The sequence below is a fragment of the Chiloscyllium plagiosum genome, unplaced genomic scaffold (assembly GCF_037043375.1).
Source record: "Chiloscyllium plagiosum isolate Xiang-an unplaced genomic scaffold, Cpla_swu_hap1 HiC_scaffold_15, whole genome shotgun sequence".
In the NCBI taxonomy this organism is placed as follows: Eukaryota; Metazoa; Chordata; class Chondrichthyes; order Orectolobiformes; family Hemiscylliidae; genus Chiloscyllium; species Chiloscyllium plagiosum.
In genome coordinates this window covers 3,412,711-3,974,400 of record NW_028270153.1, presented here as the reverse complement: position 1 = coordinate 3,974,400, position 561,690 = coordinate 3,412,711, and the positions used below count along the sequence as shown (strand labels likewise).

Below are 561,690 nucleotides of genomic sequence, written 5' to 3'. Positions count from 1 at the left end.
TCCCACCCCCCCACATCTCCTCCCACCCCCCCACATCTCCTCCCACCCCCCCACATCTCCTCCCACCCCCCCACATCTCCTCCCACCCCCCCACATCTCCTCCCACCCCCCCACATCTCCTCCCACCCCCCCACATCTCCTCCCACCCCCCCACATCTCCTTCCACCCCCCCACATCTCCTTCCCCCCCCCACATCTCCTTCCCCCCCCCACATCTCCTCCCCCCCCCCCCATCTTCTCCCCCCCCATCTTCTCCCCCCCCCACATCTCCTCCCACCCCCCCACATCTCCTCCCACCCCCCCACATCTCCTCCCACCCCCCCACATCTCCTCCCCCCCCCCCACATCTCCTCCCCCCCCCCCACATCTCCTCCCACCCCCCCACATCTCCTCCCACCCCCCCACATCTCCTCCCACCCCCCCACATCTCCTCCCACCCCCCCACATCTCCTCCCACCCCCCCACATCTCCTCCCACCCCCCCACATCTCCTCCCACCCCCCCACATCTCCTCCCACCCCCCCACATCTCCTCCCACCCCCCCACATCTCCTCCCCCCCCCCCACATCTCCTCCCCCCCCCCCACATCTCCTCCCCCCCCCCCCACATCTCCTCCCACCCCCCCACATCTCCTCCCCCCCCCACATCTCCTCCCCCCCCCACATCTCCTCCCCCCCCCCACATCTCCTCCCCCCCCCCCACATCTCCTCCCCCCCCCCCACATCTCCTCCCCCCCCCCCACATCTCCTCCCCCCCCCCCACATCTCCTCCCCCCCCCCCACATCTCCTCCCCCCCCCCCACATCTCCTCCCCCCCCCCCACATCTCCTCCCCCCCCCACATCTCCTCCCCCCCCCCACATCTCCTTCCCCCCCCCCCACATCTCCTTCCCCCCCCATCTCCTCCCACCCCCCCCACATCTCCTCCCACCCCCCCACATCTCCTCCCACCCCCCCACATCTCCTCCCACCCCCCCACATCTCCTCCCCCCCCCACATCTCCTCCCCCCCCCCCCCCACATCTCCTCCTCCCCCCCCCCCCCCACATCTCCTCCTCCCCCCCCCCCCCCCACATCTCCTCCCCACCCCACACCCACCCCCACCCCACAGGTGACCCCCATACTCTATAGGACACATGCATAGGGGACCCCCCACACCCTATCGCCGACCCCCACAGTGGACACCCTCCCCCCATTAGATGACCCCCACAGGATTCAATAAGAGGCCCTGATCCCTCCATTCCCACCATAACCCCTCCAACACCCCTTCCCTCTCCTCTGCACACAACCCCCACCCCCCCAGGGGAGACCCTTCCAAGTCAGAGAGAGGCACCCCGTAACTCCCAATCCCAGAGGGAAACCTCCCTTAACCCCAGCCAAGACACCACCTTAACCTAGCCCCAACACCCATCCCCCATTGGAATCCTCTGACCCGCATCCAAGACACACTGACAAACCCCCTCCCAGTGCTCCCTGCACCTCTCCCATCCCATTCCCAGTTGAGATGTCCTGATCCACACCCCAAACCTTTGAATCCACACCTCCCCACCCCACAGATCAGCTCCCTGGCCCACACTTGCATCCCACATGATACCAGCCCAGAGTTTCTTCCCTTCCCCTGAGACATTCCCTCTGGCCATTACCATCTCCTCCACCCTCTGGGCCAGTACACCCTCAGGCCATTCCTCCCTGGGCCATTCCCCATTTGACATCCCTGTCCTGAATCAGTGATGTTACTGACTCCTGCCCCCTGTCTCCTGAGTCACTGCTGCCTGACACCCCCCTCCTTCGTCCAATAGGTTTACTACCCTCTGACCCACCCACCTGCTCTGCCCGAGACACATGCACAGCTGGGACCCACTTCCTGACCTTCAGCCCCTGTTTATAGGGGAGTATTTAGGGAAATCTCCACCCCCCCAGTTTTGTCCCGGATGCAGATGGATTGAAAGTGGAGTGACTTTGTCACTGAGGCACCGGTGAGCCAAGCAATCTCTGTCAATTCTCAGCTCCTCCTTGCTTTTATTTTTTGTGTTCTTTTCCCTGTCCCGTTCTCACTGTGAAAGTCTCCCTCAGTGATGTCTGTTCCAGAATCGACTTCAAAACTTGCTATCTATTTTGTGAACTAGAACATTCACCTCAGTGACGCAATACCAAGTTGGCTCAATTCCAGACAAAGGCCAGATTCTGGTCATTTATTTCCCCCTCTGCCTCTCTTCCTTGCTCCCCTACAACCAAATCATTTACCCCCCCCCACCCCACACTTCTGTCCAGCTTTACAGAGACACGAAACCCTGACTCCAAATAGTACAGTTCACACAAGACCTTTATCGAGTTACTTGCCGCTGCACTTAAATACAACAAGTTAGTGACAAGCCGTCTCTATCAGTCACAGATTAAGTTGTTCCAAAATTATCAGTCAGCTCACAGCCTCCACTAGCATTTTAGATCACAGTCTATGAATAATTTGAGAGAGAGAGAGTGTGTGTGTGTGTGTGTGTGTGTGTGTGTGTGTGGTGAATATAATGTGCTCAGGAGCAGTTAGGTGGCTTTGGACTGATGGTTCCTGACATTCTCAGTGACTGGGAGCCTCCCTCACCTGGCATGTGTGCCTGTTATACATTAAGCACCATAATTAGTCAACAGCAGAACTGCATTCATATAGTGCCCCTTAATCAAGGCAATTCACAGATGTGTTTTGAAACAAAATTTCACACTGAGCCACGTTAGTTGTTGAACTTGAGTGAACGCTGGCCCAAGGTTTTAAGGTGTCTCTGAAAGCAGGAGAGAGGGACGTGTGAAGGTTTGGAGAAGGAACTTCCCAATGCTTGGTCCAGGCAGCTGAAAGCACGGCTGCTGGTAGAAATCGGGTGGGGAGATGCGATGCTGTAGACGCTCAAGTTAGAGGGAGCCCTGTAGGTTGTGGGGCAGGAGGTCATCATTATTAATAACCGCATTATTGTTATTTTAATTCCCCACTTGAAAGCTATAACTCAAAATATCCAAATTGAATGAACGATTTCCAGATAAAGAAATAGTCAACAGGATTTCACAGGTTCAGCACAGGCTTAAACTAATCAATTAGTAAATGATATTTCACCTGGAAATGTAAATTTCACTTCAAATAACACACAACAAAAATACACCTGCTCCCATGGGGCAGTGGTGGGATGGTGGTCGTGTCTGTAATCTAGAAGCTGACGATCTGGTTGCGAGGGTTTGAATCCAACTTCAGCAGATGGTGAAATTCTGATTTAGTGTAAAAAAAAACCTGGAATTTAAAATGCTAGCCTAGCAGTGACCATGTTATCACTGTTGTGAATATCCACCCAGGTCACTAACATCCTTTTCAGGAAGGAAATCTGCCATCCTTACCTAGTTTAGAAGTTCATAAGAAACAGGTGCAGAATTAGGCCATTCGGCCCATTGAGTCTGCTCCCCCATTCGATCGTGATTGATACACTCGTCCCCCGCCCCGCCCCGCCCCCCCCCCATTTTTCTGTTTTCTCTCCATAACCCTTCAACCCAATACCGATTAAAACCTGTCTAACTCCTCCTCAAATTTACTCACCGTCCCAGCATCCACCACACTTTGGGGTAGCGGATTCCACAGAGTCGCAACCCTTTGGGAGAAGTAGTTTTTCCTCAACTCTGTTTTAAATTTGCTGTCCCTTACGCTAAAACTGTGACCTCTTGTCCTAGAATGCCCCAGAAGGTGAAATGCCTGCCACGCGTCTATTCTATCCCTACCTTTTATCATCTTGAATTCCTCAGTTTGATCTCCCCTCATTCTTCTAAAGTCTGGCCTATACACAACTCCAAGCCCATAACAATGTGGATTGACTTTTTAACCAGTTTTATATCAGTTGGAAATTTTTTTGATTAGATTATATTAGATTCCCTACAGTGTGCAAACAGGCCCTTCAGCCCAACAAGTCCACACCGCCCCACCAAAGAGTACCCACCCAGACCCATTCCCCAACCCAATATTTACCCCTGATGTGGCAATTTAGTATGGCCAATTCACCTGAGATATACATCCTTTGGACTGTGGGAGGAAACCGGAGCACCCGGAGGGAACCCCCACAGGCACGGGGAGAATGGGCAACTGTCTGTGTGAAGTTTGCCCAAAGTGGGAATCGAACCCGAGTCCCTGGTGCTGTGAGGCAGCAGTGTTAACTACTGAGCCACCGTGCTGGCAATAGATGTTGGCTCAGTCAGTGACACCCACATACCATCAACAAATTTATAGAAAACATTCCCTTCAGCGTAGAGTCATAGAGATGTACAGCATTGAAACACTCTTACATGCCAACCAGATATCCTAAATTAATCTAGTCCCATTTGCCAACCTTTGGCCCATATCCCCCTAAACCCTTCCTATTCCTGTTTAATGTTATTTACTCGTGGGATGAGGGCATTGCTGGTTGGGTATATCCCTCGTTGCCCTTGAGAAGATGGTGAGCACCATTCCACAATTGGCTGGTCTTTATTCCCAGCTGTCAGGCAGTTGCTCTGACCCTTTGAGCTCCATGGCTGTGATTATCATCAGGAAGTAACATCTCACCGGGCTCGCTATACCTGGCTCACATCTATCCTGATGGTGCAGCTTTCCTTTTTAACCAATCAATGTGTAATATCTACAGTCCGTACAGTGTGGAAGCAGGCCATTCGGCCCATCAAGTTCATGTCAACCCTCTGAAGAGCAATCCCACCCACACCCAACCCATCTCTAACCCTGCATTTCCCATGGCTAAACCCTCTAGCTTGCACACCCCTGAACACTATGGAACAATTTCCCATGGTCAATCCACCTAACCTGCACATTTCTGAACTGTGGAAGGAAACCGGAGCAGCCGGAGGAAACCCACGCGGACACTGGAAGAACTTGCCAACTCCACATAGACAGTCGCCTGAAGCAGGAATTGAACCCAGGTCCCTGGTGCTGTGAGGTAGCAGTGCTAACCACTGAGCCACTATGCTGCCCTTTATCCCAATAAGTGGTTTGACCATTCTGGAAAACGTTCAGCTCTTCGGCATCTCTGAACTATATTATCCAGCTTTTAGACCATTGTAGGCAGCTCACACAGTGCTTCCAAGGGAACCTGTCTCCTTTGATGCTCATCAGAAAAATGGACCTCCTCCTGACATGGATTTCCTGTTTCTCAAGTACGTGTGTGTTTCACCTTCTGTCCCTGTCTGCTTTCTCTTTTGAGCCCACCTTTGTATCCTGACCAACTTCACCATTTGGCTCCTCTGCTCTTCGCTTTCCTTTGTATCTGCCAATTACACAGCAAGTGTCTCAGCTTCCTTGCTGTTGGCACTGCTTCTAGGTCAAGGATCACCAGATCACATGGGCCAGTATTTATTACTAAGGAAAATTACAATTGATCCCTTTATAATTGATGGAAAGTCTTAAAAGCATTTTAATTATTCTAGAAGGTGATTGCAAATTCCACAGATGTTTTAAAGGCTTTACCAATTTTTATTACTGTGCTGTTGGGTAAAAATAATCGCAGCAACACTTGACATCAAGATGGCAATAGCTAAACTATAATGACCCTTGGTCTAGGAGTCAAGCTAATGGTGGAGCAATGGAATGTATTTTCCTACATTACTAATACTTGTCCATTTTCTATCATTTGGTACAGTATCCTCCGTCTCAACCCCACCCTGTGGTAAAAGATTCCACACTCCACAACACACTGTCGAGGATATTTCCCTAACCTCACTCTATCATTATTTAAAATTAGTGGTCTTGAAATCTTCAATTTCCTCTGAACCTTCCTTACTCTATTGGATAAATCCTAAGTATCTTGGCTTTCTTCTGATCAGTCAGCCCTGGCACCATTGTGTTCCAACTACACTTTATTTTTACATTGACTTTTACTCCATTGGAACAGGCCGTTTGGCCCCTATGATCCAACATGAGCCTGCTCCCATCTCCCTAACCATTATTATTGATAAAGGTGTTCCTAAAAAAAGCTCTCACTCTGTAGACCTAGATCTTATTAACTCTCAACTCTGGTACTTTGAGCTAATACATGAACCTCAAAGTGCTATTCATTCCTTCTTTGGCTATCATGTTAAGGACATTTTTTTAACTCTGGGATTACGATTAGCTCATTCCTGAACCAATGTGTTGAACATAACAAACCTCAAACTCCTCCTCCCCTATCCTCGCTGCTTGTCCCCACACCCCCACCCCCACCCCCCACCTTCTTCCAGCCAGCCTGTTACTCTCCATGAAGGTAGGTGAGGGGGCAAAGCTGTGGGAAGTGGAATATAGATGTACATATACAATGTACCAAAATATAAGTTCATTGACTATGATCAGGTCAGGTATAGAAGTTGTTAAATTCACTCATAGGATGTGGGCACTGCTGGCTGGGCCAGTATTAACTGCCCGTCCCTAGTTGGACCTTTGAGTAGGTCAGAGTGAGCAGCCTTTTTGAACCACTGCAGTCCATGTTTGGTAGGTTTACCCACAATGCTGTTGGGGAAGGAATTCCAGGGTTCTGACCCACCGACACTGGAGGAACAGTGATTTAGAATGTTGTAAACGCTTTTGAAAAGCATTTACTAGGGAGGGTTTACCAGGATGTTACCCGGGATGAGGGACTCCGGTCTTGATGAGACGCTACTTGGAGGGTAGTCAAGATTTGTAAAGATTGACTTGAAAAGCTACTGGAAACTGATTCTTTAACAAATTGGACAGATTCTCGGCAATGCCACTACTTTGTCACAAACAAAGAGCAGTGCTGAGGCACCAGGGGTGATCTGTCTCTTTTTATCTGTCTCTCTCTGTCAATCAGTAGAGGCCCGATGGGCTGAATGCTCTCCTGTGTGATAATTCTCAATGATCCTGAGGTGTTTGTGAGGCAGCTCATGACAGCCCGTCTCCAGCCATGGTTCAGGCAGTAATGAGGCAACATTAATTTAAAGGTCATTATCAAACAAGTCAGAACAAAGGGTCAGGGCCAATGTTTTTAAGAGGGCGGTTGGAATGTAGAATTCTTTTTATGTTTTGCTCTCGGAATGTGGCTGCTGCTGACAAGGCAGGTATTTATTACCCATTGCCCGGGTTCCCTCAGGTGTGGGACTAGAGAGAGGAGAAGGTCAAAGTTCCCTTCCCTGCAGGACTTTTAAGAACTGGTTGAGTTGTCCAATAATCAAACACGTTCTCCTTCCTCATATTAGTTGAGTAGAGCTGTAAATTCATCCTCAGTTGTTGGTAAATTGGGTTGGTGCATGTTCACCTGCCAAGCTGATAGATGTGGGAATCAGTAGCACTCAACACATTATCCAGGCAGACGTTCACCGTGCGGTACTGTAGGAGTGCTGCACTGTCGGGGGTGCCCCCTTATTGAGAAGATGTCTGCCCTCTCGGATGAAGGTGAAATATCCTACAGGTACTGTCTCTATGGAAGTATTGGGAAAAGTGCTGTGTCCCAGCCAATGTTTATCTCTCGAGCAGGAGTCCCGAAGTAAACCATTGTCATTGTTGGCCGTGGAACGTGACTGGGCACAAGCAGGTGGCCAGGTATGGAGATCAATGTGAGATCCCGCATTCACCCCTCCCACCCCCCCAATCTGTCCTGTTAAGGCTCAGCACTGGGCAGGCTGGAGATGGAGGGACAGGAGGGTCAGATACAGGGAGAGAGGGGGTCGGTGATACGGGGGGAGGCTGGGGTCAGTGATACAAGGGAGGGGGGTCAGTGATGCGGGGGGGATGTCGGTGATGCGGGGGGGGTGTGGGGGTTAGTGATAGGTGGGTCAGGTGGGGATGTTGGAGTGTATTTTGAGCTGACAATCGATTTCAAAGCTGGTTATGAACAGGCCGGTCACTGTAGCATCATTACGGTCCCAGTTACACACTCAGTGGAGAATGTGTGGAGGTTATTGTTGAATCAGAGATAATTGAGGCCTCTCATCTCTGTGCCATCCTGTCCATCCACCTCTGCCAAGCTCACCCATTGACCAGGAAATGTGGGATCCCGTGTGCCCTCTTGATCAGATTCCACCCTGATTCAGAAGCTTGCTTGGAGACTGAGGGGACCTGCTTTCCTCCTGTCGCCATAGTAACACTTATTTTTCAGACTTTATGGTCACCATGACGACAGTGGGATGGAGACACGGACTGTCGCTGCCTTAGATGGTCATGAGCTTTTGTTCCTCTGATAGTTGTAAAAAGAGGAATTTCTCCATAAACAGGCTGTCAGATTTGTGTGTGTTTTACCAGCTTTGAAGCCAAATGCGTGGTTTAATTTTCAGTTGCTGTCATTTGGAACAGTTTCATAGTGTCTCCTCCCCACCCCCTCTCAATCCAGGCCAGTTACACAGGAATGTGTTGGTCACAACGCTGACTGGGGGAAACATCGGAAAATTAGTCCTTTTTTTTTTAATTACCCTTCCTCGGGATGTGGGCATTGCCAATTGGGCCAGCAATGTGCCCTGGAGGAGGTGGTGAGGGCTGCAGTTTGGGGGAAATGGAAGGAAGTTTCAAGGACAAAGAGAGAGAGTGCCACATGAGTGTTTGAACAGCCTCCAGTAGTAAGTTCTGTCATTAGGTTTAAGAGTAAATAGTGCGAGGATCTTGTGAAATTTGAGTGACTGTGGGAGGCTGTGATCTGAAGGTATTGGGTTTAGTGTCTGGATGTGAACAGCCGCCAGGGATCCTGTGTGACACAGAGCAGCTGCTTAACCAGTATCGGCAGCACTTTATGCAGCCATCGCTCAGCTCCTGGCAATGTTCACACTGGGTGGAGCCAGCTTCCAACACCACAACCCTTACCACTGCCTGACTGATTATCCTTCAGTCTCGAAGTAGAGCGATAGAGGCTCTGACAGAGATTGGTTAGCCAATGTTGCGTTGTGTTGTTTTAAACTCTGTCGCCCGTGGAGTTTAGAGTTCCTTGCGTAATGTGTCTGTAATCGGTTTCACAATGTATACACATTCCCTGCACAGAATATCTCTCCTGGATGGTTGCCCAGCATGTTCTCTGATATCATTCACATTCTGAACATTGCTGCCAGTGTAACTACCAGCATGATGTTAACCCTTTCCATTCATCTGCCTCAAGACCTTCCCAAACATTCCCACCCCTCCTGATCCACTGGCTGACAGGGCAGCCCTTACATCAGATAGCCAGGCCATTCAGTCCAGCCTGTCTGTGTAGGTTTTGTGCGCCACTGCAGCCTCCGCCAAATCTATCCTGGTAGCTCCCTGCTCATAAAAAACACAGACAAGAGGAACAGGCCCCAAGTGCTATATCCAACCCCTTCAAATCAGGCAATAGTTTGGCCTCAACCACTGTCTGTGGCAGCGAATTCAATTAAATTGAATTGAATTTATTGTCACGTGTCACGAGGCACAGTGAAAAGCTTGTCTTGCGAGCAATACAGACAGATCACAGAGTTAAATAACATAGCTAAGTAAATAATAGGTAAATAGTGGCAAAAACAAAACACAGGTACAGGTGAATGTTAAGAGTTTGTGAGGCCATTCCGCATTCTAACAACAGTTGGGTAGAAACTGTTATGAAACCGACTGGTGCATGTGTTCAGGCTTCTGTATCTTCTCCCCGATGGTAGAGGTTGTAGAAAAACATTGCCAGGGTGGGATGGATCTTTGAGAATGCTGGGGGCCTTTCCTTGACAGTGGGCCTGGTAGATGGATTCTGTAGATGGGAGGTTGACCTTTGTGATTGTCCGGGCTGAGTTCACCACGTCTCTGATCTTGAATGGTACAGTTGCCGTACCAGATCCAGACAGAATGCTCTCGATGGCGCACCTATAAAAGTTGGCAAGGGTATTTGCCATCATGCAAAATTTCCTCAGCTGCCCGAGCAAGAAGAGACGTTGTTGGGCCTTTGTATCCAGTGCATCCACCGGCTCCCCACTCTGGGTGAAGACATTTCTCCTCATCCTAGTCCTAAATGGTTTACCCTGCATCCTTAGACTGTGACCCCTGGATCTGGAGTGTGGTGCTGGAAAAGCGCAGCAGGTCAGGCAGCATCCAAGGAGCAGGAAAATCGACATTTCAGGCATAAGCCCTTCAGGAATGTGTGATAGCAAGGGATAGTACTGTGAAATTCCTGATGAAGGGCTTATGCCTGAACCGTTGACTCTCCTGCTGCTTGGAAGCTGCCTGACCTGCTGTGCTTTACCAGCACCACCCTTTTTGACTCTGATTCTCTAGCATCTACAGTCGTCATTTTCTCTCACCCCTGGTTCTGGAGTCCCTTGTCATCAGGAATGTCCTTCCTGTATTTACCCTGCTTAGGTCTGTCTCTGATTCCTATGAGACCCCCTCATTCTTCCAAATCCTACCATCCTTGCAGGTCAGTCATACCATCCCAGGAATCAATCTGGTAAACCTTCATAGCATTCCCTCCATCACCAGAATATCCTTCCTCAGAGACTGAGACCAAAACTGCCCACAATACTCTGGGTGCAGCCTCACCAAGACCCTTCGCTGTCATAGTTTAGATCAGAGTGGTGCTGGAAAAGCACAGCAGGTCAGGCAGCATCTGAGGAGCAGGAGAATCGACATTTCAGCAAAAAGAGGCTCCATTCCTGATGAAGGGCTTTTGCCCGAAACGTAGATTTTCCTGCTCCTCGGATGCTGCCTGACCTGCTGGGCTTTTCCAGCACCACTCTGATCTAAACTCTGGTTTCCAGCATCTGCAGTCCTCACTTTTGCCTTCTCTGTCATAGCCTGCCCGCCCTCCCATTCCCTCCAGGTCCCTCTTTAGGTCAGGCTTCTTTCTTCAATAATCAGCCTGTCGGACCTTTCCCATTATGAATGACCACCCAGCTCTGTGTCCTCCATCTCCTCTGTACTGGACAGATTTTGTTTTGGAGATTGGGGATGTGTATGTAGTTGAAGCATCAGATTTATCGCAGGGTCAGAGTTGGAAATGCAAACAAAAGCAGGAAGTGCTGGAGAAGCTCAGCAGGTGTGTCAGTGTCTGTGGAGAGAGAAAAAGTTAATTTTTCAGAATGGTTGGACTGCTGTACTGGTCTGGTTTGACAAGCTTTAGTTATGTCAGTGGCTGGTTTGAGTTTGTTACCTGGTAAACGCTGACAGTGATCCATGATCCTGACCGCACATACCTGGTGTCTTGGACACACGCTGCGCGTTGCTGTGGGCACACTCTTACTGAGCAAGCTGTCTCTCAAACTTGTATTTTCAAAGTTCAGTGACTCCATTCGGGGAAAGTGAATTAAACAGAATTACTGTAATGATTATTTCCTTTAAAGAATACCATAACATACTTGCCACATTGTGTGATCAATGCAACCCGTAGGTCAATTCGAGGATGTGACCATTCAGCCCCTCGGACTTGGTCTGTCACTGAATTTGATCTTTGACCTGTTCCACATCTTTGTCTGCCCCCACCCCAGAAGGAGGGAGAGCAGGAGTTAGCAGTTTGAGGGCTGTTCCATAATCGTCTGCATTACTTTGTCTTCCTGCGGTAGCCATATATTTCTGGACTCCGAGGGCTGAATCTTACCATGTTTTGGCAAAGTGTCAGTTCTGTCGAGTTTCGTGGTGGTTTCTCCCTGTGAGGGTCTCATGTGATTTCTCGCTGTATCATCACTACCTACCAAACCCCGCCCGCCATCATACCCCTCCTGTTCGATTCTATCGGGAATTTGCCATCTCACTGTTTCCAGAGGCAGTCATCACTGCCAGGATATTCCAGGATAAACCAGTATCTCCTGGTGCCGTGTCTCATGGTTTCAGGTTAAACACGGGCAAGGAAAGCTCCTGCTGATTACCATGTACCATCCTGCCTCAGCTGATGAATCGGTACACCTCTATGTTGAACAACACTTAGAGAAAACACTGAGGATGACAAGGACACAGAACGTACTCTGGCTGGGAGATTTCAGTGTCCACCACCAAGAGTGGCTTGGCAGCAGGACCACTGATCGAGCTGGTCAGGTCCTAAAGGACAGAGCTGCTAGACTGGGTCTGCGGCAGGTGGGGAGGGAACCAACACGAGGGAGAAACATTCCTGACCCCATCCTTACCAATCTGCCGGCTACAGATGTATCTGTCCATGACAGTATCAGTAAGAGTAACCACCGCACAGTCCTTGTGGAGACAAAGTCCCACCTTCACACTGAGAATACCCTCTATCGTGTTGTGTGGCACTATCACCGTGGCAAATGGGACAGACTTCAAACAGATCTAGTAGCTCAAAACGAGACATCCATGAGGCATTGTGGACCATCAACAGCAGCAAGGGTGTACTCCAGCATAATCTGTAACCTCATGGCCCAGCATATCCCCCACTCAACCATTACCATCAGGCCAGGGGATCAACCCTGGTTCAATGGAGTGTGCAGGGGGACATGCCAGGAGCAGCACCAGGTAGACCTGAAGATGAGGTGTCACTGTGGCGCAGCCACCAAACGGGACTACTTGCATGTCAAACAGCATAAGCAACAAGTGATAGGCAGAGCTAAATGATCCCAGAACCAACGGATCAGATCTAATCTCTGCCGTCCTGCCACACTCAGTCGGGAATGGTGGTGGACAATTAAACAACTCACTAGAGGAGGCTCCACAAATCTCCCCCTCCTCAATTATGGAGGAGCCCAGCACATCAGAGCAAAAGATAAGGCTGAAGCTTTTGCAGCAATCTTCAGCCAGAAATACCGAGTGGATGACCCATCTTGGCCTCCTCCAGTGGTCCCCAGTGTCACAGATACCAGCCAATTCGATTCGCTCCATGTAATATCAAGAAACAGTTGGAGGGACTGGATTCTGCAAAGGCTATGGGCCCGGACAATATTCCTGCAATAGTACTGAAGACCTATGCTCCAGAACTTGCCGCTCCCCGAGCCAAGCTGTTCCAGTACAGTTACAACACCAGCATCTATCCGACAATGTGGAAAACTGCCCAGGTATGTCCTGTGCATAAAAAACTGGACAATTCCAACCTGGCCAATTACCATCCCAGCAGTCTACTCTCGATCATCAGTAAAGTGATGGAAGGTGGCATCAACAGGGGTATCAAGCAGCACCTGCTCAGCAATAACCTGCTCAGTGACGCCCAGTTTGGGTTCCCCCAGGGCCACTCAGCTCCTGACCTCATCACAGCCTTGGTTCAAACATGGACAAAAAGCTGAATTCCAGAGGGGAGGGGAGAGTGACAGCCCTTGATGTCAAGGCTGCATTTGACTGAGGGTGGTGTCAAGGAGTCCTGACATAACATGGTTGTGGTTGTTGGAGGTCAGTCATCTCAACTCCAGGACATTGCTGCAGGAGTTTCACAGGGTAGTGTCCTATCCCTAACCATCTTCAGCTGCTTCAATGACCTTCCCTTTAACATAATGTTCTCTCTATCATAAGGTCAGAAGTGAGGATGTTCACCAATGATTGCACAATGTTCAGCACCATTCACAACTCCTCAGATACTGAAACAATGCATATTCAAATGCGATAAGATCTCGACAATATCCAGGCTTCGGCTGACAAATGGCAAGTAATATTCACGCCACACGACTGCCAGGCAATGACCATCATCAATAAAAGACAACCTAACCACTGCCCTTTGACATTCAATGATGTTACCATCACCAAATCCCATACAGTCAGCATCTTTGGGGGTTACCACTGACCACAAACTCAATGGGACTCCCCACATAAACACAGTGGCTACAAGAGCAAGTCAGAGGCTGGGAATACTGCGGTGAGTAGTATTCCCCAAAGCCTGACTACCAGCTCCGAGTACAAGTCAGGAGTGTGATGGAATACACTCCAACAACACTCAAAGCTCGATACCATCCAGGACAAAGCAGCTGCTTGATTGGCACCACATCCACAAATATCCACTCCCTCCACCACCGATGCTAAGTTGCAGCAGTGTGTACCATCTACAAGATGTACAGCAGAAAATTACCAAAGATCCTCAGACAGCACCTTCCAATCCCACTTCCATTTAGATGGACAAGGGCAGTATGAATGTGGGAATACCAACCCCTGCAAACTTCCCTCCAAGTCACTCACCAGCCTGACTTGGAAATACATTGCCATTCCTTCACTGTCACTGGGTCAAAATCCTGGAATTCCCTCCCGAAGAGTATTGTGGGACAACTGACAGCACATGGATGCAGCAGTTCAAGAAGGCAGCTCACCCCCACTTTTTTTTTAGATTACTTAGTGTAGAAACAGGCCCTTCGGCCCAACAAGTCCACACCGACCCTCTGAAGAGCAACCCACCCAGACCCATTCCCCTACATTTACCCCTTCACCTAACACTACAGGCAATTTAGTATGGCCAGTTCACCTGACCTGCACATTTTTGGACTGTGGGAGGAAACCGGAGCACCCGGAGGAAACCAACGCAGACACGGGGAGAATGTGCAAACTCTACATAATCAGTCGCCTGAGGCAGGAATTGAACCCGGGTCTCTGGCGCTGTGAGGCAGCAGTGCTAACCACTGTGCCGCCGCCTTAGGGTGCAACTTGGGACGGGCAATAAATACTGACCCAGCCAGTAGTGCCCATGCCCCATGAGTGAATTTTTAAAATAATTATTGATTTAGGCACCTTCCCCTCACCTGTAGCGTCAGTAACAGCTGTGCCAGGCACTTCCATCTCTCTCAATCCCTCTCGGTCTCTCATTCCAGGAGTAACCAGCCCACAGTGGGGCAGAAGGAATCGAGGCGGATGAAGGGCCACCTGCCTATTTGCTCCTCACCTTGTGACCCTGTCTGTCTGCCCCCATTGGCTGGCTGGCTAGCTGGCTGACTGTGGCCAAGTCTATGGACTGAGACCGTCCTGTGCTGGGGACCTCTGACTGAAGCCTGTCTCCCCTGACGTTACTGACCTCTGCAGCCAAACACTAAACAGCGCAATAATACTACAGAACCGCGAGGTTGGTCTAAAGAAGGATCACTGGAGAAGCTCTGGGCATATGGAGCTGTCCTGCATGGTGAGAGATTTGCCCCCTTTCAGGGCAGAGAGAGGGGGAAGTGGTGCAATGCTTTATGGACAGGAACCTGATAAAGGGACTGGAGCCAACATGTTAACTCTGCTTTCTGTCCACAGAGTTTCTCCAACAATTCCTGCTTTTGTTACAGATTTGCAGCATCTGCAGCTTTTTATTTTTATGTGAGTCTGGTATCTCTGGCAGGGAGAGAAGACCTCTGCCAGTTGATCTGCGCATGCTCTGAGTGCATGGCCTGGTTTTCCATCTGGTCCCATTGCTTTCCTTGGATTCACAGGAAGGAAAGCTGATCTGCCCTCTGATGCAGTGACTATTGGGATAAGTTTGTCAGGACCTGTCAGAGTAGGTGTTACCTCTCCGCCGAAATTCTGCTCAAAGCGAGCATAGAAGGCATTGAGGCAATCTGGTAGGGATATGTCATCGTCTGCTGTCTTGCACTGAAGGCAGAGGGAGATAGATTCTGGAGTACTCAAGGGAGGAAGGATTATCAGGGAAAAACAGGAATTAGAATTGGGAAGAGGGAGAGGGGGCAATGGCAGGGAAAGCGAGAGGGAGCAGGGAAGGGGACAGGCAGAGGGAGAAGTGGTGGGGGCAGGAAGGCGAGAGCGCGAGGGCAGCTCTGAGTTCTAGCCTGGTCCAGTTCAGAAGCTGGATGCGTGGGCCTTTGCAGCAACCTTTTCAATGCTGATTGCCCACGTGTCCTTTTGTACAGCTCTACATTGCAGCTATATCCACTAGGTGGATCGGAGCATTAGCAATGGCACCAGGGTCCTGCGGGGTCTGATGCCAGTGTCTGGAGAAGGAGAGTGAGTATGGCAGGTGCCTGGGGACCATGCCCTAAGATGTTCCTGCCCAGTGTGTTCTTAGATGGCGATCCAGGTGAGCAAGTGATGACCTGCAGTTGTTGGTAGCCACTGTAATATCCATGTGGGGTGTTCTCAATGCTTTGTTTCCTTGTGGTGGGTTGTAGGCTAGCAGGTTGCATGTTATTGAGGTGTGGTTTGCAGTTAATGAGGCCCATCACCCCATCAATGGAATCTTTTTGCTACCCACCGAGAATCTCAGCTCAGTGTCTGGGACTCTGTGTGATAATGGCGCAAGGTGTTCCCAACATCGAGAGTGGCCTCACTGGATTTCTCTCTCAATTCTACCAGGTTTTCCGCCACACCCCACGTTGTTCAGATCCATTGTGATCAAAAACCTATCGATCTCTACCTTCTCAGTGTGTCTCGGACCAGACAGTATAACCTCACACTGAGGGGTCACCCAATTAGGACAGAGATGAGGAGGAATTTCTTCTCTAATGGTGAATCTGTAGAATTCTTTAACACACAGAGCTATTGAAGCAGGACCATTAAATATATTCCACGACAGAAAGATTTATAATCAGTAAGAGTATCAAGGATTATGGGGAAACACTGGAAAGTGGAGTTTGGGATGATCTCAATGAATGGTTAAACAGACTCAATGGGCTGAATGGCCACCTTCTGCTATTCTGTGGTATGGTGGACTCACGGACTGAGTATCCACAGCTCCCTGAGCTAGACAGTGCCACTGGGAAGATTAGGAAGAATTCCTTTCACTCCATGTTCCTCATCTCAGTCTGAAATAGATGACCATCTTTCTGGGACAGTAATTTCCTTCCTGTAGCAGGGTGACCAGAACTGCACACCGTATCCAAAAGTGGCCTCACCAACATCCTGAACAACTACAACGTGACATTCCCAACTCAACGGTTTTGAGGGTGAGAAAGGAAAATTTAATTTTGACCAAAATGCAAATGTCTGACTGCAGCACCAGCAGGAGGTGTTTGAGGTGGGACCTTTACATGGAGCAGAGAGAAGCTGAGACACATGCAGATTTCTCAGCTGCTCCGGGAGAGTTTGAAAAGAACGTTTCAAATTGAGCCAGACTCAGCTGCACAGACTGTGGAGTGTTCCGGCTCAGGATGGAGCATTGTAGAAACTGTAACAAACAGCTGCCCATTCCTTTATTCCATAGAGTACTTCACTTGTGTAAAAATAGACCAGTCAGCAACAAACTGTTCTATTCATCGATGACTTGGAGCACGTAATCCTGGCTCTAGTGAATCTCTCGCAGCATTCCATGTACAAAGAACAACATTCATTGAGCAAGATGCTCTCCACAGCAAGAGTTGAGTTTTTGGTTAATCAGCACTTTTCAAGGAGATGAGCAGTGATAGCCGGGCGGTAGGGGCTTCTCATCAGCACTGCTTTGCACATCCATTCTCATCGAAGGTTTTCTGCAGAATGCCCTGACACACCAAACAACACCTTTCATTCCAAGCTGGGGGTGTTTTCCTTAAGCTAAAGACAAACCAGTATCTTCTGTCAGAAATCGTGATGGGCAGTTGTTTACCCTGCTCAGTTGTAATGTAAATAAAATCCCATTAGTTCTGAAACTACTCCCTTGAAATGTTTGACAAGAAATCACCAGGGCTACAGAAATATTTATAGTTCTGCTTGCTGACCCTGTTGACTCCCAATCCACCAACACCTCAACTTTTGAATTTCCTTTGTGTTAAGTGTTTGCCACCAATGCCCCATCACTGCCTGTCTCTAATGTCTTCTAGACTCAAACTCTCCCAGATCTCTTTGGGTCAAAGACAGGAATGTGAACTTCGTTCTCAAGCCAACCCTCGATCCCTGAATGCCAGGAGAGCTGGTGCTAGGGCTCCCGAGTGACTCTGTCCATCCCTCTGTCCCTGGTGGTGATCTCTGTGCAGCTCTAATCCTAGCCTGCTGCGTGCTCCTCATTGACATCACTCCTCAGTTGGTGGCTGTGCCTTCAGCTGCCTTGGCCAAATGCCTCGCTGAACCTACCTCTTCCTGCTCTTTCTCTCTCACCCTCCTTCACTTGCTGTCTCTCATTCTCTCACTATCATCCCTCTCCATCCTTGCTCAGTCGTGTGTGCGCTCTCTCTCTCCCCCCCCCCCCGTCTCCCTCACGCATTCTTCTCCCGCACTCCCTCCCCCCCCCTCACTCTTTTTCTCCTCTTTCTCACTCTCCTCTGTCTCATTCCCTCTGTCTTTTGAGATGCTCCTTAGAACCTACCTCTGTGACCCTTGGTTGACTTCATACCTTCTGATCTCGATCACTGTCTAACCTTATTCCCGGGAAGTGCATGGGGAAATTAATAACTCTGTAAAAGTTGTCATGTAAATACAGCTTGTTACTGATTAACGCGGGTCCCTCTGATTGATTGGGTGAACACTGGATGGTGAGCTGCCTCTTCACAGTGAGCCTGTCATGTTGGGCTTTGCTATGTGTTTGCTATGTACTCTTTTCCTGGGTGTCTGACTGGATTGGTTCAGTGCAGGCTTCACTGAATGTCCAAAAATCACAGGAATTGAAAACTATGTTCAGTTTTGGTCACCTTGTTATTGGAAGGATATTATTAAACTGGAAAGAGTACAGAAGAAACTTACAAGGATGTTGCCTGGACTCAGTGGTCTGAATTATAGAGAGAGGTTGGACAAGCTAGGACTGTTTTCTTTAGAGCGTAGGAGACTGAGGGAGGAATCTTATAGAGGTGTATAAGATCATGAAAGGCATGGATAGGGTGAATGCACTCAGTCTTTTTCTCAGGGTTGGGGAATCGAGGACTAGAGGGCATCAGTTTATGGTGAGAGGGGAAAGAATAAAAGGGAACCACGGCAGGAAAGATCGTGTCTGTGTACCCTATCCACATCTCTCATGATTATAGAAACCTCTATAAGGTCACCCCTCCGCCTCCCAATGCTCCAGGGAAAACAACCCCAGCCTGTTCAGCATCTCCCTATAGCTCAAACCCTCCAACCCTAGCAACATCCTTGTAAATCTTTTGAACCCTTTCAAGTTTCACAACATCCTTCCTGTAGCAGGGAGACCAGAATTGCACAGAGTATTCCAAAAGTGGCCTAACCAATGTCCTGTACAGCTGCCACATGACCTCCCAACTGCTGTACTCAATACTCTGACTGATGAAGGAAAGTATAGCAAGTCAAACCCCGTAAGAATCCAAATTGTTTCAATAAGCTCTCTGCTTCTCATTCTCCTCAACTCCATCTGGACTGTGAGGCAGGGAGCTCTCTCCTGCCCTGCTTTCTCTCCCAGCGTGTATGTTCTGGAGCTAATGACAGGTTAAGGATTTATTTTGAATGTTGAGCTAAGTCACTGGGGAGTGGGAGGAGGAGGGAACTGAGCTCAGTTTCCTGTTGTTCTGTTGGTCAGCACAGTGTCATTGTTTTGGCATGGCTCATCAGTTTATAAAGTATTGGCCTGGGTTTCGGACAAAATGCAGATTTGAGAGATTACTGGCGATGAAAGTGTTGAATAATGAGCATTAGTTGTCCAAAATCCGTTAGTGTTTCGAAGATTGGTGATGTAATGATGGCTATCGATGGCTTTGTATCTATAGAATAGTACCTCCCAGTGTGGTGTAAATGGGTCCACCGTGTGGGGGCCTCAAAGAACTTAGGAATAGTGTAACAGGAGTAGACCATTCAGCTCCTGCAGCCTGTCCCACCATTCAATGAGATCATGGCTGTTCTGTGGCCTAACTCCTGCCTTTATCCCATTTTCTTTAAGTGGAACAATTTATTGTCTCAGGTAATATATGTGAACATTTGACCATTGACAGGTTTGAGTTGCAGTTTGGATCTTTTGATCTTGCTCATTGCTTTGACTTCAGAGAGCATACGGGGTTTATCCCAATGTCTTGGGCAACAGTTCTCCCTCAGCCAACTTCATCGATTATGACGTTGCTTGAAAAGCACAAGAGGTCAGGCAGCACCTGTGAAGAAAAATCAGAATTAACATTTCGGGTCTGGTGAACTCAGAATTCTGAGGAAGGGTCACTGTACCCAAAACATTAACACTGATTTCTTTTCACAGATGCTGCGTGACCCGCTGAGCTTTTCCAGCAACTTGTGTTTTTGTTTCTGATTTACAACATACACAGTTCTTTTCATTTTCATCGATTATGAGCTTGTTGGCTGTTACATTTCTTCCATTCCTATACTCACCATCCTGACTTGGAGATCCTTCACTGTCACTGAATCAGAATCCTGGAATTCCCTCCCTAACGGCATTCTGGGTCAACTATAGCATGTGGACTGCAGTGGTTCAAGAAGGTCCTCATCCCCTCCTTCTCAAGGGGCGACTAGGGACTGGTAATAAATGCCCAGCCAGTGACACCCACACCCCAGGAATGGATAAAAATAATATAATAGTAACTACATGTCAAGGTATTTATTTGGATTTGAAATGTTTGATCTTTTTGATGCTATTTGAATGCAATTTTAAGCAGGTTCAAGTTGCTCCTAAAACTGAGGATGTTCTGCACCTTCTGGGACACAGTTTTCAAACCAATGTCATAGAAACTTAGGACCAGAGAAAATAGGAGTAGGAGTAGGCCATTTGGCCCTTCAAGCCTTCTCTGCCAATCACCATGATCAATTTATCTCTTAGCTTCCCCCCACCCCCGGCCCACCAGCCTCATTCCTGATGAAGGGATTACGTTCGTTGGATGCTGCCTAACCTGCTATGCTTTTCCAGTGCCACACTCTTGACACCAACATCCAATTTTAATGCCTGTTCATGTCCCCCCCCCGCCCATACCGTGAGACCTCTTTAGATCCAAGTGCTACATCTAACTCCTCATTAAAAACATTCAATGATTTCGACTCATACCCTTTCTGTGGCAGAAAATTCCCCAGGCTCCCCACTCTCTGGGTGAGGACATTTCTCCTCATCTTGTCCCACATGGTCTACCCCATTTCTTCAGACTGGGACATTTGATTCTGGACTCCCCTGTCACTGGGAACACTCCCTCCTCCCCACCGTCATTGGGAACACTCCACCCCCCCCCCCCCCCCCCCCCCCCCCTACCCCTCCCAATGGGAATATTCCTCCCTGTTGAGTGGGTTTCTATAAGACTCCCCCTTCATTTTTTCTGAACTCCTGTGAATCTAGTCCTAACTGATCCAACCTCTCCCCATCCATCAGTCCTGCCATCCCAGGAATCAGTCTGGTAAACCTTTACTGCATTCCCTCCACAACTGGAATATCCTTCCCGGATACGGAGACCAAAACTGTACACAATATTCCAAACGTGGTCCCACCAAAATCCTGTATCATTGCAGCAAGGCATGCCCCAGTTGGAGTACAGTGTGCCGTTCTGGTCTCCTCACTATGGGAAGGATGTGGTTGTAGTGAAGAGGAGATAATGAGAGATTGGCTTCCATAGCAATACACCATTTCCCTTCTTCACCCCCTGCTGCACCTACACACTTACCTTCAGTGACTGGTGTACACAAACACCCAGGTCCCATTACTCCTCCCCCTCTCTCAATCCATCCCCATTCAGAAAATCCATTTTTCTGCTTTTGCTTCCAAACTGGATACCCTCATAATTATCTACATTATCCTGCATCTGCCATGCAAATGCCCTCTCCTTCCGCCCTGTCCCTGTCCAATTCACACTGCACCGTCTCTGCATCCTGCTCACAGCTCACCCTCTCACCCAGCTTTGTCTAATCTGCAAACCTGGTGAGATTACATCTAGTCATTAAAGCATAGGTTTAGGTGAGAGGGGGAATTATTAAAAGGGACCTGAGGCGTAACTTTTTCACACAGAGGGTGTGTGTGTATGGAGTGAGCTGCCGGAGGAGGCTGGTGCAATTACAACATTTAAAAGGCATCTGGATGGATATATGAATAGGAAGGGTTTAGACCAATATGGGCAACTGGCAACTGGGACTAGTTCAGTTTAAGAAACCTGGTTGGCATGGATGAGTTGGGCTGAAAGGCCTGTTTTTGTGCTGTATGACTCTATAAAATACATTGGAAATAGCTGGGGTCTGAGCACTGATCTCACCACTGTCTGACCCATGCCCCTTTCCCTGACCCCTGACCCCCTGCCATGCAGAAAAAGATCCATTTGTTCTACTCTTTATTTCCTGTCTGCCAACCTGTTGTCTATTCCTCTCCATGTGCTACCCCAATCCTGTGTGCCTTAACCTTACACACTAATCTCTTGTGTGGGGCTTTCTCAAAATCCTTCTGTAAATCCAAATGAACCACATTTACTGCCGACACTTTATTAACTCTAGTTCCATCCTTGAAAACTTCCAGTAGGTTTGACAAGCATGATTTCCCTTTCGTTAATCCATGCTAACTGTCTGATCATGCCACTGTTTTCCACAGGCTCAGCTATTAAATATTATACACGGGATTTTACATGTTCTCTGATATCAATGTCAGGTTGACTGGTCCACAATTCCTAGCTTTCTCACCCCCTCCATTCTTAAACGGAAGGGGTTACATTAGCTACCCTCCAATCTGTCGGAACTGTTCTAGAGTGTGTCGAACATTGGAAGATGTCCATTTAACTTGTTCTTAAAGAAAAGAACAAAAAAGAACACCTTGGCACTTTACGTTGCCTGGTCAGCCAGTCTCCTTGGGCCAGGGCTCCTTTCCCAACGTTTACCAGCAAGGAATAATTGTGGACTGGGTCATTCATCTCCTAGCTATCCATGGGACCTAGCCATGCACAACACTAATCATTACACTCCCAGGTTATTCATTACACAGTGTGCCTTAAGGTGTTTGAGAGAGGCACAATGAGGTATTGTTTAAAAAGGCGAAACTTGAATTTCCGTAGTGACTTCAATGACTCAAGACATTGCAATACATTCAACGATTAAATATGATGATAGACACCTTCAATAATTTATACACATTCATCCCAAGCTCCTGCACCCTTTTAGAATTGTCCCTTTTAGAATTGTCCCTTTTATTGTCTCTGTGTTCTTCTCATTAAAATGAATTACTGCACACTCCTCTGTATTAAATTCCACTTGCATAACATCCTCCTCCCAGTTCACAACGCTTCCAGGTTTTATTAGCTACATGTTCTGAAATTGTGCCCAGTTCAGCCAAGCCTAGATCGTTAAAATATATCAGAAAGAGCCAGGGTCCCACAGGCAGCCCCTGGTGAAGCCCACTATTAGCCCTCCCCCACTCTAATCATTCACCAGTACTCAGGTATACACTCCTACACCCCCAACCCCGACACATACACACAGACATCCCCAAACACGCATACACACTCCTGGATTCCCAAACCCACCCCTGCATGCACGCACACACATACACAAACACTCCCATATCCCAAACACACACCTATACACATCCACACATCCCCAAACACACACACACACACCCAGATTTCCAAACCCACCCCTGCATGCACCCACGCATCCCCAAACGCAGACACACATACACAAACACTCCCATATCCCAAACACACACCTATACACACCCACACATCCCCAAACACACACATACACAAACATTCCCATATCCCAAACACACCTCTATACACACCCACGCATCCCCAAACACGCACGCATACACAAACACTCCCATATCCCAAATCCACCCCTATACGCACCCACACATCCCCAAACCCACCCCTATACACACCCACACCCAGACTCCCAAATCTACCCCTGCCCACACCCAGAAATCCCCACACATATACACATGCACAGTTCCTGTCAATAAGCCAACTCTGTATCCACGCTGCCAGTGTCCCACTGGATGTCAGTGTTGCTGCTAAGTCTATCATGTAACACTATCAAATACATTTGAAAGTTTGCTTGCGCCACTTCACTGACCCTCCGTGTTGGTTCAATCTGAAATTCGGTCATGTTTGGTAAACATAGTTTGCCCTTCCCGCGTCTGCAAGCTTACCTTAATTAATCCAGACTTTTTGAAATAACTAATCTTCCTGATGAATGTTTCTTAAAGCTTCCCCACTGCCGAGGTTAAACTGACCGTTCTGAAGTTGTTGAAATTTATTTTTGTTTTTTGATTTGAGATATGATTTGAGACCACAAAGAAGTGATTTAATGGAATGGTTCAAGGATTGAGAGTCATCAGGGTAGCCAGGGAAAGGGTTAACCCACTCGAGGGCAAAGAAGGGAATCTATCTATGGAGCCAGAAGATGTAGGTGAGGGTTCTAAAAGAATACTCTGTCTCGGTATTCACCAAAGAGAGGGAGTTGCTGGAGGATGATTTTGGGGAAGGGAGTGTCAAACCTCTAAGCCAAGTTTCTATTAAAAAGGAAGAGGTGTTATGGATCTTAAAAAATATTAAGGTAGTTAAGTCCCCAGGTCCTGATGGGATCAATCCCAGAATATTGAGGGAGGCAAGAGAACAAATTGCTGGAGCATTGACAGACACCTTTATATCCTGTTTGGCCACAGGTGAGGTCCCAGAGGACAGGAGAAAAGCTACTGTTGTCCCATTGTTTAAGAACGGAATAATCCTGGAAATTACAGGCCTGTGAGTCTCACGTCGGTGGGAGGGAAATTATTGGAAAAGATTCTCAGGAACAAGATCTACACGCATTAGAAACAAATGGACTGATTAATAATAGACAGCGTGGTTTTGTGCGGTGGGGTGGGAGGTCACGCCTCACTAACTTGATTGAGCTTTCTGAGGTGTTGACAAAGATGATTGCTGAGGGAAAAGTGGTTGATGTTGTCTACATGGACTTCAGTAAAACCTTTGACAAGGTCCTTCATGGCAGACTGATACAAAAGGTGAAGTCACATAGTATCAGGGGTGAGCTGGCAAGTTGGTACAGAACTGGCTCCGTCATAGCAGACAGAGGGTAGCGGTGGAAGGATGCTTTTCAGAATGGAGGGTTGTGACTAGTGGTGTCCCACAGGGATCAGTGCTGGGACCTCTGCTGTTTGTGATCCACATAAATGTTTTGGAGGAAAATGTAGCTGCGATAATTAGTACGTTTGTGGATGATACAAAGATTGGTGGAGTTGCAGATAGTAAGGGGGATTGTCAGAGGATACAGCAGGATATTGATCAGTTGGAGGCTTGGGCAGAAAAAAAGCAGATGGAGTTTAATCCAGACAAATGTGAGGTGATGCAATTTGGAAGATCAAGTACAGATAGAAATTGTACAGTGAATGGCAAAACCTTTAGGGGTATTGACATGTAGAGGGATCTGGGTGTGCAGGTCCACAGATCACTGAAGGTGGAAGTGCAGGTAGATAAGTAAAAAAGGCCTATGGCATGCTTACCTTCATTGGAAGGGGCATTGAGTGTAAGGATAGACAAGTTATGCTGTAAGGATAGACAGTTAGGCCGCACTTGGAATATTGTGTACAGTTCTGGTCACCACACTACCAGATGGATCTGGATGCTTTGGAGAGGTTTACCAGGATGCTGCCTGGTCTGGGGGATTTTAGCTATGGAGAAAGGTTGGGTAGACTGGGTTTGTTTTCACTGGAATGCAGAAGGTTGAGGGCAACCTGATAGAAGGTTATAAGATTGTGAATGGCATGGATAGAGTGGAAAGTAAGGTTTTTCCCCAGGGTGGAGGGGTCAATTACTAGGGGACACAGGTTCAAGGTGCCGAGGGGGCAAGTTTAAAAGTGATGTGTAAGGGAACTTTTTCACACAAAGAGTGGTAAGTGCTGGAACGCGTTGCCAGAGGAGGGGGTGGAAGCAGACACAATAGTAGCATTCAAGAAACCCCTGGACAAACACATGAATAGAAAGAGAATAGAGGGATATGGATCCTGTAAGTGAAGACAGTTTTAGAATGGAAGGGAAAAATGTGTTAGCACAGGCTTGGAGGACCGAAGGGCCTGTTCCTGTACTGAATTGTTGTTTGTTTTGTCAGTGATGAGGATAGATTGAAGAAGTTGGGACCATTCTCCTTGGAGAGAAGAAGGGAGATTTGATCGAGGTTTTCAAAGTTATGAATGGCTGGAGAGAGTAGATAAGTTCCAGCTCATGAAAAAAAGCCAGAATGAGAGGGGCGTAGATTTAAAGTGATGTGGAAAAGAAGCAAAGGTGATGTGTGAAAATACATTCTCACCCAATGAGCAGTTAGGGTCTGGAATGTACTGGCTGGAAGTTGCTGGAGGCACATTCAATTGAAGCATTCAAGAGGGCATTGGATAGAGATATTGTGTAAAGGTGTGGGGAAATGGCTAGAGATTGTATCCAGGGAATGATGTTCATTTGAAGGCATGAAGCAGGCACGATGGGCCAAATAACCTTCTGTCCTGTAACATTTTTGAGATTCTGTGATATTCACAGCTTTCCAGTCCTCTGGCCCCATCTTCAATCTACAGGGGACTGGAGTTGATGCCTGTGTCTCCACAATGTCCACCCTTACAACCCTCAGCATCTTCAAATGTATCTGATCCAGTCCTGGTGGTGGTAACTGTAGTCAGACTTTGTACTAATGTAGCTGAAAATGTGTTGCTGGAAAAGCGCAGTAGGTCAGGCAGCATCCAAGAAGCAGGAGAATCGATGTTTTGGGCATGAGCCCTTCTTCAGGAAGAAGGGCTCATGCCAGAAACGTTGATTCTCCTGTTCCTTGGATGCTGCCTGACCTGCTACGCTTTTCCAGCAACACATTTTCAGCTCTGATCTCCAGCATCTGTAGTCCTCACTTTCTCCTTTGTACTAATGTAGCTTTACCAATCTTTAAAAAGATGCTAGGCGGTATTTATTGCCCATTCCTAATTGCCTGGAGGGCAGTTGGGAGTCAATTACATTGCTGTTGGTCTGGAGTCACATATAGGCCAGATCAGGTAAAGATGGCAGATTTCTTTCCCTAAAGGATATGAGTGAACTAAATGTGTCTTTAAAACAATCAGTAATGGCTATACAGCCTTTAGGATAGCTTTTATTTAATTCAATTTATTTATTTTTAATTCATATTTGACATCTACCATGATGGGACTTGAACCCACATCTCGGAACTTTACTACAATCTCACTGCCTTCCCCTAGTCCATTGAGTGTCTCAACCATGTCCTTTTTCACCATGGCAACATCTTGGTTATGACAGAAGGTGAGGATCTGGATCCTATTATTCTCATTTTTAATTTTCATCACCCCCCATTTCTGCTTTATCTTACTCTTTATCTCTTTGATTGTCCAGGGAGCTCTGAATTCATTTATCCCCTTGTGGGGGATGTACCTCGACTTTAACTGAATATACTCCTCTATAGAGGCAGTTTGTTGTTCAGAGAAATCATTACCTGTCAATCCTGATTCCAGTTTTCCTGTTCTGGATCCATTCTCTCAGAATTTGGCCCCTCCAGTGAATGATTTTTGCTCCTCATAGTCTAAATTTTCTGATACAATTCATAGAATCCCTGCAGTGTGGAAGTAGGCCATTTGATGCATCAGGTCCACACTGACCCTTCAACAATAGCCCATTCAGACCCACCATCCTACCCTATTCCCGTAACCCTGCAATTCCTTTGGCCAATCCACCCTAAACTTCATAGACTGTGAGGAAATGGGAGCACCCAGAGAAAACCCACACAGACACTAAGAGAATATGCAAACTCTACATAGACAGTCGCCTGAGGCTGGAATTGGACCCAAGTCCTTTGTGAGGCAGCAGCACTAACCACTGAGCCACCATGCCACCCACTGATACCAGATCCATTTGACCTGCCTCCTGCCCAGAACCAGATCCATTAATGCCTCCATCCCACTGGGTCAGGAACATTCTGAAACTGAAAACTCAGTGGAGTGCACTTCAGCAACTCTTCCTCTTCTCTGTCCTTGATGCCGTTATTATATGAGGATTTTAGGAGTCCCCATTATCATTACTGTGTCCTGCTGATCAGTGCTTCCCAAACTGTTTTCCAACATAGTCTACTTTCAACCCTTGAAAATTAATGGGACTCAGATGTCACCCAAAATAAAACAGCAGTGAAGCAGCTGAACAACAGCCAGTATATAGTTATAATGTATATTATTGCATCATTATATGAACAGCTGTGCTTTTTAAAAGAACTGTATTAAAAATGTTATTACCCCACCCTAATGATTTTGCTCTGTTAGTCAGTTTGCAAACCATATATCTCAAATATTAATCATCAGATTTCAGTGAAACTTGATCAGCAGAGTGGCACACAAGAAGAGCTGATTACTTTTTCTGAAGACCCAGAGGGTGGGGTGATTCTGAAATTCCCTGCCTGTGAGGGTGGGAGAGGCAGAAACCCTCATCCCACTGAAGGACTGTTTTGATGTGCACTTGCAATGCCAAGGTATACAAGGCTATGGGCCAAATGCTGGGAAATGGGGTTAGAGCAGTGAGCTGTTTGTTCTTGACCAGCACAGACTTGTTGGGCTGAAGGGCCTATTTCTGTGCTCTAGATCCCCATGACTTCACTTTTAAAAGAGCTGTTAACTTTGGGGAAGGTTCTGATGAAGAATCTTATCGGCCTCGAGACGTTAACTCAGTTTCCCCCCACAGACGCTGCCACACTTGCTGAGTTTTTCCAGAACTCTCTCTGTGTTCAATAACTTAGTGAAGCAGGACAAAGGGCAAATGGAGATTTTTAAAGGAAGTCGCTGCTTTAGCATTTTGTGGACTGTCTCAACTGTTGTGAAATTTGTCAGACCTTCCAAATGTGAGCAGAGTTTTCAGAGCAAGTTGTTGAATGTGCACCGGACTCAGGTTGCCCCTGTCCGATGCGAGCTCTTAATGGAAGAAATTTTTTTCCCAGTTTTGTCGTGACAGAGCATCAACAAGGCAAGGTTCAGCCTGAAGGCAATGCTATCTAATTGTAACAGTGTTCAGCTCATAGTGTGTCAGGGGCATGAACTGTACTGTGTGCACTGTTCAGTTGTACATTGATGCACTCACTCGTCCATTACTTTATCTGAGCTGCCACCACTCGTAACCTTTGGTGTAGAAGCAGCGATTCTACTGACGTGCGCATTTGCATCCAACATTCCAAACCTTCAGCAATGTCACATTGAGATTCTCTGCAAGCTGTCACTGTGCATTGTTTTTAATAGGAAATAAGGCAAAGGAACTTTTAGTTTTGCAGCTGAGAGTTTCAATAACATAAGGTGGTCTTTGTTGTCCCAGAGACTGCACTTTCAAAGTGATTTCTGCTGCACACAATGCAGCATAAAAATAAAATGTGATTGATTCACAAGGTAAGTAAATTTCCAAATGTGTTCCTCCCAGCCTCGGGCTGACCATTCTCCCGGGGAAGTGGAATGTCTCTGAACAGTCGCATGTGGCATCCAGTGCTCTTGGAGGTTTCACACTAGCCCCTTGTATTCCTGTGTGATAGATGGTTCAGTGAACTTGCTCTCCCCAAATTCTCCAACCCTACTGTAATAATTCCCTTCTCCAGACCCCATTCCCCACAGGCACATCCATAACTGTGACGAAAGCAAAATACTGCAGATGCTGGAAATCTGGAACACGGCAAGTACTTGAGAAACTCAGCAGGTCTGGCAGTGTCTGTGGAGTGAGAAACAGAGTTAATATTTGGAGTCCAATATGAATCTTCGTCAGAACCCAGTAGGGTAATGGCCCATCTATTGTTTCTTAGTTCTAAACTTTGAGCAGGTGGTGACACTTTGTGGTGTTACCACTGGGTGGTTAATTCAGAGACCCAGGTAACATCTGGGGACCTGGATTCAAATCCCACCGTGGCAGATGGAGGAATCTGAATTTTTAAAAAGTTAAGAGTCTTGTGATAACGATGAAGCCATTGTAAAGCTCATCTGGTTCACTGCTGTCCAGAAGTATGAGCAATGATAAAGTCAGGATGGTATGGGACTCTGAGGAAAACTCTGCAGTTAGTGGTCACAAGGGTTTGGAAGGTGCTGTCAGAGGAATCTGAGTGAGTTGTTAAAGTGTATCTTTTGACAGCACATACCCAGTGCTTCTCTGGTGTATTGTGGGGAGGGCGCACATGTTCAAGGTGGTAGTAACGATAGGAATCCGAGGAACAGTAAACCTGCAGTCCAAACAGAATCCCCAAATAAACAACAGACTGACAACTTGTAATGTTACCCTCGATAAAATAAATCCCTGAATTTGATATGATTTATTTAATGTATTTGAGGATAAATTTAAATGGCATGGTGCTTTCAAACAGCAGGATTGACTTTAACTTTATTTAAAACTCCTTCCTGCTGAGCTTTGGATCTCAATGTCCTGGTCTCTGTTCCCTCCCTCTCCCTCTCCCTGTCTGTCTCAGTTTATCTCTCTCTCTCTCTCACACTTTCTGTCTGTCTCATTCTGTCTGTCTTCATCTCCATCACTGTCTCTGTCTCTCCCCCCTCCCCACCATCTGTCTTTCCCTCTCTCTCTCACTCTCTCTCCTTCTTTCCCTCTCTTTCCCCTTTCTCCCTCCCCTTCTCTTCTCTCCCTCTCCTTCTCTTCTGTCTTCTCGCCCGTGTGTTGGTCTCCCTCTCGCTATCTCTCCCTCCCTCTTCCCCCCACACCCCCAGCCTCTCCCTCTCTTTCTCTCTGTCTGCCTCTGTCTCTCCCCCCTCCCCTCCCCCTCCTTCCCCCTTCTCCAACTTTCCCTCTCCTTCTCTCTGTCTCCTCCCCCCTGCCCTGTGCCTTGCCTCTTCCTCCCCTCCCGCCCCGTCTCTCTCTCTCTCTCTCTCTCTCTCTCTCTCTGTCTCTCCTTCCCTGCCTCTATACTTCCTACCTCCTCTCTTTCTCTGACTCCCCATTCTCTCATTCTCGGTCTCTTTCTCCCCCCCCCCGAAGGTTCTGGTCTGTATGGGAGGTGGCTGCCTGGGTGACTGTATCCTGTACTCAGTCACTGTCACTGACTGATTCAATTGTACCTTATGCAAAGTGGTGAGGGTTTTGATTCCAAATAGTTTTTCTCAAAGTCAAATTCCACATTTAATCCCGAGCAATGAGGACATGAACGACCCTGTCCTTGCTGGCTTTTGTGGTTTAGATGTTACCCTCTGGGTTTCTCAGCTCCGTGAGTGCCAGGAGCTCTGTGAACATTCCATGGCTGGCCCCTCTCTGCTGTGTCACTCTGTGATTCATAGCAAGCTATTTGACTGTGGAAAGCATCACAGCTCTTGGCCAGTATTTATCCTTACACACCAAAGATGCATAAAGCCATTTGGCCCAATTTCGTGCTACTGTCCCCTCAGGAAAATATAATCATTCACACTTATCCCCATAATGACTTTTCATTTGTCTAACACCCATTGCCCAGTCTCCTCCGGAGTGTTGAATTGGATTTCTCCAGCAGCCAGTGAACCTGTAGCCTCTGTAGTTACTGAGGGAGGATACTGATCTTGTCGTCTGTTCTAAATCTGTGACAGTTAATCCACTGTTTGTGGCAGATCATTCTCGACCTGTAGCCCTGTCCTGGTCTTTCATTGCTAAACTCTTCCATCGTATTGCCCTGTAATTTTAGCAGAGGTCACGGAGATGGAGATCAGGATTTTAGTTTTGGATCCCATCGACATTTTGTTTTGAGAAGAGTGGGGAGGGGAGTTGGTTTCATTATCCCCGCAGTCCCAGCCACAATCCCTGGAATCTCTCTTAAAAATAACAGGGAGTCTCAGTTGAGAGCAACAGGATCAGTGCAGCAGATGGGGAGCTTGGAGAAAGCAATTAAAGGCTCCATCCAATTTAGGCCACAAAAGTTTATGTCTGACCAAGTTCCAAGCAGTTCTGTTGCTGCCCTGGGCTCCAGTGAAAGATGAAAGTCTGTGGGGTTTTTTGAGATTTTTAAGAAAATTAACTCATCGGATGTGGGTGTCGCTGGCTGTGCCCAGCATTTATTGCCCATCCCTAGTTGCCCTTGAGAAGGTGGGGTTGAGCTCCCTTCTCGAACTGCTGCAGTCCACAGGATGTAGATACACCCTCAATGTGCTTAGGGAGGAAATTCCAGGAATTTGACCCAGTGACAGTGAGGGAGCAGCGATATATTTCTAAGTCAGGATGATAAGTGGTTTGGAAGGGAATTTGTAGATGGTGGTTTTCCCATATATCTGCTGCCCTTGTCCCTCAATGTGAAGTGGTCATGGGTTTAGAAGGTGCTGTCTGAGGATCTTTCTGCAGTGAACCTTGTAGATAGCACATACTGCTGCTACTGAGCACCGGTGTTGGAGGGAGTGCTTATTTGATGTTTTTCCAATCAAGTAGGCTGCTTTGTCCTCTACAACATGGCTCCTTGAGTGTTTTTGGAACTGCCCCCATCCAGGCAAGTATTCCATCACGCTCCTGACTTGAACCTTGTAGATAGTGGACAGGCTTTGGGGAGTCAGGAGGTGAGGTACTCGCTGCAGGATTTATTGCCTCTGACCTGCTCTTGTAGCTGCTTTGTTTATGTGGCAAGTCCAGTTCGGTTTCTGGTCAATGTTAACCCCCAGGATGTTGATTGTCAGGGGTTCAATGATAGTAATGCCATTGACTATCAAAAGGCGGTGATTAGGTCGTCTCTTATTGGTGATGGTCATTATCTGGCATTTGTGTAGCCACGTCTCAGCCCAAGGAGAGAGTGAGGACAGCAGGTGCTGGAGATCAGAGTCGAGAGTGTGGTGCTGGAAAAGCACAGCTGGCCAGGCAGCATCCGAGGAGCAGGAGAATCGACATTTCGAGCATAAGCACTTCATCAGGAAGGGCTTCATCATTCCTGATGAAGGGCTTACGCTTGAAATGTTGATTCTCCTGCTCCTCGGATGCTGCCTGGCATGCTGTGCTTTTCCAGCACCACACTCTTCAACACTTATCAGCCCAAGCCTGGATATTTAGAGTCATAGAGCTGTTCAGCATGGAAAGTGATCCTTTGGTCCAATCTGTCCATGCTGCCTATATTTCACACACCTCTTGGCTCCTGCTTCTAATCGCAGCTAGTTGGAGTTCTGAACTGGGAGCCAAATAAACCTGGATTGAGCTGGGTTGGCACGCAGGGTGGGGAAGTTGAATGGCACAGCACCAACCCATTCTTTGGAGGTAACCAGCCCCAAGTTACTTTGGGAAATACAAACTGAGTATCCTCAACATTGATCTCTTGACTTCAGTTAGCAGACTTGGAGTCGTTCTCCTGAATCCTGGGTTATTCCTCCTCAGAGTCTTTATCCTGAGCTGTGGGACCCAGCACCAATTTTACTTATTCCAAATAAATACACAAGATGTGTGTGAAGGAAACAAGAGTTACAAGTCTGTAATGACTTCTTCAGTGTCATACCCAGACCAGAAGCTAACCCTGTTTCTCTCTGTACAGATATTTTGCTGAGTTTCTCTGGCACTCTGTTCTTATTTCACATTTCCATTATCTGCAGTATTTTGCTTCTGTTTACGCTTTTTGATTTAGATTAGATTCCCTACAGTGTGGAAACAGGCCCTTCGGCCCAATGTGTCCACACCGACCCTCCGAAAACTAACCCGCCCAGACCCATTCCCCTACCCTACATTTACCCATGACTAATGCACCTTACACCTTGGGCAATTTAGCATGGCCAGTTCACCTGAACTGTACACCATTGGATTGTGGGAGGAAACCGGAGGAACCCCACGCAGACACGGGGAGAATGTGCAAACTCCACACAGTCAGTCACCCGAGGCAGCAATCGAACCCAGATCCCTGGCGCTGAGAGGCAACAGTGCTAACCGCTGAGCCACTGTGTTACCCATAACAAACACATACCCTGCGATTGTGAACTCATGACTTGTAAATCTCAACAACAGACTCGGTCAGTGTGGGGATTGAACCCGCAACCTTGGTGTTATTAGCACCGCACTCTAACCACTCCTGCTAATCAACCTACTTATTCCCTGATAGTGCCTTAATGCCCTGAAAACACAAGCATCACTGCCAATTATTTAAGATAAAACACTGTGCTTGACCTGTTTGATATTTTTTAAACAATCCATTGCTTTCTTTGAGATACGTTTTGCAAATGCGATGAGTTTAAGCTTCTGTTTTGTTGACCTCCAGTGAAGTACCTGAAGGAAGTGTCTTCGTATTTCAAGAACACCTCAGTGGGCTCTGCCCAGAGCTGGGATTCCTCGTCCCCCCCGGGGAGTGGGGGTAACTCTCCAGCTGGTCTGTATTCCCCCCCACACGGGGACCTGGAGCAGGAGAAGACCATCCCCTTGAAAATGTGTTATCTCCGTAGGAAAGTCCGAGCTCCGGACCAAGAGAAGAGGTGAGAAGGGGAGATGTGACCAGCACCTCGGTTAGTTCACAGTCAGAGCCACCATCTTAGCCCAGGGCCCAGCGCATGGAGCATGTACTCTCTGAGATACTGCGTTTCAGTCCCACCCAAAAGTGTTCAGCACAAATTCAAATGCAGGCTAGCACTTAGGTCAGAATCAAGGGGAGAGGGAGGAGCGTGTCAGTATTTACAGGGGGGTCCCCGGGATTGGGGGGGAATATGTCGGTATTTACAGGGTGTCCCTGGGGAGAGGGGTGGCTGTGTCAGTATTTACAATATTTACGCAGGGAGGGCGGGTGGTAGTGAATTCTGTCCCTTCCTCGCCCCAGGTGCTGCCTGATCTGCGGAGGCCCTGCCGCACTCTGTGTTGCTCTGTCTCTGGGTCGTTGTGTGTGTGTGTGAATGATTGTATCAGTCTCAGTGTCCCTGTGTCTCTCTCCCTCTGTCCTGCTTTAGGTACATTGACCTCTCGTCTGCTGACGGAAAGTCCTCTGTGTCTCTGCGGCTGAAGGATAGTGCCACTGCCCAGTCATGGTTCAGTGCCCTTCACGGTAATGCCGGTGCCCTCCTGCCCATGGTCAAAGCTGAGATGAGAACCCTGGCTGGGAACTCGGGTGTAGCTGGCAGTAAAGAAATTAAACACGTGGGCTGGCTGACCGAGCAGGTAAATTCCCTTTGTCTCCCATCATTGTGATCAGAGTTTGGAATAAAAACCAACGCACTGTCGGCTGTACTCACAGTCACCATCAATTTCCTGACAAATCAGGAGTAGGCCATTCAGCCCCTTGAGCCTGCTACACCTTTCATGTCTGATCTGATTAGTCTGCCTCCCTGCCTAATCCCATGACCCTTCACCTCCCCTCTCCCCTTTCCTTGTAAAGAATCTCCCCACCTCCCTCTCAAAACAAAATCAAGCATTTGGCAGCCAGCACCTTTTGACACTCACCATCTCCTTATCTCTGCTTTCAATGGACAACAGTGAGCCCGCTTCTAGATTCTCCCACAAGAGGAACTATCCTTTCCACATCCACCCAGTCAAGTCCCCTCAGGATCCTAGATGTTTCAGTCAAGTCACCTCTTTCTCTCCTAAACTTCAGCAGATATCAGCCCAGACTGTCCACCATTCTTGATGTGATCCCATAGTTTCCCATAAGTTCCTTAGATAACACCATTAATGGCATTGAAGACTTTACAGGATATTTCACAAACTAAATGTAACCCCAAGATCCAAGTGATATCAGGACAGGTGACCAAAGCTGATTCTCTGACCAACGCTTGGTTTCCTGGTCAAATACCTCCGTCCATGTGCCAGGGACAGCTAACACATTCCGTGCAAAAGTGAGAACTGCAGATGCTGGAAATCAGAGTCAAGATTAGAGCGGTGCTGGAAAAGCACAGCAGGTCAGGCAGCATCCGAGGAGCAGTAAAATCGACATTTCGGGCAAAAGCCCTTCATCAGGAACCCCTTTGCCTGAAACGTCGATTTTCCTGCTCCTTAGATGCTGCCTGACCTGCTGTGCTTTGCCAGCTCCACTCTAATCTAGACTTTGATTTCCAGCATCTGCAGTCCTCACTTTTGCCTAGTTGATTTTAACCTTACTGCGAATCCTCCTGCAAGGATGCCTACCTTGAAGAGGTCCTACTTCTCTCTCCACATCCTGTGCAGCAGACGGATGATGTTTTATTCAGTTACATAGAAATATAAGCTGAGTAAATCCATAAACTGTATGAAAATACAAGCTGCACAAATTTACATACTGGATAAAGCTAAAGAGTTGCTGAAACCAGTGCTGTGTTAAAGATCCTAAAGGATCATTCATGTTCATGTTGAGATGGTGACACAGTAATATTGTCACTGCTTGGAAATGCTGGGATCAAATCCCATCCTAGTAATTGGTGGAATTAAATCCATGTGAAATATGAAGCAGTGATACTGATAACTGTCATCGATTGTAGTAATATTTTAACGTTGTTTAGATAAGAAATCTGCCATGCTTTCCTGGTCTGGCCTACGTGTGACGCTATCCAACACTCTATTCGAGGGCAGTTAGAGACGGACAACACATTTCTGGTTTTACCAGAGGCACCTGCATCCCATTGGATAATAAAGACCACAGCTTTACCCTGTGGTCACACGTCACGTGAAGGAAGTTTATCTACTGGTTAATGTTCAGATTCTTGTTATTGATCTATTGCTGGTGAGAGCAGTAATTGTTGCTCATCCCCACTTGTCTTTAAGAGTCACATTGTTGGACTGGAGTTATGTGTAGGTCAGACTTGGAAAGATATTAAGACCAGGTGGGTTTTTACACCCAAACACTGATCATTTCAAGGTCAGCGAAATGTTAGCTTTCAATTGCACGTTTATTAACTCCATCAATTTAAACCTCACCATCTGCCCACACCCATATTCCCAGAACATTCGCTTCAGAATTACAATCCAATACACATTATGCCTTTGCCCCCTTTCTCCCTCTCTGTCCCACATCTCTTCCTTTTGAACATTTTCTGTATGTCTTTCTCCCTCTGTCTCTCTCCTTCTCAGTTTTCATTCTCTGTCTCTCTCTCTCAGTGTCACTCTCTGATTCTGTCTCTGATTCTCTGTCTCGCTCTCTCACTGCCTCTCTCACTCTATCCCTCTTGCTTTCTCTCACTCCATCTGTTTTTCTCTCTCTCTCTCTGTCTCTATCTCTCTTGCCCTATCTGTCTTGCTGTCTCTCTTTCTGTCTCTCTCTCTTTCTTTCTCTCTGTCCTGCTCTCTGTCTCTCCTCCTTTTCCTCTCTGTCTGTCTGTCTGTCTCTCTCTCTCTCTCTGTCCTGCAGTCTCTCTCTCTCTCTCTCTCTCTCTCGATCATGCTCTGTGACTCTCTCGGTTTCTCCCCCACCCCCCCTAGTTACTCTGTGATAGTTGGTTGGGCTCCTACTGCATGTTGACCCAGATCCCCTGTCTCTCCTGCCCCTGGTCTGACTCCCTCCTCTGGTCTCTCCTGCCCCTGGTCTGACTCCCTCCTCTGGTCTCTCCTGCCCCTGGTCTGACTCCCTCCTCTGGTCTCTCCTGCCCCTGGTCTGACTCCCACCTCTGGTCTCTCCTGCCCCTGGTCTGACTCCCTCCTCTGGTCTCTCCTGCCCCTGGTCTGACTCCCTCCTCTGGTCTCTCCTGCCCCTGGTCTGACTCCCACCTCTGGTCTCTCCTGCCCCTCGTCTGACTCCCTCCTCTGGTCTCTCCTTCCCCCTGTTCTGTCTCCATCCTCCACTCTCTCCTGCTCCCTGTCTCTCCTATGCCAGCACCCACCACCTCTCCTGCCTCCACTCTGATCTCACCGGCTTCTCCCTGCCCCTCCTGGTCTGTCTTCTGAACTCCCCATTCTCTCCTGTGCCTGTGGTCGGTCCCACATCGCTCTGAGCTGTCTTGTGTCTGGTTTCCTGCAGGTATCTGGTGATGTGGAGAAACCTATCCTGGCCATTCTCACTGAGAAGGACTTGCTGCTGTACAACACTTTACCACAGACTAGAGAGAGTCTGAACAGCCCCAGCTCCAGGCACCCCCTCATAGCAACCAGGTCAGCCATAACACTGCCTCCTTCTGGCTCCCATTTGTAACTGCAGACTGAGTGTAATTCCAGACATGAGGTTGGTTTGGAAAAAGTGGGAAATAGTTGAGGAGCCATGTGATCAGTGCAATGGAGTGGCTTGTTACACCCTTCACAGACGGTTAGGAAAGCAACCACATTGCTGTGGGTCAGGAGTCACATGTAGGCCAGACCAGGTAAGGATGGCACTTCCTTCCCTAAAGGACATTAGTGACCCAGATGGGAGTTTACTGTCAACCAGCAATTTCATGGTCAGTTTTACAAACGTCAGATATCACTGCCATGCTTGGGAATTCAGTTCAAATTCTCAACAGCTGCAAGGGGATTTGATCTCAATCCTTCCACTTGCTATTGACCAGTAATACTGGACCAGTAACCTTCCCACACTGATCGAGACAGGGAGGTGATGGATCTCCAATGACAGCAGATTCCATATTATTCCCAATTGGAGCTTCTCACTATATCTAATATTCCTCCTGGAAGGACCTTAGTGAAGCAGCAGAGGCTTTTTGGAGCTTTATGTAGATGTTGGACTGAGGGAAAGCTGTCGGGTTAGTTTTGGTTTGCAAGCAGCAGCAGAGACACCTAAGACAAATTCTGCAGAGTAACAGGTAAGTAAAATGGAGAAAGCCGTTGGTCTAAGGATTGAGAGTAAGAGGACTCTCTCACTTGAAAAGCAATGGCAACTTGAAGAAGAAGCTTTTCTCTGCCGTCTAGCATGGGCATGATGGGTGAAAGGGACTTGGCGAGAGGTGGGAGATAGGTGACAGGGTTTTGACTGAGCTCGAGGTCAAGGAGAGATGGATGTTGGGAGAGCAATGGATAGTCAAGTGTAAAGGTGATAAAGTTGCGGATAACAGCTTCAGCAACAGACCGGCTGAGGCAGGGGAAGAGTCTGCTGATCTTTTGATGGTGCCATGAGTATTTGGTCCAAGGCAATTCCCTGGAAACTGGAGTTCCCATGTTCTGTTCCAGGGAATCTCCTCCCTCTGAATTCTGTACTCATCATTGAAATGTGTCAATATCTACCACCTCGATATTCTCGAAACATCATGCAGACCCCGTTCCCCCCCCCCCCCCCCCTGCTGTGTGTGTTTTTGCTTTCAGTTGATGCTGGAAGGTCAGTGCATGCCGTGTGGGATCAGTTTGGGATTGAACACAAGGTCAGTTTATCACCGGTTAGTCAGAGAGGGTTAAGGTGGTTGCTGTTCTGTCTTTCAGGTTGGTTCACTCGGGTCCTGCCAAGGGCTCCCTGTTGGCAGACTCCTCCGAGCTGTCCTTTGTTCTGAGAGCGGGCACCCCACTTGGCGTGGAGACCCACCTGTTCTGTGCAGAGCTCCAGTCGGACCTGTCCGTGTGGACACGCCTGCTGGTCGATGGCTGTCACAGCGCTGCAGAGCTCATCCAGGAGGTAGTCACAGGTGAGGCGGTCTTCCCTCATAGCGACTGTGTGGGGAGGTGGAGAGAAACAACCTATCTGACCGTAAGTCCTAAGGTCAGAACCAGGCCATTCAGCCCATTGAGTTTGCTCTGCCATTCAACGAGGTCATGGCTGATCTGATCATGTTCAACTCCAGAGTTTCCTGCCTTTTCCCCATAACCCTCAATCCCCCTTCCTGATTAAACACCTCTCTCTCTCTCAGCCTTGAATATACTGAATGACCCACTTGCTGTGGCTACAGGCTAAAGTCCTGCATTCCAGGTAAAGTTCAGCCAAGTCTCTCTGAACACCAGTATTTATACATTTCTTCTCTTTTAGAGAATATTTTGTTTTCCCTTTTCTTGTGATCAAAGTGAATTGGTTTGCACTTCTCCACATTACATTCCATCTGTCAGGCAGAAACATAGCCAGTAGGAGCAGGAAGAGGCCATTCAGCCCTTTGGAGCTGCTGCACCATTCAGTCTGATCATGGCTGATCATCCAACTCTATCCACAAAAACCATACTGAATGGAGGGGCAGGATTGCGCAGCCATGGGCCCTACTGCTCTCCTAGGTCTTGGCTTATTCTTGTGTTGATTTGAGTTCAGAATACAGAGAGAGAAGCAAACCTGTCCCAAATTGCCTCCAATTTCTCTTTGCCCTCCAAGCCAAACTCTTAAGGGATAGCATCTCATAGAGTCATAGCCTTTGGCCACACTAAGATACAGCAGCAGAATTAGGCTATTCAGCCCATCGAGTCTGCTCTGCCAATGGATCATGGCTGATTTGTTTCTTAACCCTTAACCATTGAACTCCTTACCAATTAAGAGCCTTTCTATCTCTGTCTGCACCAGTGATCAAACTGCTTTCCACTCTACTCCCTGTTTCAGCACTCAGCCTGTAGACTTGTTGCTATGGGGTTTTAAGTGTTCACCTAAATAATTGTTCAGTCTTGCAGGGTTTTGTACCTCTACCACCCTTTGAGACAGATTCCAGATTGCCAATCTCCCTCTGACTGGAAATCCCCTCAAACCCTCTTGCTCCTTACCTTAAACTGTGCCCCTGAGTTACTGAACACCTGCACAAAAAAGAGGCATTTCTCCCTGTATACTCGGTCTATGCCCCTCAGAACATTGTACATCGCATCCAGATCCCCCTTCAACCTCCCCTGCTGTAATAACAACAGGAGTAGGCCATTCAGCCCATTGAACCATTCAATAACATGGCTGGTCTTTTTGTGGCCTCAGCTCCACTTACCTGTGTACTCACCAGCAGGAAATGAAAACAGCCCCAGCCTATCTAAACTCTCTTTATTGCTGAATCAGTGCAGCCCAGGAGCATCCTGGTGAATCTCTCTGCCCACCCTCTCCAGTACTATTACATCCCTCCGATCGCGACATGGCCAGAGCTCTAGTCACCAAGGTTCTGTACAGATCCAACATAACCTCCCTGCTCTTGTATTCAGTAACCTTTATACCTCCCTAACCACCTTATCTACCTGACCTGCTGTGGACACACACAGCAAGGTCCCTCAGATCCTGTATACTTCCTCAGGTCCCACCATTCAACACATACTCCCCTTGCCATCTTAGACTCCTCCCCTAAAAATAAATCACCTCATACTTTTCATTTGTCATTTTTCAGCCCATATGTATCACCAAGTAGTCTAAGGCTTCCCTCCTCTTGCTTCCTGTTGTGCTGTGATTGACAGAGTCCGGGGTTTAATGCTCTCGGTATTTCTCCCCCCTTCTTCAGCATGTACCTGGAATGGCCAGAGCTGTAAACTCACTGTGCACTTGGACAAAGGCTTCACCATCTACCAGGACGCTGCTGAGGTGGGCAGACCCAAGGTTCTCCTCAGCCAACCCTTTGAGAAACTTCGCATGTCATCTGATGATGGGGTCAAAGTGCTGTTCCTGGACTTTGGGGGCCCTGAGGGGGAGATTGTGAGTATTTCCACCAGGTTTTATCCTGCACAGAAGCTGCTAATTGAAATGGTGGGAATGGTTTGTGTTAATGTTTCTATTACTGCACTCTAATTCCAGAGAATGTAAGTTCACATTCAAATAGTCATTTGGCAGGACAGAATTTGAGTATTGCAGAAAAAAGATTGATTTCCAGGGGAAAAAGCCAACATTCATTCTGCTTGAGAGGAGAATGCAATTGGTTGGCAAGTGGTCTCTTGATTGGTAATGGCATTGCTATAGAGAATGCAGCAGTCATTAAGGATTGACAGCTAACTGCCAAACTTTGTTTAGATTTCAAACAAGGCAGGTTCACTCTGATTGGTGCCAACACCTTTCAAAAGTGTTAAATCGACTTCCACCAAAAGGATGCCACTCTGTTCCACTGCTCTTCAAGTTACATTTAAAAAAACAAAATATCTGTAGACCTTATACAACCAATCAGCATGCTGCTCTAATCCAGTATGAATGTTGTTTTCCCCTTGAATTGGTTTTCTTGTGAAATGTCCTGATGATGCGCTGGCACAGTAGCTCAGTGGTTAGCACTTCTGCCTCAGCAGCAGGGACCTGGGTTTGATTCCACTCTCGTGTTACTGTCTGTGTGAAGTTTGTACATTCTCCCTATGTCTGCGTGGTTGGAGGGTCAGTGCTGAGGGAGTGCCACACTGTCGGACAGTCAGCACTAAGACAGCGGCACTGTCGGGTCAGCACTGAGGGAGTGGGCAGTGTGGGAGAGTCAGTGCTGAGGGAATGTTGCACTGTCCGAGGGTCAGTGCTGAGGGAGTGCCACACTGTCGGAAGGTTAGTGCTGATGGAGCGCTGCACTGTCGTTAATCAGCACTGAGGGAATGCAGCACTATCGGAGAGTCAGCGCTGAGGGAGCACCGCACTGTTCGAGGGTCAGTGCTGAGGGAGTGGACACTGTCAGAGGGTCAGTGCTGAGGGAGTGCCACACTATCAGATGGTCAGTGCTGAGAGAGCAGGCTCTGTGCTGAGGCAGTGCTGCACTGTTGGAGGGTCAGTGCTGAGAGAATGCCGCACTGTTGGACAGTCAACACTAAGGGATCAGGCACTGTTGGAGGGTCAGCATTGAGGGAGTAGGCACTGTGGGAGGGTCAGTGCTGAGGGAGTGCCACACTGTTGGATAGTCAGTGCTGAGGGAGCACCGTACTGTTGGAGGGTTAGTGCTGAGGGAGCGGACACTGACAGAGGGTCAGGGCTGAGGGAGTACCGCACTGTCAGAGGGTCAGTGTTCAGGGAGCAGTGCAGAGTCGGAGGGTCAGTGCTGAGGGAGTGAGCACTGTTGAAGGGTCAGTGCTGAGCGAACGCCGCACTGTCAGAGGGTCAGTGCTGAAGAAGTGACGCACTTGTCATATTGCTGTATCTGGGATCTTACTGCCTGCAAATTGGCTCCTGTGTTTGTTACATAACAATGATGAGTGTGCTTCTTCAGCATTTAATTGGCTGTCCTGAGGCAGTGTGAGGGCACTATACAAATGCCCGATTTTGGACCCATGCACCGACCATGTTTGAGGTTTTGATGGGGAGGGGGCTATATCGCAGAATCTGCCCACAGGGAATTAAATGGGAGAGTACGTGACGGATGAAGTTAAATGTTGGTTGGGCCATTTGAGGTTCCAATCACAAGTCTTTGTCTTACACCGAAATCCTCGATCCGGAGATCTCCATGAAATTGCAAACATCTGGCATTAGGTGACTGTCATGACTCTCGGTTGGATCCCTGAGTGATCCTGTTCTCTCGAATGTGTTTAGATCAGTCATTGTGACCTTTCTGTTTTACAGCAACTCAACCTACAGTCGTGCCCGAAAACCATTGTCTTTATCATCCACTCATTCCTGTCAGCAAAGGTGACTCGCCTTGGTCTCCTGGCCTGAGGATGAACTCTGACGATAGATTGTGAGGACGAGTCGGGTGGATGGAATGGAGATTCAATTGGATCAACTGACCAACAATGCACGCAATGAACGCAAATTAATACTTCATTGGAAGTTGTGTTTTTAATCTGTGACAGAAGTTACATTTCCCTTTTGCATATGCTGATTTACAAAGTTCCTGTTACTAAACTTCATCCCTTCAGCAGTTCCCAGTCATATTATGTTGGTAATTAGATTCAGGGCATCTAAGTAGGACACTGACTGAAGTAATCCAGAGTTTGCATCCACTGCACCTAATCTGAGAATTTTTAAAAACCTAGTAGTGGAACACTGGGGACTCAATAACTAAGTGACATTGCAGCTGTTAGTGTGTCGTATTGCCAGTTGGTTCACTGGTCTCCTTCAGGAAAGGACATCTGCTGTTCTTACCTGGTTTGACCTGGCCCCATGTTACTCCAGACCCACAGCAATGGCGCTGTCTCCTAACCAGCCTCTGAAAAGACCCGAATGAGCCCCTCAATCAGATCAAAGCTGCAATCAAGAATAACCAAAGTCTGCCATGCTTTGTCAAAACAAATCTTCAGATTTTTCACACTTCACATAACAAAAGAATCCGTCGAGATCACATTGTGCAAATAAAATGTTTCTCTGTGAATTTCTCAGGCAGGAGATTTAGATTAGAGCAAAGAGAAATCCTGCAGAGTACCACTGTTTGCACCCTTTATCTATTCCCCATCAATTATTGTTACTTAGTTGGGGTTTAGCTCTGGGGAATGACAAAATATTCCAGGTTTACACCAAAGGAGCTCTTTATGTCTAATCTTTCTCAACCTGGTTTCTTGCGGAGGCTAATCATGATGTGAGCTTGATAGCGGTCATGGGTACTCGGTACTGGACGGGTATTAATCCCCTCCCACACCTATCCCCTCCCACTTTCTGAATTCCTATTACTTGGGCACCCGAACTCCCCTCGAGCCTTCAGTATGTCTCTCAGATCAGCGTATGTCAGGTAGGCTGAGCTATAATGTTCCCTGACTCAATGCTTTTGCTGTATGTGTTGTTAGCTGAGTGTCACAGCCCCAGTCCAGTTGTTATGCCTCCTCCCAGGTCTAGGCCCCAGTGTATTTGCTGCACATAGCTTGGTAAGCTGGAGACCTTGGTGTGGGTCCATTGCTTTGGCTGCTTTCTGAAACATCAGCTCATTGTTTGGCTGTGATCATTGTGAAGTTATGATTCAGCCAGAGGCCAGGCTGCCCTTGCTGTTCTTCAGGCCTTTGATCGTTTTTTCCAGTTTCTCTGATAGATTATATACAATGCCTTTGTTAATGTGCCAAGCTTACAGACTCCTCAATGTTGAAAGAACATTTCCTTTTATAAACACTAATTCTTCCCTCCGTCAAATGAGCACTCGCAGTATTAGACTTGATGCCTTGGTGATATTCTTTTTATGTTATGAACTTTTAAAAACTATTTCTGCCCATATCAGGCTGTAGGGGTCAGAACGAGGTGTTACCATGACCATGGCAACACTCCACCCCCACTCTCCAAGAATTTCTGGGAGTTGGAGATCAGTCTCACTGGATGGAGATCCCAGTGGTCTGATCAATTCTCAAATCATTGTGACATTCTTCATTTAACTGGCCAATTAACTCCAAATGTTTGTTAAGGACGTTGTTTTAATCAGTGACAGAGTATGATATTTCCTCTCTTTCTTAGAGCCCCCCTGTCACTTTTTCTCTTCCTTTGCATCATCTCTCTCTCTCTCTCTCTCTCTCTCTCTCTGCTTAATCCCTCTTCATCTCTCTACCTGTTTCTTCTCCTCTTCTTTCACTTCCCCCTCCTTCCTTTCTCTCCTCCCTCTTGCTGTCTCTCTCTGGCACATGGTTTATGCCCACCCCCTCCCCTCCCCCAGACCACTATCCTCCAGTAAAGGTCCCTTGATTGATACGTCGCCCGATCAGCTCAGAGCACCTAACCATCTTGATATTCAGTGATCAGAGGGACACAGGTTGAAGGAGATGAGCCAGAGAGGGAGACGAGAATTGGCTTTAGTACAGCAAATACTTGAGGTTTGGAAACTGCAGCCTGAAGGAGCATTGGGCTGAGATCCAGGAGGGAAAGGGATAAATACTTCGAAAGGAATAAATAAAAAGGGAGGAGCTTGGGACAGTTTGGATGATTATTTCAAAGAGCTGTCCTGAGATTAGATTACTTACAGTGTGGAAACAGGCCCTTCGGCCCAACAAGTCCACACCGACCCGCCGAAGCGCAACCCACCCAGACCCCTACATGTACCCCTTTTTACCTAACACTACGGGCAATTTAGCATGGCCAATTCACCTGACCTGCACATCTTTGGACTGTGGGAGGAAACCGGAGCACCCGGAGGAAACCCACGCAGACACGGGGAGAATGTGCAAACTCCACACAGTCAGTCGCCTGAGTTGGGAATTGAACCCGGGTCTCTGGCGCTGTGAGGCAGCAGTGCTAACCACTGTGCCACCGTGCCGCCCACTGAGGACGATGGGAGGAATGGCCTGCTTCTGTTCTGTAGAATTTGAAATGAGAAACTCCTGACAGCTCTACAGTCAGTCATCCTGGGACCAGCTCTAACATCAGCTAAGCTCTGTCACTTCCCGAGTGTGTACCATTTCCTAATTCACAGCCAATTAATGACGACATCATTTCAAACAGTTACAATCAAACAGGAACTTATCTTTTTACCTTTGCTTCTAAGAGTTTATATCTCACAGCAATGTTTGCAGAGAAGCTTTGTATATTACATCATTATTAATTTAAGAATGAGCTTTGCTGGTTTCATTGTATATACCTTGGATGTGGAATTAAAATCAAAACATTTATAATCTGTGGGAAACTTGGCCCCTCCGTAGATTTTACTGCAACTCTTTCTCATCTCATTGGCTGCAAGTGGGAAGAGGGAATTGGATGCTGTGGCATCGGTTCCTGGGGTTTTCAGAACAGAATCACTTCAGCTTCCCTCAGTTAATCATTTATACCAGAGAGGAACCTCAAAAGATGGACTTCCCACAGCTAACACACTGGGAAATACGCACACAGCAACAAAGATCGCTAGATAAGGAATGTGCATTCAATCCCAACATCTCCAACATATCTCGTCCAAATTTAACTCAACTGTCGGAGGGTCAGTGCTGAGGGAGTGCCGCACTGTTGGAGGGTCAGTGCTGAGGGAGTGCTGCACTGTCGGAGGGTCAGTGCTGAGGGAGTGCTGCACTGTCAGAGGGTCAGTGCTGAGGGAGTGCCGCACTGTCGGAGGGTCAGTGCTGAGGGAGTGCCGCACTGTCGGAGGGTCACTGCTGAGGGAGTGCCGCACTGTCGGAGGGTCAGTGCTGAGGGAGTGCTGCACTGTCGGAGGGTCAGTACTGAGGGAGTGCCGCACTGTTGGAGGGTCAGTAATGAGGGAGTGCCGCACTGTGGGAGGGTCAGTGTTGAGGGAGTGCCGCACTGTCGGAGGGTCAGTGCTGAGGGAGTGCTGCACTGTTGGAGGGTCAGTACTGAGGGAGTGCCGCATTGTCGGAGGGTCAGTGCTGAGGGAGTGCCGCACTGTCACAGGGTTAGTGCTGAAGGAGTGCCGCACTGTCGGAGGGTCAGTGCTGAGGGAGTGAGCACTGTTGGAGGATCAGTGCTGAGTGAGTGCCGCACTGTCGGAGGGTCAGTGCTGAGGGAGTGCCGCACTATCGGAGGGTCAGTGCTGAGGGAGTGCCGCACTATCGGAGGGTCAGTGCTGAGGGAGTGGGCACTGTCGGAGGGTCAGTGCTGAGGATTGGGCACTGTTGGAAGGTCAGTGCTGAGGGAGTGCCACACTGTCGGAGGGTCAGTGCTGAGGGAGTGCCACACTGTTGGAGGGTCAGTGCTGAGGGAGTGTCGCACTATTGGAGGGTCAGTGCTGAGGGAGTGAGCACTGTCGGAGGGTCAGTGCTGAGGATTGGGCACTATTGGAGGGTCAGTGCTGAGGGAGTGCTGCACTGTCGGAGGGTCAGTGCTGAGGGAGTGCCGCACTGTCAGAGGGTCAGTGCTTGAGGGAGTGCCGCACTGTCGGAGGGTCAGTGCTGAGGGATGCTGCACTGTCGGAGGGTCAGTGCTGAGGGAGTGCCGCACTATCGGAGGGTCAGTGCGGAGGGATGCCGCACTGTCGGAGGGTCAGTGCTGAGGGATGCCGCACTGTTGGAGGGTCAGTGCTGAGGGAGTGCCGCACTGTCGGAGGGTCAGTGCTGAGGGAGTGCCGCACTGTAGGAGTGTCAGTGCTGAGGGAGTGCCGCACTGTAGGAGTGTCAGTGCTGAGGCAGTGGGCACTGTTGGAGAGTCAGTGCTGAGGGAGTGCCACACTGTCGGATGGTCAGCGCTGAGGGAGTGCCACACTGTCGGATGGTTAGCGCTGAGGGAGTGCCACACTGTCGGATGGTCAGTGCTGAGGGAGTGCCACACTGTCGGAGGGTCAGTGCTGAGGGAGTGCCACACTGTCGGAGGGTCAGTGCTGAGGGAGTGCCGCACTGTCGGAGGGTCAGTGCTGGGGGAGTGGACACTGTTGGAGATGATTTTAGTTGAGGTTCTGTCTGGGGTTTTGTGGACATTTCAAAGATGCCATCAGATTAAGGAGCTTCACAAGAATTGTCCCAGGAATGAAAAGCTTAACATTTGAGGACTCTGGGTTTATACTCGATGGAGTTTAGAAGGATGAGGGGTGATCTAATTGAAACTTACAGAATACTGAATGGCCTGGACAGAGTGGATGTTGGGAAGATGCTGCCATTAACAGGAGAGACTAGGCCCCAAGGGCATAGCCTTAGAGTAAAGGGAAGACCCTTTAGAACGGAGATAAGGAGAAACTTCTTCAGGCAGAGAATGGGGAATCTATGAAATTCATTGCCACAGAGGCTGTGGAGGTCAAGTCATTTAGTATATTTAAGATGGAGATGGATAGATTAGATTAGATTACTTACAGTGTGGAAACAGGCCCTTCGGCCCAACAAGTCCTCACCACCCCGCCGAAGCGCAACCCACCCATACCCCTACATTTACCCCTTACCTAACACTACGGGCAATTTAGCATGGCCAATTCACCTGACCTGCACATCTTTGGACTGTGGGAGGAAACCGGAGCACCCGGAGGAAACCCACGCAGACAGGGGGAGAATGTGCAAACTCCACACAGATTGTCACCTGAGGCTGGAATCGAATCAGAGTCCCTGGCACTGTGAGGCAGCAGTGCTAACCACTTTGCCACCGTGCCACCCACCTATAGTTCCCTGGCTTGTCTTTACCGCTCTTCTTAAACAGTGGCACCACGTTTGCCAACCTCCAGTCTTCCGGCACCTCACCTGTGACTATCGATGATACAAATATCTCAGCAAGAGGCCCAGCAATCACTTCTCTAGCTTCCCACAGAGTTCTTGGGTACCCCTGATCAGGTCCTGGGGATTTATCCACCTTTAACCATTTCAAGACATCCAGCACTTCCTCCTCTGTAATCTGGACATTTTGCAAGATGTCACCATCTATTTCCTTACAGTCTATATCTTCCATATCCTTTTCCACAGTAAATACTGATGCAAAATATTTATTTAGCATCTCCCCCATTTTCTGTGGCTCCACACAAAGGCCGCCTTGCTGATCTTTGAGGGGCCCTATTCTCTCCCTAGTTACCCTTTTGTCCTTAATATATTTGTAAAAACCCTTTGGATTCTCCTTAATTCTATTTGCCAAAGCTATCTCATGCCCCCGTTTTGCCCTCCTGATTTCCCTCTTAAGTATACTCCTACTTTCTTTATACTCTTCTAAAGGGTTTTGAGGAATATGGACTGATGCTAGGTGGCTGGAGTTGATACACAGATTAACCATGATCTGACTGAGTGCTTTAACAGAGGGGAGGGGCCGAACAGCCTCCGTGTATTTAATTTGAGAGCACCTTCTGCTGAATCAGGTCTCTTAGTCACAGCTGATGAAATTTTCTCAAACTCTTCAGCAACAGAAAAAGTTGTGTACACAAAACAGCGAATGTAACAAAGATTATCCCAAAATCCTTCATTCAGGTAAGGGTGGATACAGACAGTATCATCCCAACATCCTTCATTCAGGTAAGAGTGGATACTCCCAGCACCTTCCCCTGCAACCGCAAGAAATGCAAAACTTACGCCCACACCTCCACCCTTACTTCCCTCCAAGGCCCCAAGGGATCCTTCCATATCCATCACAAATTCACCTGCACCTCCACCCATATCATTTACTGCATCTGCTGCACCTGATGTGGCCTCCTCTATATTGGGGAGACAGGCCGCCTACTTGCGGAATATTTCAGAGAACACCTCTGGGACACCTGCACCAACCAACCCAACCACCCCGTGGCTGGACACTTCAACTCCCCCTCCCACTCCACCAAGGACATGCAGGTCCTCGGACTCCTCCATCGCCAGACCATGGCAACACGACGGCTGGAGGAAGAGCGCCTCATCCTCCGCCTAGGAACCCTCCAACCACAAGGGATGAATGCAGATTTCTCCAGCTTCCTCATTTCCTCTCCCCCACCTTATCTCAGTCCCAACCCTCGGACTCAGCACCGCCTTCTTGACCTGCAATCTTCTTCCCGACCTCTCTGCCCCCACCCCCTCTCCGGCCTATCACCCTCACCTTAACCTCCTTCCACCTATCGCATTCCCAACGCCCCTCCCCCAAGTCCCTCCTCCCTACCTTTTATCTTAGCCTGCTTGGCACACCTTCCTCATTCCTGAAGAAGGGCTTATACCCGAAACGTCGATTCCCCTGCTCCTTTGATGCTGCCTGACCTGCTGCGCTTTTCCAGCATCACATTTTTCAGCTCTGATCTCCAGCATCTGCAGTCCTCACTTTCTCCTAAGGGTGGATACAGACAGTATCCTCCCAACATCCTTCACTCAGGTAAGGGTGGATACAGTGAACCGCACACCACAGGAACTGACCCTTTGGCCCACCAAGCCTGCACTGACACACGATGCCTTTCTAAACTAAAAACCTTTTCCTCTATGTGATCCCTCTATTCCCTGCCTATTCCTGTATCTATCAAAATGCCTCTTAAATGTTGCTATTGTATTCTCCTCTTCTGGCAGCTCAATCCCAGGCACTTACCACTCTCTGTGAAAAAAACCCACCTCTCATATCTCCTTTAAACTCTTCCCCTTTTACCTTAAATCTATATTTCCCCCAGTAATTGACATTTCTACCCTTTGACTATCCATTCTGTCCATGCTTCTCATAATTTTATAAACTTCGATCAGGTCATCCCTCATTCTTCAACATTCAAATGAAAACAAACCAAATTTATCCAATCTCTCCTCATAGCTAATAACCTTCAGTCAAGGCAAAATCCTGGTAAACCATTCCTGTACTCTTTCCAAAGCCTCCGCATCCTTCTGGTAATGTGGTGAAATATTCAAAATGTGGCCTAACTAAAGTTTCATACAGCCACAACGTGACATGCTAATGTTTATACTCTATGCCGGATGAAGGTAACCATACAAACACCTTCTTGACCACCTTTACCTTGTGTTTCCACGTTCAGGGAACTGTGGATCTGTACGCCTAGATCCCTCTGTATATTGATACTCCTAACGGTTATGCCATTTACTGGATATTTTTCTGCATTAGGCCTTCCAACATGCATCACCTCGCATTTGTCTGGATTAAACTCCATCTGCCATTTCACTGCCCAAGTCTCCAGCCTATCTATATCCTGCTGTTTCCTCTGGCAATCCTCCACAAAAATTCCACAGCTCCCCCAAACGTTGTGCCGCCCACAAACTTACTAATCAGGCAACCTGCATTCTATTCCAAACCATAATATCACAGATAACAGGAGTCCCAGCACTGATCCCTGCAGAACACCACTAGTCACAGATCTCTATTCTGAAAAGCACCCTTCCACCACACTGTCTTCTATGAGGAGGCCAGTTCTGTATCCGTCACACCAGCTCACCACAGATCCTATGTTACTTCAGATTCTATATCAGCCCTGAGGGACCTTATCAAAGGCCTTGCTAAAGTCTACATTGACATCATCTACCGTCCTATCCTCATCCATCATCTCTGTCACTTCCTCAAAAAACCCAATCAACTTTGTGACACACGACCTTCCCTGCGCAGAGTCATGCTGCCTAGCGCTAATAAGTCCATATTTTTCCAGATGTGTGTAAACTCCATCCCTGAGAATTTTCTCCAATAATTTCCCTACCACTGACGCAATGTGCACTCACCGTCTACCGCCCACTGTCCTTTCCTTGCTGAGAACAAATGCAAAATATTTGTTTAAGACCTCACCCACATCCTCCAACTCCATGAATAAATTCCCTCCTTTGTCATTGAGTAGATCTATCTTTTCCTTAGCTATCCTCTTGCTCGTTATAAAATGCCTTGAGATTTTCTTTAATCCTTACCTGCTTTCCTAAACCTTATTTATACCCCGTTTTCCTTTTTGACTAAGCTCACAATTTCTCTTGTCATCCAAAGTTCCTGAATCTTGCCATCCTTATCCTTCACCTTCACAGGAACATGCTGGTCCTAAACTCTAATCAAATGGTCTTTAAAAGATTCCCAAATGCCAGATGTAGATTTACCCCCCAACATCCGCTCCTCCCCCAATCTCAATTCCCAGTCCTGCCTAATAGTGTGGTAGTTAGTCTTTCCCCAATTCCACCCAAGAATTCCTTTTATCCTTCCATAATTAACTTCAAACTTACCGGATTATGGTCATTGTTCCTAAAATGCTCCCCCACTGAATCTTCGATCTCCTGGCCGGGCTCATTCCCCAGTACCAGGTCTCGTATGGCCATTCCCTTGTTGAGAATTTGAATATCATGATGTTATCAGATGAGACACAAGCCAGTTACTTGGATATTGTGACAGTGTCGGGTGTTATATCAGGATGGTTTCTGTCTACTCCCAGCCTCAGGTGGTGAGTTCCAGGGTCCCCAGCATCCTCTCAGTGAAAAGAGTTGTCCTTCTGCCAATGATCATGAATCACTCTCCCTGCGTTACTGATCTCCATGCTGAGAGAAATGGATTGTCCCTATCCACTCAGAACATTATAGACCTCAACCAGATCTCCCCTCAACATTTTCTGTTCTAAAGAGAACAGCTGTGTGTCTTGTATACCTTGGCATTACAAAGTGCACATCTAAATACTTCTTCAATGTTATGAGGGTTTCTCTCACCATACCCCCTGGTCACTGATCCCTCCACTAAGGGGAACAGTTTCTTCTGTGTACCCTGTCTAACTCCCTTATAATTTTATACAACTCAATCTTGTCCCCTGTCAATCTCCAATGCTCAAAGGGAAACAACCCTAGTCTATCCAATCTTAATTCATAACTGAAACTCTCCAGACAAGGCAACATCCTGGTAAATCTCTCTGTGCCCTCTCACATCCCTCCTTCATGTAGATTTCAAAGCTGCACACAATACTTCAGCTGTGGTCTAAACATCATCTTATACAGTCCCAGCATCACCTCCCTGCTCTTAACCCCGCACCTTGGCAAATGAAGGCAAGTATCCCATATTCCTTAACCACTTTATCCAACTTAAGGAACAGGTCCTTACAATCCTCAGAGTTTCCCCAGGACCCTACCATGTGTCATGTGCTCCCTTGCCTTGTTTGTTCTCAAAGTGTTTGAAAGCCAATGAAATATATTTGAAGGGTAGTAAAGGAATCAAAGTAACCCATTTGCACACAACAAGAAATAAACTGAGGGACACAAACTGTCAAAGACACTTGCTCAAGTTCCAAAAAAAGTCTTACTGACCTTGAAATGTTAACTCTACGGACCTGCTGAGTTTCTCCAGCATTTGGGTGAAGAAGATGATCTTATCGAAATATGTGAAACCTCGAGGGACTGGGCAGGAAGAGCTCCGGACCTTGTTTCCAATCGTGGGTGAGATTGGATCCAGGGGAGATAGTTTTTTTTAAAGACAGAGATGAGGAGAATGTTTTTTTTCTCTCAAAGGGCCAGTAAAGTGGGCAGTTCTCTTTCCCAGAGAGCAGTGGGGCTGAGTCACTGAACTTGGTCAACGACAGAGACAGGAACTCGGCAGGTCTGGCAGCATCCGTGGCGAGAGAGACAGAGTTAACGTTTCAGATCCAGTGACCCTTCCTCAGAATTGCTTTCTCTGCTTTCTCTCCTCAGATGCTGCCAGACTTGCTGACTTTTTCCAGCATTTTCTGACTTTGTTTCTGATTTCTAACATCCGCAGTTCTTTGTCATTTTGAAATGTAGCTCTGTTGGACAGTTTATTGATGAACAAGAGAGTGAAGGATTTTCTGGGCAGACAACAGAATACAAGCCAATCAGCCCAAATACATCGAGCTGCAGATCAGATTTCAGGGTCTAATGGCCTACTCCACTGTTAGCTCTTACATTCCTTGGCTGTCTCTTTCCATTTATTTCTCTCTGCTTTGTGTTTTTAGAAATTAGAGTCATTGAGTTGTGGAAACAGACCCTTCGGTCCATCTCATCCATGCTGACAATGCTAAACTGATCTCGTCCCTTATTCCAGCACTTGGCCCACATCCCCCAAACCCTTCCTATTCATGTCCCTATCCATGTGCCTTTTTAATGCTGTAGTTGTATCAGCCTCCATCACTTCGTCTGGCAGCTCATTCCATACACGCACCACCCTCTGCCTGAAAATGTTACCCCTTTTTAACTCTTTCCCCTCTCACTCTAAACGTATACCCCTCTAGTTTTGGACTCTCCCACCCTAGGGAGAAGACCTTGGCTATTCACTTTATCCCCTTCCCAGAAAAAGTCCTGGTGAATCTACCCTGCATCCCCTCCAGAGTAGTCACATCCTTCTAGATGGAAGTCCACATGTGTTTGGAAAGTGCTCAGAGAATAAACTGGGGTCATATCCATTTTCTCCCACGGTACTATTCCAAAAAAGACCAGCTGAGCTTCCCTCTCCACTTGGTTCAATATTTTCTCCTCGATGAAGGAAAAAACAAAGACATTCTTGAACCCTTTTGATTTATTTGATTCGTTATTGTCACATGTACCAAGATACAGTGAAAAATATTGTTTTGTGTGCTATCCCATGAAAATGTACCTTACATAAGTACATCAGGGTAATAGAACAGAATACAGAACATAGTGTTACTGCTACAGAGAAGGTGCAGAGAAAGATCAACTCTAATATGTGAGATGTCCATCATTGGTCTGAAAGCAGCGGGGAAGAAACGGTTCTTAAATCTGTTAGTACGTGTTTTCAAACTTTCATGTCTTCTGTCCCAATGAAAGAGACTAGACTAATAAATAAATAAATAAATGAGAGATTAGACTCACTACATTATGGAAACAGGCCATTCAGCCCAACAAGTCCACACCAACTCTCTGAAGAGCAACCCACCAAGACTCATTGCCCTACCCTACATTTACCCCTGACTAATATACCTAACACTACAGGCAATTTAGCATGGCCAATTCACCTGGCCTGCACATCTTTGGATTGTGGGAGGAAACCTGTGCAGACATGGGGAGAATATGCCAACTCCAGTTAACGAGTCGCCCGAGGCAGGAACCGAGCCTGGGTCCCTGGCGCTATGAGGTGTCAGTGCTAACAACTAAGCCACTGCACCACCAATAGGGGAGAGGGTAGAAGAGAATGTAACCGGGGTGGGAGGGGTCTTTGATTATGTTGGCTACTTTCCCGAGGTAGCGGGAAGTATAGAGTCAATGGATGGAAGACTGGTCTGTGTGATGGACTCTGTAATTTCTTGCGGTCTTGGAAAAAAGCAGCTGCCATACCAAGCTATGATACACCTTGGTGGCTGGTGGGATGTAAATTGGCAGCTATGTTTCCTACATTGTGACATGGACTGCATTTCCCAACTACTTCTTCAGCTGCAGAAAGGTCCTGATTGCCCTGAAGTCATGAAATATATAAATGAAAACCTTTTGTCCTTCGATTCTGCCTGGATGTGTAATGTGGAGCTACTGCCAGCAGGTGGGGCTCCTGCCTCAGGAGTGACGCAATGTGGGGAGAGTTAAAAATCACACAACACCAGGTTATAGTCCAACAGGTTTAATTGGAAGCACTAGCTTTCGGAGTGACGCTCCTTCGTCAGGAGGTGAAGGAGCAGCGCTCCGAAAGCTAGTGTGCTTCCAATTAAACCTGTTGGACTATAACCTGGTGTTGTGTGATTTTTAACTTTGTACACCCCAGTCCAACACTGACATCTCCAAATAATGTGGGGAGAGCCGTATTGAGAAGGTTAACTCCAAATGGATCTCCATCTTCAGCAACTGTGACAGGATCTAAGGAATGGGAATATTCAGTATCACTGCAACAAGGTCCTGAGCTCTGAAAACAAACTTACGGCTGGCAATGGTTGGGGATTACAAAATACACAAGGCAGACATCAGAATAAAGCCATTCTCTGAATCTCAGGTTTAACTATTATAAAGTAAGGTCAAAAGTCACATGACACCAGGTTACAGTCCAACAGGTGAACTTGAAATCACAAGCTTTCAGAGCGCTGCTCATTTGTCAGGCATGATTTTTGACCTTGTCCACCCCAATCCAACTCCAGCATCTCCACATCATATTTTAAGAAAATGAGGGGAATCCAATTTGCAAATTTGTAGGTTTCCTGCTGTGGTTTACAAATAAGGTCTATTAAGACAAAGATGCAGAAACATGTCTTTTTCTCAGAGGGTTTTTGGAACTCCCCTCATCAAAAGGCAATGCATGAAGAATCTTTAAATATTTTGCAATGAATTGAATTGAATTTATTGTCATGTGTCCCGAGGCACAGTGAAAACCTTTGTCTTGTGAGCAATACAGACAGATCACACAGTTAAGTAGCATAGATAGTAAATAATAGGTACACAGCGGCAAAAACAAAAACTCAGGTACAGGTTAATGTTAAGTGTTTGTGAGTTCATTTATTATTCTAACAACAATAGGGTAGAAACTGTTATGAAACCGGCTGGTGCGTGTGTTCAGGCCTCTGTACCTTCTCCCCGATGGTAGAGGTTGTAGAAAAACATTGCCAGGATGGGATGGATCTTTGAGAATGCTGGGGGCCTTTCCTTGACAGTGGGCCTGGTAGATGGATTCTATAGATGTGGAGGTTGGCCTTTGTGACTGTCCGGGCCGATTTCCCCACTCTCTGTAACCGTCTCTGATCTTGAATGGTACAGTTGCCATACCAGGTAGTGATACATCCAGACAGAATGCTCTCGATGGCACACCTATAAAAGTTGGCAAGGGTATTCGCCATCATGGCAAATTTCCTCAGCTGCCTGAGGAAGAAGAGACGTTGTTGGGCCTTTGTAACCAGTGTGTCCACGTGAAGAGTCCAAGAAAGCTTGTTGTGGATGACCACTCCCAGGAGCTTGACAACTCTCCACTCATTCCACCTCTGTGCTGTTAATGTGTAGGGGGGGAAATGAGTAACATCCCACCGAAATAATGAATTCCTTGGTTCTGTCGGCAGTGAGAGCTGGGTTGTTCTCAGTGCACCATTTTTCCAGGTCTTCCACCTCCCGTCTGTCGTCTGTCTCATTACCATCTGAGATTCGACCGACTATGGTGGTGTCATCAGCGAATGTGTAAATGGCATTAGTCTGGTGTTTGGTGACGCAGTCATGGGTATATAGTGAGTACAGTAGGAGGCTGAGTATGCATCCCTGGGGGGCTCCAGTGTTGAGTGTTAGTGAGGATGAAATATTGTCCCGAATCTTCACTGATTGTGGCCTGTGGGTCAGGAAACTGAGGATCCAGTTGCAGAGAGTGGGGCTTAGTCCGAGATCACTAAGTTTTGTAATCAGTCTCGAGGGGATAATAGTGTTGGAGGCTGAACTGTAGTCAATGGGTAGGATTCTTACGTAGCTGTTCTTGGTGTCAAGATGTTCTAGGGAGGAGTGAAGGGCAAATGGTATGGCATCTGACGTGGATCTGTTGGTCCGATAGGCAATTTGGAGTGGGTCAAGAGTAGTGGGGAGGCTGGAGGTGATTAATGCCATGACCAGCCTTTCAAAGCAATTCATGCCCACCGAGGTTAGGGTCACTGGGCGGTAGTCATTGTGACATGCTGCATGAGCCTCCTTAGGCACAGGGATGATGTTGGCCCTCTTGAAACAGGCCGGGACAGTGGCCTGCTGCAGGGAGAGGTTAAGGATGTCCGAGAAGATCTCTGCCAGTTGATCTGCACATGCTCTGAGTGCACGGCCTGGTACTCCGTCTGGTTCCATCGCTCTCCTTGGATTCACACGAAGGAAAACTGACCTGATCTCTGATGTAGTGACTGCTGGATCAGTTCGTCAGGACTTGTCAGAGTAGGTGTTACCTCTCCGCCGAAATTCTGCTCAAAGCGAGCATAGAAGGCGTTGAGGCAATCTGGTGGGGATATGTCATCGTCTGCTGTCTTGCACTGAAGGCAGAGGGAGATAGATTCTGGAGTACTCAAGGGAGGAAGGATTATCAGGGAAATACAGGAATTAGAATAGATGTTACAATCAGATCAGTCACAATCTTATTGAATCACAGAGTAGGGCTTGTGGGGTCAAGTTGCTTTCTCTCATTGCTTGTTCATGCTTTCATAATCGAGTGAACAGCAAAATCTACAACCAGTAAGAGTCAGTCTGGAGAGTTGGTTCTGAACTGAGGAGAATGATCCAATACAGAGGGAGGTCATTCAACCCATTGTGCAAGTACTGACTCTTTAACAAAACAGTCCCAATCCTCCTGCTCTTTCTCCATGAACTTGGAAATTTAAATAATTGGCCCGTTAATTGCACATTAGTGGAATTCAAGATTGAATCTACTTTCAATGTACTTTCAGGTCACTGAGCTAAAATAAACTCCTCACTCACTCTCTGGTTCTTTTGACAATTATCTTTAATTTTTTTTTAACAAATGAACCACCAATTGTTCTTTCTGGATAACTTTGCACTTTTGAAGAAGTAATGAAGAGCAATGATGAGGGTAGAGTGGTGGAGATGATCTATATGGACCAGTAAGGTATTCGACAAGGTTCCCCATGGGAGACTGATTAGCAAGGTTAGATCTCATGGAATACAGGGAGAACTCGCCATTTGGATACAGAACTGGCTCAAAGGTAGAAGACAGAGGGTGGTGGTGGAGGGTTGTTTTTCAGACTGGAGGCCTGTGACCAGTGGAGTGCCACAAGGATTGGTGCTGGGTCCACTACTTTTCATCATTTATATAAATAATTTCAACGTGAGCATAAGAGGTATAGTTTATAAGTTTGCAGATGACAACAAAATTGGAGGTGTAGTGGACAGCAAAGAAGGTTACCTCAACTTACAACAGGATCTTGATCAGATGGGCCGATGGGCTGAGGAGTGGAAGATGGAGTTTAATTTAGATAAATGTGAGGTGCTGCATTTTGGAAAGGCAAATTTGGGTCGGAATTATACACTTAAATAGGTCCTGGGGAGTGTTACTGAACAAAGAGACCTTGGAGTGCAGGTTCATAGCTCCTTGAAAGTGGAGTCACAGGTAGATAGGATAGTGAAGAAGGCGTTTGGTATGTTTTCCTTTATTGGTCAGAGTATTGAGTACAGGAGTTGGGAGGTCATGTTGTGGCTGTACAGGACCTTGCAGTTTAATTTATCAGTCCTATATTGCTCTCTGCTTTGTTCGAGCCTCCCTTGACTGTTTGACTTGTTCCTTTCCCAACTGTACCAGTCTCAGACTGATCCCTTTCTCCTCTATCTACCTGGGCCCCCCATGCCCCAAGCAGCTCTAGTAAATCTCCCTGCCAGTATATTAGTCCCCTTCTAATTCAGGTGCAATCCGTCCTTCTTGTACAGGTCACTTCCACTCCAGAAGAGATTCCAATGATCTAAAACTGTGAATCCTTCTCCCATACACCAGCTCCTCAGCTATGCATTCACCTGCTCTATCCTCCTATTCCTGCCCTCACTAGCTCGTAGCACCGGGCGTAATCCAGATATCACTACTCTCGAGGACCTCCTTTTTAAATCCCTACCTAACTCTCTATATTCTCTCCTCAGAATCTCATCCTTTTGCCTTCTTATGTCATTGGTTCCAATGTGTACAATGACCTCCTGCTGGTCCCTCTCCCCTTTCAGAACATTCTGCACCCTCTCTGAGATATCTTTAATCCTGGCACCAGGGAGGCAACACACCATTCTGATTTCTTGTTGTTGGATGCAGTAACATCTGTCTGTGCCTCTGACTAGAGTGTTCCCTATCACAATCAATCGCTTGGAACCTGATGTGCCCCTCGTTACATTAGAGCCAGTCGCAATACCAGAAACTTGGCTGTTTGTGCTACATTCCCCTGAGAGTCCATCACCCTCTACATTTTCCAAAACAGCATACCTGTTTGAAATGAGGATAGCCACAGAAGACTCCTACACTAACACCCCCCCCCCCCCTTACCTTTCCTGGAGGTAACCCATTTATCTGATTGTATCTGTGGTTTTCTCCCTTCCTATGACTACCATCCATCACACCCCTAGCTCCTGTAAATTCCTCATTGTTTCTAACTGCTGCTCCAAGTGATCCATGCATTTTGATAGGATCTGCAACCAAAGACACTTCCTGCAGACATAATCATCAGTAACATGGAAACTCTCCCTAATCTCCCACATCCGTAGGCGGCACGGTGGCACAGTGGTTAGCATTGCTGCCTCACAGCGCCTGAGAGACCTGGGTTCAATTCCTGCCTCAGGCGACTGACTGTGTGGAGTTTGCACATTCTCCCCGTGTCTGCAAGGGTTTCCTCCGGGTGCTCTGATTTCCTCCCACAGTCCGAAGATGTGCAGGTCAGGTGAATTGGCCATGCTAAATTGCCCCTAGTGTTAGATAAGGGGTAAATGTAGGGGCATGAGTGGGTTGCGCTTCGGCGGGTCGGTGTGGACTTGTTGGGCCAAAGGGCCTGTTTGCACGCTGTAATGTAATCTAAAAAAAAATCTAAAAAAGAGCACAGCACTGTACTATAGGCCATCTCTCCACCTTAACAATCTCCAGAAAATACCACACTCTTACTGCTCTTCGAAACACTACTAGCCTAGGTTAGTACCTTTGTTTTATATTTTTAAAGTTTAATCAAGAGACAGATCTCAGTAAAACATATAATCAAAAAAGACCCCACTCTACTCAGTATTGTACCTTTTAAAAATAGTAAAGTTACACTTTAAAAAGCCATTTAGCTGCTCTCCTGCTGTGAGCTTTCCCACACTGGGTTTTTCCAAAGTCAGCTGTGAATTTGTTGTTTGTTAGTTTTTCTTAGACATACTCCGATGTCCAGAGATATTTAAATCCAGTAGCAGAGGCAGCAGCTGTGCAGATTAACTGCTGGGTCAGACAGCTGTGCAGGTTTGTTCCTGTTTGATTCACTTCCCATGTGGTCACTGCCTTTGTCTTGGAGACAGTGAGGACTATAGATGCTGGAGAGCCAGAATGGATGAAGAGTGGAGCTAGAAAAAGCACAGCAGGTCAAGCAGCATCAGAGGAGAGGGGGAGTCGACCTTTCAGAACCTAAGGAAAGGTTCCGTCCTGAAATGTGGACTTTCCTTTCCTCTGATGCTGCTTGACCTGCTGTGTGTTTTCCAGCTCCACACTATATTCACACAGCCTTGGTCTGTCTTCCTCCTTTTTAAAGTGCTGTTGCTTTGATCTTTTTTCCCCAAAGTTCCAAAACAATGCCACAGCATCTACTGCTTCTAGATTTTGAGGAAATCAGCTCCAAGACTGAAAATGCCTCAAAAAGGAGCAGCTCTTAGGGCCACAAACTTCTCCTGTCCTCCATCTTAGATGATCCAGAGTCCTAAACTTGAAAGGGTTCAGAAAAGATTTACAAGGATGTTGCCAGGGTTGGAGGGTTTGAGCTACAGGGAGAGGCTGAACAGGCTGGGGCTGTTTTCCCTGGAGCGTCGGAGGCTGAGGGGTGACCTTTTAGAGGTTTACAAAATCATGAGGGGCATGGATAGGATAATTAGGCAAAGTCTTTTCCATGGAACGGGGGAGCCCAAAGCTAGAGGGCATAGGTTTAGGGTGAGAGGGGAAAGATATAAAAGAGACCTCAGGGGCAACCTTTTCATGCAGAGGGTGGTACGTGTATGGAATGAGCTGCCAGGGGAAGTGGTGGAGGCTGGTACAATTGCAACATTTAAGAGGCATTTGGATGGGTATATGAATAGGAAGGGTTTGGAGGGATACGGGCCAAATGGGTTTAGATTAAATTAGGAAATCTGGTCGGCATGGATGAGTTGGGCCGAAGGGTCTGTTTCCGTGCTGTACATCTCTACGACTCTATGTCTTTGCATATTTATTTCACACTGACTTTGACACATCTAAAACAAAAATCAAAAGTCTTTTCTGTGATGAATATAGAAACAATTTCTCTGCTTTTTCTTAAATAAACCGGTACACAAAGGAAATTGACAAACAACAAAATCAAACCAGTGGAAAATGTGAAGAGAAACACCCAGTAAAACTGCCGTTTCTGTATTGTCCAGAAATATTTACAGAGAAACAATCAGCACCTATTTGTGAACAGATTTTTCATAGTTTTAATTGATAATATTTTAGTTGAACAATAATTTTTAACCATTAAAATACAAACATTCTGTGACTAACATTGCAAACAAGAAGCTAAACTCTGTCCCACTCATATCCATGAATTTAGGTTGAACCAAAGATGGTTTATTATGATTTGCAATATAATTACTCTTTGCAAAGCACATTGGATCTTCCACATTGAATTCCAAGAATTATTTCCTTGTTTCATTCCGACAGGATCATATCACTGGCAATATCCTTTGGAATGTGTTGGGGACTCGGGCCGGGTGGCTCACGAGCTTCAGATTCTTCACAAATGACAATCGTCCCAGATAGGAAGATTTACATTTATATATTTCCCTCCACTGATCGTGACAGTGCGGCACTCCCTCAGCACTGACCCTCTGACAGTGCGGCACTCCCTCAGCACTGACGCTCCAACAGTGTGGCACTCCCTCAGCACTGACCCACCGACAGTGTGGCATTCCCTCAGCACTGACCCTCCGACAGTGCGGCACTCCCTCAGCACTGACCCTCCGACAGTGTGGCACTCCCTCAGCACTGACCCTCCAACAGTGCGGCAATCCCTCAGCACTGACGCTCCAACAGTGTGGCATTCCCTCAGCACTGACCCTCCGACAGTGCGGCACACCCTCAGCACTGACCCTCCGACAGTGCGGCACTCCCTCAGCACTGACCCACCAACAGTGTGGCATTCCCTCAGCACTGACCCTCCGACAGTGCGGCACTCCCTCAGCACTGACACTCCGACAGTGCGGCACTCCCTCAGCACTGACCCTCCAACAGTGCGGCATTCCCTCAGCACTGGCCCTCCAACAGTGCGGGACTCCCTCAGTACTGACCCTCCAACAGTGTGGCACTCCCTCAGCACTGGCCCTCCAACAGTGCGGGACTCCCTCAGTACTGACCCTCCGACAGTGCGGCACACCCTCAGCACTGACACTCCGACAGTGCGGGACTCCCTCAGTACTGACCCTCCAACAGTGCGGCACTCCCTCAGCACTGACCCTCCGACAGTGCGGGACTCCTCAGCACTGACCCTCCGACAGTGCGACACTCCCTCAGCACTGACCCTCCGACAGTGCGGCACTCCCTCAGCACTGACCCTCCGACAATGCGGCCCTCCCTGAGCACTGACCCTCCGACAGTGCGGCACTCCCTCAGCACTGACCCTCCGACAGTGCAGCACTCCCTCAACACTGACCCTCCGACAGTGTGGCACTCCCTCAGCACTGACCCTCCGACAGTGCGGCACTCCCTCAGCACTGACCCTCCGACAGTGCGGGACTCCCTCAGCACTGACCCTCTGACAGTGCGGCACTCCCTCAGCACTGACCCTCTGACAGTGCGGCACTCCCTCAGCACTGACCCTCCGACAGTGCGGCACTCCCTCAGCACTGACCCTCCGACAGTGCGGCACTCCCTCAGCACTGACCCTCTGACAGTGCGGCACTCCCTCAGCACTGACTCTCCGATAGTGTGGCGTTCCCTCAGCATTAACCCTCTGACAGTGCGGCACACCCTCAGCACTGACGCTCCGACCGTGCGGCACTCCCTCAGCACTGACCCTCCGACAGTGCGCCACTCCCTCAGCACTGACCCTCCGACAGTGCGGCACTCCCTCAGCACTGACTCTCCGATAGTGTGGCGTTCCCTCAGCATTAACCCTCTGACAGTGCGGCACTCCCTCAGCACTGACGCTCCGACCGTGCGGCACTCCCTCAGCACTGACCCTCCGACAGTGCGCCACTCCCTCAGCACTGACCCTCCGACAGTGCGGCCCTCCCTCAGCACTGACCCTCTGACAGTGCGGCACTCCCTCAACACTGACCCTCCGACAGTGCGGCACTCCCTCAGCACTGACCCTCCGACAGTGCGGCACTCCCTCAGCACTGACCCTCCGACAGTGCGGCCCTCCCTCAGCACTGACCCTCCGACAGTGCCCACTCCCTCAGCACTGACCCTCCGACAGTGTGGCACTCCCTCAGCACTGACACTCCGACAGTGCCCACTCCCTCAGCACTGACCCACCGATAGTGTGGCACTCCCTCAGCACTGACCCTCCGACAGTGTGGCACTCCCTCAGCACTGACCCTCCGACAGTGCGGCACTCCCTCAGCACTGACCCTCCGACAGTGCGCCACTCCCTCAGCACTGACCCTCCGACAGTGCGGCCCTCCCTCAGCACTGACCCTCTGACAGTGCGGCACTCCCTCAACACTGACCCTCCGACAGTGCGGCACTCCCTCAGCACTGACCCTCCGACAGTGCGGCACTCCCTCAGCACTGACCCTCCGACAGTGCGGCCCTCCCTCAGCACTGACCCTCCGACAGTGCCCACTCCCTCAGCACTGACCCTCCGACAGTGTGGCACTCCCTCAGCACTGACACTCCGACAGTGCGGCACTCCCTCAGCACTGACCCTCCGACAGTGCGGCACTCCCTCAGCACTGACCCTCCGACAGTGTGGCACTCCCTCAGCACTGACCCTCCAACAGTGCGGCAATCCCTCAGCACTGACGCTCCAACAGTGTGGCATTCCCTCAGCACTGACCCTCCGACAGTGCGGCACACCCTCAGCACTGACCCTCCGACAGTGCGGCACTCCCTCAGCACTGACCCACCAACAGTGTGGCATTCCCTCAGCACTGACCCTCCGACAGTGCGGCACTCCCTCAGCACTGACACTCCGACAGTGCGGCACTCCCTCAGCACTGACCCTCCAACAGTGCGGCATTCCCTCAGCACTGGCCCTCCAACAGTGCGGGACTCCCTCAGTACTGACCCTCCAACAGTGTGGCACTCCCTCAGCACTGGCCCTCCAACAGTGCGGGACTCCCTCAGTACTGACCCTCCGACAGTGCGGCACTCCCTCAGCACTGACACTCCGACAGTGCGGGACTCCCTCAGTACTGACCCTCCAACAGTGCGGCACTCCCTCAGCACTGACCCTCCGACAGTGCGGGACTCCTCAGCACTGACCCTCCGACAGTGCGACACTCCCTCAGCACTGACCCTCCGACAGTGCGGCACTCCCTCAGCACTGACCCTCCGACAATGCGGCCCTCCCTGAGCACTGACCCTCCGACAGTGTGGCACTCCCTCAGCACTGACCCTCCGACAGTGCGGCACTCCCTCAGCACTGACCCTCCGACAGTGCGGGACTCCCTCAGCACTGACCCTCTGACAGTGCGGCACTCCCTCAGCACTGACCCTCTGACAGTGCGGCACTCCCTCAGCACTGACCCTCCGACAGTGCGGCACTCCCTCAGCACTGACCCTCCGACAGTGCGGCACTCCCTCAGCACTGACCCTCTGACAGTGCGGCACTCCCTCAGCACTGACTCTCCGATAGTGTGGCGTTCCCTCAGCATTAACCCTCTGACAGTGCGGCACTCCCTCAGCACTGACGCTCCGACCGTGCGGCACTCCCTCAGCACTGACCCTCCGACAGTGCGCCACTCCCTCAGCACTGACCCTCCGACAGTGCGGCCCTCCCTCAGCACTGACCCTCTGACAGTGCGGCACTCCCTCAACACTGACCCTCCGACAGTGCGGCACTCCCTCAGCACTGACCCTCCGACAGTGCGGCACTCCCTCAGCACTGACCCTCCGACAGTGCGGCCCTCCCTCAGCACTGACCCTCCGACAGTGCCCACTCCCTCAGCACTGACCCTCCGACAGTGTGGCACTCCCTCAGCACTGACACTCCGACAGTGCCCACTCCCTCAGCACTGACCCTCCGATAGTGTGGCACTCCCTCAGCACTGACCCTCCGACAGTGTGGCACTCCCTCAGCACTGACCCTCCGACAGTGCGGCACTCCCTCAGCACTGACCCTCCGACAGTGCGGCACTCCCTCAGCACTGACCCTCCGACAGTGCGGCACTCCCTCAGCACTGACCCTCTGACAGTGCGGCACTCCCTCAGCACTGACCCTCCGACAGTGTGGCACTCCCTCAGCACTGACCCTCTGACAGTGCGGCTCTCCCTCAGCACTGACCCTCCGACAGTGCGGCACTCCCTCAGCACTGACCCTCTGACAGTGCGGCACTCCCTCAGCACTGACCCTCTGACAGTGCAGCACTCCCTCAGCACTGACCCTCTGACAGTGCGGCTCTCCCTCAGCACTGACCCTCCGACAGTGCGGCACTCCCTCAGCACTGACCCTCCGACAGTGCGGCACTCCCTCAGCACTGACCATCCGACAGTGCGGGACTCCCTCAGCACTGACCCTCCGACAGTGCGGGACTCCTCAGCACTGACCCTCCGACAGTGCGACACTCCCTCAGCACTGACCCTCCGACAGTGCGGCACTCCCTCAGCACTGACCCTCCGACAATGCGGCCCTCCCTGAGCACTGACCCTCCGACAGTGCGGCACTCCCTCAGCACTGACCCTCCGACAGTGCAGCACTCCCTCAACACTGACCCTCCGACAGTGTGGCACTCCCTCAGCACTGACCCTCCGACAGTGCGGCACTCCCTCAGCACTGACCCTCCGACAGTGCGGGACTCCCTCAGCACTGACCCTCTGACAGTGCGGCACTCCCTCAGCACTGACCCTCTGACAGTGCGGCACTCCCTCAGCACTGACCCTCTGACAGTGCGGCACTCCCTCAGCACTGACCCTCCGACAGTGCGGCACTCCCTCAGCACTGACCCTCCGATAGTGTGGCGTTCCCTCAGCATTAACCCTCTGACAGTGCGGCACTCCCTCAGCACTGACGCTCCGACCGTGCGGCACTCCCTCAGCACTGACCCTCCGACAGTGCGCCACTCCCTCAGCACTGACCCTCCGACAGTGCGGCCCTCCCTCAGCACTGACCCTCTGACAGTGCGGCACTCCCTCAACACTGACCCTCCGACAGTGCGGCACTCCCTCAGCACTGACCCTCTGACAGTGCGGCACTCCCTCAGCACTGACTCTCCGATAGTGTGGCGTTCCCTCAGCATTAACCCTCTGACAGTGCGGCACTCCATCAGCACTGACGCTCCGACCGTGCGGCACTCCCTCAGCACTGACCCTCCGACAGTGCGCCACTCCCTCAGCACTGACCCTCCGATAGTGTGGCGTTCCCTCAGCATTAACCCTCTGACAGTGCGGCACTCCCTCAGCACTGACGCTCCGACCGTGCGGCACTCCCTCAGCACTGACCCTCCGACAGTGCGCCACTCCCTCAGCACTGACCCTCCGACAGTGCGGCCCTCCCTCAGCACTGACCCTCTGACAGTGCGGCACTCCCTCAACACTGACCCTCCGACAGTGCGGCACTCCCTCAGCACTGACCCTCCGACAGTGCGGCACTCCCTCAGCACTGACCCTCCGACAGTGCGGCCCTCCCTCAGCACTGACCCTCCGACAGTGCCCACTCCCTCAGCACTGACCCTCCGACAGTGTGGCACTCCCTCAGCACTGACACTCCGACAGTGCCCACTCCCTCAGCACTGACCCTCCGATAGTGTGGCACTCCCTCAGCACTGACCCTCCGACAGTGTGGCACTCCCTCAGCACTGACCCTCCGACAGTGCGGCACTCCCTCAGCACTGACCCTCCGACAGTGCGGCACTCCCTCAGCACTGACCCTCCGACAGTGCGGCACTCCCTCAGCACTGACCCTCTGACAGTGCGGCACTCCCTCAGCACTGACCCTCCGACAGTGTGGCACTCCCTCAGCACTGACCCTCTGACAGTGCGGCTCTCCCTCAGCACTGACCCTCCGACAGTGCGGCACTCCCTCAGCACTGACCCTCTGACAGTGCGGCACTCCCTCAGCACTGACCCTCTGACAGTGCAGCACTCCCTCAGCACTGACCCTCTGACAGTGCGGCTCTCCCTCAGCACTGACCCTCCGATAGTGCGGCACTCCCTCAGCACTGACCCTCCGACAGTGCGGCACTCCCTCAGCACTGACCATCCGACAGTGCGGGACTCCCTCAGCACTGACCCTCCGACAGTGCGGGACTCCTCAGCACTGACCCTCCGACAGTGCGACACTCCCTCAGCACTGACCCTCCGACAGTGCGGCACTCCCTCAGCACTGACCCTCCGACAATGCGGCCCTCCCTGAGCACTGACCCTCCGACAGTGCGGCACTCCCTCAGCACTGACCCTCCGACAGTGCAGCACTCCCTCAACACTGACCCTCCGACAGTGTGGCACTCCCTCAGCACTGACCCTCCGACAGTGCGGCACTCCCTCAGCACTGACCCTCCGACAGTGCGGGACTCCCTCAGCACTGACCCTCCGACAGTGCAGCACTCCCTCAACACTGACCCTCCGACAGTGTGGCACTCCCTCAGCACTGACCCTCCGACAGTGCGGCACTCCCTCAGCACTGACCCTCCGACAGTGCGGGACTCCCTCAGCACTGACCCTCCGACAGTGTGGCACTCCCTCAGCACTGACCCTCTGACAGTGCGGCTCTCCCTCAGCACTGACCCTCCGACAGTGCGGCACTCCCTCAGCACTGACCCTCTGACAGTGCGGCACTCCCTCAGCACTGACCCTCTGACAGTGCAGCACTCCCTCAGCACTGACCCTCTGACAGTGCGGCTCTCCCTCAGCACTGACCCTCCGACAGTGCGGCACTCCCTCAGCACTGACCCTCCGACAGTGCGGCACTCCCTCAGCACTGACCATCCGACAGTGCGGGACTCCCTCAGCACTGACCCTCCGACAGTGCGGGACTCCTCAGCACTGACCCTCCGACAGTGCGACACTCCCTCAGCACTGACCCTCCGACAGTGCGGCACTCCCTCAGCACTGACCCTCCGACAATGCGGCCCTCCCTGAGCACTGACCCTCCGACAGTGCGGCACTCCCTCAGCACTGACCCTCCGACAGTGCAGCACTCCCTCAACACTGACCCTCCGACAGTGTGGCACTCCCTCAGCACTGACCCTCCGACAGTGCGGCACTCCCTCAGCACTGACCCTCCGACAGTGCGGGACTCCCTCAGCACTGACCCTCTGACAGTGCGGCACTCCCTCAGCACTGACCCTCTGACAGTGCGGCACTCCCTCAGCACTGACCCTCTGACAGTGCGGCACTCCCTCAGCACTGACCCTCCGACAGTGCGGCACTCCCTCAGCACTGACCCTCCGATAGTGTGGCGTTCCCTCAGCATTAACCCTCTGACAGTGCGGCACTCCCGCAGCACTGACGCTCCGACCGTGCGGCACTCCCTCAGCACTGACCCTCCGACAGTGCGCCACTCCCTCAGCACTGACCCTCCGACAGTGCGGCCCTCCCTCAGCACTGACCCTCTGACAGTGCGGCACTCCCTCAACACTGACCCTCCGACAGTGCGGCACTCCCTCAGCACTGACCCTCCGACAGTGCGGCACTCCCTCAGCACTGACCCTCCGACAGTGCGGCCCTCCCTCAGCACTGACCCTCCGACAGTGCCCACTCCCTCAGCACTGACCCTCCGACAGTGTGGCACTCCCTCAGCACTGACACTCCGACAGTGCCCACTCCCTCAGCACTGACCCTCCGATAGTGTGGCACTCCCTCAGCACTGACCCTCCGACAGTGTGGCACTCCCTCAGCACTGACCCTCCGACAGTGCGGCACTCCCTCAGCACTGACCCTCCGACAGTGCGGCACTCCCTCAGCACTGACCCTCCGACAGTGCGGCACTCCCTCAGCACTGACCCTCTGACAGTGCGGCACTCCCTCAGCACTGACCCTCCGACAGTGTGGCACTCCCTCAGCACTGACCCTCTGACAGTGCGGCTCTCCCTCAGCACTGACCCTCCGACAGTGCGGCACTCCCTCAGCACTGACCCTCCGACAGTGCGGCACTCCCTCAGCACTGACCCTCCGACAATGCGGCCCTCCCTGAGCACTGACCCTCCGACAGTGCGGCACTCCCTCAGCACTGACCCTCCGACAGTGCAGCACTCCCTCAACACTGACCCTCCGACAGTGTGGCACTCCCTCAGCACTGACCCTCCGACAGTGCGGCACTCCCTCAGCACTGACCCTCCGACAGTGCGGGACTCCCTCAGCACTGACCCTCTGACAGTGCGGCACTCCCTCAGCACTGACCCTCTGACAGTGCGGCACTCCCTCAGCACTGACCCTCTGACAGTGCGGCACTCCCTCAGCACTGACCCTCCGACAGTGCGGCACTCCCTCAGCACTGACCCTCCGATAGTGTGGCGTTCCCTCAGCATTAACCCTCTGACAGTGCGGCACTCCCTCAGCACTGACGCTCCGACCGTGCGGCACTCCCTCAGCACTGACCCTCCGACAGTGCGCCACTCCCTCAGCACTGACCCTCCGACAGTGCGGCCCTCCCTCAGCACTGACCCTCTGACAGTGCGGCACTCCCTCAACACTGACCCTCCGACAGTGCGGCACTCCCTCAGCACTGACCCTCTGACAGTGCGGCACTCCCTCAGCACTGACTCTCCGATAGTGTGGCGTTCCCTCAGCATTAACCCTCTGACAGTGCGGCACTCCCTCAGCACTGACGCTCCGACCGTGCGGCACTCCCTCAGCACTGACCCTCCGACAGTGCGCCACTCCCTCAGCACTGACCCTCCGATAGTGTGGCGTTCCCTCAGCATTAACCCTCTGACAGTGCGGCACTCCCTCAGCACTGACGCTCCGACCGTGCGGCACTCCCTCAGCACTGACCCTCCGACAGTGCGCCACTCCCTCAGCACTGACCCTCCGACAGTGCGGCCCTCCCTCAGCACTGACCCTCTGACAGTGCGGCACTCCCTCAACACTGACCCTCCGACAGTGCGGCACTCCCTCAGCACTGACCCTCCGACAGTGCGGCACTCCCTCAGCACTGACCCTCCGACAGTGCGGCCGTCCCTCAGCACTGACCCTCCGACAGTGCCCACTCCCTCAGCACTGACCCTCCGACAGTGTGGCACTCCCTCAGCACTGACACTCCGACAGTGCCCACTCCCTCAGCACTGACCCTCCGATAGTGTGGCACTCCCTCAGCACTGACCCTCTGACAGTGTGGCACTCCCTCAGCACTGACCCTCCGACAGTGCGGCACTCCCTCAGCACTGACCCTCCGACAGTGCGGCACTCCCTCAGCACTGACCCTCCGACAGTGCGGCACTCCCTCAGCACTGACCCTCTGACAGTGCGGCACTCCCTCAGCACTGACCCTCCGACAGTGTGGCACTCCCTCAGCACTGACCCTCTGACAGTGCGGCTCTCCCTCAGCACTGACCCTCCGACAGTGCGGGACTCCTCAGCACTGACCCTCCGACAGTGCGACACTCCCTCAGCACTGACCCTCCGACAGTGCGGCACTCCCTCAGCACTGACCCTCCGACAATGCGGCCCTCCCTGAGCACTGACCCTCCGACAGTGCGGCACTCCCTCAGCACTGACCCTCCGACAGTGCAGCACTCCCTCAACACTGACCCTCCGACAGTGTGGCACTCCCTCAGCACTGACCCTCCGACAGTGCGGCACTCCCTCAGCACTGACCCTCCGACAGTGCGGGACTCCCTCAGCACTGACCCTCCGACAGTGTGGCACTCCCTCAGCACTGACCCTCTGACAGTGCGGCTCTCCCTCAGCACTGACCCTCCGACAGTGCGGCACTCCCTCAGCACTGACCCTCTGACAGTGCGGCACTCCCTCAGCACTGACCCTCTGACAGTGCAGCACTCCCTCAGCACTGACCCTCTGACAGTGCGGCTCTCCCTCAGCACTGACCCTCCGACAGTGCGGCACTCCCTCAGCACTGACCCTCCGACAGTGCGGCACTCCCTCAGCACTGACCATCCGACAGTGCGGGACTCCCTCAGCACTGACCCTCCGACAGTGCGGGACTCCTCAGCACTGACCCTCCGACAGTGCGACACTCCCTCAGCACTGACCCTCCGACAGTGCGGCACTCCCTCAGCACTGACCCTCCGACAATGCGGCCCTCCCTGAGCACTGACCCTCCGACAGTGCGGCACTCCCTCAGCACTGACCCTCCGACAGTGCAGCACTCCCTCAACACTGACCCTCCGACAGTGTGGCACTCCCTCAGCACTGACCCTCCGACAGTGCGGCACTCCCTCAGCACTGACCCTCCGACAGTGCGGGACTCCCTCAGCACTGACCCTCTGACAGTGCGGCACTCCCTCAGCACTGACCCTCTGACAGTGCGGCACTCCCTCAGCACTGACCCTCTGACAGTGCGGCACTCCCTCAGCACTGACCCTCCGACAGTGCGGCACTCCCTCAGCACTGACCCTCCGATAGTGTGGCGTTCCCTCAGCATTAACCCTCTGACAGTGCGGCACTCCCGCAGCACTGACGCTCCGACCGTGCGGCACTCCCTCAGCACTGACCCTCCGACAGTGCGCCACTCCCTCAGCACTGACCCTCCGACAGTGCGGCCCTCCCTCAGCACTGACCCTCTGACAGTGCGGCACTCCCTCAACACTGACCCTCCGACAGTGCGGCACTCCCTCAGCACTGACCCTCCGACAGTGCGGCACTCCCTCAGCACTGACCCTCCGACAGTGCGGCCCTCCCTCAGCACTGACCCTCCGACAGTGCCCACTCCCTCAGCACTGACCCTCCGACAGTGTGGCACTCCCTCAGCACTGACACTCCGACAGTGCCCACTCCCTCAGCACTGACCCTCCGATAGTGTGGCACTCCCACAGCACTGACCCTCCGACAGTGTGGCACTCCCTCAGCACTGACCCTCCGACAGTGCGGCACTCCCTCAGCACTGACCCTCCGACAGTGCGCCACTCCCTCAGCACTGACCCTCCGACAGTGCGGCACTCCCTCAGCACTGACCCTCTGACAGTGCGGCACTCCCTCAGCACTGACCCTCCGACAGTGTGGCACTCCCTCAGCACTGACCCTCTGACAGTGCGGCTCTCCCTCAGCACTGACCCTCCGACAGTGCGGCACTCCCTCAGCACTGACCCTCTGACAGTGCGGCACTCCCTCAGCACTGACCCTCTGACAGTGCTGCACTCCCTCAGCACTGACCCTCTGACAGTGCGGCTCTCCCTCAGCACTGACCCTCCGATAGTGCGGCACTCCCTCAGCACTGACCCTCCGACAGTGCGGCACTCCCTCAGCACTGACCATCCGACAGTGCGGGACTCCCTCAGCACTGACCCTCTGACAGTGCGGCTCTCCCTCAGCACTGACCCTCCGACAGTGCGACACTCCCTCAGCACTGACCCTCTGACAGTGCGGCACTCCCTCAGCACTGACCCTCTGACAGTGCGGCACTCCCTCAGCACTGACCCTCTGACAGTGCGGCACTCCCTCAGCACTGACCCTCCGACAATGCGGCACTCCCTCTGTACTGACCCTCCGACAGTGCGGCACTCCCTCTGCACTGACCCTCTGACAGTGCGGCACTCCCTCAGCACTGACCCTCCGACAGTGCGGCACTCCCTCAGCACTGACCCTCCGACAGTGCGGCACTCCCCCAGCACTGACTCTCTGACAGTGCGGCACTCCCTCAGCACTGACCCTCTGACAGTGCGGCACTCCCTCAGCACTGACCCTCCGACAGTGCGGCACTCCCTTAGCACTGACTCTCTGACAGTGCGGCACTCCCTCAGCACTGACCCTCCGACAGTGCGACACACCCTCAGCACTGACCCTCCGACAGTGCGGCACTCCCTCAGCACTGACCCTCTGACAGTGCGGCACTCCCTCAGCACTGACCCTCCGACAGTGCGGCACTCCCTCAGCACTGACCCTCTGACAGTGCGGCACTCCCTCAGTACTTCCAGGGAGGTGTTGGCCTCGTGATGTTATCACAAAATGATTAATTCAGAAAGGTAGCTGTTGTCCTGGTGAACCAGGCTCAGCTCCCACCATGGTCCTTCAATTAAAACAAACTCTGATGATTATGAACCCATTGCCAAATGTCAGAAAAACCCATCTGGGTCACTAATGTCCTTTACGGAAGGCATCTGCCCTCCTTACCTGTTCTGGCCCACATGTGACTCCAGATCCACCAACCAAATGTGGTTGACTCTTGACTACTCTCTGGTCAATTAGGGATGGACAATAAATTGTCCTCAGAACTGGCCTAGGAAAAAGATGCCTACAATTAACTCTATCTGTACCTCTCATTATTTTATAAACTCCCGCATCCACTGCTCTACCTTCATCAATATGTTAAAGAACAAAGAAGATTTACAGCGCAGGAACAGGCCCTTCGGCCCTCCAAGCCTGAGCCGATCTAAATCCACTGTCTAAACACGTCGGTCATTTCCTAAGCATCTGCATCCCTCTGCTCCCCACCTACTCATGCATCTGTCCAGACGCATCTTAAATGAATCTACCGTGCCTGCCTCTACCACCTCTGCTGGCAATGTGTTCCAAACGCCCACCACCCTCTGTGTGAGGTACTTGCCGTGTGTATCCCCCTTAAACTTTCCACCTCTCACCTTGAAAGCATGATCTCTCGTTATTGAATCCCTCACCCTGGGGAAAAAGCTTGTCTCTATCCACCCTGTCTATACCCTTCATTATTTTGTAAACCTCAATCAGGTCCCCCTTCATTCTCCATTTTTCTAATGAAAATAAACCTAACCTACTCAACCTCTCTTCATAGCTAGCACTTTCCATACCAGGCAACATCCTCGTAAATCTTCTCTGCACCCTCTCCAGAGTGTCCACATCCTTTTGGTAATGTGGCAACCAGAACTGTACACAGTATTCTAAATGCGGCCGAACCAATGTCTTGTACAATTTTAACATGACTTGCCAGCTCTTATACTCAATACCCCGTCCAGTGAAGGCAAGCATACTATATGCCTTCTTGACCACTCTATCCACCTTTGCAGCAACCTTCAGGGTACAATGGACCTGCACTCCCAGATCTCTCTGCTCATCAATTTTTCCCAAGGCTCCTCCATTCATTGTATAATTTGCTCTTGAATTAGACTTACCTAAATGCATCACCTCACATTTGTCTGAATTGAAAGCCATCTGCCACTTTTCCGCCCAACTCTCCAGTCTATCTATATCCTCCTGTATTCTTTGACAGTCCCTTATGCTTTCTGCTGCTCCACCAATCTTTGTGTCATCTGCAAACTTGCTGATCATACCAACAGTGCCCTCTTCCAGATCATTTATGTATATCACAAACAACAGTGGCCCCAGCACTGACCCCTGTGGAACATCACTGGTCACCTTTCTCCATTTCGAGAAACTCCCTTCAACTACTACTCTCTGTCTCCTGTTGCTCAACCAGTTCTTTATCCACCTGCTAGAACACCCTGCACACCATGTGACTTCACTTTCTCCATTAGTCTACAATGGGGAACCTTATCAAACGTCTTACTAAAGTCCATGTGTATGACATCAACAGCCCTTCCTTCATCTATCAACTTGGTCACTTCCTCGAAGAACTCTATTAAGTTGGTAAGGCACGATCTCCCCTGCACAAAACCATGTTCCTATCACTGATAAGCTCATTCTTTTCTAAATATAAATAGACCCTATCCCTTAGTACCCTGTTTTGTCACATCCTCAAACAATTCAATAAGGTTTGTGAGACATGACCTGCCCCTCACAAAGCCATGATGACTGTAGGCAAGGAGGGCTTCAGACATGTGGATCATTGGGATACCTTCTCGGGAAGAGGGGACCTGTACAGGAAGGATGGGTTGCACCTGAACGGTAGGGGCACCAACATCCTGGGTGGGAGGTTTGCTTGAGCTCTTTGGGAGGGTTTAAACTAGATTGGCAGGAGGGTGGGAACCGGAGCTACGGATCAGATGATGGAGTAGGAAATGAACAGCAAGACACAGTGTGCAGAGAGTCTGTGAGGAGGGATAGACACTTGATAGGACAAAGGTGCAGTCAGTGTTGAAGTGTGTCAATTTTATTGCAAGAAGTATCAGGAATAAGGGTGATGAACTTGGAGCATGGATCAATACTTGGAGCTGTGATGTTGTGGCCATTATGGAGACTTGGATATCACAGGCGCAGGAATGGTTGTTAAAGATTCCAGGGTTTAGATGTTTCAGAAGGAATGTGGGAAATTAAAAGAGGTGGAAGAGGGTTTGTCTCGTGAGTCAGTATGGGTGGATGTCAGAAATAGGAAAGGAACAGAGACACGGAGGAGCAGATCAGGAGGCAGATTTTGGAAATGTGCAGAAGTAACAGGGTTGTTGTCATGGGTAACTTTAACTTCCCTCATTATGATTGGAACCTCCTTAGTTCACATAACTTGGATGGATCAGCTTTGTCAGGTGTGTCCAGGAAGGGCTCTTGACTCAATATGTAGATAGGCTGACTAGAGGGGAGGCCATATTGGATTTGGTGCTTGGCAATGAACCAGGTCAGGTGTCAGATCTCTTGGTTGGAGAGTATTTCGGTGATAGTGATCACAACTCCCTGACCTTTACTATACTCATGGAGAAGGTTGGGAGCAGACAATATGGGAAAATATTTAATTGGGGGAGGGGGAATTACAATGCTATTAGGCAGGAAATGGGACCTAGATTGGGAACAGATGGTCTCAGGGAAATGCACAACAGATTGTGGAGGTTGTTTAGGGAGCACTTGTTGATTGTGTTGGACAGGTTTGCCACTGAGACAAGGAAGGGATGGTAGGTTGAAAGAACCTTGGTGACATGGGATGTGGAACATCTAGTCAAGAGGAAGAAGGAAGCTTACTTAAGGTTGAGGAAGCAAGGATCAGACAGGGCTTTAGAGGGTTAACAGGTAGCCAGGAAGGAACTGAAGAATGGACGTAAGAGAGCTAGAAGGGGACATGAAAAAGCTTTAGCGGATAGGATTAAGGAAAGTCCTAAGGCATTCTACACTTATGAGAGGAACAACAGGATGGTCAGAGTGAGGGGAGTGCTGATCAGGGATAGTGGAGGGAACTTGCACGTGAAATCAGAGGAGGTAGGGGACATCCTTAATGAATACTTTGATTCAGTATTCACTACTGAGAGGAACATTGATGTTTTTGAGGGCTGTGTGAAACAGGCTGATATGCTAGAACAGGTTGATGTTAGGGAGGAGGATGCGCTGAAAATTTTGAAAAACGAAAGGATAGATAAATCCCCTGGGATATATCCCCGGTTACTAAAGGAAATGAGAGAAGAGTTACTGCGCCTTTGGCGATGATCTTTGCGTCCTCACTATCCATTGGAGTAGTGCTAGATAATTGAAGAGTAGCAAATATTATTCCCTTGTTCAGGGGTGACAGAGCTATGTAGAAGTCCAAGTATTTTTAGAAAATTATTCAAATGTTGGTTCAGCATCAAAAATGTTTCATTGTTGGTGCAGATGATGTTGGACCCAAACAGATGCAACATTTCTGGATATCATAGAACATAGAACATAGTAAAGTACAGCACAGAACAGGCCCTGAGGCCCACGATGTTGTGCTGAGAATTATTCCTAATCTAAAATAAAATAACCTATTCACCCCTCATTTCACTGCTGTCCAGTGTGTTAAGGTTGCTGTGCTGATGGGCAGAAAGACCAGGATGCACAAAGCCATCTGAGGCCACCTGCAAAATAATCCTGCTCTGGCAACCCCTCTGCCACATCTCCCCGGAAACGCTGGTTTTGGATTCACCAGGGTGGATTTGTGTGAAGACCATAACCTGACCAAGGTGCCAGTTGCTGCATGTGTCGGTGTGATTGCTCCTCACAGGGCTCACTGTACCAAGGCAAAGGCTTGAGGCCCTGAGAAGACCACCTTCTTCCAGGATTTGGGCATCACCATGAAGATCTCCCGAGATACCAGTCATGTCACTGACAAGGCAGGAGTCAGTGAAGCTGCCTGCTGAACAACATAAATATCTCTCCCTTCTTCCATGGGTTAGCAATCATTCACCTTTATCACAGTGGCATTGTGTACAAGCCTCAGGTCCTGGATATTGCTGTAGAATGCCATGTTTCTTCTCCCGGCTTACAGGCCAAAGGTCAAGCAGGAGACCCCCCCTCACAGATACAGGTCCAGTGCTGGTCGGAGGAGGCAGAGGATCAACTCCGGGGCTGTCTGGAATCGGCTGATTGGGCCATCACCGTCACAGACGTGATCAGTAAGTGTGTGGAGGGCTGCACACCGAGGAAGTCAATCTAGGTGTTCCCCAACAGGAAACCCTGGAGGAATCAGGACATACAGAACCTGCTAAAAACCAGGCGTGAGGCCTTCAGACCAGGAGACCCACTCAGATATGAGGAATCCAAGTATGGCCTTCACAGAGCCATTAAGACAGCCAAGGACCAATACTGATCCAAACTAGACCCAGCAACTGTGGCAAGGACTGAATGACATCACAGGTTCTAAACAGAGACAGTGCAAGACAGCAGATGATGACACATCCCTCCCAGATCGTCTCAATGCCTTCTATGCTCACTTTGAGCAGAATTTCGGTGGAGAGGTAACACCTACTCTGACAGGTCCTGATGAACCCATCCCAACAGTCACTGCATCAGAGTCAGGTCAGTTTTCCGTTGTGTGAATCCAAGGAAAGCGATGGGACCAGACGGAGTACCAGGCCGTGCACTCAGAGCATGTGCAGATCAACTGGCAGATGTCTTCTCGGACTCTTCAACCTCTCCCTGCAGCAGGCCACTGTCCCGGCCTGTTCCAAGAGGCCGACATCATCCCTGTGCCTAAGGAGGCTCATGCAGCATGTCTCAATGACTACCGCCCAGTGGCCCTAACCTCGGTGGGCATGAAGTGCTTTGAAAGGCTGATCATGGCATTAATCAACTCCAACCTCCCCACTACTCTTGACCCACTCCAATTTGCCTATCGGACCAACAGATCCACGTCAGATGCCATATCACTTGCCCTTCACTCCTCCCCAGAACATCTTGACACCAAGAACAGCTACGTAAGGATCCTACTCATTGACTACGTTTCAGCCTCCAACACTATTATCCCCTCGAGACTGATGACTAAACTTAGTGATCTCGGACTAAGCCCCACTCCCTGCAACTGGATCCTCAGTTTCCTGACCCACAGGCCACAATCAGTGAAGATTGGGGACAATATTTCATCCTCACTAATACTCAACATTGGAGCTCCCCCAGGGGTATGTACGCAGCCCCCTACTGTACTCACTGTATACCCTTGATTGAGTTGCCAAATACCAGACTAATGCCACTTACAAAATTGCTGATGACACCACCATAGTCGGTCGAATCTCTGACGGCGATGAAACAGACTATAGACAGGAGGTGGAAGACCTGGAAAAACGGTGCACTGAGAACAACCTAGCTCTCACTGCCAGCAAAACCAAAGAACTTATTATTGACTTTCAGTGGGATGTTACTCATGCCCCCCCTACACATTAACAGCACAGAGGTGGAATGAGTGGAGAGTGTCAAGCTCCTGGGAGTGGTCATCCACATCAAGCTTTCTTGGACTCTTCATGTGGATGCACTGGTTACAAAGGCCCAACAACGTCTCTTCTTCCTCAGGCAGCTGAGGAAATTTGGCATGACGGCGAATACCCTTGCCAACTTTTATAGGTGCCCCATCGAGAGCATTCTGTCTGGATGTATCACTACCTGGTATGGCAGCTGTACCATTCAAGATCAGAGACGGTTACGGAGAGGTGAACTCGGCCCAGACAATCACAAAAGCCAACCTCCCATCTACAGAATCCATCTACCAGGCCCACTGTCAAGAAAAGGCCCCCAGCATTCTCAAAGATCCATTCCACCCTGGCAATGTTTTTCTACACCCTCTACCATCGGGGAGAAGGTACAGAAGCCTGACCACATGCACCAGCCGGTTTCGTAACAGTTTCTACCCAACTGTTGTTAGAGTGCGGAATGGCCTCACAAACTCTTAACATTCACCTGTACCTGTGTTTTTGTTTTTGCTGCTGTTTCCCTATTATTTACTATCTATGCTACTTAACTCTGTGATCTGCCTGTATTGCTCGCAAGACAAAGCTTTTCACTGTGCCTCGGTACATGGGACAATAAATTCAATTCAATTTAATTAAATTCAAGAAACGCTGCAGAAATGTTTCCTTAATGCAGTTTGCGCCATGGCCAGTGTGTCCCTGCTGATTGGTTATCCAACTATTACCTCTGTCTCACTCTCCATTGTCAGTCAAGGGGGCTGGTTGTTGCTGTGGAGACAGATTACTTTTCCCCATTAGCTCAATAGGTGAAGGCTTCCCTGGCTGATCTGTCAGCTTTTGTGGCCCTTGTGCTTGAAGTTGTTCCAGCTGCTGTCAAAGAGAAAATGAAGGAGGTGAAGAAGGAAGAGTCTGAGTAATCAGATGATAATATGGGCTCTGGTTTGTCTGATTAAAACCCAGTTGGTCATGGCTAAATAAATCTTCCCAAAATAAAGGAATGTATTATTAGGACAAGAACAACACAAAATCTGGTCTGGCAGCACTATTTTAATGACTTAGTTCTTAATTTGATTTTTAAAAAAATTGATATTGATGTTTTAGTTTGCAGTCTGTAAAAGTTTTCCCTATTTACAGGACAACCTCAGTTATCCAAATATTGATTATCCGAATTTCGGATTATCCGATCAAGATCGCAAGGTCCCGATGCTTGGATAAACAGTGTTATCCAAACATTCGACTATCTGAACAAAATACTCCCTGCCCGTGTCGTTCAGAAAATGGAAGTTGCCCTGTATACCTTCAGCCTGAAAGTAACCAATAATTGACAGTGAAATTAGTAGTGTCACCAACCAATGAACTTCTGGTTTACCTGCGATGTCACTCTTCTTTCTTGGACCCCTGATCCTGAGCTTTGATTTATCCTGGTTTAAACAAAAAAAAACTTACGAACTATGAGTTAAAAAGGATCAAGCAAAAGCAACTTTTACCCTCTGCGCCGAATTTCCACGTTGCCATCAATATTCCACGAACGATATATTTACCCAGACTGTGTCTCACCCCAGACAGGATCTCTCCTTCCTGACTGTGTGAAGTTTCCTGAACCTGATGAAGCTACCAAACAGGACGACTTGCATATCAAACAGCATAAGCAGCAAGTTATAGACAGAGCTAAGCGATCCCAGAACCAATGGATCAGATCTAAGCTCTCCAGTCCTTCCACATCCAGTCTGGAATGGTGGTGGACAATTAAACAATTCACTGGAGGAGGAGCTTTCACAAACATGGCGAAAGTGAGGACTGCAGATGCTGGAGATCAGAGTCAAGATTAGAGTGGTGCTGGAAAAGCACAGCAGGTCAGGCAGCGTCCGAGGAGCAGGAAAATCAACATTTCGGGCAGGAGCCCTTTATTGGGAAGGATTCGAGTCAACTGATCATGTGATGCTGACGCAGAGTCCAGTTCTCCGCCCACCGCAACACCTTGTGGTGGAGATGAGAATTCCTCCGACCTTCATATCAGCAAACGGGGGTTCACTTTGTAAAAAAAAAAATGGTTGGCAAATCACGAATCATGTTGTAGACAAATCGCGTTTAATAAACACATTATAGGAAAACCACCTGTGTGATTTAAATGGCAGCGCCTCCAAAAAAGTGCAGTGCAGAGGGAGCTGGGTGTTTTTGTGTGTGAAGCTAAAAGGTCAGCCTATCACTAAGAACACAAATGGAAATTTGGCCTTTATTCTAGGGGTTGGAATTGAAAAACGCATGAAGCCTTATCACAGTTTTACAGATACTAGGAAGACTGCAGATTGAGGACTGTGTACAGTTTTGATTCTCATATTGAACTAAGACATGGGCAACATTTCACAAGAGATTTACTAGGGCTGGTCCCTGGGACAAAGAGGCTGACTTGTTCACCCAGAGGATGATATAAATACAGAACATGCTGCCTGAGAGGGTAGTGGGAGCAGGTACTCTCACAGCATTTAAGGAACACCTGTATGCACACTTAAAATACCAGACCCCAGCAGGTAAAGGACCAAGTGCAGGTTAATGAGATTAGTGTAGTTTGGTGTTCGCTAGTCAGCATAGACGTGGTGGGCGGAATGGCCTGTTTCTATGCTGTGCGTCTCTATGAATTACCAAGAATAGTTAGACAGGTTAGGCCTTTATTCATCAGAGTTTAGAAGAATGAGGGGTGATCCTATTGAGACATACAAGATTCTGAGATGGGATTGACAAGGTCAATGTTGAGAAGATGTTTCCACCAATGGGGGAATCTGGAACTAAGCGACTGAGTTACGGAATCAGGGAACACTCCATTAAAACTGAGATGGGAAGGAATTCCTTCTCTCAGAAGGTTGTGAATGTCTGGAATGCTCTACTCAAGAGGGTTGTGAAGGCTAGGCATCTGAATTGGTACATGAATAGGAAGAAGGGTTTAAGGGGATGTGGACTAAGTGCTGGCAGGTGGGACTAGATTAATTTAGGATACCTGGTTGGCATGGACAAGTTGGACCGAAGGGTCTGTGTTCATGCTGTATGTCCCCATGACTCTACAACTCACTGAAAGTATTTAAAGAGGAAATGGATAGATTTTGGAAATATCAGGGTGTTGATGGAGATGCTGTATTGTTATGGAAGAGGAATCCAGACTTAGGGCAAGTCAGCCATTGATCACATTAAATGGTGATGCAAGCTTGAGGGACTGAACAGCATACTCCTGCTCTACTTCTTATGTTGGGTGTTTGTATAGATTTGAACTGTATTTCATGATCACCATTCGATGGCTGAAGAATGATGCTAGATAATAACGACATACCAATGACAGATGACATACTTCAACCCATTATTGTACCAGACAGCACACTGTGGAGTGAGGCGACCGTCTCATCATGAAGACTATTTAAGGACTAGCTTAGGATGTACTGTACATCCACTAAAATGTCATCTAAAAGAAACTCAACAGGTCTGACACTATCTGAAACAGAGAAACAGAGGTAACATTTCCAGCCTGACATGGGTCTTCTCTGAGTTATCTCTTGCATTATCTAACCCAACAGAGACACTCCACCTTTATGTATCCTTGTGTATTTTATTAGATAAAAACTCCCATTCTTTAAAGGGGAAAGTTGCATTATGTCAGAGATTGCAGGCACTGAGAATGATATAAGGCACCGCAACATTTAACAGTTCAGTATAAAAGTTCCCACCTCATCTTCATGGAGTCAGTTTAATGCTTTCAGTTATGTATTTTTAATGTATTGTAATAATCAGTAAGCTCAAAACCTAGACTATATGTATATATATCATATACTATATATATAATAGGCCTGTGTTATTATAGCAATTTAAATGGGTAGTGATGTTACTAAACTTCATGACATCTGTTTCATTAAGTACTTGAAACTTGTGGTATATCTTACATGGGCTGACATATAGGACAGCACTCAGACTATATCACACTGGGAATAATGTTCAACCCAAGAAACCATATCATGAGGGCATGCCGTGAACGCACTGTGAGTCACACATTGACGAAAGATGAATGGTGTGAGGACATGAGATATATCTTTATCCCCAGCTCAAGGAGAGTATTTTAGCACCATCTCAATGAAGTCTCATATCCACAGTGCATTATAAGAATACGTGAGTTAGGGATTGGAGCAGACTGTTCACTGAAGAGAAGGCTGAGAGGAGATTTGATGGATGTTTTCTAAAGCACGAATGGGTTGGGTAGAGTAGATAGGGAGAAGCAGTTCCCGCTCATAAAAGCAAGAAGAAAGAGAGGGAATTGATTTAAAGCAATTTGCAAAAGAAGCAAGAGTGATGTGAGAAAATACATTGTCACTATGAGTCTGGAATGCATTGCCTGAAGGCAGGCTCAACTGAGGCATTCAAGAGAGCACAGGATGGTTTCTTGGATTGAAGTAGTATGTAGGGATTTGGGGAAAGGGCAGGAGATTGGCACGAGGTAATGGAACCAGTGCAGGTATGTTGGTTGTTCCATGATGTGATAGTACTGTGATTCAACCACTTCAGGCAGCTCCCCCACCATTGTCCCAGAGTACCATAGGACCTGCTGTGATACTGGAGACTGATGTCTGGTAGTGAATTAAACCTGAGGGTTAGCACACCTCAGGTAAGGAATAAGAGGATAAATCCTTCAGGGTGACTTCAGCCAGGATAAGGATTGAAGCCACTCTGTCGGTGTCACCCAGCTTTACAAAGCCGCCATCCAAATGAAATAACCGGGAGTTGAGGGGGGGGGATGCGAGGGCATGAGCAGGCAAGAACATGGTGGGCAGAATTACTTAGGGACCCAGGCATCTGATGAAAAGGCCATCAATGGTGGAGAAATTCTGGTTGCCCTTCTGTCGGAAAGATGCTGTTAAATTTGAGAGGGAGGAGAAAAGATTTCCAACAATGTTGCCAGGGCTGGAGGGTTGGAGCTATAGGGAGAAGTTGGATAGGGTGGGGCTGGTTTCCCTGAAGTGTCGGAGGCCAAGGTATAACATAATAGAGGTTTATAAAATCATGAGGGGCTTGGTTAGGATAAATAGACAAGATATTTTTTCCCAGGATAGGAGAGTCCAAAACTAGAGGGCATAGATTTAAGGTGAGAGGGGGAAGATTTTAAAAAGAATCAAAGGGACAGCTTTTTCACACGGAGGGTGGTGTGTGTGTGTGGAATGAGCTGCCAGAGCAAGTGGTGGAGGCTGGTACAATTGCAACATTTAAAAGGCATCTGGATGGGTATATGAATAGGAAGGGTTTAGAGGGATATGAACAAAATCCTGACAAATGGGATTAGGTCAGTTTGAGATATCTGGTCAGCATGGATGAGTTGGACCGAAGGGTCTGCTTCCATGTTATATGACTCTATGACTCTAAATGAAAGTGGGACCTGGACAAGAAGGAAACATCTAGAATGGTGAAGTCTCTAACAGGTAACCTGTGATCATTTCAATTCTTGTTGAAGAGAGACCCTACTTCAAGAGAATAAGATATCTGGCAGCTTATTGCTGAAGGTTGGCTGGCTGCCCTTTAGTGAACATTCTTTGTCTGTGCACATATTTAATTCTGAGTGTGAGATAGCTCCTCATTCGAGTTGTGAACCTTTTTAAATGCTGGTGGAACATTTTTGTAACCACCCACTGATTTCCTGCTTGAGTTCTCACCACAACGTTTGCAATAAACTGCCACGTAGTCATTCAGATTTTACAAATATAGCAGTGCATCAAGTTGCAAGAAAGATTGTGATGACCTATAGATCACATGTGGTTAGAGAATGGTGTTGGTTTATCGCTGCTGCCTCCACCAAGCTGTGTTTTGTAACCGGATCTCGGTGGTTGGTTATTGCATAACCACGACCAAAAACAAAGGTATTTACAATAAACCCTTTCATTGATTGTTTACTGTAAGAATGAGTATTTTGCACGTTAAACCACACACTAACCCAAAGGAAAGTACACATGGAAACCTACCTTACTTTCAGATTCAGCATGAGCTCCCTTTGTAATGAAGAAGGGCTTTGTACCAGGGTATAGCTGGGGCCACAGTTAGAACTGTATGTGACATTAAGGGCAGTCCATTTGCAGAGGGAAAATGGAAAGGTTCAATGTCAACTGATGGGTGATACCCAAGGAGGGGGGAAGAACCTCTCATCAAACTTCAATCAGAGGAGATGAAGAAGAAAGGAGCAAAGGGTAAATGCTGAAGAGGACATTTCTAACGGTTTGCTGAATTGATTCCATGGACAAATACACACTGAATAACTTTAGAGAAGAAGAAAAGGGAACATTTTATTGCAAAGGGTTGGGGTTACTGATGTCCATTGCCATTGAGTGCTCCTGCAGATGATCTTTCTGAATGGCAATTAAAGGAACTTAAGAACAGGAGGAGGCCATTCAGCCCTTGACCCCCATCCCAGAATTCAATGAGGGCATGCTGACTGTGATCCAACTTGCCTTCACCCCCATATCCCTTAACACCATTGAATAAAAAAATCTACCAATCTCTGATTCAATGAACAATTGATCTTGCATGGATTGACATTTGTAAAGAGTTCCAAACCTCTCAGTTTGTGTGTCAAAATGTTTCCTAATTTCACTCCTGAAAGGTCTGCCTTGATATATTTGCCTATGCCTCTACCTTTAGACTCATAACCTACAGAAATACCTTCCTACCTCCTGTTTGGGATATTCTTTCTTTGTAGATCTTTGAAAGGCTAGAGACAGGGGTCAAGGGCTGAATGGCCTCCTCCTGTTCTTTGGCGGCATGGTGGAACAGTGGTTAGCACTGCTGCCTCACAGCGCCAGAGACCCGGGTTCAATTCCTGTCTCAGGCGACTGTCTGTTGTTTTCACATTCTCCCTGTGTCTGTGTGGGTTTCCTCCGGTTTACTCCCACAGTCCAAAGATGTGCAGGTTAGGTGAATTGGCCATGCTAAATTGCCCGTAGTGTTAGGTGAATGGGTAAATGGAGGGGAATGGATCTGGGTGGGTTGCTCTTCGGAGGGTCAATGTGGACTTGTTGGGCTGAAGGGCCTGTTTCCACATTGTAAGTAACCTAATCTAGATGGGTCGCATTTGGGGAACTGAGACAGCTCTCTCTCCAAGATCAGTCTTTCCTTCTTGAGTGTGGGCCCAGAGCCTACTCTGATTCCAGGGTGTGGCCTAACCAGGGCTTTGTATCACTGCAGTAGGATTTCTACTCCCTTGTCTTCTAGGCTTCCAGCCAAAGGCTAACATTCCAGTTACCTTTTCAATTATTTTCTGTAACTGTTTCTGACTTTTTAATGATCCACTCAATGGTGGACTCAACAACACAACCAGTTCTGGGGAGCGGTCACTTGACCCGAAACGTTAACTCTGATTTCTCTTCACAGATGCAGAGTTTTTCCAGCAATTTCTGTTTCTACAGTTGAGCTTTTCCAGTACTTTGAAACTCCACTGCCTCTAGCCTTTTATCTTTAGAGAATAGATTGATCCATTATTGAAGCTTCAACATAAAAACCTCCCATTTGCTGATATGTAAATCCATTTGCCAATGTTTGCCTTTTTAATTTCAGATACCTTCATCTTAATATCTCTGTATCTTTCCATCTACATTTCCTGTATGCTAAAATAGGCAAGTAAAGCCTTGAGGTTTTCTCCTCCATCCTCTGAAACATTAATAAACATGAGGAATAGTTGAGGCTCCAACACAGATCCTTGTGGGACACCACACACAGGTTCAGCCAATTTGAAAATGTAGGAGACAGTGAGGTCTGCAGATGCTGGAGACCAGAGTTGAGAGTGTGGTGCTGGAAAAACACAGTAGGTCAGGCAGCATCTGAGGAGCAGGAAAATTGATGTTTCAGGACTGGAGCCCTTCATCAGGAATGAGGAGAATTTGAGAAGGTGCCCATTCTACCCCATCTACCACCCCCTGAGAAAAAGAACAGGAAGTGACTTTACCACAGGAAATGACATCACCAACCCAAATAATACCAAACATATAAATAGAAAGCAGGAATTTTCAGCATTGTTTCGCATGAGGTCCACTGAAGATGTTACCTAGTCAGGTAACGAAACATCTGGAAATGAACCTTTCAGCTCAGCGAACAAACCTACATCCAAAACCTCAACCTGAGTTACAAATCTTCTCAAAATTTGCTGTGCCCATTTTGCCTCTGTTTCTGTAACTCAGCCCCATTTCCAAACCTGCTCAACACGTCACCTTCAATCCCATGAGGAGAGAGTTGGGGTTGGAATGGAGAGTTCCTGTTGGGACAGAAGGAGGCAGTTAGAAATGTAGTTAATGTTTTTGTAAGAATCAGGAGTTGGAGAGTTTGAAATCCTCTCAGTTTGTGCACTATACTGGTAATAGGGTCTGCAGAGATCAGGCACAGGATAAGGCTGAGTTTATCCTGTTGAGATCCAGCTTCAACAATGTCTCTGTCAATTTTCCACATATCATCCATTTCTCACATCATCAGTCCTTTAGTTTTTCCCTTTATTTTGGCAAGATACCTGTGGTTGACTTAAGGCTATAGGGATCATTTTAGATATTTGTTCAGACATGCTCTGACACATTTCTGGAGCAGGTGGGACTTGAACCCACATCTTCTGGCTCAGAGGTAGGGACACTATAACTGTGCCACAGAGTTCTTTCTTTGGACCTTTTAAAAAAACTATTCTTCTAATCAACCTGTTCAATGATGTTATTACACACCTCTGGAGCAGCTGGGACTTGAACCCAGGAGTAGGCCGTCCACCATTGCACCACAAGAGCCTCACCTTGCCATCTGTCTGAGTGAATGGACCCATTAGTACGAACTAATCTCTCATGACTAGAGGTTCTGTTCTTTGTTCTGACATCTGTTGGGGCCATGGCCCTAAACCTGGCACAACTCATTTCATTTGTAACAGAGGGTGTTACCTTCAGGTCTTCTGTCTGGGGGATCAGGAGCCAAGTCCCACAGTGAAGACAGTATTTACAGTGACTACAGAAAGCGTAACATTGAGTTTTGTTTTGTAACGTTGTGTAGAACACATGGTGACAGAAATGTTCAGAGATTGTCTTGACAGAACAAAGGCCATGGGCTGAAGCTGCAGCAACAGATTTCTGATGGATTTTACAAATAATCCAAGATTCATTTTAAATGCTGCACTTTCCTGAACATCCCAAATGGATCAGATCACACTGCTCATGTTTTCTCCAGATTCCCATTTTATATCAAGCTCTCTATTTTAAAATTATCAGCGTACTTTCAAATCATAACAACATAGGAACTAGGAGCAGGAGGAGGCCATTCAACCCCTCAAGCCTGCCCCTATTTAATACAATCATTGCCTCATTTCGGCCTCAGCTCCACTACTCTCCATTATCCTCCAACCCATGAGTGATTAAAAATCTGTCCAGCTCCTCCTTAAATTTACTCAATGGCTTAGCATTCATCGCACTCTGGGAGAGTGAATTCCACAGATTCACGACCCTTTGAGAGTAGTAATTTTTCCTCATCATGGTTTGAAATCTGCTGCCCGTTATCCTAAAACTGTGACTTCTTGATTACCCCCCATGAGGAAACGTCCTCCCCATGTCTACTTTGTCAAACCCCTTTAGCAGCTTATTTACCTGTAAATCCCTCCAAAACCTCACCCTTCCCTATCTTTGTAATATCCGCCAAATTTGTATCTTCCCTTTATCCACCTTCTCTCTCTCTCTCTCCCTCTCTCACACTCCTTGTCTGTCCTTGTTCAGCAAGCAACTGTCAGTCACATTTTGAACATTTTTAATTGAGCTGGGTTTTCAGGGTGTGATAGCTCAGAGTATTCCTGAGGTCAAATTGTACCATAGCAAATGGGGAATGCAAATTCGATTTGTAAAATAATTAAATCTTTAGTAATAGTGATCACCAGATGATTATTAGAAAACAAAATATACATAGTTCACGAATGTCCTTCGGGGAAGGAAATCTGCCATCCTTACCTGGTCTGGCCTACATGTGAGTCTAGACCCATAGCAATGGGACTGATTCTGGAATGGGAAAACACACCTTTCAGTTGCACCAGTTCCTTCCTGAGGGCAGTTCAGGGCGGGTAATAATGCCAATCCTTCACACAATGCACACAACCTATGAATAAATCTTTTAAAACTCTATTGCTTTGTGGGATGAACCATTTCCTAAGTTTTTCCCTCAATGGCCTGTCTCTGATAATCAGACGATAAATCCTTAACCTAATCTCTTCATTACTGGAGGAAGTTCCCCTCTACTACCTCATCAGTTCCTTCAAAAATCCATAAAACCTCAATCAGCTCAGTGTCCATATTCAGGAAAAAAAGGTCCAGCCTTTGTAATCTGTCAAACCAAACCCTTAGATACTCACCGAATTTCAACACCGTCCCTCAATATCTTCCACTGCCTTTTTGCGGTCAAATTGCACATTTCAAATAAATGCAAGAAGTAATGGCTGTTGTTGAAATTAGTACTATTATTACAATGAGCAATTGAGAGAATGAGATGTGTCAACAATTTCAAGATTGTCAGAAAGAGAGCTAGGAATGTGAGATGAAGACAAACTTCAGTACTCAGAGAATTGATTGGATTTGGAATGCACTGCCTGGGAGAGTGGTGGAGGCAGATTCCATCGCAGGTTTCAGAAGAGAGCTGGAGATATATTTGAAAGGGATTAAATTAGAGGGTTACAGAGATAGGACTGGAGAGTGGGACTAGGTGGAAGTGGGTACTGCAAATGCTGGATATTAAGAGTCAAGATCAGAGTGGTGCTGGAAAAGCACAGCAGGTCAGGCAGCATCCTAGGAGCAGGAAAATTAATGTTTCTGGCCTTTCATCAGGAATAAGGCTGGGGGCCTCAGGGGTGGAGAAATAAATGGGAGGGGGGTGGGGCTGGGGGAAGGTAGCTGAGAGTGTGATAGGTGGATGGAGGTGGGGGTGAAGGTGATAGGTCAGAGAGGAGGGTGGAGCAGATAAGTGGGAAGGGAGATTGGCAGGTAGGACAAATCATGGAGACAGTGCTGAGCTGGAAGTTTGGAACTGGGGTAAGGTGGGGGGAGGGGAAATGAGGAAACTAGTGAAGTCCACATTGATGCCCTGGGGTTGAAGTGTTCTGAGGCGGAAAATGAGGTGTTCTTCCTCCAAGCGTCGAGTGGTGAGGGAGCGGCGGTGGAGGAGGCCCAGGACCTCCATGTCCTCGGCAGTGTGGGAGGGGGAGTTGAAATGTTGGGCCACGGGCGGTGTGGTTGATTGGTGCGGGTGTCCTGGAGATGTTCCCTAAAGTGCTCTGCTAGGAGGCGCCCAGTCTCCCCAATGTAGAGGAGACCGCATCGGGAGCAACGGATACAATAAATGATATTGGTGGATGTGCAAGTAAAACTTTGATGGATGTGGAAGGCTCCTTTAGGGCCTTGGATGGAGGTGAGGGAGGAGGTGTGGGCACAGGTTTTACAGTTCCTGCGGTGGCAGGGGAAGGTGCCAGGATGGGAAGGTGGGTTGAAGGGGGGGGCGTGGACCTGACCAGGTAGTCACGGAGGGAACAGTCTTTGTGGAAGGCGGAAAGGGGTGGGGAGGGAAATATATCCCTGGTGGTGGGGTCTGTTTGGACGTGGTGGAAATGGCGGAGGATGATGCGATTTATGCGGAGGTCGGTAGGGTGGAAGGTGAGCACCAGGGGCGTTCTGTCCTTGTTGCAATTGGAGGAGTGGGATTCGAGGGCGGAGGTGCAGGACATGGATGAGATGCATTAGAGGGCATCTTCAACCACGTGGGAAAGGAAATTGTGGTCTTTAAAGAAGGAGGTTATCTGGTGTGTTCTGTGGTGGAACTGGTTCTCCTGGGAGCAGACGCAGTGGAGGCGGAGGAATTGGCAATAAGGGATAGCATTTTTGCAGAAGGCAGTGTAGGAGGAGGTGTAATCCAGGTAGCTGTGGGAGTCGGGTTTGTAGAAGATGTCAGTGTTGAGTCGGTCACATAGTTCACGAATGTCCTTCAGGGAAGGAAATCTGCCATCCTTACCTGGTCTGGCCTACACGTAACTCCAGATCCATAGCAATGTGGTTAACTCTTAACTGCCCTTTGGGCGATTAGGGATGGGCAATAAATGCTGGTCCAGCCTGTGATGCCACATCCCAAATCCCATCGAATTTAAAAAGCTCATTGGCCACAATTTTACATCAAGCTCTCTATTTTAAAGTTCTCTTCCTTGCTTTCCTCCTGTCTATTTTCCATCATTGCTGTGTAACTGCTGCGGCTAACATTGAGGGCACTGGTTGGAGACCTGAGCCACTTTCTTTTAAACTGAGTTTGACATTCTGCCATGTAATGATTGCTACCCCCCTGGAGGATTCTCCGGGAGCTCTTTATACCTGCCCTCGTTACCCATCACTAGGTCAGAAGTAGACTGGGTATTGGGTGCTTGTGCAATGTATTGTTCTCAGAAACAATCTCTGATGTACTGTAGAAATTTCTTCTCCATGTTACCCTTGCCCATTTGATTTTTCTTCCAATATGCAAATTATTCATGACAATGTTAGTCCCGTTCTTACTTGCCTCCATTATTTCCTGATTTATATTTTGTCCTAGGCTGAAGCTACTCTTCAGAGACCTTTAGGTAATTCCCACACCTGTATTCTTTCCCTTGCTATTCCCTTATCCACCCAAGCTGACTTCACCTCAATCTATGACCCAACATCAGCTCCCACTACTCATTACCAGCACCTGTGACCCAACACCAGCTCCCATTAACCAAATCCGATTACCCAACACCAGCTCCCATTACCCAACACCAGCTCTGATTACCTAACACAAACTCCCATTACCCAATGCCAGCTCCCATTATCCAACGCCAGCTCCCATTACCCATCACCAACTCCCATTACCCAACACCAGCTCCCATTACCCAACACCAGCTCCCATTACCCATCACCAACTCCCATTACCCAACGCCAGCTCCCATTACCGATCACCAACTCCCATTACCCAACACCAGCTCCCATTACCCATCACCAGCTCTATTACCCAACACCAACTCCCATTTCCCAACACCAACTCTGATTACCTAACACAAACTCCCATTACCCATCACCAGCTCCCATCATTCATTACCAGCTCCCATTACCCAACACCAGCTCCCTTTACCCAACACCAGCTCGCATTAGCATTACCTGTTCCCATTACCCAACATCAACTCCAATTACCCATCACCAGCTCCCATTACCCAACACCAACTCCCATTACCCAACACCAGCTCCCATCACCCATCACCAACTCCCATTACCCAACACCAACTCCCATTACCCATCACCCATCACCAACTCCCATCATTAATAAAGCTTTTCCATCTTCCTTTCCTTTGTGTCTGCTCTTTGGAAATATTGAATATTGCGTTCCCAGTCTTGGTGACCTAGCAACCACATCACTGTAATAGCTCTCAAGTGATATTCATTTATTTCTACTTGTGTTGTCAAATCATCAATCCTGTGGCAAATGCTGCATGCCCTCAGGGGAAGAGCTTTAAGCTTTGAGCTTTGCAGATGGCATGGTGGCTCAGTAGTTAGCACAGGTTCAATTCCATCTTCAGGCGATTGTTTGTGTGAAGTTTGCATGTTGTCTACCTGAGTTTCCTCCCACAGTCCAAAGATTGTCGGCATGGACATGTTGGGCCAAAGGCTGTGTTTCCGTGCTGTACATCTCTGTGATTCGACATGCAGGTTGGGTGGATTGGCCATGCTAAGTTAGGCAGGGATCTTCAAGCTCAGTGGATTAGCCATGGGGAAAAAACAGGGTTACAGGGATAGAGTAGGTGCCAACTTGATGGACTGAATGGCCTGCTTGCATACCGTAGGGATTCTCGGTTTAATTTCTGCTGCACTCTTCTGTTTATATGTTCTGCTCCTTCCTGTCACACTTTGATTTCATTTGCCACTTTGGTATCCTGCATTTCTGATCTCACGTCTTTTTGATTTAAACAAAAAATTACCCTCAGTTGAATCCTCACTCCCCCACTGATCTGTTATCCATCTATTCATTTAAAGTTCTACCTATAACCGTACCTGTACAATTTGCCAAAACTGGTCCCATCATAGTTCAAATTGCCGATCTCTTCAGAACCTTTCAAATTCATCATTACAGGAAATACAAAAGAGAATTGAGTTTTGATCAGTTCCAATAAAGTTATCTGATTACACCTATTGTTAGAATTCTTTAGCTAACAAGTTGTGTCTCAATGATTTCATTCAGTCCACATTCTAATGTCTGTTAATTTCTGTATTAATTCCTTCTGTAATGATCAGGAAGCTGCGTTTACTGTCTGAAAGTGATTTAAATCTTTTCCTCTAGTGCATTTAGTGATTTTTTTTAATATATGTGGATCTATGACTACTTCAGGATCTATATCCATGATTAGCTGAAGAACCCTAACTAAAACCTATTGTAAATATTATAACAGATTGATTAAATACTTCAAGAGAAACAACTAATTAGTGTGAAATGCTTTTATCATGTCTTATGAGTAAGCAACTGCAGCTGCACATTCTGTCTTGGCCAGTAACCTTGGGTCTACAGAGCTGCTGCTGTTCTACTTGTGAAGAAGTAAATATTTTCCCAAGTGCTCTATCTGCAGTCAGCCATGTTCTGCCTCATTAGCCATGGGCAGCACCAGCCATTTTGTGCCACTAAGTCATGCGCAGCTCTAACACTGATTTTGAAACTCTCTGCCTCAGAGATAGTGGAGGCAGGGTCATTGAATATTTTTAAGTTAGTGATAGTTAAATGATTGTAAGGCAGAGGAATAGAGGCCTATTGGGGGTGGTTGGAAATGTGGAATTCACAGCCCAGTGAAACAGATTCAAGTGGACAAATGTCCTTCACCTGTTCCATGTTTGTTTGTTTGTGTGTTTAATGATTTGTTACAGTAAAGATCATAAAATATGAAATCTTGCCACATCATCCTTTTAAACTGTTAATTGGAAGCTTAAAGTTCTTTTGTAATGTTATTAGTCTCTAAAGGGATTGTAAGTACTGAGTGAGATTGCTGGTTCAGGTCACCTGAGGGTAAAGGATAAACTGTGGGCAGGTATTTGCCAGCAACTGCATCGAGACCTCTTCAAAATGATGTCACGCTGCATTCTGACAGGCCCACAACTGAGGAGACAGTCTCTAATCGAACTGACACTAAGGAGCTGAAACAATAGTGTACTGACCATTCTCTGCCATAGAAACTAGGGGCAGCAGTAGGTCATTCAGCCCTTCAAGCCTGCTCGGCCATTCAATGTGATCATGGCTGATCATCTAACTCAGTATCCTGTTCCTGATTTCTCCCTTAGATCCTTTGATCCCTTTAGCTGTAAGAACTATATCTATCTCCTTCTTGTAAATATTCCACATTTTACCCTGAACCACTTTCTGGGGAAGAGAATTCCACAGGGGGAAGACATTTCTCCTCATCTCAGTCCTAACAGAACTACCCCATACCCTTATACTGTGAGCCCTGGTTCTGGAAACTCCCCCCACACACTGGTCATTGGGACCACCCTCCCAGTGTTTACCCTGTCTAGTCCTGTGCGAATTCTTCTCCAGTGAGTATGGTCCTGATAGATCCAGCCCTCTTCATATGTCAGTCCCACTATCCCAGGGTGGGATGGGGTCCCAGTCTGACTGACCAATTCTCCAAAGAAAACAATGAGAATACCACAAACAACATGAACAATCAGTGCCTGATCTTGTAAAGTGTGTATTGCTCCCCTTTGCAAATGCCTCATCATAGCATAACATTTCTGTTCTTTTTAAGTTTAAATGGAGCTAAGAAAGCATTCCAGTGAATTAGTCTCGGGGGACAAATGTTCTTAACACAGGACAAAACATACAAAGTACCTTTAAGCTAATCGAGTGCAAGTGTTGATAGGAAGAAGTGACCTTTACACATTCAATGAGTATAAAATTATTATTTTTATTTACTGACGGGGAAAATATAAAAATCAGACAAGAAACATAAGAACATAAAATCTGACAGTTGGTGCTAAACCTGATGGAAAAATACCTCCACAAGGTCACCAACCTATTAGGAACATACTGATGTGTCCTTTTTTAAATAGACTAAACATTGTCAGTCAAAAAATATTAAATAATTGAGCACATGGCAGAAAATTAATATTAAAAGCTACAGAATGCAACTATAAAAGGCCCCAGTCAGTGGTCTTTAAGGAAAACAAATACATTTGGCATTTTATACACAAATGTTACCTTCCCAGCTAAACAGTGATCCAAGTGTGCTACAATAAAATCAGAGACAAAAAAAGCTCTCTTTTCTATAAAGTAAATCACAGAAAAATCTTCCAACACACAAAGCTTCTGTAATTATCAATACATCTAGAACATTTAATAAAACTACAGAAAACAATATCCTAAATATACGCTTTCTTCAACCAACTGTTTCACATTTAATATTTTATGTACTCAGCATTTCAATTTATCAGGACTCTGGTGGTAGGAAAGGCATCTTGATCGTATTTAAGGATCCACTTTGTGGCAGGACCAATGTGGACTGTGTATTCAGTCTGCCTGCCTGCAGAGTCATCTTAATTATTGTAATAATGTCCCACACACATTAGGCCAAGGGTCCTACATTAACCACAAAAGCAGTTTTACTACAGTAGAGGGCCAGGCTTGGGGCAAGCAAAAAATATTTCCTTGATAGGATCCAGTTAAATTGCCCCCCTTTACTTTAATTTAAACTTTTTTTTTTGGAAAGAAAGAGGGTGAGAATTGGATGATAACGTGAGGGAGCTCACAGGCTGGTGTTGTGTCAATGATTCCAAGTCCTTGGCAATTGGCTCAGCTAAAGTCCTCACTGCTACTGATGTGGGTGTTTGAGGGGTCGGGCATCTTTTGGGCTGGTGACTCCCTTGGGAAAGTCCAAGTACAGGAGGTCGTGTGGGCTCAGGTGAGGTAGAGTGGCTTGTCCCTTGGTAACATGCTTCATCAAAAGAAGAAAAAGAAAGTGTTAGTTTCAGTGAATCTGAACAAAACCCAACAGAGATCTGTACCTCATGACCATACTGTGTTACCGTATGAACATTTCATTAGATAGGAACAGGAAGAGGCCTTTCAGCCCCTTTGAGCCTGCTTTCTCATTCAAATAGATCATGGCTGATCTTCAATCTCAACTGTTCTCCTTCACTACCCCTGTATCCCATGATGTTTTTAATTTGTAAAATTCTATCAATCTCAGTCTTGAACATACTCAATGACAGAACATCCACAGCTTCTGGCTCAGGGAACTTCAAACTTGCACCCCGATCTGATTGAAGAATTTCCTCCTCATCTCACCCGTGATCCTCATTCCGAGATGGTCTTTCCTGGCTTTAGACCACTTCCTCACCCCACCCAGGGAGAACACCTTGCTGATATTTACCCCACCATACACTGTACGAATTTTGTTCGTTTGAATGGGATCACCTCTCTTTCTTCGAAATTCCGGAGAGGATAGGACCAATCTCCTCAATCTTTCCTCATTGCAGAATTCCTCAATCCCAGCAATTATCATGCGAGTGTTCAGTTGCCCCTTTGTTGATATTTTAACAGAGGTTTTAATGCAATTATAAAATGCAGCAAAGATGAATTGACCACAGCCAGGAAGAAAGTAAGGCTAATTGTTGCACTTTGTTGAAACAGCAGACTGTGTGAATTAGATTGGGAACGCAGTAAGTGCTCTTAGGATCAAGTTACAGACCAGCAGTTCCAGTCCATACTGTTAACCATTTCTACATTTTGGAGAGTTTTATTACATTAAATTTGTCACCACCTTCTGGTCATAAATATTACTCAGTGGATATCACAAAGAAAATATCTGGAAAATTGCAAATGAGTTCCTTATTTCCTTTAACAGTTAGTCTTTCTTGAAGATTTTCATCTTGCATTCAGCAGGTTAATCTTCAAGAACGCCATTGAGGTGGGAAATGAACCATTTGTATGGCAAGTGGATTCTGATTGGTAGAGTTGCTGTGGGGAATGCACCCAGTAATGAAGATTGACAGTTAACAGCATGGTTTTGTTTAAGTTTTGAATCAGGTAAGTTGACTGTGATTGGTCAGGCAGCATCCTGGGGAATCTCCTCTGCACTCCCTCATGTGCAATCACGTCCGTCCTATAGCACGGGGACTGAAACTGCCCACAGTTTTCCAGCTGTGGCCTGACCAAAGTCCCATACAGCTCTAACATAAACTCCCTGCTCTTATAATCCAAGGCACAGCTGATAGGCAAGTGACCTGTATACCTTCTTAACCACCCTATTACTCTATCCTTCAGAGATCTGTGGACAAGTATCCCAAGATCTCACTGTTCCTCTGTTCCCCTTGTCTAAGTCATTAATATAAATTGCAAAAAGGTTGATTGGATGACTCAGTCACTATTTACTGTCATTTACCTGCAGTGGTTAATGACACACTCATTGTTGCAGTATTCAGTCTCCCACTCGCTGCTCTGTACGTTCGCATTCGAAACACTCGGACCAGGAGACTGGGCACTAACCGTGTTCTGAAATTCCGACTGCATGTGAGCATATCCCTGTAAGAGAACAAGAGGAATTTCAGAGACGTCATCGTTTGTATTTTTGGAATTCCTAGTCATTGATACTTGATGGAGCTTTGAGTAAGAAGAAAGGAGATCTTTGAGTCACTTGTTTTTGCTTGAGAAACCTTTAAAATGTGTTTCAGTTGATGAATTGCATGCCTGGGGCTCTAAATCCATGCAATCTTCCATGGTGAACAAATCCTGACACTTGCCTAACATTGAAGAAGGCTCCTGCCCGAAACATCGATTTTCCTGCTCCTCGGATGCTTCCCGACCAGCTGTGCTTTTCCAGCACCCCTCTAATCTAGACTCTGATCTCCAGCATCTGCAGTCCTCACTTTCACCCAATAATAGTGTACAGCAGGTCAGAGAGTGGGTCTCCTGTTGAAGGGAGTTTCCCAGTCACTGGGCTGCAGCTGATGAAGGATATTCTCATAGCTCTCTCTCTATCATCCACCGAACCTCACCTGCTGGCCTGCTGGAGAGTGAAGCTGCGATTGGACTTGCAATGGCATCTGGTGAGAGATGATTGGCTGGCTCTGCACTGACTGCATGGAGATGGGCTGCTGGAGGACGTTAGCCTGTTGCTGCTGTCCCTGATGGTGATGGTGCTGGAGGGAGAGCTGCTGGTGCAAGGGGGGGCTGATCTGCAGCGAGGGGGGTGGAGAGCCACTCAGGGGCATCTGTGACATGACCGACTTGGAGCTGAGGGTCCGAGAAAGGCCATGATGGGAGGGGCCCGAGTAAGTTTGCAACTCAGACTGAGGGAGGAAGGAATTTGGTCCAATGTAAGGCGCTGAGGTGTGGGGGGGCAGGCTATAGAGAGGCTGCTTAGGGGGAATCATGTGCGATTGTTGAGATGTCTGGCCATTCTTTGTTTCCACTTGGTCACCATAGCTCTGCAGAAGGGAGACAAATGAGAAAGGTTGTTAGATTACTGTGTCTGCTCAACAGGAAAACCTGTGGGTTACAGTGGACAATGATAATTCAATTCCTGTCAGGAGTTAGCCTGATGCTCTCCTCGATCATAGAATGTTCCGGTACAGAGAATGATTCATATCCGACATGGCAATGGTGTCATCACATCATCGAGTCATACAGCACAGAAACAGGCCCTTCGGCCCAACTCGTCCATGCTGACCAGGTTTCCTAAACTGAACTAGTCCCATTTGCCTGCAGTTAGCCCATATCTCTCTAAGCCCTTCCTATTGATGTACCTGCCCAGATGCCTTTTAAATGCTGTAATTGTACCAGCCTCCACTACTTCATCTGGCAGCTCATTCCATATACGCACCACCCTCTGTGTGAAAAAGTTGCCCCTTACGTCCCTTTTAAATCTTTTCCCTCTCACCCTAAACCTATGCCCTCGTTTTGGACTCCCCCACCTCAGGGTAAAAAAATCTTGCAATTCACCTTATTCATGCCCCTCATGATGTTATAAACTTGTATATGGTCTCCTTATATCGCAAATCTTCCAGTCTCGCTAATATACTTATAAATCTTTTTTGCACTCTTTCCAGTTTAATAACATCCTTCCTACAGCAGGGTGACCAGAAATGTATGCAGTACTACAAATGTGGCCTCACCAGTGTCTTGTACAGCTGTAACATGACCTCCTAACTCCTGGCCTCAACACTCTGACTGATGAAGGCAAGCGTGCCAACACCTTCTTCACCACTCTGCCTACCTGTGACACCACTTTCAAGGAACTATGTACTTGCACCCCTAAGTCTTTCTGTTGAGCAACACTCCCCAGGGCCCTACCATTAACTGCACAAATTGTGACCTGGTTTGTCTTCAGTGAACATTTATAATCAGCTCAAGGCAATGTTTCCATTGGCTAGTCAACCTTGGCATTTCTGCTTGTTCCACAGGTGAAAAGACAAATTGTGTTGATTCACCTTCAACTGTAAAATACAACAAAGAGCTGTGGATGCTGGAAAAACTCAGCAGCTCTGGCAGCATTTGTGGAGAGAGAATCAGAGTTAATCTTTCAATTCCAATGACCCTTCTTCAGAAAGGGGTCATACCAATCTCAAAACGTTACCTATTTCTCTCTCTCACAGATGCTGCCGGAGCTGTTGCGTTTCTCCAGCAATTTCTGTTTTTGTTTCAACTTCATCTTTTTAATTAAAAGGCATCATGTTGAAAGGACATTTCTTCAGAAAACTTAGTGCCTTTGAGTCTGGCGTAAATACTTTCCCATTGAGGTTATAGCCTAGAGGCATTGTCAGGGGACCAGAGACCAAACAAATATTCTGGGGCCCTGGGTTCAAATTCTGGTGAAATCTAAGTTCAATTTAAAATAAACTGGAAAAACAAATCTCATGTTGACCATGAAACAGCTGTCATATAAACATATCTAGTTCACTAATGTCCTCTGGGGAAGGGAATCTGCCATCCTTACCTGGTCTGGCCTTCATGTGACTCCAGACCCACAACAATATAGCTGACTCATAACTGTCCTCTGAAATGGACTATAAAACAAATTGAAATTGCTCTCTGGAGTTCCTGATTGTATTTATTAGTGACTGTCTTGTGTTCATGGTCCTGAGTTTTGACTCAGTGTGAGGTTTCTGCTGAAACTTGAGGCTGTAGGAAAGCGGGGTTTTTTTCTGGCGAGTGACTCCTGTCTGTAATCTTGTTGAACTAGCTGCCATTACTTACCTTGGACACTAAACTGGCTCTATAGGCAGCAAGTGCTTTCAAGTATTCCTTTTTCGCAGCCTCAGTTTTTCTCTTGTATGCCTGTAAAAACAACATAGAGTTCCATCGTCATCATTTTAGTTTCTACTGAGAAAACCATGACTCACAAGAGACTGAGTTCAGTCTCACACAGTTTTTGGATGAATTGAGTTTTAATTAACTGGGAACAGGGAGGCCTGAGAAAGGAAGGACACTCCAGCATTTTAACTTTAGGGAAGACAAACGGAAGAGAGGAACCAAAGGGAATAAGTTGGATAAAACAGTGGAGAAAAATTAATTAAGATAAGACGGAGCATGAGCGAGTAGGCAGAGTAAAACTATTAGAAGAGTATAAAGGCAGTAGGAGTATACTTAAGAGGGAAATCAGGAGGGCAAAACGGGACATGAGGTAGCTTTGGCAAATAGAATTAAGGAGAATCCAAAGGGTTTTTACAAATATATTAAGGACAAAAGGGTAACTAGGGAGAGAATAGGGCCCCTCAAAGATCAGCAAGGCGGCCTTTGTGTGGAGCCACAGAAAATGGGGGAGATACTAAATGAATATTTTGCATCAGTATTTACTGTGGAAAAGGATATGGAAGATATAGACTGTAGGGAAATAGATGGTGACATCTTGCAAAATGTCCAGATTACAGAGGAGGAAGTGCTGGATGTCTTGAAATGGTTAAAGGTGTATAAATCCCCAGAACCTGATCAGGTGTACCCAAGAACTCTGTGGGAAGCTAGAGAAGTGATTGCTGAGCCTCTTGCTGAGATATTTGTATCATCGATAGTCACAGGTGAGGTGCCGGAAGACTGGAGGTTGGCAAACGTGGTGCCACTATTTAAGAAGGGTGGTAAAGACAAGCCAGGGAACAATAGACCGGTGAGCCTGACCTCAGTGGTGGGCAAGTTGTTGGAGGGAATCCTGAGGGATAGGATGTGCATGTATTTGGAAAGGCAAGGACTGATTAGGGATAGTCAACATGGCTTTGTGCATGGGAAATCGTGTCTCACAAACTTTAGATTAATTTACTTACTTACAGTGTGGAAACAGGCCCTTCGGCCAACAAGTCCACACCGAACTGCCACTCACCCAGACCCATTCCCCTACATTTATCCTTCACCTAACACTACGGGCAGTTTAGCAAAGCCAATTCACCTAAACTGCACATTTTTGGACTGTGGGAGGAAACCGGAGCACCCGGAGGAAACCCACACAGACAGGGGGAGAACGTGCAAACTCCACACAGTCAATCGCCTGAGGTGGGAATTGAACCTGGGTCTCTGGCGCTGTGAGGCAGCAGTGCTAACCACTGTGCCACTGTGCTGCCCACAAACTTGATTGAGTTTTTTGAAGAGGTAACAAAGAGGTTTTTTGATGAGGGCAGAGCAGTAGATGTGATCTATATGGACTTCAGTAAGGCGTTCGACAAGGTTCCCCATGGGAAACTGATCAGCAAGGTTAGATCTCACGGAATACAGGGAGAACTAGCCATTTGGATATAGAACTGGCTCAAAGGTAGAAGACAGAGGGTGGTGGTGGAGGGTTGTTTTTCAGACTGGAGGCCTGTAACCAGTGGAGTGCCACAAGGATCGGTGCTGGGTCCTCTACTTTTTGTCATTTACATAAATGATTTGGATGTGAGCGTAAGAGGTATAGTTAGTAAGTTTGCAGATGACACCAAAATTGGAGGTGTAGTGGACAGCGAAGAGGGTTACCTCAGATTACAACAGGATCTAGACCAGATGGGCCAGTGGGCTGAGAAGTGACAGATGGAGTTTAATTCAGATAAATGCGAGGTGCTGCATCTTGGGAAAGCAAATCTTAGCAGGATTTATACACTCAATAGTAAGGTCCTAGGGAGTGTAGCCGAACAAAGACACATTGCAGTGCAGGTTCATAGCTCCTTGAAAGTGGAGTCGCAGGTAGATAGGATAGTGAAGAAGGCGTTTGGTATGCTTTCCTTTACTGGTCAGAGTATTGAGTACAGGAGTTCGAAGGTCATGTTGGGGCTGAACAGGACATTGGTGAGGCCACTGTTGAAATATTGCATGCAATTCTGGTCTCCTTCCAGATATTGTGAAACTTGAAAGGGTTCAGAAAAGATTTACAAGGATGTTGCCAGGGTTGGAGGAATTGAGCTACAGGGCGATGCTGAACAGGCTGGGGCTGTTTTCCCTGGAGCGTTGGAGGCTGAGGGGGTGACCTTATAGTGGTTTACAAAATTATGAGGGGCATGGATAGGATAAGTAGGCAAAGTCTTTTCCCTGGGGTCGGGGAATCCAGAACTAGAGGGCATAGGTTTAGGGTGAGAGGGGAAAGATATAAAAGAGACCTAAGTGGCAACTTTTTCACACAGAGAGTGGTACGTGTATGGAATGAGCTGCCAGAGGATGTGGTGGAGGCTGGTACAATTGCAACATTTAAGAGGCATTTGGATGGGTATATGAATAGGAAGGGTTTGGAGGGATATGGGCCAGTGCTGGCAGGTGGGACTAGATTGGGTTGGGACGTCTGGTTGGCATGGATGGGTTGGACCAAAGGGTCTGTTTCCATGCTGTTCATCTCTATGACACTATGACTCTATCAGCTCACTGATTGGTTAATGTTCTCAGTGTCTGTCATTCACACATGCCCAATCACATCCAAACATACACCCATTCACACACAGACACACACCCACCCACTCACACATACCCACCCACTCAAACACACCACACACAACCACTCACACACACACACAACCACTCACACCCACTCACACACACATACCCACCCACTCACACACACCCACTCACACTCACACCCACCCACTTACACTCACACCCACCCACAAATACTCTCACACACCCACCCACTCACACTCACACCCACCCACTCACATACACTCACACACACATACCCACTCACACCCACCCACTCACATACACTCACACACACATACCCACTCACACTCACACCCACCCACTCACATACACACACACACATACCCACTCATACTCACACCCACCAACTCACACTCACACCCACCCACTCACAAATACTCTCACACACCCACCCACTCACATTCACACCCACCCACACACACACACTCATACACAGATGCACACACACAGCCCCCTCCTACACTCTCACATATCCCCACAAACACTCCGCACAGACTCATTATTCTGAAGAAAACTATACCATTGAGTCCATCCAGGCTATGTTTATTGTAAAATTACAACAAAATTCACCCTATACATCCCAACAGTGGCTCTCCAATGATACTGCTCTGCCTAGAGGCTCTGAAGGCAGTGTGGAGCTCTGTAAGGTTTCTACAAGTTTTATCTCACTCTCTGCCTCCCCAGGAATGCTGCAAAGTGATGTAACACCAGGAATGATCTATTATTCCAATTCCTCAGCTAGCACATGGCTTCATTCATTATTACAGGCCATGTATATATGATAAGGAGTGCCAGAGGTTCCCAATGGTGTTAATAAGCAGTGCATTGAAGTATCTGTAATTGAGTGTGACATTTACTCTAAAATAAAGCAAAGAACTGCAGATGCCAAAGATCTGAAACAAAAACAGAAAGTGCTGGAGAAACTCAGTAGATCTGGCATTGTTTGAGGAGAGAGAATCAGAGTTAATGTTCTGAGTCTGGTGACTTTTCCTCAGAAACTTTCTGAAGTTGAGTTTCTCCAGCACTTTCTGTGACATTGAAGCAGCTCACTCTGGCTGGAGAAACCATCTCACAGCAGCAGAGAATGGGAGCTTTATATTGAAGAACTAAGATTCTATGTTAACTTTAGACTATTGGAGAGCTAATTACTGAAAATCATTTTCTGCTCTTAAATCCTTTCCAGAATGTTCTTTTGCTGCGTGGCACAGCAATAATGAGTATAGAACTAGAAAGAGTTCTCGAGGTATGGTATCAGATGCAGCAGAAACCTGAAGACCCTTTGCCACAGCATGAAACCCCTTGGGATTTGCTTGAAAGCCAATACTCTCAAAATCTGGTCTATGTGAGGGATGGGCTGAATTGGGACAAACATGCCACCATGTGGAGACCACTCCAGTCCTGAGTGACAGGTCTACAATTCAATGAGATCATGGCTCATCTCTGGACTAACTCCATTTACCAACTGTAGCCTCGCATCTTCTTAAAACCATTAGTTGACAAGAATCTATCAATTAGCAATTGCTTTAACGTCAATTGCCAATCATGAAAGTGGGTTCCAAACCCCTACCACCAATAATAAGAATGACCTCTTTTCATTTTGGAAAGGACTGGGTCTAATTTTTAGACTGTCCACCCCATAGTGCTGGGTGTACCAAGGTAAAGTAGTCTTCTCTAGACCTACCTGAGGCAGGAAACCTCACAGCCTTCAGAAAGTCCTTGGATGAACACTTGAAATGTCATAACATTTTCAAGGCTATGGAGCTGGAGTGGGAAAGTGGGACCAGTGTAGATGGTAGTGTACTTTTGGCAGTACAGTCTTAATGGACCGAAAGGTCTCTTCTGTACTTTATTCGGAACACAATCTATTCAATGGCATGCCCTGTGACTCATCACAGGAGGGTCCTGGATGGCTGTTGAGAAGTTAATCTCACATAAGCCATCTGTCACATGAGTGACACAGAGGCTGTGGATTTGGATGAGCAAAGACCCACCCCCAGAGGTGGCCCTGATGGTGAGTGTGGGTACCTGCTATTGTAGGAGAAAGTGAGTGCTGCAGATGCTGGAGATCAGAGCTGGAAATGTGTTGCTGGAAAAGCGCAGCAGGTCAGACAGCATCCAGGGAACAGGAGAATCGACGTTTCGGGCATATTCCTGAAGAAGGGCTTATGCCCGAAACGTCGATTCTCCTGTTCCCTGGATGCTGTCTGACCTGCTGCGCTTTTCCAGCAACACATTTCCTACCTGCTATTGTAGGTGACTCCTGGCTTGCTGGCAATCTGGTTATATCTCTTTAGTCCCAGAATGAACATTACTCACATTTAGAAAGTGCTTGGTCACACTGAACCATCTCACATCACTTTCCACAACCATCTCCTTGCTGTCCTTTGGTTTCCTCCTATTGAGCAGATGTGGATGGTGAACACACACAGGGATAGTGTGCACTCAGAAACTTCACACCACAATGATCCAGCACTCCCATCATAACACACAGGGAACAGAAGCAAAGGAAAAGCTGACCAAATCAGGTTGAGTTAGAGCTCACTAACAAACAACCACGGGGTGGGGCACACCATCTCCTGAGTAGGGACTCTGCCCATTGGAATAGAGAAGAATGAAAGGTGACCCTATTGCAATGCACAAGATTCTTAGGGAGCTTTAAAGGGTAGATGTGGGGAGGTTGTTTTCCCTTGTGACTAGAGGGCATCATCTCAGACATTGAAGACAGAGATGAGGCGGAATATCTTCTCTCAGCGGGGAGTGAATCTGTGGAACCTGAGACTGGGTCATTAAGTATATTCAGGGCTGAGATAGGAAGGGGAATCGATGGTTCTGAGGAAAAGGCAGGAAAATGGAGTTCAGGATGATCAGATCAGCCATGACCTCATTGAATGGCAGAGCAGGGCTCGATGGGCTGAATGGTCTGGTTCTGCTCCCATATCCTATGGTCTGGAGAACTTGTTGAGATCCATACTGCACCTCATGTGCTGGGATAGAGAGTGCCTGATCCACAATTAGTTTGAATGTAAGGATCTCCATCTCTCCAGCTGCCGAATGGACAGGACATTTTGTGATAGTGGTCATTTCCTGGCCACCATCATGCCCGACAACCCCACACAGCCACACTATCCCCGAGGGTATACTGGTGCCTTCTGTCACCATCAACAGGGAGTCAGTGTCTGCTGAGGGTGACAGGTGGAAATCAAAGCTAATCAATTCGGAGGAGAAAGTGAGGTCTGCAGATGCTGGAGATCAGAGCTGAAAATGTGTTGCTGGAAAAGCGCAGCAGGTCAGGCAGCATCCAAGGAACAGGAGAATCGACATTTCGGGCATAAGCCCTTCTGAGCCCAATGTGGCCCATACACACAGCATCTGATTGGGCTTATTATGTCCCTTCAACTTCTCTTCTCTGAGGGAACTATCTCCAATCTACCAAAGTCTCTGGAACCACATTTGTAAATTTTTTTCTACATCCTCTCTGAAGTCTTCCCTTGAGGGGTGGCAAGGTGGCTCAGTGGTTAGCACTGCTGCCTCACAGTGCCAGGGACCCAGGTTCGATCCCACTCTCAGGTGACTGTCTGTGTGGAGTTTGCACATTCTCCCTGGGTCTGCATAGGTTTCCTCCCACAATCCAAAGATGTGCAGGTCAGGTGAATTGGTTATGCTAAATTGCCCATAGCGTTAGTCAGGGAGGAATATAAGACTGGGTGGGTTATTGTTTGGAGGATCAGTGTGGACTTGTTGGGCCGAAGGGCCTGTTTCCATACTGTAGGGAATCTAATCTAATTCCTAAATATTTCTCAGAATGCATTCTACGACATGCAAGCGAGGCAAAGCTCACATAAACTGATAAACTCCACTCATCAAACTGTGATCCAGATAGAGAACTGTCATCTGGCTGGTCAGGGGATGGATGATTGAATCTTTACCATCAATGGATTCTATTTTATCCAAAAGGACACTGAACCAAAATGAATAAATCGTGTTGCTACATTTGCAGACCAACAGGTCATTGTGGATGAGATTTGGGCACAGGTAATGAGTCCATGGATTGTGGGAGTGGGACAGACTGAACAGTGAAATTCTCCACATAGCCCCGCACAGTGCAGCAGTGGGAATAGTAGACGGTTTCCCATCCCATAACTGTTAGGAAATAAACACCAGCTCAATAAAACTGACATAAACTGAACACGTTTTAATTCCGAAATTGCACGGTGTAACTAATGAGATTCAGAATGACAGAATGTTCCTATAAATGATCGTGCCTGATGGTTTCTAATTAGAATGAAGCAATGCAAATCATCACAAGGAGCTCCACCACCAAAGGGTCACTGAGTACAGGGTAAAACACAGCTGAACTGAGCATATGCTGGGGTCACGTTGCTGATCTGATAAAGTCTCCATAGAATTACCTGTTAATTAGAATTTAATGAAATGTTCTTGTTTTATGATATATTAATTAAACAGACAGTGTTTCTGGATCTGAAATAAAAGGTACATGACTTTGTGTGATGTGCTGCTGTCTGAAGTGGAGATTTAACATGCAGCAAGTCACCCTGTGCTTACAGGGCATATCCAGTGAACGCAAAAGACAACTTACTAACTCTAAGATCAGACAACACGTGTGGAACCCCCTACATCTGAACTGAAGTCTTCAACCACTCTATTCTGTTATTCCTTCAAACTGACTCAGTCCCAGGACTCATCAAATTATGATTAACTTTACAATCTTTGGTCTAGTTCTCCAGAAGGAACACGTGTAGTTAACAGCATGAGGGACCTGGGCTCAGAGCTGACAGCAGATGTACCGAGCTGCAATCACTTTCGTGGGGACTGAAGCCTCAATGATCCCTTGGCTTGGCTTTGAGATGGACCAGGTGTGGGACAGAGACAGCAGAGGGCTCACTGCTCTCAGTATTAGGGAGGATTTTAACTTCTGGGTGAGCATTTGTAAAGTGTGTAGAATGACATTCCCCTATATCTGCTGTCCTTGTTTATCGAAGTGATACAGGCTACAAGATTGGAATGTGTTTTCAGAGAAGCCTCAGTGAGTTGTTGCAGTGCATCTTGTAAGCAGCACACAGTGTGGTCACAGTGCATGGCGAGGGGTCTGGGGTGAATGTTGAAGGTAGTGGATGGAGTGCCAATCAAGTGGGTGGCTTTCATTTTGAATACTCTCAGTTTCTTGAGGAATGAGGAATTTCTTCCCTCAGGGGGGAAGTGAATCTATGGAATTCTTTACTTCAGAGAGATACAGATGGGTCCAGAAGTGTATGTAACGCTGAGATAGACAGATTTAATCAGGAAGGGAATCAAAGGCTACATGGAAAAGGCAGGAAAGTGCCAGATTATTGAATGGTGGAGCAGACTAGATGGGCTGAATGGCCTATTACTGCTCAAATATCTTTAATGGTCTTATAGTCTAAAGGATATATTTGGTAAAGGATTGAATCTTTCATTTTGCTGTTTATGATAAGATCTTGCAAAATTATAATATATATGTGTGCATATATGGATAACTTTGTATTTATCTTTTATTTTGAGCAATAAACTTATGTTTTTTCTTGACAAAAGTACATTGGCAGCCTCTTGTGTTCAGTGATTGAGCACCACCATAATGAAATTGCAAAAATAAAAATTCTAATCTATCTGGCCAGGTTTCACTCTGGGATCAACATGTTCAATGTGATCATCTGCTGGGAACATCACAGGTTAGAAAAAGACCGAGGAGCAAGTGTCTCAGAAGGAAAAGTCAAAGAAAGATCAGAGCACAAGGAATATTCGACAATAGAGACATGAGACAGTTACCAAGCTTCAGGTCCAAGCAGCTGAAGGCAGGCAGAGTGATTAAAAATGCAACAACGGCAGGTTGCTCCAGAGAGAGTGAGATTCAGGAAGCTACCATACGCCATTCTCCAGGGATGAAGATAAGGATAATGGAGCTCACACACAAACACACGACAGTCTCATTTACAGATCATCACTCTGACTATTAGCTTCAGCGATCAATATAACCAGCCTGACTGAAGGTCCAAATATTGTCAGTACATCTGCATCTCTGAGAGACGATGGACTTGGAGTAAACCCATTGATTAGAGGGAGCTTTGTAATGTTGGCAAACACTCACTGATCAAAGCCAAAATGGATCCTTCAGAGGCAGCCTGGACCAATACTGCTGCCCTTGAGCTAACACTGTTGGTGGTGAGGACTGAAGCCACACTGCAACCTATTCTCACCATTGAGCTAACTGAGCTAACCATCACTAGGAGCTGACTGAACTAACCATCACTAGGAGCTAACTGAGCTAACCATCACTAGGAGCTGACTGAGCTAACCATAACTAGGAGGTGACTGAGCTAACCATAACTAGGAGGTGACTGAACTAACCATCACTGGGAGCTGACTGAGCTAACCATCACTAGGAGGTGACTGAGCTAACCATAACTAGGAGGTGACTGAACTAACCATCACTGGGAGCTGACTGAGCTAACCATCACTGGGAGCTGACTGAGCTAACCATAACTAGGAGGTGACTGAACTAACCATCACTGGGAGCTAACTGAACTGCACAGGCCTGAAATGGTTAAAAAGCTGCAGAGTGTAATTTCCAGAACAGGTGTCCTTGAAGAGAATGGAAGGGCAGGCAAATTGCTAATCCCGTATTCCTGAGCATGAATCAAATCACTAGGCAACAGCACAAATAAAAACCAGTGAATGAGGACATTAGCAGAGTCTCTCAGGACAAACTTGAATCTTTGGTGAGAAAGATTTGGCAAGCTGGACTATAAGTGAACAATGCATGGACGTGACTGTGCAAATCTACCCTGTGTAAACACAGCAGTTAATGAGGGGCAATGGACAATGTAGACAGACAGAAAAACAGAACACGCAGACTGGCCTCATTCTGCTCTCGAACAAAGACAGGTAAACATTAAATAGACACACTCAGTACCCAGCAGGCACTGGGAAAGTGGTTTTTGTGACTAAGACACATCATCACACAGGGGCTGTGTACCTGCTAAACTAACTGGAAAATTCAAACAGAAATTGCTGGAGAAACTTAGCAGGATCGGCAGCATTGGTGGAGAGGGTTAATGTTTTGAGTCCAGTGACTCTTGTTCAGAAAATTAATCTCTTCATTATGCGCTGGTTTCTCAAATGTGTGACTGAATCAACAAGGAAGGACTCAAAATCATACCAAGACAATAGTGTGCTGATCACTGGGACCTGTGAGGCTTATCCAGTCAAACCCAGCTTCATACTGCTGACCTGGGAGATGGAAGCAACTGCCTCAGGAGTGGGACAGCTCAGGAATTGTGGGATTGTTGGGTTTCAGGGTGACAGTGAGCTGTATAACCAATGCTGGAGTTAGAGGTGGAGGCCAAACCCATAGATAATGTGTTGGTGGAACAGAGCTAATGAGAAGAGAGAGTGTGATTGGACTGATTGCATATTGACCTGGTTTCTGTTCTGTTTTGGTCAGGTTCAGTTGGCATTTTGTGTCTGTTCAGTTACTCTCAGAGATATTCCACGGGGAAAAAGGCAGGAGCACCTAAATGCTTCAAACAGCTGTTTCAAAATAGTTTGAATAGTCTTCACTCCAGCTGGGGGAATAAGCTCAGTTCCTGCAGCCAGAGATCACCTCAGTCAGTGAGATTGCTGCTTCTCGTGATAGGCTCCTGTTATGGAATTAATCCTCAAACACATTTATGAAGATTATACAATGATGTTTCCTGTATCTGTCTCATTCATTCAACAGATGTAAGTGCTCATAATTTTGTAACCAATCCCTCTTATTGATTATTAAACACTTACACTCAAACAGATTCAATCACCACAGAGAGTATTGGTTGTACAATTGACTGGACTAATCCTTAGTAGACTCAGTGCACTATCCAGTCAGATCTCCTCATGCTTCAATCTTTCCAAACCTTCATTCCTGTACTATCTGTTGAGTTGATGTATCAGGTTAATTTGATTAATGTGGACATTGGTTAATCATTGATTTTGATATTTCCAGCATTGAAATACTCCAAGCACTGAAAACTCCTTTCTGTTTTCCTGTACCATAGGCCAGCTTGAATATTTCTGAGTGAGTGCATTTGTTTTGCATCTCTTCACACCCTTTCTACTGCCTGGAGCACAGTAACTAGTGTGCAGACTGATCGATGACCCACATTCTGTGGCCAATAAGGGAACCTCAAATCCAGAGTCTCCTGCCTCAGAGAGCATAATCACATCGAACAGAGCAACTCAGAGACACTGGTGTCCATGTCCGAGGCTGACTGAGGGCAATGGGTGCAATGGCATTGAGCTTTTACTCTCCCAGTACCTGTTTTTAATACCTTTCCGTTTCCTGTTTTGCACAGATCTATAATAAGCGGAACCCAGAACAGAGGCTTAAGCATTCCTTCTTTTCTTTCCCTACCTGTTTTTGCTCCTCTCCAAGACCATCCCACATTGAGGCGACAATTTTAGAAACATCTCCGAAGGTGGCGTTGGGATTTTGTCCTTTAATTGCTGCTTGTGTATCTCGGAAGAAGAGAGCGTAGGCAGAGACTGGCTTCTGTGGCTCATTTGGATCCTTCTTCTTCTTCTTTTTCTGTGTCTTCATCTTCTTCCCGATGTCCATGGACGGTCTCTTCTCTCCAGTAATCTGTAAGGGAAGGAGTTGATCAATTTTGACCTGATCCCTTTCACTGTGATAGCTCTCAGTGGATGGGTTAGTGTATAATGCTGAGGTGGCCTTGCTTTCCACTGAGACACCAACCTCCAACTTCCCTTCCACCCTCAATGTTCCCACTATTGGTCCATTTCAACCCTGTCGAACTCCTAAAACCCACAGAAAAGTGAAGACGTTCTTCATAAGTTGAAGGTCTAGGAGACTCCTTCCCTGGATAGGAGCACAGTCCTGTGAGGGGAGATCAGCTAACTTGGATCTGTAACCCCTGGAATTTTGAGGAATGAGCGGTGATCTCAATGACAGCTACAAAATATAGAAAGGGATCGACAGGCCTGATACAGGTCAGAGGTTTACCGTTACCCTGGTCGAGGGCTTGAGAAGCAGGGGGCCCAAGATAAAAACAAGGAGATGCCACTTCAGATTGAAATGAGAAAGGTTTTTACTCAGAGAGTTGTGACACTTTGAAATGGTCTACCACAGAGAGTGTGGAAGCTCAGACCCTGAGGTATATGTAACCTTATGGTTAAAGAACAGATTGATAGATTCCTGACTATGGGAATAAACTGATAGATTCCTGACTAATGGAATGGTGTGGGTAAGAGATATGTTTGATCAGCCATGGTCATGTTCTATGACATTGCATGCCCAAGGGGCCGAATGGTCTACTGCTGTTACTTTGTTCATAAATTGATTGCTAATTGACTCTGCACTATGGAGGGGAATCCACGAGTATATGGGATAGCTCTGTCACCCTCATCCCCTCCCATAAACCAATCACCCGTAACCCCACCCTCATCAGCTCCCAACCTCAACCCATCACCACCATCCCCAATACATCACCCCACTAGCCTATCACCCGCTTCCTCAACTCCACCCCTCATCACACCCATCACTCCTCAGCCACATCAACCCACACCCCCACTCACACCCACCGCCCCCTCACCCATCAAAACCCACCCCATCATCCCACTTACCCAAAATCTCCTCACCCATCACCCACCTCACCCATCCCCCGTCACCCATCACTCCACCACCCATCATCCCCTCACCCATCACCCCCTCACCCCATCATCCACCTCACCCATCACCCCACCCACCCCATCTTCCTCACCCAGTACCCCCTCACCCAACACCCCTGCAACTCACCACCCCGCCCACACAACATCCCCCTCAACCATCATCCCCCCCAACCCCTGGCAATTCTTAGAAACCCCTGGCCATTCTGAGAGGGCTGGCCACATTGATTGCATTTTAATCCCAGAAAAGGCAGGCCTTTCAAAACTGTGTCTCTGTTTCCACAGGTAGTGACCACCCAGCCTCCAGGTTGCTGACATGTCAGGTTGGCACTGTCTTCCTCTGGTGTACCTAATGCTTCATCTTCATTGCTCCTGAGCCAGTAGCTGAGCTGAATCAATCGCACATGCGGAGGATTTATGGTCTACTTTAATTTATCCTGCTCTTCCCCCATTCATCATGTGCTTTCCTCACTGTGGTCGGTGCTTTCTTATCCTCGTTTCTTGCTCCATGTACACTCCCCAACTTCAATTCACCCTGTCACCCTCAATCAGACCCATTACACAGAAGGCCAAATCTGATCACTTCCTTCTCCCAGTCTCTGCCCACATGGTGCAGGTGGGTGGCAGGTGAGGGTCAATGCAGAGAATCATGAGGTGATGAGGTTTATAAAACAATGAGAGGTATGAATCAGGTGACATTCGGCCCGTCAGGTCCGCACTGACCTTTTGAAGAGCATCCCACCTAGGAGCTGCCCCCCTACCCCATCCCTGTAACCCTGCATTTTCTGTGACTAACCCATCTAACCTGCACATCCCTGGACGCTATGGACAATTTCCCATGGTCAATCCATTCTGACCTGCACATCTTTGGACTGTGGGAGGAAACTGGAGCACCTGGAGGAAACCCACGCAGACACGGGGAGAATGTGCAAACTCCACAGAGACAGTCGCCCAAGGCTGGAATCGAACCCAGGTCCTTGGTGCTACGAAACAGCAGTGCTAACCACCCTATGAGTGTTTGGACAAAGTCATAGCAAATGGAGAGTGTAAACTGGGAAAATGTGAAATTGTCCATGTAGGCAGAAAGAATGAAAAAATATATTATCGAAATGGTGAGATTGCAAAGCACTGAGTTACAGAGTGATCTGAGTGAACTAATGCATGAATTACAAAATGGTTAGTACGCTGATGCAGCAAGTAATTAGAAAGCTAAAGGAATATTATCACTTATTGCAAGGGGAATTGAAGAATAGAGATTCTGCTTCAGTTATACAGGACATTAGTGAGACTGGGTACCCTACTGGTCTCATTGAGGGAAGGACGTGAACATGTTGCAGGCAGCTCAGAGAAGGATCACCAGCCTAATATCTGGAGAGGGCGAGTTTTATGAGTAATGGCTGGACAGACTGGGCTTGAGTAAGAGTGACTAAGGGCCCTTAACCAGGCAGATGTGGAAAGGATGCTTTCTCTTTTGATGGAATTCAGAACTAGGAATTAGAGTTTAAAAATAAGGTGCCGTCCATTTAAAACAGAGATTACTCTGGCTAGTGTGCTAAAATACAAATATTCATCTAAAAAGTAAGACTAATTTATTGAATTTGACAAAAAAATGCTCTATTTGCTACTTGCATAAATGAAGCTTATAGATTAGAAAATTCTCTCTGAGCAGCAGAAAATAATTTGTAACTGGAGAAAAGAGACACAATTTTTTAAAATGTCTAACAAAGAAAACGAAAACACTAGCCTCTCCCTTTCCCCTCCTCTCTCTTTCCATCACTGGATCCCTTTCCTACTCTAATGATGTTGTCAGAGCTCCCCTCCAATAGGACATTCCTGCTCTGAGTGACTGCAGCTCGTGACTTGCAGCTCCTGTGAGATCCAGGTCAGGTGAGGGCTGACAGGAGAGACCGCAGTAATCGACATCTGAAAGCCTGATGATTATGACACCAAAGCAAGAATTGTGAGAAAAGCTCAGTAGGTCTGGCTGCATCTGTGGAGAGAATCAGAGTTCACATTTTGGATCGAGAGAACTCTGAGGAAGGGTCACTGGACCCGAAACGGTAACTCTGCTTTCTCTCCACAAATGAGGCCAGACCTGCTGAGCTTTTCCACCAATTTCTGTGTTTGATTCTGGTTTCCAGCATCTGTAGTTCTTTCGGTCAGAGTTGGTGGATCTAATCAGCTGAAGAGTTAGCCCAGCAGTACTCACTACCAGCACCAAATGGGAACTATTCCAACCTGTGACATTAACCTCTGGCATCTTACTCAGTATAAATTAGACACAACATAAAAAAAATCTCTTTTATTCAAATAATGTGTCAAAGAACAAAGAACAAAGAGATGCCCAGCACAGAAACAGGCCCTTCGGCCCTCCAAGCCTGTGCCAATCATCATGCCCAAACTAAACTGGGAAACAAACCTTCTGCCCTTGTTCAGTCCATACCCCTCTATTCCCTCCCTATTCATGTAACCATCCAGATGCCTCTTAGATGTAGCCAACGTGCCAGCTTCCACCATCTCTTCGAGCAGTGTGTTCCAGGCTCCTATCACTCTCTCCGTGAAAACCTTCCCTCGCACATCTCCCGTAAACCTTCCCCTCCTCACCTTGAACCTGTGTCCCCTTGTAATTGAAACTACAACCTGTTCTACTTTAGGAATTTAGACCCTAATGTATTATGAATATTTATAGCACTTTATTTCTGAGAAGGGATTGACATTCTACACTCACGATGTTTACAAAGGATTCAGAAATGACTGAACTCGATGATGGAGTGAGCTCGAATAGCAGGCCTTGTCCATGCCATATCCTCAGCATGGTGATGTTAGGACAGGTATGCACACAGTGGCTAAGGAACAAAGGAATGAGGCAGGTAGAAGCAAAGATTGAGTTGTACCTTGGACAGATGGTCAGACTCCTCTTCATGTGCTGAGCTTGAGGGCGAGGGAGTGGCAGAGTTGCTTCCAGGGGGCGAGGGAGAGCCGTGAGTCAGAACGCTCCTAGCTACATTCAGACTGACCTGTGCATTCAGTTGTGAATGGCTAATGGCAGACATGTGACTAGGCGGCATGATTCCTGACCGACTGACCAATGGGTGTGGAGGTCCTGAATCGTATTGAGGACCCTCTGGATGACCCATTCCATGCATCTGGAGAATAAAGATGAATTTTTAACAGCACATTAGTTGCGTGGGCTAGGAACTAGTTTCTACATGCTTCTGAAAAAAAAATCATTATCGCAAAAAGTTCACAGCGATAAATTGATATTGAAAATGATCACTAGCTCAATCCCAGAGTTGTCTGAGGCCAGGTCGCTATCTGAACGATGGCTGAGGGATTACAGTACTCTCTCTCAGGCTTCGGGATGGTTCAATCGATTGAAATTACCTTGGAGTTTTCAGGCTGCTATGACAATAGGTTCTGAAGAGGTTTCCAGAATTGGCTATTTTGCCTTCGCAGTATGTGTTTGCAATTGGGATAAGCATTTGAGAAACATCTGACAGGATCTCGTGCCCAGTGTGAAACTTAACTGTTCAAAACTATTCATCGATAGTCAATTGGTCGATTTTTAAAAATGTTTTGGAAGCAGTTGGAAGAATGGTTTTAGGAAAAACATTTTGGACAATTAGCCTTTCCTAGATCTACCCCACACTACCTGTCCCTTCATCAGTTCCCTCATTTCTTTCTCACACCTGAATACACTGACTCTCAGTGATACCTGCACCATCTAATTCCAACCTTTCGAGCAGCTCCTTATTATAACGATCGAGCTATTCATGGCCCTGCCTTCACTATCTCTGTCCTAAGCACAAGACCTCAGTCCCTAAATCTCTCTAGCTCCTTAAGAGCTAGCTCATTGTTTAAGCTTATTGCTCACTGTCCTAAATGAATATAATTTGTTGTTACTTCACTGAGCTGCCCTGAGACCTGGATCATTAATGCTGTAGCCCTTCATATAAATGACAATTTTCAGGCTCTACTCTCTCCAGTCTGACTCCGCAATGTTGGGTTTGTGTTGTGGTCTTTCATCCCTTACCTCGGGAAACAGGTTCCTGGATTCGCTTCAGTATCTCCCCTGTTGGTGGTGAAAATGGCCCTAACAACACCTTGACATCTGCTCTTTATTGGCGTCTGCAGACTGAACACCTTTAGAAGCAGCTCATGACAGCCGATTCCTGCCTTTGATGTCCAGCTGAATACCTGACCTCTGTAAGCTCTCAAGGACCATCCTGTGATGAAGTGGTCAGAACTATGTACAACATTCCAGCCCAGGCTCTGATCCAAGCCTGAAGCATTATCAATGCAAACGGTTCTGATGTAACACTCTCTCGGTCCATAACCCAGCTGTTATACAGCTCAGTGACAATCACCTTCCTAACTGACAACATCAATCACTGCTCTGATTCCCTCTTCTTTCAGAATATTACACTCAGAAGTCAAAGCAGATGCATCTGTTGTTATCTTGCTTGCATTAGTGTGCCTACAATTGGCACAGTACAGGCAGACCCCATGTTATGAAAGGGATGTGCTCCTGTGTACGTGTGTAAGTGGGTTTGTACACAAGTTGGAACACTATACAGTAAACGATAAAATTGCCATTTGTAAATAACCGGAGAGCAGTTGCATATTGGATCTTTAAAATTAATAATAATACACCCTTTATGGGATCTTGTTCTTAAAAATGAGAGTTCTTAAGTAGGACGATTGTAAATCAGGGATCTCCTGTACACTGTAACAGAGGATTCATTAACAAACTGATGGTTTTTCAAATTTCTCCAAATGTAATCTCTCAACCTCTCCTCTATAACTGCTTCACTGAACACAAAACTGCTGCTTACCTCATTGTCTTTCCGTTTGTAAATCTGCAGGGATATAATGTTTCTTCTTCAAAGTATAAATTGTCATTAGATTTGATTTGCTCGGATTTATTGGTGAATTATTGGTAAGGGGAGTGATGTATATACATTGGGTCATCAATCTGAGTTTCAAGTTAAGGGTCAAAGACAATGTGGTCTTGTGAAAGGGGAATCATGTTTGAGGATGCAATAAGCAGAGTGGGAAAAGGGAAACTGGTAGAGGTAGTACATTTGGATTTCCCAAAGGTTATTACACTAATTCAGAACTCAGGGTGCTGGGGGAATTTATATTGGCATGGATAGAGAATTCGTTAACTAACAGGAAACAGAGTTAGGATAAATGGGTAATTTTCAGGTCAGCAAACTGTAATTAGATTAGATTCCCTACAGTGTGGAAACAGGCCCTTCAGCCCAACCAGTCCACATCCCGTCCGAAGAGTAACCCACCAAGACCCATTTCCCTCTGACTATTAATTAATGGTAACAGCAAAGATATCAGAGCTGCAATTACTTACAGTCTGCATCAATGACTTGGATGAAAGGCACAGCTCTACTTTATTCTTTCATGGGATATAGATTAGATTAGATTCCCTACAGTATGGAAACAGGCCCTTAGGCCCAACAAGTCCACACAGACCCTCCGAAGAATAACCCACCCAGACCCATTCCCTTATCCTATATTTACCCCTGACGAATACACCTAACACTATGGGCAATTTAGCATGGCCAATTCACCTGACCTGCACATCTTTGGGTTGTGGGAGGAAACCAGAGCACCTGGAGGAAACCCACGCAGACATGAGGAAAATGAGCAAACTCCTATCTGGGTCAGCAGCATTTATTCCCCATCTCCCATTGCCCTTGAGAAGTTGGGGGTGAGCTGCCTTCCTGAACTGCTGCAGTCCACCTGCTGTGGGTTGACCCACAATGGCCTTAGGGAGGGAATGCCAGGATTTTTGACCCAGTGACACTGAAGGAACAGTGATACATTTTCAAGTCAGGACGGTGAGTGGCTTGGATGGGAACTTGAAGGTGGTGGTGTTCCCATGCATCTGCTGCCCTTGATCTTCGAGATGGAAGTGGGATAGGAAGTATTTAGATGAGCATTTGAAACACCACAGCATTCAAGATTACAGCAAAGAGCTGAAAATGGAACTGGAGCAGACAGGTGCTCAATGATCAGCATAAACATGACAGAGTCTCTTTCCATTCAGTAGCACTCTTGCTGCTGGTGAGTGTGGAACCCGGGGTCACTGTCTCAATCATTTTTGACTGAGATGAGAAGGAATTTTGTTTTTGTAAATCTTAGGCATTCTCTCCCCAGAAAGCTGGATGCCTGGCCGTGGAATTTGATCAAGCCTGAGCCTGGTAACTGTGAGGAAACTGGCAGAATCAGTGGGTATGGGAAAAGGAGGTTGTCTGGAAGATCAGTCACAGTCTGACTGAGTCTAGATTAGAGTGGTGCTGGAAAAGCACAGCAGGTCAGGCAGTATCCGAGGAGCAGGAAAATCGACGTTTCGGGCAAAGGCCCTTCATCAGGAATGAGGCTGGGAGCTTCCAGGGTGGAGAGATAAATGGGAGGGGGTGGGGCTGGGGGTAAGGTAGCTGAGAGTGTGATAGGTGGATGGAGGTGGGGGTAAAGGTGATAGGTCAGAGGGAGGGTGGAGTGGATAAGTGGGAAGGAAGATAGGCAGGGGTAGGACAGGTCATAAGGGCGGTGCTGAGCTGGAAGGTTGGAACTGGGGTAAGGTGGGGGGGGAGGGGAAATGAGGAAACCGTTGAAGTCCACATTAATGCCCGGGGGTTGAAGTGTTCTGAGGTGGAAGATAAGGCGTTCTTCCTCCAGGCGTCGGGTGGTGAGGGAGCAGCGGTGGAGGAGGCCCAGGACCTCCATGTCCTCGGCAGAGTGGCAGAGTGGGAGGGGGAATTGAAATGTTGGGCCACAGGGTGGTGGGGTTGATTGGTGCAGGTTTCCCGGAGATGTTCCCTAAAGCGCTCTGCTAGGAGGTGTCCAGTCTCCCCAATGTAGAGGAGACCGCATCGGGAGCAACAGATACAATAAATGACATTGGTGGATGTACAGATGAAACTTTGATGGATGTGGAAGGCTCTTTAGGGCCTTAGATAGAGGTGAGGGGGGTAGTGTGGGCACAGGTTTTGCAATTCCTGCGGTGGCAGGGGAGGGTGCCAGGCTGGGAGGGTGGGTTGTAGGGGGGCGTGGACCTGACCAGGTAGTCACGGAGGGAACGGTCTTTGCGGAAAGCGGAAAGGGGTGGGGAGGGAAATATATCCCTGGTGGTGGGGTCACCCCTCCAACCTCAACAAGGACAGAATACACTGGTCCTCACCTTCCACCCTATCAATCTCTGCATAAACTGTATCATCCGCCAACATTTCTGCCACCTACAAATGGACCACACCGCCAGGGATATATTTTGCCAGCTCAGCACCGCCCCCGTGACCTGTCCTACCTGCCTATCTTCCTTCCCACCTATCTGCTCCACCCTCCTCTCTGACCTATAACCTGCACCCCCACTTCTATCCACCTATCACACTCTCAGCTACCTTCTCCCCAGCCCCACCCCCTCCCATTTATCTCTCCACCCTGGAGGCTCCCTGCCTCATTCCTGATGAAGGGCTTTAGCCCAAAACGTTGATTTTCCTGCTCCTCGGATACTGCCTGACCCGCTGTGCTTTTCCAGCACCACTCTGATCTTGACTCTAACCTCCAGCATCTGCAGTACCCACCTTCACACAGTCTGACTGTACTGAGCAGCAGGCTTGAGGGGCTGAATGGCCAATTCATTCTGTGTCTTTGTTTCACACGATCCACCCATTAAATCTCCCACCTTTTTGTTGAGATAATTCAACGCATGGAATGCGTTGCCAGCGGTGGTGGTGGAAGCAGAGTCATTAGGGATATTTAAGCAACTGCGGGGCACAGGTTAAGTTATTGTATTTTACATTCGGATTAAACCTCGACACAACATCATGGGCCAAAGGGCCTGTTTTATGTTCTAACGAGGTGAGTGAATGAGACTGGAGAATAATGTTCTCACGCAACACTCTCTAACCTGCTCAATCTGTACTGATAATGACCTCACTCTCTGATTCATTCCAATTGGAAAGTGTTTCAGTATTTTCCTTACAGTCTTTAAAACAATCAGCATGGTGCCTAATTACTGTTAAAAATATTGTCTAGGAGCTGGTGTTGGACTGGGGTGGACAAAGTTAAAAATCACACAACACCAGGTTATAGTCCAACAGGTTTAATTGGAAGTACAAGCCCCGGAAGCTAGTGCTTCTAAGTAAACCTGTTGGACTATAACCTGGTGTTGTGTGATCTTTAACACAGTTAAAAATGTTAACCTTGTTATAACATGTTGCCCATGGATGGGAGAAACCACTGGTACTTGGTATTACTGGGCAATATCCCCAAATATCTCAGGAGGGGAACTCCCTCAAGCAGCTTCCCAAGTTTTTAATTCCAAACAAGACAGGGCACAGCAAATCAGAATTGGGAATGAAGCAGCCTTGGAATGTCGGGCATCACAGAGGTCACCCTTTTCAATGCTGATGCACCCAGAATCTGGCTAAACCACATCTGGCTTCTTACTGAGCAGAACCAATCACACATCTACACACAACTCCTCAGATACTGAACCAATCACATGTTTTCACACAGCTCCTCAGATAGTGAACCAATCATATGCCTTCACGCGCTCCTCAGATACTGAACCAATCACATGCGTTCACACATCTCCTCAGATACAGAAGCATGCAATGTCCAAATGCTGGACAATATCTAGGTTTGGACTGTCCAGTGGTAAGTAACATTCGCGCCACACAAATACCAGGCAATAACCATCTCCAATAAGAGGCAATCTAACCACCACTCCTTGACATTCAAAGGTGCTACCATCACTGAATTCCCCACTATCAACATATTGGGGATTACCAATGACCAGAAACTCAACTTGACCAGCCGTATATATAGTGTGGTTTCATGAACAGGTCAGAGGTTAGGAATATTGTGGTGAGCAACTAACCTCCTGAGTCCCCAAAGCGTGTCCACCATCTACACGACACAAGTCAGGAGTGTGATGGAATACTTCCCACTTGCCTGGTTGGGGGCAGCTCCAACAACACTCAAGAATTTTAGAAGATTTGTAGCTCAGGTTGAGATTCTGGATGTAGGTTTGCTCGCTGAGCTGGAAGGTTCATTTCCAGGTTCGTCACCCTACTAGGTAATATCTTCAGTGGGCCTCTGGGTGAAACACTGTTGATAATTCCTGATTTCTATTTAAATGTGTGGGTTTCTTTGGGTTGGTGATATCATTTCCTGTTCTTTTTCTCAGGGGGTGGTAGATGGGGTCTAACTCGATGTGTTTGTTGGTAGAGTCCTGGTTGGAATGCCAGGCTTCTAGGGATTCTTGTGCATGTCTCTGTTTGGCTTGTCCGAGGATGGACGAATTGTCCAAATCGAAGTGGTGTCGTTCCTCATCTGTGTGTAAGGATACTAGTGAGAGAGGATCATGTCGTTTTGTGGCTAGTTGATGTTCATGTATCCTGGTGGCTAGGACAAACAGGCAGAAAACTAGCCACCAGAATATATGAACATCAACTAGCCACAAAACGACATGATCCTCTCTCACTAGTATCCTTACATACAGATGAGGAAGGACACCACTTTGATTTGGACAATACATCCATCCTAGGACAAGCAAAACAGAGACATGCACGAGAATTCCTAGAAACATGGCATTCCAACCAGAACTCTATCAACAAACACATCGAGTTAGACCCCATCTACCACCCCCTGAGAAAAAGAACAGGAAATGACATCACCACAGGAAATGACATCACCAACCCAAAGAAACCCAAACATATAAATAGAAAGCAAGAATTATCAATAGTGCTTCACCCGGAGGCCCACTGAAGATGTTACCTAGTAGGGTGATGAAATGTCTGGAAATGAACCTTCCAGCTCAGTGAGCAAACCTACATCCAGAACACTCAAGGAGCTTGATACCATCCAAGACAAAGCAGCCACTTGATTGGCATCACATCCACAAACATTCACAAGCATCCAATCCCTCCACCAATATATAATGGCCACAGTAACCTCCAAGTTGCATCAACTTGTACACATCAAGATACAAGACATACTCCAGCACCTGACCAAGGCTCCTTAAACAGTAAACCTGTAAGCTCGACCACAGAAGGACAAGGGAATGAGATACATCAGAACACCACAACCTCACGTTTCCATCTAAGTCATTCCCCATCCTGACTGTGGATTGTATCGCTATTCCCTCATTATTGGTGAATCATAATCCTGGAATGTTCTCCCGAACAGCATTGTGGTGTTCCTATACTACATGGAATGGGAGTTCAGACAGGCAGTTTGGCGACTAACTATCAGCCATCATTAACCCATTCATTTTGAGCTGCAATCCCTCTAACAGTCAGTGGGCATTTTCCAACAATTCAGTTCTGTCCTCTTGTGCAGTGTGAATGCTGCTTTCCTGTTAATTTGGTATTTCTAGCCAATCATCCTGATGAGTACAAGGTGGAAAATATAGACAAAATGTACCTTTCTTTCAGTAATACTCAGGTTCTGCACAAACAAGTGACTATCTGAATTTTCACTTAATACACTGTGTAAAGGGTAAAGCCCCATCAGGCTGTTCTCATGTTAGAGAGAGGGGTAGGGGACTGGTTTAACCTGGGGGTCAGCATGCCTCAGGTGAGGGGAGAGGTTGAGGGTGAGGTAACCTCAGCCAGTGCAGGAATAGAACCCACACTCTGTATCAGAGACCAGCTGTCCAAGTGACCAGCAGTGGCTGAGGGATTGGCCAATCAAAATAAACTGCAATTTGCCCCAAACTAGTTTTTTTAAAAACTAAAACAATGTCAACAATGGTCTTTATCAAATGATGAGGTTGCAGGGTTTTAAATATTTATTTTATGGGGAGGTGTAATATTGAGTGTCCACCATCAGAGGGCAATGTTGTTGTAGATTGTCTAAAGAAGCTCCTCATGAATCTTCTGAGTTTTCAGGGGAGCCCAGTAGAGAAACCCTTCCCCCCCCCCCCAACCCCGTCCCAGTGAAAAAAGGAAGTGGGAAAATATATTAAACTAACACTGAACCTTAGTTACATCTCACCAGGCGCACATTTATTGTTTCAGTACCATATTTTAAAATGTACAGAGGCACAGGGGGAGTAGACTTACAAGAGTGAACTGAGAGAGAGCAGGGTTTCTCTAGCAAATATTAAGGTTGAGGTTTGGAGATGTCGGTGTTAGACTGGGATGTACAAAGTTAAAAATCACACAACACCAGGTTATAGTCCAACAGGTTTAATTGGAAGCACTAGCTTTCGGAGCGACGCTCCTTCATCAGGTGATAGTGGAGGGCTCAATCTTTTTTTTCAATGTATAATTTCAGTTACACCACACGTAAATTTTTGCTATAAATTCTGTGTTATGATCGAGCCCTCCACTATCACCTGATGAAGGAGAGTCGCTCTGAAAGCTAGTGTGCTTCCAATTAAACCTGTTGGACTATAACCTGGTGTTGTGTGATTTTTAAGGTTGAGGAGTGACCTTATGGAGGTCTTTAATGCAATGAATCTGTTTGACAGGTAGATGAGGAGAGGATCTTCCCATTTATGGGAGTGACCCTAATAAATCAAACAGGGAATTCAGGATAAATCCCCCCCACCCCCACCGCGGTGGGGTAATGAGTAACAAGTTTCCCCAGGGAATGGGTGAGGTGAATACTATGGATACATGTTAGGGAAAAGCTGGATAAATACATGTGGAAGGGAGGGACAGAAGGGATAGGGTGAGGTGAGGAGTGGGTGGGAGAAAGTACAGGAGAATGGAGCAATGGAGCAGAATGTGTTGTTTCTCTATAAAACAGAATAACCTGAATTGAGAAGCCCAATCCACTGAACCCCGCCCCACAGCCTGAATCAGTCAGGATTATATTCACTGGAGTTCAGAAGATTGGGGGGTGGGGGCACTGATAGAAACCTAGAATATTCTGACAGGATTAGACAGGATAAACACAGAAAGGATTGATGAATTGATTTATTCCCATGTGTACCAAAGTATAGTGAGAAGCTTGGTTTGTGATAGATCATGGGAAGCAAGGATATACAGATCTGAGAGATTTAGATATGTAGGGTACATTGCACAGGCTGCAGAGGAGAGATGAACATTTGCAAGATAAGCATTATTGGAGGCTAGAGAGTCCATTCAATAGTCTAATAACGGCAGGGAAGGAGCTGTTCCTGAACCTGCTGGTGTGTCCATTCAGGTTCCTGATGGCCAGAACCAGGGGTCAGAGTTTACAGAAATGAGGTAGGCTGTTTAGGACCGAGATAAGGAGATATGTCTTCACCCAGTGCGTGGGGAGCCTGTGGAATTCTCTGCCACAGAAACGGTTTGAGGCCCAAGTCACCGAATATATTCAAGAAGGAACCAGATAACAGTTCTTTGGCCTAAAGAGATCAAAGGGTATGGGGGAGAAAGCAGGAAACAGGGGTCTGGGTTGGATGATCAGCCACAATCATATCGAATGGGGGAGCAGGCTCGAAGGACCGAATGGCCTACTCCTGCTTGGATTTTCTATGTTTTTATCTAGCGTCAAATCATTGAGCTTTGTCCAGGATTGCCGTGGATGGGAAATGGCCTGTCTCCTCATTCTGAAATAAGATGCTGAGTGAAGTGATGGGGGGTTAGACAAAGCTAAGCTGAACTTGGGCCATGTGAGAGGTCATTAACCCTCCTGGAGATACATTATACATTCAGGTATATAGTATATCTTACCACAGATTTCTTTCTGAAACTCTGCTGTGTGTTCCCTGGAGGTTTTTCTAACAGTATTACATGGCTACAGTAGTTTAATTAATCATCTGGTGGGCTAACAACAGTCTCCAATAATTAAAACTGATATCTCATGAATATGGAAATCATAAAATGAAGGCTAATTGCAAATGTACCTTAAAAAAATGTAACATGCGGCGACTTCCTAAGTCTGGACTCTTGGGAAGATGGGAATGTTGTTGGAGTGGAGAGCTGGGGAACTGCCGTCTCACCTCGGAGAATGTGCTGGCTGCAAGTGAGGCTCAAACTGAGACGGCTGCAGCTTTAAAGGGGAAATTGGATCAATATCTGATGTACGCAGAAATGCAAAGATATAGAGGGGCGAGGCAATGGTGGAGTGGTTATGTCACTGCACTAGTGATCCAGAACCCCAGGGTAATGCCCTGGTAACATGGGGGTTTGATAGTTAAAACTTGAATTCAATTTAAATATAGAGAGCTGATCTAGTTGTCCGCGAAAAGTGAATCAAAGCTTAAGGGGAGAATGTAGTGAGGGAACATGAGGAATGCCAGACCAGCTTTGATCATATGGAATGGCATAGCAGACTCAAGGGACTGAATGACCTACTCCTGCTTTGATGTCTAATGATGACTGTGAATCCATTGCTGATTGTCATAAAAACCTATCTGGGTCACTAATGTCCTTTAGGGAAGGAAACTGCCATCCTTACCTGGTCTGGCCTACATGTGACTCCAGACCCACAGCAATGTGGTTGGCATTTAACTGCCTCTGGGTAATTAGGGATGGGAAATAAATGCTGGGCCTAGCCAGTGACACCCTCATTCTGTGTATTAATTGAAAAGAAAAGAGATTGCAGGACAGCTTACTCCTTTGGAATGCTTCTGTAAGGAGATAGTATTGACACAATGGGATGAAGGGCCATCTTGAGTGCTTTGGACCTCTGTAGTTTTGTTCTGGATGACTTTAGACCATTTCAACCATTGCCCATGTCTAAACAAAGTCAGTGATCTTCGGCAGGTCAGCCAATCAGAGCAGCATCACGAATGGTGCCCAATCCTTTGCTTTGCCTGTGGGGAATGTAAGCACCACAGTGTGCTTCCTGACACTTGCAAGGGAGAGACACTGAGACTCTGTGCAGCAGACTGAATATTCAAATAATCCAGAGATTTATCTTTGCACCAGTCCCACTCAGTCACTGAGACCAGCCACGCCCACCCCATAGTAAAGCCTGAAGCTGTCCTATCTCCATTTGCTGTATGAACACTCAGGCCTGCCTTTGGGATATCTGGACTCCATGCTTTTCTGATAGGCCTGCCCTTCTTGTCTCTGTAAAAATCCAATGCTCTTCTGACCATTATTTTCACCAGATCCTTTTTGTCCATCACCCTGGGTCCACTCCTTGCTGACCAACATTGGCTGCCAATGCACCAGTGCTTCCAATCTGAAATTCCCACTCTCATGTTCAAACAACTCCCCACTCTTGTACCTGTGTCCGATGCTGCAGCTGTCTGGAGTTCTGACATTCCTCTATCTGTAGTCTTACATACATCCTCCACTCCATCGTTAGTGTCAATGTTTCCAGCTGCCTGGGACCCCTGGAATTCTAGAATTCCCTGACAAAGCCTCTTAGTCTCTCTACCTTGCTCAACCTCTTCAAAATATTTCTTAAAATTGGACTAACACTTGGAATGGGCTGGTTGTCTGCAAAAGATCAACATGACTTGGTTTATATCGATTGGGGTTTTGAGGAGTTGAAGGTGACTTGATTGAAACATAGAAGGTCCTGAGGGATCTCACAGCAAATCTAGAACTTAGGGTCACTGTTTAAAAACAAAGGGTAATTCATTTATGACAGAGATGGGGATGATCGTTTCTCTCAGATGGTTGTGGATCTTTGCAACTCTCCATGAAAACACGGGAAGCAAATTCCTGGAAGACGTTTAAGGTAGAGGTGACTAGCTTATGGTTAAACAAGAGGGTTGAAGGGAGTGGGGCCAGCCAGGGACGTGAATTTGAGTTTACAATCAGACCACCCACAATCCTGTAGAATGGAAGCAATGGCATAATGATACCATCACTAGGTCCCCTGGTCTGGATAATATCCAGGATTCACATCCTACCATGTCAGATTGTGAATTCAATTTTTTTAACAAGTCTAGTATTAAGTGTCTAATGGTGACCATGAAGGAATCATTATTAAAGAAACTATCGCTGATTTTGTAAAAACCCATCTGTTCACTAACATCCCTGAGGGAAGGAAATCTGCCGACCTCACCAAGTCCGGCCTACATGTGACTCCAGACCCATAGCAATGTGGTTGACTGTTAACTGCCCTCTGGGTGATTAGGGATGGGCAATAAATACTGGCCTGGCCAGAGGTGCCTACATCTCGTGTATGGATAAAATAATGAATTGCCAACTCCTGCTCCCAACTTGTACAATTTTATCTGCCCTTTTGACCAAGTTTTTAATCACCCTTCCTAATGTCTCCTCCCAGCCTTTTGTCAAATTTTGTTTGCGAATATTTCTATTGGATTGTTTTCCAACATTAAAGATGCTCTATAAAAGTAAATAGCATGTATTGCATTATTTGTAGTAGAGTGTGTGCGTGTGTACGTGGGCATGTGTGTGTGTAAGTGCACAGGAGAGACATCCATTTTCCTAATCAGAATGATCACTGTCCTCTGTTGTTGCCCATGGTAACAAGAAAAAAATATTAATGTTGGCTTTTATAAGCAGACCCTTACTAACAAAGCAATAAAATGGAGAATATTAGCACTTAACCTAAATGTTCAGGACTCAGAGACTGCACACAGTCCTCTCTCTGTATTGGTAAATGATTTATTGGAGTGATGCTTCATTTACAATAAAGAGGAGCTGGAAACGAGAAAAGGTACATTACCCTGAGGACTGGGCTCCAATAAATGGATTCAAGGCAGAAAAAGGCTGTTACAGTGATGGAATATGTGTAGAAATCAGTTCATCCAGCTCCCCTTCCATTCTGTTGTCTTAACTGTTGCTGGTCTCCAAAAGGTTGCTTTATTTTACATATAATTTGCATGAAACTTAAAACTGGGCCGTGTCCCTGTGTCGATGAAACTGGGGGGGTGTGGGGAATGGGGAAAGGAGTGAATCACAGACTTGAGGGGAGCTCCCAAGCTTGGTTCATCAAACCAGAAATCGACTCACCTAAAAATGTCTTTTCATTCAGCATTTCAAATGAGGAATTATTACAGAAATATGTTATCTGACCTGACTTGTTTTCAGAAGTGGGTTTGAATTAAATAGTCAACATCCTATCAAGGGTCGACAGAATGTAACAAGATCATATTTGCGGGGACATAGGAAATGGGAAATGAGAGCAGGACCAAATTACCCAACCCCTCAAAGCCTATTTCATATTCAATTTAATCATCGCTGAACTCTGAACTCAACTTTGCAGGATTGTGCACGTACCGTCGGTATGGTACTGTTTCCAGGTAGGACTGTGCATATATTCATAGCACAGTTCAGGCCCTTCGGCCCACAATGTTGTGCTGAGCATTTATCTTAATTTAAGATCAACCTAACCTACACACCCTGCAACTTACTGCTGTCTTTGTACTTGTCCAGCAGCTGCTTAAATGTCCCTAATGTCTCTGACTCTACTACCACCGCTGGCAGTGCATTCCATACCCACCACTTTCTGTATAAAAGAACCCACCTCTGACATCTCCCCAAACCTTCCTGCAATCACCTTAAAATTCTGATCTGTTGTGACAGCCATTTTTGCCTTGGGGAAACGTCTCTGGCTATCTACTCTATCTCTGCCTCTCAATAACTTGTACCTCCCTATCAAGTTGCCTCTCACTCTTCTTCACTCCAATGAGAAAAGCCCAAGCTCCCTCAACTTTTCTTCATAAGATATGCCCTCCAGTCCAGGCAGCATCCTGGGAAATTTCCTTTGCACTCTCTCTAAAGCTTCCACATCCTTCCTATAATGAGGCGTCCAGAACTGGACACAATATTCCAAATGTGGTCGAACCAGAGTTTTATAGAGCTGCAGCAAAACCTCACGGCTCTTAAACTTAATCCTCCTGTTAATGAAAGCCAAAACACCATACGCCTTCTTAATAACCCTATCAACCTGGGTGGCAACTTTGAGGGATCTATAGAGATGGACCCCAAGATCCCTCTGTTCCTCCACACTGCCAAGAATCCTGTCTTTAATCCTGTATTCAGCATTCAAATTTGAACTTCCAAAATGAATCACTTGGCATTTATCCAGGTTGAGCTCCATGCTTGAAATCAATGTTTGAAATATTTCACACAAGCTTCCAAGAGAGATCCCACCAGCCCATCCCTCCTGCCCGCTATGTCCTATGAAAGGATTGACACTGACCATAGGTAGTTGGTTTGACAGCGGGTGGCCATCCTGGCCCAGCATGTTGGATACCATGACTGCTGGGAGGTCGATGCCCTGGTAAGGGTACTGAGGAAGCAGCCCATTGGGAGGTACTGAATGACACAGTGAATGGTAACCCACATGAGGATCCATCAGGTGAAGAAAAGATGGGTCTCCCAGGTTTGGAGGAGTGATTGGTGGAATCTCGTAGTCTTCATCACCAAGTCCCTGGCCAGCAAAGGACTACAAGAAGGAAAAAGAAAAGAAGTGACGATTTATAATAGAGCATATATCTGGAAATATCTTCACTAAGACAAAATTGTTTCAAATACAGGATTCCATAATTGAATTAAATTTAAAATTGTTCAATGTTTAAAAATATCTAAAGGAATAGAACTTTAATTTATTTTAAAAATCCATTAATGAGATGAAGATGTCGCTGGCTGGGTTATCCTTAGCTGCCACTTGACTTGAGTGACTTGCCCGGCCATTTCAGAGGGCACTTAACAGGCAATCACATTGCTGTGGGTCTGGAGTCACGCATAGGCCAGATCAGGTAAGGAGGGCAAAGTATTAGAATCTCTATCCCTGAAGCAGAAAGACTAAGTTCAAGTCTCACCCATGCAAGAGGTGTTCCATAACACGTTGATCATTTGAAATTTCATACGAAGAAAAAGAATGTTTTTGTTTCTTTGAAATTTTCATTGAGTAAAAAATGTAAAAACTGAAAGAACTGCAGATGCTGTACATCAGAGACAAGAATAGAAATTGCTGGAAAAGCAGGTCTGGCAGTATCTGTGGAGAGAAATCAGAGTTAATATTTCAGGTCGAGTGACCCTTCCCCAGAATGTCCCAAGGAAGGGCAACTCAGCCCAAAACATTAACTCTGTTTTCTCTCCAAAGATGCTGCCAGACCTGCTGAGCTTTTCCAGCAATTTTTGTTTTGAATAAAACATGTACCAGTGCAAGATTTCTTATTCCATAACATTGCACACAGGAAATCAGAAATAAGCATACAAATCAGGTGAAATGGATTCCAAATGTTGGATAATCATTGGACCCGATATACATTGTTAATCAGGTGTCATTTTTACCACTTTGTTCTTTGTGTTAATATATTCCCATTAGAAATGTCTATAAACAGCCTCTGTAAATGCACCAGTACCTTGATCAGGGGAAGGTTGCAATCTCAGGGTGACAAATATATTCAGGTAATTCCCATTATAAATCTAGACTTAAGAATTTAAAATGAATCACAACAGAAGCATACAAAATAAGATAGTTAATACAGGAATATTAGGAGGAGAAGTCATGCTCCAGCCATTCAAAGTTACATGCACATAGTTCTGGGCGCTGCAACATTGCAAGTACAGACTGGTCTTGAGCAGAGTGCAGTGTAAATTGGCCAGAATGATACCTGAGTGCAGTGTTAAATCACAAACAGAACACACAAACTAGGGGTGTATTTGCTGGAATTTTAGAAAGTTAAAGAGTGATTGGGTTGAAGATTTTTAAGATCTTAAGGCCAGTTGATAGTGTAAATCAGGAGAAGTTGCTTAGGAAGCCACGGATGAAGAGACTGTCCAAATTTTGGAGACTGTCTTTCAGGAGTGAAATTAAAAACATTTGTGCACACAGAGGGGATAGTTTAAATAATTCACAAATATCAGTTGATATTAGATGAATAGAGTTTTGTTAGTCAAAGATATTAAGGGACATTGAACAAAGGTGTGTAAATGAAAGTTGGCACACAGATCAGTTATTACCTAAACAGCCTCCACTATTCCAACGTTCCTAATGTTATTGCAAATCAGCCTTATTCATGGCAATACATTGAGAATATTTTTTATCATCCCTTGTGGGTGCACCACAGTTGTTTTTTTTTATTGTAAAACATTGAGGGAATAACTTGCTGAGAAAACTGTGGTACAAACTGGTGAAATGATGTGTGTGGCTGTACAGGAATTAAAACCACTTCCGGACTGTGAGGCTGTGTAACTGCCCGAGGTCGTGGTCTGAGGTTATTTCTTAAATTGATATTTCCTCAGAAACCCCACAATGATTCACATTCGATCTGCAGATTCCAGATTATAATCAGCAATCTAATCCTTCTCAAATCATTCCTTTCCAATTTCTGTGCCTGCCTTCAATGGTGTGTTATTATTGTGAAATGGACAGGCAAATGAATTGTGTTGAATCTCTGCTTGTGGAAGGGCACTTGGGATTCACATCTTTTGTGCTTGACAGATTGAGGGGCACTACATGAGAATGAAAATCTTTCACTCCTTATGTGCACATGTTCCAACAGACAGTTCTTGGGCAATTAGGAGAGAAATGACAAGTTAGCACTTACAGAGAAGGGACTGAAAAAGTGCCCGGCTACAGGCAACGTCGATGAGCGAGATGGACACATGGGAAAGAGTAATGAAACACCTGGGCAGTGCTTCGGTTTTGTTTTAGACTGAGACTTTTCCTCAGAAGGATACATGCTGTAACTGAGCACCATTTTCAGCAGCAGCATGAGGGAGGGTGCTCTAATGTCAAATACTCTTGACCTGACGAGACAAAATATCATCTGAATGGTGTTGCTCAAGTGTGAATCTATCAGTGAGGGCCTTGTGTTCCTGATCACAGACAACCCACATCTATACAATGCCTGATTTTCTGGTGTTGCTCACTGACCGCTGCTCTGGAGCAGGGGATTCTAGTCGATTCCCATCCTTTGGCCCCAGGAGACAACAGGGTTTACTGACAACAGGAATCAAGGAATAAGCCTAACCCCTCCTTTTGTCTGAGACTCAGGACAGAGTTTTCCTATTTTGCAGTTAGAGAGTTTTTGTCGAATCAGCTTCACGAAAGGTCCACCAGGCTCAGAGCGACTCCCTCTCATTATCTGCTACTCATCACCTCCACGATAATCAGCCAGGCCCTGGGTACCACTCTTCAGAGAATCGTGTGGGGGGGAGGGGAGGTGGGTATACTCACCTTCCTGGTACCTTCCAGCGTTCACACCTCTGGCACCATCTCGATAGCCCAGCTGGGGAACACATCAAACACTGCGCTGCAGGAACAACCCCTCCCTCTGTTCCAACCAAGGAGATGTCCCAGGGAAAGGGAAGCTCAGAGCCTGCTCCATGGACAGGGACCTGGAGGTTGGGATGGACAGCTGCTGGAGAAGAGGCCAGGACCTTTTCCTGCGGAGCACCACAGGAGGCCAGAGCCTCTGAGCCAGGCAGCTTGGATCCAGACTCCAACCTGGGTCGGTTCCCTGCTGAGACCCAGGACAATCAGGACAAGTAGCAGGCCAGGAGAAAGGTCACTGACCTTCCACACTCAGTAAGGGGAAGGGTCACCACCATCTCTCTCTCTCTGTCGCTTTGTCTTTCTCTCTCTCTCTGCTCGCTCCCACTCCTTCACTGGGACATCACTCACTGATACCCCCTCCTCACACCTCTCCCTAATCCTCCCTCACTCCCCCTTTCACTATGGTATGTTCACTCAATGGCTCTCGCTCACTATGTCACAACGAAGGGGAGATTGGGGTGTCATGGTAATGTTTCTGGGTTGAGTAATCCAGTACCACATGTACTGCCAACATGGGTTCACATCCCACCAGGCAGGTTGGTACAATTTGAACTCAGTAATGAGCTGGCTTAATGGTAGTCATGTAACTACAGTCAACTGTCATCGAAGCTTCTCTAATGCCTTTTCAGAGAGATTCATGTCCTTTAGAGAAGGACCTCTTGCCCTTGCATGGTCAGCTGTCCCCACTGTCACAAGGTGCCCATGTTAAATACGTAATACCAGCTGCAGAGTCTCAGTGATTACCCAATAAGATTTTAGATTTAGACTTTATTGTTGCCTGTACTCAAGTACAAGTGAAAAGTTCACATTGTTGCCACACACGGCGTCATTTTAGGTACAAGTACCTTGGTACAAAAACTTAAGAACAAGGTAGAAAGAAATAAGGAACAACGTTAAAGGTTAAACATTGCATTTAACAAGGACCACAGTGGGTCAAGAAGATACCATGAGTCAGCTTCACACAGTCAGGAAGGAGAGATCCCACCCAGAGTGAGGATACAGATTGGGGAATTTGGAGGCAGCGTGGGAATTCAGCGCAGAGTGGAATGAGGAGCTTTAACGGTTTTTTGCTTCATAGTTTGTAAGGTTTTTCTTTAAACGGGATAAACTGAAGCCGAGGAGCAGGGGCCCAGCACTGACATCACAGATAAGCTGTAAATTCATCAGTTAGTGTTAGCAACTAACTTGACTATCTATGATAGGTCACTTTCAGATTGAAGGTAAATAGGGGAAATATTTACAGAACAGTACTACAAATTTATTTTAAAATCAAATTAGGAACTAAGTAATTAAAACAGGGAGGCCAGATCAGGCAACGTGTCGTACCCTGCATGATGTGAGAGATGGTGAACCCCGTTGGGGTTGAGAGTGACCACATCTGGAATAAGTGCTGAGTGCCTGAGGAACTCTGGCTCCAAGTGCATGAGCTGCAGTCTAAGCATCGAACTCTGCCACACATCAGGGAGGGGGAAGAGTTACTTGGATGCTGTGTTTCAGGAGGCAGTTACATCCCTTACATTAACTACCTCAAATCCAGTCAGTGATCAGGGACAGGAGGCTGCGACTACCAGCCAAGCAGGTAGAGGTATCCGGGAGGTAATGCCGAAGGAGCCTCAGCTCTTGAGCTTGTCTGACAGGTTTGAGATTCTTGCCCCGTGTGGGTGAGAGTAGGGGCTGCAGGGAGGATGAACAAACTGACCGTAGCAACAACATACAGGGAGTGTCATTCAAGAGATGGGAGAAAAGAGAAATGATTTTGTGATCAGGGAGAGTATAGTCAGGGGAATAGGCACTGTTCACTGTGGCCAGCATCGAGAGTCCCAAACGCTGTGCTGCCTACTTAGTGCCCGGGTTCAGGATATCTGATCTGGGCTGCAGAGGATCTTGGAGTGGGAGGGGGAAGATCTAGTTGTGGACCATGTAGGTACCAATGATATTGGCAGGAAGAGGAAAAAGATTCTGCTGAGGGAATATGAGCAGCTCAGACTAAATTAAAAATCGAACCAGAAAGATAATTGTTGCTGGGTTACTACCTGCACCACAAACAAATTGGCGAATTTTAGGGAACTTAAGCAGTAGAGGTGGAGAAGTTGTTTCCCCTTTTGGGAGAGTCTTTGACCAGAGGGTATAAACTCAGTGTGAGGGGTGACCCATTTAAGACAGAGATGAAGAAGAATTTCCTCTCTCAGAGCGGAGTGAATCTGTGGAATTCTTTCCCACAGAGGGCTGTCGAGGCTGGGTCATTCAGTATATTCAAAGCTGAGAGACAGATGTTTGGGAATCAAGGGTTATGGGGAAAAGGCAGGAAACTGGAGTTGAGGATTATTTAGTGTTGATTTACACTGTCTCTTTGTTTTGGATTTCCTTTCCTAGATAGCCTGTAATCCACCTCTTATTCTTCTCTAGTCCGATGAGTACAAGCCCAAACTACTCAAGCCCACCTCACCAGACATGTCCTCCAGCCCTGGGGTAGGCTGTGTGCACCTTCTCTGGATTAGTGTTCTCTCAATTAATATTCATGTCTCACGTTAGTGAGGCAGAAGGAGGGGTCATTCCCCACCAGGATAGCCCAAATATGGGGCAGAGTTATATTTTAAGTCTTTTTAAAATTCACTCTTGGGATGTGGGTAATGCTGGCTGGTCCAGCATTTATTGCCCGCCCCTAGTTGCCCCTTGAGAAGGTGGGGTGAGCTGCCTTCTTGACCCACTGCAGTCCATGTGCTGTGGATTGACCCACAATGCCCTTGGGGAGGGAATTCCAGGAGTTTGACCCAACAACAGTGAAGGAACGATGATATATTTCCAAGTCAGGAAGGTGAGTGGCTTGGAGGGGAACTTGCAGGGGGTGGGGTTCCCATGTATCTGCTGCCCTCTTCTAGGTGGAAGTGGCCGTGGGTTTGGAAGGTGCTGTCTGAGGATCGTTGGTGAATTTCTGCAGTGCATCTTGTAGATGGTACACACTGCTGCTACTGGGTGTCGGTGTGGAGGGGGTGGATGTTTGTGGATGTGGTGCCGATCAAGCGGCTGCTTTGACCTGGATGGTGTCGAGCTTCTTGAGTGTTGTTGGAGCTGCTCCCATCCAGGGGCAAGTGGGGAGTATTCCATCACACTCCTGATTTGCTGTGGTTTTATTTTCATTGAAAGCGTACAGGGCAGGAACTAAATGAGTCATTGCTAGCATTGTAACTCACACGTTGGATTGAGGGACGTGAGTTCCAAAAATGACAGAATTCTAAAGTTATTTTTGTTGGTATGTGCCAAATGTTCCCTGCATGAGCAGAGCTTCAAATTGCTGACAACAAAAAGGGAAAAGCCTTGGTTTGTAATTCCACCAAGTTAATTCTTGAATCCTATTGAAGTACGTATTAAAATGTCCAAATTTAAACTAAGGATGTTAAGAAGCTAGCACAGGTAAATTATTCAACAGCATCAACACGTTGGCTTTTAAAGAAGTTAAAACAGATTAAAAATTCTGGAAAACTAAAAACAATGACGCAAAACATTTCAGCATTTAGCTAATCTGAACCTTCCAGATCAAATGAAAATGCATTAAAATTGTGGAGAAGTCAAAAACTTCAAAGAATTATCATGAATCCAATTAATTCAGAGATACAGGGGTTAGCTTTTAAAAAGGTGTTCTAAAAATGTTAGAACTTAAAACTATAGTGAACAATTATTATAATTACAGCAAATTCTATCCGGAACAGCTGAAACTGAAGTGAATCTGTTCAGATTCAGCTCCAGGCATTCTGAGCAGGTTCTGCTCCTCACGAGACTTCAGGAAATTATTTTGGAGCTGGTCAATCAAGGATTACACATTTTAAAAAGTATATAATTTGCCATGAAGCTGTCGAGTTTAATGTTTAGTGTACAGTACTGTCTCAGTATATCAAACTACCAAAATTATCTTTATTGATTTAAAATCAGGTTACTCGCAGGTCAAGAACAGAATATGAGTTTAAATGCTTATTTTTTTGTGGTAAACCTATTTCCAGTTTCACTAATAAAGCCAAAGCAGGTTACTAATCTTAAATACATTAAGGAGATCGGTTTAGTGCAAATAACAAAACAGGAGTTGGGAGGTCATGTTGCGGCTGTACAGGACATTGGTAAGGCCACTGTTGGAACATTGCGTGCAATTCTGGTCTCCTTCCTATCGGAAAGATGTTGTGAAACTTGAAAGGGTTCAGAAAAGATTTACAAGGATGTTGCCAGGGTTGGAGGATCTGAGCTACAGGGAGAGGCTGAACAGGCTGGGGCTGTTTTCCCTGGAGCATCGGAGGCTGAGGGGCGACCTTTATAGAGGTTTACAAAATTATGAGGGGCATGGATAGGATAAATAGGCAAAGTCTTTTCCCTGAGGTCGGGGAGTCCAGAACCAGAGGGCATAGGTTTAGGGTGAGAGGGGAAAGATATAAGAGACCTAAGGGGCAACTCTTTCACGCAGAGGGTGGTACGTGTATGGATTGAGCTGCCAGAGGAAGTGGTGGAGGCTGGTACAATTACAACATTTAAAAGGCATTTGGATGGGTATATGAATAGGAAGGGTTTGGAGGGATATGGGCAGAGTGCTGGCAGGTGGGACTAGATTGGGTTGGGATATCTGGTCAGCATGGACGGGTTGGACCGAAGGGTCTGTTTCCATGCTGTTCATCTCTATGACTCTATGTTCCTGTTGTGCTGAGAGAGCGCAATGGCTTATGGAAGATTTTAGGTTCGTGTTTTTGCTAATGGATTTTCCAATTCTGAAGCTCAGCGTCACTTTTTTCTGGCTGTTCACAGAACTTGGCTGTTGTTGGCTAGGTCAGCATTTAATCTCCGTCCCTAGTTGCCTCTTGAGAAGGTGGGGGTGAGCTGCCTTCTTGAACCACTGCAGTCCATGTGCTGTGAGTTGACCCACAATGCCCTTGGGGAGGGAATTCTAGGATTTTGACCCAGTATCACCAAGAAAACGGTAATATATTTCCAAGTCAGGATATAGGTTAAAAACAAGGACTGCAGATGCTGGAAGCCAGATTCTAGATTAGAGTGATGCTGTGCTTTTCCAGCACTACCCAAGTCAGGATGTATGTTAGTTTGATGTTAGAGCAAGATAAAAGGTTGGCACAATAGCAAGGGCTGAAGGGCCTGTGCTGTGTTGTACTGTTCTATGTTCTATGTGAGTGGTTTGGAGGGGAACTTTCAGGGGGTGATGTTCTTGTGTATCTGCTGCTTGTCCTTCTGGATGGAAGGTGCTGGATGCTATTGTGATCTGTATTGGCCAGTCTCATTTTACATCCCTGGGCTCCAGGGTCTGAGAACAAAATAATTGAGATGAAATTCAGAATCTGTCCTACGACAACACTAGCAGCTGGTCAAAGGGATACTGAACACATATGTTAGCTTCAAGGTTTAGTATCGAACTGGGCCTTTCTAAAGACTGTGTAAATACAGTTAGATTGAACACATCTTGCAGGGCTGCAGTGCTCAGGGAGATCTCAAAACCACTGCCTGTCACTCTCCAGTGACCGAAATGGAAAGATAGAGGCTGCAAAATGTTAACCACAGCTCCCTGTAACTACGAGGCCACAAGGAGATCAGATCCCAGTTTGAAACCTGAGTACAGACTGCCTGAAAGAAGGAAACATTCTGGCTTTTATTGTGAATATTTCTTTACTCTGTGTTCTGTCTCAATATCTGTACTCACTAAAGGGAGAGCTGTTTATCCTCTCTTGGTTGTGAATATCGTTTTGTTATCTATTGTTTTGAGACACTGTTGGTGTTGTTGTGTGTTTGTAGGTACAGCACCATTGGAGCTCCTTGCTTTGTTGGCCGTGCCTCTCTGACAGAGGTGCTGCAGTGTTGGTGTTGTCAGCTGTCCTCAGACACCAGTGTACCTCAGTGTTAAAGACCCTATTTCAGAGAGTCATGGGACAGACTCTGCATTGAGCTCTCACCAACTCTTCAACCGACTCGCAGCTGGGGAGCACCTGACTCTCAGCAATTTGCTTTTCACATTACGGTGGCTCAGTGGTTAGCACTGCTGCCTCACAGCGCCAGGGACCCGGGTGCAATTCCAGCCTCGGGTGACTGTCTGTGTGGAGTTTGCACATTCTCCCTGTGTCTGCGTGGGTTTCCTCTGGGTGCTCTGGTTTCTTCCCACAGTCCAAAGATGTCCAGGTTAGGGTGGATTGGCCATACTAAATTGCCTGTAGTGTCCAGGGATGTGCAGGCTAGGTGAGTTAGCCATGGGAAATGCAGGGTTACAGGAATAACGTTGGAGGGGTGGTTCTGGGTTGGATGGTCCTTAAAGGGTCAGTGTGACTCGATGGTCTGAAAGGTGACCTCCACACTGTGGGGATTCTATGATATAATGATCTGCCACAACCATGCAATTCATTGGGAACCCTTTCACTGCCAATTCAACCGGTTTGAATCTTCAATTTACAATGGCCCTCTGCCAGCCCTTCCTCATCCCAATATTTATTTTTTCCTTTAATTGAGTGTTTATTCTAAAGGTCCATTATTACAATGGACGATACACTATCACACAGTGGCGCATGTGCAGGTTTGTACGGTACTAAGATCTAGAATGCTGAGGTGTACGGTGCACGGTGCTGAGGTATACATTGCTGAGGTGTATATTGCTGAGGTGTACAGTGCTGAGGTGTACAGTGCTGAGGTGTATATTGCTGAGGTGTACAGTGCTGAGGTGTACAGTGCTGAGGTGCACAGTGCTGAGGTGTACAGTGCTGAGGTGTATATTGCTGAGGTGTACAGTGCTGAGGTGTACAGTGCTGAGGTGCACAGTGCTGAGGTGTACAGTGCTGAGGTGTATGGTGCTGAGGTATACAGTGCTGAGGTATACAGTGCTGAGGTGTACAGTGCTGAGGTGTACATTGCTGTGGTGTACGGTGCTGAGGTATACAGTGCTGAGGTGTACAGTGCTGAGGTATACAGTGCTGAGGTGTACAGTGCTGAAGTGTACATTGCTGAGGTGCACAGTGCTGAGGTGTACAGTGCTGAGGTGTATATTGCTGAGGTGTACGGTGCTGAGGTGTACATTGCTGTGGTGTACGGTGCTGAGGTATATGGTGCTGAGGTGTACATTGTTGAGGTGTACAGTGCTGAGGTGTACAGTGCTGAGGTGTACAGTGCTGAGGTGTACATTGCTGAGGTGTACAGTGCTGAGGTGTACAGTGCTGAGGTGTACATTGCTGAGGTGTACAGTGCTGAGGTGTACAGTGCTGAGGTGTACATTGCTGAGGTGTACAGTGCTGAGGTGTACATTGCTGAGGTGTACAGTGCTGAGGTGTACAGTGCTGAGGTGTACATTGCTGAGGTGTACATTGTTGAGGTGTACAGTGCTGAGGTGTACATTGCTGAGGTGTACATTGCTGAGAAACCAGGCTCTTCACCTTTCAATCCAGCTGTGTGGAATGTAATGGCTGTTGCTTAATTATTTATGTGCATTTGACATGGATTAGATTAGATTAGATTCCCTACAGTGTGGAAACAGGCCCTTCAGCCCAACTAGTCCACACTGACACTCCAAAGAGTAACCCATACAGTCCCATTCCCCTTAATTAATGCACCTAACACTACGGGCAATTTAGCATGACCCATTTGCCTGACCTGCACATCTTTGGACGGTGGGAGGCAACCAGAGCACCCGGAGTAAACCCATGCAGACACGGGGAGAATGTGCAAACTCCACACAGACAGTCGCCCGAGGCAGGAATTGAACCTAGGACCCTGGAGCTGTGAGGCAGCAGTGCTAACCACTGTGCCACCGTGCTGTCCCTGACAAAAGCAAGAAACAAATAAGAATAAACGAGAAAAGGGATTGACTTGCGGGAACGAAATTTACCATCCACCTAAGGAAGGGAGTTCAAAGCAATATATTGTGAGCCCAAACATTAAGTACGAGGAAGATCTCTAAGTCACATGAAGGGATGTATCAATATTGTTAAGTAAGAAAGGAAGTGAGACCATTCAGCCCATCGAGTCTGCTCTGCCATTCAGTGAGGTCTTGGTGATCTGATCATCCTCATCTCTACTTTCCTGCTTTTTTCCCCTAACCTTCGATCCCCTTCCTGATTAAAAACCTGTCTCTTTCAGCCTTAAATAGACTGAATGACCCAGCCTCGACAGCTCACTGTGGAAAAGCATTCTACAATTTGGGGTTTTCTGTACTATGCTGGGTACAGGTGACTCACTGTAGGGAATGTCCATTGATTTCGAATGTAAGGCTGCAGAGAATCCAGTGAACTCTGAGCCAACAGAATGAAGTGAAGTCATTGTTTCCTTGCTTTTCCCACCTCCCCTCCATGTCAGTCACCCTGTCACCCTTCCTGAGAGTTTGGTCTTTATGGTTTCACTTGGAATGTCCTGGGTCAGTTAATAGCTGATCTGTACTCCCTCCTGTTTCTCACAACAGCATGGACCAGCTTTGTGTCATTGGAAGTTGGATAATGATCAAGTGCAGGAACATGAGAACATAAAAACAAGGAGCAGGAAGAGGCCATTCAGCCTCTTGAACCTCCTCCATTTTAATGCAATCATGGCTGATCTCATCTCAGCCTCAACTCCACTTTCCTGCCCGTTCCCCTTAGCCCGTCACTAATTAAAAATCTGTTTATCGCCTCCTTAAATTTACTCAATGTCCCAGCATCCACTGCACTCTAGGGTGGTAAATTCCATCGATTCACAACCCTCTGGGAGAGGTAATTTGAGAGAACCCAGGTTGATATTGAAATTGACTCTTCACGGGCTTTTGAGGATTAGATATAGTGGACAGTGAGGGCCTTTTTCCTTGGATGGTGATGGCGAGCACAAGGGGGCATAGGGATAGATATAGGACAGATGTCAGAGGTAGTTTCTTTACTCAGAGACTAGTAGGAGCGTGGAACACACTGCCTGCAACAGTAGTAGACTCGCCAACTTTAATGGCATTTAAATGGTCATTGGATAAACATATGGATGAAAATGCAATAGGGTAGGATAGGCAGGCTTCAGATTTGTTCCACAGGTCGGCACAACATTGAGGGCCGAAGGGCCTGTACTGCGCTGTAATATGCTATGTTCTGTGCTCTATGATTTCCTGTCACCCTGTATTTATACATGAACAGTCCCTGGCGATAGTCCTGCCTCACTCAGAGTCACAGACACAAAGGTGTCAGAATTTCTGACTGTCAACCTTTTTATGTGTTAGCCAGGGCTCCCTGATTGGACCAGATAAATGCCCAATCAGGGAATGGCCAGCTGGCTGACCTTGTTACAACCATCATGCCTATTCCTAACTTTACTCAGGGTCACTGATCCCAGACTGTCCGCGTTACCATAGGCACTGTATACTGGCTGCTTTTGATTCTGTTATAGCCAAGTGTCTGCAGAGGTCGTTTCAGGTGGAGATTTGATCGTTTTGGGATGTTAGATTGTTTTTCTCCTTTCTCAAAAACACTGCTGCTGGCACTTTCTCAGAAGTTTCTGAGTAAGTGGATTCTACACTTTGCATCCACACTATCTGTGGACACAAGTCAAGGCCCACAATAACCAATTGCAGGAAAAAGCTGTTGGCTTTAAGAAGCCGTTGAATTGTGGAGTGGAATCAGCGGTTGCCATAGTGATTTCAGGCACTTGATGCAGTGTGTGGACGTAATTGGAAAAGCAAAGCGAATGGGGGAGGTGCAGAGAAAAACAACAAAAAACCCCCAAACAGAACAGACATTCGGAGAGAGTCGGGAGTGAGGGCCCTCCCCAGTACAGGCTTAAACAACAAGAACTAAATTGGTGGAAAATTGTCATCAAATGGAAAATTTAATTCTGTTAACACAGATTAATTCTCTGCTACATTGTCCGTTCCAATTGTGAACAATCCTCAAAATATGTATGCAAATTGGAGGCTCATTTGTGCATATATCAGGGCGCGGTTAAGATTTCGAATAATTCCCTGGGTTTTTCAGGAAAGACAGATGAATACAAAGAAGTCATTTTGTCGGTAACAATCTGACTCTTAATATTGGCTCGGTCACATAGATCACCAGCAATGAATTCTCTGCTCACTCATTCAAGTGTTTTTTAATAGAGTTTTTTCAATTCAGCCCACGCAGATTGGGAATTGCTGTGTATCACTGCAGAGCACATATCATTTCGATTGTGCCATCTTGTAGATGCCTGATATTGTTTTTCATTTTCGTTCCCAGATTATTTATATTTAGCCAGGCAGCTTTGATGTGCTCACTTGCCATTTAAGTAAATATGAATCGTAAATTTTAAAATCTTCAATTTAAGATTTAACCTTTTTGTTTGAAGGTCAGAGCTCTCCAGGGAGCTGAATCCGTTCTCTTTGCCCAGTGTAAGGCTTCCCGGTGCTGCCCTGCTTGCTGTTTTAAACGCTTTGCTCTCATTGTGCAGGAAACAATCTTTTCCCATTGTGTATCTCAATAGAGATCCTGATGTTGGGAACCGAGAGGCTTGTGCAGGAGATAGCGGGAGTTAGAGAGGGATGGTTTTTTTCATTTTTCAAACTCATCTCAAATTTGTTAAATTTGAAAATGAAACCAAACCAGGAGTACACTGGAAATGACCAGAAGAGTTCAGCGATGATAGAATACAGAGGGAGGTAGGGAATTGGAGGGAGAATGGCAGGTGGAATTTAGAGGGAGGAGTAAGCCATTTGACTGCTTGAGCTGACTGCAGCATTCAATAAGGTCATGACCTGGTTGCAGGGCAAGTGTGGGTCCAGTGCTAAAGAGTTAGTGACTGATGTGAGGCAACTCCTACATTGGGGGGGGGAAGGGGGGGGGGGGGTCAGGCACTGGGGTGTGGGTGGGGGCTGGGGGAAGCAGGCAGTGGGGGTTTCCCTTCGGGCTGGGTGCTGGCACAGACAGGCTGCGAAAGACTGATATTCTGAACTTCTTCTTTATTTTTCTAATTTATTCTTATGACCTAAAATGCTGGGCTATTTATTTCTTTAATTCTCTAATTTGTTTATGTTTCCCAGGAATTTAATCTTAAGTATCTGCAGCTAGGTACCTTTGTACCTAAGATGGTGCTATAATGCGACCTGTTCACTGTTCTCATCTGAGTACATGTGACAATAAAGTTAATTCTATTCAATTTGACTGATCTGATTGTGTCCTTAACTCCACATTCCTGTCAGTTCTCCATTGTCCTTGACTCCCTACTCGGTCAAAATTCTGTCTCACTCAAAATTACACATTTAGAGATGACGGTGGTATTGTCCCTAGACAAGTAATCCAGAGGCCTAGCTTAATGTTCTGGCGTCAATGGTCTGAATCACACCACAATCACTGGAAGTATTTGTTCACATAAATTATTTATATAAATTCAGTTAATAAATCTAGAATATCCCTGGGGGAAGAAACAGTAACATTTGTGAATGATGTGTACAGATCCAAATTACACTACATTCCTCAAAATGGAGGCCCAGTTTGACCAGTACATTCATTTCCAAGTTTTATCTTCATTTTTAAATCGGCTTTTTCCCTTGAGTATAAAAAAGCAGCTAGCCTCCACAATGATGATCATAAAGATAAGTTATTTCAAAAAAAAGCCCATCTAGTTCACTAATGTCCACTACGGAAGGAAATCTCCATCCTTACCTGGTCTGGCCTACGTATAATTTCAGACCCACAGCAATGTGGTTGACTGTTAATAGTTCCTTGGAATGGTTGAGCAAACCCACTCCATTCAAGGAGCAATTAGGAATGGGCAACAAACGCTGGTCTTGCCAACGATACCCACATCCCATGAAAGAATAAAAATTTCTGTGATCTTAGCCCCCATTGCTCTCTGTGGAAGAGAGTTCCAGAGAGTAATGACACTCAGAGGAACTTTCTGCTGGGAGGACACTTATTCAGAAACTGTGCCCAGTTCAAGATACCCTCATGAGGAGCAAACAGCCCCTCAGGGCTGGCTGAATTGTTTCAGCACAAAAAGACTCCATTCAGCCCCATTCAGGGCTATCTCACTTAGTGCCATGATCCTGTGCATTGTACAAATCCTAGATGACATCCTTTAATGGCTTAATTGAACTGCCTCTCCCACACTCTCAAGACCTGAACCACTCACTGTGGGAGAAAGGGTTTCCACATATCACTTTAACTTCTTTGATTATTTCCTTTAAATCAGTGAAAAAATCTTAAATCTTCACTTTTTAAAGGTTCGTCATAACTTGCTTGTATTTGCACTCTGAGCCTTTAACAAGATGAGATGCCACACACGAGGCTGCTGAGTAAGGTAAGGGCCCATGGTGTTAGAGGCAAGGTGCGAGCATGGATAGAGGCTTGGTTGTCTGGTAGAATGCAGAGAGTGGAGATAAAAGGGTCTTTCTCAGGATGGCAGCATGTGGTGTTCCACAAGGCTGTGTTGGGTCCACAACTTTTCACTTTAGACATTAATGATCTGGATGAAGGAACTGAGGCCATTCTGGCTACATTTGCAGATGATACAAAGATAGGTGGAGGGACAGGTAGCATTGAGGAGGCAGGGAGGCTGCAGAAGGATTTGGACAGGTTAGGAGAATCAACAGTGGCAGATGGAGTACAATGTGGGAAAGTGTGAGGGCATGGATGAGTTGGAACATAGAACATAGAAGAATACAGCGCAGTACAGGCCCTTTGGCCCTCGATGTTGCGCCGATCCAAGCCCACCTAACCTACACTAGCCCACTATCCTTCATATGCCTATCCAATGCCCGTTTAAATGCCCATAAAGAGGGAGAGTCCACTACTGCTACTGGCAGGGCATTCCATGAACTCACGACTCGCTGAGTAAAGAATCTACCCCTAACATCTGTCCTATACCTACCACCCCTTAATTTAAAGCTATGCCCCCTTGTAATAGCTGACTCCATACATGGAAAAAGGTTCTCACGGTCAACCCTATCTAAACCCCTAATCATCTTGTACACCTCTATCAAGTCACCCCTAAACCTTCTTTTCTCCAATGAAAACAACCCCAAGTGCCTCAGCCTTTCCTCATACAATCTTCCTACCATACCAGGCAACATCCTGGTAAACCTCCTCTGCACCCGTTCCAGTGCCTCCACATCCTTCCTATAGTATGGCGACCAAAACTGCACACAATACTCCAGATGCGGCCGCACCAGAGTCTTATACAACTGCAACATGACCTCAGGGCTCCGGAACTCAATTCCTCTACCAATAAAAGCCAGTACGCCATATGCCTTCTTCACTGCACTATTTACCTGGGTGGCAACTTTCAAAGATCTTGTGTACGTGGACACCAAGATCCCTCTGCTCATCCACACTACCAAGTATCCGACCATTAGTCCAGTACCCTATCTTTTTGTTACCCAGGGAAAGGATTTTGTCTATTTATCCTATTCATGTCCCTCATGATTTTATAAACCTGTATAAGGTCACCCCTCAACCTCCGACACTCCAGGGAAAACAGCCCCAGCCTGTTCAGCCTCTCCCTATAGCTCAAATCCTCCAACTCTGGCAACATCCTTGTAAATCTTTTCTGAACCCTTTCAATTTTCACAACATCTTTCCGATAGGAAGGAGACCAGAACTGCACGCAATATTCCAACAGTGGCCTATCCAACGTCCTGCACAGCCACTTACCTGTTTCTGTGCTGTAACCTCTCCCAAACAGGTTCCTCCAAGATTAGTTGTGAATTTTACTGTTTGTTAATTTTCTAGGTGCACTCTAATGTCCAGTGATACATGAATTCAAACTGTGCAGGTTCACTGCTTTGTCAGTTAGCAGTGTGGGTTTCTCTCTCTCTCTCTCTCTCTCTCTCCTCTGCACTGTCCTCACCATGTGCTTCCTTTGTCTGTTCTTCTCTCTTTTAAACTGCTGTTGTTTTGACTTTTTTTTCCAAAGTTCCAAAACGATGCAACAGCATATAAAACAGTAACTGGTGCTCCTGGAATTCGAGGAAATCACCTCCAATACCTAAAATACCTCAAAAAAGGAGCAACTGTTACAGCCAGAAATTTTTCCCATCCTCCATCTTGGATTACCCAGAATCTCTTGGACAGAAAGGAGGAGATTTCACACAAAAGCCAACATTTCCAGAGACACCGATTTCTCTGCACAGATGCTGCCAGACCTGCGGAGCTTTTCCAACAACCTCTGGTTTTATTTTCCAGAAAGCTGCAGTGTTGCAGAGCCATATGCCCAGCACACTGGGGATTTTTGATGTATATCGATGCGAACTTTTGACTTATGACTTACGTCAGGTTTTTGTTGAATTTCCACGCTAATATTTTGAAATCTTCACTGTAACCTTTGAGAACACAATTTCATTTTGGTGCAACTTGCAAGTTTCACCATTTTAGGAAATTCCTAGCCAGGGTGTGAAATCATAGCACAGAGACAAAATCCTGAATTCATACCAGGATCTAGTCGATGTTACAATGGAGCACAGATTGGGATCTCATGAATAATACAGGCCATATGGCATTCATAATCTCTGTGCCTTATAAAGTCTGGGGCATAGTGAAAGAAAGAGACATTTATGCTGCTCCGAAAATTCACTTTCAAATAGAATATAGCAGGAAACAGAATTACCTTGTTGCTTGTTTAAGTTTCTAACAGAGAGGGCTACAGCACAGAAAACGACCCTTCAGACCAACCAGCCTCCACTAGTCAAAAAACAAGCAGTTACAGATAATGTGTGTTCATTGTTACTTAATTAAAGTAGGCCATCCTCAAGTAACCTTTCTTACAAAACTGATGTTTATGAGATGGACCAAATTCTTCACGGCAGTTTCAAACTGGTGAAGTTTCAGACTTTCATCCAAACTCAGTGAGTCACTTCCCATGTCCTCAATCTGAATACGTTTCCAGTTTAATCAGCAGATTCTGTGCAAACACTTGCAGAGAGAGATTCCAGCTTTCAGCTGAAGAAAGATTGGCAAAGTGATGAGAATGTTTGCATATAACAGTGAGGTTATAATTCCGCTATAAAATGTCTTGGAACCGTGAAGGGCAGAGTCAGGCATATTGTGTCATTTCCAGTTTGCTGCTGGTTTTTGATTAGTAAATTGGAAATGACACTAAGTGGGCTTTACCACAATGCATCATTGTGAAGGGTTCAGCAAGTGGCCATTTTGCTCACAAATATTCCCCTCTAAAACTCTCTCTCCTTGCTGTTTCCTAGTGCTCTCTGCTGTATTGTATTGGTCCTAATTTGTTTTTGTTCATTCATAGGATGCAGGTATTGATGGCTGGGCCCAGTTTTTATTGCGCGTCCCTAGTTGCCCCTTGAGAAGGTGTGGGTGAGTTGCCTTCTTGAACCACTGCAGTCCATATGCTGTAGGTGGATCCAGAATGCCCTGAGGGAGAGAATTCCAGGATTCTGATCCAGTGACAGTGAAGGAATGGCGATATATTTCCAAAGTTAAAAATCACACAACACCAGGTTATAGTCCAACAGGTTTAATTGGAAGCCCACTAGCTTTCGGAGCGCTGCTCCTTCATCAGGTGCTCCGAAAGCTTGTGCTTCCAATTAAACCTGTTGGACTATAACCTGGTGTTGTGTGATTTTTAACTTTGTACACCCCAGTCCACCACCGGCACCTCCAAATCATGATATATTTCCGAGTCAGGAAGGAGAGTGGCTTGGATGGAACTTGCAGGGGGTGGTGTTCCCATGTATCTGCTGCCCTTGTCCTTCTAGATGGAAGCGATGGTAGCATTGGAAAGTGCTGTCTAAGGAACCTGGGTGAATTACTTAATTAATTGCTTCACTAATACCTTCACAAACAGAATGTTGCTAAGGATTAAATAATTTATGCCCCAGTGTATATTAAACATATCATAGAGTATTTACTTCCAAACCCAACATTGGTCATGATGTTTTGGTTAAGCAGTAAATATTTCCTGAGAATTGAAACATGATATCACAAAAGAAATGTTGGGATTAGTTTGACAGAGTTAGTTATTCCCACTCCACCCACTCCACATGTCCACTGGTACTTGAAAAACTTGAAAGTTTTACATATAAAGGCATCAAAGTGTATAAGGAGATAGTGGGAACGGAGACTGAGTTGGATGATCAGGCATGATCCTGTTGAAGGGACGAGCAGGCTTGAAAGGCCGATGGCCTACTTCTACTCCTACTTTCTCTGTTTCGAAGACATTGAGAAAGTGGAGCTCATCAAAATGCTTTCAGAACTTTTCAAACCTGAAGTCAGAGGTTGACCTCTCTCTGACTATCCATCGTTCATCCAAAAAACCCTCCCCCAACACACTGCCTCCCCTCCCCCACCACCAGGCCTCCCCTCCCCCAACACCCTGCCACCCCTCCCCCAACACCCTGCCAACCCTCCCCCAACACCCTGCCACCCCTCCCCCAACACCCTGCCTCCCTTTCCCCATTCACCCTGCCACCCCTCCCCCAACACCCTGCCACCCCTCCCCCAGCACACGAGCTCCCCTCCTGCAGCACCCTGCCTCCCCTCCTGCAGCACCCTGCCACCCCTCCTCCAATACCCTCCCACCTCTCCCCCAGCACACGAGCTCCCCTCCCCCAACACCCTGCCTCCCCTCCTCCAGCACACAGCCACCCATACCCTGCACTATCACACTCCCAGTTAACCCCAATGGCACTGGATATGGTTCACTTTCTCACCCTTAAATCTATTCACAAAGTACAAAAGCATAGGGAGAAGCTGATGTAAAATTTATATTTTGTATTCTGTGAAAAGACTCCTTGGCATATGAAGGTGAATTTCTCAGAAACGATTCAGTGACATCCTGGTAATCAGTCAGTGATTGTGAGGTGGGAGTCACTCAGAGGTTGCTTAGTCAATAGGCTCAGAGACGGTCAACGCTAGCAAGTCACATGACTGCAATTGTTGACGTCTTCTGTCAGTGAAGATGGATCTACATTAATGTGTCACTGCTGTCAATCACAAACACTGTCTCCATGGCAACATGCAAGCAATTTAGTTTTGGATGCGTATGAATGTCAGAAATAAAACACTCCAATGGTCCAGTGAGCTCCTGATCAATGTCACAATGGAACAACTGCTGAACCTTCTCGAACTGAAATTTGCTCTTCAAAGTTGAATTTAAAGATAAACATTTCATAAAATGTCCTTCCTCAGAACACTGGCTAGAATTTATTATCCATCATTAATTGCTCAGAGGACAGCTAAGAGTTAACCACATTGCTGTAGGTCTGGAGTCACATGTAGGCCAGACCAGGGAAGGATGGCATTTTCCTTCCCTCAATAACATTAGTGAACCAGGTGGATTCATGGTCATCATTAGATTCTTAATTCCAGATTTCAAAGTCCACTATCTGCCCTTGTTGGATTCGATCTCCAGTTGTCAGAAGATTACCTGGGTCTCCGGATTAAGATCTAATGAGAATATCACTAGACCATCACCTCCCCATAAGGAACTGTGTTTATCTTTCCATGTTAGGCAGACTCCGTGAATAGTGTAGTGCTGTAGGGGTTAGTGTTGTTGTTAATGTGTAGCCCCCAGGAAACATTCAGCCTGGGGGAGGGGGTGGGAGGATGGGAGTGGGTGCAAAGGCCAAGACATTTCTGTTGAGGCTATTACTGAGAGTTGAGTAACTTTGAGTGGTTAGAGAGATTGGAGGTTGGCTAACGTGGTGCCACTGTTTAAGAAGGGTGGTAAGGACAAGCCAGGGAACTATAGACCAGTGAGCCTGACATCAGTGGTGGGCAAGTTGTTGGAGGGAAACCTGAGGGACAGGATGTACATGTATTTGGAAAGGCAAGGACTGAATAGGGATAGTTAACATGGCTTTGTGCATGGGAAATCATGTCTCACAAACTTGACTGGATTTTATGAAGAAGTAACAAAGAGGATTGATGAGGGCAGAGCAGTGGACATGATCTATATGGACTTCAGTAAGGCGTTTGACAAGGTTTCTCATGGGAGACTGGTTAACAAGGTTAGATCTCATGGAATAAAGGGAGAACTAACCATTTGGATACAGAACTGGCTTGAAGGTAGAAGACAGAGGGTTGTGGTGAAGGGTTGTTTTTCAGACTAGAGGCCTGTGACCAGTGGAGTGCCACAAGGATCGGTGCTGGGTCCTCTACTTTTTGTTATATATGTAAATGATCTGGATGTGAACATAGGAAGTAATGTTGGTAAGTTTGCAGATGACACCAAAATTGGCAGTGTAGTGGACAGCAAAGAAGTTTACCTCACCTTACAATGGGATCTGGACCAGATGGGCAAATGCACTAAGGAGTGGCAGATGGAGTTTAATTTAGATAAATGCGAGGTGCTGCATTTTGGAAAGGCAAATCAGAGCAGGACTTATACACTTAATGGTAAGGTCCTAGGGAGTGTTGCTGAATAAAGAGACCTTGAAGTGCAGGTTCATAGCACCTTGAAAGTAGAGTCGCAGGTAAATAGGATAGTGAAGAAGGCGTTTGGTATGCTTTTCTTTATTGATCAGAGTATTGAGTACAGGAATTAGGAAGTCATGTTGCTGCTGTACAGGTCATTGGTTAGGCCACTTTTGAAATATTGTGTGCAATTCTGGTCTCCTGCCTATCGGGAAGATGTTTGAAACTTGAAAGGGTTCAGAAAAGATGTTGCCATGGTGGGAGGATTTGAGCTATACGGAGAGGCTGAATAGGCTGGGGCTGTTTTCCCTGGAGCGTCAGAGGCTGAGGGGTGACCTTAAGAGGTTTATAAAATCATAAGGGGCATGTATAGGGTAAATAGACAAGGTCTTTTCCCTGGGGTCAGGGAGTCCAGAACTAAAGGGCATTAGTTTAGGGTGAGAGGGGAAATACATAAAATGGACCTAAGGGGCAATGTTTTCACACAGAGGGTGGTGCGTGTATGGAATGAACTGCCAGAGGAAGTGGTGGAGGCTGGTACAATTGCAACATTTAAAAGGTACTTGGATAGGTATATGAATAGGAAGGGTTTCGAGGAATATGGGTCAAATGCTGGCTTAGGTACTAGATTAGGTTGGGATATCTGGTTGGCATGGACGGGTTGGACTTAAGTGTCTGTTTCTATGCTGTACATCTCTGATTCTATGACTGGAGTAACCTCTCCAGCCTTTAAGGCTTTTAGGGGTTTGTTTCTGTTGTAATTAACCAATAGATTTCCTCATTAAACAGATATTAATGAGGGATTGGCATAACTGACAATGAGACAGTCACTCAATTTAAACTGTCCAGTTTCTGCCAGGCTAGAGAATCGATATCAATATCTCATCTTGGATCAGCACTGAATAGGAACACACTGTCCGCACACCCATCAGCATTGAATGAAAATTACCTGCAGAACCATCATTCTCTGCTGAACAAATCCCAAACATATCCCTCTCTCCCCATAGCCCTGTATCAATTCCAAACTAATCTCTCTGTCCCCACTCTCAGTATGGCCATGCACCATCCTCTGGCACACACATCTAGACAGATTTCTCTTTATGGTCTCTGCCCCAACTAGTTCCTCTGGCCTTACACACACAACATGCTTTTGATTGTCAGTGTCTGTTCATTGAGACTTTGCATTTGCAATTTCAGATCTCGAAGTGTGTTTGAATATTGAGGTCAAACACGAACCAAGCACTGTCCCCAGTCTGTGCTACACAGTCTGACAGTCCTGTGGAAACTAACACACAGACACTTGGTTTCTTTGGCGAGAGAAATGGAGTTAACGTTTCAAAACTTGTTCTGAAGACGGGATCATATTAGACTCGAAATGTTAACTCTGTTTCTCTCCACCAATGTTGCCAGACTAGCTGAATTTCTCCACCCCTTGCTGTGTTTGTTTTTGATATCTGGCATTCTCAGTATTTTGCCTTTATTACTTTGTTTCTTGTTCATCAAGTCATTTCTATACTCTTGATTAGAATTTTTATGTCTATCTACATTTATCTAAATAGCCTCTATTGAGATATCTCCCGAGATGCCATCTAAAATTTAATGTGTTCCATTCTGATGTCTGATAATTTCCTCGATCAACCTGATTACTTGTTTCTATGAAAGTGCTGTTAACACTTGTGAAGGTTTATGTATCTCCACTCCAAGCTAGCTGCTCATCCCCACGTTTTATTTCAATTTTATTATCTAGAGTCTGCAAAACGCAGCAAGATTGACACAATTCCCTTTCTTATTTCTGAACACTATCTGGATAAACCCTGCTTTAATTCTGCACTCGAGCACAATGTGACATATAAACCCCATGAAGAAAGCCTTTACCAACATCGACTTCCTCCTTTGTGCTCCAACCTGGACACGGTGGCACAGTGGTTAGCACTGCTACCTCACAGCGCCAGAGACCTGGGTTTGATTCCCACCTCAGGTGAATCTCTGGGTGGAGTTTGCACATTCTCCCCGTGTCTGCGTGGGATTCCTCCGGGTGCTCCGGTTTCCTCCCACAATCCAAAAAAAAATGCAGGTTAGGTGAATGGGCCATGCTAAATTGCCCGTAGTGTTAGGTGAAGGAGTAAATGTAGGGGAATGGTCTGAGTGGGTTATTCTTCAGAGGGTAGGTGTGGACTTGTTGGGCCGAAGGGCCTGTTTCCACACTGTAAGTAATCTAATGTAATCTAAATCTGTCCAAACCAGAGCCCTAAGGTTTGGTTAAAGCCGCATGGAATGGAGTGCGCTTGAATGTATTAAAATCTCTCATACACTCTCCATTGTGATACCACCCCAGGGTTAGTATCGCCTGCACCTCTGCAGGTTTCATTTGTGTATTCATGCACAGAACTACTCAATCCTGACATCAATTCCTTGGAACATTGACTCCAGTTGTCTTCCTGTTGTTTTAATATTCATTGCCCCTTACTGCAAAAACTTTAAATAAAATCTCTTAGCATTCCCTCAGACCCTCTTTCTTCTTTTTCTTTATTTCCAGCTCATTCTCCTGCTTCTATCTCTCCAATATTATGAGCCCTGCTCCCCCTTTTGAGTCTGAGACTTTCTCCATCTCACGCTCCATCATTTAAATCCTCTCCACAGCTAGTTTTTGTTGGACTATTGTAAGAACATCTGAGTCAATGTTGCCAGCCTCCTCAGTGGAAGTGGAGCTTTGAATCTGGGCATGTGATTCATTCGGAAATCATGAACTCTCAAATCACATCGGGTTGGGTTCACTTCTCTGGTCCATGCACCATTTGTGATGTACCCTATCGCGAGAGGTGGCTGAGAGCAATTTCATCTTTTCTCTAATCATTGTTTGGGATCAGGGAAGCACTAAAGCTTGGCCCATGCTTTGTCCAGGGAAGGTGAAAATGGCCCATCTTCCCAAACAGTTAAAGTTTGCGTGTGCCATCAGGGACAAAGGTCTGGTTTTGGAAACGGACTGGACCAGTGTGAGACAGCACTCTGTGAGTGCTGGATTGTTGCATTGATGGAGAGCTCAAGTTATTGGATTAATAACCCAGAGGCATGTCGTAATGATCTGGAAATCCTACTGTTGGATAAAATATGGATGAAAATGAAATAGTGTAGGGTAGGTAGGCTTCAGATTGGTTCCACAGGTTGGCGCAACATTGAGGGCTGAAGGGCCTGTACTGCACTGCATTGTTCTATGTTCTATGTAAGTTCCCCTCCAAGCCACTCACCATCCTGACTTGGAAATATATTGCCATTCCTTCACTGTTGCTGGGTTTAAATCCTGGAATTCCCTCCCTCAGGGCATTGTGGGTCAACCAAGCACATGACTGCAATGGTTCAAGAAGGCAGTTCACCCCCACCAAGAGACGGACAATGAAAACTGGGCCCAGCCAGAGATACCTTCATCTCATGAATGATTGAAGAAAAAAGAATATGAATTGGAATGTGCCAATTAGTCACATGAAAGAGTTAATGGCAATAATGAAACTTAAAACTGCAACCAAACAAGAGGCAGGAAGTAAATCCTTTCACTTTATTCCCTGTCACATTGTCTGGAAGATATTTGAAGTCTCTCTCAGTAAAGTGGTTAACGTTGCTGTCGGACAGAAACCATTGTTTCATCTAATCCTGGAGAAAACAACATTTCCTGAGATTGAATTTTTCTCATAATTCTTGGAAGGAAATAGAGCATGCCTCTTATGAGCACTTCCTGAAGAGCTTGTAGTGCCTCAGGTTCCATTTGGCAGCTCTGAGGTCTTTGTCTCTGCGGAGGGGAGCAGTTGGTCTCCCTGGAACTGGGGTCTCAGTGAGTTACAATCTCTCAGAGTGATTTCTGAACGAACTGAAGTATCTGGGGTGGATCCCTATCCCCAGCAGAAAGGTGGAGAATGGAGCTTCGATCTGTGCCCAGAGACGATGGGCTCTCTAAAACAGAAGCGAGGCTCATTGGCAAATTCTCATGTCAATTCTGAATATCCTGAGCTGACATTTTGATTTCTGAGCCTCTGAAATATTTGCGATGTTGGACATTCCACAGGGTTTGTTTGATAATCAGAGCCACATTAAAATTCAAACTTGGCATGTGAATGTCAAAGTCAAGGCTGTTCCTTATGCCCAAAACATTGACACTCCTGTTCCTCAGATGCTGCCTGACCTGCTGTATTCTTCAATGCCACACTTTTCGACTCTGACTCTCAAGCACCTGCAGTCCTGGCTTCCTGTTTGGAAATGTATCGGACATTCCTTCACTGTCACTGGGACAAAATCCTAGAATTCCTTCCCTAGGGGCATTGTGGGTCTACCAAGAGCATACGGAAGGCAGCAGTTCCAGATGTCAGTGCATCACCACCTTCTTGAGGGGCAACTAGGGATGGGCAATAAATACTGGCCCAGCCACAACACCTACATCTCCGTGAATGAATTTTTAAAAACTACAAGATTTGTTTTTTTGTCTCAGTCCCTGAAGCTGTCCCGCTGTTCTGCTCCATGGCCAGGCAATTTTTAAAAAATGTCTCCTGACTTGGACAATAATAATTAAAGTCTTGTGATGTGTAGAAGATTAGATTGTTTCATGTTTGTTTTGAAAAACATGATCTCAGCTGAATGAGAAATGGATATTGTCTTTTGAACTGACATTTGACATTTCAAAGACTGATTTGCTGAAAATATCAGAGTCCCTCTGGGCAGGAACAGTGCTTTGTTTAACCCTGAAACCAGATCCGAGATGGAATGGAACTCCCAACTCAATATCCCATTTTCTGCTCACTCTGCTTGTCCTGTCACAATCTTGTCATCCCTGAAACATAGACTCTGATATCTCCCCACAGATGCTGCCAGACCTGCCGAGTTTCTCCAGCAATTTCTGTTTCTGTCCCTTATCTACCATGTTAATCTCATCCTCAAATTATTCAGTGAGGTTCATCTGGCTTAATTCATCCTTTACAAATCTGTGCTGATTCCAATCAGCCCCTACTTGTTCAAGTTTTCATTCACTATGTCCTAGAACAGTTACTGGACTAAAAGGTCTATCAATTCCTGGTTTATCTTTCCCACCTCCTTATGCACGGGGACTGAGGAGTTCTGAACACAATGGTATAGAAGGAACAACTGAACAGTGAAATACAAGTGGCACAGAATTGGTAACATCAACAGAGATAAAACCTCCTTTTATTTGGATTGATTGGGATGGATACAGGGTAAGCTTCCATGATTGACATTGTTGTCATAGCAACCCTGCTCCAGCCTCAGATGCACTTTAATGGCTATGGGTATCTTGGGGAGAGTGGGGTTAAAAGTTCACCTTAATTTGATCAGATGTCACTTCTGATACTATCAAGAGAGATTCTTTCTCAAACTGTCATATCTGATTTTACGAGTCAGTCAATTCAGAGACCCAAGGTTCACAAAGCCTTAATTGGGTTACTCGAGATGATATCATTGCCATTTAATCCTAGGATTGGTCGAGAAATAATCTTACAGTTCCTATTGTTTTGTGAGACAAACAGTGTTGTTCTCCATGTTAAGGTGACCATTCAACACAAACATGCTCTGGTGGAATAGTGGCAGTGTCCTTACCTCTCAGCCAGGTGGTCTTGGCTCACTTTACAATACCTCTGAACAGGGTGGTTTGGAAATATGCTTTTGGAAGGGCAACATTTTAATTAATTCCATTGTCTTACGAAGAGGGATTGAGCAGTTTAGGCCAATACTCTCTGGAGTTTAAACAATAAGAGGAGATCAAATTGAGAAAAAGGGGACGGTAAAGACAAAGTAGGTGCAGAGAGGATGGTTCCTCATGTGGGACAATCAGAACAAGAGGTCATTGCTTTAGGATAAGGGGCAGCAGATTTCAAACCGAGATGGGGAGGAATTACTTCTCTCAAACGAGAGTGAATCTGTTTTAATTCATTACCCAGAGTATGGTGGATGCCGGGAGATTGAGTAAATTTAAGAGAAGATAGATCTTTAATTAGAAATGGGTTAAAGGGTAATGGGAAGCAGGCTAGAAGGTGGAGTTGAGACTGAGATGAGATCAGCCATGATCATATCAAATGATGGAACAGGCTTGAGGGGCTGAATGGCCTAACCCTTCTCCCAGCTCAGCAAAAGCTGGTCTTCCCTGCATTAACTAAAGATGGTGTTCACTCTGTATGTGTGAGGCTGGGCTGTGATGTTCTCGGAGTGGACACGTCAACACCAACGTCATTCCCGATCACATCCACAGATACATGATGGTGTATTGATGAAGGTGAGGATTGCACCAAGGATGGATCTGGGGCTGATCAACACGTGTGCACGGGAGCTGATACCACCAGCAGGAGGCAGCAGTTAGTCCCAAACCAGGCCTACCACACCATGGAGAGAGACTGTGCGTGGGTTTCAATCTGGGTATGAGGGCAGGAGCATGGCTGATCAAAAAGACAGCATATTCATAAGATGCAAGAGCAGAAGTAGGCCATTCAGCCCATCGAGTCTGCTCTAGCATTCACTGAGATTGTGGATGATCTGATAATCCTTATGCCCACTCTCCTGCCTTTTCCCCATAACCCTCAATTCCCCTTCCTGATTAAACATCTGTCCATCTCAGCCTTAAATATATTTAATGATCTAGCCTTGACAGTGCTCTGCAGCAAAGACTTCAACAGATTCACTCCCCTCTGAGAGATAGAAAATGTGCGGAGATTTGTTAGCTTTTGTATGTAACTTATCATTAACCTGTTCAGATGCATGATGACAAAGATCTGGGGCAGGTGGGATTTGTACTTAGACCTTCGTCATAACAGAACACTACCATTGAGCACAAGATCCCTTTTGATTTCTCCTTTGATTGTAATTCGTAGTGTTAGCTAGTTTTGAAAAGATTTGTAGTAAAGATTGAGGTTCTGGATGTAGGTTTGCTCGCTGAGCTGGAAGTTTCATTTTCAGATGTTTCGTCACGATACTAGGTAACATCTTCAGTGAGCCTCCGGATGAAGCACTGGTGGTATGGCCTGCTTTCCATTTACATGTTTGAACTGATGTTGGTGATGTCATTTCCTGTGGTGACATCATTTCCTATGGTGATGTTATTTCCAGTTCTTTTTCTCAAGGAATGGTACTTGGGATCTAAGTCAATGTGTTTGTTGATAGAGTTCCTGTTGAAATGCTATGCTTCTAGGAATTCTCGTGTGTGTCTCTGTTTGGCTTGTCCTAGGATGAATGTGTTGTCCCAGTTGAAGTGGTGTCTTTCCTCATCCGTATGTGAGGATACTTGTGAGAGAGGGTCATGTCTTTTGGTGGCTAGTTGATGTTCATGTATCCTGGTGGCTAGTTTTCTGTCTGTTTGTCCAATGTAGTGTTTGTTACAGTTCTTGCAAGGTATTTTGTAAATGACATTAGTTTTGCTTGTTGTCTGTAAAGGGTCTTTCAAGTTCATTAGCTGCTGTTTTAGTGTGTTGGTGGGTTTATGGGCTATCATGATGGCAAGGGGTCTGAGTAGTCTGGCAGTCATTTCTGAGATATCTTTGATGTAGGGGAGATTGGCTAGGGTTTCTGGACGTGTTTTGGCTGCTTGTTTGGGTTTGTTGCTGCGAAATTGGCGGACTGTATTCATTGGGTACCCGTTCTTTTTGAATACACCGTATAGGTGATTTTCCTCTGCTCTTTGTAGTTCCTCTGTGTTGCAGTGTGTGTCGGCTCGTTGAAATAATGTTCCAATGCAGCTTTGTTTGTGGGTGTTGGGATGATTGCTTCAGTAGTTCAGTACTTGGTCCATACGTGTTGTTTTCCGGTAGATGCTGGTTTGAAGTTCCCCATTGGTTGTTTGTTCTACTGCGACATCTAGGAATGGCAGTTTATTGTTGTTTTCCTCCTCTTTAGTGAATTTTATGCCAGTAAGGGTATTATTGATGGTCTTGAAGATTTCCTCAAATTTGTTTCATTTAGTGATAACAAAGACGTCATCCACCTAGTGGACCCAAAGTTTGGGTTGGATGGTTGGTAGAGCTGTTTGTTCGAGTCTCTGCATTACTGCCTCTGCTATAGGCAGTGTATCTCCTCAAAACAGCTCAGCTCACAAACCCTAAAACAAGCTGTCTGCTGTTAGAGATGGTTCCATGACTGAGAACATTTGCCAAGTAATCCTAAATGCACTAAGAGCTACATTAACAACCAATTAAATATCTTTCGTCAAGCTCATTAACGTGTTCAAAGTGATTTCTTTCAAACGTAGACACTCATTCTCTGAAAACAAAAAGGAAAATGGCCAAGCTGTGCACTTATATAAAAAGTTACCCTGGAGTTTGGGGAGTCCATAGATCCCCATTACTTTCGCCATAGTAACACCTTGGCCAATTAGAGCTGACCTGGCAACCACTCCGCATCCTTTTCTCTGGTATTATAACTTATAATGATGGTCTGAAATTTGGCATTCTTGTATTTGTCCTGATGAATGTAAGACAATTATTTTTGACAAGATGTCCCTCTTTTCAGTGAGCTCCAGTACATTTCTTAAAAAGGGATTCAAAGGGGGAAAGGTTTGCAGTGGGAGGGAACCAGGAAAGGAGGACTCATTGGTGAGTTCCTTCAAAGGGCCAGCACTGACATAATGGACCAAATGGCTTCCATCGCCTATAATATTAATGGGAGCAGGCGATGACAGTGTCTTGGAGCTGGGCGGGAGAGCAGGGTGGGCCTCATGAAACAAAAAGTCAAAAAGAATGAAGAGGAATGGCGAGCCCTCAGTCTCTGCTGGATGTTTTACACCAGGAGATTGTTGTTGCAAGAATAAACGTTTGGAACTGTTCCTACTTCCCAGCAAAAAGGTCGATCCTTTTGGTTGAATTGCTTAAAGGAGAGAGAAAAGACCGCAGCAAGGTCATAGAAATAATTAATAAGTCTCAGTGGGTTGCAGTTTACTGAGATTTAATCACCCATTTTCCACAAGGTGGAGTTGAAGGTACATTAATGTCCCTTTCTGTCCCAGGAGAGAACAGGGAGTGGACCAGGAGGGGGGCTCTGTAGCACACTCTGGGTCTGCTTTATCCAAAGGAATTGCTATGATTTTTTTCAGCAGGTAAGCAGAGTGACTGTTCCTATTTATTAACAATATCAATCTGATCATTTCTCACGTTTTCCTGCCAATTTTTAAACCTGTGGACTGCCTGTATCTTTCGAAGTTGAGTGAAGTTTGAAAGGTTGAATTGTGAGTCCAGGTAGTATTTGGAGATTGGGTGCCCAGGTCAGACATAGAAACAAAGGGTCAGCTCCAGGGGGAGGAAGGGCAAGACTTTGTTTGATCCTCCAATGTTGTACTCAGTTTGCGCCAGATTCAAAGCAAGGCAAGGTACGATCCCCAGCATGCCCTCTTCATTGTCTGACAAGTGCTGGTGAGGTTACCTCCAATCAGGCTGCCTGCCCAATCATCACCCTGTCTCATTATCCTTCTTATCCTGTTTCCCCCATTCTACACCCTTGTGTTGAAGGAACTATGCAAATGCAGTTTGTACATTTGCCAACACAGGACCCTAGCAACATCGACTCCCGACTACGCAAGCTCCTGGTCTGGCTGTGTGTGGGTGGGGCTCTGGGGTTTGTGGGGAGGGTAGTGTGGGGTGATGGTGGTGGTTGGGAGTGGTGGAGGGGAGCGAGGGAATGCAGTCTCATTGGCCCAGAAACTCTGGCAGCCTAGTGGTGAGTGCCAGGACTGCAGGCAGGCTCAGGAGACAATGGCCCCATGGATTCAGATCCATCGGGCCCTTTGGCCGGGGCTTGTTTTAGTATGTTGGGGAGGGAGGAAGGGGGCAGGGGCAAGTATGGAGGCTGCTGGATGGAAGGAAGGGTTACCCTTCTGGGGAAGGGCCATTCTTCAGTGATAGTACCCCAACTCATCTCATTGTTTTACAGTTTGAAATTAGTGGGCATGGATTTAAGGTAATGTGCAAAGGAAGCAAGGGAGATGTGGAATAAACACTTTCACGCAATGAGTGGTTAGGAAATACACTGCCTGGAAATATGGTGGAGGCAGCGAAAAAGGCAATGGATGGCTATTTGGATAGAAACAGTGAGCAGGAGCATGGAGAAAAGGCAGGAAATTGGTACAAGGTAACGATGCTAGTTTGAAGAGCCAGTACAGGCACAATAGGACAATAGATCTCCACCTGGGCCACAAGATGACTGCGATTCGGATGGACTATTGTTCAGATAGAACTGATGTTTAATCTTCAACACCAACAACAATCTTTATGAATATGCTTGTATTATTATTAAGTTGACAACATGTCATAGAGTCATAGAGATGTACAGCACGGGAATAGACCCTTCGATCCAACCCGTCCATGCCGACCAGATATCCCAACCCAATCTAGTCCCACCTGCCAGCACTTGGCCCATGTCCCTCCAAACCCTTCCTATTTATATACCTATCCAAATCCTTTTAAATGCTGTAATTGTGCCAGCCTCCACCACTTCCTCTGGCAGCTCATTCCATACATGTACCACCCTCTGTGTGAAGATGTTGCCCCTCAGGTCCCTTTTATATCTTCCCCTTCTCACCCTAAACCTATGCCCTCTAGTTCTGGACTCCCCCACCCCAGGGAAAAGACTTTGGCTATTTATCTTGCCGACGTACAACAGTGTACATTTGTTTTGGGATTTTTTTAATTTTTGGAAAATGGGAGAAGTGTTATATCTCACAGTCAGCATAACCAGTATATAGTTAAGAGACATGTTCATGATAACATTACTATATCTCAGCATGTGAACTGAGCATGTTAAAGGTCTCATTCTCCACCTTACCTCAGATCACTTGAAACACGGAAAGTTGAGATTTTTTCAACAGCTGAGAAATTAGTTGAGAAGCTAACAAAATCTCAGACTAAAGCTTCAAGAAATTTGCACACATTTCCAGCCAATGTCAAAACAATTCAGAAATTACAACCAGTTAAGGAGCCGTTACTCTATCTGGAATCTATTATTTTTTTGTTCATTCATGGGGCATGGGTGTTGCTGGCTAGGCCCAGAAGTTATTGCCCGTCCCTAGTTGCCCCCTTGCGAAGCTGGTGGTGAGATGCCTTCTTGAGCCACTGCAGTCCACTTACTAAACCATTGTGCAACCAGTCAAAAATCAATACAGCTTTCCAAGGGGAGAATTATGTTAACTAAATTTATTAGCCTTTTGTTAAGGACGTAATAAGATGGTTAGATAAGGTGGGAACCAGTTGATGTAGTACACTTAGAAATCCCAAAAGGTAATGGGTAAGGTGCCACAAAAGATTAATTCACAAGATATAGGTTCATGGACAAAACCAGAAATTGCTGGAAAAGCTCAGCAGGTCCGACAGCATTTGTGGAGAGAAATTAGAATTAATGTCTGAGTCAACTGTGAGCTGAAACGTTAACTCTGATTTCTCTTCACAAATGCTGCCAGACCTGCTGAGCTTTTCCAGCAATTTCTGTTTTAGTTTCTGATTTACAGCATCCTCAGTGCTTTCGGTTTTTATTAAAGGTTCATGGAGTTGGTGGTGGGGTGATATATGAGCAAGACTAAGAGGATTGGTTAATGGGCAGGAATCAAAGAGCATAATAAATGGGCAGTTTCAGGTTTATAGGATGTGACTAGTTGAGTGCCTCAGGGAACAGAGCTGCAGTCTGAGATACTGTTTGACGATAATAATGACACTGATGAAGCAGACACGCGTAATGCACCAGGTTTACTGGAAGACAAAGCCGTTAAGTACACACCTGTAAGGAGGCTGCAAAAAAAGATATCAGCAACTTAAATGAATGTGCAAAGTGAGTCGCCAGTAGAGAATAGTATGGGGAAATATGACTTGATTCACTTAGGCCATAAAAATAGAAACGTAGATGTGGACTATTTTTCAAAGCTATGAATCTTCTAAATGTTGCTGTTCATATACAGGTACATATAAGCAATACTGCAAATTTGCAAGCAATTACAGAAATAATCAGGAACACAAACATCAGGTTTCTAAAGGATTTGAGTACAGATCATTCTGCTATAATGCGTGTTTCGTTAACATGAATTCACTGTAACACGATTGACGAATTGGGGACTCCGTTTCTAAAGTGTGAACGTTTAAAATGCACGCTGGCTGTAAGACAATTACTTTGCGCTGTTTCTAAAGTGTGATTTTTCTATATCGCGTTATAGAAGAACAGAGTGTATGAGAAAAAGGAGGTCTTCCGACAATTATACAGGGTTATGAGCAGTCCTTGGCTTTCTAATCTTCAGGCTTGGCAGAGTGGGCAGTTAACACTGTGATCAATCAATTGAACCCCCATGATTGGCACCACATTCACAAACCTAAGGGAAGACAGCCGGCCAGGCACCCACTGTTACATGCTCCCCTGTCCCTTGTCAAAATCACAGCTGACAACAGCATGGGGTATGCAGCCTGTCATCACAGTCAGATTCTGGCAGATGAATTCTCCAGGGTACTGCCAGATACAGGATGTGACTGCATGGATGTAATGTTTGGGTATCCCTGTATAATCTATGCCGTTGTGGAACCTGTCATTCTCCCTCATTGGAGACAGAGGGAGAGAGGGACTCAGAACAGAAATCACTGTGTGGATGGGAACAGGTTCAATCCACATGAGGGACTGAATAAACTATCATCTCGACTCAAACTTGCAAAAATGCCATGTTTTTAAAGCCAAAGTCCATAAAGTCATAGAGATATACAGCATGGAAACGGACCCTTCAGTCCAACCCGTCCATGCCGACCAGATATCCCAACCCAATCTCGTCCCACCTGCCAGCACCCAGCCCATATCCCTCCGAACCCTTCCTATTCATATACCCATCCAGATGCCTTTTAAATGTTGCAATTGTACCAGCCTCCATCACTTTCTCTGGCAGCTCATTCCATACACGTACCACCCTCTGTGTGAAAAAGTTGCCCCTTAGGTCTCTTTTATATATTTCCCCTCTCACCCTAAACCTATGCCCTCTAGTTCTGGACTCCCCTACCCCAGGGAAAAGACTTTGTCTACTTATACTATCCATGCCCCTCATGATTTTATAAACCTCTATAAGGTCACCCCTCAGCCTCCGACGCTCCAAGGAAAACAGCCCCAGCCTGTTCAGCCTCTCCCTATAGCTCAAATCCTCCAACCCTGGCAACATCCTTGTAAATCTTTTCTGAACTCTTTCAAGTTTCACAACATTTTTCTGATAGGAAGGAGACCAGAATTGCAATATTTTAAAAGTGGCCTAACCAGTGTCCTGTACAGCCGCAACATGACCTCCCAACTCCTGTCCTCAATGCTCTGACCAATAAACGAAAGCATATCAAACCCCTTCTTCACTATCCTATCTACCTCCAACTCCACTTTCAAGGAGCTATGAACCTGCACTCCAAGGTCTCTCTGTTCAGCAACACTCCCTAGGACTTTACCATTAAGTGTATAAATCCTGCTAAGATTCATTTTCCCAAAATGCAGCACCTCGCATTTATCTGAATTAAACTCCATCTGCCACTTCTCAGCCCATTGGCCCATCTGATCAAGATCCTGTTGTAATCTGAGGTAACCCTCTTCGCTGTCCACTACACCTCCAATTTTGGTGTCATCTGCAAACTTACTAACTATATCTCCTATGTTCATATCCAAATAATTTATGTAAATGATGAAAAGTAGTGGACCCAGAACTGATCCTTGTGGCACTCCACTGGTCACAGGCCTCCAGTCTGAAAAACAACCCTCCACCACCACCCTCTGTCTTCTACCTTTGAGCCAGTTCTGTATCCAAGTGGCTAGTTCTCCCTGTATTCCATGAGATCTAACCTTCCAACTTTTCCAAATCTAAGATCTAAGTCTTAGATCTGAGTCTTAAATCTAAGATCTGAGATCTAAGTCTTCCAAATAAACTTTCTTAAGTGCAGAGGAGTACAGACAGCTCCCTGAAGGCAGTGTGTAAGCACAGAGAAGACGACCCAGAAATTGACATGGATTTTAAATTACCGATGATGTTAGTTGTTTGCACTAATCCCTAGAGGTGCACACTCCCCACTAGTGACCCCACCGCCTCCCCCCTAACACCCCCGACACTGCCCCTCCAGCCATCAGTCACGCACGTCCCTTCCCTGGACATTGGAAACCAAGCCGACTGATTGGAAATCTTGTACTTTGGAGACAAGCGAGCTTTATTGGGTTGCCAGTTTATTTATAACCACAAGCCAAAACTGTTTGGCGAAAAAAAGATGCCAGTTTCTTTAGTGCCTGATCTATGGTTTTCTTCACTATGTTTGTGGTTCCTGCAATGTATCTTTAATTTCTGGAGACTCCAGGGCAGTTCTGGAGAGTTAACACCCTGATTAAGGAGAGAAAACCTGCAAACCTTGGTTCTGGAGGCTGGATTGATGAGCAAGTGCTGGAGACGATTCAGCTGGGATACTGATCGAGATTGGTCCTTTTGTTTTGCACAGATCAGGCCCTGTACCTGTCTGGCCCTCACACAGCCCCTTTCAGAGTGAGTTAGCTGAGCCGGTTCTTGGCTGGGTATGGACAGTAATTGTGGAGCGAGGTAACAGAGGGTCACTCGTGTGCAGCAATTTGCTGCACATTATCAAAGTGCTTTGAAGTTGCTTTTCTTTAAGGATGCAAAGCCCCTGATCTTTAGGAACCTGCAGATTAATCTAAAAACAAGATGCATGAGTCGCAGCAGCTGGACTTGCTCCCAGTTGGACTGAATGTGGTGTGTCCCGCTGTGAAACTGATCCACACTCCAACCAGACAGGAAACAGGAACTCCTCGGAATTTACACAATGTGGATTCTACACGAGGGAAGGAAAGAAGACTTGGGAAGGATGGGAATGATGAGCTTCTGTTCACTCACCTGATTGGCAGGAAGGTAATCCTGGTTTGCATCAGTCAGACTCATGTACATATTGTCCCCATCAAACTGAAATTAGAATAGAAACAAAAAGATTTCAGCATTTGAGGAACCACAAACACATCATGTTTCAGAGAATGAACATCATTAAAATTTTCCGGCTCCACTGAGTGACTGAGAACCACAAACAGCAGTTCACATGCAACTAACCCAGTGAATCATTATTCTCTCTGTAATATTCTCACTAAACACTTAGACAGATTACCTAATGTTAAATAACTGTGAATCAATAATTGGAGTTCATTAAACAGCCATGTAATTACAAGCTTACAGAGCAACAATGAACAACTTCCCTGCAAGCAATTATCCACAGTGAGTGGGTAAGGTTGAGTCACAATTTGCAAGGATTCCCATTGCAAGTTTCTGAATCATGACAGGGGAATGAAGAAATACCTCTCACACAACAGAGAGGAACAAATCACAGGTATCAGGAGGAAGAGTGCGATCATAACATCACAGCAATCCCAACCAGGTGTCACACACACAGTCTCTCTCACACACACACACACACATAAACACACTCTCTCTCTCACACACATACATAAACACACACTCTCTCTCTCACACACATACATAAACACACACTCTCTCTCACACACACATACATAAACACACACTCTCTCTCTCACACACACACATAAACACACTCTCTTTCTCACACACACATACATAAACACACACTCTCTCTCTCACACACATACATAAACACACACTCTCTCTCTCACACACACATACATAAACACACACTCTCTCTCACACATACATAAACACTCTCTCTCTCACACACATACATAAACACACTCTCTCACACACACAGACATAAACACATTCTCTCTCTCTTTCACACACAAGCACACACACACATGCATGTACAAAACCCTCACACCCTTACTCACCCACACATTCTCTTAGCCACACTCTCACACTCACATACACACACTTTTAAATATATACACACACACACACTCATACACTCACACACACACACACACACTCACACAGGATGGAGCAGAAATTTTGGATCGACCTGTGCATGCTGGAAATATGAAATCAAAACAGAACAATTCTGACTGGCTCATTATTTCCAGACTGTTTCATTTTTAACGTCACTACCTTGAAAGCAGCCTGACAGGGAAGCCTGGTACTGTTTCTAGACTTTGACAGCTGTTTGGTTTGGGCCTTGTTTTCAGTTGTATTAGTGGACAATAACTAGAGATAGTCCCTCTGGTAAAGCAGCCATGTTCTGTGTAGTTTGTGGTTTGGCAAACATGCTGATTGTGTGGTGCCTGAGCTTGAACGATAATGAGAGATTTTACCTCCATGTTGGAATTCCCTTCCTACATTCTCATTCTCGCCACACACTAACTCCCTCTTTGAGAAGATTTGATAAAACCTAAGCTCTTTAACCACACTTTTGGTCACCTCTCCTAATTTTTAAAAATTCATTCACAGGATAAGGGTGCCACTGGCTATGCCAACATTTATTAGGCAAAAGTGAGGATGAAGGGAATTTTGCCCGAAACATCGATTTTCCTGCTCCTCGGATGCTGCCTGACCTGCTGTGCCTTTCCAGCACCACTCTGATCTAAGCTCTGATGCCAACATTTATTGCCCAGCTAGAGGGTGGTTAAGAGAGAACCACATTGCTGTGAGTCTGGAGTCACATGTAGGCCCCACCAGGTGAGTCTGGAGTCACATGTAGGCCCCACCAGGTGAGTCTGGAGTCACATGTAGGCCCCACCAGGTGAGAATGGAGTCACATGTAGGCCCCACCAGGTGAGTCTGGAGTCACATGTAGGCCCCACCAGGTGAGAATGGAGTCACATGTAGGCCCCACCAGGTGAGTCTGGAGTCACATGTAGGCCCCACCAGGTGAGAATGGAGTCACATGTAGGCCCCACCAGGTGAGTCTGGAGTCACATGTAGGCCCCACCAGGTGAGTCTGGAGTCACATGTAGGCCCCACCAGGTGAGAATGGAATCACATGTAGGCCCCACCAGGTGAGTCTGGAGTCACATGTAGGCCCCACCAGGTGAGAATGGAGTCACATGTAGGCCCCACCAGGTGAGTCTGGAGTCACATGTAGGCCCCACCAGGTGAGTCTGGAGTCACATGTAGGCCCCACCAGGTGAGAATGGAGTCACATGTAGGCCCCACCAGGTGAGTCTGGAGTCACATGTAGGCCCCACCAGGTGAGTCTGGAGTCACATGTAGGCCCCACCAGGTGAGTCTGGAGTCACATGTAGGCCCCACCAGGTGAGAATGGAGTCACATGTAGGCCCCACCAGGTGAGTCTGGAGTCACATGTAGGCCCCACCAGGTGAGTCTGGAGTCACATGTAGGCCCCACCAGGTGAGTCTGGAGTCACATGTAGGCCCCACCAGGTGAGAATGGAGTCACATGTAGGCCCCACCAGGTGAGTCTGGAGTCACATGTAGGCCCCACCAGGTGAGAATGGAGTCACATGTAGGCCCCACCAGGTGAGAATGGAGTCACATGTAGGCCCCATCAGGTGAGTCTGGAGTCACATGTAGGCCCCACCAGGTGAGAATGGAGTCACATGTAGGCCCCACCAGGTGAGAATGGAGTCACATGTAGGCCCCACCAGGTGAGAATGGAGTCACATGTAGGCCCCACCAGGTGAGGATGGAGTCACATGTAGGCCCCACCAGGTGAGAATGGAGTCACATGTAGGCCCCACCAGGTGAGGATGGAGTCACATGTAGGCCCCACCAGGTGAGAATGGCAGGTTTTCTTCCCTAAAGGACATTAGTGAACCAGATGAGGTTTTTCCTGACAATTGATAATGGATTCATAGTCATTGTTAAGACTCTTCATTCCTGAATTATTTTTATTGAATTCAAATTCCATCAACTACCATTGTAGGCTTTGAATCCATATTCCCAGAACATTCCTTCCATGTCTGGTTAACAGTCCAGTGATTATACCACTACACCATCTCCTCCCCAGTATGCTTTTATCTATGACATTATATCATTGTTTGATTCTTAATGTTTTATGAAACACTTTGGGATGTTTCCTTGTAATAAAACTGCAATATTAATATATTGTTGTTGGTTTTAAGGATTAAACATCAGTCCTATCTGAACAGTAACTTATTCACATAGATGTGACTCACAAAAAGTGAGAAGGTTTAATTCCTGGAAATTGGAAACCCAGTGGGATGCAGGTCAGTGATTGACCTGTGAAGAGTTTCTAAGATCTCATTATTATAAGATTGTATTTTGAGTTTGTGAACAATGGTAAGGGTGAACAATGCCAGGGAGGCAAACAGATTTGTCCACCCCCTTCAGATACATCTCTCTCCCCCTCTCTCCCACCCCTGGCTCGATGACAGTATATTTTGGGATACACTCAGACATTAAGGGGTAGCAGGAATCTGCCTCATGAGGCTTCATCAATCAGTCACTTTTTACTAGAATGGCAGTCCAAACAGAATCTATTGACCTGCCAGGCTTGCCCTGCCCATTTTACCTTGTTGTGCTGCTGATCATTCATAGAGAAATGCTGTGTGAGAAACTTGCAACTTGCGTGTGAAACTCATCGCAGAATGATAATATACAGTATGGTGGCAGCAGATCCAACACTACCTTCCAAAGTACTAAGTACTTCAAGAGAAAGAATTCCCAGGGTAATTGAGAGAGAGCAGTGGGAGTGGGATAATTGGATGCCTCTTTCAAAGTGCTGGCACAGACACAAAGGGCTGAATGGTCACATGCCGTGCTGTAAGGTTCTTTGATGGAATATAAAATTTTGTTGAGGTTCCTGCAACCTTGCAGAGTTGGCTCACAACCAGATGAGCAAGCAAACACCCACGGAGTTGTGGGTTGGGTGAGCGGTAAACACTGATGGGTGCAGTACAATGTAGGAACATGTGGAGTGTTCACTTTGTCCGGAAGAATAAGAAAGTATTACTTAAACAGAGAAAGACTGTGAAATTCTGAGGTGCAGAGGGACCTGGATAATAGACAATAGACAATAGGTGCAGGAGTAGGCCATTCTGCCATTCGAGCCAGCACCACCATTCAATATGATCATGGCTAATCATCAGATTCGACGTTTCGGGCAGAGGCCCTTCTTCATTCCTGAAGAAGGGCCTGTGCCCGAAACGTCGAATCTCCTGTTCCCTGGATGCTGCCTGACCTGCTGTGCTGTTCCAGCAATAAAGTTTCAACTTTGATCTCCAGCATCTGCAGAGCTCACTTTCTCCATGGCTAATCATCCTTAATCAGTATCCTGTTCCTGCCTTATCTCCATAACCCTTGATTCCACAATTCTTGAGAGCTCTATCCAACTCTTTCTTAAATGAATCCAGAGACTGGGCCTCCACTGCCCTCTGGGGCAGAGCATTCCACACAGCCACCACCCTCTGGGTGAAGAATTTTCTCCTCATCTCTGTCCTAAATGGTATACCCCGTATTTTTAAGCTGTGTCCTCTGGTTCGGCACTCACCCATCAGCGGAAACATGTTTCCTGCCTCCAGAGTGTCCAAACCTTTAATAATCTTATATGTCTCAATCAGATCCCCTCTCAGTCTTCTAAACTCAAGGGTATACAAGCCCAGTCGCTCCAGTCTTTCAGTGTAAGGTAATCCCGCCATTCCAGGAATTGACCTCGTGAACCTACGCTGCACTCCCTCAATAGCCAGCATGTCTTTCCTCAAATTTGGAGACCAGAACTGCACACAGTACTCCAGGTGTGGTCTCACCAGGGCCCTGTACAGCTGCAGAAGAACCTCTTTGCTTCTATACTCAATCCCTCTTGTTATGAAGGCCAGCATGCTATTAGCCTTCTTCACTACCTGCTGTACCTGCATGCTTACCTTCATTGACTGGTGTACAAGAACACCCAGATCTCTCTGTACTGCCCCTTTACCTAAATTGATTCCATTTAGGTAGTAATCTGCCTTCCTGTTCTTGCCACCAAAGTGGATAACCATACATTTATCCACATTAAACTGCATCTGCCATGCACCTGTGATGCCCTAGTGCATGCATCACAGAAGGTTAGTGTTTGGATGCAATCAGGCAGACTACTGGAATACTACCCTTTAATAACAGAGGAATTGAACATAAATGTGAGGATGTTACACTTCAGATATACAGGACATACGTGAGGCCATATCTCCAATACTGTGTGCTGTACAGTTTCCCTGTTTAAGGAAAGGTGTAGATGTGTTGGAGCTGGTTCGGAGAAGGTTTACGGGATTGGTCCCTGGAGGCTGTCTGATGAGGAAAGGTTGGACAGACTGGGCTTGTTTCCCCTGGAGATTTGAAACATCTGAACCGTGGAAACATCTGGAAATATCCTGGTATTCTCACATCCTTCCTAAAGAGTGGAGACCCGAGCAGACACAGTATTTCAATTGTGGTATCACCAGGGATTTCTGGATTCAAGCATTACCAAGTCAGTGATGAACGTTATTTAAGAATATACACTGAGTTCATTCAAAGTATCTCCAGACTGTTTTTTGTCATTTAAAAATTGGTAAAATGTTATTGTTGTCACATATTTCGGAACATGTCCTTCCCAGTCCACAGGAACCAGCAGTCCAATTAAATGTTGATGTGGAGGTGCCGGTGTTGGACTGGGGTGGACAAGGTCAGAAGTCACACAATGATGGAAATGTGTTGCTGGAAAAGCGCAGCAGGTCAGGCAGCATCTAGGGAACAGGAGAATCGACGTTTCGGGCATTAGCCCTTCTTCAGGAAATCCAGGAAGGATTCTTTTCCTGAAGAAGGGCTAATGCCCGAAACGTCAATTCTCCTGTTCCCTAGATGCTGCCTGACCTGCTGCGCTTTTCCAGCAACACATTTCCATCTCTGATCTCCAGCATCTGCAGACCTCACTTTCTCCTCAGAAGTCACACAATACCAGGTTATCGCCCAACAGGTTTATTTAAAATCACAAGCTTTTAATATCTCTCCAAACTGTTCGAATTCATGAACTTATCCAAATGTCTTTAAAAATAGCACCTGTACCCACATTCACCAGTTCCTGTGGAAGGATAGTCCACACACAAACCACCCTCTGTGTAAAATGTTTGCCCCTCAAGTCTTTTTTAAATCTCTCCCCTCTCACCTTAAAAATGTGACCCCTGGTCTTGAAATATCCCACTGTATGGAAAAGACCCCTGCCATTCACCCTATCAAAACCCCTACCTGTTCCCACAGTGCGCAGAAGTGAGAATTTTAAGGATTTGGACATGTCAGTAATGAAGGGCTGGCATTGCATATGTGACCAGAGGGAGATAATGTGTGACTGGGAAGGGAATGTGGGTTGTGGTTGTTTCCACGTGGCTGGTATACTGGGAGGCCGGAAACATGATGGGATTGGGAGATGCTGCCACAGATTCCACACTAGTCTGTACAACCATTCCCATTGCCTGGAGATAAGCGTGAGGGGACCAGCTGATTTAGACTGGGCTCTGTGTGAATTCCCCATGGTCTGAACTGCACGCTGGTTTCACAGTCAATGTAGTTTGGTGAGATTTACACCATTGCAACATGCTCTAGAAAGCAAACAAAATCCCTAGCACTGACTGCTTCCAATGCATTTTGTCATATTTAACCAGAAATTAGTAGAACCTGTCCTCCCAGGTATTAGAAACTATCAAGTAGTGAGCCACAGGTACAATGACTGCATTCTCTATAAAACTTTATTTTCACACAGAGTTTGAAGTTTTTTTCAATTCTTTGTTCGATTGTGTGGAGTGGGGGTGACGAGTCATGCAGCTAGGTTTGTGGTCATACTCAACCGTGTTTTTTTGCAGGTATGCAGCAGCACCAATGAAGCATGAAAGCTTCTCTCATATTCATATTGCTTTCTACATGACTCAAGGTAACAAAGCCCTCAATGAGAGAGAGATTTTCACTTTTATGTCACCCCTCAGCTTTTTCCCCACTTCATCTGAAGTCAGTTACCCTTTGGTCCATTGTGCTGGTGACAGCTCTCTGAAAAAGCTCTCCAGTCAGACGTGTGTAGCTCTGCTCTTGCCTCAGAAACCTTCAAACATTTTTTTTTTCTAAACCCCCACGGCAATCAGCGGCTTCAAGGCACTGATATTTGGGCATCACGTTAGGCAGAGAGAGCTACTGAAAGTGATTCTGCAAAACTCTCAGCCCAACTCCAACCTCTGCTGACAGATCTTTACTTTGCCATAGTGACAACCAGCTGGAAATATTCTGTCCAGCCACAAGCTGAGGCAATCGGAGTTTGGAACAACACGATGCAGAATGGTATTGCTGAACGCTGAAATTAATCAAGTGTTTCTTTTGAGAGTCTCACCATTAATCAGCACTAAAGCCCCAGAGGTGCAATATGCTGCTCTACAAAGTTACATCTCCCTGAATATTGCAGAATAACGGGCTTTCTATTTATTTCAGCCACTATGTTATATGTGTAAAAGTGAGTGTTTATCTATAAGGATTCCATGTGTTGTGAGTATACAATGTTGAGACTCTGCCTGGCAGGTAGTCTAAGAGAGGTGTGTAATCTGCCGGAAGAGACAAGTTGGTTTTCTGTAACGTCCGCTTCACAACCTTACAATGTGTTTTACTGTTTCAAATAAACTAATGCACAGACTTAATCAATCCCTAATGAGCAATTGGTTATGAGCCCGTTATCACTAACCTGATAAATATAGGGTAGGTAATGTATCATACAAACTGTCAATGCATTTGCATTTATGTTGTACCTTTTGTATCCTTAGGACAATCTAAAATGCATCAAAACCAATGGATTACTTTAGAAGTGTAATCACTGCTGTCTTTCAGGAAATAATTAAGAGATGTTTCTAAAAGGTAATTGTGTTCCTGAAACAGGAGTTTGATTGCAGGAAAGCCAATTGCCTCCAATATCATTTCGTGTTCAACTTTGCTGAGTGCCTGTTTTGGATTCAGGTCTGTGGTCTGTGATTAAGTTTATGATGACAAGGTAAATGGCCGGAAGAGTAATTTTCTCACATTTAAATTATAAGTTAGTAAATAAAATAGCATTGCACACAGCGTGAATTGCTATGTGATAATTGGTTGTGGCGAACCACAGCTAAAAAAAATCCTAAAACACCACGAACGACAGGCTGGTAAAACAGTCTGTTCCTGGAAAATACGTTAGAAGATGGAAAAGTCTGACTTTCTACCAAGAAACCAAGAGTGATAATTATGTTTTTGCTTCTTTATTCATGACAGAGGCACCCAATGCATGAAGAAAGTATGAATGTTTTTAATCAGCTTCCTTCCTCCCCTGAGTGGGTTGTGGTTGTTGGGTGTCGGTCCCATGGTCTGAGGCCATTCTATAGTGTCTAGTTAGAGGAAATAATTACTGCTGAGTGCATCGCTAGACAGGTTTCCAGCAACAGGTATCCAACCAGGGGGCTGGAATGGGACTGTCTTCAGTTATTTGTGCCTGTTTCTCTGAAACTACAACAATATCAACCAGCCCTGTCAAGCCCAGCCAGAATCTCCTGATAGATTACAATAAATCCATGCAGTTTGGGTGTTTGTGAGGGGAGGGGATAAATTCCAGTAACTGGAAAATTCCCAATTATAAGCTGAAATTCCATCAGTTTGTTCACTCCCTTGACAATGGCTGCTCACGTCCACATTACTATCAACCTGATTAACAAACACTGGAATATAACAATGTATGGAAGAATGAGTATATACAGAATTGAATTTATTGTAGGTCTGCAGAGATCAATGTGAGCAAGCAGAAATTTGTGCAAATCATTGGGAAACCAGTGTGAGGAATTGGAAATCAGCGAGTAACTGAGAACTGTGAGAATAATTTTAAAAAGCAGTGTGTATAATTGACAGTTAGTTTGAAAACTTAAAAAAGTGAATAATAGGAAATCAGTGTGAACAAGCGGAAATAATGAAAAAATAAAGCACTGAAATTAGTGTGCTCAAATAGAAACTGCTGAACCCATATGCTTTCTTCCTTCAATTGGAGACTGCCGATTAAAGCCATTCTTCATTCACATTAGGCACTATGTTCACAAAAATGTACAATTTATGACACGTTTTCCCTCACTGTAACCCAAACCTTTTCTGAAGGGTCACATTCATAGAAACAGAAAGTTCTGAGTCTCTGTGAGAATCATTCTTTCTGAAATGCTTTAAATAGTAGCAATAAAATACCACAAGAATGTTTCAGTCTGTGTTATGATCTCTGCACTGATATCTGCACCTTTACAGCTAGTTCCCTGGAGGCAGAGTTCCTTGACCCCAGGTGTAATCAGGGGCAGGTCAACAGACAGGGGTCAAGGTGTAAACAGGAGATCTATCAGGCCGTAATAACAGGTGTAACTCACTTCCACCTGAATTTCCTTCATCTATAAATCACACGACACCAGGTTATAGTCCAACAGGTTTATTTCAAATCACAAGCTTTCGGAGCCCTGCTTCACCTGACAAAGGGGTAGTGCATCGAAGGCTTGTGATTTCAAATAAACCTGTTGTCATGTGTTTTCTGACTTGGTCTACCCCATTTCAACACCAGCACCTCCACATCATCCTTAATCCATGACATTGAGTATCTGCTTTACTTATGGATATCTCTGCAGGAGTCCCTCAGGGTAGTGTCCTAGGCCCAACCATCTCCGGCTGCTTCATCAATGACCTTCCTCCAGCATAAGGTCAGAAGTGAGGATGTTTGACAATGATTGCACAATGTTCAGCACCATTTGTGACTCCTCAGATACTGAAACATTCCATGTTCTAATGTAACAAGATCTGGACAATATCCAGGCTGACAAGTGATAAGTAACATTCATGCCACACAAATGCCAGGCTATTGTCTTCACGAATAAGAAACAATCTAACCACTGCGCATTGACAATAGATGGCATTACTATCACTGAAATCCTCCACTATCAACATCCTGGGGTTTAGTATTGATAGTGAGAACACTGTGGTCCAGGTCAATAGGCTGGTTAACATCCTGGGGTTACCATTGACCAGACACTCAACAGGACTCACCACATAAACACAGCGACTACAAGAGCAGGTCAGAGGCTGGGAATACTGCGGTGAGTAACTCACCTCCTGACTCCCCAAAGCGTGTCGACTACCTACAAGTTACAAGTCAGGAGTGTGATGGAATATTCCCCACTTGCCTGGATAGGGGCTGCTCCTAACATTTTCTTATTTAAAGGGAGACGTGAAGTGGTATGTTTCCAATGCAATGCGACTGGTCAATCCACTCGACGTTAAACCAAACACAACTTATTTAAACCCTATTGTTAAAATACAAAGAAAAAAGAGGAATTTAGAATAACTTAACTATTGGAAAACCTGATCAAATAATAGATACTGTACTTATTACTAATTAATTGCATGCAATATTCCAGGTGTGGCCTTAGCAGTGTCTTGTACAGCTGAAGCATGACCTCGAGGCTCTGAAACTCAATCCCCCTACCAATAAACGCCAACACACCATATGTCTTCTTAACAACCCCATCAACCTGGGTGGCAGCTTTCAGGGATTCATGCACCTGGTCAACAAGATCTTTCTGTTCATCTACACCACCAAGAATTTTACCATCAGCCCAGTACTCTGCATTCCTGTTATTTATTCTGACGTGAACTACCTCACACTTTTCTGCATTAAACTCCATTTGCCACTTCTCAGCCCAGCTCTGCATCTTATCTGTCTTCCTCTGTAACCCACAATCTCCTTCAGCACTATCCACAACTCTGCCTATCTTAGTGTCATCTGCAAATTTACTAACCCATCCTTCTACACCCTCATCCAGATTATTTATAAAAATGACAAACAGCAGTGGCCCGAAAACAGACCTTGCAGTACACCACTGGTAACTGTGCTCCAGGATGAACATTTCCCATCAACCACCACCCTCTGTAGGCATGACCTACCCTTTGCAAAACCGTGTTGGCTATCCCTAATCTAATTATTCCTTTCCAGATGATTATAAATCCTATCTCTGATAACCTTTTCCAACACCTTACCCATAACCGAAGTAAGGCTCACTGGTCTATAATTACTAGGGTTATTTCTACTCCCCTTCTTGAACAAGAGAACAACATTTGCCATTGTCCAGTCTTCTGGCACTATTCCTGTCGACAATGGTGACATAAAGATCAAAGCCAAAGGCTAAGCAATCTCTCCCTGGCTTCCCAGAGAATCCTGGGATAAATCCCACCAGGCCCCAGGGTCTTATCTATTTTCAGATCTTCCCAAATTGCTAAAACCTCCTCTTTGTCAACCACAATCCCATCTAATCTTGTAGCCTATACCTCTGTATTCTCACTAACATTGCCCTTTTCCGATGTGAATACTGACGAAAGGTATTCATTAAGCGCTTCCTCTATGTCCTCAGATCCTACACACAATACCCACAACTGTCTTTGATTGGCCATAATCTTACTCTAGTCAATCGTTTATTCCTCACATAGCTATAGAAGGCCTTAGGGTTTTCCTTAATCCTATCTGCCAACAACTTCTCATGTCCCTCTTGGCTCTTAGTGCTCTGTTTAGATCTTTTCTGGCAAACTTATAACCTTCAAGCCCCCTAACGGAGCCTTCATGCCTTATCCTCATATAAGCCTTCTTCTTTCTCTTGACAAGAGCTTCAACTTCTTTAGTAAACCAAGGCTTCTTCTCGACACCTACCTCCTTGCCCGATAGGTATATACTTATCAAGGACCCGCAGTAGCTGCTACTTGAATAAGCTCCACATTTCAAGTGTGTCCATCCCCTGCAATTTCCTTCCTCATCCTATGCATCCTAAATCTTGCCTAATTGCACCATAATTATAGTCATCCATGATCAGTGGATTATCTTGTTAACTGCCCTCATTATGTCTTGATTTATTCTCTGTCCCCTTGTATAGTTACTGTTAGGGGCCTATAGGCTATTCCCTTTATACTTCTCACCTCCAACCATATGGATTCTACATCATCTGAAGCAAGATCATTTCTTGCTGTTGTACTTATACCATCCTGTACCAACAATGCTACCCCTTTCACTTTTTCCCTCCTGCCTCTCCTTTCAAGAAATTACATGGACCTGAATATTTATGTAAAGGCCAAGAGTGGGTCAAGTCAACAGGTTTCCTTCCATAATGAAAGTTAATGAGCAAGTTAGGTTTTAGCAATATTCTGGGAGATTGGGGAGGGGGGGCAGGGTTGGTGGGGGTTGGGGGTTTGGGGCTGACTGGTGTCCAATTGCAGGGAAGCATTGGCAGCAGAAAACTCCAACTTTTTACAGCACTGAGAGAGAAAGAGTGAGTTGCAAATTCACTGAAAAGTCAATCAAGTTGTTTCCCTGATGAGGGAAAAGTGTATGGTATTCATTATTTCAGTTTTAATTATGCAAAACAAGGTGTTCAAATTGAACCAAGTCACTGCCGTTGTAGTTGTAAAGTAAAACAGAACCATTCTGTGTGAGTCACCTTCACAGAGAGGAAGAGGGACATTCAAAAGACACTTAGCATCCAGTCCCGAATCCAGGCGGGCCTTTTTGTTAAACCCCCATGTCACACAGTTGCACAAGACAGTGTGTGCCAAATCCCATAAAAGTCAGCTCCAGACTGTTTAAAGGAAAGCTTAATGTCACCAGGTGAGTGCAGAAACCTCTCTGTGGGAGTTTGCATTTGTAACAAAAAGTGTGACAAGTTAGCAATGAAAATATCAATCCGATTCCAGCCAAGCATAACATTTCAAAAGTGCCTCGTCTGGTTAACTTTGGCCAAAAAGTTAATGAAAACAGTTGGGTTAATTCTATTCTGTTGAAAATCTAGTTCCAGTGTTTGATGAAAATCTCCAGCCATGAAGACGTCATAAATCATTGGTAATTTTGGCACTTGTCAGTTATCCGGTCGCTCCCTCTTGTGACATTTATCTATTTAACTTCTGACCATGGCACATGCTCTGTATCAGCCTCATGACTGAGCCATTGCTGTCCTGGTCAGACAGAGACCACTAGTCAGGGCCAGGCAGGGGCTGTGCTGATGAGGCATTATTCTGCTGCTTTCAGAATCCTTCAAAGTCAGCATCAATTTGTCAGGATTCAGCAGAAACCTGTGATTCTTTTCTGGAAAGGCCTCTCTGAAATGGTTTGTGCCATCACGGTTTGGCTTTGCTATGAGTCTAGGGTTTGCTTCCACTTTGTCAGCAACGGCCCACTCCTACCAGCCCTCCCTCGTCATACAAGGTGACACTGTGCCCTCTTGCTACTTTCACACGGGCAGTGGTCTCATGGCAGAAGGTGCCTTTCAGTGCTAATTACCCCCCTTACATCCCGAAGGGCAAAAGGAGAGAATTCTTCACCAAAGAAAGGGGGGAGCCTTTGGAATTCTCTACCATAGAAAGCAGCTGAGGCCAAAATATTGAATGTTGTTACAGAAGGAGGTAAATACATTTCAAAGGAATCAAAGAAAAAGTGGTAACTGGCTACTGAATTGGATGATAACCAAAGTTCCTTAGATTGCAGCTTTCAAACCTAAGTTCATTTGAAAGGACAATTGCAGCAGACATATGGGAACACCACTCAAATTCCCCTACAATTCATTCACCAGCCTGACTTAGAAATATTTCGCCGTTCCTTCAATTTCACTGGGTCAAAATCCTGGAATTCTCCAACTGTCTCCAACACTCAAGAAGCTCGACACCGTCCAGGACAAAGCAGCCCACTTGATCAGCACCACATCCACAAGCATCCACCCCCTCCACCACTGACGCTCAGTAACAGCAGTGTGTACCATCTGCAAGACGCACTGCAGAAACTCACCAATGATCCTCAGGCAGCACCTTCCAATCCCAAGACCACTTTCATTTAGAAGGACAAGGGCAGCAGATGAACACCACCCCCTGCGAGTTCCCCTCCAAACCACCCACTATTCTGACTTGGAAATATATCACCATTCCTTCAGTGTCACTGGGTCAAAATCCTGGAATTCCCTCCCTTAGTGCAGTGTCTACCAATAGCAGGTAGATTGCAGCAGTTCAAGAAGGCAGCTCACCTCCACCTTCTCAAGGGGTAACTAGGAATGGGCAATAAATGCTGGACCAGCCAGAGACACCCACACCCCATGACCATATTGAATGGCAGGCCAGACTCAGAGGGCTGAATGGCCTACTCGTGCTCCAAGTTCCTGTTTCCATGGCTTTTAAAATGGCTGCTGTCCAATCAAAATCCAAGACTGCCAGCTTGAAATCACAGACACAACTAACTTTCAGAGTTTTACTCTTTCTCATGAAGGCCATTTGAAAGTTCAGATATTCTCAACCATTCTCTCCCCTGAATGTCCAAGCTAACAGACCCAACAGCCTAACTGCACTGGTACTGTCTCCACGCTTAATCTGCCATGATTTTATAAGGACTGACTTTTCAGTTGGACATTGTGTTGATCAGCTGGGGAGTAGCGCTGAATTTCACAAAACCCCTTCAGAGTGAAAGCTGCTTCAAGGTGATGCTGGATTGGGAAATGAGGCAGGAATTGAATGTAAAGCAATGCAGAGGGGTTACTACAGGCTGAAGGATGTGATACACTTTATCTGCATCACATGGACAGGATGGTGTTTGGTTTGAAAGTGACAAGAGTGAGTCATTCTGCAAATCAAATCACTAAATTCAGAACTGAATTTAAAAAAAAAATCTGATGGATAGATTTCAAACCCATTTTACACATAGAAACATTTCACAGCCACACAAACACACTCACAGACACATACTCACACTCTCACAGCAACATACACATACTGCACAAACACACACACAGACCCACACTCACAGACACACAAACACACTCACAGACACATACTCACACTCTCACAGCAACATACACATACTGCACAAACACACTCACAGACCCACACTCACAGACACACACACACACTCACAGACACATACTCACACTCTCACAGCAACATACACATACTGCACAAACACACTCACAGACCCACACTCACAGACACACACACACACTCACAGACACATACTCACACTCTCACAGCAACATACACATACTGCACAAACACACTCACAGACCCACACTCACAGACACACACACACAGTCACACATGCACTCACTCACAGACAGATACATACACACACAGACACAGACAGATTTCCTGTCAACTTTTTCCACTTTCCGTTCCAACCTTTGCATTTATAATGGATATTGCTATGTAAATATGTCACAGTGCAATTACATCTTCCTGCCAGTGTGGTCACCACAGCATCATTATGACATAAACTGGGAATTACAACTCACAATCTAACACTGATGATTTCCACACACACAGGAATTCATATTTTAAACCAGACCTGGGCATTTTACGGCCCACGGGCCATATCCGGCCCTTTGGTCTTTCCTATCCGGCCCGCATGAGGTCAATCTTAAATTAGAACATAAATGAAAAAGTATTTACGCCATGCACACAATACAACTGTGTTGCTTTCGTTTTGAAAAGGATGCTTTTTTTATTTATGTATGGACACACATGCGCGTGTATGTGCGTGCGTGAACAGCTAAAAGTGATGCTTGCTGGCTAGCCCTCAAAATGTCAGCTCACGCCAAGACAAGTTATGTCATATCCAACAAAATTGCCAGAAACAGTAAACTGTTTTCTGATGGAGAGTTTATTCAGGAGTGCTTGTTGGACTCTGCAGAACTAATATACCCAGAGAAAAAGGAGGCATTTGAGAATGTGCCCCTCTCCTGACGCACTGTAATGAGAAGGATTGGGGACATTGCGAGAAATCTGGAGCTTCAGCTGCAGCACAGAACGGTCAACTTTGACTTTTTTTCCTTGGCTTTGGATGAGAGCTGCGACGTACATGACACAGCCCAGCTACTCATCTTCGTACGTGGGATAACTATGGATTTTAAAATCACGGAGGAGCTGGCAGCCATGCAGCCAATGAAAGGAACAACAACTGGTAATGATTTGTTCCCGGAGGTAAATGCATATTTGGACACGTTGGGACTAAAATGGGACAAGCTGGCGGGTGTGACAACGGATAGTTGTCCAAATCTAACGGGAAAAAATGTTGGACTCTTAAAGAGAATGCGGGATAACGTGACAGAAATTGACCCTGAACAGAAATTGGTATTTTTGCATTGTATTATACATCAGGAAGTGTTGTGTAAGTCAGTGTTAAAAATTAACCATGTGGTTGATGTTGTTACTAAAATAGTTAACTTCATCAGGGCAAGAGCTTTGAATCACAGGCAGTTTGTTGCACTTTTGGAGGAAAATGAGACTGAACATCGTGACATAGGCTACCACACAGCTCTCAGGTGGCTCAGCCTGGGCAAAGTGCTGAAAAGTGTACGGGACCTGAGAGAAGAGATTCAAGATTTCTGTGTGAAGAAAGGGAACGGCATTCCACAGCTTTCAGATGCAGACTGGATTGCAGACCTTGGTTTTGTTGTTGATGTGACTGCACTTATGAATGAACTCAATGTGAAACTGCAGCGAAAGGGCCTTTTTGTGCATGAAATGTACAACTTGGCGAAGGCTTTTATGAGAAAGTTGCAGCTTCTCTCAAGCCAAATGGAGGACAACATTCTCACCCACTTTCCAACACTGAAGGAAGCTGCACCTTCAGCTGATCGCCTCCACAGGTACGTATCTATGTTAGAAGCACTGCATGGTGAATTTTCAAGGCGATTTCAAGACTTTAAAACGGTTAAGAATGAAATGCACATGACTTTTTCCCCATTTACATGCAATGTGGAGAATGTACCTAATGATGTTCAGCTTGAACTCATTGAGCTGCAGTCTGACACACTTCTGGCAGAGTACTTTAGGTCAGTCTCACTGCTTGATTTTTACTCTTCCCTCAAAGAGGAGAACTTTCCACACATGAGGAGGCATGCTCAGAAGATTCTAATCCTCTTTGGATCTGCCTATATATGCGAACAGACATTCTCAGTGATGCAGTTCAACAAATCCAAATACAGATCCTCTTTCACTGATGATCACCTCTCAGCTGTCCTTCGCATATCCACCTCAGACATTCAGTGCACTTGTTCAAGCCCAAAACAGACTGGATTTTTCTCACTAAACAAGTAAAATGAACTGAAAAATGTCAAAAGCACTTATTGCTTTTTGTATAGAGTTGTTTGTTGTTTGTAATACTGAACAATAATGAAATAACTTTTCAATATTGATTTGTGAGATTAACATGATAAAAATAAAATGAAATACTGAAATTATTGTTTTTACTATTTATTTCTTCTATATTTGACCTACTCCACAATTTCATATCTTTATTGTAACAGAATATCCTTATTCTTTTGATTATAAGTTTCAGTGCAAAACGATATAATTTAGTACTTTTTACAATGGGAGAAAATTAATACTGAGCAAAGTTATGTTTAACTTATTGTTGTTTCGGCTCCCCAACACAACTCAGGTTTCTCATGTGGCCCCTTGGAAGAATTAATTGCCCACCCCTGTTCTAAACTAAGGTAACAAAGTAAGACTTTAAACTAAGGCCTGGAATTTATCCACACATCCTGGAGCAATTATTCCCCCACTTCTTCAATCTTGCTTTACCTGATTGGCTGCTACAGGAGTCAGACTGGGTTCCAATCTATCTCCTGAAGGTCAGGCAGAGAGAATGGAGCAGCAGACCAGTTGAGTTACATTGCTCTAAGATACAATCTGTCAGTATCCATTCAGATGGTGCAGGTTGAATTCATCACAGCCCAATGTTCAGACACACACACACATACAGGCGCACACACACAGACACACACACACATACAGGTGCACGCGCACACATACAGGCACACGCGCACAGACACACACACACACATACAGGCGTGCGCACGCACACCACACACAAAAAACACACCACACACATACAGGCGCGCAATCACACATACAGGCGCACACACACACATACAGGCGCACACGCACACAGGCGCACACGCACAGACACACACACACACATACAGGCGTGCGCGCACACCACACACACAGCAAACACACCACACACATACAGACGCGCGCGCGCACACATACAGGCGCACACACACACATACACACACACCACAGCATCAGGCATTCAGAGAAAATCAAATGAGACTCAGGTTGAAAGGGATGGTGTAAGATGCAAAAGCTGAGAATCAACATCTTCAGCACAGGTTCAGGCAAAGACACAAACAGCTATCCCCCATTGTTCGCAACCGTAAAATGAACAAGGATGTTATAAGTACAGGTTGTACTGGTGTAACGCATGTGTTGTCAAAGCAAATTGGCTTTAATACGATTCACAAATTGTGGACACTTTGGAATAATGCAAACTTCCTGCTGAAAAAGTATCACAATTTTCTACAGCGGGGTTTTTACAGCGGGGTTTTTACAACACAGTTTTTAGAGCACGTTTTTACAGCGGGGTTTTTACAACACGGTTTTTACAGCACAGTTATTACAGCGGGGTTTGTACAGAGTGGTTTTTACAGCATAGTTATTACAGCGGGGTTTGTACAGAGTGGCTTTTACAGCACAGTTATTACAGCGGGGTTTGTACAGAGTGGCTTTTACAGCACAGTTATTACAGCGGGGTTTGTACAGAGTGGTTTTTAGAGCAGGTTTTTTTACAGCGGGGTTTTTACAGCTCGTGCTTAATAGCACGGTTTTTACAGCAGTGATTTTACAATGGGGTTTATACAGCACTGTTTTTACAGCATCATTTTTACAGTGGGGTGTTTACAGCACGGTTTTTACAGTGGGGTTTTTGCAGCACAGTTTTTACGACACGAGTGTTACAGTGGGGTTTTTATGGAAAGGTTTTTACAGCACGGCTTTTACAGGGGGGTTTTTACAGCACGTATTTTGCAACGGTATTTTTACAGCGGTGTTTTTACAGTGGGGTTTTCACAGCTCGTGTTTAATAACGGGGTTTTTACAACAGTGTTTTTACAGTGGGGTTTTTAACAGCACGGTTTTTATAGTACGGTTTTAAAGCGGGGTTTTTACAGTGGGGTTTTTGCAACACAGTTTTTACGACACAAGTGTTACAGTGGGGTTTTTACAGCACGGTTTTTACAACAAGGTTTTTACAGCACGGTTTTTACAACAAGGTTTTTACAGCACGGTTTTTACAGCACGGGTATTATAGCGCGATTTTTGCAACGGGGTTTATACAGTGGGGTTTTTACGACATGGTTTTTACAGTGGGGTTTTTGCAACACAGTTTTTACGACACGAGTTTTTACAACAGTGTTTTTACAGCACGGTTTTTACAGGGGGGTTTTTATAGCATGGTTTTTACAGGACTGTTTTTACAGCGGGGTTTGTACAGCAGGGTTTTTATAGGATAGGCATTATAGCAGGATTTTTACAACAGGATTTATACAGTGGGGTTTTTACAACACGGTTTTTACAGCGGGGTTTTTACAGCCGGATTTTTTCAGCAAGGTTTTTACAGCAGGGTTTTTATAGTACGTGTATTATAACGTGATTTTTACAACAGGGTTTATACAGCGGTGTTTTTACAGCACGGTTTTTGCAGCACAGTTTTTACATCACGGTTTTTACAGTGGGGGTTTTGCAGCACAGTTTTTACGACACGAGTGTTACAGCGGGGTTTTTACAGTGGGGGTTTTGCAGCACAGTTTTTACGACACGAGTGTTACAGCGGGGTTTTTACAGCATGGTTTTTACATCACGGTTTTTACAGTGGGGGTTTTGCAGCACAGTTTTTACGACACGAGTGTTACAGCGGGGTTTTTACAGTGGGGGTTTTGCAGCACAGTTTTTACGACACGAGTGTTACAGCGGGGTTTTTACAGCATGGTTTTTACATCACGGTTTTTACAGTGGGGGTTTTGCAGCACAGTTTTTACGACACGAGTGTTACAGTGGGGTTTTTACAGCATGGTTTTTACAACACGGTTTTTAACAGCATGGTTTTTACAGGACTGTTTTTACAGAGGGGTTTTTACAGCAAGGTCTGTACAGTGGGGATATTATAGCACGGTTTACAACGGTGTTTTTACAGCACGGTTTTTATAGCACGGTTTTTACAGGGGGGTTTTCACAGCACGGTTTTTACGACACAAGTTTTTACAACAGTGTTTTTACAGCACAGTTTTTACAGTTGGGTTTTTACATGGAGGTTTTTACATCATGGTTTTTACAGGACTGTTTTTACAGCGGGGTTTCTACAGCACGGTTTTTATAGCATAGGCATTATAGCAGGATTTTTACAACGGGATTTATACAGTGGGGCTTTTACAGCACGGTTTTTACAGCCGGATTTTTTCAGCACGGTTCTTTCAGCACGGTTTTTATAGTATGTGTATTATAGCGCGATTTTTACAACGGGGTTTATACAGCGGTGTTTTTACAGCTCGGTTTTTACAGCACTGTTTTTACGGCATGGTTTTTACAGTAGGGTTTTTACAGCACCGTTTGTACACGGGAGTTTTTACAGCATGGTTTTAAAGCGGGGTTTTTACAGCACAGTTTTTACAACACGCTTTTTACAGCATGGATTTTACAGTGGGGTTTTTACAGCACTGTTTTAAAGCGGGGTTTTTACAGTGGGGTTTTTGCAGCACAGTTTTTACGACACGAGTGTTATAGCGGGGTTTTTACAGTACGGTTTTTACAACAAGGGTTTTAAAGCACAGTTTTTACAGAAGGGTTTTCAACAGCATGGTTTTACAGCGGGGTTTTTACAGCATGGTTTCTACAGCACAGTTTTTATAGCCCGGGCATTAGAGCGGGGTTTTTACAGCTCGTGTTTAATAGCAGGGTTTTGACAACAGTGTTTTTACAGCGGGGCTGTTACAGCACAGTTTTTACATCAGCGTTTTTACAGCACGGTTTTTACAGCAAGGTTTGTACAGTGGGGATATTACAGCACCGTTTACAACGGTGTTTTTACAGCGGGGTTTTTACAGCGGGGTTTTTATAGCACGGTTTTTACAACACGCTTTTTACAGCATGGTTTTTACAGTGCTGTTTTTACAGTGGGGTTTTTGCAGCACAGTTTTTACGACACGAGTGTTACAGCGGGATTTTTACAACACGGTTTTTACAGCAAGGGTTTTAAAGCACAGTTTTTACAGGGGGGTTTTTACAGCATGGTTTTAAAGCAGTGTTTATAATAGCATGGTTTTTGCAGGGCTGTTTTTACAGCGGGGTTTTTACAGCACAGTTTTTACAGTAGGGTTTTTATAGCACGGTTTTTACAGCAAGGTTTGTACAGTGGGGATATTACAGCACGGTTTACAGCGGTGTTTTTACAGCGGGGTTTGTACAGCACGGTTTTTACAGTAGGATTTTTATAGCACGGTTTTTACAGCAAGGTTTGTACAGTGGGGATATTACAGCACGGTTTACAGCGGTGTTTTTACAGCGGGGTTTGTACAGCACGGTTTTTACAACACGGTTTTTACAACACGGTTTTTACAGCACGGTTTTTACAACACGGTTTTTACAACACGGTTTTTACAGCACGGTTTTTACAACATGGTTTTTACAGCACGGTTTTTACAGCTGGGTTTTTACAGCACGGTTTTTACAGCACGGTTTTTACGGCACGGTTTTTACAGCACGGTTTTAACGGCACGGTTTTTACAGCACGGTTTACAGCACGGTTTTTGCGGCACAGTTTTTACAGCACGGTATTTACGGCACGGTTTTTACAGCACGGTTTTTACAGCTGGGTTTTTACAGTGGGGTTTTTACAGCACGGTTTGTACAGCACGGTTTTTACAGTGGGGTTTTTACAACATGGTTTTTACAGCACGGTTTTTACTGCAAGGTTTTTACAACACGGTTTTTACAGCACGGTTTTTACAACATGGTTTTTACAGCACGGTTTTTACAGCACGGTTTTTACAACACGGATTTTACAACACGGTTTTTACAGCACGGTTTTTACAGGACGGTTTTTACAACATGGTTTTTACAGCACGGTTTTTACAACACGGTTTTTACAACACGGTTTTTACAGCACGGTTTTTACAACACGGTTTTTACAACACGGTTTTTACAGCACGGTTTTTACAACATGGTTTTTACAGCACGGTTTTTACAGCTGGGTTTTTACAGCACGGTTTTTACAGCACGGTTTTTACGGCACGGTTTTTACAGCACGGTTTTAACGGCACGGTTTTTACAGCACGGTTTACAGCACGGTTTTTGCGGCACAGTTTTTACAGCACGGTATTTACGGCACGGTTTTTACAGCACGGTTTTTACAGCTGGGTTTTTACAGTGGGGTTTTTACAGCACGGTTTGTACAGCACGGTTTTTACAGTGGGGTTTTTACAGCACGGTTTGTACAGCACGGTTTTTACAGTGGGGTTTTTACAGCACGGTTTGTACAGCACGGTTTTTGCAGCACATTTTTTACAGCACGGTTTTTACGGCACGGTTTTTACAGCTGGGTTTTTACAGTGGGGTTTTTACAGCACGGTTTTTACAGCACGGTTTTTACAGCGGGGTTTTTACAGCACGGTTTTTACAGCAGGGTTTTTACAGCACGGTTTTTACAACACGGTTTTTACTGCACGGTTATTACAGCACGGTTTTTACAGCACGGTTTTTACAACACGGTTTTTACAGCACGGTTTTTACAGCACGGTTTTTACAGCGGGGTTTTTACAGCAAGGTTTTTACATCGGGGTTTTTACAGCAAGGTTTTTACAGCTGGGTTTTTACAGCAAGGTTTTTACAGCTGGGTTTTTACAGCAAGGTTTTTACAGCTGGGTTTTTACAGCAAGGTTTTTACAACACGGTTTTTACAACACGGTTTTTACAGCACGGTTTTTACAGCACGGTTTTTACAGCACGGTTTTTACAACGGTGTTTTTACAGCACGGTTTTTACAGCACGGTTTTTACAGCTGGGTTTTTACAGCGGGGTTTTTACAGCACGGTTTTTACAGCGGGGCTTTTACAGCGGGGTTTTTACTGCACGGTTTTTACAGCACGGTTTTTACAGCACGGTTTTTACAGCACGGTTTTTACAGCGGGGTTTTTACAGCGGGGCTTTTACAGCGGGGTTTTTACTGCACGGTTTTTACAGCACGGTTTTTACAGCACGGTTTTTACAGCACGGTTTTTACAACACGGTTTTTACAGCACGGTTTTTACAGCGGGGTTTTTACAGCGGGGTTTTACAGCGGGGTTTTTACAGCGGGGTTTTTACAGCACGGTTTTTACAGCACGGTTTTTACAGCGGGGTTTTTACAGCACGGTTTTTACAGCACGGTTTTTACAGCTGGGTTTTTACAGCACGGTTTTTACAGCGGGGTTTTTACAGCACGGTTTTTACAGCGGGATTTTTACAGCAAGGTTTTTACAGCGGGGTTTTTACTGCACGGTTTTTACAGCACGGTTTTTACAGCACGGTTTTTACAGCACGGTTTTTACAACACGGTTTTTACAGCGGGGTTTTTACAGCGGGGTTTTTACAGCGGGGTTTTTACAGCACGGTTTTTACAGCGGGGTTTTTACAGCACGGTTTTTACAGCGGGGTTTTTACAGCAAGGTTTTTACAGCACGGTTTTTACAACACGGTTTTTACAGCGGGGTTTTTACAGCACGGTTTTTACAGCAAGGTTTTTACAGCACGGTTTTTACAGCACGGTTTTTACAGCGGGGTTTTTACTGCACGGTTTTTACAGCAAGGTTTTTACTGCACGGTTTTTACAGCGGGGTTTTTACTGCACGGTTTTTACAGCAAGGTTTTTACAGCACGGTTTTTACAGCGGGGTTTTTACAGCGGGGTTTTTACAGCACGGTTTTTACAGCAAGGTTTTTACAGCACGGTTTTTACAGCACGGTTTTTACAGCGGGGTTTTTACTGCACGGTTTTTACAGCACGGTTTTTACAGCACGGTTTTTACAGCACGGTTTTTACAGCGGGGTTTTTACAGCGGGGCTTTTACAGCACGGTTTTTACAGCGGGGTTTTTACAGCAGGGTTTTTACAGCGGGGCTTTTACAGCACGGTTTTTACAGCGGGGTTTTTACAGCAGGGTTTTTACTGCACGGTTTTTACAGCACGGTTTTTACAGCACGGTTTTTACAACACGGTTTTTACAGCGGGGTTTTTACAGCGGGGTTTTACAGCGGGGTTTTTACAGCGGGGTTTTTACAGCACGGTTTTTACAGCACGGTTTTTACAGCGGGGTTTTTACAGCGGGGTTTTACAGCGGGGTTTTTACAGCGGGGTTTTTACAGCACGGTTTTTACAGCACGGTTTTTACAGCGGGGTTTTTACAGCACGGTTTTTACAGCACGGTTTTTACAGCACGGTCTTTACAGCACGGTCTTTACAGCACGGTCTTTACAGCACGGTTTTTACAGCGGGGTTTTTACAGCGGGGTTTTTACAGCACGGTTTTTACAGCACGGTTTTTACAGCAAGGTTTTTACAGCACGGTTTTTACAGCAAGGTTTTTACTGCACGGTTTTTTCAGCACGGTTTTTACAGCGGGGTTTTTACTGCACGGTTTTTTCAGCACGGTTTTTACAGCGGGGTTTTTACTGCACGGTTTTTTCAGCACGGTTTTTACAGCGGGGTTTTTACTGCACGGTTTTTTCAGCACGGTTTTTACAGCGGGGTTTTTACTGCACAGTTTTTACAGCACGGTTTTTACAGCACGGTTTTTACAGCACGGTTTTTGCAGCAAGGTTTTTACAGCGGGGTTTTTACAGCACGGTTTTTTCAGCACGGTTTTTACAGCGGGGTTTTTACTGCACAGTTTTTTCAGCACGGTTTTTACAGTGGGGTTTTTACAGCACGGTTTTTACAGCAGGGTTTTTACAGCACGGTTTTTACAACACGGTTTTTACTGCACGGTTTTTACAACACGGTTTTTACAGCACGGTTTTTACAACACGGTTTTTACAGCACGGTTTTTACAGCACGGTTTTTACAACACGGTTTTTACAGCACGGTTTTTACAGCACGGTTTTTACAGCACGGTTTTTACAACACGGTTTTTACTGCACGGTTTTTACAACACGGTTTTTACAGCACGGTTTTTACAGCACGGTTTTTACAGCAGGGTTTTTACAGCACGGTTTTTACAACACGGTTTTTACTGCACGGTTTTTACAACACGGTTTTTACAGCACGGTTTTTACAGCACGGTTTTTACAGCGGGGTTTTTACAGCAAGGTTTTTACATCGGGGTTTTTACAGCAAGGTTTTTACAGCTGGGTTTTTACAGCAAGGTTTTTACAGCTGGGTTTTTACAGCAAGGTTTTTACAGCTGGGTTTTTACAGCAAGGTTTTTACAACACGGTTTTTACAACACGGTTTTTACAGCACGGTTTTTACAGCACGGTTTTTACAGCACGGTTTTTACAGCACGGTTTTTACAACGGTGTTTTTACAGCACGGTTTTTACAGCACGGTTTTTACAGCTGGGTTTTTACAGCGGGGTTTTTACAGCACGGTTTTTACAGCGGGGCTTTTACAGCGGGGTTTTTACTGCACGGTTTTTACAGCACGGTTTTTACAGCACGGTTTTTACAGCACGGTTTTTACAGCGGGGTTTTTACAGCGGGGCTTTTACAGCGGGGTTTTTACTGCACGGTTTTTACAGCACGGTTTTTACAGCACGGTTTTTACAGCACGGTTTTTACAACACGGTTTTTACAGCACGGTTTTTACAGCGGGGTTTTTACAGCGGGGTTTTACAGCGGGGTTTTTACAGCACGGTTTTTACAGCACGGTTTTTACAGCGGGGTTTTTACAGCACGGTTTTTACAGCGGGGTTTTTACAGCACGGTTTTTACAGCACGGTTTTTACAGCTGGGTTTTTACAGCACGGTTTTTACAGCGGGGTTTTTACAGCACGGTTTTTACAGCGGGATTTTTACAGCAAGGTTTTTACAGCGGGGTTTTTACTGCACGGTTTTTACAGCACGGTTTTTACAGCACGGTTTTTACAGCACGGTTTTTACAACACGGTTTTTACAGCGGGGTTTTTACAGCGGGGTTTTTACAGCGGGGTTTTTACAGCACGGTTTTTACAGCGGGGTTTTTACAGCACGGTTTTTACAGCGGGGTTTTTACAGCAAGGTTTTTACAGCACGGTTTTTACAGTGGGGTTTTTACAGCACGGTTTGTACAGCACGGTTTTTGCAGCACATTTTTTACAGCACGGTTTTTACGGCACGGTTTTTACAGCTGGGTTTTTACAGTGGGGTTTTTACAGCACGGTTTTTACAGCACGGTTTTTACAGTGGGGTTTTTACAGCACGGTTTTTACAGCAGGGTTTTTACAGCACGGTTTTTACAACACGGTTTTTACTGCACGGTTATTACAGCACGGTTTTTACAGCACGGTTTTTACAACACGGTTTTTACAGCACGGTTTTTACAGCACGGTTTTTACAGCGGGGTTTTTACAGCAAGGTTTTTACATCGGGGTTTTTACAGCAAGGTTTTTACAGCTGGGTTTTTACAGCAAGGTTTTTACAGCTGGGTTTTTACAGCAAGGTTTTTACAGCTGGGTTTTTACAGCAAGGTTTTTACAACACGGTTTTTACAACACGGTTTTTACAGCACGGTTTTTACAGCACGGTTTTTACAGCACGGTTTTTACAGCACGGTTTTTACAACGGTGTTTTTACAGCACGGTTTTTACAGCACGGTTTTTACAGCTGGGTTTTTACAGCGGGGTTTTTACAGCACGGTTTTTACAGCGGGGCTTTTACAGCGGGGTTTTTACTGCACGGTTTTTACAGCACGGTTTTTACAGCACGGTTTTTACAGCACGGTTTTTACAGCGGGGTTTTTACAGCGGGGCTTTTACAGCGGGGTTTTTACTGCACGGTTTTTACAGCACGGTTTTTACAGCACGGTTTTTACAGCACGGTTTTTACAACACGGTTTTTACAGCACGGTTTTTACAGCGGGGTTTTTACAGCGGGGTTTTACAGCGGGGTTTTTACAGCGGGGTTTTTACAGCACGGTTTTTACAGCACGGTTTTTACAGCGGGGTTTTTACAGCACGGTTTTTACAGCACGGTTTTTACAGCTGGGTTTTTACAGCACGGTTTTTACAGCGGGGTTTTTACAGCACGGTTTTTACAGCGGGATTTTTACAGCAAGGTTTTTACAGCGGGGTTTTTACTGCACGGTTTTTACAGCACGGTTTTTACAGCACGGTTTTTACAGCACGGTTTTTACAACACGGTTTTTACAGCGGGGTTTTTACAGCGGGGTTTTTACAGCGGGGTTTTTACAGCACGGTTTTTACAGCGGGGTTTTTACAGCACGGTTTTTACAGCGGGGTTTTTACAGCAAGGTTTTTACAGCACGGTTTTTACAACACGGTTTTTACAGCGGGGTTTTTACAGCACGGTTTTTACAGCAAGGTTTTTACAGCACGGTTTTTACAGCACGGTTTTTACAGCGGGGTTTTTACTGCACGGTTTTTACAGCAAGGTTTTTACTGCACGGTTTTTACAGCGGGGTTTTTACTGCACGGTTTTTACAGCAAGGTTTTTACAGCACGGTTTTTACAGCGGGGTTTTTACAGCGGGGTTTTTACAGCACGGTTTTTACAGCAAGGTTTTTACAGCACGGTTTTTACAGCACGGTTTTTACAGCGGGGTTTTTACTGCACGGTTTTTACAGCACGGTTTTTACAGCACGGTTTTTACAGCACGGTTTTTACAGCGGGGTTTTTACAGCGGGGCTTTTACAGCACGGTTTTTACAGCGGGGTTTTTACAGCAGGGTTTTTACAGCGGGGCTTTTACAGCACGGTTTTTACAGCGGGGTTTTTACAGCAGGGTTTTTACTGCACGGTTTTTACAGCACGGTTTTTACAGCACGGTTTTTACAACACGGTTTTTACAGCACGGTTTTTACAGCGGGGTTTTTACAGCGGGGTTTTACAGCGGGGTTTTTACAGCGGGGTTTTTACAGCACGGTTTTTACAGCACGGTTTTTACAGCGGGGTTTTTACAGCACGGTTTTTACAGCACGGTTTTTACAGCACGGTCTTTACAGCACGGTCTTTACAGCACGGTCTTTACAGCACGGTTTTTACAGCGGGGTTTTTACAGCGGGGTTTTTACAGCACGGTTTTTACAGCACGGTTTTTACAGCAAGGTTTTTACAGCACGGTTTTTACAGCAAGGTTTTTACTGCACGGTTTTTTCAGCACGGTTTTTACAGCGGGGTTTTTACTGCACGGTTTTTTCAGCACGGTTTTTACAGCGGGGTTTTTACTGCACGGTTTTTTCAGCACGGTTTTTACAGCGGGGTTTTTACTGCACGGTTTTTTCAGCACGGTTTTTACAGCGGGGTTTTTACTGCACAGTTTTTACAGCACGGTTTTTACAGCACGGTTTTTACAGCACGGTTTTTGCAGCAAGGTTTTTACAGCGGGGTTTTTACAGCACGGTTTTTTCAGCACGGTTTTTACAGCGGGGTTTTTACTGCACAGTTTTTTCAGCACGGTTTTTACAGTGGGGTTTTTACAGCACGGTTTTTACAGCAGGGTTTTTACAGCACGGTTTTTACAACACGGTTTTTACTGCACGGTTTTTACAACACGGTTTTTACAGCACGGTTTTTACAGCACGGTTTTTACAGCACGGTTTTTACAGCACGGTTTTTACAGCACGGTTTTTACAACACGGTTTTTACTGCACGGTTTTTACAACACGGTTTTTACAGCACGGTTTTTACAGCACGGTTTTTACAGCAGGGTTTTTACAGCACGGTTTTTACAACACGGTTTTTACTGCACGGTTTTTACAACACGGTTTTTACAGCACGGTTTTTACAGCACGGTTTTTACAGCGGGGTTTTTACAGCAAGGTTTTTACATCGGGGTTTTTACAGCAAGGTTTTTACAGCTGGGTTTTTACAGCAAGGTTTTTACAGCTGGGTTTTTACAGCAAGGTTTTTACAACACGGTTTTTACAACACGGTTTTTACAGCACGGTTTTTACAGCACGGTTTTTACAGCACGGTTTTTACAGCACGGTTTTTACAACGGTGTTTTTACAGCACGGTTTTTACAGCACGGTTTTTACAGCTGGGTTTTTACAGCGGGGTTTTTACAGCACGGTTTTTACAGCGGGGCTTTTACAGCGGGGTTTTTACTGCACGGTTTTTACAGCACGGTTTTTACAGCACGGTTTTTACAGCACGGTTTTTACAGCGGGGTTTTTACAGCGGGGCTTTTACAGCGGGGTTTTTACTGCACGGTTTTTACAGCACGGTTTTTACAGCACGGTTTTTACAGCACGGTTTTTACAACACGGTTTTTACAGCACGGTTTTTACAGCGGGGTTTTTACAGCGGGGTTTTACAGCGGGGTTTTTACAGCACGGTTTTTACAGCACGGTTTTTACAGCGGGGTTTTTACAGCACGGTTTTTACAGCGGGGTTTTTACAGCACGGTTTTTACAGCACGGTTTTTACAGCACGGTTTTTACAGCACGGTTTTTACAGCGGGGTTTTTACAGCACGGTTTTTACAGCGGGATTTTTACAGCAAGGTTTTTACAGCGGGGTTTTTACTGCACGGTTTTTACAGCACGGTTTTTACAGCACGGTTTTTACAGCACGGTTTTTACAGCACGGTTTTTACAACACGGTTTTTACAGCGGGGTTTTTACAGCGGGGTTTTTACAGCGGGGTTTTTACAGCACGGTTTTTACAGCGGGGTTTTTACAGCACGGTTTTTACAGCGGGGTTTTTACAGCAAGGTTTTTACAGCACGGTTTTTACAACACGGTTTTTACAGCGGGGTTTTTACAGCACGGTTTTTACAGCAAGGTTTTTACAGCACGGTTTTTACAGCACGGTTTTTACAGCGGGGTTTTTACTGCACGGTTTTTACAGCAAGGTTTTTACTGCACGGTTTTTACAGCGGGGTTTTTACTGCACGGTTTTTACAGCAAGGTTTTTACTGCACGGTTTTTACAGCGGGGTTTTTACTGCACGGTTTTTACAGCAAGGTTTTTACAGCACGGTTTTTACAGCGGGGTTTTTACAGCGGGGTTTTTACAGCACGGTTTTTACAGCAAGGTTTTTACAGCACGGTTTTTACAGCACGGTTTTTACAGCGGGGTTTTTACTGCACGGTTTTTACAGCACGGTTTTTACAGCACGGTTTTTACAGCACGGTTTTTACAGCACGGTTTTTACAGCGGGGTTTTTACAGCGGGGCTTTTACAGCACGGTTTTTACAGCACGGTTTTTACAGCGGGGTTTTTACAGCAGGGTTTTTACTGCACGGTTTTTACAGCACGGTTTTTACAGCACGGTTTTTACAACACGGTTTTTACAGCACGGTTTTTACAGCGGGGTTTTTACAGCGGGGTTTTACAGCGGGGTTTTTACAGCGGGGTTTTTACAGCGGGGTTTTTACAGCGGGGTTTTACAGCGGGGTTTTTACAGCGGGGTTTTTACAGCACGGTTTTTACAGCACGGTTTTTACAGCGGGGTTTTTACAGCACGGTTTTTACAGCACGGTTTTTACAGCACGGTCTTTACAGCACGGTCTTTACAGCACGGTCTTTACAGCACGGTTTTTACAGCGGGGTTTTTACAGCGGGGTTTTTACAGCACGGTTTTTACAGCACGGTTTTTACAGCAAGGTTTTTACAGCACGGTTTTTACAGCAAGGTTTTTACTGCACGGTTTTTTCAGCACGGTTTTTACAGCGGGGTTTTTACTGCACGGTTTTTTCAGCACGGTTTTTACAGCGGGGTTTTTACTGCACGGTTTTTTCAGCACGGTTTTTACAGCGGGGTTTTTACTGCACGGTTTTTTCAGCACGGTTTTTACAGCGGGGTTTTTACTGCACAGTTTTTTCAGCACGGTTTTTACAGCGGGGTTTTTACTGCACGGTTTTTTCAGCACGGTTTTTACAGCGGGGTTTTTACTGCACGGTTTTTACAGCACGGTTTTTACAGCGGGGTTTTTACAGCACGGTTTTTGCAGCAAGGTTTTTACAGCGGGGTTTTTACAGCACGGTTTTTACAGCACGGTTTTTACAGCGGGGTTTTTACAACACGGTTTTTACAGCACGGTTTTTACAGCGGGGTTTTTACAACACGGTTTTTACAGCACGGTTTTTACAGAACGGTTTTTACAGAACGGTTTTTACAGCTGAGTTTTTACACCACGGTTTTTACAGCTGGGTTTTTACAACACGGTTTTTACGGCACGGTTTTTACAGCACGGTTTTTACAGCTGGGTTTTTACAGCACGGTTTTTACAGCACGGTTTTTACAGCAGCATTTTTACAGCACGGTTTTTACAGCGGGGTTTTTACAGCATGGTTTTTACAACACGGTTTTTACAGCACGGTTTTTACAGCTGGGTTTTTACAGCACGGTTTTTACAGCACGGTTTTTACAGCAGCATTTTTACAGCACGGTTTTTACAGCGGGGTTTTTACAGCATGGTTTTTACAACACGGTTTTTACAACACGGTTTTTACAACACGGTTTTTACAACACGGTTTTTACAGCACGGTTTTTACAACACGGTTTTTACAACACGGTTTTTACAACACGGTTTTTACAGCACGGTTTTTACTACACGGTTTTTACAACACGGTTTTTACAGCACGGTTTTTACAGCACGGTTTTTACAGCACGGTTTTTACAGCACGGTTTTTACAACACGGTTTTTACTGCACGGTTTTTACAGGAGGGTTTTTAGAGCACGGTTTTTACAGCACGGTTTTTACAACACGGTTTTTACAACACGGTTTTTACACCACGGTTTTTACACCACGGTTTTTACAACACGGTTTTTACAGCACGGTTTTTACAACACGGTTTTTACAGCACGGTTTTTACAACACGGTTTTTTCAACACGGTTTTTACAGCACGGTTTTTACAACACGGTTTTTACAACACGGTTTTTACAACACGGTTTTTACAGCACGGTTTTTACAACACGGTTTTTACAGCACGGTTTTTACAGCACGGTTTTTACAGCACGGTTTTTACAGGAGGGTTTTTACAGCACGGTTTTTACAGCACGGTTTTTACAGCACGGTTTTTACAGGAGGGTTTTTACAGCACGGTTTTTACAGCACGGTTTTTACAGGAGGGTTTTTAGAGCACGGTTTGTACAACACGGTTTTTACAACACGGTTTTTTCAGCAGAGTTTTTATTGCAGGATTTTTACAGCATGGTATTTGCAGCATGGTGTTTTTACAATGAGGTTTCTACAGCGGGGTGTTTACAGTGAGGTGTTTACAACGGAGTGTTTACAGCGGTGTGTTTACAGCGGTGTGTTTACAGCGGTGTGTTTACAGCGGGGTGTTTACAGCGGTGTGTTTCCAGCGGTGTGTTTACAGGGGGGTGTTTACAGGGGAGCGTTTACAGTGGGGTGTTTACAGCGGTGTGTTTCCAGCGGTGTGTTAACAGTGGTGTGTTTACAGCGTTGTGTTTACAGCGGGGAGTTTACAGCGGGGTGTTTACAGCGGTGTGTTTACAGTGGGGTGTTTACAGGGGGGTGTTTAAAGTGGGGTGTTTACAGCGGGGTGTTTACAGCGGGGTGTTTACAGGGGAGTGTTTACAGGGGAGTGTTTACAGCGGTGTGTTTACAGCGGTGTGTTTACAGTGGGGTGTTTACAGCGGTGTGTTTACAGCGGGGTGTTTACAGCGGGGTGTTTACAGTGGGGTGTTTACAGCGGGGTATTTACAGCGGTGTGTTTCCAGCGGTGTGTTTACAGCGGGGTATTTACAGCGGTGTGTTTACAGCGGGGTGTTTACAGCGGGGTGTTTACAGCGGTGTGTTTACAGTGGGGTGTTTACAGCGGTGTGTTTACAGCGGGGTGTTTACAGCGGTGTGTTTACAGCGGGGTGTTTACAGCGGGGTGTTTACAGCGGTGTGTTTACAGCGGGGTGTTTACAGCGGGGTGTTTACAGTGGTGTGTTTACAGCGGTGTGTTTACAGCGGTGTGTTTACAGCGGTGTGTTTACAGTGGTGTGTTTACAGTGGGGTGTTTACAGTGGGGTGTTTACAGTGGTGTGTTTACAGCGGTGTGTTTACAGCGGTGTGTTTACAGCGGGGTATTTACAGCGGTGTGTTTCCAGCGGGGTGTTTACAGCGGGGTGTTTACAGCGGGGTGTTTACAGTGGTGTGTTTACAGCGGTGTGTTTACAGCGGTGTGTTTACAGCGGGGTATTTACAGCGGTGTGTTTCCAGCGGGGTGTTTACAGCGGGGTGTTTACAGCGGTGTGTTTACAGTGGGGTGTTTACAGCGGTGTGTTTCCAGCGGTGTGTTTACAGTGGGGTGTTTACAGCGGTGTGTTTCCAGCGGTGTGTTTACAGCGGTGTGTTTACAGCGGTGTGTTTACAGCGGGGTGTTTACAGCGGTGTGTTTCCAGCGGTGTGTTTACAGCGGTGTGTTTACAGCGGTGTGTTTACAGCGGTGTGTTTACAGCGGGGTGTTTACAGCGGTGTGTTTACAGCGGTGTGTTTACAGCGGGGTGTTTACAGTGGGGTGTTTACAGCGGGGTGTTTACAGTGGAGTGTTTACAGCGGTGTGTTTACAGCGGGGTGTTTACAGCGGGGTGTTTACAGTGGAGTGTTTACAGCGGTGTGTTTACAGTGGGGTGTTTACAGCGGTGTGTTTACAGTGGAGTGTTTACAGCGGTGTGTTTACAGCGGGGTGTTTACAGCGGTGTGTTTACAGCGGGGTGTTTACAGTGGGGTGTTTACAGCGGGGTGTTTACAGTGGAGTGTTTACAGTGGTGTGTTTACAGCGGGGTGTTTACAGCGATGTGTTTACAGTGGGGTGTTTACAGTGGGGTGTTTACAGCGGTGTGTTTACAGCGGGGTGTTTACAGTGGAGTGTTTACAGTGGTGTGTTTACAGCGGGGTGTTTACAGCGATGTGTTTACAGTGGGGTGTTTACAGTGGGGTGTTTACAGCGGGGTGTTTACAGCGATGTGTTTACAGTGGGGTGTTTACAGTGGGGTGTTTACAGCGGGGTGTTTACAGCGGTGTGTTTACAGTGGGGTGTTTACAGCGGGGTGTTTACAGCGGTGTGTTTACAGCGGTGTGTTTACAGCGGGGTGTTTACAGCGGGGTGTTTACAGCGGGGTGTTTACAGTGGGGTGTTTACAGCGGTGTGTTTACAGCGGTGTGTTTACAGTGGGGTGTTTAAAGTGGGGTGTTTACAGTGGGGTGTTTACAGCGGTGTGTTTACAGCGGTGTGTTTACAGCGGGGTGTTTACAGCGGGGTGTTTACAGCGGGGTGTTTACAGCGGGGTGTTTACAGCGATGTGTTTACAGTGGGGTGTTTACAGCGGGGTGTTTACAGCGGGGTGTTTACAGCGGGGTGTTTACAGCGGGGTGTTTACAGCGGGGTGTTTACAGCGATGTGTTTACAGTGGGGTGTTTACAGCGGGGTGTTTACAGCGGTGTGTTTACAGCGGGGTGTTTACAGCGGGGTGTTTACAGCGGTGTGTTTACAGCGGTGTGTTTACAGTGGGGTGTTTAAAGTGGGGTGTTTACAGTGGGGTGTTTACAGCGGTGTGTTTACAGCGGGGTGTTTAAAGTGGGGCGTTTACAGTGGGGTGTTTACAGCGGGGTGTTTACAGCGGGGTGTTTACAGTGGGGTGTTTACAGTGGGGTGTTTACAGCGGTGTGTTTACAGTGGGGTGTTTAAAGTGGGGTGTTTACAGTGGGGTGTTTACAGCGGTGTGTTTACAGTGGGGTGTTTACAGTGGGGTGTTTACAGCGGTGTGTTTACAGTGGGGTGTTTAAAGTGGTGTGTTTACAACGATGTGTTTACGGCGGGGTGTTTACAGGGGAGTGTTTACAGGGGAGTGTTTACAGGGGAGTGTTTACAGGGGAGTGTTTACAGTGGGGTGTTTACAGCGGGGTGTTTACAGGGGAGTGTTTACAGGTGGGTGTTTACAGCGGCGTGTTTACAGGGGAGTGTTTACAGGTGGGTGTTTACAGCGGGGTGTTTACAGTGGGGTGTTTACAGTGGGGTGTTTACAGTGGGGTGTTTACAGTGGGGTGTTTACAGTGGTGTGTTTACAGTGGGGTGTTTACAGCGGGGTGTTTACAGTGGTGTGTTTACAGTGGGGTGTTTACAGCGGGGTGTTTACAGCGGGGTGTTTACAGCGGTGTGTTTACAGTGGGGTGTTTACAGCGGTGTGTTTACAGCGGTGTGTTTACAGCGGTGTGTTTACAGCGGTGTGTTTACAGTGGGGTGTTTACAGTGGTGTGTTTACAGTGGGGTGTTTACAGCGGGGTGTTTACAGTGGTGTGTTTACAGTGGGGTGTTTACAGCGGGGTGTTTACAGCGGGGTGTTTACAGCGGTGTGTTTACAGTGGGGTGTTTACAGCGGTGTGTTTACAGCGGTGTGTTTACAGCGGGGTGTTTACAGCGCTGTGTTTACAGCGGTGTGTTTACAGCGGGGTGTTTACAGCGGGGTGTTTACAGAGGGGTGTTTACAGTGGGCTGTTTACAGCGGGGTGTTTACAGCGGGGTGTTTACAGGGGAGTGTTTACAGGTGGGTGTTTACAGCGGCGTGTTTACAGGGGAGTGTTTACAGGTGGGTGTTTACAGTGGTGTGTTTACAGCGGGGTGTTTACAGTGGGGTGTTTACAGTGGGGTGTTTACAGTGGGGTGTTTACAGTGGTGTGTTTACAGTGGGGTGTTTACAGCGGGGTGTTTACAGTGGTGTGTTTACAGTGGGGTGTTTACAGCGGGGTGTTTACAGCGGGGTGTTTACAGCGGTGTGTTTACAGTGGGGTGTTTACAGCGGTGTGTTTACAGCGGTGTGTTTACAGCGGGGTGTTTACAGTGGTGTGTTTACAGTGGGGTGTTTACAGCGGGGTGTTTACAGCGGGGTGTTTACAGCGGGGTGTTTACAGCGGGGTGTTTACAGTGAGGTGTTTACAGCGGTGTGTTTACAGCGGTGTGTTTACAACGGGGTGTTTACAGTGAGGTGTTTACAGTTGTGTGTTTACAGCAGGGTGTTTACAGCGGTGTGTTTACAGTAGTGTGTTTACAGTAGTGTGTTTACAGTGGGGTGTTTACAGTAGTGTGTTTACAGTGGGATGTTTACAGTGGGGTGTTTACAGTGGGGTGTTTACAGCGGTGTGTTTACAGTAGTGTGTTTACAGTGGGATGTTTACAGTGGGGTGTTTACAGTGGGGTGTTTACAGCGGTGTGTTTACAGTAGTGTGTTTACAGTAGTGTGTTTACAGTGGGATGTTTACAGCGGGGTGTTTACAGCGGGTGTTTACAGCGGTGTTTTTACAGTAGTGTGTTTACAGTGGGATGTTTACAGTGGGGTGTTTACAGCGGGGTGTTTACAGCGGGGTGTTTACAGCGGGTGTTTACAGCGGTGTTTTTACAGTAGTGTGTTTACAGTGGGATGTTTACAGTGGGGTGTTTACAGCGGGGTGTTTACAGTAGTGTGTTTACAGTGAGGTGTTTACAGTGGGGTGTTTACAGCGGTGTGTTTACTGCGAGGAGTGTACAGTGGCGTGTTTACAGCGGTGTGTTTACAACGGGGTGTTTACAATGTGGTGTTTACAGCGGTGGGTTTACAGCAGTGTGTTTACAGCGGTGTGTTTATAATGGGGTGTTTACAGCGGTGTGTTTACAGTGGTGTGTTTACAGTGGGGTGTTTACAGTGGGGTGTTTACAGTGGTGTGTTTACAGTGGGGTGTTTACAGTGGGGTGTTTCCAGTGGTGTGTTTAGAGTGGAGTGTTTACAGTGGGGTGTTTACAGTGGGGTGTTTATAGTGGTGTGTTTAGAGCGGTGTGTTTACAGTGGGGTGTTTACAGTGGGGTGTTTACAGAGGTGTGTTTAGAGCGGTGTGTTTACAGCGGTGTGTTTACAGTGGGGTGTTTACAGTGGTGTGTTTACAACGGTGTGTTTACAGTGGGGTGTTTACAGCGGGGTGTTTACAGCGGGGTGTTTACAGTGGGGTGTTTACAGCGGGGTGTTTACAGCGGGGTATTTACAGTGGGGTGTTTACAGCTGTGTGTTTACAGTGGGGTGTTTACAGTGGGGTGTTTACAGTGGGGTGTTTACAGCGGGATATTTACAGTGGGGTGTTTACAGTGGGGTGCTTACAGCGTGGTATTTACAGTGGGGTGTTTACAGCTGTGTGTTTACAGTGGAATGTTTACAGTGGGGTGTTTACAGTGGGGTGCTTACAGTGTTGTGTTTACAGTGAGGTGTTTACAGTGGGGTGTTTACAGCGGGGTGTTTACAGTGGTGTGATAAAAAGGGTGTTTACAGTGGGGTGTTTACAGCGATGTGTTTACAGCGATGTGTTTACAGTGGGGTGTTTACAGTGGTGTGATAAAAAGGGTGTTTACAGTGGGGTGTTTACAGTGGGGTGGTTACAGGCGTGTGTTTACAGAGTGCGGTTTACAATGGTTTGTTTACAACAGTGTGTTTACAGTGGGGTGTTTACAGCGGGGTGTTTACAGCGGAGTGTTTACAGAGGGGTGTTTACAGAGGGGTGTTTACAGTGGGGTATTTACAGCGGTGTGTTTACAGTGGGGTGTTTACAGCGATGTGTTTACAGCGATGTGTTTACAGTGGGGTGTTTACAGTGGTGTGATAAAAAGGGTGTTTACAGTGGGGTGTTTACAGCAGGGTGTTTACAGCGGTGTGTTTACAGTGGTGTGTTTACAGTGGGGTGTTTACAACAGTGTGTTTACAGTGGTGTATTTACAGTGGGATGTTTACAGTGGGGTATTTACAGCGGTGTGTTTACAGTGGGGTGTTTACAGCGGGGTTTTTACAGCGGGTGTTTACAGCGGTGTTTTTACAGTAGTGTGTTTACAGTGGGATGTTTACAGTGGGGTGTTTACAGCGGGGTGTTTACAGTAGTGTGTTTACAGTGAGGTGTTTACAGTGGGGTATTTACAGCGGTGTGTTTACAGCGAGGAGTGTACAGTGGTGTGTTTACAGCGGTGTGTTTACAACGGGGTGTTTACAATGTGGTGTTTACAGCGGTGGGTTTACAGCAGTGTGTTTACAGCGGTGAGTTTATAATGGGGTGTTTACAGCGATGTGTTTACAGTGGGGTGTTTACAGCGGTGTGTTTACAGTGGTGTGTTTACAGTGGGGTGTTTACAGTGGGGTGTTTACAGTGGTGTGTTTACAGTGGTGTGTTTACAGTGGGGTGTTTACAGTGGGGTGTTTCCAGTGGTGTGTTTAGAGTGGGGTGTTTACAGTGGGGTGTTTATAGTGGTGTGTTTAGAGCGGTGTGTTTACAGTGGGGTGTTTACAGTGGTGTGTTTATAGTGGTGTGTTTTCAGTGGGGTGTTTACAGTGGTGTGTTTAGAGCGGTGTGTTTACAGCGGTGTGTTTACAGTGGGGTGTTTACAGTGGTGTGTTTACAACGGTGTGTTTACAGTGGGGTGTTTACAGCGGGGTGTTTACAGCGGGGTGTTTACAGCGGTGTGTTTACAGCGGGGTATTTACAGTGGGGTGTTTACAGCGGTGTGTTTACAGTGGTGTGTTTACAGTGGGGTGTTTACAGTGGTGTGTTTACAGTGGGGTGTTTACAGCGGGGTGTTTACAGTGGGGTGTTTACAGTGGGGTGTTTACAGTGGGGTGTTTACAGTGGGGTGTTTACAGCGGGGTGTTTACAGCGGGGTATTTACAGTGGGGTGTTTACAGCTGTGTGTTTACAGTGGGGTGTTTACAGTGGGGTGTTTACAGTGGGGTGCTTACAGTGTTGTGTTTACAGTGGGGTGCTTACAGCGTGGTATTTACAGTGGGGTGTTTACAGCGGGGTATTTACAGTGGAATGTTTACAGTGGGGTGTTTACAGTGGGGTGCTTACAGTGTTGTGTTTACAGCGGTGTGTTTACAGTGGGGTGTTTACAGCAGTGTGTTTACAGCGGTGTGTTTACAGTGGGGTGTTTACACTGGGGTGTTTACAGTGGTGTGTTTTACAGTGGGGTGTTTACAGTGGGCTGCTTACAGTGTTGTGTTTACAGTGAGGTGTTTACAGTGGGGTGTTTACAGCGGGGTGTTTACAGTGGTGTGATAAAAAGGGTGTTTACAGTGGGGTGTTTACACTGGGGTGTTTACAGTGGTGTGTTTTACAGTGGGGTGTTTACAGTGGGCTGCTTACAGTGTTGTGTTTACAGTGTTGTGTTTACAGTGGGGTGTTTACAGCGATGTGTTTACAGCGATGTGTTTACAGTGGGGTGTTTACAGTGGTGTGATAAAAAGGGTGTTTACAACGGGGTGTTTACAGTGGTTTGATAAAAAGGGTGTTTACAGTGGGGTGTTTACAGTGGGGTGGTTACAGGCGTGTGTTTACAGAGTGCGGTTTACAATGGTTTGTTTACAACAGTGTGTTTACAGTGGGGTGTTTACAGCGGGGTGTTTACAGCGGAGTGTTTACAGAGGGGTGTTTACAGAGGGGTATTTACAGCGGTGTGTTTACAGTGGGGTGTTTACAGCGATGTGTTTACAGTGATGTGTTTACAGTGGGGTGTTTACAGTGGTGTGATAAAAAGGGTGTTTACAGTGGGATGTTTACAGCGGGGTGTTTACAACAGTGTGTTTACAGTGGTGTATTTACAGTGGGATGTTTACAGTGGGGTATTTACAGCGGTGTGTTTACAGTGGGGTGTTTACAGCGGGGTGTTTACAGAGGGGTGTTTACAGCGGTGTGTTTACAGCGGTGTATTTACAGTGGGATGTTTACAGTGGGGTATTTACAGTGGTGTGTTTACAGTGGGGTGTTTACAGCTGGGTATTTACTGCGATCTGTTTGCAGCGGGGAGTTTGCAGTGAGGTGCATTGGGGTATTTATAGTGGGGTGTTTACAGCGGGGTGTTTACAGTGTTGTGTTTACAGTGTTGTGTTTACAGTGGTGTGTTTACAGTGGTGTGTTTACAGCGGTGTGTTTACAGTGGGGTGTTTACAGCGGCGCATTTTCAGCAGTGTGTTTACAGCGGGGTGTTTACAGCGGGGTGTTTACAGCAGTCTGTTTACAGCGGTCTGTTTACAGCGGTGTGTTTACAGTGGGGTAATTACAATGGGGTAATTACAGTGGGGTGTTTACAGCGGGATGTTTACAGCGGGGTGTTTACAGTTTGGTGTTTACAGCGGTGTGTTTACAGTGGGGTGTTTACAGTGGTGTGTTTACAGTGGTGTGTTTACAGCGGTGTGTTTACAGCGGGGTGTTTACAGTGGGGTGTTTACAGAGGGGTGTTTACAAGGGGTGTTTACAGTGGGGTGTTTACAGTACGGTGTTTACAGTGGGGTGTTTACAGCGGTGTGTTTACAGTGGGGTGTTTACAGCGGCGCATTTTCAGCAGTGTGTTTACAGTGGGGTGTTTACAGCGGTGTGTTTACAGCGGTGTGTTTACAGCGGGGTGTTTACAGTGGTGTGTTTACAGCGGTGCGTTTACAGCGGGGTGTTTACACCGGGGTGTTTACAGTGGTGTGTTTACAGCGGTGCGTTTACAGCGGGGTGTTTACAGTTTGGTGTTTACAGTGGGGTGTTTACAGTGGGGTGTTTACAGTGGGGTGTTTACCGCAGCGTGTTTACAGTGGGGTGTTTACAGTGGTGTGTTTACAGTGGGGTGTTTACAGCAGGGTGTTTACAGTGGGGTGTTTACAGTGGGGTGTTTACAGCGGGGTGTCTATAGCGGTGTGTTTACAGCGGGGTGTTTACACTGGGGATTTTACAGTGGTGTGTTTACAGCGGGGTGTTTACACTGGGGATTTTACAGTGGTGTGTTTACAGCGGTGTGTTTACACTGGGGATTTTACAGTGGTGTGTTTACAGCGGTGTGTTTACACTGGGGATTTTACAAACGTGTGTTTACAGTGGGGTGTTTACTGTGGGGTGATTACAGTGGTGTGTTTACAGCGGTGTGTTTACAGCGGTGTGTTTACAGTGGGGTGTTTACAGTGGGGTGTTTACAGCGGTCTGTTTACAGTGGGGAGTTTACAGTGGTGTGTTTACAGTGGGGTGTTTACAGTGGGGTGTTTCCATTGGAGTATTTACAGTGGTGTGTTTACAGTGGGGTATTTACAACAGGGTGTTTACAGTGGGGAGTTTACAGTGGTGTGTTTACAGTGGGGTATTTACAGCGGGGTGTTTACAGTGGGGAGTTTACAGTGGGGAGTTTACAGTGGTGTGTTTACAGCGGGGTGTTTACAGCGGGGTGTTTACAGCGGGGTGTTTACAGTGGGGAGTTTACAGTGGTGTGTTTACAGTGGTGTGTTTACAGCGGTGTGTTTACAGCGGGGTGTTTACCGCGGGGTGTTTACAGTGGTGTGTTTACAGCGGTGTGTTTACAGCGGGGTGTTTACCGCGGTGTGTTTACAGCGGGGTGTTTACCGCGGTGTGTATACAGCGGGGTGATTACAGTGGGGTGTTTACAATGGGGTGTTTACATTGGGGTATTTACAGCGGGGTGTTTACAGTGTGTCTTTACAGTGTGTGTTTACAGCGGAGTGTTTACAGCGGGGTGTTTACAGCGGGGTGTTTACCGCGGTGTGTATACAGCGGGGTGTTTACAGCGGGGTGTTTACCGCGGTGTGTTTACAGCGGGGTGTTTACAGCGGGGTGTTTACCGCGGTGTGTATACAGCGGGGTGTTTACCGCGGTGTGTATACAGCGGGGTGTTTACCGCGGTGTGTTTACAGTTTGGTGTTTACAGCGGGGTGTTTACAGTGGTGTGTTTACAGCGGAGTGTTTACAGTTTGGTGTTTACAGTGGGGTGTTTACCGCGGGGTGTTTACAGCGGGGTGTTTACAGCGGTGTGTTTACAGCGGTGTGTTTACAGCGGGGTGTTTACCGTGGTGTGTTTACAGTGGGGTGTTTACAGTGGGGTGTTTACAGCACGGTGTTTACAGCGGTGTGTTTACAGTGGGGTGTTTACAGAGGGGTGTTTACAGTGGGGTGTTTACAGAGGGGTGTTTACAGCTGTGTGTATACAGTGGGGTGTTTACAATGGGGTGTTTACAGTGGGGTATTTACAGTGAGGTGTTTACAGTCGAGTGTTTACAGTGGGGTGTTTACAGCGGGGTGTTTACAGCGGGGTGTTTACAGTGAGGTATTTACAGCGGGGTGTTTACAGTGGGGTGTTTACAGTGTGTGTTTACAGTGTGTGTTTACAGTGGGGTATTTACTGCGGTGTGTTTACAGTGGGATGTTTACAGTGGGGTGTTTACAGAGGGGTGTTTACAGAGGGGTGTTTACAGCTGTGTATTTACAGTGGGGTGTTCACAGCACGGTGTTTACAGTGGTTTGTTTACAGTGGGGTGTTTACAGCGGGATGTTTACAGAGGGGTGTTTACAACTGTGTGTTTACAGTGGGGTGTTTACAGTGGGGTGTTTACAGTGGGGTGTTTACAGTGGGGTGATTACAGTGAGGTGTTTACAGTGGAGTGTTTACAGTGGGGTATTTACAGCGGGGTGTTTACAGAGGGGTGTTTCCAGAGGGGAGTTTCCAGAGGGGTGTTTACAGCGGGGTGTTTACAGAGGGGTGTTTCCAGAGGGGAGTTTCCAGAGGGGTGTTTACAGCGGGGTGTTTACAGCCATTTGTTTACAGTGGGGTGTTTACAGTGAGGTATTTACAGTGGGGTGTTTACAGCAGGGTGTTTCCAGCGGTGTGTTTACAGGGATGTGTTTACAGTGATGTGTTTACAGCGGGGTGTTTACAGCGGGGTGTTTACAGTGGGGTGTTTACAGCGGTGTGTTTATAGTGGGGTTTTTACAGTGGGGTGTTTACAGCAGTGTGTTTACAGCAGGGTGTTTACAGTGGGGTGTTTACAGTGGGGGGTTTACAGTGGGGTGTTTACAGCGGGGTGTTTACAGTGGGGTGTTTACAGTGGGGTGTTTACAGCGGGGTGTTTACAGTGGGGTGTTTACAGCGGTGTGTTTACAGTGGGGTGTTTACAGTGGGGGGTTTACAGTGGGGTGTTTACAGCGGTGTGTTTACAGTGGGGTGTTTACAGTGGGGGGTTTACAGTGGGGTGTTTACAGCAGGGTGTTTACAGTGGGGTGTATACAGTGGGGTGTTTACAGCGGGGTGTTTACAGCAGGGTGTTTACAGTGGGGTGTATACAGCGGTGTGTTTACAGCGGGGTGTTTACAGTGGGGTGTATACAGTGGTGTGTTTACAGCGGGGTGTTTACAGCAGGGTGTTTACAGTGGGGTGTATACAGCGGTGTGTTTACAGTGGGGTGTTTACAGCATTATGTTTACAGCGGTGTATTTACCGTGGGGTGTTTACTGCGGTGTGTTTACAGAGGGGTGTTTACAGTGGTGTGTTTACAGCGGTGTGTTTACAGTGGTGTGTTTACAGTGGGGTGTTTACACTTGTGTGTTTACAGTGGGGTATTTACAGCGGTGTGTTTACAGTGGGGTGTTTACTGCGGTGTGTTTACAGTGGGGAGTTTGCAGTGGGGTGTTTTCAGCGGGGTATTTATAGTGGGGTGTTTACTTTGGGGTGTGTACAGCGGGGTGTTTTCAGTGTTGTGTTTACAGTGTTGTGTTTACAGTGGTGTGTTTACAGTGGTGTGTTTACAGTGGTGTGTTTACAGCGGTGTGTTTACAGTGGGGTGTTTACATCAGCGCCTTTTCAGTGAGGTGTTTACAGTGGTGTGTTTACAGTGGGATGTTTACAGTGGGGTGTTTACAGTGTTGTGTTTACAGAGGGGTGTTTACAGTGGGGTATTTACAGTGGGGTATTTACAGTGGGGTGATTACAGTGGGGTGATTACAGTGAGGTGTTTACAGTGGAGTGTTTACAGTGGGGTGTTTACAGTGGGGTGTTTACAGTGGGGTATTTACAGTGGGGTATTTACAGTGGGGTGATTACAGTGGGGTGATTACAGTGAGGTGTTTACAGTGGAGTGTTTAGAGTGGGGTGTTTACAGCGGGGTGTTTACAGAGGGGTGTTTACAGAGGGGTGTTTACAGAGGGGTGTTTACAGTGGGGTGTTTACAGTGGGGTGTTTACAGCGGTTTGTTTACAGCGGTGTGTTTACAGTGGGGTGTTTACAGTGGGGTGTTTACAGTGGGGTGTTTACAGTGGGGTGTTTACAGTGGGGTATTTACAGTGGGGTATTTACAGTGGGGTGATTACAGTGGGGTGATTACAGTGAGGTGTTTACAGTGGAGTGTTTAGAGTGGGGTGTTTACAGCGGGGTGTTTACAGAGGGGTGTTTACAGAGGGGTGTTTACAGAGGGGTGTTTACAGTGGGGTGTTTACAGTGGGGTGTTTACAGCGGTTTGTTTACAGCGGTGTGTTTACAGTGGGGTGTTTACAGTGAGGTATTTACAGTGGGGTATTTACATCGGGGTGTTTACAGTGTGTGTTTACAGTGGGGTGTTTACAATGGGGTGTTTACAGTGGGGTATTTACTGCGGTGTGTTTACAGCGGGATGTTTACAGCGGGGTGTTTCCAGCGGTGTGTTTACAGGGATGTGTTTACAGTGATGTATTTACAGTGATGTGTTTACAGCGGGGTGTTTATAGTGGGCTGTTTACAGTGGGGTGTTTACAGTGGGGTGTTTACAGTGGGGTGTTTACAGTGGGGGGTTTACAGCGGGGTGTTTATAGTGGTGTGTTTACAGTGGGGTGTATACAGCGGGGTGTTTACAGCGGTGTGTTTACAGTGGGATGTTTACAGCGGTGTGTTTACAGTGGGGTTTTTACAGCAGTGTGTTTACAGTGGGGTGTTTACAGTGTGTGTTTACAGTGGAGTGTTTACAGCGGGGTGTTTACAGCGGGGTGTTTACAGCGGGGTGTTTACAGCGGTGTGTTTACAGAGGGGTGTTTACAGTGGGGTGTTTACAGCGGTGTGTTTACAGTGGGGTGTATACAGTGGGGTGTATACAGTGGGGTGTTTACAGCGGTGTGTTTACAGTGGGGTGTTTACAGTGGGGTGTTTACAGTGGGGGGTTTACAGTGGGGTGTTTACAGCGGGGTGTATACAGTGGGGTGTTTACAGCGGTGTGTTTACAGTGAGGTTTTTACAGCAGTGTGTTTAAAGTGGGGTGTTTACAGTGGGGTATTTACAGCGGTGTATTTACCGTGGGGTGTTTACAGCAGTATGTTTACAGCGGTGTATTTACAGTGGGGTGTTTACTGCGGTGTGTTTACAGAGGGGTGTTTACAGTGGTGTGTTTATAGCGGTGTGTTTACAGTGGGGTGTTTACACTTGTGTGTTTACAGTGGGGTATTTACAGCGGTGTGTTTACAGTGGGGTGTTTACTGCGGTGTGTTTACAGTGGGGAGTTTGCAGTGGGGTGTTTACAGTGGGGTATTTATAGTAGGGTGTTTACTTTGGGGTGTGTACAGCGGGGTGTTTACAGTGTTGTGTTTACAGTGGGGTGTTTACATCAGCGCGTTGTCAGTGAGGTGTTTACAATGGTGTGTTTACAGTGGGATGTTTACAGTGGGATGTTTACAGTGGGGTGTTTACAGTGGGGTATTTACAGTGCGGTGTTTACAGCGGGGTGTTTACAGTGGGGTTTTTACAGCGGGGTGTTTACAGTGGTGTGTTTACAGTGGGGTGTTTACAGTGGGGTGTTTACAGTTGTGTGTTTACAGTGGTGTGTTTACAGCGGGGTGTTTACAGTGGGGTTTTTACAGTGGGGTGTTTACAGTTGTGTGTTTACAGTGGGGTGTTTACAGTGGGGTGTTTACAGCTGGGTATTTACTGCGATGTGTTTGCAGTGGGGAGTTTGCAGTGGGGGGTTTACAGCGGGGGATTTTATAGTGGTGGGGTGTTTACCGCGGGTGGTTTACAGCGGGGTGTTTACAGTGTTGTGTTTACAGTGGGGTGTTTACAGTGGGGTGTTTACAGTGGGGTGTTTACAGCAGTGTGTTTACAGTGGGGTGTTTACAGTGGGGTGTTTACAGTGGGGTGTTTACAGCGGGGTATTTACAGCGGGGTATTTACAGCAGGGTGTTTACAGTGCGGTGTTTACAGTGGGGTGTTTACAGCGGTGTGTTTACAGTGGTGTGTTTACAGTGGGGTGTTTACAGCGGGGTGTTTACAGTGATGTGTTTACAGTGTTGTGTTTACAGCGGTGTGTTTACAGCGGGGTGTTTACAGCGGTGTGTTTACAGCGGGGTGTTTACAGCGGTGTGTTTACAGCGGGGTGTTTACAGCGGGGTGTTTACAGTGGGGTGTTTACAGTGATGTGTTTACAGTGTTGTGTTTACAGCGGTGTGTTTACAGCGGGGTATTTACAGCAGGGTGTTTACAGTGCGGTGTTTGCAGTGGGGTGTTTACAGCGGGGTGTTTACCGTGGGGTGTTTACAGTGGGGTGTTTACAGCGGTGTGTTTACAGTGGTGTGTTTACAGTGGGGTGTTTACAGCGGGGTGTTTACAGTGGGGTGTTTACAGTGATGTGTTTACAGTGTTGTGTTTACAGCGGTGTGTTTACAGCGGGGTGTTTACAGCGGGGTGTTTACAGTGGTGTGTTTACAGTGGGGTGTTTACAGTGGGGTGTTTACAGTGTTGTGTTTACAGCGGTGTGTTTACAGCGGGGTGTTTACAGTGTTGTGTTTACAGCGGTGTGTTTACAGCGGGGTGTTTACAGTGGTGTGTTTACAGTGGGGTGTTTACAGTGGGGTGTTTACAGTGTTGTGTTTACAGCGGTGTGTTTACAGCGGGGTGTTTACAGTGGTGTGTTTACAGTGGTGTGTTTACAGGGGAGTGTTTACAGCGGGGTGTTTGCAGTGGTGTGTTTACAGTGGGGTGTTTACAGTGGGGTGTTTACAGCGGTGTGTTTACAGCGGGGTATTTACAGTGTTGTGTTTACAGCGGTGTGTTTACAGCGGGGTGTTTACATCGGGGTGTTTACAGCGGGGTGTTTACAGCGGGGTGTTTACAGTGGGGTGTTTACAGCTGGGTATTTACTGCGATGTGTTTGCAGTGGGGTGTTTACCGCGGGTGGTTTACAGCGGGGTGTTTACAGTGTTGTGTTTACAGTGGGGTGTTTACAGTGGGGTGTTTACAGTGGGGTGTTTACAGCGGAGTGTTTACAGCGGGGTGTTTACAGCGGGGTGTTTACAATGTTGTGTTTACAGCGGGGTGTTTACAGTGGGGTGTTTACAGCGGGGAGTTTACAGCGGGGAGTTTACAGTGTTGTGTTTACAGTGGGGTGTTTACAGTGGGGTGTTTACAGTGGGGTGTTTACAGTGGGGTGTTTACAGTGGGGTGTTTACAGCGGGGTGTTTATAGCGGGGTGTTTATAGCGGGGTGTTTACAGTGTTGTGTTTACAGCGGTGTGTTTAGAGTGGGGTGTTTACAGCGGGGTGTTTACAGCGGGGTGTTTACAGTGGGGTGTTTACAGTGGGGTGTTTACAGTGGGGTGTTTACACCGGGGTGATTACAGCAGGGTGTTTACAGTGGGGCGTTTACAGTGGTGTGTTTACAGCAGTGTGTTTACAGCGGGGAGTTTACAGCGGTGTGTTTACAGCGGTGTGTTTACAGCGGGGTGCTTACAGTGGTGTGTTTACAGCGAGGTGTTTACAGCGGGGTGTTTACAGCGGGGTGTTTACAGCGGGGTGTTTACAGTGGTGTGTTTACAACGGGGTGTTTACAGCGGGGTGTTTACAGCGGGGTGTTTACAGCGGTGTGTTTACATCGGGGTGATTACAGCCTTGTGTGTACAGCGGGGTGTTTACAGCGGGGTGTTTACAGCGAGGTGTTTACAGTGGGGTGTTTACAGTGGGGTGTTTACATCGGGGTGATTACAGCCTTGTGTTTACAGCGGTGTGTTTACAGCGGGGTGTTTACAGCGGGGTGTTTACAGTGGGGTGTTTACAGCCGGGTGTCGAGAGCGGTGTGTTTACATCGGGGTGATTACAGCCTTGTGTTTACAGCGGGGTGTTTACAGCGGGGTGATTACAGTGGGGTGTTTACATCGGGGTGATTACAGACTTGTGTTTACAGCCTTGTGTTTACAGCGGGGTGTTTACAGCGGGGTGATTACAGCCTTGTGTTTACAGCCTTGTGTTTACAGCGGGGTGTTTACAGCGGGGTGATTACAGTGGGGTGTTTACAGTGGGGTGTTTACAGTGGGGTGTTTACATCGGGGTGATTACAGACTTGTGTTTACAGCCTTGTGTTTACAGCGGGGTGTTTACAGCGGGGTGTTTACAGCGGGGTGATTATAGCCTAGTGTTTACAGCCTTGTGTTTACAGCGGGGTGTTTACAGCGGGGTGTTTACAGCGGGGTGATTACAGCGGGGTGATTACAGTCGGGTGATTACAGTGGGGTGTTTACAGTGGGGTGTTTACAGCGGGGTGTTTACAGCGGGGTGTTTACATCGGGGTGATTACAGTGGGGTGTTTGCAGCGGTGTGTTTACAGTGGGGTGTTTACAGTGGTGTGTTTACAGTGGGGTGTTTACAGTCGGGTGTTTGCAGCGGGGTGTTTACAGTGGGGTGTTTACAGCGGTGTGTTTACAGTGGGGTGTTTACAGTGGGGTGTTTACAGCGGTGTGTTTACAGTGGGGTGTTTACAGTGGGGTGTTTGCAGCGGGGTGTTTACAGTGGGGTGTTTACAGCAGTGTGTTTACAGTGGGGTGTTTACAGCGGTGTGTTTACAGCGGTGTGCTTACAGTGGGGTGTTTACAGCAGTGTGTTTACAGTGGGGTGTTTACAGCAGTGTGTTTACAGTGGGGTGTTTACAGTGGGGTGTTTACAGCGGTGTGCTTACAGTGGGGTGTTTACAGCAGTGTGTTTACAGTGGGGTGTTTACAGCGGTGTGTTTACAGTGGGGTGTTTACAGTGGGGTGTTTACAGCGGTGTGCTTACAGTGAGGTGTTTACAGTGTTGTGTTTACAGTGGGGTGTTTACAGTGTTGTGTTTACAGCGGTGTGTTTACAGTGGGGTGTTTACAGTGTTGTGTTTACAGCGGTGTGTTTACAGCGGTGTGTTTACAGTGGGGTGTTTACAGCGGGGTGTTTACAGTGGTGTGTTTACAGCGGTGTGTTTACAGTGGGGTGTTTACAGTGTTGTGTTTACAGTGGGGTGTTTACAGCGGTGTGCTTACAGTGAGGTGTTTACAGTGTTGTGTTTACAGTGGGGTGTTTACAGCGGTGTGTTTACAGCGGTGTGCTTACAGTGGGGTGTTTACAGTGTTGTGTTTACAGCGGTGTGTTTACAGCGGTGTGTTTACAGTGGGGTGTTTACAGCGGTGTGTTTACAGCGGTGTGCTTACAGTGGGGTGTTTACAGTGTTGTGTTTACAGCGGTGTGTTTACAGTGGGGTGTTTACAGCGGGGTGTTTACAGTGGTGTGTTTACAGCGGTGTGCTTACAGTGGGGTGTTTACAGTGTTGTGTTTACAGTGGGGTGTTTACAGCGGGGTGTTTACAGTGGTGTGTTTACAGCGGTGTGTTTACAGCGGTGTTTTTACAGTGGGGTGTTTACAGTGGTGTGTTTACAGCGGTGTGTTTACAGTGGGGTGTTTACAGCGGTGTGTTTACAGTGGGGTGTTTACAGCGGGTTGTTTACAGTGTTGTGTTTACAGTGGGGTGTTTACAGTGTTGTGTTTACAGCGGTGTGTTTACAGCGGTGTGTTTACAGTGGGGTGTTTACAGCGGTGTGTTTACAGCGGTGTGCTTACAGTGGGGTGTTTACAGTGTTGTGTTTACAGCGGTGTGTTTACAGTGGGGTGTTTACAGCGGGGTGTTTACAGTGGTGTGTTTACAGCGGTGTGCTTACAGTGGGGTGTTTACAGTGTTGTGTTTACAGTGGGGTGTTTACAGCGGGGTGTTTACAGTGGTGTGTTTACAGCGGTGTGTTTACAGCGGTGTTTTTACAGTGGGGTGTTTACAGTGGTGTGTTTACAGCGGTGTGTTTACAGTGGGGTGTTTACAGCGGTGTGTTTACAGCGGTGTGTTTACAGCGGGTTGTTTACAGTGTTGTGTTTACAGTGGGGTGTTTACAGTGTTGTGTTTACAGCGGTGTGTTTACAGCGGGGTGTTTACAGTGTTGTGTTTACAGCGGTGTGCTTACAGTGGGGTGTTTACAGCGGTGTGTTTACAGCGGTGTGTTTACAGCGGGGTGTTTACACTGGGGTGTTTACAGTGGGGTGTTTACAGCGGGGTGATTACAGCGGGGTGTTTACAGCGGGGTGTTTACAGTGGGGTGTTTACAGCGGGGTGTTTACAGTGGGGTGTTTACAGACTTGTGTTTACAGCCTTGTGTTTACAGCGGGATGTTTACAGCGGGGTGATTACACCCTTGTGTTTACAGCCTTGTGTTTACAGCCTTGTGTTTACAGCGGTGTGTTTACAGCGGGGTGATTACAGTGGGGTGTTTACATTGGGGTGATTACAGCCTTGTGTTTACAGCCTTGTGTTTACAGCGGGGCGTTTACAGTGGGGTGATTACAGCCTTGTGTTTACAGCGGAGTGTTTACAGCGGGGTGATTACAGTGGGATGTTTACAGTGGGCTGTTTACAGTGGGCTGTTTACATCGGGGTGATTACAGCCTTGTGTTTACAGTGGGGTGTTTACAGTGGGGTGTTTACAGCGGTGTGTTAACAGTGGGGTGTTTACAGTGGGGTGTTTACAGTGGTGTGTTTACAGCGGTGTGTTTACAGTGGGGTGGTTACAGTGGGGTGTTAACAGTGGGGTGTTTACAGCGGGGTATTTACATCGGGGTGATTACAGCGGTGTGTTTACAGCGGGGTATTTACAGCGGGGTGTTTACAGCGGAGTGTTTACAGCGGGGTGTTTACAGCGGGGTGTTTACAGCGGGGTGTTTACAGCGGGATGTTTACAGCGGGGTGTTTACACTGGGGTGTTTACAGTGGAGTGTTTACAGCGGGTTGTTTACAGCGGGGTGTTTACATCGGGGTGTTTACAGCGGGGTGTTTACAGCGGGGTGTTTACAGTGGGGTGTTTACAGCGGTGTGTTTACAGTGGGGTGTTTACACTGGGGTGTTTACAGTGGAGTGTTTACAGCGGGTTGTTTACAGCGGGGTGTTTACATCGGGGTGTTTACAGCGGGGTGTTTACAGCGGGGTGTTTACAGTGGGGTGTTTACAGTGGGGTGTGTACAGTGGAGTGTTTACAGCGGGGTGTTTACAGCGGGGTGTTTACAGTGGTGTGTTTACAGTGGTGTGTTTACAGCGGGGTGTTTACAGCGGGGTGTTTACAGTGGTGTGTTTATAGCGGGGTGTTTACAGCGGGGTGTTTACAGTGGAGTGTTTACAGCGGGGTGTTTACAGCGGGGTGTTTACAGTGGTGTGTTTACAGCGAAGTGTTTACAGCGGTGTGTTTACAGTGGGGTGTTTACAGTGGGGTGTTTACATCGCGGTGATTACAGCCTTGTGTTTACAGCGGTGTGTTTACAGCGGGGTGTTTACAGCGGGGTGTTTACAGCGGGGTGTTTACAGCGGGGTGTTTACAGCGGGGTGTTTACAGTGGTGTGTTTACAGCGGGGTGTTTACAGCGGGGTGTTTACAGCGGGGTGTTTACAGTGGGGTGTTTACAGCGGTGTGTTTACAGCGGGGTGTTTACAGCGGGGTGTTTACAGCGGGGTGTTTACAGCGTGGTGTTTACAGCGGTGTGTTTACAGCGGGGTGTTTACAGCGGGGTGTTTACAGTGGAGTGTTTACAGCGGGGTGTTTACAGCGGGGTGTTTACAGTGGTGTGTTTACAGCGATGTGTTTACAGCGGTGTGTTTACAGTGGGGTGTTTAAAGTGGGGTGTTTACATCGCGGTGATTACAGCCTTGTGTTTACAGCGGTGTGTTTACAGTGGGGTGTTTACAGCGGGGTGTTTACAGCGGGGTGTTTACAGCGGGGTGTTTACAGTGGGGTGTTTACAGCCTTGTGTTTACAGCCTTTGTTTACAGCGGGGTGATTACAGTGGGGTGTTTACATTGGGGTGATTACAGACTTGTGTTTACAGCCTTGTGTTTACAGCGGGGTGATTACAGTGGGGTCTTTACATTGGGGTGATTACAGACTTGTGTTTACAGCCTTGTGTTTACAGCGGGGTGTTTACAGCGGGGTGTTTACAGTGGTGTGTTTACAGTGGTGTGTTTACAGCGGGGTGTTTACAGTGGTGTGTTTACAGTGGTGTGTTTACAGCGGGGTGTTTACAGCGGGGTGTTTACAGTGGAGTGTTTACAGCGGGGTGTTTACAGTGGTGTGTTTACAGTGGGGTGTTTACAGCGGGGTGTTTACAGTGGTGTGTTTACAGTGGTGTGTTTACAGCGGGGTGTTTACAGCGGCGTGTTTACAGTGGAGTGTTTACAGCGGGGTGTTTACAGCGGGGTGTTTACAGTGGAGTGTTTACAGTGGTGTGTTTACAGTGGTGTGTTTACAGCGGGGTGTTTACAGCGGGGTGTTTACAGTGGTGTGTTTACAGTGGTGTGTTTACAGCGGGGTGTTTACAGCGGGGTGTTTACAGTGGAGTGTTTACAGCGGTGTGTTTACAGAGGTGTGTTAACAGCTGTGTGTTTACAGCGGGGTGTTTACAGCGGTGTGTTTACAGTGGGGTGTTTACAGCGGGGTGTTTACAGAGGTGTGTTTACAGTGGTGTGTTTACAGCAGGGTGTTTACAGCAGGGTGTTTACAGTGTGGTGTTTACAGCGGTGTGTTTACAGCGGTGTGTTTACAGTGGGGTGTTTACAGCGGTGTGGTTACAGTGGTGTGTTTTCGGTGGGGTGTTTACAGGGGTGTGTTTACAGCGGTGTGTTTACCGTGGGGTGTTTACAGCGGGGTGTTTACAGTGGTGTGTTTACAGCGGGGTGTTTACAGCGGTGTGTTTACAGTGGTGTGTTTTCAATGGTGTGTTTACAGTGGGGTGTTTACAGTGGGGTGTTTACAGCGGTGTGTTTACAGTGGGATGTTTACAGTGGTGTGTTTACAGCGGGGTGTTTACAGCGGGGTGTTTACAGTGGGGTATTTACAGCGGGGTGTTTACAGTTTGGTGTTTACAGTGGTGTGTTTACAGCGGGGTGTTTACAGTGGTGTGTTTACAGCGGTGTGTTTACAGTGGTGTGTTTTCAATGGTGTGTTTACAGTGGGGTGTTTACAGTGGGGTGTTTACAGCGGGGTGTTTACAGTGGGATGTTTACAGTGGTGTGTTTACAGCGGGGTGTTTACAGCGGGGTGTTTACAGTGGGGTATTTACAGCGGGGTGTTTACAGTTTGGTGTTTACAGTGGTGTGTTTACAGCGGTGTGTTTTCAGTGGGGTGTTTACAGCGGGGTGTTTACTGCGGTGTGTTTACTGCGGTGTGTTTACAGTGGGTTGTTTACAGCGGGGTGTTTACAGCGGGGTGTGTTTACAGCGGGGTGTTTACAGTTTGGTGTTTACAGTGGGGTGTTTACAGCGGGGTGTTTACAGCTGTGTGTTTTCAGTGGGGTGTTTACAGCGGGGTGTTTACAGCGGGGTGTTTACAATGGTGTGTTTACAGTGGTATGTTTACAGCTGGGTGTTTACAATGGTGTGTTTACAGTGGTATGTTTACAGCTGGGTGTTTACAGTGGTGTGTTTACAGCGGGGTGTTTACAGCGGTGTGTTTACAGTGGGGTGTTTACAGTGGTGTGTTTACAGCGGGGTGTTTACAGCGGTGTGTTTACAGTGGGGTGTTTACAGTGGGGTGTTTACAGCGGTGTGTTTACAGTGGGGTGTTTACAGCGGTGTGTTTACAGCGGTGTGTTTACAGTGGGGTGTTTACAGCGGTGTGTTAACAGCTGGGTGTTTACAGTGGGGTGTTTACAGCGGTGTGTTTACAGCGGGGTGTTTACAGTGGAGTGTTTACAGCGGTGTGTTTACAGCGGGGTGTTTACAGCGGGGTATTTACAGAGGTGTGTTTACAGTGGAGTGTTTACAGCGGGGTATTTATAGTGGGGTGTTTACAGCGGGGTATTTACAGTGGAGTGTTTACAGCGGGGTGTTTACAGCGGGGTGTTTACAGTGGTGTGTTTACAGTGGCGTATTTACAGTGGGGTGTTTACAGCGTGGTGTTTACAGCAGTGTGTTTACAGCGATGTGTTTACAGTGGTATGTTTACAGCGGTGTGTTTACAATGGTGTGTTTACAGCGGGGTGTTTACAGCGGGGTGTTTACAGAGGTGTGTTTACAGAGGTGTGTTTACAGTGGTGTGTTTACAGCAGGGTGTTTACAGCAGGGTGTTTACAGTGTGGTGTGTTTACAGCGGTGTGTTTACAGCGGTGTGTTTACAGTGGGGTGTTTACAATGGTGTGTTTACAGCGGTATGTTGACAGTGGGGTGTTTACAGCGGTGTGTTTACAGCGGGGTGTTTACAGAGGTGTGTTTACAGAGGTGTGTTTACAGTGGTGTGTTTACAGCAGGGTGTTTACAGCAGGGTGTTTACAGCGGTGTGTTTACAGCGGTGTGTTTACAGCGGTGTGTTTACAGTGGGGTGTTTACAATGGTGTGTTTACAGCGGTATGTTGACAGTGGGGTGTTTACAGCGGTGTGTTTACAGCGGGGTGTTTACAGCGGTGTGTTTACAGTGGTATGTTTACAGCGGTATGTTTACAGCGGTGTGTTTACAGTGGTATGTTTACAGCGGTATGTTTACAGTGGGGTGTTTACAGCGGTGTGTTTACAGCGGGGTGTTTACAGCGGTGTGTTTACAGCGGGGTGTTTACAGCGGGGTGTTTACAGCGGGTGTTTACAGTGGGGTGTTTCCAATGGGGTGTTTACAGCGGGGTGTTTACAGTGGGGTGTTTACAGTGGGGTGTTTACAGTGGGGTGTTTACAGCAGGGTGTTTATCGTGGGGTGTTTACAGCGGTGTATTTACAGCGGGGTGTTTACAGTGTTGTGTTTACAGAGGGGTGTTTACAGCGATGTGTTTCCAGTGGGGTGTTTACAGTGGGGTGTTTCCAGTGAGGTGTTTACAGTGGGGTGTTTACAGCGGTGTGTTTACAGTGGTATGTTTACAGCGGTGTGTTTACAGCGGGGTGTTTACAGCGGGGTGTTTACAGTGGGGTGTTTACAGTGGTGTGTTTACAGCGGGGTGTTTACAGCGGTGTGTTTACAGTGGGGTGTTTACAGCGGGGTGTTTACAGCGGGGTGTTTACAGCGGGGTGTTTACAGCGGGGTGTTTACAGTGGTGTGTTTACAGACGGGTGTTTACAGCGGTGTGTTTACAGTGGTGTGTTTACAGTGGGGTGTTTACAGTGGGGTGTTTACAGCGGTGTGTTTACAGTGGGGTGTTTACAGCGGGGTGTTTACAGCGGGGTGTTTACAGCGGGGTGTTTACAGCGGTGTGTTTACAGTGGGGTGTTTACAGTGGGGTGTTTACAGCGGGGTGTTTACAGCGGGGTGTTTACAGTGGGGTGTTTACAGTTTGGTGTTTAGTGGTGTGTTTACAGCGGGGTGTTTACAGTGGTGTGTTTACAGCGGGGTGTTTACAGCGGTGTGTTTTCAGTGGGGTGTTTACAGCGGGGTGTTTACTGCGGTGTGTTTACTGCGGTGTGTTTACAGCGGGGTGTTTTTACAGCGTGGTGTTTACAGTTTGGTGTTTACTGTGGGGTGTTTACAGCGGGATGTTTACAGCGGTGTGTTTTCAGTGGGGTGTTTACAGCGGGGTGTTTACAGCGGGGTGTTTACAGTGGGGTGTTTACAGTGGTGTGTTTACTGCGGTGTGTTTACAGCGGGGTGTTTACAGCGGGGTGTTTACAGCGGTGTGTTTACAGCGGGGTGTTTACAGCGGGCTGTTTACAGCGGGGTGTGTTTACAGCGGGGTGTTTACAGCGGCGTGTTTACAGTGGGGTGTTTACAGTGGGGTGTTTACAGTGGTGTGTTTACAGCGGTGTGTTTTCAATGGGGTGTTTACAGCGGGGTGTTTACAGCGGAGTGTTTACAGTGGGGTGTTTACAGTGGTGTGTTTACAGCGGTGTGTTTTTAGTGGGGTGTTTACAGTGGGATGTTTACAGCGTGGTGTTTACAGCGGGGTGTTTACAGCGGGGTGTTTACAGCGGGGTGTTTACAGCGGGGTGTTTACAGCGGGGTGTTTACAGTGGTGTGTTTACAGCGGTGTGTTTTTAGTGGGGTGTTTACAGTGGGATGTTTACAGCGGGGTGTTTACGGTGGTGTGTTTACAGCGAGGTGTTTACAGCGGGGTGTTTACAGCGGGGTGTTTACAGTGGGGTGTTTACAGTGGAGTGTTTACAGCGATGTGTTTACAGCGGGGTGTTTACAGCGGGGTGTTTACAGTGGGGTGTTTACAGTGGGGTGTTTACAGTGGGGTGTTTACAGTGGGGTGTTTACAGCGGTGTGTTTACAGCGGTGTGTTTACAGCGGGGTGTTTACAGTGGGGTGTTTACAGCGGGGTGTTTACTGCGGTGTGTTTACTGCGGTGTGTTTACAGCGTGCGTTTACAGCGGGGTGTTTACAGCGGTGTGTTTACAGCGAGGTGTTTACAGCGGGGTGTTTACAGCGGGGTGTTTACAGTGGGGTGTTTACAGTGGAGTGTTTACAGCGATGTGTTTACAGCGGGGTGTTTACAGCGGGGTGTTTACAGTGGGGTGTTTACAGTGGGGTGTTTACAGTGGGGTGTTTACAGCGGTGTGTTTACAGCGGGGTGTTTACAGTGGGGTGTTTATCGCAGAATGTTTACAATGAAGTGTTTACAGCGGTGTGTTTACAGCGGGGTGTTTACAGCGGGGTGTTTACAGCGGAGTGTTTACAGTTTGGTGTTTACAGTGGTGTGTTTACAGCGGGGTGTTTACAGCGGTGTGTTTTCAGTGGGGTGTTTACAGCGGGGTGTTTACTGCGGTGTGTTTACTGCGGTGTGTTTACAGCGTGCGTTTACAGCGGGGTGTTTACAGCGGGGTGTTTACAGTGGGGTGTTTACAGCGGTGTGTTTACAGTGGGGTGTTTACAGTGGGGTGTTTACAGCGGTGTGATTTCAGTGGGGTGTTTACAGTGGTGTGTTTACAGCGGTGTGTTTACAGTGGTGTGTTTACAGCGGTGTGATTTCAGTGGGGTGTTTACAGTGGTGTGTTTACAGCGGGGTGTTTACATCGGTGTGTTTACAGTGGTGCGTTTACAGCGGGGTGTTTACAGTACGATATGTACAGTGGTGTGTTTACACTGGGGTTTTTACAGCGGGGCGTTTACAGCGGGTTGGTTACAGCAGGGTGTTTACAGCGGTGTGTTTACAGCGGGGTGTTTTCAGCGGGGTGTTTACAGCAGTGTGTTTTCAGTGGGTGTGTAAAGCGAGGTGTTTACAGTGGTGCGTTTACAGCGGTGTGTTTACAGTAGGGTGTTTACAGTGGTGTGGTTACAGCGGTGTGTTTATCGTGGTGTGTTTACAGCGGGGTGTTTATAGTGGTGTGTTTACAGTGGGTTGTTTACAGCGGGGTGTTTACAGTGGGGTGTTTACAGCGGTGTGTTTACAGCAGTGTGTTTACAGCAGTGTGTTTACAGCAGTGTGTTTACAGTGGGGTGTTTACAGTGGGGTGTTTACAGTAGGGTGTTTACAGCAGTGTGTTTTCAGTGGGTGTGTATAGCAAGGTGTTTACAGTGGTGCGTTTACAGCGGTGTGTTTACAGTAGGGTGTTTACAGTGGTGTGGTTACAGCGGTGTGTTTATCGTGGTGTGTTTACAGCGGGGTGTTTATAGTGGTGTGTTTACAGTGGGTTGTTTACAGCGGGGTGTTTACAGCAGGGTGTTTACAGTCGTGTGTTTGTAGTGGGGTGTTTGGAGCGGAGTGTTTACAGCGGGGTGTTTACAGTGGGGTGTTTACAGCAGGGTGTTTACAGTGGGGTGTTTACAGCGGTGTGTTTACAGCAGTGTGTTTACAGCAGTGTGTTTACAGCAGTGTGTTTACAGTGGGGTGTTTACAGTGGGGTGTTTACAGTAGGGTGTTTACAGCAGTGTGTTTTCAGTGGGTGTGTATAGCAAGGTGTTTACAGTGGTGCGTTTACAGCGGTGTGTTTACAGTAGGGTGTTTACAGTGGTGTGGTTACAGCGGTGTGTTTATCGTGGTGTGTTTACAGCGGGGTGTTTATAGTGGTGTGTTTACAGTGGGTTGTTTACAGCGGGGTGTTTACAGCAGGGTGTTTACAGTCGTGTGTTTGTAGTGGGGTGTTTGGAGCGGAGTGTTTACAGCGGGGTGTTTACAGTGGGGTGTTTACAGCAGGGTGTTTACAGTGGGGTGTTTACAGTGGGGTGTTTAGAGTGGTGTGTTTACAGTGGGGTGTTTACAGTGGGGTGTTTCAGTGCGGTGTTTACAGTGGGGTGTTTACAGTGGGGTGTTTACAGCGGGGTGTTTACAGCGGGGTGTTTACAGTGGGGTGTTTACAGCGGGGTGTTTACAGTGGGGTGTTTACAGTGGGGTGTTTACAGTGGGGTGTTTACAGTGGTGTGGTTACAGCGGTGTGTTTATCGTGGTGTGTTTACAGCGGGGTGTTTATAGTGGTGTGTTTACAGTGGGTTGTTTACAGCGGGGTGTTTACAGCAGGGTGTTTACAGTCGGGTGTTTGTAGTGGGGTGTTTGGAGCAGAGTGTTTACAGCGGGGTGTTTACAGTGGGGTGTTTACAGTGGGGTGTTTACAGTGGGGTGTTTACAGTGGGGTGTTTAGAGTGGGGTGTTTACAGCGGGGTGTTTACAGTGGGGTGTTTACAGTGGGGTGTTTCAAGTGGGGTGTTTCAAGTGGGGTGTTTACAGCAGGGTGTTTACAGCGGGGTGTTTAAAGCGGGGTGTTTACAGTGGGGTGTTTACAGTGCGGTGTTTACAGCGGGGTGTTTAAAGCGGGGTGTTTACAGCGGGGTGTTTACAGTGGGGTGTTTACAGTGGGGTGTTTACAGTGGGGTGTTTCAAGTGGGGTGTTTCAAGTGGGGTGTTTACAGCAGGGTGTTTACAGTGGGGTGTTTACAGTGGGGTGTTTACAGCGGGGTGTTTAAAGCGGGGTGTTTACAGTGCGGTGTTTACAGCGGGGTGTTTAAAGCGGGGTGTTTACATTCGGGTGTTTGCAGTGGTGTGTTTACAGTGGGGTGTTTACAGTGGGGTGTTTACAGTGGTGTGTTTACAGTGGGGTGTTTACAGTGCGGTGTTTACAGTGGGGTGTTTACAGTGGTGTGGTTACAGCGGTGTGTTTATCGTGGTGTGTTTACAGCGGGGTGTTTATAGTGGTGTGTTTACAGTGGGTTGTTTACAGCGGGGTGTTTACAGCAGGGTGTTTACAGTCGGGTGTTTGTAGTGGGGTGTTTACAGTGCGGTGTTTACAGTGCGGTATTGACAGTGGTGTGTTTACAGCGGGGTGTTTACAGTGCGGTGTTTACAGTGGTGTGTTTACAGCGGTGTGTTTACAGGGAGGTGTTTACAGGGCGGTGTTTACAGTAGGGTGTTTACTGTGGTGTATTTACAGTGGGGTGTTTGCAGTGCGCTGTTTACAGCGGGGTGTTTACAGCGGGGTGTTTACAGTGGGGTTTTTACAGTGGTGTGTTTACAGCGGTATGTTTACAGAGGGGTGTTTACAGCGGGGTGTTTACAGCGGGGTGTTTACAGCGGGGTGTTTACAGTGGGGTTTTTACAGCGGTGTGTTTACAGCGGGGTGTTTACAGCGGGGTGTTTACAGCGGGGTTTTTACAGCGGTGTGTTTACAGGGGGGTGTTTACAAGGCGATGTTTACAGTGGTGTGTTTACAGCGGTGTATTTACAGTGGGGTGTTTACAGTGCGATGTTTACTGTGGTGTGTTTACAGCGGGGTGTTTACACCGAGGTGTTTACAGCGGGGTGTTTACAGCGGGGTGTTTACAGTGCAGTGTTTACAGTGGTGTGATTACAGCGGTGTGTTTACAGTGGGGTGTTTACAGTGCGGTGTTTACAGTGGACTGTTTACAGCGGTGTGTTTACAGTGGGGTGTTTACAGTGGTGTGTTTACAGTGGTGTGTTTACAGCGGGGTGTTTACAGCGGGGTGTTTACACCGAGGTGTTTACAGTGGGGTGTTTACAGTGGAGTGTTTACAGTGGGGTGTTTACAGTGGGGTATTTCCAGTGGAGTATTTCCAGTGGGGTGTTTACAGTGGGGTGTTTACAGCGGTGTGTTTACAGCGCTGTGTTTACAGTGGGGTGTTTACAGTGGAGTGTTTACAGTGGGGTGTTTACAGTGGGGTATTTCCAGTGGAGTATTTCCAGTGGGGTGTTTACAGTGGGGTGTTTACAGCGGGGTGTTTACAGCGGGGTGTTTACAGTGGGGTGTTTACGGCTGGGTGTTTACAGGGGGTGTTTAGATTAGATTAGATTACTTACAGTGTGGAAACAGGCCCTTCGGCCCAACAAGTCCACACCGACCCGCCGAGGCGCAACCCACCCATACCCCTACATTTACCCCTTTAACCTAACACTACGGTCAATTTAGCATAGCCAATTCACCTGACCTGCACATCTTTGGACTGTGGGAGGAAACCGGAGCACCCGGAGGAAACCCACGCAGACACGGGGAGAATGTGCAAACTCCACACAGTCAGTCGCCTGAGTCGGGAATTGAACCCGGGTCTCTGGCGCTGTGAGGCAGCAGTGCTAACCACTGTGCCACCGTGCCGCCCACCAAGTGTTTACAGTGTTTACACTGGGGTGTTTACAGTGGGGTATTTCCAGTAGGGTGTTTACAGCGGGGTGTTTACAGTGGGTTGTTTACAGTGGGGTGTTTACAGCGTGGTGTTTACAGCGGGGTGTTTACAGTGGGGTATTTACAGTGGGGTGTTTACAGCGTGGTGTTTACAGCGGGGTATTTACAGTGGGGCATTTACAGCGGGGTGTTTACAGTGGGGTATTTCCAGTAGGGTGTTTACAGCGGGGTGTTTACAGAGGGGTGTTTACAGCGGGGTGTTTACAGTGGGGTATTTACAGTGGGGTATTTACAGTGGGGTATTTACAGTGGGGTATTTCCAGTGGGGTGTTTACAGCGAGGTGTTTACAGTGGGGTGTTTACAGTGTGGTGTTCACAGTGGGGTGTTCACAGTGGGGTGTTTACAGTGGGATGTTCACAGTGGGGTGTTTACAGTGGGGTGTTTATAGTGGGTTATTTCCAGTGCGGTGTTTACAGCGGGGTGTTTACAGTGTGGTGTTTACAGCGGGGTGTTTACAGTGGGGTGTTCACAGTGGGGTGTTCACAGTGAGGTGTTCACAGCGGGGTATTTACAGTGAGGTGTTTACAGCGGGGTGTTTGCAGCGAGGTGTTTACCGCGGGGTGTTTACAGTGAGGTGTTCACAGTGGGGTGTTTACAGCGGGGTGTTTACAGCGGGGTATTTACAGTGAGGTGTTTACAGCGGGGTGTTTGCAGTGAGGTGTTTACCGCGGGGTGTTTACAGTGAGGTGTTTACAGCGGGGTGTTCACAGAGGGGTGTTTATAGTGGGTTATTTCCAGTGCGGTGTTTACAGCGGTGTATTTACAGTGGAGTGTTTACAGCGGGGTTTTTACAGTGAGGTGTTTACAGCGGGGTGTTTACCGCGGGGTGTTTACAGTTGGGTATTTACAGCGGGGTATTTACAGCGGGGTGTTCACAGTGGGGTGTTCACAGTGGGGTGTTTACAGTGGGGTGTTTACAGTGAGGTGTTTACAGCGGGGTGTTCACAGTGGGGTGTTCACAGTGGGGTGTTTACAGTGGGGTGTTTACAGTGAGGTGTTTACAGCGGGGTGTTCACAGTGGGGTGTTCACAGTGGGGTGTTTACAGTGGGGTGTTTACAGTGAGGTGTTTACAGCGGTGTGTTTACAGCGGGGTGTTTACAGTGAGGTGTTTACAGCGGGGTGTTTACAGCGGGGTGTTTACAGCGGGGGGTTTACAGTGGGATGTTCACAGTGGGGTGTTTACAGTGAGGTGTTTACAGCGGGGTGTTTACAGCGGGGTGTTCACAGTGGGGTGTTCACAGTGGGGTGTTTACAGTGGGGTGTTTATAGTGGGGTGTTTACAGCGGGGGGTTTACAGTGGGATGTTTACAGTGGGGTATTTACAGTGGGGTATTTACAGCGGGGTGTTTACACTGGGGTATTTACAGCGGGGTGTTTACCGCGGGGTGTTTACACTGGGGTATTTACAGCGGGGTGTTTACAGCGGGGTGTTTACACTGGGGTATTTACAGCGGGGTGTTTACAGCCGGGTGTTTACACTGGGGTATTTACAGCGGGGTGTTTACACTGGGGTATTTACAGCGGGGTGTTTACAGCCGGGTGTTTACACTGGGGTATTTACAGTGGGGTGTTTACAGCCGGGTGTTTACACTGGGGTATTTACAGCGGGGTGTTTACAGCGGGGTGTTTACACTGGGGTATTTACAGCGGGGTGTTTACAGCGGGGTGTTTACAGTGGGGTATTTCCAGTGGGGTGTTTACAGCGGGGTGTTTACAGCGGGGTCTTTATAGTGGGGTTTTTACAGCGGGGTGTTTCCAGCGGCGTGTTTACAGCGGGGTGTTTACAGAGGGGTATTTACAGCGGGGTGTTTCCAGCGGGGTGTTTACACTGGGGTGTTTACAGTGTGGTGTTTACAGTGGGGTGTTTACAGTGCGGTGTTTACAGTGCGGTGTTTACAGTGCGGTGTTTACAGCGGGGTGTTTACAGTGCGGTGTTTACAGTGGTGTGTTTACAGCGGTGTGTTTACAGGGAGGTGTTTACAGCGTTGTGTTTACAGGGAGGTGTTTACAATAGGGTGTTTACTGTGGTGTATTTACAGTGGGGTGTTTGCAGTGCGGTGTTTACAGCGGGGTGTTTACAGTGGTGCGTTTACAGCGGGGTGTTTACAGTACGATATGTACAGTGGTGTGTTTACACTGGGGTGATTACAGCGGGGCGTTTACAGCGGGGTGTTTTCAGCGGGGTGTTTTCAGCGGGGTGTTTCCAGCGGGGTATTTACACTGGGGTGTTTACAGTGTGGTGTTTACAGTGGGGTGTTTACAGTGCGGTGTTTACAGTGCGGTGTTTACAGTGGTGTGTTTACAGCGGGGTGTTTACAGTGCGGTGTTTACAGTGCGGTGTTTACAGTGGTGTGTTTACAGCGGTGTGTTTACAGGGAGGTGTTTACAGGGCGGTGTTTACAGTAGGGTGTTTACTGTGGTGTATTTACAGTGGGGTGTTTGCAGTGCGGTGTTTACAACGGGGTGTTTACAGCGGGGTGTTTACAGTGGTGTGTTTACAGCGGGGTGTTTACAGCGGTGTGTTTACAGTGGTGCGTTTACAGCGGGGTGTTTACAGTACGATATGTACAGTGGTGTGTTTACACTGGGGTGTTTACATCGGGTTGGTTACAGCAGGGTGTTTACAGCGGTGTGTTTACAGCGGGGTGTTTTCAGCGGATTGTTTACAGTGGTGTGTTTACAGCAGTGTGTTTACAGCAGTGTGTTTACAGTGGGGTGTTTACAGTGGGGTGTTTACAGTGGGGTGTTTACAGTGGGGTGTTTACAGCAGTGTGTTTTCAGTGGGTGTGTACAGCGAGGTGTTTACAGTGGTGCGTTTACAGCGGTGTGTTTACAGTAGGGTGTTTACAGTGGTGTGGTTACAGCGGTGTGTTTATCGTGGTGTGTTTACAGCGGGGTGTTTATAGTGGTGTGTTTACAGTGGGTTGTTTACAGCGGTGTGTTTACAGTGTGTGTTTACAGTGGGGTGTTTACAGCGGGGTGTTTACAGCGGGGTGTTTACAGCGGGGTGTTTACAGCGGGGTGATAACAGTGGGGTGTTTACAGTGGGGTGTTTACAGCAGGGTGTTTACAGTCGGGTGTTTGCAGTGGGGTGTTTGGAGCGGAGTGTTTACAGCGGGGTGTTTAAAGCAGGGTGTTTACAGTGGGGTGTTTACAGCAGGGTGTTTACAGTCGGGTGTTTGCAGTGGGGTGTTTACAGTGGGGCGTTTAGAGTGGTGTGTTTACAGTGGGGTGTTTACAGTGCGGTGTTTACTGTGGTGTGTTTACAGTGGGATGTTTGCAGTGCGGTGTTTACAGCGGGGTGTTTACAGCGGGGTGTTTACAGCGGGGTGTTTACAGCGGGGTGTTTACAGTGGGGTGTTTACAGTGGGGTGTTTAAAGCGGGGTGTTTACAGTGGTGTGTTTACAGCGGGGTGTTTACAGCGGGGTGTTTACAGCGGGGTGTTTACAGTGTGGTGTTTACAGCGGGGTGTTTACAGCGGGGTGTTTAAAGCGGGGTGTTTACAGCGGTGTGTTTACAGCGGGGTGTTTACAGTGGTGTGTTTACAGAGGGGTGTTTACAGCGGGGTGTTTACAGTGGGGTGTTTACAGCGGGGTGTTTACAGCGGGGTGTTTACAGTGGGGTGTTTACAGCGGTGTGTTTACATTGGGGTGTTTACAGTGGTGTGTTTACAGCGGGGTGTTTACAGAGGGGTGTTTACAGCGGGGTGTTTACAGCGGGGTGTTTACAGTGGGGTGTTTACAGCGGTGTGTTTACATTGGGGTGTTTACAGTGGTGTGTTTACAGCGGGGTGTTTACAGAGGGGTGTTTACAGCGGGGTGTTTAAAGCAGGGTGTTTACAGTGGGGTGTTTACAGCAGGGTGTTTACAGTCGGGTGTTTGCAGTGGGGTGTTTACAGTGGGGCGTTTAGAGTGGTGTGTTTACAGTGGGGTGTTTACAGTGCGGTGTTTACTGTGGTGTGTTTACAGTGGGATGTTTGCAGTGCGGTGTTTACAGCGGGGTGTTTACAGCGGGGTGTTTACAGCGGGGTGTTTACAGCGGGGTGTTTACAGTGGGGTGTTTACAGTGGGGTGTTTAAAGCGGGGTGTTTACAGTGGTGTGTTTACAGCGGGGTGTTTACAGCGGGGTGTTTACAGCGGGGTGTTTACAGTGTGGTGTTTACAGCGGGGTGTTTACAGCGGGGTGTTTAAAGCGGGGTGTTTACAGCGGTGTGTTTACAGCGGGGTGTTTACAGCGGGGTGTTTACTGTGGTGTGTTTACAGAGGGGTGTTTACAGCGGGGTGTTTACAGTGGGGTGTTTACAGCGGGGTGTTTACAGCGGGGTGTTTAAAGCGGGGTGTTTACAGCGGTGTGTTTACAGCGGGGTGTTTACAGCGGGGTGTTTACAGCGGTGTGTTTACAGTGGGGTGTTTACAGCGGTGTGTTTACATTGGGGTGTTTACAGTGGTGTGTTTACAGCGGGGTGTTTACAGAGGGGTGTTTACAGCGGGGTGTTTACAGCGGGGTGTTTACAGTGGGGTGTTTACAGCGGTGCGTTTACATTGGGGTGTTTACAGTGGTGTGTTTACAGCGGGGTGTTTACAGAGGGGTGTTTACAGCGGGGTGTTTACAGAGGGGTGTTTACAGCGGTGTGTTTACAGTGGGGTGTTTAAAGTGGGGTGTTTAAAGCGGGGTGTTTACAGAGGGGTGTTTACAGCGGGGTGTTTACAGCGGTGTGTTTACAGTGGGGTGTTTACAGCGGTGTGTTTACAGTGGTGTGTTTACAGTGGGCTGTTTACAGCGGGGTGTTTACAGCGGGGTGTTTACAGCGGGGCGTTTACAGCGGTGTGTTTACAGTGGGGTGTTTAAAGCGGGGTGTTTACAGTGGTGTGTTTACAGTGGGGTGTTTACAGTGGGGCGTTTACAGTGGGGCGTTTACAGCGGGGTGTTTACAGTGGGGTGTTTACAGCGGGGTGTTTACAGCGGGGTGTTTACAGAGGGGTGTTTACAGCGGGGTGTTTACAGTGGGGTATTTACAGTGGGGTGTTTACAGTGGAGTATTTCCAGTGGGGTGTTTACAGCGGGGTGTTTACAGTGGGGTGTTTACAGCGGGGTGTTTACAGTGGGGTATTTACAGTGGGGTGTTTACAGTGGGGTATTTCCAGTGGGGTGTTTACAGCGGGGTGTTTACAGCGGGGTGTTTACAGTGGGGTGTTCACAGTGGAGTGTTCACAGTGGGGTGTTTACAGTGAGGTGTTTACAGTGGGGTGTTTACAGTGGGGTGTTCACAGTGGGGTGTTTACAGTGGGGTGTTCACAGTGTGGTGTTTACAGTGGGCTGTTTACAGTGGGCTGTTTACAGTGGGGTGTTTACAGCGGGGTGTTCACAGTGGGGTGTTTACAGTGGGGTGTTTATAGTGGGGTATTTACAGCGGGGTGTTTACAGTGGGGTGTTTACAGCGGGGTGTTTACAGTGGGGTGTTTACAGTGGGGTGTTCACAGTGGGGTGTTTACAGTGAGGTGTTTACAGCGGGGTGTTTACAGTGAGGTGTTCACAGTGGGGTGTTTACAGTGGGGGGTTTACAGTGGGGTGTTTACAGCGGGGTGTTTACAGCGGTGTGTTTACAGCGGTGTGTTTACAGTGGGGTGTTTACAGTGGGGTGTTTACAGCGGTGTGTTTACAGCAGTGTGTTTACAGCGGGGTGTTTACAGCGGGGTGTTTACAGCCGTGTGTTTACAGTGGGGTGTTTACAGTGGGATGTTTACAGCGGTGTGTTTACAGCGGTGTGTTTACAGCGGGGTGTTTACAGCGGTGTGTTTACAGTGGGGTGTTTACAGTGGGATGTTTACAGTGGGATGTTTACAGCAGTGTGTTTACAGCGGGGTGTTTACAGTGGGGTGTTTACAGCGGTGTGTTTACAGCGGTGTGTTTACAGTGGGGTGTTTACAGCGGGGTGTTTACAGTGGGGTGTTTACAGTGGGGTGTTTACAGCGGTGTGTTTACAGCGGTGTGTTTACAGTGGGGTGTTTACAGCGGTGTGTTTACAGCGGTGTGTTTACAGTGGGGTGTTTACAGCGGTGTGTTTACAGCGGGGTGTTTACAGCGGGGTGTTTACAGTGGGGTGTTTACAGCGGGGTGTTTACAGCGGTGTGTTTACAGCGGTGTGTTTACAGCGGGGTGTTTACAGCGGTGTGTTTACAGCGGGGTGTTTACAGCGGGGTGTTTACAGTGGTGTGTTTACAGCGGTGTGTTTACAGCGGTGTGTTTACAGCGGGGTGTTTACAGCGGTGTGTTTACAGCGGGGTGTTTACAGCAGTGTGTTTACAGCGGGGTGTTTACAGCGGGGTGTTTACAGTGGGGTGTTTACAGTGGGGTGTTTACAGCGGGGTGTTTACAGCGGTGTGTTTACAACGGGGTGTTTACAGTGGGGTGTTTACAGCGGGGTGTTTACAGCAGTGTGTTTACAGCGGGGTGTTTACAGCGGGGTGTTTACAGTGGGGTGTTTACAGTGGGGTGTTTACAGCGGGGTGTTTACAGCGGTGTGTTTACAGCGGGGTGTTTACAGTGGGGTGTTTACAGCGGGGTGTTTACAGCGGGGTGTTTACAGCGGGGTGTTTACAGCGGGGTGTTTACAGCGGTGTGTTTACAGTGGGGTGTTTACAGTGGGGTGTTTACAGCGGGGTGTTTACAGCGGGGTGTTTACAGTGGGGTGTTTACAGCGGGGTGTTTACAGCGGTGTGTTTACAGTGGGGTGTTTACAGCGGGGTGTTTACAGCGGGGTGTTTACAGTGGGGTGTTTACAGCGGGGTGTTTACAGCGGTGTGTTTACAGCGGGGTGTTTACAGCGGTGTGTTTACAGTGGGGTGTTTACAGCGGGGTGTTTACAGCGGTGTGTTTACAGTGGGGTGTTTACAGTGGGGTGTTTACAGCGGGGTGTTTACAGCGGTGTGTTTACAGCGGTGTGTTTACAGCGGGGTGTTTACAGCGGTGTGTTTACAGCGGTGTGTTTACAGCGGTGTGTTTACAGCGGGGTGTTTACAGTGGGGTGTTTACAGCGGGGTGTTTACAGCGGTGTGTTTACAGTGGGGTGTTTACAGTGGGGTGTTTACAGCGGGGTGTTTACAGCGGTGTGTTTACAGTGGGGTGTTTACAGTGGGGTGTTTACAGCGGGGTGTTTACAGTGGGGTGTTTACAGCGGGGTGTTTACAGCGGTGTGTTTACAGTGGGGTGTTTACAGTGGGGTGTTTACAGCGGGGTGTTTACAGCGGTGTGTTTACAGCGGTGTGTTTACAGCGGGGTGTTTACAGCGGTGTGTTTACAGCGGGGTGTTTACAGCGGGGTGTTTACAGCGGGGTGTTTACAGTGGGGTGTTTACAGCGGTGTGTTTACATTGGGGTGTTTACAGTGGTGTGTTTACAGCGGGGTGTTTACAGAGGGGTGTTTACAGCGGGGTGTTTACAGCGGGGTGTTTACAGTGGGGTGTTTACAGCGGTGTGTTTACATTGGGGTGTTTACAGTGGTGTGTTTACAGCGGGGTGTTTACAGAGGGGTGTTTACAGCGGGGTGTTTAAAGCAGGGTGTTTACAGTGGGGTGTTTACAGCAGGGTGTTTACAGTCGGGTGTTTGCAGTGGGGTGTTTACAGTGGGGCGTTTAGAGTGGTGTGTTTACAGTGGGGTGTTTACAGTGCGGTGTTTACTGTGGTGTGTTTACAGTGGGATGTTTGCAGTGCGGTGTTTACAGCGGGGTGTTTACAGCGGGGTGTTTACAGCGGGGTGTTTACAGTGGGGTGTTTAAAGCGGGGTGTTTACAGTGGTGTGTTTACAGCGGGGTGTTTACAGCGGGGTGTTTACAGCGGGGTGTTTACAGTGTGGTGTTTACAGCGGGGTGTTTACAGCGGGGTGTTTAAAGCGGGGTGTTTACAGCGGTGTGTTTACAGCGGGGTGTTTACAGCGGGGTGTTTACTGTGGTGTGTTTACAGAGGGGTGTTTACAGCGGGGTGTTTACAGTGGGGTGTTTACAGCGGGGTGTTTACAGCGGGGTGTTTAAAGCGGGGTGTTTACAGCGGTGTGTTTACAGCGGGGTGTTTACAGCGGGGTGTTTACAGTGGGGTGTTTACAGCGGTGTGTTTACATTGGGGTGTTTACAGTGGTGTGTTTACAGCGGGGTGTTTACAGAGGGGTGTTTACAGCGGGGTGTTTACAGCGGGGTGTTTACAGTGGGGTGTTTACAGCGGTGCGTTTACATTGGGGTGTTTACAGTGGTGTGTTTACAGCGGGGTGTTTACAGAGGGGTGTTTACAGCGGGGTGTTTACAGAGGGGTGTTTACAGCGGTGTGTTTACAGTGGGGTGTTTAAAGTGGGGTGTTTAAAGCGGGGTGTTTACAGAGGGGTGTTTACAGCGGGGTGTTTACAGCGGTGTGTTTACAGTGGGGTGTTTACAGCGGTGTGTTTACATTGGGGTGTTTACAGTGGTGTGTTTACAGCGGGGTGTTTACAGAGGGGTGTTTACAGCGGGGCGTTTACAGCGGTGTGTTTACAGCGGGGCGTTTACAGCGGTGTGTTTACAGTGGGGTGTTTAAAGCGGGGTGTTTACAGTGGTGTGTTTACAGTGGGCTGTTTACAGCGGGGTGTTTACAGCGGGGTGTTTACAGCGGGGCGTTTACAGCGGTGTGTTTACAGTGGGGTGTTTAAAGCGGGGTGTTTACAGTGGTGTGTTTACAGTGGGGTGTTTACAGTGGGGCGTTTACAGTGGGGCGTTTACAGCGGGGTGTTTACAGTGGGGTGTTTACAGCGGGGTGTTTACAGCGGGGTGTTTACAGAGGGGTGTTTACAGCGGGGTGTTTACAGTGGGGTATTTACAGTGGGGTGTTTACAGTGGAGTATTTCCAGTGGGGTGTTTACAGCGGGGTGTTTACAGTGGGGTGTTTACAGCGGGGTGTTTACAGTGGGGTATTTACAGTGGGGTGTTTACAGTGGGGTATTTCCAGTGGGGTGTTTACAGCGGGGTGTTTACAGCGGGGTGTTTACAGTGGGGTGTTCACAGTGGAGTGTTCACAGTGGGGTGTTTACAGTGAGGTGTTTACAGTGGGGTGTTTACAGTGGGGTGTTCACAGTGGGGTGTTTACAGTGGGGTGTTCACAGTGTGGTGTTTACAGTGGGCTGTTTACAGTGGGCTGTTTACAGTGGGGTGTTTACAGCGGGGTGTTCACAGTGGGGTGTTTACAGTGGGGTGTTTATAGTGGGGTATTTACAGCGGGGTGTTTACAGTGGGGTGTTTACAGCGGGGTGTTTACAGTGGGGTGTTTACAGTGGGGTGTTCACAGTGGGGTGTTTACAGTGAGGTGTTTACAGCGGGGTGTTTACAGTGAGGTGTTCACAGTGGGGTGTTTACAGTGGGGGGTTTACAGTGGGGTGTTTACAGCGGGGTGTTTACAGCGGTGTGTTTACAGCGGTGTGTTTACAGTGGGGTGTTTACAGTGGGGTGTTTACAGCGGTGTGTTTACAGCAGTGTGTTTACAGCGGGGTGTTTACAGCGGGGTGTTTACAGCCGTGTGTTTACAGTGGGGTGTTTACAGTGGGATGTTTACAGCGGTGTGTTTACAGCGGTGTGTTTACAGCGGGGTGTTTACAGCGGTGTGTTTACAGTGGGGTGTTTACAGTGGGATGTTTACAGTGGGATGTTTACAGCAGTGTGTTTACAGCGGGGTGTTTACAGTGGGGTGTTTACAGCGGTGTGTTTACAGCGGTGTGTTTACAGTGGGGTGTTTACAGCGGGGTGTTTACAGTGGGGTGTTTACAGTGGGGTGTTTACAGCGGTGTGTTTACAGCGGTGTGTTTACAGTGGGGTGTTTACAGCGGTGTGTTTACAGCGGTGTGTTTACAGTGGGGTGTTTACAGCGGTGTGTTTACAGCGGGGTGTTTACAGCGGGGTGTTTACAGTGGGGTGTTTACAGCGGGGTGTTTACAGCGGTGTGTTTACAGCGGTGTGTTTACAGCGGGGTGTTTACAGCGGTGTGTTTACAGCGGGGTGTTTACAGCGGGGTGTTTACAGTGGTGTGTTTACAGCGGTGTGTTTACAGCGGTGTGTTTACAGCGGGGTGTTTACAGCGGTGTGTTTACAGCGGTGTGTTTACAGCGGGGTGTTTACAGCAGTGTGTTTACAGCGGGGTGTTTACAGCGGGGTGTTTACAGTGGGGTGTTTACAGTGGGGTGTTTACAGCGGGGTGTTTACAGCGGTGTGTTTACAGCGGGGTGTTTACAGTGGGGTGTTTACAGCGGGGTGTTTACAGCGGGGTGTTTACAGCGGGGTGTTTACAGCGGTGTGTTTACAGTGGGGTGTTTACAGTGGGGTGTTTACAGCGGGGTGTTTACAGCGGGGTGTTTACAGTGGGGTGTTTACAGCGGGGTGTTTACAGCGGTGTGTTTACAGTGGGGTGTTTACAGCGGGGTGTTTACAGCGGGGTGTTTACAGTGGGGTGTTTACAGCGGGGTGTTTACAGCGGTGTGTTTACAGCGGGGTGTTTACAGCGGTGTGTTTACAGTGGGGTGTTTACAGCGGGGTGTTTACAGCGGTGTGTTTACAGTGGGGTGTTTACAGTGGGGTGTTTACAGCGGGGTGTTTACAGCGGTGTGTTTACAGCGGTGTGTTTACAGCGGGGTGTTTACAGCGGTGTGTTTACAGCGGTGTGTTTACAGTGGGGTGTTTACAGCGGGGTGTTTACAGTGGTGTGTTTACAGCGGTGTGTTTACAGCGGGGTGTTTACAGCAGTGTGTTTACAGCGGGGTGTTTACAGCGGGGTGTTTACAGTGGGGTGTTTACAGTGGGGTGTTTACAGCGGGGTGTTTACAGCGGTGTGTTTACAGCGGGGTGTTTACAGTGGGGTGTTTACAGCGGGGTGTTTACAGCGGGGTGTTTACAGCGGGGTGTTTACAGCGGTGTGTTTACAGTGGGGTGTTTACAGTGGGGTGTTTACAGCGGGGTGTTTACAGCGGGGTGTTTACAGTGGGGTGTTTACAGCGGGGTGTTTACAGCGGTGTGTTTACAGTGGGGTGTTTACAGCGGGGTGTTTACAGCGGGGTGTTTACAGTGGGGTGTTTACAGCGGGGTGTTTACAGCGGTGTGTTTACAGCGGGGTGTTTACAGCGGTGTGTTTACAGTGGGGTGTTTACAGCGGGGTGTTTACAGCGGTGTGTTTACAGTGGGGTGTTTACAGTGGGGTGTTTACAGCGGGGTGTTTACAGCGGTGTGTTTACAGCGGTGTGTTTACAGCGGGGTGTTTACAGCGGTGTGTTTACAGCGGTGTGTTTACAGTGGGGTGTTTACAGCGGGGTGTTTACAGTGGTGTGTTTACAGCGGTGTGTTTACAGCGGGGTGTTTACAGCGGGGTGTTTACAGCGGGGTGTTTACAGCGGGGTGTTTACAGCGGGGTGTTTACAGTGGGGTATTTACAGCGGGGTGTTTACAGTGGGGTGTTTACAGTGGGGTGTTCACAGTGGGGTGTTTACAGTGGGGTGTTCACAGCGGTGTGTTTACAGCGGGGTGTTTACAGCGGGGTGTTTACAGTGGTGTGTTTACAGTGGAGTGTTTACAGTGGGGTGTTTACAGCGGTGTGTTTACTGTGGGGTGTTGACAGTGGTGTGTTTACAGTGGTGTGTTTACAGTGGGTTGGTTACAGTGGGGTGTTTACAGTGGGGTGTTCACAGTGGGGTGTTTACAGCGGGGTGTTTACAGTGGGGTGTTTACAGTGGGGTGTTTACAGCGGGGTGTTTACAGCGGGGTGTTTACAGTGGGTTGGTTACAGTGTTGTGTTTACTGTGCGGTGTTGACAGTGGTGTGTTTACAGTGGTGTGTTTACAGTGGGGTATTTACAGTGGGGTGTTTACAGTCTTGTGTTTAAGGTGGGGTATTTACACTGGGGTATTTACAGCGGGGCATTTACACTGGGGTATTTACAGCGGGGTGTTTACAGCGGGGTGTTTACACTGGGGTATTTACAGTGGGGTGTTTACACTGGGGTATTTACAGCGGGGTGTGTACAGCGGGGTGTTTACACTGGGGTGTTTACAGTGGGGTATTTCGAGTGGGGTGTTTACATCGGGGTGTTTACAGCGGGGTCTTTATAGTGGGGTTTTTACAGCGGGGTGTTTACGGCGGTGTGTTTACAGCGGTGTGTTTACAGCGGGGTGTTTACAGCGGGGTGTTTACAGCGGGGTGTTTACGGCGGGGTGTTTACGGCGGTGTGTTTACAGTGGGGTGTTTACAGCGGGGTGTTTACAGCGGGGTGTTTACAGCGGGGTGTTTACAGTGGGGTGTTTACAGTGGGGTGTTTACAGCGGGGTGTTTACAGCGGGGTGTTTACAGCGGGGTGTTTACAGTGGGGTGTTCACAGTGGGTTGGTTACAGTGGGGTGTTTACAGTGGGGTGTTTACAGCGGGGTGTTTACAGTGGGGTGTTTACAGTGGAGTGTTTACAGTGGGGTGTTTACAGCGGTGTGTTTACTGTGGGGTGTTGACAGTGGTGTGTTTACAGTGGTGTGTTTACAGTGGGTTGGTTACAGTGGTGTGTTTACAGTGGGGTGTTTACAGTGGGGTGTTTACAGTGGGGTGTTCACAGTGGGTTGGTTACAGTGGGGTGTTTACAGTGGGGTGTTCACAGTGGGGTGTTTACAGCGGGGTGTTTACAGTGGGGTGTTTACAGTGGAGTGTTTACAGCGGGGTGTTTACAGCGGGGTGTTTACAGTGGGGTGTTCACAGTGGGTTGGTTACAGTGGGGTGTTTACAGTGGGGTGTTTACAGTGGGGTGTTTACAGTGGGGTGTTTACAGTGGTGAGTTTACAGTGGGGTGTTTACAGTGGGGTGTTTACAGTGGGGTGTTCACAGTGGGTTGGTTACAGTGGGGTGTTTACAGTGGGGTGTTCACAGTGGGGTGTTTACAGCGGGGTGTTTACAGTGGTGTGTTTACAGTGGAGTGTTTACAGTGGGGTGTTTACAGCGGTGTGTTTACTGTGGGGTGTTGACAGTGGTGTGTTTACAGTGGTGTGTTTACAGTGGGTTGGTTACAGTGGGGTGTTTACAGTGGGGTGTTCACAGTGGGGTGTTTACAGCGGGGTGTTTACAGTGGGGTGTTTACAGCAGGGTGTTTACAGCGGGGTGTTTACAGTGGGTTGGTTACAGTGTTGTGTTTACTGTGCGGTGTTGACAGTGGTGTGTTTACAGTGGTGTGTTTACAGTGGGGTATTTACAGTGGGGTGTTTACAGTCTTGTGTTTAAGGTGGGGTATTTACACTGGGGTATTTACAGCGGGGCATTTACACTGGGGTATTTACAGCGGGGTGTTTACAGTGGGGTGTTTACACTGGGGTATTTACAGCGGGGTGTGTACAGCGGGGTGTTTACACTGGGGTGTTTACAGTGGGGTATTTCCAGTGGGGTGTTTACATCGGGGTGTTTACAGCGGGGTCTTTATAGTGGGGTTTTTACAGCGGGGTGTTTCCAGCGGCGTGTTTACGGCGGTGTGTTTACAGCGGGGTGTTTACAGCGGGGTGTTTACAGCGGGGTGTTTACAGTGGGGTGTTTACAGCGGGGTGTTTACAGTGGGGTGTTTACAGCGGTGTGTTTACTGTGGGGTGTTGACAGTGGTGTGTTTACAGTGGTGTGTTTACAGTGGGTTGGTTACAGTGGGGTGTTTACAGTGGGGTGTTTACAGCGGGGTGTTTACAGTGGGGTGTTTACAGCGGTGTGTTTACTGTGGGGTGTTGACAGTGGTGTGTTTACAGTGGTGTGTTTACAGTGGGTTGGTTACAGTGGTGTGTTTACAGTGGGGTGTTTACAGTGGGGTGTTTACAGTGGGGTGTTCACAGTGGGTTGGTTACAGTGGGGTGTTTACAGTGGGGTGTTCACAGTGGGGTGTTTACAGCGGGGTGTTTACAGTGGTGTGTTTACAGTGGAGTGTTTACAGTGGGGTGTTTACAGCGGTGTGTTTACTGTGGGGTGTTGACAGTGGTGTGTTTACAGTGGTGTGTTTACAGTGGGGTGTTTACAGTGGGGTGTTTACAGTGGGGTGTTTACAGTGGGGTGTTCACAGTGGGTTGGTTACAGTGGGGTGTTTACAGCGGGGTGTTTACAGTGGGGTGTTTACAGCGGGGTGTTTACAGCGGGGTGTTTACAGTGGGTTGGTTACAGTGTTGTGTTTACTGTGCGGTGTTGACAGTGGTGTGTTTACAGTGGGGTGTTTACACTGGGGTGTTTACACTGGGGTGTTTACAGTGTGGTGTTCACAGTGGGGTGTTTACAGTGAGGTGTTTACAGGGGGTGTTTACAGGGGGGTGTTCACAGTGGGGTGTTTACAGTGAGGTGTTTACAGAGGGGTGTTTACAGCGGTGTGTTTACAGCGGTGTGTTTACAGCGGGGTGTTTACAGCGGTGTGTTTACAGCGGTGTGTTTACAGCGGGGTGTTTACAGCGGGGTGTTTACAGCGGGGTGTTTACAGTGGGTTGGTTACAGCGGGGTGTTTACAGCGGAGTGTTTACAGTGGGGTGTTTACAGTGGGTTGGTTACAGTGGGTTGGTTACAGTGGGATGTTTACAGTGGGGTGTTTACAGTGGGTTGGTTACAGTGGGTTGGTTACAGCAGGGTGTTTACAGCGGGGTGTTTACAGCGGGGTGTTTACAGTGGGGTGTTTACAGTGGGGTGTTTACAGTGGTGTGTTTACAGCGGTGTGTTTACAGTGGGTTGGTTACAGTGGGGTGTTTACAGTGGGGTGTTTACAGTGGGGTGTTTACAGGGGAGTGTTTACAGCGGTGTGTTTACAGTGGGGTGTTTACAGCGGGGTGTTTACAGCGTTGTGTTTACAGTGGGGTGTTTACCGTGGGGTGTTTACCGTGGGGTGTTTACAGCGGGGTGTTTACAGCGTTGTGTTTACAGCGTTGTGTTTACAGCGGGGTGTTTACAGTGGGTTGGTTACAGTGGGTTGGTTACAGTGGGTTGGTTACAGTGGGGTGTTTACAGTGGGGTGTTTACAGTGGGGTGTTTACAGCGGTGTGTTTACTGTGGGGAGTTGACAGTGGTGTGTTTACAGCGGGGTGTTTACAGCGGTGTGTTTCCAGTGGGTTGGTTACAGTGGGGTGTTTACAGCGGGGTGTTTACAGCGGTGTGTTTACAGCGGGTTGGTTACAGCGGGGTGTTTACAGCGGGGTGTTTACAGTGGGGTGTTTACAGTGGGGTGTTTACAGTGGGGTGTTTACAGCGGGTTGTTTACAGTGGGGTGTTTACAGCGGTTTGGTTACAGCGGTGTGTTTACAGCGGGTTGGTTACAGCGGGGTGTTTACAGCGGGGTGTTTACAGTGGGGTGTTTACAGTGGGGTGTTTACAGTGGGGTGTTTACAGCGGGTTGGTTACAGCGGGGTGTTTACAGCGGGGTGTTTACAGTGGGGTGTTTACAGCGGGGTGTTTACAGTGGGGTGTTTACAGCGGTTTGGTTACAGCGGTGTGTTTACAGCGGGGTGTTTACAGTGGGGTGTTTACAGCGGGGTGTTTACAGTGGGGTGTTTACAGTGGGGTGTTTACAGTGGGGTGTTTACAGCGGTGTGTTTACTGCGGGTTGGTTACAGCGGGGTGTTTACAGTGGTGTGTTTACAGCGGGTTGGTTACAGCGGGGTGTTTACAGCGGGGTGTTTACAGTGGGGTGTTTACAGCGGGTTGGTTACAGCGGGGTGTTTACAGTGGTGTGTTTACAGTGGGGTGTTTACAGTGGGGTGTTTACAGTGGGGTGTTTACAGTGGGGTGTTTACAGCGGGTTGGTTACAGCGGGGTGTTTACAGTGGGGTGTTTACAGCGGGTTGGTTACAGCGGTGTGTTTACAGTGGGGTGTTTACAGTGGGGTGTTTACAGCGGGTTGGTTACAGCGGGGTGTTTACAGTGGTGTGTTTACAGTGGGGTGTTTACAGTGGGGTGTTTACAGTGGGGTGTTTACAGCGGTTTGGTTACAGCGGTGTGTTTACAGCGGGGTGTTTACAGTGGGGTGTTTACAGCGGGGTGTTTACAGCGGGGTGTTTACAGTGGGGTGTTTACAGTGGGGTGTTTACAGCGGGTTGTTTACAGTGGGGTGTTTACAGCGGTTTGGTTACAGCGGTGTGTTTACAGCGGGTTGGTTACAGTGGTGTGTTTACAGCGGGTTGTTTACAGTGGGGTGTTTACAGCGGTTTGGTTACAGCGGTGTGTTTACAGCGGGTTGGTTACAGTGGTGTGTTTACAGCGGGGTGTTTACAGTGGGGTGTTTACAGCGGGGTGTTTACAGCGGGTTGGTTACAGTGGTGTGTTTACAGCGGGGTGTTTACAGTGGGGTGTTTACAGCGGTTTGGTTACAGCGGTGTGTTTACAGCGGGTTGGTTACAGTGGTGTGTTTACAGCGGGGTGTTTACAGTGGGGTGTTTACAGCGGGGTGTTTACAGCGGGGTGTTTACAGCGGTTTGGTTACAGCGGTGTGTTTACAGTGGGGTGTTTACAGCGGGGTGTTTACAGCGGGGTGTTTACAATGGTGAGTTTACTGCAGAGTGTTTACAGTGGTGTGTTTACAGTGGTGTGTTTACAGCGGGGTGTTTACAGTGGTGTGTTTACAGCGGTGTGTTTACAGCGGTGTGTTTACAGCGGTGTGTTTACAGCGGGGTGTTTACAGTGGGGTGTTTACAGTGGTGTGTTTACAGTGGTGTGTTTACCGTTGGGTATTTACAGCGGGGTGTTTACAGCGGTGTGTTTACAGTGCCTTGTTTATAGTGGTGTGTGTACTGTGGGGAGTTGACAGCGGTGTGTTTACAGTGGGGTGTTTACAGCGGTTTGTTTACAGTGCGTTGTTTACAGTGGTGTGTTTACTGTGGGGAGTTGACAGCGGTGTGTTTACAGCGGGGTGTTTACAGCGGGGTGTTTACAGCAGTGTGTTTACAGCGGGGTGTTTACAGTGGGGTGTTTACAGCTGGGTGTTTACAGCTGGGTGTTTACAGGGGTGTGTTTACAGTGGGGTGTTTATAGTGGCGTGTTTACAGTGGGGTATTTACAGCGGGATGTTTACAGTGGGATGTTTTCAGCGGGGTGTTTACAGCGGGGTGTTTACAGCGGGGTATTTACAGTGGGGTGTTTACAGCAGTGTGTTTACAGCGGGATATTTAGAGTGGGGTGTTTACAGTGGTGTGTTTACAGTGGGATGTTTACAGCGGGGTGTTTACAGCGGGGTGTTTACAGCTGGGTGTTTACAGGGGTGTGTTTACAGTGGCGTGTTTATAGTGGCGTGTTTACAGTGGGGTATTTACAGCGGGATGTTTACAGTGGGATGTTTTCAGCGGGGTGTTTACAGCGGGGTGTTTACAGCGGGGTATTTACAGTGGGGTGTTTACAGCAGTGTGTTTACAGCGGGATATTTAGAGTGGGGTGTTTACAGTGGTGTGTTTACAGTGGGATGTTTACAGCGGGGTGTTTACAGCGTTGTGTTTACAGCGGGGTGTTTACAGCGGGGTGTTTACAGCGTTGTGTTTACAGCGGGGTGTTTACAGCGGGTTGTTTACAGCGGGGTGTTTACAGCGTTGTGTTTACAGCGGGGTGTTTACAGCGGGGTGTTCACAGCGGGGTGTTTACAGCGTTGTGTTTACAGTGGAGTATTTAGAGTGGGGTGTTTACCGCGGTGCGTTTACAGTGGGATGTTTACAGCGGTGCGTTTACAGTGGGGTGTTTACAGCGGGGTGTTTACAGCGGCGTGTTTACAGCGGGGTGTTTACAGCGTTGTGTTTACAGTTGAGTATTTAGAGTGGGGTGTTTACAGCGGTACGTTTACAGTGGGGTGTTTACAGCGGGTGTTTACAGTGGGGTGTTTACAGTGGGGTGTTTACAGCGGGGTGTTTTTACAGTGGGGTGTTTACAACAGTGTGTTTACAGCGGGAAATTTACAGCGGGGTGTTTACAGCGGGATGTTTACAGCGGTGTGTTTGCAGCGGGGTGTTTACAGCGGTGTGTTTACAGTTGGGTATTTAAAGCGGTGTGTTTACAGCGGTGTGTTTACAGTGGGGTGTTTACAGTGGGATGTTTACAGTGGGGTATTTACAGTGGGGTGTTTACAGTGGGGTGTTTACAGCGGTGTGTTTACAGCGGGGTGTTTTTACAGTGGGGTGTTTACAGCAGTGTGTTTACAGCAGGAAATTTACAGCTGGGTGTTTACAGCGGGGTGTTTACAGCGGGGTGTTTACAGCGGGGTGTTTACAGCAGTGTGTTTACAGTGGGGTATTTACAGTGGGGTGTTTACAGCTGTGTGTTTACAGTGGAATGTTTACAGTGGGGTGTTTACTGCGGTGTGTTTACAGTGGGGTGTTTTTACAGCGGGGTGTTTACAGCGGGATGTTTACAGCGGGGTGTTTACAGCGGGGTGTTTACAGCGGGGTGTTTACAGCGGGGTGTTTACAGCGGTGTGTTTACAGCGGGGTGTTTACAGCGGGGTGTTTACAGCAGTGTCTTTACAGCGGGGTGTTTACAGTGGGGTGTTTACAGTGGGGTGTTTACAGCGGTGTGTTTACAGTGGAATGTTTACAGTGGGGTGTTTACAGCGGGGTGTTTATATCGGTGTGTTTATATCGGTGTGTTTACAGTGGGGTGTTTACAGTGGGGTGTTTACAGCTGGGTGTTTACAGCGGGGAGTTTACAGTGGGGTGTTTACAGTGGGGTATTTACAGTGGGGTATTTACAGTGGGGTATTTACAGTGGGGTATTTACAGCGGGGTGTTTACAGTGGGGTATTTACAGCGGGGTGTTTACAGTGGGGTATTTACAGTGGGGTATTTACAGCGGTGTGTTTACAGCGGGGTATTTACAGCGGGGTATTTACAGTGGGGTATTTACAGCGGTGTGTTTACAGTGGGGTGTTTACAGTGGGGTGTTTACAGCAGGGTGTTTACAGCGGGGTGTTTACAGCAGGGTATTTACAGTGGGGTATTTGCAGTGGGGTGTTTACAGTGGGGTGTTTACAGTGGGGTGTTTACAGTGGGGTGTTTACACTGGTGTGTTTTCAGTGGGGTGTTTACAGTAGGGTGTTTACAGCGGGGTGTTTACAGTGGGGTATTTACAGCAGGGTGTTTACAGCGGGGTGTTTATAGTGGGGCGTTTACAGCGGGGTGTTTACAGCGGGGTATTTACAGCGGGGTGTTTACAGCGGGGTGTTTACAGTGGGGTGTTTACAGCGGGGTGTTAACAGTGATGTGTTTACAGTGGGGTGTTTACAGTGGTGTGTTTACAGTGGTGTGTTTACAGTGGAGTGTTTACAGCGGGGTGTTTACAGCGGGTGTTTACAGCAGTGTGTTTACAGCGGGGTGTTTACAGTGGGGTGTTTGCAACGGGGTGTTTACAGTGGGGTGTTTACAGTGGGGTGTTTACAGTGGTGTGTTTACAACGGTGTGTTTACAGCGGGGTGTTTACAGTGAGGTGTTTACAGTGAGGTGTTTACAGCGGTGTGTTTACAGCGGGGTGTTTACAGTGGGGTGTTTACAGTGGGGTGTTTACAGTGGGGTGTTTACAGTGGTGTATTTACAGTGGTGTATTTACAGTGGGGTGTTTACAGCGGGGTGTTTACAGCGGGGTGTTTACAGCGGGGTGTTTACAGCGGTGTGTTTACAGTGGGGCGTTTACAGTGGGGCGTTTACAGTGGGGTGTTTACACTGGTGTGTTTACAGTGGGGTGTTTACAGCGGTGTGTTTACAGCTGGGTGTTTATAGTGGGGTATTTACAGTGGGGTGTTTACAGTCGTGTGTTTACAGTGGGGTGTTTACAATGGGGTGTTTACAATGGGGTGTTTACAGCGATGTGTTACAGCAGTGTGTTTACAGCGGGGTGTTTACACCGGTGTGTTTACAGTGGGGTGTTTACAGTGGGGTGTTTACAGCGGTGCGTTTACAGCGGTGTGTTTACAGCGGTGTGTTTACAGCGGTGTGTTTACAGCGGTGTGTTTACATTGGGGTGTTAACAGCGGGGTGTTTACAGTGCGGTGTTTACAGTGGGGTGTTTACAGCCATGTGTTTACAGCGGTGTGTTTACAGCAGGGTGTTTACAGCGGGGTGTTTACAGCAGGGTGTTTACAGTGAGGTGTTTACAGCGGGGTGTTTACAGCGGGTGTTTACAGCGGGGTGTTTACAGTGGGGTGTTTACAGCGGGGTGTTTACAGCGGGTGTTTACAGTGGGGTGTTTCCAATGGGGTGTTTACAGCGGGGTGTTTACAGTGGGGTGTTTACAGTGGGGTGTTTACAGTGGGGTGTTTACAGCAGGGTGTTTATCGTGGGGTGTTTACAGCGGTGTATTTACAGCGGGGTGTTTACAGTGTTGTGTTTACAGAGGGGTGTTTACAGCGATGTGTTTCCAGTGGGGTGTTTACAGTGGGGTGTTTCCAGTGAGGTGTTTACAGTGGGGTGTTTACAGCGAGGTGTTTACAGTGGGGTGTTTACAGTGGGGTGTTTACAGTGGGGTGTTTACAGCGGTGTGTTTACAGCGGTGTGTTTACAGTGGGGTGTTTACAGCGGGGTGTTTACAGCGGGGTGTTTACAGTGGTGTGTTTACAGTGGAGTGTTTACAGCGGGGTGTTTACAGCGGTGTTTTTACAGTGGGGTGTTTACAGCGGGGTGTTTACAGCGGGGTGTTTACAGTGGTGTGTTTACAGTGGGGTGTTTACATCAGTGTGTTTACAGCTGGGTGTTTACAGTGGGGTGTTTACAGTGGGGTGTTTACAGCGGGGTGTTTACAGCGGGGTGTTTACAGTGGGGTGTTTACAACGGGGTGTTTACAGCGGGGTATTTACAGCGGGGTGTTTACAGCAGGGTGTTTATACTGGGGTGTTTACAGTGAGGTGTTTACAGCGGGGTGTATACAGTGGTATGTTTACAGCGGTGTGTTTACAATGGTGTGTTTACAGCGGGGTGTTTACAGCGGGTGTTTACAGTGGGGTGTTGACAGTGGGGTGTTTACAGCGGGGTGTTTACAGCGGAGTGTTTACAGTGGGGTGTTGACAGTGGGGTGTTTACAGCGGGGTGTTTACAGCGGAGTGTTTACAGTGGGGTGTTCACAGCGGGGTGTTTACAGTGGGGTGTTTACAGTGGTGTGTTTACAGCGGTGTGTTTACAGCGGTGTGTTTACAGCGGTGTTTTTACAGTGGGGTGTTTACAGCGGGGTGTTTACAGCGGGGTGTTTACAGTGGTGTGTTTACAGTGGAGTGTTTACAGCGGTGTGTTTACAGCGGGGTGTTTACAGTGGGGTGTTTACAGCGGTGTGCTTACAGCGGGGTGTTTACAGCGGTGTGTTTCCAGCTGGGTCTTTATAGTGGGGTACTTACAGCGGGGTGTTTAAAGTCGTGTGTTTACAGTGGGGTGTTTACAGTGGGGTGTTTACAGTGGGGTGTTTACAGCGGGGTGTTTACAGCGGGGTGTTTACAGCGGGGTGGTTACAATGGGGTGTTTACAGTGGGGTGTTTACAGTGGGGTGTTTACAGCGGTGTGTTTACAGTGGTGTGTTTACAGTGCGGTGTTTACAGTGGGGTGTTTACAGCGATGTGTTTCAGCAATGTGTTCACAGTGGGGTGTTTACAGTGGGGCGTTTACAGTGGGGTGTTTACAGCGGTGTGTTTACAGTGGTGTGTTTACAGTGGGGTGTTTACAGTGGGGTGTTTACAGCGGTGTGTTTACAGCTGGGTGTTTATAGTGGGGTATTTACAGTGGGGTGTTTAAAGTCGTGTGTTTACAGTGGGGTGTTTACAGTGGGGTGTTTTCAGCGGGGTGTTTACAGCGGGGTGTTTACAGCGGGGTGTTTACAGCGGTGTGTTTACAGCGGTGTATTTACAGTGGGGTGTTTACAGTGGTGTGTTTACAGTGGGGTGTTTACAGTGGGGTGTTTACAGCGGGGTGTTTACAGCGGGGTGTTTACAGCGGGGTGGTTACAGTGGGGTGTTTACAGTGGGGTGTTTACAGTGGTGTGTTTACAGTGGGGTGTTTACAGTGGGGTGTTTACAGCGATGTGTTTCAGCAGTGTGTTCACAGTGGGGTGTTTACAGTGGGGCGTTTACAGTGGGGTGTTTACAGCGGTGTGTTTACAGTGGTGTGTTTACAGTGGGGTGTTTACAGTGGGGTGTTTACAGCGGTGTGTTTACAGCTGGGTGTTTATAGTGGGGTATTTACAGTGGGGTGTTTAAAGTCGTGTGTTTACAGTGGGGTGTTTACAGTGGGGTGTTTTCAGCGGGGTGTTTACAGCGGGGTGTTTACAGCGGTGTGTTTACAGCGGTGTGTTTACAGTGGGGTGTTTACAGCGGGGTGTTTTCAGCGGGGTGTTTACAGCGGGGTGTTTACAGCGGGGTGTTTACAGCGGTGTGTTTACAGTGAGGTGTTTACAGTGGGGTATTTACAGCAGTGTGTTTTCAGTGGGGTGTTTACAGTGGGGTGTTTACAGTGGGGTGTTTACAGCGGGGTGTTTACAGTGGTGTGTTTACAGCGGTGTGTTTACAGCCGTGTGTTTACAGCGGTGTGTTTACAGTGGGGTGTTTACAGCGGGGTGTTTACAGCGGGGTGTTTACAGTGGGGTGTTTACAACGGGGTGTTTACAGCGGGGTATTTACAGCGGGGTGTTTACAGCAGGGTGTTTATACTGGGGTGTTTACAGTGAGGTGTTTACAGCGGGGTGTATACAGTGGTATGTTTACAGCGGGGTGTTTACAGCGGGGTGTTTACAGCGGGGTGTTTACAGTGGGGTGTTTACAGCGGGGTGTTTACAGTGGGGTGTTTACAGCGGGGTGTTTACAGCGGGGTGTTTACAGTGGGGTGTTTACAGCGGGGTGTTTACAGCGGGGTGTTTACAGCGGGGTGTTTACAGTGGGGTGTTTACAGTGGGGTGTTTACAGCGGGGTGTTTACAGCGGGGTGTTTACAGTTGGGTGTTTACAGCGATGTGTTTCAGCAGTGTGTTCACAGTGGGGTGTTTACAGTGGGGCGTTTACAGTGGGGTGTTTACAGCAGTGTGTTTACAGTGGTGTGTTTACAGTGGGGTGTTTACAGTGGGGTGTTTACAGCGGTGTGTTTACAGCTGGGTGTTTATAGTGGGGTATTTACAGTGGGGTGTTTAAAGTCGTGTGTTTACAGTGGGGTGTTTACAGTGGGGTGTTTTCAGCGGGGTGTTTACAGCGGGGTGTTTACAGCGGGGTGTTTACAGTGGGGTGTTTACAGCGGTGTGTGTACAGCGGTGTGTTTCCAGTGGGGTGTTTACAGTGAGGTGTTTACAGTGGGGTGTTTACAGTGGGGTATTTACAGCAGTGTGTTTACAGCCGTGTGTTTACAGTGGTGTGTTTACAGTGGGGTGTTTACAGTGGGGTGTTTACAGTTGGGTATTTACAGTGGGGTGTTTACATTGGGGTGTTAACAGTGGGGTATTTACAGCGGTGTGTTTACAGCGGTGTGTTTACAGCGGTGTGTTTACAGTGGGATGTTTACAGTGGGATGTTTACAGCAGTGTGTTTACAGTGGGGTGTTTACAGCGGGGTGTTTACAGCGGGGTGCTTACATTGTGGTGTTTACAGTGGGGTATTTACAGCAGTGTGTGTACAGCGGTGTGTTTACAGCGGTGTGTTTACAGCGGTGTGTTTACAGTGGGATGTTTACAGCAGTGTGTTTACAGTGGGGTGTTTACAGCGGGGTGTTTACAGTGGGGTGTTTACAGCGGGGTGTTTACAGCGTGGTGTTTACAGCGGTGTGTTTACAGCGGGGTGTTTACAGCGGGGTGTTTACAGCGGGGTGTTTACAGCGGGTTGGTTACAGTGTTGTGTTTACTGTGCGGTGTTGACAGTGGTGTGTTTACAGCTGGGTGTTTATAGTGGGGTAATTACAGTGGGGTGTTTAAAGTCGTGTGTTTACAGTGGGGTGTTTACAGTGGGGTGTTTTCAGCGGGGTGTTTACAGCGGGGTGTTTACAGTGGGGTGTTTACAGCGGTGTGTTTACAGCGGTGTGTTTACAGCGGGGTGTTTACAGTGGTGTGTTTACAGTGGGGTGTTTACAGCGGGTTGGTTTCAGTGTTGTGTTTACTGTGCGGTGTTGACAGTGGTGTGTTTACAGCTGGGTGTTTATAGTGGGGTATTTACAGTGGGGTGTTTAAAGTCGTGTGTTTACAGTGGGGTGTTTACAGTGGGGTGTTTTCAGCGGGGTGTTTACAGCGGGGTGTTTACAGCGGGGTGTTTACAGTGGGGTGTTTACAGCGGTGTGTTTACAGCGGTGTGTTTACAGTGGGGTGTTTACAGCGGTGTGTTTACAGTGGGGTGTTTACAGTGGTGTGTTTACAGTGGGGTGGTTACAGTGGGGTGTTTACAGTGGGGTGTTTACAGCGGTGTGTTTACAGTGGGGTGTTTACAGTGGGGTGTTTACAGCGATGTGTTTCAGCAGTGTGTTCACAGTGGGGTGTTTACAGTGGGGCGTTTACAGTGGGGTGTTTACAGCGGTGTGTTTACAGTGGTGTGTTTACAGTGGGGTGTTTACAGTGGGGTGTTTACAGCGGTGTGTTTACAGCTGGGTGTTTATAGTGGGGTATTTACAGTGGGGTGTTTAAAGTCGTGTGTTTACAGTGGGGTATTTACAGTGGGGTGTTTTCAGCGGGGTGTTTACAGCGGGGTGTTTACAGTGGGGTGTTTACAGCGGTGTGTTTACAGCGGTGTGTTTACAGTGGGGTGTTTACAGTGAGGTGTTTACAGTGGGGTGTTTACAGTGGGGTATTTACAGCAGTGTGTTTACAGTGGGATGTTTACAGTGGGGTGTTAACAGTGGGGTATTTACAGCGGTGTGTTTACAGCGGTGTGTTTACAGCGGTGTGTTTAAAGTGGGATGTTTACAGTGGGGTGTTTACATTGTGGTGTTTACAGTGGGGTATTTACAGCAGTGTGTTTACAGCGGTGTGTTTACAGCGGTGTGTTTACAGCGGTGTGTTTACAGTGGGATGTTTACAGCAGTGTGTTTACAGTGGGGTGTTTACAGTGGGGTGTTTACAGCGGGGTGTTTACAGTGGGATGTTTACAGTGGGATGTTTACAGCAGTGTGTTTACAGTGGGGTGTTTACAGCGGGGTGTTTACAGCGGGGTGCTTACATTGTGGTGTTTACAGTGGGGTATTTACAGCAGTGTGTTTACAGCGGTGTGTTTACAGCGGTGTGTTTACAGCGGTGTGTTTACAGTGGGATGTTTACAGCAGTGTGTTTACAGTGGGGTGTTTACAGTGGGGTGTTTACAGCGGGGTGTTTACAGTGGGGTGTTTACAGCGGTGCATTTACATTGGGGTGTTTACGGTGGGGTGTTTACAGTGGGGTGTTTACAGTGGGGTGTTTCCAGTGGGATGTTTACAGCAGTGTGTTTACAGCGGTGTGTTTACAGCGGGGTGTTTACAGTGGGGTGTTTACAGCGGTGTGTTTACAGCGGTGCATTTACAGTGGGGTGTTTACAGCGGGGTGTTTACAGTGGGGTGTTTACAGCGGGGTGTTTACAGCGGAGTGTTTCTAGCGGTGTGTTTACAGTGGGGTGTTTACAGTGGGGTGTTTACAGTGGGGTGTTTACAGCGGGGTGTTTACAGCGGAGTGTTTCTAGCGGTGTGTTTACAGTGGGGTGTTTACAGTGGGTTGTTTACAGCGGGGTGTTTACAGTGGGGTGTTTACAGTGGGGTGTTGACAGCAGTGTGTTTACAGCGGTGTGTTTCCAGTGGGGTGTTGACAGCGGTGTGTTTACAGCGGTGTGTTTACAGTGGGGTGTTTACAGCGGGGTGTTTACAGCGGTGTGTTTACAGTGGGGTGTTTACAGTGGGGTGTTTACAGCGGGGTGTTTACAGCGGGGTGTTTACAGCGGTGTGTTTACAGTGGGGTGTTGACAGCGGTGTGTTTACAGCGGTGTGTTTACAGTGGGGTGTTTACAGCGGTGTGTTTACAGTGGGGTGTTTACAGTGGGGTGTTTACAGCGGGGTGTTTACAGCGGGGTGTTTACAGCGGTGTGTTTACAGTGGGGTGTTTACAGCGGGGTGTTTACAGTGGGGTGTTTACAGTGGGGTGTTGACAGCGGTGTGTTTACAGCGGGGTGTTTACAGTGGGGTGTTTACAGTGGGGTGTTTACAGCGGTGTGTTTACAGTGGGGTGTTTACAGCGGTGTGTTTACAGTGGGGTGTTTACAGTGGGGTGTTTACAGTGGTGTGTTTACAGCGGGGTGTTTACAGTGGTGTGTTTACAGCGGGGTGTTTACAGCGGTGTGTTTACAGTGGTGTGTTTACAGCGGGGTGTTTACAGCGGGGTGTTTACAGCGGTGTGTTTACAGTGGTGTGTTTACAGCGGTGTGTTTACAGTGGTGTGTTTACAGCGGGGTGTTTACAGCGGTGTGTTTACAGTGGTGTGTTTACAGCGGTGTGTTTACAGCGGGGTGTTTACAGTGGGGTGTTTACAGTGGGGTGTTTACAGTGGTGTGTTTACAGTGGTGTGTTTACAGCGGGGTGTTTACAGCGGGGTGTTTACAGTGGGGTGTTTACAGTGGGGTGTTTACAGTGGTGTGTTTACAGTGGTGTGTTTACAGCGGGGTGTTTACAGTGGGGTGTTTACAGTGGTGTGTTTACAGCGGGGTGTTTACAGTGGGGTGTTTACAGTGGGGTGTTTACAGTGGTGTGTTTACAGCGGGGTGTTTACAACGGGGTGTTTACAGTGGTGTGTTTACAGCGGGGTGTTTACAGCGGTGTGTTTACAGTGGTGTGTTTACAGCGGGGTGTTTACAGCGGGGTGTTTACAGCGGTGTGTTTACACTGGTGTGTTTACAGCGGTGTGTTTACACTGGTGTGTTTACAGTCGTGTGTTTACAGAGGAACACACCTGCCGTGTTATTGTGGAACAATCTGTCCAAAGCTGATGATCAATCAGGATGTTTAATGCTGATGGTTCCAGGTGTGTTCGCAAATCCTTCCCTCAAACTATTGGAATGGAAGGTCCTTAAAGTCATTCATAGGCAAGAGTGTTACATGGTGAGAGTGTGATGCAGATTGAAGCCCAGATTCAGGGTTCAGTCCTTGTTCAGATTGTAGCCATTCATAGATACCCTAGCTCCTCACTTTGCCACATCAATGATGTGGAGTTGTCGGTTACCAATTGTCAGACTTGGCTCTGCCTCTTGTGGACTATAGCTCATTCCTGTGAGCATCTCGCAGCGTCTGGTAGGGCACTCTGAGACTGAACAAAACAAGCCAATGGTTTCACGTTAATTGAGACATAATTTGGTGGGAACTAGGTGTATGAGGAGGGGATTTTGTGGCACAGCAGTAGTGTCCCTACCTCTGAGCCAGAGGACTTCAAGTCCAAACATTTGTCTGAAGGTGTGTCTTACCATGCCCTAATAGGTTAAATAAATAGATAATCAATATAACTAAAAGCAGTAAGTAAACATTATGTTGGAGTTCTATGATGCATAGGTCAAAATACAACTCAGACTGGAAAAGTACCTGCTCACACTCTCTCTAAGCGACCTTTCACCTCTACTGTTTAACACGCCACCTAATCCAGAATCATCCTTACACAACCTGTCCAGAGCAGCCGTTTACACTTGGTAAGACAGTGGGCAGTGTGCACCTTTTTTTCTATTTCCAATGTGAAACAATTGAATTTAAAAAGATACACAAAGATACAGAAAATAGGAGCAGGAGTAGGCCATTCGGCCCTTTGAGCCTGCTCCTCCATTCAATAGGATCAATTCCTCTGTTCCTGCTCTCTCCCCCGCCCCAAACCCTGATCCCTTTAGCCCTAAGAACCATATCTACCTCCTTCTTGAAACATTCAATGTTTCGGCTCAACCACTTTCTCTGGCAGAGAATTCCACAGGCTGCTCACTCCCTGGGTGAAGACATTTCTCCTCATCTCAGGATGAGACAGATACAGAGAATAAATTAATAAAATTGAACAGTGACAAACACTTGTTAACTGTCACAGCCCTGTCCTCATTGGCACCTCCCCTAATATGCAAAACACCAATTAAAACAGCATGAAAGCAACAGCCTTATGATGTTAGCGTGATCAATAACCAGCTGGATTACCCTCTCACACAGCAGTGTCCATCCTTAGACACTAAAAACAAATCAGACATTCATTCCAAATAACTGTTTGGAAAGCACAGGCTCATTCTAATCTGATGTACTGTCCAATGAAAGGGTCACCCTCCAGGTTGAATAGCATTTTGTAAAAAAAAAGTTGCAATTTGGTTATGAATATATTTGCACAAAGATGGTGCCACACTTAGTAAGAAATGACCAGAACATTGTTCGAATCTCTGAACCACCAAGCAACCTGATGGATTGCCCCCACCCTATTTGGAGTCAAGCTTGTCTCTGGGATATTACAACAGAGAGACAGCACAATCCCTAGTGAGATTGAATACTGCACTGTCTCAGTAAAGCTTTGGAGCCTTCTGAAAGCCCGTCCTGCTCGGGCTGCTATTGAAATGACTGCTCACTGTGTGAAATCAGAGGGTTTTGTGAGGGGACAGTCCCAGATATTAGGTCAATGTACTTAAATAATGAGCAGCATAGAAGGTCTTTGAGATCATGACACCTAGATGAGCTATCCTAATGAATTCAATAATTTACTGTCGCATATACTTTGCAGTTAGAACGCCTAACCAATTACTTCAAGTTTTTTTGCCTCAGTAACTACTTATGGTTAAAAACAATTATGAGACTTCTAAAGTTATTAAATTCTCTGATGTTAACAATTGTCATTTTTCCATGGCACAATTTTTCCTGTTTGATTTCTCCTGGTGATTATTACTGGCCAATGACCAGTCAGTACATGTGACAAGCTATAGCAATGCTAACTGGAACTCAGAACGTACCATCATTACCCTGAATGTAACAAGTCTTCCTGGGTTTGTTGTGCATGAGGCAGTGTACCTGCCTCTAGGCCAGAGGTCTAGTCTTAATCCTCACCTGGCATAGTGGTGTGTCATAACACATCTAAATAGTCAATGAAAAACACCTGAAGAGCTGGTCACTGGAGGGTTTAATACATTTAGCAGAATCCCAGGCTAGTATTACAACATCAACTTTCACTTTGGTGCCTGCTAGCTTTCTCCATGTGTGAGAGGAGACTGCAGTTATCAGTAAATCATTGGAATATCTGGGATTAACAACTAAAACCAATCCTATTGTTCCCCAAAAGGATTTTTAATTGCTTTTCTGAACATTACTGTCCTCAGCTCAGGTCTGGACTGTGTGTGAGTCAGATAATCTCAGCCACAGCGAGATTTCAACACTCAGTGTCTAAGGAGAGAAAGGACACTCCCAGAATCTTGTCCCTGAGCATTATCCCATGAACACCTCCTGAAAATGTTCAGCTGCGTGGTGCACTGGAACAAAATCAGGTTTGATGCTGACCAATGCCACAGCGACAGACAAAACATAAACACACATATGCATGTGCACAGACACACGCACGCACACACACATGTACACATGCACACACACACAGTAGCTTTCCTGCGTAAATCATTATCTTTCTGAGAGTAAAGCAGAAGAAATTTAATCTAATCTGTAAAATGACTCATTGCAGCTTATCCTGAAACAGCAGTGGCATGGGTTGAAATGACAATAAATTTTCAGAAGTTTATGCTCATGGTTTATGACATTAACCTTTCAAATGATCACAAACAAGGAACTAAGAGAATGCCCAGCAGAGGTAAAGTTCATCTTGTTTGGAAGTACATTCTGGACATCAGTAATTCAGGAGCTCAATACAGGCTGAAAGGAGCCCCCTCCCGCTGATCACAATTGATGCTGGATCAATTTCTAATTTGAAATATGAGGTCAATAGATTGTAGGTATCAAGAGTTTATTATGGGATAACAGACAGAGGGAGAGATATGAGGTAGCTTTGCAAATTAGCCATGATACTTTTTAATGACAGAACAGGGTGGAACAGCCTCTGATGTTACTAATGCGATTGTTTATACAATGGCATCGGGTTAGTGCAATAGGCCAGGCATTTCTTGGAGGTAGGGTGGGGGAGGGGCAGGGTGGAGAGCGGCAGGAATGTTGGAGGGGCAGGTTGGTCAATGGGCAGATTGGAGGAGGGCAAGTTGGTGTGGGGCAGTTTGATGGTGGGGCAGGTTGAGGGATGGGCAGTTTGGGAGAGGGGCAGATTGGATAAATATTTAAACCAGTAAATAATACAAAGAAGACAAATGGTGAACCTCTGAATAAAAGCAAAATCCTGCAGATGCTGGAAAACTGAAACCAATGCAGAGAATGCAGGAGAGACTCAGCAGGTCTGGCAGCATCAGTGGTGAGAGAAAAAGAGTTAACATTTCGAATCCACCACTGAGTTCTCCAGTTGTGGGGAAGACTCATACCAGACTTGAAACATTAATTCTGTTTCTCTCCACAATCGCTGCCAGACCAGAACATTCGTTGTTTTTAATGATGGCTGGGAGCAGAGGCTCGAAAGCAAAATCCATCAGAGTTCAATCATTAGACGGAAACAAAAGTTGATAAATTCCTGAAATGTATCTTCAGCTGGATGCAATGAAATGCAATTCTCCAGCCAAAGTGAACAGCAACAGCAAACGACCTTAACTTTGGCTCAAGTTTTTTTTTTATCCAACGCAGAACTTTGTTTTAAAAATTAAACCAAAGCTCTCAATTTTGATTGAAATTCAGACACAAAGACTGAAAGGGTGAGGCTGGTGGGGAAGATTGTGAATGACATTCAATACCGAGCACTCAGTGTCTGCCAAGCAGATGGGCTTTGTTGCAAGCTGTAAACAATTGCGTTTACTCCAAAGAGTTAACTGGTCAGGGAGAAGATGTCGACAAACCACTTTAACTGAATTTGGTAAACAGAGATGCTGTGATAAGTACAGAGGGTGACTGTGATGGCACTTGGAGTTACTGTGTATTGGGTTGTTAACCACACACATCTGATAAACTAAATGGAAAAAGTTTTGGTTTCCTTTAACATATAATTGGTTATCTTAATATGATCTGCACGTTTTACAAAAAGCTGAAAGATTAGCTGCACAGTTACACTGTCACGTGTTTAACATGATTGCAGCTGAGTTGTTTTTGTTGCGACTGTTTTGAGTGAAGAGTGAAGCAGTTTAATTGAGTTTTAGTCAGGGACAGTACCGTAATATTCCCTGGGAGCTCTGCAACCGCTGCCAGTTGAAGAAAAATACTGAAAAAAAGCGGAAAATGCTGTAATATTGAAACAAAATCCATCAGTATGTCAGCCTCCATCTCTCTCTCAAGGGAACAGACTGTCAAAGTTTAGGACTGGATCTTTTTTATTTGTCAAAGTTGTGTATTTCAATGTAGAGAATGACTGAAAAGGTGACAAACTCACTTCCTTCTCTGCAGCAGGTGACTGACCTATTGAGTGTTTCCTGCTCTTTTGCTGTTTTTCTGGTTTGGACACCACCTTCTCAATTAGGGATGGCCAACAAATACTGGTGCAGCTAGTGACACGTAACTTCCGGAAAGAATAGCAAAAGATGCAAATCTGATGGAACCAGAGGTTATGTCCTATTGGCACAGACAGCACCAACAACTGGTCCCAGACACTTCTGAGTCCACTCTTGTTTAAAGACTATAAGCTCCATCAGAAGTCAAATGATGCCAGGTTATAGTCCATCAGATTTATTTGGAAGCACTAGCTTTCAGAGCACAGCTCCTTCATCAGGTGACAAACAAGCAGCACTCTGAAAGGATATGATTTCAAACAAACCTGTCAGGCTATAACCTAGTCCACTCCAGTCCAACACCAGCACCTCCACATCATATAAACTCTGGGGCAGCCTGGAGTGAACAGGGAAAGTCCCTTTGCTTGCACTCACCCACAGAAGCATTCTCTGGTTGATGTGCTGGTCTCTGCCACTTCAGAGATCACAGAACACAGGGCTATAAATGAGTCACTTCTTAATTGCACATCCAAGCTGTGTCAGTGCCTGATTTAATTGGTCGGTTGTACCTGTTCCCTTCGATAGACATCGCCATATGGAGATGTTTGACCTTTTACACCCACTCCCTCAGGTTAGGTTATGTTAAAAAATAACAATTCCTTCAGTTTCTTCCATAGTCTCTCAGCGTCAGTTACGTTGGTATATTAGCTGGGAACTGACCAATCAGACATGAGCTTGCTTTTCTATGTAACAGGATTATGACTGATGTTGCCTTCACCTCCATTTGATCTCTAGCCTACATCCTTGATGCCCTGACAAACCACAAATCTACCAAATCCCAGCATTTACTGACCGTTTTGGAGCTTGGGAGGGCTTATTGAATGATGTACCTCTGAGATATTCCTAAACACCGCATCATCATTCATGTCACATGTCTTCCATTTGTTTCTCTTTCTAGATCAGAAAAACTGAGATAGTGTGTCAGCCCCAAAATGTGCTCAGAGAAAGGGTCACTCAACCCAAAAGATAACTCTGATTTCTCTTCATATATACCAGACCTGGTGAGCTTTTCCAGCAATTTCTAATTTTGTCTCTGACTTTCAGCATCTGCATTCTTTCCATTTATATTTAGTGTCTCAGCAGCACCAAAGCAGAACCCAAGTTAATCCTTATTTGATGTTATTTTCAACATTTTTAATGGTCAATGGCAGGTTTGAGCTTGATGATATTATAATAAATGTAAATGTAGGGGAATGGGTCTGGGTGGGTTGCGTTTCGGCGGGTCGGTGTGGACTTGTTGGGCTGAAGGGCCTGTTTCCACACTGTAAGTAATCTAATCTAATAATGTAACCTCTGGTAAATATATCCTATCCATGATTTGGAGTGACTGAGTTGGGAACTCTCTCATTCCTGGGTCAGATGTTTTGGATTGAAGCAGCCAGTGCAGGATTTTAACTTCTCAATTCTCACTGCTCAGAGAGGGCTGAATTGTCAACAGTTTTGGTCTCTACATAAGACGCTCAGTTTTAATACAAGAGAGAGAGATTAATCTTATATACGCAGTCAGGGAATCAAGGATTATGGGAAAACGCAAGAAAATAAACTTGAGGAATGTCACATCAGCCATGATCCCATTGAATAACAGAACAGACTTGAAGGACCGAATAGCCCACTCCTGTTCCTATTCCCTGTGGTCTTATTGGAGGTGTTCATCCATTTCCATTGTACAATCACAGATGATCTAAGTAGCTGGATGAATGAGATCAATCCAATCCATTGGGAATATAGATTGACCAGTGGGATATGATTAATTTTCAATCCTAGTCCTCAAAAAATGCTCTTCATTACTCCTGAGATGGTATGAAGTCTACTTTTGAAACAAAGCAAACATATGGGCAGCATAGTGGTTAGCACTGCTGCCTCACAGCGCCAGAGACCCGGGTTCAATTCCCGCCTCAGGCGACTAACTGTGTGGAGTTTGCATGTTCTTCCCGTGTCTGCGTGGGTTTCCTCCGGGTGCTCCGGTTTCCTCCCACCATCCAAAGATGTGCAGGGTCAGGTGAATTGGCCATGCTAAATTGCCCATAGTGTTAGGTAAGGGGTAAATGTAGGGGTATGTGTGGGTTTCGCTTCGGCGGGTCGGTGTGGACTTGTTGGGCCGAAGGGCCTGTTTCCACACTGTAATCTAATCTAATCTAATCTAATCTAAATCTAATTAATTTACAAGTTGGAGGCAAGAGCCTGAAAAATGTCGGAGGATTATGGAACCATGAAATAAAGGAGTATTCAGCCCATCATGTCAGATGCCAGCATACTTCAGCAATAATCGGCTTAAAGACCCTGATGAGAGTTATGTACAGGCCTTTGATCAGTAGGCAAGATGTGGGCAAGAAAATAAATCAAAAGATAGAAAAGGCAAATAAGAAAGGCATTATTACAGTAATCAATATGCAGCTGGACTGGGAAAATCAGGTTGATTAGGAGATCCCAGGAAAAGGAATTTGTGGAATGAATACATGATGTTTTTTTGCAGCAGCTTTAGATTAGATTCCCTATAGTGTGGAAACAGGCCCTTCGGCTCAACAAGTCCACACCAACCCTCCGAAGAGCAACTCACCCAGACCCATTCCCCTACATTTACCCCTGACTAATCTACCCAACACCACAGGCAATTTAGCATGGCCAATTCACCTAACCTGCACATCTTTGGACTGTGGGAGGAAACCGGAGCACCCAGAGGAAACTCACACACATAGCAAAATCCACATAGACAGTTGCACAAGATGTGAATTGAACCCGGGTCCCTGGCGCTGTGAGGCAGCAGTGCTAACCACTGAGCCACCGTGCCACCCTTTTTAAAAATTTTGTACCTCATCATCCATGTTCCCCAGTTAATGTGAACATCTTGTCTTCATTTACCTTATCTGCACTAATCATAAGCCCATAAACTCTGTCAAATCTCCCTTCAACTCCAGTTTTTAGGTTAGATTAGTGGTAGAGCCCAACAGGGAACAGGTAATTCTGGATTTGGTGATATATAATGACTCAGACCTGATAAAGGAGCTTAAAGTGAAGGAACCCCGAGGGGGCAGTGACCGTAACATGATAGAAATCCCCCTGCAGTTTGAGAGGGAGAAGCTGGAATCAGATGGGACGGGATTACACTTGAGTAAAGACATGAAGTAGGAGCTGGCCAGAGTTGACTGGAAGGGGAGCCAAGCAGGGAAGATGGTGGAGCAGCAATGGCAGGGGTTTCTGGGAGTAATTTGGGAGGCACAGCAGAAACTCATCCCGAGGAGGAAATAACACACTAAGGGGAGGATGAGGCAACCGTGGCTGTCAAAGGGAGTCAGAGACAGCAAACCTGAGGGCTGTGCAGGACGAGTCATTGAGTGTGTGTAAGACAGAGATATATAGGGTCTTCATTAATAAGTGGATCAAGGGTTACAGGGAGAAGGCAGGATAATAGGGTTTGAAACATATCAGCCATGATGAAATGGAGAGCAGACCTGATGGGCTGAAATGCATAATTCTGCACCTGTATCTTATACTCTTACTCCCAGCCATTTATTGTTTAGCAAATATAAATATATGTATAATTTATAAAATGTATAAATATACAAATCCCAAAACCAAGCAGTAACCTTCTAATTTGCTGGGTATTGGAGTTGGGTGTGCAGAAGGCATAGTACTCAGTAAAGAGTAGCATTAACTGTGTCTGTCCACACCGGGCTTGTGCAGGGGCCCAGCTTGTCCTGAGGCTGTTTAGCAATGACCACTCTCACTGAGACAGACCCATAGCACAACTACAGCTCTGAGTGTGCACTGAGAGCCCATACATCCTGGCTAAAATCTCAGCTCTTTGTCACAGAACCCCAGTATCATGCCCACAACAAACAGCAAAGGTAGCTCAGGGTGATGACAGTGAAGCAATTCTGTCTTTGGAATTTCTTGTTGGCTCACACGGTTAATGTGTGCTGAGGGTTGAAACAAATGCTGGAATCTGGAAAAGGTGCTTCAGTGAAAGCCAGAGGAAACAAGTAAAGAAAAGCTGGAATAAGATGAGAAAATGGAGCAACTAATGTTATTGCAGAGGTTTAACATTCCTTTGTAAATGCATTTTTAATCATCTTACAAGGCAGTGAGTCATGTTGGTGTATAATTAATTAACTCACCTTTGTTGACTACAAGATAATATTAATCAGGGACATTGTACAACTAAAGGATCAATTAGATTACATGCTTCTCGGAACAAAGCCAGAAGCAAAATATTAAAACAGGACTCCAGAGAAACTGATGACAAGCGCTAGGCCTGTCAGTCACTTCTTGCCTGGGAATCACTCCTGTTCGGTACAGTTGGATGTTGAACACAGTTATTCCATCCCATTCTCTCTGTGAGAAACAGCTAATTTCTCCCACTTTGTCCAAATGGTTACATTGAAAACCAGGCAGCAGGGAGTCATCAGGACATTTCACCAGGGAATTTCACAGCTCAACCCACTGGTTGCTGTTTGTTAGGGACGATCTGGGTTAATACAACCCTTCCACTGGCCTGTGTTCTGTGGGGAGTGTCCACATCGCCACAACTCAGTGTCCTCCATGTACAGGGAGGGTTTTCAAGAGTAAGTTCCTGCCTCCAACTCCGAGGACCACACTTTGGGAACAAAGGAATGGAAATCCGTGGACAGGAAGGATTTGAAAATGAGCTTTCCTGTTGTGGGAGAATCAAGAACAAGGGATCACTGTTTAAAAATCAAGCATTCCCCATTTCAAATAGAGTTGAGTCAATCATTTTTCTCAGGGTCATGAATCTTTGGAACTCTCCTCTGGAAAAGATGGTGGAATCAGAATGTTTGAATGTTTTTAAGAGAGAGGTGGAAGATGATCAGGTGTCGGTGGCAATGAAGAGTAATCAGACCAGCACACAATTTCAAGGGGCGGAGTGGCCCAATCCTAATTTGCCTATTTGCATATGGTGTCATTCTCTGTTTGCTGTCAGGTGATTTTATAAGAATATATACTTGCTGCATGTGGCTCAATGATTGTAGCCTAATAAACCACATAGTCATAGGGATGTACAGCACCGAAACAGACTCTTCGGTCCAACTCATCCATGCCAACCAGATATCCCAACCCAATCCAGTCCCACTTGCCAGCACCCGGCCCATATCCCTCTAAACCCCTCCTATGTGTATACCCATCCAAATGCCTCTTAAATGTTGCAATTGTACCAGCCTCCACCACTTCCTCTGGCAGCTCATTCCATACACGTACCACCCTCTGTGTGAAAAAGTTGCCCCTTAGGTCTCTTTTATATCTTTCCCCTCTCACCCTAAACCTATGCCCTCTAGTTCTGGACTCTCCAACCCCAGGGAAAAGACTTTGTCTATTTATCCTATTCATGCCCCCCATAATTTTGTAAACCTCTATAAGGTCACCCCTCAGCCTCCGATGCTCCAGGGAAAATAGCCCCAGCCTGTTCAGCCTCTCCCTGTAGCTCAGATCCTCCAACCCTGGCAACATCCTTGTAAATCTTTTCTGAACCCTTTCAAGTTTCACAACATCTTTCCGATAGGAAGGAGACCAGAATTGCGCGCAATATTCTAACAATGGCTTCACCAATGTCCTGTACAGCCGCAACATGACCTCCCAACTCTTGTACTCAATACTCTGACCAATAAAGGAAAGCATACCTAACGCCGTCTTCACTATCCTATCTACCTGCGACTCCACTTTCAAAGAGCTATGAACCTGCACACCAAGATCTCTTTGATCAGCAACACTCCCAAGAACCTTACCATTGAGTGTATAAGTCCTGCTAAGATTTGCTTTCCCAAAACGCAGCACCTCACGTTTATCTGAATTAAAATCCATCTTCCACTTCTCAGCCCAGTTGCCCATCTGATCAAGATCCTGTTGCAATCTGAGGTAACCCTCTTCGCTGTCCACTACATCTCCAATTGTGGTGTCATCTGCAAACTTACTAACTATACCTCTTATGCTCACACACAAATCATTTATATAAATGATGAAAAATAGTGGATCCAGAACCGATCCTTGTGGCACTCCACTGGTCACAGATTCATTTTCATCCTGTGGATGAACTGGAAAAGTTGACCAAGTGGTACTTTGACTGGTCTAGCAATTCAGAGACCCTGGTAATGGCCTGGGATCATGGGTTCAAAACCCACCACAACAGATGATGAAATGTGAATTCAATGAAAAGCTTCCTTTGAAGACTGTCCTAATGTAATCAGGAAATCACCATCAGTTGGTGCAAAACCTCTTGGGTTCATTAAAGTCCTTCAGGGAAGGAAACTGCCATCCTTACCTGGTCTGACCTACTCATGACTCCAGACCCACAGCAATGTGGCTGACTCTTAACTGCCCTCTGGGCAATTAGGCATGGGGCAGTAAAGGCTGGGCTGGATAAATGGTGCCCACATCCCAAGAACAAATGGAATAAAGTTTGGACAATTTTTCTGACAGCCAGGTAGATGTTGACATTAGGAGGGGGTGCTGATAAAGGAGGAACAGTTTTCCCCAGCAGGACGATCGGTAACCCAGACGACACAGGTTAATGAATGACCCACAGGGTGAGTGAGAATGATTGTTGCGCAGTACACATCCTGCAAGGTGACATAATAAGGCTGTGAATGGGAGAGGGAGAGTAGAGGGCTCTTTCCAGAGCTGATATAAAGTATGAGTTGTTTCCTTTCAGTGTTTTATGATTGCTTAAGGCAGACGATACCATTTTGAGACAATCTCCTCAGGACAGAGGACAGGACAGGACAGAGTCAAAAACGTATGGCGCTGGAAAAGCACAGCCGGTCAGGCCGCATCCAAGGAACAGGAGAGTCGATGTTTCGGGCATAAGCCCCTCATTGGGATTCCTGATGAAGGGCTTATGCCTGAAACATCGATTCTCCTGCTCCTTGGATGCTGCCTGACCGGTTGTGCTTTTCCAGCACCACACTTTTTGATTGTGATCTCCAGCACCTGCAGTCCTCACTTTCTTGTATACATACGACAAAAATAGGCCATTCGGCCCAGCTATTCCATGCTTATTTTAATGTTCCACTCCAGTCCCTCCTGCCTTTCCTCATCAAAAATTACCTTGAAACCATCTGCTCTCTTCAGCCTACTGTGCACTTATCTTGTTTCCCCATCAATGGATCAACAGAATTCACTTCAAACCTTCAGATACTGGAACAGTCCATGTCCAGATGTGACCAGACTTGGACAATATTCAGATTTGAGCAACAAACATTCACACGACACAATGACCACCTTTAATAAGAGAGAATCTATTCATCATCCCTTAACATTCAATGATGTTATCAGCACTGAATCCCCCACTAGCAACATCCTGGGGTTACCATTGACTAGAAACTGAACTGCCTGCCATATTATTACTGTAGCTGCAAGAGCAGGTCAGAGGCTGGGAATTCTGTGGTAATTATGTCACCTCCTGCCTTCCCAAAGCCTGTCGACCAGGCACAGGTTTTGGAATACTCCTCTCTTGGAGACATCTCCAACAACACTTAAGAAGCTCGACACCCATCCAGGACAAAGCAGCCCACACTTGATCAACACCCCCATCCACTACCTTCAGCATCCCTCCCTCCCCTCCACCCCAATGCTCAGTAGCAGCAGTGTGTACTATCTACAAGCTGCACTGCAGAAATTCATCAAAGATCCTCAGACAGCACCTTCCAAACCCACGACCACTTCCATCTAGAAGGGCAAGGTTAGCTGGTACATGGGAACACCACCCCCTGCAAGTTCCCTTCCAAGGCACTCACCATCCCGACTTGGAAATACATTGCCATTTCTTTACTATTGCTGGGTCAAAATCCTAGAATTCCCTCCCTAACGACACTGCACGCTGTTATACATCCCATGGACTAGTATCCAGGAGACTACTCACACCACCTTCTCGAGGGATGGACAATAAATGGTGGCCCAGCCAGTGGCACCCACATTCCATGATTTAAAACAAAGCCCTCCCTGTGGGTTCTGCTGTCTGGGTAATGAAGCTTTTGTTAGATTAGAATAGATTCCTTACAGTGTGGAAACAGGCCCTTCGGCCCAACCAATCCACACCGACCTCTGAAGAGTAACCCACCCCCCTCTGACTAATGCACCTATCACTATGGGCAATTTAGCATGGCCAATTCACCTAACCTGCACATCTTTGGATTGTGGCAGGAAACCGGAGCACCCGGAGGAAACCCACGCAGAGAATGTGCAAACTCCACACAAGCAGTCGCCCAAGGCTAGAATTGAACCTGGGACCCTGGCACTATGAGGCAGCAGTGCTAACCACTGAGCCACCATGCCACCCTCTTTTTTTTTTGGAAACTTCTTTTAAATTAGAACCTAAAACAGAAAATAGAATTGCCTGCTGGATTTCTTGCTGACTATCTTATCTTGATGGCTTCTAGATTCATCCTTCCCCTCACAGGGAAACATTCCCTCTGTATCCACTTGATAAAATCTTTTCACCACTTTAAAGGCCTGTGTAAGCCAGCCCTCAGCCTTTATTTTGAGAGAAGAGGGAGCCAGTCTGTCAGTCCTGATAGGTGTACCCACACGTTACTGCTATCAATGTCGTTAATCTTCACTGCACCCTCTCCAGTGCCCCACATCCTTTTTATAATAGAATGAGTCGACCTGTACTCAGTATCTAAGTGTGGTCTAACCAAGCTTTGATACAGATTTAGCACAACTTCACCACTTTTGAATTCTTTTTCCATTTCTATATCATTGTGTCTAAATTCAGCAGATTCTTTTTTTGTGCTCAGAAGTATTCTGTTCCTTGATTTTCCTGACGTGTGACAGGGGGGGGTCACTCAACTACAAAGTATTGATTAAATGCAGACAGCAAATGAGGGCTGTTAGGTATGCATTAGAATGTGATAGTAGGGTCTAAAAGCAATGGGAATTTTAAAAGAGATGTTACTCCAGTAATTAGATGATTCTACAAGTTGTCTGACCACACATTACTGTGATGACAATAGACCAGGTCCCTGGGACATTGGTTGAATGCAGTCTTTTAGAATTTAGATGCTCCATTACCTTCATCAGGAAGGGTTACAGTGGTAGGATACAACTCATACCTACCTGGCGTGTCCACACCATCATTAAAAGACCCAGAAACTACACAGCTAACACAGTCAGTCTTTCAATCTCATTCTCTTCCAATGCAAACTCAGGCAGGTGTTCCGTAGCCAGGCAACCGCAGACAAATAGCATGGAAAAAGGTCACATTGAAAACCCATCAAAAATAAGTTATTTGTGAGGATTTCATAAGAGCAAGGAGACAAACAAAAAAAAATTCAATCAGTGGATCAACGGTTTTACTGGACATTGTGTTGTATAAAGAAATGACTTTGTACAGGTTGCCTCTCTATGCATCTCAAAATAAATACACTCATTCCAAAACTATTGCATTCTCTCTGATTTGATATCAGATATTTGAAACAAGCTTTTGGAAGTTAAATAAAATATTCAATCTCCTGCCTTTTACAATTTCACCTCCAGTGACTCTTGTTTTGGAAAGCCAGTTGTATTTATGACCTTAGTCTTTGTCATCAGACCCTTTCAGTTGCCCGGCTCTAATCAATACAATTATGATCATTGTCACTCTGAAATCTCCTCCCATTCTCCCCTGAGGATAAAATCATACCAACTGACATTATCTTGGTGTTTCTCTGTCTTCTCAATAATATTAAAACCAAGACTGTACATTGTTCTGTCCTCAAACTCATTCTTTCACAAGATGACAAAACTGTCCATTCATTTCTTTCAGATTTTTCTTCATTTCACTGACTTGGAAAAACAAATCATGGAGCCGAAGTATTCTTCATATTTACTCGTCTTTTCTTTCAATTTCCTTTGGGAATCAAAAATGGCCAAAAGTTGTCACTTTGCTCGCCCTCAGGTGTTGTCATCATCAATCATCCTTGTTTAGCTCTGACACACAATCCGAGCCGTGTTGGAGTTAGGGACTGGCTGAGAGATTGAAGAGATGGTGTGACTACCTTCTCACTTATTTCTATCACATGACCAACCTCCATCACCCTCAGCCTTCTTAAAAATCCCCCCCAATAAACCAATCGCCATGTGAAGGTTTCTCCTTCTTTGGTCTCTTTACCCAACTATCAGACCTCATTTTTTCTACCCAACTATCATTGTCTATCTCAGCAGTTTTCCAACAGAAATTCATGGGGTTATAATATTTTTTATTTTGCTTTTTAGCAAAGGGTTACCATGACTGGAGTAATATTCTGAATGATGTCTGGTAAGTCATCATTTTGTCCTGTTATTTTCTTATTATAAAGCCAGATGTTTCTCAGCTCCACATTATGTTTAAGTATTTGAAATCACGTTTTTTGAAGGGAAGTTATCAGTGCAACCTTTTATTGACCAAACTCTTCTTCACTGATAGGGTCTACCAACATACAAACTTCCTCTTTCTGTGGCTTCAGCTCATTTCCTTATCAGAGGGGGGTGTACCTGATGATGCAGATAAGGCCAAGGTACTTCCCATTACAGTGGCTCGGCAGCTTAGGACATACCCCCAGTTTAATATCAAAAGTAATGCGAGCTCAGGGTATGCTAGTACCAGGGTATCTCTCCATTGTTAACACTGGGAGATTGCAACATCAAGTAGCCATTCCTTGCATTGAAATGGCATGAACTTTGAAACCAGGGTTGCTTTGGGGATCTGGGGATGTGGGCTCCAGTGGAACACGGAACACAAGGAAATATTCATTCCTTTGAGGAATTGTGATTCTGCAGTCACTGATGGTTTCCCCAGCTGGGAGTCAGGCTGAGAGTCAGCAGGGCATGGCCTCCAGTCTGAGGGGTTTGGAACAGATTGTAGGATCAGCTAGCTTCAACACTTGACACTGCAGGCTGAGTTGGGGGGAGCTGAGTCAAACGCTGTGTGAGGGTCCGAGAGATTTTCCAAAGGCTCTCAACCTCCACCTGCAATTTCAGCGCTTTCTGAAGCAGGTTAACCCTCAGGCTTTCAGAGTACTAACAAATATAAACTGATGTGGAGCTGCCAGTGTTGGACTGGGGTGGACAAAGTCAGAAGTTACATGACACCATGTTATAGTCCAACACAAAAGCCTTGGAAAATTGTAATACTCCATCAGTCACATACCACCCACTTAATAAAAGAAAGTACGTCATTTTACAAGGATTAGACCAATAGAATAATTAACAGCTCACATGGCTTTGAGGGAGCTTTTTCCTACTCAGTTGCATCACGGTGGCTCAGTGGTTAGCTCTGCTGCCTCACAGCGCCAGAGACCCGGGTTCAATTCCCGCCTCAGGCGACTGACTGTGTGGAGTTTGCACGTTCTCCCCGTGTCTGCGTGGGTTTCCTCCGGATGCTCCGGTTACCTCCCACAATCCAAAGATGTGCAGCTCAGGTGAATTGGCCATGTTAAATTGCCCGTAGTGTTAGGTAAAAAGGGGTAAATGTAGGGGTATGGGTGGGTTGTGCTTCGGCGGGTCGGTGTGGACTTGTTGGGCCGAAGGGCCTGTTTCCACACTGTAAGTAATCTAATGTAAGAGATTTACTTGAAAACACTCCGCCTTCACCTGACAAAGCAGCAGTGCTCTGAATGCCTGTAATTTCAAATAAACCTGTTGGACTATAACCTGGTGTGGTGTGACTTCTGACTTTGGAAAAATGTTCGAGTCCATTATAAAGGGTGGAGTAGCAGAACATTTAGACAGACATTGTATGATCAAACAGAGTCAGCCTGGCTTCATTAAAGGGAAACTATGTTTGACAAACATATAGAATGTTTTGAGGAGATCACATGCAGGGTAGAAACAGAGGAAGCTGTGGATGCAATATATTTGTCTGTAATATTACATTTATATTGTAAATTAATACTTGTAATAGCAATATAGGGATTGGATACACAAGCTGCTCTGAAAGCTTATGATTACAGCTAACCCTGTTGGACTGTAACCTGGTGTCATGTGACTTCTGATCAAAGCTAAATTGGTAGCACACCTCCTGGGTGTGGGTTAGCTGCCCCCGGCACATTGGTACACCTCAGGGGAACATTGGTCATTTGGATACTGCTTGCTATGTGCTTGAATTTTCTGCCTATTGATCTCCCCAGCCAAATCTGATCCACCCAACTCCTTGCCCCCATTACTCATCCATGTTAAAAATCCCTCCTGCTCTCAAGTCCATGCTCTGGGAGTGCCAGTAGAATGCAAACTCTCCATACATCTTCACCCAATCAGAAGAGTCAACAAAGGGTAAAATGTTCACAAATTCCCTTGCACAAATGGGGTCCTGCAAAAAGCTACCTGACTCCAATATCCAGTTCATTTTCCTCATTGGCCTGAGGATTGCCTGTTACTCTGAATGACAAGGTTCTTTCCATTAGACAGCAAAACCACCACCAGCTATTTGATGGAATTGTAAAGGACTTCACTCACTCAAACATACATTATAACTTGTTGTCCTTGACATTTAGATATCTGTTGCTTTTTCACAGGAGATAAAATCCACAAGATAAAACTGTCACTGAGCACTCGAAAGGGCAGAAAGGACAAGGGGTTTCAGTTTTACTGTTGTGCTTGCTATAGTGGCTCAGTGGGTATCACTCTTACTACAGATTCAACACCTTGTGAGATTGCATCCCACTCCAGACAAGAACACCAAAAGACTCCTGACATTTGAGCACAGTACTGAGGATGCGTTGCGTGGTCAGAGCCACTGTCCTTTAGATGAAACATTAAACGGAGATTATGCTTTATCAAAGACCTCATGGCAACTCATGGAGAACAGCAGGGAATTTCCTGTTTTGCTCTCCCTACTAGTTAGCTCTGTGTAAATTGACAACTATTCTACACTCCACCAGTGACTACACTTAAAACATAATTCACTTCAAAACCTATGAAGCACTTTGGGATCTCCAAAGGCCATGAAAGAAGTGAATATAAAAGCAAGCCTGTTACTTCAATGATGAAAGCTTCCACACCGTCTCTTTAGAATCACCTTACTGGTAATGTAGAGAATACATCAATCAGTATTTACATCTTACACTCATCAGTCACCCATATTAAACATCTAGGTTGTTACCATCTTAAAAGCAAAATTATATTTATTCTCTATTTTATCTTTCTGATTCATTGCTCACCTCATCGTTCCCTCTTGTTTAGTTTCTCGTCTTGCAGCCTTCTGATTACACTCCCTCATCATCCATATCTTTCATGCCACAGCTGCCTCAGGGTGTGTGTGGCAATTTTTTCCACATGCCATGTTTAATTATCTTTTATGACCTTCCATTAGCCTGTTCCTGCACTGTTCTCACAGAGAAATTGCTCTATTAATCAGAGGTGATCTTTCCCTGTCTCCCCATCATTTGTCATTGTGTAATTTTTCCCTGAATATGTTTTTGTTTTAAACAATCATAGTTGAACATAGTTGCTCTTGATCTGCTTAATGTCAGAAGCTTTGTTTCTGTCCTTTTCCACAGGGAATGATGGGATTGAATATCCTGTTCAAAAGATCTCCATGTCATCATTTTAAGTGTGTATCTTCTTTATAGCTGTTTCTCACCAGGTGATTCAACCTTCTTATGCTGTTATATCAGAGTATTTCACTCTCACCTCAGGATATTGCACATAAGTTGAGATGAAATACCCAATTCCTTTCAAACTAACAACAAACACAAACCAGCGTCTCGATTGTAACTGCTCTGCTCAATATCGATAGGCCTAGGAAATGCATACTGAGGTTGTAGGTAATCCCAGCTGGACAGAATCTCCTCAGCCAAGATCATTAACCTGAGAACCTGACCGTGTGCCTTCCCCTTCAACACTCTATAGCAGCTTGATAGAACCTTGAGGCTTATTGGGAGACTTTTCCCAGAAGACCATATGACATAGAAACAGAAGGAGGCCATTCAGCCCATCAAGTCTGTTCTGCCATTCAATAAGATCAGCATTTTTAAAAAATTCAACCATGGGAAGTGGACGTCGCTGGTTGGGTCAGCATTTATTTCCTGCCCCTAATTGCACTTGGGAAGGTGGTGGTGAGCTGATAAATTTGCAATTCCACTTTTCTGCTTTATCGCCATAATCCTTGATGCCCTTACTGATTACAAATCTGTCTCTCTCAGCCTTGAATACCCATTATGAGACAGCCTTGACAGCCGTCTGAAATAAAGAATTTCATCATCCTCTGAGAGAAGAATTTCTCCTCATTTCTGTCTTAAATCTGTAACCGCTTACTCTGAGGTTATATGCTCTGATCCGAGATTCTCCCATGAGGGAAAACAACCTCTCCACACCTACTCTGACAAGTTCCCATAGAACCATGTATGTTTCAAAAAGGTCACCTCTCATTCATGAGTGGCTTACCATCTACAAGGCGCAAGTCAAAAGTCTGATGGAATATTCTCCACGTGCCTCCAACAACACTCAAGAAGCTCGACATCACCCAGGACAAAGCAGCCACTTGATTGGCCCCACAACCACAAGCATCCACTCCCTCCACCACTGACACTCAGTAACAGCAGTGTTTGCTACTTACAAGATGTACTACAGAAATTTACCTATGATTCTCAGGCAGCACCTTCCAATCCCAAGACCACTTTCACCTAGAAGAACAAGGGCAGCAGATACATGGGAACATCACCCCCTGCAAGTTCCCCTCCAAACCACGGCCCATTCTGACTTGGAAATATATCGCTGTTCCTTCATTGTTGCTGGGTCAAAATCCTGGAATTCCCTCCCTAAGGGCAATGTGGGTCTACCTACAGCAGGTAGACTGCAGCAGTTCAAGAAGGCAGCTCATCACCACCTTCTCAAGGGCAACCAGGGATGGGTAATAAATACTGGCCCAGCCAGTGGCACCCACATCCCTTTCTGTCAGCAACAGACAGGACCCTGTATCATAATACATTCAGCTCCCAAGATGTGCCAGTGAACAATGTTTGACAATTAACTATCAGCATGCATGGAACTGTTGCAATCTCCATCTCTTCTACTAAACAGAGTCATCTTGCCAAACAGTTGGCACTCTCTTCTCAGAGAGTTGAAAAGGTCCATTTGCCTTTACATTGATATTTCTTGCAAAGTGTCCTGATGAGTTGCAGATGAAAATCTCAGCAAAATCCTTCCGTTTAGCAATATCTTATTAAGGTTAAGGATAAAAAGGTGTGGGGATGTTCATTGACTGAGTATGTTGAGCACATATTAAAAGGGAAGTTTGCAGACAACATTAAATTTTGGTGGAGTTATGGACAGTAGGAAAGATTGTCAAGGAATACAGCAAGATATGGATCATTTGGAAAGTCGGGCAGAGAAATGTCAGATGGAGTTTAATCCAGAGCAGTGTGAGGTGATCCATCTTGGGAGGTCAAATGCAAGAGGAAAGTATACAGTAAAAGACAGGATCCTTAGGAACATTGATATACAGAGGGATCTTGCGGTGTGAGACCTGAGCTCCCTGACAGTGGCAACACAAGGGAATGAGGAGGTAAAGAAGGCACACAGCATACTTACCTTCAATAGTCAGGGGATAGAGGATAAACGTTGACAAGTCGTGCTGTAGCTGTATGAAACTTCAGTCGAGAGTGTGCTGCTGGAAAAGCACAGCAGGTCAGGCAGCGTCCGAGGAGCAGGGAAATTCGGGTAAAAGCCTCAGGAATGAAGCTGGGAGCCCCGGGGGTGGACAGATAAATGGGAGGGGGGTGGGGCTGGGGGAAAGGTAGCTGAGAGTGCAATAGGTGGATGGAGGTGGGGGTAAAGGTGATAGGTCGGGGAGGAGGGTGGAGTGGATAGGTGGGAAGGGAGATGGACAGGTGGGACAGGTCATGAGGGCGGTGCTGAGTTGGAAGGTTGGAACTGGGGTAAGGTGGGGGGGAGGAATTGAGGAAACTGGTGAAATCCACATTAATGCTGTGGGGTTGAAGGGTCCTTAACAGTAACCCTAACCCTCCAACCCTATCACTTTCACCCCCACCTTCATCTACCTATCACATTCACAGCTACCTTTTCCCCAGCACCAACCCCTCCTATTTCGATTCTCCTGCTCCTCAAAGTTTGGGAGAAGATTTGTAGCTTGGGTGCTCGTTGTTGTGGTTCTGTTCGCCGAGCTAGGAATTTGTGTTGCAGACGTTTCGTCCCCTGTCTAGGTGACATCCTCAGTGCTTGGGAGCCTCCTGTGAAGCGCTTCTGTGATGTTTCCTCCGGCATTTATAGTGGTTTGTATCTGCCGCTTCTGGTTGTCAGTTCCAGCTGTCCGCTGCAGTGGTCGGTAATGAATGCCGAAAGAATCGAATCCTTCCACCATGTGTCAGATACAGACCACCAGTCAACAACCCACAGGCCAGGGACACAGCCAGACACAACGGATTCAGGATGATCCAGGTAATGATTACAGACGCTCACAACAGACTTCACAAATATAGACAAGAAATTGCACGCCAAAAATCGTTAATTTCAAAAAGCACCAATCAGGAATGGACCCGAACCATAGAACAGGCCGTCACCATAGGACAGAACAGGATCACACACCGCAAAAAAACAGCACTAAAAGAAAAAAAATGGCCAAACTAACACACAACAGAGAGGACACCACAACACACTCCTGGGTTAGAAATCTCTCCCACAGACAGCTCACAGACATGGAAAGAACAATACTGGCCAAGGGACTCAACTACAACCACAGGGACGTCAAGACAGCAGATTTCCTAGCAGCACTAGAATGCACACTCAGAAACAATGGACTGACAGAAGAGACACAACAAACAGTGAGACAAAGTATTGTACCCCTGATAACAAGGAAAAGACAAACACATAACCTCAACACCAAGGAGAGGGAAGCACTAAAATCACTAAGAAACGATAAGAACACAATCATACTACCAGCAGACAAAGGCAGAATGACGGTCATCCTGGACAAAGCACACTACATCCAAAAAGCACAACAACTACTTGCAGATACCAACAGCTACCAAAAGAGTGAGTTTGACCCCACCCCACAGCTCACCAATAGGATAAACAACACACTGAGGAACCTACAAAGAAACGGACAGATAACCAGGTTTGACCTACAGAGACTGAAACCTGAAAGCAACAACACCCCCAGATTCTATGGACCACCTAAAGTGCACAAACCAGACATCCCACTCAGACCCATAGTATCACTCCCAGGGACACCACCACACAAACTGGCTAAAGAGCTACAGCAGAAACTGAAACACCTGATCAGCGGATCCAGACACTCTATACAGTCAACACAGGAATTCTAGGACATCAGAAATATACACATAGACAAGGAAGAAACTATGGTCTCATTTGATGTAACAGCACTCTTCACCTCTATCGACAAAACCCTAGCCAGAGAAACAATAGCCAACCTGCTGGACATACAGAACAGACAACAGGACATTGAACCTACCAACAAAGACGGCATACTCAAACTACTGGACCTGTGCCTCACAACACACTTCACATTCAACAACCAAATATATGAACAAATCAACTACACACCCATGGGCTCACCCATCTCTGGACTCATAGCAGAAGCGGTAATGCAAAGATTAGAACAAACAGTCTTACCGCAAATTCAACCCAAACTCTGGGTCAGATATGTGGATGACACCTTTATAATCATTAAAAACACAGAAATAGAAAACACACACCGGATCATCAACGCCACACTCACAGGAATCCGATTCACTCGAGAGGAAGAAAAGGACAACCAACTCCCATTCCTAGACGTGATGGTACAGAGAACACCGAACGGAGAATTCACCACAAAGGTAGACAGGAAAGCCACACACACAGACCAAGTCCTGACTACGAAAGCAACCACCCCAACACACATAAAAGAAGTTGCATCAAGACACTATTCAAAAGGGCCACAACACACTGCAGTACACCAGAACTGCAAAAAGAGGAAGAGGAACACCTATACAAGGTATTCGCCAAAAACGGATACCCGCGCAATTTCATCAACAGATGCCTAAGGGAAAGACAATGGAACGAGGACTTGCCGCAACCCAAAGGACTAGCCACACTACTATACATCAAGAGCGTTTCCGAACTGACAGCCAGACTACTGCGACCACTAGGACTCATAACAGCAACAAACCAACAGCCACGCTCAGACAACAACTCACCAGAACGAAGGACCCGATACCCAGCATGAGCAAAACCAATGTAGTGTACAAAATCCCATGCAAGGACTGCACAAAACACTACATAGGACAAACAGGAAGACAGCTAATGATCTGCATCCATGAACACCAACTAGCCACGAAACGCCACGACCAGCTATCCTTAGTAGCCACACACACAGATGACAAGCAACATAAATTCAACTGGGACAACACTACTATTATAGGACAAGCCAAACAGAGAACAGCCAGGGAATTCCTAGAGGCATGGCACTCCTCCACAGATTTAATCAATAAGCACATCGACCTGGACCCAATATACCGGCCACTGCAACGGACAGCTGGAACTGACAACCGGAAGCGGCAGATTCAAACCACTACAAATGCTGGAGGAAAGATCACAGAAGCGCTTCACAGGAGGCTCCCAAGCACTGAGGATGTCACCTAGACAGGGGACGAAATGTCTGCAACAGAAATTCCCTGCTCCTTGGATGCTGCCTGATCTGCTGTGCTTTTCCAGCACCACACTCTCTACTCTAATCTCCAGCATTTGCAGCTCTCACTTTCTCCTGTATGAAACTTCAGTCAGGCCATATTTGGAATACAGTGTTCTGGTCACTATGCTACAGGAAGGATGTGGAGGTTTTGGAGAGGGGGCAGAACAGGTTTACCAGGAAAAAGCCTGCATTAGAGGGCATTAGCTATAAGGAAACCTTGGACAAACTTGGATTGCTTTTGCAAAAGTGATGAAGGCTGAGGGCGACTTGATAGATTATAAAATTATGAGCGGCACGGACAGGGGAGATAATTGGGGTCCTTTTCCCTGGGGCATAAAATTAAGGTGAGAGGGGAAAGATTAAAGGAGATGTGCAAGGCAATGTTATTACACAGAGGGTGGTGGTGCCTGGAATATGCTGCCAGGGGAGATGGTAGGAGCAGATACAATAGCAATTTTTTAGGGGCATTTAGACAGAGATTTAAACAGGCAGGAAATAGAGGCAAATAGACCATCAGCAGGCCAGTGGGATTAGGTTAGAATGACATCACAGACCCGGTGGGCTGAAGGGCCTGTTCCATGACTGGTAGCCTTGTAGAGCGAGCACATGATGTCCGCTAGCCCCACCTTCCAACAACATCACAGAGTGGGACTGGTGATGTTGTAACAATGTCACTGGGCTAGAAATTCAGGTGCTGGATTAGTGGTGCTGGAAAAGCACAGCAGTTCAGGCAGCATCCAAGGAGCTTCGAAATCTCCTCGGATGCTGCCTGAACTGCTGTGCTCTTCCAGCACCACTGATCCAGAATCTGGTTTCCAGCATCTGCAGTCATTGTTTTTACCTCGTAGAAATTCAGGTGCTCAGGATGATGCTCTGAAGGCATGGATTCAAGTTCCCACCACAGGTAGATTTGAGTTCAATTTTTAAAAAGTGGCAATTTTAAAAAAAGCTGCCCAATAGTGACCATATAGCTGTTGCTGATTGTTGTAAAAACTCACCTCTGTTTATTTCAGGGAAGGAAACCTGCCAACTAGATGGTATGAAGGTAAATACAATGGATTTCCAGAGACTTTGGGATTCGGGTGCAGAGATCTTTAAAACGTCACAAATAGGTGTAGAAAATAATCAATAAGCTAATGGAATGCTGTTTTTTTTATATCTAGAGCACTGGAATACAAGGATATAGAAGTTATGCTGCAGTTATACCAAACCCTGGTTAGGCCCCACTGGGAGTACAGTGAGCAGGTCTGGGCACCACACCTTAGGAAGGTAAGATTGGCCTCAGAGAGAGTACAGTGCAGGTTTACAAGAATGATACGTGGACTTCAGGGGTTAAGTTTTGAACAGAGATTAGATAAATTAGGCCTGTTTTCTCTAGGATTTAGATTAACGATTAATCTGACCATAGTCTTCAAGTTATTAGCAGGAAAAGGCAGGGTCAATAAAGATAAATTATTTCCACTGTTTGGGGATTCTAGAACTAGGGGAGCAGTCTGAGAATGAGGGCCAGACCGTTCAGGAGAGGCATTAGGAAGCACTTGTACACACACACAGGGAGGGAGAGGTTTGGAATTCTCTTCCACAAACAGCAGTGGATAATGGTTCAGTTGTTAATATTAAATCTAAGATAGATAAACATTTGTTAAGCAAAGGTATTAAGGGATATGGGTCAAAGGCAGGTATGTGGAGTTAGGCTACAGAGCTCATTGAGTGGTGGGACAGGCTCAAGGGGCTGAATGGCCTACTCCTGTTCCTAAAGTTCTTTCGGCATGGAAATCTGCCATCCTTATCCAGCCTGGCCGACATGTGCCTCCAGAACCATGCCAATGGCATTGACTCTTAACCTCGCCCTGAAATGGTATAGCAGGTCATTCAGTCCCAAGGCAATTAGGGATGGATAAGAGATGCTGTCCTTATACAAGTGATGCCCCACAACCCAGGAACAATAAAAAGCACTTGGAGAAACATTGTTTCTGAAAAATAAACTCTGGATCTACTCAGCAGGTTAACCTTGCTACAGTGTTGTTGGATATTAGAACTTCAGGAACAAAGCATTAGAGTATTACAGCAACACATTTATCACACTGCACATTAACTGCTGCACAGTGTCAGATTCTGTAAATGTAACTAGCAATGGAAAGTGACTGGGAGAAAGCATTAACCAATGTTCTTTTGTTTTTAAAGTGCATGAATCTTTTATAACTGATTGGAGCAGCTTTTAACGGCCCCACAAGGCAGTTGACCCAGTTTCTTCATTCTTGCTTTCGTCAATATGATTAGCTGTCCCAGTTCCCAAGCTGGCTTCTGTCATGTTGTGTTAGAACATTGTCCTTTAACCTGCCTGAACTTTCTGGGGTACGAGAGAGTCCAGTTGGGACAAGAGGATGAAAGTGGTAGAAAAGTGATCAAGTGGCAAACAAGCAGAAAATCCACTTTAATTAACTTGACAATTCTATTCACGAAAGTAAGATGGATAAGTTAGCCTATGCGATAGGTATTTCCGACACCCCTCCCCCAAGTCCCTCCTCCCTACCTTTTACCTTAGCCTACTGGACACACTTTCCTCATTCCTGAAGAAGGGCTTATGCCCGAAACTTCGATTCTCCTGTTCCCTGGATGCTGCCTGACCTGCTGCGCTTTTCCAGCAACACATTTTCAGCTCAAGTTAGCCTAGCAATCTTGTGGTGCAGTGGTAGTGGCCATACCTCTGGGCTAGAAAGTCTGGGTTCAAGTTTCACATAAATAGGAGGTGTGTAATAATGTGTCTAGTTACAAATAATTGTTGTGAGGTGTGGTGGATGTCAATTGTTGAGGTAATGCTGCACCATTATAGTTTTAAAACTGAATCTAAGTTCTGTAAAAAGGTTTAATTATTAATGACAAAATGTCCTTTTCAAAAATGAATCATTCATTTCTTGAAAACACTTTGTTCAGAAAACCGAAGTAGACCATTGACTTCGCTGAGGAGCAGTCGGGAAAATTTGTTTTGGTTGATGAAGTGATGGAGATAAGAACTGGCTGGTTCATCTGAGCTTCGCCATCCAGAGCAACCCTCAGGCCCTCACCCCAAGTGTTGCTTTTAATTGTTTCCTGAATATTGCATGAGTTTTGCCTCTATCTGAGAGACTATTCTGAGTATTGGTTGCTCTTGGTGTGAAGAGGCATTTCCTGGTATCAGTTCTAAATTTGCTCTCTACGGTTACCGAGTTTGCCTCACTGTCTGCTTTCATGGATATTTTAAAGATCATTTGCCAGAATATACCATTGTTGCCTCTCACCTGCTCTCATTACTTGGACTTATGACATTAACTGATGGTGCTTGCCTCTAATGCCTGGGTGTCCTGGTGACTGAACAAAACACAGCATACTCAATATGTTTCCCATATTCCACTTTGGGAATATTTCATTGGCTACAAAGTGCTGAAGTACATCCTGAGATCGTGAAAGGTGCTATGCAAACACAAGTCAACCTTTCCTTTTCACTGGCTCACTAAAACACTATCCAGTTTGCATTTGTTTAACTCTGACGTGCTGTACTGTACATATGACTACATAGAATTTGCAGGAAAGGTCATTGAGCCGAATCAGTCTATTTTCAATATTCCATTCATGTAATTTGTTTTTCTGTTCTGATATTTTGAGAATTCCGACTCTCTCCGTTCCTTGACTTCAGTACTTCACATCATTCATAAAGTGCACATGTTGTCAATATTTTTCCTTTCAATACTTTACCTTCACCTTCATCTGCAACAGCTCTGCCCACCTATACTTTCCATCTCAATTGCTGTTGTATTTCTCAAGTTGCCAGGCCCCAGCCCTTGATTGACTCTGACAGCAAATTTGACTTTGAGAGTGGTTCTGACAGATTTCCCAAATGAAAAGTTCTGTAAATTTTCTTGAACCTCAATTTTGGAAAAAAATTAACAAAGCCAAACTAACATTAAGTGTAAAGTTAAATTCTGTGGTGTACATCACCCCCCCCCCCCCCCCCCACTCCCAAGGGAAGGTATTTAATGGGAGAATACTTACTTAAAAATACCAATATCTAAAGCACAAATCATAGAATCTCTACAAAAGTATATAGAATCCCCAGACTATTCAGCCCATCAAGTTCACACCAACTCTCCGAAAATCACCTCACCTAGATACCATAACCTTGCATTCACCATGGCTACTCCACCTAGTCTGCCCATCTGTGCACACTATGGACAATTTCCCATGGCCAATGTACCTAATCTGTACATCTTTGGACTGTGGGAGGAAACCAAAGTGTGCAGACAAAAGATAGACACAGGAAAAATGTGCAAACGCCACACAGGCAGTCGCCTGAGGCTGGAATCAAACCCAGGTCCCTGTGGTGTGAGGCAGCACCATTAACCACTGAGCTTCTGTGCCACCCAAAATGAAGTGCAAGGTACCCAGTTCTATGTTGAAACTTTATTGCTGGAACAGCACAGCAGGACAGGCAGCATCCAGGGAACAGGAGATTCGACGTTTCGGGCACAGGCCCTTCTTCGGCCTGTGCCCGAAACGTCGAATCTCCTGTTCCCTGGATGCTGCCTGACCTGCTGTGCTGTTCCAGCAATAAAGTTTCAACTTTGATCTCCAGCATCTGCAGACCTCACTTTCTCCTCGAAGTACCCAGTTCTATCACATGACGCTAAGAACGAATGGAAATTGAATGAACTATACACTGAGGGCACTCAATCAGTTGGGAGGTACCATGACATATAAGTTGAGCAACAAATATAAGTCCCAAATATAAGTTGAGCAACAAAGTAATGATTGAATTATACAGCTTTTCCTACGCAATTCAGATGGCCTATACCTCCTCAAAACCATCTTATGAAAGGATTCATACTGTCAGCAAATGTTTAGAGTCATAGAGTCATAGAGATGTACAACATGGAAACAGACCCTTTGGTCCAACCCGTCCATGCTGACCAGATATCCCAACCCAATCTCGTCCCATCTGCCAGCACCCAACCCACATCCCTCCAAACTCTTCCTATTCATATACCCATCCAAATACCTCTTAAATGTTGCAATTGTACCAGCCTCCACCACTTCCTCTGGCAGCTCATTCCACACACGTACCACCCTCTGTGTGAAAACGTTGCCCCTTAGGTCTCTTTAATATCTTTCCCCTCTCACCCTAAACCTATGCCCTCTAGTTCTGGACTCCCCGACCCCAGGGAAAAGACTTTCTCTATTTATCCTATCCATGCCCCTCATAATTTTGTAAACCTCTATAAAGTCACCCCTCAGCCTCCGACGCTCCAGGGAAAACAGCCCCAGCCTGTTCAGCCTCTCCCTGTAGCTCAGATCCTCCAACCCTGGCAACATCCTTGTAAATCTTTTCTGAAGCCTTTCAAGTTTCACAACATCTTTCCGATAGGAAGGAGACCAGAATTGCATGCAATATTCCAACAGTGGCTTCACCAATGTCCTGTACAGCCGTAACATGGCCTCCCAACTCCTGTACTCAATACTCTGACCAATAAAGGAAAGCATACCAAACGCCTTCTTCACTATCCTATCTACCTGTGACTCCACTTTCAAGGAGCTATGAAGCTGCACACCAAGATCTCTTTGTTCAGCAACACTCCCAAGGACCTTACCATTAAGTGTATAAGTCCTGCTAAGATTTGCTTTCCCAAAATGCAGCACCTCGCATTTATCTGAATTAAACTCCATCTGCCACTTTTCAGCCCATTGGCCCATCTGGTCCAGATCCTGTTGTACTCTGAGGTAACCTTCTTCGCTGTCCACTACACCTCCAATTTTGGTGTCATCTGCAAGTTACTAACTGTACCTCTTATGCTCGCATCCAAATCATTTATGTAAATGACAAAATGTAGAGGGCCCAGCACTTATCCTTGTGGCACTCCACTGGTCACAGGCCTCCAGTCTGAAAACCAACCCTCCACCACCACCCTCTGTCTTCTACCTTTGAGCCAGTTCTATATCCAAATGGCTAGTTCTCCCTGTATTCCATGAGATCTAACCTTGCTAATCAGTCTCCTATGGGGAACCTTGTTGAACGCCTTACTGAAGTCCATATAGATCATATCTACTGCTCTGCCCTCATCAATCCTCTTTGTTACTTATTCAAAAAACTCAATCAAGTTTGTGAGAAACGTAAAAATAAAAGTGGGTGGCACGGTGGCTCAGTGGTTAGCACTGCTGCCTCACAGCGTCAGAGACCCGGATTCAGTTCCCGCCTCAGGCGACTGACTGTGTGGAGTTTGCACGTTCTCCCCGTGTCTGCATGGGTTTCCTCCGGGTGCTCCGGTTTCCTCCCACAGTCCAAAGATGTGCAGGTCAGGTGAATTGGCCACGCTAAATTGCCCGTAGTGTTAGGTAAGGGGTAAATGTAGGGGTATGGGTGGGTTGTGCTTCGGCGGGGTGGTGTGGACTTGTTGGGCTGAAGAGCCTGTTTCCACACTGTAATGTAATCTAAAGGAATGAGCCATGATTTCCCACGCACAAAGCCATGTTGACTATCCCGAATCAGTCCTTGCCTTTCCAAATACATGCACATCCTGTCCCTTAGGATTCCCTCCAACAACTTGCCCACTACTGTCGTCAAGCTCACCGGTCTATAGTTCCCTGGCTTGTCCTTACCACCCTTCTTAAACAGTGGCATCACGTTTGCCAACCTCCAGTCTTCCGGCACCTCACCTGTGACTATCGATGATACAAATATCACAGCAAGAGGCTCAGCAATCACTTCTCTAGCTTCCCACAGAGCTCTCAGATACACCTGATCAGGTCCTGGGGATTTATCCACTTTTAACCATTTCAAGACATCCAGCACTTCCTCCTCTGTAATCTGGACATTTTGCAAGATGTCACCATCTATTTCCCTACAGTCTATATATTCCATATTCTTTTCCACAGTAAATACTGATGCACGATATTCATTTAGTATCTCCCCCATTTTCTGTGGCTCCACACAAAGGCCAGCTTGCTGATCTTTGAGGAGCCCTATTCTCTCCCTAGTTACCCTTTTGTCCTTAATATATTTATAAAAACCCTTTGGATTCTCCTTAATTCTATTTGCCAAAGCTATCTCATGTCCCCGTTTTGCCCTCCTGATTTCCCTCTTAAGTATGCTCCTACTTTCTTTATACTCTTCTAAGGATTCACTCGATCGATCCTGTCTATACCTGACATATGCTTCCTTCTTTTTATTAATCAAACCCTCAATTTCTTTAGTCATCCAGCATTCTCTATACCTACCTGCCTTCCCTTTCACCCTGACAGGAATATACTTTCTCTGGATTCTTGTTATCTCATTTCTGAAGGCTTCCCATTTTCCAGCCGTCCCTTTACCTGCGAACATCTGCCTTCAATCAGCTTTCAAAAGTTCTTGCCTAATACCGTCAAAATTGGCCTTTCTCCAATTTAGAACTTCAACTTTTAGATCTGGTCTATCCTTTTCCATCACTATTTTAAAACGAATAGAATTATGGTTGCTGGCCCCAAAGTGCTCCCCCACTGACACCTCAGTCACCTGCCCTGCCTTATTTCCCAAGAGTAGGTCAAGTTTTACACCTTCTCTAGTTGGTACATCCAGATACTGAATCAGAAAATTGTCTAGTACACACTTAAGAAATTCCTGTCCATCTAAACCTTTAACACTATGGCAGTCCCAGTTGATGTTTGGAAAGTTAAATCCCCTACCATAACTACCCTATTATTCTTACAGATAGCTGAGATCTCCTTACAAGTTTGTTTCTTAATTTCCCTCTGACTATTGGGGGGTCTATAATACAATCCCAATAAGGTGATCATCCCTTTCTTATTTCTCAGTTCCACCCAAATAATTCCCTGGATGTATTTCCAGGAATATCCTCCCTCAGCACAGCTATCCCTTATCAAAAATGCCACTCCCCATCCTCTCTTGCCTCCCTTTCTATCTTTCCTGTTGCATTTGTATCCTGGAACATTAAGCTGCCAGTCCTGCCCATCCCTGAGCCATGTTTCCATAATTGCTATGATATCCCAGTCCCATGTTCCTAGTCATGCCCTGAGTTCATCTGCCTTCCCTATTAGGCCCCTTGCATTGAAATAAATGCAGTTTAATTTATTAGTCCTACCTTGTCCCTGACTGTTTGACTCACTTCTGTTCTCAGCTGTACCCGACTCAGATCGATCTCTTTCCTCACTATCTTCCTGGGTCCCACCCCCCCCCCCCCCCCCATCTTACTCTTTTAAATCCTCCCAAGCAGTTCTAGCAAATTTCCCTGCCAGTATATTAGTCCCCTTCCAATTTAGGTGCAATCCATCCTTCTTGTACAGGTCACTTCTACCCCAAAAGAGATTCCAATGATCCAAAAATGTGAATCCTTCTCCCATACACCAGCTCCTCAGCCATGCATACATCTGCTCTATCCTCCTATTCCTGCCCTCACTGGCTCGTAGCACTGGGAGTAATCCAGGTATTACTACCCTTGAGGACCACCTTTTTAAATTTCTGCCTAACTCTCTGTAATCTCCCTTCAGAGTCTCAACCTTTTCCCTTCCTATATCGTTGGTTCCAATGTGGACAATGACCTCCTGCTGGCCCCTCTCCCCCATGAGAACATTCTGCACCCTCTCTGAGACATCCTTGATCCTGGCACCAGGGAAACAACACACCATTCTGCTTTTTCTCTGCTGGCCACAGAAACATCTGTCTGTCCCTTGGACTACAGAATCCCCTAACACAATTGATCTCTTGGAAGCCGACGTACCCCTCGTTGCACTTAAAGTAAAAGATTGAAAGCTTAGCCCTGGTAATAAAATATTTCTGTTTGAGCTGAGCAATGTCTGCAGGATGCACTCATAAGACTGGACAGAGGGGTCTGTGAGACTGAACAGAGGGGTCGGTCAGTCTGGACAGAGGGGTAGGTGAGTCTGGACAGAGGGGTTTGTGAGACTGGACAGAGGTGTCGGTGAGACTGAATGGAGTGGTCAGTGAGACTGGATAGAGGGGTTTGTGAGACTGGACAGAGGGGTCTGTAAGATTGGACAGAGGAGTCTGTGAGACTGGACAGAGTGGCCTGTGAGCCTGGACAGAGGGGCCTGTGAGTCTGGACAGAGGGGTCGGTGAGACTGATTGGAGTGGTCTGTGAGACTGAATGGAGTGGTCTGTGAGACTGGACAGAGGGGCCTGTGAGACTGGACAGAGGGGTCTGTGAGACTGGACAGAGGGGTCTGTAAGACTGGACAGAGGGGTCTGTGAGACTGAATGGAGTGATCGGTGAGACTGGACAGAGGGGCCTGTGAGACTGGACAGAGGGGCCGGTGAGACTGAATGGAGTGGTTGGTGAGACTGGACAGAGGGGCCTGTGAGACTGGACAGAGGGGCCGGTGAGACTGAATGGAGTGGTTGGTGAGACTGGACAGAGGGACCTGTGAGACTGGACAGACGGGCCGGTGAGACTGAATGGAGTGGTCGGTGAGACTGGACAGAGGGGCCGGTGAGACTGAATGGAGTGGTTGGTGAGACTGGACAGAGGGGTCTGTGACACTGGACAGAGGGGCCTGTGAGACTGGACAGAGGGGTCTGTGAGACTGAATGGAGTGGTCTGTGAGACTGGACAGAGGGGTCTGTGAGACTGAACAGAGGGGTCGGTGAGTCTGGATAGAGGGGTCTGTGAGACTGGACAGAGGGGTCTGTGAGACTGGACAGAGGCGCCTGTGAGACTGGATAGAGGGGTCTGTGAGACTGGATAGAGGGGTCTGTGAGACTGGACAGAGGGGTCTGTGAGACTGGACAGAGGAGTCTGTGAGAAGGTTCATTTACTCCGCCTCGTATCCAGGTCATAATCCTTCTGAACAGGCCCAATTTGAACCAAGGGACACGTCAGTATTGTTGAGTTACAACATGCATTTTGTATTTACACGGTGTGTACTAAGTGAGATAGCTTCTCATTTACAGTCAGAACTAATTATATCTGAATGACATATGAATGTTCCAGTTTGACAATTAATATTCCATTTGATTTTCCAGGAAGTGTGCAATTCTGCTGAGATTAACTGACCTTTCATGTTATTTTGCAATGACTCATGTGGATTATTTAAGGTGAGCCACAATTGAAGAGACACAGATAATTTTTAAAGTGTGTTCCTGAAATGGGCATTTAACCAACCTTTCAGACTTTTTGACTGTTAAAGTTACAATCATCCTGGCTGGGTGAGAATGGATTCTCTTCCTAACGTCACAGTGCATGCACCTATCCCTCAGGCACCACAGCAGTTCAAGCAGATTTACTCTCATAGGATGGACCATTAGTTACTTTTGAGAGGCACCCCATCAGATATTCTTCTGGACACAGTCACTGAGAATCAGTAACATCTTGGCTGCAAGGAACTGCCTATAAGTATCCTGAAGGCACAGTTTCCCACTGACACAAAATTGCTTACACAGAGGGTGGCACGGTGGGCACGGTGGCTCAGTGGTTAGCACTGCTGCCTCACAGCGCCAGGGACCCGGGTGTGATTCCACCTCAGGCGACTGTATGGAGTTTGCACATTCTCCCCGTGTTTGCATGGGGTTCCTGCGGGTGCTCCAGTTTCTCCCACAGTCCAAATGTGAGTAGTCATGGAGAGTGCAGGGTTATAGGGTGGGTCTGGGTGAGATGCTCCTTCAGAGCATCAGTGTGGACTCACAGCCAGTTGGCCTAGTTCTACATTGTAGGGTGATCTAACAACACAACCAAATTACTCACAATTACAAACCACTCAGAACCTTATTAAAGTTCAGAAAGGATCTGTGAAATGACCCCAAGGTTTGGGAATCTCAGCATTGGTGCTGCCTTTTCCAGACCATACAATCATAACCTACAGACGGCCACTCAGCCCATTGTGTCTGTGTTGGCTCTATGGAAGATCTTACCAATTATTCTAAATATTTTCTCCCTACTTGCTCTCCCTGAACTCTTCAATCATTTTGAACTCCTCACATTGAATCTCCCTTTCACCTTCTTATCTCTAATGATAACAATCTCAGCTTCTCTGGGAGCTGAAATCTCTCATTCCCGTGACCATTGTCGTCAATCTTCGCCGCACATTCTCCAAGGCTTTGACATTCTTCCTCCATTCTCTGACTCCTCTGAAGATGGACACAATTCTCTGACTCCTCTGAAGATGGACACAATTCTCTGGACTGGACCAGATCAGTGATTTATAAATGTGCATCCTAACTTTCATGCTTTTGTACTTTATATCTTTGCAAATAAAGTCAAACATCCTGTAACTACCTCATCAACCCACCCTGCTCCTCTCTCAATGATTTGTTTACATACACCAAGCCATATCACCCGCTGGCAAGGACTGCGGTCAGTCAGCTCAGTCAGTTGGATAGCTGGGTATGTGTTGCAGTGTGACACTAACAGCATGGGTTCAATTTCTGCTTCGTAAAGTCTCTCCTTCTTCGCCCCTCCCCTTGCCTGAAGATTGCTGATCCTCCAATTAAACCACCACTAGTCATCTCTCTTTACTGGGGGGACTGTGGCTATGGTGAAGTCACTGTTTCTGAGCTCACTATCCACATTAAACTTGGCATTTCTGGAACAAAAGTATACTTGCCATTAATACCAAGAGGCAAATGTAACTGGGACATGTGCAGAGAATCGATGTTACTTGTCGGCAATAACATTGAGAAGAGTTTTGAGAGGATTATTAACTAAGGCCTAAGCCAATCAGACCTGTTGTGATATATAGATGGGTGGAGCAATCTCTACATCTTGTTTTATATCCAGTCAGTCAACAAATATCCTTTTGAGGTGATCAAATTATCTCTCATTTTCTCCCCACCAAATTTCACCCCTCCCCTCTCCTCCCCAGAGTCATTTTGTGACATGGTTCTAAATATCAAAGGCTCATCCTATGTTATAAGTGTATGGAGACTGGAAGTCCTTTAACACCTTACTGACATGATCATTCTTCCCAGAAGAACACTGACAGAGATTGCTGTTGAGCTTATCGTTGACAGGGTATTGAGATGAAGAGGTTCCCTGTCTTCACCCAGTGTTTATTTTCCAATATAGAATGGCTCATGGTCGACAGGTAAACACGTTAGTGAGTGGTCCCTCTTTATTCCAGGACCAAAGGCTGATTTTAGCAACCTCCTTAACCAGTCTGGATAAAACTGGACTCATCCCATCTCTCAACATGTCGAAGATCTCAAGATAATGCAACTTACAGCAACAAGAAGCTCAAAACGCTATCATTATCCTAGAGGTCACTATTAATCAGATCTGAATTGGACCAACCACATAAACACAGTGTCTACAAGAGCAGGTCAGAAGCTAGGAATACTGCAGCCAGTAACTCACCTCCTGATTCCCCAAAGTGTGTCCACCATCTACAAGGCACAAGTCAGGAGTGTGATGGAATACTCCCCACTTGCCCCTGGATGGGAGCAGCTCTAACAACACTCAAGAAGCTCGATACCATCCAGGTCAAAGCAGCCGCTTGATTGGCACCACATCCACAAACAGCCACTCCCTCCACCACCGATGCTCAGTAGTAGCAGTGTATACTCTCCACAAGATGCACTGCAGAGATTTACTAACGATCCACAGAAAACACCTTCCAAACCCATGATCACTTCCATTTAGAAGGACAAAGGCAGCAGATACATGGGAACACCACAACCTACAAATTCCCCCCCGAGCCACTCACCCCCTCTGGAAATATATCAGCCATTCCTGTTGTTGGGTCAATATCCTGGAAATTCCTCCCTTAGGGAATTGTGGGTCATCCTACAGCAGGTGGACTACAGTGGTTCAAGAAGGCAGCTCACCCCAACTTCTCAAGGGGGCAACTAGGGACGGGCAATAAATGCCAGTGACACTAATATGATGTAATTGAGTAAAAACAAATATTGTTGGAAACTTAGCATATGAGGAAATGTCACACTGAATCATCAACAATGATCAGTGAAATATAAATCATGCTAGTTTTCTCATTAAGGCAACTTAAGCAAACATCAATTACGCAACATGTTCATCACTTACCTACAAGAACACCAGGTAAATGTGTCAGTAAATGCTTGGGTTAACTGCACTAACCTTTCTCTCATCTCTCATAAACAGCAATGAAAATTGAACAATGAGTGATTGTTGAATTGCCACTTGCTGCAGATACCTAAACGGTGTAAAGCTACCACTGACTATATATAAAACTTCTAAAAATAACAACATCCTCTTGCAAAGCAGCAAGAAGCCTTGTGACACAACTGCTGCCCTCTATCTGGTCTACATAATGACATAGATTTCTTCTGAAACCTTCAGAAAGCTTTGCCATTTATTCCAATTGTATAAATATAGATTTATTTAAACACTCACTGTTCGCTGAAAAGTATTTCTCTTTGTCAAAAAGCAACACAACTCTGCTTTTATTTATCTGGGACTATAAGGGTCAATCTTAATTCTGAATTTCATTTCCCGTAGCCAATTGTGAAACCTATTTGTGTCACAAAATATGAAAACCAAAAGGCAAATGATGACCAGTTTGAGTGATGGGTATATTGGTGAGTGCAAATAAAAGCAACATATTGTGGATGCTGGAAATCTGAACTAAAGACAGAGAATGCTGGAGAAACTCAGCAGGTCTGGCAACATCTGTAGAGAGAGAGAGAGACAGAGTTAATGTTTCAAGACTGATATGAAGCTCTGAAGAATTACACAGTTGTGAAACGTTAACTCTGTTTCTCTCGCCACAGATGCTGCCTGACCTGCTGAATTTCTCCAATATCATTAAGTTCAATGGCAAGGTATGTCATAGATTCACTCTGTGACCTTCCAGAGGTGCTGTTCCCAAACTTTTAGTTGTGTTCCCATGAGGTGAGAGCATGGAGTATCCTATTGGAAGATCAAATTAAGGGGATGTTATCTGGGATCAATCCTAGTTCCTCTTCTCACAGTGAGATTGATAAGAAAGGGGATTACCGCTTACCATCCACTACCCACCTACTCCCCTCTCCCTGGTCAGAGATGGGGATTCAACAAAATGAAAGAGAAAAGCAGTGACTCAGTTTGACATGCCTCAATAGGGTTTTGTGTATCAGTGATTCAGCAATAAGAAAGAACATCACTCACTGAGTTGATGTACAATTTTTACAGATGCTGTACATGTTTTACAATTTTTAAACAGGACCTACACAAATAAACTCAAGAGTTCAATATTGAATTAATACTTCCACAATGCACCTTATTAACTGTTGTTGTTTAACAAGTAAGTATCCCATTAAACTACAAATCCCAGCCCTGGGTTAGTGACTAACCACTGTCACCTCACAGGCACGTGGTTGTGGCTGAAGTTTTATTCTGTGAGCGTTGAGTTCACTGTTCCAGCTCAACTTTCAGGTAGCCTTGACAGAGTCACTGCTATCATAGGGACCCAGCGTTCAAATGGACAATAAACTAAAGCCCTGTCTGTCTGCTCAGTTTTTAAAAATTCTTTCAACAGATGTGGGCTTCATTGAGTGGGCCAGCATTGATTTCCCCTCAACTGCCCTGGAGAAAGTGGTGCTCAGCTGTGTTCTTGGATTATTTCGGTGTGTGTGGTGTAGGGACACATTACAGTGGCAGGGACAGGGACAGCAAAGGCACATTCCAAGTCAGGAATGTTGGTTCAAGTTGGTGGTGTTCCCATGCGTCTGCTAGGCTGGAAAGGTCAGAGGCCTGGCAGGCTTTGTTGACGGAACGTTGATGAACCATCTTGGAAATGGTAAACACTGCTGCCACTTTGCGCTAGAGGTGTTGAGAATGCCAGGCAAGCGGGGGCTGCTTTGCCCTGGATGGTGTCAAACGTCTTGAATATTGTTGGAGTTGCTTCCATCCAATTAATTGAGGAGTATTCCATCACACTCCTGACTTGTACCTTGTAGATGGTGGACAGGCTTTGGGGATCAGATCCCGTGTAACTATTTCAGTGGGAGGAGTTTTCCCTGCTACCCCAGAGCCTGATAATGATACTAGTTGGGTGATAAAGCAGTTCTGGCCATTCTAAATTACTGCTATGAGGACAAATTCATTCTTTCTGCTGCTTGAGTTTCCTTTTGTTGACATCATCCATTCAACCAGTACTTTCCCAAGTTAGCCAGCCACTGGTTAATGTTTCTCAAATAAATGAAATGATCACAACACGTTTTCTTCCATGTGACTGGTTATAGACAACATTCTCACCTTCAACTACACTAAATAAAGAGTGAGGAACACTAAATTGGAACCTTCTGTGCACAGAAAGTTGCTGAACTGTTATTTTTGCTTCTGGTTTTGATAGCACTACACGTTGCATGCAGCGGAAGATCCATCCTGGTTTGCTGCAGATAGATTAACGCTGTTGTGGCTTTTCTTACTGAATCATGAAGTAACTGTGGACAATTTCAAATAAACAATTGGAGTTCAGAGAGCAGACCCTGACCTTTAGTAAGCATGTGCCTTTACTGAACAAACTGGAGATAGCCATGAAGCCTAATCTGACAGCATCTTCCAAATCCACGACCACTTCCACCTAGAAGGACAAGGGCAGCAGGTACATGGGAACCCCACCCCCTGCAAGTTCCCCTCCAAGCCACTCACCATCCTGAACTGGAAATATATTGCCATTCCTTCACTGTCACTGGGTCAAAATCCTATCATTCTCTCCCTAAAGGTATTGTGGGTCAACCCACAGCACATGGACTGCAGCAGTTCAAGAAGCAGCTCACCCCTTACCTACTGAAGGGGCAACTAGGGACAGGCAATAAATATTGACCCAGCCAGCAAACCAACGTCCCATGAATGAATTTTAAAATCTGCCGTCAGAAATGGTGCCAACAAAATGAGTTGGCAGTTGAGAGGGGAAGAGCAGTGCTGTGACTGCATAGGTACATTTACACTTTCCTCTGTTGGCTGCTCATTTTAGCAACATTAACTGAGTGGTGAGGAGCAGGGAATAGGGACAGATCAATCTGACACAATTTGGGTCACTTTCTGCTGCAGCTTCCACTCCCTCCCCCTTCCCCCACCAAGAACACGAACAGTTAAACCATTGGACTTTGGCCGAAGCTTCCTTCCCACAAGACAAAGATTGTAAATGCACATGGAAGGGGCTGCCTGCGTTTAGCTCATGGCTGAGAGTATCTTCACTTGGTGAAGCTGAATCAACTGACACAAGACTCGAACTCTCGACCCCAGGTGAATATTTAAGGCTCATTGCTGGAAGCTGATCTTGAATGGCCATACATTCAGGAGTGAAAGAGTTAACTTTCTTATCTCAGGCAAGCAGAATAAATTCCAGTAAAAAAAACAGCGAAGATTTCCTGCTCTCGTACCATACATCCTATTTTTACTCAGTCCTGTGACAGCTCTTTCCTTCACATTGTGGGGTTTTCCTGGTACTTTATCTCGAATGGTCATAGTGTTGCTGCCAGGAGGGAGTCTCTCAGAGTGAGAGGACTGAACCTCAAATATAACAATAATCTGGTTACAAATTGAAAACCACAGGTTGCCTTTCCTTAGGTTCCTCAAATTTTGAGAATAGAACAGGAACTGCTTGACAATGTCTAAACAGCAGTAAAACTACACGAAGGCACTCGTCCCTTTACACTGCGCAACAAATGATCTGCAGCAGAGCAGTGACAGCTTTTGGTTTGCAACCCTCAATACCATTTCGGAACAATCGTTTCTCCGTGATGTAAAAAAGAAAGAACACCTGCTTCACTAGAAATATTTCTCACATTGGAATTGATCTGAATCCATTATCAGACAAACGTCTGAAAATCCCAATGTTCATTCCCGGGATTGGACACTCGGATTAGCAGCTGAGTTATTCAGGGCGAAAGTGGGTACTGCAGATGCTGGAGATTAGCGGCAAGATTAGAGTGGTGCTGGAAAAGCACAGCTGTTCGGGCAACGTCTGAAGAGCAGAAAAATTAACATGTCAGGCAAAGGGCTTTTGCTCCTCAGATGCTGCCTGACCTGCTGTGCTTTTCCAGCACCACTTTAATCTTGACTCTGCTGAGTTATCCAGTCACCTCTGGGAGCTGGCTTCAAATGCAAGGCATTATATAAATACAAATCCTTCCTTCCTTTCTCCTTTTTAAATACATCAGCACACAGCCAATGGGCGAAGGGCCTTTCTCTGAGTTGTAGACCTCTCTAACTCAATGAGCTCCACATACACTGGCAGTAAGATTAGGCCTTTGGAGAACATCGATGGGAGAAAATGGCCAGGGATTGGAAATTTGCCAAAAAAGGTTCTCATTTTGCAGTGGTAGTGCTCCTGCCTCTGACCAAAAAGTTCAAATCCCACTTGCTCCATTAATGTGCTGTAACATGTCTGAACAGGTTGGTTAAAAATAATGGTGCAACATTGGAACTGATGTGAAGACTTTGAACAGTTTAGCTGGGCTATGGTGGTGCAGAGGAACAGGAGTAGCAGTAGGCCATTCGGCCTCTCAAGCGTGCTCCCCCATTTAATACGATCAGGGCTGATTTGACAACATTCCTCACAACCACTTTCTTGATCTTTCCCCATAACCCTCGATTCCCCGACTGATCAAGAATCTTTCTCAGCCTTAAATCTGCACAAGGACTCTTCCCCCACAGCTCTCTGTGGCAAGGAATTCCAAAGACTCACAACCCTCTGAGAGAAGAAATTCCTCCTCATTTCAGTCTTAAATTGGTGCTGTTGTATTCTGAGACGATGTCCTCTGGTCTTTGACTCTCCTAAAGAGGTACTTAATCTGTTGTTGTCTTGCTGTAAACTTTTTGTGTCCCTCTAGCAACTTGCCTTTCTACCTCTTTCTGCAAATTTGGCTTCAGTGATTCACTTCTCTCCTCCAAGTCATGGAGGCCTGGTAGTGTCCCTACCACTGGACCAGGAGGCCTGGGTAGATATCCCACCTGCTCCAAAGGTATGTAGCATCTCTGAACAGGTTGATAAGAAAATATCTAAAAGTTGACAAAGCAGTTCTGAGACTAAGAGCATGTAGCACCAGCCCAGTGTCACAATGGACACAGTTACAAGCCCATCTCAGAGTGGACAGCATAACTGAGAGGCCAATATCTTTTTTCCCTGTCAGTATCCCAACAGGAAGTTCAAATCACCTTTAAGGGTCAAATGCATCACTGCTACTTTGAACAGAACCAGGTGTTCCACTCAAAGTCCATCATTTTGGAATTCCTCAGAGAGTGACTGTGTTCCGATTTGGAAACTTCTAACTGTACAGTTGCATGTGGCACTTGAAATCCCAGAACATGCTGTAGAACAGAAGCATCATTCAATTTGTTTAATCAGTCCTTGATTTTGTACATCAGTGACAGTAATCTCGAGATTAAAAGAATGAGTAAAGCTCTCTGAATAGTCATTGCTGTGCACCCATGAAAGAAAGTAATAAAAAACCTGACAATTTATAATTTTAAATCCATTTACTGTCCAATTAAATCCATTAATAATATGAGCATGCAAAGATGTAAATGATTGGAGCGAATTTGCATTTTTTAATAACAGAATGTGGTTCCAAAACTCTGGAATGGATCAGAATAATTCTGATGGACAACCACTCTGCTACTAAAATGTAAATGCAATTTGCTTTTAAACAGCAAGAAAACTGTAAAGGACAGAAAATTAAAGCTATAATAATTTTTTTTTTGAAAAGCACAATATTTGAATAAACTCTGCTATAATCTCATATCGATCTTAGTGTCATATTCATATTTTCCAATTTGGAGTGAGCTACAAATGCAGCCTGTGTAACAGCCCCTAGGGGAGGGGCAATGGTGGCATTGTGGCTATATCACTGGGCTAGTAACTAAGCAGCCCAGGCTAATATTCTGGCAGCATGAGCTCAAAGCCCATCTTGGCTCATGGTGAAACTTTAATTCAGTGGAAATCTGGATTGAAGAGCTCACCTCCTGGTAACCACATTATTGCCACTGATTGTCCCTTTAGAGAAGGAATCCTGCCATCCTTACCCAGTTTGTATGTGACTCCACACCCAAAGCAATGTGATTGGCAAAGCCACTCAGTTCTTTGAAACAACTACTGGCCCCACCCAACGACTCCCACATCCCATGAACAAATCTTTTAAAAAATATCCCAAATTTGAAGTAAAATGGTTTGTGCAATGTGCCACAATCCAATGTCAATACAATTGAATCCATATATAGATCAGAGGAAAATATCTCCTGAATGATATTAATCTTCATGTACAATAACTTTCCTGTTTTTGCTCAGTTAGTCCGTTTGCCCTTTCCATGATTCTGTTAGTAAACAGCACAGCAATCAGATGCCATTTGTTGAGAAAGAGCAGCATCTGAGAAAACTCAGATTCACCCCATTTCAATGCCCTGAGCAGGTTTAATAACCTCACAGGAAATTTCAAAGCTTGGCAGCATTTGAAAAAAAGTGAGTGAAATGAAATAAATTACCTATCGCGATTTAGATCTCAGCTTTTTACTGCCTCTCTATCTGATAGCAACTGTTGCTGTGTTTGCACCTGATTCTCTCCTTACCTCATGTCCAGCTTTACTACTGGCTCTGGGCACTGTGGTCATTCAGCCCATTGTCCAGCCTAACTGGTACAGCACAGCTCTGAGAGACCCCTGATCTGTGCCATCCTCAGGAATACATGGACCCCTTTTGGATTTTTGCTGCAGTTGGAACCTGACTGTTTCTTTGCTAACCTTCAGCTTTTTAATCATCTGAATGATGGGAAATACTCAATAAACTCATTGACTGGTGTCCAACCAATCTGTCCTCTTCCAACACTTACCATAAATATCAAATATGTCAAAAATTACACATGCCGTTGTAGTGGGTTTATTTCACTTTACTGACAAATTAAATGGATTGCAATAGACCCTATTAGTAATTATTTAAAGAGGTGATGACTTTGCTAAAATCAGACGTCTAAACCTTCCCTTCAATTAGAAAAAGGAAGAAGAGGTTAGTGACAGCTCTCACCTCAATGATATCACCAGTAACCAAATTGGTGTTGGGTTTTAAATTAACTTGTATTATTTTTTTGTGCGTGGAAGTTGATGGACAAACATTTGACTTTTTTCTGAGAAAGGCATCTGATTAATTTCCTTTAAAAGCTGTTATTATTAAAACAGGTGATTGATAAGAATCGGTCACATCTTGAGTTTGCTGTATCTCTCACACCCACTCTCTTCAATCTTTTATACAAGGTCAGACATGAGCTAATCACTGCCACCACCAGGTGGGGCCACACTCACTCCTGGTGCTGAAGTAAGACTCATGCTATTCAACAGCGCTGGAGGTCATCTGGCCAACGTAAAGTAGGGAGGCAATGGACCACAGGCATTATTACTGGAGACTGTTAACCCAGGTAATGATCAGGGGCGGCACGGTGGCTCAGTGGTTAGCACAGCTGCCTCACAGCACCAGGGTACCAGGCTCGATTCCAGTCTTGGGCGACTGTCTGTGTCTGTGTGAGTTCCTCAGGTGCTGCAATTTCCTCCCACAGTCCAAAGATGCGTAGGTCAGATGAATTGGCCATGCTAAATTGCCCATTGCGATAGGTGTATTAGTCAGAGGAAAGTGAGTCTGGGTGGGTTACTCTTCAGAGGGTCAGTGTGGACTGGTTGGGCCGAAGGGCCTGTTACCATACTGTAGGGAATCTAATCTAATCATGATCAGTGGAACTAGGTTCAAGTCCCACCATGGCAGCTGGTGGTATCGAAATGCCATAAAACCTTGGAATTAAGAGTCTAATGGTGACCATAAAGCATTTGTCAACTGCCAGGAAAAACCCACCAGCTTCACTAAGGTCCTTTAAGAAGGAAATCTGTCATCCTTGACACGTCTGGCCTATATATGACTCCAGACCCACAGCAATGTGGTTGACTCCTAATTGCCTCTGGAAAAGTCAATACTCACTTTGACCAATAAAACCGACATCCTGTGAATGAGCGAAACAAAGAATCATTCATAGGAACAGGAGTAGGTCATTCAGCTCCTCCAGCCTGTTCCACCATTCAGTGAGATCATGGCTGCTCTGTGGCCTAACTCCACATACCTGCCCATGGTCCAGATCCTTAATACCTTTGCTTAACAAAAATTATCTCAAATTTACAATTAGCAACTGATCCAGCAAATCTGCCATTTGTGGAAGAGAGTTCCAAACCTCCCCCACCCTGTGTGTGTCGAAGTGCTTCCTCACATCGTTCCTGAATGGTCTGGCCCTCATTCTCAGTCTATTCCCCGAGTTCTAGAATCCCCAGTCAGTGGAAATGGTTTATCTTTGTCTACCCTGCCTTTTCCTGGCAAAGTTAAAAATCACACAACACCAGGTTATAGTCCAACAGGTTTAATTGGAAGCACACTAGCTGTTAAACCTGTTAAACCAATTAAACCTGTTGGACTATAACCTGGTGTTGTGTGATTTTTAACTTTGTACACCCCAGTCCAACACCGGCATCTCCAAATCATTTTCCTGACAAGGTCTTGACGACTTCGATCAGATCAACCCTTAACCTTCTAATTTCTAAAGAAAACAGATGTGATTTGTGTAATCCCACCTCCTAACTTAACCCCTGAGGTCCAGGTGTCACTCTTGTACTATGTTGTGGTACCTCCAAGGCCAGGATATCCCCTTCCTAAGGTGTAGTGCCCAGATCTGCTCACATTACTCCAAGTGGGGACTGACCAGGGTTTTGTATAACTGCAGCATAACATCTGCATCATTTTCTTCCAATGCTCTAGATATAAAGGACAGCATTCCACTCGCTTTCATGATTATTTTCCACACCTGTTTGTGACATTTGAAAGATCTCTGCACCTGAATCCCAAAGTCTCTTTGGACATCCACTGTATTTAACTTCACACCATCCAGAAACTACCCTGATCTATCTTGTTTTTGCTCCAAAATGGATAGCCTCCTACATACATTGAACTCCACCTACCACAGTCCTGCCCATTCACTTCGTCTATCAATATCCCTTTGTAATTTTATGCTGTAGTCTACATTATCTCTCATGCCTAACTTTATATCATCAGCAAATTTGTATATATGACTTTCTGTACCATTATCCAAATCGTTAATAAATAATGTTGTTAATAAGTCATTAATAAAATTAATGGGACTCCACTGGCCACATCCTGTCAATTGGAGTACTTATCCGTTATCCCTACTTTCTGTCACCTGCCAGTCAACTAATTTCCCAACCAGGTCAATATTTTGCCCTCAATCCTGTGGGCTTCTATCTTTGGTAACAATCTTTATCAAATGCCTTCTGGAAAGCCATATAGACAACATCCACCCATCATGTCTCACCAACTTTTCGAAGGGGTTATCCAATTGGTTGCACTCCCTATGTTTTTTATCCATAGCCCTTCAAATTTCACTTCTTCATCAACTGGTCCAACTGCCCTTTGAAGATAATATTCCTGGACCAGGAACTGTGATTGATTGATTGTTACCACATGTACCGAGATACAGTGAAATGTGTTGTTTTACATGCTATCCAGTGGACAATCCTTTATCCAAAACCCGCAGGACCAGCTATCTTTCGGATTTCAGAAATTTTCAGATAAAGGATTAAATGACATTTTCATAGTAAAATAAAAGAAAAATGACCAAACAGCAGACCCACCTGTGATTACTATGAGCTCTGAGATAGAATTGACACCTGCTAGTGCTGGGCCACACTGCTATGTCACATGTGAGTGACGTGGGCCGAGTGCGTGTGGACTGTTAACTGTTTGCATGCCAAACAACCTTGCTAATGAGAAAACTTCGGACAAAACTTCGGATTTTGAGCTTTTCGGATTTCGGAATTTTGGATAAAGGACTGGCTATCCTTACCATAAAGTGCATTAGGGTAGCAGAACAGAGTGCAGAATACAGTGTTGCAGCTGCAGAGAAGATGCAGAGAGAGAGATCAGAATTAACATTTAAGAAGTCCATTTGCAAGTCTAATAAAAGCGGGGAAGAAACTGTTCTTGAATCTGTTGGTATGTATTTGCAAATGTTGTATTTTCTGCCCTGGGGAAGAGGTTGGCTGAGAGTATAACTGTGGTGGGAGGGGTCTGTGATGATGTTGGCTGCCTTCCTGAGGCAGTGGGAAGTGTAGACGGAGTCAATGGCTTGTGTGATGGACTGGGCTGTGCAGTCTCAGGCAGAACAGTTCCCATACCAAGCTGTGATACATCCGGATAGGTGGCTTTCTATGGTGCATCTCTAACAATTGATAAGAGTAATTGTGGACATGCTGAATTTCCTCAGCCTCCTGAGGAAGTAGAGGCATTGCTGTGCTTTCTTAACCATCATTTCGACATGGCTGGACCAAGACAGATTGTTGGTGATCGTCTCTCCCAGCAACATGATGCTCTCGATCATCTCCACCTCAGGCCCATTGATGCAGTCAGGGGCTGCCCTCCACTCCACTTCTGGGAGTAGATTCTGTAATCTAGGGGCCTAGACTTGAACTCATACACTAGCACAGCAGCTGGAATCGAAACCTAGTTTTAATGATAGTGAGGAGAAAGTGAGAATTGCAAATGCTGGAGATCAGAGTCGAGAGTGTGGTGCTGGAAAAGCATAGCAGGTCAGGCAGCATCCGAGGAGAGGGACAATCGATGTTTCAAGCATAAACCCTTCATCAGGAATGTGGCTGTGACCTGAAGGGGTTAACCTGAGAGATAAATGGGAGGGGGTGGGGCTGGGGAGAAGGTAGCTGGGAATGTGATAAGTTGATGAAGGTGGGGGGGCAAGGTGATAGGTCGGAGAGGAGGGTGGAGCGGATAAATGGGAAAGGTGATGGACAGGTCAAGAGGGCAGTGCTGAGTTGGAGGCTTGAGACTGGGATAATGTGGGGGAAGGGAAAATGAGGAAACTGATGAAATCCACATTGATCCTGTGTGGTTGCAGGGTCCCAAAGCTGAATATGAGCTGTTCTTCCTCCAGGCGTCGGGTGGTAAGGGTTTGGCGATGGAGGAGACCCAGGACCTGTATGTCCTTGATGGAGGGGGAGGGGGCGTTGAAGGGTTCAGCCACAGGGCGGTGGGGTTGGTTGGTGCGGGTGTCCCAGAGATGTTCTCTGAAACAATCCGCAAGTTGGTGTCCTGTCTCCCTGATGGAGAGGAAACCACATCGGGAGGAACGCATACAGTAGATGACGTAAGTACAGGTAAATCTCTGTCGGATATGGAAGGATTCTTTGGGACTTTGGACGGAGATAAGGAGGGAGGTGTGGGCGCAGGTTTTGCACTTCTTGTTTTGGGAAGGGAAGGTGCCAGGAGTGGAGAATGGGTTGGTGGGGGCCTGGATCTGACAAAGGAGTCGCAGAGGGAATGATCTCTCCAAAACACAAATAGGGAGGGAAATATATCCCTAGTGGCGGGGTCCGTTTGGAGGTGGCGGAAGTGGCGAAGGATGACGCAATGTACCTGGAGGTTGGTGGGGTGGAAGGTGAGGACCAGGGGAGTTCTGTCCTTGTTGCAATTGGAGGGATGGGGCTCAAGAGCAGAAGTGTGGGAAGTGGAGGAGATGCGCTGAAGGGTATCATGGGAGTGGAAATTGCAGTGGTGACCATGACAACGATACTTAATTGTTCTAAAAGCTGATCTGGTTCTTTAGGGAAGGAAATCTGCCACCCTTACCTGGTCTGGTCTTCATGTGACTCCAGACCCACAGACAGTAACACGTGGGCCACATTCACTTCCTATGTTACAGGTGCCAACAGTACATGAGTACTGGCACAAAACATTCAAATACCCTGCTGGAGGCAACATCCAGTGGGCCCACAATGCCCACACCACGGTGCAGATCAAGAGGCAAACAGGTGCCCCTGTGAATGGCATTGCCCTAGCACAACAAAGTACATAATTTATTTAAATATTCTAACAATATGCTTGTTTTAATATTGTGGAGCAAACAGTGAATGAGTGGGTAGGTGCAGGATAACTGGACAAGTCTATAAATCAACACAAACCACATTCATTGGGCAATTTTAGCTGAGGTTCCTGGGTGGGACCCTGGGGATTAGATGGAACAGTGGTTCATCCTCATCTGATATTCATCCACCGATAGTGAAATCAGACAGAGCACTAAGTGTCGATGCTAATCTGATCGACTCAATCAGATCGCTCCCTTAGAGCATTCTGCTGGATTTTACTGACTGCCTAATCACAAACAAACCCACATTAGAGCAGGGAACATAAACTAGATTATTACAAATTAAACAGGTGCAAGACAATCCCATCACAAAGGGCTAGTTAACACAAATCCATTAATTCCTTTGTTTGCTGAGTATAACTGAACTGGAGCATTTAAAAGGAGAGCATTGAGATAGAAACGTAGGCAACGATATTAGAGAAAAAGTCTTTGAAACAGAATGGTGAACATTTGCCAAACTGGATGCAAAAAGCTTTAGATTATTTAGTATTTAACTGAATATCAGGATCCTCATGAATTAACTCGGCTTTTCGCTGCTTTTTCTTTCGTTCCTGTGTGATAGCGAACAGACCAACAGGAATGCCAAAGACAAATTTGACCCTTGTCCTGATTTAATGTCCACATCTCTCTCTCTCACACACACACAGACGCGCACACACACATCACCCTTACACACACACACACACATCACCTTTACACCCACACACAGACACACACACACACCTTTACGTATACACACTCTCTCACACACAAATCACCCTTACACACACACACACATCACCCTTACACACACACACAGACACACACACATAGACACAAATCACCTTTACATACACACACTCTCTCACACACGAATCACCCTGACACACTCACTCTCTCACACACAAATCACCCTTACATACACACACATCTCTCACATACAAATCACCCTTACACACACACTCTCTCTGTCACACACAAATCACCCTTACACACACACATATCACCCTTACACACACACACTCTCACACACACAAATCACCCTCACACACACACACAATCATCCTGATCACCTTTACATACACACACTCTCACACACACACTTACATGCACATACATTCACATGCACACACACACACTCTCTCTCACACACTCTCTCTCACACACACATACACACATCCCTTCATCGCAATGATAGTGGGGGTGATTTCCCCAATATATTTTACCCTTCAAAGTCTGGCCAGTTGGGTTTGAAACTGAAACACACACAGATTTAGCCACAGTTTACAGCAAGACATTATCTTACTGAGCAATTATCAGGCAACGCTGCAGTGATGAGTCTTGAGTTTAAAAGTTTGAGCATGATCTAATTGCAATGTTTCAGATGATTGAAGGATTTGATGGAGCCCATAAAGAGAAAGGGTTTCTGCTGTTGAGGAGGTGGGGGCTGGTACAGCACAAGGGGGCATTAAAATCCAAACCAGGCCATTGTGGGGCAATGTCAGATCACGTCCACACCCACAGGGTGAAGCTGGGGTGTGGAAATTTAAAACTCCGGAACTCAGTCCTGCAAGCTTTGTGAAGGCTGGAGACAAGCTGAAAGTTTAAACAGCAGGATGAGGCCAGGTGAAGTACAGGGCCCTGGAAATCCAGGGAGCAGATGATTACTCCATCAAACAGCCAGTAACACATGCGAGCAAGGCTAGGGTCTTGTGCAGCAGTGGTAGTGTCCTTACGTCTGAATTAGGAGCACAGATTCAAGTCCCACCTGCCCCAGAGGCGGATCATAAACATGTACAAACAGGTCGATTCGAAACAAGCTCTCCAATAAAAAAGCCACGCAGTATTTTAGTGGCCTGTGCCTGAAATAACTCACTCTCCTAAAATGCAGCCGATTGGAAGGGAAATTGTTCCTGAGGCTTCCAAGGGCATGTTAATGGTAAATTACCTTTCACTGTTCACTCCTGCCTGGAGACCTTCACACAAAAGATCTCTAGTCCCATACCTGAGAATCCATGCACCCAATCTCTCAGTCCCTGGACTGGCCCCAGTATGTCAGGCTCCATGGGGAGTACTGGTGGCCCTCACACAAATACCTTTGCGCTACCCTAGGTTAATTAGCTGAGGGTAAACTCTGCAGCAACACCACAAGTTCCAAGTTATCTTCATCAGGAATTAACACCAGAGATTGTGTTTAGGTGGAGCTTTCAAATAGAGTTGCCTTATTAAGACAGAACTCAGTTAACTCAGTTTCAATCTTTCATCGACATCACTCAGACCTGGTCTATATCACCTAGTCCAGTGAATTGTCAGACATACCAACATCTCAGAATGAGGAGTCACCCATTTAAGACAGAGATGAGGAGGAATTGCCACTCTCAAAGGGAGTGTATCAGTGGGATTCTGTACAGAAAAAGGCTGTCGAGGCTGAGTCATTACGTTTATTGAAGGCTAAGATAAACAGCTTTTTAATCAGTAACAGGAGTCGAGAACAACGGGGAAAAGGCAGGAAAGTCAAGTTAAGGATTATCAGATCAGCCATGATCTCATTGAATGCTGGAGCAGACTCGATGGGCTGAATGGCCTGATTCTGCTCCTACGTTTTATGGACCTATATCCCTCAGTCTGGGTCACTATCACTCAATCCCATTTATATCTCTCAATCACAGATATCGCTTGGTTCACACCTCTAGTTTTGGACTGTATCTCTCAGCCTTAGGCCATTCTATTCGATTCTGGTCTCCATTTCTAACTTCTGGTCCATATCATTGCCCTGGTCATTATCTCCAGTCCCCATCTACATTTCTCATTGTGGCCGACATCTCCTGCCCCTGGTCTATATTCCTTAAAATTGCTCTATGTCTTTCAGCCCTGGCTTATAGCTCTCAGTCCTATTCCATACAGTTTAGTCCTGGTCTCTATCTCCTAGTCCTGCTTTATGTCTCATTTGTAGATTAGATTGGACCCTATGCCACCACTGTTTGAGTGAGATTGGACTGGGACAGTGATATTAACAGAAGCATTGCAGACTATCCTTCGACGATGCCTTTTTTTAACAAGATTTTATTGATAATGTTCACCGTACACCAGCTAATTATGTGCCAAACACGTAAAAAGAAATTTAATTAAAATATAATTGAAATTAAATTATCTGCGCTTTCTCAGTGCGGAGCAGCTGCTTGTTAGTCATTGAAGTCAATTTGAATGTTTTTTTAATTTTCTGTCTCTGTTTGTGTTTATTTTCTGAAGATTAACATGCTGGGTTCCTCTCTCTTTCAATAATTAACATTGAGATTCGAGCTTTATTACTTGCAGCCATTTAACAAGTGTCTCCAGCACCATTTCCCTCTGTTTACAAATGTACTGGTTTGTTCACTGTGAATTAACTCTCATTTAAATCCCATTTAACGATTCCAGTTGAGGCAGATTAGCAAAGTGGAATATGTTTTGGCTGAAAGAAAAATGGTCCAAATGATAAGCAAAGTCGATAATTTCTGGGACTGCAGGGCTTTCCTCTTGTGTGAGACAAAGGGGGAGCTAATATTTCATGACAATTAAACACTTTATTAAGAGTTACTGGGATTCGAAAAGTAACTGTGTCCATTTGTGTGTGGAATGAGACTGTTGGAAGATGTCACTGGCCTCGCTCACATTATGATTTAGTGATTTATCTGGAATCAGGAATCACTCCAGGATTCAGATATACTGAGGTGGCACTTAAATCTAACATTGAGAGGAAACCCAAAGGTCAGTGCTGAGGGAGTGGGCACTGTCAGAGGGTCAGTGCTGAGGGAATGGGCACTGTCGGAGGGTCAGTGCTGAGGGAGTGGGCACTGTCAGAGGGTCAGTGCTGAGGGAATGGGCACTGTCGGAGGGTCAGTGCTGAGGGAGTGCCGCACTGTCAGAGGGTCAGTGCTGAGGGAGTGGGCACTGTCGGAGGGTCAGTGTGAGGGAGTGGGCACTGTCGGAGGGTCAGTGCTGAGGGAATGGGCACTGTCGGAGGGTCAATGCTGAGGGAGTGCCGCACTGTCAGAGGGTCAGTGCTGAGGGAGTGCCGCACTGTCGGAGGGTCAGTACTGAGGAAGCGCCGCACTGTCGGAGGGTCAGTGCTGAGAGAGTGCCACACTGTCGGAGGGTCAGTGCTGAGAGAGTGCCACACTGTCGGAGAGTCAGTGCTGAGGGAGTGCCGCACTGTCGGAGGGTCAGTGCTGAGGGAGTGCCGCACTGTCGGAGGGTCAGTGCTGAGGGAGTGCCGCACTGTCGGAGGGTCAGTGCTGAGGGAGTGCCGCACTGTCGGAGGGTCAGTGCTGAGAGAGTGCCACACTGTCGGAGGGTCAGTGCTGAGGGAGTGCCGCACTGTCACAGGGTCAAAATTGAGGGAAAATAAACGTTGAAGCAGTGCCTGTAATATTATCAACTGTCTAAAGCCTGTAGACTACATTACGTTTTTATTATTATAGGTTTTGATCAGTGGCCAATAGTATAAAAACACTCTCCACTGATTATAAAGCAAAATGGAAAATCACCAGGTTTCTGGTCACCCGTAAATTTGATTATTTTCTCGATTCTTTTTGATGAAATAATTAAATTAAAGGAATCCGTAACTGTCAATACTCATCGTTCAATATTGCACACAGCACTCACAATCCCTGAGGAAGTGAATACATTGTACCTTAATGACTTAAAATGGTTCAGTTATAATCATCCAGGATTTATCACTTTTGCAAACAGCACTATCTTGTTCGCTCTTCAAAGATGTCAAGATTACAATCACATCTAATTGATTTCAGGAAAATCATTTACACTTTGGAAAGATGGGAGGTTAGCCACTTGATGTGAGTAGCAGAAAGCCAAAATATTGTTGACATGGTCAGAGAGAGCAGACTGCTGTCATACACAGAGTGTAGGGTGCCCTTGTACATTGACACTCTGCAAATTAGCAAGCCAGTGCAGCAAGTAACTGTGACAGCAGCTGGCTGTTATTGCAAAGAGGATGGAGTATAAGAGTACGAGTCTTCCGACAGCTACTCAGGCTTTGATAAGACCATACCTAGAGTCAGTGCTAACCTCAGTGGTTAGCACTGCAGCCTCACAGCGCCAGGGACCTGTGTTCGATTCCTGCCCCGGGCAACTTTGTCTGTGTGGAATTTGCACAATCTCCCCGTGTCTGTGTGGGTTTCCCCCAGGTGCTCCCACAACCCAAAAATGTGCAGGTCAGGTGAATTGGCCATGCTAAATTGCCCATAGAGTTATGTGTATTAGTCAGAGGGAAATGGGTCTGGGTGGGTTACTCTTCGGAGAGTTGTTGGGCCAAATGGCCTGTTTCCACACTGTCGGGAATCTAATATAGAGTCCGGAGCAGTTCGTGTCTTCATATTTAATGATGGATATATTTGCATACAAGGTCGTTCAGGAATGAAGGAAGTTGCCATGTGAGGGTCGATATTCATTGGGGTTTAGAAAAGTGAGAGGTGATCTTATTGAAAAATATATCCTCCACATGTTTAGCATCAGAAATTGTTACTAATGCTGCTCGCTAGAATCAGGGGAAATAGCCTAAGGTCAGGAAGTGAGAGAAGGTGGACTGAGTCATTTAGGTTTAATTAATAAATACCAAGTTCAGGATTTGTGTGGAAGAAATTTATTGACTATGTCAAATGTGCTGATTCTTCATTGTCACTAGGATTTCAGGGTGTGGACATTTTGCAAAATTGCCCATCTAGATTTTGAGAAGCTGCAGATTTCATGGTTACAGATGTGGGTTTGAATAGTGTGGTTATCAAGAGCAGAGTTTTGACAAACCTTAGGCAGTGAATTACAACATTAGTCACAAGAGAATCACAATCTGAAATACTATTAACTTTTATCAGCATTTCTTTTGTAATCGTAACTAATGCCATAACGTCCTAAGACACGGAACACAGCTCTAGAGTTCTAAGTGTTGAGTGTAGAAACTGGTCAGTTTGCTTAACAATCACACAGCTCTCCATTGGACTCCCTGAGTAACAGTAATCTCATTAATCTCAATAACTAAACATTTTGGGTTATATTTTAAGAAACCAGGTCAACCATATCTCACACTGTATTAGTGACAATGCTGCAGAAATATACAGGTCAGCCAGAGAGACTGGTATCAGTTTCAGGAAGGATCCTTTCATTCTGATTTACCGGGGCCTCAGGAAGATTTCTGAGAACATTGGTAAGAAGCTGGTTAATTGAGGGAAGTATAGCAAGCAGCACAACAACCTCTACCCCCGTTGAACTATTTTCAAAAGCAGTACACAGTTGGGTCAGGATTAGGAAGGCACAAGTATAAATGTATGAATCATCCAACTGCAACAAACTCGATTAATATCAGTCAACAAGTCACTTTGAATAACACTCCTCTTTCTGAAAGTGTCATGTGGATACTGCCATTCCTCAGACTCACTAACTTTCTGAGATTGTTGGCTTGCAAGCAATTAGATTAAAACAATTCAGTCAACCTTCTCTGTGGGTTATGGGCTGAGGTGGGACTTTAACCCAGGCCTTTCTGACTCAGAGATAGGGGCATTACCACTTCAATGATTAAATCACAAATCACACAACAACAGGTTTATTTGGAAGCATTAGTTGTCAGAGTGCCAGATCACCTGATGAAGGAGCAGCGCTCCAAAAGCTAGTGCTTCCAAATAAACCTATTGGACTATAACCTGGTGTTGTGTGAATTGTAACTTTGTCCACCCCAGTCTGACACTGGCTCCTCCACATCATGATTAAATCAGACGTTCCTGCAGATTATTCAATGAAGAGGTGTTTTTAAACACCAAACCTTGGTGATTCATGTTCTAGGACCACAAACTGACAATAATGAAACTATTGTGTTTTGAATACCTTTCATTAATAGCCCTGTGTGTCAGAATGACACTGACAGCAGAAACGAGAGAGTGTTTCACTCTGCAAAGTTGCTCAGTGTTTCCAGTCGGTTTCATGAAACTTTAAGTTTACTCTTTTCAGGCAGTGACACAGAAACAGGGGATAAGGATGTCCCTGGCTGTCATTGTGGTCACAGGAAGCAATAATGTGAACAGTGGGGTTTCTCTAGCAGTCAGATACCGAGGGGAAGAATCTGTGTCATGGTGAAAGGTCAGGCTGCGTCTCTCACACTTAGATTGAGAGAGCAAGACAACAGAAATGTAAAACTCAGATCTCCTGGAGTTGAGGAGGGAGATGTGCTGTTTGTTTACAGGAGAGAAAGAGATTGAGGAAGCTCACAAAGAGCCTCAACCAACTCAGCATCCTCTTCCTGAGGATTTCGAGGATGACGATGGGGTCATTTCTGACTCTCTTGCTGTGTTAACAGAATAATTCCAGGCCTCGAATGGAGGTGGATAAATTCCCTGTGGAAGGAGCTGTGTGAATCACAACAGAAGAAGGGAGCCCTGCAAGAAGAAGTCTTTCACAAGACCCACTGCATCTGGGGTCCATGGGGAAAAGGCTGGTGACTAGCACTAGGTAACAGGGTCAGTGCAGGGCCCAGGGGGTTTCCTTCTACACAATAATCATTCTGTGATCTGAGGATCACACACCAGTCCCAGCCCAGGGTGGGGAGCTGTGACCAACAGGAATGACCTGTTCACTGCTCTTTTTGTGTGAATCAACCTGTTCAGAGATGTAATGAAGTAGGTGGGACTTGATTCTGGCTCTCTTGTCTCAGAAGTAGGGGCACTACCACTTTGCCACAATCATAGAATCCCTACAGTGTGGAAACTGCCCATTCGGCCCATCAAGTCCACACCGACCCTCTGAACAGTAACCCACCCAGACCCATTCCCCTACATTTACCTCCTGACTAATGCACCTAACCTACACACCTCTGAATACTACAGGCAATTCACCCTGATCTGCACATCTTTGGACTGTGGGAGGAAACTAGAGCATCCAGAGGAAACCCACGCAGACACAGGGAGAATGTGCAAACTCCACAGAGTCGCCCAAGGCTGGAATCGAACCCAGGTCCCTGGTGCTGTGAGGCAGCAGTGCTAACCTTTGAGCTACCATGCTCCCTGACCCATAAGTGCCCCCATTCAGCTTGATCACAGTTGATTTAAAACAACTATGCACTCTTCTCTACTCCATCTCTCTCAATCACCTGACAAACCCCTGTCGACCCTCCAGGATCCGCAGTTTTCTGGGGGGGTGAGAGTTCCAGGTTTTCACTGCTCAAAGGTGAAAGGTCTGCCCCTTGTGTTAGACTGTTGCCTCCAACTTCCTCCAGCTGCCCTGAGAAACCTTCCAACGCTTTAACCTCCTCAGTAAGATCACTCTTCACACTGTGAAGGGAATACAAACCTAGATTATATAATCTGTTCTGAAAATGTAACCCTTTAAGGCCCTCACCACCCCCAAAGACTGAAGAACAGAAAAAGATGTTGAATGCTGAATTTCAGGAACATATTCCCTACATGTGCCTAAACTAATTCCACAGAGGTTGGTATCCTGTCACCCAGTCCCCCTTTATTTACACGGGGAGAGTCCTTGACCCTGATCCAGCTCCCTCAGAGCCAGCTCTCAGAGTGAACAGAACCTCTGACACTCCTGTTTCTGTCTGTCAGCCAGGGCTCCCTCATCGGACCAGATTAACAGTCCCAATCAGGGAACTCAGACTCTATGAGGACCAGCTGACTGAATTTGTTGGAATCACAGCCATTTCTGGGACAGTCTCATTTTAAATGGTCATTTTAGATTGAATCTTCATTACACTTGTGCATGATCAACATTAGCAAGATCTACCCTTCTGAATAATCTGATTGGCTCTGATACTCATTCTCATCTGATACACACGCCCATTCTCCATCTCTAACTAGTTCTGGTGAGTAGACTCCCACTTTCCCAATATAAGCTTTCAGACATATGAGCCAAAGCAGGCCATTCAGCCCATCACGTCTGCCTTGCCATTCAATGAGATTGTCACTAATGTGATCATCCTCAACTCCATGTTCCTGCCTTTTCCCCATAACCCTCGATTCCTCTTCTTGATGAAAAATTTACCAATCAACATTGATCAACTAAACTGATTGGTTCTCATGCCTCACTGTCCTTTATTCCAATTGGTCCATGCACCGTCTGCAATTTTTAAAATCCAACAAACTCAACTCTAGTAATCTCAGAAGTGACCAGTTTGTCTTTGGAACCTTCTCCAGTAGTCTATTCAGCTCAAGCCAAGCAGGTTTTCCTCATGGCTGATGGGTTTCACAGCCAGAGGCCAGGCTACAATCCAGGAGCAGGAGAATCCATGACAGACTCTGATACTCTGGCACCCTGGAGCCCATTGATCACTCCCTGACGGTTCTATAGCCATAATTAACAATCCCTTCCAATATTAATGCAGCCTTCTGTGGCAATTGGATAATGACCAGAAGGGTTGAACTGTTCGAAGAGTCACAGGACTCAAAACATTAACTCTGTTTTTCCCCTTCCACAGAGGCCACCACACTTGCTGAATTTCTCCAGTAATTTCCAAGTTTATTTTGGAACAGATCTGTCTGATATTTAGCACTTGGAATCCTGACAACATTCGTACTCTGGGCTGATGCAAACTTAACTCAAGTCGGTTCCAGCCTCAGTGCTGGATACATGAAGGCTACTCGATGTAGGTAATGATCTCCTCCCAGTGTGGAGCTGGCCATGAAGGCTTGGCTCCAATGGCAAACAACAGCAGGTACCACTAACCGGACAGCACTGCCCATCCCCCGGCCGACAGCTCACTGCCTCCCAGGCTCCAAACTCTGAGAAGTTTTTTATCAATTCTCTTTGACTCACCAGCTGTTCCAATAGCAAGTCAATGTCATAAAGCCAGCTGCTATTTGTTTAAAAGTTTTTATAGTGTCTTGTACAAACAAACGGCCCTGTACCTGCTGTTAACGCGAGTCACTGTGATTAATATCACAAGATAAACCAGTTATCATTTCACTGTCCATGAACAGGGCAACTTTCAATTTATTTTTCACTGATTACAGTAAAATGGAGCAGTTACAGCAGGTATTCAAGTTATATCCCAAATATTTCAAAATGAGCATTTTGTTTTTACAACAGGAGTGCCCTTGGCTTAATCGTTGTTTGCATTTGTACAATACAGAACTAATTTATAGCCTTGGTGAGTCCTATTCACCTCTGGCCTTCCTGCAGCAATAGTCTGGCTAAGTTAGTATCACCAGCAACATTGAGTCCAAGTTCAAATCCCACTCAAGGGGTTACTTAACAATCCAAACGATCACCCCCAATGCAGAACTGCTGATGGGTCAGTAATGAGGGAGCACTGTGCTGTTGGAGGGCCAACTACAGTGCCCTGGCAAATGGAGTTCAATCTGGATAAGTGTTAGGTGATGCACTTGGGCAAGACAATCAAGGCAAGGATAAAGGAGGAACACTAAGAATCTGAGGTGTGTGGGTACACTACTCCCTTCGGGTATTGGGACAGTGAGAAAGTGATTAAGATGGCATAAACTGGCAGAATGCTGAAATCAGAAAATACTGAAAAAGCTCAGCAGGTCTGGTGACATCTGTGGAGAGACAACTCTGTTTTCTCTCCACAGATGTTGCCAGACCTGTTGAGATTTTCTAGCAATTCCTGGTTTTGATTAAGAACGCAGTTGGGATACTTGCCTTTATTAGTTAAGATGAGGAGGTGCCAGTGTTGGACTGGGGTGGGCAAAGTTAAAAATCACACAACATCAGGTTTTAGTCAAACAGGTTTATTTGAAAGTACTTCCGGTGAAACCAGTTGGGACTATAACCTGGTGTTTTCTGATTTTTAACTTCATTAGTTAAGGCAGAGTTTAACAGTAGGGAGATGATGCCGGAACTGTACAAAACACTGATTTGGCCACGGATAGAATATTGTGTGCAGTTCTGCAATCCACATTATAGGAGGGATGTGATAGCAGTAGAGACGGTGCAGAGAAGGTTCAATAGGATGCTGCCTGGGCTGGAGTTTCAGTCCCAAAGAGAGATTGGATTGACTGGGATTGGTTTCTTTGGAGCAGAGCAGACTGAAGGGGGATGTCATTGGGATGTATAAAATGATGAGGGGTAGAGATTCTTTGTTCCAACACACTCCTTTCACTTTCCACACTTCTCTTTCATTTCCAACTTGCCCTGATCTGATGAAAAGAGATTGATGTGAAAAGTTAACTCTGTTTCTCTCTTCACAGACACTGCCAGACCTGCTGAGTTTCTCCATCATGCTCTATTTTTATTTCAGATCCCCAGTGTCTGCAGGATTCCATTTTGAGACAGACATTTCGATACCATTTGATGACACACAATGATATCATGGATTTACTATCATTCTGCAGAGTCTCAGTTTGTCTTGTGATGTCATAATTTCAAAGGAAAATATCTAATTTGATTTTTACGGCATGGTAAAATTCTAGTTTTTTTTTCTGATATTTAATTAGGTTGTGTCAGTGCAGAGTTGTGAAGGGGTTCCCACTTTGGTGGTCAATGTGTGTACTAGAGAGAGAAAAACAAGGGTTTGGAGTCTGTGACACATCCTTCCTGACCTCCTGAATGTTCTCATCATTTTCTGTTTTGAGCATCTACTCCAGTTTGGTTTTCGAAATCAGGTGATTTTCTGAATCTACAGCCAATGTGAGTAGATTCTTGAGTACTTCTCCTCCCCTTAACTACTTTTCCATCCCTCACTCTCTCTGTGCCTCTTCCTGTGACTCACCTTCTTCTCTCTCCTTACACCTGTCAGTTCATCCTCTCCGTAGACTCTCTTTTCCACATACTGTCATACAGCACAGAAACACATCCTTCGGTCTAACCAGTCCATGCTGAACATAATCCCAAACTAAACTATTCTCCACTGCCTGGGCTTGGCCTATATCCCTCCAAACGCATCTTGTTCATGTACTTATCCAAGTGTCTTTTAAATGTTGTAACTGTACCCACATCCACCACTTCCTCTCGAAATTCATTCCACACATGAACCACTTTCTGTGTAAACAAATTGCCACTCGTAGTTTTTAGATCTTTTACACCTCATTCTCTCACATTTAACTTTATAATCACTCATGTCACTCTCCAGTGAAACACACAATATAGATGATATACAAGATACACTGCATACGTTAAGTAGAATATATACAATTTTTACAATACATACTGTACATAAGGAGAAAGTGAGGTCTGCAGATGCTGGAGATCAGAGCTGAAAATGTGTTGCTGGAAAAGCGCAGCAGGTCAGGCAGCATCCAAGGAACAGGAGAATCGACGTTTCGGGCATAAGCCTGAAGAAGGGCTTATGCCCGAAACGTCGATTCTCCTGTTCCTTGGATGCTGCCTGACCTGCTGCGTTTTTCCAGCAACACATTTTCAGCTCATACTGTACATAAGATACAGTACAGAGAATGTACATTATATGTACACACACTATATACAACATACACAATTAAGTCCTTCACAAAAATAACTTAGAAAGCCCTTCCCATGCCGTGCTGCAGTCTAGACTATAAAACATTGACATTCAGCAGCTGTAAACATCCATATGTTGCAATTGTATATAGTTCTGGTATCTGCACTACAGGAGAGGTGTGATTGCACTGGAGAGGGTGGAGAGAGAGAGACTCGCCAGGATGTTCCCTGGGGGAGTGGAGCATTTCAGCGATGGAACGGCTGGATATTGTTCACCCAGAGGGTGGTGCGAATCTTGAACTGACTGCCTGTAAGGGTGGGAGAGGCAGAAACCCTCCAAACATTGAAGGAGTATTTAGATGTGCAGTTAAATGCCAAAGTATACAAGGTTATGGAGCAAGTACTGGGAAATGGGAGTGGAATAGTCAGGTGGCTGTTTTTGCCCTGCACACCGTGATGGGCTGAAGGGCCTTTATCTGTGCAGTAGATTCCCATGACTATGACTATCTCTAGTCTGCCTACCATCCCCTCAGCTGGGGTCAGCTGACTCAATACAGAATCCACATGTTTCTACTCTCCGAGGCTCAGTTTCACTATCTCCTCCTTCTCAGCTGTCTTCAACTATAAGGCTTTTGTGATGTAGTGATTTCAACACTACCCCTGGGCTCGGAGGTCAAGGTTCAAGTCCCACCTGCTCTTGAGGTGTGTAGTAGCATCTCTAAACAGATTGACAAGGTGAATCATATGTGTGTTGTGCAAACTGAGGAACTGAGCAAAGTGCACTCAGTATTTACAGATTATTAAAAAGTTTCTGGTTTGTAGCTGACACCTTCTATTTAACAGGTAAACAGTTAAACTGAATACAGGTGCAACAAAATGAGAAACTTGTGCGATCGTGTTTCCTCCCATTAACCTCTTCAGGAACAGACAGAAACATTCCCCAAATGACTAAGAGCTACTTGGGGGTGACATTGGACATGAGCCAAGCATGAAACAGGGAGTGCCACAGGCAATGCCACACCAGTCACCCAGTCTCAGATGTGTTGTTAGGGCCATTTGCAATGCCATGGTACTGCCCCTGCCTCTGGGCCAGGAGGCCTGCGTTCAAGATCCAACTATTCCGGAGGTGTGTCAAAACATCCTTGAATCGGTTGATTAGGAAAACATCCAAGAGCTGGGTCATTGGGTATCTTTTCCACTGGACAAAAAGTACTCAGATGGCTTGTTCAAGTGGTGGTCAATTTTACTCCAAGGGACTCCTAAACACAGAGAGGTGGTGGCAAGGCAGACACTTTATAGAATATCACTAACAATATGGGCACACATCTGGAAGTGGAAGATGACAATGGAGGGAAAATATCTTTGGACAGCAATGCTGATAGTGTAAATTTATCCTCAGTCTTTAAATTGTCAATCTTGCTGAGTAAGGACATTGCAGGATGGAGTGAGCTATGAATAACAGGTTCCTGGGTGTTTTAGGCTGCAGTATTCTCAGGGTGGTACACAGATACACCATTGAACAATCTATCCCTGAACAAGTTATTTAACTAAAAAAGCTAGGATCGAAGCCATTCAGCCCATCTAGAGTCTGCTCTGCCATTCAATGCAATCACAGTTGATCTGATCACCCTCTATTCCACTTTCCTGCCTTTCCCCCATAACCTCAATTCACTTCATCATTAAAAATCTGTCCATCTCAGCCTTGAATATACAGAGTGACCCAGCCCTGACAGGCCTCTGCAGCAAAGAATTCCACACATTCTCTCCCCTTTTGAGAAAAAAATTATCCTTATCTCAAATCTTAAATGCATGTTTCAATAAGATTGCCTCTTATTATTCTTTTAGTTCCAGACTAGAAGATGTTACACCTAATACATGCTTGTACCTGATCCTGAAGTATTTGTTGAACAAGTGAAGAAGATGTCTCTCTATTAATTGAAAGTCATGAGAAGAATCACAGTATTGGTCACCCCTCCGCAACCATTTATTTTGGCCAAACCCCCCACTGCCCAGAGTGACCAACTGTGTGAAATACAATGGAGATCACATTGGCTGAGGCGTGGCCACATTTAAACTGTACCTTTAAGGTCAAGGTGGAGTTATAAAGACGGAATTCCAGAACCTGGGCCCACTGGGTTTGAGTAATTCAAACTGAAGATGTACAAAAAATCAGACTTTGAGGGGCACAGGAGACTCAGAGGGTTTTGGATCAGACGGAGATTACAGAGATAGCGAGAGAGGTGAAGGTGAGAATTTTAAAATCATCTCTATGCTTGATTGTGAGCCAATATAGTCAGAGAACACGAAGGTAATAGGGGAATAGGACTCACTGCAAATTAGGACTGAGTTTTAGATGACCTTCAGTTTACAAAGAGATAGAAAATGGGACATGGAGCCCGCAAAGACATGAATTAGGCTTTCACGCAATGGCCAAGCAGAAGCAGCAATGGAAGTGGATAATATTACAGAGGTAGGTCCAGCCATTGCACATACATGAGGTCAGAGGCCCATCTCAGGGTTAAGTGTGAGATGGAGGCTGCAATCAGATTAATATTGATTATTGCTAGTGGAGGTGTGGAGTCACCAACTAGAGTACAGGAACTTCAAACAATTGGCATCAGGCATTTTGTTTGTTGTTGAAGCTGCCCCCACCCAGTGCAAGTGGAGAGTATTCCCTCACACTCCTGACTTGTGCCGTGTAGATAGTGGACAGGCTTTGCGGAGTCAGGAGGTGACTTACTCACTGCAGTATTCCTGGCATCGGACCTGCTCTTAAAGCCACTGTATTTGTACAGATGTACTTACTTCTGTGTAATTATTTCATCCTCAATAGCATTCTGTTTTATAAACTGAACTTCCTTCCCATGAACAGGAATGTGGGTTGTCCCTGAAATTCAGTGAGAGGTGTTGGACTGCATTTGTGTTGTTGAGGTGCATTTGCCAATATTTAATGACATTGCAGAGATCCCGGAGTCAGTTCAATACACAGTCCATCCAATCCCAGTACAGTGCATCTTCATACAGTTGTACGTGGAGCCTCGGCTAGTTATTCCAACAAAATACTGCCCTTTCGACGGTAATGTTTTCCCTCATCCCCTTCACGCTCTCAAGAGTCAAAGCTCTCTCTCCAATGTCTTTGAAAATTCTTGCCTCAGTGTCTACCTTTCGGGGATCTTTTTTGTCAATGTTGCTGCATTGGGTTTCGCTGACCCCTCCACCGTGGGGCAATGTTTCCACCAGGTAAACACGTTTGATTTTCTTCATTAACTTTCAATGTTTGAGTTAGAGAAGAAGGTGCAGTTGAAATTCTGTCTGTATCCTCAGCCAGGGACCAATGTTAGAGAATAGGCTTTGACTGATTTTCCTTCCTCAGATCTCTCCCTTGATCTGGATGAGACCCAGAGCAATAAACGTTATGTTCACACATTGATCTCTCACAAGCTACATCAAAGTGATACAACTCTTTCATGTCCTGTTGAACTAACAGAAGATGAGAATTGCCTGATCTAGCTTCACAGTTCATAAGCTTTACAATATCACTCATGGAGCAGCTAGGATTGTTGATTCTGACAATGAAGCGACGTTTTAAATCAAAATTCTGTCTGACCTCTCTGCTGGATAGTAAAGATCCCAGCATAACAAAAGCAAATCCTGGCCAATATGTAGCCACAACCAATAAGATGGAAACAGAGTAAATAATCATTGTTTCACTAGTATTTAAATTGGTTACAAATCAGGTTAGGGCATCCCATAATCATGCTATATGACTGCGTCTTCTATCTTCCTTCTTTCTAAATAGTATTCTCCAGAAATAAACTCCCAAAAAGATCTGTCTAAAATAAAGTGAAAAATCACACAACATCAGGTTATAGTCCAACAGGTTTAATGGAAGCACACTAGCTTTCGGAGCGATGCTCCTTCATCAGGTGATAGTGGAGGGCTCAATCCTTACACACAGAATTTATAGCTCCGAAAGCTAGTGTGCTTCCAATTAAACCTGTTGGACTATAACCTGGTGTTGTGTGATTTTCAACTTTGTACACTCCAGTCCAACACCGGCATCTCCAAATCATGTCTAAAATAAGTTTACAATAGAAAATTGTGAATTGAGCCCAAGGACAGTCTGAAATGCTCATGTCAACTATTCAAAGCATCTCTTCCCCCTTACCGAGAAGCACACTTGTGATTTTCAACCACCGTTTCTAGCTGCCTCGCTTTGACAAGAATGTTCTCATTCTGGCGTTTGTGCTACAGTAGTACCCAAGGACTGATATTAGGTGACACTGTGTTTTTTAATGGGAATCAAACATTAGGTGTAATCTTCCAAGAATACTTAGACTCTAGAAATGTCCCGGAGAGTTGGAGAACTGCCAATGCATCTCCCTCATTCAAATTCGCAAGAAGATGGAAATAGGCAAATATAGGCCAGTTATGGTAACGTCTGTCATTGGAAAAATACTAGCCATGATGTGGAGGTGCTGGTGTTGGACTGGGGTGGACAGTGTCGGAAGTCACACCACACCAGGTTATAGTCTAGCAGGTTTATTTGAAATCACAAGCTTTTGGAGTAACGCTGTATGACTTCTGACTTTGGAAAAATGTTCGAGTCCATTATAAAGGATGGAGTAGCAGAACATTTAGACAGACATTGTATGATCAAACAGAGTCAGCCTGGCTTCATTAAAGGGAAACCATGTTTGACAAACATATTAGAATGTTTTGAGGAGATCACATGCAGGGTAGATAAAGAGGAAGCTGTGGATGCAATATATTTGTCTGTAATATTACATTTATATTGTAAATTAATACTTGTAATAGCAATATAGGGATTGGATTTCCAAAAGTGTTCAATAAAGTAGTGTGCATGACATAACTTAACAAGATGGTGTTGGAGATAATATATTAGCTTGGACAGGGTACTGGCAGTCTAATAGCGGACAAAGAGTCAGGATAAGGAGGGGCATTTTCAGGATGATATCCTGTATCTAAGGGAGTGCCACAGGGATCAGTGTTGGGGCCACAATTGCTTACTATGAGGAAAGTGAATGTACTATCGTCACGTCTGCAGGTGACACAACAATGTGTCAATATTGACACTGGGAGAGATTGATGATGACATTGTACAGTCAGAATGGAAATGATTCCACTCTCTAACAGCTTTCACTGCGATGGTCGAAGAATATATAGCCTGAATATTAATGGGCAATTCATCTCACAAAATGGCTCATTTCTAGAGAACACTGATTGTAACCATCAGTTGCCCCCCTGAGGCAGGGTTTGTGGATTGATCTTTGGTTATTTAATCATCACCAGGCTCTCAGCTTCTGAGTGAAAGGGAAGTTACCCTCAATCCTGAGGGACAACTCAGATAAAGTAAGATAGTGAACTAATGTGTCTTCTGGACCAGCTTTTACAACAGCTAAGAGATACTCTACATAACATGTTCTGCCCCAAGCTCCATTCTAACCATTAACCACCACCAACTGCAGAAACACCAGTATTGACCAGTTGGGGCCAATGGCCTGTTTCTGAGCTGGAAACTCGACATATGAAGTGTCAAAGTTCAAAGCCTTCCAGGCAACAGGAAAAGAAGGGAAAAAGAATGTGGGAAGGATTGCTTCACGGGAAATTGTCCAAACACAAACTGGAACTGATGTGAAAGGAAATTATTCAGTTTAATGTTTGGAAAGTGACCCAGAGAATGCCCTCCGCAGTCTACAATATTCTAGAAGATTCAGTATCATTAGTCCCTACAGAACAGCAGTGAACATCAACGGGATGAGTCAGTGCTACCTCTGAGGACGATCCCAGCAATTTCTCACCAGCCAATAAATGATGCATTAATTTCATTTCCCTCTCCCCTCTTAGTTACATTTCACAAAAAGTGTCACTGCTAGTCTCTGTTTTCACTAACAGAGATGGGACGGCCCAGCATTGGCATTTATTAAACTGCTGCTAATGTTTTGTTAACTATTTACCATTTTATTGCCCAATGAGAAGGTAATTCATTATTAATATAATTAGTTATATGACATCCCGGGGACAAGGGAGTCTGATGTCAAAACATGCTAAACCCATTTAGTGAAATAATCCGTGAGAGTGGGATGAAAGTCATTTGCTCAGGTATTTACAGCAAAGAACGAAAGCCCGTGGTAAGTAAAGCGAGGCCTGAGATTCGAACAAGCTCCTTCAGAAAACACCCAGGGAGAGAACGGGGAGGGTGCCAGAAGGATATTGACAATCAACAAGGATTACGACTGGCTGCAGAAAGTTAATTTGTTGCTAACATTTCTGTGCAACTGACCCATTCATTCAGTGACTTAATACCAACACCCACCCCCCCCGACCCCTGTAAAGACCAACACACACTCCCGCTGGACCCCTGTAAATACCAACACCCACCCCCCCCCCCGGTCCCTTGTAAAGACCAACACCCATTACCCCAGGGACCCCTGTAAATATCAACACCCACTCCCCCAGACACCTGTAAATAGCAACACCCACTCCCTCCATGGACCCCACTAAAGACCAACACCTACCCCCCCTGGACCCCTGTAAATACCAACACCCACTCCCCCGGGGACCCCTGTAAATACCAACACCCACTCCCCCAGGGACCCCTGTAAATACCAACACCCACTCCCCCGGGGACCCCTGTAAATACCAACACCCACTCCCCCAGGGACCCCTGTAAATACCAACACACTCTCCCCCCCCAGACACCTGTAAATACCAACACACTCCCCCCCAGACACCTGTAAATACCAACACACTCCCCCCTGGATCCCTGTAAATACCAACACACTCTCCCCCCCCAGACACCTGTAAATACCAACACCCTCCCCCCTGGATCCCTGAAAATACTGATACTCTCCTGCCTCCCTGAGATGAAGGGCTTTTCCCTGAAACATTGACTCTCCTGCTCCCCAGATGCTGCCCGACTCTGACTCTCCAGCATCTGCCATTCTCACTTTCTCCTTAATGTAGTCACTGTCCTTTGCAAAACCAGAAAGTGCAACAATTGGTTCGATTGATAGGGGCTGCAGCAATGTGGAACACGACAGATCAATGTAAATTATTATAGGCTCTTTAAATTCCAGCAGGGGTTGGATAGGCCCAATAGCCTGTCCCCATGTTGATATTTCCCTGCAGTAGTTTCACTTCAAAAGGAAAGTGATAATCAGAACATTATGGGACCTCAAAAAGCTCCACTGTTTGTATACATCTGTTTCTTTCAGGCCGACCAATAATAAAGCATCAATCTGGCCAATAAAACAGTCTTTGTTATTTTTCATTTGGATTTCTCATCTCGTACCTTTCTGTACCGATCACCCTCACCATCAACCCTCACATACATCACCTTTACCTGTGTTTTTTTTCAATCAACAGACCACCATGTTGTACAACCTCAATGGAATGATAAATGCGCTCAGATAATCTGAGGAATGTTTGCACAGATTTTAACTCTGCTGTGATCCCAGCTGATGGCAATACCGAAAAGTCAGATCCCAGGATGAAATCACACTTGATACATCAGGGATTTCATTTTTGCAGTTGGTTACTGTGGTGGTTAGTAGCTGAAATTATTCACATGAGGCTGCAAAAGTTCTTCAACAAATAAACATAAGGTTGTCACACAAAAACAACAGACAACAATGCTATATTTTACATATTTCTACGTATCACACATCTGATATGGATATATACATATGTCAATGCTAGAAAGAGCTTAACATAAACAGCAAGACAAAACTTCAACCTGGTTGCCAATATTATCCATTATAGATATTGAATCCCAGACAAGTATTGCTTCTATCTCAATTCTTTAATCTTTTTTATTTCACTGATTCTTTGCAGTTTCCTTTTCTTGGACTGCTGAGACAGTTTTATGATTCTTCTCTGAGCCTTTTGGCATGAACTTTTCTCAATTCTGATTGCTTAAACCCCTTTTCAGGTCATTAAGCTGGACTACGTCTATACCCTCTCAAAACCTGAAGACTTCACAGAATAAAACTATTCCTGCCAACGTGACTGGTGCTCCTAAACTTACAATATAGTTCTCCATTCTGAAATTAAGAACCCATACTTCCGCACTGAAGTCAAACCCTGAAGTAATGACCTTAGTTCTGTTGTAAACTCAGCAGTATAAATACACTATCCATTAACATTTTTGATGTTCTAGCAAGCACTTATCTTCTTGGAAATGATGTATTTAGGTCACTGTTCTAAATGACGTTCTCACTTTTAAAAACAAAGGTATCTTCACAAAACTGAAACTGCTGACCTGCCTCTACTGTAAAATGCAAATCTCAGATGATAATCTACATCTACATGTTTACCACAACAGGTCCTTCACAGGTAGCTCCATGAACCTCTGAGGCCAGGGTGAGGTGAGACAGCATGTCGGTGCTGTGTCCCCCGACCCCATGATCCTGTCCACAATGATGGTCCTCATCACGTCCCTTACTCCACCCCCACTTGTAGCCAAGAGCAGGATCTCCAAGTGACACCTCTGGATTGTCACCCCATTGTATCCTGTACCTTACCTCTTCCCTATGCCTGACTGGCATCTCCATGTCCACACAATGCCAGGGTAAAGCCTGGAACATTCCAGCTCTGTCTATCACTAGCCCAGCATGCAACATCTTCTTCACTCCAAGAAAAACAAACATACCCTGATATTCTAAACAAACTAAACCTCACTCTGTCTAAAATTTAGACAGAGATCAACTGGCTCATACACATGCTCACACACACACTCTCTCTCTCTCTCTCCCTCTCTCTGTTGACAACAATGGTTTACATCAGGTCCCTAACCCCACATACAATTGTAGCCAAGAGCAGGACCTCCTAGTGGGATATGCTGTTAGTGCAGGAGGGTGATGTTGAAATAAAAGATTGACCATGATCCTTTACAATGGCTGAGCAGGCATGAGGGGCTGAATGGCCTATTCCTCATTTGTACATTATTGTGTTCTTAAATAATTGTAATTATTCTATCCACTGCCTGAAGTTGTGTTGTTGATGCAGGAAATAGATTTCTGCTTCACCCAATGACACAAAATGTTCATTTCAGGAGGTTCCAGATGAGTGTACTCCAGGATTATCATCAAGGAGCATTGGCGAGATTACGGAGGAGTTATTATCTTCTTTAATAATTGCATGTTTTTTTGTGAATGAAGCTTTTATACCAGAGAAGGCAGTGCCTCCTGATGAGTAAAGAACTCAAAAGAAAATGTTAGAATTAATTTCTCTCTGACAATTCCACACAGGGTAAGAGGCAAAATGGAAAGTAAGACAGAGAGTCTGCGAGTCACCTGGTCACACATTTCAGACGCTTACTAGCTGTCTAATGCTGATTTGGAGGAATTTGTATACGAGTTTCCAAATCTATTTCATTCTCACAAAAGACCTAAACCAGGAAATGTTAATGTGCCAATTGTCTCTACGCTGCTGAGCATTTCCAGTGAGCTCTTGTTTAATATCTGTTTATCTGGATTTAAACATTCTGTGGTGGATAATAAACTGCATCTTGAGCCAATTTTCTAGGATTGAAACAAGTTGCAAAACTCAATTTACCAGGGCAGGCATGGCAACCTTCATGGTGATGGATCAACTTTGCTGCTCTCTATAACACACACATGCACATGCACACACACTCAGAAAGACACAGACACACACACATACACACACACGCATACACAGACACAGACACACTCACACACACACACACTCACAGACACCTTGTCTCTCTCTCTCTCACACACATACACTTGCACAGACACATACACACACACACGCACGTGTGCACACACACACCAACACACTCACACACACACACAGAAACCCTTATACACACACACACATACATTCACACACGCACTCACAGACACATTCTCTCTCTCACACACACACGCGCACACACACAAACTCACACTCAGACAAACACACACACCCACACTCACAGACACACACACTCGCACACACACACTCACAGATACATTCTATCTTTCACACACAAGCGTGCGCGCACGCACACACACATACATGCACACGCACACACGTCCACACGCACCCACACACTCACGCCCCCAACAGAATCACTATCAATCATCATTAAGGATACAGTGTGTGCCAGTTAGGATTGAGGTGAGGAGACATTTCAACCCCCACAGAATGGGGAGCCTGTGCAATTCTCTGCCACAGGAAGCAGTTGAGGCTGCAATATTGAAATTTTTTTCAAGAAGGAATTAGATCCACTTCTTAGGGTGAAAGAGATCAAAGGGTATGGGGGAGACAGCAGGAACAGGGGACTGAGTTGCAGGATCAATGATTATATTGAATGGGAGCAGACTCAAAGGGCCAAATGGTCTATTCCTGCTCCTAGTTTCTCTCTTTCTTGTGATGTAGCAAATTGGGATGTGGATGTGTTCCACATTTGAGAAAGAAAGTGAATAAATTGACTGGAAGTGTAACCAGCCTTGGTCATCCTGACAGAAAGATGGTCTGACTGTGCTTCAACCCAGGAGGATGTTGTCACACACGTCTGCACCACCCCCAGGTTGACCCCTAGGTTGACCCCCAGGTTGGCCCCCAGGTTGACCCATCTCCATGCAACATGCAGCAACCAGAAACAAGAAAGAGGACCCTCTCCAGAATGCAATGAGTATTTGCAAAACTGTCATTCAAGCTCAATTGCTAATTCCCACTTCTCCCAGCCATGGACAGTAGTATTCCAGACGTGGGTTTATTCTCTGAGTAACTGCTTCAATATTTCTCACTGTTCAGCAAAACGTAATTGTCCTTTGGACACCATCTGCAAGCTGCTATCCACTATCCTGATTCCAAATTACATCCCACTCCTCACTCCTCACATCCCCGAGTAGAACTAGCCTGGGATACGTTCTCATAAAAAAGGTGCTGATTAAGACATTAAGTCAGTTTCTCTCTCCACAGGAGCTGCCAGACCTGCTGGGTTTGTTTTTGTTTCAGATTCCCAGCATCTGCAGTACTTTGTTTTCACATTCCTGTTCCCATCCTCACTGATCAGAACGATAACATACATTGCTGTCAAGTTCCCATTAACCATTTTTAAAAATTGCTAAGTCTGTACTTGCTCTGAACTAATTCACCACATCCTTTGGCTGCTGGTAGCTCGTTTAAATTCACTCTAAAGCTCATTCCATGGCATTGCTGTCGGGTGAAATGTGAGAAATGACTTACCTCAAGTTACTCATCACAGCTTTTCTCCTTTAAACTATTGAGACAATACAACAGGCAACATGCCATAAAGTGGTAGATCACTGCTGTATAGAATCAGAAGATGCAGAAGTCAAGCCTCTCTCACTGGAGAGTCCAGCTCCAACTCTGAGTTCCACATTAATGTTCAGCAAGATCTCATTGTCCAGTGGGGGCAGGTTACCATGCTAACAACCCTGCCTCCTTCACTCTCTCCTCAATCAGGGGCTTGAGGGACCCCCAATAACCCACTACCACAGAAACCGACCCCGGATGGACTAAGGTAGAGCTGGTCATGACCCTTATCCATCTAACCCCTGAAACCATTCCTTTAGCATTTCCCCAAAGGGAAGACAGGAATCATCACAGACAGTAAAGCAGGATGCTTAATCCCTATGCTTCCTGCTTACCAAACAATAAGAGCAGTGTCACAAAATCATACAGCACAGAAACAGACCCTTCAGTCTGAGCAGTGCACACTGACCAATTTACCAGACTGAACTAGTCCCCCCTGCCTGCTCCAGGCCCATATCCCTCTAAACCTTTCCTAATCATGTACTTATCCAAATGTCTTTTAAACTTTCCAACTGTACCCCCATCCACCACTTCCTCACACGATTCAACACACGAACCATACTCTGTGTAAAAATGTTACCTTTTTTTAAATCGTTTTCCTCTCACCTTAAAAGTATGCCCCTGAGTCTTGAAATCCCCCACCCCGGGGAAAAGACACCTGCCAATTGCCCTATCCACACCCCTCATGATTCTATTAACCTCTACAAGGGGTCACCCCTCAACCTCCCACACTCCAATGGAAAACATCCCCAACCAATTCAGCATCTCCTTATGACTCAAACCCTCCATTCCTGGCAACATCCGGGTAAATTTGTTTCTGAACCCTCACCAGCTTTAATAATATCTTTTCTGTAAGCAGGCTGCTTCCCAAACACACAGACCATCAAATTGAATGCAGTGGTGATGAAGCAGGACCATTTTCGATTCAGAGTGGGTGATTTTGTGGATCAGATGTCAATCCTCAGACTTTCACCAAAGTGATCTTTCTAATTGCAACGTTCTCCCCGTCTTCCTGTCTCATCCTGACCTTTGCTCCATTGGGGCAGCAGTCACATTTTCCAAAAGGTTCATTCATGGGATGTCAGTGTCACTGGCTGGGCCTGCATTTATTGCCTGTCCCTAACTGCCCCTTGAACTGTGTGATTTGCTGGAGCCACACATAAGGCAGACCAGGTAAGGACAACAGATTTCCCCTACTGGTTTTAACAACAACTGACAATGGTTTTACGGTCACCAGTCAGAGTACTGAGTACAGGAGTTGGGAGGTCATGTTGCGGCTGTACAGGACATTGGTTAGGCCACTGTTGGAATATTGCGTGCAATTCTGGTCTCCTTCCTATCGGAAAGATGTTGTGAAACTTGAAAGGGTTCTGAAAAGATTTACAAGGATGTTGCCAGGGTTGGAGGATCTGAGCTACAGGGAGAGGCTGAACAGGCTGGGGCTGTTTTCCCTGGAGCGTTGGAGTCTGAGGGGTGACCTTATCGAGGTTTACAAAATTATGAGGGGCATGGATAGGATAAGTAGACAAGGTCTTTTTCCTGGGGTTGGGGAGTCCAGAACTAGAGGGCATAGGTTTAGGGTGAGAGGGGAAAGATATAAAAGAGACCTAAGGGGCAACTTTTTCATGCAGAGGGTGGTACGTGTATGGAATGAGCTGCCAAGAGGATGTAGTGGAGGCTGGTACAATTGTAACATTTAAGAGGCATTTGGATGGGTATATGAATAGGAAGGGTTTGGAGGGATACGGGCCGGGTGCTGGCAGGTGGGACTAGATTGAATTGGGATATCTGGTCGGCATGGACGGGTTGGACTGAAGGGTCTGTTTCCATGCTGTACATCTCTATGACTATATATTTTATTTTATGTTGAATTTAAAGTTTCGCTATCTGTCATGGCAGGATTTGAACCCATGCACCAAAACACTGGGATTGGGATGACCAGTGATGTGATATTACCTTGACAGCAGCAGTTCCCTGACTGACGGCACATGGTCACCCCGAATTGTACCACCTTGAGGACTAGGTTTTATATATATATATATATATATACATATATATATATAATATATATATATATACATGCATACATATATATAGCTCAGGAAGCTGATAGTGTGGCCACACTCTCTCAGTCACATGAGCTGATGAAAAATATTAACCCTTTCTTGCAACATTCACACCACAAGGAGCGTGAATGTAACTTGGAGTTATCCTTTCCTTAGCTTGGTGTAACAGATTTATCTGATGGAGAGCATCAAGTAGTTTCTGTGTTTTATTAAAATTGTTAAAACAGTAAATAAGAAATTTTGGGGAGGCAATAACTGATGCTTACTTCACAACACAGTCAATATTTTGCATCTTCAACACACCTGGTCTCACCCCGTTGGATGGCTAATACCTGCCAGGGCAGATTCTCTGGTGCAGTGAAACGGTGCCGACTAAAGCCTACTGTGTCACTCACACCCACATTTATTACATTCTGGGGTATCTTCAATTTTTATACAACTGACCGTTTCGTTGCTTCCCCTCAAATTGCCAACAATTCATTCGTTTTGGGTCACTTTTACAGAGCGAAGGTCTTTCCCAACATGACGTGAAGTCACAGCTCCAGGTGGTTTAACTGAGTACCTCTGGAGGTACAGGATATGGAGGTAACTGTGCAATCCTACATGCATTGCCAACCATGCAACCCTAGACACACTGCCAACCATGCAACCGTACCCACACCGCCAACCATGCAACCCTACACACATTGCCAACCATGCAACCCCACACACTGCCAACCATGCAACCCTACACACAAGGCCAACCGTGCAACCCTACACACACTGACAACCATGCAACCCTACACACACTGCCAACTATGCAACCCAACACACACCGCCAACCATGCAACCCTACACACATCACCAACCGTGCTACCCTACACACACCGCCAACTATGCAACCCTACACACACTGCCAACCATGCAACCCTACACACATCACCAACCATGCAACCCTACACACACTGCCAACTATGCAACCCTACACACACCGCTAACCATGCAACCCTACACACATCACCAACCGTGCTACCCTACACACACCGCCAACTATGCAACCCTACACACACTGCCAACCGTTGTACCCTACACACACTGCCAACTATGCAGCCCTACACACACCGCCAACCATGCAACCCAACACACACCGCCAACCATGCAACCCTACACACATCACCAACCGTGCTACCCTACACACACCGCCAACTATGCAACCCTACACACACTGCCAACCGTTGTACCCTACACACACTGCCAACTATGCAGCCCTACACACACCGCCAACCATGCAACCCTACTCACATCGCCAACCTTGCAACCCAACACACACCGTCAACTAGGCAACCCTACACTCACTGCCAACCATGCAACCCTACACAGTTCGCCAAACGTGCAACCCCACATACACCGCCAACCATGCAATCCTACACACACCGCCAACTATGCAACCCAACACACACTGTCAACCATGCAATCCTACACACACCGCCAACTATGCAACCCAACACACACTGTCAACCATGCAACCCTACACACACCGCCAACCATGCAACCCTACACACACCTGGATTAGTGGTGCTGGAAGAGCACAGCAGTTCAGGCAGCATCCAAGGAGCTTCGAAATCGACGTTTCGGGCAAAAGATGAAGGGCTTTTGCCCGAAACGTCGATTTCGAAGCTCATTGGATGCTGCCTGAACTGCTGTGCTCTTCCAGCACCACTAATCCAGAATCTGGTTTCCAGCATCTGCAGTCATTGTTTTTACCCTAGACACACCACCAACTATGCAACCCTACACACACCGCCAACCATGCAACTCTACACACACCGCCAACCATGCAACCGTACCCACACCGCCAACCATGCAACCCTACACACACCGCCAACCATGCAACCCTACACACACCGCCAACCATGCAACCCAACACACACCGCCAACCATGCAACCCAACACACACCGCCAACCATGCAACCCAACACACACCGCCAACCATGCAACCCAACACACACTGCCAACCATGCAACCCAACACACACCGCCAACCATGCAACCCAACACACACCGCCAACCATGCACCCCTACACACACCGCCAACCATGCAACCGTACCCACACCGCCAACCATGCAACCGTACCCACACCACCAACCATGCAACCCTACACACATCGCCAACCATGCAACTCAACACACACCGCCAACCGTGCAACCATACACACACTGCCAACTATGCAACCCTACACACACCGCCAACCATGCAACCCTACACACACCGCCAACCATGCAACCGTACCCACACCACCAACCATGCAACCCTACACACATCGCCAACCATGCAACTCAACACACACCGCCAACCGTGCAACCATACACACAGTGCCAACTATGCAACCCTACACACACCGCCAACCATGCAACCCTACACACACCGCCAACCATGCAACCCTACACACACTGCCAACCATGCAACCGTACCCACACCGCCAACCATGCAACCCTACACACACCGCCAACCATGCAACCCTACACACACCGCCAACCATGCAACCCTACACACACCACCAACCATGCAACCCTACACACACCGCCAACCGTGCAACCCAACACACACCACCAACCATGCAACCCTACACACACCGCCAACCATGCTACCCTACACACACCGCCAACCGTGCAACCCTACACACACCGCCAACCATGCAACCGTACCCACACCGCCAACCATGCAACCCTACACACATCGCCAACCATGCAACTCAACACACACCGCCAACCGTGCAACCATACACACACTGCCAACTATGCAACCCTACACACACTGCCAACTATGCAACCCTACACACACCGCCAACCATGCAACCCTACACACACTGCCAACCATGCAACCGTACCCACACCGCCAACCATGCAACCCTACACACACCGCCAACCATGCAACCCTACACACACCGCCAACCATGCAACCCTACACACACCGCCAACCATGCTACCCTACACACACCGCCAACCGTGCAACCCAACACACACCGCCAACCATGCACCCCTACACACACCGCCAACCATGCAACCGTACCCACACCGCCAACCATGCAACCCTACACACATCGCCAACCATGCAACTCAACACACACCGCCAACCGTGCAACCATACACACACTGCCAACTATGCAACCATACACACACTGCCAACCATGCAACCCTACACACACCGCCAACCATGCTACCCTACACACACCGCCAACCGTGCAACCCAACACACACCGCCAACCATGCTACCCTACACACACCGCCAACCGTGCAACCCTACACACACCGCCAACCGTGCAACCCTACACACACCGCCAACCATGCAACCGTACCCACACCGCCAACCATGCAACCGTACCCACACCGCCAACCATGCAACCCTACACACACCGCCAACCATGCAACCCTACACACATCGCCAACCATGCAACCCTACACACACCGCCAACCATGCAACCCTACACACATCGCCAACCATGCAACTCAACACACACCGCCAACCGTGCAACCCTACACACACTGCCAACTATGCAACCCTACACACACCGCCAACTGTGCAACCCAACACACACCGCCAACCATGCAACCCTACACACGCCGCCAACCATGCAACCCTACACGTACCACCAGCCATGCAACCCTACACACACCACCAATCTTGCAACCCTACACACACCGCAGACCATGCAACCCTACACACACCACCAACCGTGCAACCCAACACACACCACCAACCGTGTAACCAAACCCACACTGCCAACCGTGCGACCCAACACACACCGCAGACCATGCAACCCTACACACACCACCAACCGTGCAACCCAACACACACCGCCAACCGTGCAACCCAACACACATCGCCAACCGTGCAGCCCTACACACACTGCCAACCATGCAACGCAACACATACCACCAACCATGCAACCCTACCCACACCGCCAACCATGCAACTCTATCCACACCGCCAACCGTGCAACCCTACACACATTGCCAACCATGCAACCCAACACACACCGCCAACTGTGCTCTCCAGTGAAGGAGAGAGACATTCCCAAAGTGTACAATACAATCTGACAAAGTAATCCACATTTTGTGGAAGTCTGAAAATAGATAATAGGGATGATATCCTTCAGGGGCAAGTGTAACTTTGTCTTTCACTGCTGAGCATTCCTCTCCAATCTGAACCTCACTGTGTAATCAGAAAGTTCAATCTGTCAGAATAGCCTTTAATTTTCATCCTTTCCCTCAGGCAAACCATGGCAGGATAAAATTCCATAGCACCGGCAAATGTCCAACAAGTCATGTTAATGTGTGTGGGAGTGTGTGTGGGATTGTGTGTGGGAGTGTGTGTGGGAGTGTGTGTGGGTGTGTGTGTGGGAATGTGTGTCTGTGAGTGCGGCAGTGTGTGTGGGAGAATGTGTGGGAATGTGTGTGGGTGTGTATGTGGGTGTGTGTGGGAGTGTGTGTGGGTGTGTGTGTGGGAGTGTGTGTCTGTGAGTGTGGCAGTGTGTGTGGGAGTGTGTGTGGGAGTGCGTGTCTGAGAGTGTGGCAGTGTGTGTAGGAGTGTGTGTCTGTGACTGTGGCAGTGTGTGGGAATGTGTGTCTGTGAGTGTGGCAGTGTGTGTGGGAGTGTGTGTGGAAGTGTGAGTCTGTGAGTGCGGCAGTGTGTGTGGGAGTATGTGTGGAAGTGTGAGTCTGTGAGTATTGGAGTGTGTGTGGGAGTGTGTGTGGGTGTGGGTGTGGAAGTGTGAGTCTGAGTGTTGGAGTGTGTGTGGGAGTGTGTGTGTAGGACTGTGTGTCTGTGGGTGTTGGAATGTGTGTGTGAGTGTGGGAGTGTGGCAGTGTGTGTGAGAGTGTGTATCTGTGGGTGAGAGTGTGTATCTGTGGGTAAGGGAGTGTGTGTGGGAGTGTATGAAGGAATGTGGGAGTGTGTGTTGAATTGTGTGTGTGGGAGTATGTGTCTGTGGATGTGAGAGTCTGTATGTGAGTGTGTGTAGGAGTGTGGGAGTGTGTATCTGCAGGTGTAGGAATGCGCATGGGAGTGTTTGTAAGAGTGTGGGAGTGTGTGTGGGTGGTGTGTTGGAGTGTGTGTGCAAGTGTGAGTCTGTGAGTGTCGGAGTGTGTTTGGGAGCGTCTGTGTAGGACTGTGTGTCTGTGGGTGTTGGAATGTGTGTGGGAGTGTGTGTCTGTGAGTGTGGGAGTATGTGTGGGAGTGTGTGTCTGTGGGTATGGGAGTGTGTGTGGGAATGTATGAAGGAGTGTGGGAGTGTGTGTGTTGAATTGTATGTGTGAGAGTGTGTGTCTGTGGATGTGAGAGTCTGTATGTGAGTGAGTGTAGGAGTGTGGGTGTGTCTGTAGGTGTAGGAGTGTGCATGGGAGTGTATGTAGGAGTATGGGAGTGTGTGTGTGTTGGAGTGTGTGTGTGTTGGAGTGTGTGTGTGGGACAGTAGCTATATGTGGAAGGGGAGAGATATCAATCTACACATTCACACGTGCGCACACAAACCCACAGGCACATACTCACATGCATACACAGCATTCTTCCTAATTAATAATCTCCCTCACGTAATATACCAATTTAAAAATGTGATGAATTGTAATGGTTCTTAAAGGGTTAATGTGGGTGGTTTAAATCTGCAATAGTTATTGAGCTCACTGAGCAGTCCTGCAACACTAAACAAAGCTGACAGGTTATTTTGACAATCCTCACAGAGTGAAAGTACAGGCTTGCAGGATACAATTAACTGCAATAAAGATATATTCTTCCCTTCTCTCAGTGCAGTATTGGCATTTAATCCATGTTTACACTCTTGAAATAACTGGATTTATATCCGTATAATGAAGAAACAAAGCTATTACATCGGACCCTGTTATTCATCAAACAGAGACTTGGCATAGCCAGTGCTAGTATACTTTATCTGGAAAACAGTGCTGTTTTGAATTCTATAGATAGGTGCATTTGAATTTGTCACAAAATAATTGATTAAAGCACGTCTGGAGACCAGCGTACCACAATTGGTCAGAGTGCACGCCAAAACCATCCAGAGAAACAGACATTCCGTGAGCATTAAAGGAATTATTTTATCATGAGTTCCACGTTCAGAAATTGTACCAGTATTCCTGCATAGCGTGCAGGATTACACACAGTGTGTATATTGACTGTCTACAGATACAGTGCAAATTACCGACAGAAATGACACGCGCGTGTGCGCGTTCACACACACACACACACCCATGCACACACTCACATTCTCATCCATGTACACACTCACACTCACCCATGTACACACTCACACACACTCACCCATGTACACACTGACACACACACACTCACCCATGCACACACACATACTCACCCATGCACACTCTCTCACACACACATTCTCACCCATGCACATACACTCACACACTCACCCATGCACACACACTCTCTCACACACACAGTCACCCATGCACACACTCTCTCTCTCACACACACTCACCCATGCAACCTCTCTCACACATAAAGACACCCACAGATGCTCCTGATTACAGACACAATGGGCGTACACAATACTTGCACACTGACATTTTTGTAGTTAGACACACAACCACACTATGAAGAGGAAATCCACTGCTGTTCCATTGAGGAACTTTTACAGAATTCATGCTGAAGTATTCAAATCAAACAAAGGTAAGAGAACACGATTTCTGGTGGGTCATGGTCATGCACCCCTGGGTTTGAACTGTGTGTATATCAGACAGGGCCTCTCAGTACACCATAGAGGCTTTCAAGATTGTGTATTTCCCCAACTCACAACCCGCTTTGAGCATTTTCAGATCAAAACTTTAAACACTGTGCCATTTTACCAGAACAGCCCAGAATGATGAAAGGATAGGACAGGTTTGATAGAAAAAGACTGTCTCTAAAGGTTGAGAGGTTAAAACAAAGAGGGGGGGCATAGATATATTTAAACATCAGGAATTGAGAAGTGAGAATTGGCAAACAAATTCACAGCCCCTACACCCCTTCCTACCTTTGTAAAAGCCTCCACCCCTACACCTTTCTTTATCTCTGTAACCTCTAGTCCCTACACCCTCTCCCTATCTCTGTCATCATCTCCATCCCCTAGACCCCTCCATATTTCTGTCAGCTCTTCCATCCCCTAGACTCCTCTGTCTCCCAACTATCACAGTCATACAGTCATAGAGTCATAGAGATGTACAGCATGGAAACAGACCCTTCGGTCCAATCTGTCCATGCCAACCAGATATCCCAACTCAATCTAGTCCCACCTGCCAGCACCCAGCCCGTATCCCTCCAAACTCTTCCTATTCATATACCCATCCAAATGCCTCTTAAATGTTGCAATTGTACCAGCCTCCACCACTTCCTCTGGCAGCTCATTCCATACACGTACCACCCTCTGCGTGAAAAAGTTGCCCCTTAGGTCTCTTTTGTATCTTTCCCCTCTCATCCGAAACCTATGCTCTCTAGTTCTGGACTCCTCCACCCCAGGGAAAAGACTTTGTCTATTTATCCTATCCATGCCCCTCATGATTTTGTAAACCTCGATAAGGTCACCCCTTAGCCTCCGATGCTCCAGTGAAAACAGACCCAGCCTGTTCAGCCTCTCCCTATAGTTCAAATCCTCCAACCCTGGCAACATCCTTGTAAATCTTTTCTGAACTCTTTCAAGTTTCACAACATCTTTCCGATAGGAAGGAGTCAGTGCAAGTATTTTCTTTCTACAAGACTGCCATCCAAAATGAACGGTCTGTTATGAAATTATCCAAAGTATTTCCATTTGAGTGTCATTCAATATGGCTGAACAGTGAGGAGCTCTCTCTCCTCCCAAGGTAATCACAAAGTCATAGTCATAGAGATGTACAACACAGAAACAGACCCTTCAGTCCAATTCATCCAAAGTGTCCAGATATCCTAAATTAATCTAGTGCCATTTGTCAGCACTTTGCCCCTATCCTTCCAAACTCTTCCTATTCATACACCCATCCAGATGTCTTTTTTTTTAAATGTAGTAATTGCACCAGCATTCACCACTTCCTCTGGCAGCTCATTCCATACAAACACCACCCTTGGCGTGAAAAAGTTGCTTGTAGGTCTCTTTTATATCTTTCCCCTCTCACCTTAAGCCTTTTCCCTCTAGTTTTGGAATCAGAGTTACTGGCCTGGCTCCTGTTGGTAGTTACCAGGCAGGTGAGGTATATTGAAGTCATCCTCTATGAAGCAAGATGCAATGGAAAGCGGGTGGATCCAAAAACAACAACAACAGATCCAAAATGTTATAGAGCAGCTTCAACATGAAGTAGCCCCTGAATAACCGTGCAACATGACAGCAGATTGCTGATCCCTTAGTACTGGCAGAATGTACTTCAATTCATTACATTATTAGACATACTAGACTGTCTTTTGGCTAAATAGTGTGTCAAAAGCAAGATGGTGTTTTCAAATGTCATACAACTAAACCTTTCTGTTCTTTAGTGAATCACAGATTGCACTTCAAGTGAACTCTGGACAGAATGGTTTGAGATGTCCTGTCTTGAAAAGATGTTGCATACTGCAATACCGTTTATACGGAGAATATGTTTCTTTTTGTATCTGATTCTGTTATTACAATCTGCTGAATAACCACCCCATTCTCCCACCACCACTCACCTGCACCAACTCCTTGGTGCTAAGTACCTTTGTTCAAAAATTCTCATCCTTGAGTTTATGGCATCACACTTCCTGTCCCTGTGACCTCCTCCAGCTCTGCAACATTTCAGGATCTCTGCGTTCCTACTAGTCTAACCCTCTATGCATCTGATCATTGATCACCGTCACTTCAACTATCTAGAAGCTGACCTCAGTACCCTAACTTCCTCCTGCTACCCTAACCCTTTCTCCACCTCTGGAAACCTAGCTGGTTTGTGACTTTTGCATTTTTGTCACTGAGAATCACATTCTGTCTGGACTCTAATCATGAGGGAGTGATGTTGCAGCTGTAATGAGCCCTGTCCACACTCCGCTGGGAGGAAACAGGTTCCGCTTCGAGGGTTAGTTACTGAGGCTAAGTTGCATAAACTTATCCAGTAATGCACTGAGGTCAAGAGTTGAGAGGAGATCTGACAAAGGTGTTTAAAAATATTAAAGTAAGTAAAAATGATTTCCCTTTGTGGGCAACTCAATTACTCATCTTGCACTTACATAACATCTTTAACATAGTTAGATGTCTGGAATCAAATTAAGGGTTAGGCCACTTGTGAGGAAAGTCAGTAAGCACTCTTTCACATAAACTTCAATTAATCTCTTCCCCCGACTATTGTGGATGAGAGAGGTTAATTGGGGATTTTCCAAAATGTTGGGTAAGAGTTGAAGGATTTGGAGGAAAGGCAGGAGGTACCGATCAGCCACTGAATGGTGTCACAGACACGATGGGCTGAACAGATTCCTCCTATCACAGGAGAGAAACCAGTAGCTGCTTCAGGAAAGGCAGGTCTCCCAGCTAGCTCACTGTTTGTGAACGAGGTGTAAACCATTTCAGAATCATCAACATTTCTCACCATCCTCCTGACAGTGACTGGTTCTGGATGTAGTGACTGCCATATGAGAAAATACGGCCATCAATTCTGCAAAAACCACAGACCATGAAGAATGGGAGTGAAGGATCACAACCTTATCTCAGTGATACTGGCCCTGGGTGGAATGTTAGCAGGGGCTGCTTTATAAAGTGAAATACCATTCTCTTCTCTCGACAGACAAGAATGAAACATATGTAGGTTTAAATGTACAGAAGATTCCGTTACATCTATGAATAAAAATATATCAATAAAATATAAGTCAAAAGGTGCATTGCTTGCTATTGCTGAGTGTGACATTCACTGAGATATCATTAAACACACGAAAGGATGTCAGACACAGGCCTGGGGATGGGGAGGAACCTGGTTCACTCAGCTTTTGCAGTTCTGGGAATATTTCTGTTCTGATCTCACAGGTGTAGCTTCCCAGGGCTCGGATCCTAATTTCTGATTTCATTTCTTGGATCAGTTTGAGATGAGTTTATTAAAACAGTACAAACCTTCATCAAACCTTCCTCGTTGCATTATCCTCACTCTGATGCGCCCAAGCTTCATAACACATTGGATCCAGTCTGTGTTCAGTCTGTTTGTTGAAGGCATACCTCCAGAGACTAAAGGCTGCCGTTTACCCACTCTCTGCTCCTAGTAAGACAGGGCCTCATACAGAGCCAGCTGCTAAAGAGAATCTCCTGAACCAGACTGTAAAAGCCGGACACTAGCTGTCGTCATCCAAAATCAAATTTGTTTTTGAGTCATAAACATGGGCTGATATCTGCCCCTTGAATAATGACAACTTTCTCAAACAAAAAAAATGTATAAAACATTCACATCAAAACACACAGACACAAAAATGTGCAATTAAACTCATCATATATACGCACATGTCATATGCATGCAATGCATGCACATAAACCTTACAATAATGCACATGCCATTCACCCGCCCCATACATACACCATACACACATGCACTATGCTCACATACCACAAAGCGTGTACACATTGCATATAGATGCCAGCAACATGCACACACATTTGCACTCACCCGCACACACGCATACACACACTCACACTCAAACACGCACTCATATATACATATACACACGCGCACACAAAATACACTTCTTTGGATGTGGTAATCTGTCTATTTTAAAGAGTTGCTTTATACAGTTGAACTGTTTCACCAACAGGTAATCCTGGGGTGTGCTGTACTTCTGTAGCTGTGGAGCCTGTTCTGTTAAAGTACACCAACACAAATGCATCATTGACAAAATTTCTTGAACAAAAGGTAAATCTTGCACCAAGTAGCAGTTGGGAGACTTGTTCTCTGCAGTGGGCTGTGGGCAGCACAGTGATCTCCAACTGTCTAAGACTGTCCCAGAGTCCCCATGAATTAACAAGTCACCTCTCAGGTAGACTTAGGCAGGAGAAGAAGCACTTCCTTTCCTTTCTCCTGTATATGTTAATTGATCAGTTATAAAACTGTTGGAAATGGGGAAAAATAACTGACAGTCATGAGTCATCCAATCTGATCTGTGCAACTGACAATCCAATTTGCGGAAGTGGCCATTTTGTTACACTTGATGCATTGGACATACTCACACACTCAACAACTCCTGTCAGTGCAACACCTTCCCATGTTCCAGAATTTACACAAATTCAAACACACACAGAGATACTGATGGAGCAGCACACACAGAGACCAAGTTCCCAACTTTTCCCAGATTCTCCTGCTTCCTACGTTGGCTGCACCTTTTCCTACCCGGTGGCCTTTCCCCCTGCCTTTTGTCTTGTGCACCTTCTGATCTCCAATCTCCCTCACTCTCTGACCTTCCCCCTAGTCTTCTCTTCTCCTTGCTCCTCCCTGAACGCAGATTTGAAATTGCAGCTAATTGCACTCGGTGCTCCACTGATCAAAGGCTCTGGCTGTTAGATGCTTTTGGTTTTCCCATTTTTGTAATGATTTTGAAAAACAATAGATACTTTATAAATATGTTGAGCATCTTAATTACAATTGCAATATAAAACCCATCACTTTTCACCTCTCTGCAGTTCTGAAGAAGGGTCACTTGATTCAAAACATTAACTCTATTTCTCTCTACACAGATGCTGCCAGACCTGTTGAATTTCTCCAGCAATTTCTGTTTTTGTTAATTGTTAGGACATTTGTGTTACTCCACTCAGCTGTTCCATTGCAACTCCCATCTGCTTCTTACAATAATACAATAAAGTAACTTGTAAATTTAAGTTTGAACTATTACTTAGCAAAGGAAGTGGTAGTCTGTTTGAGTGGCAGTGTCTGCTCAAGCAGCAAGGCATTACAGACAGCAGCTTCTGCAGGTTCCCAGCTAATAATCAAAAACAAAACACACACATTACCATGAAACAAATGATGTGAAGGCTTCCTGTATCTTGGATGAGCTAGGCCATTACCTGAGCCCTGTGGTACAGTTTGCAGATAGTCCAGACAACATTGTATACTGGACTCAGAGGTCATTGAGGAGGACACAAAACACTTTCAGAAACATTCTTCACACGTACACCCAGAAAGATCATTGCATCTGCTGACCTAGTGCACAATCCTCTGGCTGAATTTATTTTACAAATCTGCATTCCGCATACTCTGCTCTGTAACGAAACTGTGCATCTGCGGATTACCTGTGTTCACTTGTACAGACGTGTCTACACACACATATCTTCACATTGATGTCCAAACATTGCTTTCTGCACTTTGATATCTTCACACTGATATCTGTATGCTGCTATTTGTACACTGCCATTCGCACACTGATTCCCACACACTAATATCTGCACACTAATAAGCACACTGTTGCCCGTATTTATTATTAAATATGAAATATGTACTTTCGTATTGGCATCCCAATGCACTCCTGTGTTTGTAATTATGTATACACTGATGTACTTAAACCGATTACACACGTGTTATCACAGTTCCATGTTATTTTGGCCCCTGTTTACAGTATGTATGGAGTGTATCTGGTACAAGCAGTCCTTCATTGCTCAGAACGCAGATTTGAAATTGCAGCTAATTGCACTCGGTGCTCCACTGATCAAAGGCTCTGGCTGTTAGAGGCTTTTGGTTTTCCCATTTTTGTAATGATTTTGAAAAACAATAGATACTTTATAAATATGTTGAGCATCTTAATTACAATTGAATTTTAAAATTGATTATCACATTTACTGTGGCTTGTCCCCTTCAACAGATCATTTTGGTTGGTGAGATCACATCCGGGACCTATTGTCTCCAGTTGCTGCTTAAGGTTCAAGTTCATAAACAATACACAGTTATCACTCCTCAAGTCAACAGGACTCAGATTTAGAAAGCTGGCCAATGTGGTAATATAGGATTTGTTCACTGCTCTGCATATCTTTTAATTGTATTCTGACTGCTACTGATGTAACACTTTGTCTCAGATCATGAAAGTCCATAAAACCATAAGAGGTCGGAGCAGAATTAGGCCATTCAGCCCATCAGGATGCACCACCATGCAATCTTGGCTGATATGTTTCTCGTCTCCATTCTCCTGCTTTCCCACTGTAACCTTTGACCCCCCCCCACCCCCCCCCCCCCCTTATTAACCAAGACCCTATCTATCTCTGTCTTAAACACACTCAATGACTTGGCCTGCACAGCCCTCTGCAGCAATGGGTTCCACAGAGTCCCCACCCTCTGGCTGAAGAGAGTTCCTCCTCAACTCCGTTCTAAAAGGTCGTCTCTTCATTCTGAGGCTGTGCCCTTGGGTCCTAGTCTTTCCTACTGGTGGAAACATCTTCTCCATGTTCCCTCTATCCAGGCCCTTCAGTATTCTGTAAGTTTCAATCAAATACCCACCCCCATCCTTCTAATCCCCACCGAGTACAGATCCTGAGTCCTCAACCCTCCTTAAATGACTGGCCCTTAATCCTCTGGACCCCCTCCAACGCCTGCACATCCTTCCTTAGTTACGAGGTTGAAAACTATTCACAATATTCCAAAAGCTTTCTAACCAGAACCTTACACAACCTCAGCAGTACATCCCTGCTCTTGTATTGTAGCCCTCTTGAAATGAATGTCAACACTGCATCTGCCAACTGAACTGAAATATAAAGTGTGCATGAATTTTAACCAATTCTGCGGCCACAAGAGCAGGTCAGAGGCTGGGAATACTGCGGTGAGTTACTCACCTCCTGACTCCCCAAAGCCTGTCCACCATCTACAAGGCACAAGTTAAGAGTGTGATGGAATACTCCCCACTTGCCTGGATGGGGGCAGCCCCAACAACACTCAAGAAGCTCAACACCATCCACATGAAAGTAGCCCACCAGATTGGCACCACATCCACAAGCATCCACTCCCTCCACCACTGACGCTCAGTTGCAGCAGTGTGTACCATCTTCAAGATGCACTGCAGAAACTCACCAAAGATCCTCAGACAGCACCTTCCAAACCAATGATCACTTCCATCTAGAAGGACAAGGTCAGCAGATACATGGGAACACCACCCCCTGCAAGTTCCCTCCAAGCCACTCACCTTCCTGACTTGGAAATTCCATTGTGGGTCAACCTACAGCAGATAGACTCCAGCTGTTGCTGAAGACACATCCCCACCACCTTACTGAGGATGATGAGGAACAGACAATAAATATTGGCCTGGCCAACAATGTCAATATCCCATTAAGGAATTAAACTGACCTTCTGTTACCTGTACCATTCTCCTTCCCTCACGTGAGTGACTGATCCAACATGCTGCGGTGGGGGAACGGGACAATGGCATTGTTTGTAGTTGTAGCTCTTGGTGTCAGTGAAGGTGTGGGCTCTGTGCAGGATCTCAGTGATGATACCAGGCCATGGGGGATTGTTGTTACAACCACAGCTGGCCTAGAATCCCCACATAGAAAGCAACAGTGAGCTTATCACACTCCCAGGACAGCTCTTTTCTCTCTCTCTCTCTCTCTCTCACACACACACACACATATACAGAGGGACAGTCAGCGTAGCTCTCACACGTACACACACATGCTTGCACACACACACACAGGAGAAGTCAGTATATCACACACACACACACACAGGGGCAGAGGGACAGTGAGTGTCTCTCACACGCACACAGGGACAGTGAGTGTGTCTTACACACACACACACACAGGGACAGGAGGACAGTGAGTGTCTCACACACACAGGGACAGTGAGTGTGTCTTACACACACACACAGGGACAGGAGGACAGTGAGTGTCTCACACACACACAGGGACAGTGAGTGTGTCTTACACACACACACACACACAGGGACAGGGGGACAGTGAGTGTCTCACACACACACAGGAACAGTGAGTGTCTCACACAGACAGGGACAGTGAGTGTGTCTCACACACACGCACACACACACACAGGGACAGGAGGACAGTGAGTGTCTCACACACACACACAGGGACAGTGAATGTGTCTTACACACACACACACACACAGGGACAGTAGGACAGTGAGTGTCTCTCACACACACAGGGACAGTGAGTGTGTCTTACACACACACACACAGGGACAGGAGGACAGTGAGTGTCTCATACACACACAGGGACAGTGAGTGTGTCTTACACACACACACACACACAGGGACAGTAGGACAGTGAGTGTCTCTCACACACACAGGGACAGTGAGTGTGTCTTACACACACACACACAGGGACAGGGGGACAGTGAGTGTCTCACACACACACAGGAACAGTGAGTGTCTCACACAGACTGGGACAGTGAGTGAGTCTCACACACACACACACACACACACACACACAGGGACAGGAGGACAGTGAGTGTCTCACACACACACACAGGGACAGTGAGTGTGTCTTACACACACACACACAGAGGGACAGGGGGACAGTGAGTGTCTCTCACACACACAGGGACAGTGAGTGTCTTTCACACACACAGGGACAGTTAGTGTGTCTTACACACACACACACAGGGACGGGGGACAGTGAGTGTCTCTCACACACACACGGACAGTGAGTGTCTCTCACACACACAGGGACAGTTAGTGTGTCTTACACACACACACACAGGGACAGGGGGACAGTGAGTGTCTCTCACACACACAGGGACAGTGAGTGTCTCTCACACACACACGGACAGTGAGTGTCTCTCACACACACAGGGACAGTTAGTGTGTCTTACACACACACACAGGGACAGGGGGACAGTGAGTGTCTCTCACACACACAGGGACAGTGAGTGTCTCTCACACACACACGGACAGTGAGTGTCTCTCACACACACAGGGACAGTTAGTGTGTCTTACACATACACACACACAGGGAAAGGGGGACAGTGAGTGTCTCTCACACACACGGACAGTGAGTGTCTCACAAACACAGGGACAGTGAGTGTGTCTCATACACACTCAGGGGCAGAGGGAGTGTGGGTTGCTGTGGGAGTACAGCTGTAGAAGTTGAACCCTTGCTGACTCTCAGCCCAGTCTGGCCCAGCCTAGGGGCAGTGGTGGCAGTTTTGAACCTGTGTGCCTGACGGCCTCTGGTTTTACTGCGCAGCCCCGGGTCTCAGGTCCTTCTCCCTCTCCAATTCTTGTCCTCCCCACAAAGTTTGTTTTTCTTGGAATTACTTTTTAACAATTAATTTAAAAAAACAACAATATTTCCAGTAGCCAACTGGTTCCAAAACCTTGTCAGGGCGATGCAGTGGAATTGAACACGGAGTTAAATCCCGTATATGAGTGAATATTGTAAATGTTTCTCTCTCGCCGCTATGGTCCTGATTCATCCCTCGTGGGCTTCTCCCTGAGAACAAAGCTGCTTACACACTCGCTCTGTCTCCATCAATTCGCCCAGAAATTGATACTGCGCAGAATTATGAATACTTTAAAAAGATTCCCCCGAATTTACTCCTTATCATTTGGGTCTTTCTTGCTCAGAGACCAGATCTTGTTACAAACCTGCAGCCGCCCAGAGAGAGAGAGATTCTGTTAAACACTGACCTGATCACAGTTCACAGCAGCTGAATGGAAAAGAAGCTGGAGATGGGAATGGGCTGGCAGATTCAGACAGATTCCCCGGGGGGTTACTGCTGGCCTCTGTGTCAAACACAAACTCCGGGATTTGCCAGCAGCGCCGGCCCGAGCAGGGATTGAAGGGGGTGGCAGGAAGGAGCTGCAGGATCCGCTTTCTAAGTTACACAGAAGTCACTGGGAGTAGAGGGAGCTCCGAGCCGCTACTGTGTCATTCAGAGAGAAGGAGGAGGGTCCCAGCTAACAGCCCGGGGACATGACTGCTCCCATCCAGACTAATTCATCATCAGAACTGACCACATCCAACATCCTCACACTGCCATACACACACACACATACTCACACTCACTCTCTCACACACACATACTCACACTCACTCTCACATACACATATACACACTCACACACACACACTGACACACACACATATACACTCGCACAAACATTGTCTCACACACACTGACATCTACACACATACTCACACACACACTGACACACACACATACACATACTCTCACACATACTCTCTTACACACTGACACACACACATTTTCTCACCCACACATACTCACACACACACACACTCACCAAAACATATACACACTCACTATTCTCTCTCACACACATATACACATGTGAGAGATATACAAACACTCTCACATTCACATACAAACACATAACAAACTTATATGTTCACACCCATACATACTTCACCACACAGACACACAAATACACACTCAACACCTCACACTCACATACACACACAGCAGTCCTGTACGAAACATACACAGGGAACACATTCCATTTGTGTATTCACACACCCATACACACCCGAGCAGGGATGTATACACACACACGCACGCACACACACTTAGACACACTGTTACACACACTGTCACACACACACAGCCTGGGGTATACACTAATGCAGAGGTACAAACGGCCAGCCCCTGCACACACGGTGCAGTTTCTCGGGATGAGTTCCGAACCGTTCTGAAAAAGCCCAGCTCCCGGTAAACCCGGTGCAACAGCTGGCAGCAGGAAAAGCCCGGTAGTTTGTGGAGGTTACCTTATTGCAGTAATAATGTTCCAGGCAGGATGCCGATGTTAGGCAGGCGGGCTCAGCGGCCAGAGTACCCACTGGTGCTGGAGCTGTCGGGTAAAATCTCACATTCATCTCACTGAGTGGATCACCAAGCGGATGGAAGCAGATGTTGTTTTAATGACGATACTCTCCCTCTTGCTCTCCCGTCTCTCTCTCTCTCTCTCTCTGCCTCTTATTGTCGGATGGAACAAAAAAAAGAGAATGGGGTAAGATTCAATTCATCCTTGCCTCACATCCGTTTTGTGGTCTGCGCTAGTTCAGCCTTCATAGAGTCGCCGATGCACAGACTTTGAACAGTCTTGTCAGAAGCAACTCAGCAAAGTCGTGCAGAAAACTCTCAAGCTGCAGAGAAGCTAAGCCAGCACATTACCGCAGCTCAGCGTTGAGGGTTGCTTCCCCCCATTTCTGGGCTGCTGTGTCTGTTTTCTTTGTCTCTCTCAGTCTGTCTCTCCCCCACACTCCCTTGTCCCTCCGCTGCCTTTACTCAACATGCCTGGGAATATTTACCCATGCATTGAAGCGAAGGCGATGTGCAGTTTCCCTCTCCACATTCAAAACCAAGCGACCTCTGCTGATAGTACAAGGGACATGGATGAGTGGGGGAGGGGGCGAAATCGCCTGTTAGACTGCTCTGAAGGTGAGAGAAACGGATTCAATTGCTGACCGTCCCCCACCCCCACCACCCAAGGACCACAAACACATGGGGGGAGAGTTTCTAGCACATCCCTCAGCTTCAGCACCTGGACTGGCAATCCCAAACCCAGTTACAAGACTCAACCAGGAACAGAGAGACAGAGAGACAGAGAGAGACAGAGACAGTCCCTCTGTAACAGGGGTCCCTGACAGAGACAGAGAGAGTTTAGTGTTTCTTGGTTGAAAGTACTGGGACAATGTCAAAGCATTTCTGTCACTTCATTGGAAAGCTGGAGCGAACTGGTATCAGGAGTGAGTGAACACTGTCCACACATCCTTACAACATGCACAGCCTGTATCCCCTGAGAAGTTCATGTGTGTGAAATAATGCTTCTTTTTGCCGTTAGTCATTAGTAAACAACAGGAGAAAGGGGGTAGATGGAGTGGGTGAGAGGTTGGGAGTGGGAGAAAGGGTTTCGGTTCAGACAATGGAATAGCATTCATTCTTTCTAAAGTTTCTAATTCCCCAGGCAAGACGTAACTGAGAGAAACCATCCACTCTGCAAAGCAACACCAGCAGATTCAGAGCTGCGGCTGGCCATGACTTTCCCAACAGGAATACAGACCAAGTCACATGAAAATATTCTCGCACTTCCCACAGGATTGGGACAAACAAGGATTGCATTCCCAGTGGGATTCACAATGGACACTGCAGGAAAAACCTGGGAGAAATATTTCGAGAATTTGTTTTGTCCTGTAAGGGATACCATCCTGGGGCTTTGTGTGGTGGGGGTGTGGGGGAAGGAGATTGTGGGGAGGTCTGAATGATTGGCTGATAACAGAAAGTGCATTTTTTTTTATCGTTTTTACACACTAACGTATAAAAATTAAAATGGAACTGAAAGGTATCAATAATGGAATAATTATAAGATTGGAGTAAAAGAAGATAATAAGACCTCAAGTGTTTGTGCTTTTAGGAAATCCTTTATGTGGATTATATCAGGTTACATTTACAGAGCATGAACTATTCCAATATCGAAGGGTAAGTTGGTGCATTTGTTTTGAAAGGATAATTGACGAGGGGCTGCTGTTTCTTCACTCTTTTCATTCTGAGCTGTGCAGTTTCAGAGTGGGGTCTCTGATCGCTGGCTGCTGTCCTGGTCTGCGCTTGTTGGACAGTGCAGCTGCTTTCTTCAATAATTTTCACATCTGACAGATCTCCAACAAATCTCTTCATCAACAACTTTTGAAATTGTGTCACTGTAAGTGCAGCAACCAATTGTGCAGCAAAAGCTCATTAATAGCAAAGCGATAAGAGGTCAGCTCATTGTTTTGATGATGTTGTTTGAGGGATAAATGTTGGCCATAACCCCAGACACTCTCCTGCTCTTCCAGGAATAATTCAATCTTTTACATTCACCCAGACACACAGGCTTTTAGATTAAACAGGCAGTATCTCTGATAGTGCTGTTAAGACAATTCTCAGTTATTTCCTCAGTTTTTTCTGTATTTACTTAGGGGATCTGAATTTTGTTGGCTGAGTCAATATTTATTTGCCCATTTCTACTTGTCCTTGTAAGGATGCCTTCTTGAGCTGCAGCAGTCCAAAAGCAGGTAGACCCACAATGCCCTTAGGGAGAGAATTCCAGGATTCTGACCCAGCGACAGTGAAGGAACGGCGGTACATTTCCAAGTCGGGATGGTGGGTGGCTCAGAGGGGAACTTGCAGGGGATGGTGTTCCCATGTACCTGCTGCCCTTGTCTTTCTAGACAGAAGTTAAAGGGGAGGACCTCAAAGGTAGTGATCTTGGGATTACTACCAGTGCCATGTGCTAGCCAGTGAAGAAATGAAAAAATAGGCAGGATGAACATGTGGCTTGAGAGATGGTATAGGAGGGAGGGGTTCAGATTTGTTGGCCATTGGGACCGGTTCTGGGGAAGGTGGGACTATTACAAAAGGGACAGTCTACATCTGAACCAGACTGGAACCAATGTCCTTGGGGGAGGTTTTGCTCCTGCTGTTGTGGAGGTTTTAAACTAATGTGGCAGGGGACTGGGAACCAGAAGAGAAAACAAGTAGGCAGCGAGGTGGAGACTGGAGACTGTAAGAATTATGAAGATAGCATTAATAAAGAGAAGAATAGGCAGAGAGCAGGTGAGCGCAAAAGAACTGGTGGCCTGAAATGCATCTACTTTAATGCAAGGAGTATAGTGTGTAAGGCAGATGGACTTAGGGCTTGGATTGGTGACTGGGAGTATAACATTATTGCCATCACAGAGACTTGGTTGAAGGAAGGTCATGATGATTGGCAACTCAATGTTCCAGGATATAGATGCTTCAGACAGGGCAGGGTGGGAAGTAAAAGAGGGGGTGGAGTTGCATTGTTGGTCAGGGATGATATCACTGTGCTAAAGGAGGACACTATGGAGGTCTTTTGTAGTGAGGCATTATGGGTGGAGCTGAGAAATAAGAAGGGTGCAGTTACATTGTTGGGACTGTACTACAGGCCTCCCAACAGTGAACATGAGGTAGAAGAACAAATAGATAAACAGATTATGGAAAGATGTAGAGGCAATAGGGTAGTGGTAATGGGAGATTTTAATTTTCCCAACATTGACTGGGATACACTTAGGTTGGATGGGGCAGAATTTGTAAGAAGCGTCCAGGAGAGTTTTCTAGAGCAGTATGTCAATAGTCTGGTGAGGGAAGGGGCCATATTGGACCTGGTACTGGGTAACGAGCCAGGACAGATGGTAGAAGTTGTGGTGGAGGATTTCTTTGGGAACAGCGACCACAATTCTGTAAGTTTTAGAATACTTGTAGATAAAGAAGAGAGTGGTCCTCAGGGAAGAGTGCTAAACTGGGCCAAGGCCAATTATAACAAAATTAGGCAGGAGCTGGGAAATGTGGATTGGACACAGTTATTTGAAGGGAAGTCCACATTGGAGATGGGGAGGCTTTCAAAGATAGGTTAACGGCAGTGCAGGATAGGCATGTCCCGTTGAAGGCAAAGGATAGGAAGGGCAAGATTTGTGAACTGTGGATGACAGGAGAAATTGTACGACTAGACAAGAGGAAAAGGCAAGCGTACATAAGGTCTAGGCAGTAAGAACATAACGGGCCCTGGAGGAATATCGGAAGAGTAGGACAAGTCTTAAACAAGGAATCAAGCGGGCTAAAAGGGGTCGTGAAATAGCTTTAGCGAGCAGAATTAAGGAGAATCCCAAAGCATTTTATTCTTCGATAAGAAGCAAGTGGGTAATGAGAGAAAGGATTGGTCCATTAAAAGATAATGAAGGAAGGCTGTGTGCCGAACCTGAGAGAATGGATGAGATTCTGAATGATTACTTTGCATCAGTGTTCACTGAGGAGAGGAACATGATGAATGTTGAGATTAGAGACAGAAGTTTGATTAGTCTGGATCATGTTGGCATAAGTAGGGAAGATGTGTTGGGTAGGCTAGGGGTTATTAATGGACAAATCCCCAGGACTGGATGGGTTCTATCCCAGGTTGCTGAGGGAGGTGAGTGAGGAAATAGCTGGGGCCCTGACAGATATCTTTGTGACATCCTTAAATACAGGTGAGGTGTCGGAGGACTGGAGGTTGTTCATGTTGTCCCCCTCTACAAGAAGGGTAGTACAGATATTCCGGATAACTACAGACCAGTGAGCCTGGCGTCGGTGGTGGGGAAGATGCTGGGGAGGGTACGAAGAGATAGGATCTATTTATATTTAGAAAAGAATGGGCTTATCAGTGATAGGCAACATGGTTTTGTGCAGGGGAGGTCGTGCCTTACCAACTTAATAGAGTTCTTCAAGGAAGGGACCAAGTTGATAGATGAAGGAAGGGCTATTGATGTCATGTACATGGACTTTAATAAGACGTTTGATAAGGTTCCCCATTGTAGACTAATGGAGAAAGTGAAGTCACATGGTGTGCAGGGTGTTCTGGCTAGGTGGATAAAGAACTGGTTGAGCAACAGGAGACAGAGAGTAGTAGTTGAAGGGAGTTTCTCGAAATGGAGAAAGGTGACCAGTGGTGTTCCACAGGGGTCAGTATTGGGGCCACTGTTGTTTGTAATATACATAAATGATCTGGAAGAGGGCACTGTTGGTTTTTTTTTAGATTAGATTACTTACAGTGTGGAAACAGGCCCTTCGGCCCAACAAGTCCACACCGACCCGCCGAAGCGTAACCCACCCATACCCCTACCTTTACCCCTTTAACCTAACACTACGGGCAATTTAGCATGGCCAATTCACCTGACTTGCACATCTTTGGACTGTGGGAGGAAACCGGAGCCCCCGGAGGAAACCCACGCAGACACGGGGAGAACGTGCAAACTCCACACAGTCAGTCGCCTGAGTCGGGAATTGAACCCGGGTCTCTGGCGCTGCGAAGCAGCAGTGCTAACCACTGTGCCACCGTGCCGCTCATGGTATGATCAGCAAGTTTGCAGATGACACAAAGATTGGTGGAGGAGCAGAAAGCATAAGGGACTGTCAAAGGATACAGGAGGATATAGATAGGCTGGAGAGTTGGGCGGAAAAGTGGCAGATGGATTTCAATTCAGATAAATGTGAGGTGATGCATTTAGGCAAGTCTAATTCTAGAGTGAATTATACAATGAATGGAGGAGCCTTGGGAAAAGTTGAAAGGCAGAGAGACCTGGGAGTGCAGGGCCATTGTACCCTGAAGGTTGCTGCACAGGTGGATAGAGTGGTCAAGAAGGCATAGAGTATGCTTGCCTTCATTGTTGAGCATAAGAGCTGGAAAGTCACGTTAAAATTGTACAAGACATTGGTTCGGCCGCATTTAGAATATTGCGTACAGTTCTGGTCGCCACATTACCAAAAGGATGTGATGCTTTGGAGAGGGTGCAGAGAAGGTTTACGAGGATGTTGCCTGGTATGGAAGGTGCGAGCTATGAAGACAGCTTGAGTAGATTAGGTTTGGTTTCACTAGGTAAAAGGAGATTGAGGGGGGACCTGATTGAGGTTTACAAAATCATGAAGGGTATAGACAGGGTGGATAGAGACAAGCTTTTTCCCAGGGTGAAGGATTCAATAACAAGAGGTCACGCTTTCAAGGTGAGAGGTGGAAAGTTTAAGGGGGATACACACGGCAAGTACCTCACACAGAGGGTGGTGGGCGTTTGGAACGTGTTGCCAGCAGAGGTGGTAGAGGCAGGCACGGTAGATTCATTTAAGATGCGTCTGGACAGATGCATGAGTAGGTGGGGAGCAGAGGGATACAGATGCTTAGGAATTACTTGTTGTACCTACAAACTAACCTTCTAGTGCAAGATAGCAGACATCCCTACCAAATCGTCTCAATGCCTTCTATGCTCACTTTGAGCAGAATTTCGGTGGAGAGGTAACACCTACTCTGACAGGTCCTGACGAACCTATCCCAATAGTCACTGCGTCAGAGTCAGGTCAGTTTTCCTTCATGTGAATCCAAGGAAAGCGATGGGACCAGACGGAGTACCAGGCCGTGTCCTCAGAGCATGCGCAGATCAACTAGCAGAGGTCTTCTCGGACATCTTCAACCTCTCCCTGCAGCAAGCCACTGTCCCGGCCTGTTTCAATAGGGCCAACATCATCCCTGTGCCTAAGGAGGCTCATGCAGCATGTCTCAATGACTACCGCCCAGTGGCCCTAACCTCGGTGGGCATGAAGTGCTTTGAAAGGCTGGTCATGGCATTAATCACCTCCAGCCTCCCCACTACTCTTGACCCACTCCAATTTGCCTATCGGACAAACAGATCCAGGTCAGATGCCATATCACTTGCCCTTCACTCCTCCCTAGAACATCTTGACACCAAGAACAGCTACATAAGAATCCTACTCATTGACTACAGTTCAGCCTTCAACACTATTATCCCCTCGAGACTGATTACTCAGCTTAGTGATCTCGGACTAAGCCCCACTCCCTGCAACTGGATCCTCAGTTTCCTGACCCACAGGCCACAGTCAGTGAAGATTGGGGACAATATTTCATCCTCACCAACACTCAATACTGAAGCTCCCCCCAGGGGTGTGTACTCAGCCCCCTACTGTAATCACTGTATACCCATGACTGCGACACCAAATACCAGATTAATGCCATTTACACATTTGCTGATGTCACCACCATAGTCGGTCAAATCTCAGATGGTAATGAGACAGACTACAGACGGGAGGTGGAAGACCTGGAAGAATGGTGCACTGAGAACAACCCAGCTCTCACTGCCGGCAAAATCAAGGAACTCATTATTGACTTTTGGCGGGATGTTACTCATGTCCCCCCCCTACACGTTAACAGCACAGAGGTGGAGCGAGTGGAAAGTGTCAAGCTCCTGGGAGTGGTCATCCACAACAAACTTTCTTGGACTCTTCATCTGGATGCACTGGTTACAAAGGCCCAACAACGTCTCTTCTTCCTCAGGCAGCTGAAGAAATTTGGCATGACGGCGAATACCCTTGCCAACTTTTATAGGTGTGCCATCGAGAGCATTCTGTCTGGATGTATCACTACCTAGTATGGCAACTGTACCATTCAAAATCGGAGACGGTTACAGAGAGCGGTGAACATGGCCCAGACGATCACAAAAGCCAACCTCCCATCTATAGAATCCATCTACCAGGCCCACTGTCAAGGAAAGGCCCCCAGCATTCTCAAAGATCCACCCCATCCTGGCAATGTTTTTCTACAACCTCTACCATCGGGGAGAAGGTACAGAAGCCTGAACACACGCACCAGCCGGTTTCGAAGCAGTTTCTACCCTATTGTTGTTAGAATACTGAATGAACTCACAAACTCTTAACATTCGCCTGTACCTGTGTTTTTGTTTTTACCACTATTTACCTCTTATTTAATATCTATGCTACTTAACTCTGTGACCTGCCTATTGCTCGCAAGATAAAGCTTTTCACTGTGCCTCGGCACACATGACAATAAATTCAATTCAAATTCAATTCAATTCTATGATTCATGCACAAGGACACCCAGGTCCCTCTGCAGAGCAGTGTACTACAATTTTTTACCATTTAAATAATAGTCCTTTTCACTGTTATTCCATCCAAAATGCACGACGTTACATTTATCAACATTGTTCTCCATCTGCCAGACCCTTGCCCACTCACTTGACCTGTGTGGACTAATTGGACCGAAGACTATGATAAAGAGCTTATACTCGATACATCGATTCTCCTGCTCCTCAGACGCTGCCTGACTGGCTGTGCTTTTCCAGTACCACACTCTCGACTCTGGTTGGACCTGTTTCCGTGCCGTATGACTCTATAATAAGTAATATACGGTTTGAATGTCAATACGTTAAAAAGCAAATATCATAGGAGTGAATTGCTGGAGAATCTGTCTTTTGAGAGCTTGGATTCATCAGGGCATTCTCAGAGAAAACAATAAGACTTACAAAGGCAAGGCAGTATTACACAGAGGGTGGTAGGTGCCTGGACACACTACCAGGGGAGGTGGTAGAGACAGGTATGGTGGCAACATTTAAGGAGCATTTAGACAGATACATAGACAGGCAGGGAATAGAGTCATAAAGATGTACAGCACAGAAACAGACTCTTCAGTCCAACTCATCCATGCTGACCAGATATCCTAACCTAATCTAATCCCTTTGCCAGCACTTGGCCCATATCCCTCTGAGTGTTTCATATTAATATACCCATCCAGATGCCTTTTAAAAGTTGTAATTGTACCAGCCTCCACCACTTCCTCTGGCAGCTCATTCCATACATGCATCACCCTCTGCGTGAAACACCTGCTCCTTACGTCTCTTTTAAATTCTTCCCCTCTCACCCTAAACCTAATCCCTGTAGTTCTGGACTCCCCCACCACAGGGAAAAGTCCTTGTCTGTTTGCCCTATCCATGCCCCTCATGATTTTATAAATCTCTATAAGGTCACCCCTCAGCCTCCGAAGCTCCAGGGAAAACAGCCCCAGCCTGTTCAGCCTCTCCCTATAGCTCAAATCCTCCAACCCTGGCAACATCCTTCTAAATCTTTTCTGAACCCTTTGAAGTTTCACAACATCTTTCCGATAGGAAGGAGACCAGAATTGCACGCAATATTCCAACAGTGGCCTAACCAATGTCCTGTACAGCCGCAACATGACCTCCCAACTCCTGTACTCAATACTCTGACCAATAAAGGAAAGCATACCAAACGCCTGCTTCACTATCCTATCTACCTGCGACTCCACTTTCGGGGAGCTATGAACCTGCACTCTAAGGTCTCTTTGTTCAGCAACACTCCCCAGGACCTTACCATTAAGTGTATAAGTCCTGCTAAGATTTGCTTTCCCAAAATGCAGCACCTTGCATTTATCTGAATTAAACTCCATCTGCCACTCCTCAGCCCATTGGCCCATCTGATCAAGATCCCATTGTAATCTGAGGTAACCTTCTTCGCTGTCCACTACACCTCCAATTTTGGTGTCATCTGCAAACTTACTAACTGTACCTCTTATGCTCGCATCCAAATCATTTATGTAAATGAGAAAAAGTAGAGGGCCCAGCACCGATCCTTGTGGCACTCCACTGGTCACAGGCCTCCAGTCTGAAAAACAACCCTCCACCACCATCCTCTGTCTTCTACCTTTGAGCCAGTTCTGTATCCTAATGGGTAGTTCTCCCTGTATTCCATGAGATCTAACCTTGTTAATCAGTCTTCTACCACAAGGAACCTTGTCGAACGCCTTACTGAAGTCCATATAGATCACATCCACCGCTCTGCCCTCATCAATCCTCTCTGTTACTTCTTCAAAAAACGCAATCAAGTTTGTGAGACATGATTTCCCACGCACAAAGCCATATTGACTATCCCAAATCAGTCCTTGCTTTTCCAAATACGTGTAAATCCTGTCCTTCAGGATTCCGTCCAACAACTTGCCCACCACCAATGTCAGGCTAACTGGTCTATAGTTCCCTGGCTTGTTCTTACCACCTTTCTTGGGAATGGGCCAAATGGCCTCACTCTGCTCCTATCTTATGGTCTCACTTTCTCAAGATCCCAACTGATGCTGACAATTGGACAAGTCAAAACCCAGAATGAAATCTGGCTTAATAGATCATAGGTTTGATTTTTGCCATCGCTTACATGGTAGTTAGTCACTGGTGTAGTGACAAGAGCCTGCCGCTGTTCTTTAACCAGAGAATGAAAGTAAATTACACAAAATGTAAAAAAAACAAGCAAAACTACGGATGAATGACAGTTTAGAAAGATCTTAACATAAACGTCAAAACAAAATTTTAACTTGGTTACATGCAATATCCTTTACAAATACTCAACCCCAGTGAAGTATCACTCCTGTCTTTAACTTTTTAATTTTTTATATTACTGACTCTTTCGAGTTTTGATGACCTTGAAACTTGTTTGTGGTCTGACAGCTAGAACACATCGACACAAACTCTTTCAGCTTCGAGACTTCATAGAACTAACCAGCCCTTATGCTAAAGCCAAACTTCTCATGAATTGAAACCCCGATTCTGAGCTGTTCTCAGACTGTTAGTGTCCCCTGGGCTGTCTCTCTTAGGCACTTATGTGAAGTTAATTGAAAAGAATGGGTGACTGGTGTAGCATCTTCAAATACTCTGATAGAGCCAGTGTTGTCTAACATTAAACAACTGAAGCAACAGGCAGTAGCAGAGGACAGTGCAGTATAATCCGTACAGATTTGAGTGTCTGCAAAATGAACTGACCACACAGCTTTTAGTGCGAGTATCAGTCAAATATACAATGCAGAGGCCCAGGGTACATGGGTTCAAATCTCATGAAGAGCTTATGCTCAAAACGTCAATTCTCCTGCTCCTCTGATGCTGCTTGACTGGCTATGCTTTTCCAGCACCACACTCTTCGACCCAAATCCCTGGCAGCTGATTGAATTTAAATTCAATGAATGAAATCAGGAATTGGGAGTACCTCTCAGTAACGCTGGCCGTGACAAGTATCATCAATTGCTGTTAAACCCATCTGGTTCACTCATATCCCTCAGGGAAAGAAACTGCTACCCTTACCTGGTCTGCCCTACATGTGACTCCAGACCCACAGCAATGTGATTGGTTATTAACTGCCCTCTGAAATGACCTAGCAAGCCACTCAGTTCCAGGGCAATTAGGGATGGGCAACAACCCTCACATCGCAAGAAAATTATAAAGAACTGATTTGAGGAGGAATGAAGAAATTAATTGTATTCAATGTGTTCTCACAAAACACTGTGCCCATTCCCAGTCTGGACACCACTGGGAGATACACTTCATAATCTAAGAATTCTCATCTCACATCAAAAACTACACATGCTTTAGCCCATGCACATAGCTCACTCTTGTTTGTTCAGTATTGTTTATATTAACTAAACAAAGCTATAATTTAATTTTGAGCTTGGTGTATAGATTAATACAGGCTCTCTGAAGGGTTGCAGGTCAATGGTGGAGATGAACTCCTGCTTTTTTCTGCCGAGTTTACGCAAGGAAATACATTCCCTCATTCTTACAGGAAGCAGAAAACCCGCTATTCACAAGGCCCAAAGATTAGTCTGAAAGAGGAGGAGGAATTTGGAAAGGGCTACCTCAACAACATTGCTAGCTTAGCACAAAAAAAAATCACTCAATGTTATGAAAGGCTGTGTTGTAAGAAACATTCTTTTTCTCCTCTCCAGGTCACTCCTGTGGGATGGTTTGAAGTGGTCTCCAATGATAATTGTATATTTGAAAGCAAAGTCTTCATGAGATTGGAATGTCAAGTATCCTTAAGTAGCTCTGATCCCATCATCCTTTACTGAAAGAACAGAGAAGAAGATGATTGGTGAGAGTAGAGAATATTAAAGCACAGTGACACAGTGGTTAGCACTGCTGCCTCACAGCGCTAGGGACCTGGGCTCAATTCCACCCTCGGGCGACTGTGTGTGGAGTTTGCACATTCTCTCTGTGTCTGCGTGGGTTTCCTCTGGATGCTCCGAAGATGTGCAGGTTTGCTGAAATTGGCCATGCTAAATTGCCCACAGTGTTCAGGGATGTGTAGGCTAGGTGCATTGGTCAGGATAAATATAGGATGGGGGAATGGATCTGGGTGGGTCACTTTTCAGAGGGTTGGTATGGACATTTTGGGCTGAAGGGCCTGATTCCACACTGTAGGGATTCTATAATAAAGAAGACTTCAGTCTTTTAGCACTGGGTATAATCAGGGAAGAAGGAATTTGTGTGGCATCCCCTGTAGTGGGGTGGAGAGAATGGTGCTCATGATAATTCACCTTCCAAACACATTTATATCCAGTCAGGGATGGATGCCATGAACAGAAGATAAGATTCAGGAGTAGGCCATTCAGCCCATCAAGTCTACTCCACTGTTCAATCAAAGCTAATAACGTTCCTCTCTGATAGCCTTCAGCTACTCTAAGCAAAAAAACTTCAGTGTGGCCAATAGGCACCGACAGATAAACCTGCCCTAAGACGATTGGCAGTGTTTTTCTGGAGTACAAGAGAGAGAATGCATTGCACAGACTCATGCATCTTACCTGAAGGTGGAGGAGATTTGCAATTCCTCATCTCGTTGTCACTCACATGACAAAGATCATTGACCAGAAACTTTCACTCAACCTCTCTCCACCTTCAGGTAAAATGCAGGAGTTTCTGCAATGCCTGAGCTGCTGAGTATTTCCAGAACATTCTGTTTTTGTCGTTTGTATCCACAAGAAGATAGTAAAACAATTGGTCATTTGAGATGTTGGGTGCTGTGAGTGTAATTGATAGTAAGCAAACTTTGGATGCTGGTTTTCAATGGTTTCCCTCGCTGGGAGTCCTTTCTTACAAGGCCTGGCTGTGTTGGCAGAGACTGATCATTCTGCAATCAGCCAACAACATTGTTACATCATGTGACTACCAGGATAATGGAAGGTAAATGACATGGCCTGTTATGGATTGTTCTTATGAACAATTACAAGGATAAGAATGTTGGATTTTTTCAATTTTGACTTGTTTATCAAAAACATACCACTCACTCACCTGTGGCAGTTATAATGTTAAGCCTTGACTAGATCATTGCTACTTTGAATATGGTTCTAATTGACTAACAATCAGCAATGGGCATGACTCTTTTATTCACTCAAAGAATAAATGAACGGTGATATATTTCCAAGTCAGGATGGTGAGTGGTTTGGAGGGGAACTTGTAGGAGTTGGTGTTCCCTGTATCTCCTTCTTGTGGGTTTCAGAGGTGCTGTCTCAGGAAGCTTGGTGGATTTCTGCTGTGCATCTTGTAAGTTGTACATACTGCTGTTGCCGAGTGCCCCTGGTGGGGGACATGAATGTTGAAGATATTCAATGTGGGGCCAATCCAGTGGGCATTTTTGTTCTGGATGGTGCTGAGCGTCTGAATGTTGCTGGAGCTACATCCATCCAGGCAAAAGTGGAGTGATCCATCCCAGTCCTGATTTGTGCCTAATCCAGTTCAGTTTCTGGTCAATTCCCCCAGGGTGTTGATTGTGGGGGAGTCAGTAAAGGTAATGCTATTGAATGTCAAAGGGTGATGGTTAGGTTCATTCTTATTCAAGATGGTCATTGCCTGGCACTTTGTGGTGTGAATATTACTTGCCATTTTTGAGTCCAAGTCCAGATCTTGTTGCGCTTGAACATGGACTGCTTCAGTATCTGAGGAGTCATGAATGGTGTTTAACATATGCAGTTATCAGTGAGTGTTCGCACTTCTGACCTTATGATGGAGGGAAGGTCATTGATGAAGCAGCTGAAGGTGGTTGGGCCTAGGACACTACCCTGAGGAACTCCTGCAGAGATGTTCTGGAGCTGAGATGACTGATCTCCAACAATCACACCATCTTCCTATATACCAGGTATGGCTCCATCAAGCAGAGCGTTTGCCCCAATTTCCATTGAGCTCCAGTTTTTCCAGGGCTCCTTGATGCCACTCAGGTCCTGACCTCATTACAACCTTAATCCAAATATGGACAATAGATTTGATGTCCAGAGGTGAGGCGAGAGTGACAGCCCCTGACACGAAGGCTGCATTCAAGTGAGCATGGCATCAAGAAACCCAAATAAAACTGGAATCAATAAAAACTTCCCAGTATCACAGGCTCAAAGGGCTAAGTGGCGTACCCTTATTCCCTGTTTATTTATTCCTATGATATTTCAGGATGGCAATCTGTAACTAGTGCAGTGCCACAGGGATCAGTGCCGGGGAACACAATGATTTACAGTATATATTATTAACGTGGAAGGATTTTATAGCCAGGTTTGTGTATGACACATGAATACATGGGAGGGGACATGGTGAGGATGACATAAAGAGTCTGCAGAGGGATATAGACAGATTAAGTCAGGGAGCAAAACCTTGGCAGAGGGAATCTAGTGTTGGAATATATAAGGTTATGCATTTTGTCAGGAAAGTCTGAAGTATTTCTTTGACTGCTCTGTCTTTTCTTGGCTCACACCATTGTCTCGTAAGGGGCCTATGTTCACTTTGGCCTTCCTCTTCCTTTTTGCATATTTGAAGAAGCTCATTTTGAAATTATTGCTCGTTTACCTTACAGTTTATTTTCTCCCTATTTCTGTTTTAGTCTTCTATTATTCATTTTCAAACATTCCCAGTCTTCTGACTTACACTAATCTTTGCCACATTGTATGTTTTCATTTCAATTTGATACCCTGCTTAACTTCCTTGTTGGGTTACTCACCAGAAGCCTTCTTCTACACAGGGATATATCTTTGTTGTGCATCACTAATATTTTCTTAAATGTCCACCAGTATTCATCAATGATTGCTTCTGCTATATTCCTTTCCAAATCTGCTCCAGCTACCTGTGCCTCATTATTTTGCAATCTTTCATATTTAAGTTCAGCACAGGTGTTTCCAATCCCGCTGTCTCACTCCCACACTGAATGCTACATTTTACCATGTCATGGTCGCTATTTATGAGGGGATCTTTTCCACTGAGATAATTTATTAAACCTGCTTTATTACACATCGCCTGATCCCTGGTCAGATGTTGTTGTAGGAAACTGTCCCCAAATACACTCCATGAATTATTTCAGATGGCTAGGGAGAGGCTGAACAGGCTGGGGCTGTGTTCCCTGAGCGTCGGAGACTGAGGGGTGACCTTATAGAGATTTACAAAATTATGAGGGCATGGGTAGGATAAATAGACAAAGTCCAGAACTAGAGGGCATAGGTTTAGGGTGAAGGGAAAATATATAAAAGAGACCTAAGGGGCAACCTTTTCACGCAGAGGGTGGTACGTGTATGGAATGAGCTGCCAGAGGAAGTGGTGGAGGCTGGCACAATTACAACATTTAAAAGGCATTTGGATGGGTATATGAATAGGAAGGGTTTGGAGGGATATGGGCCGGGTGCTGGCAGGTGGGACTAGATTGGGTTGGGATATCTGGTCGGCGTGGATAGGTTGGACTAAAGGGTCTGTTTCCATGCTGTACATCTCTATGACTCTATGACTCTACTTCTGCCAATTTGTTTTTCCTAATCTACATGAAGATTACTGCCAGCCATTAATAATGTACTACCTTTGTTATATGCCCTGATTATCCCCTGAGCTATTCTCTGTTATACATGATACCTATTGTTAGGGAACTATAGGCAACTCTGACTAGAGTGTTTTACCCCTGTCAATTACCCCTTTAAGTATTTAGTTCTCAGTTGTAATCACTTTGCAATCATCGCTCTGTAATGGCTATAAGATCGGACGTATGAAGCTGTATTTCTGGCATTAACTTCATTTTTTAATTTATTTATGCACATGTAAGTAAAGAGTCATTTATTTTGCCTTTTTACAATGTTTTCTGTTTTTAACCTATTTGTTCAGATAAATGCGAGGTGCTGATTTTGGGAAAGCAAATCTTAGCAGGACTTATACATTTAATGGTAAGGTCCGAGGGAGTGTTGCTGAACAAAGAGACCTTGGAGTGCAGGTTCACAGCTCCTTGAAAGTGGAGTCGCAGGTAGATAGGATAGTGAAGAAGGCGTTTGGTATGCTTTCCTTTATTGGTCAGAGTATTGAGTACAGGAGTTGGGAGGTCATGTTGCGGCTGTACAGGACATTGGTTAGGCCACTGTTGAAATATTGCATGCGATTCTGGTCTCCTTCCTATCGGAGAGATGTTGTGAAACTTGAAAGGGTTCAGAAAAGATTTAGAAGGATGTTGCCAGGGTTGGAGGATTTGAGCTACAGGGAGAGGCTGAACAGGCTGGGGCTGATTTCCCTGGAGTGTCGGAGGCTGAGGGGTGACTTTATAGAGGTTTACAAAATTATGAGGGGCATGGATAGGATAAATAGACAAAGTCTTTTCCCTGGGGTTGGGGAGTCCAGAACTAGAGGGCATAGGTTTAGGGTGAGAGGGGAAAGATATAAAAGAGACCTAAAGGGCAACTTTTTCATGCAGAGGATGGTACGTATATGGAATGAGCTGCCAGAGGATGTAGTGGAGGCTGGTACAATTGCAACATTTAAGAGGCATTTGAGTGGGTATATGAATAAATGAAAATGTGTTGCTGGAAAAGCGCAGCAAGTCAGGCAGCATCCAAGGAGCAGGAGAATCGACGTTTCGGGCATAAGCCCTTCTTCAGGAATGAAGGGCTTATGCCCGAAACGTCGATTCTCCTACTCCTTGGATGCTGCCTGACCTGCTGTGCTTTTCCAGCAACACATTTTCAGCTCTGACCTCCAGCATCTGCAGTCCTCACTTTCTCCTGGGTATATGAATAGGAAGGGTTTGAAGGGATATGGGCCGGGTGCTGGCAGGTGGGACTAGATTGGGTTGGGATATCTGGTTGGCATGGACAGGTTGGACCGAAGGGTCTGTTTCCGTGCTGTACACCTCTATGGCTCTATGACTCTATGTCCCTTCTTGTACCACACTCGCTGTTGTTACCTAAATGTCTGCTCTACACTGCTACCATCTCCTTTTGTTTTGTCAGATACATATACCATCTCCAGAACACTGCACTCGATCATATGTTTAAAGGCCTCTCTACAGTCCTTATGATTCTTCTTCAGTTATTGCTAAAGACAGACTGGATGTTCTCAGTATTTTATCTTAAAGGTAGAAGTGGTGCCTTAGTCCTTCAACAAAATAAGTAAATCAATTATTAAATGGTTGTAAAATTAGTTTATAGAGGAAAGCAATTCTGTTACTCCTTTAATCAAGCAGGTAAACAGGTAAAAGATACTGAGGGCCTTGAAAGCAAGTTAGTCTCTGATGCCGGTCTGACAATGCCATTTGTCTTCCCAAAGGGTTAGTGAAGGAGAAAATATTAACTAGAGATGTACGTAGAGGTTAAAAACTAGTCCCAGCTATACAGAGTTAGACCAAATCGTGACTTAGGCAAAAGTGCTGGAAACCAGAGTATAGATCAGAGTGGTGCTGGAAAAGCACAGCAGGTCAGGCAGCATCCGAGGAGCAGGAAAATCAATGTTTCAGACAAAAGCCCTTCATCAGGAACCCGATGAAGGGCTTTTGCCCAAAACGTTGATTTTCCTGCTCCTTGGATGCTGCCTGACCTGCTGTGCTTTTCCAGCACCACTCTGATTTAAACTAAAGCATGACTTAGTCAGTAGAGACATCATAGTTGGAGTGGTCCAATAAATTCCAACAGCAAAAAAATGATTTTGTCTTGGGGAATGACTGGGCCTGTTCAAACATATTGACCTCATTGAGACATAACAGGAAGAATATCCTGGATTGTGTGCTGATTGTGTCGTGACTAGGTCTCAGGCCCATAGACTTAGACAGGAAGAGGAAGAATCTGTAAAAAGGGAAGATGATGTGGAAGTTCAGTTATCTACCTTGCTTTGGAAATCTGAAGTAAAACAGTGGAAGATAATGAGGGTGATGCTGACATGTTTCATCCACACCCTTTAATAGAAATGTAATGGATGGCTAGATCCTGAATTGAGAGAGATGAATCAAACAGCTGACTAAGAAATTAAATTATCTGAGTGTTAATATTTAAACAATTTATTCATGAAGAAGTGAAGACCATCTCAAATACTGTGCAAGTGTTCAATAACTGACCTTCAAAGTTAAAAAAGGTAAAGTTGGGAATTAACAAACCAGGATTTCCTCTAGAGCTTGACTTGGTCTGGTGTTAAGTATTGAGAGACATCGATTTTTCTGCTCCTCGGATGCTGCCTGACCTGCTGTGCTTTTCCAGCACCACACTCTCAACTCTGATCTCCAGCATCTGCAGACCTCACTGTCTCCTTGGTCTGGTGTTAATACCAGCTGCAGTTATGACGACATTCTCCTGGAGCTAATTCTGATCATGATCATGGCTTCAGAAACGGAAACTAACGGAGGTATTCCTAACCATTCCAATTAGCTTAGTTAGTGCACAATCAAATTCCGGGATCTACTTGAACAGTACGATCCACATCTGCGAAGGATATTCCATTTATCAACTGGATCACAAAAGCAGCTAATGGACTGAAGTTAAGGCTTGGGAAATGTCTGTTACTTGTTGGGTGTAGGAGAGGAACAGGTTACTGCTTGCACTTAACTAAACACCATTACCTATTTATAAACGTAACCTTGTCTCTGAGAGAGAGTTTTCTTGCTGTGAGGACTTCACTAGTCATGGGGAATGTCAGCTGAATATTTAATGCTGATTGCAGTTTCTGATTACACATTCGGCCTTGGCTGTTTTGGACAGTCAGAGGAATCACCAACATAAACATGAACTTTGGATTGTCGGTGAGGCCGTGTTAACACAGGGCTGCATGCAGTGTTTCCACAAAGGGGACTCTCGGGGTTAAGCTCAGCGAGTTTGTTTTCCCAAGTAGTACAGAAGGTGGTGACATTTAATCTTGTGTGGTAAAGTAAGCGAGAGAATTCACCACAACACTTAACAGTGAACTGAATTTTTAAAATATGATACTGGGTGGGTACTGGAATCCTATTGCTACACCTGTTTCTGAATTCTTATAGCTTTATCTTATTAAAGACATTGTTATATCGATTTTTCACTATTGTACAACACAGCTGTATAATATATAGTGAAGCTGGTCAAATGGCATTGTCTATTCGAGCATAGAGCAGGATGGAATACAACAGCAGTTTTCGAGAAGGGTTTGATAATACAATACATGGGTAAATGCTATTACAGCATGGGGAGGACAATAACAGCACTTGTTGCAATGTTTAGTCATTTTGGGATAATGTTACAACACGTGTGGAGTGAGGTGCCATTACAGCACTGTCAGATGATGTTACAGTACTGAGCTATAATCTGAGAGGGACCTGTGAGTTGATATTAGAAAGAGAAAGTTCCAAAGGACACTCTCTCATGGTTCATGTGAGGGGGGAAACTTCATCATCAGCTCAGCCAGCACAGGAATGGAAAGCAAACTGTTAGCCCTTGAATGTCACTGAAGACCAACTACCCAGCCAACTGAGCTAACTGAACCCAGACTGATGTAAAAACACATTGCAGTAACCGATAACAACGTTACAGCATGAGGCTAATATTACAGCATAGAGACATTAGAGAACGGGGGTATGACAGCACGGGGTTATTACAGCACAGGAATATTACAGTATGGGGCCTTAAGAGCCCAGGATTACTACTGCATGGGGATATTACAGCTTGGGGGCATTACAGAATGGGGGCATTAGAGCACAGGGATATTACAGCACGGTGATATTACAGCATGGGGAGCATTACAGCACAGGGTTATTACAGCACGGTGATATTACAGCATGGGGGCATTACAGCACAATGATATTATAGCATGGGGATATTCCAGCACAGAGATACTACAACACAGGGATATTACAGCAGGGGGACATTACAGCAAGGGGATATTACAGCAAGAGGGCATTACAGCATGAGGACATTACAGCATGGTGTTATTACAGCACAGGGATATTACAGCACAGGGATATACAAAACGGGTATATTAAGGAGATATTACAGCACAGGGATATTAAACCACCCGGATATTACATCATAGGGATATTACAGCATGGTGTTATTACAGCACAAGAACATTGCAGTACGGAGATATTACAGCATGGGAATATTAGAGCAGGGGGATATTACAGCAGGGAACATTATAGCATGAGAACATTACAGCACAGGGACATTACAGCATGGGGACATTAGATAATGGGGACATTACAGCACAGGGATATTACAGCACAGGGATATTACAGTACATGGATATTACAGCATGGGGATATTACAGCATGAGGACACAATAGCATGGGGATATTACAGCAGGGGGACATTAAAAAATGACGACATTACAAAATGGCATTACAGCACAGTAATATTAAAGCACAAGGATAATACAGCACAGGGATATTACAGCAGGGGGATATTACAATATGGGGACATTACAGCATGGAGACATTACAGCATAAGGACATTACAGCACGGGAATATCCTGGCATGGGAATATTCCAGCACAGAGATACTACATAACAGGGATATTACAGCATGAGGACAATACAGTATGGGGACATTACAGCATGAGGACATTATAGCATGGGGATATTACAGCACGGGGATATTACAGCACGGGGATATTACAGCACGGGGATATTACAGCACGGGGATATTACAGCATGGGGATATTACAGCACGGAGATATTACAGCATGGGGATATTATAGCACAGGGGCATTACAACACAGGGACATTACAGCACAGGGATATTACAGCACAGAGATATTACAGCACAGGGATATTACAGCAGGGAGATATTACAGCATGGTGTTATTACAGCACAAGAACATTGCAGTACGGAGATATTACAGCATGGGGATATTACAGCACTAGGACATTACAGCATGAGGACATTACAGCACGGGGATATTACAGCAGGGAGATATTACAGCATGAGGATATTACAGCACAAGGACATTACAGCACTAGGACATTAATGTTCGAATCCTGCTATGGTAGATGGTCGAATTTGAATTCAATTAAAAAATCTGGAGACTAAGAGTCTAACAATGACCATGAACCCATTGTAGATTGTCACAAAAGCCCATCTGGGTCACTAATGTCCTTTAGGGAAGGAAACTGCCATCCCTACCTGGTCTGGCCCACATGTGACTCCAGACCCACTGCAATGTGGTTGACTCTTAACTGCTCACTCAGTAATAAATGCTGGCCTGGCCAGCACCCCCCACATCCCATGAATGAATAAATCTCTGACTCCCTTTGACAGCCACAGTTGCCTCATTCTCCCCTTAGTGTGTTGCTTCTTTCTCAGGATGAGTTTCTGCTGTGCCTCCCAAATTACGCCCAGAAACTCCTGTCATTGCTGCCCCACCATCTCCCCTTCCAGTCAACTCTGGCCAGCTCCTCCCTCATGCCTCTGTAGTTACTTTTACATAGAATCATAGACTCATCCAGTACGAAAACAGACCCTTTGGTCCAACCAGTCCATGCCGACCATAATCCCAAACTAAACTAGGCTTGAGCTTGGCCTATATCCCTCCAAACATTTCTTGTTCATGTACTAATCTAAATGTCTTTTAAATGTTGTAAATGTACCCACATCCACCACTTCCTCTCGAAGTTCATTCCACACACGAGCCACTCTCTGTAAAAAAAATCACCCCTTTTTCAAAAAAAAATTGATTCAAATCTGATGCCAGCTTCTCCCTCTCAAACTACAGGGTGAATTCTATCATATTATGCTCACTGTCTCCGAAGGGTTCCTTCACTCTAAGCTCCCTCATCAAGTCTGCCTCATTACTCATCATCATCTCCAGCATTCGTTCTATGACAAGCTGCTCCAAAAAACCATCCTGTAGACTCCTCCTCTTGGGATCTGCTACCAACGTCATTTTCCCAGTCCCCCTGCATATTGAAGTCTCCGATGATTACTGTAACAGTGTCTTTTCTATCTCCAGGAATGTGGAGTTTAGGCCAAGATGACATCATCCATGATCATATTAAATAGGAGCAAGCTCAAGGGTTGAATGGCCACCTCCTGCTCCCAGCTCCTGTGTTGTTATCTGCTTAGATGCCCTGAGGGACTCCTGCAGAGATGTCGTGGAGCTGAGATGACTGACCTCCAACAACCACAACCATCTTACCAAGTATGGCCCAAACCAGTGTAGACTTTACGCCCGATACCCACTGTCTCCAGTTTTACTAGGGCTCTGTGATGCCACACTCAGTTAAATGTGGCATTTAACTGGAATGTATATCAGGAATAAATAAGCAGCTATGAAATAGGGTGGTCGAAGATTTCAATGACTTGTTCAGCCATATTTTTATGATTCAGGTTTGTCTGGCTGTCAGTATGAAATTTATTCACCTAGTTTCACCTCTTGTTGGATTTCCTGTGCCTTTCGAGCCAGGTTTGATATGTTTCTTGATTCTGGAGTTTCTGATTTCCTGGGAGATCTTCTGACTCAGCTTGTATTTGTTGTCAATGTGAAGATCAGTAGTCAGGTTCACTTTCAACGGCTGCAAAGACATTTTCAATTTGAACACTTAGTGTTAAAAATATCCTTTTTAGTTTCTGTTTTGCACTGACTGAACACCTGCTGCTTTCTGTGGTGTTTCTGTTTGTTCTGTTGAAAGGAATCTCAATCTTGTGAAGGACAATTTAACAAGATGTTGTGATGGGCTCCGAAAGAGGTTTTGCTATAATACAACACAACCTCAATCTTTGTATAAAAAGTATTCAAAAGATTTGTTTTATATGAAATTTAAAGATAACATACCCCAATCACAGCCATGAATCTTAAACAAAGCCAGTTACAACACACTGAGGCTAAAATTGATTGATGAAAAGTTATCTCAATAAATAAACACCAGTGATATTTAAAGAAACAATTCAAAATATTCAAGAAAAGTTGGAGAAACCCCTGGTGGGATCTCCACAGACTCTGACTGATGTGGGTCAAAGCAAGGATTTTGGGAGAATTGGGTGACGTATCCTTCAGGGTCTTTCTTGATGTTAAGGGACCAGTCATTTTTCCCAATCAGGTTCCTCATGGTGACAGGGAAGCTGCCGGCTGCCCGGGGCAAATATAAACGGAGCATCCCTAATCCTCTCCCCCATTATTACCAAACCTCATTACTAAGCACCTTAGCACTGCACTCTCCCCTTCCCTTTCGTTTCAGGGCTCTGCCCTCCTATGCAGGGCTGACCATTCATAGGATTTGTGGCCTGTCCTGCCCCAGGGCACAGGCAGCTACCCAGTGTGCAGTGTTCAGTCAACAGTGGGACATGAAGATGTACAGCAGACCGTGCTACAGTGTCAGACTCTCCCCTGCTCGCTGTGCTAGTGTCAGACTCTCCCCTGTCCCTGTGCTACAGTGTCAGACTCTACCCTGCTCCCTGCGCTACAGTGTCAGACTCTCCCCTGTCCCTGTGTTACAGTGTCAGACTCTCCCCTGTCCCTGTGCTACAGTGTCAGACTCTACCCTGTCCCAGTGCTGCAGTGTCAGACTCTCCCCTGTCCCTGTGTTACAGTGTCAGACTCTCCCCTACTCCCTGTGCTACAGTGTCAGACTCTCCCCTGTCCCTGTGCTACAGTGTCAGACTCTCCCCTGTCCCCGTGTTACAGTGTCAGACTCTCCCCTGTCCCTGTGCTACAGTGTCAGACTCTCCCCTGTCCCCGTGTTACAGTGTCAGACTCTCCCCTGTCCCTGTGCTACAGTGTCAGACTCTCCCCTGTCCCCGTGTTACAGTGTCAGACTCTCCCCTGTCCCTGTGCTACAGTGTCAGACTCTCCCCTGTCCCTGTGTTACAGTGTCAGACTCTACCCTGCTCCCTGCGCTACAGTGTCAGACTCTCCCCTGTCCCTGTGTTACAGTGTCAGACTCTCCCCTGTCCCTGTGTTACAGTGTCAGACTCTCCCCTGCTACCAGTGTTACAGTGTCAGACTCTCCCCTGTCCCTGTGTTACAGTGTCAGACTCTCCCCTGTCCCTGTGTTACAGTGTCAGACTCTCCCCTGTCCCTGTGCGACAGTGTCAGACTCTCCCCTGTCCCTGTGCTACAGTGTCAGACTCTCCCCTGTCCCTGTGTTACAGTGTCAGACTCTCCCCTGTCCCGGTGTTACAGTGTCAGACTCTCCCCTGTCCCTGTGTTACAGTGTCAGACTCTCCCCTGTCCCGGTGTTACAGTGTCAGACTCTCCCCTGTCCCTGTGTTACAGTGTCAGACTCTCCCCTGTCCCCGTGTTACAGTGTCAGACTCTCCCCTGTCCCTGTGTTACAGTATCAGACTCTCCCCTGTCCCTGTGTTACAGTGTCAGACTCTCCCCTGTCCCTGTGCTACAGTGTCAGACTCTCCCCTGTCCCTGTGCTACAGTGTCAGACTCTCCCCTGTCCCAGTGCTACAGTGTCAGACTCTCCCCTGTCCCTGTGTTACAGTGTCAGACTCTCCCCTGTCCCCGTGTTACAGTGTCAGACTCTCCCCTGTCCCTGTGTTACAGTGTCAGACTCTCCCCTGTCCCCGTGTTACAGTGTCAGACTCTCCCCTGTCCCTGTGTTACAGTATCAGACTCTCCCCTGTCCCCGTGTTACAGTGTCAGACTCTCCCCTGTCCCTGTGCTACAGTGTCAGACTCTCCCCTGTCCAAGTGCTACAGTGTCAGACTCTCCCCTGTCCCTGTGTTACAGTGTCATACTCTCCCCTGTCCCTGTGTTACAGTGTCAGACTCTCCCCTGTCCCTTTGTTACAGTGTCAGACTCTCCCCTGTCCCTGTGTTACAGTGTCAGACTCTCCCCTGTCCCTGTGCTACAGTGTCAGACTCTCCCCTGTCCCTGTGCTACAGTGTCAGACTCTCCCCTGTCCCAGTGCTACAGTGTCAGACTCTCCCCTGCTCCCTGTGCTACAGTGTCAGACTCTCCCCTGCTCCCTGTGCTACAGTGTCAGACTCTCCCCTGTCCCCTGTGTTACAGTGTCAGACTCTCCCCTGTCCCTGTGCTACAGTGTCAGACTCTCCCCTGTCCCTGTGTTACAGTGTCAGACTCTCCCCTGTCCCTGTGTTACAGTGTCAGACTCTCCCCTGTCCCGGTGTTACAGTGTCAGACTCTCCCCTGTCCCTGTGCTACAGTGTCAGACTCTCCCCTGTCCCTGTGCTACAGTGTCAGACTCTCCCCTGTCCCTGTGCTACAGTGTCAGACTCTCCCCTGTCCCTGTGCTACAGTGTCAGACTCTCCCTTGTCCCTGTGTTACAGTGTCAGACTCTCCCCTGTCCCTGTGCTACAGTGTCAGACTCTCCCCTGTCCCTGTGCTACAGTGTCAGACTCTCCCCTGTCCCTGTGCTACAGTGTCAGACTCTCCCCTGCTCCCTGTGTTACAGTGTCAGACTCTCCCCTGTCCCTGTGTTACAGTGTCAGACTCTCCCCTGTCCAAGTGCTACAGTGTCAGACTCTCCCCTGTCCCTGTGTTACAGTGTCAGACTCTCCCCTGTCCCTGTGTTACAGTGTCAGACTCTCCCCTGTCCCTGTGTTACAGTGTCAGACTCTCCCCTGTCCCAGTGCTACAGTGTCAGACTCTCCCCTGTCCCTGTGTTACAGTGTCAGACTCTCCCCTGTCCCTGTGTTACAGTGTCAGACTCTCCCCTGCTCCCTGTGTTACAGTGTCAGACTCTCCCCTGTCCCTGTGCTACAGTGTCAGACTCTCCCCTGTCCCTGTGCTACAGTGTCAGACTCTCCCCTGTCCCTGTGTTACAGTGTCAGACTCTCCCCTGTCCCTGTGTTACAGTGTCAGACTCTCCCCTGTCCCTGTGTTACAGTGTCAGACTCTCCCCTGCTCCCTGTGCTACAGTGTCAGACTCTCCCCTGTCCCTGTGCTACAGTGTCAGACTCTCCCCTGTCCCCGTGTTACAGTGTCAGACTCTCCCCTGTCCCCGTGTTACAGTGTCAGACTCTCCCCTGTCCCCATGTTACAGTGTCAGACTCTCCCCTGTCCCTGTGTTACACTGTCAGACTCTCCCCTGTCCCTGTGCTACAGTGTCAGACTCTCCCCTGCTCCCTGTGCTACACTGTCAGACTCTCCCCTGTCCCTGTGCTACAGTGTCAGACTCTCCCCTGTCCCCGTGTTACAGTGTCAGACTCTCCCCTGTCCCCATGTTACAGTGTCAGACTCTCCCCTGTCCCTGTGTTACAGTGTCAGACTCTCCCCTGTCCCTGTGCTACAGTGTCAGACTCTCCCCTGTCCCTGTGCTACAGTGTCAGACTCTCCCCTGTCCCTGTGCTACAGTGTCAGACTCTCCCCTGTCCCTGTGCTACAGTGTCAGACTCTCCCCTGTCCCTGTGCTACAGTGTCAGACTCTCCCCTGCTCCCTGTGTTACAGTGTCAGACTCTCCCCTGTCCCTGTGCTACAGTGTCAGACTCTCCCCTGTCCCTGTGTTACAGTATCAGACTCTCCCCTGTCCCTGTGTTACAGTGTCAGACTCTCCCCTGTCCCTGTGCTTCAGTGTCAGACTCTCCCCTGTTCCAGTGTTACAGTGTCATACTCTCCCCTGTCCCTGTGTTACAGTGTCAGACTCTCCCCTGTCCCAGTGCTACAGTGTCAGACTCTCCCCTGTCCCTGTGTTACAGTGTCAGACTCTCCCCTGTCCCTGTGTTACAGTGTCAGACTCTCCCCTGTCCCTGTGTTACAGTGTCAGACTCTCCCCTGTCCCTGTGTTACAGTGTCAGACTCTCCCCTGCTCCCTGTGCTACACTGTCAGACTCTCCCCTGTCCCTGTGCTACAGTGTCAGACTCTCCCCTGTCCCCGTGTTACAGTGTCAGACTCTCCCCTGTCCCCATGTTACAGTGTCAGACTCTCCCCTGTCCCTGTGTTACACTGTCAGACTCTCCCCTGTCCCTGTGCTACAGTGTCAGACTCTCCCCTGCTCCCTGTGCTACACTGTCAGACTCTCCCCTGTCCCTGTGCTACAGTGTCAGACTCTCCTGTCCCCGTGTTACAGTGTCAGACTCTCCCCTGTCCCTGTGTTACAGTGTCAGACTCTCCCCTGTCCCTGTGCTACAGTGTCAGACTCTCCCCTGTCCCTGTGTTAAAGTGTCAGACTCTCCCCTGTCCCTGTGTTACAGTGTCAGACTCTCCCCTGTCCCAGTGCTACAGTGTCAGACTCTCCCCTGTCCCTGTGTTACAGTGTCAGACTCTCCCCTGTCCCTGTGCTACAGTGTCAGACTCTCCCCTGTCCCTGTGCTACAGTGTCAGACTCTCCCCTGCTCCCTGTGTTACAGTGTCAGACTCTCCCCTGTCCCTGTGCTACAGTGTCAGACTCTCACCTGTCCCTGTGTTACAGTGTCAGACTCTCCCCTGTCCCTGTGCTTCAGTGTCAGACTCTCCCCTGTCCCAGTGTTACAGTGTCATACTCTCCCCTGTCCCTGTGTTACAGTGTCAGACTCTCCCCTGTCCCTGTGTTACAGTGTCAGACTCTCCCCTGTCCCCGTGCTACAGTGTCAGACTCTCCCCTGTTCCTGTGCTTCAGTGTCAGACTCTCCCCTGTCCCAGTGTTACAGTGTCAGACTCTCCCCTGCTCCCTGTGTTACAGTGTCAGACTCTCCCCTGTCCCTGTGCTTCAGTGTCAGACTCTCCCCTGTCCCAGTGTTACAGTGTCAGACTCTCCCCTGCTCCCTGTGTTACAGTGTCAGACTCTCCCCTGTCCCTGTGCTACAGTGTCAGACTCTCCCCTGTCCCCGTGTTACAGTGTCAGACTCTCCCCTGTCCCTGTGCTACAGTGTCAGACTCTCCCCTGTCCCTGTGCTACAGTGTCAGACTCTCCCCTGCTCCCTGTGTTACAGTGTCAGACTCTCCCCTGTCCCTGTGTTACAGTGTCAGACTCTCCCCTGTCCCGGTGTTACAGTGTCAGACTCTCCCCTGTCCCTGTGCTACAGTGTCAGACTCTCCCCTGTCCCTGTGCTACAGTGTCAGACTCTCCCCTGTCCCTGTGCTACAGTGTCAGACTCTCCCCTGTCCCTGTGTTACAGTGTCAGACTCTCCCCTGTCCCTGTGCTACAGTGTCAGACTCTCCCCTGTCCCTGTGCTACAGTGTCAGACTCTCCCCTGCTCCCTGTGTTACAGTGTCAGACTCTCCCCTGTCCCTGTGCTACAGTGTCAGACTCTCCCCTGTCCCTGTGTTACAGTATCAGACTCTCCCCTGTCCCTGTGTTACAGTGTCAGACTCTCCCCTGTCCCTGTGCTTCAGTGTCAGACTCTCCCCTGTCCCAGTGTTACAGTGTCATACTCTCCCCTGTCCCTGTGTTACAGTGTCAGACTCTCCCCTGTCCCTGTGTTACAGTGTCAGACTCTCCCCTGTCCCCGTGCTACAGTGTCAGACTCTCCCCTGTTCCTGTGCTTCAGTGTCAGACTCTCCCCTGTCCCAGTGTTACAGTGTCAGACTCTCCCCTGCTCCCTGTGTTACAGTGTCAGACTCTCCCCTGTCCCTGTGCTTCAGTGTCAGACTCTCCCCTGTCCCAGTGTTACAGTGTCAGACTCTCCCCTGTCCCCGTGTTACAGTGTCAGACTCTCCCCTGTCCCTGTGCTACAGTGTCAGACTCTCCCCTGCTCCCTGTGTTACAGTGTCAGACTCTCCCCTGTCCCTGTGCTTCAGTGTCAGACTCTCCCCTGTCCCAGTGTTACAGTGTCAGACTCTCCCCTGCTCCCTGTGTTACAGTGTCAGACTCTCCCCTGTCCCTGTGCTACAGTGTCAGACTCTCCCCTGTCCCCGTGTTACAGTGTCAGACTCTCCCCTGTCCCTGTGCTACAGTGTCAGACTCTCCCCTGTCCCTGTGCTACAGTGTCAGACTCTCCCCTGCTCCCTGTGTTACAGTGTCAGACTCTCCCCTGTCCCTGTGTTACAGTGTCAGACTCTCCCCTGTCCCGGTGTTACAGTGTCAGACTCTCCCCTGTCCCTGTGCTACAGTGTCAGACTCTCCCCTGTCCCTGTGCTACAGTGTCAGACTCTCCCCTGTCCCTGTGCTACAGTGTCAGACTCTCCCCTGTCCCTGTGTTACAGTGTCAGACTCTCCCCTGTCCCTGTGCTACAGTGTCAGACTCTCCCCTGTCCCTGTGCTACAGTGTCAGACTCTCCCCTGCTCCCTGTGTTACAGTGTCAGACTCTCCCCTGTCCCTGTGCTACAGTGTCAGACTCTCCCCTGTCCCTGTGTTACAGTATCAGACTCTCCCCTGTCCCTGTGTTACAGTGTCAGACTCTCCCCTGTCCCTGTGCTTCAGTGTCAGACTCTCCCCTGTCCCAGTGTTACAGTGTCATACTCTCCCCTGTCCCTGTGTTACAGTGTCAGACTCTCCCCTGTCCCTGTGTTACAGTGTCAGACTCTCCCCTGTCCCCGTGCTACAGTGTCAGACTCTCCCCTGTTCCTGTGCTTCAGTGTCAGACTCTCCCCTGTCCCAGTGTTACAGTGTCAGACTCTCCCCTGCTCCCTGTGTTACAGTGTCAGACTCTCCCCTGTCCCTGTGCTTCAGTGTCAGACTCTCCCCTGTCCCAGTGTTACAGTGTCAGACTCTCCCCTGTCCCCGTGTTACAGTGTCAGACTCTCCCCTGTCCCTGTGCTACAGTGTCAGACTCTCCCCTGTCCCCTGTGTTACAGTGTCAGACTCTCCCCTGTCCCTGTGCTACAGTGTCAGACTCTCCCCTGTCCCTGTGTTACAGTGTCAGACTCTCCCCTGTCCCGGTGTTACAGTGTCAGACTCTCCCCTGTCCCTGTGTTACAGTGTCAGACTCTCCCCTGTCCCGGTGTTACAGTGTCAGACTCTCCCCTGTCCCTGTGCTACAGTGTCAGACTCTCCCCTGTCCCTGTGCTACAGTGTCAGACTCTCCCCTGTCCCTGTGCTACAGTGTCAGACTCTCCCCTGTCCCTGTGCTACAGTGTCAGACTCTCCCCTGTCCCTGTGCTACAGTGTCAGACTCTCCCTTGTCCCTGTGTTACAGTGTCAGACTCTCCCCTGTCCCTGTGCTACAGTGTCAGACTCTCCCCTGTCCCTGTGCTACAGTGTCAGACTCTCCCCTGTCCCTGTGCTACAGTGTCAGACTCTCCCCTGCTCCCTGTGTTACAGTGTCAGACTCTCCCCTGTCCCTGTGTTACAGTGTCAGACTCTCCCCTGTCCAAGCGCTACAGTGTCAGACTCTCCCCTGTCCCTGTGTTACAGTGTCAGACTCTCCCCTGTCCCTGTGTTACAGTGTCAGACTCTCCCCTGTCCCAGTGCTACAGTGTCAGACACTCCCCTGTCCCTGTGTTACAGTGTCAGACTCTCCCCTGTCCCTGTGCTACAGTGTCAGACTCTCCCCTGTCCCTGTGCTACAGTGTCAGACTCTCCCCTGTCCCAGTGCTACAGTGTCAGACTCTCCCCTGCTCCCTGTGCTACAGTGTCAGACTCTCCCCTGCTCCCTGTGCTACAGTGTCAGACTCTCCCCTGTCCCCTGTGTTACAGTGTCAGACTCTCCCCTGTCCCTGTGCTACAGTGTCAGACTCTCCCCTGTCCCTGTGTTACAGTGTCAGACTCTCCCCTGTCCCGGTGTTACAGTGTCAGACTCTCCCCTGTCCCTGTGTTACAGTGTCAGACTCTCCCCTGTCCCGGTGTTACAGTGTCAGACTCTCCCCTGTCCCTGTGCTACAGTGTCAGACTCTCCCCTGTCCCTGTGCTACAGTGTCAGACTCTCCCCTGTCCCTGTGCTACAGTGTCAGACTCTCCCCTGTCCCTGTGCTACAGTGTCAGACTCTCCCCTGCTCCCTGTGTTACAGTGTCAGAGTCTCCCCTGTCCCTGTGTTACAGTGTCAGACTCTCCCCTGTCCAAGTGCTACAGTGTCAGACTCTCCCCTGTCCCTGTGTTACAGTGTCAGACTCTCCCCTGTCCCAGTGCTACAGTGTCAGACTCTCCCCTGTCCCTGTGTTACAGTGTCAGACTCTCCCCTGTCCCTGTGCTACAGTGTCAGACTCTCCCCTGTCCCTGTGTTACAGTGTCAGACTCTCCCCTGTCCCTGTGTTACAGTGTCAGACTCTCCCCTGCTCCCTGTGTTACAGTGTCAGACTCTCCCCTGTCCCTGTGCTACAGTGTCAGACTCTCCCCTGTCCCTGTGCTACAGTGTCAGACTCTCCCCTGTCCCTGTGTTACAGTGTCAGACTCTCCCCTGTCCCTGTGTTACAGTGTCAGACTCTCCCCTGTCCCTGTGCTACAGTGTCAGACTCTCCCCTGTCCCTGTGCTACAGTGTCAGACTCTCCCCTGTCCCCGTGTTACAGTGTCAGACTCTCCCCTGTCCCCGTGTTACAGTGTCAGACTCTCCCCTGTCCCCATGTTACAGTGTCAGACTCTCCCCTGTCCCCATGTTACAGTGTCAGACTCTCCCCTGTCCCCATGTTACAGTGTCAGACTCTCCCCTGTCCCCGTGTTACAGTGTCAGACTCTCCCCTGTCCCCATGTTACAATGTCAGACTCTCCCCTGTCCCTGTGTTACAGTGTCAGACTCTCCCCTGTCCCAGTGCTACAGTGTCAGACTCTCCCCTGTCCCTGTGCTACAGTGTCAGACTCTCCCCTGTCCCCGTGTTACAGTGTCAGACTCTCCCCTGTCCCCATGTTACAGTGTCAGACTCTCCCCTGTCCCTGTGTTACAGTGTCAGACTCTCCCCTGTCCCAGTGCTACAGTGTCAGACTCTCCCCTGTCCCTGTGTTACAGTGTCAGACTCTCCCCTGTCCCTGTGTTACACTGTCAGACTCTCCCCTGTCCCTGTGCTACAGTGTCAGACTCTCCCCTGCTCCCTGTGCTACACTGTCAGACTCTCCCCTGTCCCTGTGCTACAGTGTCAGACTCTCCCCTGTCCCCGTGTTACAGTGTCAGACTCTCCCCTGTCCCCATGTTACAGTGTCAGACTCTCCCCTGTCCCTGTGTTACACTGTCAGACTCTCCCCTGTCCCTGTGCTACAGTGTCAGACTCTACCCTGCTCCCTGTGCTACACTGTCAGACTCTCCCCTGTCCCTGTGCTACAGTGTCAGACTCTCCTGTCCCCGTGTTACAGTGTCAGACTCTCCCCTGTCCCCATGTTACAGTGTCAGACTCTCCCCTGTCCCTGTGTTACAGTGTCAGACTCTCCCCTGTCCCTGTGCTACAGTGTCAGACTCTCCCCTGTCCCTGTGTTAAAGTGTCAGACTCTCCCCTGTCCCTGTGTTACAGTGTCAGACAGTCCCCTGTCCCAGTGCTACAGTGTCAGACTCTCCCCTGTCCCTGTGTTACAGTGTCAGACTCTCCCCTGTCCCTGTGCTACAGTGTCAGACTCTCCCCTGTCCCTGTGCTACAGTGTCAGACTCTCCCCTGCTCCCTGTGTTACAGTGTCAGACTCTCCCCTGTCCCTGTGCTACTGTGTCAGACTCTCCCCTGTCCCTGTGTTACAGTATCAGACTCTCCCCTGTCCCTGTGTTACAGTGTCAGACTCTCCCCTGTCCCTGTGCTTCAGTGTCAGACTCTCCCCTATCCCAGTGTTAGTGTCATACTCTCCCCTGTCCCTGTGTTACAGTGTCAGACTCTCCCCTGTCCCTGTGTTACAGTGTCAGACTCTCCCCTGTCCCCGTGCTACAGTGTCAGACTCTCCCCTGTTCCTGTGCTTCAGTGTCAGACTCTCCCCTGTCCCAGTGTTACAGTGTCAGACTCTCCCCTGCTCCCTGTGTTACAGTGTCAGACTCTCCCCTGTCCCTGTGCTTCAGTGTCAGACTCTCCCCTGTCCCAGTGTTACAGTGTCAGACTCTCCCCTGCTCCCTGTGTTACAGTGTCAGACTCTCCCCTGTCCCTGTGTTACAGTGTCAGACTCTCCCCTGTCCCCGTGTTACAGTGTCAGACTCTCCCCTGTCCCTGTGCTACAGTTTCAGACTCTCCCCTGTCCCTGTGCTACAGTGTCAGACTCTCCCCTGCTCCCTGTGTTACAGTGTCAGACTCTCCCCTGTCCCTGTGTTACAGTGTCAGACTCTCCCCTGTCCCTGTGTGACAGTGTCAGACTCTCCCCTGTCCCTGTGTTACAGTGTCAGACTCTCCCCTGGCCCAGTGCTACAGTGTCAGACTCTCCCCTGTCCCTGTGTTACAGTGTCAGACTCTCCCCTGTCCCTGTGTTACAGTGTCAGACTCTCCCCTGTCACAGTGCTACAGTGTCAGACTCTCCCCTGTCCCTGTGTTACAGTGTCAGACTCTCCCCTGTCCCTGTGCTACAGTGTCAGACTCTCCCCTGTCCCAGTGCTACAGTGTCAGACTCTCCCCTGTCCCTGTGTTACAGCGTCAGATTCTCCCCTGTCCCCATGTTACAGTGTCAGACTCTCCCCTGTCCCTGTGCTACAGTGTCAGACTCTCCCCTGCTCCCTGTGCTACAGTGTCAGACTCTCCCCTGTCCCTGTGTTACAGTGTCAGACTCTCCCCTGTCCCTGTGTTACAGTGTCAGACTCTCCCCTGCTCCCTGTGCTACAGTGTCAGACTCTCCCCTGTCCCTGTGCTACAGTGTCAGACTCTCCCCTGTCCCTGTGCTACAGTGTCAGACTCTCCCCTGTCCCCGTGTTACAGTGTCAGACTCTCCCCTGTCCCTGTGTTACAGTGTCAGACTCTCCCCTGCTCCCTGTGCTACAGTGTCAGACTCTCCCCTGTCCCTGTGTTACAGTGTCAGACTCTCCCCTGCTCCCTGTGCTACAGTGTCAGACTCTCCCCTGTCCCCGTGTTACAGTGTCAGACTCTCCCCTGTCCCTGTGTTACAGTGTCAGACTCTCCCCTGTCCCTGTGCTTCAGTGTCAGACTCTCACCTGTCCCAGTGTTACAGTGTCAGACTCTCCCCTGTCCCTGTGCTTCAGTGTCAGACTCTCCCCTGTCCCTGTGTTACAGTGTCAGACTCTCCCCTGTCCCCGTGTTACAGTGTCAGACTCTCCCCTGTCCCTGTGTTACAGTGTCAGACTCTCCCCTGTCCCTGTGCTTCAGTGTCAGACTCTCCCCTGTCCCTGTGCTACAGTGTCAGACTCTCCCCTGTCCCTGTGTTACAGTGTCAGACTCTCCCCTGTCCCTGTGTTACAGTGTCAGACTCTCCCCTGTCCCTGTGTTACAGTGTCAGACTCTCCCCTGTCCCTGTGTTACAGTGTCAGACTCTCCCCTGTCCCTGTGCTACAGTGTCAGACTCTCCCCTGTCCCTGTGTTACAGTGTCAGACTCTCCCCTGTCCCTGTGTTACAGTGTCAGACTCTCCCCTGTCCCTGTGCTACAGTGTCAGACTCTCCCCTATCCCTGTGTTACAGTGTCAGACTCTCCCCTGTCCCTGTGTTACAGTATCAGACTCTTCCCTGTCCCTGTGTTACAGTGTCAGACTCTCCCCTGTCCCTGTGCTTCAGTGTCAGACTCTCCCCTGTCCCAGTGTTAGTGTCATACTCTCCCCTGTCCCTGTGTTACAGTGTCAGACTCTCCCCTGTCCCTGTGTTACAGTGTCAGACTCTCCCCTGTCCCCGTGCTACAGTGTCAGACTCTCCCCTGTTCCTGTGCTTCAGTGTCAGACTCTCCCCTGTCCCAGTGTTACAGTGTCAGACTCTCCCCTGCTCCCTGTGTTACAGTGTCAGACTCTCCCCTGTCCCTGTGCTTCAGTGTCAGACTCTCCCCTGTCCCAGTGTTACAGTGTCAGACTCTCCCCTGCTCCCTGTGTTACAGTGTCAGACTCTCCCCTGTCCCTGTGTTACAGTGTCAGACTCTCCCCTGTCCCCGTGTTACAGTGTCAGACTCTCCCCTGTCCCTGTGCTACAGTGTCAGACTCTCCCCTGTCCCTGTGCTACAGTGTCAGACTCTCCCCTGCTCCCTGTGTTACAGTGTCAGACTCTCCCCTGTCCCTGTGTTACAGTGTCAGACTCTCCCCTGTCCCTGTGTGACAGTGTCAGACTCTCCCCTGTCCCTGTGTTACAGTGTCAGACTCTCCCCTGTCCCAGTGCTACAGTGTCAGACTCTCCCCTGTCCCTGTGTTACAGTGTCAGCCTCTCCCCTGTCCCTGTGTTACAGTGTCAGACTCTCCCCTGTCACAGTGCTACAGTGTCAGACTCTCCCCTGTCCCTGTGTTACAGTGTCAGACTCTCCCCTGTCCCTGTGCTACAGTGTCAGACTCTCCCCTGTCCCAGTGCTACTGTGTCAGACTCTCCCCTGTCCCTGTGTTACAGCGTCAGACTCTCCCCTGTCCCCATGTTACAGTGTCAGACTCTCCCCTGTCCCTGTGCTACAGTGTCAGACTCTCCCCTGCTCCCTGTGCTACAGTGTCAGACTCTCCCCTGTCCCTGTGTTACAGTGTCAGACTCTCCCCTGTCCCTGTGTTACAGTGTCAGACTCTCCCCTGCTCCCTGTGCTACAGTGTCAGACTCTCCCCTGTCCCTGTGCTACAGTGTCAGACTCTCCCCTGTCCCTGTGCTACAGTGTCAGACTCTCCCCTGTCCCCGTGCTACAGTGTCAGACTCTCCCCTGTCCCTGTGTTACAGTGTCAGACTCTCCCCTGCTCCCTGTGCTACAGTGTCAGACTCTCCCCTGTCCCTGTGTTACAGTGTCAGACTCTCCCCTGCTCCCTGTGCTACAGTGTCAGACTCTCCCCTGTCCCCGTGTTACAGTGTCAGACTCTCCCCTGTCCCTGTGTTACAGTGTCAGACTCTCCCCTGTCCCTGTGCTTCAGTGTCAGACTCTCACCTGTCCCAGTGTTACAGTGTCAGACTCTCCCCTGTCCCTGTGCTTCAGTGTCAGACTCTCCCCTGTCCCTGTGTTACAGTGTCAGACTCTCTCCTGTCCCCGTGTTACAGTGTCAGACTCTCCCCTGTCCCTGTGTTACAGTGTCAGACTCTCCCCTGTCCCTGTGCTTCAGTGTCAGACTCTCCCCTGTCCCTGTGCTACAGTGTCAGACTCTCCCCTGTCCCTGTGTTACAGTGTCAGACTCTCCCCTGTCCCTGTGTTACAGTGTCAGACTCTCCCCTGTCCCTGTGTTACAGTGTCAGACTCTCCCCTGTCCCTGTGTTACAGTGTCAGACTCTCCCCTGTCCCTGTGCTACAGTGTCAGACTCTCCCCTGTCCCTGTGTTACAGTGTCAGACTCTCCCCTGTCCCTGTGTTACAGTGTCAGACTCTCCCCTGTCCCTGTGCTACAGTGTCAGACTCTCCCCTATCCCTGTGTTACAGTGTCAGACTCTCCCCTGTCCCTGTGTTACAGTGTCAGACTCTCCCCTGTCCCTGTGCTACAGTGTCAGACTCTCCCCTGTCCCTGTGTTACAGTGTCAGACTCTCCCCTGTCCCTGTGTTACAGTGTCAGACTCTCCCCTGTCCCTGTGTGACAGTGTCAGACTCTCCCCTGTCCCTGTGTTACAGTGTCAGACTCTCCCCTGTCCCTGTGTTACAGTGTCAGACTCTCCCCTGTCCCAGTGCTACAGTGTCAGACTCTCCCCTGTCCCTGTGTTACAGTGTCAGACTCTCCCCTGTCCCTGTGTTACAGTGTCAGACTCTCCCCTGTCACAGTGCTACAGTGTCAGACTCTCCCCTGTCCCTGTGTTACAGTGTCAGACTCTCCCCTGTCCCTGTGCTACAGTGTCAGACTCTCCCCTGTCCCAGTGCTACAGTGTCAGACTCTCCCCTGTCCCTGTGTTACAGCGTCAGACTCTCCCCTGTCCCCATGTTACAGTGTCAGACTCTCCCCTGTCCCTGTGCTACAGTGTCAGACTCTCCCCTGCTCCCTGTGCTACAGTGTCAGACTCTCCCCTGTCCCTGTGTTACAGTGTCAGACTCTCCCCTGTCCCTGTGTTACAGTGTCAGACTCTCCCCTGCTCCCTGTGCTACAGTGTCAGACTCTCCCCTGTCCCTGTGCTACAGTGTCAGACTCTCCCCTGTCCCTGTGCTACAGTGTCAGACTCTCCCCTGTCCCCGTGCTACAGTGTCAGACTCTCCCCTGTCCCTGTGTTACAGTGTCAGACTCTCCCCTGCTCCCTGTGCTACAGTGTCAGACTCTCCCCTGTCCCTGTGTTACAGTGTCAGACTCTCCCCTGCTCCCTGTGCTACAGTGTCAGACTCTCCCCTGTCCCCGTGTTACAGTGTCAGACTCTCCCCTGTCCCTGTGTTACAGTGTCAGACTCTCCCCTGTCCCTGTGCTTCAGTGTCAGACTCTCACCTGTCCCAGTGTTACAGTGTCAGACTCTCCCCTGTCCCTGTGCTTCAGTGTCAGACTCTCCCCTGTCCCTGTGTTACAGTGTCAGACTCTCCCCTGTCCCCGTGTTACAGTGTCAGACTCTCCCCTGTCCCTGTGTTACAGTGTCAGACTCTCCCCTGTCCCTGTGCTTCAGTGTCAGACTCTCCCCTGTCCCTGTGTTACAGTGTCAGACTCTCCCCTGTCCCTGTGCTTCAGTGTCAGACTCTCCCCTGTCCCTGTGTTACAGTGTCAGACTCTCCCCTGCTCCCTGTGTTACAGTGTCAGACTCTCCCCTGTCCCTGTGCTACTGTGTCAGACTCTCCCCTGTCCCTGTGTTACAGTATCAGACTCTCCCCTGTCCCTGTGTTACAGTGTCAGACTCTCCCCTGTCCCTGTGCTTCAGTGTCAGACTCTCCCCTATCCCAGTGTTAGTGTCATACTCTCCCCTGTCCCTGTGTTACAGTGTCAGACTCTCCCCTGTCCCTGTGTTACAGTGTCAGACTCTCCCCTGTCCCCGTGCTACAGTGTCAGACTCTCCCCTGTTCCTGTGCTTCAGTGTCAGACTCTCCCCTGTCCCAGTGTTACAGTGTCAGACTCTCCCCTGCTCCCTGTGTTACAGTGTCAGACTCTCCCCTGTCCCTGTGCTTCAGTGTCAGACTCTCCCCTGTCCCAGTGTTACAGTGTCAGACTCTCCCCTGCTCCCTGTGTTACAGTGTCAGACTCTCCCCTGTCCCTGTGTTACAGTGTCAGACTCTCCCCTGTCCCCGTGTTACAGTGTCAGACTCTCCCCTGTCCCTGTGCTACAGTTTCAGACTCTCCCCTGTCCCTGTGCTACAGTGTCAGACTCTCCCCTGCTCCCTGTGTTACAGTGTCAGACTCTCCCCTGTCCCTGTGTTACAGTGTCAGACTCTCCCCTGTCCCTGTGTGACAGTGTCAGACTCTCCCCTGTCCCTGTGTTACAGTGTCAGACTCTCCCCTGTCCCAGTGCTACAGTGTCAGACTCTCCCCTGTCCCTGTGTTACAGTGTCAGACTCTCCCCTGTCTCTGTGTTACAGTGTCAGACTCTCCCCTGTCACAGTGCTACAGTGTCAGACTCTCCCCTGTCCCTGTGTTACAGTGTCAGACTCTCCCCTGTCCCTGTGCTACAGTGTCAGACTCTCCCCTGTCCCAGTGCTACAGTGTCAGACTCTCCCCTGTCCCTGTGTTACAGCGTCAGATTCTCCCCTGTCCCCATGTTACAGTGTCAGACTCTCCCCTGTCCCTGTGCTACAGTGTCAGACTCTCCCCTGCTCCCTGTGCTACAGTGTCAGACTCTCCCCTGTCCCTGTGTTACAGTGTCAGACTCTCCCCTGTCCCTGTGTTACAGTGTCAGACTCTCCCCTGCTCCCTGTGCTACAGTGTCAGACTCTCCCCTGTCCCTGTGCTACAGTGTCAGACTCTCCCCTGTCCCTGTGCTACAGTGTCAGACTCTCCCCTGTCCCCGTGTTACAGTGTCAGACTCTCCCCTGTCCCTGTGTTACAGTGTCAGACTCTCCCCTGCTCCCTGTGCTACAGTGTCAGACTCTCCCCTGTCCCTGTGTTACAGTGTCAGACTCTCCCCTGCTCCCTGTGCTACAGTGTCAAACTCTCCCCTGTCCCCGTGTTACAGTGTCAGACTCTCCCCTGTCCCTGTGTTACAGTGTCAGACTCTCCCCTGTCCCTGTGCTTCAGTGTCAGACTCTCACCTGTCCCAGTGTTACAGTGTCAGACTCTCCCCTGTCCCTGTGCTTCAGTGTCAGACTCTCCCCTGTCCCTGTGTTACAGTGTCAGACTCTCCCCTGTCCCCGTGTTACAGTGTCAGACTCTCCCCTGTCCCTGTGTTACAGTGTCAGACTCTCCCCTGTCCCTGTGCTTCAGTGTCAGACTCTCCCCTGTCCCTGTGCTACAGTGTCAGACTCTCCCCTGTCCCTGTGTTACAGTGTCAGACTCTCCCCTGTCCCTGTGTTACAGTGTCAGACTCTCCCCTGTCCCTGTGTTACAGTGTCAGACTCTCCCCTGTCCCTGTGCTACAGTGTCAGACTCTCCCCTGTCCCTGTGTTACAGTGTCAGACTCTCCCCTGTCCCTGTGTTACAGTGTCAGACTCTCCCCTGTCCCTGTGCTACAGTGTCAGACTCTCCCCTATCCCTGTGTTACAGTGTCAGACTCTCCCCTGTCCCTGTGTTACAGTATCAGACTCTCCCCTGTCCCTGTGTTACAGTGTCAGACTCTCCCCTGTCCCTGTGCTTCAGTGTCAGACTCTCCCCTGTCCCAGTGTTAGTGTCATACTCTCCCCTGTCCCTGTGTTACAGTGTCAGACTCTCCCCTGTCCCTGTGTTACAGTGTCAGACTCTCCCCTGTCCCCGTGCTACAGTGTCAGACTCTCCCCTGTTCCTGTGCTTCAGTGTCAGACTCTCCCCTGTCCCAGTGTTACAGTGTCAGACTCTCCCCTGCTCCCTGTGTTACAGTGTCAGACTCTCCCCTGTCCCTGTGCTTCAGTGTCAGACTCTCCCCTGTCCCAGTGTTACAGTGTCAGACTCTCCCCTGCTCCCTGTGTTACAGTGTCAGACTCTCCCCTGTCCCTGTGTTACAGTGTCAGACTCTCCCCTGTCCCCGTGTTACAGTGTCAGACTCTCCCCTGTCCCTGTGCTACAGTGTCAGACTCTCCCCTGTCCCTGTGCTACAGTGTCAGACTCTCCCCTGCTCCCTGTGTTACAGTGTCAGACTCTCCCCTGTCCCTGTGTTACAGTGTCAGACTCTCCCCTGTCCCTGTGTGACAGTGTCAGACTCTCCCCTGTCCCTGTGTTACAGTGTCAGACTCTCCCCTGTCCCAGTGCTACAGTGTCAGACTCTCCCCTGTCCCTGTGTTACAGTGTCAGCCTCTCCCCTGTCCCTGTGTTACAGTGTCAGACTCTCCCCTGTCACAGTGCTACAGTGTCAGACTCTCCCCTGTCCCTGTGTTACAGTGTCAGACTCTCCCCTGTCCCTGTGCTACAGTGTCAGACTCTCCCCTGTCCCAGTGCTACAGTGTCAGACTCTCCCCTGTCCCTGTGTTACAGCGTCAGACTCTCCCCTGTCCCCATGTTACAGTGTCAGACTCTCCCCTGTCCCTGTGCTACAGTGTCAGACTCTCCCCTGCTCCCTGTGCTACAGTGTCAGACTCTCCCCTGTCCCTGTGTTACAGTGTCAGACTCTCCCCTGTCCCTGTGTTACAGTGTCAGACTCTCCCCTGCTCCCTGTGCTACAGTGTCAGACTCTCCCCTGTCCCTGTGCTACAGTGTCAGACTCTCCCCTGTCCCTGTGCTACAGTGTCAGACTCTCCCCTGTCCCCGTGCTACAGTGTCAGACTCTCCCCTGTCCCTGTGTTACAGTGTCAGACTCTCCCCTGCTCCCTGTGCTACAGTGTCAGACTCTCCCCTGTCCCTGTGTTACAGTGTCAGACTCTCCCCTGCTCCCTGTGCTACAGTGTCAGACTCTCCCCTGTCCCCGTGTTACAGTGTCAGACTCTCCCCTGTCCCTGTGCTTCAGTGTCAGACTCTCACCTGTCCCAGTGTTACAGTGTCAGACTCTCCCCTGTCCCTGTGCTTCAGTGTCAGACTCTCCCCTGTCCCTGTGTTACAGTGTCAGACTCTCCCCTGTCCCCGTGTTACAGTGTCAGACTCTCCCCTGTCCCTGTGTTACAGTGTCAGACTCTCCCCTGTCCCTGTGCTTCAGTGTCAGACTCTCCCCTGTCCCTGTGCTACAGTGTCAGACTCTCCCCTGTCCCTGTGTTACAGTGTCAGACTCTCCCCTGTCCCTGTGTTACAGTGTCAGACTCTCCCCTGTCCCTGTGTTACAGTGTCAGACTCTCCCCTGTCCCTGTGTTACAGTGTCAGACTCTCCCCTGTCCCTGTGCTACAGTGTCAGACTCTCCCCTGTCCCTGTGTTACAGTGTCAGACTCTCCCCTGTCCCTGTGTTACAGTGTCAGACTCTCCCCTGTCCCTGTGCTACAGTGTCAGACTCTCCCCTATCCCTGTGTTACAGTGTCAGACTCTCCCCTGTCCCTGTGTTACAGTGTCAGACTCTCCCCTGTCCCTGTGCTACAGTGTCAGACTCTCCCCTGTCCCTGTGTTACAGTGTCAGACTCTCCCCTGTCCCTGTGTTACAGTGTCAGACTCTCCCCTGTCCCTGTGTGACAGTGTCAGACTCTCCCCTGTCCCTGTGTTACAGTGTCAGACTCTCCCCTGTCCCTGTGTTACAGTGTCAGACTCTCCCCTGTCCCAGTGCTACAGTGTCAGACTCTCCCCTGTCCCTGTGTTACAGTGTCAGACTCTCCCCTGTCCCTGTGTTACAGTGTCAGACTCTCCCCTGTCACAGTGCTACAGTGTCAGACTCTCCCCTGTCCCTGTGTTACAGTGTCAGACTCTCCCCTGTCCCTGTGCTACAGTGTCAGACTCTCCCCTGTCCCAGTGCTACAGTGTCAGACTCTCCCCTGTCCCTGTGTTACAGCGTCAGACTCTCCCCTGTCCCCATGTTACAGTGTCAGACTCTCCCCTGTCCCTGTGCTACAGTGTCAGACTCTCCCCTGCTCCCTGTGCTACAGTGTCAGACTCTCCCCTGTCCCTGTGTTACAGTGTCAGACTCTCCCCTGTCCCTGTGTTACAGTGTCAGACTCTCCCCTGCTCCCTGTGCTACAGTGTCAGACTCTCCCCTGTCCCTGTGCTACAGTGTCAGACTCTCCCCTGTCCCTGTGCTACAGTGTCAGACTCTCCCCTGTCCCCGTGCTACAGTGTCAGACTCTCCCCTGTCCCTGTGTTACAGTGTCAGACTCTCCCCTGCTCCCTGTGCTACAGTGTCAGACTCTCCCCTGTCCCTGTGTTACAGTGTCAGACTCTCCCCTGCTCCCTGTGCTACAGTGTCAGACTCTCCCCTGTCCCCGTGTTACAGTGTCAGACTCTCCCCTGTCCCTGTGTTACAGTGTCAGACTCTCCCCTGTCCCTGTGCTTCAGTGTCAGACTCTCACCTGTCCCAGTGTTACAGTGTCAGACTCTCCCCTGTCCCTGTGCTTCAGTGTCAGACTCTCCCCTGTCCCTGTGTTACAGTGTCAGACTCTCCCCTGTCCCCGTGTTACAGTGTCAGACTCTCCCCTGTCCCTGTGTTACAGTGTCAGACTCTCCCCTGTCCCTGTGCTTCAGTGTCAGACTCTCCCCTGTCCCTGTGCTACAGTGTCAGACTCTCCCCTGTCCCTGTGTTACAGTGTCAGACTCTCCCCTGTCCCTGTGTTACAGTGTCAGACTCTCCCCTGTCCCTGTGTTACAGTGTCAGACTCTCCCCTGTCCCTGTGTTACAGTGTCAGACTCTCCCCTGTCCCTGTGCTACAGTGTCAGACTCTCCCCTGTCCCTGTGTTACAGTGTCAGACTCTCCCCTGTCCCTGTGTTACAGTGTCAGACTCTCCCCTGTCCCTGTGCTACAGTGTCAGACTCTCCCCTATCCCTGTGTTACAGTGTCAGACTCTCCCCTGTCCCTGTGTTACAGTGTCAGACTCTCCCCTGTCCCTGTGCTACAGTGTCAGACTCTCCCCTGTCCCTGTGTTACAGTGTCAGACTCTCCCCTGTCCCTGTGTTACAGTGTCAGACTCTCCCCTGTCCCTGTGCTACAGTGTCAGACTCTCCCCTGTCCCTGTGCTACAGTGTCAGACTCTCCCCTGTCCCTGTGTTACAGTGTCAGACTCTCCCCTGTCCCTGTGTTACAGTGTCAGACTCTCCCCTGTCCCTGTGTTACAGTGTCAGACTCTCCCCTGTCCCTGTGCTACAGTGTCAGACTCTCCCCTGTCCCTGTGCTACAGTGTCAGACTCTCCCCTGTCCCAGTGCTACAGTGTCAGACTCTCCCCTGTCCCTGTGCTACAGTGTCAGACTCTCACCTGTCCCTGTGCTACAGTGTCAGACTCTCCCCTGTCCCCGTGTTACAGTGTCAGACTCTCCCCTGTCCCTGTGTTACAGTGTCAGACTCTCCCCTGTCCCTGTGTTACAGTGTCAGACTCTCCCCTGTCCCTGTGCTACAGTGTCAGACTCTCCCCTGTCCCCGTGTTACAGTGTCAGACTCTCCCCTGTCCCTGTGTTACAGTGTCAGACTCTCCCCTGTCCCTATGCTTCAGTGTCAGACTCTCCCCTGTCCCAGTGTTACAGTGTCAGACTCGCCCCTGCTCCCTGTGTTACAGTGTCAGACTCTCCTCTGTCCCTGTGTTACAGTGTCAGACTCTCCCCTGCTCCCCGTGCTACAGTGTCAGACTCTCCCCTGTCCCTGTGCTTCAGTGTCAGACTCGCCCCTGCTCCCTGTGTTACAGTGTCAGACTCTCCCCTGTCCCTGTGTTACAGTGTCAGACTCTCCCCTGCTCCCTGTGTTACAGTGTCAGACTCTCCCCTGCTCCCTGTGTTACAGTGTCAGACTCTCCCCTGTCCCAGTGCTACAGTGTCAGACTCGCCCCTTTTCCCTGTGTTACAGTGTCAGACTCTCCCCTGTCCCTGTGTTACAGTGTCAGACTCTCCCCTGCTCCCCGTGCTACAGTGTCAGACTCGCCCCTGCTCCCTGTGTTACAGTGTCAGACTCTCCCCTGTCCCTGTGTTACAGTGTCAGACTCCCCCCTGCTCCCTGTGTTACAGTGTCATACTCTCCCCTGTCCCTGTGTTACAGTGTCAGACTCTCCCCTGTCCCTGTGCTACAGTGTCAGACTCTCCCCTGTCCCTGTGTTACAGTGTCAGACTCTCCCCTGTCCCTGTGTTACAGTGTCAGACTCTCCCCTGTCCCTGTGCTACAGTGTCAGACTCTCCCCTGTCCCTGTGTTACAGTGTCAGACTCTCCCCTGTCCCTGTGCTTCAGTGTCAGACTCTCCCCTGTCCCTGTGTTAGAACATAGAACATAGAAGAATACAGCGCAGTACAGGCCCTTGGGCCCTCGATGTTGCGCCGATCCAAGCCCACCTAACCTATACTAACCCACTATCCTCCATATACCTATCCAATGCCCTCTTAAATGCCCATAAAGAGGGAGAGTCCACCACTGTTACTGGCAGGGCATTCCATGAACTAACGACTCGCTGAGTGAAGAACCTACCCCTAACATCAGTCCTATATCTACCCCCCCTTAATTTAAAGCTATGCCCCCTTGTAATACCCGACTCCATACGCGGGAAAAGGTTCATACTGTCTACCCTATCTAACCCCCTAATCATCTTGTACACCTCAATCAAGTCACCCCTAAACCTTCTTTTCTCTAGTGAAAACAGCCCCAAGTGCCTCAGTCTTTCCTCATACGATTTTCCTTCCATACCAGGCAACATCCTGGTAAACCTCCTCTGCACCCGTTCCAATGCCTCCACATCCTTCCTATAGTATGGCGACCAAAACTGCACACAATATTCCAGATGCGGCCGTTCCAGAGTCTTATACAACTGCATCATGACCTCAGGACTCCGGAACTCAATTCCTCTACCAATAAAAGCCAGTACGCCATATGCCTTCCTCACCGCACTATTTACCTGGGTGGCAACTTTCAGAGATCTGTGTACATGGACACCAAGATCCCTCTGTTTATCCACACTACCAAGTATCCGACCATTAGCCCAGTACCCCATCTTTTTGTTATTCTTCCCAAAGTGAATCACCTCGCACTTAGCTACATTGAATTCCATCTGCCACCTTTCTGCCCAGCTCTGCAGCTTCTCTATATCCTGCTGTAACCTGCCACATGCTTCCTCACTGTCAACAACTCCTCCGACTTTCGTATCATCCGCAAACTTGCTCACCCAACCTTCTAACCCCTCTTCCAGGTCATTTATAAAAATGACAAACAGCAATGGTCCCAAAACAGATCCTTGCGGAACACCGCTAGTGACGGCACTCCATGAAGAAACTTTGCCATCAACTACTACCCTCTGTCTTCTTCCATCCAGCCAATTCCTAATCCAAACCTCCAACTCACCCTCAATGCCATATCTCCGTATTTTCTGCAGTAGCCTACCATGGGGAACCTTATCAAACGCCTTACTAAAATCCATATATACCACATCTACCGCTTTCCCCTTATCAACCTCCTTCGTCACCTTTTCAAAGAATTCAATAAGGTTTGTGAGGCACGACTTGCCCTTCACAAAACCATGCTGACTATCCTTGATCACATTATTCCTATCCAGATGTGCATAAATCCTATCCCTTACAATTCTCTCTAAGACTTTGCCCACAACAGAAGTGAGACTCACCGGCCTATAGTTAATAGGGCTATCCCTACTCCCCTTTTTGAACAAGGGAACCACATTTGCTATCCTCCAGTCTTCTGGGACTACTCCTGTAGACAAAGAGGACATAAAAATCAAGGCCAATGGCTCTGCAATCTCCTCCCTTGCTTCCCAGAGAATCCTGTGTTACAGTGTCAGACTCTCCCCTGTCCCCGTGCTACAGTGTCAGACTCTCCCCTGTCCCCGTGTTACAGTGTCAGACTCTCCCCTGTACCTGTGCTACAGTGTCAGACTCTCCCCTGTCCCTGTGTTACAGTGTCAGACTCTCCCCTGTCCCCGTGTTACAGTGTCAGACTCTCCCCTGTCCCTGTGTTACAGTGTCAGACTCTCCCCTGTCCCTGTGCTACAGTGTCAGACTCTCCCCTGTCCCTGTGTTACAGTGTCAGACTCTCCCCTGTCCCTGTGTTACAGTGTCAGACTCTCCCCTGTCCCTGTGTTACAGTGTCAGACTCTCCCCTGTCCCTGTGCTACAGTGTCAGACTCTCCCCTGCTCCCTGTGTTACAGTGTCAGACTCTCCCCTGTCCCTGTGTTACAGTGTCAGACTCTCCCCTGTCCCTGTGCTACAGTGTCAGACTCTCCCCTGCTCCCTGTGTTACAGTGTCAGACTCTCCCCTGTCCCTGTGTTACAGTGTCAGACTCTCCCCTGTCCCTGTGCTACAGTGTCAGACTCTCCCCTGCTCCCTGTGCTACAGTGTCAGACTCTCCCCTGTCCCTGTGCTACAGTGTCAGACTCTCCCCTGTCCCTGTGTTACAGTGTCAGACTCTCCCCTGTCCCTGTGTTACACTGTCAGACTCTCCCCTGTCCCTGTGTTACAGTGTCAGACTCTCCCCAGTCCCTGTGCTACAGTGTCAGACACTCCCCTGTCCCTGTGTTACAGTGTCAGACTCTCCCCTATCCCTGTGTTACAGTGTCAGACTCTCCCCTGTCCCCGTGATACAGTGTCAGACTCTCCCCTGTCCCTGTGCTACAGTGTCAGACTCTCCCCTGTCCCTGTGTTACAGTGTCAGACTCTCCCCTGTCCCTGTGTTACAGTGTCAGACTCTCCCCTGTCCCTGTGTTACAGTGTCAGACTCTCCCCTGTCCCCGTGTTACAGTGTCAGACTCTCCCCTGCTCCCTGTGTTACAGTGTCAGACTCTCCCCTGTCCCCGTGTTACAGTGTCAGACTCTCCCCTGTCCCTGTGTTACAGTGTCAGAGTCTCCCCTGTCCCCGTGTTACAGTGTCAGACTCTCCCCTGTCCCTATGCTACAGTGTCAGACTCTCCCCTGTCCCTGTGTTACAGTGTCAGACTCTCCCCTGCTCCCTGTGTTACAGTGTCAGACTCTCCCCTGTCCCTGTGTTACAGTGTCAGACTCTCCCCTGTCCCAGTGCTACAGTGTCAGACTCTCCCCTGTCCCCGTGTTACAGTGTCAGACTCTCCCCTGTCCCTGTGCTACAGTGTCAGACTCTCCCCTGCTCCCTGTGTTACAGTGTCAGACTCTCCCCTGTCCCTGTGTTACAGTGTCAGACTCTCCCCTGTCCCTGTGTTACAGTGTCAGACTCTCCCCTGTCCCAGTGCTACAGTGTCAGACTCTCCCCTGCTCCCTGTGCTACAGTGTCAGACTCTCCCCTGTCCCCGTGTTACAGTGTCAGACTCTTCCCTGTCCCCGTGTTACAGTGTCAGACTCTCCCCTGTCCCTGTGCTACAGTGTCAGACTCTCCCCGCTCCCTGTGTTACAGTGTCAGACTCTCCCCTGCTCCCTGTGCTACAGTGTCAGACTCTCCCCTGTCCCTGTGTTACAGTGTCAGACTCTCCCCTGTCCCTGTGCTACAGTGTCAGACTCTCCCCTGTCCCTGTGTTACAGTGTCAGACTCTCCCCTGTCCCTGTGCTACAGTGTCAGACTCTCCCCTGCTCCCTGTGTTACAGTGTCAGACTCTCCCCTGTCCCTGTGCTACAGTGTCAGACTCTCCCCTGCTCCCTGTGTTACAGTGTCAGACTCTCCCCTGTCCCTGTGTTACAGTGTCAGACTCTCCCCTGTCCCTGTGTTACAGTGTCAGACTCTCCCCTGTCCCCGTGTTACAGTGTCAGACTCTCCCCTGTCCCTGTGCTACAGTGTCAGACTCTCCCCTGTCCCTGTGTTACAGTGTCAGACTCTCCCCTGTCCCTGTGCTACAGTGTCAGACTCTCCCCTGCTCCCTGTGCTACAGTGTCAGACTCTCCCCTGCTCCCTGTGTTACAGTGTCAGACTCTCCCCTGTCCCAGTGCTACAGTGTCAGACTCTCCCCTGCTCCCTGTGTTACAGTGTCAGACTCTCCCCTGTCCCTGTGTTACAGTGTCAGACTCTCCCCTGTCCCTGTGCTACAGTGTCAGACTCTCCCCTGTCCCTGTGTTACAGTGTCAGACTCTCCCCTGTCCCTGTGCTACAGTGTCAGACTCTCCCCTGTCCCCGTGTTACAGTGTCAGACTCTCCCCTGTCCCCGTGTTACAGTGTCAGACTCTCCCCTGTCCCTGTGCTACAGTGTCAGACTCTCCCCTGCTCCCTGTGCTACAGTGTCAGACTCTCCCATGCTCCCTGTGCTACAGTGTCAGACTCTCCCCTGTCCCTGTGTTACAGTGTCAGACTCTCCCCTGTCCCTGTGCTACAGTGTCAGACTCTCCCCTGTCCCTGTGCTACAGTGTCAGACTCTCCCCTGTCCCCGTGTTACAGTGTCAGACTCTCCCCTGTCCCCGTGTTACAGTGTCAGACTCTCCCCTGTCCCTGTGCTACAGTGTCAGACTCTCCCCTGTCCCAGTGTTACAGTGTCAGACTCTCCCCTGTCCCAGTGCTACAGTGTCAGACTCTCCCCTGCTCCCTGTGCTACAGTGTCAGACTCTCCCCTGTCCCCGTGTTACAGTGTCAGACTCTCCCCTGTCCCTGTGTTACAGTGTCAGACTCTCCCCTGCTCCCTGTGTTACAGTGTCAGACTCTCCCCTGTCCCTGTGTTACAGTGTCAGACTCTCCCCTGTCCCCGTGTTACAGTGTCAGACTCTCCCCTGTCCCTGTGCTACAGTGTCAGACTCTCCCCTGTCCCAGTGTTACAGTGTCAGACTCTCCCCTGTCCCAGTGCTACAGTGTCAGACTCTCCCCTGCTCCCTGTGCTACAGTGTCAGACTCTCCCCTGTCCCCGTGTTACAGTGTCAGACTCTCCCCTGTCCCTGTGTTACAGTGTCAGACTCTCCCCTGCTCCCTGTGTTACAGTGTCAGACTCTCCCCTGTCCCTGTGCTACAGTGTCAGACTCTCCCCTGTCCCTGTGTTACAGTGTCAGACTCTCCCCTGTCCCTGTGTTACAGTGTCAGACTCTCCCCTGTCCCTGTGTTACAGTGTCAGACTCTCCCCTGTCCCTGTGTTACAGTGTCAGACTCTCCCCTGTCCCTGTGCTACAGTGTCAGACTCTCCCCTGTCCCTGTGTTACAGTGTCAGACTCTCCCCTGTCCCCGTGTTACAGTGTCAGACTCTCCCCTGTCCCTGTGTTACAGTGTCAGACTCTCCCCTGTCCCTGTGTTACAGTGTCAGACTCTCCCCTGTCCCTGTGTTACAGTGTCAGACTCTCCCCTGTCCCTGTGCTACAGTGTCAGACTCTCCCCTGTCCCTGTGCTACAGTGTCAGACTCTCCCCTGTCCCAGTGCTACAGTGTCAGACTCTCCCCTGTCCCTGTGCTACAGTGTCAGACTCTCCCCTGTCCCTGTGTTACAGTGTCAGACTCTCCCCTGTCCCTGTGTTACAGTGTCAGACTCTCCCCTGTCCCTGTGCTACAGTGTCAGACTCTCCCCTGTCCCTGTGTTACAGTGTCAGACTCTCCCCTGTCCCTGTGTTACAGTGTCAGACTCTCCCCTGCTCCCTGTGCTACAGTGTCAGACTCTCCCCTGTCCCTGTGCTACAGTGTCAGACTCTCCCCTGTCCCCGTGTTACAGTGTCAGACTCTCCCCTGTCCCTGTGCTACAGTGTCAGACTCTCCCCTGTCCCTGTGCTACAGTGTCAGACTCTCCCCTGTCCCTGTGTTACAGTGTCAGACTCTCCCCTGTCCCTGTGTTACAGTGTCAGACTCTCCCCTGTCCCTGTGTTACAGTGTCAGACTCTCCCCTGTCCCTGTGCTACAGTGTCAGACTCTCCCCTGTCCCTGTGCTACAGTGTCAGACTCTCCCCTGTCCCTGTGCTACAGTGTCAGACTCTCCCCTGTCCCTGTGCTACAGTGTCAGACTCTCCCCTGTCCCTGTGCTACAGTGTCAGACTCTCCCCTGTCCCTGTGTTACAGTGTCAGACTCTCCCCTGTCCCTGTGTTACAGTGTCAGACTCTCCCCTGTCCCTGTGCTACAGTGTCAGACTCTCCCCTGTCCCTGTGTTACAGTGTCAGACTCTCCCCTGTCCCTGTGTTACAGTGTCAGACTCTCCCCTGTCCCTGTGCTACAGTGTCAGACTCTCCCCTGTCCCTGTGTTACAGTGTCAGACTCTCCCCTGTCCCTGTGCTACAGTGTCAGACTCTCCCCTGTCCCCGTGTTACAGTGTCAGACTCTCCCCTGTCCCTGTGTTACAGTGTCAGACTCTCCCCTATCCCTGTGTTACAGTGTCAGACTCTCCCCTGTCCCTGTGCTACAGTGTCAGACTCTCCCCTGTCCCTGTGTTACAGTGTCAGACTCTCCCCTGTCCCTGTGTTACAGTGTCAGACTCACCCCTGTCCCTCTGTTACAGTGTCAGACTCTCCCCTGTCCCTGTGCTACAGTGTCAGACTCTCCCCTGCTCCCTGTGTTACAGTGTCAGACTCTCCCCTGTCCCAGTGCTACAGTGTCAGACTCTCCCCTGTCCCCGTGTTACAGTGTCAGACTCTCCCCTGTCCCTGTGTTACAGTGTCAGACTCTCCCCTGTCCCTGTGTTACAGTGTCAGACTCTCCCCTGTCCCTGTGTTACAGTGTCAGACTCTCCCCTGTCCCCGTGTTACAGTGTCAGACTCTCCCCTGTCCCTGTGTTACAGTGTCAGACTCTCCCCTGGTCCCAGTGTTACAGTGTCAGACTCTCCCCTGTCCCTGTGTTACAGTGTCAGACTCTCCCCTGGTCCCAGTGTTACAGTGTCAGACTCTCCCCTGTCCCCGTGTTACAGTGTCAGACTCTCCCCTGCTCCCTGTGTTACAGTGTCAGACTCTCCCCTGTCCCTGTGTTACAGTGTCAGACTCTCCCCTGTCCCTGTGCTACAGTGTCAGACTCTCCCCTGCTCCCTGTGCTACAGTGTCAGACTCTCCCCTGTCCCTGTGTTACAGTGTCAGACTCTCCCCTGTCCCTGTGTTACAGTGTCAGACTCTCCCCTGTCCCTGTGCTACAGTGTCAGACTCTCCCCTGCTCCCTGTGCTACAGTGTCAGACTCTCCCCTGCTCCCTGTGCTACAGTGTCAGACTCTCCCCTGCTCCCTGTGCTACCGTGTCAGACTCTTCCCTGCTCCCTGTTCTACAGTGTCAGTCTCTCCCCTGCTTCCTGTTCTGCAGGGACAGACTCTCCCCTTCTCCTTGTGCTACAGGGACAGACTCTCTCCTTCTCCCTGTGCTACAGTGTCAGACTCTCCCCTTCTCCCTGTGCTACAGTGTCAGACTCTCCCCTTCTCCCTGTGCTACAGTGTCAGTCTCTCCCCTGCTTCCTGTTCTGCAGGGACAGACTCTCCCCTTCTCCTTGTGCTACACGGACAGACTCTCCCCTTCTCCCTGTGCTACAGTGTCAGACTCTCCCCTGTCCCTGTGCGACAGTGTAAGTCTCTCCCCTGTCCCTGTGCTACAGTGTCAGACTCTCCCCTGCTCCCAGTGATACGTCAATGCGAGCGTAGAAGATGTTATGATCTGGGAGGGATGTGTCATCATCTACTATCTTGCACTGTCTCTTTTTTGAACCTATGATGTCATTCAGTCCTTGCCATAGTTGCTGGGTGTCTGTCAGGGTCTCTAGTTTGGATCAGTATTGGTCCTTGGCTGTCTTAATGGCTCTGTGACGGCCATACTTGGATTCCTTATATTTGAGTGGGTCTCCTGGTCTGAAGGCCTCACGCCTGGTTTTTAGCAGGTTCTGTATGTCCTGATTCCTCCAGGGTTTCCTGTTGGGGAACACCCAGATTGACACTCTCGGTGTGCAGTCCTCCACACACTTACTGATAACGTCTGTGACGGTGATGGCCCAATCAGCCGATTCCAGACAGTCCCGGAGTTGATCCTCTTCCTCCTCCGACCAGCACTGGACCTGTATCTGCGAGGGGGTGGGGTTGGGGGGTTCCTGCTTGAGCTTTTGCCTGTAAGCCGGGAGAGAAGCATGGCATTGTGGTCAGAGTTCCTGGAATGCGGGCGGGGGTGGGGCAGTAGGCATCTTTCACAGTGGGTGGAGCTTTGTTGTCTAAAATGTTCAGGTCCCTGATGGGGCAGGTAATGTTCTGGTGGTACTTGGGCAACACCTTCCTTAGATTGGTTTGATTGAAGTCACCAGTTACAATAAACAGGGCCTCGGGGTGTCCTATCTCCAGGGAGTTAGTGGGGGAGTACAGCACATCCAGACCTTCCTCAACCTTTGCTTGTGGCGGTATGTACACACCAGTTAGTATAGCAGCAGGAAATTCCCGTGGTAGATAGAAGGGTTTGGGGAGCAATGGCTGCCAGTGTTGCATTGTCCGTGCACCACAAATTGTTGATTAAAATGAGTTTGTGGGTCCTTTCAGTATTCTAACAACAATTGTAAATCAATAATAGGTGAACAGCGGCAAAAACAAAAACACAGGTACAGGCGAATGTTAAGAGTTTGTGAGTTCATTCAGTATTCTAACAACAGGAGGGTAGAAACTGTTTTGAAACCGGCTGGTGCGTGTGTTCAGGCTTCTGTACCTTCTCCCCGATGGTAGAGGTTGTAGAAAAACATTGCCAGGGTGAGATGGATCTTTGAGAATGATGGCGGCCTTTCCTTGTCAGTGGGCCTGGTAGATGGATTCTATAGATGGGAGGTTGGCCTTTGTGATTGTCTGGGCCGAGTTCCCAACTCTCTGTAACCGTCTCCGATCTTGAATGGTACAGTTGCCATACCAGGGTTGTTAAGAAAGCATACGGTGTTTTGGCTTTCAATAACAGAGGGATCGAGTTTAAGAGCCACGAGGTTTTGCTGCAGCTCTACAAGTCCCTGGTGAGACCGCACTTGGAATATGGTGTCCAGTTCTGGTTGAAAATGTGTTGCTGGAAAAGTGCAGCAGGTCAGGCAGCATCCAAGGAACAGGAGAATCAGGCTTATGCCCGAAACGTCGATTCTCCTGTTCCCTGGATGCTGCCTGACCTGCTGCGCTTTTCCAGCAACACATTTTCAGCTCTGATCTCCAGCATTTGCAGCCCTCCCTTTCTCTCCAGTTCTGGTTGCCCTACTATAGGAAAGATACAGAGGCTTTGGAGAGGGTGCAAAGAAGGTTTACCAGGATGCTGCCTGGACTGGAGGGCTTGTCTTACAAAGAAAGGTTGACTAAGCTCGGACTTTTCTCACTAGAGAGGAGGAGGGAGAGAGGTGATCGAGGTATACAAGGTAATGAGAGGCATGGATAGAGTCAATAGTCAGAGACTTTTCCCCAGGGCAGGATTGACTGGGACGAGGGGTCATAGTTTTAAGATATTAGGAGGAAGGTATAGAGGAGAGGTCAGAGGTAGGTTCTTTCCGCAGAGAGTTGCGAATGCATGGAATGCGTTGCCAGTGGTGGTGGTGGAAGCAGAGTCATTAGGGGCATTTAAGCAATTGCTGGACATGCTCATGGACAGCAGTGAGTTGAGGGGTGTGTAGGTAAGGTTATTTTATTTTACATTAGGATTAAACTTTGGCACAACATCATAGGCCGAAGGGCCTGTTCTGTGCTGTACCTTTCTATGTTCTATGTTCTAAAGGGCACAGCTGCTAGACTGGGTCTGCAGCAGGTGGTGAGGGAACCAACAAGAGGGAAAAACAGACCTGACCCCATCCTTACCAATCTGTCGGCTGCAGATGTATCTGTCCATGACAGTATCAGTAAGAGTAACCATCGCACGGTCCTTGTGGAGACAAAGTCCCACCTTCACACTGAGAATACCCTCTATTGTGTTGTGTGGCACTATCACCGTGGCAAATGGGACAGACTTCAAATAGATCGAGCAACTCCAGACTGAGCATCCATGAGGCACTATGGGCCATCAACAGCAGCAGGATTAGTAAGAGTAAACATGGAAAGCCATTAGCTTTGCTTTTTAATTCAGTTCAGAGGACACCAGTGCTGCATGTAGGGAACAAGTTTAGTTTCTCTCCATGGCTGCTGATAATTGAACAAACTTGATTGAGTTTCTTTGAGGAAGTGACAAAGATGACTGATGAGGGCATAGCGTGGATGAGGTCAACAAGGACATTTACTAAAGCATTTGACAAGGTCCCTCATGGTAGGCTGATCCAGAGAATGTCACATGAGATCCACAGTGAGTTGGTAGGTTGGATACAAATTTGACTTGATCACTGAAGACAGAGGGTGTCAGTGGAGGGGTGTTTTTCTGACTGGAGGTCTGTGACCAGTGGTGTTCCACAAGACTCAGTCCTGTTGTTTGTAAATATATTTAAATGATTTGGATCAAAATATTGGTGGTCTGATTAGTAAGTTTGCAGACAGCAAGAAATTTGGTGAAATTGTGGACAGTGAGGAAGGTTGTAAAAGGATACAGCAGGATGTAGATCAGTTAGAAAGTTGGGTGGAGAAATAGCAGATGGAGCTTAATCCAGAGCAGTGTGAGGTGATTTCGTGCACTGTGTGCATGATATGGGAGGTCAGGGACACTGATGGTATCTCTGACTCCTACAGCTGTGCAAAGTGTACACACATTCGGCTTCTGAATGAGCATGTTGCAGCACTGAACAAAGCACTAGATGACTTCAGGCTCATCCAAGAGAATGAGAATTTTCTGGATAGGACCTTCAGCGAGGTCATTACACCGAGCATACTAGAAGAGAGAAGGGAGATGACGATGAGGAAGGAAGAGATGATTCAAGTACAAGAGACCCTGGGGGAAGTACCTCTCGTGAACAGGTTGACTCTCTTGGAAACTGTTGAGGCAGATGACACTGCCAGTCCGACAGGCGGACAGGCTTGCCACGCAAAAACTGGCACGGTGGCAGAGCCGAGGAGTCAGACATCATGCAGAGTCGTGGTGATAAGGGACTCCATAGTGAGAGGGCCTGAAAGGGGCTTCTGCGGCAACAGGCGGGATTTGAGGATGGTGCGTTGTCTTCCTGATGCCAGGATCCAGGACGTCACTGACAAAGTGCAGGGAATCCTCAAGGGCGAAGGTGAAGAGCCAGAGGTGGTGCCTGTCAGCACAAATGACGTCGGGAAGAGGAGGGGGGACATTCTACAGCAGGACTTCAGAGAACTTGGAAGGCGGCTGAAAAGTAGGACTTCCAGGGTGGTTATCTCTGGTTTGCTTCCAGTCCCTTGGGCTGGAGAGGGCAGGAACAGGGAGATAATGCACTTGAATGTGTGGCTGAGGAACGGGTGCAGGAAGCAAGGATTTAAATTCTTGAATCAGTGGGGTATGTTTTACGGTAAGGGTAAATTATACAAGAGGTACATGTTGCATCTTAATAGGTGGGAGACCAGCATTCTGGCAGGCACGCTTGCCACTGCAACACAGGTGTGTTTAAACTAAGTAGCGGGGGGAGAGGACAAACTGGAAATTTAAGAAGGAAGTTAAAGGGAAAGTGAGAATTTGAGAAGTTAACAAAGACAACAGAATCAACAGAGCAGAAAACTCAGGAAGGGATCATACAGTATGGTCAAGTGAAATAGGGATTGATAGGAAGGGTGGGGGAGTAACAAATTAAAAGTATTATATATGAATGCACGAAACATAAGATGGATGAGCTTGAGGCTCAGTTGGAAATTAGCAGGTACAATGTTATGGGGATAACTGAGACGTGGCTTCAAGTAGACAGGGCCTGGGAAATGGATATTCAAGGTTTTACGTGCTATCGAATGGACAAACTGATGGGCAGAGGGGGTGGTGTGGCCCTATTGGTGAGGAATGATATTCAGTCCCTTGCGAGGGGGGACACAGAATCAGGAGATATAGAGTCAGTATGGATAGAGCTGAGAAATTCTAAGGGTAGAAGAACCTTAATGGGAATTATCTACAGGCCCCCAAACAGTAGTCTGGATGTAGGTTGTAACTTGAATAAGGAGTTGAAATCGGCCTGTCGCAAAGGATTTCAACATGCAGGTAGACTGGGAGAATCAGGATGGTACTGGACCCCAAGAAAGGGAGTTGGTGGAGTGCCTCCGAGATGGATTCTTAGAACAGTTTGTATGGAGCCTACTAGGGAGAAGGCAATTCTGGATCTGGTGTTGTGTAACGTAACAGATTTGATCAGGGACCTCGAAGTAAAGGAGCCATTAGAAGGTAGTGACCATAATATGATAAGTTTTAATCTGCAATTTGAGAGGGAGAAGGGAGAATCGAAATGTCAGTATTGCAGTTGAACAAAGGGAACTATGGAGCTATGTGGGAGGAGCTGGCCAAAGTTCAATATCCTAGCAGGGATGGCAGTGGAACAACAATGGCAGGTATTTCTGAATATAATGCAGAAGGTGCAGGATCAGTTCATTCCAAAGAGGAAGAAAGATCTAAGGGGAGGCAGGGGAGGCCGTGGCTGATGAGGGAAATTAAGGACTGTATAAAGGTAAAAGAGAAGTGTAATATAGCCAAGGTGAGGGGGAAGCTGGAGGACTGGTAAACTTTTAAAGAGCAACAGAGGATAACTAAAAAGGCAATATGCAGATAAAAAAATGAGGTACGAAGGCAAACTGGCCAAAAATATAAATGAGGATAGTAAAAGTTTTTTTAGGTATGTGAAAAAAAAAATTAAGACTAAAATTGGGCTTTTGAAGACAGAAACGGGTGAATTTATTACGGGGAACAAGGAAACGGCAGAAGAGTTGAATAGGTACTTTGGATCTGTCTTCACTAGGGAAGACACAAGCAATCTCCCAGATGTAAAAGTGGCTGAAGGACTTAGGGTAATGGATGAACTGAAGGGAATTTGTATTAGGCAGGAAATGGTGTTGGAGAGACTGTTAGGTCTGAAGGCTGATAAGTTCCCGGGGCCTGATGGTCTACATCCCAGGGTACAGAAGGAGATGGTTCTAGAAATCGTGGACGCACTAATATTTATTTTCCAATGTTCCATAGATTCAGGATCAGTTACTGTGGATTGGAGGATGGCTAACGTTGTTCCACTTTTCAAGAAGGGAAGGAGGGAGAGAGAAAACAAGGAATTATAAACCGGTTAGCCTGACCTCAGTGGTGGGAAAGATGCTGGAGTCAATTATAAAAGATGAAATTATGACTCATTTCAATAGTGGTAACAGGATAGGTCAGAGTTAGCATGGATTTATGAAGGGGAAATCGTGCTTGACTAATCTTCTGGAATTATGTGAGGATGTAACTATGAAGATGGACAAAGGAGATCCAGTGGATGTAATGTACCTGGACTTCAGAAAGCCTTTGATAAAGTCCCACATAGGAGATTAGTGAGCAAAATTAGGGCAGATGGTATTAGGGGAAAAATACTGACTTGGATTGAAAATTGGCTGGCTGACAGGAAACAAAGAGTAGTGATAAACGGGTCCCTTTCAGAATGGCAGGCGGTGATAGGTGGGGTACCACATGGTTCGGTGCTGGGACCGCAGCTGTTTACAATATTCATTAATGATATAGATGAAGGTATTAAAAGTAATATCAGCAAATTTGCTGATGATACAAAGCTGGGTGGCAGGGTGAAATGTGAGGAGGATGTTATGAGAATACAGGGTGACCTGGACAGGCTAGGTGAGTGAACGGATTCATGGCAGATGCAGTTTAATGTGGATAAATGTGTGGTTATCCACTTTGGTGGCAAGAACCACCAAAGATTACTACGTAAATGGAGTCAAGTTAAGTAAAGGGGCAGTACAACGAGATCTAGGTGTTCTTGTACATTAGTCAATGAAAGCAAGCATGCAGGTACAGCAGGCAGTGAAGAAAGCTAATGGCACCCTGGCCTTCATAACAAGAGGAATTGAATATAGGAGCAAAGAGGTCCTTCTGCAGCTGTACAGGACCCTGGTGAGACCGCACCTGGAGTATTGTGTAGAGTTTTGGTCTCCACATTTGAGGGAGTGCAGTGTAGGTTCACGAGGTCAATTCCCAGAATGGTGGGACTATCATATGTTGAAAGATTGGAGCGGCTGGGCTTGTATACCCTTGAGTTTAGAAAATTGAGAGGGGATCTGATTGAGATGTATAAGATTATTAAAGGATTGGACACTCTGGAGGCAGGAAGCATGTTTCCGCTGATGGGTGAGTCCCGAACCAGAGGACACAGTTTAAAAATAAAGGGTAGGCCACTTAGAACAGAGTTGAGGAGAAACCTCTTCACCCAGAGAGTGGTGGATATATGAAATGCTCTGCCCCAGAAACTGTGGAGGCCAAGATTCTGCATATGCTTTCCTTTATTGGTTAGAGTACTGAGTACAGGAGTTGGGAGGTCATGTTGCGTTTGTACAGGACATTGGTAAGGCCACTGTTAGAATATTGCGTGTAATTCTGGTCTCCTTCCTATCGGAAAGATGTTGTGAAACTTCAAAGGGTTCAGAAAAGATTTACAAGGATGTTGCCAGGGTTGGAGGATCTGAGCTACAGGGAGAGGCTGAACAGGCTGGGTCTGTTTTCCCTGGAGGCTGAGGGGTGACCTTATAGAGGTTTACAAAATTATGAGGAACATGGATAGGATAAATAGACAGTCTTTTCCCTGGGGTTGGGGAGTCCAGAACTAGAGGGCATAGGTTTAGGGTGAGAGGGGAAAGATATAAAAGAGACCTAAGGGGCAACTTTTTCATGCAGAGGGTGGTACGTGTATGGAATGAGCTGCCAGAGGATGTGGTGGAGGCTGGTACAATTGCAACATTTAAGAGGCATTTGGATGGGTATATGAATAGGAAGGGTTTGGAGGGATATGGGCCAGGTGCTGGCAGGTGGGACTAGATTGGGTTGGGATATCTGGTCCACGTGGACGGGTTGGACCAAAGGGTCTGTTTCCATGTTGTACATCTCTATGACTCTATGACTCTAAAGAGATGGATAGAGCTCTTAAAGATAGTGGAATCAAGGGTTATGGGGATAAGACAGGAACAGGATACTGATTGTGGATGATCAGCCATCATCATTATGAATGGTGGTGCTAGCTCAAAAGGCCAAATGGCCTACCCCTTCACCTATTGTATATTGTCTATTGTCTTATCTTGGGAGGTCAAATGCAAGTGGAAAGTATATAGTAAATGGCAGGACCCTGAGGAGCACTGATATACAGAGGGATCTTGGGGTCCAAGTCCATAGCTCCCTGAAAGTGGCAACACAGTGGATAAGGTGAAGGTGTATGGCATACTTGCATTCAACAGTCGGGACATTGAGTGTAAAAGGTGCCAAGTCATGTTATAGCCGTATGAAACCTTAGTCAGGCCACATTTGGAGTATTGTGTGCAGTTTTGGTCACTACACTAAAAGAAGGATGTGGGGCTTTGGAGAAGGGACAGTAAAGGTTTACCAGGATGATTCCTGAATTGTAGTGTATTTGCTGTAAGGAGACATTGGACAAACTTCGGTTGTTCTCAGTAGAGCGTCAGAGGCTGAAGGGGCGACCTGATAGAGGTGTATAAAATTATGTGAGACACGAACAGGGTGGACAGTCAGAGTCTCTTGCTCAGGGTGGAAACGTCAAATACTAGGGGAGATAGGTTTAAGGAGAGAGGGGGAAAGGTGATAGGAGATGTCAGAGGCAAGATTTCTTTACAAAGAGAGTGGTAGCTGCCAGGGAGGTAGTAGGAACAGATACAAAAGCAGTGTTTAAGAGCTGTTTAGACAGACCCATGAGCAGGCAGGGGATAGAGGATTATGGACCATGTGCAGGCAGATGGGATTAGTTTAGAATAACATCATGGTCGGTACAGTCGTGGTGGGCCGAAGGGCCTGTTCCTGTATTGTCTTACATTCTGTGTTCTATGTTCTCTGTTCATGAAGCTGTTAGTTGATAACCAGAAGATTCAATATTTTGGTAGATTAGGTAACTGAAAATATGACAAGGACAATATGATAGACTGAACGGATGACTAGTTAATAGACAGGAAGCAGAGAGGAAACATAATTTCAGATCGACTAGTTGTGATTTGTGCTTGGGATCCATGTATTTACAAACCATATCAATGGCTCAGAAGAAGATACAAAGCATCTTTGCAACACTTTATCTACAGTGAAGCTTTCACTAGAGCAGCCAATCACTGGGCTGTAGGGTCTCGTTACCTGTCTTTGCACTGGTGCTGAGTTTGTTCAGCAGGAACATAGCTCTCCTGCTCATTGTGAATTAAATTAACGCACAAACAAGACAAAGGCTGACACTTCTGGGTGTGAAAATTGTCCACTTTCCCTCAACTGACCCTGGAAAGACAAAGTTCTGGAAAATTTCAGCCCCGGTTTATACAGGCTGTTTTATGCTGCTACAATGCAGTGTCTGTACAAGATGCTACCGTCAGTTCTAGAGGACATTCAGAATATCAGATCATCAAACAACAGGGGGATATATCTCAGTGCTGTTGCAATGCCACGTCCTGTTAGAATCCTGTTACATGTTCTAATGGACAGAATATATATGCAAAAACTATAGCAAAATATCTCCTATGAACTGTCAGCCTGCAGTTGGACAACACTTGCTGAGCAATCCTGAGAGCTTTAACAGATGCACTAAGCACTAATTTAATATCATCAGTTGAGTTTGTAACATAGTTCATTTACACTTGCTGGATGTGACATTCATATATGTTCAGGGTTCCATTCTCCGAAAACACAACTTGCTCAAGGTTTGCTTCTTTTGTGAAGTAACCAGGAGCTAGAAAAACCTACGGTTATCCATTGCTTTGCACATCAACACTTTATCAAACTAGTCAGCACCATTTTCTCCTGAGCAATAGTTGAAATTTGGAATTCTTGTGTGTGTCCTGATGAGTACAAAGTGAAATATTTTTGATTTCATTTCTTTCATTATTGTCACATGTGCCCAGATACAGTGAAATGTATTGTTTTGCATGCTAACCAGACAAATCACACCTTACATGAATACACCAGGATAATAGAACAGAATGCAGAATATAGTGTTACAGCTACAAAGGAGGTGCAGAGAAAGACCAACTCTAATAAATTAGAGGTCCATTTGTAAATCTGATAACAGCAGGGAAGAGGCAGTTCTTAAATCTGTTGGTATGTGTTTTCAAAATTTTATATCTTCTGTCTGTGGAAGATAGTGGAAGGAAACATAACCAGGGTGGGAGGGGTCATTGACACCCTTTCCCAAGGCAGTGGGAAGTGTAGACCGAGCCAATGGTTGGAAGGCTGGTTTTTTGGGATTTCAGTGACACATCTTTCTTTTCAGCAACATTTACATTCTGTTCTACCTAATTCCCAATCAAATGGTTCAGACTCTGAAAATATTGGAGCATAATCAACCTTAACAATTTACACTTATTTCCTGGTATTTTCCACAATGGTTGCTTAAATTGTTGTTTTTTGTTATTAGCTTCCAATCTTCGTTTTTAGACAGCTGTTCTCATACTAGCTTTAATCCAGAAACCAATTCAGTGAAGGATAGAACAGGAGCCAATACGTTCACACTTTAATATTTGTTACAGAAATACTCATTAGATACACACCTCCTAATTCCAGCAACCATAGTTCAGCTTATTTTGTATGAATGCCCAATTAATGTACGGCATCAGTAAGCAATTGCGATACAATTAACAGAGAAGATATGCAATCCTTCACAAGAACAATCTGAAATTGGAAAGAAAGTTGATCCCAGGCGTTCATGTTGACATCCACTTCAGGTTGGCACTTGTCAAACATTGGAGGCAACTCCTTCACTTAACCTCAACTGTTACTTGGCAAGAAAACTTCAGGTGAGTATTCTTCCATAATAACAACTAGTCAGGGGTATTTAGGTATCCAGTGCCAGATTTTTCTAATCATTAATAAAACATTCTTTCTGTCTGTAATTAATTGGAAAACATAACTAGCTAATTCCTCTGCTGTACATTGAGATTAAATGAATCTCCACTGTAATAATAATTTTCATTTCCATGTTTAATACAATAAAAATGCGACAGGTTTCTGAGGGAGATGGATGCTGAGCAGTAGCAGGAGAATTAAAAGATGTAACTGAACCATTGAAACGATACATGTCAGGTGCTTTTGGAGAGCAGGAAGAGGTGATGGTTGAGTGAGGGGATTTCAGAGTAGGTAGGGTGGACAAACGATTTGCAGAGATAGAGCAGGAAGAAATCCCAAAGGAACAGAAAATAGTGATAGTGACTTGGCGAATGAAGAATTACATAAATGGTGTGTGTGAAGGACTGATACTGAGTGGCAGCAACATTTTAACTGTCGGAATCAAAGCAGAGATTGTTGGAGAAACCCAAGAGGTCTGGCAGCATCTGTGGAAAGAAAGCAGCGTTAACGTTTCGGGTCGAGTGACTAAATGAACGTTTGGGGTCTGTTCTGAAGAAAGGTCATTGGGACCCAAAACGTTAACTCTGAATCTCTCCATAGATGCTGCCAGAGCTGCTGAGTTTTTGGTTTTGTTTCCGATTTCTCATTATCTGCAGTTCTTTCAGTTTTTTAACTGTTGGACTTTGGGATAAGTGGCATTTGAAAATACACTTGAGAAATGTAAACGATTCATGAAACAGCAATCCAGGTTACATCTCAACGGTCTATAAGTGAAATCGGATAGAACCCTAGAATCCCTACACTGTGCGAAAAGACCCTTCAGCCCAACAAGTCCACACTGACCCTCCAAAGAGTAACCCACCGAGACCCATTCCCCAACCCTATATTTACCCCTGACTAATGCACTTAACCTACACATCTCTGAACACTATGGGCAATCTAGCACGGCCAATTCACCCTAACTGCACATCTTTGAACTGGAGGAGGAAACTGGAGCACCCGGAGGAAACCCACGCAGACACGGGGAGAATGTGCAAACTCCACACGGACAGTGGCCCAAGGCAGGAATCGAACCTGGATCTCTGGCGCTGTGAGGCAGCAGTGCTAACCACCGAGCCTCTGTGCCAGCCAAACTGTAGATCCTTACCTGTGTTTTACAGTTGCCAAGTTTATGAAATGAAAATAAACCCATTGGTGTTAGCCTATACCTACTCATCTGATGGTGCAATGTTTGTAAATTTTAGAAAAAGGAATGAAGAGAACACAGAAGCCTTCTCAGAGTATTGCTGCAGCAATTGGGGTGATTTTGATAAATGTCAGGTGGATGATACAGCCAAGAGCTGAGCTGAATGTAGAAAGTTCCCCAGACAACTCCCAAAGCAGATAGGAAAAGCAATGAGAGTATTTGAGGGGACTGACAGCGAATGTAGCAGGGAATTGAAAAGTCTTCTATTGGCATCTAAATATTGGTAGGATGGAGAAAGGGGAAATGGAGTTAAATAGGGACCAAAGAGGAAACTTACACACGGAGGCAGAGGTATAGCTGAATCATAGAGACGTAGAGTCATACAGCATGGAAACAATTGACCGTGTTTCCAAACTGAACTAGTCCCACTTACCAGCATTTGGCCCATATCCCTTCCTGATGAAGGGCTTTTGCCCAAAACATCGATTCTCCTGCTCCTTGGATGCTGCCTGACCTGCTGTGCTTTTCCAGCACCACACTGACCCCATATCCCTCCAAACCTTTCCTATTCATGAACTTATCCAAATGCCTTTTAAACATTGTAATTGTACCTGCATCCACCAATTTTTTTAGCTGTTCATTCCACACATGAACGACTCTCTGTGTAAAACAGTTGCCCCTTGTGTCCATTTTAAATCTTTCTCCTCTCACCTTAAAAATATTGCCCTAGTTTTGAAACCCCCACCTTATGGAAAAGACATTTGCTATTTACCTTACTTAAGCCACTCATGATTTTATAAAACTCAATAACGTCACCCCTCAACCTCCTATGCGCCATGAAATATATCCCAACCTCTCCAACCTTCTACTCCCAGCAACATCCTGGTAAATATTTTCTGAACCCTCTCCATGTAAGAACATCCTTCCTACAGTAGGGCAACCAGAACTCTACACAGTACTCCAAAAGAGGTCTCACCAACATCCTGTACAGCCTCAACATGATGTCCCACTTCCTGCACTTGAAGGTCTGAGCAATGAAGGAGCTAAATGCTTTGTTAACCACCTGCCCACCTGTGACGCAAATTTCAAAGAATTATGTACCTGAAGCTCTAGGTCTCTCTGTTCCACAACATTACCCAGTGCTGTATCATTAGTTGTATAAATCCTGCGTTTTTTTTGTTTTACCAAAATGCACTAATTTTCACTTATCCAAATTAAACTCCATCTGCCACTCCTCAGGCCATTGGCCCAGTTGATCAAGATCTCTTTTTAATCTCAAATAACCATCTTCGACAATGTCGACAATGCCACCAATTTTGGTGTCATCCACAAACTCTATAACCATTCCTCTTATGTTCCCATCCAAATAATTTATATAAATGACAAATAAAAGTGGATCCAGTACTGATCCTTGTGGCACATCGCTGGTCACAAGCCTCCAGTCTGAAAAACAACCCTTCACCACCACCCTCTGTCACCGTACTGTTAAGCCAATTTTATATTCAATTAGCTAGCTCAACCTGAATCCCATGTGATCTAACTTTACTAATTAGTCTATCATGCAGAACCTTGTCAAAGACTTTACTAAATTCCATGTAAACAATGTCTACCACTCCGCCTTCATCAACCATTTTGGTTCATTCCTCAAAAAACTCAATCAAATTTGTGCGAGATGACTTCCCACACGCACATTTGTGCGAGATGATTATTCCTAATCAGTCCTTTCCCCTACAAATGCACATAAATCCGATCTTTCAGAGTCCCACCAACAATTTACCCACCACCGATGTCAGGCTCACAGGTCTCTGGTTCCCAGTCTTCTCCAAAAAGCCTTTCTTAAATAAACATTAGCCACCCTCCAGTCCTCCTACACCTTACCCATGGTTATAGATGATACAAATGTCTCTGCTCGGGGCTCCACAATTTCTTCCCTAACTTCCCACAGCGTCCAAGGATACACTTGATCAGGTCCCAGAGATTTATCCACCTTTATGTTTTCTAAGACTGCCAGCACTTCCTCTTCTGTAATTTGGACTGTTTTCAAAACATCGATGTTTATTTTCCTTTGAATGACGTCTTGGATAAACATTTAAATCTGTTCTAAGCCAGAAAGGAAAGATTATGCTGCCACTTGTGTGGTGTGCATGTCACTTGCCATTTGTCAGCCCACATCTGGATATTGCCCAGATCTTGTAAAATTAGAACATGGATTGCTTCAGTATCTGAGGAGTCATGAATGATGCTGAACACTGTGCAATCATCGGTGAGCATCCCCACTTCTGACTTTACGATGGAGGGAAAGTTATTGAGGAAGCAGCTGAAGATGGTTGGACCTAGGACACTACCCTAAGGGACTCCTGCAGAGATGTCCTGGAGGTGAGAGGACTGACCTCCAATAACCATAACCATCTCCCATTGGTCATTGGTCCTGAAGAGTGGGTCCAGTTTTAGTCACATCAAGAATTGGAGGTGGCACAGTGAAAAGTCAAGAGATTGGTCCCTAGTGACAAAAGATTGATTTATGAGGAATCACTGGTGAAGCTTAAACTGAGAGGAATCTTACAGAATGATATCAGATGTTAAATAGGACAAAGCTGCAAATATAAATCATGACCACAAGTTATGTCGTGGGAGTAGAATGATTGGTGAAAAGCACATTTCGATTCACGTTGAAAGATTCCAGGCAAGTGATAGGATGCATTACTACATATAGGAAATAATTGTAAGGTCAAAGATGTCAGATAGTGAACATTATTCCTATATTTAAGAAAATGCAGTGAATCTGTGGAATTCACTCCCCCAGAGTGTGGTGGATACTGGGAAATGGAGTAAATTTAAGGAGAACTTAGACAGGTTTCTAATGAGTAATGTGCTGAATAAAGGGTTATGGGACATGGACAGGAAGGTGGAGCTGAGGTTGCCATGAGATCAGCGCAGGGTCATATTAATGCTCAGAGACCCAAGGGAGTGAATGACCTAATCCAGTTATGATGGTCCATGCTGGTACCACTAACGTAGATAGAACTGAAAAGACGATCAGCTGGTGGGGTGTGACAAACTAGTAAGTCAATTCAAAAACAGAATCTCCAAAGGTTATAAACTCTGGATTATTAACTGAGCCATTTAAAATTGGCAGAGGGTCAACAATATCAGAGAAATGAATGGGTGGCTCATTGACTGGTGACAGAGAACTGGATTCCAAATCATGGGGCACTGGCGCCTGCACTAGCACAAGTGCCACTGTGGCAAACTACACCTGAGGCTCAAATGGGTCAAATAATGAGGGAAATAGAGAAGGTTTTCAACTCAACAAGGGTCAAGCTCAGGAAGATGTAACGAATCAAGGGGTAGAGCTGAGGCAGGAGAGCAAATAATGACATGGGAAATGAAGGTCAAAGAATTGCAGAAACAGACAGAGCAAACACTTAAGAATGCACCAGCAATCAACTCAAGATATTATAAAGAAACAAAAAAGACAAGCCTAAAGGCTCGGTATTTGAATGTGTATTATATTCATAACCAAGTAAATGAAAATGATTTGATAGTAATTGCAGTATGATCACTGCAGAATGACAAGGATTGGATTCTGAATATTGAGGAGTACATGACATTCAAGAATGTAAAAGTGAAGGGTCAAAGATGATATTGGTGCAATAGTTCGAGATGAGCTTGGTACAGGAGGTCAGGATGTAGAATTGGTTTGGATGGAGATAAGGAATAGTAGAGGGAGAAGTCACTCATGGGGGTAGTTTACAGGCCCCCTGATGGTTACCACAATGTGGGATAAAGTATCTGGGAAGAATTGTTGGGCTGTTTTGATAAGGAGGCAGTAAAAATCACAGATGATTTTAAACCAGATATAAACGGTAAAAGTCAGAGTGGCAATAATAGCTGAGCAATTCATAGAATTCTTTCAAGACAATATCTCATTTTAGAGCCAGCTGCAGAACAAGATATAATAGATTTAGTTTTGTATAATGGGAGAAGATTAATTAGCTACCAGAAAGTAAAGGAGCTGTAAGACAACAGTGATCAAAATATGATTGAATTTTGCATCCAGTTTGAACGAATTCAAAAAATGGATCTAACACTAGTGTTTTAAAGTGAAGTAGGCGCAGCTATGTAGCTGGTGACACAAGCATTATAGAGTCATAGAGACATAGAGATGTACAGCACAGAAACAGACCCTTCGGTCCAACCCGTCCATGCCGACCAGATATCCCAACCCAATCTAGTCCCACCTACCAGCAACCAGCCCATATCCCTCCAAACCCTTCCTATTCATATACCCATCCAACTGCCTCTTAAATGTTGCAATTGTACCAGCCTCCACCACATCATCTGGAAACCCATTCCATACACGTACCACCCTCTGCATGAAAAAGTTGCTCCTTAGGTCTCTTTTATATCTTTCCCCTCTCACCCTAAACCTATGCCCTCTAGTTCTGGACTCCCCTACCCCAGGGAAAAGACTTTGTCTATTTATCCTATCCATGCCCCTCATAATTTTGTAAACCTCTATAAGGTCACCCCTCAGCCTCCGACGCTCCAGGGAAAACAGCCCCAGCCTGTTCAGCCTCTCCCTGTAGCTCAGATCCTCCAACCCTGGCAACATCCTTGTAAATCTTTTCTGAACCCTTTTCAAGTTTCACAACATCTTTCCGATAGGAAGGAGACCAGAACTGCAATAGGTAAGGAGCAGGAGGTTGAGAGGGGATTTGAGGGAAGTGTTTTCACTCAGACGCTGTTGATGCTTGGCCTCATCTGCATCTACATTGCAATATTGTAAAAAGGGGTTTCACTGACTTGCCCCTCCAGCTAATGACCCAATAGTGTTAGTAAAGTCGTTGGAAAAGCCATGTTTCATCTGTAGCCCCTCCCCCCAACGCACTTCCATTACCGGGTGGGAAGAACGACTGGACGGTGACTGAAGTAGGGGCAGTGGACTGGAAATGTTAACTCAGTTTCTCTCTCTATGGATGCTGCTAGACCTGCTGAGTTTCTCCAGCATTCTATGTGTTTGTTTATTGTGCAGTGAGGCAGCAGCAGAGTTTGAAGAAAAAATATATAGATTCAAGAAAAATGTCAAACCATTCTGGTGAGGGGTCTGCTGACAGCAATTGGAGAGAATATGGTTGTATAGGTGTGACTGAAATTGAATGCTTTCTCTGACAGGAATGGCAGTTTGATTGTCTGTTGGTTAGATTTAATTTGGGATGACCAGGCCACCTATCCTCTCTTACCGTACACAGAGATTAGATTCTGAGCCTTTCACCTACATAGTGACCAGTCCTTTTCAAAAGAGCTTTCAGTGAGAAAAGAGAACTATTTCCCTGGTCTGATGAATGGGTTTCATTTTGGCCTTTTGTAACCGAGGACCCATTCCACTACGTCAAAGAGCTGAATCCGTTCAGGGAGCTAAGGCATTTCTACCAGCCACCAAATTTATATAAAAGTTAGTCAGTCCTGCTTGAATAAGCAACCGTGTTGCTCATTGAAGTGAGATGCATGAGGGAAAAAAAACAAACAAAAAGGGGACGTTTGTCAGAGATTGTCTCTGAGAGCTAAGAGTGGTGAATGATTGATGTTATTCTCATTAATTATATCCTCCAACATGTGACACTTGGAAGTTTAGTTAAGTGTTAGGTGTAAAAAAAGGGAAAAACAAATGGAGGGAAGGGAAATTGAATAAGTTATGTAGGTTAACCCTTTGTAATTTATCTACTGCTTACAGAAGGGGCAGGTGATGTCTGTGTGATATTACCTCAAGATGAGCTCATGTTCTGGGAACCTGGGTTCAAGTTCTATCTTTTCAGCTGGTGGAACATGAATAAAAATCTGAAATTAAGAATCTAATGATGACCATGCATCAATTATTGGGCTCACTAATGTTCTTTAGGGAAGGAAATCTGCCATCCTTACCTGGCCTGGCCTACATGTGACTCCTGACCCACAGCAATGTGGGGCGACTGGACATTTAGGGACAGACAATAAATACTTTCCTGGCCAGTGACACCCACATCCCGGGAACAAAGAAAACAGATGCACCAGTCATTTTTAAAGCTAAGGCCATGATTTTTCAGAAGAAGTCCGAAGGCAGAAGGAGAGGAATGGACTGGCTGTTCAATTGCAGTTGTACCCTGAATGTACTGGCTGGCTTGCTGTAATCATGTGATCCTCCTATAAGTGGCTTTATGTGCAGCCTGTCACAGCTGTTAAACAGACATCATGCCAAACATGGTGTCAGTGCAGAGCAGCTGAAAACAGGTGAAACCTCAGAGCTGTAAGTGAGCCAACTACTGAAGGAATCAGTAAGGAGTAGCTAGAAAGAGAACAATCTTCCTTCAAGGACAACAATCTGCAATTTTGAATGGTGGGGTGAGTTGTTCTGGTGGTAAATAGTCTACTCCCCACTGCTGTGGACATGAAAAGTGATGCAAGACAAAATTGGGATTTTCCACTGACTGGCTAAACGATGAAATTGCAACACGATTATGTCTTTTAAACCAGCTGTGTATGTAAGAGTAGCAATCCTGCAACAAGTGCTAGGGAAGGTGTGCTGAAAGCTATATTACAATCTTGATCTCACTGAAGAGCTTCAATGTTCGAGCAGAAAGATTTTAAAGGCTTTGAACTCCATATTAATGTTACTGATGAAATGTTTTTGTTCAAAATCAGAGAGAGTGAGACACTGTTGCTCATCATAATACTGCAATTGTCACAGAGTGAGTTCAGACAACTGCAAGTTGATCTCATCAGAGAGAAGACTTTCTGAGGGATTGAAGGATCCTGTTGTGAGAGCAAGTCTGCTGAGTGAGAAGCTGAACTATGATGTACACGAGTGTTACACTAACACGAAACAAAGCAAGTCCAGAAAGATTGCCACTGGAGAGATGGCAGCCATGAGCCTGAGCCTGACCAATCACTGCAGACCCTGCCAGTGTCAGGTGAAAAGGTGAGAATTGAATTTCTGTAAGATGATGACTACAGAAAGAGAGCTTCAAGGTGAGTCAGATTGGCAGACACTGGTGCTTTGTGCTACATCACAAGCGTCCCTGAACTGCACAAAGTGACAAAAGATGGGGAAACAAACACAAAGCAATTGAAGTGAGTCTGAGGCTCTAAAAGGGCAAAACATTCATGCCAGGTTGGGAACGGCTTGCCCTGTATATGGGCTGAAAGGCCTGGTCCTATGCTATAGAACGGAATAGATCAGAGTTGCATCAAATATTTTGGAGGGTATGATAACATTGCACTGACATTATAATATCGAACTGTCATTGTAACATTGCAGTACCATTATAGCATTGCAGAGTCATTATAGCGTTGAACTGTCATCATAGCATTGCAGTGTCATTACAGCATTGCAGCATCATTATAGCATTGCACTGTCATTATAATATTGCAGTGTCATCATAGTATTGCAGCGTCATTATAGCATTGCATTGCAATTATATCCTTGCAGTGTCATTATAACATTACAGTGTCAATATAGCATTGCACTGCAATTATATCCTTGCAGTGTCATTATAACATGGCAGTGTCATAACAGCATTGCAGTGTCAAAATAACATTGCAGTGTCATTATAGCGTTGCACTGTCATTATAATATTGCTGTGCCATTACAATATAGCAGTGTCATCATAGCATTGCAGTGTCATTACAACATTGCAGTGTCATTATAGCATTGCAGTGTCATTATAATATTGCAGTGTCATTCTAGCATTGCAGTGTCATTATACCATTGCACTGTCATTATACCATTGCACTGTCATTATAGCATTGCAGTGTCATCATAGAATTGTAGTGTCATTATAACATTGCAGTGTCATTCTAGCATTGCAGTGTCATTATAACATTGCAGTGTCATCATAGAATTGCAGTGTCATTCTAGCATTGTAGTGTCATTATACCATTGCAGTGTCATTATAACATTGCAGTGCCATTCTAGCATTGCAGTGTCATTATAGCATTGCACTGTCATTATAGCATTGCAGTGTCATTCTAGCATTGTAGTGTCATTATACCATTGCAGTGTCATTATACCATTGCACTGTCATTATAACATTGCAGTGTCATTCTAGCATTGCAGTGTCATTATACCATTGCAGTGTCATTATAGCATTGCAGTGTCATTATACCATTGCAGTGTCATTATAACATTGCACTGTCATTATAGCATTGCAGTGTCATTCTAGCATTGCAGTGTCATTATAACATTGCAGTGTCATTCTAGCATTGCAGTGTCATTATACCATTGCACTGTCATTATAACATTGCAGTGTCATTATACCATTGCACTGTCATTATAACATTGCACTGTCATTATAACATTGCAGTGTCATTATAACATTGCAGTGTCATTCTAGCATTGCAGTGTCATTATACCATTGCAGTGTCATTATAGCATTGCAGTGTCATTATACCATTGCAGTGTCATTATAACATTGCAGTGTCATTCTAGCATTGCAGTGTCATTATAACATTGCAGTGTCATTATAACATTGCACTGTCATTATAACATTGCAGTGTCATTATAACATTGCAGTGTCATTCTAGCATTGCAGTGTCATTATACCATTGCAGTGTCATTATAGCATTGCAGTGTCATTATACCATTGCAGTGTCATTATAACATTGCACTGTCATTATAGCATTGCAGTGTCATTATAGAATTGCAGTGTCATTATAACATTGCAGTGTCATTCTAGCATTGCAGTGTCATTATACCATTGCACTGTCATTATAACATTGCAGTGTCATTATACCATTGCACTGTCATTATAACATTGCAGTGTCATTCTAGCATTGCAGTGTCATTATACCATTGCAGTGTCATTATAGCATTGCAGTGTCATTATACCATTGCAGTGTCATTATAACATTGCACTGTCATTATAGCATTGCAGTGTCATTATAGAATTGCAGTGTCATTATAACATTGCAGTGTCATTCTAGCATTGCAGTGTCATTCTAGCATTGCAGTGTCATTATAACATTGCAGTGTCATTATACCATTGCAGTGTCATTATAACATTGCAGTGTCATTCTAGCATTGCAGTGTCATTATTACATTGCAGTGTCATTATAACATTGCACTGTCATTATACCATTGCAGTGTCATTATAACATTGCAGTGTCATTCTAGCATTGCAGTGTCATTATAACATTGCAGTGTCATTCTAGCATTGCAGTGTCATTATAACATTGCAGTGTCATTCTAGCATTGCAGTGTCATTATAACATTGCAGTGTCATTATACCATTGCAGTGTCATTATAACATTGCAGTGTCATTCTAGCATTGCAGTGTCATTATAACATTGCACTGTCATTATAGCATTGCAGTGTCATTATACCATTGCAGTGTCATTATAGCATTGCAGTGTCATTATAACATTGCACTGTCATTATACCATTGCAGTGTCATTATAACATTGCAGTGTCATTATAACATTGCAGTGTCATTCTAGCATTGCAGTGTCATTATAACATTGCACTGTCATTATACCATTGCAGTGTCATTATAACATTGCAGTGTCATTATAATATTGCAGTGTCATTCTAGCATTGCACTGTCATTATACCATTGCAGTGTCATTATAACATTGCAGTGTCATTATAATATTGCAGTGTCATTCTAGCATTGCACTGTCATTATACCATTGCAGTGTCATTATAACATTGCACTGTCATTATACCATTGCAGTGTCATTATAACATTGCAGTGTCATTATAATATTGCAGTGTCATTCTAGCATTGCAGTGTCATTATACCATTGCAGTGTCATTATAACATTGCAGTGTCATTCTAGCATTGCAGTGTCATTATAACATTGCACTGTCATTATACCATTGCAGTGTCATTATAACATTGCAGTGTCATTATAATATTGCAGTGTCATTCTAGCATTGCACTGTTAATATAGCATTGCAGTATCATTATAGCACTGCCGTGTATTATGGCATTGCAGTGTCATTCTAGCATTGCACTGTCAGTTTAGCATTGCAGTGTCATTATAGCATTGCAGTGTCATTACAACATTGCACTGTCATTCTAGCATTGCAGTGTCATTATAGAATTGCAGTGTCATTACACTACTGGTGTGTCAATATAGCATTGCACTGTCATTCTAGCATTGCAGTGTCCTTAGAGCATTGCACTGTCACTATAACATTGCAATGTTATTATAGCATTGCACTGTCATTAAAGCACTGCAGTGTATTATAGCATTGCAGTGTCATTATAGCATCGCATTGTCATTATAGCATTGCACTGTCATTAAAGCACTGCAATGTATTATGGCATTGCAGTGTCTTTATAGCATCGCACTGTCATTATAGCATTGCAGCATCATTATAACATTGCAGTGTCATGTATGTCACTCTCCTGTATGTACATTAACGTCTGTGTGGCTTGGGTATACAGTTTATTTCAGATAGTCGTTTATTTGACAACCAGTTTGTCACTTCTTTGAAGAATGTTTTCATCTGTGTTTTTCTGCGGTTATTGAAAAACCGGATGAAAATCTATTCTGTTCTAGTTAACAGCAAACTAGAGGAACAAATTCACCATTTTGATCATTAACTCAGACAGTTGCATTTTCAGTATGGCTTGTGGAGTAATGATTTTCAGCTCATTCCTCCCATAAGGGCTGTAACAAACTATACAGAATATAGAATGACTAACTGCTCAGAGGCCCCAGCGAGAGAAATTCATTGCAAACATCAGTTACAATGACAACAGCACTGTCTTTGGGAACAACACACTCTTGAGATGAATATCACTGTAGGAAAGAATAGATACCAGATGAACAGCCAGTGACAATGCATGCATGTACCATTAGGAGACCTGTGCAACTTAAAGACTACATATGCAATGCATATGCAGAGACTGATGAAAATGGAACTGATGAGAGTTAACATTCTGTTTTGTTTATGAATGATCATTTTCTTTGTGACTACATTATTGGATAACTTATTTAACTTGTCACTGTAAATGATAGTGTGTGCAATTTCTTTTGTGAAGGGGGAAATGTAATTGTACCTTTGGTGTGCTGGGTGACTTGTACCTGTGCTCTAAGTGCTTTTGTGTACAAACTGTCAGAGCCATTGAAGACTTAGAAGAGGATTTTAATGGCAGTGCCTTAGCAAACTGATATGACTCTGTTATTTTTGGTGGGAAGATATCATGTTCAGAATGGGATTACGGGAATTTTTATGCTCATTGCTGGAGACGATGACTCAATAAATCATAGACATCCTCTCCATTATGATGAAGAGACAGGAAGGATTAGCTATCCAGTTGGTCCCATAGTCACTGATCAGGATGGGAATGGAGAGAAAGGAATGCAGTTTTTACAGAGTGGACAAGGATCATTTCTAGCCAAATATGTTAAAATCAAATAGATCAAAGAGTAAGTGTTGACTCATGTAGTGATCACAATATTATGTTTAGGGTAATCTGAGAGAGATATTGCAAGCATTTCACAATGATATCATATTTTGCAATTTTTCCTTCAGTTTTCCAAAATGATGTCCTGCCAGTAATGGTTCTTTAGCTGTTAGTGGGGCGGAACGGGAATATTTGATTTCTGTATCACCGTGCGAAGTTCACATACAGGTCAGGTATCTGAATGCTGCCCGTCAGATTTCTGTCGGTGTCTGATGGTGTTGAATGGAATTCATTCTTTTCAACTGTTTGGTCTCATACATTTTGGATCTATTCAGCTTCCAGGGCATTCTATTCATTTCCTGGCTAGCAGGGATCCTTTCTTGCTAACAACAGCTTTCCTCATTTGTGACAATACTTTCCCATTTTTAAAATTCATTGAGTCACTGGCTAGGCCCAACATTTATTACCCATCCCTATTTACCCAGGGAGACTTGAGAGTTAACCACATTGCTATGAGTCTGGAGTCACATGTAAGCCAGACCAGGTAAGGATGGCAATTTCCTTCCCTAGGACATTAGTGACCCAGATGGGTTTTTGCAACAATTGGCAATGGATTCATGGGCATCATTCGAGTTTTAATTCCAGAGTTTTATTGAATTCAAATTCGACAATCTACCATGGCAGGATTTGAACCCAGGTTCCTAGAACATAATCTGGGTCTTTGGGTTAACAATACCACTAGGGCCATTGCCTCCACATTGTACAAGCTTAAGATGTGAGTGGGAAGGACAGCCCTGATCATATTGAGTGGCCAAGCAGGCTTGAAGGGCAGAATGGCCTTCTCCTGTTCCTGTTTTCAATGTTTCTAAGTGAGGTGCTTTAAGCTCGTGAACACCTGGGTTGGTGTTCTGACATGCTGACCTACTGATCCAGCCATACAGCCTCGGGAATGTTCGATGCTCCCACTGACAACCGAAGAAAGAAACTCCATTCTGCACTGTGCCCCTGCAGTGCCTGGCTGATGGGGATCTGGTCACCTGTAGCTTGGTCCCTTGCCTGAGATACGTGACCACAAGCTCCTTAGGACCAGGGCAGGTCAGCACACAGTCTGCAGCTGAATATGAGACCCTTGGTCAGCGTCATCACAATGCAGGAGAAGTGCACCTAGCCACTGCATCCATTGGTGTGAATATTCCAGGGGCTGGCTTTCTCCAGAATTCTAGCAGAGATTTGGGCTTCAATGGAGAGTGAAGAGTACAGGAGGTATGCAGATACAACCCCCAAACAATCTTACTCTGAAGATGGCAGTCCCTCCCAGGTCGAAAAAAGAAGAATCAAACTGCTCCCTAAGGAGCAGAGTAAATTGGTTCTTGCATTTGGATCTGTTAGGTAAACTGTTTTAAACTATACCTGGAAATAGGTACGATACTGTGAGCAGCACTTACACTGCAACACTCACACTGCTATCTTTCTGTTTCTCCAAACGTCAACAGCATTGCAAAGGCAGTTCAGGGTGGCCAATGGATACTCACTTTGTCAGGGGTCCTCATCTCTCATGAATGAGGAACAAGAAATAGTGACTTTCACAAGACAGAGTTCTGAATTGTTAACCCACTAAGTGAGTTTTGAGAAGATTTGTAGCTCAGGTTGAGGTACTGGATATAGGTTTGCTCGCTGAGCTGGGAGGTTCATTTCCAGATGTTTCGTCACCCTACTAGGTAACATCTTCAGTGGGCCTCAGGCGAAGCAGTGTACATGATCCCTGCTTTCTATTCATAGGTTTGGGTTTCTTTGGGTTGGTGATGCTATTTCCTGTGGTGATGTCATTTCCTGTTCTTTTTCTCAGGGGGTGGTAGATGGGGTCTAACTCGATGTGTTTGTTGACAGAGTTCCAATTGGAATTTCATGCTTTTAGGAATTCTCATGTGTGTTTCTGTTTGGCTTGTCCTAAGATGGATGTGTTGTCTCAGTCGAAGTGGTGTCCTTCCTTATCTGTATTTGAGGATACTAGTGAGAGAGGGTCATGTCGTTTTGTGGCTGGTTGATGTTCATGTATCCTGGTGGCTAGTTTTCTGTCTGTTTGTCCAATGTAGTGTTTGTAACAGTTCATGCAAGGTATTTTCAAAATGACATTAGTTTTGCTTGCTGTCTGTATAGGGTCTTTCAAGTTCATTAGCTGCTGTTTTAGTGTGTTGGTGGGTTTGTGGGCTATCATGATGCCAAGGGGTCTGAGTAGTCTGGCAGTCATTTCCGAGATGTCTTTGATGTAGGGGAGGGTGGCTAAGGTTGCTGGATGTGTTTTGTCTGCTTGTTTGGGTTTGTTGCTGAGAAATCAGTGGACTGTGTTCATTGGGTACCCATTCTTTTTGAATACTCTTCTTGAGTTCACTTGCTTCTCTCTCCATGGATGCTGCCCGACCCGCTATAATCTCCAGCAGTTTTTGTTTTCAGTTGGCTAACATACTAGGAGAAAGTGAGGACTGCAGATGCTGGAGTTCAGAACTGAAAAATGTGTTGCTGGAAAAGCGCAGCAGGTCAGGCAGCATCAAAGGAGCAGGGGAATCGACGTTTCGGGCATAAGCTCTTCTTCAGGAATGAGGAAGGTGTGCCAAGCAGGCTAAGATAAAAGGTAGGGAGGAGGGACTTGGGGGAGGGGCGTTGGGAATACGATAGGTGGAAGAAGGTTAAGGTGAGGGCGAAAGGCCGGAGAGGGGGTGGGGGGGCGGAGAGGTCGGGAAGAAGATTGCAGGTCAAGAAGGCGGTGCTGAGTCCGAGGGTTGGGACTGAGATAAGGTGGAGGGAGGGGAAATGAGGAAGCTGGAGAAATCCGCATTCATCCCTTGTGGTTGGAGGGTTCCTGGGCGGAAGATGAGGCGCTCTTCCTCCAGGCGTCGTGTTGCTCTGGTCTGGCGATGGATGTCTCTGCATATCCTTGGTGGAGTGGGAGGGGGAGTTAGTGTTCAGCCACGGGGTGGTTGGGTTGGTTGGTGCAGGTGTCCCAGAGGTGTTCTCTGAAACGTTCCGCAAGTAGGCGGCCTGTCTCCCCAATATAGAGGAGGCCACATCGGGTGCAGCAAATGCAGTAAATGATGTGTGTGACGTCACAAATTCACCTGCACCTCCACACACATCATTTACTGCATCTGCTGCACCCGATGTGGCCTCCTCTATATTGGGGAGACAGGCCGCCTACTTGCGGAACGTTTCAGAGAACACCTCTGGGACACCTGCACCAACCAACCTAACTGCCCCGTGGCTGAACACTTTAACTCCCCCTCCCACTCTGCAGGTCCTTGGCCTCCTCCATCGCCAGACCATGGCAACACGACGCCTGGAGGAAGAGTGCCTCATCTTCTGCCCAGGAACCCTCCAACCACAAGGGATGAACTCAGATTTCTCCAGCTTCCTCATTTCCCCTCCCCCCACCTTAACTCAGTGCCAACCCTCGGACTCAGCACCGCCTTCTTGACCTGCAATCTTCTTCCCGACCTCTCCGCCTATCACCGTCACTTTAACCTCCTTCCACCTATTGCATTCCCAACACCCCTCCCCCAAGTCCCTTCTCCCTACCTTTTATCTTAGCCTGCTTGGCACACCTTCCTCATTCCTGAAGAAGGGCTTATGCCCGAAACGTCGATTCTCCTGCTCCTTGGATGCTGCCTGACCTTGCTTTTCCAGTTGGGTAATATACTGTCAGGAACATACAAAATGTTCTAAACTATTACTCTTCTTTAATAATTCCATTGGGTGCAAATATCTTTGGTGGCAATTGTACTCTCCCTAAGCTGTTTAATTGAAGACTTAAAGTCACTAAAGTCTGAAAACTGTGAAGACTATTGGCCACATCCCTCCAGGAGTAACCTTAACAGGCTCTGCAGGAATTCTAACCTTAATGAGAGTGTTTAGAGTAGTTCACATATTCTTCACACTGCATTCCAGCCAAGAGAGGGAAAACCACAGATCTCAGAGCATCTCAACCTGGCCTGTGTTGATCAAATTGCTGTTGCTTGTTGAGAAGGGGACACAGCTTTCAATTCACTTGAAAAAGTATACTGTTGCAAAAAAGAAAAAGATAGAAAATATTGATTGCAGACAGTGCCATGTAATTGGTGTAAACTTGATTCATATTTACTACTCTATAGGATTATTGGTGAAAATTGGATCTGCATTGATCATGATGTCTATTTATTCAAAACTCATTTGTTAGTGTTAACTTCACTGATGTACCGTGGACGTAGATAGATGACAGCATCAGGTAATTGGTGTAATGCTGATGAAGTTCTTATTGCCGTTAGTGTCCATGCATTTACTGGCATGCTGGAGTTATTGTTGTAAACTGGAGAATTTGTCAAATACAGAGAGGTGTTTATGGTAGATGGGCATTTGGCTTTACACCATTAGTAGAATTAGGTAAAATAGAGAACACTCATTGATCACAGAGTCAGAAAAATGAGACTTCGACTTGAAAGTAATGTTAAATAATTCATCGTTTTGATTATTTCCCCAGAAAGTGTCCCATTCCTGGTTGGAATGTCCACTGTTCTATACTGATATCATTACCAGGAACACAATGTGGATGGGATATTTCTAGTGCACACACCTAAGATCTCCATTCCTGAACTCCATGTGGGCATTGTGCTTCGAGCAGTCAGGCAAATGGGTGGCATGGTGGCAATGTTGCATTTTCTCACTTGGCAGCTATTTACACACATCCAGGAAATGCTTTTGTAGCTTGTCGGGAGGAAGATTGTCCAGTTGTGTTGAGTGCGAGGTCTAATGGATATGGATATCCATGTTGGCCATGAGACCTCACAAGGCTGCCTGACGTTCACATCATATGACGATCGGACAAGTTGTTCGGAATCCCACAGTGTACATGAGATCCATTCAGCATTCCTTCAAGGATTCCCCCCCTTCAGAGGATGCTGGTGTGTGGCAGGAGAATTGGGAGGTGAGAAGATTGAACTCAGCAAATACCTTTCTCAACTCCAGCATGAAGGTACACCAAACTGACAGCATATACTAGACTCCCTCCTCACTTTCAGACAATACATAGAGTCATAGAGCACAGAAACAGGCCCTTCAGTCCAATCAGTCCATGCCAACCATAATTCCAAACTAAGCTAGTTCCAGCTGCCTGCTCCTGGCCCATATCCCTCCAAACCTTTCCTGCTCATGTGCTTATCCAAATGTCTTTTAAACATTGTAATTGTACCCACATCCACCACTTCCTCAGGAAGTTCATTCCACACACAAACCATTCTCTGTGTAAAACATTTTGCCCCTTATGTCTTTTTTTAAAATCTCTGTCCTCTCACCTTAAAAATGTGCCCCTAGTCTTGGATTCCCCCATCCTAGGGAAAAGACAACCGTATCTATACCCCTCATGATCTTATAAACTTCTATCAGGTTGTCTCGCAGCCTCCTACACTCCAGTGAAAACGTCCCATGCTATCTAACCTTTCTTCATAATTCAAACCTTCCATATAGAACAATACAGCACAGAACAGGCCTTTGGCCCACGATGTTGTGCCGAACGTTTGTCCTAGCTTAAGCACCCATCCAAGTTCGCCAATGATTCTGACTCTGCCACTCCCACAGGCAGCGCATTCCATGCCCCCACCACTCTCTGGGTAAAGAACCTACCCCTGACATCTCCCCTATACCTTCCACCCTTCACCTTAAATTTATGTCCCCTTGTAACACTCTGTTGTACCTGAGGAAAAAGTTTCTGACTGTCTACTCTATCTATTCCCCTGATCATCTTATACACCTCATCCTTCGCCGTTCCAATGAGAAAAGGCCTAGCACGCTCAACCTATCCTCGTACGATCTATTCCTCCTTCCAGGCAACATCCTGGTAAATCTTCTCTGCACCCTCTCCAAAGCTTCCACATCTTTCCTAAAGTGAGGCGACCAGAACTGTACACAGTACTCCAAATGTGGCCTAACCAAAGTCCTGTACAGCTGTAACATCACTTCACGGCTCTTGAATTCAATCCCTCTGCTAATGAACGCTAATACACCATAGGCCTTCTTACAAGCTCTATCCACCTGAGTGGCAACTTTCAAAGATCTATGAACATAGACCCCAAGATCCCTCTGCTCCTCCATCTTACTAAGAACCCTACCGTTAACCCTGTATTCCGCATTCTTATTTGTCCTTCCAAAATGGACAACCTCACACTTGGCAGGGTTGAACTCCATCTGTCACTCCTCTGCATCATATCTAAGTCCCTTTGCAGCTGACAACAGCCCTCCTCACTATCCACAACTCCACCAATCTTCGTATCATCTGCAAATTTACTGACCCACCCTTCGACTCCCTCTTCCAAGTCATTAATAAAAATTACAAACAGCAGAGAATATCTGACACCATCCCGGTAAATCTCTTCTGAACTGTCTCCACAATCAAAGATGTTTACTGTATATTTGTGGCATCATTAACATCACTTCTGCTTAAATGAATTTGTGTTTTGAATGCGTACTGATTATGGCAAAGTCATCATCTGAAGTAAAATAGCAGCATAAATAAATCAAATTGAAAAATGCAAGAAATTTGTGCACTTCAGACCAAACATAATATCGGACACCAAATAAATTAATAGCCATTTCCAACTTGTTCAGTCTCACCTTGCATAAACACCTGTGTAATGTTATGAAGGTGTAAGATGTACCTTTAAGAGAGTTAAAAGCTAGCAGAACTACCTAACACAGCACCAAGTGCTCTGAACAAGGTATAATGTAACGTTTTGGTCCAGCAGTTAGGGTAGCTAGCTGCCTGGCGACAAAAGCAAATTTGAATGTGGCCAATCAATTTAACTTATACCCAAAAGAAACCAAACTCCAATCCAGTTTGAATTGAGTATAATGACAATATTAAAAGCCAATGACACAACCCGATGCTTTGGGGATATAAGACTGGGAAAAATTGAACAGTTCAGAGAGAGCTGCCAAGCCACCAGCATCTGCACAGCCCTCTTTATCGATTAGTGATCTGTGAAACAGAAATCCCTAAGAAGAAGAAAAAAAGACCAAGGAAGAGAAGATTCGACATCTGGCTGGTTTTGAAGACTTGATCTTTTGGTAAATTTTAATCAGGGTTTTTGTCAGACTAGTATTGTAGAAGAGAAAGTAAAAGATAGGTTAGTGAAGGAGTTGTAAATGGTTCTTAGTTAATTATTCTCTGTTTTACTTTAAGAAATAAAGTCATTAATTTTTACTTTAAATAGTTCTTGGCCTCTTGAATTTTCACAGATTACTGCACGGGATAAATCTTTTCTGTGTTGCTGGTTTAAATCAAGCAGGAGGCTTTACCCCGTGATGTAACAGTAATCATGTATCACTTTAGCATTATCAACGTTTGGAAATAAAATTGGCAGAGTCTTGTGTTTAACACACTCTTAAAGAAATTCAATAGAAAGGGCATCTGTTCTTATTTGTAGGTTGAACTCTGTTGTTGGTATCCTGAATACAGTCTCCGTTGTCCCCCTGTCTCAGGTATACGAATAGTTATTTGATATTCTAATACTTGAGCATTGCTGAAAAAAGATACAATTTGCTGAGCCCTATCATCTTGCACTCATCAGGGCATTTCACAAGAAAACCAATTCAAGAGGAAATGGTCATTTGTACTGCATGTTGGATTGCTTGGCAAATAGACTCTGTTCTTTTAGAAATATTCAAAGAAATCTTACTCCTATCTCAACTCCAAATTTTTTCTTAACTTCCAGTTTATTTCCCTTTGACTGCAGAGAGCTTTGTGATTCCCACAGGCAGGAATGTTTTACAATTCTGATGTCCTAAACTTTATCAGTTCTAGTACTTTAAAGATTTCTACATAAAGTCTCTTGGCTGTGAAGATTCACAATCCACAGATAACCACTGTAGTCACTGTGAAGATTCACAATCACTGTGAAGATTCACAATCACTGTGAAGATTCACAATCACTGTGAAGATTCACAATCACTGTGAAGATTCACAATCCACAGATAACCACTGTAGTCACTGTGAAGATTCACAATCACTGTGAAGATTCACAATCCACAGATAACCACTGTAGTCACTGTGAAGATTCACAATCACTGTGAAGATTCACAATCACTGTGAAGATTCACAATCACTGTGAAGATTCACAATCCACAGATAACCACTGTAGTCACTGTGAAGATTCACAATCACTGTGAAGATTCACAATCCACAGATAACCACTGTAGTCACTGTGAAGATTCACAATCACTGTGAAGATTCACAATCCACAGATAACCACTGTAGTCACTGTGAAGATTCACAATCCACAGATAACCACTGTAGTCACTGTGAAGATTCACAATCCACAGATAACCACTGTAGTCACTGTGAAGATTCACAATCACTGTGAAGATTCACAATCCACAGATAACCACTGTAGTCACTGTGAAGATTCACAATCCACAGATAACCACTGTAGTCACTGTGAAGATTCACAATCCACAGATAACCACTGTAGTCACTGTGAAGATTCACAATCCACAGATAACCACTGTAGTCACTGTGAAGATTCACAATCCACAGATAACCACTGTAGTCACTGTGAAGATTCACAATCCACAGATAACCACTGTAGTCACTGTGAAGATTCACAATCCACAGATAACCACTGTAGTCACTGTGAAGATTCACAATCCACAGATAACCACTGTAGTCACTGTGAAGATTCACAATCCACAGATAACCACTGTAGTCACTGTGAAGATTCACAATCCACAGATAACCACTGTAGTCACTGTGAAGATTCACAATCCACAGATAACCACTGTAGTCACTGTGAAGATTCACAATCCACAGATAACCACTGTAGTCACTGTGAAGATTCACAATCCACAGATAACCACTGTAGTCACTGTGAAGATTCACAATCACTGTGAAGATTCACAATCCACAGATAACCACTGTAGTCACTGTGAAGATTCACAATCACTGTGAAGATTCACAATCCACAGATAACCACTGTAGTCACTGTGAAGATTCACAATCACTGTGAAGATTCACAATCCACAGATAACCACTGTAGTCACTGTGAAGATTCACAATCCACAGATAACCACTGTAGTCACTGTGAAGATTCACAATCACTGTGAAGATTCACAATCCACAGATAACCACTGTAGTCACTGTGAAGATTCACAATCACTGTGAAGATTCACAATCCACAGATAACCACTGTAGTCACTGTGAAGATTCACAATCACTGTGAAGATTCACAATCCACAGATAACCACTGTAGTCACTGTGAAGATTCACAATCCACAGATAACCACTGTAGTCACTGTGAAGATTCACAATCCACAGATAACCACTGTAGTCACTGTGAAGATTCACAATCCACAGATAACCACTGTAGTCACTGTGAAGATTCACAATCCACAGATAACCACTGTAGTCACTGTGAAGATTCACAATCCACAGATAACCACTGTAGTCACTGTGAAGATTCACAATCCACAGATAACCACTGTAGTCACTGTGAAGATTCACAATCACTGTGAAGATTCACAATCCACAGATAACCACTGTAGTCACTGTGAAGATTCACAATCACTGTGAAGATTCACAATCACTGTGAGGATTCACAATCACTGTGAAGATTCACAATCACTGTGAAGATTCACAATCCACAGATAACCACTGTAGTCACTGTGAAGATTCACAATCACTGTGAAGATTCACAATCCACAGATAACCACTGTAGTCACTGTGAAGATTCACAATCCACAGATAACCACTGTAGTCACTGTGAAGATTCACAATCCACAGATAACCACTGTAGTCACTGTGAAGATTCACAATCCACAGATAACCACTGTAGTCACTGTGAAGATTCACAATCCACAGATAACCACTGTAGTCACTGTGAAGATTCACAATCCACAGATAACCACTGTAGTCACTGTGAAGATTCACAACCCACAGATAACCACTGTAGTCACTGTGAAGATTCACAATCCACAGATAACCACTGTAGTCACTGTGAAGATTCACAATCCACAGATAACCACTGTAGTCACTGTGAAGATTCACAATCCACAGATAACCACTGTAGTCACTGTGAAGATTCACAATCACTGTGAAGATTCACAATCCACAGATAACCACTGTAGTCACTGTGAAGATTCACAACCCACAGATAACCACTGTAGTCACTGTGAAGATTCACAATCCACAGATAACCACTGTAGTCACTGTGAAGATTCACAATCCACAGATAACCACTGTAGTCACTGTGAAGATTCACAATCCACAGATAACCACTGTAGTCACTGTGAAGATTCACAATCCACAGATAACCACTGTAGTCACTGTGAAGATTCACAATCCACAGATAACCACTGTAGTCACTGTGAAGATTCACAATCACTGTGAAGATTCACAATCCACAGATAACCACTGTAGTCACTGTGAAGATTCACAATCCACAGATAACCACTGTAGTCACTGTGAAGATTCACAATCCACAGATAACCACTGTAGTCACTGTGAAGATTCACAATCCACAGATAACCACTGTAGTCACTGTGAAGATTCACAATCCACAGATAACCACTGTAGTCACTGTGAAGATTCACAATCCACAGATAACCACTGGAGTCACTGTGAAGATTCACAATCCACAGATAACCACTGTAGTCACTGTGAAGATTCACAATCCACAGATAACCACTGTAGTCACTGTGAAGATTCACAATCCACAGATAACCACTGTAGTCACTGTGAAGATTCACAATCCACAGATAACCACTGTAGTCACTGTGAAGATTCACAATCCACAGATAACCACTGTAGTCACTGTGAAGATTCACAATCACTGTGAAGATTCACAATCCACAGATAACCACTGTAGTCACTGTGAAGATTCACAATCCACAGATAACCACTGTAGTCACTGTGAAGATTCACAATCCACAGATAACCACTGTAGTCACTGTGAAGATTCACAATCCACAGATAACCACTGTAGTCACTGTGAAGATTCACAATCCACAGATAACCACTGTAGTCACTGTGAAGATTCACAATCACTGTGAAGATTCACAATCCACAGATAACCACTGTAGTCACTGTGAAGATTCACAATCCACAGATAACCACTGTAGTCACTGTGAAGATTCACAATCACTGTGAAGATTCACAATCCACAGATAACCACTGTAGTCACTGTGAAGATTCACAATCCACAGATAACCACTGTAGTCACTGTGAAGATTCACAATCCACAGATAACCACTGTAGTCACTGTGAAGATTCACAATCCACAGATAACCACTGTAGTCACTGTGAAGATTCACAATCCACAGATAACCACTGTAGTCACTGTGAAGATTCACAATCCACAGATAACCACTGTAGTCACTGTGAAGATTCACAATCACTGTGAAGATTCACAATCCACAGATAACCACTGTAGTCACTGTGAAGATTCACAATCACTGTGAAGATTCACAATCCACAGATAACCACTGTAGTCACTGTGAAGATTCACAATCCACAGATAACCACTGTAGTCACTGTGAAGATTCACAATCCACAGATAACCACTGTAGTCACTGTGAAGATTCACAATCCACAGATAACCACTGTAGTCACTGTGAAGATTCACAATCCACAGATAACCACTGTAGTCACTGTGAAGATTCACAATCCACAGATAACCACTGTAGTCACTGTGAAGATTCACAACCCACAGATAACCACTGTAGTCACTGTGAAGATTCACAACCCACAGATAACCACTGTAGTCACTGTGAAGATTCACAATCCACAGATAACCACTGTAGTCACTGTGAAGATTCACAATCCACAGATAACCACTGTAGTCACTGTGAAGATTCACAACCCACAGATAACCACTGTAGTCACTGTGAAGATTCACAATCCACAGATAACCACTGTAGTCACTGTGAAGATTCACAATCCACAGATAACCACTGTAGTCACTGTGAAGATTCACAATCCACAGAAAACCACTGTAGTCACTGTGAAGATTCACAACCCACAGATAACCACTGTAGTCACTGTGAAGATTCACAATCCACAGATAACCACTGTAGTCACTGTGAAGATTCACAATCCACAGATAACCACTGTAGTCACTGTGAAGATTCACAACCCTCAGATAACCACTGTAGTCACTGTGAAGATTCACAACCCTCAGATAACCACTGTAGTCACTGTGAAGATTCACAATCCACAGATAACCACTGTAGTCACTGTGAAGATTCACAATCCACAGATAACCACTGTAGTCACTGTGAAGATTCACAATCACTGTGAAGATTCACAATCCACAGATAACCACTGTAGTCACTGTGAAGATTCACAATCCACAGATAACCACTGTAGTCACTGTGAAGATTCACAATCCACAGATAACCACTGTAGTCACTGTGAAGATTCACAATCCACAGATAACCACTGTAGTCACTGTGAAGATTCACAATCCACAGATAACCACTGTAGTCACTGTGAAGATTCACAATCCACAGATAACCACTGTAGTCACTGTGAAGATTCACAATCCACAGATAACCACTGTCGTCCCTGTGAAGATTCACAATCCACAGATAACCACTGTAGTCACTGTGAAGATTCACAATCCACAGATAACCACTGTAGTCACTGTGAAGATTCACAATCCACAGATAACCACTGTAGTCACTGTGAAGATTCACAACCCACAGATAACCACTGTAGTCACTGTGAAGATTCACAATCCACAGATAACCACTGTAGTCACTGTGAAGATTCACAACCCACAGATAACCACTGTAGTCACTGTGAAGATTCACAATCCACAGATAACCACTGTAGTCACTGTGAAGATTCACAACCCACAGATAACCACTGTAGTCACTGTGAAGATTCACAATCCACAGATAACCACTGTAGTCACTGTGAAGATTCACAATCCACAGATAACCACTGTAGTCACTGTGAAGATTCACAATCCACAGATAACCACTGTAGTCACTGTGAAGATTCACAATCACCTTGAAGATTCACAATCCACAGATAACCACTGTAGTCACTGTGAAGATTCACAATCCACAGATAACCACTGTAGTCACTGTGAAGATTCACAATCCACAGATAACCACTGTAGTCACTGTGAAGATTCACAATCACTGTGAAGATTCACAATCCACAGATAACCACTGTAGTCACTGTGAAGATTCACAATCCACAGATAACCACTGTAGTCACTGTGAAGATTCACAATCCACAGATAACCACTGTAGTCACTGTGAAGATTCACAATCCACAGATAACCACTGTAGTCACTGTGAAGATTCACAATCCACAGATAACCACTGTAGTCACTGTGAAGATTCACAATCCACAGATAACCACTGTAGTCACTGTGAAGATTCACAATCACTGTGAAGATTCACAATCCACAGATAACCACTGTAGTCACTGTGAAGATTCACAATCCACAGATAACCACTGTAGTCACTGTGAAGATTCACAATCCACAGATAACCACTGTAGTCACTGTGAAGATTCACAACCCACAGATAACCACTGTAGTCACTGTGAAGATTCACAATCACTGTGAAGATTCACAACCCACAGATAACCACTGTAGTCACTGTGAAGATTCACAATCACTGTGAAGATTCACAATCCACAGATAACCACTGTAGTCACTGTGAAGATTCACAATCACTGTGAAGATTCACAATCCACAGATAACCACTGTAGTCACTGTGAAGATTCACAATCCACAGATAACCACTGTAGTCACTGTGAAGATTCACAATCCACAGATAACCACTGTAGTCACTGTGAAGATTCACAATCCACAGATAACCACTGTAGTCACTGTGAAGATTCACAATCCACAGATAACCACTGTAGTCACTGTGAAGATTCACAATCACTGTGAAGATTCACAATCCACAGATAACCACTGTAGTCACTGTGAAGATTCACAATCACTGTGAAGATTCACAATCCACAGATAACCACTGTAGTCACTGTGAAGATTCACAATCACTGTGAAGATTCACAATCCACAGATAACCACTGTAGTCACTGTGAAGATTCACAATCACTGTGAAGATTCACAACCCACAGATAACCACTGTAGTCACTGTGAAGATTCACAATCCACAGATAACCACTGTAGTCACTGTGAAGATTCACAACCCACAGATAACCACTGTAGTCACTGTGAAGATTCACAATCCACAGATAACCACTGTAGTCACTGTGAAGATTCACAACCCACAGATAACCACTGTAGTCACTGTGAAGATTCACAATCCACAGATAACCACTGTAGTCACTGTGAAGATTCACAATCCACAGATAACCACTGTAGTCACTGTGAAGATTCACAACCCACAGATAACCACTGTAGTCACTGTGAAGATTCACAATCCACAGATAACCACTGTAGTCACTGTGAAGATTCACAATCACTGTGAAGATTGACAATCCACAGATAACCACTGTAGTCACTGTGAAGATTCACAATCACTGTGAAGATTCACAATCCACAGATAACCACTGTAGTCACTGTGAAGATTCACAATCACTGTGAAGATTCACAATCCACAGATAACCACTGTAGTCACTGTGAAGATTCACAATCACTGTGAAGATTCACAATCCACAGATAACCACTGTAGTCACTGTGAAGATTCACAACCCACAGATAACCACTGTAGTCACTGTGAAGATTCACAATCCACAGATAACCACTGTAGTCACTGTGAAGATTCACAATCCACAGATAACCACTGTAGTCACTGTGAAGATTCACAACCCACAGATAACCACTGTAGTCACTGTGAAGATTCACAATCCACAGATAACCACTGTAGTCACTGTGAAGATTCACAATCCACAGATAACCACTGTAGTCACTGTGAAGATTCACAATCCACAGATAACCACTGTAGTCACTGTGAAGATTCACAATCCACAGATAACCACTGTAGTCACTGTGAAGATTCACAACCCACAGATAACCACTGTAGTCACTGTGAAGATTCACAATCCACAGATAACCACTGTAGTCACTGTGAAGATTCACAATCCACAGATAACCACTGTAGTCACTGTGAAGATTCACAATCCACAGATAACCACTGTAGTCACTGTGAAGATTCACAACCCACAGATAACCACTGTAGTCACTGTGAAGATTCACAACCCACAGATAACCACTGTAGTCACTGTGAAGATTCACAATCCACAGATAACCACTGTAGTCACTGTGAAGATTCACAACCCACAGATAACCACTGTAGTCACTGTGAAGATTCACAATCCACAGATAACCACTGTAGTCACTGTGAAGATTCACAATCCACAGATAACCACTGTAGTCACTGTGAAGATTCACAATCCACAGATAACCACTGTAGTCACTGTGAAGATTCACAATCCACAGATAACCACTGTAGTCACTGTGAAGATTCACAATCCACAGATAACCACTGTAGTCACTGTGAAGATTCACAATCACTGTGAAGATTGACAATCCACAGATAACCACTGTAGTCACTGTGAAGATTCACAATCACTGTGAAGATTCACAATCCACAGATAACCACTGTAGTCACTGTGAAGATTCACAATCACTGTGAAGATTCACAATCCACAGATAACCACTGTAGTCACTGTGAAGATTCACAATCACTGTGAAGATTCACAATCCACACATAACCACTGTAGTCACTGTGAAGATTCACAATCCACAGATAACCACTGTAGTCACTGTGAAGATTCACAATCCACAGATAACCACTGTAGTCACTGTGAAGATTCACAACCCACAGATAACCACTGTAGTCACTGTGAAGATTCACAATCCACAGATAACCACTGTAGTCACTGTGAAGATTCACAATCCACAGATAACCACTGTAGTCACTGTGAAGATTCACAACCCTCAGATAACCACTGTAGTCACTGTGAAGATTCACAATCCACAGATAACCACTGTAGTCACTGTGAAGATTCACAACCCACAGATAACCACTGTAGTCACTGTGAAGATTCACAATCCACAGATAACCACTGTAGTCACTGTGAAGATTCACAACCCACAGATAACCACTGTAGTCACTGTGAAGATTCACAACCCACAGATAACCACTGTAGTCACTGTGAAGATTCACAATCCACAGATAACCACTGTAGTCACTGTGAAGATTCACAACCCACAGATAACCACTGTAGTCACTGTGAAGATTCACAACCCACAGATAACCACTGTAGTCACTGTGAAGATTCACAATCCACAGATAACCACTGTAGTCACTGTGAAGATTCACAACCCACAGATAACCACTGTAGTCACTGTGAAGATTCACAATCCACAGATAACCACTGTAGTCACTGTGAAGATTCACAATCCACAGATAACCACTGTAGTCACTGTGAAGATTCACAATCCACAGATAACCACTGTAGTCACTGTGAAGATTCACAATCCACAGATAACCACTGTAGTCACTGTGAAGATTCACAATCCACAGATAACCACTGTAGTCACTGTGAAGATTCACAATCCACAGATAACCACTGTAGTCACTGTGAAGATTCACAATCCACAGATAACCACTGTAGTCACTGTGAAGATTCACAATCCACAGATAACCACTGTAGTCACTGTGAAGATTCACAATCCACAGATAACCACTGTAGTCACTGTGAAGATTCACAATCACTGTGAAGATTCACAATCCACAGATAACCACTGTAGTCACTGTGAAGATTCACAATCACTGTGAAGATTCACAACCCACAGATAACCACTGTAGTCACTGTGAAGATTCACAACCCACAGATAACCACTGTAGTCACTGTGAAGATTCACAACCCACAGATAACCACTGTAGTCACTGTGAAGATTCACAACCCACAGATAACCACTGTAGTCACTGTGAAGATTCACAACCCACAGATAACCACTGTAGTCACTGTGAAGATTCACAACCCACAGATAACCACTGTAGTCACTGTGAAGATTCACAACCCACAGATAACCACTGTAGTCACTGTGAAGATTCACAATCCACAGATAACCACTGTAGTCACTGTGAAGATTCACAATCACTGTGAAGATTCACAACCCACAGATAACCACTGTAGTCACTGTGAAGATTCACAATCCACAGATAACCACTGTAGTCACTGTGAAGATTCACAACCCACAGATAACCACTGTAGTCACTGTGAAGATTCACAATCCACAGATAACCACTGTAGTCACTGTGAAGATTCACAACCCACAGATAACCACTGTAGTCACTGTGAAGATTCACAATCCACAGATAACCACTGTAGTCACTGTGAAGATTCACAATCCACAGATAACCACTGTAGTCACTGTGAAGATTCACAATCCACAGATAACCACTGTAGTCACTGTGAAGATTCACAATCCACAGATAACCACTGTAGTCACTGTGAAGATTCACAATCCACAGATAACCACTGTAGTCACTGTGAAGATTCACAATCACTGTGAAGATTCACAATCCACAGATAACCACTGTAGTCACTGTGAAGATTCACAATCCACAGATAACCACTGTAGTCACTGTGAAGATTCACAATCACTGTGAAGATTCACAATCCACAGATAACCACTGTAGTCACTGTGAAGATTCACAATCCACAGATAACCACTGTAGTCACTGTGAAGATTCACAATCCACAGATAACCACTGTAGTCACTGTGAAGATTCACAATCCACAGATAACCACTGTAGTCACTGTGAAGATTCACAACCCACAGATAACCACTGTAGTCACTGTGAAGATTCACAATCACTGTGAAGATTCACAACCCACAGATAACCACTGTAGTCACTGTGAAGATTCACAATCACTGTGAAGATTCACAATCCACAGATAACCACTGTAGTCACTGTGAAGATTCACAATCACTGTGAAGATTCACAATCCACCGATTACCACTGTAGTCACTGTGAAGATTCACAATCCACAGATAAACACTGTAGTCACTGTGAAGATTCACAATCCACAGATAACCACTGTAGTCACTGTGAAGATTCACAATCCACAGATAACCACTGTAGTCACTGTGAAGATTCACAATCACTGTGAAGATTCACAATCCACAGATAACCACTGTAGTCACTGTGAAGATTCACAATCACTGTGAAGATTCACAATCCACAGATAACCACTGTAGTCACTGTGAAGATTCACAATCACTGTGAAGATTCACAATCCACCGATAACCACTGTAGTCACTGTGAAGATTCACAATCACTGTGAAGATTCACAATCCACAGATAACCACTGTAGTCACTGTGAAGATTCACAATCCACAGATAACCACTGTAGTCACTGTGAAGATTCACAATCCACAGATAACCACTGTAGTCACTGTGAAGATTCACAATCCACAGATAACCACTGTAGTCACTGTGAAGATTCACAATCCACAGATAACCACTGTAGTCACTGTGAAGATTCACAACCCACAGATAACCACTGTAGTCACTGTGAAGATTCACAACCCACAGATAACCACTGTAGTCACTGTGAAGATTCACAATCCACAGATAACCACTGTAGTCACTGTGAAGATTCACAATCCACAGATAACCACTGTAGTCACTGTGAAGATTCACAATCCACAGATAACCACTGTAGTCACTGTGAAGATTCACAATCCACAGATAACCACTGTAGTCACTGTGAAGATTCACAATCCACAGATAACCACTGTAGTCACTGTGAAGATTCACAATCCACAGATAACCACTGTAGTCACTGTGAAGATTCACAATCCACAGATAACCACTGTAGTCACTGTGAAGATTCACAATCACTGTGAAGATTCACAATCCACAGATAACCACTGTAGTCACTGTGAAGATTCACAATCACTGTGAAGATTCACAATCCACAGATAACCACTGTAGTCACTGTGAAGATTCACAATCACTGTGAAGATTCACAATCCACAGATAACCACTGTAGTCACTGTGAAGATTCACAATCACTGTGAAGATTCACAATCCACACATAACCACTGTAGTCACTGTGAAGATTCACAATCCACAGATAACCACTGTAGTCACTGTGAAGATTCACAATCCACAGATAACCACTGTAGTCACTGTGAAGATTCACAACCCACAGATAACCACTGTAGTCACTGTGAAGATTCACAACCCACAGATAACCACTGTAGTCACTGTGAAGATTCACAATCCACAGATAACCACTGTAGTCACTGTGAAGATTCACAATCCACAGATAACCACTGTAGTCACTGTGAAGATTCACAATCCACAGATAACCACTGTAGTCACTGTGAAGATTCACAATCCACAGATAACCACTGTAGTCACTGTGAAGATTCACAATCCACAGATAACCACTGTAGTCACTGTGAAGATTCACAATCCACAGATAACCACTGTAGTCACTGTGAAGATTCACAATCCACAGATAACCACTGTAGTCACTGTGAAGATTCACAATCCACTGATAACCACTGTAGTCACTGTGAAGATTCACAATCCACAGATAACCACTGTAGTCACTGTGAAGATTCACAACCCACAGATAACCACTGTAGTCACTGTGAAGATTCACAATCCACAGATAACCACTGTAGTCACTGTGAAGATTCACAATCCACAGATAACCACTGTAGTCACTGTGAAGATTCACAACCCACAGATAACCACTGTAGTCACTGTGAAGATTCACAACCCACAGATAACCACTGTAGTCACTGTGAAGATTCACAATCCACAGATAACCACTGTAGTCACTGTGAAGATTCACAATCCACAGATAACCACTGTAGTCACTGTGAAGATTCACAACCCACAGATAACCACTGTAGTCACTGTGAAGATTCACAATCCACAGATAACCACTGTAGTCACTGTGAAGATTCACAATCCACAGATAACCACTGTAGTCACTGTGAAGATTCATAATCCACAGATAACCACTGTAGTCACTGTGAAGATTCACAATCCACAGATAACCACTGTAGTCACTGTGAAGATTCACAACCCACAGATAACCACTGTAGTCACTGTGAAGATTCACAATCCACAGATAACCACTGTAGTCACTGTGAAGATTCACAATCACTGTGAAGATTCACAATCCACAGATAACCACTGTAGTCACTGTGAAGATTCACAATCCACAGATAACCACTGTAGTCACTGTGAAGATTCACAATCCACAGATAACCACTGTAGTCACTGTGAAGATTCACAATCACTGTGAAGATTCACAATCCACAGATAACCACTGTAGTCACTGTGAAGATTCACAATCCACAGATAACCACTGTCGTCCCTGTGAAGATTCACAATCCACAGATAACCACTGTAGTCACTGTGAAGATTCACAACCCACAGATAACCACTGTAGTCACTGTGAAGATTCACAATCCACAGATAACCACTGTAGTCACTGTGAAGATTCACAATCACTGTGAAGATTCACAATCCACAGATAACCACTGTAGTCACTGTGAAGATTCACAATCCACAGATAACCACTGTAGTCACTGTGAAGATTCACAATCCACAGATAACCACTGTAGTCACTGTGAAGATTCACAATCCACAGATAACCACTGTAGTCACTGTGAAGATTCACAATCCACAGATAACCACTGTAGTCACTGTGAAGATTCACAATCCACAGATAACCACTGTAGTCACTGTGAAGATTCACAACCCACAGATAACCACTGTAGTCACTGTGAAGATTCACAATCCACAGATAACCACTGTAGTCACTGTGAAGATTCACAATCCACAGATAACCACTGTAGTCACTGTGAAGATTCACAATCCACAGATAACCACTGTAGTCACTGTGAAGATTCACAACCCACAGATAACCACTGTAGTCACTGTGAAGATTCACAACCCACAGATAACCACTGTAGTCACTGTGAAGATTCACAACCCACAGATAACCACTGTAGTCACTGTGAAGATTCACAATCCACAGATAACCACTGTAGTCACTGTGAAGATTCACAATCCACAGATAACCACTGTAGTCACTGTGAAGATTCACAGTCCACAGATAACCACTGTAGTCACTGTGAAGATTCACAATCCACAGATAACCACTGTAGTCACTGTGAAGATTCACAATCCACAGATAACCACTGTAGTCACTGTGAAGATTCACAACCCACAGATAACCACTGTAGTCACTGTGAAGATTCACAATCCACAGATAACCACTGTAGTCACTGTGAAGATTCACAACCCACAGATAACCACTGTAGTCACTGTGAAGATTCACAATCCACAGATAACCACTGTAGTCACTGTGAAGATTCACAACCCACAGATAACCACTGTAGTCACTGTGAAGATTCACAATCCACAGATAACCACTGTAGTCACTGTGAAGATTCACAATCCACAGATAACCACTGTAGTCACTGTGAAGATTCACAAACGACTGTAGTCACTGAATCCCATGAATTAACATCTTGGTTGTGCTGTTGGGAAAATCTGTTCTACCTTCAGAAGATCATTCCTGGTTCCTCTAAACTATGCCTTGAAAATTCTGTTCTGAAGTCAAAACTAACCTAATGACTTTCAGATCTGTCATAAACTCAATAAGTTTCCCAATATTCCATCCATTAGCACTGAGGGCTCACCAGTCGCATATTTTCTTGAAGTTACTGTACTTAGGTCACTATTTTAAATAACTTTCTGATCATTTTTTTTAAGTTGCCTTCACAGAACTGACCCACAACTAATTTGTAATCCAAATCCAAAAATATAAAATGTATTATTAAAACAACAATTTGAGAGGTTGCACCCGAGTGCAGTTTTGACATCTTTAGTCTAGGAAGAGCTTAGCCTGCCCGAGAGAGAGGACAATGAAGATTCATCTGACTGGTACAAAAACAAAATACCGAGGATACTGGAGATCTGAAATAAAAAGAGAAAAACAAAACTGGTTGAAGGACATACATGTACCAGCTTCTTCGCCTAGACGATGTGTCTGGGGTCTTGGATATAAAGATGAAAGAGGTGAAAGGTCAGGTGTTACATCTTCTGTGGTTATACAGAAAGGTGCCGTGGGTGAATGTGGAATGTTGTGAGTGATAGAGGAGTGGACCAGGGCATCCCGGAGTGAACGTTCTGTAAAGTCATGTTCTGAAGAAGATTCATAATGGAGTTGAAACATTAATCCTCTTTCTCTCTTCTCTGTTTCTCCAGGCGTTTGCTGTTTTTACTTTCACCTGGATGTGAGTGTTGTTGCATTGGGAGATTCAGTAGAATACAGAATCATAGAATAACACAGACAAAAATCACTTGGTCCTTCGTGTTGGTGCTGGGTCTGAGCAAGAACAGCTCTCCAGAATTTTCCCTGGTGCTCTGCGAATGTTATCTTTGCAGATCATTGTGCAATTGTCTTTTGAAGGCCATCTCAAATTCTTTCACATCTTTCTTAAAGATCTGGACACAATGGTCCCAGTGAGACCGGACGTGTGTTTGCAAGTTCACTTCCTTCCTTTTGTTCCCTATTTCCTGTTTATAACACCCAGAATGTCATACACTTTACTATTTGCTTTCTCAACATGTCCTGCCATTGATTTGTGTTCATTAACCCACACCCCCTCCCTGCCCCGGTCCCTCTGCAGCAGCACCCCCTTTAGGGTTGTACTTTCAATATTATATTCCCTGTTCCTAATCCTGTCTTTCAGAATGATATCTTCCTTAGAATTCAGGAGAATGTGTCGAGGTCTAATCGAAACTTATCAAATTCTTAGTGTGTTGGAGAAGGAAGATGCTGAGCCATTCTCCCTGCCGGGCAGTGTAGCATGTGAAGTCATTGTCTGAGGAGAAGTGATCATTCCCTTAGGACTGAGATGAGGAGATTTCACTCAATGAAGGCTCTGAACCCTCAGATTATTCCACTCTGGGACTTATGGATGTTCAGTCATCAAGGGAAGAGGTTTTGGTTGGGAAACATGAAGTTAGGGCAGATGATAGTACTGAGCGGGAAGATCAATTATGATCTTATTTGAAGCAAAGCGTTTGTCTCAAAGAGACAAATGATTTCCCCTAGTCCCTGTTTTATTTGTCCTTATGTTCCAGCAGTTCTTTAGTTAAAGACTTAGTATATGGTTGGTGTAGCAGAGAATAGACCTTGTGGTACATAAGACCAAAGGATTTAGGAGCCGAATGAGGCCATTCAGCCCATCAAGTCTGCTCCCCCATTCGATCATGGCTGATATGTTCTCAAACCCATTCTCCTGCCTTCTCCCTGTAACTACTCAAGACCCTATCTATCTCTGTCTTAAGTATTCTCAATGACTTGGCCTCCATAGCCTTCTGCAGCAATGAGTTCTACAAACAAATCCCAAATAAGTTTTTTTTTAAAACCAGCCTCAAAAACAGAAAGCATTTGACAGAAATTCTAATTCTATCTCTGTTTTGAGTTCTTGTTTCAGGAGCCATTAGACTGACAGAAGCTTTCGGTTAAACTTCATTATAAAGAAAAGTTTGCAGCAGAAGACCTGAAAATGATTTTAACATTCATCGCAGCAAGTGAATATAATCAATTGTCATCATCACATTCGTGCTGAGGCATCACATTTTCCTGCACTCATTTGCACCACTGACCCCAGCGAGCCCAGGTTATGGCATAGGTTAAAAGTAACACGTCTCTTCACCTCCCTAATCTTGAAATGATTCCTCAACACTAACCTTTCAGGTTGTCATCTCCACAACTAACAGTATTACAAGATTATAAGGATTCATCCCAAATTCAGAAAGCTCTCATGATGTGTTTCAATTCACTTTACCCAGCTGAGGGGTCTTTGTCATTTAAAAGTGGAATTGTAAATCACAGAAAAGATTTCACAGCAGGGAAAAGGTCTCTGGTTGATTAAGCTCCATGTATTGATCTCTGTGTTTTTAATATGATGAAATGTAACTCATTCAAACCTGCACTACTTCACTCATTTTCAACCTGTTCATTGTTACCTTTTGTTTCCATCCTACTGTCCACATTAAGTCGGACAGTCCACGCAGTGCAGTTTTGTTGTACTTGTGTAACTTCCTTAAAAAAAGTGGAATGGCCTCATTATCTCAGCAAGTACTGTAATATCTCACATGGTCCACTGGCCCAGATTGAGTAAGTCACAGTGCTTACTAGACAGTCTGCATCGATCACACAATATTGCTTTCTGTTTATAGGTTACACTCAAGAAGCTTGACACCACTCAGGACAAAGCAGCTGCTTGATTGGCACCACATCCACAAACATCCACCCCCTCCACCACCGATGCTCAGTAGCAGCAGTGTGTACCATCTATAAGATGCACTGCAGATCTTAGCACCTTCCAAACCCATGACTATTTCCATTTAGATGGACAAGGGCAGTAGGAATGTGGGAATACCAACCCCTGCAAACTTCCCTCCGAGCCACTCACCAGCCTGACTTGGAATCGTATCGCTGTACCCACACTGTCACTGGGTCAGAATCTTGGAATTCCCTCCCTAAGGGCATTGTGGGTCTACCTAAGCAAACAGATTGCAATGGTTTGGGAAGGCAGCTCACCCCCACCTTCCCAAAGGGTAATTAGGGATGGGCAATAAATGCTGGCCCAGCCAGGAACACCCATGATAGTTTAAAACATCTAGGGTAATTAGGGATGGGCAATAAATGCTGGCCCAGCCAGGAACACGCATGATAGTTTAAAACATCTAGGTTTTTGAGCTTGAAGTTTCTTTTGAAGAGCCCTCAGTCATTTTAATAACTTCTTTACAATTCCTGCCCCAGGACTCAGAGAAGAACTTGTTGTAACTCAGAGTTGAAGTCAGTGCCCAGTCAATAAGAGACTTTCAACTCGTTTGCTGCACTAGGTTAGGATCCTGGCCAATTAGGTAGGATCGAATGGTGAAAAGTCAATCCCAAGTGAATCAAGCTCATTGATGGTGGGGTTTGCACCATGCTATTAATGACTGGTTAACGAGGTTAACGTAGGGTGACATTCACCACTTTAGATTACCTAATACTGGTTCAATTTGGCAGGTTTTAGACAGACAAAGGAAATGTCTTGTGAAATCAACATTCTCAGGTTTCTCCCTGAGTGTCAGGACAGAATGGGGCTGGTATAGACTACATGGGGCAGATTGTCAAGAGAAAAGGAGAGAATTCCACAATGAAGGGGACAAGCACTCCATCACCTTGGAGTGGAGTTTCTTAAGGCAACTGATTCAGATATGGAACGTTCTGCCTGAGTGTTTGGCCAAAGCTGATTTCATTGTCACTTTCAAAAGGAAATTGAGTCCGCTGCTGAAGAGAACACATTTGGAGGCCAGCTACGGGGAATGGGCAGCAGAGTAGCACTCCCAAGGTAGCTTTCAAACCGATGGGCCAAATAGCCTCCTGCTGCAGATGCCCCTTTGGTCAATACTGGGCACTGAGGGGCAGTGTATCCAATCGGGGTATGACCACAGGCTCCTCAAAACTCTCCAAAATTCAGCAGCTCCTCCTTACTTCCTACCGGCTGGTGGCCTTCCATTGATCTTTCACAGCAAATCTCAGCATCCTTTAAAAATCAGTGAAGTAAAATGAATCATGAAGGAGCAAGACCTGCTTCGATTTATTCCAGGAGTACTTCAAAACAAACGTTTGGGCCTAGTAATAAGCATACAGTCTGGGATAAATATGATCAAAACAGAAAGTGCTGAAAAAACTCAGCAGGTCCAGCAGCATCTGTAAAGAGAAACAAGTTCTGAAGAGGAGTCCTACCTGACTCAAAACATTAACTCTGTTTTCTCCCACCACGGATTCTGCCAGACCTGCCGAGTTTCTCCAGCATCACTGTGTCTCAGATATCCAGCATTATTGTACTATTCGTTCAATAAAGCCTGGTCTATATTAGAGCACAATTACTGACTCTTAGAAAAGTAAAATGGTTACACTACAAGAGGCTGTTTGGCCCACCTGGTTGGTGCTAGCTCTCTGAGGGAGGAATTTGGTGAGTGCCATTCTCCTACCATTTTCCTATCGTTTAGAATCATCAAATCTGGCACCAGACCCAGAGCCTTGTTGCTGGCCTCCAGCTGTGATCTCCTCAGCTCTGGATCCAATTCCCTTTTGTAAGTGACAATGAAATCTGGTTCCACCAAACATTCAGACAGAAAACATCCCAGATCTCAATCAGTCGCCTTAATAAGATCCAAGCTATACCTGAAAACTACAAATGCTTGAGATCACAGTGGGTCAGGCAGCATCTGTGGAGAGAGAGCAAGCTAACATTTTGAGTCTAGATGGCTCCTGATCCGAGCAGTTCCATGCTGGATCTCCTTGATTAATCTGCACTTGTCTGAGTGATTGCTCATTTCATTCTCAGATTGTCATTACTAAAAGATTCCAATCATCAAGGTAAAACTGACTGCCTGTAGTTGCTGAGCATATCCTTAAATTCATTTTGAACATGATGTAGCATTCGTAATTATTCTGTCTTAAGAGTCCAGCCCCTAACTTCTCTTCATCAACTTTTAGACTATCCAAGATTTCAAACACCACTTTCCCCAAATTGTCTGGTAAATCTGTCTCTGGAGTGAAAGCAAACACGGAAGATGGGCACAGAGCTCTCAGTTAGTACCTCAGCCATTACTTCTACATTGATTTCCTTTGGTGCATAATCTCCCCTCGAGCTACTAAACCTTTTATCTTTGATGCTAGCTGCCAGCCTTTTATCATACTCCCTTGCTGCCATTCTTATTTCCCTTCCCTCTATCATCCCAAACTTTTACATTACAACATTGCAAACCAACCCAAAACTGGCCAAAGTTTCTGATCTGAAAGCTTATCGATAAATTCATTACTGTAACCATAGTCCATGTAACAGGAAAGTGCTCATGCTCAGCAGATTGACGTTAGTGGAAACATTAGAATCAATTCTGACCTCAGTGGTGGGAAAGATGCTGGAGTCTATTAGTTAAGAACAAAATTAAATCTATGGCACTGAATGACATAGCGTTGGACGATGTGGCGTCTGTGTGGGTGGAATTGAGGAACCACAAAGGCAAAAAAACCATAGTGGGAGTTATGTACAAACCTCCTAACAGTGGTCAGGACCAGGGGCACAACATGTACCGGGAAATAGAGAAGCCATGTCAGAAAGGCAAGGTCACGGTGATCATGGAGAACTTCAATATGCAGGTGGACTGGGTAAATAATGCTGCCAGTGGATCCAAAGAAAGGGAATTCATGGAATGCTTACAGGATGGCTTTTTGGAACAGCTTGTCAGCGAGCCCACAAGGGAGCAGGCTATTCTGGACCTAGTGCTATGTAATGAACCAGACTTTATAAAAGATCTTAAAGTAAGGGAACACTTAGGAAGCAGCAATCATAATATGGTAGAGTTCAGTCTGCAGTTTGAAAGAGAGAAGGCAAAATCGGATGTAATGGTTCAAGATTAGTCCTTGAACAACAAGTAGAAATAGAAGAAACTGAAATATTACAGCAGGAGGATCTTCAACTGACTGGACCATAGGCTCACAGAATTAGACAGAGAGAGGGAGAGTCAGTGAAAAGGGGCGGTGATTTAGAAATTCAGTTACCTGTCACTGAAAATTTAAATTAAAAGGCTGAAGAAAGAAAGAATAAGGCTCACATTTAACTCATTTTCTTTAATAGAAAGGCAACAAACAGAAGGTGGGCAGAGTTCCCTCTGCTCTGTCTTAAATGGGCAACAGTGAGGACTGCAGATGCTGGAGATCAGAGTCTAGATCAGAGTGGTGCTGGAAAAGCACAGCAGGTCAGGCAGCATCCGAGGAGCAGGAAAATCAAGGTTTTGAGGCTGATGAAGGGCTTTTGCCCGGAACATCGATTGTTCTGCTCCTCGGATGCTGCCTGACCTGCTGTGCTTTTCCAGCACCACTCTGATCTAGACTCTGTCCTAAGTGTGCATCCCTTTCTTCTGAGATGATACTGTCTGATCCTGAACGCTCCCACGACGGGGAACAAACTCTCCACATCTACCCAGTCAAGGGTTGTAAGATTCTTATATATTTCAATAAGGTCTCCTCTCATTCTTCTAAAGGCCAATAACAACAGTCCCAATCTATTCAATCCCTACTCATCAGACAGTCCTTCTATACTCAAGGTCAGTCTGGTAAACCTTCTCTGGGCTGTCCTCAATGTATATCTTTCCTTAAAAGAGGGACCCAAACTGGTCACTGACGTCTGACTAGTATTTAGTGCAGCTATGTCAACACTCAGGAGGCTTGGCACAATTCACAATACAGCAGCCCCTTGTTTAACACCCAATCCACTGCCTTCCAGTTTCACTCCCTCCACCACCGATGCTCAGCTTATATTACCGATTCACCAAAGATCCTGAGACAGCACCTTCCAAACTCACACCCACTTCCATCTAGAAGGACAAGGGCAGCAGATACATGGGAACACCATCCCCGGCAAGTTCCCCTCCAAGCCACTCACCATCCTGACTCGGAAATATATCGCCACTGGGTCAAGATCCTGGAATTCCCTCCTGAACAGCATGAGGAGTGTATGGATAACAGCAGATGGTTGGTCATTCCTGAAGTTTGCAAAGTTTTCACTAAAGTGTATCTGTGAAGAGAAACATTACAACATATATAAATGTTGTTGAGTCTATGAGTACAGACAGTAGCTATGCCATATCATGTGTATAGTTGCATTACCCCAGGAAATTCTGGCTTATGAAAGGTACAAATTGCTGACAATATTGGCTGTTTTTAATGAGCACATCTGTGTAATGGAAATGCTAATCTTAGTCTCTCTCTTATCTGTAGCATGTCCAGGTGCTGGTGAATTCAGTCAGGGACAGACAACATTAATGTTGCTATGGTTTCCAGTCAAACATTTTCTCATTCCCAATAAAATGGGTTTCCATGGTGCTGCCTTGTCCAGGCTGAACTCTGCTGCTACTGAAAGTAAAATGTATGTGCGCTGGAAATCCCTTAAGGGTAGCAGCTGCTGTTGCCACATTGTAAAACAACATCTCAAACATGGCACTGATGTTAGTTCAAGACAGTGAAACAATACGGGCAAATGTCAAAGAGGTTTTTTTTGAATTGTGTTCACAGGTCTGCTCTTATTTAATCATGTAAGTAGCAGACAGTAAAAATCACAATGTCTCGCTTCCTTCCTTTTGTTCCTCTGCAAAATATTGTAGGTAATAATTTGTAACTGTCCTCAGAGAGAAAGGAAACAAATTCAGGCCCTGGAAACACTGAAAGCTGGAGACCTCCTCTTCCATCACAATTCCTGGGGTTGTAGTGACAAGAGTGGTGCCCTGATTTCCAAACCCCTGACCAATATCCATTTTCATGTCGATCTCTGCATTACGCATCATTCCAGCCACAAACATAACTGCATTAACCTCCTTTCACTCATCCTCCCTTCTTTCTAATATTGGGCTGTCAGAGGGAAACTTCCATCATGAGGCATGATGCAGTGTATCAGCACTATCAGTGAGACCTGGCCCAATTACATCAGTAAACCAAGATTGTCTCTCACGGTTTATACTTGCTGAAAGGTAATGGACAAAAGCAAATTGATACAGCTCCACCTTCAGCGCCATTATCCCCTTCATCCCCTCCAGACTGAACTCAAAACTCCGTGACCTAAGTCTCAGCTCCATCCTCTGCAGCTGGATCCTCAGCTTCCTGACCCACAGACTGCGATCAGTAAGGATAGACAACTGCACCTCCTCCACAACATTACTCAATACTGCAGCACCCCCCCAACCCCCCCACCGAGGATGTGTTCTCGATCCCCTCTTGTACTCCCAGTACACCCAAGCAGTGTTCCCAAATTCCAAACGAGCGCCATCTCTAAGTTTGCTGACGACACGGTGTGGTAGGGACAGATATCAAACAACGACGAGTCAGAATACAGAAAGGACGTAAAGGGCTTGCAGTGAGAATAACCTCTCTCTGAATTTTGACAAAACTAAAGAACTGATCATTGACTTCAGAACGAAAGGAGGAGAACATGCTCCCACCCACATCAATGGAGCAAAGGCTGAGAGGGTGGAGAGCGTCGAGTTCCTCAGAGTGACGATAACCGAAATCCTGTCCTGGACTTCCCACATACATGTGATGGTCAAGAAGGCACAACAACACCTCTTCTTCCTCAGGCAGCTCAGGAAATTCAGCATGTCCATAATGACCCTCCCCAACTTCTACAGATGCACCATAGGAAGCACACTGTCCGGGTGTATAACAGCCTGGTACGGCAACTGCTCTGCCCAGGACCGTAGGAAACTACAGAGGGTGGTATGCACAGCCCAGACCATCAGAGAAGCCAACTTTCCATCCATGGACTCCAATTACCATTCCTGCAGAGAGATTATCAACATCATCAAAGACTCCTCCCACCCTGACAATGTTCTCTTCCAGACTCTTCCATCGGGTAGCAGATACAGAAGCTTGAACACATTCACCAACAGGTTCACGACATCGTCCCGCCTGCCATTATTAAACTGATGAAGAGACTCTCTAACTTCAAATAATGTAGATCTCGTTAATGTTGATCTTGCATGCACACGTCCTGTATGCAGGGTAACCTGGATGCCTCACTCTGTCTAAGCACTCTGTGCTCACTATGTTCGCGTTTGCTATGATCTGCCTGTACTCTCCACAAACAAAGTGTCTCACTGGACTTAGGTACACGTGACTACAATCAAACAAACAAACTTCCCTGGCTCAACATTATTTGATGTTTGGACTGGTGAGAGAAGGTGTTTTTTAAATAGTTTTAAGGGATGGGAAGAACGAAAGGGTTGGTACAGATGGTGACACGGGAGATTACAGATAGGGATTTTTAAATCATATTAGTTATTACTGACTTAACACATGTGCGTGATAGGCGTCCTGTTGTAGCAGATCTCCCGAGGCTAGCAAAATGAAAGCTTCAGGATTAGAGTCATGGTCTAATGATATGGGTGTAGCCCTTTTCAGACAGAGATGAGGAGAAATGTCATCACCCAGAAAGTGGGGAACTTGTGGAATTCTCTACCACAGAAAGTGGTTAAGGCCAAAACATTGAATGATTTCAAGAAGAAGTTGGTATAGTTCTTAGGGCCAAAAGGATCAAAGGGTATGGGTGTCATGATAGTAACGAGCTCAGCCAGGTGGACCTTACAGAATATGAGTTCCTTGATTGGGGATGTTAATCTAGTCCAATTAGGGAGTCCTGGCTGGCAGATATAAATGAAGGAGTGGCGCTCCGAAAGCTAGTGCTTCCAAATAAACCTGTTGGACTCTAACCTGGTGTTGTGTGATTTTTAACTTTGTCCACCCCAGTCCAACACCAGCACCTCCACATCAGATATAACCAGGAGAGTCAGACATTCTGTTCACTCTGAGAGCTGGCTCTGAGGGAGCTGGATTAGTGTCAAGGTCTCTTCATGTGGTGGTTTGGGGATGGGATACCAGCCTCTGGGGAGTTATTTCAATGGGGAGAAAGCAGGAAAGAGACTGAGTTGGATGAGCAGCAATTATCATATTGAATGGGAGAGCAGGCACGAAGGGCTGAACAGCCTATGCCAGCTTCTGTTTTCTGTGATGTGATCATTCTGACAGTAACCTGGACTTTGTTCAAGTGTAAAGTGAGTGATAGAGGATCAGTTCCCTCTTACACACCTTCCACACCAAGCCTCCAAAATTTATTCCTGATCAAATCTCAAGAGATGGCTGCAGACCTAACTCTACCTGCTTTATGTTGAGAATACCATCCCCATGTGGCATTGCTGGTCCATACAGTTGGGTGCAGCTGATCCAGCAATAGATGGCCTAGCTCATTACTGCTCAGCTTTGTGAAGCAGTGAAAAGTAAGGCAGTGATTCTCCTCATTTCCCTTTGATGCTGTATCTGGAGAGTTTTACAGATGCAATTGCCTCACGTTGTAGCCCATTGGAATTTCCTGTTCCCCAGATTAACGAACAGCGAAAGGGAATTTCCATCCTCCCACTTGGTGCATTTGATACCAAAGTTAACCAGGACCAAACATCACGAGAAAGGTACAAGGGATGGAGAAGCTAAGAATGCTGAATTCATGGGTGGCACAGTGGCACTGTGGTTAGCACTGCTGCCTCACAGCTCCAGAGACCCGGGTTCAATTCCTGCCTCAGGCGACTGACTGTGTGGAGTTTGCACATTTTCCCCATGTCTGCGTGGGTTTCCTCCGGGTGCTCCAGGTTCCTCACACAGTCCAAAGCTGTGCAGTTTAGGTGAATGGGCCATGCTAAATTGCCCGCAGTGTTAGGTGAAGGGGTAAATGTAGGGGAATGGCTCTGGGTGGGTTGCGCTTCGGAGGGTCAGTGTGGACTTTTTGGGCCAAAGGCCCTGTTCCCACACTGTAATCAACTTTAAATGCAACACATGGAAGAAAATCCAGCAATTAAAACATAAACTGCTCCCCAAAAAAACTCAACCAAAACTAACTGGCTCTTGAGAAACCAGTTTCTACAGTCTGGATTCCCAAGGTCTCCATGTGTCTGATCAGTTTATAACATAAAACATGGGATTCTTTATCATATTGTTTCTGTTTACACTTGGGAGTGAGGTACTGGGCTGCTATTCCAGACCCCTTGATCTTCTGGGACAAAGATTTGATTCCTACCACAGCAGATGGCAAGTTCTGAATTCACAGAAAGTCTGGAATTGAAGGTAGTTCAATAATAATCATGTAACCATAGTTGATTATTGCAAAAGCCCGTCTGGTTCACTAATGCCCTTTAGGGAAGAAAACTGCCATCCTTACCTGGTCTGACCTACATGTGACTCCCGACCCACAGCAATGACTCTCATCTGCCCTCTGAAATGGGCAAACCATTCAGCTCAAGAGCAACTAGGGATGGCCCAGCCAGTGACACCTACCTCTCTGTGGAAGAGGAATAAACAAAACAGACACCATTCCAGTGGCATTGTTGATGAGTGGGTAGGTTTGAGGAGCTGAATGGTCTAGGTCTGGGTTTGGTTCTGATGTTAGGCTTGCTGGTGCCCCCACACTGGTCCTTGAAGAATTGGGTGCTCTTGAATTTGTGCCAGGTGCTCGTGTGACCCATATGCCAACCTGTGCCCATTCCATTTGCTGTTCGATTTGTCACCCACTGGACATCACCAAACCAGGATTCCTGTTTATCTCATTGACGTTTAGCTTTGGCTTTTTGCAGCACCACTGGCTGTAATTCCCTCTTCTATACGTGAGATCCCAACCCTATAGACTTCATGTCTTCAAAAAGCTGCAGTTTAGTTGGAGATTTGGCCTGAGCAAATTGACCTCTAATGGTGGTTTAAAATTTCAATTACTTTTTTATCATGCTCATCCAATCATTTTTCCTTCTTGATGAACTGCTCCAGGGTGTTCCTCCAATTTATGGGCAATGGGTCTCCTAATGGACTGCATCGTGATCCTTATTCTAGTCCCAGACTGGACTGATGTGACTGATAAGATGTGACTGATAAGATGTGACTGATAAGATGTGACTGATAAGACTTGGCCTTATTCATTATTCATCATCTATATTTAGGAAATGTTTCCATACTCACAAACCAAAACAGTTTTAAAGAGAAAAACGGTTATTTTTGGGCAGTAAGACATGATCTAAAAGTATTGTTTTTAACATGGGCTTCTTGTGGAGTTCATCACATTAGAAAAATTGATTCTCGTTACACTATCTCTCATTTTCTGCCCATCTCTCCAGGTGCCAAATCCCGCTGGATTGAGGGGATGGGTAAGTGAAGGAATCGAATGTCCATGCAAATGTAGAAACTAGGAGCAGCAGTAGGCCATTCAGCCCTTCAAACCTGCTCCCCCATTCAATATGATCATGGCTGATCAGGCAACTCAATCCCTGTTCTTGCTTTCTCACCCTTATCCTTTGATCCCTAAGAACTATATCTAACCTTATCTTGTGGGTGGCATGGTGGCTCAGTGGTTAGCACTCCAGTGACCTGGGTTCGATTCCAGCCTTGGGCAACTGTCTATGTGGAGTTTGCACATTCTCCCCGTGTCTGCCTGGGTTTCCTCCGGGTGCTCCGGGTTCCTCACACAGTTCAAAGATATGCAGGTTAGGATGGATTGGCCATGGGAAATTGCCATAGTGTCCAGGGCTGTGCAGGCTGGGAATTAGTGTAGAGTAGTGGATCTGGCTCATTGAAGAATCAGTGCAGACCTGACGGGCTGAGTGTGATAAAGAATTCCAGATTCACTCCCCTCTGAGAGAAGAAATTCCTCCTCATCTCTGTCTTAAATATATGATCCCTTACTCTGCGATGATGCCCTCTGGTCCTAGACCCTCACACAAGGGGAAGCAATTTTTCTACTTCTGCCCTGTGAACTCCCTGGAGAATCTTGTAAGTTTCAGTAAGGTCACCTCTCATTCTTCTATATACCAAAAAGTACAGCCCAATCTACTCAACATCTCCCCTTAAAGCTGTCCCTCCATACCTGGTATCGTGTCCCATACCTGGTATCGTGTCCCATAGCTGGTATCGTGTCCCATACCTGGTATTGTGTCCCATACCTGGTATCGTGTCCCATACCTGGTATCGTGTCCCATACCTGGTATTGTGTCCCATGCCTGGTATCGTGTCCCATGCCTGGTATCGTGTCCCATACCTGGTATCGTGTCCCATACCTGGTATCGTGTCCCATAGCTGGTATCGTGTCCCATGCCTGGTATCGTGTCCCATACCTGGTATCGTGTCCCATACCTGGTATCGTGTCCCATACCTGGTATCGTGTCCCATGCCTGGTATCGTGTCCCATAGCTGGTATCGTGTCCCATACCTGGTATCATGTCCCATACCTGGTATCGTGTCCCATAGCTGGTATCGTGTCCCATACCTGGTATCGTGTCCCATAGCTGGTATCGTGTCCCATACCTGGTATCGTGTCCCATACCTGGTATCATGTCCCATACCTGGTATCGTGTCCCATACCTGGTATCATGTCCCATGCCTGGTATCATGTCCCATACCTGGTATCGTGTCCCATAGCTGGTATCATGTCCCATACCTGGTATCGTGTCCCATACCTGGTATCATGTCCCATACCTGGTATCGTGTCCCATACCTGGTATCATGTCCCATACCTGGTATCGTGTCCCATAGCTGGTATTGTGTCCCATACCTGGTATCATGTCCCATACCTGGTATCATGTCCCATACCTGGTATCGTGTCCCATACCTGGTATTGTGTCCCATACCTGGTATCATGTCCCATACCTGGTATCATGTCCCATACCTGGTATCGTGTCCCATAGCTGGTATCATGTCCCATACCTGGTATCGTGTCCCATACCTGGTATCATGTCCCATGCCTGGTATCATGTCCCATACCTGGTATCGTGTCCCATACCTGGTATCATGTCCCATGCCTGGTATTGTGTCCCATACCTGGTATCATGTCCCATGCCTGGTATCATGTCCCATACCTGGTATCGTGTCCCATACCTGGTATTGTGTCCCATACCTGGTATCATGTCCCATACCTGGTATCATGTCCCATAGCTGGTATCGTGTCCCATGCCTGGTATCATGTCCCATACCTGGTATTGTGTCCCATACCTGGTATCATGTCCCATACCTGGTATGTGTCCCATGCCTGGTATCGTGTCCCATGCCTGGTATCGTGTCCCATACCTGGTATCATGTCCCATACCTGGTATCGTGTCCCATACCTGGTATCATGTCCCATACCTGGTATGTGTCCCATACCTGGTATCGTGTCCCATAGCTGGTATCATGTCCCATACCTGGTATCGTGTCCCATACCTGGTATCATGTCCCATACCTGGTATGTGTCCCATACCTGGTATCGTGTCCCATAGCTGGTATCGTGTCCCATACCTGGTATGTGTCCCATGCCTGGTATCGTGTCCCATACCTGGTATCATGTCCCATAGCTGGTATGTGTCCCATACCTGGTATCGTGTCCCATACCTGGTATCGTGTCCCATACCTGGTATCATGTCCCATGCCTGGTATCGTGTCCCATACCTGGTATGTGTCCCATACCTGGTATCGTGTCCCATACCTGGTATCGTGTCCCATAGCTGGTATCGTGTCCCATACCTGGTATGTGTCCCATACCTGGTATCATGTCCCATAGCTGGTATGTGTCCCATACCTGGTATCGTGTCCCATACCTGGTATCATGTCCCATACCTGGTATCATGTCCCATACCTGGTATCGTGTCCCATAGCTGGTATGTGTCCCATACCTGGTATCGTGTCCCATACCTGGTATCATGTCCCATACCTGGTATCATGTCCCATACCTGGTATCGTGTCCCATACCTGGTATCGTGTCCCATAGCTGGTATCATGTCCCATAGCTGGTATGTGTCCCATACCTGGTATCGTGTCCCATACCTGGTATCATGTCCCATACCTGGTATCATGTCCCATACCTGGTATCATGTCCCATACCTGGTATCGTGTCCCATACCTGGTATCATGTCCCATACCTGGTATCGTGTCCCATGCCTGGTATCGTGTCCCATACCTGGTATCATGTCCCATACCTGGTATCATGTCCCATACCTGGTATGTGTCCCATACCTGGTATCATGTCCCATACCTGGTATCATGTCCCATACCTGGTATCGTGTCCCATACCTGGTATCGTGTCCCATACCTGGTATCATGTCCCATACCTGGTATCATGTCCCATACCTGGTATCGTGTCCCATACCTGGTATCATGTCCCATACCTGGTATCGTGTCCCATGCCTGGTATCGTGTCCCATACCTGGTATCATGTCCCATACCTGGTATGTGTCCCATACCTGGTATCATGTCCCATACCTGGTATCATGTCCCATACCTGGTATCGTGTCCCATACCTGGTATCGTGTCCCATACCTGGTATCATGTCCCATACCTGGTATCGTGTCCCATACCTGGTATCGTGTCCCATACCTGGTATCATGTCCCATACCTGGTATCATGTCCCATACCTGGTATCGTGTCCCATACCTGGTATCGTGTCCCATACCTGGTATCATGTCCCATACCTGGTATCGTGTCCCATGCCTGGCATGTGTCCCATACCTGGTATCGTGTCCCATACCTGGTATGTGTCCCATACCTGGTATGTGTCCCATAGCTGGTATCATGTCCCATACCTGGTATCGTGTCCCATAGCTGGTATCGTGTCCCATACCTGGTATCATGTCCCATAGCTGGTATCATGTCCCATAGCTGGTATCGTGTCCCATACCTGGTATGTGTCCCATACCTGGTATCGTGTCCCATACCTGGTATCGTGTCCCATACCTGGTATGTGTCCCATAGCTGGTATCATGTCCCATACCTGGTATCGTGTCCCATAGCTGGTATCGTGTCCCATACCTGGTATCATGTCCCATAGCTGGTATCATGTCCCATAGCTGGTATCGTGTCCCATACCTGGTATGTGTCCCATACCTGGTATCGTGTCCCATACCTGGTATCATGTCCCATAGCTGGTATGTGTCCCATACCTGGTATCATGTCCCATACCTGGTATGTGTCCCATACCTGGTATCGTGTCCCATAGCTGGTATCGTGTCCCATACCTGGTATCATGTCCCATACCTGGTATCGTGTCCCATACCTGGTATCATGTCCCATACCTGGTATCATGTCCCATACCTGGTATCATGTCCCATAGCTGGTATGTGTCCCATACCTGGTATCGTGTCCCATACCTGGTATGTGTCCCATACCTGGTATCGTGTCCCATAGCTGGTATGTGTCCCATACCTGGTATCGTGTCCCATAGCTGGTATGTGTCCCATACCTGGTATCGTGTCCCATAGCTGGTATGTGTCCCATACCTGGTATCGTGTCCCATAGCTGGTATGTGTCCCATACCTGGTATCGTGTCCCATAGCTGGTATGTGTCCCATACCTGGTATCGTGTCCCATAGCTGGTATGTGTCCCATACCTGGTATCGTGTCCCATAGCTGGTATGTGTCCCATACCTGGTATCGTGTCCCATACCTGGTATGTGTCCCATACCTGGTATCGTGTCCCATACCTGGTATGTGTCCCATACCTGGTATCGTGTCCCATACCTGGTATGTGTCCCATACCTGGTATCATGTCCCATACCTGGTATCATGTCCCATAGCTGGTATGTGTCCCATACCTGGTATCGTGTCCCATACCTGGTATGTGTCCCATACCTGGTATCGTGTCCCATACCTGGTATGTGTCCCATACCTGGTATCGTGTCCCATACCTGGTATGTGTCCCATACCTGGTATCATGTCCCATACCTGGTATCGTGTCCCATACCTGGTATGTGTCCCATACCTGGTATGTGTCCCATACCTGGTATCATGTCCCATACCTGGTATCGTGTCCCATACCTGGTATCGTGTCCCATACCTGGTATCGTGTCCCATACCTGGTATGTGTCCCATACCTGGTATCATGTCCCATACCTGGTATCGTGTCCCATACCTGGTATCGTGTCCCATGCCTGGTATGTGTCCCATACCTGGTATCGTGTCCCATACCTGGTATCGTGTCCCATACCTGGTATTGTGTCCCATGCCTGGTATGTGTCCCATACCTGGTATCGTGTCCCATACCTGGTATCGTGTCCCATACCTGGTATCGTGTCCCATGCCTGGTATGTGTCCCATACCTGGTATCGTGTCCCATACCTGGTATCGTGTCCCATACCTGGTATGTGTCCCATACCTGGTATCGTGTCCCATACCTGGTATCGTGTCCCATGCCTGGTATGTGTCCCATACCTGGTATCGTGTCCCATACCTGGTATGTGTCCCATACCTGGTATGTGTCCCATAGCTGGTATCATGTCCCATACCTGGTATCATGTCCCATAGCTGGTATCGTGTCCCATACCTGGTATCATGTCCCATACCTGGTATCGTGTCCCATACCTGGTATCATGTCCCATACCTGGTATCATGTCCCATAGCTGGTATCATGTCCCATACCTGGTATGTGTCCCATACCTGGTATCGTGTCCCATACCTGGTATCATGTCCCATACCTGGTATCGTGTCCCATACCTGGTATCATGTCCCATACCTGGTATCGTGTCCCATACCTGGTATCATGTCCCATACCTGGTATCGTGTCCCATACCTGGTATCATGTCCCATACCTGGTATCATGTCCCATACCTGGTATCGTGTCCCATACCTGGTATCGTGTCCCATACCTGGTATCGTGTCCCATACCTGGTATCATGTCCCATACCTGGTATCATGTCCCATAGCTGGTATCATGTCCCATACCTGGTATCGTGTCCCATACCTGGTATCATGTCCCATACCTGGTATCGTGTCCCATACCTGGTATCATGTCCCATACCTGGTATCGTGTCCCATAGCTGGTATCATGTCCCATAGCTGGTATCGTGTCCCATACCTGGTATCATGTCCCATACCTGGTATCATGTCCCATACCTGGTATCGTGTCCCATAGCTGGTATGTGTCCCATACCTGGTATCATGTCCCATAGCTGGTATCGTGTCCCATACCTGGTATCATGTCCCATACCTGGTATGTGTCCCATACCTGGTATGTGTCCCATACCTGGTATCGTGTCCCATACCTGGTATCATGTCCCATACCTGGTATGTGTCCCATACCTGGTATGTGTCCCATACCTGGTATCGTGTCCCATACCTGGTATCATGTCCCATACCTGGTATCGTGTCCCATAGCTGGTATCATGTCCCATACCTGGTATCGTGTCCCATAGCTGGTATCATGTCCCATAGCTGGTATCGTGTCCCATACCTGGTATGTGTCCCATACCTGGTATCGTGTCCCATACCTGGTATCATGTCCCATACCTGGTATGTGTCCCATACCTGGTATCGTGTCCCATACCTGGTATCGTGTCCCATACCTGGTATCGTGTCCCATACCTGGTATCATGTCCCATACCTGGTATCGTGTCCCATACCTGGTATCATGTCCCATACCTGGTATCATGTCCCATACCTGGTATCATGTCCCATAGCTGGTATCATGTCCCATACCTGGTATCATGTCCCATACCTGGTATCGTGTCCCATACCTGGTATCATGTCCCATACCTGGTATCGTGTCCCATACCTGGTATCATGTCCCATACCTGGTATCATGTCCCATACCTGGTATCATGTCCCATACCTGGTATCGTGTCCCATAGCTGGTATCATGTCCCATACCTGGTATCATGTCCCATACCTGGTATCATGTCCCATGCCTGGTATCGTGTCCCATAGCTGGTATCATGTCCCATACCTGGTATCGTGTCCCATAGCTGGTATCATGTCCCATACCTGGTATCATGTCCCATACCTGGTATCATGTCCCATGCCTGGTATCGTGTCCCATAGCTGGTATCGAGTCCCATACCTGGTATGTGTCCCATACCTGGTATCGTGTCCCATACCTGGTATCATGTCCCATACCTGGTATCATGTCCCATACCTGGTATGTGTCCCATACCTGGTATCGTGTCCCATACCTGGTATCATGTCCCATACCTGGTATCATGTCCCATACCTGGTATCGTGTCCCATACCTGGTATCATGTCCCATACCTGGTATCGTGTCCCATACCTGGTATCATGTCCCATGCCTGGTATCATGTCCCATACCTGGTATCGTGTCCCATACCTGGTATCATGTCCCATGCCTGGTATTGTGTCCCATACCTGGTATCATGTCCCATGCCTGGTATCATGTCCCATACCTGGTATCGTGTCCCATACCTGGTATTGTGTCCCATACCTGGTATCATGTCCCATACCTGGTATCATGTCCCATAGCTGGTATCGTGTCCCATAGCTGGTATCGTGTCCCATAGCTGGTATCGTGTCCCATGCCTGGTATCATGTCCCATACCTGGTATTGTGTCCCATACCTGGTATCATGTCCCATACCTGGTATGTGTCCCATGCCTGGTATCGTGTCCCATGCCTGGTATCGTGTCCCATACCTGGTATCATGTCCCATACCTGGTATGTGTCCCATGCCTGGTATCGTGTCCCATACCTGGTATCGTGTCCCATACCTGGTATCATGTCCCATACCAGGTATGTGTCCCATACCTGGTATCGTGTCCCATAGCTGGTATCATGTCCCATACCTGGTATCGTGTCCCATACCTGGTATCATGTCCCATACCTGGTATGTGTCCCATACCTGGTATCGTGTCCCATAGCTGGTATCGTGTCCCATACCTGGTATCATGTCCCATACCTGGTATCGTGTCCCATACCTGGTATCATGTCCCATACCTGGTATCGTGTCCCATACCTGGTATCATGTCCCATACCTGGTATCGTGTCCCATACCTGGTATCATGTCCCATACCTGGTATCGTGTCCCATACCTGGTATCATGTCCCATACCTGGTATCATGTCCCATACCTGGTATCGTGTCCCATACCTGGTATCGTGTCCCATACCTGGTATCGTGTCCCATACCTGGTATCATGTCCCATACCTGGTATCATGTCCCATAGCTGGTATCATGTCCCATACCTGGTATCATGTCCCATACCTGGTATCGTGTCCCATACCTGGTATCATGTCCCATACCTGGTATCGTGTCCCATACCTGGTATCATGTCCCATACCTGGTATCGTGTCCCATAGCTGGTATCATGTCCCATAGCTGGTATCGTGTCCCATACCTGGTATGTGTCCCATACCTGGTATCGTGTCCCATACCTGGTATCATGTCCCATACCTGGTATGTGTCCCATACCTGGTATCGTGTCCCATACCTGGTATCATGTCCCATACCTGGTATGTGTCCCATACCTGGTATCGTGTCCCATACCTGGTATGTGTCCCATACCTGGTATCGTGTCCCATACCTGGTATCATGTCCCATACCTGGTATGTGTCCCATACCTGGTATCGTGTCCCATACCTGGTATCATGTCCCATACCTGGTATCGTGTCCCATACCTGGTATCGTGTCCCATACCTGGTATCGTGTCCCATACCTGGTATCATGTCCCATACCTGGTATCGTGTCCCATACCTGGTATCATGTCCCATACCTGGTATCATGTCCCATAGCTGGTATCATGTCCCATACCTGGTATCATGTCCCATACCTGGTATCGTGTCCCATACCTGGTATCATGTCCCATACCTGGTATCGTGTCCCATACCTGGTATCATGTCCCATACCTGGTATCATGTCCCATACCTGGTATCATGTCCCATGCCTGGTATCGTGTCCCATACCTGGTATCATGTCCCATACCTGGTATCGTGTCCCATACCTGGTATCATGTCCCATACCTGGTATCGTGTCCCATACCTGGTATCATGTCCCATACCTGGTATCATGTCCCATACCTGGTATCATGTCCCATACCTGGTATCGTGTCCCATACCTGGTATCGTGTCCCATACCTGGTATCATGTCCCATACCTGGTATCATGTCCCATAGCTGGTATCATGTCCCATACCTGGTATCATGTCCCATACCTGGTATCGTGTCCCATACCTGGTATCGTGTCCCATACCTGGTATCATGTCCCATACCTGGTATGTGTCCCATACCTGGTATCGTGTCCCATAGCTGGTATCGTGTCCCATACCTGGTATCATGTCCCATAGCTGGTATCATGTCCCATACCTGGTATCATGTCCCATACCTGGTATCGTGTCCCATACCTGGTATGTGTCCCATACCTGGTATCATGTCCCATGCCTGGTATGTGTCCCATACCTGGTATCGTGTCCCATAGCTGGTATGTGTCCCATACCTGGTATCATGTCCCATACCTGGTATCGTGTCCCATACCTGGTATCATGTCCCATACCTGGTATTGTGTCCCATACCTGGTATGTGTCCCATACCTGGTATCATGTCCCATACCTGGTATCGTGTCCCATACCTGGTATGTGTCCCATACCTGGTATCATGTCCCATGCCTGGTATGTGTCCCATACCTGGTATCATGTCCCATGCCTGGTATGTGTCCCATACCTGGTATCATGTCCCATGCCTGGTATGTGTCCCATACCTGGTATCGTGTCCCATAGCTGGTATGTGTCCCATACCTGGTATCATGTCCCATACCTGGTATCGTGTCCCATACCTGGTATCATGTCCCATACCTGGTATTGTGTCCCATACCTGGTATCGTGTCCCATACCTGGTATCGTGTCCCATACCTGGTATCATGTCCCATACCTGGTATCGTGTCCCATACCTGGTATGTGTCCCATACCTGGTATCATGTCCCATGCCTGGTATGTGTCCCATACCTGGTATCATGTCCCATGCCTGGTATGTGTCCCATACCTGGTATCGTGTCCCATACCTGGTATCGTGTCCCATACCTGGTATCGTGTCCCATGCCTGGTATCGTGTCCCATACCTGGTATTGTGTCCCATGCCTGGTATCGTGTCCCATACCTGGTATGTGTCCCATACCTGGTATGTGTCCCATACCTGGTATCGTGTCCCATACCTGGTATCGTGTCCCATACCTGGTATCGTGTCCCATGCCTGGTATCGTGTCCCATACCTGGTATCGTGTCCCATACCTGGTATCGTGTCCCATACCTGGTATCATGTCCCATACCTGGTATGTGTCCCATACCTGGTATCATGTCCCATACCTGGTATTGTGTCCCATACCTGGTATCATGTCCCATACCTGGTATTGTGTCCCATACCTGGTATCATGTCCCATACCTGGTATGTGTCCCATACCTGGTATCATGTCCCATACCTGGTATTGTGTCCCATACCTGGTATCATGTCCCATACCTGGTATCATGTCCCATACCTGGTATGTGTCCCATACCTGGTATCATGTCCCATACCTGGTATCATGTCCCATACCTGGTATGTGTCCCATACCTGGTATCATGTCCCATACCTGGTATCATGTCCCATACCTGGTATCATGTCCCATACCTGGTATCGTGTCCCATACCTGGTATCGTGTCCCATACCTGGTATCGTGTCCCATACCTGGTATGTGTCCCATAGCTGGTATCGTGTCCCATAGCTGGTATCGTGTCCCATACCTGGTATGTGTCCCATACCTGGTATCGTGTCCCATACCTGGTATCGTGTCCCATACCTGGTATCGTGTCCCATAGCTGGTATCGTGTCCCATACCTGGTATCGTGTCCCATACCTGGTATCATGTCCCATACCTGGTATCATGTCCCATACCTGGTATCGTGTCCCATACCTGGTATCGTGTCCCATACCTGGTATCGTGTCCCATACCTGGTATGTGTCCCATACCTGGTATGTGTCCCATACCTGGTATCGTGTCCCATGCCTGGTATGTGTCCCATACCTGGTATCGTGTCCCATACCTGGTATCGTGTCCCATACCTGGTATCATGTCCCATACCTGGTATTGTGTCCCATGCCTGGTATCATGTCCCATGCCTGGTATTGTGTCCCATGCCTGGTATCGTGTCCCATACCTGGTATTGTGTCCCATACCTGGTATCATGTCCCATACCTGGTATCGTGTCCCATACCTGGTATCATGTCCCATACCTGGTATCATGTCCCATACCTGGTATCATGTCCCATACCTGGTATCGTGTCCCATACCTGGTATTGTGTCCCATACCTGGTATCATGTCCCATACCTGGTATCGTGTCCCATACCTGGTATCATGTCCCATACCTGGTATCGTGTCCCATACCTGGTATTGTGTCCCATACCTGGTATCATGTCCCATACCTGGTATCGTGTCCCATACCTGGTATCATGTCCCATACCTGGTATCATGTCCCATACCTGGTATCGTGTCCCATACCTGGTATCATGTCCCATACCTGGTATCATGTCCCATAGCTGGTATCATGTCCCATACCTGGTATCATGTCCCATACCTGGTATCGTGTCCCATACCTGGTATCATGTCCCATAGCTGGTATCGTGTCCCATACCTGGTATCATGTCCCATACCTGGTATCATGTCCCATAGCTGGTATCGTGTCCCATACCTGGTATCATGTCCCATACCTGGTATCGTGTCCCATACCTGGTATCATGTCCCATAGCTGGTATCATGTCCCATACCTGGTATCATGTCCCATACCTGGTATCATGTCCCATAGCTGGTATCGTGTCCCATACCTGGTATCATGTCCCATGCCTGGTATCGTGTCCCATAGCTGGTATCGTGTCCCATACCTGGTATCGTGTCCCATACCTGGTATCATGTCCCATACCTGGTATCATGTCCCATACCTGGTATCATGTCCCATAGCTGGTATCGTGTCCCATACCTGGTATCATGTCCCATGCCTGGTATCGTGTCCCATACCTGGTATCATGTCCCATACCTGGTATCATGTCCCATACCTGGTATCATGTCCCATACCTGGTATCGTGTCCCATACCTGGTATCATGTCCCATACCTGGTATCATGTCCCATACCTGGTATCATGTCCCATAGCTGGTATCGTGTCCCATACCTGGTATCATGTCCCATGCCTGGTATCGTGTCCCATAGCTGGTATCGTGTCCCATACCTGGTATGTGTCCCATACCTGGTATCGTGTCCCATACCTGGTATCATGTCCCATACCTGGTATCGTGTCCCATACCTGGTATCATGTCCCATACCTGGTATCATGTCCCATACCTGGTATCATGTCCCATAGCTGGTATCGTGTCCCATACCTGGTATCATGTCCCATGCCTGGTATCGTGTCCCATACCTGGTATCGTGTCCCATACCTGGTATCATGTCCCATACCTGGTATCGTGTCCCATACCTGGTATCATGTCCCATACCTGGTATCATGTCCCATACCTGGTATCATGTCCCATACCTGGTATCATGTCCCATAGCTGGTATCGTGTCCCATACCTGGTATCATGTCCCATGCCTGGTATCGTGTCCCATACCTGGTATCGTGTCCCATACCTGGTATCATGTCCCATACCTGGTATCGTGTCCCATACCTGGTATCGTGTCCCATACCTGGTATCATGTCCCATGCCTGGTATCGTGTCCCATACCTGGTATCGTGTCCCATACCTGGTATCATGTCCCATACCTGGTATCGTGTCCCATACCTGGTATCATGTCCCATACCTGGTATCATGTCCCATACCTGGTATCGTGTCCCATACCTGGTATCATGTCCCATACCTGGTATGTGTCCCATACCTGGTATTGTGTCCCATAGCTGGTATCGTGTCCCATACCTGGTATCGTGTCCCATAGCTGGTATCGTGTCCCATGCCTGGTATCATGTCCCATACCTGGTATCATGTCCCATAGCTGGTATCATGTCCCATACCTGGTATGTGTCCCATACCTGGTATTGTGTCCCATAGCTGGTATCGTGTCCCATACCTGGTATCGTGTCCCATAGCTGGTATCGTGTCCCATGCCTGGTATGTGTCCCATACCTGGTATCGTGTCCCATAGCTGGTATCGTGTCCCATAGCTGGTATCGTGTCCCATAGCTGGTATCGTGTCCCATGCCTGGTATTGTGTCCCATGCCTGGTATCGTGTCCCATAGCTGGTATTGTGTCCCATGCCTGGTATTGTGTCCCATACCTGGTATCGTGTCCCATAGCTGGTATCGTGTCCCATGCCTGGTATTGTGTCCCATACCTGGTACCTGCATTTGGCAAGATCCCTTATGGTAGTTTGATTCAGAAGATCAAGTGACATGGAATCCAGTGTGGGAGATCTGTGACCAGTGATATTCCACAAGGGCCACTGATTTTGTTTGTAATACACATAAATGATTTGGATGAAATTATCAGTGGTCTGATTAGTAAGTTTACAGATAACATGAAATTTGGTGGAGCTGTGGATACTGAGGAAGGATATTAAAGGGTACAGCAGGATAAAGATCAGCTGGAAAGTTGGGCTGAGAAATAGCAGATGGAGTTTAATCCAGACAAGTGTGAAGTGATGCACTTTGGGAGGTCAAATACAAAAGTAAGATATACAGTAAATGATATTACCTTTAGGAACACTGATACACAGAGGGATCTTGGTTTGCAGATCCATAGTTCTCTGAAAGTGGCAACACAGTGGATAAGGTGATAAAGAAGGTGTATGGCACGCTTATGTTCATTAGTCAGGGCACTGAGTATAAAAGTTGGCAAGTCATTTTGCAACTGTATGAGACATGAGTCAGGCCACATTTGGAATGTTGTGTTCTTGTCACCACAATACAGGAAGGATGTGGAGGTTTTGGAGAGAGGGCAGAACAGGTTTACCAGGAAATAGACAATAGACAATAGGTGCAGGAGTAGGCCATTCTGCCCTTCAAGCTTGCACCACCATTCAATACGATCATGGCTGATCATCCTTAATCAGTATCCTGTTCCTGCCTTATCTCCATAACCCTTGATTCCACGATCCTTGAGAGCTTTATCCAACTCTTTCTTAAATGAATCCAGAGACTGAGCCTCCACTGCCCTCTGGGGCAGAGCATTCCACACAGCCACCACTCTCTGGGTGAAGAGGTTTCTCCTCATCTCTGTCCTAAATGGTCTACCCCGTATTTTTAAGCTGTGTCCTCTGGTTCAGCACTCACCCATCAGCAGAAACATGTTTCCTGCCTCCAGAGTGTCCAATCCTTTCATAATCTTATACGTCTCAATCAGACCCCCTCTCAGTCTTCTAAACTCAAGGGTATACAAGCCCAGTCGCTCCAGTCTTTCAGTATATGGTAGTCCCGCCATTCCAGGAATTGACCTCATGAACCTACGCTGCACTCTCTCAACAGCCAGAATGTCTCTCCTCAAATTTGGAGACCAGAACTGCACACAGTACTCCAGGTGTGGTCTCACCAGGGCCCTGTACAGCTGCAGAAGAACCTCTTTGTTTCTACACTCAATCCCTCTTGTTATGAAGGCCAGCATGCTATTAGCTTTCTTCACTACCTGCTGTACCTGCATGCTTACCTTCATTAACTGGTGTACAAGAACACCCAGATCTCTTTGTACTGCCCCTTTACCTAAATTGATTCCATTTAGGTAGTAGTCTGCCTTCCTGTTCTTGCCACAAAGTGGATAACCATACATTTATCCATGTTAAACTGCATCTGCCATCCATCTGACCACTCACCTAACCTGTCCAGGTCACCCTGTAATCTCCTAACATCCTCCCCACATTTCACCCTGCCACCCAGCTTTGTATCATCAGCAAATTTGCTAATGTTATGACTAATACCATCTTCTATATATTAACATATATTGTAAAAAGCTGCGGTCCCAGCACTGATCCCTGCGGTACCCCACTGGTCACTGCCTGCCATTCCGAAATGGAGCCATTTATCATTACTCTTTGTTTCCTGTCAGCCAACCAACTTTCAATCCAAGTTAGTACTTTGCCCCCAATACCATGCGCCCTAAGTTTGTTCACTAACTTCCTATGTGGGACTTTATCAAAAGCTTTCTGAAAGTACAGGCACACTACATCTACTGGATCTCCCTCGTCCATCTTCAGAGTTATTCCTCAAAACATTCCAGAAGATTAGTCAAGCATGATTTCCCCTTCATAAATCCATGCTGACTCTGACCTATCCTGTTATTACTATCCAGATGTGTCGTAATTTCATCCTTTATAATAGACTCCAGCATCTTTCCCACCACTGAGATCAGACTAACTGGTCTATAATTTCCTGCTTTCTCTCTCCCACCTTTCTTAAAAAGTGGTACAACGTTAGCCACCCTCCAATCCGCAGGAACTGATCCCGAATGTAGCGAACTCTGGAAAATAATCACCAACGCATCCATGATTTCTCGAGCCACCTCCTTCAGTACCCTGGGATGTAGACCATCAGGTCCTGGGGACTTATCAACCTTCAGACCTAACAGTCTCTCCAACACCAATTCCTGGCAAATATAAATTCCCTTAAGTTCAGGTCCTTCAGCCACTGTTACCTCAGGGAGATTGCTTGTGTCTTCCCCAGTGAACACAGATCTGAAGTACCAATTCAATTCTTCTGCCATTTCTTTGTTCCCTGTAATATATTCCCCTGTTTCTGTCTTCAAGGGCCCAATTTTAGTCTTAACCTTTTTTTTGCCTTTCACATACCTAAAAAAGCTTTTACTATCCTCCTTTATATTTTTGGCCAGTTTACCTTCGTACCTCATTTTTCCTCTGCGTATTTCCTTCTTAGTAATCCTCTGTTGCTCTTTAAAAGCTTCCCAGTCCTCAGTTTTCCCACTTATCTTTGCTATGTCATACTTTTTCTCTTTTAACTTTATATGTTTCTTTACTTCCCTCGTCAGCCTCGGCCGCCCATGCCTCCTCCTGGGATCTTTCTTCCTTTTAGGAATGAACTGATCCTGCATCTTCTGCATTATACACAGAAATATCCGCCATTGTTCCTGCTAAGGTATTGCACCATTGAACTTTGGCCAGCTCCTCTTTCATAGCTCCATAGTTTCCTTTATTCAACAGAAGTACTGTCACTTCCAACTGTACCCTCTCCCTCTCAAATTGCAGATTGAAGCTTATTGTATTATGGTCACGACTTCCCAATGACTCCTTCACTTCGAGGTCCCTGATCAATTCTGGTTCATTGCACAATACCAGATCCAGAATTGCTTTCTCCCTGGTAGGCTCCAGCACCAGCTGCTCTAAGAATCCATCTCTGAGGCACTCCACAAAGTCTCTTTCTTGATGTCCAATACCATCCTGATTCTCCCAGTCTACCTGCATGTCCCCCATAACAACTGTAGTAACATCTTTGCGACAGGTCAATTTCAGCTCCTGATTCAACTTACATCCGACATCCAGACTACTGTTTGGGGGCCTGTAGATAATTCCCAAGAGGGTCTTTTTACCCTTAGAATTTCTTAGCTCTATCCACATTGACTCTACATCCCCTGACTCTAGGTCCCCCCGCGCAAGGGACTGAATATCGTCCCTTACCAATCCCCACCCCCTCTGCCAGTCAGTCTGTCCTTACGATAGCACGTGTAGCCTTGAATATTCATTTCCCAGGCCCTGTCCACTTGAAGCCACGTCTCAGTTATCCCTACAATATCGTATCTGCCAACTTCCAAAAGAGCCTCAAGCTCATCCATCTTATGTCTAATGCTTCATGCATTCATGTATAGTATTTTTAATTTGTTACTGCCCTCACCCTTCCCATCAACTCCTATTTCACTCAACCTTACAGCATGATCCCTTTTTGAGTTTTCTGCCTCATTGATACCGTTGTCTTTCTTGACTTCCCTTGTTCTAACTTTCCCTTTAATTTCCTTCTTAAACATCCAGTTTGTCCCCTCCCCCCCCCCTACTTAGTTTAAACATAGCTGTGTTGCAGTAGCAAATCTGCCTGCCAGAATGCTGGTCCCTAATCTATTAAGGTGCAAACCGTCTCTCCTGTAGAATTTATGTTTACCACAAAATATACCCCAGTGATCCAAGAATTTAAATCCTTGCTTCCTGCACCAGTTCCCCACCCACACGTTCAAGTCCATTATCTCCCTGTTTCTGGCCACACCAGCCCGAGGAACTGGAAGCAAACCGGAGATAACCACCTTGGACGTCCTGCTTTTCAGCTTTCTTCCTAGTTCTCCGAAGTCTCGCTGTAGTATGTTCCTCCTCTTCTTCCCGACATCATTTGTGCTGACATGTACCACCACCTCTGGCTCTTCACCCTCATCCTTGAGGATTTCCTGCACTCTGTCTGTGATGTCTTTAACCCTGGCACCAGGAAGGCAACACACCATCCTTAAGTCCCGCCTGCTGCCACAAAAACCCCGGTCAGTTCCTCTCACGATGGAGTCCCCTATTACCACGGCTCTGTGCGATGTCCGACTCTTCCGCTCTGCCTCCATGCCAACTTTTGATTGACCGACCTGGCCGCCTCACGGACTGGCAGAGTCATCTGTCTCTACTGTTTCCAAAAGATTCAACTTGTTCCTGACAGGTACTTCCCCCGGGGTCTCTTGCACCTGTCTCCTCTCTGCCTTCCTCATCGTCTGCTCTCTTCTGCTCTTTTCTGGTATGGTCGGTGTAATAACCTCGCTGAAGGTCTTGTCCAGAAAGATCTCGTTCTCTCGGATGACCCTAAGGTCCTCGAGTTCTTTCATCAGCGCTGCAATATGCTCTGTCAGTAGCTGAACGTGCACACACTTTCCACACTTATACAGGCCAGACACACCAGAGCCGTTGACCTCCCACATCATGCATGCAGCACACTGAACCAGCTTGGCAGTCATGTCTTCACCCTCTTCAACTGTGGCGTAATCACTTCACTCAACCTCCTTGTCAAAGATTCCTGAGCTAAAGCCTCACTCTTCAATCCACAGGAACTTCCTTGGACCCTCTTTGTGGGGCAAGTCTGTGGACTTTTAATTTAGGTTAGAGGAGGCCCTGCTTTGTAGGACCTGGGGTCGAGAACACACCCACTCAAATAACAATCACTTACCTTCCCGACCAGCTCTGCGCTCCAACTTCACTTCCGCCCAGCTCCCGTCGCTCTCTGCTGCAAAAAGGATTGCCTGGATTAGACCGAATCAGCTATAAGGAGACGTTGGACGTTTTGTATTGTTATTGTGAGAACACTGGAGGCTGAGGGTCGACCTGATAGAGGTGTACAAAATTATGTGAGACACGGACAGGGTGGACAGTCAGAGTCTCTTGCCCAGGGTGGAAACGTCAAATACTAGGGGAGACAGGTTTAAGGAGAGAGGGGGAAAGGTGATAGGAGATATATGAAGGAACATTTTTACACAGAGGGTGGTGGGTGCCTGGAATATGCTGTCAAGGGTGATGTTAGAAATAGATACAATAGCAAAGTTTAAGGGGCATTTAGACAGAGATTTAAACAGGCAGGAAATAGAGGGAAATAGACCATCAGCAGGCCAATGGGATTAGGTTAGAATCTCTTCACAGACACGGTGGGTCAAAGGGCCTGTTCCTGTGCTGTACTGTTTTATGTTCTATCAATCTACTGAATCATCTCTGAATAGCCTCCAACGTTAGGATATCTTTCCTCGAGAGGCCTGTAGTGATTGTAACGAGGTCAGTCAGCTGGACCTCATAGAGTCTGAGTTCCCTGATTGGGGCTGTTAACCTGGTCCAATCAGGGAGCCCTGGCTGACAGACAGAAACAGGAATGTCAGAGGTTCTGCTCACTCTGAGAGCTGGCTCTGAGGGAGCTGGATCAGTGTCAAGGACTCTCCCTGTGTAAATAAAGGGGGACTGGGTGACGGGATACCGGCCTCTGGGGAGTTATTTCATAATCACAGTCTGAGTATTAGCCCATCTGCTGTTAGTTTGTCAGTAAGCTATTGGAAGGAAACACCGAGAATGTCAAGGCAAAGCAGCAGAATCACTGAAGCATTGAATGATGTTCGAACGTGCCGCCCTGCTCAGTAATGAATGCAGTGCCTCTCCGACTCTGGGTAGGAGCTAGCTCCTGACCAAGACAATGTCAGAAAGGTTTAGTTATGCTTCACTGCACATGATTACAGCCACAGCAACTTCACTCTGTGCAGCAGCTAATGGCTTACCACTGCTGGCAAAAATCCATTTCCCTGAATGTTTTCTCAGCCATTCATCTAATTTGTAGAATCAAATATTTATGTTGCCTCAATTAAAAGGTAATATTTGCCTTACAGAGGTTTTTTTTATGTTTCCAAGCTCATTTATAGCTCTTTCCATTCAAACAGCAACTCAATCCTGGTTAATACTCTTGGATCCAGTATTTACCACCAATTCAAAAGTGATGCTTTCAAGGATAGTTTTACAGAATGAGTCTGATTGTTATAAAGGAAACACACACAGGGGAATCAACATGGCAGAATACCTCACAGGGACAATACTATTCTGAGGATCTTTACAGTGAACTGTTTCCGTTTCTTAATATATCTGCATGAGCTGCTCAGCACAGGCAAAGCGTTAGAGTATTGTCCGAAAATCAGAGTGCTCTGGATTCAAATCCCACTCCACAACTTCAGCATAAATATCCGCAAGAATGTTTCACTGCAGAACCGTTAGAGGGTCAGTGCTGAGGGAGTGCCGCACTGTCGGAGGGTCAGTGCTGAGGGAGTGCCGCACTGTCGGAGGGTCAGTGCTGAGGGAGTGCCGCACTGTCGGTGGGTCAGTGCTGAGGGAGTGCCCCACTGTCGGAGGGTCAGTGCTGAGGGAATGCCACACTGTCAGAGGGTCAGTGCTGAGGGAGTGCCGCACTGTCGGAGGATCAGTGCTGAGGGAGTGCCCCACTGTCGGAGGGTCAGTGCTGAGGGAGTGCCGCACTGTCGGAGGGTCAGTGCTGAGGGAGTGCCGCACTGTCAGAGGGTCAGTGCTGAGGGAGCGCCGCACTGTCGGAGGGTCAGTGCTGAGGGAGTGCCGCACTGTCGGAGGGTCAGTGCTGAGGCAGTGCCGCACTGTCGGAGGGTCAGTGCTGAGGGAGTGCCCCACTGTCGGAGGGTCAGTGCTGAGGGAGTGCCGCACTGTCGGAGGGTCAGTGCTGGGGGAGTGCCGCACTGTCGGAGGGTCAGTGCTGAGGGAGTGCCGCACTTTCAGAGGGTCAGTGCTGGGGGAGTGCCGCACTGTCAGAGGGTCAGTGCTGAGGGAGTGCTGCACTGTCGGACGGTCAGTGCTGAGGGAGTGCCGCACTGTCAGAGGGTCAGTGCTGAGGGAGTGCTGCACTGTCGGAGGGGGAGTGCTGCACTGTCGGAGGGTCAGTGCTGAGGGAGTGGGCACTGTCAGGGGGTCAGTACTGAGGGAGTGCCGCACTGTCGGAGGGTCAATGCTGAGGGAGTGCTGCACTGTCGGAGGGTCAGTGCTGAGGGAGTGCCGCACTGTCAGAGGGTCAGTGCTGAGAGAGTGCCGCACTGTCAGAGGGTCAGTACTGAGGGAGTGCCGCACTTTCAGAGGGTCAGTGCTGGGGGAGTGCCGCACTGTCGGAGGGTCAGTGCTGAGGGAGTGCCACACTGTCGGAGGGTCAGTGCTGTGGGAGTGCCACACAGTCGGAGGGTCAGTGCTGAGGGAGTGCCGCACTGTCGGAGGGGGAGTGCTGCACTGTCGGAGGGTCAGTGCTGAGGGAGTGGGCACTGTCAGGGGGTCAGTACTGAGGGAGTGCCACACTGTCAGAGGGTCAGTGCAGAGGTAGTGCCGCACTGTAAGTGTGGAAAGTGTGTGCACGTTCAGCTACTGACAGAGCATATTGCAGCACTGATGAAAGAACTCGAGGACTTTAGGCTCATCCGAGAGAACGAGATCTTTCTGGACAAGACCTTCAGCGAGGTTATTACACCGACCATACCAGAAAAGAGCAGAAGAGAGCAGACGATGAGGAAGGCAGAGAGGAGACAGGTGCCACACTGTCAGAGGGTAAGTGCTGAGGGAGTGCCGCACTGTCAGAGGGTCAGTGCTGAGTGAGTGCCGCACTGTCGGAGGGTCAGTGCTGAGGGAGTGCCGCACTGTCAGAGGGTAAGTGCTGAGGGAGTGCCACACTGTCAGAGGGTCAGTGCTGAGGGAGTGCCACACTGTCAGAGGGTAAGTGCTGAGGGAGTGCCACACTGTCAGAGGGTCAGTGCTGAGTGAGTGCCGCACTGTCGGAGGGTCAGTGCTGAGGGAGTGCCGCACTGTCGGATGGTCAGTGCTGAGGGAGTGCCGCACTGTCGGAGGGTCAGTGCTGGGGGAGTGCCGCACTGTCGGAGGGTCAGTGCTGAGGGAGTGCCACACTGTCGGAGGGTCAGTGCTGAGGGAGTGCCGCACTGTCGGAGGGTCAGTGCTGAGGGAGTGCTGCACTGTCGGAGGGTCAGTGCTGGGGGAGTGTCGCACTGTCGGAGGGTCAGTGCTGAGGGATTGGGCACTGTCAGAGGGTCAGTACTGAGGGAGTGCCACACTGTCAGAGGGTCAGTGCAGATGTAGTGCCGCACTGTCAGAGGGTCAGTGCTGAGGGAATGCCGCACTGTCAGTGGTTAAGTGCTGAGGGAGTGCCACACTGTCAAAGGGTCCGTGCTGAGTGAGTGCCGCACTGTCGGAGGGTCAGTGCTGAGGGAGTGCCACACTGTCAGAGGGTCAGTGCTGAGGGAATGCCACACTGTCAGAGGGTCAGTGCTGAGGGAGTGCCGCACTGTCAGAGGGTCAGTGCTGAGGGAGTGCCGCACTGTCGGAGGGTCAGTGCTGAGGGAGTGCCGCACTGTCAGAGGGTCAGTGCTGAGGGAGTGCCGCACTGTCGGAGGGTCAGTGCTGAGGGAGTGCCGCACTGTCAGAGGGTCAGTGCTGAGGGAGCGCCGCACTGTCAGAGGGTCAGTGCTGAGGGAGTGCCGCACTGTCGGAGGGTCAGTGCTGAGGGAGTGCCGCACTATCGGAGGGTTAGCTCCTTTATTTTCCTGCCAAAGTGCCTCACATCACATTTCTACACATTATGTTCCATTTGCCAAATTTTCATCCATTCATTTGACTAGTTTATACTCCCTCTGCACTTGCCTCATCCTCTCCATTTGCCTTCCCACCTATTTTTTTATCATGCACTAACTAGGTGATAGTATGATCCCTCCCCCCGCCATCCCCCGAGTCAGTAATCAATGTTGTCAATAATTGTGGTCCAGTGCTGATTCCTGTGGCTCTCTACCAGTTACAGGTTGCCATCCTGAAAATGCCCCCTTTGCCCTAACTCTGCATTCTATTGTTTTGCCAATTCTCTGTCCATGCTCATCTCCTACCCCCAACATCATGGGCTCTTCTGAAGTATCTGAATGTGGGGTAATTTAATGAACATTTTGAAAGTCTCGATATCCTAGAGCTGTGGGACCCCTGGCTGGGCCAGCGTGTGTTGCCTATCTCTAACTGATCACAAGAGGTGACAGTGAGCTGCCTTCCTAAAACTCCTCCGTCCCTGTGCTGCAGCTACACTTGAGCTGCTCTGACTGAGGGAATATCAGTTTTGACTCAGCACACTGAAGGAACGGCGATTTATTTCCAAGTCGGGATGGTGGGTAGTTTGGAGGGGAATTTGCAGGGGGTGGTGCTCCCATGCACCTGCTGCCCTTGTCCTTCTTGGTAGAAGTGGTCGGGGGTTTGGAACGTGCCGCCTGAGCATCTTTGGTGAATTTCTGCGACACATCTTGGGTCTATCGTCACATGTTGGTCTGGTTTGTACGATAGAAGCTTAAAGAGCATCAGTGAAACAGGTGTGATTTAATGACAATTGACAGTGGTCATCATTAAACTTTTAATTCAAATTTCACCTTCTGCTGCAGTAGGACTTAGAGCTGGTTCCCCAGAGCATTCGCTCGATCTGTGTGTTACTAAACCGTGACAATACAACTAGGCCAACACCTCCTCATCACAGCAACAAATAATTCATTGACTACAGCTGCACCTTCAATGCTATAATTCCAACCAAACTAGTCTCCAAACTCCAAGAGTTAGGTCTCTACTCTGCCCTCTGCAACTGGAGCCTCGACTTCCTGACACACAGACCGTAATGAGTGAGGATAGACAACAACAGCTCCTTCATGATCATCCTCAACACCGGCAGCCACAAGGCTCTGTACTCAGCCCCTTACTGTACTCCCTGTACACGCATAACCATGTGGCCAAATTCCGTCCTAACTCCATCTACAAACTCATTGGCAACACCAGCGTTGTAGACTGAGTCTCAAACAATGATGAAACAGAATACAGGAAAGAGATAGAGTGCTTGGTGGTGTGGTGTAAAGATAACAATCTCTTCCTCAACGTCAGCTAAACAAAAGAGCTCCTCGTTGACTTCAAGCCGTGGAGTGGAGGACACACACCTGACTGCATCAATGGGCCTGAGGTGGAGATGATCGACAGCATCATATTGCTGGGAATGACAATCACCAACAATCTGTCCTGGTCCACCATCATGGACGTGATGGTCAAGAAAACACACCAATCCCTCTATATCCTCAGGAGACTAAGGAAATTTGGTCTGTCTGTAAAGACTTCTCCAAATGTTTGTGAATGCATCACGGAAGGTATCCCATCTGGATACATCACAGCTTGGTATGGCAACTGCTCTGCCCAAGACTGCAAAAGATTAGAGAGGTGTGAACACAGCCCAGTCCATCACAGAAAGCAGCCTTCCATCCGTTGAATCCGTCTACACTTCCCACTGTCTTGGGAAAGCAGCCAACATCATCACAGACCCCTCCCACCCCCGTTTATACTCTCGTCCAACCTCCTCCCCAGGGCAGAAGATACAAAAGCTTTAATACACGGGCCAACAGATTCAAGAACAGCTTCTTCCCTGCCGTTATTAGACTGCTGAATGGACCTTTCAAACTGCAAATGTAATGTTGACTTTGTTCTCTGTGCACTTCTCTGTAGCCGTAGCATTGTATTCCTCGCTCTGTTCTATTAACATAATGTTTTTTATATGGTATGATCTGCCTGTACTCAATGCAAAGCAAAACGTTTCACCGTACCGAGATTCGGGTGATAATAATAAATCCAATCCAATCAAAAGAAGGCTACTTTGGATCTGCTTTCAGTCTCCATGTTGTAACACTTGGACTGGAGGATGGAAGCTTGAAGCTTTTATCTCTGGTTTGTTGTCCGTGCTATGTGCTGGCGAGGTGAGGAATGGGGGAGAGAGCAGTTGAACACATGGCTATGGGGATGGTGCAGAAAGGAGGGATCCAGATACCTGGATAATTGGGGCTCATTCTGGAGTAGGTGGGACCTCTACAAACAGGACAGTCTTCACCTAAACCAGAGGGGTCTCAATATCCTGGGGGTGTTATTTGCAAATGCCCTTCTGGAGAGTTTAAACTAATTCAGCTAGAGTATGGGAACCTGAATTGTAGCTCCAATATACAGGGGGTTGAGAGTAGTGAGGTCATGAATAAAGTCTCAAGGTCACAGGAGTGTACCGGCAGGCAGGAAGGCCGTTTGAAGTGTGTCTATTTCAAAGCCAGGAGCATCCGGAATAAGGTGGGTGAACTTGTAACATGGGACTTTGATGTTGTGGCAATTTCGGAGACATGGATAGAGCATGGACAGGAACGGTTGCTGAAGGTTCCGAGATTTAGATGTTTCAGTAAGTACAGGGAAGGTGGTAAAAGAGGGGGTGGCGTCTCATTGTTAGTCAAGGAAGGTATCACGGTGGCAGAAAGGACTTTTGATGAGAACTCATCTACTGAGGTAGTCTGGGCTGAGGTTAGAAACAGGAAAGGAGAGATCACCCTATTGGGAGTTTTCTGTAAACCTCTGAAAGTTCCAGTGATGTTGAGGAAAGGATAAGAAAGATGATTCTGGATAGGAGCAAGAGTAATGGGGTAGTTGTTATAGGAGAAAGTGAGGACTGCAGATGCTGGAGATCAGAGCTGAAAATGTGTTGCTGGAAAAGCGCAGCAGGTCAGGCAGCATCCAAGGAGCAGGAGAATCGACATTTCGGGGCATAAGCCCTTCTTCAGGAATGAGGAAAGTGTGGCCAGCAGGCTAAGATAAAAGGTAGGGAGGAGGGACTTGGGGGAGGGGCGTTGGAAATGCGATAGGTGGAAGGAGGTCAAGGTGAGGGTGATAGGCCGGAGTGGGGATGGGGGCGGAGTGGTCAGGAAGAAGATTGCAGGTTAGGAAGGCAGTGCTGAGTTCGAGGGTTGGGACTGAGACAAGGTGGGGGGAGGGGAATGAGGAAACTGGAGAAATCTGAGTTCATCCCTTGTGGTTGGAGGGTTTCTAGGCGGAGGATGAGGCGCTCTTCCTCCAGGCGTCGTGTTGCTATGGTCTGGCGATGGAGGAGTCCAAGGACCTGCATGTCCTTGGTGGAGTGGGAGGGGGAGTTGAAGTGTTGAGCCACGGGGTGGTTGGGTTGGTTGGTCCGGGTGTCCCAGAGGTGTTCTCTGAAACATTCCGCAAGTAGGCGGCCTGTCTCCCCAATGTATAGGAGGCCACATCAGGTGCAGCGGATGCAATAAATGATGTGTGTGGAGGTGCAGGTGAATTTGTGGCGGATATGGAAGGATCCCTTGGGGCCTTGGAGGGAAGTAAGGGGGGCGGTGTGGTTGCAGGGGAAGGTACCGGGAGTGGAGGTTGGGTTGGTGGGGGGTGTGGACCTGACGAGGGAGTCACAGAGGGAGTGGTCTTTTCAGAATGCTGATAGGAGAGGGGAGGGAAATATTTCCCTGGTGGTGGGGTCCGTTTGGAGGTGGCGGAAATGGCGGCGGATGATGCGCTGTACATGGAGGTTGGTGGGGTGGTAGGTGAGGACCAGTGGGGTTCTGTCCAAGTGGCGATTGGAGGGGCGGGGCTCAAGGGCGGAGGAGCGGGAAGTGGAGGAGATGCGGTGGAGGGCACCGTCGACCACGTCTGGGGGGAAATTGCGGTCCTTGAAGAAGGAGGCCATCTGGGTTGTACAGTATTGGAACTGGTCCTCCTGGGAGCAGATGCGACGGAGACGAAGGAATTGGGAATATGGGATGGCATTTTTACAGGGGGCAGGATGGGAGGAGGTGTAGTCTAGGTAGCTGTGGGAGTCGGTCAGTTTATAGTAAATGTCCATGTTGATTCGGTCGCCCGAGATAGAAATGGAGAGGTCTAGGAAGGGGAGGGAGGAGTCTGAGACGGTCCGGGTGAATTTGAGGTCGGGGTGGAAGGTGTTGGTGAAGTGGATGAACTGTTCAACCTTCTCGTGGGAGCATGAGGCAGCACCAATACAGTCATCGATGTAGCGGAGGAAAAGGTGGGGGGTGGTGCCAGTGTAGCTGTGGAAGATGGACTGTTCCACATATCCTACGAAGAGGCAGGCATAGCTGGGGCCCATGCGGGTGTCCATGGCTACTCCTTTGGTTTGGAGGAAGTGGGAGGATTGGAAAGAGAAGTTGTTCAGGGTGAGGACCAGTTCAGTCAGTCGAAGGAGGGTGTCAGTGGAAGGGTACTGGGTGGTACGGCGGGAAAGGAAGAAGCGGAGGGCTTTGAGTCCTTCGTGATGGGGGATGGAGGTGTACAGGGACTGGATGTCCATGGTGAAGATAAGGCGTTGGGGACCGGGGAAGTGAAAATCATGGAGGAGGTGGAGGGCGTGGGTGGTGTCCCGAACGTAGGTGAGGAGTTCTTGGACTAAGGGGGACAGGAGTTGTTATGGGAGTTGTTATAGGAGGCTTCAACTTTCCAAATATTGACTAGAAATGCTGCAGTTCAAGTACTTTGGATAGGTCAGCTTTTGTCCAATGTGTGCAGGAGGGTGTCCTGACACAGTATGTAGACAGCGCTGGAAATGTGTTGCTGGAAAAGCGCAGCAGGTCAGGCAGCATCCAGGGAACAGGAGAATCGACGTTTCGGGCATAAGCCCTTCTTCAGGAATGAGGAAAGTTTGTCCAGCAGGCTAAGATAAAAGGTAGGGAGGAGGGACTTGGGGGAGGGGCTTCGGAAATGTGATAGGCGGAAAGAGGTCAAGGTGAGGGTGATAGGTCAGACTGGGGTGGGGGCGGAGAGGTCGGGAAGAAGATCTCAGGTTAGGAAGGCGGTGCTGAATTTGATGGATTTGACTAAGACAGGCTGGGGGGAGGGGAAATGAGGAAACTGGTGAAATCCGAGTTCATCCCTTGTGGTTGGAGGGTTCCTAGCCGGAAGATGAGGCGTTCTTCCTCCAACCGTCGTTTTGTTGTGGTCTGACGATGGAGGAGTCCAAAGACCTGCATATCCTTGGTGGAGTGGGAGGGGGAGTTGAAATGTTGAGCTACGGGGTGGTTGGGTTGGTTGGTCCGGGTGTCCCAGAGGTGTTCTCTGAAACGCTCCGCAAGTAGCCGGCCTGTCTCTCCAATATAGAGGAGGCCACATCGGGTGCAGAGGATGCAATAGATGATGTGTGTGGAGGTACAGGTGAATCTGTGGCGGATATGGAAGTTTCCTTTGGGGCCTTGGAGGGAGGTGAAGGGGGAGGTGTGGGCGCAAGTCTTGCACCTCCTGCGGTTGCAGGGGAAGGTGCCGGGAGTGGAGGTTGGGTTGGTGGGGGGTGTGGATCTGACGAGGGAGTCACGGAGGGAGTTGTCTTTACGGAATGCTGATAGGGGAGGGGAGGGAAATATATCCTTGGTGGTGGGGTCCGTTTGGAGGTGGCGGAAATGACGGCGGATGATGCGCTGTACATGGAGATTGGTGGGGTGGTAGGTGAGGACCAGTGGGGTTCTGTCCTGGTGGCGGTTGGAGGGGCGGGGTTCAAGGGCGGAGGAGCGGGAAGTGGAAGAGATGCGGTGGAGGGCATCGTCGACCACGTCGGGGGGGAAATTGCGGTCCTTGAAGAAGGAGGCCATCTGGGTTGTGCGTTTTTGGAACTGGTCCTCCTGGGAGCAAATGCGGCGGAGTCGAAGGAATTGGGAGAATGGGATGGCGTTTTTACAGGGGGCAGGATGGGAGGAGGTGTAGTCCAGGTAGCTGTGGGAGTCGGTCGGTTTGTAGTAGATGTCCGTGTTGATTCGACATTGAAGAAGGGCTTATGCCCGAAACGTCGATTCTCCTGTTCCCTGGATGCTGCCTGACCTGCTGCGCTTTTCCAGCAACTCATTTCCAGCTCTGATCTCCAGCATCTGCAGACCTCACTTTCTCCTCACAGTATGTAGACAGGCCTACAAGGGGCGAGGCCACATTGGATTTGGTACTGGGTGTTAGATTTGGAAGTAGGTGAGCACTTTGGTGATAGTGATCACAATTCAGTTATGATGTGGAGGAGCCGGTGTTGAACTGGGGTGTACAAAGTTAAAAATCACACATTGCAGGTTAGAGTCCAACAGGTTTATTTGGAAGCACTAGCTTTCGGAGCGCTGCTTCCAAATAAACCCGTTGGACTGTAACCTGGTGTTGTGTGATTTTTAACAATTCAGTTATGTTTACTTTAGCAATGGAAAGGGATAGGTACATAGAGCAGGGTAGGAGTTATAGCTGGGGAAAAGGCAATTATGATGCAATTAGGCAAGATTTAGAATGCATAGGATGAAGGAAACTGCAAGGGATCGGCAGAATTGAAATGTGGAGCTTATTCAAGGACCAGATACTGCAGGTCCTTGATAAGTATGTACCTGTCAGGCAGGGAGGAAGTGGTCAAGTAAGGGAGCTGTGGTTTCCTAAAGAAGTTGAATCTCTTGTCAAGAGGAAGAAGACGGCTTATGTTAAGATGATCATGTGAAGATTCAATTAGGGCGTTTAAGAGTTACAGGTTAACCAGGAAAGACCTAAAGAGAGAGCTAAGAAGAGCCAGGAGGGGACATGAGAAGTCGTTGGTGGGTAGGATTAAGGAAAACCCTAAAGCTTTCTCTAGGTATATCAGGAATAAAAGAATGACTGGAGTAAGATTATGGTCAATCAAGTGGGAAGTTGTGTGTGGATTCCGAGGAGATAGGAGATGTACATATATCCCTGAAAGTTGCCACCCAGGTTGATAGGGTTGTTAAGAAGGTATATGGAGTGTTAGCTTTTATTGGTAGAGGGATTGAGTTTCAGAGCCATGACGTTATGCTGCAGCTGTACAAAACTCTGGTGCGGGCGCACTTGGAGTATTGTGTAAGGTTCTGGTCACCACATTATAGGAAGGATGTGGAAACATTGAAAAAGGTGCAGAGGAGACTTACTAAGATGTTGTCAGGTATGGAGGGAAGGTCTGATGAGGAAAGGCTGAGGGACTTGAGGCTGTTTTCATTAGAGAGAATAAAGTTGAGAAGTGACTTAGTAGAGACATACAAAATGATCAGAGGGTTAGATAGGGTGGCGAGTGAGAGCCTTTTCCCTCGGATGGTGACGGCCAGCACGAGGGGACATAGCTTTAAAATGAGGGGTGATAGATATAGGACAAATGTCAGAGGTAGGTTCTATATTCAGAGAATAGTAAGGGTGTGGAATGTCCTGCCTGCAACAGTAGTAGACTCACCAACTTTAAGGGCATTTAAATGGTTATTGGATAAACATATGGATGGTAATATAATGGTGTAGGTTAGATGGGCTTCAGATTGGTTTCACAGGTCGGCGCAACATTGAAGGCCGCAGGGCCTGTACTGTGCTGGAATGTTCTGTGTTCTATGTTCCATTTGGTCACACGCCAAGAACAGGATACTATGCAGTTAGAGTGCAGCGAGGAATGGCTGATTTTCCAGCAGGTTTCCGCTGGGCTCTGACACACTGTCTTGCCAATCCATATTGGGTGTGATATGATGTTGTGGAAACGCTTAACCTAATACTCAGTGATAGCCGGGTGGAAATGTTCTACACCACAGTGACCTCAGAACTGAGCTGCGAAGTGAGAAGAAGCGTATTTCGTTGTTCGTGACGTCCTCATAGATTCGGGGCTCAGAATGCCTGAGTCATTTCTCTCCGAAAGCCAAGAGGAGGTGAGTAACTATATGTTTAAATATTCCATCAGCATTTGAAACATGACCGCAGGTAACCTTTCACCTCCTCCTCTTCCTGCTGCCAAACCCATCACCAAACGTGGCACAGGGCAAGATACATAGATTTTTTGGAACGAATTTTGAAGAAATTGAAGTTTTGGGCAATTCAAGGAGAAGCAGAGTTTTTAACCATGTGACCTTTTATAATGTAAAGGTCAAAATTGGAACTCTGCTTTGCTTTACTTAGCGTTTGCAAAAGGTCAAGTGACCTTTGGAAAACCAGAGCTGTTGAGAGAGATTTGTTTTTGTTGGATGAACCAGGGACACTGGGCTGCAGAGTGCGCAACAATTTTTGAACTAATAGTCCCTGTTTTGTTCACAAGGAACCTTACCAATTTTTACATTGGTATCCAGGTGCATCACAGCTTGGTGCAGTAACTGCTCTGCCCAGGATCATGAGAAACTTCAGAGAGCTGTGAACACAGCCCAGTCCATCATACAAACCAGCCTCCCATCCATGGAGTCCACCTACATGTCTCGCTGTTTCGGAAAGGCTGCCAACATCATCAAAGACCCTTCCCATCCCAGTTATAATCTCTTCCAATCACTTCCATCAGGCAGAAGATACAGAAGCTTAAACACACGCACCAACAGGTTCAAGGACAGCCTCTTCCCCGCTGTTATTAGACTGCTGAATGGACTAATTTCAAATTTAATCATGATCTTATATCTGTGCCCCTCCTGTGCAGCTGTAGCCCTATACCCTTCGCTCTGTCTAAGCTCCCTGTGATCTGTAGGTCCTTGTTTGTTATGGAGGAGAAAGTGAGGTCTGCAGATGCTGGAGATCAAAGTTGAAACTTTATTGCTGGAACAGCACAGCAGGTCAGGCAGCATCTAGGGAACAGGAGATTCGACGTTTCGGGCACAGGCCCTTCTTCAGGAAGAAGGGCCTGTGCCCGAAACGTCGAATCTCCTGTTCCCTGGATGCTGCCTGACCTGCTGTGCTGTTCCAGCAATAAAGTTTCAACCTTGTTTGTTATGATCTGCCTGTACTGCTCGCAAACCTAAGCTTTTCACTGTACTCAGTACATATGGCTATTATAGATCAAATCAAATCAAATCAAAATTGATGCAGTTGAAAAGAGACCTCCAAAAGCCTATATCCAACACATGATTCATTCCCATCTGGAAGAGGAAGCAAAACCTTTAGTCAAGGAGAGGGTTGTAATGTAGTAGTGTTCTCTATCTCTCTCACTCACCCTCTGTCTCTGGGAATAAAAGACAATGCTCAAAGACTCAGAAAACAGAACTGGAAACTCATTAACGGACCTGGGTCTAACTGACCAGCCACCACCCTGTGGCCAACAGCAATGTGGCCTTGTTGATGGAAACTAAACAAAGTGTGAGAGAGTCACCTTGTTCCACCCATGTGGGTTGTACTCCTGATATATATTCTCTCTTTGCCTATTTTATTCCCACACAATAACTCTCCCAACATGTCCTGCCGATGTAGGAATGTCTACTTGTGTGGGTTTAAAGGGAATATAGTAAAAGTTAATAACCAGTTTTATCACTTAGTGAAGATTATGTCTGATCATGATAAATAGGAATTTATATTATTGCTGAATCTGTCATGAACTTCTGCCCTAAATAACAGTAAAACGTCCTCTTGCGGTGCAGTGGTTATGTCCCTATCTCTGGACTGGGAGTCCCAGCTTCAAGTCCCTCCAGAGGTCTGTAATAACATCTCTGAACAGGTTGATTAGAAAAATATGTTAAACTAAGGAAAAGCAAAGCAAATGAACATCTTGGGGATTTATATCTTGGGGATTTATATCTTGGGGATATCTTGTGGATCTTGATTACCAGGAACCTCCAGATTTAGAACGTGATGGAGAAAACAGGGGAACCATGAGCATACCAAACTCCAGGGTAATTCAAACATATGCAAGACTTGAACCTGCTCCTTACATATGTGGAGAACAGGTCCCTGTGTGTGAATGAGCAGAAGCAAAGCGAGGATAATGATTCCAGCATCCTGTTTGTCCTTTACACAGAAACATAGAAACTAGAAGCAGGAGTAGGCCATTCTGTCCTTCGAGCCTGCTCCATCATTTTTTAAGACCATGATTCATCCTCCATCTCAGCACCATCTTCTCCCTTTCTCCCCATTTCCTGAAACATTTTAGAATATTTACGCATCCATTCAGAAGAAAAGGAATGTTGTTCCATATTCTACAAAACTTCCCGATGGCATTAAGGAATGTTTGTGCAGGATGACAAATGGCCACTGTAATCCATCAGGCCCGTCCCAGGAACGTCCTGGGAAAATGGGAACTGAGTTCTGATCAGCAGCAGGAATCCTGACTGATATTTCTCTTCAGGTTTGAGACTCACTGAGGTTAATTACAGCTTCCATCTGGTTACCAATGGTGTGCCATAGGATCTGTTTTGGGGCCACTGCTGTTTATCATTTTTATAAATGATTTAGACGCAGGCATAGGTGGATGGATCAGTAAGTTTGCAGATGACACTAAAGTCAGTGGAGTAGTGGACAGTGTGGAAGATTGTTACAGGTTGCAGGTGGACTTGGATAAACTGCAGAATTGGGCTGAGAGGTGGCAAATGGAGTTCAATGCAGCTAAATGTGAGGTGATGCACTTTGGGAAGAATAACAGGAAGGCAGAGTACTGGGTCAATGGAAAGATTCTTGGTAGTGTGGATGTGCAGAGGGATCTTGGAGTCCATGTACATAGATCCCTGAAAGTTGCCACCCAGGTGGATAGTGCTATTAAGAAGGCCTACGGTGTGTTCGATTTTATTGGTAGAGGGATTGAGTTCTGGAGCCATGATGACATGTTGCAACTATACAAAACGCTAGTGTGACCACACTTGGAATATTGTGTACAGGTCTGGTCGCCCCATTACAGGAAGGATGTGGAAGCATTGGAAAAGGTGCAGAGGAGATTTACCAGGAGATTGCCTGGTCTGGAGAGAAGGTCTTATGAGGAAAGGCTGAGGGACTTGAGTCTGTTCTCATTGGAGAGAAGAAGGCTAAGAGGGGATTTGATAGAGACATACAAGATGTTCAGAGGATTAGATAGGGTAGATAGTGAAAGTCTTTTTCCTAGGATGATGACGTCAGCGTGTACGAGGGGGCACAACTACAAACTGAGGGATGATAGATTTAAGACAGATGTCAGAGGCTGGTTCTTTACTCAGCGAGTGGTAAGGGCATGGAATGCCCTACCTGCCAATGTAGTCAACTCAACCACATTAGGGAGATTTAAACAATCCTTGGATAAGCACATGGATGATGATGGGATAGTGTAGGAGGACGGGCTTAGATTAGTTCATAGGTCAGCACGACATCAAGGGCTGAAAGGCCTGTTCTGCGCTCTATTGTTCGATTTCATCTCAGTGTCTCGGCTGATCCTGAAGAAGGGCTCATGCCCGAAACGTCGATTCTCCTGCTCCTTGGATGCTGCCTGACCTGCTGCGCTTTTCCAGCAACACATTTTTCAGCCCTGATCAGTGGGCAGGCAAAACTTATATTAGTTATCTGTTTGTGTAGCAAACTGCTACTTCTTTCAAACATCATTTCATCCATTAAGAGCTTTGAGATTTCTTTGTTGTGTAAAAGTTATTGTGGAAATATACATCCTTCTGTATATTTGGAGTTGGCTTGTGTGTTAATGGTTTGGGTTAGACATTTTACACTGAGTTTTATTGAATGATTGGATGGTGATGGGAAGAGTATGTGGGACAGCTGACTGTATAACACAGTTACAATATCCATGTTTAAGAAGGAAGATTCAGCAGTTACATGATCAGAGCTCTTTTCTCTCAAATTGGGAAGGTTAATGGGTGCCCTGGTAGAGACCTTTAAAATGATAAAAGGGTTTGATAGGGCTGATGTGGAAAGGACGTTCTTCTTGTGAGGGATACCCTGAACCAGGGGCCAAAAATAGAAGGAATTGCACTAAATACGATGGGAAATTTAAATCCTTACCCAGAGATGGAGGAATACTGCTCCCACATGGCAAGGTGAATAACATCGATGGATTTAAAGGAGAGCTGGGGACAAACAAAAGGAGATTCTGTTAGGGTGGGAGGCCACACTGAAGGAATGCAGTCAGTTAGATAGATTCTGCCTGTTCCTATGTTGTAAATTAAGCGTCTTTTTATATATTTCACTAATGCTAGTCATTTTGTCTGAATTACAGTTCTCAGACATTTACACTGATTCTGACCCACTGATGTTTATAATAAAACAGAAATTGCTGGAGAAACTCAGCAGGTCTGGCAGCATCTGTGGAGAGAATCAGAGTTAATGCTTGGGGTCCGGTAACCCTTCCTTAGAACTTCTGCTGTTTATTAATTCCTTCATGAGATGACATTGATTAATATTCCTGAGAATATTGGAAACCCCACTTCTCTGGGGCTAACCCTTTCTGAAAGACTCAGACTGATATCTCCTTGTTCTTCCCAGTTCTCACCATGCCGTTTATGTCAGATTAGAATTTGATAATTTGCTTTCTCTCAGATGGTCAGTTTCAGGTCTGACAGTGATGTGGTGTGTCACAGATAATGAGGGAGACCGGAAGGTCATGTGTAATTAATGTTACCAACCCAGCATTTTCAATTTTAGATTAGACCCACATACCACAGCTTGTCATTTAAGGGAAATTGAGATGGTGTGGTGTCGATTCAGACTCTGTGCAATAATGTGAAACCGGAGAGAGTGAATCAGCAATCTGGGTACCAGCTCTTCCCACTAACCTCAATGGAAATCTGAAAGCAGAGAGCAAGAGACAGAGAGAATGTTGCAACTTTCTCAACATGATTTAGACATGGACAATAAATGTAAGCATTGCCAACAATGCCCATACTCCATGATCAAATATGAAATTGTGAAACAATTTGATGGATTATCAATGTTTCCCATTACTATGGAGTTCACAGCTACCCTACTCTGCAGCTTGGCAATCTAACCATGGCAACCCTGGGCTGCTTGAGAAAGGAAAAGGTTAGTTTCAGTTGCTTGTGTTACACTGAATCACATGACAGCAGAACTATGTCATTGAAATAGGCCATTCATCCTGGCTATCTATGCTAATCCTTATTCTGCCATATACCATATTCACTTGCACAACTCCTCATGCCCTGTTCTCTAACCCTGCTTTCCCTGCTCCTTCATAAATTTTCTTCTTTATTTGTTCATGAGATGCAGGTGTTCTGGTTCGGACTCTCTGAGTATTTGTTGACTCTAACTGAATGCTTTGTTATGCTTGGGGCCTGGATCGAGTCGACAGGGAGAAGCTGTTCCCACTCAGAAAAGGATCAACAAGGAGAGAACAATGTTAAAGGAATTTGAAAATGAAGTAAATGCAAGAGAAGAAAAGAAAATGCTTCGATGTAGTGATTGGTTTGGGTTTGAAAATATAGTGGAGGCAGATTCAATTAAGGCATTCAAGAAGGAGGTGGGATGGTTATTTAAATAGGAACAATGGACAGGGTTATGGGCAAAAGGCAGGCGAGTGGCACTGAAACAGCATCAGGTTCATTTAGAGAGTCAGTACAGTCACAATGGGCCAAATGGCCTCCATTTGCACCAGCCAATGCTCTGAAAGCAGTTAAAGCTAATGCCCATCGTTGTGGGTCTGGAGTCACGTGTAGGCCAGACCAGGTAAGGATGGCAGATTTCCTTTCCTGAAGGATGAATCAATCTTTCCACTGAATACATCCAGGCCCCCCCCCCCCGTCCCACCACCTCACATAGCAGTGGTTTTATGTATTCATTCACACTGCCTGCATTTATTACACATCCCTAATTGCCCAGAGGGCAGATAAGAGTCAAGCACATTGCTCTGGGTCTGGAGTCACATGTAGGTCTGGCGAGGTAAGGCCAGCAGAGTTCACTATTATTAATGAATCAGATGATTAGACTTGGTTAGATTCTTAATTCCAGGTTTTTATTTAATTCAAATTCCACGATCTGCCATGGCAGGATTTGAACCAATATCCCCAAAAATGTTACCTGAGTTTCGGGATTAATAGTGTAGTGACAATCCCACGAGGACATCATCTCCTCATTCCATATTCTTGCTACACTCCTTTATAAAGGAGCTTTTCCTAAATGCAGTTAGGTTCAGTTTCATGTTTAAATGTGGACTGGCCCATGTCAGGAAAGAATTTATCCACATCCATCCTATTGAATCCCTTTTGAATTTTTATGAGTTCTATCTGATCTTCCCTTTAGCAAATGGATAAATGCCACGCCTGCTGAATTTTCCCTCTTAGTTGAATTGACTCAGTTGCAACAACGTCATTGTAAATTTTCCCTGCACCTTCTCCAGGATTTTAAATGATGTTAACTGAGGAGGACGGCCGTCTGAAAGGATCCCACTGCACCGTTTTGAAGAAGAACTGAGTATTCTTCCTATTTCCCAACTGAGATGTTCCCTCCGGCATCAGGGCCAATCAACTGCTCAAACACCTGACTGTGGGATCTTGCTGTGCTTGGAATAAACGATAGTGACACTTCACAAGCAATCCATTGTTGTAAGGCCATGAGGTGACATGATGTGTTTTACAAAAATTGTAAATTCTTCCTCCTTTTAATCCTCTCATGGGACGTGTATTTATTGCCCATCCCTAGTTGCCCCTGGAGAAGGTGGGGGTGAGCAGCAGTCTGTGTGCTGTCGACAGGTATTCCCTGACACCGAATGGTGTGACAGTGGATTGATGTGTTTGTCATAGAGGCATTGACATGTACAGCACCTCAATGGTGCGCCAACCTGTGGACCCAATCTGAAGCCCATCGAACCTACACTATTCCATTGTCATCCATATGCCTATCCAATGACCATTTAAATGCCCTTAAAGTTGGCGAGTCTACTACTGTTGCAGTCAGTGTGTTCCATGCCCCTACTACTCTCTGAGTAAAGAAACTACCTCTGTCATCTGTCCTATATCTATCACCTCTCAATTTAAAGCTATGTCCCCTCGTGCTAGCCATCACCATCCTAGGAAAAAGGCTCTCCCTGTCCACCCTATCTAACCCTCTGATTAGTCACCTCTCAACCTTCTTCTCTCTAACGAAAACAGCCTCAAGTCCCTCAGCCTTTCCTTGTAAGACCTTCCCTCCATACCAGGCAACATCCTAGTAAATCTCCTCTGAACCCTTTCCAAAACTTCCACATCCTTCCTATAATGCGGTGACCAGAACTGTACACAATACTCCAAGTGCAGCCGTACCAGAGTTTTGTCCAGCTGCAGCATGACCTCATGGTTCTGAAACTCAATCCCTCTACCAATAAAAGCTAACACACTGTAAGCCTTCTTAACAGCCCTATTAACCTGGGTGGCAACTTTCAGCAATCTATGTACCTGGACACAGAGTAGCGTACACTCTCTGCTCATCTACACTACCAAGAATCTTACCATTAGCCCAGTACTTTGTATTCCTGTTACTCCAAAATGAATACCTCACACTTTTCCACGTTAAACTCCATTTTCCACCTCTCAGCCCAGCTCTGCAGCTTATCTGTGTCCCTCTGTAACCTGCAACACGCTTCTGTATTATCCACAACTGTACTGACCTTAGTGCCATCCACAAATTTACTAACCCATCCTTCTATGCCCTTATCCAGGTCGTTTATAAAAATGACAAACAGTAGTGACCCCAAAACAGATCCTGCAGTACCCCACTAGTAACTGAACTCCAGGATTAATATTTCCCATCAACCACCACCCTCTGCCTTCTTTCAGCTAGCCAACTTCTGATCCAAACTGCTAAATCACCCTCAATCCCATTCCTCCGTATTTTGTGCAATAGCCCATCGTGGGGAACCTTATCAAATGCCTTACTGAAATCCATATACACAACATCAACCGCTTTACTCTCATCCACCTGTTTGGTCACGTTCTCAAAGAACTCAATAAGGTTTGTGAGGCACGACCTACCCTTCACCAAACCGTGTTGACTATCCTTAATCAACTTATTCCTTCCTAGTTGATTATAAACACTATCTCTTAGAACCCTTTCCAAAATATTATCCACAACCGAAATAAGTTTCACTGGTCTATAATTACCAGGGTTGTCTCTACTCTCCTTGTTGAACAAGGGGACAACCTTTGCTATCCTCCAGTCTTCTGGCACTATTCCTGTCAACAATGACAACATAAAGATCAAAGCCAAAGGCTCTGCAATCTCCTCCATGGTTTCCCAGAGAATCCCAGGATCAATCCCATCCGGCCCAGGGGACTTATCTATTTTCACACTTTCCAGAATTGCTAACGCCTCCTCCTTGTGAACCTCAATCCCATCTAGTCCGGTAAGCTGTATCTCAGTATTCTCTTCGACAACATTGTCTTTTTCCAGTTTGAATACTGATGAAAAATATTCATTTAGCACCTCGCCTATCTCCTCGGACTCCACGCACAATTTCCAATTACTATCCTTCATTGACCTTAATCCTACTCTTGTCATTCTTTTATTCCTGATATACCTATAGAAGGCCTTAGGGCTTTCCTTGATCCTATCCACCAACGACTTCTCATGTCCCCTCCTGACCCTTTCATACCTTCCTCATTGCTGTAATCGGATAAGGAGGAGTGTTTTCTAAAGTTCTAACTGTCGGAGAATTGAGTCCAATTGAACAGAGACCACACAAGTGCAAATCGGGTGAAATTGCTCAGTTGTTTATTGCAAACGATATCGCTGGAGGAGAAATTGACTAGGCTGACACAGGACTGACAGTCTGTACAGGGTTCCCTTCCCTGAACTGAGAATCAAACCAGTTTTTATAGGAATACAGTACAATGATGCTAATTAAAAATAGTGAAAATACAATAGTTTTGATAGTCAAGTAATCCAGTTACAACGATGATAATCACAAAGCAGTTATCGGCAGAATGTCGTGAATCTAGATACAACGACGTTTCCAGCAGCATCAATCAGTTCTGAATGAGATCAAGAGATTCCAGCTCTCTTCTAGGGGAGGTGAGAATGCCCCTTTTCTTGGCAGTGAGGTGTTCCCATTTGTGAGCAAGGTATTCTGGTGCCTCTCCATCTGACCTGAGCTTTCTGTGGCTTTAGTATCTCTGGGGCATGAGGCTGCCCTTAGGGTCTTGGGATAGCTGTGTTTATCGGGTCCAGGAGCTTATTGTCAGTTTGTCTTGGGAAGTGTATTCCCAAGTCTGCGATTTGGAGATGTCGGTGTTAGACTGGGGTTTACAAAGTTAAAAATTACACAACACCAGGTTATAGTCCAACAGGTTTAATTGGAAGCACTAGCTTTCGGAGCGCCGCTCCTTCATCAGGTGGTTGTGGAGGACACAATTGTAAAACACAGAATTTATAGCAAAAGTTTACAGTGTGATGTAACTGAAATTAGACATTGAAAAATACCCTGATTGTTTGTTGAGTCTTTCATCTGTTCGAATACCATGATAGTTTCACTTCCTTCATGTGTAAATCACAATTTTTTTATATAAAAAGTTACATTCTCGGGTTAACTGTAACAATTGGTGTCAGCCACATAAGATGTTGAAGGTGTTAGCCCCCTGTGTGCTGTTGTCTGTGCCATAATGTTTAGACTGATTCTAATCTAAAAAGTGAGTTAACATAGTCTAGCATGGATTCATGCAATTTTTGAGCAAAGTACAACGTAACTCTGCAAGTACAAATTTGGACAATGGCTTGAGCTGAACTCTTGAATCCTTCGACAGACCGGGCTGTTGCTGATCGCAATGTTAATGGAACCCAATTAATTTTAGTGTCTTATTGTTAATGCCACGATCAGGATAAGTCAGCCACTAACTGTGCTGTGCCCAAACTCCTCAACTCTTTTAGTTCAATGTTAATTCTAACCATATTAGTGTTTATTCTATCTCTCAAATACAAAATATCATTTCTTTAAATTTGATCAGTAATATGGTTTCAAGTATCAGGTGACTGACTCTCTTGCCAAGGTAACACAACAACAACTTGAATGCAGTTAGGAAGACAAATGTAATGTTAGCATTCATTTCAAGAGAGTTAGAATACAAGAGTAGGGGTGTGCTGCTGAGGCTGTCTAAGGCTTTGGTCAGACCGTGTTTGGAATATTGGGAGCAGTTTTGATCCCCATATCTAAGGGGGGATTGTGCTGGACTTGGACAGAGTCAGGAGGAGGTTTACAAGAATGATCCTGGAGGTGAAGGGCTTGTCACATGAGGAGTGGTTGAGGACTCTGGGTCTGTAATCGATGGAATTTAGAAGGATGAGGGGGGATTTGATTGAAACTTACAGAATACTGAGAGCCCTGGATAGAGGGAACATGGAGAAGATGTTTCTACCAGTAGGAAAGACTAGGAAGGGCACAGCCTCAGAATGAAGGGATGACCCTTCAGAACGGAGATGAGGAGGAATCTCTTCAGCCAGAGGGTGGGGACTCTGTGGGACTCATTGCCACAGAGGGCTGTGCAGGCCAAGTCATTCAGTGTGTATTTAAACCAGGGCATCAATGTGGACTTCAACAGTTTCCTCATTTAACCCTAACTCCTGCAAAAATGCTATCCCATATTCCCAATTCCTCCGCCTCCACAGTATCTGCTCCCAGGAGGACCAGTTCCACCACAGAACACACCAGATGGCCTCCTTCTTTAGAGACCACAATTTCTCTTCCCACCTGGTTAAAGATGCCCTCCAATGCATCCATCAAAGTTTTACTTGTACATCCACCAATATCATTTATTGTATCCGTTGCTCCCGATGTGGTCTCCTCTACATTGGGGAGACTGGACGCCTCCTAACAGAGCACTTTAGGGAACATATCTGGGACACCCGCACCAATCAACCCCACCGCCCTGCGGCCCAGCATTTCAACTCCCCCTCCCACTCTGCCGAGGACATGGAGGTCCTGGGCCTCCTCCTTGTCCACTCCCCCACCACCCGATTCCTGGAGGAAGAACGCCTCATCTTCCGCCTCGGAACACTTCAAACCCAGGGCATCAATGTGGACTTCACCAGTTTCCTCATTTTCCCTTCCCCCCCCACCTCACCCCAGTCCCAAACTTCCAGCTCAGCACTGTCCCCATGACCTGTCGTACCTGCCTATCTTCCTTTCCACCTATGCACTCCACCCTCCTCCCTGACCTATCACCTTCATCCCCTCCCCCACTCACCTATTGTACTCTATGCTACTTTCTCCCCACCCCCACCCTCCTCTCATTTATCTCTCCACCCTTCAGACAGTCTGCCTTTATTCCTGATGAAGGGCTTTTGCCCAAAATGTCGATTTTACTGCTCCTCGGATGCTGCCTGAATTGCTGTGCTTTTCCAGCAACACGAATCCAGAATCTGATTTCCAGCATCTGCAGTCATTGTTTTTACCTAGTTGATTTTAACCCCATTGAGTGTGTATTTAAAACAGAGATAGATAGGGTCTTCATTAAAAAGGGGGGGTCAAGGGTTACAGGGAGAAGGCAAGAGAATGGGGTTGAGAAACATATCAGCCATGATGGAATGGAGAGCAGACCCAATGGGCCGAATGGCCTCATCCTGCTCCTATATTTTATGGTCTTATGCTCTGATGGATTTATTTTGCGTTATGTTCTGGTTACACTTAAGCACTGTCTGCGTTACTCAGGTGAACAGAGAGCATTCAGTGAAATCTCTTCAGCAAGGGACATGCTCTGGCTAATTTTTATCCATCCACCTGCATCATAAAACTGCCAAGCTGCTCAGAAATCATCAAGCTCACTGTGGGAGCTTGCTGCACACAAATGCTCCCTTCCACCTGAAAAAAAGATCTGCATTTATATAGCATCTTGACGATCCCATGGTAGCCCTGAGGGGTTTACAGCCAATTGAATAGGAAACATAACAGCCATTTTGTACACAGAAAGGTGCCACAACTGAGATACTCGAGTGAGCAGACAATCTGTTCTGGGGATGTTGACTCAGGGATAAATATTGGCCCAGGGCACCTTTGAGAAATGTCTCAATTTAGTTGTCTGAACACAAGACAGCCTGCTTTTAGTGTGGCACTCCCTCAGCATTGACCCTCTGACAGTGTGGCACTCCCTCAGCACTGACCCTCTGATAGTGCGGCACTCCCTCAGCACTGACCCTCTGACAGTGCAGCACTCCCGCAGTACTGACCTTCGGACAGTGTGGCATTCCCTCAGTACTGACCCTCTGACAGTGTGGCACTCCCTCAGCACTGACCTTCCGAGAGTGCGGCACTCCCTCAGCACAGACCCTACAACAGTGCCCACTCCCGCAGTACTGACCTTCGGACAGTGTGGCACTCCCTCAGTACTGACCCTCAGACAATATGGCACTGCCTCAGCGCTGACCCTTGGACAGAGTCGCACTCCCTCAGCACTGACCCTCCAACAGTGCAGTACTCCCTCAGCACTGACCTTCCGAGAGTGCGGCACTCCCTCAGCACAGACCCTACAACAGTGCCCACTCCCTCAGCACTGACCCTCGGACAGTGTGGCACTCCCTCAGTACTGACCCTCAGACAATGTGGCACTGCCTCAGCTCTGACCCTTGGATAGAGTCACACTCCCTCAGCATTGACCTTCTGAAAGTGCAGTGCTCCCTCAGCACTGACCCTCCGACAGTGCAGTACTCCCTCAGCACTGACCCTCCGACAGTGCCCACTCCCTTAGCACTGACCCTCCGACAGTGCGGCACTCACTCAGCACTGACCCTCCGACAATGTGGCACTCCCTCAGTACTGACCCTCCGACAGTGCGGCACTCCCTCAGCACTGACCCTCCGACAGTGCGGCACTCCCTCAGCACTGACCCTCCGACAGTGCGGCACTCCCTCAGCACTGACCCTCCGACAGTGCGGCACTCCCTCAGCACTGACCCTCCGACAGTGCGGCACTCACTCAGCACTGACCCTCCGACAGTGCGGCACTCCCTCAGCACTGACCCTCTGACAGTACGGCACTCCCTCAGCACTGACCCTCCGACAGTGCGGCACTCCCTCAGCACTGACCCTCCGACAGTGCGGCACTCCCTCAGCACTGACCCTCCGACAGTGCGGCACTCACTCAGCACTGACCCTCCGACAGTGCGGCACTCCCTCAGCACTGACCCTCTGACAGTACGGCACTCCCTCAGCACTGACCCTCCGACAGTGCGGCACTCCCTCAGCACTGACCCTCCGACAGTGCGGCACTCCCTCAGCATTGCTGGTGGAAATGCCGGTTTGGATATTTGTGTTGAAATCCCTGGAGTGAGACTTGAGCAGAGAATGCACTGACAGAGACAGGGGGCTACCCATTTAGTCATGGCTGACACCATTTTAAAGTACTTTATTGACTGAGACTGTGAAATGCAATATTTATATGCAATTTCTTTCCTCATATACACATTATACATAAATGAACATGTATCAATCAAAAGATACACACACATAAATGTAATTGTCCTGTTGTAAGAATCTTCCCAGATCTGTGCTGAATTCTGCAGCTGACATCTATTACTCACAGTCATTAGTTTGCATATGATTAATTATCCCCATTATAATTAACAGAGAAAAAGATATTTTTTCTTGGCAGCAACTAAGCATTAATCATACTGCAACAAACACAAATACAAATAGAATCAAGAAGACTTGTTTTTTTAATTTGTACGAACATAATGAGAGGGGATTGGGTTGTGAACGCCTGACACAGGATTTCTTTGTTCCTGTCGATACAGGAACATGATAAACAATCTTGGCAAAGATTCACATGGCGTCCTGTTAATACATTAACGAGACACATTGGATGTGTGACTGAGAGTCAGTTGCTGCTGGTTTACAGGGAGTTTTCCCCCAATTTATGAGTTTACAAAGCCATGAGGGAGGAGCTGGCCAGCGTTGATCAGGGAAAATGGTGGAGCAGCAATGGCAGGAGTTTCTGGGCGTAATTCGGGAGGCCCAGCAGAAACTCGTCCCGAGGAGGGGGAAGCACACTAAGAGAAGGATAAGGCAACCGTGGCTGACAAAGGGAATCAGGGAGAGATAGAAGCAAAAGAGAAAGCATCCAACGTGATGAAGATTAGTGGGAAGCTAGACGATTGAGAAGTCTTTAAAAACCAGCAGAGGGTAACTAAAAAAAACGAGAGAGAAGATGAAATATGAGAGTAAGCTAGCTAGTAATATAAAGGAAGATTGCAACTTTTTTAGATACATATAAAAGGTAAGAGAGAGGCAAGGGTTGACATTGGACCACTGGAAATGAGGCTGGAGAAGTAATAATGGGGAACATAGAAATGCCGGGGGAACTGAATAAGTACCTTACAACAGTCTTCACAGTGAAAGGCACCTGATGCATAGCAGATCATCAAGAGAGTCAAAGGACAGAGGTGAGTGTAGTGTCCATCACTAAGGAGAAGGTGCTGGGGAAGCTGAAAGTTCTGCAGATGGATAAATCACCTGGACCAGATGGACTGTACCCCAGAGTTCTGAAGGAGATAGCTGAGGGGTTGTAGAGGCATTGGGGGTGATCTTTCAGGAATTGCAGGAGTCAGGGAGAGTCCCAGAGGACTGGAAAATGGGTAATGTCACACCCCTGTTGAAGGGAGGCAGAAGAAAGGAAACCATAGGCCAGTTAGCCTGGCCTTGGTTGTTGGTAAGATTTTAGAATCTATTTTTAAAGATGAGATTGTAAAGTACTTGGAAGTGCACGGTAAAATAGGGCAGAGTCAGGGGAAGTCATGTCTGACAAATCTGTTTGAATTCTTTGGGGGGGGTTAATGAGCAAGTTAGATGAAGGAGAGCCAGTGGGTGTGACATATTTGGATTTCCAAAGGTCTTTGACAAGGTGCTGCAGAGGAGCCTATTCCACCATCAATAAGGTCAGAGCTGATCTGGTTATGGTCTTCTCTCTGGTTTCCTGCCTGCCTCCCCACCTCAGGCTACACCTTCCCAACCCCCCTTCCCAGATAATGCCTGACCCCCTTGTCAATCAAAAATCGGTCTAAAACAAACAAAAAGTGAAGGTGCTGGAGAAACTCAGCAGATCTGACCTTTCTGTTGAACAGAAGGAATTTCTGTCTGAGCCTGCACTGCTCTCTGGGGAACAGAGTGCTTTGGGACAGTTACAGACTACAGGATGAGGCTGGGTTTCCCTGATGAAAGGACTTTGGTGGCTTTTTTAATAACAATCTGAGAGCTTCATAATATTTGTGGACATTTGATATTTTCTCTCCATAAAAGGCTATTATTTGGTTGAAGTTTTCACGCCTAAGATGAATCAATTGATTTGCTTGCAGTGCCACACAGCACCGACAGAGTGACACCACCCAACATGGGTTCAATTCCCACACCAGCTGATGTTACTGTGAAGGGCACTCCTTCTCAGCCTGTCCCCTCACCCTGAGTCACGGTGAGCCTCAGGTTAAACCACCCCCTGGTTTTCTCCTTGAGAGAGCAGCCCAATGGCACAGTAGGGACGTTGCTACTCTCACCCTAGAGGTGAGGTACAGATCAACCATGATCTAACTGAATAAACAACTGCTGTTTCTATGTCCACAGCCACAAACCATTCACTTTTACAAAGAATTAATTCCACATGTTGCGGTGTTGGGTATTGAACCCAGTCTGTCTTGCAAGTGCACACCCTGTGTGAGAATCTCTGGCTCTGTCGAAGACATCTTGAAACCCATTGTACAGGGGACCCCCAGGTTCTGTCACAACACTCAGATTTCTTACAGAAACTCAGCACCCAAAACTGGGAACATTCCTCGTCACAATGGACGTTTCCGCACTCTACACCAGCATCCCCCACAATGATGGCATCGCGGCAACAGCCTCAGTACTCAACACCAACAACTGCCAATCTCCAAACACCATCCTACAACTCATCTGCTTTATCCTTGATCACAACGTCTTCACCTTTGACAAACAGTCCTTCATCCAGACACACGGAACAGCCATGGGGACCAAATTTGCACCCCAATATGCCAACATTTTTATGCACAGGTTCAAACAAGACTTCTTCTCTACCCAGGACCTCCAACCAACATTATACACCAGGTACATTGAAGACATCTTCTTCCGCTGAACCCATGGTGAGGAGTCGCTGAAACAACGACACAGCGATATCATCCCGCCATCATACTCACTATGGACTACTCTCTAGTATTTGTCGCACTCTTGGATACATGCATCTCCATCAAGGATGGACACCTCAGCACCACACTCTACCGCAAACCCACAGACAACCTCACAATGCTACACTTCTCCAGCTTCCACCCAAAACATATTAAAACAGCCATCCCCTACGGACAAGCCCTACACGTACACCGGATCTGCTCAGATGAGGAAGAATGTGATGGGCACCTGGAGGTACTCTGGGATGCCCTCATAAGAACGGGGTACAATGCTCAACTCATCGACCGCCAGTTCCAACGTGCCACAGTGAGAAACCGTAATGACCTCCTCAGGAGACAGACATGTGCTGCAACCAACAGGGTACCCTTCGTTGTTCAGCATTTCCCAGGAGCTGAAAAACTACACCATGTTTTTCGTGACCTGCAACAAATTATCAATGAGGATGAGCACCTCGCCAAGACCTTCCCCACACCTCCACTTCTCACCTTTATACAACCACCAAACCTCAAATAGATCATTGTTCGTAGCAAGCTGCCTGGCTTTCAGGACAACTCCATACAGCCCTGTCATGGTAGGCACTGCAAGACGTGTCAGAGTGTGGACATGAATACCACCATTACACATGGGGACACCTCCCACCTTGTACGTGGCAGGTACACATGTGACTCAGCCAACGTTGTCTACCTCATACGTTGCAGGCAGGGATGCCCGGAGACATGGTACATTGGGGAAACCGAGCAAAGGCTACGACAACGGATGAATGGGCACCGCACAACAATCAACAGACAGGAGGGTTCCCTCCCAGTTGGGGAACACTTCAGTGGTCCAGGACATTCAACCTCGGACCTTCGGGTGACCATCTCCCAAGGTGGACTTTGGGACAGGCAACAACGAAAAGTGGCCGAGCAGAGGCTGATAGCCGAGTTCGGTACCCATGGGGATGGCCTCAACCAGGACCACAGGTTCATGTCACAATACAGGTGACCCCACTGCACTACACACACACACACACACACAGACACAGACACACACACAGACAGACACAGACACAGACACACACACACATACACACACAGACAGACACAGACACACACACACACAGACACAGACACAGACACACACACACACACACACACAGACACACAGACACAGACACACTTTGTTTGCTCAAAACCTGCATGAATCCATGTAAGATTCTGTAAATCCATTTTAGATGAGAATCAGTCTGCCCATTGTGGTACAGACAGCCTCACACAGGGCAGCTCACACCTTCAATGCATTATCTGGGCCGACATGATACCAATTGTTAAAGTTCACTTCAGAATGTAACTTTTTAGAAAGTTTTGTGATTTACATGTGAAAGAACTGAAACCAACATGGTCATTCTAACAGATGAGAGACTTAACAAACAATCCAGATCTTTTTCAATATATAATTCCAGTTACCTCACACTGTAAACTTTTGCTATAAATTCTGTGTCTTACAATCTTCTACTCCACAACCACCTGAAGGAACAGCGTTCTGAAACTAGTGCTTCCAATTAAACCTGTTGGACTATAACCTGGTGTTGTGTTCATTCGGAGATGTCGGTGTTGGACTGGGGTGTACAAAGTTAAAAATCACACAACACCAGGTTATAGTCCAACAGGTTTAATTGGAAGCACTAGTTTCAGAGCGACGCTCCTTCATCAGGTGGTTGTGGAATATAAGATTGTAAGGCACAGAATTTATAGCAAAAGTTTACAGTGTGATGTAACTGGAATTATATATTGAAAAATACCCTGATTGTTTGTTGAGTTTTTCATCTGTTTGAATACCATGATAGTTGCACTTCTTTCATGTGTAAATCTCAAAACCTTTTTTAAAAATGTTACATTCTCAGGTTAACTGTAACAATTGATGTTAGCCAGATAAGATGTTGACGGTGTTAGCCCCCTGTGTTCCCTGTCTGTGTTTAGATTGATTCTAATCTAAAAAAGTGAGATAATCGAGTCTTACTTGGATTCATGCAGTTTTTGAGCAAAGTACAATGTAACTCTGCAAGTACAAATTCACTCCACAAACGTATATGTATATGTGTGCATGTGGGTCTTTGCGTGTGTGTGTCTGTCTGTCTGGGGGGTGGGGGGGGGGGGGGGTTGTGAGTGTGAGAGAGAGTGTTTATGTGTAGAGTCTCTAAGTCTGTGAGGGGGTGCATTTGTGAGTGTAGGAGTGTGTGTGTCTGTAGGAGTGTGTGTGTGCTTGTGTGTGTCTGGGGTGGGGGATTGTGAGTGTCTGTGAGAGAGAGTGTATATGCGTGCGCATGAGAGTAGAGTGGTCTAAGTCTCTGAGAGGATGCCTGTGTGAGTGTGGGCATTTATGGCACAGACAGAGAACACAGGGGGCTAACACCTTCAACATATTGTCTGGCTAACACCCATTGTTACAGTTAACCTAAGAATGTACCTTTTTAAAAACAGTTTTGTGATTTACAAATGAAGGAAGTGAAACTATCATGGTATTCGAACAAATGAAAGACTCAACAGACAATCAGGGTATTTTTCAATGTATAATTTCAGTTACATCACACTGTAAACTTTTGCTATAAATTCTGTGCCTTACAATTGTGTCCTCCACAACCACCTGAAGGAGCGTCGCTCTGAAAGCTAGTGCTTCCTATTAAACCTGTTGGACTATAACCTGGTGTTAAGTGATTTTTAACTCTGTACACCCAGTACATACTCATTGATTAAAATCTAACTTGCTCTTCACAATTCAAACTAGGATTACACTATAGATTATGAAAGTTGCCTTAATTTAACCTGACAGGTATCCAGTCTTCTTAAATATTTAAATGGGAACACAGTCTGTTTGCTTTGTGTTGGATGTAATTTAATATCAGGTTGTGATATTTCCCTTTCTTTCTGCTGCCCCTGAGTTATTGGAGACCAACTCTCTGATCCTGCCCCTCCAACTCACCCTGACAATTAAAACCTACTCTTCTGTTATTGAGGGACAGCATTGAATGTTCTCTGCATGCATTGTTTTGGAGGCAATTTGTTAACACCTTGGGATGGCATCCCTAACACATGCAGATGTCAGTTGTTTCCTGTGCTTTGTAATCCCATTGGCACCTAGCAGAGGTTTCATTTCTTTGTTAATATGTCTTTTCATTTTTGTTGATTGAGTTTTGTTTGCAGTCTGTGGGGTTGATGTAGATTGGCACTGACTGGCTGCTAATCTGATAGAGCACCAACTCTAGCTTTATAGAGGTAAAAACAATGACTGCAGCTGCTGGAAACCAGATTCTGGATTAGTGGTGCTGGAAGAGCACAGCAGTTCAGGCAGCATCCAAGGAGCTTCAAAATCAACGTTTCGGGCAAAAGCCCTTCATCAGGAATAAAGGCAGTGAGCCTGGAGCATGGAGAGATAAGCTAGAGGAGGGTGGGGGTGGGGAGAGAGTAGCATAGAGTACAATGGGTGAGTGGGGGAGGGGATGAAGGTGATAGGTCAGGGAGGAGGGGGTGGAGTGATAGGTGGAAAAGGAGATAGGCAGGTAGGACAAGTCCGGACAAGTCATGGGGACAGTGCGGGCTGGAAGTTTAGAACTAGGGTGAGGTGGGGGAAGGGGAAATGAGGAAACTGATGAAGTCCACATTGATGCCCTGGGGTTGAAGTGTTCCGAGGCGGAAGATGAGGCGTTCTTCCTCCAGGCGTCTGGTGGTGAGGGAGCGGCGGTGAAGGAGGCCCAGCACCTCCATGCCCTCAGCAGATCCTGCTCTATTATCAATCCATGGCATGGCCCTCACCGGGTCACTGTCCTAATAGTGAAGATTTGGAGCAACATGAGCATCATCAGTCAGCTGACTACTCTCCTCGTGTAAATCTGAGCAGTCAGCCTCAGCAAACTCTTATCTTTGGATAGAATATTGGGTTTCCTCCAGGTGCTCCGGGTTCCTCACACCATCCAAAGATGTGCAGGTCAGGTGAATTGGCCATGCTAAATTGCCCATAGTGTCAAGTGCATTAGTCAGGGTTAAATATGGGGAATGGGTTTGGGTATGGGTTTCTCTTCAGAGGGTCGGTGTAGACTTGTTGGGCCGAAGGGCCTGTTTCCATACTATAGGGAATCTAATCTAATCTAATCTAATAGGATGTTCACTGAGACAACACTCACACCACAGGCAGTTTGGTGACTCAGTGGTCAGCACAGCTGCTTCACAGCACCAGGGACCGGGGTTAAATCCTACCCTTGGCTGACTCTCTATGTAGAGTTTGTTTATGGAGTGCGGCCCCTTCGTCAGCAGTACTCTGAAAGCTAGAGCTTCCGATTAAACCTGTTGGACAATAACCTGGTGTTGTGTGATTTTTAACTTTGTCCACCCCAGTCCAACACCGGCATCTCCACAACATGTGGGGAGTTTGCACATTTATTCTGTGTCTGCGTGGGTTTCCTCCGGGTGCTCCAGTTTCCTCCTACAGTCCAAAGATGTGCAGGTCAGGTGAACTGACCATGCTAGGTGGGTTAACCATGGGAAATGCAGGGGTAAGGTGGAGGGGCTGGGTCTGGGTGGCAGGCTCTTCAGAGAGTCAGTGTGGACTCGATGGGCCCAATGGCCCATGGTTTAAAAGGAAAAGGGAACCAAAACCAAGGAAGCTCTGACATACTCATTGGGCTTATCACTGGGCCAGGAATGATGTGGGTTAGAGATTTAAATCTTGTCATGTCAGACGGTGATATTTGAATTCAATAAAGAAAATCTGGAATTTAATAGAAGCTACTCTCATTGTGGCCACATAACCACTTGTGGTTCAAAACCCACCTAGTTGACCAATGCACTTTACCGAAGAAAATCTTCCATCCTTATCCAGGCTGGCCTATGTATAACTCAAGACCTATAGGAATGTGACTCTCAACTGATTAGGGATGGACAATATATACTGGCCCAGACAACATGAACAAATTTGTAAAAATGGTAATGATAAAAAATGTCATTATTAATAATCTCCAAAGTTGAATTGATTCATGCATTCCTCCGCGATTCCTATTTGGGAAGCTCAGTTACTGAGTACAGGTAATACTGGGCACACGTCATCTCTCCCCTGGTGTTGACCAGAGATGGTGAGTATATATTTACTAACTCACATTGTCAAACCCAGGGTTAGAGCTCATTCATTTGTAAACGTTCAAAAGTAATCATTTACAAAATCTTTTACTGACTTGGTGACTTTATTGTCAGACATAAATAAATCAAGTTAGAACATAGTGCCGAGGATTATTCATAATCTAAAATAAAATAACCTAACCTACGCACCCCTCCATTCACTGCTGTTCTTCAATATTTCCCATTGTTACAGCTGGGATGAGGAGAATCTCAGATTTAATGTCCAGACCATTCCTGAGCTTGGGAGCAAATCCACAATTCTGACCATTACCCCAGGAATCTCCACTAGACAACGTGTGAAGCTTTTAATTTGTTCATGGGATGTGAGGGGGTCACTGGCTGGGCCAGCATGTATTGTCCAGAGGACAGTAACTGCATTGCTGTGGGTCTGGAGTCACGTGTAGGCCAGTCAGGGTAAGGAAGGCAGATTTCTTTTCCCTAAAGGGTCATTGGTGGACCAGATGGGTAGTTACAGCAGACTCAAGGAGCTCGATGGCCTACTGCTGTATGTCCTGGTTTACTCAAACGGCAAAGAACCCAGCAACAACACAAGGCAGTATTCCCCTGGGTGGGAGAAGATTAAAAGGGCAAGCACACATGCATCACTGTGAAGTTTCCAAACTTTCCACTGAATGAGTTCTGATATAAAGCAGGGTTAGAATGCCTGATCTTGTGAAACTTTTCAGTGAAAACAAAAACAAACAAACCCGGTGAAACAATTCATCTCCAGCACAGATCCAGATGATGAGCTGAGTAGGCACACTGCAGAACCAGAGAAATCAATACAATGGTCAGGTTCTGATGAGTTTTACAGCTGCAGGCATCCATAATATATCAGTTCAGTGCCCAGAAATAGCCTCAGTGGCATTCATTAAAATGGAATAGTAAGGTGCAAAGTACCTTCAGTCGAAAGCACTGCCCCTCCCTCGGTTGGATTATTAACAAGAAAAACACAAACAGAGACCACTTTTGTTTCTCTTCTTCAAAACAGGCCTGAAGGAGAGTCTTGTTGGCATGTGCCCCAGAGAGAAAGCTCTCTCCCTCTCTGACTCCCTTTCTGTCTCTCTCCCTCTCTGTCTCTTTCCCTCTCTGTCTCTCTTCCTCTCTCCCTCTTTCTCTGTCTCTCTCCCTCTCTGTCTCTCTTCCTCTCTCCCTCTTTCTCTGTCTCTCTCTCTCTCTGTCTCTCTTCCTCTCTCCCTCTTTCTCTGTCTCTCTCCCTTTCTGTCTCTCTTCCTCTCTGTCTCTCTTCCTCTCTCCCTCTTTCTCTGTCTCTCTCCCTCTCTGTCTCTCTTCCTCTCTGTCTCTCTCCCTCTCCCTCTCTGTCTCTTTCCCTCTCTGTCCCTCTCTGTCTCTCTTGCTCAGTCTAGTTATATTATTGGGCTAATAATCCACAGAATATAGGAATTCATGTCCTGACAGCACAATGTAAAAAAGTGAACTCTCTTTTAAAAAATGTTGCCTTGTGTTGATTGTCATAAAAACTATACTGTTTCATTCATGTCATTTCCTGGTTATTTCTCTATCCGATGCCACACCAATCTGGTTCACTCTGAACTGGTCGCTGAAGTTGCCAAGAGAGGCATTGTGGCCCAGTGCCAGGGCAAGTAGAAACTAGCAGGAGGCTGGAATGGCCATTTTGCTGATCTCTGAGCACAGCCAAATTGAGGGATCTTCACTTGTCCAAGAATTACAAAAAGGTTAACCAGGAGGAAGAAATGAGAGGTGAAAGGAAGCCCACCAGGAATATTAAAATGGAACACTTCTTTAAACACGATAGAGTGAGTGAGTGAGTTCCGGGCAAAAGCCCTTCATCAGGCTTTTTATTCCTGATGAAGGGCTTTTGCCCAAAATGTCGATTTTACTGCTCCTCGGATGCTGCCTGAACTGCTGTGCTCTTCCAGCACCACTAATCCAGAATCTGGTTTCCAGCATCTGCAGTCATTGTTTTTACCTGAGTGAGTGAGTGTTGAGAAAGTGGAATGGAGAGTGAGAATGGGGAATCAACAGCAGATAACCTGAAAATAGTAGATGAAGTGAATATAAACTTGCTTCTGACTCTGCCATCTTACCTCAGTTGTAGTTGGCAGGTAATGTCTGGTGCTCTAGGACCTGGAGGGCTCTGCCTATTGTGCTCTTCTATATATCTCTTCATCCTGAACTAATGGAGGTGATTCACAGAGAGGGAGGAGGAGAGGATGGGCACCCTCAGAGTGCTCCGACATACCAATCCTTGAGTGGTTGGATTCTCTCCCTGTCAGTGTGTAATGATCCCTCCCTCACCTGGTCAAGTAGATGAAAGGTGAAAATAGAAAAATGTGTGACTGAGATATTTGTGTTACGTTTATCGTGAAGCCACGTTTTGTGGTTGTGTCCAAGGCTTTGGTGAGAATCTGTCGGAGGTGTACATTCCCCTGGTTATGATGAGTGGTGAGTGCAGGAGCTGATGAGAGTTGAAGCACCTTTCAGTGTTGAAGTGTGAACCCTGGCAGTTGTGAAAGACAGTGCCGCTGTGGTACCAGTTGTGTCACCCGCAATGAAGTGACAGGCGCTGATTGTCAAGAGGCATCTGATGGAGCTGCCTGGCACTAACCTCATGTCTGACAGTCCTTTCAGTGCCAACCTTACAGTGTTAACTCACCCTGATAGGGGCATGAAACATTGGGTAGATGTGGGACAGACCCTGGCAGATCATTCAATCTCTTGGATCTTACCCGCAGACGCTGACCTCCACAGCCTCCTGTGTCCAGGCTGCCTCCATCAGTCAGGGTCACACCTAGTGGATGTCCTGAAAGAAGGAAGTATCATTAAACTGTTTGGTATCTGACCTCTCCAGGGGAAGGGTGGAGGAGGGGGAGTAGATGTGGGGGTAAAGTAAATGAATTGTTGAAACATGAAGCAGGCATTTTAAAGCCCTGAGTGAAACCTGTTATACACGGGAGTCGAGAGTGTGGTGCTGGAAAAGCACAGTAGCATCCGAGAAGCAGGAGAATCGATGTTTCGGACAAAAGTCCTTCATTGGGAAGGGCTTCCTGAAGAAGGGCTTTTGCCCGAAACGTTAATTCTCCTGCTCCTCGGATGCTGCCTGACCTGCTGTGCTTTTCCAGCACCACACTCTCGAGTCTGATCTCCAGCATCTGCAGTGCTCACTTTCTACCTATTATACACAGAAACCTGTTATACCCAGAAACTAGTGTCACCTCCATCAAACCCAAATATTCTCCATACAACAAACTGTTTTCCATCTTGTTTTGCTTCGTCTCATTAAAACAGGAGGCACAGACTTTGTTCTACTGCTTCCCATAAAATAATTTGAGCAGCTACACATTTTCCCATGCTGCAACTCTCTATATATCTGGAATGATAAGAGCAAAGTAATTTATTTTGCTCATGTAGCAGATTGCTTCTTTCATGTGGATGTTTTCTTTATGGCTATAACCGAAGGACTGCACTGATAATCAAACCCTGTTACTCCTCCATTTGTGTAAATTTGTACATTCAGTCCTAAAATTGCCAATTGCTTCTCAAAAGTATGATTATCAAAAATAAAATAAATATCATCAGGCCTCTTTAATGAACTCAGAATAATCCATTCATTATGTACAAAATCTGTTCTTAAAGCAAGTGACTGACTCTGGTTAAGGCTTAATGTATCATCTAGAATTAAAATGGATTCTCTTAATCCCTTACACTCACAAAGACGAGACAAGTTTCTGCAGATATAAGATTCTTTTAAAATAAAACGGGGGAAAATAACAACTCCTGTGGGACAAAGGTCTGGAAACAAAGGATAAAATATGATGATTTGTCACATCCACTGAACTTCCTGTTGACAAAGCAAAATTGCTGACAGCTGTAAATTATTGATAGATGTCCAGTTCAGATTTTGCCAGGTAAGACAGAAAGACTGATATTTGCAAACTCTATCATAAAAACATCTTCTAAGAAACAGGATTCAGGAAAGCAACTACAGCTCCTGGGTTGCCTTCCTCACTGTCAGAGTGTTGAGACTACAAAACAGAATTCTAAGAACAGAGGGGTTGCATTAACCCTTAGGTGTCTCAAAGCCAGGTTTCTTTTCAATAATTACAGCAATGTCTTTCATCCTTGAAAACTTCATTTAGCAGATTCTCCAAAGTCACTGTTTCCCTGAGTAACAATAGCAAGTGGCTTACAGCACTCATTAAACCATGAGCTTCATTTCCAAGAAATCACATGACTCACCCTCTATGCACATAATATCCAAATAGTCAAAATCTTTCAGTATTTCTTGGATGGTCTTTAAATATAGTTGTGTTCCTAGCAGTCTCCCCATCATCATTGAAGATTGAATGTTAAACCTGGAGAATTTCCACCATGGGATGTGTACTGCCAATGACATCAGAAATGGGCGGCACGGTGGCTCAGTTGTTAGCACTGCTGCCTCACAGCGCCAGAGACCCGGGTTCAATTCCCGCCTCAGGCGACTGACTGTGTGGAGTTTGCACATTCTCCCCGTGTCTGCGTGGGTTTCCTCCGGGTGCTCCGGTTTCCTCCCACAGTCCAAAGATGTGCAGGTTAGGTGAACTGGCCATGCTAAATTGCCCGTAGTGTTAGGTGAAGGGGTCTGTAGGAGAATGGGTCTGGGTGGGTTACGCTTCGGCGGGTCGGTGTGGACTTGTTGGGTTGAAGGGCCTGCTTCCACACTGTAAATAATCTAATCTAATCTAATCTAATCTAAAACTCTCGCATTTTATGGAGTCAAACTGAAAACCATTGCTGATTCATCACTATCAGCTTCCCTTGGTCTCCAGCAGCCAACTTCATCCCTTTAATGTGAAGAGGTGAATCAATCTCAGTCATACAGCACAGAAGAAGCCATTCAGCACACCATGTCTACATACATCCCATTAGGCCCATAGCTTTAAATAGTATAACTCTTCAAGAGTTTTTTAAAGAGTTCCCTCTTCAACTACCAGGTCCTAACTATGTTCTGGGTGAGGGGAAATCACAGTTCGATTAAATCACAAGTACAGTTAAAGACTGTCACTATCTGGCAGTCTAGTCCACGAGCCTTGGAGCTCAGGGAAGCATGGGGAGGCAGAAAAGTGAAGGTTCTGGAAATGCTTCCTCTTTCTACACTGAGCTGGGTGTTCGATGTGCTGGCATCAGCTGTCACCGCTGAAAATGCTCTGTAAAGAATTAATATTACATTATCATTATGTGAAAAATCATCAGAATTAATGAGCAGAAAATAATTCAGCAATTAGATGGCTCGCTCTATTGTTTGTATGTAAACCCCACCTGGCCTTTCAGACTGGACCTTGTCTATATTGAACAAAGAAGAAAGATCAGTACACACAGGAACAGGCCCTTCGGCCCATTAAGATTGCACCAAGACATGATGCCTTTCGAAAATAAAAACCTCTTGCCTCTACACGGTCCATATCCCTCTATTCCCTGTATCCCTCTATTCCCCGTATCCCTCTGTTCCCCGTATCCCTCTGTTCCCCGTATCCCTCTGTTCCCCGTTTCCCTCTGTTCCCCGTTTCCCTCTATTCCCCGTATCCCTCTATTCCCCGTATCCCTCTGTTCCCCGTATCCCTCTGTTCCCCGTTTCCCTCTATTCCCCGTTTCCCTCTATTCCCCGTATCCCTCTGTTCCCCGTATCCCTCTGTTCCCTATATCCCTCTATTCCCCGTATCCCTCTATTCCCCGTATCCCTCTGTTCCCCGTATCCCTCTGTTCCCCGTTTCCCTCTATTCCCCGTTTCCCTCTGTTCCCCGTATCCCTCTGTTCCCCGTATCCCTCTGTTCCCCGTATCCCTCTGTTCCCTATATCCCTCTGTTCCCCGTGTCCCTCTGTTCCCCGTGTCCCTCTATTCCCCGTATCCCTCTATTCCCCGTATCCCTCTGTTCCCCGTATCCCTCTGTTCCCCGTTTCCCTCTATTCCCCGTTTCCCTCTGTTCCCCGTATCCCTCTGTTCCCCGTATCCCTCTGTTCCCCGTATCCCTCTGTTCCCTATATCCCTCTGTTCCCCGTGTCCCTCTGTTCCCCGTATCCCTCTATTCCCCGTATCCCTCTGTTCCCTATATCCCTCTGTTCCCCGTTTCCCTCTATTCCCCGTATCCCTCTGTTCCCCGTATCCCTCTGTTCCCCGTGTCCCTCTGTTCCCCGTGTCCCTCTGTTCCCCGTATCCCTCTGTTCCCCGTATCCCTCTATTCCCCGTATCCCTCTGTTCCCCGTATCCCTCTGTTCCCCGTTTCCCTCTATTCCCCGTATCCCTCTGTTCCCCGTATCCCTCTGTTCCCCGTATCCCTCTATTCCCCGTGTCCCTCTGTTCCCCGTATCCCTCTGTTCCCCGTATCCCTCTGTTTCCCGTATCCCTCTGTTTCCCGTATCCCTCTGTTCCCCGTATCCCTCTCTTCCCCGTATCCCTCTGTTCCCTGTATCCCTCTGTTCCCCTATCCCTCTATTCCCTGTATCCCTCTATTCCCTGTGTCCCTCTATTCCCTGTGTCCCTCTGTTTCCTGAATCCCTCTCTTCCCCATATTCCTCTCTTCCCTGTATCCCTCTGTTCCCTGCCCATTCCTGTATCTATCAGGCTGCCCCTTAAACATTGCGATTGTACCCACCCCCTCATGTCCTCTGGTAGCACATTCCCGGCACTTACCGCTCTCTGTATAAAAATAACACACTTCTCACATCTCCTTTAAACTTTCCCCTTTTACCTTAGACCTTTGTCCCCCAGTGATTGAGTTTTCTACCGTGGGGAAAAGACTTGAACAATCCATACTGTCCCAGCCTTTCATTATTTTGTAAATTTCTATCAGGTCGCCCCCCTCCCCAACCGCCCCCCCCTCCCCCACTATCTTTTGACATTCAAGTGAAATCAAACCAAGTTTATCCAATCTCTCTCATATCTTAACAAATTAACAACTGTGAACAGTCACAGAGTTCAAAAAGTATTGCAGCCACAGAAAATCTTGACAGAGACTGGGTTTTAATTTGAAGGTAAGCAACTGAATTCCACACTGTCAAAGCGAATTGTTGCTTTTACTGTGAATGGATTTTGTGCCAATATCAGCAGTCCACTTCTTTCATCCTCACCTCCCTCAGCAACTAACTCCCTCAATCTGGGAAGACCCCATATAACACTGTGCAAGTGAATCTTTCAGGTCAGGCTACATCTGCCCTCTGAGCTGGATGGAAACATTTGGGAAATTCTTCTCTAGTGCATGTTGCAAAATAATATTACACAAACATTGTGAATTATTAAAACTGCTCAAAATATGGAAACCCGAGAATTATGCTAGTGCTCAATGGTCAGTTTGAATGCACTGTCAGTGAATTGTAACATTCTACGATTCAGTAAAACACTATTAGATATTTCTTAATGCATTATTAACAACAATGACTTGCAATTATGTAGTGTCTTTAATGTGCAAATTGTTCCAACATGTTCGCAGGAGGGATTATTAAACAAGGGGCAGTATGGTGGCTCAGTGGTTAGCAATGCTGCCTCACAGCACCAGGGACCCGGGTTCGATTCCAGCCTCAGGTGACTGTCTGTGTGGAGTTTGCACATTCTCCCCGTGTCTGCGTGGATTTACTTCGAATGCTCCGGTTTCCTCCCACAGTCCAGAGGTGTGCAGGCTATAGTGGATTGGCCATGCTAAATTGCCCAGTGTCCAGGGATGTGCAGACTAGATGGATTAGCCATGGGAAATGCAGGGTTACAGGGATAAGGTCAGGGGATATATCTGAGTAGGATGCACTTTGGAGGGGTAATGCAGAGTCGATGGGCCAAATGACCTCTTTCCACACTGTGTGGATTCAACGATTCTAAAATGAGACCCAAAGTCACACAAAGAGATCTTGCAGCAGGAAGCTAAAAGTGTGATCACAGCATGGTGTAAGAATGGTTCTAATGCAGGGGACACAGGTTGAGAGCATGGAGGGAAGTGATGGGTGAACAAGGTCTTCGTGTGAGTTCAGACAGCAGCAGGAGAGTTTCAGATGAGGTCAAGTTTGCAGATGTAGAAAGTGGGAGGTCAGCCTGGGGACATTCAGAATAGTTGAAAAGTGTGATGCTGGAAAAGCACAGCAGGTCAGGCAGCGTCCGAGGAGTAGGAGAATCGATGTTTCAGGCAGTAGCCCTTCAGCAGGAGTAGTCAAGCTAAGATGCAAGAAGCAGGAGAAGAATTGATTCAGCAGTGGACGAGCTGAGGGGTAAAGTCAGCTGACCTTAGTGATGGTGCACACATTACCAGCAGCTCACCTCGAGGTCAACCATGACACCAAGATCACAAACGGCCTGGCTCAGCCTTCTACAATTAGACAGAGAAACAATGTTGTGTACATATTACACTGTATTAACAAGAGTGGCTGTATTTCAAAAAGTACTCTATTAGCTGAATTAATCAATGGTTTATCATCACATGTATTTTACAATGAGATATACAAGATAATACAGTGAAAAGCTTTCACTTGTCACCATAATCCAGTGCCATTTTGATCATTTCAGAAGAAGAGAAAATGAAATGAAATACCTTCAGGAGACATCCAGCTCCATCCACGATCCGAGCAGGGTCAGAACTACCACCACCTCACTGCCAGGCCCAACCAACACTGATCCTCACCACTGGGCTGACATCCTATATGTTTGATATGTTCGATATTCTATATGTTCTATAGGCATGTGTTCCTGTTGTAGCCGCATTAAGACAGTGTCACACAGTGTGTGGGTGGGGAAGAGGCTGACTAACATGAGATCCCAATGGGGACAAATGGGGACAGGGGACACCTCTGGCTCCTGATGGTCTATAATGGTGCCTAGTTAGTCAATGTAACATATACCTACCATGCAATAAATTACATCTGGTAGTGCAAGGCAAGGACACCTTCTCATTAAGACTTATTAGTGGTTTATTGTCTATCTGTACTAAGTACATAGGACATTAGATTCAGTAACGAAAGGGGAGCAATACCTAGGGCTCTTGTGGCCCAGTGGTACTGTCCCTATCTCTGAGCTAGAAGGTCTGGCTCCATATTTCATCTGCCCTATGTTGAGTATGTTGATTAAAAGCCTGGACAGGGGGAGCTGCCTTTAGAGACTGGTGGGCTACGAGAAGCAGTTATGTACACGATCACTTCCACCCCCAAAACCCCCAGCCCCACTCCCCTACACCCTCACCAACAATGATGTTTTGGTTTGGTTTCTCGTTAGTTTCCACTCTCGTTTTGTAAGTTCCCACTGACCATTACATTTCATTTTGGTTATGATGCCTCACTAGGGGTTGTTTCACTTAAAGATTGTTTCTTTGAACACAGTAGAAAGGCGTGGTCTTAAGTCACTTGTAGGACAGGGTAATGTCCCCACCTCTGGGCTAGGAGGTGTGAGTTTGAATCCTACCTGCCCTAGACATGGGGCATAATATTTCTGAGCAGATTAATTAAAAGTATTTAGAAAGGGGGAGCATTAGTGAGCAGTGGGCACCACAGGGACAGGACTGCACTGTTAATTCAGACAGACACTTTGATACATTCACGTTGCAGTCTGCAAGTTCCCATTAACCGCTTGCTGTCTGTTTTTGTTACTGTCGCACTCTGTGTGCTTGTGTGTGTGTGTGGGTATGTGTGTGTGAGTGTGTGTGAGTGTGTGTGTTTGTTTGTGTGTTTGGGGGGGGGGGGTGGGGGGTAGCTGGGGATGTTGCTTAAACCATTTATTTAAGATTTACTTTAAAAGAATTAGTGGCTACAAACTGCCCCAACCATAAATCCCTCCATATGTAACATAAAGGCAAGACAAGGAGATGAAAATCCATGGATTTATATAAAGATAAAATCATAAAGGAAACTGCATGACAATTTTGGTTGGAATTAAGTCAGTTAAAATAAAAGTGGTCTTGATGTAGTGACACAACATAATCCTCAAACAAAAGTGGGAAACAAAGCCCCAGAAAAGCTCAGTTTCATCCCTGGATCTTTATTCAAAGTCTCAAATATTACTAATGATAGCCTGTTCTTTTAATGTAATGGATGTAATGTTATTGCACCATAGCCTCTACAGTAATATTTGGTCACTGCCCTGAGGGCTGAGTATTGGTGCTCACAGGAAGACAGTAATTATGTGTGAAAAATCTTGCTGAATGTAATATTGGCTGTGAAATTACTGCCCAGGGTTCAGCAATATTATCTTCACTCCATATTGTTTCTGTGATCACACTCATCCTGCCATCCCTCCAAACCAATTAGCTTCTAGAGTCTACAGATGTGAGGTTGTCATGGCAATGGCTTGCGTTCTGAAAAAAAGAGAAGACAAAGGTTGAATACAATTAGTAGCTGTGAGACTGAAGGAAACCTCGGCGAGACTGGGTTGCTGTTAGCCGTCTGATTCAAATGCTGGCAATTTGGAGCAAAAAATTGCCAGGAAAATCCAATTGAATCAGTCAATTAGTCAAAAAGGATAATTTTCACACCAACATTCTGGAATCCGGATACATTCATTATGGCGAGGACGATTATTTCAGTGGAGTTTTAAAACTATTTCCAAAATTTATTTCAAATGAAGGCCAATTGCCATTTTCCCTCTCATTTTTCTTCCACTTTGCTGAGCCAACGCCTTGCCCCTGGCCTGGACATTTACCACGAGGATCACCACAGGCCCAGGCTCTCTACCTCCCACCCTCACTCACTCACACTCCCTCACTCACTCACTCACTCAGCCACTCCCTCACTCATTCACTCACTCACTCAGACCACTTCAATGACAGACACGTGGCGCCGGTCCCAGAAACTCACTCTCCCAACTGCACAGTCAGGGTTTACACCTCAATACACCTGACTACACACACCTCACTATACTCTCACCTCAATACACTCACCTCAATACACTCACCTCAATACACACACCTCACTACACACACCTCACTATACTGTCACCTCAATACACTCACCTCACTACACACACCTCACTATACTGTCACCTCAATACACTCACCTCACTACACACACCTCACTATACTCTCACCTCACTACACTCACTAGATTAGATTATATTACAGTTTGGAAACAGGCCCTTCGGCCCAACAAGTCCACACCGACCCGCCGAAGCGCAACCCACCCATACCCCTACATTTATCCCTTTAACCTAACACTACGGGCAATTTAGCATGGCCAATTCACCTGACCTGCACATCTTTGGACTGTGGGAGGAAACCGGAGCAAACCCACACAGACACGGGGAGAACGTGCAAACTCCACACAGTCAGTCGCCTGAGGTGGGAATTGAACCCGGGTCTCTGGCGCTGTGAGGCAGCAGTGCTAACCACCGCGCCACCGTGCCGCCCACTCACCTCACGACACTCACCTCGCTACACTCACCTCACTACACTCACCTCACTACACTCACCTCAATACACTCACCTCACTACACACGCCTCACTACATTCACCTCAATACACACACCAGAATACACTCACCTCACTACACACACCTCACTACACTCACCTCACTACACACGCCTCACTACATTCACCTCAATACACACACCAGAATACACTCACCTCACTACACTCACCTCAATACACACACCAGAATACACTCACCTCACTACACTCACCTCACTACACTCACCTCACTACACCTACCTCACTACATTCACCTCAATACACTCACCTCACTACACTCAACTCACTACACTCACCTCAATACACTCACCTCACTACACACGCCTCACTACATTCACCTCAATACACACACCAGAATACACTCACCTCACTACACTCACCTCACTACACACGCCTCACTACATTCACCTCAATACACACACCAGAATACACTCACCTCACTACACACACCTCACTACACTCACCTCACTACACACGCCTCACTACATTCACCTCAATACACACACCAGAATACACTCACCTCACTACACCTACCTCACTACACTCACCTAAATACACAAACCTCACTACACTCACCTCACTACACTCACCTCAATACACCTACCTTACTACACTAACCTCAATACACTCACCTCACTACACACACCTCACTACACCTACCTCACTACACTAACCTCAATACACTCACCTCACTACACTCACCTCACTACATTCACCTCACTACACTCACCTCACTACACACACCTCACTACACTCACCTCAATACACACACCATAATACACCCACCTCACTACACACACCTCACTACACTCACCTCAATACACACACCATAATACACCCACCTCACTACACACACCTCACTACACTCACCTCAATACACACACCATAATACACCCACCTCACTACACACACCTCACTACACACACCTCACTACACTCACCTCACTACACACACCTCACTACACTCACCTCAATACACACACCATAATACACCCACCTCACTACACACACCTCACTACACTCACCTCACTACACTCACCTCAATACACACACCATAATACACCCACCTCACTACACACACCTCACTACACTCACCTCAATACACACACCATAATACACCCACCTCACTACACACGCCTCACTACATTCACCTCAATACACACACCATAATACACCCACCTCACTACACACACCTCACTACACACACCTCACTACACTCACCTCAATACACACACCATAATACACCCACCTCACTACACACACCTCACTACACACACCTCACTACACTCACCTCACTACACTCACCTCAATACACACACCATAATACACCCACCTCACTACACACACCTCACTACACTCACCTCACTACACTCACCTCACTACACACGCCTCACTACATTCACCTCAATACACACACCATAATACACCCACCTCACTACACACACCTCACTACACACACCTCACTACACTCACCTCAATACACACACCAGAATACACTCACCTCACTACACACACCTCACTACACTCACCTCACTACACACGCCTCACTACATTCACCTCAATACACACACCAGAATACACTCACCTCACTACACTCACCTCACTACACTCACCTCAATACACACACCAGAATACACTCACCTCACTACACTCACCTCACTACACTCACCTCACTACACCTACCTCACTACATTCACCTCAATACACTCACCTCACTACACTCAACTCACTACACTCACCTCAATACACTCACCTCACTACACACACCTCACTACATTCACCTCAATACACACACCAGAATACACTCACCTCACTACACTCACCTCACTACACACACCTCACTACACTCACCTCACTACACACGCCTCACTACATTCACCTCAATACACACACCAGAATACACTCACCTCACTACACTCACCTCACTACACTCACCTCAATACACACACCAGAATACACTCACCTCACTACACTCACCTCACTACACTCACCTCACTACACCTACCTCACTACATTCACCTCAATACACTCACCTCACTACACTCAACTCACTACACTCACCTCAATACACACACCTCACTACACTCACCTAAATACACAAACCTCACTACACTCACCTCACTACACTCACCTCAATACACACACCACAATACACTCACCTCACTACACACACCTCACTACACCTACCTCACTACACTAACCTCAATACACTCACCTCACTACACTCACCTCACTACATTCACCTCACTACACTCACCTCACTACACACACCTCACTACACTCACCTCAATACACACACCATAATACACCCACCTCACTACACACACCTCACTACACTCACCTCACTACACTCACCTCAATACACACACCATAATACACCCACCTCACTACACACACCTCACTACACTCACCTCAATACACACACCATAATACACCCACCTCACTACACACACCTCACTACACTCACCTCAATACACACACCATAATACACCCACCTCACTACACACACCTCACTACACACACCTCACTACACTCACCTCACTACACACACCTCACTACACTCACCTCAATACACACACCATAATACACCCACCTCACTACACACACCTCACTACACTCACCTCACTACACTCACCTCAATACACACACCATAATACACCCACCTCACTACACACACCTCACTACACTCACCTCAATACACACACCATAATACACCCACCTCACTACACACGCCTCACTACATTCACCTCAATACACACACCATAATACACCCACCTCACTACACACACCTCACTACACACACCTCACTACACTCACCTCAATACACACACCATAATACACCCACCTCACTACACACACCTCACTACACACACCTCACTACACTCACCTCACTACACTCACCTCAATACACACACCATAATACACCCACCTCACTACACACACCTCACTACACTCACCTCACTACACACGCCTCACTACATTCACCTCAATACACACACCATAATACACCCACCTCACTACACACACCTCACTACACACACCTCACTACACTCACCTCAATACACACACCATAATACACCCACCTCACTACACACACCTCACTACACACACCTCACTACACTCACCTCAATACACACACCATAATACACCCACCTCACTACACACACCTCACTACACACACCTCACTACACTCACCTCAATACACACACCATAATACACACACCTCACTACACTCACCTCACTACACACACCTCACTACACTCACCTCAATACACACACCATAATACACCCACCTCACTACACACACCTCACTACACACACCTCACTACACTCACCTCAATACACACACCATAATACACCCACCTCACTACACACACCTCACTACACTCACCTCACTACACTCACCTCAATACACACACCATAATACACCCACCTCACTACACACACCTCACTACACTCACCTCACTACACACGCCTCACTACATTCACCTCAATACACACACCAGAATACACTCACCTCACTACACTCACCTCACTACACTCACCTCAATACACACACCATAATACACTCACCTCACTACACACACCTCACTACACTCACCTCACTACACACGCCTCACTACATTCATCTCAATACACACACCAGAATACACTCACCTCACTACACTCACCTCACTACACTCACCTAAATACACAAACCTCACTACACTCACCTCAATACACACACCACAATACACTCACCTCACTACACTAACCTCAATCCACTCACCTCACTACACTCACCTCACTACATTCACCTCAATGCACACAACTCACTACACTCACCTCACTACACTTACCTCACTACACACACCTCACTACACTCACCTCACTACACCTACCTCACTACATTCACCTCAATACACTCACCTCACTACACTCACCTCACTACACTCACCTCAATACACACACCTCAATACACTCATTTCACTACACTCAACTCACTACACTCACCTCAATACACACACCTCACTACACTCACCTCAATGCACACACCACAATACACACACCTCACTACACTCACCTCACTACACTCACCTCAATACACACACCTCAATACACTCATTTCACTACACTCAACTCACTACACTCACCTCAATACACACACCTCACTACACTCACCTCAATGCACACACCACAATACACTCACCTCACTACACACACCTCACTACACCTACCTCACTACACTAACCTCAATACACTCACCTCACTACACTCACCTCACTACACTAACCTCAATACACTCACCTCACTACACTCACCTCACTACATTCACCTCAATGCACACAACTCACTACACTCACCTCACTACACTCACCTCACTACACACCCCTCACTACACTCACCTCACTACACCTACCTCACTACATTCACCTCAATACACTCACCTCACTACATTCACCTCAATACACTCACCTCACTACACTCACCTCACTACACTCACCTGAATACACACACCTCAATCCACTTAGCTCAATACACTCACCTCATTACACTCACCTCAATACACACACCTCACTACATTCACCTCAATACACTCACCTCACTACACTCACCTCAATACACACACCTCACTACACTCACCTCAATACACACACCTCACTACACCTACCTCACTACATTCACCTCAATACACTCACCTCACTACACTCACCTCAATACACACACCTCACTACACTCACCTCAATGCACACACCTCAATACACTCATCTCACTACACTCACCTCACTACACTCACCTCAATACACTCATCTCAATACACTCACCTCAATACACACACCACAATACACTCACCTCACTACACTCACCTCACTACACTCACCTAAATACACAAACCTCACTACACTCACCTCAATACACACACCACAATACACTCACCTCACTACACACACCTCACTACACCTACCTCACTACACTAACCTCAATACACTCACCTCACTACACTCACCTCACTACATTCACCTCAATGCACACAACTCACTACACTCACCTCACTACACTCACCTCAATACACTCACCTCACTACACTCACCTCAATACACACACCACAATACACTCACCTCACTACACACACCTCACTACACCTACCTCACTACATTCACCTCAATACACTCACCTCACTACACTCACCTCAATACACACACCTCACTACACTCACCTCAATGCACACACCTCAATACACACATCTCACTACACTCACCTCACTACACTCACCTCAATACACACACCTCACTACACTCACCTCAATGCACACACCTCAATACACTCATCTCACTACACTCACCTCACTACACTCACCTCAATACACCTACCTCACTACACTCACCTCAATACACACAGCTCAATACACTCATCTCAATACACTCACCTCACTACACACACTTCAATACACTCACCTCACTACATTCACCTCAATACACACACCTCACTACACTCACCTCACTACGCTCACCTCACTACACTCACCTCACTGCACTCACCTCACTACACTCACCTCACTGCACTCACCTCACGACACTCACCTCACTACACTCGCCACAATACACTCACCTCACTACACTCACCTCAATACACTCACCTCACTACACTCACCTCACTACACACACCTCACTACACTCACCTCAATACACTCACCTCAATACACTCACCTCACTACACTCACCTCACTACGCTCACCTCACTACACACACCTCACTGCACTCACCTCACTACACTCACCTCACTGCACTCACCTCACGACACTCACCTCACTACATTCGCCACAATACACTCACCTCACTACACTCACCTCACTCCACACAACTCACTACACTCACCTCACTACACACACCGCACTACACTCACCTCAACACACTCACCTCACTACACTCAACTCACTACACTCACCTCAATACACATACCTCAATACACCCACCTCACTACACTCAACTCACTACACTCACCTCACTACACACACCTCACTACACTCACCTCAATACACTCACCTCAATACACTCACCTCAATATACACTCACCTCAAAACACTAACCTCACTACACTCACCTCAATCCACTCACCTCAATACACTCACCTCACTATACACTCACCTCAATACACTCACCTCACTACACTCACCTCAATACACTCACCTCACTATACTCTCACCTCAATACATTCACCTCAATACACTCACCTCACTACACTCACCTCACTACACTCACCTCAATACACTCACCTCGATACACTCACCTCACGACACTCACGTCACTACACTCACCTCAATACACTCACCTCACTATACACTCACCTCAATACATTCACCTCAATACACTCACCTCACTACACTCACCTCACTGCACTCACCTAACTACACTCACCTTACTACGCTCACCTCACTACACTCACCTCACTACACACTCCTCACCACAGTCACCTCATTACACTCACAAAAATACACACAACTCACTACACTCACCTCACAACACTCACCTCACTACACACTCCTCACCACAGTCACCTCATTACACTCACAAAAATACACACAACTCACTACACTCACCTCACTACACACACCTAACTACACACACCTCACTACACACACCTCACTACACTCATCTCAATACAGTCACCTGACTACACTCACCTCACTACACTCACCTCAATACACTCACCTCACAACACTCACCTCAACACACTCACCTCAATACACTCACCTCAATACACTCACCTCACAACACTCACCTCAACACACTCACCTCATGACACACACCTCACTACACACTCACCTCAATACACTTACCTCACTACACTCACCTCTATGCACTCACCTCACTACACTTACCTCACTACACTCTCCTCAATACACTCACCTCACTACACTCACTTCAATACATTCACCTCAACACACTCACCTCACTACACTCACCTCAATACACTCACCGCAATCCACTCACCTCAATACAATCACCTCAATACACTCACCTCAATACATTCACCTCACTACACTCACCTCAATACACTCACCTCACTGCACTCACCTCACGACACTCACCTCAATACACTCACCTCACTACACACACCTCACTACACTCCCCTCAATGCACTCACCTCACTACACTCACCTCACTACATTCACCTCAATACACACACCTCACTACACTCACCTCAATACACTGACCTCACTACACTCACCTCAATACACACACCTCACTACTGTCACCTCACTACACTCCTCAATACACTCTCCTCAATATGCTCACCTCACTACAGTCACCTCAATACACTCACCTCACTACACTCACCTCACTACACTCACCTCAATACGCTCACCTCACTCCACTCACCTCACTACACTCACCTCAATACGCTCACCTCAATACGCTCACCTCACTCCACTCACCTCACTACACTCACCTCAATACGCTCACCTCACTCCACACAACTCACTACACTCACCTCACTACACACACCGCACTACACTCACCTCAACACACTCACCTCACTACACTCAACTCACTACACTCACCTCAATACACTCACCTCAATACACCCACCTCACTACACTCAACTCACTACACTCACCTCACTGCACTCACCTCACTACACACACCTCACTACACTCACCTCAATACACTCACCTCAATACACTCACCTCAATATACACTCACCTCAAAACACTAACCTCACTACACTCACCTCAATCCACTCACCTCAATACACTCACCTCACTATACACTCACCTCAATACATTCACCTCAATACACTCACCTCACTACACTCACCTCACTACACTCACCTCAATACACTCACCTCGATACACTCACCTCACGACACTCACGTCACTACACTCACCTCAATACACACAACTCACAACACTAACCTCACTACACACTCCTCACCACAGTCACCTCATTACACTCACAAAAATACACACAACTCACTACACTCACCTCACTACACACACCTAACTACACACACCTCACTACACACACCTCACTACACTCACCTCACTACACACACCTCACTACACACACCTCAATACACTCACCTCAATACACACACCTCACTACACTCATCTCAATACAGTCACCTCAATACACTCACCTCAATACACTCACCTCAATACACTCACCTCACAACACTCACCTCAACACACTCACCTCATGACACACACCTCACTACACACTCACCTCAATACACTTACCTCACTACACTCACCTCTATGCACTCACCTCACTACACTTACCTCACTACACTCTCCTCAATACACTCACCTCACTACATTCACCTCAATACACTCACCTCAATACACTCACCTCACTACACTCTCCTCAATAAACTCACCTCAATGCACTCACCTCAATGCACTCACCTCAATACACTCACCTCACTACACTCACCTCACGACACTCACCTCAATACACTCACCTCAATAAACTCACCTCAATGCACTCACCTCAATACACTCACCTCACTACACTCACCTCACTACACTCACCTCAATACACTCACCTCAATAAACTCACCTCAATGCACTCACCTCAATACACTCACCTCACTACACTCACCTCACGACACTCACCTCAATACACTCACCTCACTCCACTCACCTCACTACACTCACCTCACTACACTCACCTCAATACACTCCCCTCACTACACTCACCTCACTACACTCACCTCACTACACTCACCTCACTACACTCACCTCACTGCACTCACCTCACTACACTCACCTCACTACGCTCACCTCAATACACTCACCTCACTACACTCACCTCAATACACTCACCTCAATACACACACCACAATACACTCACGTCACTACACCTACCTCACTACACTCACCTCAATACACCTACCTCACTACACTCACCTCAATACACCTACCTCACTACACTAACCTCAATACACTCACCTCACTACACTCACCTCAATACACTCACCTCACTACATTCACCTCAATGCACTCACCTCACTACACTCACCTCAATACACTAACCACACTACATTCACCTCACTGCACTCACCTCACTACACTCACCTCACTACACTCACCTGACTACACTCACCTCACTACATTCACCTCAATACACTCACCTCACTGCACTCACCTAACTACACTCACCTCACTACACTCACCTCAATACACTCACCTCAATACACTCACCTCACTATACACTCACCTCACTGCACTCACCTCACTACACTCACCTCAATACACTCACCTCACTACACTCACCTCACTACACTCACCTCACGACACTCACCTGACTACACTCACCTCACTACACATACCTCACTACACTCACCTCAATACACTCACCTCACTACACTCACCTCACTACACTCACCTCACGACACTCACCTGACTACACTCACCTCACTACACTCACCTCAATACATTCACCTCACTACACTCACCTCACTACACTCACCTCACTACACTCACCTCACTACACTCACCTCACTACACACACCGCACTACACTCACCTCAACACACTCACCTCACTACACTCAACTCACTACACTCACCTCAATACACTCACCTCAATACACCCACCTCACTACACTCAACTCACTACACTCACCTCACTACACACACCTCACTACACTCACCTCAATACACTCACCTCAATACACTCACCTCAATATACACTCACCTCAAAACACTAACCTCACTACACTCACCTCAATCCACTCACCTCAATACACTCACCTCACTATACACTCACCTCAATACATTCACCTCAGTACACTCACCTCACTACACTCACCTCACTACACTCACCTCACTACACTCACCTCACTACACTCACCTCACTGCATTCACCTCACTACACTCACCTCACTACGCTCACCTCAATACACTCACCTCACTACACTCAACTCACTACACTCACCTCAATACACTCACCTCAATACACCCACCTCACTACACTCAACTCACTACACTCACCTCACTACACACACCTCACTACACTCACCTCAATACACTCACCTCAATACACTCACCTCAATATACACTCACCTCAAAACACTAACCTCACTACACTCACCTCAATCCACTCACCTCAATACACTCACCTCACTATACACTCACCTCAATACATTCACCTCAGTACACTCACCTCACTACACTCACCTCACTACACTCACCTCAATACACTCACCTCGATACACTCACCTCACGACACTCACGTCACTACACTCACCTCAATACACACAACTCACAACACTAACCTCACTACACACTCCTCACCACAGTCACCTCATTACACTCACAAAAATACACACAACTCACTACACTCACCTCACTACACACACCTAACTACACACACCTCACTACACACACCTCAATGCACTCACCTCAATACACTCACCTCACTACACACACCTCACTACACACACCTCAATACACTCACCTCAATACACACACCTCACTACACTCATCTCAATACAGTCACCTCAATACACTCACCTCAATACACTCACCTCAATACACTCACCACACAACACTCACCTCAACACACTCACCTCATGACACACACCTCACTACACACTCACCTCAATACACTTACCTCACTACACTCACCTCTATGCACTCACCTCACTACACTTACCTCACTACACTCTCCTCAATACACTCACCTCACTACATTCACCTCAATACACTCACCTCAATACACTCACCTCACTACACTCTCCTCAATACACTCACCTCACTACACTCACCTCAATACACTCACCGCAATCCACTCACCTCAATACACTCACCTCACTACACTCACCTCAATACACTCACCTCACTGCACTCACCTCACGACACTCACCTCAATACACTCACCTCACTACACTCACCTCAATACACTCATCTCAATGCACTCACCTCACTACACCTACCTCACTACAATCACCTCAATACACACACCTCACTACACTCACCTCAATACACACACCTCACTACACTCACCTCAATACACTGACCTCACTACACTCACCTCAATACACTCACCTCAATACACTCACCTCACTACACTCACCTCAATACACACACCTCACTACACTCACCTCAATACACTCAAATCAATGCACTCACCTCACTACACTCACCTCAATACACTCACCTCAATACACTCAAATCAATGCACTCACCTCACTATACACTCACCTCAATAAACTCACCTCAATGCACTCACCTCAATGCACTCACCTCAATACACTCACCTCACTACACTCACCTCACGACACTCACCTCAATACACTCACCTCAATAAACTCACCTCAATGCACTCACCTCAATACACTCACCTCACTACACTCACCTCACTACACTCACCTCAATACACTCACCTCAATAAACTCACCTCAATGCACTCACCTCAATACACTCACCTCACTACACTCACCTCAATACACTCACCTCACAACACTCACCTCAACACACTCACCTCACTACACTCACCTCAATACTCTCACCTCACAACACTCACCTCAATACACTCACCTCACAACACTCACCTCAACACACTCACCTCAATACACTCACCTCAATACACTCACCTCACAACACTCACCTCAACACACTCACCTCATGACACACACCTCACTACACACTCACCTCAATACACTCACCTCAATACACTCACCTCTATGCACTCACCTCACTACACTTACCTCACTACACTCTCCTCAATACACTCACCTCACTACACTCACTTCAATACATTCACCTCAACACACTCACCTCACTACACTCACCTCAATACACTCACCGCAATCCACTCACCTCAATACAATCACCTCAATACACTCACCTCAATACACTCACCTCACTACACTCACCTCAATACACTCACCTCACTGCACTCACCTCACGACACTCACCTCAATACACTCACCTCACTACACACACCTCACTACACTCCCCTCAATGCACTCACCTCACTACACTCACCTCACTACATTCACCTCAATACACACACCTCACTACACTCACCTCAATACACTGACCTCACTACACTCACCTCACTACACACACCTCACTACACTCCCCTCAATGCACTCACCTCACTACACTCACCTCACTACATTCACCTCACTACACTCACCTCACTACATTCACCTCAATACACACACCTCACTACACTCACCTCAATACACTGACCTCACTACACTCACCTCAATACACTGACCTCACTACACTCACCTCAATACACACACCTCACTACTGTCACCTCACTACACTCCTCAATACACTCTCCTCAATATGCTCACCTCACTACAGTCACCTCAATACACTCACCTCACTACACTCACCTCACTACACTCACCTCAATACGCTCACCTCAATCCACTCACCTCACTACACTCACCTCAATACGCTCACCTCAATACACTCACCTCAATACACTCACCTCAATATACACTCACCTCAAAACACTAACCTCACTACACTCACCTCAATCCACTCACCTCAATACACTCACCTCACTATACACTCACCTCAATACATTCACCTCAATACACTCACCTCACTACACTCACCTCACTACACTCACCTCAATACACTCACCTCGACACACTCACCTCACGACACTCACGTCACTACACTCACCTCAATACACACACCTCAATACACTCACCTCGACACACTCACCTCACTACACTCACCTCACTACACTCACCTCAATACACTCACCTCGACACACTCACCTCACGACACTCACCTCACTACACTCACCTCAATACACTCACCTCGACACACTCACCTCACAACACTAACCTCACTACACACTCCTCACCACAGTCACCTCATTACACTCACAAAAATACACACAACTCACTACACTCACCTCACTACACACACCTAACTGCACACACCTCACTACACACACCTCACTACACTCACCTCACTACACACACCTCACTACACACACCTCAATACACTCACCTCAATACACACACCTCACTACACTCATCTCAATACAGTCACCTCAATACACTCACCTCAATACACTCACCTCAATACACTCACCTCACAACACTCACCTCAACACACTCACCTCATGACACACACCTCACTACACACTCACCTCAATACACTTACCTCACTACACTCACCTCTATGCACTCACCTCACTACACTTACCTCACTACACTCTCCTCAATACACTCACCTCACTACATTCACCTCAATACACTCACCTCAATACACTCACCTCACTACACTCTCCTCAATACACTCACCTCACTACACTCACCTCAATACACTCACCGCAATCCACTCACCTCAATACACTCACCTCAATACACTCACCTCAATACACTCACCTCACTGCACTCACCTCACGACACTCACCTCAATACACTCACCTCACTACACTCACCTCACTACACTCACCTCACTACACTCACCTCAATACACTCATCTCAATGCACTCACCTCACTACACCTACCTCACTACAATCACCTCAATACACACACCTCACTACACTCACCTCAATACACACACCTCACTACACTCACCTCAATACACTGACCTCACTACACTCACCTCAATACACTCAAATCAATGCACTCACCTCACTACACTCACCTCAATACACTCACCTCAATGCACACAAATCAATGCACTCACCTCACTATACACTCACCTCAATAAACTCACCTCAATGCACTCACCTCAATGCACTCACCTCAATACACTCACCTCACTACACTCACCTCACGACACTCACCTCAATACACTCACCTCAATAAACTCACCTCAATGCACTCACCTCAATACACTCACCTCACTACACTCACCTCACTACACTCACCTCAATACACTCACCTCAATAAACTCACCTCAATGCACTCACCTCAATACACTCACCTCACTACACTCACCTCACGACACTCACCTCAATACACTCACCTCACTCCACTCACCTCACTACACTCACCTCACTACACTCACCTCAATACACTCCCCTCACTACACTCACCTCACTACACTCACCTCACTACACTCACCTCACTACACTCACCTCACTACGCTCACCTCAATACACTCACCTCACTACACTCACCTCAATACACTCACCTCAATACACACACCACAATACACTCACGTCACTACACCTACCTCACTACACTCACCTCAATACACCTACCTCACTACACTCACCTCAATACACCTACCTCACTACACTCACCTCAATACACTCACCTCACTACACTCACCTCAATACACTCACCTCACTGCATTCACCTCAATGCACTCACCTCACTACACTCACCTCAATACACTCACCACACTACATTCACCTCACTGCACTCACCTCACTACACTCACCTCACTACACTCACCTGACTACACTCACCTCACTACATTCACCTCAATACACTCACCTCACTGCACTCACCTAACTACACTCACCTCAATACACTCACCTCACTACACTCACCTCAATACACTCACCTCAATACACTCACCTCACTATACACTCACCTCACTGCACTCACCTCACTACACTCACCTCAATACACTCACCTCACTACACTCACCTCACTACACTCACCTCACGACACTCACCTGACTACACTCACCTCACTACACTCACCTCAATACATTCACCTCACTACACTCACCTCACTACACTCACCTCACTACACTCACCTCAATACACTCAACTCACTACACATACCTCACTACACTCACCTCAATACACTCACCTCACTACATTCACCTCAATGCACTCACCTCACTACACTCACCTCAATACACTCACCTCACTACATTCACCTCAATGCACTCACCTCACTACACTCACCTCAATACACTCACCTCACTACGCTCACCTCAATACACTCACCTCACTACATTCACCTCAATACACACACCTCACTACACTCACCTCAATACACTCACCTCACTACACTCACCTCACAACACTCACCTCACTACACTCACCTCACTACACTCACCTCAATACACTCACCTCAATACACTCACCTCACTACACTCACCTCAATGCACTCACCTCACTACACTCACCTCAATACACTCACCTCAATACACTCACCTCACTACACACACCTAACTACACACACCTCACTACACTCATCTCAATACAGTCACCTGACTACACTCACCTCAATACACTCACCTCACTACACTCACCTCAATACACTCACCTCACAACACTCACCTCAACACACTCACCTCAATACACTCACCTCAATACACTCACCTCACAACACTCACCTCAACACACTCACCTCATGACACACACCTCACTACACACTCACCTCAATACACTCACCTCAATACACTCACCTCTATGCACTCACCTCACTACACTTACCTCACTACACTCTCCTCAATACACTCACCTCACTACACTCACTTCAATACATTCACCTCAACACACTCACCTCACTACACATACCTCACTACACTCACCTCAATACACTCACCTCACTACATTCACCTCAATGCACTCACCTCACTACACTCACCTCAATACACTCACCTCACTACATTCACCTCAATGCACTCACCTCACTACACTCACCTCAATACACTCCCCTCACTACGCTCACCTCAATACACTCACCTCACTACATTCACCTCAATACACACACCTCACTACACTCACCTCAATACACTCACCTCACTACACTCACCTCACAACACTCACCTCACTACACTCACCTCACTGCACTCACCTCAATACACTCACCTCAATACACTCACCTCACTACACTCACCTCAATGCACTCACCTCACTACACTCACCTCAATACACTCACCTCAATACACTCACCTCACTACACACACCTAACTACACACACCTCACTACACTCATCTCAATACAGTCACCTGACTACACTCACCTCAATACACTCACCTCACTACACTCACCTCACTACACTCACCTCACAACACTCACCTCAACACACTCACCTCAATACACTCACCTCAATACACTCACCTCACAACACTCACCTCAACACACTCACCTCATGACACACACCTCACTACACACTCACCTCAATACACTCACCTCAATACACTCACCTCTATGCACTCACCTCACTACACTTACCTCACTACACTCTCCTCAATACACTCACCTCACTACACTCACTTCAATACATTCACCTCAACACACTCACCTCACTACACTCACCTCAATACACTCACCGCAATCCACTCACCTCAATACAATCACCTCAATACACTCACCTCAATACACTCACCTCACTACACTCACCTCAATACACTCACCTCACTGCACTCACCTCACGACACTCACCTCAATACACTCACCTCACTACACACACCTCACTACACTCCCCTCAATGCACTCAACTCACTACACTCACCTCACTACATTCACCTCAATACACACACCTCACTACACTCACCTCAATACACTGACCTCACTACACTCCCCTCAATACACACACCTCACTACTGTCACCTCACTACACTCCTCAATACACTCTCCTCAATATGCTCACCTCACTACAGTCACCTCAATACACTCACCTCACTACACTCACCTCACTACACTCACCTCAATACGCTCACCTCACTCCACTCACCTCACTACACTCACCTCAATACGCTCACCTCAATACGCTCACCTCACTCCACTCACCTCACTACACTCACCTCAATACGCTCACCTCACTCCACACAACTCACTACATTCACCTCACTACACACACCGCACTACACTCACCTCAACACACTCACCTCACTACACTCAACTCACTACACTCACCTCAATACACTCACCTCAATACACCCACCTCACTACACTCAACTCACTACACTCACCTCACTACACACACCTCACTACACTCACCTCAATACACTCACCTCAATACACTCACCTCAATATACACTCACCTCAAAACACTAACCTCACTACACTCACCTCAATCCACTCACCTCAATACACTCACCTCACAACACTCACCTCAACACACTCACCACAATACACTCACCTCAATACACTCACCTCACAACACTCACCTCAACACACTCACCTCATGACACACACCTCACTACACACTCACCTCAATACACTCACCTCAATACACTCACCTCTATGCACTCACCTCACTACACTTACCTCACTACACTCTCCTCAATACACTCACCTCACTACACTCACTTCAATACATTCACCTCAACACACTCACCTCACTACACTCACCTCAATACAATCACCTCAATACACTCACCTCAATACACTCACCTCACTACACTCACCTCAATACACTCACCTCACTGCACTCACCTCACGACACTCACCTCAATACACTCACCTCACTACACACACCTCACTACACTCCCCTCAATGCACTCACCTCACTACACTCACCTCACTACATTCACCTCAATACACACACCTCACTACACTCACCTCAATACACTGACCTCACTACACTCACCTCAATACACACACCTCACTACTGTCACCTCACTACACTCCTCAATACACTCTCCTCAATATGCTCACCTCACTACAGTCACCTCAATACACTCACCTCACTACACTCACCTCACTACACTCACCTCACTACACTCACCTCACAACACTCATCTCACTACACTCACCTCAATACGCTCACCTCAATACGCTCACCTCACTCCACTCACCTCACTACACTCACCTCAATACGCTCACCTCACTCCACACAACTCACTACACTCACCTCACTACACACACCGCACTACACTCACCTCAACACACTCACCTCACTACACTCAACTCACTACACTCACCTCAATACACTCACCTCAATACACCCACCTCACTACACTCAACTCACTACACTCACCTCACTGCACTCACCTCACTACACACACCTCACTACACTCACCTCAATACACTCACCTCAATACACTGACCTCAATATACACTCACCTCAAAACACTAACCTCACTACACTCACCTCAATCCACTCACCTCAATACACTCACCTCACTATACACTCACCTCAATACATTCACCTCAATACACTCACCTCACTACACTCACCTCACTACACTCACCTCAATACACTCACCTCGATACACTCACCTCACGACACTCACGTCACAACACTCACCTCAAGACACACAACTCACAACACTAACCTCACTACACACACCTCACCACAGTCACCTCATTACACTCACAAAAATACACACACCACACTACACTCACCTCACTACACACACCTCACTACACACACCTCAATACACTCACCTCAATACACACACCTCACTACACTCATCTCAATACAGTCACCTCAATACACTCACCTCAATACACTCACCTCAATACACTCACCTCACAACACTCACCTCAACACACTCACCTCATGACACACACCTCACTACACACTCAGCTCAATACACTTACCTCACTACACTCACCTCTATGCACTCACCTCACTACACTTACCTCACTACACTCTCCTCAATACACTCACCTCACTACATTCACCTCAATACACTCATCTCAATACACTCACCTCACTACACTCTCCTCAATACACTCACCTCACTACACTCACCTCAATACACTCACCGCAATCCACTCACCTCAATACACTCACCTCACTACACTCACCTCAATACACTCATCTCAATGCACTCACCTCACTACACCTACCTCACTACAATCACCTCAATACACACACCTCACTACACTCACCTCAATACACACACCTCACTACACTCACCTCAATACACTGACCTCACTACACTCACCTCAAAACACTCACCTCAATACACTCACCTCACTACACTCACCTCAATACACACACCTCACTACACTCACCTCAATACACTCAAATCAATGCACTCACCTCACTACACTCACCTCAATACACTCACCTCAATACACTCAAATCAATGCACTCACCTCACTATACACTCACCTCAATAAACTCACCTCAATGCACTCACCTCAATGCACTCACCTCAATACACTCACCTCACTACACTCACCTCACGACACTCACCTCAATACACTCACCTCAATAAACTCACCTCAATGCACTCACCTCAATACACTCACCTCACTACACTCACCTCACGACACTCACCTCAATACACTCACCTCAATAAACTCACCTCAATGCACTCACCTCAATACACTCACCTCACTACACTCACCTCACGACACTCACCTCAATACACTCACCTCACTCCACTCACCTCACTACACTCACCTCACTACACTCACCTCAATACACTCCCCTCACTACACTCACCTCACTACACTCACGTCACTACACTCACCTCACTACACTCACCTCACTGCACTCACCTCACTACACTCACCTCACTACGCTCACCTCAATACACTCACCTCACTACACTCACCTCAATACACTCACCTCAATACACACACCACAATACACTCACGTCACTACACCTACCTCACTACACTCACCTCAATACACCTACCTCACTACACTCACCTCAATACACCTACCTCACTACACTCACCTCAATACACTCACCTCACTACACTCACCTCAATACACTCACCTCACTACATTCACCTCAATGCACTCACCTCACTACACTCACCTCAATACACTCACCACACTACATTCACCTCACTGCACTCACCTCACTACACTCACCTCACTACACTCACCTGACTACACTCACCTCACTGCACTCACTTCACTACACTCACCTCACTACACTCACCTCAATACACTCACCTCAATACACTCACCTCACTATACACTCACCTCACTGCACTCACTTCACTACACTCACCTCAATACACTCACCTCACTACACTCACCTCACTACACTCACCTCACGACACTCACCTGACTACACTCACCTCACTACACTCACCTCAATTCATTCACCTCACTACACTCACCTCACTACACTCACCTCACTACACTCACCTCAATACACTCACCTCACTACACATACCTCACTACACTCACCTCAATACACTCACCTCACTACATTCACCTCAATGCACTCACCTCACTACACTCACCTCAATACACTCACCTCACTACATTCACCTCAATGCACTCACCTCACTACACTCACCTCAATACACTCACCTCACTACGCTCACCTCAATACACTCACCTCACTACATTCACCTCAATACACTCACCTCACTACACTCACCTCACTACACACACCTCACTACACTCACCTCAATACACTCACCTCAATAAACTCACCTCACTACACTCACCTCACTACACACACCTCACTGCACTCACCTCACTACACTCACCTCACTGCACTCACCTCACGACACTCACCTCACTACACTCGCCACAATACACTCACCTCACTACACTCACCTCACTCCACACAACTCACTACACTCACCTCACTACACACACCGCACTACACTCACCTCAACACACTCACCTCACTACACTCAACTCACTACACTCACCTCAATACACACACCTCAATACACCCACCTCACTACACTCAACTCACTTCACTCACCTCACTACACACACCTCACTACACTCACCTCAATACACTCACCTCAATACACTCACCTCAATATACACTCACCTCAAAACACTAACCTCACTACACTCACCTCAATCCACTCACCTCAATACACTCACCTCACTATACACTCACCTCAATACACTCACCTCACTACACTCACCTCAATACACTCACCTCACTATACTCTCACCTCAATACATTCACCTCAATACACTCACCTCACTACACTCACCTCACTACACTCACCTCAATACACTCACCTCGATACACTCACCTCACGACACTCACGTCACTACACTCACCTCAATACACTCACCTCACTATACACTCACCTCAATACATTCACCTCAATACACTCACCTCACTACACTCACCTCACTGCACTCACCTAACTACACTCACCTTACTACGCTCACCTCACGACACTCACCTCACTACACACTCCTCACCACAGTCACCTCATTACACTCACAAAAATACACAGAACTCACTACACTCACCTCACAACATTCACCTCACTACACACTCCTCACCACAGTCACCTCATTACACTCACAAAAATACACACAACTCACTACACTCACCTCACTACACACACCTAACTACACACACCTCACTACACACACCTCACTACACTCATCTCAATACAGTCACCTGACTACACTCACCTCAATACACTCACCTCACTACACTCACCTCAATACACTCACCTCACAACACTCACCTCAACACACTCACCTCAATACACTCACCTCAATACACTCACCTCACAACACTCACCTCAACACACTCACCTCATGACACACACCTCACTACACACTCACCTCAATACACTCACCTCAATACACTCACCTCTATGCACTCACCTCACTACACTCACTTCAATACATTCACCTCAACACACTCACCTCACTACACTCACCTCAATACACTCACCGCAATCCACTCACCTCAATACAATCACCTCAATACACTCACCTCAATACACTCACCTCACTACACTCACCTCAATACACTCACCTCACTGCACTCACCTCACGACACTCACCTCAATACACTCACCTCACTACACACACCTCACTACACTCCCCTCAATGCACTCACCTCACTACACTCACCTCACTACATTCACCTCAATACACACACCTCACTACACTCACCTCAATACACTGACCTCACTACACTCACCTCACTACACTCACCTCAATACACACACCTCACTACTGTAACCTCACTACACTCCTCAATACACTCTCCTCAATATGCTCACCTCACTACAGTCACCTCAATACACTCACCTCACTACACTCACCTCACTACACTCACCTCAATACACACACCTCACTACTGTAACCTCACTACACTCCTCAATACACTCTCCTCAATATGCTCACCTCACTACAGTCACCTCAATACACTCACCTCACTACACTCACCTCACTCCACTCACCTCACTACACTCACCTCAATACGCTCACCTCAATACGCTCACCTCACTCCACTCACCTCACTACACTCACCTCAATACGCTCACCTCACTCCACACAACTCACTACACTCACCTCACTACACACACCGCACTACACTCACCTCAACACACTCACCTCACTACACTCAACTCACTACACTCACCTCAATACACTCACCTCAATACACCCACCTCACTACACTCAACTCACTACACTCACCTCACTACACTCACCTCACTACACACACCTCACTGCACTCACCTCACTACACTCACCTCACTGCACTCACCTCACGACACTCACCTCACTACACTCGCCACAATACACTCACCTCACTACACTCACCTCACTCCACACAACTCACTACACTCACCTCACTACACACACCACACTACACTCACCTCAACACACTCACCTCACTACACTCAACTCACTACACTCACCTCAATACACACACCTCAATACACCCACCTCACTACACTCAACTCACTTCACTCACCTCACTACACACACCTCACTACACTCACCTCAATACACTCACCTCAATACACTCACCTCAATATACGCTCACCTCAAAACACTAACCTCACTACACTCACCTCAATCCACTCACCTCAATACACTCACCTCACTATACACTCACCTCAATACACTCACCTCACTACACTCACCTCAATACACTCACCTCACTATACTCTCACCTCAATACATTCACCTCAATACACTCACCTCACTACACTCACCTCACTACACTCACCTCAATACACTCACCTCGATACACTCACCTCACGACACTCACGTCACTACACTCACCTCAATACACTCACCTCACTATACACTCACCTCAATACATTCACCTCAATACACTCACCTCACTACACTCACCTCACTGCACTCACCTAACTACACTCACCTTACTACGCTCACCTCACTACACTCACCTCACTACACACACCTAACTACACACACCTCACTACACTCATCTCAATACAGTCACCTGACTACACTCACCTCAATACACTCACCTCACTACACTCACCTCAATACACTCACCTCACAACACTCACCTCAACACACTCACCTCAATACACTCACCTCAATACACTCACCTCACAACACTCACCTCAACACACTCACCTCATGACACACACCTCACTACACACTCACCTCAATACACTCACCTCAATACACTCACCTCTATGCACTCACCTCACTACACTCACTTCAATACATTCACCTCAACACACTCACCTCACTACACTCACCTCAATACACTCACCGCAATCCACTCACCTCAATACAATCACCTCAATACACTCACCTCAATACACTCACCTCACTACACTCACCTCAATACACTCACCTCACTGCACTCACCTCACGACACTCACCTCAATACACTCACCTCACTACACACACCTCACTACACTCCCCTCAATGCACTCACCTCACTACACTCACCTCACTACATTCACCTCAATACACACACCTCACTACACTCACCTCAATACACTGACCTCACTACACTCACCTCACTACACTCACCTCAATACACACACCTCACTACTGTAACCTCACTACACTCCTCAATACACTCTCCTCAATATGCTCACCTCACTACAGTCACCTCAATACACTCACCTCACTACACTCACCTCACTACACTCACCTCAATACGCTCACCTCACTCCACTCACCTCACTACACTCACCTCAATACGCTCACCTCAATACGCTCACCTCACTCCACTCACCTCACTACACTCACCTCAATACGCTCACCTCACTCCACACAACTCACTACACTCACCTCACTACACACACCGCACTACACTCACCTCAACACACTCACCTCACTACACTCAACTCACTACACTCACCTCAATACACTCACCTCAATACACCCACCTCACTACACTCAACTCACTACACTCACCTCACTGCACTCACCTCACTACACACACCTCACTACACTCACCTCAATACACTCACCTCAATACACTCACCTCAATATACACTCACCTCAAAACACTAACCTCACTACACTCACCTCAATCCACTCACCTCAATACACTCACCTCACTATACACTCACCTCAATACATTCACCTCAATACACTCACCTCACTACACTCACCTCACTACACTCACCTCAATACACTCACCTCGATACACTCACCTCACGACACTCACATCACTACACTCACCTCAATACACACAACTCACAACACTAACCTCACTACACACTCCTCACCACAGTCACCTCATTACACTCACAAAAATACACACAACTCACTACACTCACCTCACTACACACACCTAACTACACACACCTCACTACACACACCTCACTACACTCACCTCACTACACACACCTCACTACACACACCTCAATACACTCACCTCAATACACACACCTCACTACACTCATCTCAATACAGTCACCTCAATACACTCACCTCAATACACTCACCTCAATACACTCACCTCACAACACTCACCTCAACACACTCACCTCATGACACACACCTCACTACACACTCACCTCAATACACTTACCTCACTACACTCACCTCTATGCACTCACCTCACTACACTTACCTCACTACACTCTCCTCAATACACTCACCTCACTACATTCACCTCAATACACTCACCTCAATACACTCACCTCACTACACTCTCCTCAATACACTCACCTCACTACACTCACCTCAATACACTCACCGCAATCCACTCACCTCAATACACTCACCTCACTACACTCACCTCAATACACTCACCTCACTGCACTCACCTCACGACACTCACCTCAATACACTCACCTCACTACACTCACCTCAATACACTCATCTCAATGCACTCAACTCACTACACCTACCTCACTACAATCACCTCAATACACACACCTCACTACACTCACCTCAATACACACACCTCACTACATTCACCTCAATACACTGACCTCACTACACTCACCTCAATACACTCACCTCAATACACTCACCTCACTACACTCACCTCAACACACACACCTCACTACACTCACCTCAATACACTCAAATCAATGCACTCACCTCACTACACTCACCTCAATACACTCACCTCAATACACTCAAATCAATGCACTCACCTCACTATACACTCACCTCAATAAACTCACCTCAATGCACTCACCTCAATGCACTCACCTCAATACACTCACCTCACTACACTCACCTCACGACACTCACCTCAATACACTCACCTCAATAAACTCACCTCAATGCACTCACCTCAATACACTCACCTCACTACACTCACCTCACTACACTCACCTCAATACACTCACCTCACTACACTCACCTCACGACACTCACCTCAATACACTCACCTCACTCCACTCACCTCACTACACTCACCTCACTACACTCACCTCAATACACTCCCCTCACTACACTCACCTCACTACACTCACCTCACTACACTCACCTCACTACACTCACCTCACTGCACTCACCTCACTACACTCACCTCACTACGCTCACCTCAATACACTCACCTCACTACACTCACCTCAATACACTCACCTCAATACACACACCACAATACACTCACGTCACTACACCTACCTCACTACACTCACCTCAATACACCTACCTCACTACACTCACCTCAATACACCTACCTCACTACACTCACCTCAATACACTCACCTCACTACACTCACCTCAATACACTCACCTCACTACATTCACCTCAATGCACTCACCTCACTACACTCACCTCAATACACTCACCACACTACATTCACCTCACTGCACTCACCTCACTACACTCACCTCACTACACTCACCTGACTACACTCACCTCACTACATTCACCTCAATACACTCACCTCACTGCACTCACCTAACTACACTCACCTCAATACACTCACCTCACTACACTCACCTCAATACACTCACCTCAATACACTCACCTCACTATACACTCACCTCACTGCACTCACCTCACTACACTCACCTCAATACACTCACCTCACTACACTCACCTCACTACACTCACCTCACGACACTCACCTGACTACACTCACCTCACTACACTCACCTCAATACATTCACCTCACTACACTCACCTCACTACACTCACCTCACTACACTCACCTCAATACACTCACATCACTACAAATACCTCACTACACTCACCTCAATACACTCACCTCACTACATTCACCTCAATGCACTCACCTCACTACACTCACCTCAATACACTCACCTCACTACATTCACCTCAATGCACTCACCTCACTACACTCACCTCAATACACTCACCTCACTACGCTCACCTCAATACACTCACCTCACTACATTCACCTCAATACACACACCTCACTACACTCACCTCAATACACTCACCTCACTACACTCACCTCACAACACTCACCTCACTACACTCACCTCACTACACTCACCACAATACACTCACCTCAATACACTCACCTCACTACACTCACCTCAATGCACTCACCTCACTACACTCACCTCAATACACTCACCTCAATACACTCACCTCACTACACACACCTAACTACACACACCTCACTACACACACCTCACTACACTCATCTCAATACAGTCACCTGACTACACTCACCTCAATACACTCACCTCACAACACTCACCTCAACACACTCACCTCAATACACTCACCTCAATACACTCACCTCACAACACTCACCTCAACACACTCACCTCATGACACACACCTCACTACACACTCACCTCAATACACTCACCTCAATACACTCACCTCACTACACACTTACCTCACTACACTCTCCTCAATACACTCACCTCACTACACTCACTTCAATACATTCACCTCAACACACTCACCTCACTACACTCACCTCAATACACTCACCGCAATCCACTCACCTCAATACAATCACCTCAATACACTCACCTCAATACACTCACCTCACTACACTCACCTCAATACACTCACCTCACTGCACTCACCTCACGACACTCACCTCAATACACTCACCTCACTACACACACCTCACTACACTCCCCTCAATGCACTCACCTCACTACACTCACCTCACTACATTCACCTCAATACACACACCTCACTACACTCACCTCAATACACTGACCTCACTACACTCACCTCAATACACACACCTCACTACTGTCACCTCACTACACTCCTCAATACACTCTCCTCAATATGCTCACCTCACTACAGTCACCTCAATACACTCACCTCACTACACTCAGCTCACTACACTCACCTCAATACGCTCACCTCAATCCACTCACCTCACTACACTCACCTCAATACGCTCACCTCAATACGCTCACCTCACTCCACTCACCTCACTACACTCACCTCAATACGCTCACCTCACTCCACACAACTCACTACACTCACCTCACTACACACACCGCACTACACTCACCTCAACACACTCACCTCACTACACTCAACTCACTACACTCACCTCAATACACTCACCTCAATACACCCACCTCACTACACTCAACTCACTACACTCACCTCACTGCACTCACCTCACTACACACACCTCACTACACTCACCTCAATACACTCACCTCAATACACTCACCTCAATATACACTCACCTCAAAACACTAACCTCACTACACTCACCTCAATCCACTCACCTCAATACACTCACCTCACCATACACTCACCTCAATACATTCACCTCAATACACTCACCTCACTACACTCACCTCACTACACTCACCTCAATACACTCACCTCGATACACTCACCTCACGACACTCACGTCACTACACTCATCTCAATACACACACCTCACCACAGTCACCTCATTACACTCACAAAAATACACACAACTCACTACACCTACCTCACTACACTCACCTCACTACACACACCTAACTACACACACCTCACTACACACACCACACTACACTCACCTCACTACACACACCTCACTACACACACCTCAATACACTCACCTCAATACACACACCTCACTACACTCATCTCAATACAGTCACCTCAATACACTCACCTCAATACACTCACCTCAATACACTCACCTCACAACACTCACCTCTACACACTCACCTCATGACACACACCTCACTACACACTCACCTCAATACACTCACCTCTATGCACTCACCTCACTACACTTACCTCACTACACTCTCCTCAATACACTCACCTCACTACATTCACCTCAATACACTCACCTCAATACACTCACCTCACTACACTCTCCTCAATACACTCACCTCACTACACTCACCTCAATACACTCACCGCAATCCACTCACCTCAATACACTCACCTCACTACACTCACCTCAATACACTCACCTCACTGCACTCACCTCACGACACTCACCTCAATACACTCACCTCACTCCACTCACCTCAATACACTCATCTCAATGCACTCACCTCACTACACTCACCTCACTACAATCACCTCAATACACACACCTCACTACACTCACCTCAATACACACACCTCACTACACTCACCTCAATACACTGACCTCACTACACTCACCTCAATACACTCACCTCAATACACTCACCTCACTACACTCACCTCAATACACACAGCTCACTACACTCACCTCAATACACTCAAATCAATGCACTCACCTCACTACACTCACCTCAATACACTCACCTCAATACACTCAAATCAATGCACTCACCTCACTATACACTCACCTCAATAAACTCACCTCAATGCACTCACCTCAATGCACTCACCTCAATACACTCACCTCACTACACTCACCTCACGACACTCACCTCAATACACTCACCTCAATAAACTCACCTCAATGCACTCACCTCAATACACTCACCTCACTACACTCACCTCACGACACTCACCTGACTACACTCACCTCACTACACTCACCTCAATACATTCACCTCACTACACTCACCTCACTACACTCACCTCACTACACTCACCTCAATACACTCACCTCACTACACCTACCTCACTACACTCACCTCAATACACTCACCTCACTACATTCACCTCAATGCACTCACCTCACTACACTCACCTCAATACACTCACCTCACTCCATTCACCTCAATGCACTCACCTCACTACACTCACCTCAATACACACACCTCACTACACTCACCTCAATACACTCACCTCACTACATTCACCTCAATACACACACCTCACTACACTCACCTCAATACACTCACCTCACTACACTCACCTCACAACACTCACCTCACTACACTCACCTCACTACACTCACCTCAATACTCACCTCAATACACTCACCTCACTACACTCACCTCAATGCACTCACCTCACTACACTCACCTCAATACACTCACCTCAATACACTTACCTCACTACACTCACCTCAATACACTCACCTCAATACACTTACCTCACTACACTCACCTCAATACACTCACCTCACAACACTCACCTCACTACACTCACCTCACTACACTCACCTCAATACACTCACCTCAATACACTCACCTCACTACACTCACCTCAATGCACTCACCTCACTACACTCACCTCAATACACTCACCTCAATACACTCACCTCACTACACACACGTAACTACACACACCTCACTACACACACCTCACTACACTCATCTCAATACAGTCACCTGACTACACTCACCTCAATACACTCACCTCACTACACTCACCTCAATACACTCACCTCAATACACTCACCTCACAACACTCACCTCAACACACTCACCTCATGACACACACCTCACTACACACTCACCTCAATACACTCACCTGACTACACTCACCTCAATACACTCACCTCAACACACTCACCTCAATACACTCACCTCAATACACTCACCTCACAACACTCACCTCAACACACTCACCTCATGACACACACCTCACTACACACTCACCTCAATACACTCACCTCAATACACTCACCTTTATGCACTCACCTCACTACACTTACCTCACTACACTCTCCTCAATACACTCACCTCACTACACTCACTTCAATACATTCACCTCAACACACTCACCTCACTACACTCACCTCAATACACTCACCGCAATCCACTCACCTCAATACAATCACCTCAATACACTCACCTCAATACACTCACCTCACTACACTCACCTCAATACACTCACCTCACTGCACTCACCTCACGACACTCACCTCAATACACTCACCTCACTACACACACCTCACTGCACTCCCCTCAATGCACTCACTTCACTACACTCACCTCACTACATTCACCTCAATACACACACCTCACTACACTCACCTCAATACACTGACCTCACTACACTCACCTCAATACACACACCTCACCACTGTCACCTCACTACACTCCTCAATACACTCTCCTCAATATGCTCACCTCACTACAGTCACCTCAATACACTCACCTCACTACACTCACCTCACTACACTCACCTCAATACGCTCACCTCACTCCACTCACCTCACTACACTCACCTCAATACGCTCACCTCAATACGCTCACCTCACTCCACTCACCTCACTACACTCACCTCACTACACTCACCTCAATACGCTCACCTCACTCCACTCACCTCACTACACTCACCTCAATACGCTCACCTCAATACGCTCACCTCACTACACTCAACTCACTACACTCACCTCAATACACTCACCTCAATACACCCACCTCACTACACTCAACTCACTACACTCACCTCACTGCACTCACCTCACTACACACACCTCACTACACTCACCTCAATACACTCACCTCAATACACTCACCTCAATATACACTCACCTCAAAACACTAACCTCACTACACTCACCTCAATCCACTCACCTCAATACACTCACCTCACTATACACTCACCTCAATACATTCACCTCAATACACTCACCTCACTACACTCACCTCACTACACTCACCTCAATACACTCACCTCGATACACTCACCTCACGACACTCACGTCACTACACTCACCTCAATACACACAACTCACAACACTAACCTCACTACACACACCTCACCACAGTCACCTCATTACACTCACAAAAATACACACAACTCACTACACTCACCTCACTACACACACCTAACTACACACACCTCACTACACACACCACACTACACTCACCTCACTACACACACCTCACTACACACACCTCAATACACTCACCTCAATACACACACCTCACTACACTCATCTCAATACAGTCACCTCAATACACTCACCTCAATACACTCACCTCAATACACTCACCTCACAACACTCACCTCAACACACTCACCTCATGACACACACCTCACTACACACTCACCTCAATACACTTACCTCACTACACTCACCTCTATGCACTCACCTCACTACACTTACCTCACTACACTCTCCTCAATACACTCACCTCACTACATTCACCTCAATACACTCACCTCAATACACTCACCTCACTACACTCTCCTCAATACACTCACCTCACTACACTCACCTCAATACACTCACCGCAATCCACTCACCTCAATACACTCACCTCACTACACTCACCTCAATACACTCACCTCACTGCACTCACCTCACGACACTCACCTCAATACACTCACCTCACTCCACTCACCTCAATACACTCATCTCAATGCACTCACCTCACTACACTCACCTCACTACAATCACCTCAATACACACACCTCACTACACTCACCTCAATACACACACCTCACTACACTCACCTCAATACACTGACCTCACTACACTCACCTCAATACACTCACCTCAATACACTCACCTCACTACACTCACCTCAATACACACACCTCACTACACTCACCTCAATACACTCAAATCAATGCACTCACCTCACTACACTCACCTCAATACACTCACCTCAATACACTCAAATCAATTCACTCACCTCACTATACACTCACCTCAATAAACTCACCTCAATGCACTCACCTCAATGCACTCACCTCAATACACTCACCTCACTACACTCACCTCACGACACTCACCTCAATACACTCACCTCAATAAACTCACCTCAATGCACTCACCTCAATACACTCACCTCACTACACTCACCTCACTACACTCACCTCAATACACTCACCTCAATAAACTCACCTCAATGCACTCACCTCAATGCACTCACCTCAATACACTCACCTCACTACACTCACCTCACGACACTCACCTGACTACACTCACCTCACTACACTCACCTCAATACATTCACCTCACTACACTCACCTCACTACACTCACCTCACTACACTCACCTCAATACACTCACCTCACTACACCTACCTCACTACACTCACCTCAATACACTCACCTCACTACATTCACCTCAATGCACTCACCTCACTACACTCACCTCAATACACTCACCTCACTCCATTCACCTCAATGCACTCACCTCACTACACTCACCTCAATACACACACCTCACTACACTCACCTCAATACACTCACCTCACTACATTCACCTCAATACACACACCTCACTACACTCACCTCAATACACCCACCTCACTACACTCACCTCACAACACTCACCTCACTACACTCACCTCACTACACTCACCTCAATACTCACCTCAATACACTCACCTCACTACACTCACCTCAATGCACTCACCTCACTACACTCACCTCAATACACTCACCTCAATACACTTACCTCACTACACTCACCTCAATACACTCACCTCAATACACTCACCTCACTACACTCACCTCAATACACTCACCTCAATACACTCACCTAACTACACTCACCTCAATACACACACCTCACTACACTCACCTCAATACACTCCCCTCAATGCACTCACCTCACTACACTCACCTCACTACACACACCTCACTTCACTCACCTCAATACACTCCCCTCAATACACTCACCTCACTACATTCACCTCAATACACACACCTCACTACACTCATCTCAATGCACTCACCTCAATACACACACCTCACAACATTCACCTCAATACACTCACCTCAATACACTCACCTCACTACACTCACCTCAATACACACACCTCACTACACTTACCTCACTACACGTCCCTCAATACACACACCTCACTACACTCACCTCACTACACTCACCTCACTACACTCACCTCACTACGCTCACCTCACTACGCTCACCTCACTACACTCTCCTCAATACACACACCTCAATACACACCTCAATACACTCCCCTCACGACACTCACCTCACTACACTCACCTCAATACACTCACCTCAATACAATCACCTCACTACACACACCTCACTACACTCACCTCAATAAACTCACCTCAATACACTCACGTCAATACACACACCTCAGTACTCTCACCTCACTACACACACCTCAGTACACTCACCTCACTACACTTACCTCACTACACTCACCTCAACACACTCACCTCAACACACTCACCTCAATACACTCACGTCAATACACACACCTCACTACTCTCACCTCACTACACTCACCTCAACACACTCACCTCAACACACTCAACTCACGACACTCACCTCAATACACTCACCTCACTACACTTACCTCAACACACTCACCTCACTACACACACCTCACTACACACTCACCTCAACACACTCACCTCACTACACTCACCTCAATACACTCTCCTCAATACACTCACCTCACTACACTCACCTCAATACACACACCTCAATACATTCACCTCACTACACTTACTTCACTACATTCACCTCTATAGACTCACCACACTACACAAACCTCAACACACTCACCTCAATACACACACCTCGATACACACCTCAATACACACACCACACTACACTCACCTCAATACATTCACCTCACTACACTCACCTCACTACACTCACCTCAATACATTCACCTCACTACACTCACCTCACTACACTCACCTCACTACACTCACCTCACTACACTCTCCTCAATACACTCACCTCACTACACTCACCTCACTACACTCATCTCAATGCACTCACCTCACTACACACACCTCACTACACTCTCCTCAATACACTCACCTCACTACACTCACCTCACTACACTCACCACAATACACTCACCTCACTACACTCACCTCACTACACTCACCACAATACACTCACCTCACTACACACACCTCACTACACTCTCCTCAATACACTCACCTCACTACACTCACCTCACTACACTCACCTCACTACACTCACCTCACTACACTCTCCTCAATACACTCACCTCACTACACTCACCACAATACACTCACCTCACTACACACACCTCACTACACTCTCCTCAATACACTCACCTCACTACACTCACCTCACTACACTCACCACAATACACTCACCTCACTCCACTCACCTCACTACCCTCACCTCAATACACTCACCTCAATACACTCACCTCACTATACACCCTCCTCAATACACTCACCTCAATACACACACCTCACTACACTCACCTCAATACACTCACCTCGCTACACTTACCTCACTACATTCACCTCAATACACACACCTCACTGCACTCATCTCAATACACTCACCTCACTGTACACACACCTCACGACACTCACTTCACTGCACTCACCTCCCTACACTCAGCTCAATACATTCGCCTCAATACACTCACCTCACTACAGTCACCTCAATACACTCACCTCACTACACTCACCTCACTACACTCACCTCACTACACTCACCTCAATACACTCATCTCAATACACACAACTCACTACACTCACCTCACTACACTCACCTCAACACACTCACCTCACTACACTCAACTCACTACACTCACCTCAATACACTCACCTCAATACACTCACCTCACTACACTCACCTCACGACACTCACCTCAATACACTCACCTCACTCCACTCACCTCACTACACTCACCTCACTACACTCACCTCAATACACTCCCCTCACTACACTCACCTCACTACACTCACCTCACTACACTCACCTCACTGCACTCACCTCACTACACTCACCTCACTACACTCACCTCAATACACTCACCTCACTACACTCACCTCAATACACTCACCTCAATACACACACCACAATACACTCACGTCACTACACCTACCTCACTACACTCACCTCAATACACCTACCTCACTACACTCACCTCAATACACCTACCTCACTACACTCACCTCAATACACTCACCTCACTACATTCACCTCAATGCACTCACCTCACTACACTCACCTCAATACACTCACCACACTACATTCACCTCACTGCACTCACCTCACTACACTCACCTCACTACACTCACCTGACTACACTCACCTCACTACATTCATCTCAATACACTCACCTCACTGCACTCACCTAACTACACTCACCTCAATACACTCACCTCACTACACTCACCTCAATACACTCACCTCAATACACTCACCTCACTATACACTCACCTCACTGCACTCACCTCACTACACTCACCTCAATACACTCACCTCACTACACTCACCTCACGACACTCAGCTGACTACACTCACCTCACTACACTCACCTCAATACATTCACCTCACTACACTCACCTCACTACACTCACCTCACTACACTCACCTCAATACACTCACCTCACTACACCTACCTCACTACACTCACCTCAATACACTCACCTCACTACATTCACCTCAATGCACTCACCTCACTACACTCACCTCAATATACTCACCTCACTACATTCACCTCAATGCACTCACCTCACTACACTCACCTCAATACACACACCTCACTACACTCACCTCAATACACTCACCTCACTACATTCACCTCAATACACACACCTCACTACACTCACCTCAATACACTCACCTCACTACACTCACCTCACTACACTCACCTCACTACACTCACCTCAATACACTCACCTCAATACACTCACCTCACTACACTCACCTCAATGCACTCACCTCACTACACTCACCTCAATACACTCACCTCAATACACTTACCTCACTACACTCACCTCAATACACTCACCTCAATACACTCACCTCACTACACTCACCTCAATACACTCACCTCAATACACACACCTCACTACACTCACCTCAATACACACACCTCACTACACTCACCTCAATACACTCCCCTCAATGCACTCACCTCACTACACACACCTCACTACACTCACCTCAATACACTCCCCTCAATACACTCACCTCACTACATTCACCTCAATACACTCACCTCAATACACTCATCTCAATACACTCACCTCACTACACTCACCTCAATACACACACCTCACTACACTTACCTCACTACACTCACCTCAATGCACTCACCTCACTACACTCACCTCACTACACACACCTCACTACACTCACCTCAATGCACTCACCTCAATACACACACCTCACAACATTCACCTCAATACACTCACCTCAATACACTCACCTCACTACACTCACCTCAATACACACACCTCACTACACTTACCTCACTACACTCACCTCAATACACACACCTCACTCCACTCACCTCACTACACTCACCTCACTACACTCACCTCACTACACTCACCTCACTACGCTCACCTCACTACGCTCACCTCACTACACTCTCCTCAATACACACACCTCAATACACACCTCAATACACTCCCCTCACGACACTCACCTCACTACACTCACCTCAATACACTCACCTCAATACATACACCTCAATACACTCCCCTCACGACACTCACCTCAATACAATCACCTCACTACACACACCTCACTACACTCACCTCAATAAACTCACCTCAATACACTCACGTCAATACACACACCTCACTACTCTCACCTCACTACACTCACCTCAGTACACTCACCTCACTACACTTACCTCACTACACTCACCTCAACACACTCACCTCAACACACTCACCTCAATACACTCACGTCAATACACACACCTCACTACTCTCACCTTACTACACTCACCTCAGTACACTCACCTCACTACACTCACCTCAACACACTCACCTCAACACACTCAACTCACGACACTCACCTCAATACACTCACCTCACTACACTTACCTTAACACACTCACCTCACTACACACACCTCACTACACACTCACCTCAACACACTCACCTCACTACACTCACCTCAATACACTCTCCTCAATACACTCACCTCACTACACTCACCTCAATACACACACCTCAATACATTCACCTCGATACACACCTCAATACACACACCACACTACACTCTCCTCAATACACTCACCTCACTACACTCACCTCAATACACACACCTCAATACATTCACCTCACTACACTTACTTCACTACATTCACCTCTATAGACTCACCACACTACACAAACCTCAACACACTCACCTCAATACACACACCTCGATACACACCTCAATACACACACCACACTACACTCACCTCAATACATTCACCTCACTACACTCACCTCACTACACTCACCTCAATACATTCACCTCACTACACTCACCTCACTACACTCACCTCACTACACTCACCTCACTACACTCTCCTCAATACACTCACCTCACTACACTCACCTCACTACACTCATCTCAATGCACTCACCTCACTACACACACCTCACTACACTCTCCTCAATACACTCACCTCACTACACTCACCTCACTACACTCACCACAATACACTCACCTCACTACACTCACCTCACTACACTCACCACAATACACTCACCTCACTACACACACCTCACTACACTCTCCTCAATACACTCACCTCACTACACTCACCTCACTACACTCACCTCACTACACTCACCTCACTACACTCTCCTCAATACACTCACCTCACTACACTCACCACAATACACTCACCTCACTACACACACCTCACTACACTCTCCTCAATACACTCACCTCACTACACTCACCTCACTACACTCACCACAATACACTCACCTCACTCCACTCACCTCACTACCCTCACCTCAATACACTCACCTCAATACACTCACCTCACTATACACCCTCCTCAATACACTCACCTCAATACACACACCTCACTACACTCACCTCAATACACTCACCTCGCTACACTTACCTCACTACATTCACCTCAATACACACACCTCACTGCACTCATCTCAATACACTCACCTCACTGTACACACACCTCACGACACTCACTTCACTGCACTCACCTCCCTACACTCAGCTCAATACATTCGCCTCAATACACTCACCTCACTACAGTCACCTCAATACACTCACCTCACTACACTCACCTCACTACACTCACCTCACTACACTCACCTCAATACACTCATCTCAATACACACAACTCACTACACTCACCTCACTACACTCACCTCAACACACTCACCTCACTACACTCAACTCACTACACTCACCTCAATACACTCACCTCAATACACTCACCTCACTACACTCACCTCACGACACTCACCTCAATACACTCACCTCACTCCACTCACCTCACTACACTCACCTCACTACACTCACCTCAATACACTCCCCTCACTACACTCACCTCACTACACTCACCTCACTACACTCACCTCACTGCACTCACCTCACTACACTCACCTCACTACACTCACCTCAATACACTCACCTCACTACACTCACCTCAATACACTCACCTCAATACACACACCACAATACACTCACGTCACTACACCTACCTCACTACACTCACCTCAATACACCTACCTCACTACACTCACCTCAATACACCTACCTCACTACACTCACCTCAATACACTCACCTCACTACATTCACCTCAATGCACTCACCTCACTACACTCACCTCAATACACTCACCACACTACATTCACCTCACTGCACTCACCTCACTACACTCACCTCACTACACTCACCTGACTACACTCACCTCACTACATTCATCTCAATACACTCACCTCACTGCACTCACCTAACTACACTCACCTCAATACACTCACCTCACTACACTCACCTCAATACACTCACCTCAATACACTCACCTCACTATACACTCACCTCACTGCACTCACCTCACTACACTCACCTCAATACACTCACCTCACTACACTCACCTCACGACACTCAGCTGACTACACTCACCTCACTACACTCACCTCAATACATTCACCTCACTACACTCACCTCACTACACTCACCTCACTACACTCACCTCAATACACTCACCTCACTACACCTACCTCACTACACTCACCTCAATACACTCACCTCACTACATTCACCTCAATGCACTCACCTCACTACACTCACCTCAATATACTCACCTCACTACATTCACCTCAATGCACTCACCTCACTACACTCACCTCAATACACACACCTCACTACACTCACCTCAATACACTCACCTCACTACATTCACCTCAATACACACACCTCACTACACTCACCTCAATACACTCACCTCACTACACTCACCTCACTACACTCACCTCACTACACTCACCTCAATACACTCACCTCAATACACTCACCTCACTACACTCACCTCAATGCACTCACCTCACTACACTCACCTCAATACACTCACCTCAATACACTTACCTCACTACACTCACCTCAATACACTCACCTCAATACACTCACCTCACTACACTCACCTCAATACACTCACCTCAATACACACACCTCACTACACTCACCTCAATACACACACCTCACTACACTCACCTCAATACACTCCCCTCAATGCACTCACCTCACTACACACACCTCACTACACTCACCTCAATACACTCCCCTCAATACACTCACCTCACTACATTCACCTCAATACACTCACCTCAATACACTCATCTCAATACACTCACCTCACTACACTCACCTCAATACACACACCTCACTACACTTACCTCACTACACTCACCTCAATGCACTCACCTCACTACACTCACCTCACTACACACACCTCACTACACTCACCTCAATGCACTCACCTCAATACACACACCTCACAACATTCACCTCAATACACTCACCTCAATACACTCACCTCACTACACTCACCTCAATACACACACCTCACTACACTTACCTCACTACACTCACCTCAATACACACACCTCACTCCACTCACCTCACTACACTCACCTCACTACACTCACCTCACTACACTCACCTCACTACGCTCACCTCACTACGCTCACCTCACTACACTCTCCTCAATACACACACCTCAATACACACCTCAATACACTCCCCTCACGACACTCACCTCACTACACTCACCTCAATACACTCACCTCAATACATACACCTCAATACACTCCCCTCACGACACTCACCTCAATACAATCACCTCACTACACACACCTCACTACACTCACCTCAATAAACTCACCTCAATACACTCACGTCAATACACACACCTCACTACTCTCACCTCACTACACTCACCTCAGTACACTCACCTCACTACACTTACCTCACTACACTCACCTCAACACACTCACCTCAACACACTCACCTCAATACACTCACGTCAATACACACACCTCACTACTCTCACCTTACTACACTCACCTCAGTACACTCACCTCACTACACTCACCTCAACACACTCACCTCAACACACTCAACTCACGACACTCACCTCAATACACTCACCTCACTACACTTACCTTAACACACTCACCTCACTACACACACCTCACTACACACTCACCTCAACACACTCACCTCACTACACTCACCTCAATACACTCTCCTCAATACACTCACCTCACTACACTCACCTCAATACACACACCTCAATACATTCACCTCGATACACACCTCAATACACACACCACACTACACTCACCTCAATACATTCACCTCACTACACTCACCTCACTACACTCACCTCAATACATTCACCTCACTACACTCACCTCACTACACTCACCTCACTACACTCTCCTCAATACACTCACCTCACTACACTCACCTCACTACACTCACCTCAATGCACTCACCTCAAAACACACACCTCACTACACTCTCCTCAATACACTCACCTCACTACACTCACCTCACTACACTCACCACAATACACTCACCTCACTACACTCACCTCACTACACTCACCACAATACACTCACCTCACTACACACACCTCACTACACTCACCTCAATGCACTCACCTCACTACACACACCTCACTACACTCTCCTCAATACACTCACCTCACTACACTCACCTCACTACACTCACCTCACTACACTCTCCTCAATACACTCACCTCACTACACTCACCACAATACACTCACCTCACTACACACACCTCACTACACTCTCCTCAATACACTCACCTCACTACACTCACCTCACTACACTCACCACAATACACTCACCTCACTCCACTCACCTCACTACCCTCACCTCAATACACTCACCTCAATACACTCACCTCACTATACACCCTCCTCAATACACTCACCTCAATACACACACCTCACTACACTCACCTCAATACACTCACCTCGCTACACTTACCTCACTACATTCACCTCAATACACACACCTCACTGCACTCATCTCAATACACTCACCTCACTGTACACACACCTCACGACACTCACTTCACTGCACTCACCTCCCTACACTCACCTCAATACATTCGCCTCAATACACTCACCTCACTACAGTCACCTCAATACACTCACCTCACTACACTCACCTCACTACACTCACCTCACTACACTCACCTCAATACACTCATCTCAATACACACAACTCACTGCACTCACCTCACTACACTCACCTCAACACACTCACCTCACTACACTCAACTCACTACACTCACCTCACTACACTCACCTCAATACACTCACCTCAATACACTCACCTCACTACACTCACCTCAATACACTCACCTCAATACACTCACCTCACTATACACTCACCTCACTGCACTCACCTCACTACACTCACCTCAATACACTCACCTCACTACACTCACCTCACTACACTCACCTCACGACACTCACCTGACTACACTCACCTCACTACACTCACCTCAATACATTCACCTCACTACACTCACCTCACTACACTCACCTCAGTACACTCACCTCACTACACTCACCTTACTACACTCACCTCAGTACACTCACCTCACTACACTTACCTCACTACACTCACCTCAACACACTCACCTCAACACACTCAACTCACGACACTCACCTCAATACACTCACCTCACTACACTTACCTCAACACACTCACCTCACTACACACACCTCACTACACACTCACCTCAACACACTCACCTCACTACACTCACCTCAATACACTCTCCTCAATACACTCACCTCACTACACTCACCTCAATACACACACCTCAATACATTCACCTCACTACACTTACTTCACTACACTCACCTGACTACATTCACCTCTATAGACTCACCTCACTACACAAACCTCAACACACTCACCTCAACACACTCACCTCACTACACTCACCTCAATACATTCACCTCACTACACTCACCTCACTACACTCACCTCAATACATTCACCTCACTACACTCACCTCACTACACTCACCTCACTACACTCTCCTCAATACACTCACCTCACTACACTCACCTCACTACACTCACCTCAATGCACTCACCTCACTACACACACCTCACTACACTCTCCTCAATACACTCACCTCACTACACTCACCTCACTACACTCACCACAATACACTCACCTCACTACACTCACCTCACTACACTCACCACAATACACTCACCTCACTACACACACCTCACTACACTCACCTCAATGCACTCACCTCACTACACACACCTCACTACACTCTCCTCAATACACTCACCTCACTACACACACCTCACTACACTCTCCTCAATACACTCACCTCACTACACTCACCTCACTACACTCACCTCACTACACTCTCCTCAATACACTCACCTCACTACACTCACCACAATACACTCACCTCACTACACACACCTCACTACACTCTCCTCAATACACTCACCTCACTACACTCACCTCACTACACTCACCACAATACACTCACCTCACTCCACTCACCTCACTACCCTCACCTCAATACACTCACCTCAATACACTCACCTCACTATACACCCTCCTCAATACACTCACCTCAATACACACACCTCACTACACTCACCTCAATACACTCACCTCGCTACACTTACCTCACTACATTCACCTCAATACACACACCTCACTGCACTCATCTCAATACACTCACCTCACTGTACACACACCTCACGACACTCACTTCACTGCACTCACCTCCCTACACTCACCTCAGTACATTCGCCTCAATACACTCACCTCACTACAGTCACCTCAATACACTCACCTCACTACACTCACCTCACTACACTCACCTCACTACACTCACCTCAATACACTCATCTCACTACACTCAACTCACTACACTCACCTCAATACACTCACCTCAATACACCCACCTCACTACACTCAACTCACTACACTCACCTCAATACACTCACCTCAATACACCCACCTCACTACACTCAACTCACTACACTCACCTCAATACACTCACCTCAATACACCCACCTCACTACACACAACTCACTGCACTCACCTCACTACACTCACCTCAACACACTCACCTCACTACACTCAACTCACTACACTCACCTCAATACACTCACCTCAATACACCCACCTCACTACACTCAACTCACTACACTCAACTCACTACACACAGCTCACTACACTCACCTCAATACACTCACCTCACTACACTCACCTCAATACACTCACCTCAATACACTCACCTCACTACACACACCTCACTATACTCACCTCAATACACTCACCTCACTACACTCACCTCACTACACTCACCTCACTACACTCACCTCAATACACTCACCTCACTACACTCACCTCACTACACTCACCTCAATACACTCACCTCACTACACTCACCTCAATACACTCACCTCAATACACTCACCTCACTACACACACCTCACTATACTCACCTCAATACACTCACCTCATTACACTCACCTCAATAAAGTAACCTCAATACATTCACCTCACTCCTCTCACGGCAATACACTGACCTCAGTACACTCACCTCACTACACTCACCTCACTACACTCACATCAATACATTCACCTCAACACACTCACCTCACTACACTCTTTGAATACACTCAACTCAATACACTCACCTCAACACATTCACCTCACTACTCAACTCACATCACAACACTCACCTCAATACACCACCAAACCATCATCTCCCAGACCGTCCATAACCTCATCACCTCAGGGGACCTCCCATCCACCGCCTCTAACCTCATAGTCCCATAACCCCGCACCGCCCGCTTCTACCTCCTGCCCAAAATCCACAAACCTGACTGCCCCGGCCGACCCATTGTCTCCGCCTGCTCCTGCCCCACCGAACTCATCTCCACATACCTTGACACCGTCCTGTCCCCCTTAATCCAAGAACTCCCCACCTACGTTCGGGACACCACCCATGCCCTCCACCTGCTCCATGATTTTCGCTTCCCCGGTCCCCAACACCTTATTTTCACCATGGACATCCAGTCCCTGTACACCTCCATCCCCCATCACGAAGGACTCAAAGCCCTCCGCTTCTTCCTTTCCCGCCGTACCGACCAGTACCCTTCCACTGACACCCTCCTTCGACTGACTGAACTGGTCCTCACCCTGAACAACTTCTCTTTCCAATCCTCCCACTTCCTCCAAACCAAAGGAGTAGCCATGGGCACCCGCATGGGCCCCAGCTATGCCTGCCTCTTCGTAGGATATGTGGAACAATCCATCTTCCGCAACTACACTGGCCCCACCCCCCACCTTTTCCTCCGCTACATCGATGACTGTATCGGCGCCGCCTCGTGCTCCCACGAGGAGGTTGAACAGTTCATCCACTTCACCAACACCTTCCACCCCGACCTCAAATTCACCTGGACCGTCTCAGACTCCTCCCTCCCCTTCCTAGTCCTCTCCATTTCTATCTCAGGCGACCGAATCAACACGGACATCTACTACAAACCGACCGACTCCCACAGCTACCTAGACTACACCTCCTCCCATCCTGCCCCCTGTAAAAACGCCATCCCATTCTCCCAATTCCTTCGACTCCGCCGCATCTGGTCCCAGGAAGACCAGTTCCAAAAACGCACAACACAGACGGTCTCCTTCTTCAAGGACCGCAATTTCCCTCCCGACGTGGTCGACGATGCCCTCCACCGCATCTCTTCCACTTCCCGCTCCTCCGCCCTTGAGCCCCGCCCCTCCAACCGCCACCAGGACAGAACCCCACTGGTCCTCACCTACCACCCCACCAATCTCCATGTACAGCGCATCATCTGTCGTCATTTCCGCCACCTCCAAACGGACCCCACCACCAGTGATATATTTCCCTCCCCTCCCCTATCAGCATTCCGAAAAGACCACTCCCTCCGTGACTCCCTTGTCAGGTCCACAACACCCACCAACCCAACCTCCACTCCTGGCACCTTCCCCTGCAACCGCAAGAAATGCAAAACTTGCGCCCACACCTCCCCCCTTACTTCCCTCCAAGGCCCCAAGGGACACTTCTATATCCGCCACAAATTCACCTGCACCTCCACACACATCATTTACTGCATCCGCTGCACCCGATGTGGCCTCCTCTATATTGGGGAGACAGGCCGCCTACTTGCGGAATGTTTCAGGGAACACCTCTGGGACACCCGGACCAACCAACCCAACCATCCTGTGGCTCAACACTTCAACTCCCTCCCCCACTCCATCAAGGACATGCAAGTCCTTGGACTCCTCCATCACCAGACCATGGCAACACGACGATTGGAGGAAGAGCGCCTCATCTTCCGCCTAGGAACCCTCCCACCACAAGGGACGAACTTGGATTTCTCCAGTTTCCTCATTTCCCCTCACCCCACCCTGCCTCAGTCAAATCCCTCGAACTCAGCACCACCTTCCTAACCTGCAATCTTCTTCCCGACCTCTCCGCCCCCACCCCGGCCTATCACCCTCACCTTGACCTCTTTCCACCTATCACATTTCCGACGCCCCTCCCCCAAGTCCCTCCTCCCTACCTTTTATCTTAGCCTGCTGGACCAACTTTCCTCATTCCTGAAGAAGGGCTTATGCCCGAAACGTCGATTCTCCTGTTCCCTGGATGCTGCCTGACCTGCTGCGCTTTTCCAACAACACATTTTCAGCTCTGATCTCCAGCATCTGCAGTCCTCACTTTCTCCAGCTACAGAGATAGGGAAGATTTAGAAAGTTATGGGCCAAACACAGGCAAATTAGACTAATTCAGTTTACAAAAACCTGGCTAGCATTGATGAATTATGCTGAAGCCTCTGTTTCTGTGCTGAATAACTCGATAATTCTATGACATCAAAGCTATCCTGTGGGATAATGCCTACACTGATTAGATCATTCCGTACTGTCTATCAACATGACCTGGTCAGCTGCTGAGGACTATATTCCTGAAAAGTGCTCCGTCTGCCTCACATTAACTTGGAAAGGGAAGATATCGCCAAAATTTAAGCTTGGACAAAAATAGTTTGGATAAAATATGTCTTTTTCAGCAATACTCAATTTGATAATACTGAACGTTCATTTGTTCACGAGCTGATGGAACCCTTTATGCATCATTCTGATCTCCATCCATTTCTAACGTAGACCAATCCTACTGATTAGATTCTGGTGTGGAACTCTGCGGGATTTTTTTAACAAAGCAAAGCTTCATCCCAACACCCTCCACTTTGTGTGGGGGTCACATTGAAGGAACTAAATTCCAACCAATGAGCTTCAACATCACAAACCATTTGAAGACAGAATAAATCACAAGATATCTAAAAGTTGTAAGGAGGGTAATGGCAGTGTAAAGGGAGCACAGTTCTACAAACAGCTTAACAATACTTTATCTGTCCATTGTCAAGTTAACTTCTCTCATCCGATACTGTGTTATGAATATGCGAGCAATTTCCACGATGCCATATGATTCATGTCATTCAGAAAATGCACCATGACATATTTCAGACTATTTTTAAAAATTTCTGAATTACTCTCCACTCAATTTAGGAGAAAGTGAAACTTAACTGGAAGTGCACTGAGTTTTAGTTGATAACGCCTGTAACTGGGAGTGCCCTCAGTTTTAGTGGGTAATGCCTATAACTGGAAGTGCCCTGAG

At 46.6% G+C, this 561,690-nt stretch overlaps 2 protein-coding genes and 1 pseudogene across 7 annotated transcripts in view; 2 read left to right on the top strand and 1 right to left on the bottom strand.

Annotated features, from left to right (window-relative positions):
- The window catches only part of snta1 (syntrophin, alpha 1), a 49,880-nt gene extending 4,157 nt beyond the window's left edge, over nucleotides 1–45,723 (top strand). Inside the window, exons 2-7 of the mRNA XM_043710939.2 lie at nucleotides 33,759–33,969; nucleotides 34,435–34,642; nucleotides 37,407–37,537; nucleotides 38,789–38,988; nucleotides 40,744–40,934; nucleotides 42,756–45,723. Coding sequence (XP_043566874.1) covers nucleotides 33,759–33,969; nucleotides 34,435–34,642; nucleotides 37,407–37,537; nucleotides 38,789–38,988; nucleotides 40,744–40,934; nucleotides 42,756–42,848 — 1,034 coding nt within the window. The 3' untranslated portion in view covers nucleotides 42,849–45,723. The remainder of the gene's footprint in view (nucleotides 1–33,758; nucleotides 33,970–34,434; nucleotides 34,643–37,406; nucleotides 37,538–38,788; nucleotides 38,989–40,743; nucleotides 40,935–42,755) is intronic.
- Nucleotides 45,724–74,977: 29,254 nt separating this feature from the next.
- On the top strand, nucleotides 74,978–79,698 carry LOC148147601 (large ribosomal subunit protein uL10-like; annotated as a pseudogene).
- Nucleotides 79,699–94,670: 14,972 nt separating this feature from the next.
- On the bottom strand, nucleotides 94,671–344,894 carry tox2 (TOX high mobility group box family member 2). Of its 6 annotated transcripts, none has more exons than XM_087994687.1 (9): nucleotides 344,765–344,894; nucleotides 165,713–165,778; nucleotides 129,455–129,700; nucleotides 115,258–115,509; nucleotides 111,093–111,320; nucleotides 99,980–100,060; nucleotides 97,780–98,211; nucleotides 97,167–97,306; nucleotides 94,671–95,717 (listed from the first exon to the last, which is right to left on the bottom strand). In XM_087994687.1, exons 1-9 carry the CDS (start codon nucleotides 344,870–344,872, stop codon nucleotides 95,681–95,683), a joined length of 1,590 nt encoding a protein of 529 aa, XP_087850813.1. In that variant the 5' UTR covers nucleotides 344,873–344,894; the 3' UTR covers nucleotides 94,671–95,680. The 6 variants fall into 6 exon arrangements, with proteins under 6 accessions (XP_087850813.1, XP_087850816.1, XP_087850814.1 ...); XM_087994690.1 differs by having other exon boundaries at nucleotides 115,381–115,509; XM_087994688.1 differs by lacking the exon at nucleotides 344,765–344,894 and adding an exon at nucleotides 343,667–343,913.
- Nucleotides 344,895–561,690: the final 216,796 nt, after the last annotated feature.

What these genes read in the sequence shown, in the direction of transcription:
- tox2 (XM_087994687.1), bottom strand. Translation starts at nt 344,872, where the DNA reads ATGAATGTGAGATTTTACCCGACAGCTCCAGCACCAGTGGGTACTCTG. An exon ending in AGTCTGACCATCTGTCCAAG is followed by an intron (nt 111,321 to 115,257) that starts GTACAACTCAAT and finishes CTTCCCTTACAG; the next exon opens with ATTACTGGAGAGAAGAGACC. An exon ending in GAGCCAGTTTAGTGTCCAAG is followed by an intron (nt 98,212 to 99,979) that starts GTAAGTAATGGC and finishes TCCCTTCTGCAG; the next exon opens with AGCTATGGTGACCAAGTGGA.